Raw genomic sequence first — 576,716 nt, forward strand, 5'->3', positions numbered from 1 at the left:
TCCGTCTCGAATTTCGGGATCTGTTTTAGCGTAGTCGGAAAGGTTATGCTACCGACGTCTAAAACCGTCCGAAAATGTGGATAAGAGGACGTACGATTTGGATGAGCCGTAGATTTTGCCGGATAGAGTGATGCCGTCACAGACCATACGAAACATGCATTATCACTGGTTTCCAAATTTATCAGAGCTTTCCTACTTGCGATAGCAGGTTGCAGAGTAATTCTACAACCCGCGTGCAATGGGTTAAAACGATTAATGTTAACCAGTAAATAATTGATTTTTTGTAAAGCCCATCCACTATCACTCTCTTGAAATTCACTTAATTTTTTCATAACAACGTCTAAAATATTTTTCCTATACCAATCACTAAAATTATCAGTTTTGTACAATGTTGCGTTAGTCGTACTAATGTTTTTTTCATCACTATTGTCCTTGGAGACGAATTGTCCGTTAAATACAAAATTAACCTTAACACTATTTGCACTAACAAATACCTTATCTATACGCACACGCACTAATACTTCCGCATTTACTAAAAAATCCTTCGGCTCTATATAATTACTATTAACTACCATACCACTGCATATTCGACTTCGAAACGCCGAATCAAGCTCCTCCCAGATAAGTCCTTGTACGTCATTGCTACAACCAGCACCTGATTTAATATAACTCAGTTCTCTCTGCGCTCGTAGCAATAGACACTTTATACACGCGATTTCGGCGAAATTCTTTTGACGCGTTCCAACGGGCAAAGCTCGATCCGCGTTGCTCAAACGTCGAATATGCTCAAGACATTCCAGTACCCATGCATCGTATTCGTTCGCACCATTAATTGTAACAAATTTTCTACGTAAATCAGTAGACATTTTTTTTCTTAAAAAATAAAATTTTATGATTCTGTCATACGGTAGACAACAACAATAAATTAATAATTGTGAATGCGTCTCTCGCGAAGAGTAACGCTCATGTATAGCGAATAGAAAATGGGAGTAGGGGTGATATACATATCCCATTGTTTCGTCTGAGATGCATACTGAAATCAATATTCTTAGATAGACATTGTTATCAATTTTTTCACAGAAGTCATTTATTTCTTTGATCATATACAGATTTCATATAGTAGACATTTTGCAGTGAACATATACCATAATGAGTCATACACTTGGGTAACGGTGGTTTGAAATTTTACTCCCTCTAAGGCTAAAGTTACCCCACTCACACTCCTTCACATTGTATATATTTTCTAAGTTGCAAATTTTCCTCAACCAATCATATTTCTCCCGTCCTTTCACGAAAATCCAATCCTCCTCCTTTTCCTCGTATGACGTTACATACTTTCGTATTACATCTTTATACTTGTAATAAGGTGAATGACCGTCGGTCCATTTGAATCCATGGCGATTAAAATAAAGCCAACTTTAAAAAAATTATGTACAGAACATTATATTTTTTATCGTTTAAAAAAATACTTACTCATTCTGTTCTCTCTCGAGATCGCTCAACCAAGCTTCTTGAAATGGTGGTGAAAATACATTGTGATACACTTCATTATCACGCAACACCGAAAATTCTTTAACTATAAAACTTTTGTCGGTCAATACAAAACCTTGAAAATCAACGAATGTCGGTGTCATTATCGTCAGTCGCTCGATGCAATACTGAACGATCTTTTTTTGTCGCATTTAAGAAATTTCTTTTCCCCCTCCATCACGGGGACAGATATGCTAAACGTATAAAAATTCTATGTTTTTCCCCCATTGTGATTGTTACCTATAGTTTAATCACAGTATACTACAATAGAAAAAAAAATATCTTACGGAGAGTATGCAGAGGGTATATCTTTCTTTGATTAGGAAAGACTGGACTCCTTATCAAATGTAACTTTATATTTTAAAGAAACGATAAAAATTCTTCCTCTCTAAGGGGATTGCTTCGGAGCTTCATTTCAGTTTTTTTTCTTCGTCGAGAATAACGCGAGCGCAACAATGCATAGAATAACTCACATTATGGATATAGAAGGTTTCTTTGTATATAAGAAAGAATTTAAATATAAAGATATAGCTACAAATGATTTAAAAAGTAACCAAATTTCTTACGCATCTTTTCGTTTGCGTGACACTATTAACAACCTTAGTGAGAAAGACAAAAAAACTGTGTGGTATTTGCTAAGTATGGTGCATTGTATAAAATACAGTGATACGGGATTCGAGAAATACGAGCAGGAGGATGTTGAAGATTTTATTGGAGATTGCTTAACCTGCGAGAATCCCGTAGTAGCCTACAAGGGAGGGAATATGGAAAAAAATATATTGAATAAGATGAATGTGGATAATATCAATTTAGAAGTGTATAGTTGTCCTAAGTTTAAGGATTTAATTAAATTATATGATTTTGAAAAAACACCGTGTAATTTACACGATCGAGAGACGAACTTGGACAATGAACGTATCCACTGTCCGTACGAGGAGGTGTCAGTTTTTCCCAAGTGGATAAAAGCAAATATGTGATTCTTTCAAACTCATAGGGGGAAAAAACTATTTAGAGAAATAAAGAGGAGAACACAAGTCCTCAAATCTTCATTCAATCTTATACCGTCGTCGGTACAGCACACAGGAGAAAAATGAGCTACGAAAAGTGTAAATTAATCATGATTCAAGAGGATATTGTTCCTCTTTCACCCACTCTTCCAAGAGAATTGACAGAGGAATACGTCAATCGAATTAACGATTTTTTCAATCGTTACTTCGAAGAGTATGAACGGAAACTGCATCATTATTTGCATAAAAACTGTATTTATTTTTTACATTTTTTCATAATTATTGTTTTTTTTTAAATAAAGTGAAGGAAGACGAAGAGAAACAGACTGGGGAAGATATTGAGTCAAAGCAAACGAAGAAGGAAGAGGAGAAAAAAGTAGTGGAGAAGGAGGAGGAGGAAAAAGATATTGCGTCAAAGCAGACTAAGAGAGAAGAAGAGGAACCACCACATTTCTTTTTCTTTTACTATTAAATTATTTTATCAAACAAATGGAAAAAATATCATTGTAAATTAACCTTTACTATTTCTTTTATCAAATAAATTGAAAAATATCATTGTAAATATACCTTGTACTAATTCATCTGGAGTTAACGGAAAGAAACCTAATACGTATTGAGAAATGGATATAAACTTCTTTGCGCTTTGATAATGAGATGTAAACTTCATCTCAAGTGTAAAGAGAGAGAGAGAGAGAGAGAGGATTGGAATACGTAGAGGAGAGCACTCTTCACTTCAGTCTTCAGTGAGACATCATGAGCTCCACAAGGTCAATAAATTTACCGGAGAAGAAAGTGACGTTAAAAGATTTAGAAAAGTATAATAAACCAGTGGCAATAGTGAGGCCATTTCGGTATAATGAAGAGTAGCAGCAGCAGCAGCAGGCAGTGCTAAGAGGGTATCGCTTGATACCTTTACAGCAGCAGCAGCAGCCACTGCGTTTACCAAATTCGCTGCCCGTAGCCCTGCAGATGCTGCCTGCAGCGGAGCAACCTGCAGGGGAGCAACCTTCAGTCTCGCGTAGGCAGCAATTGTTATTACGTTTACGTAATATGCAGCCTATGTGAGCTTGTGGGTTGTGTGACAGACAGTCACCACCAAATCGGTAAGAGTTAATAAAAGTCATAGACTAATAAAAAAATAATAAATATAAATAATAAATATAAATAATTTTTCTTTTTAATTATATATGCTGTTTTTATTGGGAAGTCATCTGGAATGACCTGAAATATGCAGTCTACTCCATTGAAGTATACTGTCGTAACTCTTAACGTAGCAGCATCAGCAGCAGCATCAGCAGCATTAGTAGCAGCAGCAGCAGCAGCATTATTGGGAAGTCATCTGAAATGACCTGAAATATGCAGTCTACTCCATTGAAGTATACTGTCGTAACTCCTAACGTAGTAGCAGTAGCAGCAGCAGCATTATTGGGAAGTCATCTGGAATGACCTGAAATATGCAGTCTACTCCATTGAAGTATACTGTCGTAACTCCTAACGTAGTAGCAGTAGCAGCAGCAGCATTATTGGGAAGTCATCTGGAATGACCTGAAATATGCAGTCTACTCCATTGAAGTATACTGTCGTAACTCCTAACGTAGTAGCAGTAGCAGCAGCAGCATTATTGGGAAGTCATCTGAAATGACCTGAAATATGCAGTCTACTCCATTGAAGTATACTGTCGTAACTCCTAACGTAGTAGCAGTAGCAGCAGCAGCATTATTGGGAAGTCATCTGGAATGACCTGAAATATGCAGTCTACTCCATTGAAGTATACTGTCGTAACTCCTAACGTTTGGGACTTGTCTTGCGCAGAAAAGGTGATAAAGTGTTTGTTAAGTGGCTGGGATTCGACACGACGTACACTCTGGGAAATCGAATGGATCCAAAATGTAAACACAATTTAAAGGTGCTTAGTTAGCTAGTGGACAAGACTTTTCCACATTGCGCAGCCTACCTGGCCTAGCACAGAGTCCCAAGCAATAAACAGAGGGCAATAAACCGACCGAAAATGACTAACCCTTATATACCTGTACTCGAATGATCAATCAAAAATTCTAATTTTAATATTATTAATTAAACATTTTTAAAACTGTTATCAATACATTGCTTTTATTTTTAAGATGAGAATGAGCCCAAACACGAGGCTAATCGGACGATTATTTCTGTATTAGGTGTATCCTGTAGTTCATATTTTATTAAATTCTAATGAAACCGTATTTTATTTTGTATATCTGTAATTGGGTAAATTCAAATGTATATGTATATATAAAACAATATAGCAGAAAGGATCGATGAACAGTTATCAGAATTAATACGATGTCTAAGAAAATAAAAATTTTTTCAACCTTTAAGAAAGGGCGAAAAATAAATTATGTATACAAATATTATTAAATGATGAATAAATACTTATTTCATTTAAATATACACTGCAGGTCAAACGTTTAGGACCACACGATAAAATTGTCAGAATGACATGCTCTTCTTTGTGCAAGTGGTTAAGCAGCCCTAAGAGTTAAAAGAAATTTAAAGATACCGTTGGAAAGCTTATAAAATTCCGCGTCCGACCATAATGATTTGATCTAAAAAAATCCAATAGATGCCCATATTATAGAAACGAGATATCATACAATTTTTGATGTCTTTTTATATATGGTGTGACAAAGCATTCGCTCTCGTCAAATAATTGTCGTTATGCTCTGCCTTCTCCTTGCTCTTGTAAAAAGGAGGGGCAGGCGCCACCTGTGTGACCCCGCGATCATTACGTGTAATAGGTTCGATCACGGGTCGAAAGGGGGTCGATCCGCGCACGCGCGACAGTAGCTATCTCGCGTGCCACTGTCCCCCGAGTCACTCGTAATTTGGGGCTCCTTGAGCCTGGACGTGTTCCTTGTTTTTTTTCTTCTTTTCCTTTTGGTCATCGAGACACATTTTTCGGTAAGGGCATATTGCCCTGTAGTTATTTCCCTAGATGTGATTGTGCGTATTTAGTGCATCAATTCGTAGAACAGAATTTAGGAGCATCGCAGGAGGTGTAGCTGTCAACCTGGTGGTGGAGGACACGCACGAGAGCATGCAACATCCTATTCTATCACTATAGCCTAAGTAGCACTAGACCCCAGGCAAACCTGGTTTCTCCGTAGGAGAAATCAGGACCTCTATTCATTTTTTTTGTTTTATTTCTTTTTCCTTCCCTCGAGCTTTGTCCGGCGTTAGAAATCGGTTAGTGTCCGATTTCGCAGTAATTCCTCGACTCGTGGGGGACGTATTAGTTGGGATATTGTTCCCTTTCATTAATTATTACGTTGCTTTATTCGGGAACGGTTTAGAGGGTAAAGGGCTAAAGTTCATGGGTCGCGAATCGCGTAGGGAGAACCTGTATTCTGGGAATACGTGATAGGACGAGGTGTAGTCCCTCGTCGGAGGAAAGGTGATTCAGAGCCTCTTCGAGCCCGACGCGTGCCCGTGTAAATCTCCTTGGCCAAGCCGTTTCCCCATTTATTTTCAGATAATTTTTATGAAGCGTCTTGGTCCACGCTTGAGATGAGTTTCCAGCCGGCCAACCGCGGAGGCATATTAAGAAGATTTCCAGCGAACTGACGCCCAGAATCAATTCCATCGGATAACATAATAAATTAAATCGAATGAATACACGATAGAACTCATGTATAGCATCCTTTGTGTTCGCGGAAATAAAGTTGTGTTTTATTTATGTTAAAGATTATATTGAGACTTTAATTAATATTTCCTGGCCATCAAACTTTCGTGTGTCTTGTCGTCCGTTTCTGGTCCCTGCCCTCCCCTGACAAACCAAGGCCGAATAGCATTTGGTAAATACACTTATTTGTAGGAAAAATCTCCTGGAGTGAAACACTGTTCGAGGCCGAGCCGCGAAACGCGACGTTACAATGGATATCCAATTTCAATGGCTTGCACCGATTATAGTAATCGTCTTACGATGTTGAAACTTAAGTATGTGAAAACTTGAAACTTAAGCTTTCATTTAAGACCAAAAACATATATAAATTATTATTTGGTCCGCAGTTATTTGATAATTAATGAAGCAGTGTTCGGCCAGCATTTTTTCCGTAAAACATTTTCTCGCTAAGCTCTCGAAGCAAATTCAGGTCTGTATAAATTATAGGTGCCAAACGGGTACCAATTTAAATTTTTTTATTTTGATTATTAATAATACTAGGTGTTCCAATTCAATCAATAAAAGTATAAATATGTGTTAACTGTACTAAAGCATTGCATTGATTTATTTGAAACCGTAGAAAAGTTGTTAATCAAATGAAAGAAAAATTAAACGTGGTTCCCCTTTTTGGCACTTATAATTTATACAGACCTGAATTTGTTTCAAGGGCTTAGCGTGCAATTGTTTTACGGAAAAAATGTTGACCGAACACTGCTTTATGAATTATCAAATAACTGCGGACCTAATAAGAATTTATAAACGTTTTTGAACTTGAATGAAAGCTAAAGATCCAAGCTTTCACCTTCTTGAATTTCAAATGCCTCAGACAATTAATATGAGCAGCGCAAAGAATTAAAAATTGATATCCATAAATATGGAGACGTCAAAAATGTTGTCATGTTCCTTTCCTTTAATACAGGCACCCATTAGATTTTTCTATGTCAAATTAATGCAGTAGGACGCAGAATTTAATAAGCTTCACGACGATATCCTTAAATTTGTTCTACCTCTTAGGGTTGCCAAACTACACATACTTAAAGGAGAGCCTGTCTTTTTGATAATTTTACCAAGTGATCCTAAACTTTTGGCCTGCGGTGTATATGTAATTAAAGATATGTGTAAGTACTTTAAATTCCTATCTAAATTATTCAAAAGGAAAGTTTTATTAAAATTAAATAATTTGAGAACTGCAAGATAAATCTAATACAGAAATAATCGTCCGATTAGCCTCGTGTTTGGGCTCATTCTAATCTTAAAAATAAAAGCAATGCATTGATAACAGTTTTAAAAATGTTTAATTAATAATATTAAAATTAGAATTTTTGGTTGATCATTCGAGTGCAGGTATATAAGGGTTAGTCATTTTCGGTCGGTTTATTGCCCTCTGCTTATTGCTTGGGACTCGATGCTAGGCCAGGTACGCTGCGCAATGTGGAAAAGTCTTGTCCACTAGCTTACTAAGACACCTTTAAATTGTGTTTACATTTTGGAACGATTCGATTTCCCAGAGTGTACAATTCCTGGTGCTTATATATATATACTATATATATTTCATATGTATTTCAATAAAGAGGGTTTTTTTATGCCGAAAGGCTTTTTCCCTTAAATTTATGTTTTTTTCAATTACATTACCTCTCCACCAATCCACTTTACCCCGTACTAGAAATATTGCAAGGAATCAGCCACAGAGGAACAAAAGAAAAAAAATTTACAAAGAATGACATAAACCCTGCAGATTTCTATTGGACTCGTTATTGGTAAGGTCACGTAGGCTCCGCTCCTTATGGTTTATTACAGAGCAAATGGTAAGTATCTCCGACGATGGATATAGCGACAGAGGTAGAAAATATACAAAATAAATATTACGATCGTCAAAGATACTAACTAACATAAATAAGGGGGGAGCTATCACTGCATCGCTCTCTACGAGTGTTCTTTCTCTTTCTCTTTCTCTTTCTCTAAGGCGTCTACGGCTTAACGTAAGAGGGGGGAGGTCACATGTGTACCCCCACCAAAAGAGTTTAACGTCAGGGGGGATACACGCGGGCATAAAAAACAATGCGCACAACCGGAGTTCCGCCGAGGAGTGGGGGCAATTCCCTTACTTCCCCTCCCCCCGCGGAACCCCGACCCCCTCGCCAACCGGTCCCAGAATCCTTACAGCCACACTATTCATATTCAAATATTACATAGCTGTGATGATTTTAAATCCAATCAAAGTGGTCATTGGGTTTGCTCTTATTATGATGGTAAATCCATATATATTTATGATTTATTGAATAGTAAAAGGTTGCATGCCCATCATGAAATATTTCTTAAAAGATTGTTCCCGTTTTATAACTTTAACAATCAACCAGTTATATTTCCATTAGTGCAATCGCAAAGAAACGGAAATGATTGTGGAGTATTTGCTATAGCATTTGCAAGATCTCTTTTATACAATATTAAACCTAATAAAGTTTTATATGATCAAAAGTTAATGCGCCAACATTTGATACAGATTTTAAAATCGAATCGCTAAGATCATTTTCCAATTATACAGAGACAAAATGAAAAATCTAAAAATGTTACTTTTGACGTATTACAAAATCGTCATAAAGCAGCTTCCCGAAAAAGAGAATTAAGAAAAAAAGAAAGTGAAGAACAGCGAATAGATCGGTTTAAAAAAGCTTCTACTTATATCAAAGAAAACCGAAAAAACGATCAAGAAAACAAAGCTATTGGTGATACTAAAAAGAATTGTGATAATGAAAATAATTTGAGAATAAGTTTAAGTATTGATACGGAACGATAGTATTTTAAGGATGTTCTACCCCAAAGGTACTATTCACACCGGCGAATGGCTTAACGCGTATAGTGAAGTTGTGGATGCAACTTAAGCTTTTTGTAATAACGGCAACATGGGAAGATGAACACATGTTTTTCGATCTTTATATTGTACTACTTATCGTATTATTTTTTGCATCCACAATTAAAACATATAATTTAAAATGTAGATATACAAATTTAAGTACAATAATAATTTGAAAATATATATTCTCCCTCATTACTAGTAAATATATGTACCACAGTTGCGCGCGCATATGCGACGCTGCCATATTTACTAACTTTCACGTTTATCGTGTAACAATAAAACTTTGATTTAAATTTTCTCGGCAACGGTACGTGTCTTATTTTTCATTTTTTTAAGAGCTGTTAACAAATCAACTGCATAAAGCATTTATTTTTTTTTTAAATATAAAGAATCGTTTTTCTAATATTAATAAAAATGTTGTGTTTTTTTAGAAGACTCTCCTATATGTTCCACAGTAAAAGTGATAACTTTGATGTTGAATTTCTCAAGTTAGAAACGTGTCATCAATCTCAGATTTGACAATCATGTCAATATCGTTATATTTAACCCAATTCAATTAAAATTTAAACAATTTTATGAAAATTAATTTTGGATAGAACATCCTTAATGATTAACAGAGGTGAAATATTGTTTCAAGGAGAAGAAACGAATAATACTTATAAAAAAGACCAAGAAGCTAACATTCAATATTTCAAAAATAATACAAATAAGATAATGGAAAAGGTAGATAATATGTATAATAATGCTAAGAGTACAGATATCGATGTACAGAAAGAAACAAATTATTTCAATTTAAATATCGAAAATACACAAATTAATGTATCTGAAAATATTTCAAATTTGAATTCTATATCCAAGAAATACGCATTGTCAAATATTTTTGAATATGAAATTTCCTCAAATCCAAATCTATTTAAACTTAATAATTATTCACTTAATTATGATGAAAGATATAGTTATAATAAATCAGTGGCAAAAAAAATATATTATGAATTAAATAAAAAAGAAATTATAAGAAAACAAAAAAGATTTTATAAATCAAACAATGAAGCTATATTAAAAAAAAGGAAAATATCGTATGAATCAAATAAGGAAGATACATTAAAAAGACGGAAGGTATCATATAAATTAAATAAAGAAGCTATATTAAAACAACGGAAAGTATCATATGAACCAAATAAAGAAGCTAAATTAAAAAAACAAAATATCGCATGAAACAAACAGAGAAGCTAGATTAATGAAAATGAAATTGTCATATAATATTAATAGAGAAGCTATATTAAAAAAGAAAAAAAATCATATAAATCCAATAAAGAAACTATACTGAAGAAAAGAAAAATAGACTACGAAACTAATGAATCAACAAAACTTTGTGTTGCAAAGAAAATTATGAATAAATACAATCCTATTAATAGACAAAATAATAATATAGCGTTGAAATTTACTATTGAAAGGTACATACCAAATTTAACAAAAACTCTCGGCATTCCTTCGTTAACAGAAAGTAGAATGGAAGCCGAACGCGTATTAAAATGGTGTTTATATACTCGAAATTCGAACATTGCGAGAATTAAGAAAATTTTAAAAGAAATAAAACAAATGGCTGAAGTTTTTATAACTCGGTTTAAACAATGTATATCTGTAGATATAAAGGATAAAGTTAATTCTTTATGTGTATTGTCGAAACATATTGCTTCCTCAGAACAATATTTCTATGAAACTTCTTACTATGCAATGAGTGAAATTATTGAAGCAAATTTAGATTTCTCTGTGAGCACAGGGGAAGATTCTCCTACTGCTAGAAAAGATTTAGAAAGAAATATTACAAAAATTGCCATGAATTTTGAAGGTAAATGTAGTAATATCATACCTTTATTGGAATCAAAAAATAAAACTAAGAAGACATGGCACTGTAATTTTCTTTGTAAAATTAAAGATGCTAATTTATTAAATTATTTAAAAGAATTTTATGAAAGTTTATTACAGTGTACCTTAAAAAAGTTACACAAATTTATAACGGATACAAACCGTTGTTCTAATAAAGTAAATTATAACAAACTCGGCCATTCACATGGTTGTTATATAAATTATAAGCTTTGTAGGTTAAAATTTATAGCAACACAAATATTGTCTTCTCATTTTCCTGAAATGGGGTACATTAAAAGATTGTTATACGATTTGATGGCTTTAGATGCAAAACTTAATAATTTGGACAAAGCTTTGAATGAAAATGACGTCAATTTACTGCAAGAGATATCGAAGGAAGCTCAAGAAAATGCTGCAGCACATAGAGAGAAATTCACAGAAATTAATTTAAATGAAGATGACATAAAATCTCAATATTTTCTTGCCTTCAAAGCTTTTACAAAACGTTCTATCGATATACCGAAATGTTCTTGCATTTCTTGTGAAAAGTTATGTTTTGAAAGAAATGTAACGAGAATAAAAATTTGTAATAAAACGTATGGCCCAAAACTTTGGAGCAAGCTGCTACAGCATATAGAATTTAAAGAGAATGATGCTGCTTATATTTGTCATTGTCAATATTGTAAAAGTAAAATTCGTTTTAATATCATGCCACCTACGTATATCTTGAACAATTTAGATGCAAGGGAAGTACCAGAAGAAATAGAAAGCCTGAATGATTATGAACGAATCCTGATTCAAAGAGCTAAAGCATTTCAAACTGTTTTGCGAATGGGAACTGCTATGAATAAAAATATACCACATAGGGGCATGATTCCTAAAGTTAAAAGTAGAACATTCCATCTGCCTTTGCCATTGGAAGAAACATTTAAAAAAATTTGTCCTTCGCATGTACCAATAAATGTAAATCATGAATTGTACATATTAGTAAGAGGAATTCCTACTAAATCAAATATTGTATGGGAAAATTTGGTGGATGTAAATAAAGTATGGAATGCTTTGTTATGGCTGAAAGAATAATCCCTTGTATTCAGAAATAGTATTACCTACATCTTCTGATGCCTTGTTATTACAGTCTGATTTAAGAGATACTGAATTCCAAATAAATGATGACTTGAGAGAAGACAATGAAATATTGGAAGAAATAAATGACGACGATAAGGAAAACCAAGTTTTAGTGACACAAAAGTCTCAATCTGATTCATCTTATGATCAGTATACAATTTAGCCAATGTATGAAGGTAGAACTAATGAATCGGCAACTGAGCTTTATCAAATGCTGAAAATTCATGATCATCCACTGGATTATAATTATAAACAATTAGACGTAATGTGCTTTCCAGATTTATTTCCGTATGGAATTAATGGACAACATGAAAACCGAAGTGTTCGTTTTAGTGATTTCGAATTTATTAAATCAAGGCTAATGTCCAAACATTCACGATATCGTTTACATATACAATAATTATTTTATTTAGTACACGACAGTAACATACGAAACATTAATGCTGGTATATTTCATAAATTAAATATTACGAATCCTCGTGAAAAGTATACGGCTTCTAGTTATTTAGAAAAGTTGTCTAAACATCAACTGGAAACTAATTTAAATACTATTTTTGGTAGGTTACGCAATACACCGCAATTTTGGATTAGACCAAGATGCATGTTGAAATGTATGATTCATAACTACGGAACCTGCCACATGGTTTTTGACACTTAGTCCGAGCGAGTGGCTTTGGTCAGATATGATTGAATATCTTCGTGAAATAAATAGTCCTAAATCGAAAACCATGTCAATAAATGAGTTTATTGCTTCTGATCCTTTATCAGTATCTAGATTTATTAAAAATAAATTTCAAGCAATAATTGATTTTATAACTTCACCTGACAATCCTGTTGGAGAAGTCTCGCATTACTTTATACGTAGAGAATATCAAGGTAGAGGTACTCAACATTTTCATATGTTAATTTGGATAAAAGATGCTCCAATAATTAATGTATCTTCTAATGAAGGTGTAGCAGCTTTCATTTTAAAGTATATTACTTGCAGAATGCCTTCCAAAAATATTCCTCCTGAATTATACAGACGTGTTGATAAGCACCAACGACACAAGCATAACAGTTATTGTTTACGTGCTAAAAAGACTAAAAATATGTCTAGTTAAATTTGCAGATTTGGTTTTTCTCGACCAATAACAGATACATTATTAATCAGAGATGTAGCTGTATCCATGGGGCGTAGAAAAAAATTAAAAACAAAGAATAGACTTTATGACTTACCACGATCACAAGAAGAAGTTAACATTAACGATTATAATCCCGCAATTCTTTGTGCATGGGAAGGAAATATGGATATACAATTCGTTGGAGAAAAATCGACTTTATTAACGTGGTATACTACTAAATATGTATCTAAATCAGAAAAAAGTAACATAATAGACACTGGACGTTATAAATTCTACTAAATCTATACGTAGTAATTTATGGAATATTGGAATGCGAATGTTAAATAATAGGGAGTGCGGTGCGTTAGAAGCTGCAGATTGCTTGTTAGGAATTCCCTTATTTATAAAGGATCCAAAAACTACTATTCGATGGGTAGATGTTAATATGATAAGTAGTAGAAAATTAAAAAGTCGTAAAGAAATTGAAGCTTTAAGTCCCGATTCTACGGATATATTTTGTCACCCCATGCTAGATTATTATTATCCAACCAGGCCTAAGAATCTGGAATCCACATGTCTGTATGATTTTGTAAAATGGTATGATACTGTGAAACAGAAACCTATTAGAAAAGTGGAGCATTTCAAAACAAAAGATAATTTATATTTAAAAAAACGTTCAATTGGCTGCTTAGTTAATCATTATCATTATAACGTACAAACGCAACCAGAAGCATATTTCTATGCATTACTATTATTGTTTAAACCTTGGCGAAATACTGATGAATTGAAGTGTGGATGTGATACTTACGCAGAAGCGTTCGTGTTATTACAGTCAGAACTTGTAGATGGATTAAAATATCATGAACGTATCTTAAAAATTCAGAAAGGAATGGATTACATGAAAGAACTAATTAATAAAAATATTGAAGAAAGTAATGAAGGTGATAAATGTTCAAATGATTTGACATTAGAATGTGTCCCTATAGAAGTAGAAGGCGCAATGAAAGACTTTTAAGATGTACAAAATAAGTACGAGGATTTAGATGTTTCACAAATGATATCAGAGTTGAACTCCGATCAAAAAAGAGTTTTTGATAAAGTGACAAAAACTGTTTCTACCGATAATGAAATTCTTAGACTTTACGTTAGTGGTGAAGGTGGTACGGGTAAAAGTTTCTTGATAAAAACTATAAGATGTTGGATAAAGAAAATCATGAAAAAAGATGTCATTGTGAGTGCTCCTACGGGAATAGCAGCTTTTAACATTGATGGTCTAACAATTCACAGAGTATTTCAACTGCCAGTAGAACATGGACGTACAGCTAAATATAGAGTTATCAGATATAGCACAATTAAAATTATTCGGGAAGAACTTAAAAATGTTACATTAATAATCATTGATGAAATATCTATGATTTCAAATGTAACGCTAATGTATATACATCTTAGATTAGTGGAAATATTCAATACCAAGGATTTAGGTAATGGTTGGTTTGGAGGAAAACACATATTATTCTTTGGTGATTTATTACAATTGCCACCTGTACGTGATAAACAACCTTTTATAAAGTTATCAAATATTGAAATTGAAAATTACATAGGTACTTTAGGCTCTTATGATTTATGGAGAAATTTATTTTCCTATGATGAATTGAGAATTAATATGCAACAAAAAACCGACAATACTTATAAAGATATTTTATCGAGAATTAGAATAGGTATTGTACAATATTCGGATATTCAGATTTTACTTTCAAAAAAGATAAATTTCAAAAGTATTAAAATTGAAGATCGAATGCAAGAATTATGCGATTACATTTCTGTTTTATCCTCTGATACTGTTTGCTTGTTACCAACCTGTAGTCAGTGCGATACTTTGAATGAAGCAATGTTAGACAGACTAATGACTGATGAAATACAACTGATTGTTCATGATGCAACAGATTGTCCAATGTATTTAAAGGAAAAGTGTTACAAGTATTAAATTCTGAGGATGAAGACAGTTCTCGAATAGCTGGATTATCCAGAATAATACGAATTAAATTGGGAGCTCGTATAATGTTAAGAAGAAATATTGACATTACGTTAGGTCTTGTTAATGGAACGATAGCTACGGTTAAATCAGTAACGCGATCCGTTGATAATAAGGATGATATTGAGAAAGTACAAATCATCTTGTCCACCGGAGTAGATTATACGATTGAACGTGTAAGTGTAAAATGTGAGGTAATGGATAGAGTTTACGTTATAAGAAAGCAATTTCCTTTATGTCTCAGTTATGGCATGACAGTACATAAAAGTCAAGGATTAAGTTTACAAACTGCAGTTGTAGATGTAGGTAACTCTATCTTTACTTGTGGTCAAGCATACGTTGCTCTTTCGCGAGTAAAAACATTAGAAGGACTGTACATTATTAATTATGATCCAGCTTCTGTGAAAGCTAGTAAATTAGCCATAATAGTGTACAGCAGGCTTCGAAAACAGTTTAGACCTGAATTAAAGGATATAAGTATTTTTGAAGGAAATATTAGAAAAATGCTTGACACTATGTGGATGATTCCAAAGAATATTCAAGAATGTCAAATAATTGAAAGTGAAATACCTAAAAATTTAATGTGGAATGTTAGAGGCATTTTAAATAATAATAAAATTTATTCTTGTGCAAATGCTACTATGCAGTGTATGTTATATTGTTCTTCCATTTTAGAAGTGCCATATTTAGTTTGGATGATAAGGATGTTATAAGACGTTTTATAAATGTCTATCAGACTAACAAAAGTATTGTTACCCTTAATGAAGTTAGGCAATGCTTAAGAAATACCTATCTTAATAATCTTAAACAAGATGCTGGTAAATTTATTACAGATTTTTGCAGCAAATTTCATTTTATGAAGTCAATAGTAGAAAGTAACTTTACTACAACTTCACGGTGTGTTACATGTGATAACACAAAACTGCATCATTCTTCAAACTTTTCCATTTTACTTAATATTCCCGAAAAATCTAAAAAGTCATATGATTTGACTGAATTAATAAAACAAAATTATTCAATATAGATTAAACAAAAATTACCTTATCAACTTTGTAATGGCACGGAATAGCTTAAAAAAGTTGAAATAATCACGACAAGTAAGGTGCTTATTATTCAGCTGGTACTTTTTAAACAAGTAAATGATCAACGAGGGGTGAACCGCTAGTTAAAATTGTGTACACCAATTCCTACATATGGGAATTACAGAGGGAATTACTAAGAAACCTATTTGTATTTCCTAATTTTTGTAATTCCTTACTAATTCCTAGTATTTCACCAGAATTCCTAGTAATTCCTACTAATTCCTAGTAATTCCTAGTAATTCCTGTTAGAGTTTAATAATTCACGTAATTATGTCAAAAAATTATATTTTCGACATTAATTATTAAAAACATTTAATAAGAAATAATATTTAACGTTACTTTTCGCATCATAGTAGGCAATCAAATAAACAATTATGAATATTTTTTTATATCGCACTTATTTATTTGCACGTTTTATACAACAGAGTCTTACAAATTATAAATAATAAACAAGTAAGTAGAAAATTTGAAGTTTGTAACAATTTTTGTTTACATATGTGGGCAACTGAAAATACAATATATAAATTCTTTATATTTTTGATGAGTATTTAGTAATAAAACTTATTTTTATATAATTAATAAAGCTAGTGTATCTTAATCATCTAAGATTTGTGGTACAGGGAGCGCATTAACTTGTATTGCTTATTAATAGCAGAGAGATCACGAACATTCAGAAAAAAAGGACTAGAGCCTAAAATTTCAATAGGACCATAAAAAAGAAATTCTTTATCAACAATAGCTATATCGTCATCGCGTGGCCATTCGAAATGATCCAGCTCCAATTTTAAAAATTTCAACTTTATTTTTTCATCCTGCATATCAATAACACGACCAATATAAAAAGTGTCGTCGTAAAAAACAGCATAATATTTTTCTAATATTACATCCAGTTTTTTAGAAGTATTATCGAAATTATTTTCGGGAAACATACTTTCATGTAGTTCATTTAATTGCAAATTTTCTTTAGAAGAATCTAGACTACACTGATACTTGGCTTTTTTCCTTTGTTTGGTTACATTGCAGTTTTTTCCTCTTTTAGCCGTGACTTTTGTATTACCAACGAATCTTCTCAATCTATCTGTACTAACTTTTCCTTTACAATCATCCAAAAACCAACAGTAAGATGATTTTTTTACTATCAATGATTTATTGTCGACAACAATTTCTATAAACGGTGAATCCTCTGTGATTGGTAATTGAACTTGTTTGGAAAAGTCTTTTAAATTGCTGAACTTTTTGACTTCTTTATCAACATCACTGTCAAAAAAAACGGCATCATCAACGTCTCCAAAGTTTGCATCTTCATAATTCTTTATATGATCATTATCAATTTCATACTCAATGTCGTTAGCAGGTATCATATTACTTTCTCGTATGGTCTCCTGTAATGGAATGTCAATCATTTTCCAAGATTCATCACTATCAATATTAAAATTTATTCCTAAGTCTTTAACATCTATTATAGCATCTTTGAGAGCTTTATCTACAGATTCTGTAATATTTAAGCATTGTATTTCCTCCAATGAAGGACCAGCATGTGGTTTAGATTTCTTCAAATCCTCTCTAGGAAAAGCAAATATTCCTAATAGATCACTAGTAGTTGTATTTATTTCTTTAATTCTATCAATTCGATGAATTAAATCTTTTATACTAAAATTAATAATTGTAGAATAAGTAGAGGTCATAGAGCGAGCTGAACGAAAAAATTTTTCACAGATTTGACTACTAAAATTTGTTAAGCAAAACATTTGAGAAATAAACTTTTCCTTGTTATTTTTAAATAATGTTATCAGTTTTATTAAATGGTGTGCATTTAGCTCTATACATAGATAACAATTGTTAATTAAAAAATTTTCTTTAAGTGTATGCAGTTTAGTTTTTTTAACCCACGACCTCCAAATTCGAAGAAAGAATACTACATACCAAATATGATGTAGACGTGTGTTCAAGTCCGTGGATTCATTTACAAACGAAGCTATTATATAATTCATTAACTTTAAATATGAGATTGTACCTTTACTGTTAGCGACTTGTTTTAATTCATCGATCACTCTCCAACAACACATTTTTTCTGCAGCACGATAATTCATTTTGTCTTCTGGTTTTAAATCCCATGATGTTAAAAAATGTCTATCTTTTGGTACAGTTTTCATTAAAGTAAATAAATGGTCTACAGTAGCCAAGTAATCTCCAATTTTCAGAGTAACTCCATCTTTTAGAAGTCTCGTACGCATTTTAGTAATGATATGTGTTGTGTCTTGAATATAGCACTCTTCAGTTTTATCAACATCTACTTGATACCATGGCCACATCGTGCTCCAAGGAAATACTTCATTTATTGTGATCGGTAGCGATGTATTGATACGCATCGCCTTTAGTAAACGTGTATCACCATCAGATGAAAAACCCGCAATAGTAATATTAAATTTTTTGGCCTCATTTTTCATAAAGTTCCATCGCTGAACCACGTCTTCTGCACTAAATTTATTATCAGTGCTAAACAGACATAGGCAATATGCAGGAACATTGTTTGAAAATGATTGAGCCATTATTACATATGCATACGTAGCTTTGTCGTTGAATTTAAAAAAATTTTCTATAGCCGTTGCAGAAGCGGCAACATACTTATTTTGATCAGGTAAACCATTTTTTAAAGGTAGCGGAAAACCTAATATTTTATTCGTCTTCGAATCATACTCGATTTGGCCAGTAATACGTGTAGCATCCTCAGCTATCCAAATAATTTTTGAAGCGTCTCGTTTATTTAAGTATTCAACTAAACCATGAAAATCCATTTCGCCTTCTTTGGTTCCCCGTCGATTAGTAAGGGAGTACCTGTTCAGAGTACTGATAGAAGGTAAAATGTTTGGTAAATTTGCGTGTAGTGTTTCGTATAACAGCCTTCCTCCAGTATAGTAAAGATAAGTTGCGAACTTTTTTATAGCTTCGTCATATGAATTTCTATTTTTTGGTCCTTTCGCATTCATCAATGATATATCGAGCAAAGTTTGTAAAAATTTATTTAAATTTGGCTTCTTATTTTCGGTTGTCACATCAACCATAGAAGTTTTAATTTTAGGTAAAAATGTTTCGGTTGCTGTAGGATTATTATTTAAAATTTTTATAATTCTATCAGCTAAGGCAAAATAATCTGTAATTAATGTTTGACTGTTGCCTACATTTTCTCTAGCTCTTCTCAGTCGTTCCGTTCTTTGATACTTTGAACTTTTCCATTTAGATATGCTGAATTGATTAGTTCTCATTTTTATATTTTCATCACCTGAAGATGCATCATTCTTAACAATGGTTGCATCAACATCGAAATAGGTAGTAGATGTATCTAGAAAAGAATTATTAATAGAATCATCATTATCACAATTTTTAGACAAATTGGAACTGATATTTATCTTATCCATTAAAATATCTACCCCAGATAGAATATTTAATGCTGGCAATGAGTTAAACTCAGCCTTATCTATTACAGGTATATCTATTGTAATTATGTTTGTGTTAGAGGCTGCATTACAAGCAGGTACTGTGTCCATAATACTGTTCATATTTTCTATATTACCTAAACAACTAGTATTATTTAACATTTGAAGATTTGTAGATCCAATATCGTGTAAATTTATAACATCATTGACATCACTAATATCCGTTTTATTCATTGTATTATTTTTATCTAATACTGGTATAGACGCTGCATTTGACACATCACTTATTTTATCTATATAGTTAGTAATGAGTTCTTTTTTTTCATATTTATAGTGCTAACAGATTTGGTGCACTGAATATGCTTCTTTTGCAAATGTATATGAAAGTTTGAATAAATCCAACGGCTTGAATTACCTTTCATATACTGATTTATTTTATAGTTTGCTCCACAAAAACATTTTATTAAACACGTTAATTCTTTTTTATCAGTCGACTTTGTTGTTACAACAATAGTCTCAAATAACTGTTTTATATTTTCCCATTCAATTTGAGTTAAATGTTTTTGCATCCAAGATGTTAATGTTTTTTTTATTTTTACATCTTCCATTAATAATATAGCTGCCATAGATTCTGATGCATTAGGTGCTATACCATTAATTGGTGTGTATGACTTATTTTTATTAATATTTTGTAATGTTACTTGACCAGAGTTTTGTTTTGCAGACACCACTCTTTTAGATTTTTGTTTGACCGATACCTGTTGCTTATAATAATCTGATAGCATATGTATTATACGCCTATGACCAGGTATTATTTCAAAAATAATTGCATTGTCTGAATAAATACCATAATATCTTGGTAATTCTTCTTTGCTTAAAATGTGATGTAAATGAGTTCTGGTAAATTCTACAATACCATCAAGGTCAGAGTCTTTTATGTTTGACATGATAATTTCATTATCAAAACCATTAATTATTAATAAATTCTTTAATGTTTCGGAAATTTGTAAATTCAAGAAATCTTCTGCTTCATTAAAGAAACTAACCACTGAAGAGATACATTCATTCGATTGAGCTGTGGATTGAACCTCACTAGTTCGAGAATCTTCCATCTGAAACGTGGTTTATAGGTTATCTTGGTTACTTACTTAATTTAAAAGGTATAATTATGAATAACCCTTGTAGTAAATTTAATTAGCACTTATTTTAATACCGTACAGTTATTAATGAAGCTAATGGAGCCGAATTTCATTTCTGAAAATTTAAAACTTTAATATCCTCATCGTTTAGATTTTGTTACGTCCACATTGCTACAAATCTGCTTCTCCTGTGCCGTGCAGCGCACAGGCGCACTAGATTCTTTGACGCACATTGCGCCCTCTACGCCTCTACACAGCGCGCTTGAAAACAAAAATTAAAAACTCATTTTAAGTGTTGTAATTGTGTACAGATTAAACCCCATAATGGGGATCCCAAACTCCCACTTTTTTTTACTACGCATTTTCGAATAATTTTTCTACTATTTTCTTGTAATTCCTTGAATTCCTTATAATTCCTTGCAATTCCTTATAATTCCTTGCAATTCCTTGCAATTCCTACCAATACCTATATAATTTCTTGGCAATTCCCCGAATTTGTACACCAATTCCCGCAGCGGTTTGCCCCTCGATGATCAATTTACAAAAATTCAGCAATGTGGAATTAAAAGTATTCCAACTACAAAATTGCGCATTAATGACAATACTTATAAAATTATTAGCGCAATCTTTCATAATGGTACAACTATTAACGAAGGATACTACATTTCAATGTTGCGTCATAGTGGTTCTTCTTGGATAGTTGTAGATGATGAAAAGATTACCTATACAAATTGGCCTCGTAATGCGAAAAATATTTACATATTATTTCTTGAAAAAATGTAAATTAATAAAAATATGCATTTTACTTAATTATTTTTATATGTTGAAAGTATGTTTATTGATTATGAAAACTTTGATCAAATTTTTATTATAGTGAAACTGGAAACATTAAAAAAGTAGCCTGCGCATTAATTATGAAGTTCATTTATGTAAAATACATTACAAATATCAATAAATTCCATGTGTTGACTGTGATATTTTTTCAATATTATTATATATATATTTTTATTAGTTAAGCGCTGTTGTTTCAAAATATGAGAAGTGTGGAAATTTTCTTTAAATTCTGTAGAATTTAAAAGAATAATTTAATTTTTTAAATATATATTCTCTTACAAAACTGTATGAAATCCCCCAAAAAACAGACTTCGCCTGTAAAAAAACGCGGCAAGTACATAAACCATCTAGCATAAATGATATAGTAAAATTATCCAATTAAAAAAAGTAGTGAAATCCATATATTAGGTAAGTATATTTTTTTACCTTAACAAAAGTTAAATTTTCGAAAAAAAAAAGGAACAAACAACTTATTTGCCGGGTCCGTAATGTTCATGCACAGTGGGAAATGAATCGTGTGTGATTCAAGTATAGCGTAGTATAGCAAATTTCATATTAGGATAAAGATTGAAGTTAGCCGAACCACAGACGATTCTATCTCTCACTATTCATAGACATTACGGGCCCGGCAAGTAACTTTTTTGTTCCTTTTCTTTTTTTCGAAAATTTAACTTTTGTTAAGGTAAAAAAATATACTTGCCTAATATTTGGATTTCACTACTTTTTTTAATTGGATAATTTTACTATATCATTTATGCTAGATGGTTTATGTACTTGCCGCCATTTTTTACAGGCGAAGTCTGTTTTTTGGGGTATTCTTGAGCATAAACTAAGTCGAAATGTCCTGTACTATAAGGTCCGGAAAAGCATCATTGCTGAGATGAATAAATTTTAAACCGATAAATCAGAGCTTTGATGCAACGAAAAAATTACTTTACTCTCACTTTCATTGACAGTTCCCCTTCAAAAAACAAAAGAAGTTTGTACTTTTCCGCTGATCCGTCTTGTCGTATACGTATATACACACACGCACGCAACTACGCCGATTATTAATATTACCTCCTAATGTCTTACATTCCTTATCCTGGTGCTGATGAAAATCATTTTCTGTCTATTTTTAAAAGAATCCTCGAAACCCCCCAATTAGTTGAGAATTCTGTGGGTAACGTTACGGCGTTATTTGTAGATAAATTTTCAAGTCGTTTTATCTTTTCGGTGACACGACATATATACTGTTCTAAGGTAGTAAGAAAAATAAGTATTATATTAAAAAAGCTATTATAAGAATTGATATTTTTTTCTGTTTTTGAAAGTCTTACTTTTTCATCAGATAGAGAAGTTTGCTGTGTGCAACATAGGAAGATCAAAATTACTCGGAAATAAATTTTCAAGTAAGGCCATAGTCTTCTCTGGAAATTTCAATCTAAGTGGAGACGTTGAGGAATCCCTTTAAAAATAAATAAACCTTTTTTTATTTTATGAAGGGACAAGCGACAAAATTAAGAATAATTTTTTGTTAATACTGTAGATTATTATTCATTGTCTTTGCACGCTTAGGTACAAGAAGATTTCAGAGATAAGTTAGTAAATGCTTATGCTTTTCTCTTCGCTTTATTATGATTTGTTTGATGAATTGTAAAATATTTCTTTTTGGTGACCATATCAACTTCTAGTCACTATAAACTAGAATCTGGTCAAGCAATTGGCTAATTTTACTGGCAAGCCAATTTGGGCAGGCACTATGCAAAAACGGTGCATAATCTATGACATAAAGAAAAAATGATATATTCTTCATATTTTGCCTTATCCTTTCGAAGAATGGAAGAAGTCTTATTTATTCTTAAAAGAATTCCCCAAACTCTCCCACCAAGATCAACATTTCCAGAGAAGACTATGGCCTTACTTGAACATCTATTTTCAAATCATTATGCTCTTTTAAAGATGCAGCAAACTGCTCTATCTGCGAAAACAGTAAGATTTAAAAAATCGAAAAAAATATAATATATTATAATCGCTTTTTTAATATAATGTTTATTATTTGACTGCCTTATTAGATAGAGCAGTTTATGTGGCGCGTTACCGAAAAAATAAAACGGCTTCAAAATTAATCTACAAATAACGCCGTATAGTTGCCCGGAATTTTCAACTTAATTATTGGTTTCAAAGATTTTTTTGAATGTAGACAGAAAATAAATTTCAAATAGCGCCTGGATCAAGAATGTAAGACATCAGGAGTTAATATTAATAGTTGGTACACAGTTTCACATGTATGCGTGTGGAAATAAAGAACGGTGGAGAAGTACGAGCTTTTTATGAAGCTGAAACTGGCGGCCAGAACTAACAGCCAACCGACGACGCTCAGCGAAACTTTTGTCACGGACTTTATCATTCTTAAATATTCAAAATTAGTACACATGCTAAACGCAAAGGGTAGCCAGGCCGAAAATTTGTACATATATTCCTTATAATATATATAAGACAATAGGGCTATAAAGATTTTGGGGCAGCGCTTCCTATTTTGTTTAAAAAATAAAAGTTTTCATAACTTGCAAAATAAGTGTAGGCCAAACGCAAAGAGTATTTTCAGCCCAGATACCCTTTGCGTTTGGCCTGCACTTATTTTGCAAGATATGAGAACTTTTAGTTTTTAAACATAATAGGAAGCGCTGCCCCAAAATCTTCACGGTGCTAATGATTTACATATATGATTCAAGGAATATATGCAAAAATTTTCAGCCCAGATACTCTTTGCATTTGGCCTGCACTTATTTTGCAAGATATGGGAACTTTTATTTTTTAAACAAAATAGGAAACGCTGCCCCAAAATCTTCATGATGCTAATGATTTACATATAATTCGAGGAATATATGCAAAAAATTTCAGCCCAGATACTCTTTGCGTTTGGCCTATACACTTATTTTGCAAGATATGAAAACTTTTATTTTTTAAACAAAATAGGAAGCGCTGCCCCAAAATCTTTATAGCCCTATTGTCTTATATATATTATAAGGAATATATGTACAAATTTTCAGCCTGGCTACCCTTTGCGTTTAGCATGTGTACTAATTTTGAATATTTAAGAATGATACAGTCCGTGACAAAAGTTTCGCTGAGCGTCGTCGGCTGGTCGCTAGTTCTCGCCACCAGTTTCAGCTTCATAGCTTTTTTTGTTTATCGAAAGGGAAGTGTCAACCAAAGTAACAGTAAAATCATTTTTCCGTTAATTCAATGCCCTGATTTATTGGTTTAAAATTGATTTATCTCTACAATAATGCGTTTACGAATGTAATTGTATATGACTTTACGACTTAGTTTATCCTCAAGAATGTGTGGTTAAAATTAAAAGCATCATTGCTGTTACACCCTGTATATATGTACTTGTAACGTCGAAATATTACGCGCCTCTTAATTTACGCTAGACGATATATGTACTTGCGTTTCTTTTTTACAGGCAAAGCTTGATTTTTTATAGGATATTAATTACTTAGAAATTATGTTGTTTCAATGAAAACATTTGTTTCTTTATTTTTAACAAATAAATTGTAATTAAAATAAAAGGAATAAATACATTAGAATCAATTTATATTACTTGTATTAAATTAAAATTCTCATTTATTTATTTGGGGGCCATTCCACGTCAAAACGGACAGATTTCGCAGTACAACACCGATTTTTTTTTAATATATGTTAATATACAAGAAAATACAAGACTTTTGGCGCTAGTTAGAGTCAAAAATCTTTTTTCGTTCCGGAGATACGAGCTGTCAAAGTTTGCACTTTTGCTGTTTTTGGTAAAAATACGTAATCTTTGAAAACTTATATATCCTAAACGAATAAAGACAGAAGACTCTGACTGGAACGAGAGGACTCAGGAAGAATAATATTTTATTAGAAAAATATTTTAAAAAATAGTTTTGTATAATTGGTTAAAACTATTAACAATTAAAATAAACATTTGAATTAACAAATGTGTTGTCATGCTCTGACAATTATAAAAAAATATCAAGAATGTTCCTTGGAATGTCCCCATAAAGAAAAAAATTAAAATGCGTATACTCTCTTGGTGTTCATAGTGAAAAAAAAATATTTTATCACGACGCGCACGGCCAGAAGCGTCGTTCGAGCGGCGTAAACCGGTGAGACGCATGCGTAACTGAGCGCGACTAGTCTCTACATGTCGGAATCCATCAATCTATGAATAATGCTAGTTAATAACATGTTTTAATTGTTTGTTTATGTTCTTACAACTATTATAAATTAACAATATATTTATTATTATTCTGCTTTATAAGCAGTTATCATTTATTTACAAAATAATAAGAAATAAGACATTTAAACGTTGCATTCAATATACAAATTATATACTAATTTATATTTACATATTTGATTAAATTATGGCAGAAGAAAATATTATTAATATGAAACTGCTGTACTGAAAATATTGAACAAACTTTTACAATTGTATAATTATCTGATTGATGAAAAGCTTTAGTTTGTAATTGTGTTGTTGAATCTGTCGTTAAAAATGCACGATAATTTCTAGTTCCTTTAATTATTTTCGCTTTCCACAAAAATCTCGTTTAAAGGGTTTTAATAAGCATTAAAATAATTTGAACGAGATTTTTTTGAAAAGTGAAAATAGTTAAAGGAACTGGAAATTATCGTGCATTTTTAACGATAGATTCTACAACACAATTTCAAACTAAAGCTTTTCCTCAATCAGATAATTATACAATTGTAAAAGTTTGTTCAATATTTTCAGTACAGCAGTTTCATATTAACCCATTAACGTCCAAAATGTCAAAATTTCTTGCACGTTTTCAAAGTGATTTTTTCCTATGTAATTGGCGTTGAAAAAATTCTTGAACCACATATTCTGATGTAAAATTGCATGCTCTTTCAGAATCCGTTGCCAGAATCATGATAAAACTCACAGGAAAAGAGATATGCTCGATTGAAACATAAAAAACACCTAAATTTTCGAAAAAAAAAATTTTTAGGATTTTTTTTCGAAGTGTTACGGTGAAGATATCACCTTGCGACCGTGATCAAAGGTGATCATGGGAGTTGAAGTTTAACAGGGAATTTTTTTGTTGACCTTGAACCATCGCTTCTTTACAAAATGGCGGAAAAAACGATTTTTTTTTTCAATCTTCATCAACTTTTTTCTCGAAATCTATGGTCTTTAGAAAAAAATTCATAAAAACAAAAATGCCTTAGAATCGCTCGAGGAACATTCTCAAATTTTTTCAGAATTTCTGAGACAATTTTTGAAAATTCCATTTCACAAGTTTCCCGGAAAATCAAAAATTGTCTCAAAAAATTCTGAAAAAATTTGAGAATGTTCCTCGAGCGATTCTAAGGCATTTTTGTTTTTATGAATTTTTTTCTAAAGACCATAGATTTCGAGAAAAAAGTTGATGAAGATTGAAAAAAAAAAATCGTTTTTTCCGCCATTTTGTAAAGAAGCGATGGTTCAAGGTCAACAAAAAAATTCCCTGTTAAACTTCAACTCCCATGATCACCTTTGATCACTGTCGCAAGGTGATATCTTCACCGTAACACTTCGAAAAATAATCCTAAAAATTTTTTTTTTCGAAAATTTAGGTGTTTTTTATGTTTCAATCGAGCATATCTCTTTTCCTGTGAGTTTTATCATGATTCTGGCAACGGATTCTGAAAGAGCATGCAATTTTACATCAGAATATGTGTTTCAAGAATTTTTTCAACGCCAATTACATAGGAAAAAATCACTTTGAAAACGTGCAAGAAATTTTGACATTTTGGACGTTAATGGGTTAATAATATTTTCTTCTGCCATAATTTAATCAAATATGTAAATATAAATTAGTATATAATTTGTATATTGAATGCAACGTTCAAATGTCTTATTTCTTATTATTTTGTAAATAAATGATAACTGCTTATAAAGCAGAATAATAATAAATATATTGTTAATTTATAATAGTTGTAAGAACATAAACAAACAATTAAAACATGTTATTAACTAGCATTATTCATAGATTGATGGATTCCGACATGTAGAGACTAGTCGCGCTCAGTTACGCATGCGTCTCACCGGTTTACGCCGCTCGAACGACGCTTCTGGCCGTGCGCGTCGTGATAAAATATTTTTTTTTCACTATGAACACCAAGAGAGTATACGCATTTTAATTTTTTTCTTTATGGGGACATTCCAAGGAACATTCTTGATATTTTTTTATAATTGTCAGAGCATGACAACACATTTGTTAATTCAAATGTTTATTTTAATTGTTAATAGTTTTAACCAATTATACAAAACTATTTTTTAAAATATTTTTCTAATAAAATATTATTCTTCCTGAGTCCTCTCGTTCCAGCCAGAGTCTTCTGTCTTTATTCGTTTAGGATATATAAGTTTTCAAAGATTACGTATTTTTACCAAAAACAGCAAAAGTGCAAACTTTGACAGCTCGTATCACCGGTACGAAAAAAGATTTTTGACTCTAACTAGCGCCAAAAGTCTTGTATTTTTTTTATATATTAACATATGTTAAAAAAATCGGGGTTGTACTCCGAAATCTGTCCGTTTTGACGTGGAATGGCCCCCCTAAAGTCGATTGGCGCAATCTGCAGTTTTTCAATATAACGACTTTTATCATAATTTGTTGAAATAATTTGTTATAAGCAATTGCAAAGGCCAACGATAAAACAGGGGTAATTTTTTTCCATTTGTGTGTGTGTGTGTGTGTGTGTGTGTGTGCCTATGAAATGTATTTTAGTTTGATGTTCTAGCCTGAATTTTGCTTGGGCCTTAATGGGTTAAAGCATATTTTCCAATAATCCGATATTTCCTGATGGATTACTGCATAAATTGAAGTACTTTCGAGTTATATACAAAAAATATTATTTCGAATTAAAAAATTACAACTTTAATCAATTTTTCGTTCCTTTCAGTATTTAATTTTTTTTTAAATGAACGTAAATTATTTGTTTAAATTTTAATTTATTAAACTCAAGTAAAATTAGAAATAATTAAGTAATTTTTCTTTTGATCATTTTTTTCCGTATATCCCAAAAGTGATAGTGCATTTAGTTGCCTATTAGTATTGATGCTAAAGAAGCATTATAGTTTTGCTCCATTGTTTGGCCTAGCTCTGTTTATATATACACCATTTGAGCTAACTCAACCGAACTATTAGATTTACCTATATACAGCGATGTTTAGCTGTCGGTAAAATTGTGCTATTGATCTTCATTGTTGCAAACATAGTATTTTTACGATGATAATCCCTTTCGGCGAAAATAATTTTCAATCAAAACAAATTTCAGGCATCTTTTACCCATCAATCTCAAGTTTACTATTTTATTTGAACTAAAGTTAAAGCTTTCAGTCAAAACATATAAGGTAGTTTAAGTATTCATCAAAAGTGGCACGATTGTCCAAGTATTGATCATACGCGGGTGTCTCCTTCACTCACGTAGCTACGTTATATATATATATATATATATATATTTTGTCTTAATGTCATTAATACTATTCGGTCTTTATTTTGTAGACTACTAAAAAACTAACAGCAACAAAAAATAAGATTAACATCGACAGGATAAAAGAGGTAAATGCCATTACCGACAGTCGAGTTTACTAAGATATGCCGAATGTGGTCCTGTTAGTCTTCTGTGAACAGTGGGCATGCAAAATTAGACGAAGCCAGTCAAAATAAGGAATTGCTTAAACCATCAGGATCTGTCGAGGCCGGTAGGTTGGCCTCAGATGAAGTTAAAGTTATGTTAAACATGCAAACGTCAGGCACGATAGGATAGAGTCAGATAAATAATCTGTTTTGTGTAACTGTGTTACTAGTGCTGGTGTCACACTGGTACTTGTGTTAACTTGGAAACTGTTGGTCGTGCGAGTGAGTTCTAATCTCATAAGCTTTCTAACAGTATTTATTGCGTTCTTCCATCCGGTATAGTTATCCAAGTAAGAATATTGCCCCAATATAAGTGAGACTGTGCTATATTGTGTTAGTGGGAGGGGAAGAGGGCGTGTAAGAGGGGGAAGAGAGTTGTAGGGAGAGAACGAGAGGAAATCTAAAGAATCCGTTAAAAGTGCTCAGAGCAGTCTGCGCGCATGCGTGCCTCGAGCAAGCAGTGCGGGTTGGGCCAGTTGCGTAGCTAGAGGTGAGGTAATGATGCAGGAGAGACTAGGGAAAGAATAACCGCGGTGAGGAGAGTCGTAATTAGCACACCGGGCCGAAAGTGCAAGCGACGTAATCATCTAGACGTTCTGCGAACAACAAAAGGAAGAGCCTCGTCTCATTCGATATTCCTATCCCATCCTATGACGATGCTCAACGTTCGTCCTCGTCTCACTCATACGCATCAACGAAAACACGTACGCTCAACCTCTCACACCCAAAATACCACCGACGCCCAGCTTCCGGCTCAGAAGCGGCCAACTGATTATACACCAGCGCATATACAACCACAGGTGACATTGCACCCACAAAAAAAAACTTTGGACTTCGCTTTCAACTAGCCAAAATAATCCGAGTAAGGCCACCTTCTGGAAAATTATCAAAACTCCAATTCGATCTCATGATACGACAATGCTCACTCGTGCACATGCTTTGTCAGCTGATCAGGCAGCAATTTGACGACCTGAATATATATTGAATAGTAAGAATAACGTTTTTTCTACCCGTGCCTCTGATACTCGTTTAATTTTGGTGACATATCTATTGTATTTGAATGATCTAACAGAATTTCTTTTTCAAACGAGATTATTTGACCGCGGAACTTTTATCAGTGGAAACACTCTTAGGCTTGTTTCATTTCCTAGAGAATCTTAATAGAAGAGTGTTCTAGCTTCCAACTTATTTCAGATACACCTTCACGCTTATCATTCGTGAAATACTTGTCTCCCTGGATTGCCGTGTTTACATAATTATCCAAAACATCTTCCTTATATTCAAGCCTTTATACGTTTGAGACAAATTCTAAATAGTGGTAAACACTTTAATAATTTAATAAACGCGCTCTAAGGTTTAATATTACTCGTATAATTTATTATGTAGGTTAATTATCTTGAAAATGCTATGTTTCTAATTTTTAGCTAAATTGGCTAATGATAGATTTTTTGACATATTCATCTTTCTTTGCGAAAATTATTTAAATATAATTCAATTGAAAACAATAATCTAATAAGATAAAAGCATCTAACAGTTAACGTATCATGAAATTTATTCTCATCGTCCCTTTTGCAGTTTAGTAGGAAAATAGGTTTATACGAATAGTGTTTGAATTTTTTTCAAGTTTCAATGCAGTGGAGTGTATTTTGTTTGAAGACAGCTGAAGTATAAAGAGAGTATATAATTTTTTTATTTAAATTTTCATGTACAACTACAGTAGCTTTCGATGTATTTACGGACATTTTTGTAGATAATATTATAAAGTATTCCAGATTCATGAGCTATGTAAAATAAATATAATGAAGCCAAAACTTTAATTGTCGTTTAATGACATGCTAAAAAAGTTTACGAAAAAAATTAATTAATGTAAATATAAGTAAAACTATGGAATTAAACTCTGCAATGCCTACAATTTGTGGCTTGAGATTCTGGAAAGAATAAAATTAATTATAAATATACAGCGTTCTAATTAGAGGCAAGTATTTTAAGTCTGGATAATTTCCAAGTGCGGATACTATTTGATTTATCTAACTAAAGGGGCCTATTTTTTACTTTTCCTACTACTCGAATATGTCTGTCATAAGTAAATGTAAGGGGATAGGAAACATGTATTAAAACATACTCACAAATAAGAACTTTTCCAAATTATAGATCGCGTAAATTTCTATAACAATAATAATATTTAAGCCCCCATAAGAATTAATTAAGTCATTCGATCAAAATATCTAAAGGTTATTATTGTTATTAGGTATATATATTTCTTTATGTTGCATCTTACTATTTATGATTAACTAATTCCTTTAAAGTTAGTCAGCATTTGTATATACATTCGAAATTTTCTAAAACCAAACCTCTAAGAAATCTCTAATGTCGCACAAATTTATCGCTTTTAATTATTTAATTTTAGTGATTCATTCTAAATTTGTATACAAGTTTCTTATTATAATCACATATATAACAAATGGGAAGGCTTAATTTTCTGAAAAATCAAAAAACACTGCGTTCTATATAAAATCACTAAAGAATCATGTTTTACCTATAAAAAATAATCGGTCAGCACATCAGTGCCTTATTAAAACATGCCAGTTGAAAAAAATATTCTAATTAACAAAATTAATAAAACCAGTATTTTACGCAAGTATTCATAAGCTTTTAGTAAACTCGATTATTACATCTTAAGCAATCATGCTTCATCTGTAAAAAAAGGTGGCAAGTACATAAAAATACTGGCAAAAAAGTATCTTAGTAAAAGATAATATTATTGGATCGAATCCTTTTCTAAAATAAGCAAATAATATTAAAGTAATTTTTCTATGTAAACAATCCACGGCACACTTACTCTAATTATGAAAATTTCTAATTGAAAAACGTAGTAAAATCAATGTTCCAAGCAAATGTTATTAATCTTAGTATAATATGATAATGTGCTTTAATGCTGAACACAGCTGAGTTCAACATATTGTAAGTTTATGACTTTGATTGTTCAGTTTATAGAGATGTTCATGAAATTGAATTCATATTGATATTGAAATAAGCATATGAAAACAAAAATATCAAATTACTTATAAAAACATTGTATCCACATAATATTGAAATAATTATTACAATTATACATTCTTAAATAGAAAAATGATATTAAATATTATGTCGGAAAAGTAATATCTGAAGCAAAAAGCTACTTGCCAGGCCCGTGAGATTTACACTAATACTATATCGCAACAATCCAATAATAAAATTGTTGTTTGTATTTAACCAAAATTTCTTAAATTTTGTGCTATTTTATGAATTACGCGTGTCCGGTAAATCGTTTTGCTTAAGTGTCACTAGAGCGTCACTCCGTATGATGGCCGGTTTTTATGGTTCTTTTCGGATTTTTTTTTTACGAGGAATAAATAGATATAAAAATTTGAAATTTTTACTTTCTATTTAGTGATATTTTAACAGTAATTTTGAATTTTTCCATTATAAAATCTTCCTAAGTAAATGTGTGATACTACTCCGAATTCATCTGTCAAAAAAACCGATGTTGATGGTCTCTACGATTCCGAATAATTGGCTAATCTGGAATTAAAAAACTAAACGGCATTTTAATCTGTATGATTTGAGGTATAGTGCAAACTAGGATCTTTTGAAAATATGAAAAATTGAAGAATTTACCTGGTTTAAAAAAAATTGATTTTCATGTTTTTTTTATTATTTTGTTAAGTTAAAAGTACGGCTTGGGATTTTTAACCCTTAACTCTCGAAAGGCTCCGCTGAAGGGACATGTACTAGTGTTATAAAAATCGAAAGGCAAATTTTTATCGAGCGTTAAGGGTTAATAACCAATGTTAGTTAATCGTATTAAAGATACTTTATCGAGTGAATTAAATTATTAACCCTTAACGCTTGATAAAAATTTGCTTTTGATTTCTATAACACTAATACATGTCCCCTCAGCGGAGCCTTTCGAGCGTTCAGAGTTAAATTATCCTAATTAGCGCTATACCTATGAATGTGCTGAAGATACCATTCAAATTTCAAAGCAATCAGTCCAGCCGTTCTCCAGATATCGTGGAGACCAGTTAGAAGAACAAAGTTTCATAAGAAACGCGTTTAAAGAATCAAATTTGCTTTAGACTATATGAAACCTATTACTTACGATTAGTCTGCTATGTTTAGTCTATAGAATGTTCCTTCTTGAATCTTACCTTCTAAGCTTTTTCTATACGTATATTTTGAAAAGTCTCGGGTAGCAAAGATAAGTAACCCAATAGGACCAGTGCAACACACCACGTTAAGCGGTTAGGTATCGCTCTTATCAGCTGATATTCTAATGGTTATAACTTTTGAAGGACTTCGAATATAAGAAAACTACATAATTAATTTATGCTACACATGTTTAAGAACAAAAATATATGCAAAAAAATCGATTTTTAAAATTTGCACACGGGATGTGACCCTATTAATATAATATTTTTTGGACATAAAATATCAGATTGTTTTTTCAAACAAGAATGTATGTTTGTAATTATTATTTAAATAATATGTTTTTATAAGTAATTTGATATTATCATTTTCATATTTTTATTTCAAACATTTCAATTTCGGGAACATCTGTTTGAGATAAACAATGGAAATCATAATGAAACTATTTTGAAATCAGCTGTGTTCTGAATTAATGCATTATTATATTTTGCTAGGATTAATAACACTTGCTTGCAATATTGATTTCACTACGTTTTTTAATTAGATATTTTCATAATTAGAGCAAGTATGCCGTGGATTGTTTTCACACAAAAATTATTTTAATGCTATCTCTTATTAAGATATTTTTGTTGCCAGTATTTCTATGTACTTACTGCCTTCTTTTACAGGCAAAGCATATTTTATTGGGATCTCATAACGTTTCTTAAAAAACTATTAATTCAAATTATTTATTCTGATACTTTTTATTTGTTTTAGCACTTTACTTATTCCAGCAGGTTTCACCTATTACAAAATTAATTAATGTTAAAACAAATATTGATAGCATGATAGAACAAATAAAAAAAAATATAAAAAGATTATGAATATTTTGCAGCAAATTACAAATGCAATGGTATATGTTATATAGAGTAATTCAAATTTACCTGTTTCAATGAAATAAGTGCATATAAATGCAAAATAGTAAATACTTCTAAAATAGAGTAAACAGTTTTTAAAATATTTCAAAATGGATTTGGTAATGATATACCAATTATCTTTACCAGTGGTTTAATATAGGCTTTAACTTGGTGACCAAAATCAGTCCCAGCTATGCAAAATACTTATGATCAATTTTTAGTAGTTAGCTCTCATGAAGGACTGGACAATAAATGAATTGAGGAAGTAGCATATTCAATGGAATATAGGTTCTTCCAGTGTTTATACTCAATTGCCAAGCTTACATTCCTCGTTAGCTTATTGCGTTACTTATGATAATGTCACTATACAGTGCTTAGAATGGTGTCCATTTGGATGTAACTAAAGCACAAAATTATATTGCTTAGTAAATGATAAAGTTACAAGGATGAGATAGGTAGCTACAGTATGCTTAGATAACTCTATTGAGATATATTAATTGCCTTATCATGAACAATTCAAATTCAAATTTACTAATCAAAGTAACAAAAAGAAGTATCCGATATACAAAACATATCTTCTTAAAACATCAGTTGCATGCACTAGAGTGTATAATAATAATAAACAGAATTGGCAAGGCACAAAATTGGCAAGGCATAAAATTTTCATAGTCTAAAGAGCTTAGATATAATATAATAGCAGTTAGTTTTTCAATTAGTTACATAGCGTTATAGAATCTAGAATTCAGAATCACCACCGTTAATTGAAAATAGAAAGAATACAATATTCATAATACCTCACAAGCATTTTTATTCATATGCAGTTTTTATGTTAGCATTAACTATACATAGCTAAAATCAACCTTTAGCATCAGGTAGTATAAATTTTATATACAATGTTTGGGATCTAGAAAATACTAGTGTCCCCAGGATTATGTTAAAAATGACATAACATCAAATGGAGACTAGGTGACTTCTATGTCTTATGTCATACACATAATTCCTTTTGGCAATGCTCCAGAAAGGAAGCTTCAAGTTTTCTTTAAGTCCTCTATGGCAACAAGGACTCAAGTTGTGCCACATACTAAAAACCATACGAACAAATTCTTACATTAAGCTAATAAAGTTTAAACGAGAAATTAGTGAAAGTTGGGAACTAAATCAAAAGGATAAAAATATTATCTAAGGAATCGCATCATATGTCAGAGATATATGAAGGGTGCAAAACTAGATTCAGAATCATTTTCTACAATAATTTTATAACATATTACATATGTTTGTTATATTGAATGCAATTTAATAGCTCATGGTTATTTAATCTTAAGCTGTTCTTATTGCAGTCGGAATAAAAGTAAATTGTGAAAGAATCAGAATCAAAATCATATTCATTTAAATTACTATTATCCAAAATTGAATAATATTGATTTGATTCTATTAACATAGTATATTTAATTGTATGTTATTAATATACTAAAAATTATTTAATAAATAAGTAGTTAAAAAGAACTATAATTACCTAGCATTGAATCTCATATTTCTCTGTAAGCTAACTTAGAAAACTTCATTTCCCTTATCGATAACATCAAAATTCATTTTTCAAATCTGAAGCTTCTATGTATATTGCACATGTTTGTAGCCCAAAACATTTCTCTTCATATTTTCCATATTGGCAACAATACATCTTGTTGCAATCAGGTGTAACTACCAATTGTAATCTGAAAACATAATACCACACAAACTGCCACAAAGTATTAAATTTTACTGTTTTTTACAATACCGTGTTACTTATCTGATTCTGTTGCTGGCTCCTTCATATTTACTGTCTTATATTGTTTAATCTTTACCAAAGCCATACATTTTATTTGCTATTTGTTATATTGTAGAATTACATGTAACATTTGATTTTTGTCCTCCTTTTTAATTACACCACTCTATTATCATGACAGCTGATTAAGGACATTTACGTTCGTGATTCGATCCAGAACACGATCCAACCTAACCGCAGGAATGCAACGTCGAAAAAAAAATTACTAGATGGATCAGAGGCTTCCGCGTGAGCTCGATCTGATCAGGCAGAGGGTTGGTGATCAGACAGATCAGACAGATTTGGTTACCGCATTGGGGTATTACTGACGTACCAACAACGAACGGCATTGACGTTATTGAAGTGACAATAACTATTATCCAAAATAATTTTAATTTAAAAATATATAAAAAAGATAAGCTAATATTATAGAAAACAATTATATTTAAAATGACATAAGCTTAAGGCATATGTTTGAAAATTCTTTGATGTGGATATTGTACAAAGTGATAGAATTAATATTGGTTTTTTTCTTTAGATTTATGAAATAGAATAATGAATAGAAGTTGACAATATAGCATAGGTATATTAATGATATAGAATAAATAATATCTGAAAATATTTGTTTTTTAATTACTATTTATATGTAACACATACCAGATCCATGTAAAAGTGTAGATTTTACTTGTTATAATAACTTAATTGTATATATATGTTTAACGTATGATAAAAAAATAAATTGCATTTATAATACTTGAAACGACAGTATAGACTTTGCTAATACATACTATGTGTCAAATAAAAAATTACCCACTTTATACATTTTAGTAATAATTTAAAATTTTTCATTATTTAGAAAGCTGATAATATTTCTTTCTGAAGTCATATTTGAGGAGTGTCTCCTCTTCACAAGTGCCTTATCAAGAATAAGCATAATTAGTGGAACCAATTGTTGAAGGCATATTACACATGTAAAGGACTACGCATGGGGTAAAACCTTTTACGAAGAGGTGATATGACTATATGAGCTACCAGAAATAAGAAAATGTACTATTTATGTCTTCGTAAAAGGTTTTACCTCAGGCGTATTCCCTTTACATGTATAATATGCCTTCAACAATTGATTCCACTAATTATGCTTATTCTTGATTAGGCAATTGTGAAGAGGAGACACTGCTCAAATATGGCTTCAGAAAGAAATTTTATAAGCTTTCCAAATAATAATAAATTTGTAATTATTACTAAAATATATAAAGTGGGTAATTTTTTATTTGACACATAGTATTAGCAAAGCTTATACTGTCGTTTCAACTATTATAAATGCTATTTATCTTTTTACCATACATTAAACATATGTAGAATTAAGTTATTATTATAACAAGTAGAATCTACACGTTTACATGGATCTGATATGTGTTACATATAAATAGTAATTAAAAAAACAAATATTTTCAGATATTATTTATTCTATATCATTAATATACCTATGCTATATTGTCAACTTCTATTCATTATTCTATTTCATAAATCTAAAGAAAAAAATCAATATTTATTCTATCACTTTGTACAATATCCACATCAAAGAATTTTCAAAAATATGCCTTAAGCTTATGTCATTTTAAATATAATTGCTTTCTATAATATTAGCTTATCTTTTTTATATATTTTTAAATTAAAATTATTTTGGATAATAGTTATTGTCACTTTAATTACATCAATGCCGTTCGCTGTTGGTATGTCAGTAATACCTCAATGCGGTAGCCAAATCTGTCTGATCAGTCTGATGATGTCTGATCACCAACCCTCTGAATCTCCTGATCGGATCAGACCGAGCTCACGCGGAAGCCTCTGATCCATCTACTATTTTTTTTTCCGACGTTGCATTCCTGCGGCTAGGTTGGATCGTGAAATCGTGATCTGGATCGGATCACGAACGTAAACGTCCTAAGTTTGATTTTAACGTTAAAGACAGCACCAATCGAAATATAGGCTTATGCTGATTATAGCAGATAACATAAAATGAAGGGTCAAAAGGGAATACGAAGCAGTAACGAAGCAGGTGCAGCGTTGCCAACTCCGCAATTTTAAATTATGCTACGCTGTACAGTTTCGCCCAATAATCTTGCGACAGGCGAGGGGGAGTACAAATCAGAGGGGCGAAGGGTTATCTAGGGAATTATATATCATCGACACCGTTAAATTTTAGAGCAGTCCTTTTTACATCAATAGTGTCATATAGTATAGGTGGCGCTGTGTGCCACTCAAGCAATAGAATAGCGCGTAGCGCTCTCTATATAATGTATCCTCTGTGTTGTAACAAAAGATATAGAGGGGGAGCGACACATTTTTAAGTGTAACGGTCACGCCAAGGGTTTGAGGAAATATAGGAAGTTCGAAAACGCTGTATGAATACATGTTATTATCTCATTGACGATATTACAAATAGATCTATCAATGGCTAGAAATAACCTGTTTTTTTGAAAATGTAGAGGAATAAATAAAATCAATAAATGGCAGAAAGGAAAGAAAGGATCTTAATGAATAAAGGAAACGAAAACATCAGATGAGTATTATTTAGTTAATAAAAAACGTGAAAGTAATAGTAAATATTTAAGGAAATATACTTTGTGTTTCTTTTTACTTTTATCAAAGGTTAAATCGATTCTGATGATATTACGGTTACAGGAAATACATATTTATATATATGTTATTATGATGATGGAAGTGATAGCGACTACCAATTAAATGAAGAAAAAGCTCTGTCATAAATTAATTAGGATGTAAAGTGAATGTATTTTGAATTTTATTCCAAGTTAAATATAATCTGATTACAACATTATTTTGTGTCCTTATTTTAATCACTTACTGCACATTCATATTAATTACATATATTCATTCACTTTAAAGTTAATTCCTTCAGAAGAAAAAGAGTAGATATAGCATTATTTTTTCTACTGCTACCCATATACGCTTAAGTTTTTTTTTAGTTTTTTAGTTTTATGTGCGTGAGGAAATGCTGTTAGGCATACCCTGGCCTTTGTAGACCAGGGTTATGTGGAAAGACCCCATTAAAGGTCAAGACTCTCTCAAGGGGAGTGGTTTTTTGGTTGTCTTTTTCGAGACAACCTCAACCAAGCCACCACCCTTGAGCATACCCACTAAAACCCCCCGCACTATACAGCCATGTAAAGGACAACTTGGAAGACCTCGTCAATAAAGTTCTAGGTTCTGAAATCTTTAATATTTCAGGGCATATCCACCTGATTGAACCACCTGTTCCAAACGTCGAGGGACAGAATGCACAAGATTTTCACAGATATGTGGTTGATCATTTAATTCATCCCACATCCTTCGCACGTGACGTTTTAGTGCCTCTGTTGTCCTATCTTCTTCGGGTCTCCAACGCTTTACAATGATACCCCATGTATTTTCTATGAGGTTGATGTCTGCAGATTTTGCTGGCCAATTTATTAACTCCACTTCAGGATGCTCTGCAAACCACTGCCCTGTTATACGAGAGGTATGTACGCTTGAAATATCTTGCACAAATTTAATTGTAGGCACTTCTTTCATAGAATATCTGCTTCTTACGCTTGGCAGCATACAATTTTCTAATAGATTTGTGTATATTGCAGAGTTCATTCTTGTGTCGACTTCGAATAATCCACCTACTCCATGTTTCGACATCCAGCCCCAGTATGCAACACTTATCCTGTTGCTTCTATTCATTGGCAAAACATATTGGTCAATATATCTAGTTCCATCTGGCCGCCAATCATGGAGTCTTCCATCTTCAGAAGACTGGAAAACTTTTTCGTCACTCCAAATGACATTATCCCAAAATCCTTCCTCTTTGCTCATGTATTCCAATGCAAAACCAATCATTTGCTGCCTATGTTGATCAGTCAACTTGATTTTATGTGCTGCGTGATGGCAGTATACGCCAGCTTCATGCAGCCTCCTACATACAGTTATTAGGGATACTTGAGCTGTGTAATTCATACAAAATATTATTTGAAGGCTGGAACGGATCTTTGCTCATAACATGAGTGATTTGCCTGTTTTCCTCTTCTGTTGTAATTCTAGGCTTTTCGTTGTGTTTCCTCTTATCACTTAGACCTTCAACTCCTTCTTCGCCAAACTTCTTGATCCATCGATTAATAGTCAACTTATGAACCTGCAGATCTGTAGCAATTTCTTCTGAAGATTATCCTGCCTTCTCCACATTCCAATAGCCATTTCTCTTGTAACTGATATATCACTGTTACTTGCCATTTTTCAGTTTAACTTTTTAGAGAAACACTTATAACACTTTTCAATGGTTAAGCAATAAAACAAATGCTAACAGACAAATGAAAGTAGGCAAAGTTGGCATTTATTTTATTGCTTAAACACTGAAAAGTATTGTAAATGGTTCTCTAAAAAGTTAAACTGAAAAATGGCAAATGAAAATGACAAATTAGTTGCAAAAAGAATGGCTATTGGAATGTCAAAAGCAGGATAATCTTCAGAAGAAATTGCTACAGATCTGCAGGTTCATAAGTTGACTATTAATCGATGGATCAAGAAGTTTGGCGAAGAAGGAGTTGAAGGTCTAAGTGATAAGAGGAAACACAACGAAAAGCCTAGAATTACAACAGAAGAGGAAAACAGGCAAATCACTCATGTTATGAGCAAAGATCCGTTCCAGCCTTCAAATAATATTTTGTATGAATTACACAGCTCAAGTATCCCTAATAACTGTATGTAGGAGGCTGCATGAAGCTGGCGTATACTGCCATCACGCAGCACATAAAATTAAGTTGACTGATCAACATAGGCAGCAAAGGATTGGTTTTGCATTGGAATACATGAGCAAAGAGGAAGGATTTTGGGATAATGTCATTTGGAGTGACGAAAAAGTTTTCCAGTCTTCTGAAGATGGAAGACTCCATGATTGGCGGCCAGATGGAACTAGGTATATTGACCAATATGTTTTGCCAATGAATAGAAGCAACAGGATAAGTGTTGCATACTGGGGCTGGATGTCGAAACATGGAGTAGGTGGATTATTCGAAGTCGACACAAAAATGAACTCTGCAATATACACAAATCTATTAGAAAATTGTATGCTGCCAAGCGTAAGAAGCAGATATTCTATGCAAGAAGTGCCTACAATTAAATTTGTGCAAGATAATTCAAGCGTACATACCTCTCGTATAACAGGGCAGTGGTTTGCAGAGCATCCTGAAGTGGAGTTAATAAATTGGCCAGCAAAATCTGCAGACATCAACCTCATAGAAAATATATGGGGTATCATTGTAAAGCGTTGGAGACCCGAAGAAGATAGGACAACAGAGGCACTAAATCGTCACGTGCGAAGGATGTGGGATGAATTAAATGATCAACCACATATCTGTGAAAATCTTGTGCATTCTGTCCCTCGACGTTTGGAACAGGTGGTTCAATCAGGTGGATATGCCCTGAAATATTAAAGATTTCAGAACCTAGAACTTTATTGACGAGGTCTTCCAAGTTGTCCTTTACATGGCTGTATAGTGCGGGGGGTTTTAGTGGGTATGCTCAAGGGCGGTGGCTTGGTTGAGGCTGTCTCGAAAAAGACAACCAAAAAACCACTCCCCTTGAGAGAGTCTTGACCTTTAATGGGGTCTTTCCACATAACCCTGGTCTACAAAGGCCAGGGTATGCCTAACAGCATTTCCTCACGCACATAAAACTAAAAAAAAAAACTTAAGCGTATATGGATAGCAGTAGAAAAAATAATGCTATATCTACTCTTTTTCTTCTGAAGGAATTAACTTTAAAGTGAATGAATATATGTAATTAATATGAATGTGCAGTAAGTGATTAAAATAAGGACACAAAATAATGTTGTAATCAGATTATATTTAACTTGGAATAAAATTGAAAATACATTCACTTTACATCCTAATTAATTTATGACAGAGCTTTTCTTCATTTAATTGGTAGTCGCTATCACTTCCATCATCATAATAACATGTAAATATGTATTTCCTGTAACCATAATATCATCAGAATCGATTTAACCTGTAATTAAATTAAAAAGAAACACAAAGTATATTTCCTTAAATATTTACTATTACTTTCACATTTTTAATATCTAAATAATACTCATCTGATGTTTTCGTTTCCTTTATTCATTAAGATCCTTTCTTTCCTTTCTGCCATTTATTGATTTTATTTATTCCTCTACATTTTCAGAAAAACAGGTTATTTCTAGCCATTGATAGATCTGTTGATGTAAAAAGGACTGCTCTAAACTTTAACGGTGTCGATGATACATAATTCCCTAGAAAACCCTTCGCCCCTCTGATTTCTACTTCCCCTCGCCTGACGCAAGATTATTGGGCGAAACTTATATACAGCCCTGTATGTACAGTAAGTAATGCCGGTGATATCAGAATCAATCCCACAGCAACGAAAACGAAGTTAGCCGTTAACGGGATCCCTCACGCGTGCTTTACCGACAGTACAAGTCAATAAACAATTAGTTTAATAAAATTAAAATGCGGATTGAATTGAACAATCGGGCGTTTGTAAGAGAGTGTGCCAGTCCTAACGAGTCAAACGAACTTAAAAACACTCAAATTAGTTGAAAAATAACGCTGTACCATTGTGTTGCGTTCTTGAAGAGAGGTTACTTTTGGTTATTTGCACTTCAAGAACGCAGGACAATGGTACAGCGTTATTCTTCATCCGATTTGAGTTTTTTTAAGCTCGATTGATCCGTTAGAATTGGCACCTTGTCATAAAGAAGCCCATTTTTGCAATTTACTTCGCATTTGACTTTTACTAAACGAATTGTTTATTGACTTGTACTGTCGGTAAAGCATGCGTGAGGGATCCCGTTAACTACACTGATAAAAATTTGGTGCAACGGCTGTGCCACCTATAGGAATATATTAACACTCTTAGCATAAGTGTAGCAGAATCCGTTTTGGGGTATCAGAGCTCCTTTTCTGGATTCTTTTGATTCTTTGTATTGTGTAGCTTGACTACCCTAACATTTTTGTATATCGACTGCGCCACCTATGAATATAGATATGCACTTTAGTTTAAAAGAACACTAAACACCGTGGCGGGGCACCAGAGCTCCTTTTTCGGACTCTTGGACTCTTTTTATTATATAGCTCGATTAACTTAAAATTTTTGTCTATCAGTTGCCCCGGCTATAAGAATAAATCAACGCTTACTGAAAGAGAAGTAATAGTAACCGTTTTGGAGTAAGACAGCTCCTTTTTCGAATAGTAATTCTCTTTTTATTGTCTATAGTTTTTCAACTTTAATTAAAGAGTATGCTATCTGTTGTTAGTAATTTATAATATCTATTGTGTATAGTTTTACTTTTAAGCAAACCCAAATATTTTAAACAGGAAAATAAAGTATATAAATTAATGATTTAAAACGAATAAACAGTTATAATTATATTAAATGCATTTATTAATTATTACAATATTTTTAAATAATACAAAAATATATTAAAACGCCTCCATTAAATAACACATTGACTTATACTCTTTTGAAAAACTCTCTTAATAATAAAGTAAACAAAATAAAAGGAAATGACTTCTATATACAGGGTGAGGCACTTAAGCCGCCTCAGAGGGTAAATACAAAAAAACGCGTATCTTTTAACTATAAGAAATATCCCAATTTTCGCATATGACCTTTCTGGAAGCAAATAATAAGAGGTTTCGAAAAGGTCCTATAAAAAACTTGAATATCGTTTATAATTAAAAAGATACGAGTCTTTTTGTATTTACGCTCTGGAGCGGATTAACTGCCTCAGCCTGTATAAAATTCCAGAGGTCTAACTACATCGCATTTATTTGTAAAAGTACTTCTAAATAACTTATGCATTAGTACTTATTCGCTGCTTATTGAACTTTATTCTTTTTTTCAATATTTACCAATCGCAGACTTATGTACTTTTCGGTAAATAATTGAGGTTACTAAAAATATATTTTTATTTTAAAAATAAAATTTATTTATGCATAAGCTACAACATATATGGAGGAACTGCATAATATATATCACATTTCCTTATTCCTAATACTGGCGCGATATTTGGTAAACTTCTAAATCTTAATACTTTTTTCGCATTTATTTTATCAATAACGTATGCATAGAAATGTTCCTCGAATTTTATTTCTGAGTATAATTGCAAATTAAAGTATATTTCCACATTTTCTTCTATAATATCTATTATTTCACCAAACTCTAATCCTATTTCGTTTTCGCCTAAAACTAAAAACGTTCCAATAGAGTAAATTGTACCATGAACACATACTTTTTTATAAAAATTACAGTTTTCATTTAGAGTATTATCAAAGAAATAATTTTCTTTTTTTTTATCTTACAGCTAAAAGTTACATCTCTTTCATATTGTAACGAATGCATCATGGCAGTCATCCGTAAAACTTGTTTTGTGGCAATTGTTTTCAATAAATTGGTAGTGTTATTCGACGACTTTGCATTCGATTTTATTATTTTATGGTTTGACTCAAATCTCATGCCCCAAAAATTAACTATAGGTCCATTCATAAGCAGCAATCTGGGATAATGTATAAATATATGAAATTTTGGTTTTAGATTACCATAAAATTTTAAGTATAACTCATTCAATTTAAGTATGTACTTACTTAACTTGTTAGCATCAGCTATAACAATTCTTGGAAATAATACTACATCTATTATTTTTCTTAAGTATATATATAACACGTGTAGTGCAGATCAATCTTTAAAATTTTATGGCCCATAATAATTCCAAAATATCTTACAAAGCACAGCATTTCAGAAGCGGACATTTTCAATTGCTCATTATTTCTGAGTCTTTGAGCAGATACAAGTGGCGGCTTATTAAAATCTTGTGGACTATAATTAAAACTTTGAAATTGCATATTTAGATACTGAACTGTGAAATACTTTTTTGTAAAAACGAATGTGTACAAAAGAGATGTCATTACGTATGAGCAGACACCCTCCAAAATATCGTGAATTGCATCTACAGTAAAATTATCCGGCAAGTGAAAACCATTAACTTGATTAAATACGCAGGCTTCTTTTATCCCAGTGTTATCAATATCTGCTAGCGTAACGTCTCCCTCATAATTTCTTGTTAACCACAATTTACTTAAATCTTCTTTTACACAAGTACAAGTTTGCTCATATGTCATTTTACAAATTCTACAGAAATAGTTTGCTTTAAAAGATTATACGAACCCAAGTACTTGATTCAGACCTAAATTATCACCGATTATAAGCATTAAATGAAATTTGATCCTTTTTACAGTGCCATTAACTTTTATTAAAATCCCTTCACTGCTTAAAAAATTTAATTCGTCAATTACTGTTTTAAAGATTTGTCGATTAGTTGATTTCTTTATCACCTGCATATATATACTAAAGTAGAAAAAATAATGCTTTGCAAACGTGAGGAAATACATCGGGGAAGACAAGCTATTGATGCATAATGGTTCCAAATTTATTTTTTCCAGCATGGCTACCTAAAGCATTTCCTACTTCAAGTTCATCATAAAATAAATATAAAGGAAAAACTATATCATTAGCAAACTGCTGTGCATATTTGACTTTCCATAAACTTCCTTGAATTATATTTGTAACAATTTCTGTTTCATGTTTTAAGGTATCTATGTATTTCATTATTTCATTAAATAAATTTGGAATTTCTAAGAACATCTTAAGACTATTTCGTAACGGCACACATATTCCATATAAATCTAAACAAATAAGCTTTTCAACATTATTAACAATTCGTTGTTCTATTACAGAACCCATTTTGAACTCTTCAAACGCAATCATGCCTTTTGACTGTAAAATATTAAATCGGTTGTGTTCGCTTAATAAGTGCATAAAAATGTTACTATAGTCATTAAAACACTCATTAATCTTATTTAATGCTGCAGTGTCATTAATATTATGACATTTTAATATGTCAGTAACATCTTTCTTTAGTGACAGCAAATAAACATGTTTAAGTAAATTATGAATATAATTAATAACCACATCAACGATTTTCCTCGGAAATGTTGGATCACCGTACAGCATTATAATAAAATGTAGCATATGATTAATAATGGGCCAGTAATCCATTTCAACTAACCAAATAAAACTCCGATTATAAAATTTATAATGAAACTGAATAACAATATTTTCAACTATAAATATTAATGTAACCATTTATATGCGACTATATATTTAAATCTTTCATTAGTTTATTAACTACATGAACACATTTTTTAAACGTGAAGTTATATACAGCTTTATCTATGAAGGTCCATACAAAATCACACATATTAGGAAATGCTTGTAATGTGGTTAGGCATTTGTAGATACATTCAATGGCTTTTGGTAAGTCATGGAACATATATCTTTCTCCATTCTTAACAAGATAAACGGATAAATTGTCAAAATTGCCACTACAAACTAGAAAGGGATAAATATTTTGTTCTAAAACTTTTAGCCAAGCCTCAAAAGCTTTAACTTCCTTATCCACATTCGCTGAATCCTATAATATAATACATTGATTTGCTATTTAAGGAAGTAGAGAAAAAAACAGTAGCTACAGATATTTATAAATATTTCTATTACCTGCACATGTAAAATAAATGTTGAAGAATCTTCCTTTTTAGTCAAATTCACGGCTTCTATTAAATTTCCTTGCTTTATTTTATATGATTTAATATACTTCATTAATAATGGTAATAAAAATAAAGCTAAAGCATTATTATAATTTCCTACAACCAAATTATTCAATTAAACATTATTTAAAATTTAATCTGTAATTATAAATTGAAGTAATGTGTGTGAATGCACACATTTTTATATTAGCGGGTGAAACCCTTTTTACATAATATAAATACCTGAATCAAAATATTTCTTGTTTTCTGCTCTAAATATTTTAACCTCATTTATTTTCGATTTTTTGGATAATTCCACTATTTTTTCAGCAATATTTGGCCAAGTTTTAATGAAAAATGATACGTATTCATTCGGTTCTTGTGTAATCAAATTAGTACTTTTTAAATTTGTTAAATAATTTAAAGTCTTCTTCAAACTGCAAAAATTATTATTTAAATATTTTTATTTAGAATTAATATCTAAAAACTAAGTTATTTAAATGTAAATATGATTAAATTATTTAATATCAAGATAACTTTCATTCATGTTTTAAACACCACAAAGTGGTGAATGTAGTCTAACTTAGTGTTCAACGCATGCCCAAAAGTAGTTGTATCATATGTAAATCGCTTAATATAAACCCGCTATTGAACATTCTTGGAAAATGGCGAGAAATATATTATAATATACATTACCAATGAAAGACCAAGAGGATATTTTAAACAAGGAAAACTCTTGAAATACACCTCCAGTGAAACCACCTTAATTCATTTTTGTTTCTTAGATAAACTGTTCACCCTATTTTCATAAGTCTCTGCCCAAGTCTTACTCACTAGAGCTAATGAATAAGATTCTCTATGAGGATCAGTTAAGCACTGATATCTATCGGTAATGTTTAAACCATCTGGAAAACATATAGGTATAATAAATTTAGTCTAATTATGATATATTTCCTAAATACAAAATGAATAAAAATATTACAACTTATGAAACTTGCAGTCACACCCAATGGTATGATACCTTGCTTCAAAATATTTGAGGATCTAAGTTCAGCTCGTACTATCTTATAATAATTATGAACATATCCCCTAGTGAACTTAACTTCATTTTGGTCATTTGAACACTGGGGTTTATAAAAATCATCTGGATCTTCGGTTGGGAAAAGCTCTTTGAATTGTCTCCTCAGTTTTAAAAATGTAGTTGAGGGTATTCTGTGAAAATTAATCAAATTATTTCCATAATAGACCTAAAAATAGTTACTGAAATCTCTTATAACCTTTTCAGTCACAAATTTGCTTTTGTATTATTAAATTTTGAGACTAGGAAATTTAGTTAGTTTTAAATGATGTTCCCTATAGATACAAAATAACGATAGTATATTTAAGTTCTTGCAAGAGTATATCCAGTTAGAAAACATATCGTAGACATTATAGTATATTCGCTTGGTACTTATAACAAGCCATGAGAGTTGGCATAGTTGAATCAGTAGCTATGCAGTGACTGAAAGGATTAAAATATAAAATTCTAAGTGTTTAAATTTACTTTAATGTGTTTTATATTTTTCAGTTATAAAAAACTCACTTGTATGAGATAGGAACTTTAGCTATTTCTTCCCATATTAAAATTTCCTTTAAAAGACCTGTATCAACTGTTTTACAAACTCTATATTTTCCTAAAATTACTCTACCTTTAAGAGAGCTAGATAATATAGTGAACAACTCGTTTTCCACAAACATTAATTCATCTACATAAAATAAGAAAGCAATTTATATGAAAGCCTTTATTAAAAAATAATCAAATTACCCCAGTCAATATTACGCAGAGTAATAAGCTGCAAAAATATACCATAATGTTAATGCTGCTAGGAAAAAAAGGATATACTTAATAAGTTATAATTTATACATGTAGTTAAGTGATATCTTGTTTTTTAAAATATAACTTGAAATATACAAAAATAGTTTAAATCACTCTTTTCTGAAAGCATTAACTTCGTGAAATCTTTTGTGGCTTAATGTTCTGCAGAATGTTAGATGGGATGTAATAAATATTTATAAAACCTCCTAAAACATCTTCCAAACTATCTCTGTCGTTATAGTCTTCACGAACAAAACTTATATATTTATCAAATGAAACTGTTGCAGTTGATTCATTTAGCCTCAAATAATATACAGATTTTTGTATTTCAAACATATTAATAAATTCCAGCAGTAAATTACTATGTTCCGCTAATAGCTCTACTAAGTTTTCCATGCTCAAAGAAAAAAAAGTATCATTGCCGTAGCCTTTAGCTGCAATCAATGTGAAAAAGTAGAAATCTAGAAATTAGGTTATAGGGAAGCAATTATATGATATATAAATAAGAAATCATCTACTTACACAAAAATAGTCGCAATAGCTGCGGAAAATGATCTTTCAAAAACTTTTCCATCTGACTTCCAGAAAAAAATTCACTATTAATCCAAATTTACTGCATAACGCTGTAGTACCACATCACACTTAAATTAAAATCTGTTTAAAACACGTTCTAAATATAATCATGTATAAGCATTAACAGTAAATTATGCATACCGCTAAAGGGTCAAATAGCTCCCAAATTTGTAAAGATTTGTTTATCACAATTTTGGATAACTAATATACGGAAGAGTAATTATAGTATACTGAAATTTATTTAGAATTAACAAAAGTTTTACTGGGCACGCATTACTCTGAAAACTGTTTAAAATGTGTTCAGAAAACTAGTGCCATATAAAAGCACAATAGTACACTATACGATCACTTAAGGATAGTATAGCTCCTAAAGTTATGTGCACATACTGACTAGGATTTCGAATAGCTTACCTATATATTGGGGAGGGTAACTATTACCCTAAATTTTTCTCAGTGTAGTAGCACTATTGAGAATTTGAAGGAAAGGGGTACAAACACAGCTATGCCTGGTTAGCATAGGTGTGATTTGGCCTTCGGGCAACTTCCGCTTTGAAAGAAGATCGACTACTGCTAACCAACAAATTTTTACGTATCATTCGTGTGAAGTGATGCGGCGTTTACTCAAAAACTCGAAGCAAATCAAAATCTTTTTCCTAAATTAGTTTTTAATTTTTATAAAATGCTAATATGTAGGAGAGATCGGGTACAATAGTAACAATTTTCAGTCAAGAATATTTTTCTGATTTATGATATGCAATATTTGTTGGAAAAAAAGCCTACGGATAAATTATAATTTTAGCCACAATATTATATTTCTCAATTGCAGTTAATGAAGGTATAAATATTAATAATAAGACTCCCAAGTGTAGCTGTAACTTGTTACAATCGTACTCATCATCGGTACAGCTGTAACAGGGAAGGGGGACATTTGTAACAAAAAGGTGTATTTTTTCAACGTAGCTGAAATAAATTAAAAGATTATGGTTAATGAAGCAAAATGAGAAATAAACTTTTATTTTAAGGAACAAAGAATATAAACTCAGAAACATAACTAGAAAATTAATAAAATAAAACTTATTTCGAAACTTCGCAATTTTTACAGTAGAAATACAGGTCTCCTAAATTATGAACACATTTTTCGTGAGCCACCGCTTACAGGTATTGCACTGGATCCATTGAGATCTGTTGGAAATTTGTGAATATTTTTGCAAACAATATATGCAGACTTCATCATCATCGTCATCATCCGAGGAATTTATTTTGCTCTTTCTCTTCCTTTTGCTGTTTGAAATCTTCGGAGCTACATTTTTCTTGATCCTCTTTGCCTTTCTTTCTCTATCATTCTGCTCTTCCTCTAGAATTTTTTTTTCAGGTGAATCTGTTAATATAGCACTGCGTTTTTTCCTTCTTCTAATCACTTTTTTCTGTGTTTGTGTGCACTTTGGAAATGGGCGTATGTTTTCCAGTAATTCTAGGCTTTTATCGCAGCCACTAGAAGTAGCAGGTTCGCCAGGAGATTTTTCAACAGATTCGTCAGGAGACTTTTCAACAGGTTCATCAGGAGATTGTTCTGCAAGTTCGCCAGGAAGTTGACCTACTCTAGATTCAAGCGGTCTGTCTGTCACAGTAGACGGCACAAACTCATCTTCTCCAAAAATATGTCGATTAAATGGCCAAATTCCACTAACTCTAAATCCAGAAATTATGTTCGTTGGAGTTGTAGCTCGTGGCAAAGCTTCCTTCACTATTCCAGGTATGTCGTATATGGTCAATGTTTGTCCAGGGTGATTTCTCATCCAGCTATCCATAGAATTATTAATAAAATTTTTAATAGGTCCATATACAGTTCGATCCAGAGGCTGCAATTTATGAGATGTATGTGGCGGAAACGATAAAAGGACGATGCCATTTTCTCTGCAATAGTTAATCATTGGCACATACAAATGCCAATCGTGATTATCTAATAACAATAGCACTTTATTTTCTGGGTTAGGTTTAACGCATTTGACAAAATGTTTAATAAAATTAAAGAAAATTTCCTCATTTATCCATCCTGAGCCATTTGCATCTCCAATACATCCCGTAGGTCCGTCTCGAATAAAATGAGTCTTAAATTTCTTACGTGGAAATACAAATAGAGGTGGTATTGAATTTCCTATTGCGTTAATAGCTGTGCATACAGTTACAAGTGTGCCACGTTCCCCCGAAGTTACAGCACCGACCTGTTTTGTGCCTTTAATAGCAACAATTTTTTTGGGTTTTTGCACAGTGGTAACACCAGTTTCATCGACATTGTAAATGTCTGATGCCCCAAATTTGTATTTGTCCAATACCTTTGCAAGATTATCAAAGAACTAATCCACATTAACTTTATTAAAGTTTACAGCACGTGCATGACTAGTAGCTTCTGGTATTCTGATGGATTGTGTGGAATTTCTATGCAAAAAATTTGTGAACCAGTCCTTGCCAGCTTGACCTTCAGTTTTCCAAGTATTGGGTATCTCAATATCTTGTTCAGTACAAAAATGATACACCTAAAATTTTTAAAATAGGCAATAGAACAATGATTAGACCATAATTATGTAACATTACCAATTTTCGAATTTCTTTTGGAGTTAAACCAAAGTAAAGCATGGAAGAATGTAGTATGTATTTTACGAATGCAATTTCTTGGTCCTTGGAAAGCACTCTGGTATGTGGGTTGTATCCAACCACCGGGTTTTCGCCGGATTTAATTTTTTTTATGTAACGATTTAAAGTTACATGACAAATTTTTAGATCACGAGCTACCTCTCTCTGAGACAATTTCTTTTCTAAGACTAACTGTGTAGCTCTTTTCATAATATCTTCTGAAGGTCCTCTGTTTGTTTTTCGTACCCTATGGCGTGGCATAATGGAATATCTATCTGCAGGAATAGTAATAATTGGTACAACTCTTTGAATGGAAAAGAAGGGACAATTGTAACATGTTACAATCGTCCCTCTTCGTTTTGATACATTTGTACCCTCGGTCTCCCACTTAACGTTTTTAATTTTCTGCACAATATGATATGTTTTAACCTCAAACCGCTTAATGGTAGTCAAAGATAACTATTCAAGCTACACATTAAGTACACACAGATTAGTCTAAACCAATGCGTACGGATATGGTACAAAACTGAATCAGAAAAGAAAAAATTTACTTACAGGCTTAAAAAATACAAAGACTATCATAAATTTAATCAGACTTAGATTCTTATCGTCAACTTTCCACAGACTGTGAAGGGCAACTTCACGCACATATACGCTGAGTTGACATATTTCTACGTAGATATTTAAATTATTTATTAATCATGTTACAATTGTACCCGATCTCCCCTAGCCATTAATTAATTAGATTTGGTAATAAATACAAAAAATGCGTTCGTATTATAACAAATAATGAGTTGAAGTATAATAAACTCAATGTTTTTATATTAATCTGCTAACAAATGCATTTTTTTATTTATTATTGAGTCCAATAAGTTAATGGTTATAAAAAAAATTCTTTGTAGTGAAAAAAAAAATCTTAAACTTTACCAAGACTCGAATCCGAGCCTGTCGCCTGACAAATGGCAGCCTTACCACCTATGCTACAGCGATCACTTGGCGTACCTAAAGCAAAACAGGCTTTTAAAGACTGATTACAAATTTTTCATTAACTCGTCATAACAATTAAGAATTAGCTGTAATAATAAATACATTTCTTTACACAGCATTATTGCACTAAATTTATTATGTTTTTAATTTGAAGCATACATTTTGAATGAAGATACAATAGTTTAAGGGTAACCATGCGACTATTCCTATGCTTAACTATCATAAATTATTCGATTACAAGTAACATATATTATAATATTACTTAATTAATTTATGGCAATGGAGCATATGAATAATTTTGTATTTAGAATACTGCATGGATACCCTTAAACTATCATATCTTCATACAAAATGTATGCTTTAAATTAAAAACATAATAAATTTAGTGTAATAATGCTCTGTAAATAAATGTATTTATTATCCCCCAAAAAACAGAATTCGCCTGTAAAGAAAGGCGGCAAGTACATAAACCATCTAGCATAAATGATATAGTAAAATTATCCAATTAAAAAAAGTAGTGAAATCCAAATATTAGGCAAGTATATTTTTTTACCTTAACAAAAGTTAAATTTTCGAAAAAAAAGGAACAAAAAAGTTACTTGCCGGGTCCGTAATGTTCATGCACAGTGGGAAATGAATCGTGTGTGATTCAAGTATAGCGTAGTATAGCAAATTTTATATTAGGATAAAGATTGAAGTTAGCCGAACAACACAGACGATTCTATCTCTCACTATTCATAGACATTACGGGCCCCGCAAGTAACTTTTTTGTTCCTTTTCTTTTTTTCGAAAATTTAACTTTTTTTAAGGTAAAAAAATATACTTGCCTAATATTTAAATTTCACTACTTTTTTTAATTGGATAATTTTACTATATTATTTATGCTAGATGGTTTATGTACTTGCCGCCTTTTTTTACAGGCGAAGTCTGTTTTTTGTGGGATTTCATAACGTTTTGTAAGAGTATAATATTTAAAAAATTAAATTATTCTTTTGAATTCTACAGATTTTAAAGAAAATTTCCATCCTTCTCATTTTTTGAAACAGCAACGCTTACTAATAAAAAAATATATATATTAACATTGAAAAAATATCCCAGTCAACATATTGATTTTATTGATATTTATAATGCATTTTGCATAAATGAACTTCATAATTAATGCTCAGGCTAGTTTTTTAATGTTTTCAGTTTCACCATAATAAAAGTTTGATTAAATTTTACATAATCAATAAACATACTATCAACATGTAAAAATAATTAAGTAAAATATATGTTTTAATTAATTTACATTTTTTGTTTATCAACATTTGACTTTTTACCAACATCTAACTTTGCCAAACTTCAGTAACTCCCTCAGCTGCTTTAGGTGATACAGGGACAAGACTGGAAAAGCAATTCATAAAGCTTCAAATAAGCTACAATGAAGCATATAATCGAAGTTGACATTGTCGTTTTGCATACGCCGTTTCTTTTTAGCACCAATCATTGTCACGTTTATGCTGCTAACTCTTGACAAAGGTGACATGGGAGATATATTGGCGAGTCGTCCTTATAACATTTCCTGTGCCAAACCTCAAATTTTCGTTTCGTAAATTTCTACACACTTGAAACTGGTCGAATTTCTGATGCTGCAAAATGGAGTCGAAACAACTAATTTTTAGACTGAGTTTTTTTCCATTGAGAATAAACGTGCATTTTTTCATCCATACCAATGACCAGTATACTGCCTTTGGCGTAGAATACTAGCATAGGTAACAGAGGAAAACAATCAACAGTTATTAACTCAATTTTACAGAATTTCATGCAATGAGTCTCATCCTTAAATTATGGCTGAGCAATGGATGACGTTTTTCTGAATATTGGCTTATTCTTACTTTGCCAATCTTTCAATGCTTTCATCTTTGCCTGTTTCAAATACCAGAATGCAGGAGTGAAAAGCCCAATTGTTGATTCAACTCCAATAGACAGTATGTGTGCGAACCTTCCTCCTTGGATTTTTAATTCAATTGTACCAAATGTATTTAAGTCAAAGCACAAGTATTACTAATTGCTATAATACACTTGCACAGTGACTGTAAAATACTAAATGATGATACTACGAGTAAACCTAAAATCAAATTAATCATTTAACAATCTCAATCTTCAAAGAAAGTAAATATTTGAAGGAACGTGAAGCATCTCAGTTACTTACCAGTATTTGATGTTGCCCCATCTCCATTTTCTTTATTGCTTGGTGACCTAACTTCTGTAATATTTGGTTGTCTTCGCATCTTTTGTAAACATCTATTATCGTATAATTAGCTTAAATCCAAACACTAGTCTACTTGTACTTTACGTAGATGAAGGTTCATCGGAATGCTTCATATTTTCCAAACAAGCATTACTATAATTTAGACTGAAATATTTGTTTGCATAAATGATATAACCTATCAAACAATTGATATCCATATCAGTTTAAAAAGAGAAAAAGTTAAACATAAATTTTATTAAAGATTTCCACACCTGGAAGTAGAGCATATGATTATTAAATACCTTAACAATTTCTTTCAATTAATATCCTCCTGATAATGACCGATGCACATTAATGTTGAAAGTATGCTTCTCATTGGCACAGAGTTGTAAATATTAATCTTATTTAATCCAGTCAACTCTATCCTCATCAATGAATATGAAAATGTTCTGTCTTAATTTAATCTGAAAAAGAAATACCCCCCCCCCCCCCCACAAAGTACCACAAAGTATACTACATCCTGTATTGTAAAATATAATATTATACTTATCTAATTCGCGAATCCTTCAGTCAATGTTAATTGAATTATTTATGATTGTAGAAATTAACAGATGCAATATCGGAACACGATGAATAACCTCACTGCATTAAATAAAAATAACCTCACATTACAATTTACACAGTTCAATATAGTCGCCTAATTGACAGTTCACAACCATATATAGTTTGGTCGTTGAGTATATTATGTTGGAAGCGTTGTGAAAATGACATCACTTTTTTTAGCGGCCAACTTCAGCCCGGGACATACATTTTGGCTGGAAAAAGAGATGAGGAAGAAGAAAAATGTTATTTCGCCATATATATAGATAACAGAGTATAATATCTCTGGATTGCGTGAACCGATTTTCATGTTCGTGAGCTCAAATGAAAGGGTTTTCAAAACCATTTTAAGTAAAGCTTCACTTAAATCATGACAATTGATCATTCATAGAATTAAATTGGTTTGCAAATTGGAACAACTAAACTTGCTGTATAAGTTACACGGTAGTGCTCGGTGGTATAGACATGTCATTATCTACTTTTATAGTATGTACTTGCCGTCGAGACACTACCGTGTCTCTTGATTGAAACATATTTAAACATATTTAAACATATTTAAACATATTTACACATATTTGCACAGTGAAGTCCGTATAATTAGATTTTTTTAATTCTTTATCTTGTGACAGTGGGGTTAATTATTAAACTTATATGTATAACAGTTTGCAAAAATATTTATGTAAGCTTTCAGGATATGTAATCAAAAATAAGAGTTTCTACTAAAAGAAGAAAAAGTGTACTTTAAGTAGACTTCATTGATCCATCAAATGAAATCAACCATACCGTCTTTATGTCACCCTTGAAACAAAAAAATTGTTACCTGATGATATATTTCAGTGATACCTTTTGCAAAACTTGACAATAAAACGTAACAACGAATATTCCAAATAATTGATTTATTTTCCTCTATTTTTATGCATCATACATTGAATATAAACTATCACGCTTTGTAAATTTTGAATTACTGCATTAATATATAGAATATAAAACAAAATTAAACATATACTTTACGCATTTAACTTTAGTTATGAATAAGTATTATTAACAAACAATACTATGCATATTATTTTTTATATAAAATGACATATATTAAAATATTGAAACTAAGAACGCCAATCCATTGTACACTCTCGGAAATCGAATCGTTCGAAAACATAAATAGAATTTAAAAGGGTCTTAGTTTGCTGGTGGACAAGATTTCTTCACGTCGCACAGCTTAGCTAGTCTAGAACTGAGTCCCAAGCAATAAACCTATGCCAATAAACCGACCGAATTTTAAGAATCTTTATATATCTGTACCCTAATGATTACTCAAAAATTCTAATCTCAATATTATTAATTAAACAATTTAAGACTATTATCAATACATTGCTTTTATTTTTAAGATAAGAATCAGCCCAAACACGATACTCATCGGACGATTATTTCTATATTAATTGTTAATCAGAATTTAATAATATGAGAATTGCACAAGATACGACTTATATAAAAATAATTTTCCGATTAGTCCTGTGTTTGGACTCATTCGTATCTTAAAAATACAAGTAGTGTATTAATAATAATTTTAAAACTGTTTAATTAATAATATTGAAATTAGAATTATTTAGTAATCATTAGGGTAAAGATATATAAAGATTCTTAATATTCGGTCGGCTTATTGGCATAGGTTTATTGCTTGGGACTCGATGCTAGACTAGCTAAGCAGCGCGACGTGAAGAATTCTTGCCCACCAGCAAACTAAGGCACTTTTAAAATTTGTTTATGTTTTGGAACGATTCGATTTCCTAGAGTGTACGTTCAAAGAAATTATTAAACGCATAAAATCAAGTACATAGAACACAAATTTTACCATTTGGCCTCTCATGGAAACAATGAATCTTAAAATTTATTAAATTATAAAAAAGAATCCATTCGCACACAGATGTTTGTTGTACTTCAAATGCATGAATATGTTTGTTAAATGAGACAGTTTGCATTTTTATGACAAACAAAAATTATTTCCTGTTTGTCTTTCACAACAATATTTTTTATTAAGCCATAGCTCTCTTTATCCAAAAAAGATCATTTCTAAGTTTATAAACCGTACCGAAAGCTTTGACCCATTTTACACTACATACATATCCATCTGTCTTATTAGTAAATGAAAGCAGGTTGCTTAACATTTCATTGTATGACCAATTATCAAATCCAGAATCAAGTTTTGGACCCAGGTGCAGATTATTTGAGAATCCTTCATTTTGTATGAATTTATAATTTAAGTACAGTTGATGCTTTACTGCTAAAGTATGAGGTGGATTTTAGCGCGAAGTAACTGCAGTAGCTATTTCTTTCAATTGTTTATGTTTTGCTTTGAATCTTAGAGAAGATAAATTTTTAATAGGGACATATTTTCTAATCACCGCAGGATAATGGATTAAAAAGTGATGCTTCGGTTTTAAGTGATCGGAAAATAACTCCAAATATAACTTATGATGTTCGGCAATAATTTGACTAAGTAAATCTACCCTTTCTTCATTAATAGTGGAAGCCATAAGAATGCAAATCGATTCTCTTAACAATTTCCATAAAGACCAAGCTCTGTTATTCGTGGAAACTAAGTCACCAATAATAAGACCAAAATATTGCATTAAACAAAGCATTTCAGAAGCTGAACAAATAATACGTTTTTTTCTGACAGATATTTTCGAAATAGGTGCTGGTTTATTAATTTTTGAATTATCTCCAAAGTCAGAGTATTTAATTCTCGCATTAAACGTTTCTAAGGAAAATACTTTTTCAGTTATTATTAAGTAATACAAAATTTCACCTAATTCGTATCTGCAGATACCCTCAAATACATCATGCATGATATCGAGTGTTATATTGTCAGTTACATGAAAATGTTGTAGTTCGTTAAAAATGCATTCTTCTACCAAGCCATTTCTAAAATTTTTCAAGTCTAAGTTATAATTGTTAACTGTTCGGTGAAATGATGCGTCATCAAGTAATAAATGCCTTGTCACAGTTTTATTTGCATGACATATTCGACAACAATGGTTAGCGTTGAAACTTGTAGTAAAACTTAACAGTTCATTCAAGCCTAGGTTATCGCCAATTACAGCAAGTAGAACAAAATAAACTTTGTTCTCGTGGCCATTAACTGTCACTATTATACCGTTTTTTTCAAGTACTGCCAATTCATCAATTAAATTTTTGAACAACTTTTTTTAATCCAAACTTCTTCAAATCTTCTGTTTTGTGAATTTGTGCTACAAAAATATTTTCGAGTTTACTCCTATACTTTTCAGGGACATAAGAAATGGTATAATATGTAGCACCAATTTTTTGTATACCGCTATGCGACCCTAACGGATTATTTATTTCAAAATCGTCGAAAAAAAGTATTAGGGGTAACACTATTTTTCCGTCATAGCTTGATTGAATCTTTTTCCATAATACACCATCTAAGACGCTTGTAAAACTTCCTCTTTATTTCATTTCTAAGTTCCGATAAAACATCATTTAATATATTTGGAAGTTCCAAAAATTTAGTTAATATTGTTCTTAATGGTATGAAATCTATGGTAACACTTGAAATTATTACTTTGTTGGATCCATTTACTCTGTGCGATTGTAACTGACTCTCAATCGTATACGTCACCGGCGGAATATAACTGTTTATACTTTGAAAATACTGTAAAGTCAAAAATTCTGATTTTAATATATTACAAGCGTCGTTAATTACAGATAAAATGAAATCAACATTATTTTTACTAGAGTCACCTATGTTTACAGTAGTTACTTCAAAAATAGATGAGAAAATAGTTACAAATAAAGTCTTAAAATGTTCTACAATTTGAAACGTACTATTTTTTGGTGACCTAGTATCACTGAGTAATCTAGAAACAAGTAATGCAAAACATTTAAAAATGCGATTTTTCAACATTTCCACATTATCTATATTCGCCTTAGATAATTAAAAAACAGTTTCATGTATATCTGATCTTACATTGTCGTCGTCGTTTTGTAAACTAACTCCGATTTCATTTTCAGCAATTTCTACGACTTCTTTATTACCATTACCATTTTGTACTCTTATATTTTTAGCAGCATTCACATGGACCTTACAAATATGCCGCTTCAATGAATAAAAATGGCTAAATGCTCGATTGCAACCTTCGAATTTACAGCAGCACTCATTGTGCAATTCATTCTTATGATGTAATTTGGCATGACCTAATAATATCTCATTATTGTGTCGAAAGTCTTACTACAATAAGGACAAGAGTACATTTTTAACTTTTCTTTACTCAGTTTCTTCACAAAAATATTAACGGCCTATAACCCTTGCACGAAATATAATTGATGAAATTAAACATTAATTATATATTAACAAATACAATCAATATTATAACAACGAATTATTTATTATTTTAAAGTAAAAAATCGCAAAAACTAATAGCTTGTATTAGTTAGTAAGCCGTTTTAGGTCTGATATTAATTCATTAACGATAGAGCACTTGTTATCGTAATGGGTTTTTATACTATATATAAATCTCTGAATTAGTAACCAAAGGTGCTCACTTTTTGGTGGATACTTTATGTTGAGAACGAAGAAAACTTTAAAACAAATGTCAATTGCTTTCAGTAAGTTTCCAGGAATGTATAAAATTTCATTTACACATACGTATATAGATGTAATGCTGCCAAGACTAGGTCCTATAACGATGAGAAATGGTTGCAAGGTTTGTCCAAATTGTTTCATCGAGTTTGCTGGTTTTTCAATTTCCGCAGTAATATCACATGCTGCCTAAATATCGTCCAGGAAAAAAATTTGTGTTATTACTATGACGGTAGTGATGAAGCACATAATCATAGTAAGATGGGTACACACTTGAGTCGATTCTCGTCCCGTATCAAGTAAACGAACCATATACATGCTACTGTTTTTCGATGTGATACTTACCAAATCGAAACAATAACATGTATGTGTGGTTAGTTGCTCGGTTCGGGACGATGATCGGATTAAATATATACCCAATTTTAGCTATGTACTATAATAAATAATTGTTCTAAAATATGCCTATTATATTGCATTGATATTGTTGAATAGGAAATTAAAAAATTTCTCTAGCTAGAAACGTCATCAATCTCAGATTTGACTATCGTGTCAATATTGTTATATTTAACCCATTTCAATTAAAATTTAAACAATCTTATGAAAATCATTTTGGGGTAGAACATCCTTAAGCCGGCGGTACACGATGCTGGATCCGTGCTGGATCGGCTTGCTGAATTTGTTGGGTCCAATGAGATTATTACTTTTAGTTCATAACTGAATCATTATTGGTTTTCACAGATGTAGTAAGCAATCTAGTACGAAATACAGCATCGTGTACCGCGCCGGCTTTACACACATAACACTTTGTAGCATCAAAATCTTTATCGTTTAGGATGTGTAAAGTAACTCATCCTTTATCATATTAAAAGAGAAATTATATGAAAAGATATACACACTTTTGACAAACATGACGATGATTGAGATAAATTTAGACTTTTATTGAAATGGTTGCTCCATTTTTTTTTAAATAATACTCGTGTTCCTATTTGAGGAATCAATTCTTTCAAAAGATTACAGTCTAATTGAGGCATCACAGTTTAATTAATATTATGCTCTGCAAAAACGAACAGAACTTATAGGAAGAAATATTATGTGATAAGCTCTGTAGATAAAAGTGGGAATATAATTTGTGAAATACTTCTATCAAATTTAATGCAATAGAAAAATAAATGTGCTAGATATTATGAAAGAGACCAATATTTAAGAGAATACCAAACAATTTTATAGTTTAATTATTTAAATATGAAGAAGGTTTACAAACTTGTGTACTAACCAAAAAAGTAATTAAACTAATTTTACCAATGGAAGTAGAAAGATACCTTACTTTAGCTAACAAAGGCTCTAACAGAAAGAACACATACCAATACATATTAGTAATATAAAATATAATGTTGACAGTATTCAATAGGAAAAGATAAAATACTTCTAGTACCATTTGCATTTACTATTTGATATTTCCATAATTATTTTAAATCTTGTAAAATTGTATAGAAATAGTCTGTAATACCTGAACAGTATAATATCATAATCTAATGTACTACGTTTCAATAGAAAGTCAACAATAAAATATAAGAATTATTCACCTGCAAAAATGGGAACCAACCCTGAAAAGTCCCAATTTTCTAATAAAGCAACAGTGTAAGCATCCATCTCATTAGTTTTTAACAACTTTATACTTTTTGAAACTATATAAGAGCATCAAATTGGCAACCGTGTAACAATGACTTTCTCCAATGTTAATTATTATATGCACGTAGCTGTTTGATAAACAGAATCTTTCAACGGTTTTTTTAATAATATCTAAATAGAAGTATAAAAAGTAAAGTTAATTTTATAAAATGTCACATCAGTTATAAGTAATTTTATATATTCCAAAATACTGTTAACATCAAAGTTTAACTTTTTCGAAGCTTCGAGAAAAACGTCGAACAATAACGAAACATCGAACCACTCTTTATTATGAAGTTAAAATCACTTCTATTCGTAAAAGGAATTGTTGTTAAATATACTTTATTTAATTACCTGAAAAAGCAGGCTCTTAAAAATATACTTCGTATCACTACAGATGAAATAACACTACAAATATTGTTCAATATCTAATATAAGTAATTGCACTACTCATGTAGCTCCTTCTTGTAGCTCTGAAATCCGTCTTATGACTCTTATGTTCGTCTCTTCCGTTCTTCTAACCAGTATTCCCTGCTCACTAGTGATGCTAGAATTGGCTGAATTGAGTCTCTTTGCAACAGGAAAAAAACGAACGAAGGATTATAAAAATCTACACAACAAACGCATATTTACATAAGATTGTTATTTTTTTGTTTTATTGCAAAAAGGCTCAATTCTGGCATCATTGTACTGTACTAGTTACTATGCGACTGTGCTGCTGCGCGTCGTCTCTATAAGTTACTACGAGTGCACATATATAGAATAGTATTTGACTATATAGCAGATAGGCACTTATACCCAACAGCGTCTAGCCCTGACTTACGACTAGCCAGCTAAGGCCCGGTTCCACAAGCCTTGTTTAAACTGGATTAAGTTAATTATGCTATTTTCTATGTGACATAAAATGTAGCTAAATTAACTTAATCCAGTTTAAACAAGACTTGTGGAACCGAGCCTAAGGGCCACTTTCACCAACTAACTCGTGGTTAAAGTAGTATAGTTCGCGTAACATGAACTATACTGCTTTAACGAGAGCTAGTTAAAGTAGTACAGTTAATGTGACGCGAATTATACCACTTTAAGTCTAACTTAAGTCAACTTGGTGAGACTCACCCTTTAGTTTAGTATATGTTACGGGAACTATACTACTTTTAGCTGCCTAACCGTAACAAAGGCTTGGTGGCGTTAGCCATTACTGTATATTCTTCGTCTCAAGATATTCGTAAAACATTCACTTTTAGCGCCTATTTTAGTTCAAATACTTCCACAACTCTTTATAAATATTATTTTATTTCATCTCAGCTGGCTTACTTCGTTCAATGCTTAAATTAAACGGAATATCATAATTTTGCTATGGACAAAACTGCTATAGTTAGATAACACAAAAACTCCGATATACCGCCGTTAGAGATAAACCTTGTATGTAGCCGATGGGCATGTATTGTGTCTCTTCCGAGGGCTGTACTCTTACGCTCGGAAAGACGCCATAATAATTAATAATGAGGGGATCGGAAATGGTCAACGAGTAAAAATCAAAAGTGACAATCGAAGCAATGACAGAATTGAATTAAATATATCATATTTGAAAACTCAAGAAAATTATATGTTTCAAATGTATATATTTCAAAAACAATGCAAACTATGTTCACGCCAATGGGAACATTTTTTTTTAAAGCAAATAACTTAAAGTTCAATCGGATAACTTATTTCTTCAGTCCTATCGAATGGTGATGTTCTTATGAATAATATGTTATTTTATTTAAAACAAAATTTTTCCTATTTCTGTACTCGCTTTAATTCAATATTTATTAATTTTAAGTATATTCATAATTAATAATTAAAAAATTTAACAAATGAAAAAGAAACGTACAATTCATTTCAAATAAACATATGAGCCTTTGAAATATTGTAAGATTTATTTGTTTCCAATTTAAAATTTTTAGTATTTTTGTAAGAGATTTTATTTTCGGCAAGGAAACATTTATTGAAATTGAAAATCTCACTACTTCAATTGAAGAAGAATTAATTTGATTCGAATTAATAAGCGCAATGTTTTGAAAAAAAAACCTGTTGCTTTTAAAGCAATGTAGTATTTCCTATAATTATTTGAATGAACAATATTTGTCTACTATTAAATGAAAATATGTTACAATTTAATATCTGTGATAAGCTAGGTAATATGTCGAATATGAAGATTTATTCGTTTCAAGTTTAAAAAATTGTTTAAAAATGCAAATGTCTTGTTTTCTACAAAGGATTCATTTGACTAAATGGAAAAACGGAATGTTTCATCGAATAATATATTGGACAAGACTTATTAATTCTGGTGAATCATTTAAGCAAGAGGTTGTTTATATAAAATAAATATATATTCTGATTTTTTCACTCGCAGTAGCTGCTTATTTATTGATATTAAATGGATTTCCCATTTGTAATAAATAAATGAAAAATTCAAAAAGTTTATATGCTAATTGTTAGAATAAAACAAGTTTCTTTTGGAACATATAAAGAGTTACCTTTGTATTAAATCTACAAATTGTTTGAATTAATGTAATTATTTTGTTCTTGTAAATGGAGGCTTTTCGAAAAATTGAAGAATTCAATGTTTACGCCAAACGACAATATGTTTAATATAATTTACAAAGTACTGTATATTTAAATAAATAGTTTATTTGATTTTAAAGAAAATACACTTGCCTATTTTAGTTAATTGAAACGTATATTTTCTATTACGAAATGAATTAAGTTAAATTTGAATAAATGTGATAAAGATGTTAAATGTTAAATCTAGGCGTTTTATTTCTTCGATCGAATTCCACGTACTTTGAATTAAAAAATGCCTTATTTGTATTTAATGAATACTTGTTCATTTTAACAGAAAGAAATTAATTACTTTTCTTAAACTTTTTATTTAAATTAAATTAATATTTATTGAGTTTAAATAATTATATATTTTAAACAATTAACATTTTATTGAATCAAGAAAATATTATTGAAATCTGTAAACATTAAATGTAAGTAAATCTAGTTTCGTTTTAAATGGACAAATAAATTCACTGAAATGTACAATTTTTTTAATACCAAAACGTAAATTCTAATAAACCAACGTTTTCGAATAGAATTTACAATAATTTTAGTTTAAATAAATTTGATTTATATTTATTAAATATCTATGTAGAATGAATATGTCTTTCTTCAAATATATATTTTTAAATATTCAGGTTATTAAAATTAAATCTTTTATATTTACTTCAAGGTTATTTTGTTTCATTATAGCAACTGGACATTCAAATAAATCGATTTGTTTAATTTTAACAGTTCTTTCTCTCAGTGCACATATTCTTAAGCATAAACTAAGTCGATAAATTATGTAGGCATTAATATTGTACAAGCATCACTGCTGAGATAAATCAATTTTAAACTGATAAATCAGGGCTTCGATTCAATTAAAAAATTACTTTACTTTCACTTTCATAAACAGTTCTCCTTCAGAAAACAAAAGAAATTTTTACTTCTCCATCATTCCGTATTATCGGAAACGCATACACACACACGCACGCAACTACTCCGATTAATAATATTACCTCCTAATGGCTTACATTCCTGATTCCGATGCTAATGAAATTTACTTTCTGTTTATGTTTAAAACGATCCTTGACAGCACCCATTTAGTTGAAAAGTATGGAGAATCATACGGCTTTATTTGTTGATTAATTTTCAACTCGTTTTATCTATTCGGTGACGCGACATATGAACTGTTCTAAGGTAGTCAAATAATAAATATTATATTAAAAAAGCGATTATAAGATATTATATTTTTTCGGTTTTTTAAATTCTTACTATTTTAACAGATAGAGAAGTTTGCTGTGTGCATCATTGGAAGATCAGTGCTCTGGAAATTTCAATCTAATTGGACAGCAAGGACCCCTTTATGAATAAATAAGCCTTTTTTCATTTTATGAAGGGACAAGCCCCAAAATTGAGAATAATTTTCTCTTTATGCCATATAGATTGTCCATAGTTTTTACCTAGTACTTTTTGCATAATGTCTGCCTAAATGGACTTTCCAGTAAAATTAGCCAATTGCTTGATCAGATTCTAGTTTATAGTGATTAGAAGCTGATATGCTCACCAAAAAGAAATATTTCACAATTTACCAAACAAATCGTAATAAAGCGAAGAGAAAAGCACACGCATTTAATAACTTATCTCTGAAATCTTTTCGTACCTAAGGCGTGCAAAGACTATAAATAATAATCTACAGCGTTAACACAAAATTTTTGTTAATTTTGTGGCTTTCCCTTCATAAAATAAAAAAAGGCCTATTTTTTTTAATGGGATCCCTCAAGCTCTCCATTTAGATTGAAATTTCCAAAGAAGACCATGACCTTACTTGATAATTTATTTCCGAGTCATTTAGATCGATCTTCCAACGGTGCATACAACAAATTGCTATATCTCATAAAACTATAAGATTTTCAAAAACAGAAAAAAATACAATTTCTTATAATCGCTTTTTTAATTTAATATTTATTTTCTGACTATCTTAGAGAAGTTTATATGTCGCGTCACCGGAAATATAAAACGACTTGAAAATTAATCTACAAATAATGCTTTATCGTTGCGCCGAATTTTCAACTTAATAGGTGATTTTAAAGATTCCCCTTAAAATAGGTAAAAAATGAATTTCATCAGCACCAGAATCAGGAATGTAAGACATTAGGAGGTAATATTAATAATCGGTGTAGTGGCGTGCGTTTGTGTATGCGTGTAGGACAATACGGAACAGTTTAGAAGTAAAAACTTGTTTTGATTTTCGAAATGGAACTGTGTTTGTGTGTGTCAACGAAAGTGAAAGTAAAGTAATTTCTCCGTTCAATCAAAGCCCTGATTTATCGATTTAAAATTGATTATATATATTACCAATGATGCTTTTATGGATGGAATAGTATAGGAATTTTCTGTTTCGTGTAGCCTCAAGAGTATGTGGTTATAATTAAAAATATGATTTCTGTTATACCTTGTATATATGCCTAAAACTCCATAGACAATAAGTTCGCTGCCTTACCTCACCCGTCCACTTTTCCTAGCTCCCCTTACCCTATATGTTCACTTTAGGTATGTAGTTCGTACTTCCATGAGCTGCTCATATAAACTGTAATTCATTATATTATGATTGTGAATGTGACATTCTTTTAAATGCAGAAATAAATTCAATTAAGGGGATGCATTGAGTGACTCAAACACTCATTCAAGTTTATTTCCCAAACTATTAGGAATATGAACTTTTTTGTAGAGATTAAATTTACTCTTTTGACTGTACTGAAGCGCGCTACAAACTCGGTTTCTCAAAATTATAAAAAATAATTTACATAAAAATGATAAATAATTGTAATTTTGTTGGTCATAATAATATTGAAAATTAGGCCTTTTAGCGCGCTAACGAAAAGTTCTATGACTAATTTGAGATCAAGAAGAAACAAATATACCTAAAAATGTGGAAGATTTTTTTGAAAAACTAAATTAGCTATTGAAAGACAAGTTTTACACTGTTTTACCGACGGAGAAGTTTCACAGTGCGCTAGACAAGGACGGGCCTATTAGCTCTCTCGCTTTAGGAGTACACAACTACCCACTCTCTCCCCACCATTCCCCGCTAAACAAACCAGCTCTCCTACACACAGCAAGATGGCTAGCTAACGCTACCTGTCGGTGTGAATCCGTAGCGGAATGGAAGAACAAATAATTATTTGTTGATTTCAGGGTTAGGTTTTCGCAAATCCGCCGTTGTACCGCCCTTCCATATTATTTCCGACAGCTATTATAAATTTCTCAAACCATTTTATCATCTACAAGTCTCAAAAATCTTGAATTAGTTGACGAAAGCATGACTCGTATCAGCCGACGCTGATCGCTAAGTTGTGTAGCGCATCACCTACGAGCACCAACACACAGCAAGACGGCTGGCTAACGCTGCCTGTCGGTGTGATTCCGTAGCGCAACGCAAGAATAAATAATTATTTCTAGGATTTAGGGTTAGGTTTTCGTAAAGCCGACCTTGTACCGCCCTTCCATATTATTTCGGGAGGCTACAGTAAAATTTTCAAAGTATTTTGTTATCTACAAATCTCAAAAAACTTGAATTAGTTGAAGAAAGGGTGATTCGTTGCAGCCGACGCTGATAAGTTACACAACTTAGCGATCAGCGGCGGCTGCTACGAATCACGCTTTCATCAACTAATTCAAGTTTTTTGAGACATGTAGATCATAAAATGATTTGAGAAATTTATAGTAGCTGTCGGAAATGATATGGAAGGGCGGTACAATGACGGATTTACGAAAACCTAACCCTGAAATCTACAAATAATTATTTGTTCTTCCATTCCGCTACGGATTACCACCGACAGGCAGCGTTAGCTAGCCATCTTGCTGTATGTAGGAGAGTTGGTTTATTTAGCAGGGAATGGTGGGGAGAGAGTGGGAACCCCTTCTAAAGCGAGAGAGCTAATAGGCCTGTCCTTGTCTAACGCACTGTGAAACTTTTCCGACGGTAAAACAGTGTAAAACTTGTCTTTCAATAGCTAATTTAGTTTTTCAAAAAAATCTTCCACATTTTTAGGTATATTTGTTTCTTCTTTGTCTCAAATTAGTCAGAACTTTTCTTTAGCGCGCTACAAGGCCTAATTTTCAATATTATTATGACCAACAAAATTACAATTATTTATCATTTTTATGTAAATTATTTTTTATAATTTTGAGAAACCGAGTTTGTAGCGCGCTTCAGTACAGTCAAAAGAGTAAATTTAATCTCTACAAAAAAGTTCATATTCCTAATAGTTTGGAAGATAAACTTGAAGGAGTGTTTGAGTCGCTCAATGCATCCCCATAAGGGGGTAGTCTAATGTGAGAACCTCTAAAAACGATCATTTTCAATAATATTTTTTTCAAGAACTGTTGCATATAATAAACTAAACTTTTTTTTTCCTGAAAAGGTAAAGATTAGGAGAATAAGAAATAATTGTTTTAATAATGAATTAATCTTTAGCAATTTATTTATTTACATTTTCTTGAACTGATAGAAATAATAACTTATTTCTCTATCGTAGGTGATTCCACCCTTCCCAAATATTTGAAACAAAAAATCGATTAATATTCGTAACTTATGACAGTGCCACTATCATTGGAACCTCAGTTTTAAATTTCATTGTAAAATAATAAAATGGCGACTATTTTTGCACAAATGAAGGGAAAAAGTGTTTTTCTTTTCATGAATGATTACAAAATTATATGTTAACCGCCAATAGGCACCTGTTTTTTTTCTACGTAGATAGACGCGTGGGCTGCCGCGAACACCCCATTTGTTTTTTGTTATTTGACGTAAAATATTTACGAATTCAGATTTATTTTTCAATAAATATCATCTATGTGACGTTCCCTTCGTATACGATAGCAGTTGCATGTCTTTAAGTTATTTATATTAATTAAAGGCTAATACTTGTAAGTGATTGCACAAATTTTTCGCTAAGTTATCAATAGATTTCTATTCTTGGGGTGTTTTGGACACATCGCGCGCCAATTGACGGGTTAAAATCAAAATTTTAACATGATTGAGATTCCGACGATAGCCACGAATGTGCTAAATAATGTGTCAAAATTTCAAGTCGGTATCTTTAACCGTTGTTCCGAAATCACCTGCGCTAAGTTAAAAAATGTCATTTCGAGAAAAACTGGTTTAAAGTTTTATCTAATGAAAACTCATACTAAACATATCTGCAAGGCTAATCTATAATGCTACGTAGAAATATCATTGCTCTCTTCGCAGTACCTTCCATATATATTTTCATATATATGTATATTTGTGAACTCAAGAATAATCATAAAACAGCTGCTCTAAATACTTATCCATAAACCTGCTGCGAAACTCCAGAACACACCAAAAGATGCGCAGCTATAGCGTCAGTTTCGAAACATTATAGGCTTTAAAGAAAGAAGAAATCAACTTAATCCCCTATAGGATATCGATTCTAAGATTATAAATTGTTGAAAAATGCAACAAAAGAAATTTCAATTTTTTTGCCCTGTCGCATTAGACCACCCCCTTAATAGTGACCGAAAGAGTCGACAATTAGATAAATATAATATTATAATTTACAATATATAATATAATGTAGTTTATGGTACTTTGTGGAGTTTCTTTTTCAGATTAAGTTAATATAAAACATCCTCTTTTTCATTGCTGAGTATTGAATTGACTGGATTCATTTCGATTGATATTTAAAATATTCATGGTGAAATATTTCCTTTCAACATTAATACGCATCAAACATTATCAGGAGTATATTAAGGGGATCCACACGACCGACGAAAAATTTAATTCGAGCCTATCTCCGAAAATAATAAAAATATGAACTTTTTAGTAGAAGTTGAATTTACTCGCTTACCAGTGCTTAAGAGCGCTACAGGCACAGAGTTTCATTAAAACAATTTCATTTTTTATGAAAATTATAAACAATATTTTTGAAAACATTAGTAATATTAAAAAAAGGCGCTGTGGCGCTCTCAAGAAGAGTTCTATGAATGATTTAAAACCAGAAAGAAGTAAATACTTTCAAAAATGTCGAAGATTCGTTTGAAAAACTAATGCAGCTATTCCAATATAAAACTTGCCGGTTTTACTGATCGAGAAGAATCGTCACGCGTTAGACAAATACACGTATATAATAAGTTGTTCCGCTTTTATATGGCTATAAATACATATTTATAGCCCTACTAAAGCGGGAGAACTTATATACGTGTACTTGTCTAACGCGTGACGATTCTTCTCGATCAGTAAAACAGGCAAATTTTATATTCCAATAGCTGCATTAGTTTTTCAGAAGAATCTTCGAAATTTTTGAACGTTTTTACTTCTCTCTAGTTTTAAATTACTCATAGAACTCTTCTTGAGGGCGCAGACCGCCCTTTTTTCAATATTATTAATTTTTTCAAAAATATTATCGTTTATAATTTTCATAAAAAATAAAATTGATTTAATAAAATTCTGAGCCTGTAGCGCTCTTAAGCACTGTTAAACGAGTAAATTCAAACTCTATTAAAAAGTTCATTTTTTTATTACTTTCGGAGATAAGCTTGAATTGAATTTTTCGCCGGTCGTGGATCCCCTTAAAGATGCGTATATCATTTTATGTGGTCTATGGAATAATAATAAAAGCATGTTTGATATGAGATTAAAAATTCTTGATGAGTAATGTGTAATAAATTTAACAAATGTCACAAAACCTGTTAAAGATAATATTTGGTATCTAAAAAAACTACTAGATATTAGACCATACCTCTCTATGGACAGAACGTGCACTGCATTTCTGTTATTTGTTATTCAGCTTATGCAATTGTTACATTCAGTATTCAAGTGTAGAAAACTTAAACTTACAATGAAATGCTCTAATTTCTGCACAAAAACTGATAGAATGCAAATTTCCTGTATAAGACTGGACCCTCCAATATGTCAAAAATTGACTAAATTTCCATCAATATTATGTACATTGAGAGTTTAACAGCCCAGTTTCCCTTCAAAATATATAAAATAATGATCAAATTGTTTATGCAAAAGATCACTAAATCTCCAAAATAAGCAATAATTTAAAAGATATCTCTAATTTCCAATCGTACAATGAAAAATACGAAATTATCATTAATATTAAAAATTTTAAATTGATTATCCATCATCTAGTGGTTTCCCAGGGGCTCCATCAGTTACGTTCATATGTAGTACACCTAAAACTATCATGAAATACCATAACTTTTTCACAGAAATAACAAAATTTAAATTTCATTTATAAAATTAGACCTTCCAAAAATGTCAAAAATTGACTAAATATTCATCAATATTATGTCAATTTAGACCCTTCAAGATTAATAAAACAATGATTAAAAAGTGTATCGAAAAACTATTAAAAAATGGTATAAATATTCTTATTACAGATAAAAATTTTTATCCTGCTTTTTACGCTTGATCATAAATAATTATGAACCCTATTTTTTTGATAATACGTTTGCTTAATCAAGTATTATGCAACATATTAGAACATTTATAACATTGATATTTAAAGTTTCTAAAATGAGGCATTGCAAATTTAATAAGTTTTTCATAAATACAGAATAATTCAAAACATTTGTACATGCATATTAAGTGGCCAAATAATCAAATGAATTATTTGATTAGATAAGTTTTTTTCTTTGGTATGATAGGAAGTTTGGAAAGCTTCCTTATATTCCAAAGCAAAAGAAATGCATATTAAAAGGTTACGTTATGCATTTAATGCTTTGATTATACATAAGTACTGTTCTTTGCAACGACTGGGAACTTAGAAAGCTCTCTTGTATTCCAGAGTAATTAAGATAATAATATTTTATATTAAGTACTATATATTTTTACAAAACATTAAGATATCCCACAAAAACAAGCTTCGCTTGTATAAAAAAAACAGCAAGTACGTAAATCGTCTAGTTTAAATATATAGTATAATATAATATTCTAATTATAAAAAGAGTAGTGAAATCCAAAGTTTAGACTAGTATATATTTTTACCGTGGCAAAAGAGTTAAAACTTCGAAAAAAAAATAGTAATACAAACAAGTTACTTACAGGGCCCGAAATATTCAAACGTAAGTCGTTATCTTACAATACAAGCGCTGCTTCTTCTAATTTCAAAATATCATTATTGAATACCATTGCATAGAACGGACTCCCGGTAAGTACCTTGTTTGTGTTACTATTTTTTGTTTTTGGAAATTTTAACTTTTGCCACGTTAAAAATATATACTTGCTTAAAATTTGTATTTCACTACTTTTTTTAATTAGAATATTTTATTTAACTATATAATTACGCCCGCGGTAGACCATTTATATACTTAACGTTTTTTTTACAACTGAAGCTCGTTTTTTTATGGGATGCAAACAGTACTAGACAAAAATTATTGATAATCCACGCGGCATAGAGAAAATTATTTTTAAATTTTTGATTTGTGAACTTTCATAGAATGGAAGTAGGCATAATTATTCTTAAAAGGTTACCTCATACTCTCAACTTAGTTTGAAATTTTTCAGAAATGACTATGGGGTTACGTGAAAACCTATTTTCGAATCATTTTACTCATCCAATGATGCAGCAATCTGTTCTATCTGATAATACAGTAAAATTTTTAAGCATCGAAAAAAAAAATTGTGTAATTCCGTTTGAATATAATACTTATTGTTTTGATCACTTTATTAAATAGAGTAATTCATTCGGCGCATCAATGATAAGATAAAACGACTTTAAAATTAATCTACAAAAATAACGCATTATTATTGCCCAGAATTTTCAATTCATTAAACGCTTTCGAGGGTCCTTATAAAAGTATGCAAAAAATAGATTTTATACAGCGGTAGGATCACGAAAGTAAGACGTCAGGGGGAAATATTAATAAACGGTATATTATCGCATTTGTGCATACTTGTGACGGTATAAAACGGTGAGAAGTACGAGCTTCTTTGTTTATTAAAAGAGAATAGAGTCATCGAAAGTGAGAGTGAAGTAATTATTTCGTTGAAGTAAAGCCCTGATTGTGCTAGAATTAAAAATAATTTTTCTCGGTAATGATGCTTTTGCGGAAGATATGGTGCATGACTTTTCGGTTTGGTATATCCTCAAATATAAGCAGATAAAATTATATGCTTCATTGCCAATACATCCCGTATATAAAAAATTATTTAAGTCTTAACTTATTTTTCTGTTTCCACACTGTAATAGCCGAATAAGTAATCATTATCACGTCATTTGATATGAGATTAGACTAAATATAGAATACTAAAATGCTATAGTGAAACAATATATGAAACCAGATATTTTGTCCTACATCGATAAAATAGGCCTTTAACTAATACGGAGATTTTTTTCTGTAAAATTATTTGAAATCGTGTTAATATTCTTAAAGGACATCTATCGAAAATAAAGGATAATGAACGTTACATTTATTATAACTATGAGTTCTAAAATATTAATCTTATTAAAAGAGAAATTAAAAGATCAATGGTATTCAGTTGGTTATATATGGGGCTTTGTTTGTATTAGAAAAGTAGTGCAAGGAAAAGATTAAGAGGAGAAGAGGATATATTATAGATCTCAAGTCGTGTGGTAGTGGAGCTTACTTAGCCTGAATACTATGGGCTGACAGTATCGCTTCTAGTTCACAAACGAAAAAAGCGAGAATAAAAAGTAAAATAGTCTCTTTCATATTCAGTAGTGATTAGTTTACTCGCTTATGTGCGTGCCTGCGAGTGAGTGAGCGGGTAAGAATGCAACTTTCCTGCTTACTAAGCTGACGTTTTCTTTTTATACATTAGTAAAGTGGGAGTAGCGGTGCCGAAAGGAGGCGAGAAACATGTGTGGATAGCTTGTCGGGCAGAAAACGCAAAAACACCGATCATCAAATTCCACTGATCTTCCAAACGGATGTTCTGAAAGTTTGACTGTCGACTCGGAGAGGCATGTGTCTTCAACGAAATCATAATTTTCTTCTTTTTAATACTTACTTCTAACTCCAATTCTTATTAAGATCAGTACAAAAAAATTAGCAGTGAAGCGTCATTAAAATCTAACGTGTGTTTACCACAATATTTTCACACATCACTCTATATACGTAAACAAACAGTTGCTTAGCATCGTTAATCAAAATTTTCCACCGATTCTAAGTAGGACTTTCGAAAAAGTGGTTGAATGCTTTACGTGTACTTCACATCATTAAATCATTGACAATATCCAACTTTAAGAACAACAGCAGACCTTCTTAAAAATACGAGTAGACTTGTCGACAGAGTTGCCTATACTACCATTGCACGATGGATTGAAGACTCAGCCGATGCTCGCGATTGAAAAACTAAAGAATACAGCAAGATTGTGAGGAATAATCTATATTTAGTTGCATACTTTGGTAAAATTAAACCTCGCCATAACGGCAAGCCAAAGCGAAGCTGTCAGAGGGACAGAGAATACGCCGGGCTACCTAGTGAATGTTAACCAAAAGCCCAACCAACTGTGATAATAATCTGATTAAGCAAATATGAGTTAATCGGTTCATTCTCAAATCGAAACAAAGTATTTATCTGAGCCTAGTTGTATTATTAGTGTGAAAAATAAGCTTTGCAATATAATCTAGATGTTTGAAACGTTATGTGAAACATTTCAATCAAAAGAAAAATAAGTGATGAACACAACGATTGTAAACATTCATTCAATTTTTGCTGTTCATATAATTATATATATATATATATGTGTGTGTGTGTGTATGTGTATGCACATTCGAAAATTATTTTGTGATTTCAAGTGTGATTAGTATGGAATTAATGAAGAATAGTGCTATCGAAATGTTGTCACGAAGGAGCATTGCGATAAAAGATTTCAGTACAACCGACGAGGATGGAGATGAAAATAGTGAAGACATTGATCGCGCTTCCCTAAATATTGATCTCTCAATGGCAGAACAGTTTTACTACGAAGTCATTTCATCCTTCGAAAAAGAGGAGGTAAAATGAGATTACTTGCTTACCCTGATTTAGTATTTTAAATTAATTCATGCCAACTGTAAAATCCTAGATAGAACAGACGGCTCCTATGAGAAGAAAACTTATGTAAAAATTTGTAATACTTTTAATATTTTACGACTTACATAAAAAAATTATAGGCCAACAGCCGCATATAATGTCATAGAGCTTAGCGAATATATATTCAGAATATTAAAAAGGTTTGCCAGAGCTTTTACAGCTATGATAATAACATCAAATAAAATGAAATTATTTTTTCCTATGGTTAATATTTATTAAGTTACACTAAAATCTATTTAGGCGTATTATGTTATATCGATAACCAACAGATAATATTACGCCAAAAAACAACAAGCTTCGCTTGTATAAAAAACGGCAGGTACATAAATCGTTTAACGTAAGTAAAATAATAAAAAAAATTGTCTCTATTATAAAAAATTTAATAAAATCCAAATGTTAGGCAAATATATATTCTTACTGTAGTAAAAGTTAAAATTAAAAAAAATAGTAAGACAAAAAAGTTTTAACGGGATCCCTCAAACCCTCTGTAGCTAACATTACGGAACGAAAAACGAGGGAGAATTGTCCAGCGTTATTTTTCGACTGATTTTAATGCTTTTGGGCTTGTTGGAATCGTTAGGACTCGCTCCTTATCATAAATAAAGCCGTATTTTCCAAAAAACGGTTAGCCCACACTTTCAGCCCACAGTTACGGACGCTAGTTGAGAACCACTGCGAACCCCTTATTTCTCTGAAAATTCGATTTTTTCGTATTTTCAGTAAATCAAGGGCTCACTTTACATATAAATCAATAAACTACATTAATTTATATTAAAAATAATAACCTTATTAATGGTTTTAATAAGTTCGCAATAGTGATTACCACCAACCAATAGCTTCTGTATTTTTCATAGTAGGAAATTTTTCTAATTTGTTTTAATTGAACACTCTTGAAGCCCATTAAATTCTGAATTGAACGGTATGCATTTCGTGAGGGTTTGCGACTCCCTTAATGCCCTTTTTTAACTGAGAAGTAGAGCTTTGTATTGCATAAACTGGCGTTTTCCAACTTTTGGCTGGATTTTTCAGATAGCAGGCAATTTTTTTAATTTTTTTCACCTATACAGTCTCAAAGCCCATTAAATTGTGATTATAACGATATGCATTTCGAAACGGTTAGCGACTCCCTAAATGCTTTTTTTTAACCAAGAAGTAACCAGAATTCAGAATAGATGGGTAAACTAACGTTTTATGTCTTTGGGCTGGATTTTTTAAATAGCAGGCATTTTTAAAATTTTTTTTCACATACACAGTCTCAAAGCCCATTAAATTCTGAGTATAACGATATGCATTTCGAAAGGGTTCGCGACTCCCTTAATGCTTTTTTTTAAACAAGAAGTAAGCAGAATTCAGAATAGATAGATAAACTAACATTTTCTGTCTTTGGGCTGGATTTTTTAAATAGCAGGCATTTTTAAAAATTTTTTTCACATACACAGTCTAAAAGCCCATTAAATTCTGAGTATAACGATATACATTTTGAAAGGGTTCGCGACTCCCTTAATGCTTTTTTTTAACCAAGAAGTAACCAGAATTCAGAATAACAATCGGGCGTTTGTTGGACAATGTGCCAGTCCTAACGAGTCAAACGAACTTAAAACCACTCAAATTAGTTGAAAAATAACGCTGTATCATTGTGCCGCGTTCTTGAAGAGAGGTTACTTTTAGTTATTTCCACTTCAAGAACGCGGGACAGTGGTACAGCGTTATTCTTCATCCGATTTGAGTTTTTTTAAGCTCGATTGACTCGTTAGAATTGGTACCTTGTTATAAAGAAGCCCGTTTTTGCAATTTGCTTTGCTTTTGACTTTTATTAAACGAATTGTTTATTGACTTGTACTGTCGGTAAAGCACGCGTGAGGGATCCCGTTAATTGCCGTGTCTGAAATATTCATATGTAAGTCGTTATCTTACAATATAATCAATGCTTCTTGTAATTTCAAAATGTGGCTATTCAATGCTATTAGATACAACGGGCTAAGCAATTAACTTTTTTGTGTTACTATTTTCGATTCTTAATTTTTATATTTGCTATGATAAAAATATAAACTTACATAACATTTGTTGATTTAACTGATTTTTTTAACGGCGTCACATTTTCATTTATTATATTACTTACGTTAGGCGATTTATGTATTTGCGGTTCCTTTTAACAGACGAAGCTTGTTTTTTTGTGAGATCTCATAACGTTTTGTAACAATATAATGCTTAATGTAAAGTTTATTGTTTTAATTGCTCCGGAATATATGGGAGCTTACCAAACTTCTTAACATCGCAAAGAGCAATATTTATCTAATCAAAACATTGAATTAATAATGTGGTCTCTTAATATGCATTTACAAATATGTTTAGTATTATTCCCTGTATATGAAAAATTTATTAAATTTCCAAAGCCTTATTTTGAAAACTTAACGTGAATCCGTAAACCGACATTACAGAGCAAAAATTATTTCGCCTGCATCGTCTTCATTTGTTGACGGATTGTAAAGTTATTATGTTTTTGGAAATGCCAGAGGATTATCTATTAACGGGATCCCTCACGCGTGCTTTACCGACAGTACAAGTCAATAAACAATTAGTTTAATAAAATTAAAATGCGGATTGAATTGAACAATCGGGCGTTTGTAAGAGAGTGTGCCAGTCCTAACGAGTCAAACGAACTTAAAAACACTCAAATTAGTTGAAAAATAACGCTGTACCTTTGTGCCGCGTTCTTGAAGAGAGGTTACTTTTGGTTATTTCCACTTCAAGAACGCGGGACAATGGTACAGCGTTATTCTTCATCCGAGTTGAGTTTTTTTAAGCTCGATTGATCCGTTAGAATTGGCACCTTGTCATAAAGAAGCCCGTTTTTACAATTTGCTTCGCATTTGGCTTTTATTAAACGAATTGTTTATTGACTTGTACTGTCGGTAAAGCATGCGTGAGGGATCCCGTTAAGGTCATTGAAAAAATTAACAAAAAAAATTCGTTTAAATAAATATATTAAAATTATTGAGTAACAACAAATAAATCGCAAAATCCTCCAACGTACTTTACTAGATAATGTCTTTGCGTTTCCAAAAAGTCCACATAAATGCAAATCCGCCAACAAATGAGGACGTTGGATGAGATATAGTTTTTGCACTGTAATGTTGGTATACGGATTCTCGTTAAAAATCACTGTTATAAACGTTTTAAAATATTGTAGAATACTTGATGAGGTAAACATCCTGCGTAAAAAAAATATAATTTGGCAATTAGTTTTTCGGAGCCTATTTGCCAGGGTGCTAATAGGAGCTGGTCCAGATGATTTGGCATTAAATAAAATCCCAGGCTTTATGTCGATACTGTGCATCTTATACTAGATTCTATACTATTTCCTATGCCATTCTCCGATACTGCTTCATAAACCAGATACCACATTACTTTTCATACAACAGTCTGCGAAAGAATTATACAGGTATGTGATTTTCTTTTAATTAACAAAAGTAAGTAAGTATTTTACTTTCTACAGGGTGTTTTTCTAACGGCGGCATATAGGAGATTCGTGCTAGTTGAGTATAGCGCTCAGGATGATGGTTTCTGAGAGCGCTGATTCGTCAATATCATGTAGTGCCAACATGAAATGGTCCGTTACCAATAGATGAATACGAAAAATTAGACCTATCCGCCACTTTGGAGTGGAGAAGTGTTTACTTGCTAGTTGTAGCAGAAAGAGGTGTGAAATTGGAAAATGTCAAATAGTGAGGTTACTAAAGTAAAAATGGAAAATAATGAATGGAAAGTAAGAATATTCGAACTTTCCATTCATTATTTTCCATTTTACATCTCTTTCTGCTACAACTAGCATGTAAACACATAACCACTTCAAAATGGCGGATAGGTCTCATTTTTCTTATTCATCTATTGGTAACGGACCATTTCATGTTGACACTACATGATATTGACCAATCAGCGCTCTCAGATACCATCATCCTGAGCGCTATACTCAACTAACACGAATCTCCTATATGCCGCCGTTAGAAAAACACCCTGTATATATTACATAGTAATAAATAACAAAAGAAAACAATATGTCACATATAAAACAAAATTGTTTTCATGGTGAATACCAAAAAAATGACATAAAGAACGAAATTGATGAGCGAAAAATAAATATACGTACTTTTGTTGTAGCAAAGAAACAAAAAAATAATTAAATCTAATATGAAGTGTGGCCTTCTTTATTCATAATGACCTATTCTAAGCGGTTTGGCATGGGATTTTTGAACGATTTGATATTTTTTGATTCTATTTTCTTCCACTCTGTTTCTATAGCCGATTTGAGCTTCTTTACATTATTGAATTAGTGTCCATGGCTATATACCTTTGAGGAAAGTATTGCTCAAAAGTTTTCCATGGGATTTAAGTCAGGACTTATAGCTGGCCATTCTAAATTGGGTATCCTGTGTGACGCTAAACAGGATTTGTTTTTTTTTAAACGTGTATAGCGGCATTATCATGTTGAAAAATGAATTCGAGTGTCTCCATTTATTCTCCAAACGTAATAAGAACATCATCAAGCAGCTCAATGTAATAGCCAGAATCCATTTTATTGCTTACAAAGCAGATTGGGGTGGTTCCCATGAAACCCGTGCCAGCCCATACCATGAGCGAACCACCACCGGCATTACGTCGCTTCCTAGGTTCTTTTGGACAGCCTTTCGGATGCCAATATTTATGTGCACTTTCTGGGCCATCCAAGTTGAATTTTTTTTAATCGGAAAAAACTTTAGCTTTCTATTCTTCGTACCAAAAATTACATTTTTTCGTAAACCGTAATCTTGCTTGTTTATATCTATGAGTTAGGGAAGGTTTTCCATATCTATTTCCATAGGAAAAGTTAAGATCGAAAATTTGTTGTACGCAACGAACACCAACTTTCAATTTCAAGAAAAGCACAAATACCTTTTGCTGAAAAGTTTTCTTATACAGTGAGCCATTTAATTTCCTTTTTCCACTTTCATTTATCACTGGCTTTCCCCCTCTAAGCGTTGTTGTACCTTCAATTTTGCTCAATTTACACAAATTATCTATAAGATCAGCAGACCAGCTTAACTTTTGGCAATCTGTCTATTGGAAAGCTTTTGATCTTTATAGGAATAATTTTACCCTTTTCTTCCTCGGTCAACAATTTCCACGGGACATCTTATAAAACCAAAGGATAATTACGGACGTTTACGTTCGTGATCCGATCCAGATCACGATCCAACCTAACCGCAGGAATGCAACATCGAAAAAAAAATTACTAGATGGATCAGAGGCTTCCGCGTGAGCTCTATCCGATCCGATCAGGAGATTCAGAGGGTTGGTGATCAGACAGATCATACAGATTTGGCTACCGCATTGGGGTATTACTGACGTACCAACAGCGGACGGCATTGACGTAATTGAAGTGACAATAACTATTATCCAAAATAATTTTAATTTAAAAACATATAATAAAGATAAGCTGATATTATAGAAAGCAATTATATTTAAAATGACATAAGCTTAAGGCATATTTTTGAAAATTCTTTGATATGGATATTGTACAAAGTGATAGAATTAATATTGATTTTTTTCTTTAGATTTATGAAATAGAATAATGAATAGAAGTTGACAATATAGCATAGGTATATTAATGATATAGAATAAATAATATCTGAAAATATTTGTTTTTTTAATTACTATTTATATGTAACACATACCAGATCCATGTAAAAGTGTAGATTTTACTTGTTATAATAACTTAATTGTATATATATGTTTAACGTATGATAAAAAAATAAATTGCATTTATAATACTTGAAACGACAGTATAGACTTTGCTAATACATACTATGTGTCAAATAAAAAATTACCCACTTTATACATTTTAGTAATAATTTAAAATTTTTCATTATTTAGAAAGCTGATAATATTTCTTTCTGAAGTCATATTTGAGTAGTATCTCCTCTTCACAAGTGCCTTATCAAGAATAAGCATAATTAGTGGAACCAATTGTTGAAGGCATATTACACATGTAAAGGACTACGCATGGGGTAAAACCTTTTACGAAGAGGTGATATGACTATATGAGCTACCAGAAATAAGAAAATGTACTATTTATGTCTTCGTAAAAGGTTTTACCTCAGGCGTATTCCCTTTACATGTATAATATGCCTTCAACAATTGATTCCACTTATTATGCTTATTCTTGATAAGGCAATTGTGAAGAGGAGACACTGCTCAAATATGACTTCAGAAAGAAATTTTATAAGCTTTCCAAATAATAATAAATTTGTAATTATTACTAAAATGTATAAAGTGGGTAATTTTTTATTTGACACATAGTATTAACAAAGCTTATACTGTCGTTTCAAGTATTATAAATGCTATTTATTTTTTTATCATACATTAAACATATATGTAGAATTAAGTTATTATTATAACAAGTAGAATCTACACTTTTACATGGATCTGGTATGTGTTACATATAAATAGTAATTAAAAAAACAAACATTTTCAGATATTATTTATTCTATATCATTTATATACCTATGCTATATTGTCAACTTATTCATTATTCTATTTCATAAATCTAAAGAAAAAAATCAATATTAATTCTATTACTTTGTACAATATCCATATCAAAGAATTTTCAAAAATATGCCTTAAGCTTATGTCATTTTAAATATAATTGCTTTCTATAATATTAGCTTATCTTTTATATATATTTTTAAATTAAAATTATTTTGGATAATAGTTATTGTCACTTCAATTACATCAATGCCGTTCGCTGTTGGTACATCAGTAATACCCCAATGCGGTAGCCAAATATGTCTGATCAGTCTGATCACCAACCCTCTGAATCTCCTGATCGGATCGGATTGGATCGAGCTCACGTGGAAGTCTCTGATCCATCTAGTAATTTTTTTTTTCCGACGTTGCATTCCTACGGCTAGGTTGGATCGTGTTCTGGATCGGATCACGAACGTAAACGTCCTACTTTTCCTTTAATATTGTACAAGAAATAAATGATTGCAGTAAATTTTACTTACTTTATCTTTACTTTAAATTGCTAAATTAAACACTGGAAACGAATTATTGTGCTGCCTATATATTTATACTTCCCCAACACTTCTATTGTTTATGTTATACTTGCCGTCGAGACACTACTGTGTCTCTTGATTTTAAAGGTATTCTCTAAACAAACAATCGATTTAAATGTGAATTACTGTTTTTTTTGTTTAACATTATATAATATTTAAAAAAGAAAATACTTAATTACTTTTATTAATTAAAAAAAAAATCACATTCCCCTATACATGGTGTAATAACAGTGATGTTTTTAATTGTAACTACATATTCTTGAACATAAACTAGGTCGAAAAGTAATATTGCTAAGATAAATCAATTTTAAACCAATAAATCAAGGCTTTGATTCAGTGGAAAAATTACTTTACTCTCACTTTCGTTGATAGTTCCCCTTCAAAAAACAAAAGAAGTTTTTACTTCTCCACTGTTCCATATTGTCCTACACGCATATACATACAAATGCACGCCATTACGCCGATAATTAATATTAAGGTAGAAGGCTCTATTATGAGACGGCATTTCAGAAAGTGATTCACTATTAATGATTATTTTTAATAAAACAATAAAAAAAGCCATGTTTTTTTTATAATTAGTAATATAACTATTTGCCGATAATATACCACGTTTTGAACTAATATACCAAGGATATGATTATAAATAAGCAATAAGTGCATGTAAAATCTATGTCCCTAAAATATGAGACAAAATTGTCGAAATGTCCCTGGTGTCTCATAAGATTAGTACCTCATTATGAGACATAAAACAAACGAATTTTTGTATGCTTTAATTATTTATTCTATTTAATGAAGAATATAAAATGCTCTGATATGCCATAAATATAAACACATCAACAATAAACATGCTTTTTATAAATTATCATAAATTCAACGTTTTATAACTAAGTGAAATCACTTCTTTTCTTTCTTCATCTTTAGCTGTATTTCTTTCATTTGGTCATTTAACTTTCATTTTTCGTCTGCTATTTTTTTTTTTGGATTTGTAGTTCCTTTTTTCTTGCGAGCTGCTCTTCTTTTAATTTTCGTTTCTGCTCTTTTTCGAGTTCAAAATTGTACCATACATCACTTGTGGCTGCAGATGGTGGCTTGGGTTTTCCAGAAGACTCAATCTTATTTCTTTTATTCTTTGACAAATATTTTGCAGGTAACGTAAACACGGTAGAAAAGATTTCATCACCTATTTTTGTAGGCTCTGTATAAATCAATAAATAAACTTATATTACAGTTGTTATTATAATAAATATGTCAATATTGATATATCCAACCATGATTAATAATATCAGCAGCTTTTTCTTTATCTGCGCCAACCTCTTGTACTACACTTTGAATTTTTGTTACTGAGACCTCACTATCTTGAATACATTTAATTTCTTTATCTTTTAATTGATGAAGTTCTTGACTTCGACTATCATTTTGCGTTCGAGAAACTTCGCCAGTGTTGAATATTTCTTCCAACGTAAGAACATTGGCGTCAACAATTTGCATCTGTTTAATGTCTGTGCAAAGTAAAAAATAATTCATTATTACTTTTGTTTTAAAATAAAAGAATTGAAATTTATTTTCACAAACCTTTGGTACTAAATTCGACTTTAGCAACTTGTTCTTCTGTTACAATACTTTTCTCGAAGATCAAATGGTTTGACAAGTGAATATCTGTTTCTAAACAGTCTTGTTGCTCACTAGAAATATTGGTTATTGGTACGTCATCATTTGTGACTATACCATCTAAATGTTCAAGAGTAATACTCTTGCTTGATGTCCAAATGGAAAGATTTGGCAAGCTGACAGCAGTTTTAGGTCTTAGCAATCTTACTGTAGTTGTTAATGTTTCTATATCTACGATCCTAGGCTTAGCTTTTAAACATTCAGTAGCATCTGTATAAATTTATAAAATATATCAAAGTTATGTTATAATCAAGATAAAATGAAATATTAAACAAAGTTTACTTCCAATATAAAAATTAATTTTAAGTATTTGATAGCCCATACAAAAATTATAAAATATAATTGTACATAATATACTTTAAAATTCAATTATAAATAATTCATTGTAAATATAAAAATTGCAAATAAGGAATTGTAAATACTAAAACTGTAAATAATTAATTGTAGTATTTACGTGTAAATAAATTAAAAATGTTATTTAATTTTAAATATTAATAGCATCAAATTAAGTTATATACTAAGAGATTTGTTGCTGATTTTAAGCCATTATTCAAAAAGACCTTTATTTTCAGAGTTTTCTGTCCACATTCCATTTGTAAGAGCACTCTTGAACTCTCCTAATAGTTCTAATGATATGTTTTTTTCGAAGTTTTTCAAATGCTGTTGCATATTTTCATTAATCGTATCCTTCGAAAAATGATCCATTGATACGGAGTGATCATCTTCTTTGGAAGTGTTTTGCTTTTTCTTCTTTACTAAAATATCATAGTCAATGGCATTGGCATCGAATGGCACTAGCCTAGCTGCTCTAAACCCACTGATAATAGCCTTTTTTTCTTCCTTTATATCACTCTAAGCCATTTTCAAAACTGTTGCAAAGTTTTCTTTTCTCAATTTTAGTACATTTTGTCGTTCTTCCACTTTACAACAGTCTTCTTCCATATTAGTTTGAAAGGGTGAAAAAATGAAATGTCCAGCGGTTGCATTATATAAGTAGAGTTGCGGTATAGAGCAATTATTTCAATTTGCTGGAGTCGACAGAAGGTAATCAGAGGAAAGTTGATGTGAGACGAGTGATTATCTAAATAAATAATGACTGGAAATTCTATTTTTTCTTTGAGTAGCCATGGATAGAATGCATTTGTAATATACTCGTAAAAGGTTTCCGTATTCATCCATCCACTTTCTGAAATACCAATACCCCAACCTGCTGACATACTTTCAACAATCTTCTTTGGCAAATTTTCCTTATAAGAAAACATTATCATTGGTGGGGCACGTGAACCTGCTGCACTATACATAAACAAAGTGGTGATTCCTTCCTTTCCACCATCCGTGACCTTATAAACTGCAGCAGTACCTTTTCGTGTCAAAACTTTATCGGAATCAGGCACAGCATAATATTTCTTTCGTCGCAGTTAAAAACTCTTGTAGATGAAATTCCAATGAGATTTTTACTCACTAAAAACTTATATTGCTCATTGAACCAGTCTTTTAGGTCCTCTTGTGTAACACCAACTCTGCTCAAACTTAGATTTTGCACTGTCCTAAGTGTTATATGTTGGGATGTCGTTTCCTTAACCCTTCGTACCAGTGAGGACCTGGGCGATTATTGATAAATGGTGTTTTTCTTCCCTTCAGGATAACATATTTTTGCACAGAATCTAATAATTCGTTCTTCGTCACAGGATAACCCCTCTCTGCCCTATATATGATCCATGTAACCACTTCCTCTTCCTCTTGGGGCAGCAAGACAGTACTTGAATCACCTTTTTTCTGTAGTGCTATAGGATTTTTTTTCCTTCTAGCTAATGTAGCTATTGGAATTCCGTATAAGCCGCTGCAGCTTTGCGAATTGAGAGACCTGTGTTCAGTGCATCAAGAGCATGCTGAAGACTTTGCACATCGTACTGCTTTCTTTTTACTTTAGTTTTTTTCATTATTTTTCACTATGACAGTATTCTTTTTTCTATTTTTTAGATTGTCTTCAACATTTCGTGATCTAGTTTTAATTTGACTTTTAGAATTCTTCTTATCCTTTCCTTTAGGAGACATTTAAAAAATTGAATTTGTATATATAAAATACTGAATATCTGAAACAAATTAATTATTCATAGACTTGAATAAAAATCTTGCTCTTTAGTAAAAAGAAATATTTAAAATCAATCGTTTATTCAAAATGAGAAAACCCGTATAGACTAATTTAGGTTATGCTTACAATAGTCATTGAAAACATTGAATTTACTTACCTATGAGTACACTTTCTTTGAAAACAAAATCCTTCTATTGATTAACTACTTAGAAAATGATTGTTTTTTTTCTAAAAGTTACAACTTTTTCACAATTAATCGTCTTAAAAATGCGTAATCAAATTTTGCTTCATAACGAAGTTCACGTGGGAATGAGCATGGCCATAGAGTTGGAACACGCATGTCAGTGTCCCATAAATACGGACAAGGCTAAAAAAAATGTACATATTATGAGACACTTAATTAATTAATAAAAATGAATTAAAAAAGATAAACGTTTATATCTATAGTAATCTACAACTAATTTATTTTATAAACGATCAATTGGAAATATTTAAAAAAAAATTATAATTCTTATAACACTTCAAATTGCACACGAAGTAATATCGCGTAAACACACAAATCTGTACATTCTGCAGGATATGTTAATTGGTCAATAAACTATTAATACTAAGATTTTATTCATTAAGTGATGTGTGTGTTAGATTAATATATATTCATTATCTTTAATATTTTAGGATTCAGTTTATAATCTTTTGTATAATTGTAAGGGCGATGATTTCTTTTACTGTGACATTTTGAGTGAGTATCTCATAAAATTAGTTATCGTCTCATAATAGGGCCTTCTACCTTACCTCCTAATGTCTTACATTCCTGGTTCTGGTGCTGATGAAATTTATTTTCTGCCTATTTTAAGGGGAATCTTTAAAATCACCTATTAAGTTGAAAATTATGCGCAACGATACAGCATTATTTGTATATTAATTTTCAAGTCGTTTTATCTTTTCGGTGACGCGACATATAAACTGCTGTAAGGTAGTCAAAAAATAAGTATTATATTACAAAAGCGATTATAAGAAATTGTATTTTTTTCTGTTTTTGAAAAACTTACTGTTTTATCAGATAGAGCAGTTTACTGTTTGCCTTTTTGGAAAAGCAAAATGACACAAAAATTGGTTTTCAAGTAAAACAATAGTCTTGTCTTGAAATTTCAGCCCTATAAGTGGAGGACCTGAAGGATCCCTTTAAAATAATGAAGCCTTTTTTCATTTTATGAAGGACAAGCTACAAAATTAAGAATAATTTTTAGTTAATGCTGTAGATTATTATTCATAGTCTTTGCACGCACTTAGGTATGAGATGATTTCAGATAAGTTACTAAATATTTATGCTTTTCTCTTTTCCAGTTTATTACGATTTGCTTAGTGAATTGTAAAATATTTCATTTTGGTGACTATATTAACTTCTAGTCACTATAAGCTAGAATCTGGTCTACCAATTGGCTAGTTTTACTGGCAAGTCCATTTCGACAGAAACCATGCAAAAAGACGAAAACTATGGAAAATCTACGGCATACAGAAAAAATTGCTCTTCATTTTATTGATGTCCTTTCATAATATGAAAAAAAGCATATATATTCGTAAAGCGATCCCTCAATAAGCTCTCTACTTAGATTGAAATTTCCAGAGAAGAATATAACATTACTTCAAAATCTGAGACAAATCCGCCATTTTGCTATGCAGAAATGTAATACTTTGATCGTTTTTACCACTATAAATGTCTAAATTGAAAATATATCCATTCGGTTCATACAAATCCCAGTCCTCTATGCCACATTTGTCAGGTTTACAGGGCAAATATTGTTGTAGACATGTGTTCCCGAAAAATCTATCCATTAATTTGTCCACAGAAAGAGCAGTAGAAAAAAAATGTTGATTATCTTTTTTTTAATTTTTAAATTTGGCGAACTCTCCAAACTTTGTTATCATCAGTTTTATCATTAGATTTTGAGTATTATATTTTAGATTCTATTTCAATAAACCTATCGTAACTCACATCGTTGAAGAAACAACAGAGCACGTGACGAGAGAGTCCTTTTCTTAATAATCTCTTTGATCATTTCGCATGTTGTATGACGATAGCAACAATATGCCTACAAAAGTATTCAATGCTTCTTTAGATGAATCAAATCTGTTTTCTTTACAAACTTCAATGATATAACTTTTTATTTTTAAAGAAAAAAAAAGCTCAACTAATTATACAGGTGATATTGAGGATATTTTTCTTTATATCTCATTATTCAAGAGTAATTGGTCACCTAGATTCCCTAAGTAAACCCTTTCTCCATCACTCTATGAAAAATCATGATTTGCCCGAGTAGAATTTGAAAATCACCATTGTCTAGCCATTAGCTAATAAAGTTGCGTTTTACATCATGATTATCTATTTTTTTAACCAATGGTGAGGTCATGGTGTAACGCTTTTGCTTCCTATAGGCTGTGTAGATAAATTACTTAGTACCTAGATAAAATAATTTCACAATCATGGCATACAATTTTTGTTAACGTAGCTAGATAATTTTATACTCCTTGCCACTAAATAAAAAATCTTTTCAATAGCTACATGGAAAATATAAATTACTACTATATATAAATTGATGATTAGCTACCAGCTAAAAATGAACGTATAAATAGAAAACTTTAATTTAACTTCTAACATTTATACCTATTGTTATATTTTTATTATTATTCTTATAATGCTCTTTTTAATTACATCAATACTCTTAACAATATTTCATTAATATTCATTGCTGAAAATTCGTCTCCGGCGGTTGGGACTCGAACCTAGAACCTATAGACTTCACAGATGATGAGACAGTCGCCTTTACCGCTTGCGCCATTCAATGTTGTTGAAGTAGATATTTTATTATAGTCTACTTATTAAAATTAGGACAATTATTTATTTCAAATAATTCGATAAAATATTTATTTTATTTCTTAAATTTTATATTGAACTTTTTTATACATAAATTAATAAACTATTTAATGTAGATCAAAATAATAATGTTTTAATTCTAATAATAGCCTGTGTCTCTTTCTAATTCTCGATCTTCAATCGAATGTTTAGGAACAGAATCGACAAAATTGATACAGGCGAGAGTGTCTTTCTAGAAAATATAGAGATTTAACACATATATGATTAGGAAATCAAAGCCTGGAGGTAAGAAGATATTTCTATTCACAGAATTAGGGGATAATTATACTAAAAACTTCATTATATTTAATGGATATCAATTTTTTGCACGAAATTCTTTCCTAACACCTTTGTATTTGTATTCAAACGTCTTTTTATGTCGAAGTTGAAAAATGTTTAAGGCTATTGATGGCTATTTATAATTATACGTACGCTGAATTTTGTTGGATCGTGCCATATTTGCTACAGTAGATTTTAAGAGACGGTGCTTCTTCACTCTTTGGCGAGTTTTTTCCCTTTTGTTCATCGTGCTTTATACGATTATATAATTAAGTAGGATATTTATTCCCGTGCGAAGAATGTTATGATGTTGCAAATACAATATTTCCGATAATAATCCGCAGGTCGATTTATAGAATTGATTTTTCCAGTGTATAATCGAAAACCAACGAAGTTCGAGTCCATACATACTAATATAATACAGTGAAAGTGTATAATAGTGCATGTGCGTATTATTAGCTCTATCTATCGGTAAATTTTGTAATTTTTTGTAGAAATTTTTCGTATACGTATACAGTCACATTCTCACTTGAATAACATAGTGAAGGTGTGCACGGCACGGATGCACCTGTAAATAATATTTTCTAGATAGTCACCAGATATTAACTGGCTATACAAAATTATTTAAGGGCAACATTGGATGTTTCCGATAATGAATCCGATTGGTAATCAGATTTATGAAAGCGCAGAAATGCAATCCAACAAAAATAAAACACTAAAGTCACTATACTAATCCGATTTAGTGAATTGTGTCTAACCGAGTGGACTTAAAGATGACTCAAGGCTAGTCGCATCTGTATATATCTATATAGTGCTGATTATTTTGACAGCTGTCATTTCGAAAATTCGCATGTTTGCAGATTAAGCTGCAGCATTTTAATTGTCTGTCGTAGTATAACATTTTTGTTATTATTTGAATAATTAATTAATTTTATCACGATAAGATTTTTTTCCAAATTGTACGGTTCTAGGTTTTATTTATTTTAAACTTACACTATTTTATAGTACAAATAATTTAAAATAGTTATTTTTAGGAATATTACAATAAGAGTAAAAATATGGAAAGAGAGTTAATACAGATATTTATCCTCTGGAATCAAATAGCTGAAAATGAAGATAGTAATAATTTTTTATTACCCATAAACAGAGAGAGCCACATAAAAATTAACAATTATTTTGAAAATATTTGCTTGCAATATTCTTTAAGTGGTAAGATATATGAGGAATATTGATTATTATATGTAATATGCTGATTAAAATAAATGACGTGTTTCATCTCAAATTCATACTAATTTATCATTTTTATAGATTTCAAAACACATTTCCGCGTTACAAAAGAAACATTTGAAATGTTAGTTGAAGATATTGGATCGCTTCTATTGGAAAATAGACACATGAATCCTGCTAAGCAAATTGCAGTAACTCTGTGGTTTCTTGGTAATCAAGAAGTTTACAGGTTTGTTGGAATTATATGGATATTTACTAAACAGGGTATCTGATTAATTTGTGCCAACATTAGAGCAATATTTAAATATTTTCTTTAGCAATGACAAGCTTTACACAATTTACTTATATCTATACTGAGTTGCATTTAAATTATGCAGACTCTAGGCCTAAATAAACTGTTGTGTAAATAAATTTTAGTATTATCTAATAAATTTAAGAAATATCAGTTATTGCTAATTTAAAAATCTAAATACTGTTTTGTAGATGCGACATCTAAGTCAGATACCCTGTATAATTTAAATTTGTATTAAAAAGTAACTTGTTTTTATCCAGATCTGTAGCAGATCGTTTTGGGATGAGTAAAGACACAGTTTGGAATGTGGTTTTTAATGTTTGTTTTGCTCTAGAAAGCAATATTAGAAAGTATATGAAATGGCCTCACCGTAATCAACTATTACAAATTGAGGAAAGATTTCGCGCCATTTGTAATTTCCCAGGAGTAGTGGGTGCAATTGATGGTACCCATATACCAATAAGTGCTCCGACTCAATATAGTAATAGTTATATTAATAGGAAGGGATTTCACTCCATTCATCTGCAGAGTATTTGCGATCACAAATTGCGGTTTATAGATGTCTATACTGGAATGTGCGGCAGCGTGCATGATGCAAGAGTATGGCGTTTAAGCGACATAAGGGAATTAATAAACCAAGATTCTCAGAGATACTTTCCCAACAATACTCATATAATAGGAGATTCAGCATATCCCCTTACACAATATTTGATTAAACCATATTCTGATAATGGACATTTAAATGAAATCCAAATAAATTTTAACAGAAAATTATCAGCTACACGTATGACCATTGAAAGAGCGTTTGGTATTTTAAAAGGAAGATTTCGGAAACTAAAATTCATATATATGTACCGAACAGATATGATTCCACTTGTAATTTTATGTTGCTGTATTCTTCATAATATTTGCATAAACAATGATGACGAGCCATTTAATGTTGAGGAAGTTGAAGATGATGAAGACGAAGATAATAATGATTACAATTTTATAGATGCTGCGGATAAAAGAGATATTATCTCTCGCTTGATATAATATGAATGCAGAATACATATATATCTTGTTGTTTATAACTTAAAGTAAACATTTCTTGATATGTGGAAGAACTGATATTATTATTACATATCGTATAATTATATAAACCATGATTATGTTATGGAATACAGATATGAAATTATTTGTGAATACTTTTTAATTTTTCATATTTTTTCAAAAGAATAAATACCTTTTAATATAAGTAAAATTACTTTATTACCCTTTGTATCTTTTAAAAAATAATTTATGCATGTTATAAAGGAACTAAATTGAGAACAATGAAACATTAGTAATAAATGAATAAAATACTAACAAACTTAACGATACATAGTTTTTTCATAACTAAAATAAAAATTATAGGTTATAAATTAAAGCTTTTTCATCATTACCAAACGTAGTAACTATAACATAATACTATTTTTATCACAATGACGTTTTTCTTTAAATCATCTTAATCTTAGTCAGTCAAATAAAATTTTTAATTCCCTGAAAATAAAAAAACCAATCATGACATAATTAATATTTCATTTTATACTTTAGAATTCTATAAGAAACAAGTCCAAAATTACGAATATACTACTAAAATGAACAATTAGAAGTATAATAAAGTTAATTCTATAGCAGCCGCTTCATTCAATGTAATTAATCGGTATACATATACAGTATAAAAAGTAGTAAATTTTCATTATTTTCAAAGAAATTACTAACATGCTTACTATCTGCTACTTTTACTATACGTAAAGTACTTTAAGCAGTAAATGCTCTTTATTAAAGTGCTTTTCTACAAAATACAATTATTTAATTACTACTTTTTACATATTATTTATCATTGGATCACAAGTACCTATATTGTTGATTGTGAAAATAAGATTAATTTAATTTCACTGAATTCTAAAATCTCTCTAATGACTGTTTAAATTAAAGATACATTACTTATTATTTTACCAAAATCCATTTTCAATTATAATACAAGTTAGCTGCAAATTGTCTCTTACCTTCATATTTTATTTTTCTACATATTTTTCTAATATGTTCAAAAATTTTTCCTGCATAACCATCCTTTCTTTGTGGTGTTTTTCATTTTGATCAAATAATTTTGAGTATGGCGAAGCTCTCTCATTTTTACCTTTTGCATTTCGCCTTATTATACCGGACATCCCTAGTTGACTGCTTTTTTCAAACTGCTCTTCTGAACATCCATCAAAGGTATTCATCTGAAAGCCTTTGCTACAGGAAGCAATTGATAATGGGCTTATTTCAGGCAAAGGTTGTAATAAGTCTTTCAACGCATCAAAATATTCCCAATACACTGGTGAGCCTCCAGTTTGCTTTCGAGCATCATTAATTGCTCTACATTTTATTTTTAAGTTTTTCCATTTTAGGCTACATTGATTTGCATCAATCGTGTAACCCTTATCTTTAAAATGTTTACTTATTAGAATCCAAAATTTCTTTTCTATTGTCTTCTTTTTATAAACAAGTGGAATATTTTGTCTAATTTCGTCAATTAGTAGTTTTATTGTTTGTGGAGTCCATTGAAATCTAGTTGATTGTGATGGTAAATCTATAAATAAAACCATTCCTCTAAGCTATGATTTTTCGATGCTTATGATTTATAAATTGTAAAGTATTCAATGAAAATAATGTTTTATGGCTGGGTATCTATTAATTTCCATGCCAACAAGAATTTTAATTTTGCATCAGTATATAATCTACTTACTTTCTTCGTCCAAATCATCTATTTCCATTTTCAAAATTTGACCACAACAAACTAGGTAAGACTGACAAGAATGCCGACTATTGCCGACTGACAAATGACGAAACGAAGGTGTGACAGGCGACTAAAGCTAAGTCAAGTTCGCTGATCGCTCGGTTAGACACAATTCACTAAATCGGATTAGTATAGTGACTTTAGTGTTTTATTTTTGTTGGGTTGCATTTCTGCGCTTTCATAAATCTGATTACCAATCGGATTCATTATCGGAAACACCCATTAATATTTTCTAATCAGTGATTACGTAATGGCTAGGTACAAAAAATTATTTAATAGTGACATCTGTAAATAATATTTTCTAGCCAGTTACTAGGCATTGATTGGATACAATCGATGATTTAAAAGTGACATCTATAATTAATAGATTCTAGTTAGTCCTGAGACAGTGGCTAGATAAAAAGTCATACTCTGTATCTCTCAGCTTAAAGTTATATTTACTTGGTAGTTATTAGGCAGTAGCTGGGACGCATTTATTATACTAAAATATCTAGGTACCACTAGACATAGGCTAGATATGAAGTGTTATCTAGTAATTATTAGCTAAGGGTGCTCTAATCAGTATCTAATTAATATATTTAACAAAGACTAGATAGTGGCTAGCACGAAAATGATTTCTTTTAGATAAAATTCTACTCGGGTGGTTCTAACTTTTTCTGATTTCCTATATAATTAAGAAAAATACATTTGTTTGATACATTAGGAAATGAAATGTTAGATTCAGAGTTTTCATCATCTGACTTCTGAATTCCTATCAGATCCTGAGATATCTGCAGCAGGTATTATTATATATACTCATCATTCTCTCTTATTATAATCCTCTTCTTAGGTTGATTCAAATTCGTCTTTTTTAGATATTTGTGCTGATTTCGTTTTAGGCATATTTACAATATTTACGAATTTAGATTTTCAGTAAATGATTTGTAACTATATCTGTAGCCAATAACGAATACAAGTAATTATTTATTTTAGTATATTGTTGACTTCGAGTGTCTACTATCGAAAACAATTCAGTGTCACCGAGCCAGGTTTAAATCTGGAGAATGGAAATTTCTTTGTAATAAATACTGTAAAAATCTGGGTTGAAATAAACTATCTAATACAAAATATGCAAACAATTTCGAATTTCGATGAATATATAAGTTTAAAATTAAGAAAAATTCCATAGAAAATTACACTATAAAGAAGAATTATTACGTAGAAAAAATATATTCGTTGCAGATGAAAAATAGTCTAAGGCTTCAGGTGGATCGAGCGCGACTGTCTAGTCAAATAGAGTTGTAGGTAGTTACAAAATTGAAAGTAGTACTTTACTTATTCTGGTTACGATAGAAACTCAATTTGTAAAAAATAAATAATTTAAGTGTTATTTTTATTCATTTTTACTAATCTTTTTGAAACAATTATATTAAAAGAAATACGCATATGATTTGAATAGTTACCACATTTCTATGCAGAATATAGACAAGTACGAGATTTAAAATTTTTCACGAATAATCATAGGAGATTATTATCGGTAATATACACATTTTCGGTGATTAAAAAATTGATTTTAATTTAAAATATATTACTACAGTTTTTTATTGCTTTGTGCAGTCATTGCAATACGGGACATCATAAATTACTTAAAAATGTGTTGATCGCCCATTAGACAACACGTTAAAAGTGCCAATTGCAAATAGTTATTTCTTACTTATATCATCGGTAACATCATTCTAAATTTTAGTAGATTATTCATCTATGCCTAAATAACGTTTCTTTAAAATTTTAAATAATTCTGAAGAAATTTCATTGGCGCTCGAACCACCTTAATTGTGTATCCAACTTTAATTTTAAAAAATATGCATAGTGGACCTATTTGCATTAGGATCCATTAGCACCGCCCTACCCTACAATTATTATATATTGTAATGTTTATTTTTTAAATAGATAAATAGTTGCAAATGAGAATAGGAAGTGTGGCCCAGCTTGCCCCACGAGCGGTGCATGTTGTGCCAACAAGTAAGAAAAGGCTCATAAAACTCTTGTAAATTTCTGAAATGAAGAAAAATAATATATTTTAGTGCAAAATAAGCAGAAGAAGCAAAATATAACTATTTAATAATTAAACATTTGTATAATTTCTTTATTTATACACTGCAATTACAACTGGTGTGCATTTGGAGCTTACCCAGTAATCACAAAAATTGCACTGTATCCTATCTTCACCTGAAAAACATTAAGACGAAATGCTTACAGGATACAATACAATATCATTTTTTTTTATTTTATAATGATGACTGGGAGTAAGTTGAGGCACGTGCTGAAGCGTGTCCCCAATTGCCCCGATACGCATGATTCTCTATTTATATACCCACAAAAAACAAGCTTTGCTTGTAAAAAATGGACGGCAAGTACATAAATCGTATCTAGCATGATTAATATATAATAATATAAAATATTTTAATAAAAAAAAATCGTGAAATCGAACTGTTAGGCAAGTCTAAATTTTTACCATGGCGAAAATTGAAATTTGGAAAAAAGAAAATAGTAACACAAAAATTACTTGCCGGTGGCCCGTTGTATGCAATCGTATTAAATAGCCACAATTTTTAATTTACGAGAAGCAACGCTTATATTGCAAGATAGCGATTTACACATGAATATTACCGGCCAGGCAAGTAATTTTTGTTACTATTTTCTTTTTTCCAAATTTCAATTTTCGCCATGGTAAAAATTTATACTTGCCTAACAGTTCGATTTCACTATTTTTTTTAATTAAAATATTTTATATTACTATATTAATACTAGATTTATGGGAGTTGAATAGATCTATTTTTACCAAAGTGAGCTAATTTGAATAATACACGAAAATTGAAGTTTTATATATAATAATTAGTTCTACTTTAAATTAAATGAAAGATTTATTATTAAAAAATTTATTACAAACATTTTTTACATATAAGTGATGATTTTGAAATACCTTTGAATGAGTCAAATTAGCTCAGTCCGTAACCCCCATGGAAAAATATATATTGAAAAATGTATAAAAATATATTTTTATATATTTCAAAGAAGAATAATATATTGAATAATATATTTTTATAAATCCATATAAATATATTTATGTCATTATATTTTAAAGTTATATAATATTATATTGATAAATATAAAGAAATTGTAATTAAAAATATATTTATTTAAATATATGTTAAAATATACCAAAGAATATATCAAAAATGTAATATACTTCTACATTATTAAATGAATTTTCAAATACATTTAAAATATATTAGAAAATGTATTTTATTTTAAATAAAAACTATATTAATTTCTATATAATTAAATGTATTTTAAATTATATTTTAAATCTTTTCAAGAATATAATTTATTTTAAATTAATGCCACAATACTTTTTATAATATTGAATGTATTTTAAAGTATATTTAAAAATTTATTAAAAATATAATTTACTTTATATTAAAACTATAATGTATGCTATATAAAGTTTAAAAGTACTAAATATAAGCATACTATATATATAGAAATATATATTTTACATTTTTTTCACAAAATATTATTTTTATATATATTCACATGTATTAAATATGGTTATTTTTAAATACATGTTTGATACAAATTTAACAATAATATTTATTCAAGAAATTCAAACTTATTTGGGTGAACACAAGCTATGCATAAATTAAATATTTCAATCTCTACTAAAGTAATTTTTTCGCAAATATCTTTAGCATCAATCACAGAAAGATTACTATCGCTACCAATTAATGGAATTAAATGATCTAATTTAAAATTTGATACTAAAGGCTTATTTTGCCTTAAATAATAATAACCAATAGCATACAGCTGCTGTAGATTGTTAGTATTAACAACTACAAATATTTCAATTGAAAAGATTTCTTCATCTTTTAAAAGAACAAAATAGCTACGACGTTTTGTTGGCCTTGTATATTTTTTTGAGTGTATTACCTCATCATTTATGATAATTCTTTCATAAAATTGAAAAACAGTATTAGACTGAAATTGTATATTTCTTCGCGAAAACGCTAAAAAGTAACGTCGACATAATTCTGTACATGTATTAGGGCTACCTAACATAACAATATTTTCTATCGTGAGTGCAGAACGTGGATGAAATTTTTCATCGATAACTCTAGATAGAAATAGCTTTTGATTAATTGTTAAGTGTTCATCACATATTACCCTAAGTTTCTTGATAACAATATGCTCTCGATAAGCGTTACAAATTTGTAAAGGCACACCATTAGAGCTTTTAATGTATTTTAATACTTCCTGATTGCAATCCTCAAATATAAATGCATTATGAGCCCATAGAGGTCCCCATTCTATAACACTGTTGCATAAATGTGTTAAAAGATGTAAATTAAATGAAATATTTTCTTCTCCATACAATATTTCTGATTTTTTGACAAACGAAAGTAAACAATTTCTGGCGTACTCAATTTCAGAAATTAGTATTGAGGATTTAGATAAAATTGATATTGCATCTACAAGTAAACACCAATGACGAAAATATTTCTTAGGAAATAAAACTTTTAAAATAGGTACGCTATAAAAATATAAAAATATAGCCCATGAATGAGCTTTCCAGTGAATGGAATCTGACATTTTCCTTGGAGTTCGGGAAATTTTTAATGATGGATAAAACGAAAGCAAAAGTTCATCCATATCTTTCAACAGTGGTTTGAAATAAAATTCTTGTCCATGATAAGATGAATCAAACCATAATTTAGTAAATTGACGGCATACGCCAAGTAGAACAGCATGCATCCAATCAACATCGACACCAGTAACGATATCGAATTCAGGAATTTCAAAAAGTATTGAAACGCCTTTCATTCCTCTCGACATATTTTTTGCATCTTGTAAAGTTTGTGAATGCGTCCTAAGTCCTTCGCCATAAGGGCTGTGTTGTGCATTTACAGGATATATTCTTGTATGTCCGTTTCCTTTTTTAACACATTTACCTTTGTGAAGGCATAAGTTGCACCCAAATTTGCCATTAAACTGAGCTCCATTTACTACTAATGGTCGAGCTACAGAATCGCATATAAACATTAGTATTTTTACTTTCTTGGTATATAAAATTCCCTTTCTTACATAAGAAAATCCTTGGTGATACAACAGTTTAGCTTCGTCTATAAATGGTTTTAAAAACTCATTCATATTTTTAGGTTTTGTTTGACCAAACCAAAGAGAAATTATCATTGCATAACGTCGACGATCTTTTGGAGAAAGTTCATTAATAGTGCAAATTAGCGGGTAAATACATTTTTGCGAACTTTCAAAAACAGGAACACCATCAATGTTGCAGTTAATACTTATCGCATTATCATCTACTTGATTTATATATGATCGCCCATCATAAATATCTTCAATTGCATATGTTCTTTTTTTGCAACGTAAATCTTTATATAAAGTTTCATATGCCGATCCCTCAAAAAAGTCTTTTAATTGTTCTTTCAGCGACATAAAAAGAAAAAAATTTCCTGCTTTTATATTTTTATCGACGTTAATGGTTTCTTCACAAATTTCACAATGAAAAAACTTCAGTTTCCTAAACGTAGCAGTAGCTTCCTTGTGATTGTGATTGCCGATAATAATAGTGCACTTATTACAAAAATGATAAACTAAAATAGTTGTTGCGAAGGATTCAAGCAACTTTTTCGAATGGTATGAATTAAAATCAGTTCCTTCGTAGGAGTTTTGTGTTTTCATCAATTTTGATACATCTTCAGCTGCTGCGTGAGTTAAATTATGACGTTGCTTCAAAGCCATTATAATTAAGCTATTAATTAAATCTTCAATAGGATATTCGGATAGCTGGGAATTAAATGTAGAGTTTGTACATTCATTTTCATTCCCCTGTTCATAATTATTTTCATCGTTTTCAATATCTTGGTCATTATTGTTACTTATTATCAATGGGTCTATATCATTAATATTGACATTAATCCCTTCGCTCTCACTTGTCATAAATTCTTCATTGTTTTCATCATAGTTGGTAGTATTATTTACTTTCTATATAAAAACAATATGATTTTTACTTTTTTCTATCAATTATAATTGTAAATAAAATGAATGTGTTCTTACAGAAAGAGTGACTTCTTCTGTAGAATTATCAGCAGTATTTGTGAGAGGCGTACATAATGAAGCAAGAAATCTTTTTCTGCAAATTGAAAGAAATAAAATAATAACTTCTTAACGATTTAATTACTGTGTAATAATGATTTATTTATGGATGGATGAGTTTTACGATAAGGAAAACAATTATGTGTATATCGTTATATTAGAAATTTGTCACCATCCTAGTTGCATATATTTGCGCATTTTGGACATACCCATACAATCTTTCTCTATAGCGTCTTTGAGTTCGCTGTGGAATTGATGCTTTGCTTTTGTGATAATTAAAACAGTTATAAGACACACGCCTTTTTTTTCTACCGGTTCAGCCAGTAGTTTTTCCTCTTCCGCTGTAGTAAAATTATTCGGAATTATAACAAGAATTAAAAATACATTTTTAGTCATTTGTATTTTAGATAAATAAGTCCTAAATACGAAATCTAAAAGCCTAAGTTTTATGTGGAATACCCTATATCTATAAAATATTAGATATTGGTGCATAATAAATGTGAATGGATTGTGATTTGTGGCGCGAATCAGATGTCGTATCATATGTACAATAATGTTTTGTCGTTGGACTCATTTAATATACTATACAGCGATATAGTAATGAGCAGCCGCCTTTATGCGATTGGAAATATCCATTACTATCAGTTTTCAAACTAAACAATTGAACACTATTGTTTTCTACGTAGAGCACATTAGAAAAGTAACCAAGATGTCTAAATCGAAAAATTTGAGCAAACATAAGAAATTATTTGCTTTAGTCAAATGGACGGAAGGAACTGCGAAAAATACGTATTCCACTGATGTGCCAGTGGAATGGATAAGAAACTTTGACTTTTGTAAATATAATTCCGACTATAAATGCAAGAAAATTCCATATGCCATAGAATGGCGAAACGGAAGAAAAAGGCCTAAAGGAGGTTGGAATTTATTTGATGGGCTGATTATTCAAATATCAGGTATATATTAATTATTTTTTTGAAGTCTTATCTTACTGATTAATTATTATTGTATCATTTTAATGAAATGCGATTATTACAGAAAAACAAGAAGAATTGGAAAATACATTGCAGATTATAGAAGGTGTCAAATCACCACGATGCAGCAATCAAGGCCTTGAAGAAAACACCTCAGACGATAATCCCCATTCCATGGATACAAGCAGTACTGAGGATTCGGATATTGTTAGTAAAATATATGACTTTCTTAAAAATTACTATGGTTACTATGATTTTTTTTTAACTAGTTTCTATGATTGACATAGCATGTGCTTTATACTTGCAGTTTATATACTTAAATTTTATTATCGGTTGTTAATTATTTCTCTGTTTTGTCATTAGTATTTTATTATACGCAGCAATTTTTTTTAAAATTTATTATCATTTATGAAATTAATAATAAATTTCTAAAAATATGCTGTGCAAAATAAAATACTAATGTTAATCGTAGAAAACGATCAATGAATGCGCAAAAAAAATGCATTTCTTAGAAATAAAATCTATGTGTTTGTACAGTTTTGTTTCATCTGTATATTATTTGCTTCAAATTTTTGCAGGAATTAAAAGAAATAAGCAAGAAGCCTCGTTATGAAGCAAGTGAAAATTCTGCACAATTAAATGCATGGGATAGGAGAGACAATTTGTGGTCAAACTCAAAACCCAAAGAGAGCCAAGTTTCAGCCTTTCCAGATTACAAAGAATTGAGTAAAAGTAAATTGTCAATCAGTGTAAGCAATATAAAATTACGCACATTTTGATGATAAAGAAATTTTACACTCTGGGCCCAGATACATTGTAATGACTCGACATACACACGATAAGTTTTGATATACACAAACATATATGTATTGTCTAGGCATACTTCTTTTATAAAGTAAATTTTTACTATCTGCCTCAAAATAAATTTTAATTATTTATTTTTCTTGAAAGATTTTAAAACATAGTAGATTATTCGTTATACATTATAATAACGGCCATTTCTTTATTATTAAAGCGTAAATATTTTTTCATAATTATTAAATATTTATTAAATTATTTATTTATTTTTAGCTATGCAAGAACAAAGTGATAAAATTATGCAGCTAGAAAAAGATGTAGCAGAGCTAAAAAGGAATTATACAAATTTAAAAAAAATGGGAAGCTATAAGAACTGCAGTGAGGATGAAGACGAAAACGAAAAAATGGTAAATGTATTACAAAAAAAATTTAAATAAAATTTATATGCACGCATCATCTGAGAAAATTAAGTAAAAGTTCATATAAGGTATTCGCACTTTCTGGATTTGTATTGAATAAATCTACAATTTTTTAATATGAGATTCAGTTTTATGTTGACTGTTAATGCTTCTTTAGTTTGTAAATACATGTCATTTAATACTTTATAAGAGTCAAAGGTATATAAATTTAATTTATTATATAATCTTTAACTTTTTAGGTTGAAATTTATAAAGGAAGCGGAATTAAAATTACTGAAAATCAATGGAATTTCGCCAAAACAAGGAACAGCTATACAGGGATGGCAATAGCATTGATGATGGCCTCATTTCCTTTGGAAACTCTGCTACGGAGTAATTTAAAAGGTGGAGCTCCCAAAATAAAAACCGAGGGAGAGGATAAAGTTTCTGTACATACAGCATTAGACCCAAATAAACTAAAAGCAATAAAAGGTAATAATATTAATCTATCCAAAAATCTTTAATGATTTTTAAGTTAAATTTGCTGTGTATCTGTTTACATAGTTTATGACCGATTTTTCAATACTTTAAATTTAAATCTTTCTAGATGCAGTAAAGGCAGCACATCCAGTGGTATATAATGCTAGTATTCTGGGGACAGCATTAAATAACAAACTGAATCAGCTTCGCCATCAGCAGAAACCCCAGTAAATTTATATATACATATATGAATTGTATAAATAATAATAAACAGTACATATAATAAAAAATTAATACATATATTTTATAAACTACATTTATTATATATTCGTGATATATCATAAAGTATATTTAAAGATACCACAAAATATATTAATAAATATATGTTCAATTATACGAGATTTGGCCGAAAAATTATACTATAATATATATTCATGCATATAATTAAAATTATGAACATGAATATATATTATACTATAATTTTTCGGCCAAATCTCGTATAATTGAACATATATTTATTAATATATTTTTTACATTTTTCATTTATATTTTGAAATATATATTTTTCCATGGGGGAAATCTAGTATTAATTATGCTAAATACGACTTATGTACCTGCCATCCTTTTTTTACAAGCGAAGCTTGTTTTTTGTGGGATCTTACAACGTTTTGTAAGAATATAGGAATTAAAACTAAACAATTATTTTAACTAATTAAATCTAACAAAACATTTTCCAATGTTCTCATCGTTCCATAATCTAAAGCTTTAATTCAAGCTATTAATTTATTAATCTATTAAATAAAATATTATAATGATAAATTCTTATCATAATTACACTTTTAGAGGCTTTTAACATAGTACTCAATGACTGTTTGAATTATGTTTCCAACATTTTATACCCAAAATCACCTAAAGCCCTTCGCTTTAAAAAATTTGCTTCTAAATTTACCTCTAAATCCACCTTTTTCTTAGGTGTTAATCTCACTATGAACTTTGCATTATGGCTCTTTCTCTGGTAAACTAGTGCCATTTATATATTCTTTTGATAAATATAAACTTGAAAATATTGCGACATGATTCTTGTTTATATGGGGAAGGCACAATTTTAACCGGAAATCAGTGGAAAGGCACACAGACTTTACATATAGTGAGCGCCAGGCTCATGAACCTTGTATATGAACCAGTCTGAGGCTTGCCGGCTTGAGACTTTTCAAGGACGTGGCATGCTGTGAAATTAAAGTGGATTCTCTAGGAAAATTACTAGTACACATTAATAAAAATTAAAATAAGAATTATATGTTATAACTGCTCTGTCTATCAATTTACAAGTATAAAAGTTAAGATAATTATACAGTTATGCATGGGATTTCTCCCCAAATATTTTATTATCTTATAATGATAAGAGCATTGATTTAATTATAGTCCACATGAATAGATGCATATAAGACAAAAATGAATATTAAAGAATATTGAAGGTATATGGTGACCGGGATGACTCTCAGTCCATATAGGAATATGTATTACTGGGCAGGAGACTTTCTCAATAATTCCAAAGCTAGCCTTTCAAGAACCTAATTTACTTGCTATACTATTCCTATAGGAAATATAATAGGTACAAGCAAAAGGTTAACACCAGATCAATCAAGGCGTAGCTGGTTCCTTCAATATATGAATCACTGCCAGAAAAGTTAATAGACTAGGGCTATTTGATGGAGTCTCTTATGCTCCGTTGGTGTGCTATTGCACCAATTAATTAACAATATTCTATCCAGAATATAATATTAACCCCTAGTCTGGGGATACTTCATTAAAACAAAACTATGTCCAAGTATATAAGTAAAGAAGAGAAATAAAATATATATATATATATATATACTATATGAGCATTTCCATTACTTTTCGACCCGGTCGTGTGCAGTCATGTCACCGATTTTTTTGGTGAATGTACTTATTAAGATGTAGTATATCCCAAAAATTGGGACGTATGCGACCTTTGGTTCGTGAGTTATGATTTTTTAAAGATCAAAATTTGATTGATTTTAGTCTATTTTTGATTACTGATTTTATGGCTTCTATTATTGCAATTTTAATTTTTGTCATCGCATTTTCTTCGCTGTTTCATCAACTTTTAGCAAAAAGCAGATAGAAATTGATATTTCACCAATTCGTGGAATGGCAGATGAAATTTAGTGTCGATGTTTTTCTAAATATTTGTCGTTTTTCAAACTGCTGCCAATTGCGTTGGATTTCATTAAATTCAACCTCGGTGGTCTTATTCTCTTCGTTTTTTAATATACTTTAATGATTTTCTAGTCACATAATTGTAAATTAAAAATTATCAAATTTATCTGTGTTTGAATATACTCATTTTGTCCAAAACCGTCATTTTCAGACCTTTGTAACTTTTTTCTCCATAATTTTTTTAGAACGAAACTTTATCAGAATATTCATTACATATCACTGAAAATGACCCCAAAATAACTTTTCGGATATTTGCTTGCTGTTAGAGTTATGAATTTTTGAAAAAAGCCGATTTTTACGTCCCTGCATTTTAGAGACCATGCACACCAACACAATGATATCGAAGTGTCAATGTATAGCTGTATACGTATAAATAAATTACACTGAAGAATTGCGAAAATTGACCGATAGTTTGCGCTGATAGTATGCACATACACCAATATACATTCTTATCTCACTGTCATTGTGCTAGTGTGCACGGCCTCTATAGGGTCATCATGAAAACAGTGTAATATCTCGAAAAATTTTCATCGTCGGAAAAAATGTTTCCAATATAAATTTAATAGCTTTAAAAGTTACGTCTCTTGGTTAAATAAGCTTCATCTGTAATAACTAAATATAGGTAGTGTATAGCTCATATTTAATTTTTTTTGACAATATTATATATTTCTTTTTGCCTTTATTCTTGTAACTGGAATTAAAGACTTTCCGAAATACTAAGTGTAACTTAATAAAAATATTTTCGAATTAAGGTCTTCAAGGTTGGATATAATTCCGAAAATATTGGACCTCAGAATAATTTGAAACTTTCTATTATTTTGTCCTTAATGTGTTGATTACGAATATGGTGGTAGAAATTAGCGGAAATTTGATTTTGGTGGTAAAACCATCAAAATCGGGAAAATTAAATTAAAGTTGTTTTACTCCTTAATCAAAATTTATTACTACGAATGAACTTTATTTTGAATACACTCTATACGGAAAATTTTGTACCAAAGCTGATTTTTACTTAAGCAATGTTCTTTAAAGTTTATAATTTTAATTAATGGATCTAATCTTTCCCGAGAATGTCGTTATTTACAATTTTATATCCCATGTCTGATTTATCTCGTCTTTTTAAGGAGATGCATTGAGCGACTCAAACAATCATTCAAGTTTATCTTCCAAACTATTAGGAATATGAACTTTTTTGTAGAGATTAAATTTACTATTTTGACTGTACTGTAGCGCGCTAAAAACTTGGTCTCTCAAAATTATAAAAAAATTTTATAAAAATTATAAATACTTGTAAATTTGTTGGTCATAATAATATTGAAAATTAGGTCTTGTACCGCGCTAAAGAAAAGTTCTAGGACTAATTTGAGAACAAGAAGAAACAAATATACCTAAAATTGTGGAAGATTTTTTTGAAAAACTAAATTAGCTATTGAAAGACAAGTTTTACACTGTTTTACCGACGGAGAAGTTTCACAGTGCGTTAGACAAGGACAGGCCTATTAGCTCTCTCGCGTTAGGAGTACACAACTACCCACTCTCTCCCCACTATTCCCCGCTAATCAAACCAGCTCTCCTACACACAGCAAGATGGCTGGCTAACGCTGCCTGTCGGTGTGAATCCGTACCGGAATGGAAGAACAAATAATTATTTGTAGATTTCAGGGTTAGGTTATCGCAAATCCAGCGTTGTACCGCCCTTCAATATCATTTCCGACAGCTACTATAAATTTCTCAAATCATTTTATCATCTACAAGTCTCAAAAATCTTGAATTAGTTGACGAAAGCATGACTCGTATCAGCCGACGCTGATCGTTAAGTTGTGTAGCGCATCACCTACGAGCACCAACACACAGCAAGACGGCTAGCTAACGCTGCCTGTCGGTGTGATTCCGTAGCGCAACGCAAGAATAAATAATTATTTCTAGGATTTAGGGTTAGGTTTTCGTAAAGCCGACCTTGTACCGCCCTTCCATATTATTTCGGGAGGCTACAGTAAAATTTTCAAAGTATTTTGTTATCTACAAATCTCAAAAAACTTGAATTAGTTGAAGAAATGGTGACTCGTTGCAGCCGACGCTGATGCGTTACACAACTTAGCGATCAGCGGCGGCTGCTACGATTCACGCTTTCATCAACTAATTCAAGTTTTTTGAGACATGTAGATGATAAAATGATTTGAGAAATTTATAGGAGCTGTCGGAAATGATATGGAAGGGCGGTACAATGACGGATTTGCGAAAACCTAACTCTGAAATCTACAAATAATTATTTGTTCTTCCATTCCGCTACGGATTCACACCGACAGGCGGCGTTAGCCAGCCATCTTGCTGTGTGTAGGAGAGCTGGTTTGTTTAGCGGGGAATGGTGGGGAGAGAGTGGGAACCCCTTCTAAAGCGAGATAGCTAATAGGCCTGTCCTTGTCTAACGCACTGTGAAACTTCTCCGTCGGTAAAACAGTGTAAAACTTGTCTTTCAATAGCTAATTTAGTTTGTCAAAAAAATCTTCCACATTTTTAGGTATATTTGTTTCTTCTTGGTCTCATTTTAGTCATAGAACTTTTCTTTAGCGCGCTACAAGACCTAATTTTCAATATTATTATGACCAACAAAATTACAAGTATTTATAATTTTTATGAAAAATTTTTTTTATAACTTTGAGAAACCGAGTTTTTAGCGCGCTTCATTACAGTCAAAAGAGTAAATTTAATCTCTACAAAAAAATTCATATTCCTAATAGATTGGAAGATAAACTTGAATGATTGTTTGAGTCGCTCAATGCATCCCCTTAAAAACACGAGATAAATCAGACATGGTATATAAAATTGTAAATAACGACATTCTCGGGAAAGATTAGATTCATTAATTAAAATTATAAACTTTAAAGAACATTGCTTAAGTAAAAATCAGCTTTGGTACAAAATTTTCCGTATAGAGTGTATTCAAAATAAAGTTCATTCGTAGTAATAAATTTTGATTAAGGAGTAAAACAACTTTAATTTAATTTTCCCGATTTTGATGGTTTTACCACCATAATCAAATTTCCGCTAATTTCTACCACCATATTCGTAATCAACACATTAAGGACAAAATAATAGAAAGTTTCAAATTATTCTGAGGTCCAACATTTTCGAAATTATATCCAACCTTGAAGACCTTAATTCGGAAATATTTTTATTAAATTACACTTAGTATTTCGGAAAGTCTTTAATTCCAGCTACAAGAATGTAGGCAAAAAGAAATATATAATATTGTTAAAAAAAAATTAAATCGGAGCTATACACTACCTACATTTAGTTATTACAGATGAAGCTTATTTAACCAAGAGACGTATCTTTTAAAGCTATTAAATTTATATTGGAAAGATTTTTTCCGACGATGAAAAGTTTTCGAGATATTACACTGTTTTCAGGATGACCCTATAATGCGGAGATGTAAAAATCGGCTTTTTGAAAAATTCATAACTCTAACAGCAAGCAAATATCCGAAAAGTTATTTTGGGGTCATTTTCAGTGATATATAATGAATATTCTGGTAAAGTTTCGTTCTCAAAAAATTATGGAGAAAAAAGTTACAGAGGTCTGAAAATGACGGTTTTGGACAAAATGAGTTTATTCAAACACAGATAAATTTGATAATTTTTAATTTAAAATTATTCGATTAGAAAATCATTAAAGTATATTAAAAAACGAAGAGAATAAGACCACCGAGGTTGAATTTAATCAAATCCAACGCAATTGGCAGCAGTTTGAAAAACGACAAATATTTAGAAAAACCTCGACTCTAAATTTCATCTGCTATTCCACGAATTGGTGAAATATCAATTTCCACCTACTTTTTACTAAAAGCTGATGAAACAGCGAAGAAAATGCGATGACAAAATTTATAATTGCAATGATAGAAGCCATACAAGCAGTAATCAACAATAGCCTAAAATCAATCAAATTTTGAACTTTAAAAAATCATAACTCACCAACCAAATGTCGCATACGCCCCAAATTTTGGGATATACTATATCTTAATAAGTACGTTGACAAAAAATATCGACATCAAAATCGTTCACATGACTGCGTACGACCGGGTCGAAAAGTAATGGACGCTCATGTATATATAAACAAAGGTTTGGCATATAATTGAATAAATAATGGCAAAGTACCAAATACTAATCTAAACGCAATACAAAAAAAAATTTCATGTTTATTTTGGATTCGGAAGTCATTTTATTATCTGTATTTTTTTACATTCTTTTTTCGTTTAAAATTTCACATTAAAATGCTTTATGCTTCAATCGATTTTATATTTTGAGTAATCGTTTTAATCGTTAAAATATACTCTACAAATTCACCAATTCGATTTCTTGAAATAACGTTTATTGAGTTGTCTATTCTATACTTTTTTCTATTTATAATAATATTGTGATTAATTAAGTGCGAAAAGATAATGCGTTTTATTCTATATTTCTGTAGATAATACAAATTAGATTTGGTGAATTGGTGGAGTATATTTTAACGATTAAAACGACTACTCAAAAAATTAAAATGATCAAAACATAAAACTTTTTAATTGGAATAATTAAGCTTAAGATAATGTAAAAAAATTAAGGTAATAATATGGCTTCCGAATCCGAAATAAACATGAAATATATTTTTTTGTACTGTGCTGAAATTATATTCTTTGGTATATATTTTAGCATTCTTTATTCAATTATATGCCAAACTTTTATTTATTTCAAATTTAAGACATGATTGAGTAGTGCGGTAGATACAACACGAAGGAACCACTTTATGTATCATTAAACTTTTATTAAAAGTCAATATTTTTGTTGCAGAAAATATGCGTCTTCCAGAAGTTATTAGAGGATCTCTCGTTACGAATGGCAGGAGCCGAGACAGTGCAAAATGGTTGGCAAGCTCCAAATGATTCCAGCGAAGCCTCCGAATTCTTGAAGCAAATACAAAAGTTTGGCGAAAGATTAGCACCGATACAAAGGAGTATAGAAGAAGTAAACGACCAAGCTGGCGTGTTTGCATCGAACAATGTCATCGTTTCTCATGCGTTGCTAACTAAATTGGAAGATCTCAATAATAGGTACTAAAGCACATAAATACTTTCCTTCTATCATTAGGTTCATTCTGGGTTTTGGAGTAGAACACGATTTTTTTTCTAATAAATAGTTTAAAAAAATAAGGGAAACCAAAAGTTTTCGCGCTAGAAAGCATTATAAATTTTCTTTCATTTTTGAAATACGAACTGTTAATATTTGTAATTTTGCTATTTGCGGTAGAAACACGTAATCTTTGCACATTCATATTTTCTAAATCAATTAAGATAGAAGATTTTGGTTAGAACAAAAATACTCAGGAATCTCCATACCATTAAAAAACAGGCTTTGCCTTTAAAACAACGGTCGGAAAGTGCATTAGTCCTACACCTACACTGACCTTATTATTAATAAAGTTAATATTCGAATTAAAAAACGTGATGAAATCTAAGTAATGGGCAGGTAATTGTAACGTTATTAATACACGTTAGAAAAATATTCACAACATAAAAAAGTTATTTGCCGGGCCCGTAACTTTCATACATAAGTGTCTACTTTACAATACAAACGAAGCTTCTCGCAAATTTAAAATGTGGCTATTTCATGCTATTGCGTACAACGGGCTGGGCAAGTAACTTTTTTGTGTTTCGAATATTTTTCTAAAATGTATTAATAAAGACACAAATGCTTGCCCATTACTTGGATCTCACCACGTTTTTTAATTCGAATATTAACTTTATTAGTAATAGGATCAGGTTTGCAAAGACTAGTGTATACTTGCCATCCGTTTCATTACAGGAGCAGCCTCTTTTTTTGGGGAGATTTCACGAAGTTTTTTAATGACTGCGATAAGTAAAAAAAAAGCATTCATCATTTTCAAATGAAATTTCCATCTACATAGTATGATTATTTGTTTGTTTATTAGTTTGATTGCTTGCTTGCTAGTTACGTGTGTGTGAGCGTGTGTATAAACATATTGATTGACAATTGATTTCGATAATAATCGATAATCGATTGCTAACTCATCAGTAGCAAACTTCATAGTTGTTATTTGTCTGCTTGTTTGTTAGTTACGTGTGTTTGAGCGTGCATACAAACCCATTGGTCGACAATTGATAATCAATTGTCGATTGTTTATCGATAATCGATCTTCGATAGATAATTGGTCGGTAACTCATAAGTCGCCAAGTTCAGAGTGTTGGTTTGTTGTTGTATTTATTTGTTAGTTACATATATGTGTGGGTGTGTACTCACCCATCAATCGATAATTGATAATCGATAACACACACAGGACTGCGAAATTTCACTTTTGTCAGCTCCAAGAATGGTCGAGGGTGGTTCTTGTAGATTTTTATGTGCTAAAAATAAATAAAGCTTTGAAATTTTAGTTTCAATGGTCAAAAAATGACTATATTCACCATTTTTATGAATTATTTTTGGACAAACAATTTTCTTTTTGTAGATTTCCATAACTCCATCACCTAATACTATTCCTTACCTTTAAGGGGGGAGCCTCGTTTAATAAGTTTTTAAAATCGATTATTTTTTTTTTTCATAAATGGATAGTACTTAGCCTAAAGATATTACCTTTAAAATATTACATTAAAATTCGTACTGAGTATATAGCTATAGAGATTTTTGTAGTTTTGCGTCATGCAATAATATCGCTTGCGGGGCGAACTGTTCCGCTAGAAACAAAGCTTTCATTATTTCTGTGTACGGTCAAACCTTGTTTTTATACATTGTCTGAGACTATATTTCATATAAGTTTGATAAAAATATTTGTTATAGTCAACAGTTATCGATCCTGTCATCATCCGTCAGCTGAGAGTCTCTTTCCTACTGGAAACTTTAAACGTGTTTTTCTCAAAACAACTTTTTCCGAATTGGCGTGACGCATAACTCGAAAAGTTCTCAGTCGATTTAAAATTTTTTGTTTTGTTTTAAAGGTAATAAAATTCTCCTATAGATGAACCTGAAATTAAAAATATTTTATGAATCAGTATTTACTAATCTGTTTTAAAGATGAACAAATAAATTGTCAAAATTAGACTTTATTTTTCACAGTTGATACTTATGTTTAAATTATCATTTTTTTTTCAATGAAACGTGGTTCATCCAGAGGGGAATTTTATTAGGATTGTAGTAAAAAAAGGAAAACATGATTTAATGGCTTTTTAGGGAAGCTACACGTCACGCCGTTTGAGGATGTTATTGCGGACACTCTAACATTAAAGTTAAATAACTTTTTTTACAACTCAACTGAAGTAAAAAAAAAATATGTTAATAGTTTTAAGAATACATACAATCAACAGCAAAAATAGCGATTCGATTATATATTCCCTTACACCTGAAAAAAAATTCCCAAAATCTATTCATTTTTCGTGGTGTTAAACGAGGCTCCCCCCTTAAAATCCATTTTCAAAAATTATTCTACGATTTTTAAAAATTAAGTTATACAAATATTAATACAAGAATTTCAAGCATTCAAAGTCACCTGTTTTATCGCATCGAATTTACTTTTCGATATTAGCTAAATTACATGAAATTCAGTATTTCCGGGTTTCTGGGGTATCAAATTTAGGATAGGTACACTATTCGTAATAAGTAAGGTTATACCCAAGTAAGAATCAACCTAAATTCAAAATTGTATATCTTCGGTTTGAAAAATGATACGGAGATCTGCATAGTTTCGTTCGAAAGGTTATTTCAAGGTCTTTAAAATGGTATGCATTTAAACTGAATTGACATTTTTTCCCCCTTTTAAATGAGCAAATCCATAGTAAAAATTGCAAAAATGTTTCCGTTTACACTTGCGTGTAGCTCCAATAGGAACAACTATTATTATTTTCAAATTAATGGATTTTGAAGGCTCATCAGTTAACTTTTGATTGAGATATGAAAGAATTCTCTGCCATTATTATTGAAAAAGGTTCGGCCGTTTTAATTAAAAAATGTAATTTTTTAATATTTCAAAAGAATTCCAAAATTTTATATATTAGGAAAAAACACTTTATAGATAAATAATGTGTGTTTTCATATGAAGCGTCAGTAAAAAATTTTTAGTTAAATTTAATAATTAATTTTATTTATAGATTTCTCGCTTTGCAAAAAGATTATACATTTACCAATTGTTCATATATCTATTACGATGCAATATGATAATAGCAACTAACTAAAGGGCGATTCCACGTCAAAACGGACAGAATTCGGAGTACAACACCGATTTTTCTTTTAAAAATATATGTTAATATATAAGAAAATACAAGACTTTTGGCGCTAGTTAGAGTCAAAAATCTTTTTTCGTTCCGGAGATACGAGCTGTCAAAGTTTGCGCTTTTGCTGTTTTTGGTAAATACACGTAATCTTTGAAAATTTATATATCCTAAACGAATAAAGACAGAAGACTCTAGCTAGAAAGAGAGCACTCACTCAGGCAGAATAATATTTTATTAGAAAAATATTAAAAAAATAGTTTTTTATAATTGGTTAAAACTATTAACAATTAAAATAAACATTTGAAATAACAAATGTGTTGTCATGCTCTGACAATTATAAAAAAATATCAAGAATGTTCCTTGGAATGTCCTCTATAAAGAAAAAAATTAAAATGCGTATACTCTCTTGGTGTTCATAGTGAAAAAAATATTTTATCACGACGGGCACGGCCAGAAACGTCGTTCGAGCGGCGTAAACCGGTGAGGCGCATGCATAACTGAGCGCGACTAGTTTCTACATGTCGGAATCTATCAATCTATGAATAATGCGAGTTAATAACATGTTTTAATTGTTTGTTTATGTTTTTATAACTATTATAAATTAACGATATATTTATTATTATTCTGCTTTATAAGCAGTCGTCATTTATTTACCAAATAATAAGAAATAAGACATTTGAACATGGCATTGAATATACAAATTATACACTAATTTGGTAGGGGCCCATTTGTTCCAAAATTTTAGTACAATGCGTGTGTCTCTCTACATAACTTTGTGAATATGGCGACCTGTCAAAACACTGGTACACTCCGGGAAATATATTCTGTCCAACTTATAACCAAATGTTTTAAAAGGCCGTACTTCAATAGCGGTCAACACTTTTCTACATCACGCTGGTTACCTGGTCTAGTGCCGAGTCCCGAGCAATAAACCGAGAACAATCGAAGAACCCTATAATATACCTGATACTCTAATCACTAATCCAAAATTACAATTTTTATATTTTTAATCAAACAGGTTTGAAATTATTATGAATACATTGCTTGTATTTTTAACATGAAAATGAATCCAAAAATGACGTTATTCGGACTATTATTTCTATATTAGTTATATCTTACATCTCCCATTTTATTAAAACCTGTTAAAAATCAAATTTATTTTATTCCAATATGTCTATAAATAATCCAAATAAGCATCAATTAACCCGTAGCAGAATCATACTAAAAAAATTGAAATTTTTAATTTTATGAGATGATTAACCTTTTTCTTTTTAAAGATAGTATTTTAAAATATTTACATTTATTTGTCAATTATATCTTAAACTAAAATTTATATTTGTTAATTTTTTAATAATATGTTTATGTCCTTTCCAATATTTTGGAGATTTATTTTAACTTAACGCATAACGAAGATATATAGTAATATTGAATTTTTATTAGAATTTATAGATAATAAAGTAGCAGCTTCAAGGTATAACTAAAAGAAATAATTGTTCGATTAATGTCGTATTTGGACTCATTTTCATGTTAAAAAGACAAGCAATGTATTCGTAATAATTTCAAATATGTTTGATTAAAAATACAAAAATAGTAATTTTAGATTAGTGATTAGAGTATCAGGTATATTATAGGGTTCTTCGATTGTTCTCGGTTTATTGCTCGGGACTCGGCACTAGACCAGGTAACCAGCGTGATGTAGAAAAGTGTTGACCGCTATTGAAGTACGACCTTTTAAAACATTTGGTTATAAGTTGGACAGAATATATTTCCCGGAGTGTACCAGTGTTTTGACAGGTCGCCATATTCACAAAGTTATGTAGAGAGACACACGCATTGTACTAAAATTTTGGAACAAATGGGCCCCTACCACTAATTTATATTTACATATTTTATTAAATTATGGCAGAAGAAAATATTATGAATATGAAACTGCTGTACTGAAAATATTGAACAAACTTTTACAATTGTATAATTATCTGATTGAGGAAAAGCTTTAGTTTGAAATTGTGTTGTTGAATCTATCGTTAAAAATGTACGATAGATTCAACAACACAATTTCAAACTAAAGCTTTTCCTCAATCAGATAATTATACAATTGTAAAAGTTTGTTCAATATTTTCAGTACAGCAGTTTCATATTCATAATATTTTCTTCTGCCATAATTTAATAAAATATGTAAATATAAATTAGTGTATAATTTGTATATTCAATGCCATGTTCAAATGTCTTATTTCTTATTATTTGGTAAATAAATGACGACTGCTTATAAAGCAGAATAATAATAAATATATCGTTAATTTATAATAGTTATAAAAACATAAACAAACAATTAAAACATGTTATTAACTCGCATTATTCATAGATTGATGGATTCCGACATGTAGAGACTAGTCGCGCTCAGTTACGCATGCGCCTCACCGGTTTACGCCACTCGAACGACGTTTCTGGCCGTGCCCGTCGTGATAAAATATTTTCTTTCACTATGAATACCAAGAGAGTATACGCGTTTTAATTTTTTTCTTTGTAGAGCACATTCCAAGGAACATTCCTGATATTTTTTTATAATTGGCAGAGCATGACAACACATTTGTTAATTCAAATGTTTATTTTAATTGTTAACAGTTTTAACCAATTATAAAAAACTATTTTTTTAAATATTTTTTTAATAAAATATTCTGCCTGAGTGAGTGCTCTCTTTCTAGCTAGAGTCTTCCGTCTTTATTCGTTTAGGATATATACATTTTCAAAGATTACGTGTATTTACTAAAAACAGCAAAAGCGCAAACTTTGACAGCTCGTATCTCCGGAACGAAAAAAGATTTTTGACTCTAACTAGTGCCAAAAGTCTTGTATTTTCCATTATATTAACATATATTTAAAAAAAATCGGTGTTGTACTCCGAAATCTGTCCGTTTCGATGTGGAATGACCCTACAGTTAAGTACAAATGTAGGGGAGAGCAGGGACAGTTGAGCCGTGGGGTAAGTAGATCAACAATGTTGTTCGTGCGAATTTCAATAAATAAAGCAGCAAAATTTGTTGAAATTCACATAAACACCATTGTTGCTCTAATTACCCCACGGCTCAACTGACCCTGCTCTCCCCTACATTTGTATACTTAACTTTAGTTAGTTGCTATTATCATATTGCATCGTGATAGAAATATGAATAATTAGTGAATATATATTATACTCGCACAGCGAAAAATCTATAAATAAAATGAATGTTTAAATTCAATGTAAAATTTTGTACTGACGCTTGATATGAAAACACATTATTTATCTATAAAGTGTTTTTTCCTAATATTTGAAATTTCGGAGTTCTTTTGAAGTTGTAAAAAATGACATTTTCACATTCAAACGGCCGAACCTTTTTCAATAACAATGACAGAGAATTCTGTCATATCTCAATCAAAAGGGAACTGATAAACCTTCAAAATCCAATAATTTGAATATAATAATAGTTGTTCCTATCGGTGCTGCACGCAAGCGTAATAGGAACAAATTTTTGCAATTTTTACTATGGATTTGCTCATTTAAAAGGGGCAAAAACTGTCAAATCAGTTTAAATGCATACCATTTTAAAGACCTTGAAATGACCTTTCTAACGAAACTAAGCATATCTTCGTATTATTTTTCAAACCGAAGATATAAAACTTTGAATTTAGGTTGATTTTCACTTGTGTGTACTCATTCTTATGACTGATAGTGTATATATAAATCTCACAAGAACCTCGTGGTCGCCTAGTAACAAAAAATTGATCGAAAAGTAAGTCTATCGCGGTAAAACGGGTTAACTTGTAAATTTTGTATACCTATCTTGAACTTGATACTTCAGAAACTCGGAACTTCTGAATATCTAATAAATTAATTAATATCAAAATGTAAGTTCGACGCGGTAAAACGGGTGATTTTGCATGACTGTAACTCTTGTATTAAAATTTGTATAACTATATAATTTTTTAAAAATCGTAGAATAATATTTGAAAATGGATTTTAAAGGTAAGGAATAGTATTAGGTGATGCAATGGTGGAAGTTCACAAAGAGACAACTGGGTGTCCAAAAATAAATAATGAAAATGGTGAAAATAGTCATCTTTAACAATTTAAGCTAAAATTTTTTTTCAAGCAAACTTGACGTGCTGGAGAAATTTCAAAGTCATATTCGTTCTCAGCGCACAAAAAAAAATGTAAAAAAAATACCCTCAACCTCTCTTGAAACTGTCAAAAATGAAAATTTACAGGCCTCTGTAATTGATAATCGATCGGTAACTCATAAGTAGCCAATTTCAGAGTGGTTATTGTTTGCTGGTTGGTTACATATATTTATGCGTGTATACGCATCCATCAATCGATAATTGATCATTGATAAGTAGCCACCTTCAGAGTATTCCCACACAACATGTAGTCTTACACACGTCCACACGACATAGTTTTGGAGACTTCTGAAGACTTCCCATATATGTCGTCTTTAAGCGGTGTTTTCGCTTACGCCTTTAAAGACATCCTAAAAGTGTTTTCTTTTCAAGGTTTTATTTAAAATGTTTTCAATGAAGTCAACTTTGGTTTTTCGAAAATGTGAAGTCTTTAAAGACTTCTCGTGTTGAAATTTTACAGGGCATATCTGTAGTAAGGCTAGAAACTAGTCAGGAATTGACAAGGAATTCCCTGGCTATACATAATTTGATAGGGCCGTTCTAGTTTTTGGACAGTAAAACTATTTCCTTTTTTACTTAATGATCTACTGGCTATTTTCTATTGTGAAAAACACCTTCTATTTCCATTAGTAGTTTTCCATTCTTAACCCTTTCCAGTAATTGTACAGATATAGCAGGATATACCTAGCTATATAAATTAGAGGAAAACTATCCAAATTTTAATAAAATAAAACTCGTTTATTTCCTATAATAGTTTTTCCCTTCTAAGTCTATCCAGAGACTATGGATTTAGCAAGATATAGCTGACTAGATTAATTATTGGAAAACTATCCAGATTCTAATCAGTTAAATATCGTTTATTTCCTATAATAGTTTTTCTTGTCTAGGCTTATCCAGAAACTGTATAGGACTACAAAGGAAAAACTATTATAGGAAAGGGACAATACAATTGATTAGAATTAGAATAGTTTTCCTCTAATTTATCTAACCAGGTATGCCCTGCTAAATCTGTACAATTCCTGAATAGACTTAGAAGGGAAAAACTATTAAAGTAAGGAAACGATATTTATTCTATTATAGTATTTAGATAGTTTTCCTATAATTAATCTAGTCAAGTAAATCCTGCTAAATCTGTACAATTACTATATAGGGTTAAAAATGGAAAAATATACTAAAGATAATAGAAGATATTTTCCATAAGAGAAACTAGCTGGTAAATCACATTAAGTATATATGGAATTAATTATACCATTCAAAAACTAACACGGCCCTGTGAAGTGTAGCTAGGGAATTCTTTGCAAATTCCTAACCAGTTTCTGGTCTTATTTCAGATATACCCTGTAAGATTTCTACACATTCTTATCAAAGGTTGGTTAAACCACAATTATTTTTTGTAAGATTTGTAGTTTAAAATGTCCCGCCTCTTTTATGACTTTATGAATGCTCCTAAATTAATCCTTCGGAGACTGTTGACGTTTCACCTAGCTGATTATAAATATCCAGCTAATTAAGGGCCTGGAAAGCATAACGCGACACGCGCTTGAGGTAGCCCAGCCCAGTACGCAAGGGAGAGGACAGCGTCTTCTCACCGCAACGAATGTAATATTTCGAGTAAATTTCCAATATTTTCAAATCGCGATTTCTCAGTTAAGGTAGTAGTCTAGTAAATCGACCGGTTTTGCAAGGTATTCTTATTCGAGAATTTTTTTTACTACCTAAATGAAATGCAAAAAATCTGAAAATTTTATGTTAATAATACTATATTGAATTATACAAAAATATATTTTTTTTAATTTTTACGATATTTTATTTAAATTATATGGGTTCAAAGTAGGTGAAAAAAAACATGTGCTGCTAGTCCGTGAGGTATCACCAGTTTGGGTAATCGGAAATAAAGAAATGCAACGAATAATTGTTTAGTAGGATTGTCATTCTGGCCGGAACTAAAAAAAATTAATTTGGTTGAAAATTAACAAAATGGTGGACTTCGAAAGAAAAAGGTACAATTTTTTTAGTGTAAATTGGGTTATAAGTTGAAAATGGATGAAAAGCAATAATTCTACTTCCTGCCAGAATTACAGATGTGTAGAACAACTTGTAAAATTTTCAGCCCGATCGGTTCGGTAGAAAATCTGTTATGCATCGGGCTGACCGAGAAAACGTGATTTCGAGAAAAACGCGTTTGAAGTTTGGCTAACAGAACTTTCATCCTCACCCTAATCGTCGATCCTCGGTGCGTACAATAAGCCTTTGGTCTTTTCATACGTGTCAAACGCGGATATATCTGGTTATATCCTTTCGTATATCAAAAGGTATACGAAATTTCAAGGAAATATAAAGTAATGAGTCATAATAGTGAGGAATAACCGTTAGCAGCTGTCGTGCACCTTACAGCGTTCAATTATGTGGCGCTCTCGAATATATGTTATATCTTTGTTAATATTTTCAATATCGGTTTAAAATTTATACACGATATTTTCATGTTGGTATACTATCGAAATATGAAAAAAAATTGTTTTGACCCAAACAACTATACTACTACCTTAATTCTTATTTCTTAAATTCACGAGTGATTAAAGACAAAATCAGTGGTAGTGCTTTGTGAAAATCATCGAAGAGCCGGTCTGAAGCTTTTCCAAAACTCTGATTTAAAGGAACATGGTGAACATTAAATCCGTAAGTTTACTTTTCTTAATTTTGATATATTGATATTATATCATTCTCTTCAGCTTCGTTAGCAGAAAGAGAAAGCTTTCATACATTGCTTGTGTTAAGGGGGAGCCTCTTGAAACACCACGAAAAATAAGGAGATTTTGGGATTTTTGTTCACGGGTAAGATAATATATAATCGAATCGCTATTTTTGCTGTTGATTGGATATTTTTCTCAAAAGTATTATAATATTTTTTATTTACTTTAGTTGAGTTGCATAAAAAGTTATTTAACTTTAATGTTAAAGCGTCCGCAAGAACATCCTCAACCGGTGTGGCGTGTAGCTTCCCTAAAACGCCAAAAATTCACGTTTCCTTTTTTTCTACAATCCTAATAAAATTCCCCTCTGGATGAACCTCATTTCATTGAAAAAAAATGATAATTTAAACATAAGTATCAACTGCGAAAAGTAAAGTCTAATTTTGACAACTTTTTTGTTCATCTTTGAAACAGATTACTAAATACTAATTCGTAAAATATTTTTAATTTGAGGTTCATCTATAGAAGAATTTTATTACCTTTAAAAAAAAAATTTAAATCGGTAGTAGTGGTAGCTAGGGGGTTCCTGTGACACGGTGGTGAGGGGAGTGCGGGTGTGCGGGGGGAAGTGTCTTGGGTTTTCCTGTGACACGGTGGTGAGGGGAGTGCGGGTGTGCGGGGGGAAGTGTCTTGGGTTCCTGTGACACGGTGGTGAGGGGAGTGCGGGTGTGCGGGGGAAGTGTCTTGGGTTCCTGTGACATGGTGGTGAGGGGGGTGCGGGTGTGCGGGGGGAAGTGTCTTCTTAAGAGCTAGGGTTTATTGGGTGATGAGGAGGGTGCGGGTGTGCGGAGGAAATGCTTTGGCTATGGGGAGTGAGAGAGAGAGAGAGAGATCCCTCTCACCCTCTCTATCTCTCTTAGAGTCTCTCACCCCTCTCCCATCAGCCTAGGGCCCGGATGGTTAATTATCCTACGGGTCCACTAGTTCTCTAAGGCTTACCCCCTCTCCCATGTCACTAGGGTCCGGATGGTTAGTTATCCTACGGGTCCACTAGTTCCCTAAGGGTTACCCCTCTCCCATCACCCTAGGGCCCGGATGGTTAGTTATCCTGACAGTTACCCAGAGAACTTTTTTTTGTATTTTAGTTGGTGGAGGAAAAAGTTTCTTTTTTCTCCACTAGGTAGCGATCACGAAAATTACTGGGGCAGCTACACCGCTAGGGGTCCTAAGCATCTTACGGACTGCCATTTTTGATTTCTTAGTCCTGCCCTCGGAGGGTCTTTTCTCCCTCCACATACTTATCCTAGACCTTCCCACTATTTTCCTACTATGGACCCGCCATTTAACTTGATTTCACATTTAACCATTTTTCTTCCCTCTCAATCTACCTCTACACCATTGAAGGGTCTTTTTCCCTCCACATACCCATTCTATTCCCTCCTATTATTTTCCTCCTTGGGTCCTTCTTTTAATTTCACATTATACCTTTCTTGAACCTTGGGTACAGATTCCTTTTTTCTTATACAAGCTGTCGATAAATATAAAGTGAAAAAATATGCAGTATCAAGTGATTATTAATTTAGCGTATAGACAGAATTCTCCAGTAATTCATATAATTACAAGAATAATAGATGAAATTATGCAAAATTTATCACAAGCGGTAAATGAAGAAACAATCGAGACGCATGGAATGGAGTATGAAAATAGTAAGTTATTATGAATGAGATTGCATCATACATTTTTCTAAAATCTGATGATTTTTTACAGTAACACGCTGTATACAACTGTTGATGAGAGGTATCAGAATGATTGAGATAGAGGCAGGGATAATTCCGCAGGAAGATGAGGAGGAGCAGGAGGAGGAGGAGGAGGAGACAACGATGGAGGTAGCAAGGGCAGAAGAATAGCTTGATATTTTAAAATATTATATGTTAAAACTCTTTTTAGTTATATATATATATATATATATATTGAATAAAAGTATTATATGTTAAATCTTTTGAATATTGAATAAAAATTACTGTAAGCATATTATAAATGAATAGATTATTCATTACATCTTCCTGTAAGCATGCTCTACATGTCACATAGTTACCAGACATTATTTTTCCTTTTGCGAAACAATGGGGAGTGAAATTCTAGAGACCACCCAATGTTCCTCCTATGAGCTTTCCCAGGGCTCTCTAAAACTGACCCGATACCTTCTGCCCATATTTTACCCTCTCAACCAGTCTCTAGCTATTTTTTTTTTCGAGACTTTTCTCACAAACAGGTCAGATAAATGAGCCCACGTGCTAAACAGATTCACAGTTGTGAAGTAAGATTGTCAAGAAGCCATTGATGCGCTCGATACTTTCTGACCATATTTTACCCTCTAAACCAGCCTCTAGCTATTTTTTCGTGACTTGTCCTCCCTCAAGCAGACCAGACAAATCATTCAGCCTCTAGCTATTTTTTTCTCAAGACTTTTCTCGCAAGCAGAGCAGACAAATGATCCCACGTGCTAAACAGAGTCACAGTGTGACGTAAGATTGTCGAAAAGCAATTGATGCGCTCGTAAATTTTAAGCTGCACTCAGGATATGTCCTTAAGATGCTAGTATTCCCAACCCAAGTAATAATGGACGTATATTTCACGACTCGTTTCTAAATAATGAAAAGTTTATATTTTAAACTGTCATTACTTTATCTGAGGAACGTGACTATCTGCACCATCTAGTACGTGTTATGACACGTTTGAATTAAATATATTTGTTTTAGATGACGGTTATTTGATCTGAAGAACGTGTATCTCACGACTTGCTTTTAAACAATGAAAAGTTTATATTCTAGACTGATGTCACTTTATATAAGGAACGTGTATATAATTAAATGGATTTATTTATTTTAATTAACAACTACTTGATCTAAAGAATAAATGTATCAACAGGTTTAAAATAATGAATTCTCTTTGAAATCTACAATCATGAGTGAGTAACCCATCAAAAATGTCGTTCGCCTGCAACAGTCCCTCCACTCTCAATTTCCAATAAGCGTGTATATCTTATCCCTTCCTACGATATTATTCAAAGCCACCCAAGTTTCGTTTGCCTGCAACACTTCCCCTACTCTCAATTTCCAAGTGTGTATATCTTATTCCCTCCTAGGATATTATTCAAAGTCACCCACGCTAGCAATTAGGAAATTTCATTCAGTCTCGATTAGAAGCGTGAAGCAGTCGAAAGTTCAAGTCTGTAACGCTGCAGTCATAATATTTTATTGTGGTGTAATAGCAGTATTGAAGCTTCAAGCAGTGCAAAGTACCAGTTTCACGTTGCAGATAGAATATTTTTTTATTGTCACGTAATTGTCGTAGATAATCTTTAGAAGGTAAGAATTATTTTTTCTTTTTTACGTTATTCTCTATTCTTAATATTATTTTATTATTATAGAAATGGATTTAACTAAGATTAATGAACTCGCAACTGTAGAACCAAAAACTTTTATAAAACTGAATACTTTGGAGATTGGGGGGTCATACCGAATAACTGAATTATCGAAAATTAAAACCAAATATGGGGAGAGAATAATAGCAAAGCTGCTTACGAAGGAATGGTTCTTCTTGCCTGCGAGGATGATGGCATTACTGGAAAAACCAGAACAATTCAAGAATTTTCAAGATGCAGCTTCAAATCAAATATTAACATTCACGTATCATGGTGGAAATTACAATAATATGACATTTGCAATTGTTAGTCAAATTTCAGAAGATTAATTTAGAAAACATTTGTAAGGAATAATTTAAACACAAATAAATGATTATTATATCTTATTTATTATTTTTTTCCTTCATTATAATGATAAGCTTAACTATAGTCTATTAGCGATTAACATACATTTCTAACTATTAGCGATTAACTTACATTACTAACTATTAACGATTAACTTACATTTCTAACAATACTTGTAAGCGGGTTATATTCAACAATTTTATCATGTATAATTAAACAATACGCAGTAGTATTACTTGCAATATTTTTAGAACAATCGATCTCTATTTTAACGTCAACTGTGCCAGATTTAATAGATTCGTTTTGATGCGAACAATCAATGACAAAGAGAGGGCCATATTCTAAGAAATTGTTGTAATCAAGCATTGGTTTCGACGGTTTTTCTCCAGCATAATAGGATTGGATAAATTTAACATACATATCATATAGTACAGAAAATCGTGATTTTTCAGTATCAGTATCAAGTCGATCATACGGATAAAATTCAGAATTAAGATAGACTTTAATATCACGAACAAAACTATCATCGAAGTCAAGCACCTTCATATGCTGCGTATTCTTCTTATTTGTTCTAAATGCTAGAATAACGTATCGAGGCTTCTCCAATTGTGTTGCAGCTTTTACAGCCCACGTATGCCTCTGTGTTTCTGGTAGAAGCGGGTATTCGTAGAGTTCCCAGGATCGAAAAGCCATGGTGAGGCTTTTGTTTTGGTCGATAATACGTAGAAATTGAAGTTTTGTGTATTCATTCAATGATATATGAGGAATTCTCCATTGCACTTTTTGAACATCAATTTTGGAGTCGGTGATTTTCGTTGAAGAATATATCGAATTCGTATCATTACGTGCTCGAATGAGAACGAGCTCATGACGTGCATTTATTATGACTCTTCTATAGTCTTCACAAAAACCCAACAGCATTTTCAGTGGTACGCAAAAATTAAAATATTTCGTAGGCTTATAATCTGATAGAAACCATCCTGAATGGTGTAGACTCGTACTCTCCTCCCCAGTCAGAGAAATGAGATTCTTCATGGAACTAGTAATACCCACATTCTTACTGCGGTCAATCTCAATACCATTCAATTCATAGCGAATTTCATCGAACAAGAATGCCATGGAATTGCAGTCAAGTCCCACTGTATCTTGAACTGTTGCACCCTGAGCACGAGTGCCCTCGATTAATTTTCCCTCTATGTATAGGTAACTCTCACATGGTAGAAGAATTAAATCTTGCTGTTGTATTGGAATTCGAATTTCGTCACTATTTCCCAATGATGCATTTGCATACGGATTGTAAGCATGTATTTCCATTTTAGTAATGCGATTGTCGTACACAGGTTGTGCGGTTACGTCCAACAGGTCCATTTTTATTTCTGACCTTGAAACCCAGTGATTGAAGAAAGGTTATATTTTTTCTTGTTAGCGGTCTTCTAACGTAATCCCCACCCAATGTATCTGCTCCTGCAGCAACTGTTGGACTGATGATAGGCTCATCTGGTATCGGTGATTTATAAGTATTCTTGTAAATTAGCATTTTCTAATGTGTAATCGAATTGTAATTTCTTCCCCACCGAAATTTACTAGACGGTTTTCCTGATCGAGAATGCGCAAAGTAAGACGGTCAATTACTTTCACAATGACTGGCAAGTAAATGACGTTTTTCGGTGTTTCCGAGATTTTATAGCCTGGTGGCACGCTTGGAAAAAATTCATGTATAACATGTTGAGGTTTGCCGTTTGTATATGCACCAGCAGTAATATTACATTCAATTCGTAAAATATTCACCCTTATAATGTTTACGGGCTGGTCTGATTCGGCTAGAGTGTTCGGCTGAATAATTCGATCTGACGAAAAACCCAATAAAGAGCCTATATTATTAGGTTTTGTAAAATCGATCAGATATTTACACTTTATTTCACTTTTCAACGTATTATTATTAGCACGTAGAATAATGACATCTTCATTATCCGCCTCATGCATCAATGTACGCAAAAGATCATTTATAGCACTCAATTCATAACAACCTGTAGGTATAGTCAGATCTTCAGTATCGTAGTAAAACTTATTGTTCGACTCATCAACATTAGCGATTGAATTGAAGCTCTGAAAGTCTACGAGACCAAGTTCATATTGCTCCTCCCGAAGATTGATCGGTGGGAAAAAATCTGCCTCTAATATGGACTCGCGGTCAGACAGCGTAACCGTTAAAGACATTGTTCACGTAGAAACTTGACACACAACTGACCGCATATGCTTGTATCATACGATTGATATTGATCGTGGTTGTAGTAGATTATAGCAGAAGGACCAAAATAATCTAAAAGTTCAATTGGAGGTTTCAAATTTCCAAAGGAGTCGAAATACTTTACGTAATTATTACGTTTAACGTAGGCAACCCAATGTGTACCAGAACCTTTATCTTCATCAAGATTCACGATTGCACACTCATTGCATAGTACGGTTTGCGGTAGAGATGTGCGCATAAAAACTCCTCGAAAATGTGGTATATCCTGACATGCATGTAATAATTGAATATTACTAGTAGCTCCAGATTTCGGGAGGTTGCTTATTTTTTTTTTTTTGCGAGGTTTTTTTCCTCCTTTTCAAACCCTCTCCCCTTCGTCCGTAAGGGGTTAGGTATAAACCATGTCCACGCCTGCCTTCTATTACACGATTGTGACGCTGTATCTCTTCCAATTGTCTCTTGGATGCTTTCGCATCGTTTACAGCTTTTGTTATACCTGCTGCGCCCCCAGCTAATGCGCCCACTGCACTCAACAGTGGGAGCAGAGGTAATAAACCCCCCCGTTTTTTTTTTTGAGTAAATTGCTTTTTCCTCAATAAACCTCCTCGTTTCTTCGGTACACGAATTTTTCTTTTCTTCATGCTTCTTCCATGCACTTGTAGGCCTAAGCCAAGTTTTCGTTTTACATTCATGGATGCCCAGACTGCTGCTGCAGCTGCTCGTTCACGTAAAGATGAGTCACTAGCAGTGATACGTTTTCGTGCACGCTGTGCAAGAACTTTATCAGCCTGGTGACGTGGTGGCAGATCCTTATATATTGAATATGCGATATCGTGTTCACGACAGGCTTCGTCTAGAGGATTTATACCAGGATCACCACGTGCTAACCGTTCTCGAAGTCGAGTACCTGGTCCGCAATAATTGTAGCCAGGTATGTGTACTTCGAACGGTAATTTATTCAGTATTTTATTGAAAAAAGTTCCACAACCGTAGCTTACCATGTGGAACTTTCTTTCTGTTTCTCACACAGAGTTTGCTGACAAGCCCAGCAATCTTTTATTGAAGGGAGCGGTCCATCAATGTGATCTGTATTAGGTAGATTATGATGTTTAAAACACCAGCGATATTGTTGTACTTCAGGATCTGCACGAATATGTTCAGGCAATTTATTCCAAACCTCTTGAATACTACGCGGAAAGTACTTTAAAAGTAAAATTTTCGGTATGTATTCAAACTGCTCAGCGGTTAATACCTCCAAACTTGACACATCTAACACTAATAACGGCATGATGAGAACTGATCAAACAATTCATTTCATTCCTATAAATAGGTTGTATGACCACAGAGTTTTCAGTCATGGACTTCGTAAAGCAGCCGCTCGGTATTCGTGTTTCTAATATAGATTACCGAACAACCGATAAATGCATGAGACGTCACGGACCTCTACTCCCATCAACCATACGCTGTATAGTTTGTGGCCCTTCAAATTGTGGAAAAACAAATGTATTGCTGAGCCTTATAGAAAGCCCTCAGGGTGTGAGATTTGAAAACCTATACGTTTATTCAAAATCGTTGCAGCAACCAAAATATCGATACTTGGAGCGACTATTATCGGACAATGAAGAAATTAGTTATTTCCAATTTTCTAATAATAGTGAGGTTATAAAAGTAGCTGAAGCACTACCAAATTCAATTTTCATATTTGATGATGTTGCAACCGATAAGCAAGACAATATAAGAGACTACTTCTCCATGGGTAGACATTCTAAGATTGATTGCTTTTATCTTTGTCAGACTTATGCAAGGATACCAAAACATCTAATACGTGATAATGCAAATTTTTTAATTATTTTTAAACAAGATGGAACTAACCTAAAACATATATATAACGAACATGTAAATACAGATATGGCGTTTGAAAAATTTTATGAATTGTGTTCAAATTGTTGGAAGCGTGATTATGGATTTTTAGTAATTGATAAAGACAGTGCAATGCAAAATGGACGATATCGAAAGGGTTTCAATAAATATGCTGTGATTAAAGAGTGATGTTAATGGTCAAAAATGTTAGTTTAACCTTGAACGTTGAACAAGTCTATATATTGAATAGAGAATAGCTTTACAAAATGAAGGAGAAAAAGCTTCTAAAGAAGATTGCTGAGGCAAGTGAAGTAATTCGTCAAAAATATCGCGCACTCAAATCAGACAGAGTAATGATGGAAGACAGTTTAAATGAAACTTTTAAACCAATAGTTGAACCATTAAAGAAGCTCACCGAAAATAATCAAGCAATTTTCGTTGCACCGAAACATGAGATGAAAATGGAACCTATAAAGAGATCTCTCTCACACGAGGAATCTTTCACAATTCCGATGAAACGTAGAAAGTCTTATCTCACATCGACTCCACAGCGGAAAGATTTCATACGCAGCTCCAGAATTAACGTTCAAGGTCATTCATCGGATGATGAGCAGGAATATCCACAGTCGCACGAAACACAGTACCTTTCTCTGGAAGATGATGAAGAGGAGGAGGAGGAGGAGGGGGAGGGGGAGGAGGAGGAGGAGAAGGTGAAGAAGAATAATGAATATGGCACGCAAGATTTAGCGAGACAAATAGAATTACCTGTGCATACATCCATCGAGGATGTAAAAGATGCTAATCGAAGTACGATAAAGTCTGGTTCAATTGCATCCAAATATATAGAATTGTTGACAAATAATGCTAAGGATAAAATTGACAGTAATTTTGGAGTTAAGTTAGATAAAGTGACGAATAAAATGTGGCTTGCGAAATGTGCTTTTAATGTTGATGATTACAGTAATTTTATTATTATCGATAAGGAGTATTATCCTGGCACGAAAGGTCTATTTGAATTGATCTTCATGAAAGAACCTGAAGATTATACTAAAGATGATTTAGACACATATAAAAGTATTCTTTCTCAAACTAATGTGCACAGAGCAGATAACATTAGTACAGGAAAGCTTCGTGGGAATAAGGGACATAAATGGAAGAAAATAATTAGTGAATTATTTCCACCGAAGACAAAACTTGTACAAGGCAAGGGATATATGCGTGTTAATAATAATCCCGTGAGCTATGTACATTGGAACGATCCAAACGAACTGGTCGAGCGATTAAAACTATTAATTGCATCATCTGCTGCTGGTCATACGAATCACCATAATGAGATACAGTCAATAATTGAGGAGCTCCATGAAGAAGGTATCATCTTATAAAAGAGATTGCAGTTTCAAGATTTTCTCAGTTCAACGTACTACTTCACTATGACGATAAATAAATTTGGAGCTGGTTTCAATACTGGTAAAGTGAGAAATTATTTTCACAAAATTGATGATGATACGTTAAAGTTTGATAAATATAAGAATGCATTTAATGCCAAGAAGAAAATAATTTCAAACTTGGGATCTGATGTTACTGATGAGACAAGTGCGGTGAATATCAGTGTTCTGATGAGTAATTTGACACCACTGCGTGATAGCTTTACAAAAGAAATGAATGAATATAGTGTGAAGCTGAATGAATATGCATTAAAATGTGAAATTCTTGAGGAAAAAATGACAAATCTGTTGAAAAAACGTATCGACGAAATTGATGAAAGAATCGAAAAATTGAATGATAAAATCGATCATAATAGTTACAAATTGGCAGGATCTAAATAAGAGAAGAAAGCGTTATTCTATATAAAAGAGATTGCAGTTTCAAGATTTTCTCAGTTCCACGTACTACTTCACTATGACAATAAATAAATTTGGAGCTGGTTTCAATACCGGTAAAGTGAGAAATTATTTCCACAAAATTGATAATGATACGTTAAAGTTTGATAAACAAAAGAATGCATTTAATGCCAAGAAGAAAATAATTTCAAACTTAGAATGTGATGTTACGGATGAGACAAGTGCGGTGAATATGGCTGCTCTGTTACGTAATTCGATGACTGTACGTGATAGCTTAATGAGAGAATTGTTTGAATACAGTGAGAAGCTAACTCACTATTACCTAAAATGTAACATTCTTGAGGAAAAATTTACAACTCTAATGAAAAAAATCGATGAAATTGATGAAATTGGTATAAGAATCGATAAATTGGTTGATAAAGTCGATCATAATGATTATAAATTGGATCGAAAAGACAAGGAATTACGAAATGATATGATTGTTGGATTGAAAATTGTTGTAGAATATTTCTCTAATCAGCTGGCAAAAAAAGATTTTGCAAATGAGAAGAATAGAGAAGACGATATAAATTATGCCTTGAAGAAACTTATACTACCGCCAGTGCTTGATGACCTGCTGTAAACATAACACGTAGTGGAATAATTATGAGTAGTGAGGAGAAGAAGCAATTGGTAGAAGAGTTGCATGTGCCTGCCAGACGGAACTTTTTACGTAGACGGGTAATAATACGAGGCTTCGATGACCTCTGGCAAGCAGACCTGGTAGACATGAGAAACTATGCAGACGCAGGCTACCACTACATTCTCACAGTTATTGATGCATTGTCGAAATATGGCTGGGCAATAGCCCTGAAAACCAAGTCAGGCAAGGAAGTGACAGCTGCATTGCTGAAAATCCTGAAGAGTGGGAGATGTCCGAAAAATCTACAGACCGACGATGGCAAGGAATTTTATAATAGTGATTTCCAATCGCTTATGAAAAAGCATGGAATAAATCATTACTCAACATACAGTGTATTGAAAGCAACCATAGTCGAGCGTTGGAATCGAACGTTGAAGACAGAAATGTGGAAAGGATTTACGTTGAATGGAAATTACAAGTGGAGAGCTATGCTACAACAACTGGTTGACAAATACAATTCAAGAAAACATCGTACTATAGGAATGCGTCCAGCCGATGTGAAACCTGAACATGCTAATAAGCTCTTAGCAACAGTATTCAGTAATATAAAGATCGTTGGTCGTGCCAAGTTCAAAGTCGGTGATTTTGTACGAATCAGTAAATATAAGAATGTATTTGCAAAAGGCTACACACCAAATTGGACAACTGAAATATTTGAAATTATAAAAGTGCAGAAAACAAATCCTGTTACATATTTACTAAGGGATTCTAGTGGTACAGATATATATGGTGGATTCTACGAACATGAACTTTTAAAAACTGCTAATCCTAATGTATATCTAGTTGAGAAGGTATTACGTAAGAAGGGGGACAAAGTCTTTGTAAAGTGGTTAGGATTCAATAATACACATAATTCATGGATAAATAAAAACAATATTTTGTAACATACAATTTATTAATAAAGAAGCAATTATTTAATCTTCATTTAAATCTACTTCACTTAATTCTATTTCATTTATCCTATAATGACCCCATGGTAGAGTTGATACAGTACCTTGTACAATATAGCGCTTATCATCATGTGGACTGAGAGAAATTTTTTGCTGTACAATTGAATAAACATTATGCAATTTTGAACGAATTAAATTTTGATTATGGATATGAACAGTAAAATTTTGTAAGCAGTCTCTATAATCTTCAAACGTTATTTTTCTAGCGATAACGCAACTCTTAACGCCCTTAGCTTTTTTAAAAATTTTATCTTGTATTTTAAATGTATACATTTTCGATCTCAGCCCAATAAACTCAGTCATAATTCTCCCGTTATTCTCATCTTTCATCAAACCAGGCACTTTTTTATTTACTAGAGGTAAATTATACTGGTTATTAGGCGAATAATCACTAGTATCGAATCTTGAAAGATTTTCTCTCATGATCGTGTAAATGTCATCGCATTCGATACTGTATATCAAACTATCTGTATCGGTATACAATGCTCTACATTTACTACCAAACGTTGGAAGCATATATTCATAATGGAATTCGTATAAACATGTTTTTGAAATATCTAGAATACTCATACCTACATATATAGGTTTATCAAATTTCGCCGTTAATTTTTTTAATTCTACCGCAACCAAATTTTCGTTGAATATGGCGCTACTGTGAAAATTTGGTTGGGATATCAATGCTTCTGCTCCATATCTTCCTTCCCACTTACTAACTAGCCTCACATCAACTCTATTTCTTACATTTTCCATCGTCTTACCGAACACTGCATTGTTCATTAGTTTGAAAAGATTTTTCTCAAACTCATTTTTAGATGCAGCTCGCAAACGTGTGTTTAAGTCTATATATTTGTTTAGCCAGGCAGATTGCTGGAATCTTAATCCGCGATGGATACGTTTCAGTACCATTCCATGACGAATACATTGTTGTAAAGCCCGATAATGTATAACATAACGCTCCTTATTTTCGACAGTTGCAAGTAGCTTCTTCCGTCGTGCTCCGGGCGGAGCCTCACGTACCGGACAAAATGGCAAGTCAGAGTGATTATCATGAAGTACGCTTGGATACTCCAAGTCTACCTCTAAAATAAAACCCTCAGATGAATCTATAGGTATGCTAGAGATATCAAAGTTGTTAGTATCTTCAATCCAGCGAAATCCATGAGTAGGTAGAGCTTGACACATTGCCCATCCGTATAGATTATTTACATCATAGTACATTAAATATTTGCTTGGTTTTGTTGAGTCATAATCATTCATATACCGATTGTTTGCTTTTTCATAGCGGTGAGAGCACTGACTCAAACCACCACGTATTCCGCGTTCTACGAAAAGCAACATTTCAACATCAGTGAAAAGTTCCAATTTTATTCTAGTATATTTAAGCATTGCATCCCAAGTGAAGCCTGGGAGTGTAAAATAATGTGCAGGATCCAAATTATAATTTTCCATGCAGCTATCGCGAAAATTTTCAAAAACGTCTGTCAGTAATAATACGTCAGTTTTTAAATAGAGATCGCTGTACTCCCCAAGTGTTTGTATTTGAAAATTGATCCATACCTCCTTAGCATGATTATATGCCTCTTCACTAATATCACTGTCAGTTAATTTGTTATAGAATAACTTGCGAGGCGGTAAAGCATTTTCTTCCAGACGATTCAGATTATCTACGTAATCATAAGGAAAAATACCTTTTCTTGTTAGTAGATTAAATTGTTCCGTATTTAAATTCGAAAATTCTGACTCTAAGTTTTGCAATTGAGATCTCTCCAAGTATGAGCTCAATTTGTCTAAACTTGATGCAAGAAATTTAAATGAATCAATAAATCTGAGCTGAATATTATATTTCCGTATGTATTTTGTAAATGAAATATACTTTTCCTTATGTACAGGTAGCAGGTATACTGAACCCTCATACATGTTTGCGATCGCATTGAAGATGAAATGTGCATCGTAATTAGATAAATTATGAAAAATTACTGGAATAACGTGCGAATCTTTATAGTTTAAATTACAATTGTTGTGAGAGGGTCCTCTATATTTACCTGTTAAATGATCATGATCGCGAACACGTATTTGATTTGGAAGAAATGGCTTTTTACATATATGACAGTCAGGATCATTGTTATGACGAAAATTTTCGCTAATACTTAGCGTTCTCATAGGCACTACAGTCTTTAGTTTTTCGCTCGCTATGCTAGCAATTTTATCGAGTTCTCGCACAAACCATTCTATACACTCGAGTCCACGATATGATTTATAGGTTGAGAGCGATGAATCACGAACGCTTTTAAAATAATATCCTACACTAAAGGGTAAATGTTTTTGATAAATACTACTATTACCGCTCGTTTCATTCACTTTCTCTAATAAACATTCAATGTCTGCATATACGACGAATGGGGTCCTCTCATTGTTCTTGTCATTTTTAAAGGACACCCAACGGTCCTCTTCAGGTAGCAGTATACGGACGTTTATATTGAGCTGACTGCAATCACGTTTATGAGATTGAAGTTTATCCTCATTGAAGAAATAGTGTAAACATCTAAGAGAAAAATCATATTAGTATATAAACATTAAATAAAATTATATTAAAATATAAACAGTATAACATACCGATTACAAATAAGATGAGATTGTTTTTTTCGAGTCAGTTGTTTCTTTAGCAAGCGAGAAAGATTCGTGATACATAAAAAATGTGCTGCACCTTGATGTTCGAGAAGAAGAAGATTCGCATGTCTCGATTTCTCACATTTTGTGAGTTGAAGAGGTGCAATAATTTTATTCTCCTGCCCTTCTTGCTCATCCACCATGGTGAAAACATTAATCGACACATCATTATCTTCTTCAAATTTAGGTATCTGCCTTAATGTGGTTGGAAATGTTATACTTCTGACGTTGAAAACAGATTTAAAATGGGGGTATGAAGATTGTCGTTGTGGGTTTTTAGTTGAAATAGTCGGATAGAGTGCAGCCGTTACAGCCCATGCAAAACATGTATTATCATCACTCTGTATGTTTATCACTGCATGTTTGTTCTTAATATATTTTGGAAGGTCGATTCCACAGCCTGCATGTAGTGGATTATAGTGATTAATATTCACAATTAAATTTAATATTTTTTCCAAAGCCCACCCACTATCACGCTCTTGAAATTCACCTAATTTTGTTAAAATTTTATCTATGACGTTTGTTTTATACCAATCACTAAAAGTATCAGTCTTGAATAAAATCACATTTTTTGTGGAAATATGTTTGATATCACTAATTTCCTTGCAAATAAATTGTCCGTTGAATACCATATTTATCTTAACAGCGCTTACTTTACTGAATACTTTGTTCATGTAGGATTGCAGCATTTCTGATGCTGCCAATAGAAATTCATGTGGTTCGATATAATTAGTGTTTACTATCATACCACTACACATTCGACTTTTAAATGATGAATCAAGATCTTTCCAAATAAGCTTTTCCGCATTAATGCCCGCTCCAATTGAATTTTTATTTTTCGCCGCATGGAGAAGTAACTTTCGAATACATTTTATTTCTGCAAGATTTTTCTGTATAGCATCTGGAGTTGCATTCCGGTTGGATTCTCTCAAATCTCGAATATAATCACGACACTTGCAAACCCACTCGCGATAATCATGCTGAGTTCTTAAATCGGGATTCTTAAGAGCGTGATTTGAAGAATAACTTTTTTCTCTTGCTGCTCTGATTAATCGACACTGTATCTGAGCAATTTCCGTAAATATTTTCTGCCTTGCTCCTATACGTGCATTGCGGCTAGCAACTCTCAATTTTTTAATGTAATCGCGACAATCACGTACCCACTCACGATATTCATCCTGGCTACTTAAAACTCTATTTAGAAGCGACATCGTACTTCTTTCCGTTTAAATGATCAGCGTGAAACTAATGAAAAATCTTAGATGGAGAACCCTTCAAATAATCAGTCTCCGAGACACTTCAGTAACATAAATACTTTACGGATCAGGTTTCGCGTTGAAGTAAAAAGAATGCATTCAAGTTTAAAATATACATATATTCTAGATTTTTGATTCATACATATATTTCATATAATATACATTTCTCAGTGCGCATATACCTTCATGATTCATGCAAATAGGAAGTTGTGAATTATATAAACCATCTTCTAAATTATAATTTCCCCACACATATTCATCTACATTACTAATTTCTAAATCACAAATACTCTTTAACCAATTTAACTTTTCCACCCCTTTTACAAAAACCGTATCCTCATATACATATTTTTTTATAATATCTTTATATTTATAATATGGTGAAAAACCATCCATCCAATTTAAGCCATGATGATTGAAAAAGATTGAACTGAAAAAGAAATTCCTTATTCATTGAAAATAATAATTCGTTGTTTTTTATAAAATATACTTACTCTGTTTTCTTTCTCTCCTCTTCACTTAACCAAGTATGTGGAAAGGGGGGTGAAAATAAAATATGATGCACTTTTAGTTCTTGTAAAACTGCAAATTCTTTAACTATAAATGTCTTATCCATTAAATGGAATCCTTGAAAATCGACGAACGTTGGGATCATCATGTTAGCGTTTTTAATACTAAATTTATTACACTTTGCCGTTATTTTAAATATATTCTTTTTTTGTTTCTCTAAAGTTTTCCCCTTCTCTTCAAACCAAGTATTTCAATTCTCCCACTATCCTTAACTATTCACTCTTTGGACCAATGGTGTATCTAAGAGTGTCTGGTTAGTCACCTCCCACCACAGATCAAATTTTTCACATCCCTTACAGCATTTAAAAAATCTTGAGAAGCGTGTAGGGTAGTCTTCAGTTCAGTTTAAGCCACAGAATCTTCAGCTCAGTTTTAGTCACAGAATCTTCAGGTACTCTGACATTATGCATCATTTAAGAGATATCACGCACATAATAGATGTGGATGGATTTATCGTTAATAAGAAGATAGTGTACAAAGAAGTGGCTATTAAAAATATATACTCTAACTTAACACATTATGGTGCGTTTAAAGTTTGTGGATCAATGAACACTTTAAGTATTGCTGACCGGAAAACTGCATCTTTTGTGTTTAATAATGTGCACGGAATTGCATATGGAAATACGGGAAATGAAAGATATTCACAAAATGAAATATATGATTTTCTAAAAATCATTGAATGTGACAGTGTGCAACCAGTGGTTGCATATAAAGGTGGACACTTCGAACGTGACTTATTAAATATAATGAATATTAATAATGTCAATTTAGAAAATTTTAATTGTCCAAAATTCGATTGCTTAATTGAATATATAAAAACAGACATTATTCCTTGTGAGCTGCATAAAATTAAAATTACGCGAAAAACACAAAAGCCTATCCACTGTGTGAAACAGGAGGTAGATGTTTTCGCAAAGTGGGTGCGGAAACAAATAAAAGGTAAATATTAAAAATTAAGTTCGCAATTTACTTGATATTAATAAATTTTTTTATGTTTCAGAAGCTGTTATTAGCTGAATGGGCTAAATATTATTGTATATTCGTTTTTATATAAGTTTCAATTGTATTAGTTTTTTATATAAGTTTCATGTTCGTTTTTAATTATATGATAAATGTTATTTAATAGTCTCTTTCTTTTCCCCTACTCCTATTTCCCTTAATTTAATCCGTAAAAGAAAAAAGAAAAAAGAAAAAAATGAAAAAAGCACTTTATAATTGTTACTAACTCATAAAAGAAAAAAATCTACCTAGTGCTCATTGTTTAAGGAAAAATGTGAAATCAAGTTAAATGGCGGGTCTATAGTAGGAAAATAGTGGGAGGGTCTAAGATAAGTATGTGGGGGGAGAAAAGAGCCTCCGAGGGCAGGTCTAAGAAAAAAAATGGCAGTCCGTAAGATGCTGAGGACCCCCCTAGCGGTGTAGCTGTTCCCCGTAATTTTCGTGATCGCCACCTAGTGGAGAAAATTGGAACTTTTTCCTCCACTAACTAAAATACAAAAAAAAGTTATCTGGGTAACTGTCAGGATAACTAACCATCCGGGCCCTAGGGTGATGGGAGAGGGGTAACCCTTAGGGAACTAGTGGACCCGTAGGATAACTAACCATCCGGACCCTAGTGACATGGGAGAGGGGGTAAGCCTTAGAGAACTAGTGGACCCGTAGGATAATTAACCATCCGGGCCCTAGGCTGATGGGAGAGGGGTGAGAGACTCTAAGAGAGAAAGAGAGGGTGAGAGGGATCTCTCTCTCTCTCTCACTCCCCATAGCCAAAGCATTTCCTCCGCACACCCGCACCCTCCTCATCACCCAATAAACCCTAGCTCTTAAGAAGACACTTCCCCCCGCACACCCGCACTCCCCTCACCACCGTGTCACAGGAACCCAAGACACTTCCCCCCGCACACCCGCACTCCCCTCACCACCGTGTCACAGGAAAACCCAAGACACTTCCCCCCGCACACCCGCACTCCCCTCACCACCGTGTCACAGGAACCCCCTAGCTACCACTACTATCGGTTGAGAACTTTTCGAGTTATGCGTCACGCTAATTCGGAAAAAGTGGTTTTGAGAAAAACGCGTTTAAAGTTTTCAGTAGGAAAGAGACACTCAGCTGACGGATGCTAACAGGATCGATAACTGTTGACTATAACAAATATTTTTACCAAACTTATATGAAATATAGTCTCAGACAATATATGAAAACAAGGTTTGACCGTACACAGAAATAATGAAAGCTATTGTTTCTAGCGGAACAGTACGCTCCGCAAGCAATATTATTGCATTGCGCACAAGTAAAAAAATCTCTATAACTATGTACTTAGTACGAATTTTAATGTAATACTTTAAAGGTAATGTCTTTAGGCTATGTACTATCCATATATGAAAAAAAACGATTTAAAACTTATTACACAAGGCCCCCTAACTTATTAGTACGCTTTTTACATCTCAGCTTCTAATACTTTCCTTTCCATTGCGTCTTCTCATTCTTTCCATCAATTCGGTCAAATGATACTTGTACTGAATTGAATTAGAATTGTAATGAAAAAGAATTTGCTATTTTTTAAATTAATGTAATAGCCTGATTCAAGAAATAAATAGCAAATATATTATCGCCCACGATCTATAATTTTTTTCTTTCTAGCGAGCTGTTCGTCAATTGTTTTTTCACTTTCTCCAATTTCAATTGTACTGTTAAAATCGTTCGAAAGGGACCGAAAAAGGGTGATTTTTAAATGGAAATAACTTTTAAATCCTTTGATGGATTCGAACGAAATTTTACGGATGCACTCGGATTGTCACCCCGAACTTCTAGTTACGAGAAAATTCGTTCGTTTCTTTACACCCTGTATATATTGCCATCGAGGCATTACCATAATATTTGCAGCAAGTTTGACTGTCCTAACCTAAAGCTAAATTTCGATGACATATCATATTACTTATATAATTTGACATTATTTGACTCTGGTCTCCTTTGAATGAGTGATGCCCGTTTCACCACGTAATTATTAGACACCGGTACTATTCGACACGTAACAATTGCACACGTTACATTTCACCACGTAACAATTCAACACAGTAATGATTCAACACGTCCAATTCAACCGTAATTATTCGCCATGTTACATTTCGCCACGTAACTATTCGCCACGTCACAATTAATTAATTGAAAAAAAGCTGCGATGAAATTTAATATGTACAAGAATATGTAAAACTAAAATGCAAATATGACCAAATCATCCACACATGAGACATCTGTTAGAATAATTAAGATATTGGTTGCAGCTTTGAATAAAGCTTTCGCTATATAAATAATTGCATTTTATTTAAAAATTACAAAAAAACTTTAGTAAAATGTTTACTAAAAATTGTATTACTCAATTATGATCTAAATGCTAAATCAAAATATGTTTAGCCTAATTGAGTTTAGTTTCACGTAAAATATCAGCTAATTGTGGCTAAGCAAAACCAAAAAAATACATAACTTTCGATATTAGTTTATCGGTCACATTTCGAATAATAACGTGGTGACTTGTTACGTGTCGATTGGTTACGTAACGAATTGTAACGTGGCGAATTGTTACGTGACGAATCATGACATTTCAATAATTAATATGTAATAATTACATTGATTCATTCAGAATTTTTTAACAGTCATTAGTTATTATAACTAATTGTTATTTAACTAATAAAGTGGTGAAGTGTAACGTAACCAAATATCACATGGTGAAATCGGTACGTGGCGAATTTTAACGTGGCGTACTGTTACGTAGTGAATTGTAACGTAGCGAATTGTAGCGTGGCGTACTGTTACGTAGTAAATTTTGACGTAGCGAATTGTAGCGTGGCGTATTGTTACGTGGCGAAATGTAACGTGGCAAATTGTAACGTGGCGAATCATTACGGTTGAATTGAACGTGTTGAGTCATTACTATGTTGAATCGAAACGTGGTCAAAAATACGTCTTGAATTGTTACGTGGTTAAATGTAACGTGTGCAATTGTTACGTGTCGAATAGTACCGGTGTCCAATAATTACGTGGTGAAACGGGACCACCCCCTTTGAATGTGGTTTAAAAAAGGTTTCAGATGAGACCATAAACGTAAGAAACATCATACATTCCCGACATCTCATTCTATGTTTTTACATTATGTGAAAACAAAAACGTAAAAAATACAGTCTCTCTCTTCTTTAATTATTCTTCAATTTTTGCGGATGTCTTCACCCTGAAATTGGTTACTATATAATGTTAATGGTTATGTATAGGGTCGGTCAGTGCTAAGGGCTGCAGCAAATTCCTGAAATGATCAATCGAGTCATATATTTTTGTTAGCGCTTAGAAAGTGCTGGGTTGCTCGAATACAACCAATGACAAAACATGCATGGATGCAGCTCGACGGAACCTGTCAAATAAAATCGGTATAATCGATATAGTTAATCCAGCAGTTGCTGTGCATTGTAATTACATATAGAAATTAAAAATCATTATAAGATCCCACAAAAAACAAGCTTCAACTGTAAAAAAAGGCGGGAAGCACTTCTATCGTCCAGCGTAAATAATATAGTAAAATGAAGTATTCCAATTAAAATTTTTGTAAAATCCAAATGTTAAGCAAGTTTATTTTTTCACCGTGGCAAAAGTTAAAATTTCGAAAAAAAAATATATTAACACAAACTTTAAATAAGTTACTTGCCGGGCCGTAATGTTCATACGTAAGTTGCTATCCTACATTACAAATGTTGCTTCTAACTCCTAATTTCAAAATGTAACTATTTATTACTATCTTATATAACGGGCCCTCGGCAAGTAAATTTTTTCTGTTACTATGTTTTTTTTGTTTATATTTTAGCTTTTGCCACAGTGAAAATGTATATTTGCCTAACATTTGCATTTCGTTAATTTTTATAATTGGAATATTTTGTTTTACTATATTATTTACAATGAACGATTTATGTACTTGCCGCCTTTGTTTATAGGCGAAGCTTATTTTTTGTGGGATATCAAGTAATGGAAATAGTTAGGTAAAATTGTTTCACTGTAGGCTCGTTATGTATTGAGATAGAGAGAGAGAGGAACAACAATACCGTACCCACAATACTATCTGCAATATATCAGAGATAAATTATAAAACTGTTTGCGAGTATCAACATTTTTACAGGGTTTAATACGTTCATGTTGTACTTTCCTTTATTTATATCTAAATTTTTATTTTCTGTTTAGGTGGAAGGTGCTGCAAGTGGCGGTGGACGAGCGCTATAAATTACTAAGTGGGTTTGCAAAGGACGGCAGCGCTCCTGGTAGCCAAGCTTTCCTCACGAAAAGTGTAGAACCACCATGGGAGAGAGCTCTCACGCCTGCCAAAGTGCCTTACTACATCAAGTGAGTTCATATTCTTCTCATTATCGAGCACTATCTGGATCATTTAATTCATTACTCATATATTAGTTTAAAAAAATGAAACTGCATTGTCTTATGTATAATCTACGCTTTTTTATAATATTTCATAAAATGAAAATAAATACTATTACTTACAATTTTTCCAAAAATAATATTAATTTTTTTTTCAAGTTTTATTACAATCAATATTAACACACGGACATCACTTCTTATAGCCTAGGAAAGTAATTTTCTAGAGTCTATGGGATCTGAACTGTAAGATCTATGAATCACTTTTTTAACTTCAAAATGGTTCTAACGAAAAATAGATGTATAAATTTCAAAAATTTATTTGATTTTTATTTCATGCCAGAAACGTGCGAAAATTACATACAAAAATGCTATTAACCTGTAGAGGACCAGTATTTATCCATATAAACTTATAAATTTTTTTAACTAAAATTTAATCAAATATGTAGCTTATGTGACTAATATAAACGGCAAGTTGGTTACTGGCCACATATGTGCCCACAACAGTCTTCTAAAGGTTAAGGTAGCTTACGAGTTTTCTTATATAAATACGGATACCATTTATATTCAAACAAAAATTTGTTTGAAATTCATACTTTAACGTTATATAAAACGGATGTAGCGTCATCGACCAAATTATCGAGACAAAAAAGGTTAGAAATTTGTGACTTTTAACATGTAGTCTTATGGGAGAAATTATGAAATTTCATTATATTCGAATATGAAGACATAGATTTTTACGATAAAAAAGGTGGTTTTAATTCATATTTCATAGATAATACTAGTTTACTAAAAATGACAAGTTATCGCAACAAATGAAGAAGACATCGAAAGTGGAAGTATGAAAAACATGAATGAGTGCAGTCATCGGTTACATAAGCTTGTATTCACTAACTTATTTATCACTTTTTTAAGCCTAATAACTACATTTTGTAAGAAATAATAGGTTTCAAAATTTTTTAAACCATTCAAATAAATTTACTAAAATAAATTGCAGCTACCTCCTGTAGGGCCCCTCAAATTATACGGTACCAAACGCTCAAGCCACTTTAGAAGGATCCATGACCGATGAAAAATTAAATTCAAGTTTATTGCCAAAACTCGTAAAAATATAAACATTTTAGTAGAGACTGAAATTATTCGTCTAAAGCCGCATGCAGACTAGAGCATTTGTGCGCGCACGAACAGTATGCGCGGACAAATATCCGTGCGTTAAAAATTATTAAATTTCTACAAGCGATCATTTGTGCAAATAGTACTTCGCTCAAGGCATTCGTGAAAGCAGTTTGAAGATGCCATCGAGAAAAAGTAAAGCTGTTGCTAGTGCAATAATTATTTTATTGAGAATTATTATTGAAAAAAAAGGTGAAACGAAAGAAACGAGAGAAGTGGTGGTGGGTAACCACATTATATGCAAATAAAGATAATCAATATTAAATTAGTGATTTAAAATCACAAGAAATTAGTGAACATTTTAAAAATTTCATTCGAATATCATCGACGGATTTCGAATTTTTCATCAATGGTATTGGTCCAAAGGTATATAAGCAAGACACTAGAATGAGACAAGCTATTAGTGTTGAGCATCAATTAGCTATTACTTTGCGTTTCTTGGCAATAGGAGATTCATACTCTAGTCTTTAATATTTATTCAAAGTCTCAAAGCAATTGATATCATTAATTATACCCGAAGTTTGTCAAACACAAATTGATTTTTTAAAATAATACATAAAGGTAACATTTTATTGAAAAATATTCATTAATTTATTAAAATTACATGTATATTTATAAAAAACCACATATATGTAAGAAACATAATTTGAAAGGTTACATTATCTTGTATATTCCTATTTGGAAGAGGTGTTGGACAATTTGAACTTGAGTTTGTTTGTAAAATTGGTGAAGATTGTAATAGGTTCAATAATTCTTGGTGACAGTAATTATTAAACAAAAACATTGGGAATTGTGAATTATGAAAATTTACCTCCGGATTTTCATAATTGTGGAAAAATTGAGGCATAAAGTTTTCATGGGCTTGATCTTCAAATCGTTCCATGTCCGCATAAAATAAAATATTATTTATTGCATGTTCTAATTTTGCTCGTGTTCGTTCGCTAAATTTCTTTAATGTATTAGCGATATGCTTTCCATATATATCAAAGTCATCCATTTTTACTTCAAGAGCAATAGATTTTTTTTAAATATTTAAGGCTTATTCTAATTTTTTATTATCCTTTTTTACATAATGAACGTTTACGTTTCGGTGGCTCTGAAATAACGAAGTTTACATTTGGTTCTGCTACTTTATTTTGTATATTCACTTCTACTTCATCAAGATTATCTATTTCTTTCTCATTTTCCGCATTTCTCAGGGCTTCTTCATGATCAGATGTCTGATCGTTATTTTCCTGAAAACAGTATGTTTTATTACTTTTTATGAAATTTATTTACATTTTCATCCTTTAGATGCCAGCAACGCCAAATGACTGGTTAGCAATTTCGAAAAGATTTGAAGACCTGTGAAATTTTTCACACTGCATAGCATCCATGGATGGAACACATATAGTGCTGCAGGCGCCTATTGGAAGTGGAAGTGAATTTTATAACTATAAGTCGAAGTTTAGCATAGATTTATATTTGCTTTAGTCGATGCTAATTATAATTTCTTATTTGTTGACGTTGGATGCCAAAGAAGAATATCAAATGCGAGAATATTCAATAATTGCAAAATATTTAAAAGATTAGCTATGAACACTTTAGGTTTACTAAACAAATCTGTTTGGACTGCAAGAATTAAATAAATACTATATGTAATTCTGGGTGACGAAGCATTTTTGCTTTAACTGAAAATATAATGAAACCCTTCTCTAGTACTAATAGCAAAGGATCTACATAAAGAATTTTTAATCATTGACTCAGTAGAGCGAAAAGAGTAGTAAAAAATGTCCTTGGAATTTGTTCTGCAGTGTTTCGAGGATTAAGAAAGTCATTGTTGTTAGAGCCAGAAAAAGCCCAAATAATAACATTGACTGTAGATTATCTTCATAATTTTTTAAGAAGAAACAGTGTTTTGTAAAGCATTATATACTCCTTCAGGAAGTTTAGATTCTGAGCAAAATGGAATACTGATAGAAGGTAATTAGAGGACAGGAATTCGTTAACCTATGGGTTCACTAATTTCATTAAAGAATGTTTCGCGAAAATCAACGTTAATCGCTAAAGAGATTCGTGAAGAATTCAAGTATATTTTATAATTAACAGTCGTTTGGAATGACAGAATCAATATTGTTAAAATTCATTAAAATTAGTTACCTTCTCTGTATTAATAGTACGACGTGGCATATCTTTATCTTATAAAAAGTGAATTCTTTCACGTGCAAACCATTTTGATTTGTACACTTCTCCACAAGCTAAAAATAATAAATTTCTACACTTAATTTAAACATTCTATTAACATATGTGGAATTATACTTAAAATATAAAAAATATACCTTTCTCAGTTGCAATACTTGTATTGCATTTAGCTTTTTCTCTTCGAAATGACACTAAAAGGCTATTCATTTTTTGTTTAACAAATGAAAAATCTATTTTTAAATTATTTACTGTTTTCCCATGCACCATGTTTTTTTTACGACAAAACTGATCTGCATGTTAAGCATCCCATAGTATAGGAAATTTTTCATATTCGTCAATTCAATTTAGTGACGTTTCATTAGAATATTCCATTTTAATTGTCACAGAGTAGGCTCACGGCAAAATTACATTCAAACTGAGAAATGTTTCTCCCGCAAGATGTTTGATGTACCGACTACTCTCGAATAGCATTCGTGTATGCCTTAGTCTGTACGTGGCTAAACAGTGCTTAAAGGCGCTACAGGCTCAGATTTTCAGTACAAAATTTATTTTTCTAAAAATTATAAATAATAATGTTATGATGATATTAATAATACTGAGTAAAAGGCGATGTAGGGACTTCAAGAAGAGTTATATTAGCAATTTGAGACCTAAATGAAGCAAGTACATCCAAAAATGTCGAAGAACCTTTGAAAAAATAATGTAGCCATACGAGTATGAAATTTAACAATTTCACCAACCAGGAAGAGACAACATGCATTAGAGAAACACACATATATTAGTTCCCCCCCCCCCCCTCCTCCTTTAATAGAGCTATAAATAAGTCTCCCAACATGTGTAACGTAGGGGTCATCCACCTTGCCGAAAAAAAGTAGATCGCCCGCGTCTGTGGGTACTACCGGTAGTATTGCACATTGCTGACGCCCGGACTTCTTTTCCAGAAAAGCGTCAAACCTTGGGCGTTGGCCGTGGTTATGGAGACTTTTTGGTTGTCATGTGTTGAAAGATCATGGCGCTACTGACGACACACGATCTATTAAGCGTCCTACATATATGCGAGCTCCGCGACCCTCGAGTTGAGTCTTCCTCTGTGCAAGCTTATCCGCTGCCGCATCATCCGCGTTCCAAGGTCGTAACTCTAGTGTTCGTTCCACGGGAACAGAGTACTCCACCATATTTTAGTAAATCTCTTGCCCAGTCGCCGTGTACTGGTAGTTAAGTCTAGTAATATTCAACCCTAACTAAGTCGTATAGTAATCGTCGCGAGTGTGCATCTTTCAGTAGTGCCTAACACGTACCGTTTTTAGAAATATGTAACGTAAGGGTCTGTTCCCTGTACTTCTAAACCCAGTGTAGGTTATTTTAGTAATAAGTAGAATAGTTAGAAATAAGAAATGTGTTGAATTGGCTGTTTCGACACCGGGACTTCCGGTCACTTGGCGGAGCACGAAGCTCGAGATCGTTGCTCAATGCTGACACCCGAAATTCCCGGGTGGGTGCGTCAATGCTCGGACGACGATCAACGACCCGACCTAGTGAGACGCAGGCTGGAAGGTGTTGCGAGACACAGGCGGTCTTGCACCACCTCCCCCATAAATTTCGCATTTATAATCCAGTCCGTCCGACCAAACTTCAGTTATCCTGTGCATTTCACTACCGCGAGTCGCGTCCGAGCATTACGGATGGAGCAGATAGCTCAACACTTTTCTTCGCCCGGCCAACCAAGAGCTGTTAGTTTAAGTACTAAATTAATTGTAACTCGTATCAACGGGAACCTTAGAAATAAAGCAACTGCGATTTAACAACAATCTTTTACGACGACCGCTGCAACCACACCATCTACTAATCTCTTACACCAACCACTGCAACCATACAACAAATTGAACCGTAAGATAAACCTGAGATACAATTGCCAGTCACACTCATCTGAACTCAAACGAAGAGAAAATGCCTCTTCTATTTTAAATACCACGAATCCCGCTGAACTTGTCGATATTTCGCCGCTCGAAGACCGACGTTTCGATTTTATCGTTGGCTCTGTCAACGTAATTCAGCAATGTCTCTCCTAACCCAATTATACTTGTGGGCCATTTGAGCCACGTTGCTTTGCTGACGCAGCGCCTAACGTACCAAACTAGTGACAGCGGTGGGATTCCTCGAGTTTTGTTCTTTATATATATACTCTTGGTATGCGCCATTGATTTGTTGACAGCAATTCGTACTATCACTTATCTTTCTTTTACAATTAGCATCCCATATGCCGCCACCCACTGTTCTACAAGGCAGTGCACCTTCATCTCCTTTCAACGTAAACCATTCACTTGTCCGATCTCCACATTCCACCATGACGCATAATCCATCATATTCTGCCCTTAACAACACTACGCATGTCGCGGATGGCTTAAACACCACCTCAGGACCGTACTCCCCAAGAGGGGAAGCGACCATGATCCTGAGTTCTGTACCCGAATTCGATGGTTCATTCGAGCACCTCAATTATTTTATCGAACGTCTCGAAAATGGATATTCCGCGATGTCCGATGCTTGTCGGGCCGAAATCTTACCGGTCGTGAAGGCCAAACTCACGGGTCCGGCACGAACTCGTATCGCGGGCCTAAACCTCGCTGATTTCCGAGAGTTTATCGCACATCTCCGCACCAAATTTAACCCTCCCCAGACTTATGTTTCCCTTGTCACTCAGTTAGGAGCCCTCGAGATAAGATACAATGAACCAGTCCATGATTATATAGGGCGTACAGGATAATTGCATACAGCCCTTCTGGCTGGCTTCAAGAGTACATTCGGGAGAGTAGCCGCTGACGCCTGCCGTGAGACACATGAGGTACAAGTGGTAGAGTACTTCCTCGATGGGCTGAGCAAAGGTTTGTTTGTAGCAGTGGCACACAGACAGCTTGGTACATTAAAAGACGCTTTCGATTACGCTCGTGTGGCTAGCTTCCATATAACGCAACGTGAGGTTAGTAAGCCGTCATCCGCCTACTTCAGCTACCCGGCTCATTATCATAGTCCTTCCTCGAATTCGTATCCAGCTATCCCTAGATATCCACAAACCCCCCAGCCTTACTACATCCGCGCTCCCTTTCCTTCGTATCATTCACCTGTTACCACCCCCACGTACCCGTTGTGCCCTTGTCATCCGCCGTCTGGTATGGCCCCTACCGCACCTCCGCGGCCTAGGGACCCCTATATTCCCGAAGCATTTTGCACGCATTGTCGACGACCGGGTCACGTCCTCGCCAACTGCAGGTCGGTATCCAGATCCTCGGGGCCGCGGTAATTGCCAATTTGACAGCTACAGAAGAGCCAGCAGATTTAAACTCCGCCTAGGCTCGACTGAAAGCCGCGTCTTCGAGCCCTCCGAGCAAATCGCGACCATCAGTCTCCTCTGGAGACCATCCCCAATAGCCAAACCAAAACCACGAGACCCCAAACCTCGGTTATACTATACCCCCGCCATCTCTGTAGTCCTCAAAAACGTACCGCAGCTGAATATCATCGAGGGAACATTCTTATGTGATCCGGGCTGTGAAGTCAACATAATCCAGACCCAGTTTCTGCGACCTGATACTCCTCGGACACCGCCGGACATAAAGGGGGTCCAGGACTTACATTCAGTCACGGCATTTATAGGGTCTAACGACCTTGGTCTTAACGATGACAACTACGCTTTCCAAATAGTCCCCTATCTCTCATTACCTTATGTCGGCGTATTGGGAGCTCCGTTCCTTAACCAAGCCGGAGCTCAAATTTCATACACGATGTACACTCTGGTTACGGAAAATCAACCCATTCACCCATTATGCTTCAAAAATGCTGACGCAATGCAGAATATAAAACAAGGAGAACCGGTCGCAGTCCCGCGAACACCTTCAATTTCCGCGTGTGTAGCCCAGGATCCAACCACCATTCCCTGGCCCTTCGATTGTGAAGCCGCACCCCCCTCTCACTCTGAGGCAGTGGTTCATCGTCCTCTGCCCTATGAGTACGAGCCTGGATTCCCGGAGCCCCTGAACCAATCCGAAAGGATCCACCAACTAGAGACCTACTTCCGAGATTTGTACAGCCCTTCTTCAGAAGATCATTCTCCCGTGCGCGAGCTCATCCAGAAGTACTCGGACCTTTTCTACATAAAGGGTGAGAAGCCAAATCCCGAGGATCGCACCGGAGTTCTACACGAGATCAACACGTTCGGTGGACGGCCATTCAAGGTCCGCCAATACCCTATCGAGCAGAGCTTGCACGAGGAAGTGCAGAAACAAGTCGATGCCTTGATCGAGAACGGGATAGTGGTCTCCTCTATATCACCATATAATTCTCCCCTCTGGATCGTACCAAAGGCTCCGGACTCAAAGGGGAACAAGAGATGGTGCCTAGTCACGGACTTCCGAAAACTTAACGAACAAACCGTTGGCGATGCCTACCCGTTGTCGATAATCACCGATAGTTTGGATAAGCTAGGAGAATATAATTACTTTTCCGTATTCGATCTCGCCAGCGGTTTCCATCAAATACGAATGCACCCTAAGGACCAAGCAAAGACCGCCTTCTCTACACCTAAGGGACATTAGGAGTATACTCGCATGCCTTTTGGTTTAAAGAATGCACTGGCCACGTTCCAACGATTGATGAACCAGATCTACGTTAAACTACAAAGACAGAGTGTGCTCGTCTATCTTGATGACATCATAGTGTTCACGAGAATCATCGACGAACACGTGGATATGTGCCGCCAACTATTTGATCAACTGAGACAGCACGGCCTCCGACTACAGACTGACAAGTGTCAATTCCTCAAAAGCCAAATTGCCTACTTTGGGCATATAGTGAGCCGCGATGGAGTACAACCACATCCTGGAAAAAGCTCAAAGCCGTGCGAGAATTTCCGGTTCCCCAGAACGCTACCAACATCAAGCAGCTGGGACTGGCCGGTTACTACCGTCGATTCATACTAAATTTCGCCGAACGAGCAAAGCCTATGACTCGCCTCCTAAAAAAGGGGTCGCCTTCAAATGGACAGAAGAAACCCAAGCTAGCTTCGAAGACTTACGGGATAAACTGTGTGAAGCTCTTATACTAGCCTATCCAAATTTCCAAGAACCCTTTATTGTGACGTGCGATGCCTCAGACTACGCTATCGGAGCCATTTTAAGTCAAGTCAAGCTAAGCCAAGATCACCCCATTGCCTACGCATTTCGAACTCTACATGACCCTAAAACTCGATACTCAACCTCAGAGAAAGAAGGGCTCGCGGCAGTTTATGCCTTGAAAGAGTTTCGATATTACATTTATGGAAGGAAATTTACCCAGGTTACAGACTATCAGCCACTAGTATGGCTAAGTAAGACCACTGACCCAACGAACCAAATACAACGATGGAAACTTTGCACCGAAGAATTTGATTACGAAATCATTTATCGGAAAGGTAGCCTGAACGAAAATGCTGACGCACTCTCGCGTAATCCAGTACCTCTCGCTTTGTCTTTAGTAGTTAAGGATCCTCTTTATCTTCCGAAAATTAAGAAACCCGAGCCTGATCCTTCTATGTTAGGTTCCAGAGTCCGCGTTCTTCGGCCCCGAACGACTCGCGCTCGCGTCAACTACGCCGAGCCTGACACGTCCGACGAGGCAGAATCCTCCGATGAGGACTCCCCTGTCATAGAGGAGGTGCCCGCTAGACCCACCATGCTTCCGACCCTTATGTGTGTGTGCATGAAGTGACCCTCGAGTATAATCTAGACCTAGAAGACCGCGAAAAACCGAGTATCCTGCTCGAAACCAGCGGAGAAGATTTTACCCCGCTCGACGAAAAGGGGATAAGCTACCTGCAGGAGATCGGCTTAAGCCCAGAACGTGAATTTCCTCCATCCCCCCCCCCCTTGCACCAAGGTGTGCCCCTCGGCGAAGGAATTGACCAACCTGAAGCTATGTCCCCTCCCCACTCTTCACACTCTCCACCCGGACTACCAGGATTGAGACCCGGAGCACGATCTACAATGATGCCCCAGGATATCTACCAGGATAGCGGAGAAGAAACCGACTCCGAAGCAGAACTAAATACCATCGTTGTGAACACAACTAAGATTTCACCAACAATCACTAATTCCTTCGAAATCAGTCTGAATGCTGACCTACAAACCATTGAGCCTGCCTCGGCTACCAGCGACCAACGACCTCCAATCTACAACAGCAATATCAGTATAACACCATTCACTCTGGCTCGCGAACCCGACCATCTAGTTCATTTGATAGCCAGTGATTGTACCTTTCAAGACGCCGTCAGTCGTATGCTAGTAGAAACGGGAAGATTAGACCTGGAGGAGGTGCGGAAGACTTCCGTAGTCCCGAACTCCGCACATACTTTTCCCTATAAAACTCACTTCATTCTTCTGCTAGTAACACAACAGCATGAACGTCTCTCTCCAAGTCACGATTAAAATGGTCTTGCCCTGAAAACCCGATACGATCAAGTAAAATCATTAGATCTAAGGTCTTTCCGTATATATCCTCTTAAAATTGGAATGTGCTGAGTCACAAGTCGCTACCTTAGTTCCGTGCGGAGTAAAACATTCTTGGACTCCTCCACGAAGATAACGATTAGCAACGGAGACATAATAGAGCCCCCCGCACCTGTACGCCTACAAATATTCTTAGACTATAATGGCGGCCTCGACGGGGGCCACAAGGGAGTGACAAAGACATACAGTTTCGGTCATTAATCTTGCTCCAGGCGAGGGGAAGTAGGAATTAGAGGGGTGAAGGGATATCTAGGGAGTTTGTCCGTAGCTTTCAAATGGCGCGATTAACCCTCAATTTTGGATCGTAAACAAAAGTAATATTTTCGGAAAACGATTGCGGAAAAGAAGGAAGGATTTTAATACATAACAGAGAAGAAAAAATATATCAGATGAGTATAAATTAATAACACAAAATGAAAATTTTTGTGAATTTATAAAGAAATATACTCTATGGTTATTTTATTTCTGTTACAGGCTAAATCCTATTCTTCATGAATTTAAATCGTAGGAAAGAAATACTTAAAGAACAATGAATGAAAAGGACTAATTTATAAAGTATTTCTGTGTGGCCCAATAGTTTCAATAATTGTGACATCATGTTATAATAGTGAATGTGTAAGAAAGATTGCTGCGTATACAAAGAAATTTTATTTTAAAATAATAATGATGCTTAATAATGTTTTGATTCCTATTATTATAAATTAAAGAGTTCAATAAAAATATTATTTTAATTTCTTCCTTAACCATACACAATTTCTATACGTACATAGTAATTACATATTCTTGCAGAACCTATCTTTAAGCTACTCTAACAAAATTGCAACTATTTTAAATCTACAGCTCATAATTATTTACTTCAATGATTTTTATTTTTCAAAGTGACACAAATTGCGTAGAGTTTCTGCAAATTTCTTATTAGTCTGTCACATTCTTCGACATATTACCTTTTATGATATTTATATGACTCCTTTGCACTATTTTCTTCTAGTCTATAACATGTAACAATAATTTGATTAACAATTTTAAATACATTCAGATAAGATGATTATGTTGATATGTAATTAATGTTATAAATATTGGAATGATTGTTAAACCATTGTCTTATTAAAATTGGAAAATTGGCATTTGAATGATGCTATTTAAATTGGGCCTCTCTTCTGTGAGATATGTTTTCATAATACTTGGATAGATAAAGTTTCTTAAAAGTTATATGTGTATAATACTGAGTTCATCTTATTTTTTAGCTTCAAGTAGTTTTCCAGCTATGTGTTTGAATATACATTTTGAATATAGAATACTCTTATTTCCTTACTCTTATTATAATGTTGTCAGGGTTGATAGAAAGATATTTCAGTCATCTAAAAATGATAGGATATACATATGACGACTGAATAAATTAAGGTTTTAGGACAGATAAGTCTCATGAACAAATGGGAATAATAAAATAAGTATTGCATATTGGGAATGGATATCCAAATATGTAGCTGGAAAATATAATTTGAAGCTAAAAACAAGATGAACTCAGCAGTATACATAAACATATTGGTCAAAAATATCCTCTCAAATTGAAGGAAAAGATATCATGTGGATGAGGTGCCAAACATATTTAAGTACAATAAGTCCAGTGTCCATTCTTCAAATTTAATACAGCAATAGTTTACCAATTATCCTAATTATTATAGAAATAATTAGACAGAAGAATAAGCATATCTGAGCATATTTGAAAATATTTAGAGAATTATTGGTATATGTGTTCAAAACTATAAGAAGAAGGAATAATCAAGGCGAATAAATGTCATACGAGATGTGGAAGCATGTGAAGTACGGATGAATAAGAAATTAGCAGTAACTTTATACAAATAATCTCACATTGAATAATAAAAATCATTGAAGTAAATAGTTATGAGCTGTGGATTTAAAATACTTGCAATTTAGTTAGAGTAGCTTAATGATAGGTTCTACAAGAATATGTAATTACTATGTACGTATAGAAATTGTGTATGGTTAAGGAAGAAATTAAAATAATATTTTTATTGAACTAACTTTAATTTATAATAATAGGAATCAAAACATTATTAAACATCATTATTATTTTATAATAAAATTTCTTTGTTTACGCAGCAATCTTTCTTACACATTCACTATTATAACATGATGTCACAATTATTGAAACTATTGGGCCACACAGAAATGCTTTATAAATTAGTCCTTTTCATTCATTGTTCTTTAAGTATTTCTTTCCTACGATTTAAATTCATGAAGAATAGGATTTAGCCTGTAACAGAAATAAAATAACCACAGAGTATATTTCTTTATAAATTCACAATAATTTTCATTTTGTGTTATTAATTTATACTCATCTGATATATTTTTTCTTCTCTCTTATGTATTAAAATCCTTCCTTCTTTTCCGCAATCGTTTTCCGAAAATATTACTTTTGTTTACGGTCCAAAATTGAAGGTTAATCGCGCCATTTGATAGCTACGGACAAACTCCCTAGATATCCCTTCACCCCTCTAATTCCTACTTCCCCTCGCCTGGCGCAAGATTAATGGCCGAAACTGTACCACAGAATTCGGGAACATTACGACTGGCCGGGATTACACAAGGACGTATAACGCGTAGTTCGAGCTTGTGAAGAATGTCAAAAGCAGAAGCTGGTGAGAGTTAAAACTCGCCTGCCTATGCTTATCACTGATACTCCTAGCATACCTTTCGATAAGGTAGCTCTGGATACTGTAGGGCCCTTGCCTATCACACTCTCGGGAAATGTACATGTTTTAACTATGCAGTGTAATTTCACCAAATACTGCTTGCCGTGGCCATTCCCAATATACGCGCGGTAACCATCGCCGATGCGTTCGCTCGTCACTTCATCACCTTGCATGGAAAACCACGCGCTATACTTACTGACCGTGGTACCAGTTTCTTGGGTAAACTGATAAAACACTTTACCCGGGTCTTTGATATACAGCATCTCGCAACATCAGGTTATCGACCACAGACCAACGGGTCTCTAGAACGTAGCCATATAGTACTCATCGATTACCTCAGACACACCACTCCGCGGCACTGCGACTGGGGCCTCTTCTTACCCTTCGCCATGCATTCTTATAATAACTCAGTGCATGAAGCAACCGGGTATACCCCATATGAACTTGTCTATGGCAGGAAAGCTGGCTCACCCCTAGCAGTAGATCCTGTTAAAGACTTACCTACGTTCGACTCCTAATCCACCGAGCTAAAACAACAACTTCAGGTCGTCCAAGAACTTGCTCGCGAACGGGAAATCAAAGCCAAGTAAAAATCCAAAGAATACTATGACCGCAAAACTAATCCCGTGGAATTTCATCCTGGCTACTTAGTTTATGTGCTGAAAGAACCCAGACTACATAAATTCGACCCCCATTACGCTGGTCCCTACCGTATCGACAACGTGACACCTCAGCATAACGCTGTTTTGATAACCGAAGACGGGAAAACTTTGACTAAACATCTCGATAAACTAAAACCCGCCCATATTCTTTCGTAATTTCAGAATAAAACGCTAAATCCTTCCCTCAAAAAAAAAAATTTTATTTTATTAATTATATCTTATTTGTTCTTCAACGAAATCCCCTCTGTTGTTACAGCTCACAATCCAAACAGTTTTCTCTTTCTTTACAAATCAACGACTTAGCCCGTAACATTCTGAGTTTGGCAACCCTCTAGTCTTGCCGGCCTATAGCAGCGAAGCCGTTGGCTCTAGTTACAACCCTCGATCAACCATCCACCAAGACGAGGAACACCAATCACACCAACCCTTGCAACCTATCTAAGCCCGGAACTCACCATGATCATCATCCTGTGCCTTTTCACCATTTTCACCAAGGCACCTGCTTCTGCCCACTACGAAATCACCCACTTACGTCATAATCCCGGAGTTTATTTTGAGAAAATTGCCACTCTTCAGTACTACTCCAAACAATGGAGATTCGCTAGTACTCTCGACATCCAGGGCTTACTAGCCCACCAATCTGACCCAGTAGCCATTAACCAAGCATAGCAAACCTCCTGCAGACTGGCTGGAAACTGCATCGGAAGAGAAAAGATCGCGGCCATCCTACAGCGCATAAATGATACCCACCAGTACAACAACATCCTCCATCAAGGTATGGGTGTGCCACAAATTAGCCGTGCCCGCAGATCGGCCCCTCTGAGTTTCATCGGAGGGCTCCCTAAAAATCTTTTCGGTACTCTTACCGAAGAAGACGGGCAATATTACCTTTCCGAAATGGCGAAGCTTCAAGAGAAGGGAGTTCGAATAGCCCAGCTTCTAGAAAACCAGACCCTCATCGTTCGGTCAGGATTTGCCAACCTACACAACCACATCACAAATCTTACCATATCCACCCAAGCACTGCAAAATCAAACCATTCGACTTGCAGCAGCTTTTAACAAAAGAGACGATGACCTCGAACGACTAGCCTTCGTTGATGCCCATGAGAGATGGCTCTTGGGAATGAACATCAGATCGAACAGTATCACTCCAGCGTCCTACTTCTAGAAGACGCTGTCCTATTGGCCCGCCAAGGATCTAGTCACCCCGCCATTATTTCCCCTGACAACCACTTTCGGGTACTGATAGAAGCTGTACAGGAAATCAAACTGGCGCTGCCGTTCAACGACATCAACCTACACATGGAAAACATTCAAGACCTCTCTCGACTCCACGTACGCTGTCAGCAAGGATCCCTGATCATCATCCTGGAGGTTCCCCTTCTGGCCAATGAATACCACCACGTTTACCGAACTCATCCCTATCCCATGCATCATAACCATGAACCAAATAGCACATTATCCATGTTCATCCAACCATCCCAACCCTACCTCTGTCTCCTCCCCCGCTAAATACTATTCCTTCCTCTCCCGAGTTCAACTGGCGCCTTGCTTCCACAAGAAAACTATCTTCCTGTGCCCTTCCGGCCTTCTGCTCCGGCCGATCCATTTCAATCAGGAGTGCGAAGTAGTTCTCCTATTACATCATGAGGCGACAAATTGGGACCAGTGTGATATACGTCTGGCAGCCTCTTCGGGCAGTTACTGGACCCAGCTGGAGACCCCGGGAAGTTGGCTCTACTCCTTAGCATCCAAAGAGGAACTCCGAGTAGACTGCGAGGGAATGCTGCAGTATTCGGAAATCCTTACAGGAAATGGTATTTTCCGCCTTGCACCGGGATGTCGAGCAGAAACCAATACCGTGTGCGTAGAGGCCCTGCACACCATCTCCTCAGCGCGCACCGAACACTTTGAGGCTTTAACATCATTACCTTTACTGGAACTGCTATCAACTATCCAGACACCAGCACTGCTAAAACTACTCCAGATCTATCCAATCCTGCAGCAGCCCCTCACGGATTGGGCCCACAGCTCCAACAGCATAGCCCTCAAGGACATCGAACACCAAGCCCGGGACCTTCAACGTCAGGACGACCTATTTCAGACGTCTCACACCCTCACCTATGCTTCATCGGGGACCCTCCTCTTTATCATTATAGCCTTAAGCGTAGTTCTAATTGTAAAGTTAAGGGCGTCCGGCGCTAGGACTTCAAAAAAGGTAACCACTGCCATCACGATTTAGAGCCCGCCAACAATACAGACTGAACAAAGTCCGATGCTGCCATCATGTGATGTCAGCATCCTACCGGTCCAAATGGTTTCTAACATACCCATGCTACAATACGTCCCAGCATCACGGGCACCCTTTAATCGTCGAGACTCCCTAACTCTGTAAAAGAAAGTACAGATAACTGACTCCTGCGTTTTTCTATTTCAGCGGAACATTAACCCGCCTGGAATAATGTCCCATTTATGGGGGGAGGTATAACGTAAGGGTCTGTTCTCTGTACTTGTAAACCCAGTATAGGTTATTTTAGTAATACGTAGAATAGTTAGAAATAAGAAATTATAAGAAAAGTGTTAAATTGACTGTTTCGACACCGAGACTTCCGGTAACTTGGCGGAGCACGATGCTCGAGATCGTTGCTCAATGCTGACACCCGAAATTCCCTGCTGGGTGCGTCAATGCTCGGACGACGATCAACGACCTGACCTAGTGAGACGCAGGCTGGAAGGTGTAGCGAGACACAGGGGGTCTTGCACCACCTCCCCCAAAATTTTCGCATTTATAATCCGGTCCGACCGACCAAGCTTCAGTTATCCTGTGCATCTCACTGCCGCGAGTCGCGCCCGAGCATTTCGGAGCAGATAGCTCAACACTTTTCTTCGCCCCGCCAACAAAGTGCTAGTAGTCTAAGTCTTAATTGTAACTCGTACATACGCGAACTTTAGAAATAAAACCACTACGATTTAAACCGACAATCTCTTACGACGACTACCGCAACCACACAATCTGCCCAATCTCTTACAACGACCACAGCCGTCCAGAAATCTGCCAACATCCTACGACAACTACTGTAACTATACAACAAACTGAACCGTAAGATAAAGCCGAAATGCCATTACCAGTCAGACAAATCTGAACTCTAACGAAGAGGCATTTTCCCTTCTATTTATAATACCACGAATCCCGCTGACCTTGTCGATCTTTCGTCGCTCGAAGACCGACGTTTCGATTGTATCCTCGGCTCTGTTAACGCAAATTCAGCAGTGCCTCTCCTGACCCAATTATACTTGTGGGTCAGTTGAGCCACGCTGCTTTGCTGACGCAGCGCCTAACGTAACACCATCGTAAAAAGTCCTCTTACAAGTTTTTCCCAACAAAAAATTAATTTGCCTGGACTATTTAGTCGATTGCTTATTGCACGATATGTCAAGTGTGGTATTAATATAATTTTATACAGCTACAGAGCATGTTAAAGTAAATCATTCTTTAAAGAATTCCAAAGTTGAGCACCCAACCATCAAAGCCAAGTATTTAAGAAAAAATTGTTTAATATCTTTGTGTACCACATTTTTAAAACATTTCCATATTGCAGCTAGATGCATGAGATGAGCTACATCAATACGTATTCTTGTTGCAATAGTTATTTATTTATTTTCAAATAATTGTATAAATCAATAATTCATATAATTTTTTATAATCATATTTTGAAGGCTAAGGAAAAGCAGATAATAAAGCTTTAGAATAACCACATATTGCTTCACTTTGTTTTGGTGCACCTTGCCGAAGCCAACTATCCAGCCAATACTCAATGAATTCGGTCTCACGTTTTTTTAACAACATCTGATTTACTGCAATAGTAGAAGCTTGAAAATTAACAACGACGGAACGTAGAAAAATATGGCCAGAAGACGTTATTTTATCTAAATGCTTAAATTTACGAACAAGACTTCCGGTGGCATCAACACATATGAAATTTTAATTTTTATTCATTTTTATATATTCTCTATATGCATGAAATTGAGCCGAAGTATTATAAAACACATGGAATGGCATTGACTTACCGAATGAATATTTCTACGGAATTCTGGCCGAAGCGCAATTTTTTCTATGCTCAATATGAAATCTCTTTTATCATGTGAGTCAATTCCTAAATATTTATCAATTTTTCCTTTTTTGATTGTTGAAGAACGTATAAATATGCCAGATAAATTAGTTTTATATCTACCATTTGTATATCTTCTCCTGCAACTTTTTTACGATAGTAATTACAGCTAACTATTAATAATTCATTTTCAACCAATTCACGATATTTACCATTCAAAGGACGTTTAACTTGTTTATGATTTTAACGTGAAATAACTCGAGCTCTTACATTTAAAATTAAGCCATCGTTCTGAAGCGATTTTTCTTTAACAATACCATGAAATGTATTATTACATGATTTTAATTTACATTTACCTCTTATAGAAACAAACGGAGTGGTTATTGATAGTAGGTTTGATACATCAACTCGTTTAAATATAAATGCACAAGGAACTTTAGTTTTCCTTGCAAATGCTAATGCAATCATATTGGACTATACTTAAGGTTTTAGTCTTGGTTTACCTTGTTTAATATCTGCAGATAGAATGCAAATTAAAGTTTCATTATTAGAAGGATTTGTAATTAACGGGATCCCTCAAGCCCTCTATAGTCAACATTACGGAACGAAAAACGAGGGAGAATTGTCCAGCGTTATTTTTCGATCGATTTTAATGTTTTTGAGTTTGTTGAAATCATTAGTACTCGCACCTTGTCATAAAAAATCCGTATTTTCCAAAAAACGAAAAAGAATTAAAATTGTTTAAAAATTCGCAATAATAATATTGAAACGCAAAACAAATCGAATAATCGGGCTTCTTTATGACGAGGTGCCCGACCTAACGATTCCAACAAGCCCAAAAACATTGAAATCGGTTTAGAAATAGAGCCGTCCCATTGTCCCACGTTTCTGAGGTGGACGAAAAGCAAAAATTTTAGGAAGGAAGCTAGGCTTCCCCCCTCTCGCGGCTCACGCTAACGTGTTCCCCCACTCTAGCATCGAACCTTACTGCGAAGCTTTCCTCTCATATTTACGCTATTTCCCTATCTGTATCTATACATATACAGGGTGTAACGAAACGACCGCCTTTTCTCGTAACTGGAGGTTCGGGGTGACAAACTGAGTGCACCTGTAAAATTTTGCTCGAATCGTTCAAGGGGTTTAAAAGTTATTTATATTTTAAAATCACCCTTTTTCAGTCCTTTTCCAACGACTTTGACTGCACAATGGAAAGTGGAGAAAGTGAAAAAACAATTGATGAACATCCCAATAGAATGTAAAAATTATCGATCGCGCGCGATAATTCTTTTGCTATTTATTCCATTAATCTGGCTATCAGATCAATTTTAAAAATAGCAAAATCCTTTTCATTACATTTCCAATTCAATTCAGTACAGTTATAATTGACTAAATTTATGGAAAGAGCGAGAAGATGCAATGAAAAGGAAAGTATCAAAAACTAAGATGTCGCGCGAACGCACTGATAATTTAATAGGAAACGCATGAGGGCATTCTCTTTCTACTAACGAAGCTAAAGAGAATGATTCAAAATCAATACATTGATGATAGAGAAAACTAAACTTACCCATTTAATGTTCTCCAAGTTCTTTTACATCGAAGTTTTCGAAAAAGCTTCAAACTGGCTCTTCGATGATTTCCAGAAAGCACACTATCACTGTTTTTGCATTTAAGCACTCGTGAATTTAAACAAATTAGATATTAACCTACGTTACTTCAAAACACTGGTTAATTTGACACTTTTGAACTGTTTGAAGTAGGCTGATTAAGAGTAGTCGAAACGAATTACTTATTATTTCTCCTCTCTGTGTCTCTCTCTCTCTCTTTCTCTTCAGCATACTTCAAACAGTTCAAAAGTGTCAAATTAACCGGTGTTTTGAAGAAACGTAGGTTAATACCAAATTTGCTTAAATTCGCGAGTTTTTAAATGCAAAATTAGTGGTAGTGTGCTTTCTGGAAATCATCGAGGAGCCTGTTTAAAGCTTTCTTAAAAACTTTGATGTAAAAGAACTTGGAGAACATTAAATGGGTAAGTTTAGTTTTCTCTATCATCAATGTATTGATTTTGAATCATTCTCTTTAGCTTCGTTAGTAGAAAGAGAATGCCCTCATGCGTTTCCTATTAAATTATCAGTTCGTTCGCGCGACATCTTAGTTTCTGATACTTTCCTTTTCATTGCGTCTTCTCGCTCTTTCCATAAATTCAGTCAATGATAATTGTACTGAATTGAATTGGAAATGTAAAGGAAAGGATTTTGCTATTTTTAAAATTAATCTGATAGCCAGATTAATGGAATAAATAGCAAAAGTATTATCGCGTGCGATCGATAACTTTTACATTCTAATTGGGGTGTTCATCAATTGTTTTTTCACTTTCTTCACTTTCCATTGTGCAATCAAAGTCGTTCGAAAAGGACCGAAAAAGGGTGATTTTTAAATGTAAATAACTTTTAAACCTCTTGAACGATTCGAACGAAATTTTACACGTGCACTCAGTTTGTCACCCCGAACCTCCAGTTACGAGAAAAGGCGGTCGTTTCGTTACACCCTGTATAAATACTGCTAGAATGATGTTGAGAACATTTCATCTTGCCGATATAATGATATTGCTAAAAATGAAATTATCATTTTGAAATAAAATTGTAGAAAAGGATATTTCGTAATTCATGAAATATAGGGCATACGGCGAAACGCGGGACATTAGTAAAGTCGTATTTTTCAACAGAATTTGAAGAGACTAGTCATAACTAAAGCCGTTCTTCATGTAGATTGTCCTAAAGAGCTCGCATTTTCGATAAAGCTTATAGTTTTTCAGCTATGAACGATTGAAGATGAACATGCGCAACAGCTGATCTAAGCGAGAGAGGAAATACGTATATATTTGTGCGCCGTGCAACTTCAATCGTTCATAGCTGAAAAACTATAAGCTTTATCGAAAATGCGAGCTCTTTAGGACAATCTACATGAAGAACGGCTTTAGTTATGACTAGTCTCATCAAATTCTGTTGAAAAATACGACTTTACTATTGTCCCGCGTTTCGCCGTATGCCTTATATTTCAAGTATTACGAAATCTCCTTTTCTACAATTTTATTTCAAAATGATAATTGCTTTTTTAGCAATTTCATTATATCGGCGAAATGAAATGTGCTCAACATTATTTTAGCCGTATTTATATATGTATAGCTACAGATAGGAGAATAGCGTAAATATGAGAGGAAAGCTTCGTAGTAAGTTTCGATGCTGGAGTGGGGGAACACGTTAGCGTGAGCCGCGAGAGGGGAGGAGCCTAGCTTCCTTCCTAAAAATTTTTGCTTTTCGTCCACCTCAGAAACGCGGGACAATGGTACGGCTCTATTTCACAACCGATTTCAATATTTTTGGGCTTGTTGGAATCGTTAGGTCTGCCACTTCGTCATAAAGAAACCCGATTTTTCAATTTGTTTTGCGTTTAAATATTATTAATGCAAATTTTTAAACAATTTTATTTTTTTTAGGTTTTTTGGAAAATACGGCTTTATTTATGACAAGGTGCGAGTCCTAACGATTCCAACAAGCCAAAAGACATTGAAATCGGTCGAAAAATAGCACTGGACAATTCTCTCTCGTTTTTTGTTCCGTAATGTTGCCTACAGAGGGCTTGAGGGATCCCGTTAAGGGGTATGTATACTGTAATGCTTCGATTTTTAATTATTTTTCATTTATTTTATAAAAAGAAGCCGGTTTGATAGATTGACATCAAACTATACACAAATCTGTAGTATCTTACCAGGTACCAAAAAAAATTGTTTTTTTTATCAAGGTTTTATTCCTTTTTGGTCCTTCATAAATGGCACCTCTTGAATTGCACGTCAGTGGCGTTTACAGCAATTCGTTCTTGCAGATCATCTAAGGACAAAAAACGAAAGAGATCCTAAAAATATATGTTACTAGCTATGACTCTACGTATGGGATTTGAAAATATTGTTGAGTAAGAAAATGTCGACCTTTTGAAAAAAAAATAATTTTCTCTAATTTCTAAATAGAAAATTACGTATAACATAAAGATAAAAAAAGATATATAAAACAGCAACGTAGAGTCATAGTAACATATATTTTAAGGATCTTTTTCGTCTATTGTTCTTATATTATCTACAAGGACGAATTGCTATATGTCATTGACGCGCGATTCAAGATGTGCCATTTTTGAAGGACCAAAAAGGAACAAAACCCTGATCAAAAAAATTAACCATTTTTTTTTGTACTTGGAAAGGTACTATAGATTTGTGTATAGTTTGATATCAATCTATTAAACCGGCATCTTTTTATAAAACAAATAAAAAGTAATTAAAAACCATGAAGCATTACAGTGTTCATACCCCTTAAAAAAATATATTTATCTTACTATCAGGCTTAATAGCAAATAACTCATCTTTGGTAAAAAATATGTTATTAAGTATAAAATTACTTGCTTCCTCTTCACTACTGTTTATTGAATTGGAGCTATCGGAACCACTTATTGTTTCTCTAGACAACATCAATTCATTATATCAATGTGAATTGCTCAAAGAAACATAAATACCCATTTGTGTTTGAGCAATAGTTAAAACATATTTGCGATTCTGTTTGACAGTTATGTAAACATTATGTGCAGTCCATTTCCCACCCAAGTCTCTACTAATTTTTATTGTTACATCTGATAAGTACGATGGTAAATCTTCTGTTTAAAGATAAATTATATATTCTTTAAGGCTTTCAACCATTTGCTCAACCGTCACTAAGGCTAGACGAGGTATTTTCAAGATATCTGAAACCTAACACAATTCAAACATTATATACTTTAGATGATTAATATTTTCCTTCTTAACCTTTAAAGGACTGGCTTTTTTAAGTTCAAAAATGATATCACAAATATGGCCAGTTCATTCGTATGTAGGCCCAACACACTGTGACGAGGTACCACTCTGTCCCTTATATGCTCGTCCCTCGCGCTACCCACTGTCGCGGAAAAGGGGGAGGCGGCGCCATCTGCCTATTTCCGCAAGCGTTGATTTACCTCGCGGATCGAATAGCGGATCGATACGCACATGCGCCGTTCGTCCCGTGTCGCGTGCCGGCCTAACCTGACGACACTCGTAATTTGGGGATCCTAACGCTAGGACGTGCTACACAGTTTTCCGGTCCTTTTTATCTTTTCGTCGTCGCCGAGACATTTGTTACGGTAAGGGCACTACCCTGTAGTCGATTGCCTGGAGGTGATAGTGAGCTATCAGTGCATGAATCGGGGGAAGCTGAAACAAGAGGCATTGCAGAAGACGTGGCCGTCAACTTGGTGGAGGAAGACAAGCACGAGAGCATGCACCCTTCCCAGCTATCGCTCCTGCCTGAGTAACGCTAGATCCCAGGTAAACCTGATTTTCTCCGAAAGGGAAAATCAGGACCTATTGTTTGTCCTTGTCTTATTTTCTTTCTCGAGCTTCGTCCGGCGCGAGTAGCCGTTCCGCATTCGGCGGTGCGACAATTCCCCAAATCGGGAGGGACGTATTAGTCCGACCCGCGAGTCTTTTCATTCTTTATTTCGAGATTCTTCCGGGGTCGGTTTTGGAAAAGGGGTAAGTCGGTGTAGCAGACCGCGAATCGCGTAGGGACTTTCCTTGGTATTCCCAGAATACACCTTAAGACGGGGTGTAGCCCCTCGTCAGAGGAGAGCTGTGTCGAACTTCCTCGAAGTCCCCCCGGACGCGTACCTACGCGAGTCCCACTGCCCTAGCCACCCCCCATATTATTTTCAGGGTATCACACGAAGTGTCTTGGTCCACACCTCGAGATAACCTCAAGCCGGTCAGCCGCGGAGGGTCATATGTACGGATCGCGCAAGCTGGCGCCCAACCCCCCCCCCCCCCCGTAAACTATTTTTGTGACGGGATCTCAGTTTTGTTACCGGATATGTCAGATTGATGACAAAATTATAACATTAGCTTTATCATCATAATAAGCCTGAGGGAATACCCTATTGTAATTATATCACGTTTGCAGATCCGTACCAAAATAAAATAAGCTGTATCTCTTTTGCCTCAGAAACTAGTCGTTTACTTATTTTATTACCCGGCCAATAACTCCCTCCGTGTGCCTTGTGCGTCGGTTCTGGTCACTGCCTATCCCCTGGCAAACCAAGGCCCATAAGTAATACTTTTCGCTTTCAGGTAATAACCTTAGTGAGAACACTTAATTGGCCAGGCCGCGAAATACGACGTTACAAATGGCGCCCAACGTGGGGCCTGCCAAGACGCTTAGGGGATAAATTATTACAATTGAATTAATTAATTTCGTTATTTATGTTGAACCCTTATTATAGTATTAACTATTATTGAGATATTATATTTCAGTCAATAATAAGTTATTTGTAGGAAACTTCGAGTCAAGCGTCGGTTGTGTGGTGAGAGGACGCGAGGTCGCGGACCAAAACAACGTTGTTTACGTTCGCGCGCTTGAGCTCGCTGCTTCGCCGTGTTTTGATACGCATTATAGAAAGTCGAAATATTACACGGGAATATTACACAGTACTAGGAAAAATAATTTCCAAGTACTGGCAGCGGTGCTCAACGCGCACAATTAATACAGCGGTTCTCAGCGCCGACGGGCTCGAGGATATTTCCCGCATGAAATTTTCTGTGTGTGTAGTTAGAGTTTTCATTAGTTAATACTTTCTTTCTTAAAAAGAAAAAAAAAAATATATGATGTTGCCCTGATATTTTCACATGCATATGTTCATACATAGGACCTTCCCTTTTGATTACGACAAAGTAAATTAAATAATTGCTTTCAATTTTTGGCCATTAATTGCCATAATAGTTAATTGCCCATTTAATGGATTATTGCCAAGGTTTTGTTGCTTATAGTTCGCACACCCTTGGTTAATTACCATAGATTCCAATAAAAGATTGCGATAATACAATTAAGGGGTAACCCTTGAGAGGAAAACCCTCAATTGAATATTAATTAAAGGATCCAATCCTGTGCGCAATTGTTGGCGCTTCAAGAGCAATCTCAATCTATGAAAAATCGTTATTGGAATTACATATTTTTTTTTGTGTTGTTATTATTCAGTATTAATTGTTGATCGAATTGGTATAATTGAGGGATGACCCTATATAGGAAGCCCTGTAATTAATACCAAAAGCAGAAAACGAAAAAAAAAAAAAAAAAAAAAAATTTCGAGATCTGTTACTTGACGGCTGGCGAGAAGAAATCCGCATCTTAGATAAAGTTTACGGATTTGAAGGTCGGCCGTGTGTATCTTTCTTGTGACCGATTAGTCCAAGAAAGGTCACCTAAAATCAACTACTTCATTTTTACCTTTCTTTTCATATATATAATACCAGACAATTTTTGGTCATTCACCACTGAGGAAACCTCAAGTTGGCGACTTAGAAATTCTTGGTCGATTGTAACCCCCTTATTGTAGGATAAATAAATAAATATCCCCATTATTATTTTTATATATTATATATCATATTTATGATTATTTCTTTCTTTTGGCGTAAATACCGCCTAATTATTGAAGGTTACACTTGTTTTTACCCTTTTCAGCTTCATTATTTAAGTGAGTACACTGTTTAGGTTAAACGTACTATTTGCGATTAGGCTTGCATAGTCAAGTAAATACACCTTTAATCAGCTAACCCCAACCTAGACATACGTTGTCGGCCAGCTTTCTCCATCCTCTCCTGAACACCGGAAATCATAAAATGGGTTCGTCTGGAAGAAGCAGTGGAAGTCGAGATAAGCGTGCGCAGAAGAGACAAAATAGTAAACGCACTGAACAGGTCATTAGAGAGGAGGTGATGACACTACCATTTGGCGACCTGGTTAGAACCTTACAAGAAGAAGGCCTAAACACTAACTCCGGGCTCAACCAACTACAGGATCGACTAATTAGATATCTGAAACGTAAGGAACTTGGCCCCACTGCAGCCCGTTGGGACCCGAACAGAGATGAAGCTGGAGCTGAAGGATTCACCCCTTCCCAAGTCAATATGCCTGACAGAAATTCAGTGGAAGAAACTAACCCACTTACGCCAGCCGAACTTACAACGATCACCGTAGCAGCTGGAGGAGTGTCGACGGTTGTAGTAACCTCTACCGTGACTACTATGGCGTCCATAAACACCACCGTGCAAACAGTTAGCTGCTCACAAGGATCGATTCCTTCCGAAGTCCAACGATTCTCGCCAATATTGCCTTACACGGCCAGCACATATATTCCTGGACTAAATACTCTGCCTCACGTAACCTCGGCACCAGGCTGGAGACTGGACCCACTTCCACCCTTAGGATCAAGAGGACTATCCCCCCTTGAAGACAGGGGAAATCACCTAGCGAGTTCACTAAACTCAATGACTCATGGCCAAGAAAGGTGCTTTGCAGCAACATCCACGGTGCGAAGAAGAAATACCCGATTGTCACCGGAAGAAGAAGAAGCTGCGCGGATTCAAAAGATCGCCAAAGCTACCTTAGAAGAATTCAAACGCCTATCCATGGAATCCCATGCTGCGGCCGGAGGAATACACATAGGTGACTCAGCCAGCAATTGGCCACCACTCCAAAATAACCTGGGAGAAACCGGTCATCGCAGCCTTAGAGCCAGAAACCCTCGAGATCCTGAAATACAGCAAGAAGCTAGGCATTTACCTCCGGTCGAGAGACCTGTTCCAAACCAGCCGGCGTTGCGTCTGGTAGAAACACCCCCTCAACCAGAGTCAGGTGGGAGGGAGTCGTCTGGAAGACGTAAAATATCTGCCCATCATCAAGGCTCACAAGATAGGAATCGCCCTAGGATAATCAACCGACGCGCAGCTAGCTCGGAAGATGATTCCTCAGAAGACACGGAAAGCCCCTCGGACAGCTCTGATGACACACAAGCCAGCGATCGTCGACATCGGCACCGCCCAGGAAGAATAGTCCGGGGAAATCGAGCAGTAGACGCACTACATAAATGGAAGATCTCTTACGTGAACGAAAGAAAGGAAAGTGCGTATTCGTTTTTAGAACGATTAGACAGATGCTGCCAAGGATCAGGGATAGCCCACAGCGATTTGCTCAAAGCATTGCCTGTTGTACTATCGGGGGAAGCTGAAAAATGGTACCGATTGGAAGGTCAACATTGTCGAACATGGGAAAGATTCGAGAAAAAGTTCAAACAACGATTCGCATCCAAGGAATCCAGAAAGCGAATTAAGGAACAAGCTTACTCCCGCCTTCAAGGAGATCAAGAAGGAATCCAAGAATTTGTGGAAAATATGGAGACAATATTCTCCTACTTAGACCCACCTCTTAAGGACAAGAAACGTTTGTCCATCATATATGACAACCTATTGCCATCGTATACCAGGCATTTCCTTAAGAGTGAAATCACTTCTAGTCGGAGGCTAGTTAGAATTGGTCAAGAATTGGAACAACAATGGGCGAAAATTAAAAATCGCCGAAGCACCACCAATCAGACCGGAACGGTACCGGTTCCTAGTGCAGTCTATGCCCGGCCGCCCAAAACCACCAGTAAGTGTGCCCCGCTAGAGGATGAGGAAGTCACAGACACGAAATCCCAGTCTGAACAGAAACGGCCTAAACAACAGGCGAAGAAAACTAAATCTAAGAGTTCCACAGACACATCATCACAAAGTGATTCCGCTTTAGCGAGCATAGGAGAAGCAAAGACTCTTAAGAAGAAATCGGGAGGATTTGGGAAAGGACCCAAGAATAAGGGAACCCCTACTGCCAACACCACACCAGTCGTTTCACAGGGGATGCCACAATACATGTTGATACCTCCGCTACCACCAGGAGCTACAAGCTGGCGCCTAGTCCCAAACCTAGCCACCACCACCAATACGCCAACAGCCGATACGACACCTAGTATTCGCCACACTCGCGAAAATAGCCCGTGCCACAACTGCCAACAATTAGGCCACTGGGCTCCTGAATGTCCTCTTCCCCGAAGACCGAGGATATCTGCTTCAAACATGCCGCCAACCGTCAACAACTACAACGATCTGCCGGGAAACGCCAGTGGAGGCGAGCGAATGGGGCCAGCGCTGCCTCAAGCAAACCACCAAGGCCCAACACTTTAAGGAAACTCCCATTGGATCTAGAAAACGACCAAAACAAAGCTGAAGATCGCAAACAAGTGCAAACCAACAGGACTACTCTCACGAATAAACAGGATATCCCTTCCGAGGGAATTCGCCTTAACAAATTTTTAGAAGATGAAAAGAGGAGTTTATCATTTGAAGCTGCCTCAGAGGGAAGAGCCGAAGATTCGTGTCTGGAACAACGATCATCCAAATTGAAGAAGGACTCGTACAATTTACCAGCACGATATCAGGAGAGGAAAGGAGATAACGGCGATCCCCCTATTAGTAGAGAAGCAGCTAGTTTTAATAATAATTTTATTTCTTTTGCAAGCACTAGCGTGTCTCTGAGGCCGGTCCCTCCAAACTTAATGGGTGACTTAGTAGCACCTCCCGATTTCCGCGGTTATTTGCAAGTAAGAATTGGGGAAATAGTTTGTCTTGGACTGGTAGATACTGGAGCTGAGCGAAGTTATATTAATGCTCGGATAACTTCAGGGATTCCCTCAGATAGTCACCTAGCACCGTTAAATTGCGTACAGGTAGGCGATGGCCAAATTTGCGCCATCTCCACGGACATAATCTTCCGAATACAAGTAGGTAATAAATCCGCGGACTTTCCCTTTAGTGTAATCCCTACCCTTGCCCTAGATTGTATTTTAGGAATGGATTTCCTCAAACGCTTCGATGTAACCATCAATAATTAAGAAAATGTATGGAGTACGAATGATGTGAGCCGGATTCCACTTATAACGCGAGGATCCAAAGGGAACAACAGGGAAAGAATAGCTGTAATAGCCACCGTGTTACCGATTCGGAAAGATATCCGTAAACCAAGCGTCGAGGACGAAAGGCCTTACTTATGGGTCACTATAGGTCCCGAAAAGTTTAGGGCTCTTTTAGACACTGGCGCAGCACGCACATATATCGGTAGTAGTATTATTCATTTAGTTAAAGATTTTTTGGATTTTTCCAAAGCAGGTAAATTACGTTTAGGTGATGGGAGCCAATGTGCAACGGCAGGAGATGCGCTTTTGGAATTTTCTATTGAAGGCGAAAAACGAATCCTATCCGTTCGGGCTGCCTCCACCCTAGACTATAACTGCGTTTTAGGTATAGATTTCGTAAAAGCTTTTGGAATTATAATTAACTTACGCCAAGGAATTTGGAAGACCGAAGGAGGAAATTGGCACACCTTCCCGAAGAGCCTAATCAAAGCCACAGCGAGGAATACTACTGATTGTGCAGCCCTTGTTGAATTGGATAGAACACAGGAGATTATTCTGGAGGAATTCAAGAAGAAACACGCCAAACCAGTATCCGACAAACCAGGAATAACGCCCTTGGTAAAACACCGGATTGATGTCCAGGGAAATACACCTATTAGGCAACGCTCTAGGAGAATATCCCCTAAAATCTATGAAATAGCACATGCCGAAGTGGATAAAATGCTAGCCAGTGAAATCATCGAGCGATCCTCTAGCTCATGGGCCAGTTGTCCAGTGATTGTCCCTAAACCCAACGGGAAGTATCGCTTTTGTATTGACTATCGAGAGGTTAACTCTGTTACGAAGAAGGATGCTTACCCACTTCCTCACATCGAGGCCATTTTGGACAAGTTACGATTGGCCAAGTACATCTCCACACTGGACCTAAGTCAAGCATACTTTCAGGTCGCCTTGGAAGAGTTCAGTAAAGAAATCACTGCATTTATCGTACCAGGGAAAGGCCTATTTCACTTTACCAGAATGCCATACGGGTTGACCAACGCACCCGCTACATTCCAACGACTCATAGATCGTCTAATCGGTCCAGAATTAGAACCTAACGTGTTCGCTTATCTTGATGACATCATCATCGTCACTACTACCTTCAAGGACCATCTGACCTGGCTAGAGCGAGTCATTAAAATCATCGAAAAGGCTAAACTAGAAATCAACTGGGAGAAGAGTCAATTATGCTGTGCGGAAGTTCGCTTCCTAGGATATTTGGTAAATCAAGGCGGTCTAATACCGGATCCGGACAAAGTGAGGCCCATACTAGATTACCCTCCACCTACTTCGTTAAAACAGTTGCGTAGGTTTCTTGGAATGATAGGGTGGTATGCAAAATTCCTGCCGCATTTATCCGAAGAGAAGATACCCTTAGTCAAACTACTGAAGAAAAATGTATCTTGGCACTGGAAGGAAGACCAACAACGAGCTTTTGACAACATGAAGCAATCCCTATGTACAGCCCCCGTTCTAGCCCGACCAGACTTTTCAAACCATTTCTATCTACAAACCGATGCCAGTGATTACGCCATAGGCGCAGTACTTGTCCAGAAGATCGACGAGGAAGAACATCCAATTGTCTTCATTAATCGCGTCTTAACTTCAGCAGAGTGTAAATACACCGTAACAGAGAAGGAATGCATGGCAGTTGTTTGGGCTATTAAAAAGCTTAGGCCATACCTGGAGGGATATCCCTTTACAGTGGTAACCGATCATAGCAGTCTTAGGTGGCTACATCATCTAAAAGATCCCACAGGACGCCTAGCTAGATGGGCTCTAGCTTTACAAACCTACGATTATACCGTAGTTCATCGAAAAGGAGCTATGCACCATGTTCCAGATGCCCTTTCAAGAGCATTCGAAAATGATCACTCTGTGCCGAATGAAGACGAGTTCGCCGCAATCAATGAAACTCAAGACAAATGGTACCAACAACGAACCACCCAGATAAAACAATCTCCCAAATCATTTCCCACCTGGAAGATAGAAAATGACCGCATGTATTGCCATAAACCAACAAAGAGGCATGAAACCTTAGGAAGTGACCTGAACGCCTGGAAACTGGTATTGCCCCGCGAAGAAAGACCCAAGGTCATTGCTGCAGCACACGAAGAACCTTCCGCTGGACACCTGGGTACTACGAAGACCATTCACCGTCTGAATCTCCATTATTATTGGCCAGGACTGCATGAAGATGTAAGCAAATTTGTTCGAGCCTGCAATGTTTGCCAACGGACCAAAGTCAGCCAAGCTCCACCACCAGGACTGATGACACCACGAGTAGCAGAGGGCCCTTGGACAGTAGTATCAGTAGACATCATGGGACCACTACCCCCTAGCAAATCTCAGAACCGTTATATCGTAGTTTTCCTAGAAAACTTCACTCGATGGGTTGAGATCAAAGCGTTGCGTAAAGCCCGAGCTCAAACGATACTCTCTGCGTTTGAAGATTTGATTATCTACCGATGGGGAGCACCCAGAGTACTACTTTCAGACAATGGTACCGAATTCGCCAACCAACATGTGCGAAAATTTACTGACCGGCATGGTATCCGCCATTTTATGATAGCTCCATATCACCCCCAAGCTAACCCTGTCGAACGGGTAAATCGTGTAGTAAAGGGTATGATCACAGCGTTCTTAGGGCAAGACCATCGCGAGTGGGATACCCATTTAGCCGAATACCGCTTTGCCATCAATAGCTCCTTCCATGCGTCTGCTGGCGTAACTCCGGCCTTTCTAAATTTTGGAAGAGAAATCGAATGTGTTAGGGACCCGCAAGCTCGCGAAACAAATCCAGGGGATATACAACTAACTGAGACAACCGCATGGGCAGAGCGATTACAGCGTATGCGACACCTTCATGATATTGTAAAGCGACAAATGGAAAAGGCAAGTGTACGCCAAGCTGCTTACTATAATAAAGGTAGAAGAGACCTGACGTTCAAATCCGGAGACCTCGTTTGGAGACGAAGCCATACGCTATCCTCTGCAACAGATAACTTTGCAGCTAAATTAGCTCCAAGATTTTCAGGGCCATATGCAATTGCTCGCGTAATTTCTCCAGTAATTTATGAACTGATCGACCCAGACTCACGTCGTAGCCCTCAAGTGCATATCTCGGATCTGAAACCTTTCGTGGCGGTCTATCCAGAGATTCAGGACGATTCGAATGAATTGCACACTGAAGCGCCAATGATTAATACCTCGACAAGGGAACACCCTGAGCGAAAAGCTACTAAGCCTTCAGAAGAAGTGGCCTCACCTCCACAACCTTCCAGTCCACCCAAACTTCCTCGCAGGAGGGATGATTTACGAAAAACGTGGTCCGGACGTCTCCGGGCACGTTCATAGAAGATTTAGCATTTTTTTTTCTTTATTATCTTTATTCCACTTTATAGGGAGTCAGAAGTATGTATGTGAGAATATCATTGTGTAACATATTACATTTAATTAATTCCCCCTTTTAAGTAATTAGTTGTTACTCCGTCTTTTATCGTAATATATGTCTTTCCATCCCGTAGTATTAGTAAAAGTTTTTTTTTCTATTATTATTATGAAGTCGCACCAGCCTCTAGGGCGGTTGTCCTACGTTCATCGGGGTAGAACCCTCTTCCTTTCACGTAGTGGTCCTCCTAATAGCGGGAACTACCGGGTGGGATACTGTCTTAGCTCTTCCCAGTGTAGTTTTCTGTTAACCCCAACCTGACGTAGGGGATCAATTACGACGATGAGAGTATTCCTCTGATACGTCAACAATCTTTCTTATCGTTTTTTTTTCTCCTCATTCTCTCACCAGTTGGCCAAGTATTGCCGCTAAACATAGGTTTGGAAGGATCCTGTACACCCATCTCCTGCCTCCAGCAAACAATGAGTGGGAAAGAAGGAGAGGAAGATCCCAGCCAGGGAGCTTTACTGGTACGCCCTGCCGACTTCCTAAAAGGGGAATCCCTGGCTCATAGGATGAGCTGGGCTAACTGGAGGGCCCCTACAGAGGACCCCGAGGATGACGGCGCCTCCTATTACACGGCTCGAGACCAGGAGTCTCCTGAGTCGTCGGACGGCACCTCCTGGGACTACGAATCCTATTGGGACGAGGAAGATACGGAAATTGGAGACTGGGCCCCGGAGCTAGCCAGCCTTACCTCCCGACCAAGAGCGGAAAGGTCCGAACCCATTATCATGGGCCCAGGAGAAGCCTCCTCCTCCTCCGGGGCTAGGGAACCCCCTTTGAGGCCGAAGCCCTTAGCGTCATGGTGGACGCGCGGGCCCTGCCCAAGAGACCGATGCTGGAAGTGTCGCCTTCCCGGCCACATTTGGCCTGATTGCACCGAGGATTCTTGGATCCAATTCTGCACGGGATGCGGTTGGGCATTCGAAACCGTGCAATCCTGCTTACGCTGTGCCCCAAAATATTGGGCCAACCGAGGCCTTCCCCAACCGCCGCGCCCCGCCGAGTTAAAATGGACTGACGAGTTGCCTACCCCTGGCCGTTGGGCTTTCGAGCGCATCCGCAGCCCAGCCGAAAAGGCGCAGCGGCGAGTTTGGTGGGCGGCCAATAAAGACCGGGTCCAGGCACCCCCACGGGCTGATGAAGCGGCATGTTCCCCCCCCCCCCCCCCCCGCTGTCGGCGGTACTAGGGCAAGGGAGGTGAAGCTGCGGTGCGCGCGCAACGCCTAGAGATTCCTATGGCCTCTTTCATTTTTTTTTCTTCTTTCCATTATTACTTTTTTTTTATAAGGCAATAGTCCTGAGGGTAATCCCTTTTGTTTCTAAAAATTGTTACTGATCACCCGTTGGTAAGGGTATGTTTTTTTTTGTATTCCGGGGCATTATCCCTTGCTTACTATACCATCTTTCAGACCGAGTATAGATGTTTTCCTGTCTGCCTCGGTAAAGCGTTTTTTTTTGTTTATTTCCGCTTACTCCTTCTCTTCTGTACAACAATAAAGTGTTCTTTTTATAGCCTGTGTTTTTTTTGTTGTGTGCGTCTGCTGGTCCCGCTCCCCAGCCCGCTGTTCCTTCTCCACCTGAGTTCCTTGTTAAAGGAACCTGGTTCCGTTTTAGGGAGGGGGAGTGTGACGAGGTACCACTCTGTCCCTTATATGCTCGTCCCTCGCGCTACCCACTGTCGCGGAAAAGGGGGAGGCGGCGCCATCTGCCTATTTCCGCAAGCGTTGATTTACCTCGCGGATCGAATAGCGGATCGATACGCGCATGCGCCGTTCGTCCCGTGTCGCGTGCCGGCCTAACCTGACGACACTCGTAATTTGGGGATCCTAACGCTAGGACGTGCTACACAGTTTTCCGGTCCTTTTTATCTTTTCGTCGTCGCCGAGACATTTGTTACGGTAAGGGCACTACCCTGTAGTCGATTGCCTGGAGGTGATAGTGAGCTATCAGTGCATGAATCGGGGGAAGCTGAAACAAGAGGCATTGCAGAAGACGTGGCCGTCAACTTGGTGGAGGAAGACAAGCACGAGAGCATGCACCCTTCCCAGCTATCGCTCCTGCCTGAGTAACGCTAGATCCCAGGTAAACCTGATTTTCTCCGAAAGGGAAAATCAGGACCTATTGTTTGTCCTTGTCTTATTTTCTTTCTCGAGCTTCGTCCGGCGCGAGTAGCCGTTCCGCATTCGGCGGTGCGACAATTCCCCAAATCGGGAGGGACGTATTAGTCCGACCCGCGAGTCTTTTCATTCTTTATTTCGAGATTCTTCCGGGGTCGGTTTTGGAAAAGGGGTAAGTCGGTGTAGCAGACCGCGAATCGCGTAGGGACTTTCCTTGGTATTCCCAGAATACACCTTAAGACGGGGTGTAGCCCCTCGTCAGAGGAGAGCTGTGTCGAACTTCCTCGAAGTCCCCCCGGACGCGTACCTACGCGAGTCCCACTGCCCTAGCCACCCCCCATATTATTTTCAGGGTATCACACGAAGTGTCTTGGTCCACACCTCGAGATAACCTCAAGCCGGTCAGCCGCGGAGGGTCATATGTACGGATCGCGCAAGCTGGCGCCCAACCCCCCCCCCCCCCCCCGTAAACTATTTTTGTGACGGGATCTCAGTTTTGTTACCGGATATGTCAGATTGATGACAAAATTATAACATTAGCTTTATCATCGTAATAAGCCTGAGGGAATACCCTATTGTAATTATATCACGTTTGCAGATCCGTACCAAAATAAAATAAGCTGTATCTCTTTTGCCTCAGAAACTAGTCGTTTACTTATTTTATTACCCGGCCAATAACTCCCTCCGTGTGCCTTGTGCGTCGGTTCTGGTCACTGCCTATCCCCTGGCAAACCAAGGCCCATAAGTAATACTTTTCGCTTTCAGGTAATAACCTTAGTGAGAACACTTAATTGGCCAGGCCGCGAAATACGACGTTACAACACATGTCCAATTGAACTTCCCCCTCCTTTAGTAGCCACTAAAATGGCCAGGCCGACCGGAAAAGCTTTGGCTAATAAATTGAATTACATACAAAAATTAAAAATCTTGTAAAAAGCAAAAATATATCATTTTTGGGGACTTTTGATATCGCTGATTACGAATATCCACTGAAGAATTAAAATTGTTTACATTCAAGATGGCTGACTAGTACATATCGTAATGTCTACTTGATGAATTTGAATGCTTCCCTTTAGAGTTACCCACAGTTAACGGCGAGGATGTCGAAAGTTTTTTAGCTCCATTTTTTTCTCATTTGTATATTTTTTTTGTAATTATTTGTAATTATAATTAAAATAAATTACTTTTCTAAAAGCTTCTTAGGATATTACTGATGATTTCTTAAGATCAATTCTGATGACAACTCGTATTCAGTGATATCAAAAACGAAATTTACTAGCATTTTACAAATTTTAATGATTCTATATTAACATTCCCAAATATTACAAAAGTGACCACTAAAGTGGCCACGTCGGCCCTGTAAAGATTAATAAATATTAATTCAGAAAATTTTATCGTATACAAATTTGAAGATATTGATAAAACATGACATTATTCGGAGACTGTTAAATTATATATTTCTTCGAATTATAAATTTGTTTAATTATTATTATCCAACTATAAAACTTTACTAATTTCATAGGTTATGTTAGCTTCAATATTTCTTTTAACATTATAAAACATTTCATTTAAAGCAAATGATATAAAATATTATAAATAGAAAATTTGCATACAAATTATAACTTTCGAACTTACAATAATGGACGTTTATTTTTAGGGATTAGATCCAGATCTCGGATCAGACTTACCGCAGTGTCGCAGCTTACGAAAAAAAAAATACTAGATCACCCTAGACTAATCCGGATCTAGTGAGGAGGCTTTCGCGAGAGTGAATCCGGATCCAGATTTAAGTAGAGTAATTAGGGCCTATTCAGGTGTGGAAATTTTAGCTGTCATTAGTGGCATTATTCTAATCAACAAAAGGTAAATATTAAATTTCCAATTTGTTTTGCTAAAGATAAAGAAAGAAGTATAATAATCATTAATAATTTTCACTTTTTATATAATATATTAATTATCTTACATAATTTCTCTTAATAACATATTATTTACAGATTAAACAATGGATTATATGAATTTATGGAATATTTTATTTGAAAATGATGAGGAGGAAGATGATGTATTATTATCCTCCTCCTCATTATTTTCAAATAAAATATTCCATAAATTCATATAATCCATTGTTTAATCTGTAAATAATATGTTATTAAGAGAAATTATGTAAGAAAATTAATATATTATATAAAAAGTGAAAATTATTAATGATTATTATACTTCTTTCTTTATCTTTAGCAAAACAAATTGGAAATTTAATATTTACCTTTTGTTGATTAGAATAATGCCACTAATGACAGCTAAAATTTCCACACCTGAATAGGCCCTAATTACTCTACTTAAATCTGGATCCGGATTCACTCTCGCGAAAGCCTCCTCACTAGATCCGGATTAGTCTAGGGTGATCTAGTATTTTTTTTTCGTAAGCTGCGACACTGCGGTAAGTTTGATCCGAGATCTGGATCTAATCCCTGAAAATAAACGTCCAATATGTGTATAGTATAAAAAAAGTATGTTATTAAACGCAATTAAGCAACTATCGAGTAAATAATAACCCGGTGTTTGTTTATAGGTACGTTTGCTTTTCTACATACACAGTAGTAGGAAATTGAGTCGTGTGTTGTTCAGCTCATACTCATGGAGGTACGACACGAAGGTACGAATTACTTGGAGAGAGTATAAGAGGTCCTATTTTAGGCGAGGGGGGTTATGCCACTAAAGTGAGGGTAAGGAAGGCTTGCTGCCATATAAATGCCGTGCTCTAAAATTCAGTACTTGCAGTACTGAGGACATCATTATATCTTTGTCAATAATTAAGCATTGAAAGAAGATAGAAGGATATTCCCAGTACTGGCAGTGAATTCTGGAACACGGCCAAGTATATAAAAATTATATACGGAGATAAATCGGTTTGAAAATTGGGACGCCCGAACTAGTTGTATAAGATACAGTAGTGCCTCGACGGCGGCATAGACATGTCATTATCTACTTGTGTATGTACTTGCCGTCGAGACACTACCGTGTCTCTTGATATAAATTAAACGAAAAATATGAAAGCTCATTAATTTATGGCTTATAAGGATTGATAATATTAATGTTTATTTTTTATATGAACTATTAACTATCAAACGTTAAAAGTTATATAATTCTTTCTATCAATCGATTTTTTATCAAATAAGCACTGAAAAAATTAATTTTGAATAAAAATAAAAAAGTTCTCGCTAACTTAACGGTCAATATTATTTTTTAGATATTTCAGAAACTATTAGCTATTAAATGTTTTTTTCGAACTATCAGACTATATCAATTATTGAAAATTAAAAATTTAGTAGTCGGTCGGCCAATTTCACGGAAGCTGTATACTCCGCTCCTGCTACGTAGTGTGAGGGGAGTGGGAAGCATTAACTGTAGTAGTTCGTTTATATCACTCTAAATTTATGAGTGCGTAAGAAAGAGAGAATTATACAGCATAGTCAGGCAGACTAAGCGTCGTAAGGCTTATTTCTATTTGTGCCATTGCCTATGGTTATCTCTATCGCTCAATAAAAATCATTCGTCCGTCCTTGTTGAAGACAGCTCGACGTCAATGGATACTATCTGAAGAAGATTTTCTAAGACGATACCATTGAAGACTGTGATTATTGCGGGAATTTTCAAATAATGCGCACCTCTCAATATCATACGTCAGTAGGAAAAATTATTGTCGCTTCCAACGTTTAGTGCAATTAAGTTTATAAATCTCGATTATATGATATTCTGTAATACACATATATAAGCATATGTTAATTTACTTTTAATTTTTTACATCAATAATTTATTACCGTTATACAAGAAATTCATTTAAATATAAGGATATATTATAACGTTATTCCCGTTAGTTGTGAGGAGCCATTCACTTTGCGAGCTTTCCATCATCTTCGCCCATCCCTACTTTTGGTAACAGGTCGCTAGTTGGTCAGTTGGGTGTCCAACAACCCTTTCTTATCATGAAAGCATCTCATGTCCATCAAACACATGCATCCTTACAGTCCTATGATGTAAGGTAAGGGTCCGGTCCCCTGTATTCTTGTACCCTAGATATTAAGTATAATTGATTTAGCAATAAGTATAATAGTTAGGAATCAGCTAATGTAAAAGAACGCGTTGAGTTGGCTGCTTCAACATCGGGACTTCCGGACAATCGGCGGAGCACGAAGCTCAAAACCATTGCTCAATGCTGACACCCGAAATTCCCGACCAGGTATATCAATACTCGGACGATCGACGATCCTACCTGGAAAGACACTACTCTAGAAATGTTGTAAGATCAAAGGAATATTGTACCATTTTCCCCTAAATATGCGTATTCATACAGACCGGACCGAACGTCCGGCCTTCAGTTATTCTGTGCATCTTACTGCCGCGAGTCGCATCCGAGAAATCACGTACCTGAACGGAGCAGTTAACTCAACGTCATTCTTTGCCCGGTCAACGGAATGCCGATAGATTAAGTCATAGATTAGTATTATTCATTTCGCACCAACGCGAACTCTTAATATAAGCAAACTTATAATTTATTAGTCAACTACTTCAAGACGACCATAAGCTAACCAACCGACTGCTATCTCTTATTCACTGACTACGCGTGTGAACTGTAACTAACCGTCTACCAACTGTAAGACTAACCCAAAATATACTTACTCGTCGCAAACTCAAGGCTCAAACGAGGGAACCCTTTCCTTTTATTTAAATACCACGAACCCCACTGTCATTGTCGTCCTTTTACCGCCCGAAGTGCGACAGTTTGATTGTATCGTTCGTACCGTCAAAGCAAATAGTCAGCGTCTCTCCTGACCTATCTATCATAGTAGGCTAGTTGGGTTGCGCTGCTTTGCCGACACAGCGCTTTACGTAACAGCGGTCATGCATTGAACGGTAGCGATAGTCTGCGTTGTTCAGTATGATAGGTCGTGGAGAGAGCGGAGGATTTCTTACAGGTAGTTCAAGCTTCGAAACAATAGACACACTCTCGTCACCCCATTCACTCATACACGTGAGGGGATATGAGGAGACCAGAATATTATCGGGATCTTTTCTATAGGGGACTGTCAGGGTGGTACATCCCCGCAATGCCCAAGCCTGCGGTGCCATACGCGTTGTCATGGATTTAGCAGTGGCACTCGGCATGCGGCAGAAGCCTACCATGTCTGCACAGGTCCCCTGTGCATCGATATCATACAGTGCGTGTGTTACGTAAGGAGCAAGCTCGCCTCACGCATACGGACACATTCATTGGTGAACCGGTGTGGTGTATGTCCGCCTTGCGCGATGACCCATGCCCGACTCACTCTCATATTTCCCCCTTCTCAAGGGACTAGAGAATTCGCCTTTCGTAGGAGTCCCTGTGCCCACTTCTCCTCGTTTCAAGCCACCAAATTACTTGGCACAGCCCTGCCTTGCTTGCTTGGTCTGCTTGAACTTTTGAATGGAACACCGGTCTTTTCATCCGGTCTTCTGACAGTCCAAAGGGATGTTCCTAGACGGTAACTTCCTGTCCACTCGGAAACTTATGCACCGAGTTGGTAATGTAGGGTTTGACATAACCAATACTAATCGTTAGCTTTTCTTTAATTTTTTTTCTTAAGTTACGATACCTTGATACGTAACGAGAGAACCTCGTTACAACACATGTCTTTATCTACTTTTGTATTCTTGCCGTCAACATTTCATAATTGGAATGTTCTATTTTACTATATTATTTACGGTAGACGATTTATGTACTTGCCGCGTTTTTTACAGACAAAGCTTGTTTTTTGTGGGATAAGTAATTACACAGGTAACAAGGTGCAAGCGAGATTTCTTCGCGCGGTGGTTATGTGGCGACAATGTGTACATATAGGGAGGAAATAAAGAGACGGATAGTGAGCCGCGCGCGCGCGCGCGCGAACTGAGACGGCCCGAAAATTTCCGACCGCTCATCCCGACTCACCTCCATTCTCCAACTGGTGGTTTTACCTAAAAAACATAAAATTCTCTTTTTATTTTAAAAAGTAACTTCTAACTGCATCGGTACTCTTTTTGCGCTATTTTGACCATACCCCTCTCTTTACCTTCGGGGGCTGAATAATTGAGGCCTAAAAGAAGTATTTTATCTAGTTTAATGATCACGGCTTCAAGGTCAAACCTGTCGCCTAATACATAATTATAGTGTTCGATATAGTCTCCGCTAACAGGTAGAAAAAGACTATTGAATGCAGACAATAGTATCTTTTGTTGTTTGAATATTTGATACCACAGAAGGTCAGTAAATAGTCAATGCTATAACACATACTTACATGTGTCATTGAATCGACATCGATTATTATTTTATGTAACTTTCCTACATTTCTAGTGTAAATTGAAAATCAAATAACATTGGGATGCTTAAAGAATCATTTTCCATTAACACTATTTTTAGTTACTAAAAACTAATTCATGATTCTTAAAGTACAAATTCTATGAACGCAAAAAATTCATATCACTAGATTCAAATGGAGCAATTTTATTTCGTTATCGTTGATTGAAATAAATCTTATCACAAAAAATTGATATATTGCTTGTGCAAGAATAGTTCATATGTATTTACTTGAATTTATGAAGAAAATTTTCATAATGGCTATAAAAAATAACAAAACTCTACATAAGACAATTCAGTTTCAACCTTTATGAAAAATTAACAGCGCTATGAATTATGTGGTTGAAAAAGTGCCCGACTAAGCATCCATTCGGAGGTTAAGGGGATGCATTGCGCGTCGAGAAAGTACTTCCAAATTCTCTTCTACAATTTAAAAAATTTGAATATATTCATAGGGACCAAATTGGCTCGTATTGATCTGCTTAACTAACGTAAAGGCTTATTTTTTAGATTAAAAAAAATTGTTTAATCGGATATTAATAATAATAGTTTATTTCCCATCAATAATTTCGAAAAAGGGAGCCTTTACGACGCACAGTGGGAAGAAAACGATATTTTTGGACAAAAATCTGCCTACAAACCAAATCTCAACCGATTTAAGTATTTTTTTTAAATTGCACGCGAATATATCTAGTTTTTGGTCTTACTGCAAAAAAATTAATAACTTTTACTATAGCCTGGAAATAGTTGCTTCAATCCTATAAAGATATAAATCGTGTACAGTACATGGATACATTTTTTTTTGTAAATTGAATCATTTATAATTTTTCTTAATTCTATTGGTATATGCATATGTGCGCACATGTTTTCATGTACTAATAGAATTATGAAAAAGTATAAATGATTCAATTTACAAAAAAAATGTATCCATGTACTCGACACGTTTTATATCTTTATAGGATTGAAGCAACTATTTCCAAGCTATAGTAAAAGTTATTAATTTTTTTGCAGTAATACCAAACACTAGATATATTCGCGTGCAATTTAAAAAAAAAATACTTAAATCGGTTGAGATTTGGTTGGTAGGCAGATTTTTGTCCAAAAATACCGTTTTCTTCCCACTGTGCGACGCTGCGCCAAACTTCAACGAGTAATTTAAGACCAACAAGAAGCAAATATTCCTATAAATGTAGAAGATTTTTTGGAAATACTATTGTAGCGCGACAATGGCAAATTTGCAAATTTTTCCTTATCATGCTACAATAGTATTTCCAAAAAATCTTCTACGTTTATGGGAATATTTGCTTTTTATTGGTCTTAAATCACTCGTTGAGGTTTGGTGCAGCGTCGTAAAGGCTCCCTTTTTCGAAATTATTGATGGGAAATAAAATATTATTATTAATATCCAATTTAAAATTTTTTTTTAAATCCAAAAAATAAGCCTTTACGTTAATTAAGCAGATCAAAACGAGCCAATTTGGTCCCTATGAATATATTCAAATTTTTAAAATTTTAGAAGATAATTTGGAAGTACTTTCTCGACGCGCAATGCATCCCCTTAACGGGTTGAAAATCTAATAACTTTGAAAATACAAACAGATTTTGTGCTTTCATTTCAACGATACTTTCCTACTATTTACAGTCATCAATTGGAAACTACACATTGGGATCATCCGAAAATGATAGAATTAATGTCCTCCCTGGCCGACCTCAACGAGGTACGCTTTTCCGCCTACAGAACAGCAATGAAGCTTCGCACTGTTCAGAAACGATTATGCTGTAAGTTTTTTGTATTCTTTTCATGCTATTAAAAATAAACTATTAGCATAGATCAATAATTAAATGTATATTAACACATTGCGATCGGGAAACGAGATTTCTTGTTTTTAAAAAAATTAGGTAGACATCGGGAAACGAGATTTCTCGTTTTTAAAAAAATTACGTTGACATCGGGAAACGAGATGTCTCGCTTTTAAAAAAAATACGTACGTCGTTTGTGCACTTTGCTGGTAATTTTTAAGCATTTATTTTAGTTCTATTTTTTACCATAATGGATAAGTTTGAGCAAAAATCGCCCGATGGCAATGTGTTAATTATAAGAAACAGTCAAGAAATGATTTATTAAAGATCATTGAGGGGGGAGTATAGTCAAATAAGACAAAAAAATCGATTTTTTTTTATTGTTTAATTACGTTCTTATAAATTCGGAGAATACCTTTTGAAAGTTGTGATAGCTAATTCAATTTAGAAAAATAATTACGAGGGAAAGAAGAGAGAGAGAGAAAGCGGAGTGTGGCGCACTAAATAGTTAGGGCAAAACAGTGCATGCCTGCAAAGTTCGCTAAGTTCCAAAGCTTTTCGTATTGTACATTTAAGAGTTTCGAAACTTCTTTAAGTAAATGCTATCCTAGAAAAATCGTTTCGTCAGAGGGGGTCAATATGTTTTGTTTTAGGTAAGCGTGTAAGAGAAGAAGGCAAACAAAAATTAGAATTCGAACAATATCAATAAACGAAAACTTTAAACGAGTTTTTTCTGAGGACTACGTTGTTCAAGGTAGCGGAAATAATTACTCCTCGAATATTCATCCGATTTATAGGTTTAAGGTTTTAATATAAAGCTAATCCTATACAAAACACATACTGTGCCTTTTAAAACAAAACGTCAAATACACAAGTGCATTCAAAGCATATACAACTTACAAAAATATCGGACTTAAAAAAAGGATGTGAACTTAATGTTATGGTCAAGTAATTTTAATTTGAGTAAAAAATAGTGTCATAATGATTATAAAAAAGTGATGCAGATTTTTTTAAAAAAGATTTTTTTAAAAAAGATTTTTTCAAAATTTAAATGATAACACTTATTAGTGAATAAACAACTTATAGTAATCTATACAAAAAAAGGTTTAAAAATACTTTAACTGACATTTTTGGATAGAAAATATTTGGAATATTGTTCCCAAAGTTAATTTCTCAACGAAAAGGGTACTTGCCGGGGGGGGGGGGGTGATCCGTGCCTTTTGTAATTATAATCACTTTAACGATGCTATAAAAATGTTATTCGTTTTACTTTATACTTTAACTATTCTATGTATTTCGTCAATGCATAAGTCTGGCACAAGTCGCATTTTGGTTCTAAATTTTGGCTTTGGACATAATATTCAAAATATTTTTTATTCAAATATGTAGATTTAAATATTTTTAAAAACCTTTTTTGCATAAATAATTAGAAGCTATATTATTCAATAATCATTTTTGTTATTTGAAGCTTGAGAAAATCTTTTTAAGAGGAATTCTGCATCACTTGTTTATAATGAGCGTAATACTATTTTTTGCTAAAATTAATACTTGCCAACAACATCGATATTTTACTCTTTTAAATAATTATTATATATTTTTAAGTTCAATATGTTTTAGTAAGGCATGTATTGTTACGCGGCGAAATTACCATGTAAAGTAAAATATTCTGTTTATAAAAGTTTTTGGGGACGACTAAATACTAATGCGCGAAAATCGGAATAGTTGGACGCCACGTCTACTTAGACCAGTTCTACATAACACCAGTATTAGACAAAGTTCTAACCTAAGAAAACAAAATCCACAATTGCTGAACTAGCTCGGATTTTAGCTGGAAAATGACTAGTGGCAGGGTTAGGAGAGATCGTTCAAGGGATTATAAAAGAGAACATGCACACCAAAAAGATAATCATAAAGAACGTGAACGCGAAAATACTAAAGAAAATGACGGGTTTTAATAAATTTACCAAAATGAAATAAGACATATTATACGATTTAAGCTCGAATATTAATTATAATATGGTCTAATTATAATGACGATTCGTATAATTCTGGCTCTCTACCCATATCGTTTATAACGACATTAACGGTAAAACTCTATACTATACTCTAATGTTCTCACAAGCTTCGAAACCGGAGAAGCTACTCAAATAGATGAGTTAATCGAGATGAGAACTTGATGTCCTGTGACACTCAATCTTGGCTCATTAACCTCCCCTATGGGTAATTACTCCCTGGAATGATTTCATTAAAGAAACATTAATATAATTCACGGGTAATATCTCCCCGGAAAAATTCAAAAAGGGACACGCATCAAGAGACACGGTAGTGTCTCGACGGCAAGTACATAAAAGTAGGTATAGACGTGTCTATACCGCCGTCGAGGCACTACTGTATCTTATACAGCAAGTTTGGCTGTCTCAATTTTTAAATAGATTTTTCTCCGTAAATGAAACACTGTCATGATTTCAGTAAAGCTTTTCTTGAAATGGCTTGGAACAAGCTTTTATTTGAGCCCATAAACATCAAAATTGGTTCACGCAATCCAGAGATCTCATAATCTGTTAGCTATATATATAACGAATTTAATTTCTTTCCGTCATCTTCTTCTCCAGCCAGAATGTATGTCTCGGGCTGAAGTTAATCGCTAAAGAAAATGACGTAATTTTTACAAACGCGACGTCTAAATAATCGATATAATCGATAACTAATATGGCGACTACTGTTAGCTGTCAATTGAATGTCGATTGAATTGTAAGGTTTACCGGTATAACCTTAATATTTTTATAAAAATGAGTTGGCTGTAATGATAGTGTAATAGTGTAATATAATCAAAACTACGGATAATTTAAGGGAGAAACATGAAGGAGCCAGCAAGATTATCAGATAAGTCACATTGTATTCAAAAATATGTATAAAATTTAATGTTCGGTGGTACTTTGTGGGATTTTTTTTATTGCAGGTTATATAAAATATTCCTTGTATGCAGCTCTGATTTGAAGTCCTACCAATGCCAAATGCTCTAACAATTCTTGGAAATATCCTGTTATTGAAGAATGTAGATTGAGGAAGATTGTAAATGCAACAGAGAAGGATGAGGTTGTTACGTTAACTCATAATCAAGACACATTGTTTCTTCTTAAATTGTCTAATCTGTTGGGTTTGTAGCAAATTTCTGATTCTGGGTTTTTCTATGGTCGATATACCTTGTGAGGTTGATGGGAAGGAACTTTAATGAAACAACGTATAATTATCTATTGTAATTCGTTTCTTTTATTGATTAATTTGTGATGGGCAAAAAATCCTACGAACGAGGTAGGCAAAAACCCTTGTCGTCCAACTTGCACGAGGGAAAAAAACCCACGAACGTGGTGGGAAACCCTTTACAACAAATTATTCTTACTTACTGGTCTGGCTATCCCACTTGGATAGGCTTTTTCGACGTATTTGATTGTTCTTGAGGAATGGCTACGTTCTTATACAAATTTGTTTCCTCCTTCCTTTAGCACACCGCTTGACACACACATACAGCATACGTATATAAACGTTTCCGTGAACTAGTACTAGTTGCCCAAACTTTTTATCACAAGATTAATAATCGGTAGATCCGCTCTGCTTCGATCCTTAGAACGCAATGAATCTATCGATCCCCTCAACGATTATCCTACTCGAGCGGAAAAGGCGTGCGATCTCGTCACGCGGAAATGCCCGAAAATCAGCGAACGACTCAGGGCTGGATTCTCACGCCAATACGGATAACATAAAACCCGGAACACACATGGTAGTGTCTCAATAGCAATTAACATAAACGTTTTTCAGTAAAGTAAGTGCATTGTAAAAAAAATTTGTTTTATTAAAACAAAGTTATATATAAGGCACCATTTCATAGTTTGCAGTTTGATGCCAAACCAGTGCCAAATAATGTAACAATTCTTGGAAATACCCTGTTATTGGAAAATGCAGATTAACGAAGATTGTAAATGAAACAAATAACGTAACAATTCTTGGAAATACCCTGTTATTGGAGAATGGAGATTAAGGAAGGTTGTAAATGAAACAGAGAAGGATGAGGTTGTTACGTTCACTCATAATCAAGACACATGGTATTGTCTCAACAGCAATTAACATAAACGTTTTTAAGTAAAGTAAGTGCATTGTAAAAAAAGTTTGTTTTATTAAAATAAAGTTATATATAAAGCACCATTTCATAGTTTGCAGTATGATGCCAAACCAGTGCCAAATAATGTATCAAATCTTGGAAATACCCTGTTATTGGAAGATGTAGAAAAAGGAAGATTGTAAATGAAACAAATATCATATATGCGTACAAATATTTCAGACTAAATTATAGTAATGCTTGTTTGGAAAATATGAAGCATTCCGATGAACCTTCATTTACGTAGAGTACCAGTTGACTAGTGTTTGGATTTAAGCTAATTATACAATAATAGATGTTTACAAAATACGCAAAGACACCCAAATATTACAGATCTTTAGTCTCAAGGAAGTTAAGTCACCAAGCACTAAAGAAAATGGAGATGGAGCAACATCAAATACTGGTAAGTAACTGAGATGCTTCATGTTTCTTCCAAAATTTATTTTCTTTGAAGATTGAGATTGTTAAATGATGAATTTGATTTTAGGTTTACTCGTAGTGTCATCATTTATTATTTTACAGTCACTGTGCAAGTGTATTATAGCAAATAGTAATACTTGTGCTTTGACTTAAATACATTTGGTACAATTGAATTAAATATCGAAGGAGGAAGGTTCGCATACATACTGGCTATTGGAGTTGAATCAACAATTGTGCTTTTCACTCCTGCATTCTGGTACTTGAAACAGGCAAAGATGAAAGCATTGAAAGATTGGCAAAGTAAGAATAAGCCATTATTCAGAAAAACGTCATCCATTGCACAGCCATAATTTAAGGATGAGACTCATTGGATGAAATTCTGTAAAATTGAGTTAATAACTGTTGATTGTTTTCCTCTGTTACCTATACTAGTATTCTGCGCCAAAGGTAGTATACTGGTCATTGGTATGGATGAAAAAATGAACGTTTATTCTCAATTGAAGCAAAGTCCAAAAATTAATGGTTTCCACTCCATTTTGTAGCACCAGAAATCCGACCAGTTTCAAAAGTGCGTAGAAATTTGCGAAATGAACATCTGAGGACTCTGGCACAGGAAATGTTATAAGGACGACTCGCCAATGTATCTCCCATGCCACCTTTGTCAAGAGTTAGCAGCATAAATCTAACAATGATTGGTGTTAAAAAGAAACGTGGTATACAAAACGACAATGTCAGTTTTGATTATATGCTTAATTGTAGCTTATTCAAAGCTTTGCGAATTGCTTGTCCAGCCTTGCCCCAGTATCATCTCAAGCAGTTGATGAAACTAGTGAAGTCTAGCAAGGTCAGATGGTGGTAGAAAGTCAAATGTCGGTAAGCAAATAAGATGCTTCATGTACCTTCAAATATTTATTTTCTTTGAGGAATTATAATTCTTAAATGATGAATTTGATTTCAGGCTTACTCATAGTGTTATCATTTAGTATTTTACAGTCACTGTGCAAGTGTATTATAGCAAACAGTAATACTTTTGGTACAATTCAATTAAAAATCCAATGAGGATTTTTCGCACACATACTGACTATTGGAGTTGGATCAAAGATTATGCTTTTCGCTCCTGTATTCTGAGACTTGAAACAGGCAAATATAAAAAGTATTGAAAGATTGGCAAAGTAAGAATAAGCCAATTTTCAGAAAAACGTCGTCCATTGCTCAGCCACAAATTAAGTATGAGATTTATTGGATGAAATGATATAAAATGCAGTTAATAGCTGCTGATTGTTTTTCTCCATTACCTATGCAAGTATTCAAGACGAGAGGCAGTATACTGGTCATTGGTATGGATGAAAAAATGCACGTTTATTCTCAATGGAAAAAAACTCAGTCTAAAAATTAGTTGTTTCGACTGCATTTTGCAGCACCAAAAATCAGACCAGTTTCAAGTGTATAGAAATTTACGAAACGAAAATTTGAGGACTTTGACACAGGAAATGTTATAAGGACGACTTGCCAATGTATCTCCCATGTCACCTTTGTCAAGTGTTAGCAGCATAAAGGTGACAATGATTGGTGCTAAAAAGAAACGGCGTATGCAAAACGACAATGCCAACTTCGATTATATGCTTCATTGTATCTTATTTGAAGCTTTACGAATTGCTTTTCCAGTCTTGCCCCTGTATCACCTGAAGCAGCTGAGGGAGTTACTGAAGTTTAGCAAAGTTAGATGTAGGTAACAAGTCAAATGTTTATAAACAGAAAATGTAAATTAATTAAAATATATACATTTTATTTCATTATTTTTATATGTTGAAAGTATGTTTATTGATTATGAAAAATTTAATCATACTTTTATTATGGTGAAACTGAAAACATTAAAAAACTAGCCTGAGGATTAATCATAAAGTTCATTTATACAAAATACATTACAAATATCAATAAAATCAATGTGTTGACTGCGATATTTTTTCAATATAAATATAAATATTTTTATTAGTTAAGCGCTGCTGTTTCAAAAAATGAGAAGGGTGGAAATTTTCTTTAAAATCTGTAGAAATTAAAAGAATAATTTAATTTTTTAAATATTATACTCTTACAAAACGTTATGAAATCCCACAAAAAACAGACTTCGCCTGTAAAAAAAGGCGGCAAGTACATAAACCATCTAGCATAAATAATATAGTAAAATTATCTAATTAAAAAAAGTAGTGAAATCCAAATATTAGGCAAGTATATTTTTTCACCTTAGCAAAAGTTAAATTTTCGAAAAAAAAAGGAACAAAAAAGTTACTTGCCGGGCCCGTAATATCCATGCACAGTGAAAAATAGATTCGTATGTGGATCGGCTAACTTCACTCCGTATTTTAACATGACATTTGCTATACTACGCTATAGCTGAATCTCACACACGATTCAATTTCCCACTGTGCATGGACATTACGGGCACGGCAAGTAGCTTTGTTGTTCCTTTTTTTTTTTCAAAAATTTAACTTTTCCTAAGGTGAAAAAATACATTTGCCTAATATTTGGTTTTCACTACTTTTTTTAATTGGATAATTTTACTATATTATTTATGCTAAATGGTTTATGTACTAGCCGCCTTTTTTTACAGGCGAAGTCTGTTTTTTGTGGGATTTCATAACGTTTTGTAAGAGTATAATATTTAAAAAATTAAATAATTCTTTTAATTTTTCTACAGAATTTAAAAAAAATTTCCACACTTCTCATTTTTTGAAACAGCAGCGCTTAACTAATAAAATAATATATATTAACATTGAAAAAATATCACAGTCAACACATTGAATTTATTGATATTTGTAATGCATTCTGCATAAATGAACTTCATAATTAATGCCCCGGCTACTTGTTTAATGTTTTCAGTTTCACTATAATAAAAGTATGATTAAATTTTTCATAATCAATAAACATACTTTCAACATATAAAAATAATTAAGTAAAATGTATGTTTTAATTAATTTACATTTTCTGTTTATCAACATTTGACTTTTACCACCATCTGACCTTGCTAGACTTCATTAGTTTCATCAACTACTTGAGTTGATATTGGGTCAAGACTGGACAAGCAATTCGCAAAGCTTTAAATAAGCTACAATCAAGCATATATTCAAAGCTGACAATGTCGTTTTGCATACCACGTTTCTTTTTAGCACCAATTACTATCACATTTATGCTGCTAATTCTTGACAAAGGTGATATAGGAGATACATTGGCGAGTCGTCCTTATAACATTTCCTGTGCCAGAGTCCTCAAATGTTCGTTTCGCCAATTTCTATAGACTGTTGAAACTGGTCGGATTTCTGGAGCTGCAAAATGGAGTGAAAACCATTAATTTTTGGACTGAGTTTCAATTGAGAATAAACGTGCATTTTTTCATCCATACCAGTGACCAGTATACTGCTTTTGGCCTAGAATACTAGCATAGGTAACAGAGGAAAACAATCAACAGTTATTAACTCAATTTTACAGAATTTCATCCAATGAGTCTCATCCTTAAATTATGGCTGAGCAATGGATGACGTTTTTCTGAATATTGGCTTATTCCTACTTTGCCAATCTTTCAATGCTTGCATCTTTGCCTGTATCTAGTACCAGAATGCAGGAGTGAAAAGCCCAATTGTTGATTCAACTCCAATAGTCAGTATGTGTGCGAACCTTCCTCCTTGGATTTTTAATTCGTTTGTACCAAAGGTATTTAAGTCAAAGCACAAGTATTACTATTTGCTATAATACACTTGCACAGTGACTGTAAAATACTAAATGATAACATCTGAGTAAACCTAAAATCAAATTCATCATTTAAAAATCTCAATTCTTCAAAGAAAATAATATTTTAAAGAAACATGAATCATTCCATTTGTTAATCAACATTTGACTTTTTACCAACATCTGACTTTGCGAAACTTCAGTAACTCCATCAGCTGCTTGGGGTGATACAGGGGCAAAACTGGACAAGCTATTCGTAAAGCTTCGAATAAGCTAGAATCAAGCATATAGTCGAAGTTGGCATTGTCGTTTTGCATACTCCGTTTCGTTTCAGCACTATTCATTGATCCGTTTATGCTGCTAACTCTTGACAAAGGTCGCATGGAAATTACATTGATGAGTGGTCCTTATAACATTTCCTGTACCAGAGTCCTCATATGTACATTTCACAAATTTCTAAACACTTTTCAAACTGGTCGGATAACTGGTGCTGCAAAACGGAGTCGAAACAATTAATTTTTGTCTGAGATTTTTCCCATTGAGAATAAACGTGCATTTTTTTATCCATACCAATGACCAGTATACTGCCTCTGGCCTAGAATACTTGCATAGGGGTAATGGAGGAAAATAATCAGCAGTTATTAACACAACTTTATATAATTTCATCCAATGAATCCCATCCTTAACTCATGGCTGAGCAAAGGATGACTTTCTTGTGAATATTGGCCATTTCTTACTTTGCCAATCTTTCAAAGCTTTCATCTTGTCCTGTTTCAAGTCTCAGAAAATGCAGGAGTGAATAGTCCAATTTTTTATTCAACTCCATCAGTCATTATATGTGCGAACCTTCCTCCTTGGATGTTTAGTTCAATTGTACCAAATGTATTTAAGTCAAAGCATAAGTATTACTATTTGCTATAATACACTTGCACAGTGACTGTAAAATACTAAATGATAACACTATGAGTAAGCCTGAAATCAAATTCATCATTTAACAATCTTAATCTTCAAATAAAATAAATATTTGAAGGAACATGAAACATCTCAGTTACTTACCACTATTTGATTTTGCTCCATCTCCATTTTCTTTATTGCTTGTTGACCTAACTTCTGTACTATTTGGGTGTCTTCGCATCTTTTGTAAACATCTACTATCGTATAATTTGTTCAAATCCAAATACTGGTCAACTTGTATTTTACGTAAATGAATATTCTTTGGAATGTTTCATTACTTTCAAATAAGCATTGCCATAATTTAATCTGAAAAATTTGTTCGTATATATATGATATAACCTATCGCATAGTTACAATCAATATCACTTTAAAGAAAACCAAAAGCAAAACATGCATTTGATTAATGATTTCAATACCTGAAAGTTTAGCATATGATTATTAAATACCTTAACAATTTCTTTCTATTAATATCCTCCTGATAATGACCGATGCACATTAATGTTGAAAGTATGCTTCTCATTGGCACAGAGTTGTAAATATTAATCTTATTTAATCCAGTCAGCTCTATCCTCATCAATGAATATGAAAATGTTCTGTCGTAATTTAACCTGAAAAAGAAATACCACAATGTACCACAAAGTATACTACATCCTGTATTGTAAAATATATTGTTATACTTATCTAATTCGCGAATCCTTCAGTCACTGTTAATTGAATTATTTGTGATTGTAGAAATTAACAGATGCAATATCGCAACACGATGAATAACCTCACTGCATTAAATAAAAATAACCTCACATTACAATTAACACAGTTCAATATAGTCGCCGAATTGACAGTTCACAACCATATAGTTTGATCGTTGAGTATATTATGTTGGAAGCGTTGTGAAAATGACGTCATTTTTCTTAGCGACCAACTTCAGCCCGAGACATACATACATTCTGGCTGGAGAAGAAGAAGATGAAGGAAAATTTTATTTTCGATATACAGGGTGTAACGAAACGACCGCCTTTTCTCGTAACTGGAGGTTCGGGGTGACCATCCAAATGCACGTGTAAAATTTTGTTCGAATCGTTCAAGGGGTTTAAAAGTTATTTCAATTTAAAACTCACCCTTTTTCGGTCCTTTTCGAACGACTTTAACTGTGCATAATAAAGTGGAGAAAGTGAAAAAACAATTGACGAACACCCCACTAGAATGTAAAAATTATCGATCGCGCGCGATAATACATTTGCTATTTATTTCATTAATTTGGCTATTAGATTAATTTTAAAAATAGCAAAATCCTTTTCATTACAATTCCAAATTAATTCAATACAAGTATCATTGACTGAATTGATGGAAAGAGGGAGAAGATAGAATGAAAAGGAAAGTATCAAAAGGTAAGATGTCACGCGACAGCACTGATAATTTAATAGGAAACACATCAAGGCATTTTCTTTCTACAAACGAAGGTAAAAAGAATTATTTAAAATCAATTCATTGATGATAGAAAAAATTAAACTTACCCATTATTGTTCTCCAAGTTCCTTTACACCGAAGTTTTTGAAAAAGCTTCAAACTGGCTCCTCGATGATTTCCAGAATGCACACTTTCATTGATTTTGCATTTAAGAACTCGCGAATTTAAACAAATTAGGTGTTAACCTACGTTTCTTCAAAACACCGGTTAATTTTTCACTTTTTGAACTGTTTGAAGTAGGCTGAAAAGAGAGACACAGAGAGATATAATAATCAATAATTCGTTTCGACCACTCTTAATCACCCTACTTCAAACAGTTCAAAAGTGTCAAATTCACCAGTGTTTTGAAGAAACGTAGGTTAATACCTAATTTGTTTAAATTCACAAGTGTTTAAATGCAAAATCAGTGATAGTGTGCTTTCTGGAAATCATCGAGGAGCCGTTTTGAAGCTTTTTCAAAAACTCCGATTTAAAGGAACTTGCAGAGCATTTAATGGGTGAGTTTAGTTTTCTCCTTCATCAATGTATTGATTTTGAATCATTCCCTTTAGCTTCGTTAGTAGAAAGAGAATGCCCTCATGCATTGTCTATTAAGTTATCATTGCGCTCGCGCGAATCTTTGCTTTTGATACTTTCCTTTACATTGCGTCAACTCGCTCTTTCCATCACATCAGTCAATGATGCTTGTACTGAATTGAATTGGAATTGTAATGTAAAGGATTTTGTTATTTTTAAAATTAATCTAACAGCCAGATTAAAGAAATAAATAGCAAAAGTTTTACCGCACGCGATCGATAATTTTTACATTCTAGCTGGGTGCTCATCAATTGTTTTTCACTTTCTCCACTTTCCATTATGCAGTTAAAGTCGTTCGAAAAGGACTGAAAAAGGGTTATTTTATAAATAGAAATAACTTTTAAACCTCTTGAACGATTCAAACGAAATTTTACACGTGCACTCAGTTTGTCACCCCGAACCTCCAGTTACGAGAAAAGGCGGTCGTTTCGTTACACCCTGTATATATAGCTAACAGAGTATGAGATCTCTGGATTGCGTGAACCGATTTTGATGTTCTTAGGCGCAAATGAAAGCTTTTTCAAAACCATTTTAAAAAAAGCTTTACTTAAATAATGGCAATGGATTATTCACGGAGAAAAATCGGTTTGAAAATTGGGACGCCTCAACTAACTGTATAAGAGAGTAGTGCCTCGACGGCGGTATAGGAATGACTTTTTCTACTTTTATGTACTTGCCGTCGAGACACTACCGTGTCTCTTGATTATAACAATACAGTAACATTAAGGTAATGGATATAGTTCTGGTAGAGTCTAGATGATATATGATGCATTCATGCCATCAACACTTTCTAATGATAAATTTCTTTATTTTTGACGGATATTTTTCATAATATGCAGTATGGAATTAGTATGTGTATATACTACAGTCTAACACTTTTACTTTATTGTTACTGTGTTGATGTGCAAATAACATGGCAGTATAAAGTACCTGGAGAGAGCAATTTCATTAATATCTTTTTATTTATTCTATATGCAATTATTAAATTCAATCAAACTTTTATAAACTTCTTGTGCTAATTTGAATGTGCAATATTTTCCATAACGTATTTTTATATAAATTATTGTTTTTTTCTTTTTAATTTATTTAAAGTATTATACTTTAAATACCTTAATAGGTTTATATAATAACGGTAATAGCCCATTATAGATTACACTACATTCTAATGAGTTCAATGGACAGGTTACATCAGTCTGCATTTGGTAAATATTCCTATTTCCCGCCATTCACCAATCATCTACATTCACTCCTTATTATTAATTTATCTTGGTTCACGATATTCTAGATTAACAATATGACATACATATAATAATATATATAGCTACATTTCTACAGGTACTAAAATGGTAGCCATTCTTCTTTCCTCTCACCTTTTACCAGGCAACCCCGTAAACTTATGCTCTCTCCAGGTACTTTGTACCTCCATGGGGATTATAGTTAAGAAAAATATGTATTTTTATCAGATTTTCATGAGTGGCCATTTTAGGTACATTTAAAAAATTGTCTACTAATTCTCATTAAGCTTTAATATTCAATTTTGCTATAACAGTGATTTGTACTCATTGTTAATCTATTCGTTGTAATTCTCCTGAAGCCCAATAAGGTTAAAAAATGTTGTTATAAGAATTTCATACTGAACTATAGTATAGCTCAATGCAATTTTAGCATTTAATCTATTACTGTGAAAAAGATTAATTAGGTAAATAAATTGAACACTTTTTTGTCATGCAAGATAAGTTTATGTAAAAATAAATTTACATAATTTACCATGAGAGCTTCAATTAATTTTAAGTTTGCTCTTTATATAATTTAGCTTTAGTCTCCAAGTTTGTCTGAATAATATCAAAAAATGCATAATTAAACTGTTTAAAATGTTACATTAATTTTATAATAATTTGCACTATCACTCATTTTAATTAGATTCATCAAAGTGTTGTGTTTTAACATCTGCATCTCCTCCATATTGTATAATGTCGACTGTTGTAAGTTTAATATCTGCTATACATTCCTCCTCTTTGATATTTAATCGATAAAAACGAACTAGGCTGTAATCCTCAAACAGCCTAACAAAAGCTTCTGTCAATTTCAAAAAATATTTTACATTCCAAGATTCATTGCTCATATCTGCAAATAAACAATATGGATTAGGCTCTAAGTAACCATACATTTTTCTTGCATTCTTTGATAATAAATCTACCTTGCTTTAAATTCTTACATGAGGTATTTTAAGATTTATCATAACACTAAGATCAGCCATAGTGCCAGATAAAAACTCAGCTCCATCATAAATAGATTATCATTTATAAATACACGACATATATGAAAATTTAGATTTTGCAGCATGTTAATCGATTAGCGTATGACTGTCATTTGTGTGTACAGTTCAATTTGACCTGGACTATCAAAGATCCTGCAGCCATTATCTACATCTCCTAATATTTCCTCCAGTTAAACATAATTCTCCACCAAATATCTGCAATTAATACAACAAAATATATCTTTAAAAACTTAAGTATGTATTTATATTTTAACATCTTTGTCTCTGAATTTTATATATCTTACTCCATGCTAAATACAAGGCCTTTGTTTAGTCCAACTCCCAATTCATCATCCTCCATAGCATCGTCTAATTGAATAAATTCTGTAATATCCATATATGGCTCAGACTCAAAATATTCAGCTGCTAGATCCAAATTGATTACTTCCACTACTCTTTTCTCATCCAATGCTTGTTGTTGCTTTATTGAACAATATGTTGACTGTTAAGCATTTTATAAAAATATAATAATAATACGGGAGGTTATGTACAGAAAATGTGCTATTAATATTTATTTCACTATTCCACTACCTGCAGGTCACAAAACTCTAATTTAACGTATCTTACTTTCATTTTATTAGATGAACCAACAGTTTCCGTAACTAGTTAAACGTATTGCATATTCATTTTATTACAATATAAGAATAGCCACTATATGTTGTAACGTCGTTTTTCGCGGCCTGGCCAAATAAGTGCCTTCACTCAGGTTATTACCTAAAAACGAGAAAGTAACACTTAAGGGCCTTGGTTTGCCAGGGGATAGGTAGAGACCAGAACCGACGCACAAGGCACACGGAGGGAGTTATTGGCCAGGTACTCGAATAAGTAAATGCTCAGCTTCTGAAAATACAGCTTACTTTAATTTTTGCGGATCAGCAAACGTTCTCATAATTACAATAGGGTATTCCCTACGTTGTATTACAATGGTAATAGCTGATTGTATAAATTTGCTAATTATATTAACTACTTCATAAGGAAAAGGAGAACAATTATAATCCGTCATTTTCGAGGAGTTGGGAGCCAGCTTGCTAGATCCGATACTGTGACCCTCCGCGGCTGACCGGCTTGAGATTGTCTCTGGGTGTGGACCAAGACGCTTCATACGCTAATCTGAAAATAATATGGGGGCGGCTAGGGCAGTGCGATTCGCATAGGCACGCGTCGGGAGGACTTCGAGGGAGCTCTATACCGCTTTCCTCCGACGAGGGACTACACCTCGTCTTGATGTGTATTCTCGAAATACAGGGGGCTCCCTACGCGATTCGCGGCCCATAACACGGACTTGCTACTTTCTAAGCCGTTCCCGGAAGAATTACATAATAATACTTAACAAAAAGGATTAATGTTCGGACTAATATGTCCCTCCCGATTTGAGGGATTGTCACGCAGTCGAACACGGAACGGCTATCCGCGCCGGACGAAACTCGAGAGAAGAGATAGAACAAAAACAAAGACAAATAATAGGTCCTGATTTCTCTGACGGAGAAATCAGGTTTACCTGGGATCTAGTACTACTTAGGCGATAGTAACAGGATAGGAGGTGTTGCATGCACCAGTGCGTGTCCTCCACCACCAAGTTGACAGTTGCACCTCCTGCGATGCTCCTAAAGTCTGGTCTACCATTTGATGCACTAATATAACACTACCACCTCTAGGGCAATAACTACAGGGCAATGCCCTTACCGAAAGACTGGGTCTTGAAGACACAAAAGACGAAATCAAAATCAAAAGGGGGGCACGTCCGGGCGCAATGATTCCCAATTTACGAGTGTCTCGGGGGACAGTGGCACGCGAGGTAGCCACTGTCGCGCGTGCGCGGATCGACCCCCTATCGACCCGCGATCGAACCCATCACGTGTAATGATCGCGGGATCGCACAGGTGGCGCCTGCCCCTCCCTTATGAGTCGACAAAGCGGCCGAGGCACAAATGCACTTGACAAGCCTAAGCTTTGTCACAATGTATTGTCACCAATTGCAACGTTTGAGAATATAATTCTGCGGCTGTGTTCATTTATTTACTGTCAGCATTGAAAACCTATAGTTTACGTTACATACATTATAGAGTTTTAGCACTTGCAGTTAATAAATGAACGCAGCCAAGATCACAGCTAATAAAGGATAGAAGATACAGTAGATGGATCTGTAACGTGAAAGAGTGAGAGATCCGATGCAGACAATATACCTCGGTCGGAAGAAATTGATGGAAAAAGGCACTTCAAAAATACAAATATTAATATCTCTACAATGTGCGAACCGATTTGAATGTCTGTGGTCTTGTTGGAAAGCTTATATCGACATTGCAACATGAAAAATTTATTAGATTTGATTAAATAAACCAATTACCAGATATATCAATCGGAAATATCCATAGGTATAGTTTGGTTCAATCTTGGCGTAAAAGTAGGTAGTGTCACGCTGTCTTTTAATTACTTGCCGCGTAACACTACCGTGTTACTTGATTTCATGTTAGAATAAAGAGTGAAGTTAGCCGAACCACATACGATTCTATTTCTCACTGTTCATGGACACTACGGACCCGGCATGTAACATTTTTGTTCCTTTTTTTTTCGAAAATTTAACTTTTGCTAAGGTGAAAAAATATACTTGCCTAATACTTGGATTTCACTACTTTTTTAATTGGATAATTTTACTATATTATTTATGCTAGATGGTTTATGTAGTTGCCGCCTTTTTTTACAGGCGAAGTCTGTTTTTTGTGGGATTGTTACCAACTCTAAGGATGAATATCACTGTTATGTCCTGAATTGTGTTGTAAACTCAGGAACAGTTTTTGTTGTGGGCTCCAGTGTCCGCTGCCTACCAGCTGGTAGTAGTTGTAGGAAATTCGATGGAGGATTTTTGTATTGAGGGATAACACTTAGTTGAGCAGACTTCGATGATTTTTAATGGTTTTTATTTATTAACCGTAACAAATATAAGAGAGTCTTCCAAGACTGTTCTAGTTGAAGGTACAATTAGCACTTGCTTAAAAGCTAATCGAATTAGTCGACGCCGGGTCCTGGATCGTGATCCAGGGAGATGGCTAAGCCAATCAAAACATTTTTAAAATGAATTTATCCTATCTTTGACCAATAAGAATTAAAGAATCTTAGAGTGAGTGGGAGGTATAATTCTCTTACGGACTTACAGTCGCACGGTGCAAGATGCAAACGTAGGCAAACATAAGATCCCGGCGACGGTGGCTGCAGATTCTGGCATATGGGATTACATTCAACTATCTTATTTCTTTTAATAAAATAATTTTAGTTTTTCGGAATTGATTGGTTAGGGACGTAACAATCACAAATATTTTTCGGAAAATTGTCGCCGACCCCGATTTTCACGAACACAATTAGAAGCGTGCATACATGTATCGACTGGCTTCGCTCGCTCTCGGCTATCCTCGGATTCGAGAAAGAGCGGGGATCCTTTCTCGGACCTCTCTGTCTTTCTCACTATTAATGCCTAGCAGACGATTCGAGGCAAAATATATCCGCTTCACTTCGCCGAAAATCTACAAATATTCAATGCTATTTACATTTGCAGCCCAATGCCTTTATACTTGTTTTTCAACATATTTATTTACAACCATTGACTTATTATAATCAATAATAAATTAAGGAAATTCGCGTTTGATATGCAATAAATATTTTAACTACAATTTCATCGTTATATTTCGCTTAATTCCGTAAAGACTGCATTTTTTTAATTTATTATTGATTTTAGTAAGTCAATGGTCATTAAAAAAAATTTAATCTTAAAATAAAGTACTGAGCAGGAATATAACCCGGATCCACGAATCGCCACTCGGTTACCTTATCGCCTGGGCCACGAGGCTTCTTCGATGCACCGTAAACAGAAAGTTTTCTTAAGGGCTTGAAATCTTTTTTTGAACCGTATAAATAAACAATTAAATAACAGCTTTATTCAGTATTATTCTGCCATAATGGACCAAAAATTAAAGATTAATTATATATTGAATAGTTTTCAAAAACTTTTCCAATAGCTAAGAATGAAGATAAATAATCAACGCTCGTAGCTTTGGCATACATCAAGTACGATAAGGAGCGGCTATCAAACGATTATTTATCTACGTTCTTGGCTATTGGAAAAGCTTTTGATAACTATTCAATATATAATTATTCTTTAATTTTGGTTCCGTTATGACAGAATAATAATGAATAAAGCTGTAAGTTGCTCGTTTATTCATACGGTTCAAAAGAAAATTTCAAGCCCTTAAGAAAACTTTCTGTTTACGGTGCATCGAAGAAGCCTCGTGGTCCAGGCGGTAAGATAACCGCGTGGCGATTCGTGGATTCGGGTTCGATTCCTGCTCAGTACTATTCTTATTTTTTTAATGACCATTGACTTACTAAAATCAATAATAAATTAAAGAAATGCAGCTTTTACGGAAATAAGCGAAATATAACGATGAAATTGTAATTAAAATAATTATTACATATCAAACGCACATTTCCTTAATTTATTATTGATTATAATAAGTCACAATGCTTGTAAATAAATATCCCAAAAAAAAACAGACTTCGCCTATAAAAAAAAGACGGCAAGTACATAAATCCTCCAGCGTAAATAATATAGTGAAATAATATTTACAATTAAAAAAATTAATGAAATCCAGATGTTAGGCAAGTATATATTTTTATTGTGGGAAAAGTTAAAATTTTGAAAAAAATAGTAATACGAAAAAGTTACTCGCCGGACCCGTAATATGCAATGGCATAAAATAGCCACATTTTAAAATTATGAGAAGCAACACTTGTATTGTAAGGTAGCGACTTACGTATGAACATTACGGGCCCGGCAAGTAACTTTCTTGTGTTACTATTTTTTTCAACATTTTAACTTTTGTTACAATAAAAATATATACTTACCTAACATTTAGATTTCACTAATTTTTTTAATTATAAATATTATTTCACTATATTATTTACGCTGGACGATTTATGTACTTGCCGTCTTTTTTTTTACAGGCGAAGTCTGTCTGTTTTTTTTTTGGGATTTCATAATGTTTTGTGACAATATAGTAGTTGAAAGAAAATATTAGTATTTTAATTGCTACGCAATATAAGGGAGGTTTTCAAATTTCCGATCATTTCAAATAGCAGCATTTATTTAATCAAAGCATTAATTTAATAATGTGGCCTTTTACTAGGCATTTCTTTTGCTTTCGAATATAAACGATCTTTCCAAACTCCGTATATAATTCCAAAGAGAACTACTTGTAAAATCAAAAAATTAATTTTAATAACGTCGTCTCTTAATATGCATTTAGAAATATGTTTACTATTATTTTTTGTAAATAAAAAATTAATCAAATTCACAAAGCTTCATTTTGAAAACTTTAAGTATTACTGTTATAAATGTTTTAATATACTGTATAATACTTGATTAAATAAACGTATTATCAACAGATAGGGTTCTTAATTATTTATGAGCAAGTATAACAGAAACGATTCATATTATTATTTCTAATGAGAAACTTATATTATCTATTAATGGTCTTTCAATACACTACTTAACATTGTTCAATAAATCTTAAAGGGAGAAGGAACTGCAAGGACCTGAAATTGTATATTAGTGATAAAAATTTGGTCAATTTGTAATCTTTTAGGAAGGTTTGGTTTTATAAAGAAAAATTGAATTCTGGTAGTTTTTCTAGAAAAGTCATGGCATTTCATGATAGTTTGAGGTTTATTACACAGGAACTTAACTAATAGAAATTCCCAAAGACATTAGATGATGGTTAATTAGTTTCAAATTTTCAATATTAATAACATTTTCAGATTTGGTATTATACGATAAGGAACAAGAAGAATCTTTTAAACTGTCTCTTATTATGAAGATTTCTTAGGGCCGGTGTCAGTAGCAATCAGGCAAGCCTCATATCCAACATAAGCAGTAAAAATCTGAGAAACTGCCAATCAAAATGTGTATTTCCAGATTTTTGCAGTTATGTTGGATATGAGGCTTGCCTGCTTTTCGTACTGACACCGGCCCTTAATCTTTACATAAACTAAATAATAAGCACTTTACACATTTTGAAGGGCAAATAGCCTGCAAGGCTTTAAATGTACATTTTATTGATGAAACTTTAGTTAATATCCTAAATTTTGGAGAGTCTGGTCTTATACATATGAAATTTGTTCTATAGCCTTTTTTGTGACAAAATTAGAGCATTTCATTGTCTGTTTTATTTTGCTACATTTGATTAATGGATTTAAAAACTGTATTAGCCGGATGATACACAATAGAAATACAGTATGTTTTTTCTCTAGAGACTTATGGCCTAATATTCAGCAGGTTTTTTTAGATATTAAATATTGTATTCAATATGATCTTTGACAACCGTTGAACTTATTATACATTATTCGTCAAGCATTTGTATTTGCAACTCAAAGATGTTTCTACAGTTAACCCATTCAACGCGTACAGTCAAAAAGATATGTTTACTGCCTTTTAGCCAAACTGATGGTTAAATGTTTTTAAGATGGTGTGTGTGGAAGATGATATTTGCAAAATCATGTCAATTTCTAAACCATCAAATTTCACTTTAATAACAAATAAAAACCTATTTCTGCAATCTAAATTTCTTATATTTAAACATCTTATTATTTCTGTATTTTGATTTCCTCAGCTAATGCGATTGCTGACACTATTACTTTTATTAATTGTTATAAATTAAACCAGGTGTTTGCTTGGCTTATTAACAAACTACAGTTCTTTTGCAAAACATTTATTTTCACATAAAAATACATATTGTTCTATTTATTTTATAAGATCACAAGTGATTAGCTATTATTTATTAACAGAATATTGACACTAATTTTCTAAAAGGTCATATCCCAAATTTGGAAAAATTTTCAGGAGAATAATAATTTTATTTTATTCTGATTAGGGACATGTAGACTAACATTTGTATTTGATATTATTTTGTATTATAATTTAATATCGAACAATGATTGGCAAATATTATTCTAATTTTCTCCTATCGTAGTAATAAAAATATTTTATTGTCATCTGAAAAACTGTCCGAAAGGGGGATACAGTCTTTTGAAGATTTGGTATTGATAAAAGGTTCAAGATAAGCAGAAATTAAACATCTATGTTATTAATAATTTGAATGCCTCTAAGTATAGCATATGATTTTCAATTACCTCATCAGTTTCTGTGAATTAATATATTCCTCATAATGACTGATTCACATTAATATGTTGAAAGTAAACTTCTCACATTGGCAATGCTGTAAACATTAATCTCAGTTAATCTGGTCAGCTTTGTCCTCAGCAATGAAAATAGAAATGTTTTACTTTAACGGGATCCCTCACGCGTGCTTTACCGACAGTACAAGTCAATAAACATTTCGTTTAATAAAAGTCAAATGCGAAGCAAATTGCAAAAACGGGCTTCTTTATGACATGGTGCCAATTCTAACGAGTCAATCGAGCTTAAAAAAACTCAAATCGGATGAAGAATAACGCGTACGACTGTCCCGCGTTCTTGAAGTGGAAATAACCAAAAGTAACCTCTCTTCAAGAACGCGGCACAATGGTACAGCGTTATTTTTCAAATAATTTAAGTGTTTTTAAGTTCGTTTGACTAGTTAAGACTGGCACATTGTCCTACAAACGCCCGATTGTTCAATTTGCTTCGCATTTGAATTTTATTAAACTAATTGTTTATTAACTTGTACTGTTGGTAAAGCACGATTGAGGGATCCCGTTAAATGAATCTGAAGAAATTCCACAAAGTATATAACTTCCTGTATTACAAAATATTATGTTTTACTTATCTAATAATTGATGACTCTTGATGTCATTATTGATTGAATTTATTTGTGATTTTGAGAAGTTAACATATTCATTATCACCACATAATGAATAACCTCACTGCATTAAATACTATAAATACACAAAAGCACAAAACTTCACATTACATTACTTAGTATTCGCTGGATTAGTTATATCGACTATATTGATTTTATTTGATAGTTCACATCGAGCTATACTCTATAGCTATGCATAGATGGTTTTGTCGTTGATATTAGCAATTAATTTTAGAGCGAGACAGACATTTCTCGGGAAACTAGACGACACAGACTGTTTTAGGGGAATTAGATGTTATAGACGTTTCTAGTGGAATAATGTGCTACAGACATTTCTAGGGGAATAAAATGCTACAGACATCTCTAGTAGCTTTGATTATTTTTTGACAGAAACGAAATCAGAAAATATGAAAAATCAAGCTTGCATTAACGGACTTCGATGTTTATGGTCTTATTTTAAAGCTTTTGTAAAATGTTTTAAAGTAAAATAATTCTCAATTCATGACGTGTATAAATTCATATAGATAAAATAGTTTGAAAATAATTTTGAAATTAGGGCGGCTAAACTTGCTGTTTAAGATAAGGTAGTGCCTCGATAGTATATACATATACATATACATATATATATTATAAGGAAAGGAACGTAGAGGATGGCTAGGAGCGGTTGAAGTAAAAAAAAAAGATGATCGCTCTTGTATGCTTATTTGGAAGTTGGCGCAGATAATATATTGACTGTGGCTATCAGGCCTATTGGAGAATGAAAAGGGCTCCTCTCACAGACCTCAAATGGGCGTAATGCCGTCGCTGAAGGTCGACATAAGCGGGTAAATGGCTGACCTGGCTTTCAGGCTATTCCAGGGAAGAAAGCTACGGGAGTGTTTATTTGTATTTATGACGCGAGAATTTCGAATATAGCGAGTAATGTAACGCGTGTTGACTTCGATCGTTCTCGGCCTCCCTCGGCTTCGTTCGGTGGCGTTCGGCAAGAGCGATTTTCGGCGGCCGAACAGGGCGTCTCCGAGCGAGTTAGTTCTGATTGATTCTTCAAAAGGGTTTGACGAACGTGAAAGAAAAATTACCGAATTCATGTAGTGAACACAACCAATAAACTCTTCTTAACAAGAAATATATGTATCGTGAATGTTATTCTCCTTAGCTTTACATGGGAATTACATCGAACATAAAAGGTTCCGTAACATATATATATATATATATATATATATATACGTACAAACCGTTGAGACATTACCGTGTCTCTTGATGCTCAAAAACAAGTATAAAGGCATTGGGCTGCAAATATAAATAGCATTGAATATTTGTAGATTTTCAGCGAAGCGAAGCGGATAGATTTTGCTTCGAATCGTTTGCTAGACGCTAATAGCGAGAAAGACAGAGAGGTTCGAGAAAGTATCTCTGCTCTCTCTCTCGAATTCGAGGATAGCCGAGAGCGAGCGACGCCAGTCGACACATGTACGCACGCTTCTACTTGTGTTCATGAACATCGAGCAGCGATATAAGCGTGGATAGCTCAAGGGAACAAAGCCTGCTTCTGTGGTAGTAAGTGGAGAGGGAAATTCCGTAGACCGACGGTCTACCTTCTGGCAACACTGTGTGCAGGAGCTCTCCGTATCATCCATCCATCCTCCGAAACCTATACCATGCTAACAACCGTGTCCAGGAGTTCTCCGGACCAACGGCTCTTTCTTTCAGCCTAACCGCCATCTTACTTTTCAAGTAATGCGTTAAGTCGTCATCTTGTCGTCTACCGTGCCCCTCCGTGAAGCCACAGACAGTCACGCTGCCTACCGTCGCTTATCCGTAAACCCCTCCGTAGAGGCCATAGAGTGAACCGACCGACGCGCTGCCAGCGGGTGATTGTATAAGCGTGCTAATAAGTAAGTACACTTTACGAACACATCTGCAGCGGCAGATACACACACTGTAAAGTATAAAATGTAAGGGTTCACTTTTCAAACGCCTGTTTCAAGGAAAATCGAGTAAAGAAAAGCCCCCAGTTAAGGTATAAATCCTGAGACGGAATAACTCCGCTAAAGGTATCTGAAGATACCTAAAAATGAGAGTCAACTTCAAGCGCAAAATCTGCCGAAAGGTGGATTTGTGGCTGTATGGCTTTAGTAAAGGAAATTTCTATAAACGGGCGTTGAGGAGCCATTACCCAAATAATCCGGTAGCATAGAAACAGCGGGAGATACTGTATGTTAATAAGTGTAAGAGAGATAGATAGGTAGATAGATAGTTTATTATCATACAAGGGTGAGGACCCAAATGTACAAAGTAGAACAAATTATAAATGTGAATAAAGGTAATAATATAACAAATTACAAAAGAGAGTGTCATGGGAGAAGTGAGTACATGGTATAACAATATAATACTAGAGTAGCTAGCCCCATGACAAAATAAAATGAGCTCTCATTTAGTAAATAAAATAGAATGATACGAAAAAATATAATATAACTAAGTAAGGTTATGCAAATAGCCATTACTAAGGTAATAATAAAGTGCCGTCTTAAAATTACGGACAGGGCCAATCTCACGAAGTTCGACAGATAGCGAGTTCCAAAATGGACTCCCACAGAGATAAATGAATGCTGATAAACAGCAGTTCTACATTGCGGTGGCTTGATGTTAAGAGTTGTCCGCCGTGAGGAGGAAGAGTGTTGAGAAGAAGCATGAAGCTCCTGCACAATGCCACCAAACACCGAAGTCTCAGGGCAGTAAAAAGCCTTGTGGAAAGTAATGCCTAAGAAATAAAGCCGCCGTTCTTTAATTTTCAGGAGATTGGCCCTCTCATAATAAGGTGTAATATGCTCATATCTCTTAACATTATAAATAAAACGCACGCAGGCATTCAAAGCACATTGCAATCGCAAGTCTTCAGCATCAGTTATATCAGAGAGAACTACGGTACAGTAATCAAAGATAGGATAGACCAGGGATTTAACCAATTGGAGCCTTACTTTAAGGGAAAGACACCCACTATTTGAACGAAGCTGATGTAATATGCTGTAGGCCCGTCTACATGTGTCAGTAACAGTTTCCCTCCAGCTAAGGTTAGCTGTAATAACGATCCCAAGACTATGAACTGAGGTGGAGAACTGGATTGGAATTTGGTTAACAACTACAGGGGAAACCAAGGAGAGATCAAGCGAATTCAAAAATCTGGAAGAGCCCAAAATCATGGCTTTAGTTTTACCCGGATTGAGGTTAAGATCATTGTCACTAGCCCAGTTTACAAAGTTAGAAATCCGTGCATTAAGCTCAGTAACACATTGATTAAGGCCTGAGGGGCTGCATCGGGCACATAGCTGGACATCGTCAGCATATCTGATGAGCATATAATCATCAAACATTGATGCAATATCAGCAGTATAAATCTGAAAGAGAAGTGGGCCCAATACCGACCCCTGAGGCACACCGGATGTGACTGGATGCCATCGGGAGACACCAGTGCGAGATCTAACAGCACAGCTACGACCCGAGAGGTATGACCAAAACCAGCAGAGAACAGGGTCAGAGAAACCAAGGGCAGATAGTTTGCGTAAAAGAAGAATGTGATTGACAGTATCGAAAGCTTTAGAGAAGTCAAAAACAACCAGAATTGTTAGCTGCCTTTTATCAATCCCGAGACGTATGTGGTCAGTAAGTTTAATTAAGGCATCCTGAGTTGATCTGCCCTGCCGGAAACCATACTGGGTATCGTCAGTAAAATTGATGCTATGAAGGTAGCGCAGTGTATCACGATGAACAATACGTTCAAGTACCTTAGACAACTCCGAAATGATGGAAATAGGTCGAAAATGATCAGCCGTAGTCGGATTTGAAATCTTTGGTACAGGCGTAATATATGACATCTTCCAACATGAAGGGAAATATGACAATGACAGAGAAAGGTTACACATTTCAAGAAAGGCAGCACTGACATAAGGTGTAAAAAGAGATAGTAATCTAGCAGGAAGCTGATCATAACCAGCAACCAATGAACTGGAGAATTTAAAGTAATTGAGAAATGTAGACGGAAGAATATGGGAGAAATAGAAGTTTTCGGGATTGTAAGGAGGAGGAGGAGCAAGCTCAGAGGGATATACTGTGTAGTTATAACAATGAAGATGGCTTTTAAACACACTACCAAAATATTCACATAAGGTATTTGGGTCAAGACAGGCATCACTGGACTGTCTCTTACGGGGTATGATATTTAACTCCCGAAGACAGCCCCATAAAGCCTTAGAAGTATGACAGTGATCAATAGCTGCAAGACAATGATTCTCTCTGGCAATCCTCATCAATGAACGAACAGAGTTTCGAGCATTTCGGTAGTCAGCCCGCACCTCACAGAACAAAGCAGACGAGGTAGGCAGACGTCGGAGCCTAAGACGTAGTTTATTTCGTGCCAAAATGGCGGATTTTATTGTGTCAGTAATCCACGGGGCAGCAAACCGGCGCGGTTTAAATAAGGTTATAGGCGCAAATTTGTCAAGATGGCCAACAATTAAACCATTCAGCTCAGATAAGGTAGCATCGATAGATCCCAGACGGAAGGCATCACAAAAGTTAATTTGAGTCAGAGATGTCATTGCTTCAGCAGTTGTGAGTTGGACCCAGCGCCTGCCAGCACGCAACTCTGGTCTGTTAATAAAGTGTCGCTCAATAGAATAAGACAGAGAGATGAGGTCATGACCAGAGAGAAAAGGGACATCTGACTGTGAGAAGGAACCAATACTATCTTTGGAATCAACAATAGCTACATCCAGCCAAGTATGCGAGGTGACTGTGTGGTGCGTAGGATTATATGGGATAAGATGCAAGGAGCTCAATTCGATCATACGGTGCAAATATAGGGAGTCAGCAGAGGAGCAGCTAAGGTCCGCATTAAGGTCACCCATGATAATTTTATGCGAATAGCATTGGGAAATGTCCATAAGGACCTCATCTATAACCTTGCTAAATGCCACACGAGGGGGCCTGTAAATAACACCTAGAAATATTTTAACCGAGGAAACGTTAAGTTCAGCATAAATGTATTCAACGCTACGAACATAGGTTGCAGCTTCGGAAGAACGCAATAACTTAATATTAAGAAAACTGCGATAATATATGCACACCCCTCCACCCCTAGTACCATTTCTGTCACAACGCAGGACCAAGTAACCCGGGACCGAGATAAAGTCGTTAGAAATGGTCGAGTGCAGCTACGTCTCAGAGACCATGATAATGTCATAGGAACTCTGTAAAAAGAAGTTCCTAAATTCAACAATGTGACCAGGAATAGACTGGGCATTGACATGGCAGATGCACAACGAAGTACTACGTGCCTGAAATTGGACAGATGGTAGAGTGGAGGGCATTGCATTTCACAAATTAATATTAGCGAGATCTTTAGCTGATCGGATAGTAACGGCAGGAGTCGAGTCATATTTCTTAACTCTAACAATGCCCTGGTCATCGAGCCAAACATGTCGGTAATTCGCAGATTTAGCGGCAGTCTTAGCATCTCGGAGAAGTTTATATAATAAGGGGGGGATCGACTTGTTAATATAAATATTATGCTTCCCAAATGCTGAATTTAGCATGTTGGCAGTAAGTTGACCAATCTTACGTCTAGCAGACAAGACGGAGTCAGCTGCAGGAGTACCAGTAAATCGCACACTGATATTACCGGGTCGCTTAGGATCCGACGAGCGAAGACGACGTATATTTCGGATCTGGTCACCGCCAACATCAGTCTTTAAGACAGATAGGAGTTTTTGTATCAGTAGAAGGTCGTTCATTTCCTGTGAAACTGACAAGCCTGAGAAGATCAATTGCGAACGATTCAGTTGGAATTCAAGTTGTGTTACTCTAGCATCAACTTGTATGAGATCACGTTGCATGTCATCGTTGATATTAGGCTCTAGCTCCATCGCCGTAAGTCGAGTATCAAGAACTGCACAGGCACTCCTCAGCTCAGTCACAGCGTTCTCCACCGTGTCAACTCTACTAGCCATAGCATCAAGCTTTAAAATGCAAGAATCCACCTTTGCAGTAAGGTTATCGATCTTAGACAGCCTGGTGTTGATTGATTCGAATTTATCATTGATATTAGTTAAAAGGGCGGTGACCGTATTATCCTGTACCGTACTCAGATCATTGCCGCATTTCATGGAGCAATGCGAGGCAGTATCAATACGATGTCCAGCAGCAGCAGGAGAGGCCTTGTTAGCAGTTGTATTACAAATATGACAATTGTAATTTGGTATAGCATCCTTGGGACCAAGCTTAAGTTTATTACGTAGGCATGTCGAGTGGTATCCATGCTCCTCAGCCTTACAGAACCTTACAAGGTCAGATTTCCCAACATACGAGCCGCAAAGTCCGCAATTCACAGTAGGCATGACGAGATTAAATAGTTAAAATAGTAAAAATAGTAAAAATAATGACGCAGTAAATAAATAAAATAAGATCGCGAAAAAATAAATAAATAAGGTAGCAAATAAATAAATAAATAAAATCGCAAATAAATAAATAAATAAGATCGCTAATAAATAAATAAATAATATCGCAAATAAATAAGTAAAACAATAGATAGAAATAAATAAATAAATAGATAAAAAATTTGCAATAATATTGGTGCGCATAAAATTAATTAAAATTAATTAAAAATGAGTAATTAGCTGTGTTTCACTGGGTCGTTGTTAGCATGACAGGCAGAGTCCACATGTAGGCATATATAGTGCGGTGATAACAATAGTTTAGTAAGCAGCAAGCACAACGTGTTATCAGGTCGGTGTAATTCAGAGGGTGCCAGCAGGCATGCGCAGTCGCCACAGATAAGGCGGCAGATAATCAGCACGGTGAAGGCGGATAAGTAGAATTTGTAAGTTAGATCCAGCACCACGGCAAATAGTGCAAAATTGCGATTCATCAGCCAATTCCTCACCAGTAATTAAGGGGATGAATCGAGCGACTCAAACACTCATTCAATTTTATCTTCCAAATTATTAGGAATATGAACTTATTTGTAGAGATTAAATTTACTCTTTTGCCTGTACTGAAGCGCGCTACAAACTCGGTTTCCCAAATTATAAAAAAAAATTGTCATAAAAATTATAAATACTTGTAATTTTGTTGGTCATAATAATATTGAAAATTAGGCCTTGTAGCGTGCTAAAGAAAAGTTCTATGACTAATTTGAGACCAAGAAGAAACAAATATACCTAAAAATGTGGGAGATTTTTTTGAAAAACTAAAATAGCTATTGAAAGACAAGTTTTACACTGTTACCGACGGAGAAGTTTCACAGTGCGTCAGACAAGGACAAGCCTATTAGCTCTCCTCGCTTTAGAAGGGGTACCACTCTCTCCCCTACATTTCCCGCTAAACAAACCAACTCTTCTACACATAGCAAGGTAGCTGGCTAACGCTGCCTGTCGGTGTGAATTCGTAGCGGAATGGAAGAACAAATTATTATTTGTAGATTTCAAGGTTAGGTTTTCGCATATCTGGCGTTGTACCGCTTTTCCATATCATTTCGGGAGGCTACAGTAAAATTTTCAAAATATTTTGTCATCTACAAGTCTCAAAAAACTTGAATTAGTTGACGAAAGCATGACTCGTAGCAGCCGACGCAGATGCGCTACACAACTTAGTGATCAGCGTCGGCTGCTACGAGTCATGCTTTCGTCAACTAATTCAAGTTTTTTGAGACTTGTAGATGATAAAATATTTGGAAGATGTTACTGTAGCCTCCTGAAATGATATGGAAGGGCGGTACAAGGTCGGTTTTGCGAAAACCTAACCCTGAAATCTACAAATAATTATTTGTTCTTCTATTCCGCTACGGATTCACACCGACAGGCAGCGTTAGCCAGCCACCTTGCTGTGTGTAGGAGATTTGGTTTGTTTAGCGGGGAATGGTGGGGAGAGAGTGAGTACCCCTTCTAAAGCGAGGAGAGCTAATAGGCTTGTCCTTGTCTAACGCACTGTGAAACTTCTCCGTCGGTAATACAGTGTAAAACTTGTCTTTCAATAAGTAATTTAGTTTTTCAAAAAAATCTTCCACATTTTTAGGTATATTTGTTTCTTCTTGGTCTCAAATTAATCATAGATCTTTTTTTTAGCGCGCTACAAGGCCTAATTTTCAATATTATTATGACCAACAAAATTACAAGTATTCATAATTTTTATGAAAATTATTTTGTGTAATTTTGAGAAACCGAGTTTGTAGCGCGCTTCAGTACAGTCAAAAGAGTAAATTTAATCTCTACAAAAAAGTTCATATTCCTAATAATTTGGAAGATAAACTTGAATAAGTGTTTGAGTCGCTCAATGCTTCCCCTTAATGTCTCAGAAGGAAGCTTGAGAAGTGAGGAAGAAGCGTCTGAAACATGGCCCAATGGACCAGAGTACGGCAGATAAAATAGGCAGAAATAAAGCAGAGCAATGACAGGCAGGTGTATCTACTTACGAGAGAGAGAGAGAGAGAGAGAGAGAGAGAGAGTGATTTGAAAATGTAAACAAATGTAAATGTTTGTAAGTGACTTCAGTCTCCTTGAGACTGGTGATCACCCGTTATTAAGTTAGTCTGTATTAATCAGTAGCAGAGTGTAGTTTAATAAAGTTTGTGAAATTTAAACCTTTATCAAATTATTTAAAATACAACAACTGCGTTAAAGAAAACACACAACACAAACATATAAGTAGGTTTAAGTTTGTATAGATATTGTAAAAATCATTGTAAATATTTATTTTACTTAGTTTATCATAATAAACCGTTTTATTATTAAACATTAAACTTGTCCAAATCATTTTGATTCCTCTCAGTCAAAAAAACCCGGACTACTTTCAGCGACCAATCCTTGCTTTAAAAGTACGTTGCAAAATATATTGTTATCTCACGGGTTGTTTATCCTACTCTCATTCTTCTTCTCGATCGCATGCTCCGAATCAGTCCTGGTGGGCTAATGGAAGTAATTGATGAAATTATATTTCTTTATATGTTATCACGTTATAATATACAATAAAATATGATAGTGAAAATTTTGACCATTTCTTATCAATATTATTATCACAATGATCTTTTACAGTGGACATGCTGAATCTTTCTACAACGTTGGAACAATTTGATTTCCATGGACTTCGTGCACAAAATGATAAACTCATCGATATAACGGATATGGTGACAGTTTTGACGTCCCTTTATGAAGCAATTGCAGTAGACAATCCATCGCAAGTATCTCTACCGTTGTGCATTGATCTTGCCGTCAATTGGCTTCTCAATGTATACGATAGGTACGCTAGGTGAATATGCTTTTTTAATTAAACATTGTCCATATACACGGTATAACACAGATCGCAAGAAATATTTGACCTAACATTTTTTGTGATATTCTCAGTAATAAAGCCGATTAAAATTGTTATCTATCTAGAACTGCTTTTGAATTATATAATTTTTTAGTTTTTACTAGTATCCAACAATTTTAATACACGATAAAAGAAGAAGCGCGTCACACTCAAAATCTATCTATGAGAAAAAAAACCTCGAATTGGAGATTCTACCGTCGCAGTTTTGTATAAGCTGGTTTACAAATTTGTATCTTTTTACTTGTATATGACGACAGCAACACCGCAATCCTTTAGCTACTAAAAACAGAAAAATTATTGTGGCACGTACACCATTGCACACAACTAAAGATGCTTTGCCGTATAGATACAACTGAAACTAGCAACTAGAGATAGCAGCAACACGTTTTAATTTAGGGCCTCATCCATGAGGGGGGCCAGCTTCTTTCGATACTGGAAACCGGCGAATTTGGTTTTGAAACGAAATAGGTGTTTTGTTGCAATTACTGTTTTGAGATATAAATATTGAAATTTGGTATCCCCTGAAATATTGTGTATTTACCATTTATTGGAGAAAACATTTGATTTTTTTTAAACTAATCAGCAGCTGAGAGGGAACAACCATCAATTTTGTGCTGAAACTTAAGACGTATCTTTGCAAAAGCATTGTGACGAGACGCATGCTTTGTTGCTGCCCCTTGCACGATATCGTGTGGTGGGGAGAGCTGTAACGTACGTGCCGATACCGCGGCCTATACTATAGCGTGCGCAAAGTATAGTGTTCTCGTCATGCCCCTCCCTAACTACCCAGAACGGCCGCTCCGCAGCGCCGATACCGTTTTCGGCGGCTCAACTGGGTATATAAGACCGAGCTCCGACCCAGTTGAGCATTCCGTATCCGGGAGCTCTCCGGATACATCTCCTAACCCGATCCTACGCAGGAGTTATTCGCGTACACCCATCCTTTGCTCAGGAGTTCTCCGAGCACATCCTGGCGCAGGAGCTCTCCGCGTCATCCGCACCGCTCCTCCACCTATGCCCGCATGCTAACGGCTGCGTCCAGGAGTTCTCCGGACCAACGGTCATTCCTTTCAGGTACTAATGCCGTTTATTTTCAGCTTCCCCAGTTAACCGCCATATTGGCTTGCCGGGCACTCCCGTGAGGCCACCTATCGCCGCGCTGCCTACTGGTCCGTCCCGAAAGCCCATCCGAGTGGCTACCGATCGCCGCGCCGCCAGCGGGGGAATTTTGTACCTGTGACATAGCGACTAACACACATGCGTACACATCTGCAGCGGCAGTACACACACAACACAAACACATGTAGGTTAAGGTTATAAGATCGATGTAAACAAAAACATTGTAAATAATCGTTTCCTTTCTTTATTCCCTGAATAAACAGTTTTTGTTACCTACATTAAATTTGTCCACAGTTATTTTGATCCCTCTCGGTCAAATCGAACCGAACGGTTTTACGGCGACTAACCTCGCTAATAAAACACGTCACAGTATTAAATTAAAAAATGAATATTGAAATTTTGGAGCTCCTCGTAGAAAATTATTAATGATCCTCTTATTCGTGAAAATACCAGATTCTTAATATTAACCAGCAAGTAAGAGGTAAAACTTATCACGTTTGTGCTGTAATTTGAGATATACTTTTCTGAAAGCTACAATATAAAAAGTAAATATAGAAAATTTGGTGCAATCTACCAAAAAGTTGTTATTAAGTTTTTATTAGGGACTTTTCTCTAATAAAAATTTAATCAGATTTTTATTGGGAGGGTGATGTACAATTGTAATATTTAATTGTCAAATTAATATGGTTGAAACGATATATTTGAAATGGCAGCACAAAAGTGATGGTCTTGCCCTCTCAGATACTGGTAAATATTAAAAATCTAACGATTTCCCTGATAGAAAGTTAATGAATATTTGTCTAGGAGGGGTACCAAAATTTCTATATTTATTTCTTAAAACAATGATTATTAGGAAAAACCAACTTTCTTTTCAAAATAAAATTCAACGGTTATTATACCAAAAGGACCGGGACCTATTATCGATTTCGCCTTGAATTTGAACTACCAGCTGCTAGCCCTGGCTGCAAGTTTCAGTGTCATGTAGGAAGACAATAATATTGGCAACATTCACCATGGAGATGTACAAAATTTATCTGTTATATTGCATATAAATAGGAATAAGTATTATTAAAGGTTAAATGAGCCGGAAACTCATGTGCGATATTTTCCGCAAAGATTTCGTTACTGATGTATGATAAAATTTTAAGTTTAGAAACCAGGGCTAGAATTCAACGGAGTAAGTACTTTGCTCTCAATTTCATTTCTTTCACTTTATACTATTCCACATAAGATGAATTTATTTGTCTTCAAAGAAATTGTGAACTAGAAGCGAGAGAGACATAATATTTGCCTCTCTGCTCTCTCATATACTGATACACACACGTTTAACCATCAACTGCGTTTCAGTCAACATAGATAATGATGGACCTATGTATGCACGTGTGTATAAGAGATAGAAATAGTGCGTTACTTCACTTCCACTCGGATTTTGCCAATTCTTAGAATGACCAATGATTTTTGCTTATTGGAAGAAGCAATACGAGTGGCCGAAAAAAATAGCGAGCTACTTGTTTATCTCTATGTCTATCATCTAATAAGCATAAGCAGATTATCTGTATCGCGATTTTAGATACTTATTGCCTTAATCCGCTTTATCTGTGAGTCCTTATGTGTATACATATATATATAACCAACAATAGTAAATATTGCCAGCGCCACTTGGTTGAATTTTTTTCAATTTGCGTCCACTTTCTTATGCGTTAATAGTTATGAAGCCTCAGTGAACTGGTTTAGACTATAAAAATTTTCTGCCCCGTTAAGGGGAATCTGTATATCGACATTACAGAGCGAGATTTGCGCCAAACGAAATGGCCTTATTTCTTAACCGATTTTAACGTTTATGCACCTTTTTGGAAACGCCAGAAGATTATCTAGCGATCTTCGTTGGCCGATTATTTAAATTTCACTTTTTTTTATTTTTTTATTCTTTTAAAAATCTGTCAAATGAAGATCGCTAGATAATCTTCTGGCGTTTTCAAAAAGGTATATGAACGTGAAAATCGGTTAAAAAATGAGGCTGTTTCGTTTGGCGCAAATTTCGCTCTGTAATGTCGATATACAGATTCCCCTTAATAGCAAGAAAGAGGGTAATGGAAGTCCAAAAAATGGGCGCTTTTATCTCGTTTCCATTTTCATTACTAAAACCGTCTTATAAGCTAAACTAACACATCAAATAACTCGAGAACAGTACGAAACAGAAAATATGTTATTTGATTTCATTAAAGGGGTAGTCTAATGCGAACACTTCTAAAAATGATTATTTTCCACAATATATTTTTCGAAAACTGTTGAATTTAATAAACCAAACTTTTTCCATAAATTGTATAGATTAGGAGAATAAGAAACAATTGTTTTAATAATTAATTAATATTTAGCAATTTCTTTGTTTACATTCTCTTGAACCTATAGTAATAAAAACATTTTCCTTTGACGCAAGTGATTCTGCACCTTCCAAGTATCTGAAATAAAAAATTGACTAACATTCTTAATTTGTGATACGGGTGTTGTCGATGGAACCTCAGTTTTTAAATTTCATTGTAAAATAACAAAATGGCGACGATTTTTGCACAAGTGATTGAAAAATAGTATTTTTCTTGCATTAATCACTATATAATTATATGTTAGAATCAAAATTTTAAAACGATTGAGGTTCGGACAATAGCCAAGTGTATGCTGAATAATGTGTCAAAATTTTGAGTCGATACCTTTAACCCTTTTTTTTTAATTACCTGCATCAAAAAGAAATGTCATTTCGAGAAAAACGTGTTTAAGTTTTACCTAAATAAAACTCATATAAAAGATACCTTCACAGTTAATCAGTAATGCCAGGTACATACATCATTCCTTCGGTATCTTCACATAATATATGTTTTCATATATAGGTATGTATACAGGGTGTAACGAAACGACCGCATTTTCTCGTAACTGGAGGTTCGGGGTGACAAACTGAGTGCACGTGTAAAATTTCGTTCGAATCGTTCAAGAGGTTTAAAAGTTATTTACATTTAAAAATCACCCTTTTTCGGTCCTTTTCGAACGACTTTGATTGCACAATGGAAAGTGAAAAAACAATTGATGAACACCCCATTTAGAATGTAAAAGTTATCGATCGCACGCGATAATACTTTTGCTATTTATTCCATTAATCTGGCTATGAGATTAATTTTAAAAATAGCAAAATCCTTTTTTTTACATTTCCAATTCAATTCAGTACAATTATCATTGACTGAATTTATGGAAAGAGCGAGAAGACGCAATGAAAAGGAAAGTATCAAAAACTAAGATGTCGCGCGAACGCACTGATAATTTAATAGGAAACGCATGAGGGCATTCTCTTTCTACTAACGAAGCTAAAGAGAATGATTCAAAATCAATACATTGATGATAGAGAAAATTAAACTTACCCATTTAATGTTCTCCAAGTTCTTTTACATCAAAGTTTTTAAGAAAGCTTTAAACTGGCTCCTCGATGATTTCCAGAAAGCACACTATCACTGATTTTGCATTTAAAAACTCGCGAATTTAAGCAATTTAGGTATTAACCTACGTTTCTTCAAAACACCGGTTAATTTGACACTTTTGAACTGTTTGAAGTATGCTGAAGAGAAAGAGAGAGAGAGACACAGAGAGGAGAAATAATAAGTAATTCGTTTCGACTACTCTTAATCAGCCTACTTCAAACAGTTCAAAAGTGTCAAATTAACCGGTGTTTTGAAGAAACGTAGGTTAATACCTAAATTGCTTAAATTCGCGAGTTTTTAAATGCAAAATCAGTGATAGTGTGCTTTCTGGAAATCATCGAGGAGCCAGTTTAAAGCTTTCTTAAAAACTTTGATGTAAAAGAACTTGGAGAACATTAAATGGGTAAGTTTAATTTTCTCTATCATCAATGTATTGATTTTGAATCATTCTCTTTAGCTTCGTTAGTAGAAAGAGAATGCCCTCATGCGTTTCCTATTAAATTATCAGTGCGTTCGCGCGACATCTTAGTTTTTGATACTTTCCTTTTCATTGCGTCTTCTCGCTCTTTCCATAAATTCAGTCAATGATAATTGTACTGAATTGAATTGGAAATGTAAAAAAAAGGATTTTGCTATTTTTAAAATTAATCTCATAGCCAGATTAATGGAATAAATAGCAAAAGTATTATCGCGTGCGATCGATAACTTTTACATTCTAATTGGGGTGTTCATCAATTGTTTTTCACTTTCTCCACTTTCCATTGTGCAATCAAAATCGTTCGAAAAGGACCGAAAAAGGGTGATTATTAAATGTAAATAACTTTTAAACCCCTTGAACGATTCGAACGAAATTTTACACGTGCACTCAGTTTGTCACCCCGAACCTCCAGTTACGAGAAAATGCGGTCGTTTCGTTACACCCTGTATTTGTAAACTCAGGTATAATTACAAAACAGCTCATCTAAATACTTATCCGTATATCTACTATGAAACTTCAGCACGCGCTAAAGTATGTGCAGTTACAGCGACTGTTTTGTAATATTATATGCGGTCAAAAAAAGAAAAAACTAAATTGACTTAACCTGCTGTAGGATATTGATTCTGTGATCATAAGCCATTGAAAAATGTAATAAAAAAATCGATTATTACGATCCGCCACATTAGACTACCCTCTTTAACATAACTTTATAAAGGGCCTATGCGGTTATATAATATTTTCTATAATCTGTGTTACACCGTACAATATATTTCTTTAACCCTTTCGCTGCTGTTGTCACGAAGCCGTGATGCGCCAATTTTTCGAGCAGTGCGTGTGGCACATATCCATGCTGCCACCCCAAAAAATGTATATATTTATTGTATCCGATAGAGATCACAATAATTTTAATACACAAAAAATTTGGGAACACTAATTTATTTCACTAATAAAATTAAAGGAAGGTGGAGCCTCCCGCAATGCTCACGCTCACTTATTATACGTTAAACCGTCGATTTCACTTAAAACAACAAACATGGAAAAGAGAAGCAACAAGGGATAATAGGGGGAAATACTAGGGCAACGATGGTTGTAGAAGCTAACTAAAAAGGGGTAATCGGGAAGATAAAAGGGCACGCTATGGAAAACTGTCATTGGTAAGAGGATGAAGAACACCGATGGTTCCCCCCGATGATGAGTTCCCAACGTCCTGACACTGTCGGCACTTTCACGACTTCCAGCTTTAATATGATTGGCTGGGGCCAAGATAACAATGAACGACACTCCAGAAAACCGCGCACCGATCCAATCGTTTTCTTATAATTAAAAATCTAAGAGAGATTCGGCGGCGGCGTATCCGGCGAAAAAACAGACAAATTGTGTCCCAAATTCGTCCTGGTTTCATTTATTTCGTTCCTGTTCTCTATTTTCGGTAGGGGCATATTGGAGGAACAGCGCAAAATCCCGATCAATTTCTAACATTAATAATTGATTCGCGACCCTTATTCTTGCTGTTCCCTTCATTGATCGATGAATCTTTGCTACCAAGCCGGCTAGCAGATTGCTCGGTGATGCTGTGCGGCCACTCCATGCAACAGACAACATTGGCATCTTCAGTTATTTAATAGTAGTGTGACGGGTGTCGGTAGCGGGATCGGTAAAGGAACGGTAGGCCAGACGCGGAATACCCTTGCACGGGGAGTCGCAGCTAGCCGCGTCAGGCGCGCACCGCAGTAAGGGGTTCGTAATGGAATTGTAGCTTGACGCTTCAGACGCGGAGTGCGATAAAGGGAACGGTAAGGGAAAACTATCAAGACGGGAATTTTGGTACAGCGGGTAAGAGGAAGATAAACTTATACATGGACGATAAGGGTAAATAAAGAATAGAAGAACAACAATTTTTTAATGTTTACTGGGAGCGGGTAAGGATTGTAAAATATAACTTTAACAGAATTAAGATATTAAAAAAATAAATCAAGATTTATTCTAACTACACCACATTCTAAAAACATCTATGTTTTCCCAATCACACCAATTCCTAAAGACATTCACTCTATTTCCGTGGGTTGTAATTAGAATATCCTTTCAGCGGATAAATACATTACTGTTGCACGGAAAGTCCATCCATTCCATACATATATTTACACACTCACACCGGTAGGAGGACACGGGAAAAACTAAGAGTGAGGGGAGGGGGATAAGAGACGCAAAATTGAAGTAGCGAAAGAGTTTCACCACGTAACAATGTATATATACAGAATGTAACAGAAATGAAGTTTCTAATTTTCACCACATATTCTTGAGGTTAAACTAAGTAGAAAAGTCCTATACTCTAACATCCGTAAAAGCATAATTGCTGAGATAATAGTATATTGTACAACAAGGGAGGACAGTTGACGATTGAAGACGAGTGTAATTTTGGCTGCACGAGCGAAGCGAAGGTTGCCATTTATACGACTGCAATCATCAAATTGTTTCATCTCGTGTTATACACGATATTTTTCATCAAAAGTGTATGGAAAGTGGGTTTTTTTCATTGTAGTTAACTACCTGGCCGAAAACGGCTGTTTTCACATCAGTACCACCCGCGCATCCGCACTAGTGTTTTATTTCACTTTCGGCTCAAGGGAAAAAGACTTTTTTTCCTCCCAAGGGACGAAAATGAAGCAAAACTCTAGTGCGCATGCGTGGCTGCGACTGGCATGAAAACAGCCGTTTTCAACCCGGTAAACTACGCTAAAGAGAGAACCACTTTCCATGCACGTGTGATGAAAAATTGATTTATCTCAGCAATGATGCTTTACAAATATCATAGTATAGGACTTTTGTACTTAGTTTAGTCTTAAGAATATGTGGTTAAAATTAAAAACATCGTTGCTGTTAAACCCTGTATATTACTGTCCTGAATTTTTGACCTATTTTGTTTTTGTTCGCTCTAGTTCTGAAAATCGTTACTTTGGATAGAAAAAATAAATCTCCCAAATTTTCAGCTCAATAAAAAAATTTTTAGAACTGCCTCAATTAACATTTATGTTAATTTTACATAAAAATTCATTTATATCCTAAACTAAAGAAGATATTAAGTTATTGCTAACAACTTTTTAGAAAGCAAGTGAAGAGAAGCATAGAAAAGGTTATGTAAAGAAAATTGATATCTGTTATAATTTCGGAGAGAGATTCATTTTTACGTAGAAATTACTATATTTTATGGTTCCAGAGGAATTTAGAAAAACTAAAATTTGACACTCCAGCGACGGAAATCGTTGATTTAGATCGATCAAATAATTTTATAAAAATTGTAGCTCAATATAAAAAATATTAGAACTGCCTCAATCCATAGAATATCTAATTGTAATTGGCTGAAAGAAACGTATTGAAAAATTAGAGAAAAAGCGAGAAGGAAATACTCGCTATCCTTTTCTTGCTGGAAAGATGAGCGTAAAGGGGTTTTGTCGAGTATTGGGAGAATCGCGAAGAAGCTTAAACAGAAAGAGAGGTCTGAAGAAACTATATGACTCTCATTAACACGCGAAGTTCACCGTTGTCTAGCTAAAGCAGCCGAAACATAGACACACTGATTTAGTGGTGTGCGTAGCCAGCAGGACGGCTAGGAGTAAGAAGTCCTTACGGATATACGGCTACCCTTGTCCTGCGTGCCACACAGTTTGGGTGACATGGTGGAGAGAGGTATTTCCCATGAGTTACCAACATTGCTGTCCAACTGACCTATACGAGTGGACAAGTGATGCTTTTCCCCGTAGTTGTTCACCGCGGAATTTACTTCGCCGTGATATCGTGTGGTCTTCCTTCCTTCTTTTCTTCATTTCAGACCAGCGATCTTTCCTATATAATACGCTAATCATGAAAATAACGCATTAAAGACTGTAATGTGAAACTAACCTTTCCTTTCATTTCATTCAATCACTTAATTTGCGCAATGTTTATAATAAATGGTGGATATGTCCACCGCGATTCGAGACACAAGTTACACATCATTTAATCATGTTCTCCTGCACCTTCCTAATAGCATCAATGTTTTATTGAATGTCACTGCATTCCTCTAATATCTGGGCAATGAGATCCTCCTCACAAAGAAAGGGAGCCCTGTAATCAAGTGATCTCACGTGCCCGCATAGGAAAAAAGGAAGAGGCGTAAGATCAAGTGAACGTAGTAGTAAAGGTATATGACCTTTTCTTATAAACCACCGTAGGCAACACAGTTTTTCAAAGTTCACCAGCGCTTCGTGAAGTGTGGGCTGGTGCATCGCCACTTTGATCCCACATAACAGCACAGATGTGCAGTGGTACATCTTCTAATAGCTCGGGTCATACTTCCTTTAAAAACTTCTCGTAGATATTGCCGTTCAAACGTAATGACAATAAATATGGCCCGACAATTTAATTGTCCACGATTGAAGCCTAAACATTCACACAAAACTGATTTTGATATAATGCGATTGTCGTGACATGTGGATTCTCCTTACTACACACATGGCTATTACGGCTTTTGTAATAGTTATTACGCGAAAAACACGCCACATCGGTGAAAAGAATGTGACGTGGAACTCTGAATTATAGCGGCACTTTTCAAGCAACCACTATCTATAAATCGTTCTCGATATATAGTATTGGGACTTCAGTTGTTGCACCTTTTGCACATAATACGGGTACATGTTTTCACCAAGTAAAACTCGCCAAACACTTATAAGGTCAGTATCTAATTCGTGCGCATTTGACTGCGTATTTCTCGTTGGATCTTCCAAGATAGAACTTATTACCGCTTCTTCGAATTCGACACTTCGCGTTATTCGAATACACCCCTTGGAACCGCAGGAGGTAGTAGCCATCCGTATCATATTATCGTTGAGCGATGGATGTAAACATTTTTTGAGTCGGATGCCGACGATTGGAAAATTTTGTGACAACTATAATTCTGCACGAAAGAAAGAGAGGTTCCTCGCGAAAGAATCAATGAAAACTAAAGTTTGTTTAATTAGTTTTAAGTAGATCAAGGTAAAATCAAAATATTACATCGATATGCTATGCATAAACCCGAGTTTAAATTCACGTCAACCATGCAATTTTTTTATTTTTCATTATAACTTTTAGGAAAAAACTATAGTCTTTCAAATCTGTTATGTATCTACAATACTAATGCATAGCTACTGGGTAATACTCAACAATCGATGCAATGTTTTGATTTTGCCTTGATTTGATTAAAACTAAGAAAGAAAGCTTCAGTTTTCGTTAATTCTTTCGAGAGAAACCTCACTCTTTACCATGGAGAATTATAGTTGTCACGAATCAGCGAATATGCATTTTGTATACGGCGTAGCCGATGGGAATGCTAGAAAAGCCAAACACATTTATCGCAAAAGATTTCCAAGTAGTAGGCATCCGACGCAAAAAACGTTTACATCTATCGCTCAACGATTACGCGATACGGGGTCACTACTACCTCCTACGGCTTCATGAGGTAATCTAACAACGCGAAGTGTCGAATTCGAAGAAGCGGTAATATGCCGTGTCTCGGAATATGCAGCGGGAAGTACGCGCTCTATTGTGCGTGAATTAGACACTAACTATATGAGTGTTTGACGAGTGTTACGTGATGAAAACTTGCACCTGTATCATGTATACAGGGTGTAACATTGCGGTAAGTCAATAATTTAAAGGGCTATTGGGGAGGTCATTTATACCAACTTTTGTTAATGAATATAGGGTCTCTGAGCCCTGAATGAGTTTCTACCAGCGTTTAAAAAAAAATATGTTAAATAATGATATGTCAAATTAAGACGTTTTCAATACTTACGAGCAACTTTAGATTCATTTCCTTCTTAAAACAAGAATATCTGGAGGGCAGACAATTTGAACATTTATTTTAACTTATAATTAATGTGTGTGTGCATGTGTGTGGTGACCAGGCAAACGAAATACAGTGGTGAAATACTTTAATGTAGAGTGTGTTTAGGATTGCGCAAGTGATACCGGGCCTAGCCTATGAAGATATTCTTATTTTGAGAAGGAAATGAATCTAAAGTTGCTCGTAAGTATTAAAACCGTCTTAATTTGACGTATTATTTTTTTAACGTAATTTTTTTTTAAACGCTGGTAGATACTCATTCAGGGCTCAGCGACCATATATTCATTAACAGAAGTTGATGTAAATGAAATCCCCAATAACACTTTAAATTATTGACCTATCTCAATATTACACTCTGTAGAAGGTGCAGATCAGAAGCCCCAAGTCTATGTATCAAAAATGATTTATGCAGAGTTGTTTCTCGAAAAGTGCGTAATAATTCGGAATTTCCACGTCACATTCTTTTCATAGATGAGACGTATTTTACGTGCCATGACTATCACAACAGCCGTAATAGCCATATGTGGTGTGAAGAGAACCCACTTGCTACAATATTTGCATCATATCAAAATCAGTTTTGTGTGAATGTTTGGACGGAAATCCTAGACAATCAAGTCGTCAGGCCATTTTTATTGCCATCACGTTTGAACGGCAATGTCTATGAAAAGTTTTTAATGCAAGCTTTACCGAAGCTATTAGAAGATGTACACTCAGGGAAATTGAATTGTTCTGAAACATAATCAGAAAATAAAACAAGCTTAAGTTAGCTGGTGGACAAGATTTTTCCACGTCGCGCGGCTTATCTACTCTAGCACAGTGAAGCTACGCAGTCTGAGTTTATATTGCTCCCCCACTATGCCTCCACAGACTCACGATCGCGTAGAGCTACTGAAACATCCGTGAGAGCGCCCCACTACTGCCTCTCTAAACTTTCACGCATACTATTACTGCTGTACGTGCATGGTTTGGTCTCCTTCGTTTAGCTTCGGTGTATTTCAAGTACGAGAGAGAGAGAGAGCGGTATAGTTTTCTCGGACCTCTCTTCCTCGCGCTAGATCTTCGTTTGTTTAACTAACGAGGCAAGTCGAGCTAGTCGCAATAAAAATCTTTTCGGGCTGCTCTAATAAAAGCTGGCCAAACTAAATGTATCATGATGAAATAATTATAGGCAGCCTTTGTGACTTATTACATTTTATAATGAAATGGATCATAATGCGTAACATTAATGAATTTTGTTATGACTCATACATATTATTGCTAAAAATATTTCATTTTCTCAATTTATTATGTAATCTAGTAGTTTAATGGTAATAAAAAAAAATTCATGCACACTTTTTTACTTTTTTTTTCACCATGAATTTTTTTTTATTACCATTAAACTACTAGATTACATAATAAATTGAGAAAATGAAATAATTTTAACAATAATACGTAACATATGAGTCATAACAAAATTCATTAATGTTACGCATTATGATCCATTTCATTATAAAATGTAATAAGTCACAAAGGCTGCCTATAATTATTTCATCATGATACATTTAGTTTGGCCAGCTTTTATTAGAGCAGGCCGAAAAGATTTTTATTGCGACTAGCTCGACTTGCCTCGTTAGTTAAACAAACGAAGATCGAGCGCGAGGAAGAGAGGTCCGAGAAAACTATACCGCTCTCTCTCTCTCTCGTACTTGAAATACACCGAAGCTAAACGAAGGAGACCAAACCATGCACGTACAGCAGTAATAGTATGCGTGAAAGTTTAGAGAGGCAGTAGTGGGATGCTCACATGGATGTTTCAGTAGCTGTAAGTGTTGATGAGTCTGTAGAGGTATAGTGGGGGAGCATTTTAGATTCAGACTAGCTTCACTGCTCTAAGCACCGAGTCTCAAGCAATAACCTAAAGGCAATAAACCGACCGAATTTGACGAACCCTTATCCAGGGTGTATCAGCAATGATGCTCTTTTAATTTTAACCTCATATTCTTGAGCATAAACTAAATCGAAAAGTCATGTACCATTAATACCGTAAAAGCATAATTGCTGGAATAAATAAGTTTTAACTGGTAAATCAGGGCTTCGATTAAGAAAACAAATTACTTTACTCTCACTTTTATTGACGCTCCTCTTTCGATAAACAAAACAAGCTCGTTCTTCACCGTTGCATATTGCCACACGCACAAATGTGTAATTATACTAATAATAAACATTACCTCCTGATGTCTTATATTCCTGACCCTGGTGCTGATGAAGTTTATGTTCTACCTATTTTTAAAAAGATCCTCGACAGCAACCATTTAGTTAAAAAGTCTGGAGAATGATACGGAATTATTTGTAGATTAATTTTCAAGTTGATATATCTGTTCGATGGCACGACATATGAACTGTTCTAATGTGCTAAAAAAATAAGTATTAAATTAAAAAAGCGATTATAAGAAATTTTTTGAAAGTGTTATTGTTTTAAGCAGATTGAGCAGTTTGTTACATCATTGGAAGAGCAAAATGACTCAAAAATTGGTTTTCAAGTAAACTCATATTGTTGTCTCGAAATTTCGGCCTAATAAGTGAAGAGCCTGAAGGACTACTTTAAGAATAAATAATCCTTTGTTCATTTTATGAAAGGACACGCTACAATATTATGAATAATTTTTTATTGATACTATGAGTTATTATTCATAGTCTTTGCACTTCTTATGTACGAGAAGATTTTAGATAAGTTAGTGAATACTTATGCATTTCTCTATTCTTTATTACGATTTGCTTTGTGAATTATAAAATATTTTTTCTTGGTGACCTTGTTGACTTCTAATGAATATAAACTAGAATCTGGTCTAGCAGTTGGCTAGTTTTACTGGCAAGTCCATTTAGGCAGATACTATGCTTAAAGTACTAGGCAAAAAGTCAAAAACTATAGACAATCTACGGCATAAAGAAAAACTTATTCTTAGATTTGTGGCTCATCCGCTCAAAAAATGAAAAACGCCTTATTTATTCTTAAAGGGATCGCTCAAGGTCTCTCCACTTCGATTGAACCTTCCAGAGAAGACTATGGCCTTATTTCAAATTCTATTTCCGAACCATTTTACATTTCTAATGATGCAGCAAACTGCTCTATCTGAGAAAACAGTAAGATTTTTAAAAAACAATAAAAATATTATTTTTTATAATAGATTTTTTAATATAATACTAATTTTTTGACTAACTTAAAGTAGTTCATATGTCGCGTCACTGAAAAGATAAAACGAATTAAAAATTAATCTAAAAATAACGCTGTATTATTCTCCAGACCTTTCAATTAAATGGGTGCTCTCGTGAATCCTTCTAAAAATAAGCAAACAATGAATTTCATGAGCACCAAGATGAGGAATGTAAGGCATTAGGAGATAATATAAAGAATCGGTGTAGTTACCTGCATTTGCGTGTGTGTGTACGTGTACGACAATACGGATCGGAAGCAAGGTTGGGTTGAAGTTTTCGCTACGCTTACGATCCGTGACTGTACGATCGTAGCGACATCTGTTGGATATTTGGAGTACACCACGAGATTTAGATAACAATGAAAAAATATTTGATAACTGTAATTTCTTTATTATTATATGAAATAAATAAAGATCGTTATATGTATGTTAAATATATTGGTTGTTATTTTATATGTATTGTTAGGAAAGAAACAAAAAAAAAGAATGTAAAAGGATGGAGGTGGGGGAATTGCTATGGTGAGATAAAAAAAGGAATAAACAAAAAAAGAAAAAGAAGAGAAGGTGGAATTTATTAAGGAGGTTTTTTTTTTTAAAGTGTTAATAAAGAAAAAGATTGAAAATATACTAAAATCAGAAGTGGGATACATTCAGGCTCGTAATTTCGTTTTGTGAAAAGAATTATTTAGTCATTCTTTTGAGGTTTGTTCATTTTGTGAAAATGTCCCAGAATGATCGGTCACGAAAGTTGCGCTCTCGATCTCAATTTCGGGACAAATCAAGAAGAAGTACAAGAACTAGGCATAGGCACCGATCATGCTCGTTATCACATACTGAAGAATTACACAGGGGAAAAGTTTCACGAAAACGGGTTCGATTGGAAAACTTGTGTGATGGTGATTCTCTGAAAAAGGCGTTAGGGTTGATTGTAACGCGACTTCGAGTGCTTGAGGAGAGATCCTCGGTAAATGATGTACATGGTAACACTAGAGAAAAATCTGTACCACCAGTGGCGGAAGATGTTTCTATAGAACAGTCAAATCAGCCTTTAATAAATGCAGTGACTAGTGCAATTCTTCAGTCGCGATCCAGTAGTTACTATGTTTCAGATTTTGATCCTAGCCTACACATAATATTGACAGTTGGTTTGAGGAAGTTGACCGAGCAAGGATCGCAAATCAATGGAATGATCATGAGTGTTTGTCACGTGTAGCTGGATGTCTTAAAGGTGATTCAAAATCTTGGTTAAGTGAATGGTCTACTAATGATCGATCATGGTCAAATTTCAAAACTGAATTTAGAACTCTATGTCCAACTAAGTTGGATTATGCGACTATATTATTGGAAACCATACAAATGACATCAGATAAATTTTTAACTTACGCTGAGTATGCTAGACGATTATTGTTGCGATTACGTATAATAAGAGGACTAAGTGAGGAGTTGATGGTACGAATAATTATCAGAGGTATAAGAGACCTCTATGTTCGTGTAGCAGTCACAAATGCAAATCTTTCTACTTTAAATTTGGTATCCTTTTTGTCAGTACATTCAAAACCAACAATTAATAAATCGAATGAGTCTTCCATGATACCAAAAAAACGTTTAAATGCAAGCACAGAAGTAGTGTGTTTTGTTTGTAAACAAATAGGTCACAAGAGTTTTCACTGTCTTTTGAAGGAAAAATTAAGTAATACACAGGAAAAATTATGTGAATTTTGCAAGAAAATGGGTCATACAGAAAGTAAATGCTTTGCAAAAGAGCGAGTTAATTCGAAGAAAGTTAATCTTTGTATTAAAACACAAACTATGAAGGATGATAATGTCATTTTATCAATAGTAGTGCAAGGAGTGGTTGTTGATGTATTAATAGACAGTGGAGCTTTGAAGGTTTCTTTAAATTCTTCAGAAGCAGTGAAGAATTTTTCATGTCAATTACAACCTATTTATTGATTGTTAAAAGGAATTAGTAATCAAGAAATTTTGGTAAGTCATTATGTAACTTTAATTATTGAGTTCAGTGATATAACAATAGAGACAGATCTTTTGGTTGTTCCTTCCAAATATATGGACACTTCTATTATCATTGGGATGGATGTTCTTAATCGAGATGGTAATGTTTATGTTCGAACTAAAAATATGCAACGTTTAATGCATTCATCCGATCAGATCAGGAAAATTTGTTTGGTCGAGTCAACTGAACAAATTGCAATAAATACACAATTGAAAGGAAGTGACCTTCAACAGTTAAAAAAAATTATGAACGAATTTACTGAAAATTTAATTCAAGGAACAGCCACGTCTACTATAAAAACAAGCACAATGAGAATTCAATTGATTGACGACACACCGGTGGTTTATCATACGTATAGATTGTCATATGAAGAAAAACTCAAGGTTAGAGAAATAATAAAAGATTTATTACAGAAAAATATAATTCGGGAGTTGGATTCAGCTTATGCAAGTCCAATAATCTTGTAAAGAAGAAGGATGGTACTAATCGAATGTGTGTCGATTGTAGAGCTTTGAATAGATTGACTATTAGAGATCGATATCCATTACCTTTAACAGATGATTGTGTTGACCGACTAGGGGGTAGCAAAATTTTTAGTAGTCTTCATATGTCAACTGGATTCCATCAGATTCGTTTACATGAGGATTCTATCCATAAAACTGGTTTCGTAACGTCTGAAGGGCATTATGAGTATTTGAAAATGCCCTTTTGTATTAACGAATTCACCAATTGTTTATCAAAGGATTATTAACAACACGCTGAGAAAACATATTGATGCTGGTAATGTATTGGTGTACATTGATGATGTATTGTTACTTAGACAGACTATAACAGAAGGAATTCAATTGTAACGGGAAGTATTAATTACTCTCACAAACGCTGGATTTTCTATAAATCTTCGAAAATGTTCATTTTTGACTGAGGAAATAGAGTATTTGGGAAGAATAATAGGACTTGGTCGAATGAAACCGAGCAATCATAAAATTGAGGCACTTATCAATGCTCCCACTCCTGAAAACATTCGTCAAGTTCGACAGTTTCTCGGTTTAGCTGTTTATTTTAGAAGATGTATTGAAAATTATGCTTCTCAAGTTGTTTGCATTTCTAATTTGACTAAAAAGGATGTAAAGTTTCATTGGGGAGTTGAACAAGAAGCTGTTCGTAAAAAAATTATTTTTATATTAACAAATGCACCAGTTTGGTCTATTTTCGATCCAGATTGCCCTACAGAGATCCATACTGACGCTAGCAGTATAGGTTATGGAGCAGTTCTAATGCAAACCTGTGTTGATGGAAGCAAGAAGGTAATAGCTTATTTCAGTAGGCTGACTCAAGGTGCTGAAAGTAGATATCATTCCTATGAGTTAGAAACATTGGCAGTCGTAAAAGCATTACAACACTTTCGGCATTATTTAATTGGAATTGATTTTGTGATACTTACGGATTGCAATGCTTTAAAAGCTACAAAACACAAAAAAGATTTACTTCCACGCGTGACTCGTTGGTGGATTTATCTCCAGATTTTCATTTCAGTATTAAGTATAGAAAGGAGTAACAATGTCTCATGTTGATTACCTGAATCGAAATCCACCTACAACTACAGTAAAATATATAAGGAAACCCCTCAATTGGGCTCAGATTGCTCAAGCAGCGGATAACGAGACTCAAGAATTGTTAAATAAACTAGACCAGGACTTGGAACGGTTTGCAACATTCGGCTGATTTCCAAGCTCTATCCCCTCCACCAAGTCACGTGGGCTCGCAGTCGCTGGTCGCAGCTGGGCGCTTAAAACATAGCCAGGGGCGGCACACGCAATTCTGGAACAAATAAAACACAAGGGACCAAATTACTGTTTAACAGCAATAGTATAAAAAATTTACCATTTATTGGTTCAACGTTATTCTAAATATAGTATTACCAAATAATAAGTCGAAAATGTGTTACACTAATGTAATTAGTTGATTTTAATAAACATTAAATTTATTCGATCTATAAAAGAATAGTGCTATGGCCCTGCGTATTGAATTTATAACTATTAAAATTACGCACACACACAAATTGCAGTATTATTTTCCTTATTGTAGATCTGCTACTAAAAATAAATATGCGTACGAATACAATAATATTTACCATTTCTTTCGCTTGAAAGTTATACCTGGACTTATATACCTATCTGCTTTAATGTTGTAGACTGTTTCAAGGATCAAATGACAGATTCTTAATAGATTTCCACATCACCCAGGAGGTACTATTAATGATGCATTTTTTTTTGTAAGTGGTATCCCCAATAGGTCTAATCCACTGTAATTGCCAACAAGAGAAGTTAAAACTTAATTTGGTTTATATGTTGTGACTGGAGGAACTAACGAAGAAGTATCTATTTCGATGTTAGTTAAATATGTTCTCATAAGAGCAGTCAAAGTGGAATCATTCATGGAAGACCGTAAATCATTCTTGATTTGTTTTATTTTAGAAAACGAACATTCACACAAATAGGTGGATCCAAACATAGAAAATATCCTGAGCCCAAAACTTCTTAGAAAGGATATTTGTCTTTTGGCAAGGTTTTAAAATTTTCTAATGAGTTCTGAAATTTATTTTTTAAATAATGCAAAGAAATCTCATTTTGTAAGTCGCAAAGTTCTTCCCGTAAGGTTACATTTTGCTCCTGAATAGGTACAAAGAAGACATTTTCATATAAAATTAAATCCTTTCTAAGAGCTTGCAAATCTTTAAAACGAGTAGTGAATTCTTCAATAATCGATTGAAGGATATAGAAATGTTTCTTAAAGTCACAAGTATTTGGAGCAGATTCTTCTAGTAAATATTTACATGCGGGAAAGTGATAAAAGCTATTATATATTAAATCATGCATAAGCATATTTAATTTCGCTAGGAAGGAATCGATATGACTGACTAATTGAGAAATAGATTGTTTTGATGTTTGCAATTTATAATTCAAGGTGTTAAGATGGTTTGTTAAATCAGTTATTAATGCTAGCTCACAAAGGGAATCTATATCTTCTAAGAATGATTTGAACTCATTATATATTGTTGATGTCATTGCTATACTTTTCAAGAACATCATTATTTCATTCTTTAAAGCGAAAAACCTTTCTAAACATTGCCCTGCACTAAGCCAACGAACATCAGAATATAAAGGTATATTCTTATAGAGTGATTCGTGCTCAGCTAAAAATAATTTAAATTGACGATGAGTTAATGATCTATTTCCTCCTTTAATGAAATTTATAATTTTTGTGACCATTTTCATTGCAGCAGTAATCTTTATTGCTTTTCCACATAATGCTTCTTAATGAATAATGCAATGGATTAAAGGAACTTTTATATTTCTTTGAAATAGCTGCCCAGGAAAACCTATTCTAGTTCCTACCATAGACGGTGCACCATCCGTAACTATGCATGAACACTTGGAAAAATTATTACATTTTTCAAAAGTGTTTTCTAACGCGCAAAAATATCTACACCTGTCGTTGTACCATATAACGGGAAGAAATCTAATAACTCTTCAGTATAAGAAAAGTCATCTTGTATAATGCCCACAAACATACTTAATTGACTGACATGACGGTTGTCAGTACTTTCGTCGAGGCACAATGAAAAATTTACACACGACTGTAGCAGAGATTTCAATTTTTCTTCAATAGAACCAGCTATTACTTGCACTCGGGAAGCAACCGTTTTATCGCTCAATGGAATTTGAAGAACATCATCAACCGTCAAAGATCCTCCAAATGCATTTACTGCTTTAAGAAGACACGATTTAATACATTCGCCATCAACAAAAGGCTTACCACGTTGAGCAATAAGCAAAGAAATATCGTAGGAAGCTTTACGAGCAAATGAGGATGTTTGGGCAGCAATATCCAAATTTGGAGGTTCATCAGAATATTGTTTAAGAACTAATTTCAATCCTTCTATTAAATTTCGTCTTTCATCATCCTTATAAATTGAATGATTATATTTCGACATGTGTTTTGAAAAATAATGTTTTTCTATAGTAAATTTAGAAACTATGGATGGCTCATAATGGCAAATCAGACATACCGTTTTGTTGGATATATAAACGAAGAATTTGTCTTCCCAGCAACTGTTGAAACGCTGATTATATTTTTGATTTCCACTCATTTTATCACTCTAACTGTCAATAAATTAGAGAATTCACAACACAAAACCAGCAAAATCAAGGAAGAAATCGATATCACTTGCTTGCAAAAGAAATCAATTTTTGATGAACAAAAAAAAAAGAGAAGATTTATTTCGACCTCTAAATTAAAAAATCGCACAACCGGAGACCTATTCGACTAATCCGTTCTAATGACCGTTTATTGTGACACTTTAAACGGCAATAATCATCTATCGAACACTTGCTGATATTTGGCAATGTCAATCACATTGTTGTTATACTGAAAAAGTTCGTTAGGAGACTGAAAATGATACTAAAATATTTAAATCTTCTAGTCAACCTCCTGAGTATAATAACAACGCAGGGTGTTCGTTACAAAAGTTTCCAGCTGATTATTTCGAAATCCAATAATTTTTCAAAAAATCTGTGCGAAACAATGTCCTAAGAGAGCTCCGAACCTGTGGTCAGAAGGGAAGGTCTTATTCTAGAATAAAATTCAAAGCCAAGGTACTAGGCAAAAATGAGTTGTTTATTTAAATGAATAAAAATATACAAAATTTACAATATGTATATATTTACAAGAACCGCTAGACTAATTATCGACTTTCTAGGGAATTTGCTCTCGTCAACTTCTAGGGAATTTCGGTAGACGATGATTCCCTAGAACCCCAGAAACCAGAATCCCCCAGAAAGGAACGCGGACTTAGAAGCTCCCGGACTGGGCAATTTTCCCTGGGGTATTCCCCAGTAAAATCCCCAGCCACGGGAGGAAGCGAAGTAGGAGAAGTGGTTTTAGGGAAGGGGAAGTCCCCTTACCCCTCGGCCTCCTTCTCCCAGAGCTATAGTGGCTCCGAGCCACCCCAACCCTTAGGGTGAATTCTACCCCTCCCGCTACCCGACTCTTTCGAGAGCCCTGGACTTGAGGGTCGGAACACTGGGTCCGAGGTAGTCCTCGGAGGCAGTGTGGAGGGGAAGGAGAGGGTTAACTTCTCCCGGGCAGTCCCCGGAGAAATCTCCCTTAGGAGGGAGGATATTGCCGCAGAGGGGTAGTCCCCTCTTGGTAGGCGGTGGGTGTTTGGGTGATACTTACCAAAGTAGTCGACCCGTAGAGTTCGCCGGTGGAGACGCTCGTTTTGTTGGCCTGGTGAGGCGTCAAAAAATGCCGTGAAGGCGACAAACTGCTGCTGTTGCGGCTACTACGCTGCTGGTTGCGGCAAGTTTAGGGTGCGATGGGTCCTTATCAAGGACCCATCTATATAATTCCGCGGCACGGAACTTGCCAGCGAGAGAGCTGCTCGTGGCGCTGGCCACCCAGTGGTCAGACGCGCAAGCTGTGCCGCGGCCGCGACGAGCCAGGGCCTGTAGACGCGCAAGCGGGCCGCGGTGCGAGATAGAGAGAGACAGGTGGAGCGGCTACACGCTGTTGGTCTAGCCGTCCCCTGTGAACGCAATAGAGACAGGGAGATATAGCAAAAATGTGGAATCTACTTCTCAGCATTGTTGCTCCTCCCGATCTCGAACAAACTCCCCCCGTTGACGCGATGGCGTCAAGACAAGGAAGAAGAAAGTTAACTCAGTTTAAAACAAATTTATTTACAAAAAAAATAAAAATAAAAAGATATAAAACAGATAGGGACGAGACGACTATTGCTTGGGCTTCACTTGGAGCTTGGCGGAGTGAAGTTCCAGAGCGGGGGACCACCTTAGGGTGATTTTGTCCTGGGGGGCCCAGGCCTTCCAGCGCCTCAGTTTGAGGGCCGTGTAGAGGGGCACCTCGATGGTTTGCCCGAATGCTCGGACCAGGATTTTTTGCGCATTGCGTTCAAGCCCCCTGGCGCTGGGATCTTCCAGGACTTTCCCAGCCAAGTTCACTGAGGCAATGCGCTTCTGTGAGGCAATAGCAGGCCTCTGCCGTCGAACCCGCGGTTTGGATGGAGGTGGTGGCGGTGCCGGCGTCTCCTTTTGCCCCTCCGGGAGAATATGGCTGAAAAGCCGCCGAAATGCAGACTCCTCCCGGGGGGCATGTAACTCGAGGACATCGTCCCCCTCGTCCTCATATCTGATGCCCAATAGGTGAGCCCAGGGATAATCCGCCATGATCAAATCTCACTGCACCAAAAAGGTAAATGATGAGTACGAAGACTCAGTAAGTATTTTCGGAGTTTTGGAAGAAAAGACATGGCAGAGATCATAAGTGTTCCTGAAGGTTTGGAACAGGAAACAGGACGACCTAAAGAGTCCCAGGACGCCCGAGAGAGGAGGTGGTAAACTGAAGAGTCCCAGGAAACCAGGAAAGAGAATAGACAACCTGAAGAGTCCCAGGAAGCCAAGAAGGAGAAAGTTAAGCGACCTGACGAGTCCCAGGAAGCTTGAGAAGGAAAGATGACAACCTGAAGAATCCCAGGATGCCGTAAGGCAGGGTAAAATAAGACCCTGATACGACCCGAAGGCAAGGGCTAAGAAGGGAGTTTGCAAAGTTGCGAGAGACTCCGTTGAATCTCTTTTCTCGCGGTTTTAAGTATAGCTACGCGAGCTACCCCATTCACCCCAGGGACTAGTTTGAGAATCCGCCTCAAGGTCCACATGCGCGGGGGGTTGTTGGGTACTTTGATCAGGACCAAATCTCCTTCACCAAATTCCGAGTTCGTGTTCTGCCATTTTGGCCTATTCTGCAACGTGTGGAGGTATTCGGAAGACCACTTCTTCCAGAATGTTTCGGTGATTCTAATCACGTTTTGCCAACGGTTTAATGACGATTCGCGTAAATCCAATGTGGAAAATTCCGGGGGGGAATTTAAGGCCCGTCCTGACAAGAAATGCCCCGGAGTGAGTACGTCCAACGACTCTGGATCATCATGTAACCGCGATATAGGTCGTGAATTTAAACAGGCCTCAATCTTGGTCAGTAGTGTGGTCATTTCCTCGAAATTAGGCACGAAAACTCCGAGGGAGCGGTTCAGGTGGTGCTTCATACTTTTTACAGCACTTTCCCAAAGACCGCCCCAGTGGGGAGTAGCGACCGGAATGAATTTCCACTCGATTCCACTGATGGAATCGGTGTTCTGAGCGCGGGCGGCTTCTAAGGCGCATCGGTAGGCGCGTTTTAGTTCAGCGTCCTCTCCTTGAAAATTAAGGCCGTTGTCTGAGTACATGACTGCGGGTTTTCCACGACGAGAAAGAAATCGAGACAGCGCGGCGAGGAAGGCCTCGGTATCCAATCGAGAAACGAGTTCCAAGTGAACAGCACGGGTAGATAGACATACGAATACTGCCACGTAACATTTCATGGACTTGGCGTTGCAACCGTGATGCAATTTAACCAAGAAGGGCCCGGCATAGTCTACTCCGGTGTGTTCGAAAGTAAAACTGCGAGAAACCCGAGCGGCAGGAAGTGAACCCATGAGTTGGCTACCGAGTTTAGCGCGTTCGCGAACACACGTGATGCATTTGTGAACGCATGACTTTACTAAATTTCGCGCATTCATGACCCAAAACTTTTGTCGCAACGTAGACAAAGTCAATTGGAGTCCCCCGTGAAGTGTATATAGGTGGGTTTGCCTAATGAATGTGGCAGTTGTGTGGCAATCCGGTAGAATAATAGGGTGTTTCATTTGTTCAGAAATTTCGGCTTTCCGAATCCGCCCCCCTATTCTTAAGATTCCTTGTGAATCAATGACCGGATATAAGGAAAGAAGCTTTGACCGCGACGGTATACGTGACCCATGATTCAAGGCTGAAAGCTCGTCTGCGAAGTGTGTCCGTTGAACAACCTGTACTATAGCGACTATAGAATCGCGAATCTCTGATGCGGACAGGAGGGAGTTCTCCCATTGGCCGGTTTTCCTGGTCCGCTGGACAAATCGAAGAACATAGGCCATAACTCGGACCAGTTTAGACCAAGACGAAAACTTATCAAAAAACCAACACTTAGTTGTGTCTAGTTGAGCGGTTAACGCTACCTTCCGACTTTCTTCCGCGGTTTCAAAGACCTGAACAGGATTTGCGGTGTGCTCACGGAGAAAAGCAGGCCCATGCCACCAAAGTGAGTCCTCTGATAACTGTTGAACACTGGTTCCTCTTGAGCACAAGTCTGCAGGATTCAACTTAGTGGGTACATAATGCCAGCTGGCTTCGGGTAAATGCGTTTGAACATACGAAACGCGATTGGCTACAAACGTCTTCCAATGTACAGGTTGCTTTACTATCCAAGCTAACGCGACCTGCGAATCCGAGTAACACCGAATCGCATTACAATTCCCGACCAAGCTTGCTTTGACGTGAACCAATAACTTGACTAGAAGTGCGGCTGCAACCAACTCCAACCGAGGTATTGAAGTGGTCTTAATCGGCGCGACCTTTGTTTTGGACATTACTAATTGTACCGAAAGATGACCGTTCTCATCCGTGAGACGTTCGTAAGCGACTGCACCGTAGGCCAACTCTGAGGCGTCGCAGAATCCGAGTAATTCAGGTTTTCTAGTAGTAAGTGATTGTCCAGTCCACCGTGGAATACGCAAAGCCTGTAAGTCGCGGAGCTGCTCATAGCACTTGAGCCACTTGGACTGAATAGGCTCAGGAATCTCTTCATCCCAAGAACCCCAGAGACTAGAATTCCCCAGAAAGAAACGCGGACTTAGAAACTCCCGGACTGGACAATTTTCCCTGGAGTTTTCCCCAGTAAAATCCCCAGCCACGGGAGGAAGCGAAGTTGGAGAAGTGGTTTGGGGAAGGGGAAGTCCCCTAACCCCGCAGCCTCCTTCTCCACGAGCTCTAGTGGCTCCGAGCCACTCCAACCCCTAGTGTGAATCTACCCCTCCCCATTACCCGACTCTTGCGAGAGCCCTGGATTCAAGGATAGGGAACACTGGGTCCGAAAGAGTCCTCGGAGGCAGTGTGGTAGGGGAAGGAGAGGGTTGAATTTCTCCCGGGAAGTCCACGGAGAAATCTCCCTTAGGAGGGAGGAAAGTGCCGCAGAAGGGAAGCCCCTTCTTGGAAGGCGGTGGGTGGTTGGGTGATACTTACCAAGTATTTTACCCGATGAGTTCGCCGGTGTAGGTGCTCTTGGATGGCCTTGGAGGCGCTGCCGAGGAGGCGTCAAAAAAGAAAGGCCGAGATGGCGACAACAACTGCTGCTGTTGCTGCTGCTACGCAGGCTGTCGAGCAAGTTTGGGGTTGCGATGGGTCCTTATCAAGGACCCATCTAAGTAATTACGCGACACTAATGTTGCCAGCGAGAGAGCTGCTGCGGGCGCTGGCCACCTAGTGGCCAAGCGCGCAAGTAGTGTCGCGTCGCGGCCGCGACGCGCCAGAGCCAGAAGACACGCAAGCGCGCCGCGGAGAGATAAAGACAGATAGAGCGGCTAGACGCTGTCGGTCTAGCCGTCTACTGTCAGCACAAGAGAGAAAGGGAGATATAGCAGAAATGTGGAATCTACTTCTCAGCATTTTGCTCCTCCCAATCTCGAACATATAATAATAAAGAAATTACAAGTTATCAAATACTTTTTCATCGTTTTTTAAATCTCGTGGTGTAATCCAAATATCCAACAGACGTCGCTATGATCGTACAGTCACGGATCGTTATCGTAGCGAAATCTGCAATCCAACCCTGATCGGTAGAGAAATACGAACTTTTGTTTTTTGAAGAGGAACTGTCAATGAAAGTGAGAGTAAAGTAATTTTTCCATTGAATGGAAGTCCTGATTTATTGGTTTCAAATTGATTTATGTTAACAATGATACTTTTACGATATTAATTGTATATAACTTTTCGACTTAGTTTATGCTCAAAAATATATGGTTAAAATTAGAAGCATCATTGCTGATACACCCTGTATACCTATAATCCAATGATCAACTAAAAACTGTAATTTTAACATTATTAATTAAACATTTTTTTAAAACTACTATCAATACATTGCTCGTATATTTAAGATGAAAATGAGTCCCCGCACGAGACTAATCGAACGATTATTTCAGTATTATATGTATCTTATAGTTCTCATTTTATTAAATTCTAATGAAACTATTTTATTTTCTATCTCTACTACTTAGTAAGTTAAATTATGTGCGAAATAACAGTAAGATTTATTAACAATTATCAGGGTTAATACAATCTCTTAGAAAATAGGAATCTTTCAACTTCTAAGAAAGAGCGAAAAATAAATTATGTAATAAAAATATTATGGAATGAAAAATAAATAACTATTACATTTAAATATGTAATTAAAAGATATGAATAAATACTTTAATTTTCTGTCTGAATTATACCAAAAAAATGTTTTATTAGAAGTAAATAAAATGAGAACTGCAAGACGCATCTGATACAGACATAATCGTCCGATTAGCCTCATGTTTGGGCTCTCATTTTCATTTTGAAATTACAAGCAATGTATTGATAAAAGTTATTAATATGAGCAATTAATAATATTAAAATTAGAATTTTTGGTTCATCATTGGAGCACAGGTATATAAGGGTTTATCAATTTCGGTCGGTTTATGGCTCTAAATTTATTGTTTGGGAATAGGTGTTAGAGCAAGTAAGCCACATGACGTGGAAAAATCTTGTCCACCAACTAACTCAGGCCTTTTTAAATTTTGTTCACGTTTCGGAACGATTCAATTTCCCAGAGTGTACACTGACATTCATCGAATCTGCTCGTGAAGAATGGCCTACTAGATTTGTAACTAGCTGGACAGCTTCAGGTCTCTAGTTCTCACCAAAGCGTAAAACGTCACGGTGACGTCAGATGACGTCACGATGACGTATTGGAGTCGTGGTGGGGAGAATAAGGAGAATCTGGTAAATTGCATATACTCGAGTGTAGCGGTTGATCGTCTTACTTTTGTCAAAAGTATATCATCTCGGGATAAAATGGTATAGTAAGAATTTTCTTCTTTCTCTGTCTAATAGCATAAGAGTGAGAGAGAAAGACATATGATACCCCATGTGCCCATTGATTCTGCTCGAGCACGTTTTTGGTATAGTGATAGGAATTTTGGTATACTGATAGAAGCGGTAATAATATAGTAATCAAACGACAGATCAATAAAAAGAAGAGGGCATATTCCAATGAGTGAAGTGTCAAAATGTGCAACTTAACCTCTGTAATTTGTATTAATTTATTAAAATAACTTGTAAGTGATGAACTTTTAATAAAATCATATTAAGTGTTATAAATTTGTATAAAAAATATGTATTTTAGTTTTAACCTATTATTGTGTAACATATGGTGTATAAAAATAACTGAAAATATATATTTTAAATTAAATTTATGTTGTTGATATTTTGTCAAGAATAACACATCATTAACTTTTATATTAATAATAAGGAGCTATATTCTTGAGTCGTAAAGTCCATTGGAGCTTGCAAGTCAACTATGGATCCCAAGCTTACAGCAATAAGATTCTACGAATAAAGAAGATGCAATTCATTATTAAAATAGATAATCGTTAACTCAGATTTTTTTGCAGAAACCTAATATCAATAGTGACAAGCTTTCGTATCTATTTCCAATTGGTGATGCTGGAAGAGAACCTCTGAGAGCTCCTGACAGCTCAACTGCCACAGGTCCAAGAAACAGCTATTTACGTAAATCTGTCCAGTGTCATGCAATACATTATCCAGAAGCCATTCTGCTATTATCCAGCTAATGTTTCTACGCAATATAATTAATTACTTATTAATTTTCAAATATACTAAATATGTAAAGAAGAAAAAGCCAATATATTAAAATCCATTTACTTACACTACATCTCATTACGTAACCATGAGTGAATATTGTTGAATGGTGACAGAACAGTTTATAGTTGCAGAATCAGAATACATTCCTGTTGTGGGTAATGTTGCTGGGTCCTTTTGTTCTTTCGCAGTATCCAAAAGCAGCAAATTTGCAATGATTTTACAATTATAGCCTATATTCGAAGAAAACTTTAATACTTAAACTTAAATTGAAGAATATTCAAATGATTAATAGTAACTCCTTACGGATTAAGATATCTTGCATTATTTTCAATTTCTGCTACCAGTGCGTATAGGCAAATTCAGTGGTAAATTGTTATTCTCATCACTTAGAGCTTGTTAATCCTGTAAGTTACGTAGCACTTTAAAGTGGGCAAACAAATCCTTACGCTGCATTATATTAGTCTTCTCTTCCTTCGCTAACTTTTGAAAATTCATATATTACTGTTATCCACGAGTATATTTACCCAGTGGCTGAAAAATATTAGAAAGAGTATGAAAATTCATTCTTAAAAGTAAGCATAAATTATTTCCATATTCATAAAGTTATACATACCTATTCTATTATTTAGCTGGATGTTAGCTGCCACGAAGACATCCATATGTAATGTGCCTGCCCTCCTTCCTTTTTAATCCAGTGTATTATCCTAATAGTTTGCTGCAGGACAGTCTTAAGTCAGAAATAGATTGAAGTGTGATAATTCGGTTCTACTTTCTCTTTACCCTGGCCTACCATGAGGAGATACTCTTTTTTATCTTGATTTTTCATAACGTAAATGATAAATAATTATTCCTGAAATAAAAACGTGCACACACACACATATATATATATATATATATATATATATATTATTGTCTTTTCAGATTATATACTCTATTTTTTATCTTATATAATTTATTTTTTTTTTCTTTTTTTCAGTACTCCGAAAATTGATTTACGTTAAATAATATTGGTGGCCCTGAAAAGGGCCGATTTTTGGATCCGACACGTGGCAGAGCACATTCCTTTTTTATACCATGCAATCCGATCCATCTAAAAAAATACCCATTCGAAACCAACAACAGTAAAGCTCATTCAATAATCCGTCCAGTAGCCATTCCGCTCGATCACTTGATTAAGTCGATTAGGTATCGAGTTAGTCAAGTTAGCTAAGAACTCTGGGTCAGACCTAAGGCCTTCCCAGATATTCTTCGCTTGATCGAGAATCGCTGCCCTCGTCCTCGCGCCTGGCTCTATCCATCGTCTGGACATCAATGCCCAGACGTTCTCAATTAAATTGAGATCCGGTGATCGAGCGGGCCAATCCACCACTTCCAACTCCGGGTGTCGCGCAAACCACGCTCGCGTTTCGCGTGAGGTATGGATCGCTGAATTGTCCTGCACAAATCGGATCACCGGTACTTCATCCGCGGGATATACATTACGCACGCTTGGGAGAAAAATTTCTTCCAAGATGCGAATGTATTCCCGGGAATTCATACGTGGAGAAATCTCCACAAGATCACCGATATGTTCACCGGAAATCCAGCCCCATACGCCACACGATACGCGTCCAGACCGATGAGTCTGGAAGACGTGGTTTGGCTGCAACCGGGTATCGTTCGGGCGCCACACGTGCAAGGCCTGAGCCTGAGAGGGCAACGATATGAAAACCTTTTCATCGGTCCATATCGTAGCCTTCCAATCTGCACGGCTCCGCGAAAGATTCGCGAGGGCATAGCCAACTCTCTGCTCACGGTGAGCAGGAGTTAATGGGATTTTACGCGCTGGACGACGGCAGTGAATACCTGCAGAGTGTAAACGCCGCAGGCCGGTGGTCACTGAAGCTGGATAATCTATCTCCTCCACTATGTCGCTGACACTAGCGAAGGGATCTTCTTCGATCCTGCTCAGCAGCTGCTGGTCATCGATCTCCGAAGTCCTTTTCTGCCCTCTGTTCTCCGCTCTCCGGTCACGCAGTGCGTGGTCTCCGCCTTCGCGGTACCGACGTATCCAGCGCCTGACGGTGGTCTCGTGTGCCCCGCAGAGTACAGCGATCTCACTCGCGCTTTTCCCGCACTCAAAATAGCCAATGGCTCTTCCTCTGGTAGCCTCACTATGCTGTGACATCGTCGACGTATCCAATAGATATGAATGTTATAACAAATTAACGTTATTATAGATAAAAGTGAATAATGCCTCGATTATTGAATTAGAAGTATCGATAATAACGTTAATTTGTTATAACATTCATATCTATTGGATACGTCGACGATGTCACAGCATAGTGAGGCTACCAGAGGAAGAGCCATTGGCTATTTTGAGTGCGGGAAAAGCGCGAGTGAGATCGCTGTACTCTGCGGGGCACACGAGACCACCGTCAGGCGCTGGATACGTCGGTACCGCGAAGGCGGAGACCACGCACTGCGTGACCGGAGAGCGGAGAACAGAGGGCAGAAAAGGACTTCGGAGATCGATGACCAGCAGCTGCTGAGCAGGATCGAAGAAGATCCCTTCGCTAGTGTCAGCGACATAGTGGAGGAGATAGATTATCCAGCTTCAGTGACCACCGGCCTGCGGCGTTTACACTCTGCAGGTATTCACTGCCGTCGTCCAGCGCGTAAAATCCCATTAACTCCTGCTCACCGTGAGCAGAGAGTTGGCTATGCCCTCGCGAATCTTTCGCGGAGCCGTGCAGATTGGAAGGCTACGATATGGACCGATGAAAAGGTTTTCATATCGTTGCCCTCTCAGGCTCAGGCCTTGCACGTGTGGCGCCCGAACGATACCCGGTTGCAGCCAAACCACGTCTTCCAGACTCATCGGTCTGGACGCGTATCGTGTGGCGTATGGGGCTGGATTTCCGGTGAACATATCGGTGATCTTGTGGAGATTTCTCCACGTATGAATTCCCGGGAATACATTCGCATCTTGGAAGAAATTTTTCTCCCAAGCGTGCGTAATGTATATCCCGCGGATGAAGTACCGGTGATCCGATTTGTGCAGGACAATTCAGCGATCCATACCTCACGCGAAACGCGAGCGTGGTTTGCGCGACACCCGGAGTTGGAAGTGGTGGATTGGCCCGCTCGATCACCGGATCTCAATTTAATTGAGAACGTCTGGGCATTGATGTCCAGACGATGGATAGAGCCAGGCGCGAGGACGAGGGCAGCGATTCTCGATCAAGCGAAGAATATCTGGGAAGGCCTTAGGTCTGACCCAGAGTTCTTAGCTAACTTGACTAACTCGATACCTAATCGACTTAATCAAGTGATCGAGCGGAATGGCTACTGGACGGATTATTGAATGAGCTTTACTGTTGTTGGTTTCGAATGGGTATTTTTTTAGATGGATCGGATTGCATGGTATAAAAAAGGAATGTGCTCTGCCACGTGTCGGATCCAAAAATCGGCCCTTTTCAGGGCCACCAATATTATTTAACGTAAATCAATTTTCGGAGTACTGAAAAAAAGAAAAAAAAAATAAATTATATAAGATAAAAAATAGAGTATATAATCTGAAAAGACAATAATATATATATATATATATATATATATATATGTGTGTGTGTGCACGTTTTTATTTCAGGAATAATTATTTATCATTTACGTTATGAAAAATCAAGATAAAAAAGAGTATCTCCTCATGGTAGGCCAGGGTAAAGAGAAAGTAGAACCGAATTATCACACTTCAATCTATTTCTGACTTAAGACTGTCCTGCAGCAAACTATTAGGATAATACACTGGATTAAAAAGGAAGGAGGGCAGGCACATTACATATGGATGTCTTCGTGGCAGCTAACATCCAGCTAAATAATAGAATAGGTATGTATAACTTTATGAATATGGAAATAATTTATGCTTACTTTTAAGAATGAATTTTCATACTCTTTCTAATATTTTTCAGCCACTGGGTAAATATACTCGTGGATAACAGTAATATATGAATTTTCAAAAGTTAGCGAAGGAAGAGAAGACTAATATAATGCAGCGTAAGGATTTGTTTGCCCACTTTAAAGTGCTACGTAACTTACAGGATTAACAAGCTCTAAGTGATGAGAATAACAATTTACCACTGAATTTGCCTATACGCACTGGTAGCAGAAATTGAAAATAATGCAAGATATCTTAATCCGTAAGGAGTTACTATTAATCATTTGAATATTCTTCAATTTAAGTTTAAGTATTAAAGTTTTCTTCGAATATAGGCTATAATTGTAAAATCATTGCAAATTTGCTGCTTTTGGATACTGCGAAAGAACAAAAGGACCCAGCAACATTACCCACAACAGGAATGTATTCTGATTCTGCAACTATAAACTGTTCTGTCACCATTCAACAATATTCACTCATGGTTACGTAATGAGATGTAGTGTAAGTAAATGGATTTTAATATATTGGCTTTTTCTTCTTTACATATTTAGTATATTTGAAAATTAATAAGTAATTAATTATATTGCGTAGAAACATTAGCTGGATAATAGCAGAATGGCTTCTGGATAATGTATTGCATGACACTGGACAGATTTACGTAAATAGCTGTTTCTTGGACCTGTGGCAGTTGAGCTGTCAGGAGCTCTCAGAGGTTCTCTTCCAGCATCACCAATTGGAAATAGATACGAAAGCTTGTCACTATTGATATTAGGTTTCTGCAAAAAAATCTGAGTTAACGATTATCTATTTTAATAATGAATTGCATCTTCTTTATTCGTAGAATCTTATTGCTGTAAGCTTGGGATCCATAGTTGACTTGCAAGCTCCAATGGACTTTACGACTCAAGAATATAGCTCCTTATTATTAATATAAAAGTTAATGATGTGTTATTCTTGACAAAATATCAACAACATAAATTTAATTTAAAATATATATTTTCAGTTATTTTTATACACCATATGTTACACAATAATAGGTTAAAACTAAAATACATATTTTTTATACAAATTTATAACACTTAATATGATTTTATTAAAAGTTCATCACTTACAAGTTATTTTAATAAATTAATACAAATTACAGAGGTTAAGTTGCACATTTTGACACTTCACTCATTGGAATATGCCCTCTTCTTTTTATTGATCTGTCGTTTGATTACTATATTATTACCGCTTCTATCAGTATACCAAAATTCCTATCACTATACCAAAAACGTGCTCGAGCAGAATCAATGGGCACATGGGGTATCATATGTCTTTCTCTCTCACTCTTATGCTATTAGACAGAGAAAGAAGAAAATTCTTACTATACCATTTTATCCCGAGATGATATACTTTTGACAAAAGTAAGACGATCAACCGCTACACTCGAGTATATGCAATTTACCAGATTCTCCTTATTCTCCCCACCACGACTCCAATACGTCATCGTGACGTCATCTGACGTCACCGTGACGTTTTACGCTTTGGTGAGAACTAGAGACCTGAAGCTGTCCAGCTAGTTACAAATCTAGTAGGCCATTCTTCACGAGCAGATTCGATGAATGTCAGTGTACCATTGCACATCCGTGCAGTTATGTGGTATCAAAGTGATAGTGCACTGGCCCACACTTTGCGACACGATTTGAACATTTAAAAACGGGGTGTTTCGACGGTGGGTTGGAAGAAAATTTCATATACCTGGGCCAACACTTCACCTGCTCTTATGCCTCTTGAGTTTTTTCTATGGGGGCACGAGAAATAACATGATTACTGGCCCCCGTACTTTATAAGGAGGATCTTATTGCTCGGATATTTGCGACATGAACAGTGAGATCCAACAAAACTTTGAAACTTTTAGAATGGTGCGGTAAAACTTAATTAAATGAAGTTTAAATTGTGCCTCGAATTGCGGCGGACATATCGAGCATTTATTCCAAATATTGCGCAAGTTAAGTGATTCATTGAAGTTAAAGAAAAATTTAGTTTCACATTAAAGTCTTTAATGTGCTATTTTCATGATTAGTTGATTATTTAGGAAAGATTGTTAGCCTGAAATGAAGGAAGGAAGGAAGGAAGGAAGATCACACGATACCTCGGTGAATTAAACTCCGCGGTCAGCACCGACGGGGAAAATCGGCACCAGTCCACCCCTATAGATTAGCTGGACAGTCCTCCCGAAAATTGACAGTCGTATTTTTGCAATGTACGCAACAAGACCCCAGGTATATTAACAATAAATGTTTAATTTTTCATCCCCTAACTGCTCCTTAAGTTTATCTCAGGGTCTCTGCTACAATCTATATACGGGACATTTCACCTCAACTCTCCAAGCGCGGCGCGTGAGCGCAAAATTACACTAGTTTCAATGCGCGTTAGTGAAACAAAAACGTACGTAAAAAAAATTGAACATACCTTTTCGATGTAATTTTTCTTCAACTTTCTAAAGGTGTAGTCAGATTTTCCGAAATTTTCCATTTTCATAATAAAAAGATACAAAATAAGCTATATTTCGAGAAGAGAATTTTTAATATTTTTTTTAATAGTCTAAATCGAAAGATCAGGCTTGTTTATGTTGATATACGTATTTGGCAAAATGAACTTTTTTTCGAGCATCAAAGATTCGAATATGCACGCCATAGCACAATTGGGCATACGGGTGGCCGAGCGACCAGCGGCGCAGACTTTATCCGCAAATCGTTTGTCCATGCGCATGTTCGAAGCTTTGTACCTCGAAAAATAGTCCTTTTTGTAATATACGTTGTAACAAAGCAAATTCTCTTACCTTGATACATAACTTATTTCTAATTTTAAAACACCGCGCTCAAACGAATTTGCTCTCGATCCCGGGTGGCGGCGCTGTGCCCGCGCGCACAGCTGCCACGCTCGCCTGGTCGAGCGAAAAGTTAGGCGCAGAGAGACCACATTAACCAGTCATCAAGGCAGGACGTATTTTTGGAAGAATCCAAGGAAAGCTTTGCTCAGGTTCAGATACCCCTGTAAGTGGACCACGGACCAGGATTCGATATCCGAAGGAAGAAAGGAGGGTAGATAGAAGATTGGGAACTGTCAGGAGGTTCATCGGGACTCCAGCTCCATCCGTTAATCCTAACCTAACAATTGACTCTGCTGTGCATGCCCGGCTTATACTTTGCTATATTGTATATTGCATGAAGGTAAGCGTTGAGGACTTACAGTATGACTCAACGTTTAAATATTAATGTTCCTTTATGATTAACTTGGTGGCTTCAGTCATAGTAGGGTGTAGCAGGTCTATGTTTGAAGTATTATCGAATCCAACTCCAAGTATAGGAGAGATATAGAGCCTTTCCTTTTATACTCATATATTCTAGTATTTCCACTCAGGAAAGCGAATTATTATTGAGATTAATTTGGATTTTTAAGATTCCATAGCCTGCTCGATGATGGGATTTAGGCTTTAATGTCACATATTCATATTTTAATTTTCTTCTTTACTTATATACTTTTACATAGTTTTGTTTGATAAAGTATCTCCAGACTAAGTGTTGAAATTATATTATGGTTAAAATAACGTTAATTAATTGGTGCAATAGCACAATAACGGAGCATAAGAGACTTCATCAAATAGCCCTAGTCTATTAACTTTCCTGGTTGTGATTCATATATTGAAGGACCCGGCTACGCCTTGCTTGATCTGGTGTTAACTTTTTGCTTGTGCCTTTTATATTTCCTATAGGAATAGTATAGCAAGTAATTAAGTTCTTGAAAGGCTAGCTTTGGAATGATTGAGAGAGTCTCCTGTCTAGCAATACACATTCCTATATGGACTGAGGGTCATCCGGTCACCATATACCTTCAATATTCTTTAATATTCATTTTTGTCATATATACATATATTCTTGTGGACAGTAATTAAATCAATGCTCTTGTCATTATAAGATAATAAAAGATTTGGGGAGAAATCCTATATATAACTGTATAATTATCTTAATTTTTATACTTGTAAATTGATAGACAGAGCAGTTATAAAATATAATTCTTATTTTAATTTTTATTAATGTGCACTAGTAATTTTCCTAGAGAATCCACTTTCAGTTTACAGCATGCCACGTCCTTGAAAAGTCTCAAGCCGGCAAGCCTCAGACTGGCTCATATACAAGGTGCATGAGCCTGGCGCTCTTTATAAGTAAAGTCTGTGTGCCTTTGCACTGATTTCTAGTTAAAATTGTGCCTCCCCCACATAAACAGGAATCATGTCGCAACATATATCGATGTAAAAAAACTAATCTTTCGATTGAAACTATTAAAAACAATATTAAAAGTACACTTTTCGAGATATAGCATATTTTGTGTTGTTTTAATTATGAAAATGGAAAATTTTGGAAAATTTGACTACACTTTTAGAAAGCTGAGGTAAAGTTACATCGAAACTATATGTTCGACTTTTTTCACGTACATTTTTGTCCTACCAGCGCGAGTTGAAAGTAGTATGTTTTCGCGCTTGCGCGCTGCGCTAGGAGAGTTGAGACGAAATGCTATATATGCATACGTATGTGTAAAACAATGACAAATTTTATAGAAATAGTTACATTCAAAGCAATGGATATTATTGAAAAATCGGACCCACCAGCCGGCTAAACCTATTTATTTTTATTAACAGCGAAATGGTTAAAACGTATCTTTAGAAATAATTATTTGAAACATTATGTGAGGAACTTGTCTTTTGTGCGAAACTTGCGTGCGAGAAGCACGCCATTTATACACTCTTTTCTAACTTGTGCAGGAAGCAATGTTAAAGCGAGAAACAATTATTATTTAAAACTATATTACTGCACAAAACTGATAGCTTTTAAAAATTCTAAGAAACTATATATACAGGATCTTTTGCGTAAGACGCCCTAAAGCATGGATACAAAATTACGCGTATCTCTTTAACTATAAGAGATATTCAATTTTTTCATATGACCTATTTTGAAAGCAAATAACAAGAGGTTTCGAAAAGGTCTTATGCAAAAATTGAATATCTCTTATATTTAAAAAGATACACATCATTTTGTATCTATAGTCTAGGGCGTGTTACGCAAAACACCCTGTATATGAAACAAATGCCGTTCAATTTTATTGATTCGGATTGATACAATTTTGAATTACCTATGTATACGCTACCCAATTGATTTGTTTTCATTTCAGCAAAGTTCATAACGTACTTCTCTAGACTGTAGGGACCGTGCAGCAAATACAATGATAGAGAAGTGTTAATGTGTAAGTATATACGTATAAATAAATTACATCCAAAAACTACAAAAATTGACCGTTAGTTTGTGCTGATAGTATGCATATACACCAATACACATTCTAATTTCACTATCATTGAGTTGGTGTGCACGGTCCCTATACTAACTCTAATTTTCATTTTTCATCAATTCTTCTCCCAAAAAATGACGATTAAGAGGCTTTCACCAATACGGCCTTTTAATTTCTATTTTCAAAATGGAAATCAATGATAAACAAGATACCAAAGGTAGTAAAAGAATTATCGTACAGGCTAGAAAAGTACGGGGTGCATTTTGTTGAAATATTAAGATATCAATTTGGCCAGAATAATATTGTAGTGTGACCGGATCTTTAATTAGAATGAACAATTTTGTTTCAGAATATGTAATTTGGTAAGAAAATATAAATCAATTTTACCATGATAAATGTAGAGATGATATCTTACGCGTGAGGATTGACAATGTCGTTGAGAAAGAGAAATACTGTGGGAAGGAAAACGGATTCGAGAGATGATATTATTTAAATATTTATATCTAAATTAAATTGTATTTATCTTTTTGTGTGGGGTCTTTGCCTCACATCCATGAGGGCTGTACTCGTGCGACAATCTTAATTTTCGTTACAATGGACACATTCTTCTCGCACTAGTTGCAAAATGTACTATATTAATCTGTTTTCTTTAAAAATTGTATAAAGTTTTATTGGTTCTTTTAATAAAGGTTCATCATTTTATTAATATTGCGTTTAATTTGTTACAGTCAACGAACTGGGCACATTAGAGTTCTCTCCTTCAAAGTCGGATTGGTTTTACTTTGCAAAGGTCACTTAGAAGAAAAATACAGATGTAAGAATTTAATTATATTTATTTTAATAAATAAGTACATTATTTAAAATACCTCTTATAGCATGGATACCAGTAAGCAAATGTCGTTTATCTCCTTAACTGTTAAAGATATGAATTATTTGAGAAATAATACTGTTATGAAATGTAAGTAGAGGGATGTTTCTAAAAAGTTCCATCTAGAAAATTGATGTTTTAATACTGGTTTGGTAAAAACATATTTTCAGGTTTGATCTATATGTGATTACACGGCCGTCGAAGTAAATCTGGAATACTTTGTAATGACGCTCCGTCGTCATAAAGATGTACTTATCACTAAATAGATTGCTGTATTTTGAGGTTATATGTTTCAGTACTTTCAGTTGTGTGTATCATAGAGTGTTACGTTTGATCAATACAAAGAACAATGAGCCTCAACAACCATACTTTTGTGACTTTGCACTGGTAAAATTGCAAATGAAATAATTTGATGGTTGTGGATAGAAAAGGATAAAAATGTATAGAATCTATAAGATATTCTTAGATATTTATAATAAAGATGAGATTACCTCAAAGTAAGAGCTGGCATGGCTGACGTAAACGGGGAGGAGGGGAAGTGCCCATTTTCACTTTCTTCTCATCCAGGCTTCAGAGGTAATCCAGGCAAATAAAGGTTATATCAAGTAATCAGAATCCATTAATGTATATCTATTAAAACTGTACTAGTCTGTTTCAAAAACAATTGCTTTTCAATAACATCAAAAATTTCTGATTTAATATTCATTTTTCCGGATTTACTTCTACCGCCTTGTAAAAAGGGACTGCTGGATAAAATGACCCACCAAATGAAGTTGCTAAAATAGGAATGGCGAACAATAAGTACATAATTTGTTGCCGTTAGATAGAGAGACGATCAAGTGACTCGCTGTCTCACTCTATCACTCTTATTGGTCCTCCCTTCAAACTAGAATCAGAAATTTTAATCTGAATTCATGTGTTTATGGAGGAAATGATAAACATAATGTGAATGAAAGGGAAATAGGAGAAGCAAAAACTTCTCTTTCATGAAAAACATGCATTCATCTGTTTTGTCGATATGGCGTTAAGTGGCGCTAAGATAACAGCACGTCAACTGACTTTGTAAAAAATGGAATATTCCTTTGTATTGCGCTGCCGAAATTATATAATTAATTGAAAGGGGGCATAAAAATATAATTTCATCCTTTCACTTATTGCAATAGTACAGTAATGTAATATGAATAAACTGATCTAATAAATAGCAGCTACAAATAAACATTAAGGGATTAGACCACTGAAGAAGTTGAAAATGAAAAGCGTTCTTTGACACTTTATTTTTTATGGAAGGAAGGGAAATAAGGAAAAAAATTACATATGTTATTAGGTATAAACTGAAGTAAGGTATACAAAAATTTTATTGAAAAATATTGCAAGTATCGGCATCAGAGCTATTCTTTTAAAGTTTTGGCATTTTTCACGGCACGCTGCATAACTTTAACAATTTTCAAAATTTTCTTTCAAAATTTTAATCACATTTTTAAAAAAACATTTCCAAGTAAAATATGTAGGGAATTTTTTATAGGTTAATTCGAATATTTTGCATAAGCAAGTAATTACCAATTTTACGATCGAAAATTCAAAGTTTTACTATAAATAAACGTCAATCATACAAAAATGAATATTATTCAAATTCCCCACGTATTTTACTTTAAAATGATATTTTAAAGATGTGATTAAGATTTCGAAAGAAAATATTGAAAATTGTTGAAATTATGCTGCGTGCCGAGAAAAATGCAATACTGCAGAAGAATAGCTCTGCTGCCGCTATTTTGTAATATTGCTCACAACAAAAATTTTTTATACTATACTTCAATTTATACCTAATAATATGTAATTAGGATTTTCTTATTTTCCTTCCTTCCTTCCTTCCTTAAAAAAAAGATGTTAAGGAACGCGTTATATTTTCAACTTCTACAGTAGTCTAACACTTTAAATAAGTTTTAACTGAATCGAATGGACCGTAAATGTTGAATAAGAAAAATCTGAAATCAAAATTCATAGAAACTTTTAGTTACTTAACTGACAAACATCTGTATCTAAATTAATGGATATTCACCCAGTAATAATTACAATCTGTGGCCAGGTAATAGCAAGTTTTTGACGTGGAAAAGCAGCCTAGTGAGAAAATGTACGAATTTGAAATGGTACGCGCTAGTAAAATCTGTTCAGTTTTATATATTAGGTATTTACACGGAGAGAAATGCTATAATATTTTTTTTTACAGTAAATTTTACTGAATAGTACTGTGACGCCAACTTTTATGTAGAGAAGATTAATAATTAATACAATTTAGGCTTTCAACTAGCACCAAATTTCTCTGCGCTTGCTTTTCTATATTTTTTTTTCTATTAACGGGATCCCTCACGCCTACTTTACCGACAGTACAGGTTAATAAACAATTAGTTTAATAAAATTAAAATGCGAAGCAAATTGAACAAAAAAGCGCCTTTAGGATAAAGTGCTAGTCCTAACGAGTCAAACGAGCTTAAAAACACTCAAATCGGATGAGAAATAACGCTGTACCACTTTTCGTCGTTCTTGAAGAGAGGGCACTTTTGGTTAATTATGCTTCAAGAACGCGGGACAATGATACAGCGTTATTTTTCATCCGATTTGAGTGTTTCTAAACTTGTTTAACTCGTTGGGACTGGCATCTTGTCCTACAGATGTCTGTTCAATTTTCTTCGCATTTGATTTTTATTAAACTAATTGTTTATTTACCTGCACTGTCCGTAAAGCAGGCGTGAGGGATCCCGTTAATCCAAATCAGATGTTACATTTTATTAAATATGAATACAAAATGGGTTTGATATGGTTATATACATGAGCAATTCTACCAATTCGGGAACTGGTTTACTGACGCACATCCCAGATTTTTTTGATATTCTCAGATTTTGTACTCTTTATCGAAAAATGATTCTCTAATTTTTTTCAGAATATTTTATCCCTTATTTAAGACGTAGTTATATGGGAAAGTTTTTGATTTTAAGTACTTCCTTTCTTTTGATTTATTTTCTATACTTTTTCAAATAGCTTAATAAATTTTTTTCACACATGATTTCCATGTAAAAAAATCTCACCTTTCCAGTGGAATAATTGTTCTTCTAGTAACCTCACTTTATACCGAAGAAATTAGCATTTACAGTATAAAAATCAATTTTTCAGGAAACGCGTATTTTTTTTAGTATTTTTTTCTTAAAGTTGAGAAAGTTTCACCTGGAACCTGTAACTTTCAAAATGGGATTCCTATTAAAACTCGTCGAATCGATAATGATAAAAAAAAAGAAATAATAAATAGTTTACCGCAAGTATTATGGACTGTCTCGATCCTTAAGGACGTTTTTTCCAAGTATGTCACTACAGCCTGTAATATTTATTCGAAATGACTTAATTTTATTACTGTAAGTGCCAGTGTCTTTGCGTAAAAGTCGAGATTACGTAGGAGTACCAACCTAAATGTTTTGTTCCCCAACCCTAAATATACTCTTGTTTTGAAAGTTTAAAGTTTAAAATTTGTAGGTTTGAAGTTGATTTAAAAATAATATATAGAGTAGAAAAAACACATTGGGGGAGCTATTACTGCAATTAACAAAATTTAATCTGGTACTTCAATATACGTAATCCCGATTTTTACGAAAAGAAACCGGCACTTACAGTAATAAAATTAAGTCATTTCGAATAAATATTACAGTCTCTAGTGTCGAACTGGGAAATAAAGTCCATAAGAATCGAGATAGTCCATAATACTTGCGGTAAACTATTTATTATTTCTTTTTTTTTATTATTATCGATTCGACGAGTCTTAATAGGAATCCCATTCTGAAAGTTACAGGTTCCATGTGAAACTTTCTCAACTTTAAGAAAAAAATACGCATTTCCTGAAAAATTGATTTTTATACTTTAACGGGATCGCTCACGCGTGCTTTACCGACAGTACAACTCAATAAACAATTCGTTTAATAAAAGTAAAATGCGAAGCAAATTGCAAAAACGGGCTTCTTTATGACAAGGTGCCAATTCTAGCGAGTCAATCGAGCTTAAAAAAACTCAAATCGGATGAAGAATAACGCTATACCACTGTCCCGCGTTCTTGAAGTGGAAATAACCAAAAGTAACCTTTCTTCAAGAACGCGGCACAATGGTACAACGTTATTTTTCAACTAATTTGAGTCTTTTTAAGTTTGTTTGACTCGTTAGGACTGGCACATTGTCCAACAAACGCCCGATTGTTCAATTTGCTTCGCATTTGACTTTTATTAAACGAATTGTTTATTGACTTGAACTGTCGATAAAGTAGGCGTGAGGGATCCCGTTAACGGGATCCCTCAAGCCCTCTGTAGCCAACATTACGGAACGAAAAACGATGGAAAATTGTCCAGCGTTATTTTTCAACCGATTTGAATGATATTCGGATTGTTGGAACCGTTAGGACTAGCACATTGTCATAAAAAACCCTTATTTCCCAAAAAATGAAAGAAAAATCAAATTGTTTAAAAATTCGCATTAATAATATTTAACCGCAAAAAAAATCGGGCTTCTTTATGACGAGGTGCCAGACCTAACGATTCCAACAAGCCCAAAAACATTGAAATCGGTTGAGAAATAGAGCCGTACCATTGTCCCGCGTTTCTGAGGTGGACGAAAACCAAAAATTTTTAGGAAGGAAGCTAGGCTTCCGCCCCTCATGCGGCTCACGCTAACGTGTTCCCCCACTCCAGCATGGAAACTTACTGCGAAGCTTTCCTCATATTTACGCTATTCCCCTATCTGTAGCTATACACATATTAATACCGCTAAAATAATGTTGCGAACATATCATCTCGCCGATTGAATGAAATTGCTAAAAATGCAATTATCATTTTGAAATAAAATTGTAGAAAAGGAAATTTCGTAATGCTTGAAATATAAGGCATACGGCGAAAAGTGGTACAATGGTACAGTCGTATTTTTCAACAGAATTTGTTGAGACTAGTAATAATTAAAGCCATTCTTCATGTAGATTGTCCTAAAGAGCTCGCATTTTCGATAAAGCTTATAGTTTTTCAGCTATGAATGATTGAAGTTGCACGGCGCACAAATACATATTTCTTCTCTCGCGTAGATCAGCTGTTGCGCACGTTCATCTTCAATCGTTCATAACTGGAAAACTATAGGCTTTATCGAAAATGCGAGCTCTTTAGGATAATCTACATGAAGAACGGCTTTAGTTATGAGTAGTCTCATCAAATTCTATTGAGAAATACGCCTGTACCATTGTCCCGCGTTTTGCTGTAATTTCAGGTCTTCGAGCGTCACTGACTCCTTCATTCTGCAAATTATTCCGAGCAAAGTAAAAATGCACCAACAACTTGGGTGGCATCATTGAATAGAGCGTGAAAAGGGGAGACGCTTTTATACTATTTTCATAATTTTGCAATGCTTCTTTTTGTCATTATAATGCAAACTGTAACAAGATGCGTACTCAGAGTAAATAAAGTTGGCTTCCCCTCTCCCCTCTGCAGGATGTTGCCTAGTCTAGCGTATGTAAACCAGCATAGTAGGTCTACATATATACGGGTGCGACTGTGTTAGTGACTCGTGGAGTGTACTGTATACAAACACACATAGCGTTTACCATGTATGTACGTGGGTCTTATTTTCAATCGCGAAATTGCCCTACTTAATTTATTGCATTGCACCTTCTACGACAAGCTTCATAAGATTAAGAAATACTCATAGCAGCATGTATATTATCGAGAGCTTCTAATGTAATTTTTCAATGTGCAACCGTACTTTTATTTGTTCCGAAATAAATAGCAGAATGAACGAGTCAGTGACGCTCGAAGACCTGAAATCTGAAATTACGGCAAAACGCGGGACAATGGTACAGGCATATTCCTCAATAGAATTTGATGAGACTAGTCATAACTAAAGCCGTTCTTCATGTAGATTGTCCTAAAGAGGTCGCATTTTCGATAAACCTATAGGTTTCCAGTTATGAACGATTGAAGATGGACGTGCGCAACAGCTGATCTACGCGAGAGAAGAAATATGTATTTGTGCGCCGTGCAACTTCAATCGTCCATAGCTGAAAAACTATAAGCTTTATCGAAAATGCGAGCTCTTTAGGACAATCTACATGAAGAATGGCTTTAATTATTACTAGTCTCATCAAATTCTTTTGAAAAATACGACTGTACTATAGTCCCGCGTTTCGCCGTATGCCTTATATTTCAAGCATTACGAAATCTCCTTTTCTACAATTTTATTTCAAAATGATAATTGCATTTTTAGCAATTTCATTCTATCGGCGAGATGATATGGTCGCAACATTATTTTAGCGGTATTAATATGTGTATAGCTACAGATAGGGGAATAGCGTAAATATGAGGAAAGCTTCGCAGGAAGTTTCCATGCTGGAGTGGGGGAACACGTTAGCGTGAGCCGCAAGAGGGGCGGAAGCCTAGCTTCCTTCCTAAAAATTTTTGGTTTTCGTCCACCTCAGAAACGCGGGACAATGGTACGGCTCTATTTTTCAACCGATTTCAATGTTTTTGGGCTTGTTGGAATCGTTAGGTCTGGCACCTCGTCATAAAGAAGCCCGATTTTTTTTGCGGTTAAATATTATTAATGCGAATTTTTAAACAATTTGATTTTTCTTTCATTTTTTGGGGAATAAGGCTTTTTATGACAAGGTGCTAGTCCTAACGGTTCCAACAATCCGACAATCATTCAAATCGGTTGAAAAATAACACTGGACAATTTTCCATCGTTTTTCGTTCCGTAATGTTGGCTACAGAGGGCTCGAGGGATCCCGTTAAACGCTAATTTCTTCGGTATAAAGTGATGTTACTAGAAGAACAATTATTCCACTGGAAAAGTGACATTTTTTTACATGGAAATCATGTGTGAAAAAAATTTATTAAGTTATTTGAAGAATTATAAAAAATAATTTAAAAGATAGGACGTACTTAAAATCAAAAACTTTCCAATATAACTACGTCGTAAATAATGGATAAAAAATTCTGAAAGAATTAGAAGATCATTTTTCGATCAAGAGTACAAGATTTGAGAATATCAAAAAAATCTGGGAGGTGCGTCGGTAAACCAGTTCCCGAATTGGTGGAATTGCTCATATATATATTAATCCACAGTCAATTTCTAATTCAGGACAAAAGTATTCATCGCAATTTTATTTCGAATTTTTCAAATTTTCACAACAAATTTAGGTTCTGCGAACTTACAAATCTTTAAATAACCAAGAAAATATCAATCTGGAATATTTTATTGTATTTTTTGTACCAAGTCGCCTATATGTGACATAGACTTTTAAGGGGTTAAGAGCTTTCACAATTTTTTTAACAAATGCTTACATCAGCGGCTCCCTCAGCTTACATAATTATCAAATTATCGTTAGAAATTTGATAAAGACACCCGAAAAATTTGAAAATGATTTTGATAGGTGTTTAAGAAAATTTGAGCAATGTCCACCCAGATGAGTCGTGTTTACAACTATACGCAGTGCTGTTATCTTAGCACAACTTAACGCTATATTGATCAAACAGATGAATGCACGATATTTATAAAAGAGAAATATGTGCTTTTCTTATTTCTCTTTCATTTACATTACGTACATCATTTCCTAAACAAAAAAGAATTTAGATTATAATTTTTGGTTTTTAAAAAGAAACGTCTAATAGGACTGACGGACTGAAAGAGTGAGTCACTTTATCAATTCTATGTCTATCATGAACCAATAATGTGCTTACTGTTCACCTTTAGTATTTTGGCATATTCAGCCGATGGGTCATTTTATCCGGCAATTCTTCAATAATTGTATAGAGATCAAAACCGAGACTACTTTTTCGCCAACCCAATAGTTAGAGAGATAAATATATTCTTGTATCCTTTGTTAGAATATGAGTAGCGGATCTAGTATTTGTAAAGGATATTACTTTAAAAGAGACTGTATTTTTATTATTTCTGCAGATTTGTTCCGATTAATAGCGGATCCAAATAGATTGGTCGATCAACGAAAACTGGGTCTTCTTTTACACGATTGTATTCAAGTACCACGACAATTAGGAGAAGTTGCAGCATTTGGGGGTTCCAATATTGAGCCTAGTGTAAGAAGCTGTTTTGAAAAGGCTGGTAAAGATAAGAATGAAATAGAAGCCGTACACTTTTTAAGTTGGCTGCAACAAGAACCCCAAAGTATGGTTTGGCTTCCCGTACTTCATAGACTTTCCGCTGCAGAAACAGCAAAGCATCAAGCAAAATGTAATATTTGCAAGGAATACCCAATTGTTGGATTTAGGTATGTAAATAATGTCGCGCTTCTTTTTGTTAGAATAATACATTGAATTTTCAATGCCTTCAATATTATATTGCCCCTTTCGTGTGCAGATATCGATGCTTGAAATGCTTTAATTTTGACATGTGCCAGAACTGTTTCTTCTCTGGACGTAAAGCAAAGAATCATAAATTGACACATCCAATGCAAGAATATTGCACAGCTGTAAGAAAGAAGCTGATTAATTATTATATATTTTCGAGATTATTTGTATTGTTCTTGGGATATCAAATTGCATATTTGATTTCAGTCAACTTCAGGTGAAGATGTTCGAGACTTTACGAGAGCATTGCGTAATAAATTCAAGTCAAAAAGATACTTTAAAAAACACCCCAGAGTAGGCTATTTACCCGTCCAGACGGTCCTTGAAGGTGATGCACTGGAGAGTCCAGCACCCTCACCTCAACATAGTTCATTGAGTCAAGATATGCATTCACGTTTGGAAATGTATGCTTCGAGATTGGCAGAAGTTGAATTATCACAAACAAGAAGCAATTCAACTCCAGATAGCGACGATGAGCATCAGTTGATAGCTCATTATTGTCAAAGCTTAAATGGCGCTGACAATATTAATGTACCGAGAAGTCCGATTCAAGTTATGGCTGCTATTGATGCTGAGCAAAGGGAAGAATTGGAAACCATGATTCGAGAATTGGAAGAGGAAAATGCAACATTGCAAGCTGAGTACGAAAGCCTATTGTTAAAACAAACGCCAGGTTCAACTCCAGAAGATGGTCATGGAGCCAGACAACCTGATTGCGATATGATTGCAGAAGCGAAGTTATTAAGAGAGCATAAAGGTAGATTGGAAGCACGTATGCAGATACTCGAAGATCATAATCGACAATTAGAGGCACAACTCCACAGATTGCGTCAACTTTTAGACGAGGTAGAAATCAATACTTTTCTTTCCATTATAATCACTGTACTATTAATTCACTAATCATAAATTTATGCTAAAATTATAAGAGGTTATCTGAATTATTCGTTGATGTATTCCTAAGCTCTTTCTGTCGTAACAGTTGTGTTTTTCTCAGGCACATTTTCTGCATACATGCTCTTATTTTTTTAGTAGAACGATGCTGTAAAACCTAAGCAATAATCAGAAAAACAGAAAATCTTATTAATCAAACTGAAAGTAGAAAATTTAATAAATGTACGTGGAATAGCTTTCTTATTGTTTGGTTAATTAATACTTGAGGATTAGAGAGATATCTCCTTCTATATAGATTATAAAAATTAAATAAACAATTAAAGTATTCTAAATACCATATCTAAATATGATTACCGATAAATTATTAATTTTATCCAGTTGATCAATATTTAATAATTTTGTATTGAAATTGAATACAATATTTTAATTGAACTGTGATTCTTTATAATTTTTATTATTAAACAATATATAATTACTGAAGTTTCGTGGTAGAACTACTATTTTAAATTTAGTGAATATTTCTTACACACATTTCATCTGAGTTTTAAAAATTGTAAGCAATTGCTGGTATTAGGTCGAACTATAAACTTATTTTACTTTCAGCCGAATTCTTCATCTCCATCAAAAACTGGAACGCTTCAAACTCGAAGTGTCACAGCTTCCCAATTGGCAACAGATTCTCCAGCCAAAATGAATGGACATTATCCAGATTCATCAGGTTTGTTAAATAACGTATTGACAAAATAATGAGTTAAGGAGAGGTTGCCATCGTGAGGCTTGACAATTGCATTACTTACGAAATTGTTTTTTTTTATATAAAATAATAACATTTGAAAAAAGGATTCAGCACATAATATTCTTCTATCAAGGAAGAATAAAGTCGAATTTTATTGATGCAAAGAAATGCACAATGGTGGTCAGCAGATTTTACTAAATAAAGTTATAAATTAGTATGCTCGGGGTAGTATACAAATTTGCCCAATCTATCTGAATAAAAAAATAAAACAATGCTATTATACTAGATTAAATTTGGGAGGTCTTATCGTTTTTTGATTCCTAAAAAACTTCCAAACTTCTAAATGGCAAACTTTTGAAACGAAAAACATTGTATAAACAAAATATATATATATTTTTACTTGAAACATCCATTATTTAGACGTTTGAATGTTTTTCGAAAATCAAAAGACGATAAGGCTTCTTGAATTTAGTCTAGTTTAATAATATTTCACAATTTTTTTATTCAGATTGACTGGCAAGGCTATGGAGCGCACCACGCAGACCAATTCATCACTTTATTTAAGACGAATTATTGACGCTATTTGGGAATTTCTTGTATGAATAAAAATTGGATGTAATCTTCGTTAATATAAGAATAATACATGCCAAATCCTATTTTCAGAAATAATTATTTTATATAATAAAACAATTCTGAAAGGTAATGCAATTTTTCAATCCTTTCAATGGTAACCTCTCCTTAAGTTGGGACGTCTATTTTCACCCCACGCGTATGGGGAATGACTGTTTTCTGCGTAGTTTACCGGATCGAAAATTACTATTTTCACGTCAATCATAACCGCGTATGCGTACTAGAGTTTTGCTTCACTTTCGACTCTTCGGAGGAAAAAAGCCCCATTCTCTTGGTACTAATACGAAGTAATAGTCCAGTCATTAAAGCAAATGGTATGGACGTTGCTTTATGTATAAACTTTTATTTTTGCAATTGGTCGAAAAATATGTACATTAGGACTATGGAACTACTACGTGCCGAAAATAATGGAAAGTTTATTAAAGAATCGACAATTGTAAAATATCTTCCTTTTACGCAAAATATAGGTGTTATCTCGAAAACTAAGCCCCGTACGAAGAAACATCACTCTTTACTTTTATGTTTATTTTCAAATTTTCTATAAGATACGTCTGTTAAATATCTCATCATTTAAGTTTTTATATTGTTGAATTGCAAAAAACCATGTTAAAATGTACACTCCTTAAAAACTCTGTAAATTATGTAAACATTAATATTTATCAACAATATTACAAAATTAAAGTATTATTAGTATCGTTAATCTGTATACCAAACCCAGCCATCGTGCGTTAAATGATTCTCTCAGGAATGATTTGTTAATTAAAGAATATGCAAAGTCTTTGACTTGTTATAACTTTTAAACAAATGATTTTAAGCCAGAATTAATTTTTTACATACTCTTCAAAAGAATAAAGGATGAAAGAAATCCAAGAAGTACTACTTTTTCCTTTTAACAGCTCTCTAATGATTTTTTGAAAATTTAGAATTGAATAACAATTGTAAAATAATACTAAATATTAAAAGATCAATTTATTTTTCCTTATAATTCAATAGTAATTTGAATTACGATTAATTTAAGACCAATTAGTGCTAATTACCTTCATTATATTATGAGATATCAAAAGTCAAAGTTCATTAGCACTTGTTGTTAAAATATTTGACGAATTTACATTTACTAAGACTCGATAGATAGCTTAAAATGTATACTTTTCAGGTTTACGTATGTAACTAATTGTATGATTAATTTAATCTTTTAATAATATTCCTGAAAGTTTAAAGAGTGCACGATTTTTGCCGCGGCGATAGACTGTGCAGAGGCGGGGAAAGCGTTGAATGTCGAAAATACAATTCGCTTCGCTCGCTTCAAAATAGCTTGTGCTCAAGAATTTTGAATATCTCAGCAACCAGAGCATCAATGGAGGTATTTTTGTCAAAACGATTTAGAAGATTGAGAGAAACTGATTGATAAACTGTAATCTGGTGGGTCAAATCTTCCCGTTCCAAAATTCGGGTAATACTTCGGGGAGAACTAAGGGTTGCAATAAACAAACTATGGCCTTTCCACAGAGTGACTCACCTTTCCTCCCATGTTGGAAATTTATTTTCTAAATGCGTGGATAGACTGTAAATGGTATGAGAATAAATGTGATCAGTATTGTGATAGTATGAGTGAGATTTAACGTTAAAATTTGGAATTTTCGCGATCGCTAAGCGGGGAAGGAAGGTGTAGGCACTGTTACGTAAAGGAGAGAAAAGGAGCAGCCATGGAATGGTCTAGGAGAACGAGGACAGGCAGAATGTTGTTAAGATAAGGATGAAGAAAGCGACTGTCCTGCTCTGACCCGAAAGCTTTGCCAGGATGGTAACAACCAGATGAGGGGCATATTAAACCATAATCCAAAAACATTGGCCTTAGGTACAAAGAAATCAGGCGAGTCAACAATCGCTGCGGATTCATGTGAATCAAAATTTCCAATAATGAGGTTAGATACGAACTAATCGCCAATCAGCTTAGAACAACAGGATCACCTGGGGAGAAATAGGGCAAGAGTATGAGGAGAAAAATGTAACGAGTTTTCGAGAGATTGAAGTTTCTATCTCTTGGAATTTATATGGCCGAGCGATGGGATGTCTCAAGGAGCTGGATCATCACGGTTATCAAACGGTTTTTTTCCGGAGCCAGAACGTGGTGGAAGCTGGGCGTAGGAGTAGATCCTGACTAGGAGGAAAATTATCGATTTTGAGAAGCCGGACCATCCTGGAGGGCGGATCGAGACACATTCTGGTAGGAGTCTGGGACTTCGCTCTACCTAGAAGGAGGCGCGTGGAAATTGGGATTGGAAGAAGAGAACCTGGACAGGGAGACGGACGGCAGGCGACCCGGAGGGATGTTCAAGGTGACCTGAGAAGGCTTTGTCTTGCTGCTCCATAGGTTAGATTTTCTAGTTGTCCGCGAATTATCCTCCGAATGGCGAAATTAGCTAATGTGACCGACCCAGGAAGAGGGAGGTGTCCTGAAAATGATCTGGAAGGAAGGTCCCCGTATTTTCCGGGCGTAGCCGCTGGCAGAATAAGGTGAGGGCGAAAGGGTGGTGCATTCTCCTCTTCGCTGGATCTCTGCAGGGTTCAGGATGTCTTTCCCTAGATGTCTCCTAGCCGAATGGCAGATAGTAGGGAGGTACTATCCAGTCGGGAGTAGTTTTATCCGAGTGATGCCCGTTTCTCCACGTAATTTTTCGACACAGCTACTACTCGACACGTAACAATTAGACGCGTTACATTTCACCATGTAAAAATTCAACACGTATTTTTGACCACATTCCGATTCAACACAGTAATGATTCAATACATCCAATTCAACCGTAATGATTCGCCACGTTACAATTCGCCACGTAATAATTCCCCACGTTGCTATTCGCATTGTGACCGATAAAATAATGTCGAAAGTAATGTATTTTATAGGTTTAGCTAAGCCGCACTTAGCTGATATTTTACGTGAAGCTAAACTCAATTAGGCTAAACATATTTCGATTCAGCGCCTAGATCGTAATTCCGTAATAAAATCAGCAGTAAACCTTTTAATATAATTTATTTTATTTAAAAAATAAAATGCATTTTTTGCATATAGCGAAGGCTTTATTCCAAGCAGCAATCAATATCTTAATTATTCTGACAGAAATCTCATGTGTGGATGATTTGGTCATATATTCGCATTATTCTTTTACATATTGTGATACTCATTAAGTTTCATTGCAGCTTTTTCGCATTTAAATCACACACACACACACACAAACAATATCAAACTAATAAGTTAGTGTAGCTTTATTAAAGTAGTATATCTAACTTCCAGCAACATGGATATATACAAAATAATATTAATTATAAACAATGTAATTATTAATTTATTATCAATATGCTGATTATTTCCAATATCTTTTCTACCATGAGCCTTTTATTAGGTAAAATATGCGTTATTTCCATTGATACATTAATATAATTTTTCCACTGTTGACTCTTTTGCAACTTAATAAGACCAAACCTCAATGTCCTAAAATTTCGGTTTAGTTTGTATCTGTAATATGCAAAATATGACATGGTGAATAGTAACATGGCTAATCGTTACGTGGCGAATTGTTACGTGGCAAAATGTAACGTTGACAATTGTAACGTGGCAAATCATTACGGTTGAATAGGACGTGTTGAATCATTACTGTGTTGAATCGGAACGTAGTCAAAAATACGTGTTGAATTGTTACGTGGTGAAATGTAAAGTGTCCAATTGTTACGTGTTGAATAGTAGCTGTGTCGAATAATTACGTGGTGAAACAGGACCACCCTCTTTTATCCCCGTATACTTTTCCATTGTTTTACATAGTTAATGATTCGTGGGCCGGACTTGTCCCTCTTATCAGGTGAATAGTATCCGATCGGGGTGAGAGAGGTGAATCGAGCTTGCGACGTTGCCGTAAAAGGAGCTGTTCGGGGTGTCGGGAATCCTGCCACGAACTCTCTCCCTGAGTACCTTTATCTGTTGGGCCCCCCGAAGGGAGCGGTCGGTGGATGAAAGCCTAGAGCGTCCCCTAGAGCACTAGAGAGGGAGAAATCCTGGTTCGGCGAGATAGCCTCCCTATGGGACTTCGTTTTTTTTAAGAATGGGACTGATTTATCCCCGTCATCGGGAGATAATCGCCATGCGAAGAGACCTGGATGAAATAATCCCCAAACTACGCCTCACTTGTTCGTTCCGTGAATCGTTGTGTGAATGTGATAGCGTGAATGTATGAGTGTGTGATATAATTGGAATTGTGGAAATAATAGGGTTAAATAAATTATATATTTTCCCCGATAATCGTAGCTAGTTATCATTTGCCCTCCTACTCCTCTATTCACCTATTTTTCCTGACTCTGCCCCTCTACCTTTTATTAAAAACTGACTAGCCGAGGATATTGTTGATATTGTGGACGATTTTCTCGGTGACGGTTCCAACGACGACCCTGGCACCCAACCACAGTATATTATTATGAAAATATTTCTTTCCGCTACCGGAACGATTATCATCGGGAAGATCGAGCCATAATTATTCTTATACGGAGATCGTATACGAATGGAAAAATAATCTCCGTTATAACACAAACAAATTTAATATTTTAAACCATTTTCTTCTTATTTCCATCTTAAATTATTTTAACATTTTGGTGCAAGAGTGTTTCATAATAGACAGATATTCTTAGCTTTCATGGTATGTTATAATATTAACGGAAAGGCGTATACCGACATTACAGGGCGGCTCCACCTGAAATTTTAGTTTTCAAATATAACGTTATTTTCAAACAGATTTCAATTTTTAAAACGGCTTTTCAGTCCTCGGAGAAGCATCTTTAAATGAATAAGGCATTTTCCAGCTGAATTAAAAAGAAATCGAAACAACAAAACTAATATTTTAAAAATAAAGACGAAATTGCGAAATCTGGCTTTTTTATTCAAAAGAATTTCCTTCAAGGATTGTGAAATTTCAAAACCTTTCGAATCATTATGAAATATGGCCAAACTTTGAGAATTAATAATTTGTATAAAATTCTATACCGTGATAATGAGACTAAATATAAAAAGTTGTTATACTTACTAAAAACTAGATAGCGCTGGAGAGATGCCATAGGCTGCCCATAGGTGCAACGGATATATATAAAGAGAGAGAGATAGATAGATAGATAAATTCATATAAATTTTATTATACCAAGGGGTAGCCCCATCCGTACAAAACAATAGAAAGAACATTAAAAAGAGAACGCTCTCCTCTATAACGGAAAATACAAAGTGATAATAATAAACTACTAAATATATAAACTGTAATAGTTATAAAATATATATAAATCTCAGACTAAAGGTATAAGAAACAGAAAACGTAAACATGTGATTAGCAAAACAAAAACCAGAAAACAAGCGCCGCAACTATGTGGAGGTCCCACTAAGGATATAACGGTAAAGACAAATCTTAAAATTAGTAAGAGTAGTAGCCTTCCGAATGTAAAGAGGCAATGAGTTCCAGTTACGCACGCCCGACGAAATAAACGAGTGCTAATACGCAACAGTTCTACATGCCGGGGATTTAAGGTCTAAAGCCGGACGCCTGGTGTTATCCACAGCCGAGGCAGAATATGTCAGCTCGAGCACAAGTTGGACAAATACCGAGGCTTTTGGCCAATAGTATGCCTTGTAAATGGCAATGCCTAGAAAGTAAAAGCGCCTTTCTTCCACTTTCAGAAGGCTAGCTCCCTTATATTAAAGAAATGTGTAATATGGTCAGACTTTACATTATACACAAAACGCACGCACGCATTCAAGGCTCGCTATAGCCTGATATTTTCAACAACGCTTATATCCGTCAGCACAAGCGAGCAGTAGTCCAATAAAGGATAGATAAGCGCTCTAACTAGTTTTAACCCCTTGCCTTACGATTTAATTTTTAATTGTGCGTGCCAAAAGCGACACCAAGGTCGGTCACGCGTAGGGACATAAACAACTTGACTGAGCGTTCGAAATTGTACAAATCGCAAACGTCTTATGATTTGTATATACACGTGCATGGTATAATTAAACATTTGGCACGGTCGCCCCACCACGTCTCTGAGACGTCTTGTTTATATTTGGGCCGGTAGACTTACCACGTCTCTGAGACGTTTTGTTTATGTTTGGCCCCGAAAAACTATCACGTCTCTCATACGTCATTGTAAGCTAAGGGGTTAACCTAATCTTGGTAGTAAGACAACCTTGATTGGACCGTAATTGGTATACAGAGAACGGTAGATCCTAGAACAGACAGCCGTAACGGTTTTTCTCCAGCTAAGGGTGGAGGTTGTGATAACACCAAGACTATGCACGGAGGTAGCAAACGGAATGGCAAAGTTATCAACAATGATCGGAGCAATAGTGTGAAAGTTAATTGCATTAATAAACCTGGAGGAACCAAGAATCAATGCAGAGGTTTTCCCTGAATTGAGAACTAGGTCATTGTCACGAGCCCAGGTACAAAATCTCCCTATACTAATATTAAGCTTCGCGCGATGCACTGATTAAGATCACAGGGTTGGCATTGAGCACAAACCTGGATGTCATCTGCATAACGAATAAGAAAGTAATCAACAAATACCGAAGTAACATCCGCCGTGTATAAAAGGAAGAGCAGGGGGCCTAGCAATGAACCCTGCGGAACCTGAGACCTAACTACATGCCACGAGGAGACTGAGTCCTGAGATCGCACAGCACATTTACGGTCAGAAAGATAGGACCAGAACCACCGTAGTATCGGACCCGAAAACCCAAGGGCCAAGAGGTTACGCAGCAAAATGATATGATTGACCATGTCAAAAGCTTTCGAAAAATCGAAGAGTACAAGCACGGTTATTTTCCTCTTATCATTGCCTAGTCGCACGTAGTCAGTTAGCTTGATGAGAGCATCTTGAGTCGACCGGCCCTGACAGAACCCATACTGGGTATCATCAACAAAATTTGAACTATGGAGAAACTGTAGCACATCCTTACACACTATCCGCTCAAGAACCTTTGACAACTCAGGGATGATAGATATAGGCCTAAAGTGACGGTTCAGAGGGGTTTTTGATCTTAGGTACCGCCGTAATATATGCATGTTTCCAACAGGCTGGGAAAGAGGAGTAGGACAAAGAGAGGCTGCAAATCTCAAGACAGGCAGGCAAAATTGAGGAGGAACAGGTCCTCAAAAGCCTAGGAGAGCAGGTCACTGCCAGATAGTAGCGATTCTGAGAATTTGAAAATTTGAAGAAACGTGGGGAAGTCAATGGGGGAAATATAAAAGCTTTCTTCATTATAGGGCGGTAATGGCACCAGATCATCCAGAAAAGATGACTGCTCCCTACCTGCAATAGTCGGTTTGAAGGTACTACAGAAATATTTACATAGTTGTTCCGAACTAAAGCAGTACACAGTAGAGCGATTACCCCTCGGCACAATATTCAAATTACGAAGACAGCTCCATAGTGCTCTAGGATTGGAGCATCGATTTATAGAGTCCAGGTAGAACTTTTCCCTGACGGCTCTAATCATACCACGCACCCTATTTCGAGTCCGGCAATAATTCTCACGCAGCATTTCAAATGAGAGCGAAGCAGGAGTAAGGCGACGCAACCTGCATCGGAGCCTATTCCTGTTAACTATAGCAACTCTTATGCTGTTGGTCATCCACGGGGAAAATGGGTTTCGAGGCAAAAAGGTGTAGCTCGGTGCAAACTTGTCCAAGTGGGATAATAACAGGAGATTCAGCGCACAGGTAGTCTCATCAATAGAGCCAGATTGAAATATCGTACCAAAGTCATAATTAGCAAGAGAGGACACAGCCTCAGGAGTAGCCAGATTATCCCAACGCCTGCCACATATGGAAGAAAGAGGATATGGAGCATTACAGGAGATTTTATATTCCACACTAATAAGGTCATGACCAGAAAGAAATGGCATAGAAGCTTGAGATGAATAATAGGCCCTATCCTCACAATCCACTAAATTAATACCCAGCCAAGTATGTGAAGTGGAAGTATGGTGCGTTGGCAGATAAGGCACTAAAAATAACGAAGAGAGTTCAATTACTCTGCGCAAATAAGTACAGTCAGGAGTACTCGTACAAAGGTCAGCATTTAGATCACCAAAATGATCTTGCAGGAATAGTCCTGGGAGAAATCCTGAAGCACATTTTCTAAATCCGAGTTAAAAGCAACACGCGGAGGCCGATAAATAACACCAAGAAATAGTATGTTGTTATTCGCTAATAATTCAGCATATAAGTATTCCATACGTGGTATATATATCTCAGAGGAAGACGAGCAGATCAATTTAACATTGTATATGCTACGGTAATAAATACAAACCCCTCCACCCCTCTTATGAGCTCTGTCAAACTGCAATATAAGGTAACCCGGCAGATCTATAACATCATTCGTAATCATTGGCGTTAGTCAAGTCTCAGAGATCATAATGACGTCATAAGAGTGATGTATAAAATAATTTCTAATTCACTAAGATGTGCCGGTATCGATTGCGCATTAACATGACATATGTGCAAAACATTGCATATCGACGGTAAAGAGGCAGGTGAGGTAGAGAGGGAGGAGCTTCATAAAGTCAATTTAGCGAAATCAGCTGGCGAATTAACTCTAATAACTGGTGACGACCTATTTTTCTTAACTTTGATATGGCCAAGATCATCCACCCAGACAAATTCATATCTGGCTTTCCTAGCAGTAACCTTGGTATCGTAAAGTAGCTTATACAGCGCCGGTGGCAAAAACCTATATATATATATATATATATATATATTAGATTTATTGAACGACGCATCAATCAAGTCAGCAGTAAGATTACCCACTGAACGCTTAGCGGCAATGACAGAGTCAGCACAGGCCTCATTATTAAATTGCACGACAAGAGTACCTGGTTTATCTGAGACCGCAGCGTGAAGACAACGAGAATTAACAACGTCCTTAGACCCAAGGTCAACACTGAGAGCCTTGAGAGCTCTTTCAATAAGTGAGCTATCAGGAGCCTCACACTTCGGAATGCCAGAAAAAGAAGCTGAGTCCTATTGCTGTTGAATTCCAATTGGTTCATTCGCGACTGCAGGCCGTCAGTTAGTCCCGGCACCAGCGCATTGTCGCATGAAGATTCGAGTACCTTGATCCTGGTATCCAGTTTCTCACATGTATCCTTGAGTTCTCCAACCACGCCCTCTACTTCAGTAATGCGTGCCGCCATATTGTCGAGTTTGAGAGGCACGAGTCAACCTTATCGGCAAGAACATCCATTTTTGACAACTTAGTGTCTATAGCGTCCAAGCGCTCATTCAAACCAGCAAAAAGCATTGTCAATGCCGGCTCTGATACTGGCGAAACACTAGTATTGTTTGTCGAAGCTGTTGCCACATTAACCGCATTAATTGAATGCGGGCGCTGGGACACAGGACTAGAATTCGACAATTTAGCACAAACAGTACAATTCTGCTGTGGAATAACATCCTGGTCCGTCATCTTCAGTTCACGACGAACACAAATCATATGGTAGCCGTCATCAAGGATAAAGCAGAACCTCGTAAGATCTGCTTTACTGACATAGCCCCCGCATATACCGCACTTAATGACAGGCATTATACACAAGTCCAGAAAATGAAGTAGCAGAGTGGTGAAGGCAGAGGTTGAGATGCAGCAGTACTATCTCATATAGGAACAGGCCTCAATATCCAGTGTGATGTCACTTAAGAGATGTAAACAATACGGAGTACCTTTACAGAGAACACACTGTGCTATTCAGACATGCGCAGGCGGTAGACTATGCAAATTAGGCGGCAATCAAACTTTGAATTTAGACTCACCAGTAACAGCAGAGAAGCAATTTTTCCAAGGAATAAATATAGCACCAATAATGAATAATATCTCACTAAAGAGACTGAGATTTGGTGATAAGAAGCTACAACAGAGTCCCCACGGGGAAATCATGGCAGCAAAAAATATCTCTGTGAAAAGCAGGACATTACACAAGCAAGTACAATCTACTTACAAGAGAGAAAGAGAGAGAGAGTGTAACAACAATATATTTGAATACTTTATTGTTTCTCTCTTCCTTTCTCTCTGTCCGTTGCACCTATGGGCAGCCTATGGCATCTCTCTAGCGCTATCTAGTTTTTAAAAAGTAGAACAACTTTTCATATTTAGTCTCATTGTCACGGTATAGAATTTTATACAAATTACTAAGTCTCAAAGTTTGGCCATATTTCACAATGATTCGAAAGGTTTTGGACTTTTTACAATCCTTGAAGGAAATTCTTTTGAATAAAAAAGCCAGTTTTCGCAATTTCGTCTTTATTTTTAAAATATTAGTTTTGTTGTTTCGATTTTTTTTTATTTCAGCCGGAAAATGCCTTATTTATTTAAAGATGCTTCTCCGAGGACTGAAAAGCCATTGTAAAAATTGAAATCTGTTTGAAAATAATGTTATATTTGAAAACAAGATTTCAGGTGGAGCTGCCCTGTAATCAAGAGACACGGTAGTGTCTCGACGGCAAGTACATATAAAAGTAGATAATGACATGTCTATACCGCCGAGCACTACAGTGTAACTTATACAGCAAGTTTAGCTGTTCCAATTTTCAAACCGATTTATTTCTATGAATGATCAATTGTCATGATTTAAGTAAAGCTTTACTTAAAATGGTTTTGAAAGCCCTTTCATTTGAGCCCATAAACATTAAAATCGGTTCACGCAATCCAGAGATCTCATACTCTGTTAGCTATATATATGCCGAAGTTGAAATTCTCTTCCGTTCTTTCTTCCCGAGTTCTGTATGTCCCGGGCTGATTCTGTATATCTCGGGCTGAAGTTGGCTGCTAAGGAAAGTGACGTCATTTTCACATCGCTTCCAACAAACTATACTCAACGACGAAACTATAGTTGTGAACTTGCAAATAAATCGATATAATCGATATAACTAATCCGGCGACTTCTTAACTGTCAATAGTAATGTAAGGTTATGTATATTTAATGCAGTGAGAATGTTCATTATCATGTTAGTGAATGAGTTTGATTTTTAAAATGACAAATATATTCGAATAATAATAACATAAGGAGTTGACAATTATTAGATAAGTATAAAATTATATTTTATAATACAGGATGTTAGTATACTTTGTGGAACTTTGTGAAATTTCTTTTTCAGATAAATTAAGATAGAATATTTCAATTTGAAATGTTGAGGATAGAGCTGACTGGATGAAGTAAAATTAATATTTACATCTTTTCAACACTGTACGAAGAAGATGTATACTTTCAACATTTATGTGCATCAGTGATTATCAGGAGCATATTAATTGCAAGAAATTGTTAAGGTATTTGAAAATCATATGCTAAACTTCCAGGTGTTGAATTCATTAACAAAATGCATGTTTAACTGTTTTTTTCTTTAAACTGATATGGAATTTAACTATCCGATAAGTGCGGACGACATTGTTGTGATGGCAAAAGAAATGGGGGGAATGAGAATGATGTTGGGAGTGGTAGAGGAGTTCCTAGATGGCAGAGGAATGGAGATGAATGTAGAAAAGACTAAAATAGTTAGATTTGGAAAGAGGGTAGGGGGGGAGGTGAGGTGCAGATGGAAGGGAGGATGGATTGAAGAAGTAAGGGAGGTGAAGTATCTAGGATATAGGATGATGAGGAACGGAAGGCAAGACGGACATGTAGGGGAAAGAGTGAGGATAGCTGGAGCGGTGATGAAGGAGGTGTGGGGACTAGGAAAAAGGATATTTAGAAACAACGTGGGAAGAAGACTGTGGATGTTTGAGAAGATGATATGGCCGGTGATTGGTTATGGAGCGGAGATATGGGGTTGGGTAAAGAGAGGAAGGGTAGAGGCAATGGGAGAGAGGTTTATTAAGTGGGTGCTGGGGGTGGAGTGGGTGACGCCAGGGTATGCGGTGAGGGAGGAGGTGAAAATGAGAAAGATAAGAGGAAGGGCAGGAAAGAGGGCATGGGATTTTGAAGAGAGGCTGAGGGAAGGGAAAGGGAACAAGTGGGCAAGGGAGTGTTTGAGGGAGATGGAAGGGAGAGAAAGGAGAGGAGAAAAAGGGTCAAGATGGGAAGAAGAGAGGAGGAGTTTGATTGAAGAATATGGAGAGAAGAGAGGCAGGGAGGGATGGGAAAACAAGGAAGAGAGAGAAAGGATATGGGAAGAAGTAGGGAGGAGAATGGAAAGGGAAGAAGAGGAGGAGAGGAGAGGTAGGATAGGAGTATCAAGATATAATAGGTGGTATAGGATAGTGATAGAGGAAGAAATACCGGAGTACCTAAGAGGAGGAAAAAGAGAAGGAGAATGGAGAAGGATAGCGAGGTATAGGCTGGGAAACGAGATGAGAGAAGGGCAGTATTGGAGGAAAGAGGAGGAGAGAAGGTGTAGGGTATGTGGGTGGGAGAGGGAAAGTTGGGAGCATGTATTAGGAAGATGTGGAAGAGGGGAGGAAGGGGATGAGGCGGGGGTGGAGGAGAGAATAAAGGAAATTTTGGATGGAAGTGGAAAGGGAGGGGAATGGATGAGAGAGTTGGATGAAGAGAGAAATGGACGGATAAACTGGAAGCGGAGGTCAGCGGAAGGATGAGTGAGAATAAATGAGAATGGAGGAATGAATGAGGCGTCTCTCTCTCTATGTCTATGTATATGTATAAGGAATATGTATAAGGAATAAGAAAATAGTGTGAAGTAGGTTTAAGATAGTATAAGTAGATGTAAGGAAATAGAGTAAGGATTGTAAGAAAATTGGGGCGAACCCCGAAAGGGCGCTCAGGAAATAAAAAAGAACTATCCGATAAGTTATATCATATATACAAACAATTATCCAGGAGACAATAAAACTTTCTTATTACTACGATTAAAGAAAAGTAGATGAATATTTGCTAATCGTTACTTAATTTTCAATTATAATATAAAAAAAGTATTAAAACCAAATATTTATCTACGCTTCCCTAATCAGAGTAGAAAGAAATTATTATTATCTGCAAAAAAATTATTTAATTTCTTATAAGTATAACATTGGGTTTTATAATATAATATGTAATATATTTTTTGGAACTTAGTCAGATTATATTTCAGATTGAATTATAATAACGTGTTATAATGTGTCATTGTGCAGGCCCAAATTTTAATATTAAATAGAAGAAATCAGAAATGATATCAGTTTGCCATAGTAAGAGCCATAATGCAAAGTTAATGGTGAGAGTTAAATCTAAGGAAAAGATGGAGAAATTAACAAATTTGGAGGCCAATTCTTGATATTGAAAGGCTTGCAGGTGATTTTGGGCATAAACTTTTTGAAATATATAAGTCAATTCAATAATGAGTATAATGAAAACATCATCTAGAAGTGAAACAATGAAATGAAGTCATCACTTTAATATTTTCCATGCGATAGATAATACAGTGAATAAATTTTGGAAAATGAGAGCAGTATATCTAAAATAGAGGCTTCGATTGCATTAATTTGTGAATTTTCTAGTTTATATTGATGAAAGAAAATACAAATGGCACTAGTTTGCTTGAAAAAGAGTCCTGATTCATAGTTGATATTGGGAGTAACAGTTAAGAAAAAGGGATGAATTTCTAATCAAATCCTTAAAAGTGAAGGGCTTGTAGATGATTTTGGCTATACAATTTTGGAATTAAAAATCACATAGTTGATGAAAATTATAACAAAATCATGTGGATCTGTAAATATGAAAAGAATTCATGATTGCAATATTTTACATGTGATGGGGCATACAGTGAATAAATTTAGGAAGCTGAAAACTATATATCTAAAGAAGAGAGGCATCCATTGCAGGAGTTGGTGTATTTCCTAGTTTATATTAATGAAAGGAAAATATAAATAGCACTAATGTGCTGGAGAAAGTGCTATAATGCAAAGTTGACATTGAGAGTGACAGCTAAGAAAAAGGTGGAGAAACGAGTCAATTCATAAGAAAATCCTTGGGAGGGAAGGATTTGCTGGTGATTTTGGGCATACAATTTTGGATTTAGAACTCATATAGTTGATGAAAATTATAATAAAATCATGTAGATGTGTAAATATGAAAGGGATTCATTATTTCAATATTTCTCATGTAATAGAGCATACAGTGTGTAACTTCAGGAAACTGAAAGCAGTACACTTAAAAAACATAGGCTTCCATTGTATTAACTGGTATATATTTTACAGTTAATATTAATCAAAAGAATAAATAAATGGCACTAGCTTACTAGAGAAAGAACCATAATGCAAAGTTGATAGTGAGAGTAACACCTAAGAAAAAGGTGGATTTAGAGGTAAATTTAGAAGCATATTCTTGAAAGCGAAAGGCTTTAAGGTGATTTTGGGTATACAATTTTGGAAATATAATTCAAACAGTTATTGTGAATACTATGTTAAAAGCCTTTAAAATTGTAACCATGATATGAAATCATCATTGTAATATTCTGTATTTTATTTAATAGAATAATAAATTAATACTTTGAATTGAAACTTTACATTATGGAACGATGAGAACATTGGAAAATGTTTTGTTAGATTGAATTAGTTAAAATAATTGATTAGTTTGAACTTCTATATTCTTACAAAACCTTATAAGATCCGGCAAAAAACAAGCTTCGCTTGTAAAGAAATGACGGCAAGTACATAAGTCGTATCTAGCATAATGAATATAGTAATATAAAATATTTTAATTAAAAAAAATAGTGAAATCCAAACGCTAGTCAAGTATAAATTATTGTTACCATGATGAAAGTTAAAATTTGGAAAAAGGAAAATAGTAACACAAAAATTACTTGCCGGGCCCAAATATTCATGTGTAAGTCGCTATATTGCTATTTAAGCGTTGCTTCTCATAAATTAAAAATGTGGCTATTTAATACGATTGCATACAACGGTCCACCGGCAAGTAATTTTTTTGTTACTATTTTCCTTTTTCCAAATTTTAACTTGCGACATAAATCCTGCTAATGTGGGGAAGGCACAATTTTAACAAGAAATCAGTGCAAAGGCACACAGACTTTACTTATAAAGAGCGCCAGGCTGATGAACCTTATGTATGAGCCAGTCTGAGGCTTGCCGGCTTGAGACTTTTCAAGGACGTGACATGCTGTGAAATTAAAGTGGATTCTCTAGGAAAATTACCAGTACATATTAATAAAAATCAAAATAAGATTTATATTTTACAACTGCTCTATCTATCAATTTACAAGTATAAAGTTAAGATAATTATACAGTTATACATGGGTTTTCTCCCCAAATCTACCGTTAACTCACAAAGACAAGAGCAATGAAGTTATGATCATTCACAAGAAAAGTAATTATGTATAAATAAGAAAATTAACTATTAAATAATATTGATGATGTGGGATAATCGAAGGACCCTCAGTCCATGTATGAATAAGTCTGATCAGACAGAAGGCTCCTTCTCAATTCATCCAACGCTAGCCCTTCAAGAACCTAATTACTTGCTGTACTAGTCCTGTAGGAAATATAAAAGGCACAAGCAAAAAGGTAACACCAAGTCAAGCAAGGCATAGCCAGGTCCATCAATATCTAAATCATTATCAAGAAAGTTAAATGAATAGGGTTATATAATGGAGTCTTTTAAACTCCCTTTTCAGTGTGCTTATACACCAATTCATTATTAATATTCTATTCAGAATATAATCTTAACCCTTAGTCTGGAGGTAATTCATTAAAACAAAACTATGTACAAGTATATAAGTAAAGAAGAAAAATAAAAATATATATATATATATGGCATTAAAGCCTAAATCCTGTCATCATACAGGCGATGGAATCTATAATCTAACTCATCTTAATAATAGTTAACTTTCCTTATTGGAAGTACTAGACTATATAAGTGCAAATGGAAAAGCTCTGTATATATCTCCTGTATTTGGAGTTAGATTCAATAATACTTCCTACGTAGACCTGCTATGCCCCACTAGATCTGGAGCCACTAAGCTAATCACAAAGGAATATTAATACTTAAACGTTGAGTCCTACTATCGGTCCTCAACGCTTTCCTTCATGCAATAAACAATATAGCAAAGTATAAGCCAGGCATGCACAGCAGAGTCAATTGATAGGTTAGAATTAATGGATGGAGTTGAAGTCCCCAATGAATCTCCTGACAGTTTCCCAATTTCCTGTCTACCCTCCTTCCTTCCTTCTTAGTATATCAAACCCTGGTCCGTGGTCCACTTACATGGGTATCCGAACCTGATCAAAGCTTTCCATGGATTTTCCAAAATAGTGTCCTGCCTTGATGACGGGTAAAAGTGGTGTTTCCGCCTAAATCATTGCGCTAGTCCAGGCGAGCGCGGCAGCTGTGCGCGCGGGCACAGCGCCGCCACCCGGGATCGAGAGCAACCTCGTTTGAGCGCGGCGTTTCAAAAGTAGAAATAAGCTATGTATCAAGGCAAGAGAATTTGCCTTGTTACAAATTTTCATCATATTAACAATAATTTATACTTGCCTAGCATATGGATTTCACTATTTTTTTTAATTAAAATATTTTATATTACTATATTAATTATGCTAGATACGACTTATGTACTTGCCGTCCTTTCTTTACAAGCGAAGCTTGTTTTTCTTGGAATGTTGGTATACGCCTTTCCGTTAATATTATAACATACCCTGAAAGCTAAGAATATCTGTCTATTATGAAACACTCTTGCACCAAAATGATAAAATAATTTAAGATGGAAATAAGAAGAAAATGGTTTAAAATATTAAATTTGTTTGTGCTATAACGGAGATTATTTTTCCATTCGTATACGATCTCCGTATACAAATATTTATGGCTCGATCTTCCCGATGATAATCGTTCCGGTAGCGAAAAGAAATATTTTCATAATAATATACTGTGGTTGGGTGCCAGGTTCGTCGTTGGAACCGTCACCGAGGAAATCGTCCACAATATCAACCATATCCTCGGCTAGTCAGTTTTTAATAAAAGGTAGAGGGGCAGAGTCAGGAAAAATAGGTGAATAGAGGAGTAGGGCAAATGATAACTAGCTACGATTATCGGGGAAAATATATAATTTATTTAACCCTATTATTCCCACAATTCCAATTGTATCACACACTCATACATTTACGCTATCACACTCACACAACGATTCACGGAACGAACAAGTGAGGCGTAGTTTGGGGATTATTTCATCCAGGTCTCTTCGCATGGCGATTATCTCCCGATGACGGGGATAAATCAGTCCCATTCTTAAAAAAAACGAAGTCCCATAGGGAGGCTATCTCGCCGAACCAGGATTTCTCCCTCTCTAGTGCTCTAGGGGACGCTCTAGGCTTTCATCCACCGACCGCTCCCTTCGGGGGGCCCAACAGATAAAGGTACTCAGGGAGAGAGTTCGTGGCAGGATTCCCGACACCCCGAACAGCTCCTTTTACGGCAACGTCGCAAGCTCGATTCACCTCTCTCACCCCGATCGGATACTATTCACCTGATAAGAGGGACAAGTCCGGCCCACGAATCATTAACTATGTAAAACAATGGAAAAGTATACGGGGATAAAAGAGGGTGGTCCCGTTTCACCACGTAATTATTCGACACAGCTACTATTCAACACGTAACAATTGGACACTTTACATTTCACCACGTAACAATTCAACACGTATTTTTGACTACGTTCCGATTCAACACAGTAATGATTCAACACGTCCTATTCAACCATAATGATTTGCCACGCTACAATTGTCAACGTTACATTTTGCCACGTAACAATTCGCCACGTAACGATTAGCTATGTTACTATTCACCATGTCATATTTTGCATATTACAGATACAAACTAAACCGAAATTTTAGGACATTGAGGTTTGGTCTTATTAAGTTGCAAAAGAGTCAACAGTGGAAAAATTATATTAATGTATCAATGGAAATAACGCATATTTTACCTAATAAAAGGCTCATGGTAGAAAAGATATTGGAAATAATCAGCATATTGATAATAAATTAATAATTACATTGTTTATAATTAATATTATTTTGTATATATCCATGTTGCTGGAAGTCAGATATACTACTTTAATAAAGCTACACTAACTTATTAGTTTGATATTGTTTGTGTGTGTGTGTGTGTGATTTAAATGCGAAAAAGCTGCAATGAAACTTAATGAGTATCACAATATGTAAAAGAATAATGCGAATATATGACCAAATCATCCACACATGAGATTTCTGTCAGAATAATTAAGATATTGATTGCTGCTTGGAATAAAGCCTTCGCTATATGCAAAAATGCATTTTATTTTTTAAATAAAATAAATTTTATTGAAAGGTTTACTGCTGATTTTATTACGGAATTACGATCTAGGCGCTGAATCGAAATATGTTTAGCCTAATTGAGTTTAGCTTCACGTAATATATCAGCTAAGTGCGGCTTAGCTAAACCTATAAAATACATTTCTTTCGACATTATTTTATCGGTCACAATGCGAATAGCAACGTGGGGAATTATTACGTGGCGAATTGTAACGTAGCGAATTATTACGTGGCGAATTGCAACGTGGCGAATCATTACGGTTGAATTGGACGTATTGAATCATTACTGTGTTGAATCGGAACGTGGTCAAAAATACGTGTTGAATTTTTACATGGTGAAATGTAACGCGTCTAATTGTTACGTGTCGAGTAGTAGCTGTGTCGAAAAATTACGTGGAGAAACGGGCATCACTCGGATAAAACTACTCCCGACTGGATAGTACCTCCCTACTATCTGCCATTCGGCTAGGAGACATCTAGGGAAAGACATCCTGAACCCTGCAGAGATCCAGCGAAGAGGAGAATGCACCACCCTTTCGCCCTCACCTTATTCTGCCAGCGGCTACGCCCGGAAAATACGGGGACCTTCCTTCCAGAGCATTTTCAGGACACCTCCCTCTTCCTGGGTCGGTCACATTAGCTAATTTCGCCATTCGGAGGATAATTCGCGGACAACTAGAAAATCTAACCTATGGAGCAGCAAGACAAAGCCTTCTCAGGTCACCTTGAACATCCCTCCGGGTCGCCTGCCGTCCGTCTCCCTGTCCAGGTTCTCTTCTTCCAATCCCAATTTCCACGCGCCTCCTTCTAGGTAGAGCGAGGTCCCAGACTCCTACCAGAATGTGTCTCGATCCGCCCTCCAGGATGGTCCGGCTTCTCAAAATCGATAATTTTCCTCCTAGTCAGGATCTACTCCTACGCCCAGCTTCCACCACGTTCTGGCTCCGGAAAAAAACCGTTTGATAACCGTGATGATCCAGCTCCTTGAGACATCCCATCGCTCGGCCATATAAATTCCAAGAGATAGAAACTTCAATCTCTCGAAAACTCGTTACATTTTTCTCCTCATACTCTTGCCCTATTTCTCCCCAGGTGATCCTGTTGTTCTAAGCTGATTGGCGATTAGTTCGTATCTAACCTCATTATTGGCTATTTTGATTCACATGAATCCGCAGCGATTGTTGACTCGCCTGATTTCTTTGTACCTAAGGCCAATGTTTTTGGATTATGGTTTAATATGCCCCTCATCTGGTTATTACCATCCTGGCAGAGCTTTCGGGTCAGAGCAGGACAGTCGCTTTCTTCATCCTTATCTTAACAACATTCTGCCTGTCCTCGTTCTCCTAGACCATTCCATGGCTGCTCCTTTTCTCTCCTTTACGTAACCGTGCCTACACCTTCCTTCCCCGCTTAGCGATCGCGAAAATTCCAAATTTTAACGTTAAATCTCACTCATACTATCACAATACTGATCACATTTATTCTCATACCATTTACAGTCTATCCACGCATTTAGAAAATAAATTTCCAACATGGGAGGAAAGGTGAGTCACTCTGTGGAAAGGCCATAGTTTGTTTATTGCAACCCTTAGTTCTCCCCGAAGTATTACCCGAATTTTGGAACGGAAAGACCTGACCCACCAGATTACAGTTTATCAATCAGTTTCTCTCAATCTTCTAAATCGTTTTGAAAAAAATACCTCCATTGATGCTCTGGTTGCTGAGATATTCAAAATTCTTGAGCACAAGCTATTTTGAAGCGAGCGAAGCGAATTGTATTTTCGACATTCAACGCTTTCCCCGCCTCTGCACAGTCTATCGCCGCGGCAAAAATCGTGCACTCTTTAAACTTGCAGGAGTATTATTTAAAGATTAAATTAATTATGCAATTAGTTACTTACGTAAACCTGAAAAGTATACATTTCAAGCTATCTGTCGAGTCTTAGTAAATGTAAATTCGTCATATATTTTAACAACAAATTCTAATGAACTTTGACTATCGATATCTCATGGGGAACTGGTAACGAAAGTGAGAGCAAAGTAATATTTCAGTTGAATCAAAACCCTGATTCATCAATTGTAACGTGACAATTCTGTACTCGATTTTGGTCACGTTAAGAATCTTGAATTTTCGCGCCTAGCGCGCGATTGGTCATATCGCGAGAGCTTTCGCGCCGACTGTAGCGCTGTCGCGGGCAAGCGGCGAGAAAGTAACTTCCTAGAAAACCGGCAAAAGCAACAGACATAGGTGCGAAACACTGCCTAGTTAACTGCGTGAATAAACGGAAGTGCTTCGTAAGAAAGCAGAGAAAAGGGGGAAAAATCTGCCTAATTAATACAGGAAGGAGGTACCTAACCAAGGCTGCGGAGCGTTAGAGGGTAACTAGAGAAAGCGAACCCGATATGAAAAGGCCGAAAGAAAGGTGCCTGCAGCGACTTTTGACTCGATATAGCCAGTAGGTTATAAGGTATGCGAACAGGATAATTTTCCGCGAATCAGTCTCCGGCCAAGTGTGTGTTACTGCCTAGAAAAGACACGTAGTCCGTAAGAAGCGCGGTCTCGATATAGAAAGAAAAATCGGCTAGCAATAGGTTTCGGCACTCGGGCAACCCTAAGAAAGAAAGGTAGAATCACGGGAAAGCCGGGAAAGCGGTGAAAAGTGCTTCGAGGAAATAGAAGGCTATTCGGTTGGCCCATGGTGTGCCTGGCACCCTAAGAATTTAATCAAGAAAAAAATTAGAATAAACCGAATGCGCCAAGAAGCACCAGTAGAAGCACCGCTTAGAATTAACAGAATTATTTGTGAGTTTCCGTGACAAGACGGCCTAATGTCTTATTTCCCTCACAGGCTGTCGGGAGAGGCCTTGGCGTCGAAGCCGGTGTAAATAGATATTTGTAAATGTGGAGAATAAGCACCTAACAAAGTAGAATATAGATAAGAATTTTTATTTAAAGTACTGCAGTGCTTAATTTTATTGAAGAAAACCTCTGCCCTGAAATCGCGCGTTACACGGTCTAAAATTGATTTATCTCAGCATTATACTTTCACGGATGTCATAGTATATGACTTTCCTGCTTAGTTTAGCTTAAGAATATGTGGTTAAAATTAAAAAAATTATTGTTGTTACACTTTGTATAAAATGTTCAGAAAAAAGATTGGCGCGCAAAACTGTAGTGCTTTTAATCGTCAGACAAAAATGAAAGGTGCAAGACGTTCACCGACTCGTAAGATTCCCTGTGAATCTAGAAACAGTGCAAGTGGTGCTAAGAGTGAGCTTGAGAGAACTCGTTTCCTTTTCTGAAGATTAAAAACGGCATGATGAAGCAATTTAGAGTGGTTATCGATAACGCTCAAATAAGAAGTAACACGAGCAGAAGATGGGTCAGCCTGCTGCACGCTTGCTGCTGCAAGGCCTTGAGAAGCATTAAGATTAAAGGTTTGTTTCTCAAAATGCAAGAATGAATGGTTTAGCTTGGCATATATCTTACACCGAGAAGATGATCGGCAGGATAAAGAGGAGTGGCTTTGTCACATAGGCCAATCGGTAGAGCATTTTAGCATGACAAAAATACTAACAGCAAACTGACTGTGTTATTATATAGAAGAAGGTGCGTATTTTAATGGGTATATGTTTTTCACTCGAATTTCGTGTCTGGCTAATTGTTATTCGCTATGTGCACACCTACACATTGGCAGTCAGGTAAGAATATATAGTGATGCATATGCATAATATCAGCGCTGACGGTCGGTAAATTTTATCACTTTTGCCGGACTTTTTTTGTTTATGTATATAGCTACACATTCTTACCTGGCTGCCAACGTGTAGGTGTGCACATAGCGAATAAACCATTTAATTCCAAAAAATCGCATTTTGTTTTGTTTTTTGCTTGTAACTTTTGATCTAATGAAGCATCCTTAATGCCCTTACCAAATAAAATTTAGAGCATTAAAATACGAAGAGATTGCCGGTTCGAAAGTCCCGATCGGATAATTAACAACTGAGAAAAACCGGAAAATTAGGGGTTTTTTCAAAAATTCATAACTCCGCCATTTTTTTAGCTAGAGCATCGGCATTTTGGGAAAATGTAGATAATTATAGGTAGTTTATGTGCGCAAAACTCTAGTACTATCAGACAATTAGTTTAGTCACAGCAACAATTTGAATTTTTGAGAACGCGATTTTCGAGCGAGGCTGTATGAAATTCTGTTAGTGTGTGTTACGTACTGAGGAGTCGTAGCTGCCTATCGGTCGAGTTTCAGCTGACTTGACACTACAATCTGGGTCAGTAGAAACGCTGATTGAACTATGCGACTCACAGTACAATGAACTAAAATATTACACTCCGAGCGGTAAGAATGTAATGAATTGGCAAGATTCGGGGTGACTGATAGTATGTATAAACATACGTTGGAACAGCAGATTTGACACAAAACAATGTATTTTCATATATTACAATTATACTTACAGTAAACGCTAATTATGATGCAACAGCATCCGCAGCTTATTACTATTCTTGACAACTATTAGAGAGACTAGGCTCTCTTATAGTTGCGGATTGTTCGCACTAGTTAACTGTGATCAGTTCGTAGTAGTTTTTGTTATCTTTCAGAACGGTACGTGTTAGGCACGACTGAAAGATACGCACTCGCGACCATTACTATACGACTTGGCTCGGATTGAATATTACTAAACTTAACTACCAGTACACGGCGACTGGGCAAGAGGTTTGTTAGAATACGGTGGAGTACTCTGCTCCCGTCGAACGAACACTAGATTTACGACCTTGGAACGCGGATGATGCGGCAGCGGGTAAGCTTGCACAGAAGAAGACTCAACTCGAAGGTCACGGAACTCGCATATATGTAGGAGGCTTAATACGTCATGTGTCGTAAGTAGCGGCATGATCTTTCAACACATGACATCCTAAAAGTCTCCACATCCACGGCCGACGCCCAAGGTTTGATGCATTTCCGGAAAAGAAGTCCGGGCATCAGCAATGTGCAATACTACCGCTATGTACACGGACGCGTGCGATCTACTTTGTTTCGGTAAGGTGGTTGACCCCTACGTAATAGGTGATTTTAATTTTGAATCCAGAATTCAAAAGTTGACATCGTGCCCTACAATACTGCAATTTCAGATTTTCGATAAAATGATTTTATGTGGTTGAAAAAGCTATGCAAATTCGGCAAAAAACGGCTGAGGGTACCCTCGTGCTCGAGTAGTGGGGGGCGGACTGGCGTTAGCGGGGAAAGACATATATAGTATTAGTCGCGCGCGGCGCGCATTTTAACATTATTTTTCAAAACCAACCACAGAATCGAATTTCTGAGATTCCGTAACCCCTGTACAAAAAAATCATTAAAATTGCTCCAGTACTTGCTGAGAAATGTTAACGTAAATTTTGGCTCGATGCGCGCCGCGCACGACTATTACTATATATATCTTTTCTCGCTGCCACCGCTCCACTCCCCATTACTCGAGCACGAGGGCGCGCTCGGCCGTTTTTCGCCGACTTTGCGTAGCTTTTTCAACCACACAATCATTTTATCGAAAATCTGAAATTGCAGTATCGTAAGGCACGATGTCAACTTTTCAAATCTGGTTTCAAAATTAAAATTACCGTAACAGAATTTCATACAGTCTCGTCCGAAAATCGCGCTCTCGAAAATTCAAATTGCTGCTGTGATTAAACTAATTGTCTAACAGTACTAGGGTTTTACACATATAAACTACCTATAATTATCTACATTTTTCCAAAATGCCGATGCTCTAGCTCAAAAAATGGCGGAGTTATGAATTGTTGAAAACACGCCTAATTTTCCAATTTTTCCAATTTTTCTCCGTTGCTGATTATCCGATCTCGACTTTCGACCAGGCAATCTCTTCGTATTTTAATGCTCTAAATTTCATTTAGTAGAGCATTAAGACTGCTCCATTGAATCAAAAGTTAAAAGCAAAAAACAAAAGAAAAATGCGATTTTTGGGCATTAAATATGTTTATAACTATTAGCCGGACACGAAACTCAAGTAAAAAACATATACCAATTAATCAACGCACCCTCTTCTGTATAATCGCACAGTCGGTTTGCTGTTAGTATTTTTTTCATGAGAAGGCTATTTTAAATCTCTACCGACTGGCCTACAGGTGTGTATACATTAGGAAATTTCGGTTGGACAGTCCTAGGGACTTTCGATCGCTCAGAAAGGTCACTTGAGATTCAGGACAGGTTTGGGCGATCTGGATGGTCATAATGGTCTAGGTAAGGTTAATCTCGGCAATATCTCGCTCTGGTGTTGATAAATGTCCTTGGCGATACTCGCTTTGAGCTTAAGAAAGGGATAGCTGTTGATAACACAATGGCTGGTAAAACGTATCCCGGTCGTCCACGGGTATCCTTTACATAATTACACGACTGCATTCTTGGTTACGAGAGAACGCTTTGTAACGGTGGCCATCTAGCGGCTGTCACGGAAACTTGTTAGTCACTGATCGTCTCATTACAACCTTGAAAAGTGCTTTGAAAGGGCTGGATAGACCGCAAGGATATTGATAAGTAGCAGCAAAAGCTCTAGTGAGAAGTTTTCCGTCATGGTACCAAGCTAGCGGCCAAGCGGGCAAGGCTTGTCCTTGTGCGTTTCGACAAGGACCCGATAGAGAACGTAGATACGCGCTAGAGATAGAGATAGAGATACAGAGAGATACATAAAGAGGGAGTACAGTCTCTGGTGTTCCGCTTTGCTTTCCGCTTCCCCGATCTTAAGGGGTTAGACCATTGTAGAAGTTGAAAATGTAACGCGTTCTTTGACATTTTATTTTTTATGGAAGGAAGGAAAATAAAAAAAAAACTAAGTACATATGTTATTACGTATAAATTGAAATATAGTATAACAAATTTTAATTGATAAATATTGCAAAATAGTGGTACCAGAGCTATTCTTTTCAAGTATTGACTTTTCCCATGACACGCAGAATAACTTCAACATTTTTCAATATTTTCTTTCGAAATTTTAATCACGTCTTTAAAACAACATTTCGAAGAGAAATACATAGGGAAATTTCGATTGGTTAATTCCAACATTTTTTATAAACAAATAATTACCGTTTGTTAGGGTCAACAATTGAAAGTCTTCCTTTAAATAAACGCCAACCATACAAAAATGAATATTATTAAAATTCTTTACATACTTCTCTTTGAAATGTTGTTTTAAAAATGTGATTTAAATTTTGAAAGAAAATATTGAAAATTTTTGAGGTTATGCAGCGTGCCGTGGAAGAGGTCAATACTATAGAAGAATAGCTTTAGTGCCCCTATGTTGCAATATTTTTCAATGAAAATTTTGTATACAAAATTTGAATTTATACCTAATAACATATGTTCTTAGTTCTGTTTATTTTCCTTTCTTCTACAAAAAATAAAATTTCAAAGAACGCGTTTCATTTTCAACTTCTACAGTGGTCTAAACCATTAAACAATCCCAATCACTAAATTACATGGTAATTTGTTTAATTTTTTATTCATAATTTACATTAATGAATATACATAAAAAAAATTTATGTTCTATTTGCCGTCTTATTCAATAAAGCATATGTTTGAAATATTTTTTAAACATATATCTATTAAGAATATTCCTCAAGTGCACGATTTATGCTCCTTGGATTTCCTTTTCTGCATTTTCTATTTCGTTTCCTGAATTGAAAAGAAAAATTAAATAAAAACGTATTTTTCTGTCAAATTTTTGTTACTTTGTAAACATCTATTACTAAATATTCTACGTATAAATATTCGAAAGAAATGATCTGTATCCAAGAATTTATCGTTGAAAAATGGATTTTCTTGCCACTTGTAAAAAGAAATGAACATTAACCCTTTGAGTGGCAGTGACGCCATATGGCGTCATGAAATGTTTTAGTCCAAAAAAATATACTTTTCCAGTTGCATTCATCGAGTTTGTCAACCTTTCTAAATATGAACATGACTTTGAAAACTCAAAATCAAAATGCGTAGACAATATAATGGTAACATTAATTAAAAAATAGCTGATTTAAAAAATTTTTTTATCCCGGGGGTTTAGAGGGTGTTTAAAAACGAATATATTACTGAGAACAAAAAAAAAGAATAATATATTTTTTATACTAATCTAGAATTAAAAATTTGTAAGCAATTTCTTGTATTTTTTAAAATATTTTATCATTTTTTTTATAAATAACTCAATTTTAATAAATTGTGTAACGAAATTTAAATACTTAACCCTAGAATACTAAGTTTCATAATAGTCGGTAAGAAAAGTATACCTGCCACTTTAGGCTCGGTTCCTTTCAATTTTGCTTGACACTCAAAGGGTTAAACACAGAAGTCCCAATCTAGGTTATTCGCCTCTTAATGGGCTAATAATTATTTTTAACACATTATGAAAATATAAATAGTAATGGTAGAGGGATAAAAATATAGTAATCATTTTTACCATTTGCTAAACGCGTTTAATTAGATTTGTGACTTATAATAAGTAATGAATGTAAGCAATTCCAAAGCGATAAGCATACTTATCTGAATTTGGTTTTATGGGCCTAGGTGGCGGAGGTTCAGGTGAGGGCAGAGTTGGAAGTTTAGAAAGGCCACCACCGCCTCCACATTCTCACACTGTTTCTCACAATGTTGGTAACCTTCTGCATATGGCAGGTTTGTTGGTTTTATTTAATATATTAAATATTTCATTGTTACATGTTATTACTCATCAATGCTCATACAATTCCTAGCTCATTAATTATTAACAATAATGTCTATGCTTACATTGTACAGGATGGATGTAAGGTGAGATCGCTCAATCTAATTTATCTCTAACTTCGTGCACGATCTACAAACTGTTGAAAATATTCCCCACTCCATTTTAATTTTGAAAACGATAGGTGAGACCAGAATTGAATTGTAACATGTGTTATTTATAACTTTCAAATTTATAGCTTCGTTCGTTAATGAAATTTAAAATCGGACACTACCTTTCTTCAATACTACAATATGCTGTAATTTGTAAAGTTTAAAGCCACCAATGTTAAGCTACTGTTTGTAAAAATGAGAAAATAAGTTTTCTGCATTTATTTTTAACTATTTCACTTGATTCTTAAATTCGAACTGCTCTGTTGCTATTATGTAAATATCGAATTTCGAAACATGACTAAAATCGTTATTTATTTGAATATATTTGTGAATGTCAAGCAATCTTTTAAATATGAAATTATGTTGACTTAATTTTATTATGCAATATGTTAGAACGAGTGGTTTTAATCCTAATGAATAAACTGGTGTCGCTTATAACGTGTTCATTAAATAGGAAAATAGTAGGTGCATCTATTGCGTCAACAATATTTCATTGTATATTACAATATCCTTTTCTGATAAATTAAATATTTAAATATTATAATTAATTAAATATTTTGTTTAAAAAGAATATTATTTTTATAAAGAGTTAATTGCTGCTATTTTGTAAATTTTTAGATAAATTTAATTTCTTAATGTATGTTCGCCTTTAGATAACGTATTGGTTTTACTGAAGATAATATCATGAGACACGGTAGTATCTCAATGGCAAGTAATTTAAATATCGAGACATCACCCTCATTTACACGAAATATCACTATAAAATATCTAATTTCTAGATCCGAAGCATATATTTTAAAGACGACTTATTTAATTAAAGATTTTATAAAAGTTTCATTATATAAGAGTCAGACCTTAACTTTCGAATAAAACTACAAACGTATAAATCGGTTCACTCAATACGTAAATATCAAGATCGTGCATATTTAATTAGTTGCTTTCAATGTTCCTTTTTCCCCCACCAAAATTTGTAGTTTCGATCGTAACTTTCACTGCTTCACATTGGAAGCCTATCTACATCATCTTTTGTCCATTCACCCACTTTTCCGAATCCAATCTAAAGTAACCAAGTCAACCAATAAACACGCAGTCCGATGGTAAGGTTGTGTATATAGGTGTTTGTAGCATTGTATATGTGCGTGAGTTAACAGAATTGTACAGGCTATCCGGTTAAATATGGCCAATCCAGGAAATTCAGATAAGGGGTGAAATTCTAAGTAGAAAAGTCCCAACAACTTTATTGCTAGCAACTTAATTAAAAAGTTATTAACATTTTAATATTTTCAATCACAAAAGGCTTTGATTAGACGGAAGATTTTATTGGCCGCATTATTAGACCTAAGCGCTAAGATACTGTAAAAGGCAATACTAATACAAACACGATCAGTGAGCACACCCACCTGAGCCTGCTACAATTGCCAAAATCCGAGGGACTGAGTCTCGAGTGTGATTGCTATAAAAACAATCACCACAACATTTGTAAGATAAGATTGACCTTTTGCAATTTTCGTTTAATAAGTTAATACTTTATATTTCTGAATTGTACGATTTTTACGATGAAAAGGACTCCTAACATAACATAATTAGTTTAATTTTAGAGTATACTTTAGTTTTAATAATTAATATCCTTAAAATAATCGTAATTAAGTCGCATTTGGACTCATTCTCACCATAAAAATGTGAGCAAATCGGAAATAGGAATTAGAAATTTTATAAAACAGCATAGCAAAGGTATCAAATTCTCTCAATACTTTAATGTAACCTGTTTACGTTTATCTAGTTTTAAAGGAAGCCCTATTATTGAATGAATAACTCCGGGCGCTCGATGATTCTCCTCGCTTTAAAACTAGATAAACGTAAACAGGTTACATTAAAGTATTGAGAGAAATTGAAACTTTTGCAATGTTATTTTATCAAATTTCTAATTCCTCTTTCTGATTTGTTCATATTTTTATAGTGAAAATGAGCCTAATCCCGACATAATTACTACTATTTTTAGCAATAATAATATTAGTTAATTAAAATTCTAAATTATACTCTAAAATTGATGTAACTATGTTTTGTTTGGACACATGTCATCGTAAAACTACGTACAGTTCAGAAATATAAAGTATTAATTTATTAAACGATAATTGTAAAAGTTTCAATCTAGCTTACAAATGTATCGAGATTGTTCATATTTTGATAATTTTTATAGTGCTTACATCCGTAACTCAACTGCTCGGCTTTCGGTCACTACCACAATCTTGAGTGGGTTGCGCACTGCCCTTGTTTTTGTGTTAAAATTGTCTTTTACAGAATCATAGTGCTTCTGGGCTAGTAAAGAGGCTAATAGAATTTTTCACCTAATCAAAGCCAACTAAGTCAATTTTTATCGAGAATCTTTAATTGCTAATAATTTTTTAATTACCCGTCAATGAGTGCACGGGGTGTCTAGAACACCCTAAGAATAAAAATCTGTCGGTAATTTAGCGAAAATTTTGTGCAGTCTCTTGCAAATATTAGCGTTTAATAAATAAAAATAACTTAAAGAAATGCAACTGTTTGTTGTATACCAAAGGGAACATTGCATAGATGATATTTATTTAAAACTATACTGCCGTTCAAAAGTTTAAGACCACTTGAGAAATTTGGTTAAAAATCAGTCACTTCTTTAAACGCGCCTTAATTCGTAATGAAGAATGATACAATAAAATTCCAAAAACTGTTGGAAAACAGATAAAATTCTACATACAGTGGAATTAGCTCAATGCACACAAAACGTGTACTTATCGAATTACAATTAAAGAAAAATGCTGTTAAAATTAAAATTTTTAATCTTTTGTTACGTCAATTCAACTTATTGTAGCACTTGCAATAATTATGGTAAGTATGTGAAACTTTGGTGACATAAAGTTCAAAGTTTAAGCTTTAATTTGAGCCATCAAACGTCACGATATTCATTGTATTTCCTTATTTTCATAACTTTTTTCTGAGTAATGTTGAGAAAAATTTTTGAACAAATAGCAACTGCCCAAGAATTTGAAACAATTTCTGATTTAAAAATACGTCGGTATTAAACGACCTATTCTATTTGTTTCATATTGCACTTTTATTCAGTTAAAGGAAATATGATAATTGTAAATCTTAGAATTAAAAATTACATTTGGTTAACCATTACTCTACTTTTGTTGATTTAATTTAAAAATTAATGGTGTTTTTTGCTAATTTAATAAAAGCGCAATATTGAACAAGTAAAATAGGTCGTTTAATACCGACGGATTCTTCAATCTGAAATTGTTTCAAATTCTTGGGCAGTTGCTTTTTGTTCAAAAATTTTTCTCAACATTACTCAGAAAAAAGTTATGATAATAAGGAAATACAATGAATATCGTGACGTTTGATGGCTCAAATTAAAGCGGAAACTTTGAACTTTATGTCACCAAAGTTTGACATTATTACCATCATTATTGCAAGTGCTTCAACAAGTTGAATTGACGTAACGAAAAATTAAAAATTTTAAATTTAGCAGCATTTTTCTTTAATTATAATTCGATAAGTACACGTTTTGCGTGCATTGAGCTAATTCCACTGTATGTAGAATTTTATCAGTTTTCCAACGGTTTTTTGAATTTTATTATATCTTTCCTCATTACGAAGTTATGCGGGTTTAAAGAAGTCACTGATTTTGAACCAAATTTCTCAAGTGGTCTTAAACTTTTGAACGGCAGTGTAAATCTGAATTCGTAAATATTTTGCGTCAATTAACAAAAGAGAAATGGGGTGTCCGTGGCACCCCACGCCTAACACTAGATGTAAAAAGAATACGCACCAATTGCTGGGTTAAAGGTGCTAGAGCAACATAGTTGTTACAAATTTTTTACTTAGAAATTCTTCCTAGGGTGACCGTTAAAAAGGGAGTTTGCGTTTATTTTTATTCCACCCTTCAAGTCGGTTCTAAATGAAATAACAAATATTTTCCCACCAAGAAAACCCTTTTTTAAGGACAAATGGTGCTTGTAAACTCGATCTTTTTTCATATTTGTTTAGTACTCAGATTTTCGACAATGCCAGTTATAATTTTCTTATAGCTATATGATGCGTTTTAGAAATCGTACAATAATAAAAACTCATTCTCCTGCTATATAGGGGAGACCGGGGTAAAATAGGGTACCGGGGTAAAACAAGGACCCATTAATATAACATAAACTACATTTCTGATTCAGTCATTAATGAAGGTATGTAATGGTTCCACTTGAAGATATTTGTCAGCAAAAATTTGTAAACATTGGCACTTGATTACTTTCCAAACGCTTTATTTTTCATTTTTGCACATAATTCTTAAAAGTTTCCGATAATTTCGAAGTGTTCAGTACAAAATCTGGACTAATAGAGTAAATTTTCACTTAAGGCAATTAATTTGTAATATTTTTAACTATAATTTCGTTAGTCGTATTTTTAATTTACATACGATATAAGTCTGTATAATATTTAAATACACTTTGTATGGTTAAGGGGCAAAACCGTACGGGGTAAAATCGGACCTCATACCTTCATTAATGACTGAATCAGGAATATAATTTTTGTTTTATTAATGGGTTCTTGTTTTACCCTGGTACCCTATTTTACCTGGGTTTCCCCTAAAAAATGTATTTATTGTAAAGAAATATGCGTATTAACAAAATTACAAGAAGGATAAGTACAATGCATAAAAAATTTAAAATGGGCTCATGAAGGATGAACTGACTAGAAAATTGAAGATTTACATAATTTCTCATGTAATTCATGCTAAGTTTGTATCAATTTTTTGTATCCAATTTGAATCCGTGGAGTACCCTATTTTACCCATGGGTCGGGGTAAAACCGTAAATTGTTATGTTTTTTTTAAATTAAGATTTGATTAATCAAAAATAAAAATAATTATTTAATTTTGTGTCACCACTTTAAAGAAGGTTTATATTAAATCAAAGCCGTTTTATTTTCAATTTTTTGTTAATAATAACCTAAATATAAGCCTTTATCCTTAAGGGTACCGTTTTACCCCGGTCTCCCCTATATTGTGACGCTATTGTTTATCCCGGTGGATATAATAGAAGGGGAGGGAGGAGTGCTCTCTCACCGATCGCGTTCGCGTCCCAATAGGTGACTTCCTATAAGATCCGGACGCCCTCGAGGTAATATTAGTTATACCCGAATATTTATTTGTACAGAGGGGGTTCTAACCCTCGTACGCGAATTTAGGGGATGAGGTGCTAATAAAAAGAAGTCTCCGATTCCAATTCAACTCGGTTTATTATAACTCTCTAATCAGTGACAATACACTATTCTCTTTACACGGTTTAGTTATACTAACGCGAAATCCTGAATGCGGGCGCGACCTAAATCGTGCGAACGCGGCTAAAGCCCCGATGACGTAGTACACAGTGGGAAATTGAATCGTGTGTGCTTTTAACTATAGTGTAGTATATCATTTTCCATGTTAAATTACAGAGTGAAACTAGCCGAACCACACACGATTCAATTTCCCACTGTGTAGATTGCCTCGCGCTCGAGTCACCACTTGGCGTTCGCGGCGATACCCGCTGAATCGCGCGGTACTCGCGCGCCACCGATGGATTCCTGAGCTAACTACTACACGACGCTACGCGGATGAGTCCCTATTCCCGCGCGTGCGCGTTACTCGACGGTTGTTTGCACTCTCAAAGTTCGCGCGTACTCAACCACAAAAACGACCCGGATTGTTTTGATTCGGTACCTAAGGTCACGCGTCCTCACGGAAATTAAACTAAGTCAGCGGCCTTGAGACGACTCAAGGGAACGATCACGTTAACTTTCAAACTTATAATGAACCTATTTAAACGTGAACACTCTTTTTAATTCGCGCGTCTACACTATGGTTTTCGTTTATAGGTCCGACGGAATGACCACTCCGCTAGGTTGCCCGCTTACGCGTGACAGGTAAGCTGGACCAGCGGTTCAATATAAAAACCGATCGGTGCTACGAGCCCTAAAGCCCTAGCACACTACGGGACGTCACAGGACTTTTTATATGCAGCGAATATTCACCCTTGATTCCGCTAAACGGCTGATATTCTTCTCTCTCTTTGTCTGTCTGTCTGTCTCTCTCACTCTCCTTCTCGCCCTTGATGCTGGAGACCCTTAGGGGTGGATATGTTCCTCTGTACAGTATGGTTTCGCGGCGGGGTGGCAGTAGCTGCACAATCACCAATCTCTTTTCTACATAGCGGCGCCTGATGCTCCGTCGCACTGTATCGGCAGTGGAACTCACAAGGGCACCTGTGTCATTTCAGACCTCCAAACTACGTGTGTCAGGGCAGCTCGCGGAAGTAGGTAAGGCCCTGCGCTGTGCGCCCGTCCCGCCTCTGTCCCGCTACACCCATCGCCCGACACTAGGGAGCCGATAACTTATCGATCCTCGATAAATAACTCATCGGTTGATAACTTCCTAGTTCGCACGCGACCTGCCTATCTAGCGCTTGAGATTAGCAAAGTGCTAGATGGCAGCTATTGTAACGCTGCGGGAACGCAACACAATATATCCCACAAAAAACAAGCTTCGCTTGTAAAAAAAGGACGGCAAGTACATAAGTCGTCTCTAGCATGATTAATACAGTAATATAAAATATTGTTATGTATACAAAATAAGCATACATAACCCTTACTACCATAAACATTACATTATTAATATTATTAATAACATTATCATTTAAAAGCATAGTCAGTAAATAAAAATCCATTATAAATATGATAAAATACCAATAGCCCTATTGTAAAGGGGAAATACTCCTAAAGCGATAAATTCCTAAAATGTAACACGAACCGTTTGACGCAGTTCGTTCACATTGTCGCCAAGGCTAAGTCCCGACACGTCGCCAATGCACTTCGACGACAGTCGAACGTTCTAGAACAATGACGAATTTGACCATCGGGACCCGCAAATGTTACAATATAAGGTAATGCCTGACGCTGCACTTTAAGGGTAAGAGCCCCAAATGTGCAGTCCCAGAAATTAGTTCGAGTCTACTGTTAAGAGGAACCAGTCGAATCTTTTAGGACCTTCAGTCCTTCTACCTCTTAAACTTTCCTAGGCAATCCTTTGCCTTTTTAATACACTATTAACTAGCTCGTAACTCTTGGACAACGTATTGTATAAAAAGAGAAATTGTAATATTTCATACAAAATTTTTATTATTCAAAAATTTCTTGAGCTTGCCGTGAATCTGCGAACGAACCACAACAATATTTTTAATAAAAAAAAAAATAGTGAAATCCAAATGTTAGGCAAGTATAAATTTTTACCATGGCGTAAGTTAAAACTTGGAAAAAAGAAAATAGTAACACAAAAGTTATTTACCGGTGGCCCGTTGTATGCAATCGTATTAAATAGCCACATTTTTAACTTACGAGAAGCAACGCTTATATTACAAGATAACGACTTACACATGAATATAACGGGCCCGGCAAGTAATTTTTGTGTTACTATTTTCTTTTTTCCAAGGTTTAACTTATGCCATGGTAAAAATTTATTCTTGCCTAATATTTGGATTTCACTAGTTATTTTAATTAAAATATTTTATATTACTGTATTAATCATGCTAAAAACGACTTATGTACTTGCCGTCCTTTTTTTACAAGCGAAGCTTGTTTTATGCGGGATCTTATAACGTTTTGTAAGAATATAGGATTTAAAACTAAACAATTGTTTTAACTAATTCAATCTAACTAAATATTTTCCAATGATCTCATTATTCCATAATGTAAAGCTTCAATTCAAAATATTAATTTATTAATCTATTATAGAAAATATAAAATATTACAGTGATGGATTTTTATCATAATTACACTTTGAGAGGCTTTAAACATACTATTCAATGACTGTTTGAATTATATTTCCAACATTTTATACCCTTAATCACCTTAAAGCTCTTCGCTTTCAAAAATTTGCTTCTAAATTTATCTCTAAATTCACCTTTTTCTTAGGTGTTACTCTCACTATGAATTTTTTATTATGGCTCTTTCTCTGGTAAATTAGTGCCATTTATATATTGTTTTGATTAATATAAACTGTAAAATATATACCAGTTAATGCAATAGAAGCTTATGTTTTTTAGGTATACTGCTTTCAGTTTCCTGAATTTACACACTGTATACTTTATTACATGTGAAATATTTAAATCATGAAATCTCTTCATATTTACACATCTACATGATTTTATTATAAATTTCATCAACTATATGATTTCTAAATCCATAATTGTATGCCTAAAATCACCTGCAAACCCTTTAATCTCAAGGATTTTCTTATGACTAGACTCATTTTTCTACTTTTTTCTTAGCTGTCACTCTCAATATCAACTTTGCATTATGTCACTTTCTCCACACACACAGCGCACTAGTTCTATTCATATTTTCCTTTCATTAGTATAAACTAGGAAACACACCAATTAATGCAAGGGAAGGCTCTCTCTTTAGATGTAAAACACTTTCAGCTTCCTAAATTTATTCATTGTATGATCCATCACATGTAAAATATTGCAATCATGAATTCTTTTCATATTTACAGATCTATATGACATTGTTATAATTTTCATTAACAATTTGATTTATATTTCTAAAATTTTATGCCCAAATTGACCTATAAGCCCTTTGCTTTCAAAGGCTTTATTTAGAAATTCATCCCTTTATCTACCATTTTCTTAACTGTTACTCCCAATATCAACTATGAATCAGGGTTCTTCTTCAAACAAATTAGTGCCATTTGTATTTTGTTTTCATTAATATAAACTAAAAAATACACAAATTAATGCAATGGAGCCTCTCTTTTTCAGATATACTGCTTTCAGTTTCCTAAATTTAATCAATGTATATTCTATCGCATAGAAAATATTAAATTGGTGACTTCTTTTCATTGTTTCATTTCGAGATGATGTTATCATTGTTTTTATTATTTAATTGACTTATGTATTTTAAAGAATTTATGCCCAAAATCACCTACAAGCCTTTCATTATCAAGAATTTTGTTTCCAATTTTTTTAATTTCTCCACCTTTTCCTTAGGGTTAACTTTTAAAATTAACTTTGCATTATGGCTCTTTCTATGGCAAACTGTTATTATTTCTGATTTCTTTTATTTAATATATTACAGCTCAAGCCTGCACAATGATACAATAAACACATTATTATAATTCAATCTGAAATAAAATCTCACTAAGTACCAAAAAATATATTACATACTATATTATAAAATTCAATGTTATACTTATAAAAAATTAAATTTGGATAATTTTTTTTTTAGAAAATAATAATTTTTGCTACTTTAAATTGGGAAGCGTAGATAAACATTTGGTTTTAATACTTTTTTATATAATAATGGAATATTATTTAACGATTAGCAAATATTCATCTACTTTTCTTTAATTGTAGTAATAAGAAAGTTTTATTGTCTCCTGGAAAATTGATTGTATATATGATATAACCTATCGGACAGTTAAATTCCACATCAGTTTAAAGATAAAAGAAATTTGAACATGCATTTTTTTAATGATTTTGATACCTGGAAGTTTAGCATATGATTTTCAAATACCTTAACAATTTCTTGCAATTAATATGCTCCTGATAATCATCGATGCACATAAACTTTGAATGTATACCTCTCCTTGGCACAATGTTGAAAATATGTAAATATTAATCTTACTTCATCTAGTCAGCTCTATCCTTAGTAATGAAAATTGAAATGTTCTATCTTAATTTATCTGAAAAAAGAAATTTCACAAAGTACTACAAAGTATATACTAACATCCTGTATTGTAAAATATAATGTTATATTTATCTAATAATTGTTGACTGCTTGTGTCATTGTTATTCAATTTTATTTGTCATTTTAAAAATTAAACACATTCACTAACATAACAATGAACAACCTCACTGTATTAAATATACATAGCCTTACATTAAAATTGACAGTTAACAAGTTGCCGAATTAGTTATATCGATTATATCGACTTATTTGCCAGTTCACAACTATAGTTTCGTCATTAAGTATAGTTTGTTTTAAGCGGGCTGTAAAAATAAGGTCATTTCCGTTAGCGGCCAACTTCAGCCCGAGATATACAGAACTTGGGAAAAGAAGGAAAAGAATTTCAATTTCGGCATATATATATAGATAATATAGTATGAGATCTCTGGATTGCGTGAATCGATTTTGATGTTCATGGGCTCAAATGAAAGCATGTTCAAAACCGTTTTAAGAAAAGCTTTACATAAATCATAACAATTGAACATTCATGCAGATAAGTCAGTTTGAAAATTAGGATAGCCAAACTTGCTGTAAGAGAGAGTAGTGCCTCGACGGCGTTATAGACATTTCATTATCTAATTTTATATGTACTTGCCGTCGAGACACTACCGTCTCTCTTGATATATATACAGGGTGTATCAGTAATGATGCTTTTCATTTTAACCACATATTCTTCGGACAAACTAAGTCGAAAAGTCCTATACTATATGGTCCGGAAAAGCATCATTGCTGAGATAAATCAATTTTAAACCGATAAATCAGAACTTTGATTCAACGGAAAAATTACTTTAATTTCGCTTTCATTGACAGTTCCCCTTTAAAAAACAAAAGATGTTTGTATTTCTTCGCCGCAATCCGTACTGTCGTACACGCATATACACACGCATGCAACTACGCCGATTATTAATATTACCTCCTAATGTCTTACATTCCTTGATCCTGGAGCTGATGAAATTCATTTTCTACCTATTTTTTAAAGAATCCTCGAAAGCACCCCTTTTGTTGAAAATCCTGGGTATCGATACGGCGTTATTGGTAGATTAATTTTTTAATTTTCAAGTCGTTTTATCTTCTCGGTAACGCGGCATATGAACTGCTCTAAGGTAGTAAACAAATAAGTATTATACCAAAAAAGCTATTATAAGAAATTAAATTTTTTTCTGTTTTTAAAAATCTGACTATTTTATCAGATAGAGCAGTCTGCTACATAATTGGAAGAGCAAAATGACGCGAAAATAAATGCTCAAGTTAGGACATAGTCCATTAAAAATTTTAATTCTAAGTGCAGATCTTGAGGGATCCCTTTAAGAATAAACAAGCCTTTTTTACATGTTATGAAGGAATAAGCCACAAAATTAAAAATAATTTTTTGTTAATGCTGTAAATTATTATTCATAGTTTTTGCACGCTCTTAAGTATGAGAAGATTTCAGAGATAAGTTAGTAAATATGTATGCTTCCTTTTTGTTTTTTTACTATTTGCTGTGTGAATTGTAAAATATTTCATTTTGTTGGCCGTATCAAGTTCTAGTAACTATAAACTAGAATCTGGTCTAGCAATTGGATAGTTTTACTGCAAATCCATTTAGGTGGTAGACATGCAAAAAGGCAAAAACTATGGGCAATCTATAGCATAAAGAAAAAATTATTCTTAATTTTGTAGCTCTTGTCCCTTCATAAAATGAAAAAAGGCTTATTTATTCTTAAAGGGATCCCTAAGTTCTCCACTTACATACAAATTTTTAGTGAACTATGGCCTTATTTGAGAATTTATTTTCGCGTCATTTTGCTCTTCCAATTAAGTAGCATACTGCTCTATGTGATAAAATAGTAAGATTTTTAAAAACAGAAAAAAATTTAATTTCTTATAATAGCTTTTTTAGTATAATACTAATTTGTTGACTACCTTAGAGCAGTACATATGCCGCGTTACCGAAAAGGTAAAACGACTTGAAAATTAAAAAATTAATCTAACAATAACGCCGTAACTTTACCCAGGATTTTCAACAAAAGGGGTGCTTTCGAGGATCCTTTAAAAAATAGGTAGAAAATGAATTTCATCAGCTCCAGGATTAGGAATGTAAGAAATTAGGAGGTAATATTAATAATCGGCGTAATTTCGTGCGTCTGTGTATATGCGTGTACGACAATACGAATCGGCGGAGAAGTATAAACTTCTTTTGTTTTTTGAAGGAAAACTGTAAACGAAAGTGAAATTAAAGTAATTTTTCCGTTGAATCAAAGCCTTGATTTATCAGTTTAAAATTGATTTATCTCAGCAATGATGCTTTTCCAGGCCTTATAGTATAGGACTTTTCGATTTAGTTTATGCTCAAGAATATGTGGTTAAAATTAAAAGTATCATTGCTGATATACTCTGTATATAGCAGAAGAATGAGTTTTTTTATTGTACGAATTTTGAAACGTATCATATAGTTATTAGGAAATTATAACTAGTATTGTCAAAAATCCCAGTGCTAATTAAATATAAAAAAGATCGAGCTTACAGGCACCATTTGTTCTTAAAAAAGGATTTTCTCGGTGGGAAAATGTTTTTTATTTTACTTAGAACCGATTTGAGAGATGGAATAAAAAAATTCGAGAACTTCCAATTTAACGGTCACCCTACTTCGCCCCCTTTCCAATTTTCCCAGGTTAGCTATAGTTAATCGGAAACCCACAGTGAAAAAGTATTTCCTAAGATATTTTAGTTATATATATTAAAAAATATATTGAGATATCTCCAAAAATCACTTATGTGTAAGAAGAAGGTGGCAACTAATTAAAACAATTCTTAGCAACAAAAGTAATTTAAATGGATTTAGATAACCTCGAGGGGTGAACCGCTAGTTAAAATTGTGTACACCAATTCCTACATATGGGAATTACAGAGGGAATTACTAAGAAACCTATTTGTATTTCCTAATTTTTGTAATTCCTTACTAATTCCTAGTATTTCACCAGAATTCCTAGTAATTCCTACTAATTCCTAGTAATTCCTAGTAATTCCTGTTAGAGTTTAATAATTCACGTAATTATGTCAAAAAATTATATTTTCGACATTAATTATTAAAAACATTTAATAAGAAATAATATTTAACGTTACTTTTCGCATCATAGTAGGCAATCAAATAAACAATTATGAATATTTTTTTATATCGCACTTATTTATTTGCACGTTTTATACAACAGAGTCTTACAAATTATAAATAATAAACAAGTAAGTAGAAAATTTGAAGTTTGTAACAATTTTTGTTTACATATGTGGGCAACTGAAAATACAATATATAAATTCTTTATATTTTTGATGAGTATTTAGTAATAAAACTTATTTTTATATAATTAATAAAGCTAGTGTATCTTAATCATCTAAGATTTGTGGTACAGGGAGCGCATTAACTTGTATTGCTTATTAATAGCAGAGAGATCACGAACATTCAGAAAAAAAGGACTAGAGCCTAAAATTTCAATAGGACCATAAAAAAGAAATTCTTTATCAACAATAGCTATATCGTCATCGCGTGGCCATTCGAAATGATCCAGCTCCAATTTTAAAAATTTCAACTTTATTTTTTCATCCTGCATATCAATAACACGACCAATATAAAAAGTGTCGTCGTAAAAAACAGCATAATATTTTTCTAATATTACACCCAGTTTTTTAGAAGTATTATCGAAATTATTTTCGGGAAACATACTTTCATGTAGTTCATTTAATTGCAAATTTTCTTTAGAAGAATCTAGACTACACTGATACTTGGCTTTTTTCCTTTGTTTGGTTACATTGCAGTTTTTTCCTCTTTTAGCCGTGACTTTTGTATTACCAACGAATCTTCTCAATCTATCTGTACTAACTTTTCCTTTACAATCATCCAAAAACCAACAGTAAGATGATTTTTTTACTATCAATGATTTATTGTCGACAACAATTTCTACAAACGGTGAATCCTCTGTGATTGGTAATTGAACTTGTTTGGAAAAGTCTTTTAAATTGCTGAACTTTTTGACTTCTTTATCAACATTACTGTCAAAAAAAACGGCATCATCAACGTCTCCAAAGTTTGCATCTTCATAATTCTTTATATGATCATTATCAATTTCATACTCAATGTCGTTAGCAGGTATCATATTACTTTCTCGTATGGTCTCCTGTAATGGAATGTCAATCATTTTCCAAGATTCATCACTATCAATATTAAAATTTATTCCTAAGTCTTTAACATCTATTATAGCATCTTTGAGAGCTTTATCTACAGTTTCTGTAATATTTAAGCATTGTATTTCCTCCAATGAAGGACCAGCATGTGGTTTAGATTTCTTCAAATCCTCTCTAGGAAAAGCAAATATTCCTAATAGATCACTAGTAGTTGTATTTATTTCTTTAATTCTAACAATTCGATGAATTAAATCTTTTATACTAAAATTAATAATTGTAGAATAAGTAGAGGTCATAGAGCGAGCTGAACGAAAAAATTTTTCACAGATTTGACTACTAAAATTTGTTAAGCAAAACATTTGAAGAATAAACTTTTCCTTGTTATTTTTAAATAATGTTATCAGTTTTATTAAATGGTGTGCATTTAGCTCTATACATAGATAACAATTGTTACTTAAAAAATTTTCTTTAAGTGTATGCAGTTTAGTTTTTTTAACCCACGACCTCCAAATTCGAAGAAAGAATACTACATACCAAATATGATGTAGACGTGTGTTCAAGTCCGTGGATTCATTTACAAACGAAGCTATTATATAATTCATTAACTTTAAATATGAGATTGTACCTTTACTGTTAGCGACTTGTTTTAATTCATCGATCACTCTCCAACAACACATTTTTTCTGTAGCACGATAATTCATTTTGTCTTCTGGTTTTAAATCCCATGATGTTAAAAAATGTCTATCTTTTGGTACAGTTTTCATTAAAGTAAATAAATGGTCTACAGTAACCAAGTAATCTCCAATTTTCAGAGTAACTCCATCTTTTAGAAGTCTTGTACGCATTTTAGTAATGATATGTGTTGTGTCTTGAATATAGCACTCTTCAGTTTTATCAACATCTACTTGATACCATGGCCACATCGTGCTCCAAGGAAATACTTCATTTATTGTGATCGGTAGCGATGTATTGATACGCATCGCCTTTAGTAAACGTGTATCACCATCAGATGAAAAACCCGCAATAGTAATATTAAATTTTTTGGCCTCATTTTTCATAAAGTTCCATCGCTGAACCACGTCTTCTGCACTAAATTTATTATCAGTGCTAAACAGACATAGGCAATATGCAGGAACATTGTTTGAAAATGATTGAGCCATTATTACATATGCATACGTAGCTTTGTCGTTGAATTTAAAAAAATTTTCTATAGCCGTTGCAGAAGCGGCAACATACTTATTTTGATCAGGTAAACCGTTTTTTAAAGGTAGCGGAAAACCTAATATTTTATTCGTCTTCGAATCATACTCGATTTGGCCAGTAATACGTGTAGCATCCTCAGCTATCCAAATAATTTTTGAAGCGTCTCGTTTATTTAAGTATTCAACTAAACCATGAAAATCCATTTCGCCTTCTTTGGTTCCCCGTCGATTAGTAAGGGAGTACCTGTTCAGAGTACTGATAGAAGGTAAAATGTTTGGTAAATTTGCGTGTAGTGTTTCGTATAACAGCCTTCCTCCAGTATAGTAGAGATAAGTTGCGAACTTTTTTATAGCTTCGTCATATGAATTTCTATTTTTTGGTCCTTTCGCATTCATCAATGATATATCGAGCAAAGTTTGTAAAAATTTATTTAAATTTGGCTTCTTATTTTCGGTTGTCACATCAACCATAGAAGTTTTAATTTTAGGTAAAAATGTTTCGGTTGCTGTAGGATTATTATTTAAAATTTTTATAATTCTATCAGCTAAGGCAAAATAATCTGTAATTAATGTTTGACTGTTGCCTACATTTTCTCTAGCTCTTCTCAGTCGTTCCGTTCTTTGATACTTTGAACTTTTCCATTTAGATATGCTGAATTGATTAGTTCTCATTTTTATATTTTCATCACCTGAAGATGCATCATTCTTAACAATGGTTGCATCAACATCGAAATAGGTAGTAGATGTATCTAGAAAAGAATTATTAATAGAATCATCATTATCACAATTTTTAGACAAATTGGAACTGATATTTATCTTATCCATTAAAATATCTACCCCAGATAGAATATTTAATGCTGGCAATGAGTTAAACTCAGCCTTATCTATTACAGGTATATCTATTGTAATTATGTTTGTGTTAGAGGCTGCATTACAAGCAGGTACTGTGTCCATAATACTGTTCATATTTTCTATATTACCTAAACAACTAGTATTATTTAACATTTGAAGATTTGTAGATCCAATATCGTGTAAATTTATAACATCATTGACATCACTAATATCCGTTTTATTCATTGTATTATTTTTATCTAATACTGGTATAGACGCTGCATTTGATACATCACATATTTTATCTATATAGTTAGTAATGAGTTCTTTTTTTTTCATATTTATAGTGCTAACAGATTTGGTGCACTGAATATGCTTCTTTTGCAAATGTATATAAAAGTTTGAATAAATCCAACGGCTTGAATTACCTTTCATATACTGATTTATTTTATAGTTTGCTCCACAAAAACATTTTATTAAACACGTTAATTCTTTTTTATCAGTCGACTTTGTAGTTACAACAATAGTCTCAAATAACTGTTTTATATTTTCCCATTCAATTTGAGTTAAATGTTTTTGCATCCAAGATGTTAATGTTTTTTTTATTTTTACATCTTCCATTAATAATATAGCTGCCATAGATTCTGATGCATTAGGTGCTATACCATTAATTGGTGTGTATGACTTATTTTTATTAATATTTTGTAATGTTACTTGACTAGAGTTTTGTTTTGCAGACACCACTCTTTTAGATTTTTGTTTGACCGATACCTGTTGCTTATAATAATCTGATAGCATATGTATTATACGCCTATGACCAGGTATTATTTCAAAAATAGTTGCATTGTCTGAATAAATACCATAATATCTTGGTAATTCTTCTTTGCTTAAAATGTGATGTAAATGAGTTCTGGTAAATTCTACAATACCATCAAGGTCAGAGTCTTTTATGTTTGACATGATAATTTCATTATCAAAACCATTAATTATTAATAAATTCTTTAATGTTTCGGGAATTTGTAAATTCAAGAAATCTTCTGCTTCATTTAAGAAACTAACCACTGAAGAGATACATTCATTCGATTGAGCTGTGGATTGAACCTCACTAGTTCGAGAATCTTCCATCTGAAACGTGGTTTATAGGTTATCTTGGTTACTTACTTAATTTAAAAGGTATAATTATGAATAACCCTTGTAGTAAATTTAATTAGCACTTACTTTAATACCGTACAGTTATTAATGAAGCTAATGGAGCCGAATTTCATTTCTGAAAATTTAAAACTTTAATATCCTCATCGTTTAGATTTTGTTACGTCCACATTGCTACAAATCTGCTTCTCCTGTGCCGCGCAGCGCACAGGCGCACTAGATTCTTTGACGCACATTGCGCCCTCTACGCCTCTACACAGCGCGCTTGAAAACAAAAATTAAAAACTCATTTTAAGTGTTGTAATTGTGTACAGATTAAAACCCATAATGGGGATCCCAAACTCCCACTTTTTTTTACTACGCATTTTCGAATAATTTTTGTACTATTTTCTTGTAATTCCTTGAATTTCTTTATAATTCCTTGCAATTCCTTGCAATTCCTACCAATACCTATATAATTCCTTGGCAATTCCCCGAATTTGTACACCAATTCCCGCAGCGGTTTGCCCCTCGGATAACCTCAACCAGTAATTGACTTGATCAAAATACCAAATAATTACAAAATTGAGAAATAAACAAAGTGCAATTACATATTTTTCAATAAAGATATATTTAAAGTTTCATTTAAAAGAAAAAGAATTCAGTACGAAAAACTAATTGACGGGCACGTGGTTTACAAGATTAAATAAAATATCCAAATAACTATTTACAAGAAATAACATTTTAACGATATTTTAAAATACAGGGTGTATCAGCAATGATGATTTTAATTTTAACCACATATTCTTGAGCATAAAGTAAGTCGAAAAGTCCTATACTATAAGATTCGGAAAAGCATCATTACTGAGATAAATCAATTTTAAACCGATAAATCCGGGCTTTGATTCAACGGAAAAATTACTTTAATTTCACTTTCGTTGACAGTTTTCCTTCAAAAAACAAAAAAAGTTTGGGGTCGGCGACAATTTTCCGAAAACATTTTCAGATTTTTATGCCTAGAGTTGGCAATGGCAGAAAATATAGTAAGCTTTGACAGCACCCTCTATGAGATAATAATGCAACTAATTTATTTTGCTTTTGTAAGAGTGTTAGTAAACATGATAAGTGAGAAAAAATGTTGGAAATAAATAAATTTAATAAAATACTTTATTTAGTATTGTATTTGATTATACTACGTCGAGTTTTAAAACTGCGAAACATCTTAGTCCCTCCAAAATTATCAGATAAGTTATAAATTCATATAATCTATTATGTTTTTAATGTAAGAGACAAATTTCTCTGTGAAATATTTTTTCTTTTTATAAGATTACAAAAGGGAAGACCTTTCATATTACATTGACTATAAATTATAAGAATATATGCTGTTTTCTTAACCAGCTTCTATGACATTGCACGTATACCTTCACTATACCTTCCAACTTATAGTGTAATTGTTCAATTAATTTAATTATATACTTTTCCTTAATTAACTAGTCAAAGTATTTAATAGTAGTTTCAGACAGAACTAGTCAGTGTTAAACATATACCTTTTACAAAATTTTTATAACGTTTCTGATGAGCGTTAACCATTTTTTAGACTTAAAGAATTTTAATTGTCGTAGAATATCCCTAACATAATCATTTATATTCACTGAAGTCTAATTTAATTACTGAATAATATCGAAATAAGATAAAAGTTTTCTGTTAAAATATTTTCATTTATTACAAGAATCTTGATTGATGATGTTAAAAGCAAAGTTTTCATTATTTCTTAAGTATTTTTTTTTTTTTTTTTTTGACGAAATTAACTTGTCAGCAATGGCATGAATATCATCCTTACCCTCAATAATAATTGTTGAGAGGCTGCTTTGTAATGATTGTATTTGTGTTGTAGTGGTTATATTATTTATATGGTGAAGCATTAATGCCTTTTCTTTTTCTTTCAACACTTTAATGTCACTAAAATTGTCAATTAATTTCAATATTTCAATGTCAATAATGTTAACCTGTATATATTTTAACTTCTGATAAAATTTTTTTATTTCCTTATCTTGTCGTAAGGTTATTGCTTTTTTTTCTCTACATTTATATGTGCAGCTTTCTATTTTTTCCTTTATATCTTTTGCCTCAATTGTAATATTCTTCAGTGTATCTGTAAGAAGTCATGACACATTAATCTGTGTGGATAATTCATTTAAAGTTGACTGAAAACCAATTACATATCATTTGGTTTTTAAACAAATAAATTATGTAAATTGTATATATATATATATATATATATATATGGTAAACATTAAATTAAGTCTGTGACACAAAAATTTTATTATTTCATATCTTTATCCCTTAAAAGTTGGTTGCATGGTTATTTTTAATTTTATATGGAATGCAGAGGAACTAAAGATTAATTCAATTTAATTGTTATGTATCAGTAGCTTGATGTTTACTTCAACAATTTAAGAAGATATTTAAAACTTACTGAAGAATAAATTAAAATGAGGCTTTTTACCTAAACTGTTATTCATGATTCTGTGGTAACTTTCTATACAATTATTTGTCCTGTTATTATTATTGTCGACAGAAAATTATTCTGGGCCAGTTTTAATTAGCCACTGTTTTTCATAATAAGAAAAGAATTCATTAAAAAAATCACCAAATTCTTGTAACGTTATGCTTTTAATCAATGAATAAACTTTTTCTATATGATAATAGGGCAATAAAGATAAATAAACTAATCTTTTTAAAATGATAAACCTCTCTGGAGAATTGAATTTGGTATTTTGTTTGCCAATAATCTTTAATTTTTGTGCATTTTTTATAATCGCCTAATATGTTTTTAAAAATATTATTAATAGCAATTAGAGTATCAGCAACCATACATTATAAATATGAAATTACTGATATCAATACATATGTTAAAAGCTTACTTGAGAGTAATGGAAGTAACAGAAATTACTTTTAATAGTAGGATAAATTTTTCTCAATGCATTTGAAATAGCTGTTTCATAATCTGTCATCACTTCAATAGGGTTAAAATTTTTAAAATTATTTTTAATAAATGTGAAAACTGCATGGTAATTGTGTTCGGCTTTATTAGTCATCAATATCCAGAAGCAAGGAATTGCCTAGGAAAATGTTCATGCATATATAGAAATGAAAACTGATTGTGATAATATAAATTATTAAGTAATGGAAATTCTGAATTACCTTAGATAAAATATTGTTTTCAATTTTTATCATAATAGTTAACAGCTGTATATTTTTTTCTATTACACATGGAACGCAATTGTAGGTAGCATCAACAAATATATACTTTATTTGTGAAAAAGTTTCAATGAATTCTTTTTCAAAAATTATAATATTTTTTGTATATATGGTGCTTATTACTTCAACTGTTAATTTTCATTCGTTTGACATTTTTAAAAATTTATTTTCCTTCCTTTCAAAATACTGCGTAATGTCATTAAAAGATTTTACTTTTATGTTAATGTTTATAAAATTAATTTGGTTTTTATATCTTTGTATTAGTCTTCTACACGTGACATAATTCATATTTTTGCTCAGAACAGAATATCTATAAATTAAATAGAAAATAAACTTTTTATAATTTTCGCTTATGATGATCAGTAAGTTAAATAATTTACTTTGCTATCGCTGCTGAATAAATATGTTTTGTTGACAAGTTTGGTATTTTAGATTTATTCAATATATTGAATAAATTTAACTATGATTAAATCAGGTTTTCCATGATTGTGATTCTCTCGTAAGGTAAAAGTACCATTTTTCAACATACCTCTAGCTTTACAATTCTTTTCTTGGCAATTGAAATATCTGAATAATACACATATATTTATATTGAATAACACTATATGTAGATAAAAATGTGGTAAAATAAGAGGAAATTAAATGTAATCAATTATAATAATTATATATACAATACGTCTTTATATTTCTTATTTAGATAATACAAATATTCTTTAAACTCATGCATTTTCTCTAATTTTACTAATATCTTTATTTTTCAATATTGCACATATTAATGACGAATGTCACTCAAGAAGGTTTGGTTTTATTAAAATTAGACAACTGAGGGTTTGTGTAAATAAAAAAAGAAACAAATGAAAATATCGGCAATCATTCCATTATTTTTATTCTATTACAAAGTGAAAAATTGATTCAAAATAAATATTCATTTTTACAATAAACAAATCAATAATTTTTTAGATATACAAAATTGTTCAGTAACACAGCAAAAACCATTAAATTTGTAACATTTGTAAAATAGAACATTAAAAGAGAAAATAATTAAATTAGACTTCAGAGAATATAAATGATCATGTTAGGGATATTCTACGACAATTAAAATTTTTTAAGTCTAAAAAATGGTTAACACTCATCAGAAACGTTATAAAAATTTTGTAAAAGGTATATGTTTAACACTGACTAGTTCTGTCTGAAACTACTATTAAATACTTTAACTAGTTAATTAAGGAAAAGAATATAATTAAATTAATTGAACAATTACACTATAAGTTGAAAGGTATAGTGAAGGTATACGTGCACTGTCATAGAAGCTGGTTAAGAAAACTGCATATATTCTTATAATTCATAGTCAATGTAATATGCAAGGTCATCCCTTTTGTAATCCTATAAAAAGAAAAAAGATTTCACAAAGAAATTTGTCTCTTACATTAAAAACATAATAGATTATAACTTATCTGATAATTTTGGAGGGACTAAGATGTTTCGCAGTTTTAAAACTCGACGTAGTATAATCAAATACAATACTAAATAATGTATTTTATTAAATTTATTTATTTCAACATTATTTCTCACTTATCATGTTTACTAACACTTTTACAAAAGCAAAATAAATTAGTTGCATTATTATCTCATAGAGGGTGCTGTCAAAGCTTACTATATTTTCTACCATTGCCAACTCTAGGCATAAAAATCTGAAAATGTTTTCGGAAAATTGTCGCCGACCCGATGTTTGTACTTCTCCGCCGATTCTTATAGTCGTACACTCATATACACATACGCGCACGAAATTACGCTGATTGTTAATATTATCTCCTATAATATCTTACATTCCTGATCCTGGTGCTAATGAAATTCATTTTCTGCTTATTTTTGATAGGATCATCGAAAGCACCCATTTAGTTGAATATACTGGGTAACGATACGGCGTTATTTGTAAATTAATTTTGAAATCGATTTATCTTTTCGCTAACGTGACATATGAACTACTCTAAGGTAGTCAAAAAATAAGTATTATATTAAAAAAGCTATTATAAGAAATTATATTTTTTTTAATTTTTTTAAAAATCTTAGTGCTTTATTAGATAGAGCAGTTTTCTGCATCATTGAAAGAGCAAAATGACTAGAAAATAGATTTTCAATTAAGGCCATAGCCTTCTCTGGAAATTTAGACCTAAGTCGAAAGCTTGAAGGAGCTCTTTACGAATAAACAAGCCATCTTTAATTTGATGAAGGGACAAGCCACAAGATTAAAAATAAGTTTTTCTTTATGCCGTGGATTGTCCATAGTTTTTGCCTCTTTGCCTAGTACTTCTTGCATAGTGTCTGCCTAAATGGACTTGCCGGGAAAACTAGCCATTTGCTAGACCAGATTCTAGTTTATAGTGACTAGAAGTTGATATGGTCACCAAAAAGTAATATTTTACAATTCACCAAGCAAATCGTAATAAAGTAAAGAGAAAAGAATAAGTATTTATTAACTTATCTGAAATATTTTCGTACCTAAGAGCGTGCAAATACTATGAATAGTAATGTACAGCATTAATAAAAAATTATTTTTAATTTTGTGGTTTGTGCCTTCATCAAATGAAAAAATGGCTTCTTTATTCTTAAAGGAATCCTTCAAGCTCTCCACTTAGATTGAAATTTCTAGAGAAGTCTATGGCCTTACTTGAGAATCTGTTTCCGAGTCATTTTGTTATTTCAATGATGCACACAACAAACTACTGTATCTGATATATTAAGATTTTTAAAAACAGAAAAACATACGATTTCTTATTACCGCTTTTTTAATATAATACCTAATTTTAGACTACCTTAGACCAGTTCATATGTCGAGTTACCGAATAGATAAAACGACTTGAAAATGAATGTACAAATAACGCCGCGTATTATTCTTCAGACTATTCAACTAAATGCGTGCTATCGAGGATCCTTTTAAAAATAGGCAGAAAATTAATTTCATCAGCACCAGGATTAGGAATGTAAAACATTAGGAGGTAATATTAATAATTGGCGTAGTTGCGTGCGTGTGTGTATATGCGTGTACGTCAAGACGGATCGGCGGAGAAGTACTAACTTCTTTTGTTTTTTGAAGGGGAACTGTCAACGAAAGCGAAAGTAAAGTAATTTTTCCGGTGAATCAAAACCCTGATTTATCGGTTTAAAATTGATTTATCTCAGCAGTGATGCTTTTCCGGAACTTATAGTATAGGACTTTTCGACTTAGTTTAGTCCCAAAAATATGTGATTAAAATTAAAAGCATCATTTCTGATATACTCTGTATAAAAGGTATAACAGCAATGATAGATTTAATTTTAAAAATACATCATTTTGAGGATAAACTAACCTGAACAGTTATGTACCATTACTTCCGTAAAAGCACCATAGCTAAGATGACTTAAATCTTGTTCAATAAATTAAGGAGCGTCCACACCAATCGCGCCGCGCAGCGCCAAACGTTTGCTGCGTTCAAAAACAGATGAAACCATTACAACGCATAAATTCGTAGCGCGTATTGTTCATTCGTTTAAATTGATTCGTTTTTGTTAAACGTTAGTAAGGAATTATAATTTTAAATAAATATGGATGAAGATAAAGTTGTTTCAAGTGCTGCATTTATTGTATTGCATGGCTTATTAAGCAAGTCGAAGAAAAAACGTTGTATATGGATAAGAGAAATTTTTTAAAATAGGAGAACATTATTTTCAGATTTGTCATTAGAAAGTACAGGACATTTTAAACAATTCTTTCGCGCATCATTTGAAGATTTTGAAATTTTGTTAAATCTAATAAACTCTAAAATTCAGAGGAACGATACAAATTATCGAAACTTGTAACGATATTCCCTTCAGTGTGAGGGGCCACTCACACTACGGGTTTTCCCATTACCTTCGCGCGTCCTTATTTATCGGTATCAGGGCGCCAGTTAGTCAGTTGGGTGGCCAACAACCCTACGTTATCATTGGAGTCTTTCGACTCCCTTTCTCTATGCATCTTATACGGCCCTGCGGCCATGCATTTGGACGGTAGCGGTAGCCAGGGTCACTCAGTATGCTAGGTCGTGGAGAGAGAGGAGGGTTCCTTGGGGAACTCCGAGCCTCGCAGACTTATCTGCTGAGGGGCATACATCTATCCCCTCACCACCCACACATAGGTGGTGGTGAGGAGTGCGGGAACATGCGGTATCATTGCCAAGCATAGAGTTTGCCAAAAGCGGACTATCACGGAGGCAATGTTCGCAGCCCGTCCAGCCATAGCGCCAGCCTAAGGGATTACGGAGGGCACCGGGACACAATCCAACGGACTAACTACGCCCCTGCATAACCCAAGATGCATATTGGCCGGTATCCTGTCGTGACGTACGTGCAAGCTGGCCTATAGCACACGCCTCACGTACGCGAACGGACCCATGGCTGTCTGAGTGCCGCGTCACGCGCTCACCAGCACGCACGGACACATCAGCACAGTCCCACGGTCGCGTTCCGACTGCCTGTTATGGCAGTCTGTGCACGACATTCGCGCAGCCTGCTTGAAGCGCGTAACCATCGTTCAAGCCAGACTCGATGTTCTATCTTCCCTCCTCGTGGGGACTTATAGACACGGTCATTCTTTTAGGATTCCCCGAGGCCGCTTCTCCTTATCTCAGGTTGCCTGGGTTGTTTGGCATGGCCCTGCCTTACTTCCCAGGACAACCTGGACATCGTTTCCTGGATCGCCGGTCTTTTCATCCGGGCCCCTGCCTGTCAACGGGGTCTATCCTTGACGTTAGCTATAATCCACTTGTGAGCCTATCTCACGAGTCGGTAACGTAGGGATTAATAATATCCACTGTTCGGTAGCTTTTATACTTTTAATTCGGTATCTCGTATACGTAACGGGGAACTTCGTTACAAACTGTATAGCTGCTAAAGAAAGATTAGCAATCACATTGCGTTTCTTAGCGACTGGAGATTCGTACACTAGCTTATCGTATCTTTTCAAAATATCGAAACAATGTATTTCTAATATTGTATTAAATATTTGTCCAGCTCTAATGGAAGTATTACACGAGTATGTGAAGGTAACTCTAAGTTGAGACCTTAAAGTTAAACTATTTACTTTCATTTTACACTATTTTAATGATTTTCCAAGTAATACGTGAATATTAGGAACTGATAGGTAATATATTTTATAGGAAAAAAATTTCAACTTTATATTTTCCTAGATATTTTTAATTTAAAAATAATATTATTTATACATTTCATTACAATAGCTCACCTTTTATCATAAAGTTTTTTAATAAAATTTGATATCAATAACCTTCTCAAATATTTAATTCTCAAACATTTCTTTTGATGAAACATTTTTTATTATTAGAATATATATTTCTTTAAAGGTTCTTCAAATGTAGATCTTTCTGTTTTCGTTATTGCTTTCATTGCAGGAGTTGAATATATTTTTATTTAATTTAGATCGTTTACCTTCATATTATTTAGTAAACTGTTGACGGTTGAGCTGAAATTATTGTTCTCTGCGATTCAGGATTATTACCCTAACTATTCAATAATTTATGCTTCTTACTCTTTTTCCGGTATATATAGATTCTGTGACAATTGTCAGGTAATTTAAAACATGGATAATTAATTACAGATGCCGAATAATCCAGACGAATGGATTTTAAACGCTGATTGTTTGAAAGACTTTGGAATTTCCCGCACTGTTTAGGTGCTATTGATGGAAAACACGTAATGATTCAAGCTCCAATAAATTCTGGAAGCGAATATTTTAATTATAAATCTTTCTTCAGTATTGTATTATTTGCTTTTGTCGATGCCAATTATAATTTTATGTTTACTGATGTGGGGTGTCAGGGACGAATATCTGACGGAGGAATTTTTAAGCATACTTTGCTATGGAAAAAGATCGAGAGAAAAGAATTAAATCTTTCTAAAGCTAAACCTCTTTCTAATAATGATAAATGTATTCCATATTTAATTTTGGGTAATGATGCATTTTCATTGCATGAGAATATTATGAAACCTTATTCAGGTCAACATTGTAAAGGCTCAATTGAAAGAATGTTTAATTATCGTCTCTCAAGAGTACGCAGAGTTGTGGAGAATGCTTTTGGCATACTGTCAAGTGTATTTCAAATATTGCGAAAACCTTTGATTCTAGAGCCTTCGAAAGCAACTTGTGTAATAATGTCAACAATATATCTACATAATTTTTTAGGCAGAATTAAATCGTCGAGACAATTATACGCTGAAGAAAGAGCAATTACATATAGTAACGAAGAAAATGCTCAAGAACCTTCACTTAGTGCTGCTGAAATTCGCACAGAATTAGCACATTATTTTATTAATGAAGGATGCGTGCCATGGCAGAACGACTGTGCGTAGAAAAATGTATAAAAAAAAATTATTAACGTTTTGGTGTTTAACCTAGATACGTTTATCTTTGTATTCAATAATTACTAAAACCTTTTATAAGCGAAATATGTCACTTGAATAAATTTTTTTGCGATCTGCAAAATTTCCATTATTATATATTATTACTTGCTATATAAAATTATATTAAATTTGATAAAATTACACATGTTTCATTACAAAACATTTTAATCAGTATTCATCGATGTTTAATTTTCGTTCTATTCCAATGAAATGATAATAAAGAGACTTTATCTTATTCTTCGTGATATTAATGTCGCACTTTAGTTTGGCAGCTATCTGCAATCACGTGTCATGTTTTTATTGTTGAAATAATAATACGTATTCTGAGGATCTCACAATTTCTGGGCATGCTCTATATTCCTCTATAAAAAAAACTTATATTCTAGCGATTCATTATTCTAAATTTGATATGATTTTATTATACGATATTAACAAACTGCTTCAATTAGGTGAGAAATAGTAACCGAAGTCTGTTCATATACAGTTGAAGTTTAACAACACAAAATCGAAATCTCGAAATATTACATACCATCATTTAGCAAACTTCGGTTATTATTTCCAACCTAATTATTTAAGCTTGTTGATATTGTACAATATAATTATGTCAAATTTAGAAGAATAGAATCGCGAGAAAGTAATTTTCCTCATAGAGGAATATAGAGCTTACCCGGAATTATGGGATTCTCGAAATAAGTTTTATTATTTGAAAAATAAAAAGCATGATGCATGGCAACAGATAGCTACTAAGCTGCATTGCGGCATTGATGTTGCAAAAAATAAGATGAAGTCACTTTTATCATCATTTCGTCGTGAAAGAACGAAAATTAAGTCAGCTATGAGTACTGGTCAAGGTATTTACAATTAAATATGTGTGATTCTAGTAATCTTACAATAATATCATAGAGGGTAATAATCTATATATAAAACAAATATAATTTTGCAGGTGGTGAAGACATTTATTTAAGTACATGGTTCGCTTTTAAAAGCTTTTCGTTTTTATTGGATAAAATTAAACCCATTCACCACGTAAATACCGAAAATGTTGGTAAACTCTACTGAATGCAATATATCCCTACACATAATCGTTTTACCATGTCATTTATCCAGCATCAAAACAATAATGTATCAAATTTGCATGTGTTTTTGCAGAATGAATTGACAGTTCTTGTCCATTAACTTCCAGACCTGTTGTTTTTCCTATACCGTATAATTGTGTGGAAGATTTACTTGTTTGTAAAAATTGTGTACATAAATGGTGCATAGTTCCACACAAATTGCTTTACAAAGTTCAAGAATAAGAGTTTTTCATAATGCTTGAATTGTACGAGAGAGTATTCTAAAAGCATTATCCGCACGTACGAGTTTTTGAGAGTCAATAATTAAAAATTCTTTCAATCGATGATTTATAATGCTCAATATATACCTGAATAATTTTTCATAATATTTCATTTTAATGAGGGCACTCTATCACCAAAATTTAAATATGAAATGCATTTGTCGTGATTAGGAAAAGGTTTCGGTTTAGGAAGATTTAATTCTCAATTTCCTTTCATAACAAACAACGTTGAAAAATTCGATTATCTGTTAATCGTCTCTGACAACCGAGAATCAACAAACAAAAAATTATAATTTTTAGCAATAAAAAATCATAGTACGATACTAAAGAAAGATATATAGTTAAAATATTAGCTTCTAGAATCTACAGGAGCTTTAATCATTTACGTCTTTTTCATCTGTATTACTTAAGCAATACGGAAAATTTCAAAGTTGCTCGAACCGACTTGCATGTATCATCCACTCGTCTGAAATATTCGACATCTGCAATTAAATATCCACGTTTTAAATTACGTGATTTTTGTTATAGAATTCGCAAGAAGAAGAAGGTGAAGGAACTGTAGTCGAGCAAATAGTAGATAATCCTGAATCGGACACTATTGGATCTACTAGTTCAAATATAAGTTGTCCTATGCAGGAAATAAGCGAATTTAACAAAAATAAAAGACAATTATTGTTATCTTCAGCTATAAATAAGAAACATAAGCCAACTACGGGAGAAGAAGATCCAAGGATAGAATATGCATTTGATGTACTAAAAAATGTTTCATCAAAAGAAAAAGATGAAAGTACGACATTTGGGGAGTATATTGCTACTAAATTAAAACTATTTGATGAAAAAACACGAGCGATTCTAATGAATCGAATTAATAATGTAGTTTTTGAAATGGAAATGGAATATTATGACAAAAAATCATAAGAAAATGTGTAGATTTTTTATAAATAATTAAAATAATAAATTCGTTTATCTCTATCTAACATTATACTTTTTATTGATAACTTTAATAAAATAATATAGAACGAAAATAATAGTTTAACCCATGAGGTTGACATACATTTACCTTCGCCTATTCTTCCTATACTTCAAAGAAAGCTTAACAAACATCATGTTACATTTCAGAGATTCTTTCTACAAATTATATACGAATGAATTGTTTAAATTATCCCATATTTTTTAATGCCAGATCAGAAAAAGTAATGTAATACTATTTTTAAAACCTACGGTTACACTGAGTTTCAGCAGATATGATAATTAATTATACATAGCATATAAAAAAAATAGTAACATGCATTTCGCGCCCTGTTCTATTTCAAAGAGCGCATCATGCGGCCCACGAATTTGCGCGTTGTAATGATTTCATCTGTTTTTGAACGCAGCAAACGTTTGGCGCTGCGCGGCGCTTTTGGTGTGGACGCTTCTTTAGAGGTTCTATTTAACGGAAAAATGACTTTACTGTCACCATCGTTAACACTTTCCTTTTGATAAACAAAAGAGGCTTGTACTTCTCTAGCATTCCGTATTAATAAACGCATACATAATTATATCGATCACATTAATGTTATCTCATAATGTCCTATATTCCTGATCAAAGCACTGTATTACATTTATTTTCTACTAATTTTCAGGAGCATTCTCAAAGCGCCTAAAGCTGCAAAATGTGGGCAGTAGTAGAGTGTTATTTGTAGATTAACTTTCAAATCGTTTTATCTTTTCAGTGACGTGTTGTATGAACAGCTCTATTTAATAAAGTAGTCAAAGTAGGAATCTTCTGTTAAGAAAGCAATCAAAAGAAGATATTTGTTCGCTTTTTAAGAATCTTACTGTTTTATTACATAGAACAGGATACTATATGTTATTGAAATATTAAAATAACTTGAAAACCGTTTTCAGACAAATAATGTCATAATCTTCTATTGAAATTTCGATCGAAGTGGAGAGATAGGGGAGTTCCTTTAAAAATAAATAAGTCTTCTTTCATTTTATGAAAGGACAAGTCACAAAATTAAGAATAATTTTTTGTTAATGCCGTATATGATTCATAGTTTTTGCACGTTCTTAACCCGTTTGTCCAAAAACGCCACTCTTTGTACACTAGTCTGTCAGAGCTTAAAATTAATGTTATAGATGATAGAAAAAATTGAGAGATAGGGGAAAGTCCCCTGACACCGGACGGCACCTAGTACCGGACACATACAGTATCTCCGTATAAGAAAGCAAAACCGATGAAATGATTCCACGGTAGGGATAAGGAAGGAGAGTAATATTCATGCTTGGTTCAACACGCTTTTGTTTTATCGTATTGATGAAATGGCAGCCATTAATTGCAGTACTACTGTTAGTCAGAGTACACGGCATAAAATTAATTTCCTTCAATGAATAAATATACAACGCAAATTATATTAACGTTTGCAACTGTAAGAAGCAAATCTTGTCAAAATTATTACAGTGAAATTTAATTTTCAATAAAACCTCGAAACTATCTGCTTTTTATATTTTCCGTATACATGCATGTCCCCTACTACCAGACACAAATGTTTCCCGTAGTACCAGTCAGCAAAATGCTGAAATTCTATTCTACTTTTTTTATATACCATTAATTTTGGATATTTAGTAATAATTATTTATTAAAGGTAATGGAGAAACAAAAAAAAAAGGATCGTGGAATGAAAATTCTTTAAAAGAAGTAATTAATAGCGTATTAAGCAAAGGTATGTCCATATGATCAGCTGCATTAAAATATGATATTCCAAAGAACACTTTACACGGTAAATTGACTCTATTACGATCTGGCCAAGAAGTACAGTTGATACCCCAACTTGGCAGATTTGATATGACATTTACACCGGAGCACGGAGAGCAATTGGTAGTACATCTTGTAGATCAAGAGACACGGTAGTGTCTCGACGGCAAGTACATATAAAAGTAGATAATGACATGTCTATACCGCCGAGCACTACCGTTAACTTATACAGTAGGTTTGGCCGCCTCAATTTTCAAACCGAGTTATTTCCGTGAATGATCCACTGTCATGATTTAAGTAAAGCTTTCCTTAAACTAGTTTGGAACAAGCTTTCATTTAAAACCATGAACATTAAAAACGGTTCATGCAATCCAGAGATCTCATACTGAGTTAGCTATATATATATCGAAAATTGAGATTCTTCTCCTTCATAATCTTCTTCTTCTTCTTCTTCTCCAGCCAGAGTGTATGTCTCGGGCTGAAGTTGGCTGCTTAATGTAGGTTTAGTGACGTCAGTAGACGTAAACGTAAATATAGTTGCACACAATCGTAAACAGTGTGTCTGTGTGTATCTCCTAGATATATGATTTGCTTCGTTTATTACGGTAAATCAGGTTAAGCTGCAAGATTGACAGTATTAACCTTAAAACAATTTGAACCTAATTATGAAATAAATAAATGGAAAAACATGATTAGGCGGTTCTTATTTAAATTTGATGAGGTTATACTCATTAAAAGGATTTTTAACTACATAAAGGAATCAACAGATTAGATAAGTATAAAAATGAATTTTATGATACAAAATGTAATATATTTTCTGGTACTTTGTGTGATTTTATTGCAGATTAAATAGTGATGTGTTTATTATCTGACTGCTAAGGGTCGAGCTGTGTGGAGTGAAAGATTAAAATATAATATACACCGTGTCTCTTGATTGCTGAGGATGAAACTACGTGGATTGAGTTGCTGAGGATAGAGCTGACTGGATGAAGTAAGATTAATATTTATATATTTTTAACACAGCCAAGAAGAAGTATACTGTCAACATTTATGTGCATCGGTGATTATCCAGAGTATATATAAATTGCAAGAAATTTTTAAGGTATTTGAAAACCATATGCTAAACTTCCAGGTATTGAAATCATTAACAAAATACATTTTTAGTTGTTTCTTCTCTTTAAACTGATGTGGGTTTCATCTGTCCGATAGGTTATACCTTTGTCAAGAATTAGCAGCATAAATGTGACAGTAATTGGTGCTAAAAAGAAATGTGGTATGCAAAACGACAATGTCAGCTTTAATTATATGCTGGATTGTAGTTTATTTAAAGCTTTGCGAATTGCTTGTCCAGTCATGCCCTTGTATCACCCCAAGCAGCTGATGGACTTACTGAAGTTTCGCAAAGTCAGAAGTTGGTAAAAAGTCAAATGTTGATTAACAAATGGAATGATTCATGTTTCTTTAAAATATTATTTTCTTTGAAGAATTGAGATTTTTAAGTGATGAATTTGATTTTAGGTTTACTCAGATGTTATCATTTAGTATTTTACAGTCACTGTGCAAGTGTATTATAGCAAATAGTAATACTTGTGCTTTGACTTAAATACATTTGGTACAATTGAATTAAAAATCCAAGGAGGAAGGTTCGCACACATACTGACTATTGGAGTTGAATCAACAATTGGGCTTTTCACTCCTGCATTCTGGCACTAGAAACAGGCAAAGATGCAAGCATTGAAAGATTGGCAAAGTAAGAATAAGCCAATATTCAGAAAAACGTCATCCATTGCTCGGCCATAATTTAAGGATGAGACTCATTGGATGAAGTTCTGTAAAATTGAATTAATAACTGTTGATTGTTTTCCTCTGTTACCTATGCTAGTATTCTAGGCCAAAGGCAGTATACTGGTCATTGGTATGGATGAAAAATTGCACGTTTATTCTCAATTGAAACTCAGTCCAAAAATTAATGGTTTCCACTTCATTTTGCAGCTCCAGAAATCCGACCAGTTTCAACAGTGTATAGATATTAGCGAAACGAACATTTGACGACTCTGGCACAGGAAATGTTATAAGGACGACTCGCCAATGTATCTCCTATATCACCTTTGTCAAGAATTAGCAGCATAAATGTGATATTAATTGGTGCTAAAAAGAAGCGTGGTATGCAAAATGACAATGTCAGCTTTGAATATATGCTTGATTGCAGCTTATTCAAAGCTTTGCGAATTGCTTGTCCAGTCTTGCCCCAGTATCAATTCAAGTAGTTGATGAAACTAGTGAAGTCTAGCAAGGTCAGATGGTGGTAAAAAGTCAAATGTTGATAAACAGAAAATGTAAATTAATTAAAACATACATTTTAATTAATTATTTTTATATGTTGATAGTATGTTTATTGATTATGAAAAAGTTAATCAAACTTTTATTATAGTGAAACTGAAAACATTAAACAAGTAGCCGGGGCATTAATTATGAAGTTTATTTGTGCAGAATGCATTACAAATATCAATAAATTCAATGTGTAGACTGTGATATTTTTTCAATGTTAATATATATTATTTTATTAGTTAAGCGCTGCTGTTTCAAAAAATGAGAAGTGTGGAAATTTTCTTTAAATTCTGTAGAAAAATTAAAAAAATTATTTAATTTTTTAAATATTATACTCTTATAAAACGTTATGAAATCCCACAAAAAACAGACTTCGCCTGTAAAAAATGGCGGCAAGTACATAAACCATTTAGCATAAATAATATAGTAAAATTATCCAATTAAAAAAGTAGTGAAATCCAAATATTAGGCAAGTGTATTTTTTCACCTTAGCAAAAGTTAAATTTTTGAAAAAAAAAAGGAACAACAAAGTTACTTGCCGGGCCCGTAATGTCCATGCACAGTGAGAAATAGAATCGTCTGTGGTTCGGCTAACTTCACTCTATATTTTAACATGAAATTTGCTGTACTACGCTATAGCTGAATCTCACACACGATTCAATTTCCCACTGTGCATGGACATTACGGGCCCGGCAAGTAACTTTGTTGTTCCTTTTTTTTTTTTCAAAAATTTAACTTTTGCTAAGGTGAAAAAATACACTTGCCTAATATTTGGATTTCACTACTTCTTTTAATTGGATAATTTTACAATATTATTTATGCTAAATGGTTTATGTACTTGCCGCCTTTTTTTACAGGCGAAGTCTGCTTTTTGTGGGATTTGCCTAATCGGTGGATGCCAATGTTGAAAAAGGGATTCCTAAAACTAGTTTTTGACCTGTCAGTAAAGCTTGTAACGTTGGGGATCCTATCGAAGCCTTACTGTTAAATAGTTCCGTTCAAATGTTGCGCCGCGTTGAGAGGCAAGCAGCGCCGCTGCGTTAGCCTAATGGCGCCGCGAGTGGACTGGAAGAAAAGCTCGGCAAGAGTTGTGGTCACTTCGATTTAGAGAGGAGCCAGAGGCTGATCTGCGAATAGGCACAGGTTATAAGTTACCTAAGTTCGGCAAGAAAAGGGTAGGCAAATAAACGGGGCAGACCGTGTTTCTTTTCTGCGGATTGGATCGGATGGGATTGGCATCTAGTCACAGTCACGCAAATTACAACAAAAAATAACTAGATTCCCTATAATCCGGTGTGTCTATTCCTGGTCGGATTGGATCGGATCGGATTAAGATGGCGGCGTCCATGGTCTGCTAAAGTGATGTGTCAAAATGACATTTAATATCAGTAGATGGAAGAACCGGAATATTAGCAATCAATCAATAATGAAGAGGTGCTCTCCAAGCGACAGAATTTATTTATACTGTTGTAATACACATAGATGCAGTTATTAATTCAGATGAGTATAAATTAACTATTATATATGTAAAATTTATTGGAGTACGAGATTCTTTGTGGTTTTTATGATTTTTACAGATAGTTTTCTTTATCACAATGTGTGAGATGCCTATCAAATGAGGAAAATGGATTACCAAGGATATTTAGGATGGATAAGAAATTAGACGAAAGGATTGCAATTTGAAGAAAAATGCAGGAATTGTCCAACGTTTATTATTTGAAGTTTAAGTGCAGCCTACATTACATGAACTATATAATTATAGCTAATGGTTAATTTAAACTTGTTTAAATTAAACGATCCTAAATACAAGAATCACTTTATTATTAAATTAGTTCATATGTCTTAACCGATTGAAGGAAAGCTAATACAATGGCAGTAAAAGAACGGGAAATATATAGTGGATAATACGGTGGAATGAAATGGTGAGTAATATGTAGCTATACAGGGTGTAACGAAACGACCGCCTTTTCTCGTAACTGGAGGTTCGGGGTGACCATCCAAATGCACGTGTAAAATTTTGTTCGAATCGTTCAAGGGGTTTAAAAGTTATTTCCATTTAAAACTCACCCTTTTTCGGTCCTTTTCGAACGACTTTAACTGTGCATAATAAAGTGGAGAAAGTGAAAAAACAATTGACGAACACGCCACTAGAATGTAAAAATTATCGATCGCGCGCGATAATACATTTGCTATTTATTTCATTAATTTGGCTATTAGATTAATTTTAAAAATAGCAAAATCCTTTTGATTACAATTCCAAATCAATTCAATACAAGTATCATTGACTGAATTGATGGAAAGAGGGAGAAGATAGAATGAAAAGGAAAGTATCAAAAGCTAAGATGTCACGCGACTGCACTGATAATTTAATAGGAAACACATCAAGGCATTTTCTTTCTACAAACGAAGGTAAAAAGAATTATTTAAAATCAATTCATTGATGATAGAAAAATTTAAACTTACCCATTATTGTTCTCCAAGTTCCTTTACACCGAAGTTTTTGAAAAAGCTTCAAACTGGCTCCTCGATGATTTCCAGAATGCACACTTTCATTGATTTTGCATTTAAGAACTCGCGAATTTAAGCAAATTAGGTGTTAACCTACGTTTCTTCAAAACACCGGTTAATTTGACACTTTTTGAACTGTTTGAAGTAGGCTGAAAAGAGAGACAGAGAGATAGAATAATCAATAATTCGTTTCGACCACTCTTAATCACCCTACTTCAAACAGTTCAAAAGTGTCAAATTCTCCAGTGTTTTGAAGAAACGTAGGTTAATACCTAATTTGTTTAAATTCACAAGTGTTTAAATGCAAAATCAGTGATAGTGTGCTTTCTGGAAATCATCGAGGAGCCAGTTTGAAGCTTATTCAAAAACTTCGATTTAAAGGAACTTGCAGAACATTTAATGGGTGAGTTTAGTTTTCTCCTTCATCAATGTATTGATTTTGAATCATTCCCTTTAGCTTCGTTAGTAGAAAGAGAATGCCCTCATGCATTGTCTATTAAGTTATCATTGCGCTCGCGCGATATCTTAGCTTTTGTTACTTTCCTTTACATTGCGTCAACTCGCTCTTTCCATCAAATCAGTCAATGATGCTTGTACTGAATTGAATTGGAATTGTAATATAAAGGATTTTGTTATTTTTAAAATTAATCTAATAGCCAGATTAAAGAATTAAATAGCAAAAGTATTACCGCACGCGATCGATAATTTTTACATTCTAGCTGGGTGCTCATCAATTGTTTTTCACTTTCTCCACTTTCCATTATGCAGTTAAAGTCGTTCGAAAAGGACTGAAAAAGGGTGATTTTTAAATAGAAATAACTTTTAAACCTTTTGAACGATTCGAACGAAATTTTACACGTGCACTCAGTTTGTCACCCCGAACCTCCAGTTACGAGAAAAGGCGGTCGTTTCGTTACACCCTGTATATTAAAAATTGGCAAATAGTTACTATAATAATATTCAATTTAAAATTTTATCAAAGAAATAGATTTACCAAGAGGCTCACCGATAGGTGGAATAATTAGTTCTTAATCAATTACCTATATACTTCTTGGTTGCCAAATATCCATAGAGCAATTGCAATTGGTTTTGTAACTGATATGTGAAAACTTCCTCTTTCAACTAAGATTGGGCCAATGGTTGCAATTAATATTTCAAATGTTTCTCTATTGACACGAAAATAAGATTTAAAATCTACAAAAAAGCATAGAATTTCAAAATAATTTATAATATTAAATAGCTGATAACATATATTTTTTTACCTCTTAAGGAGTAACCTAAGGCAACATTTGTAAAAAAACTTGAAATACGGAAATGGTTTTGCCTTGTTGTTCTAATGATAACTCATCTTCTTCATCGATTGTATCAAAAATAAAACTAATAACAGCAGATGGATCCATAATCCTCAGAATCTACAAATATTAAGACAAAATTTATTATATTTATCTTATTAAGCACGAAAGAAAAATAGAATAAATCCTTTATTATTTAATTTAAAAGATTTCTTGTATTTTACCTATTACTGTATTAGCTGTCCTTCAATCGGTTAAGATATATGAACTAATTTAAAAAAATAAAGTGATTCTTATCTTTAGGATCGTTTAATTTAAACAAGTTTAAATTAACCATAAGCTATAATTATATAGATCATGTAATGGAGGCTGCACTTAAATTTCAAATAAACAAATGTTGGACATTTCCTGCATTTTTCTTCAAATTGCAGTCCTTTCGTCTTATTTCTTATCCATCCTAAATATCCTTGGTTATCCATTTTCCTCATTTGATAAGCATCTCAAACATTGTGATAAAGAAAACTACCTGTAAAAATCATAGAAACCACAGAGAATCTCGTACTCCTATAAATTTTACATATATAATAGTTAATTTATACTCATCTGAATTAATAACTGCATCAATGTGTATTACAACAGTATAAATAAATTCTGTTGCTTGGAGAGCACCTCTTCATTATTGATTGATTGCTAATATTCCGGTTCTTCCATTTACTGATATTAAATGTCATTTGGACACATCACTTTAGCAGACCATGGGCGCTGCCATCTTAATCCGATCCGATCCAATCCGACCAGGAATAGACACACCGGATTATAGGGAATCTAGTTATTTTTTGTTGCAAATTGCGTGACTGTGACTAGATGCCAATCCAATCCGATCCGATCCGCAGAAAAAAAAACCCTGAGACTTCACTAGAGCCTGAAGACGTCAAAGGCCTGAAACTTAGGATTTTCCCGGAAATTTGATCTCTTCCTTGACAAGCGGCGTTACAGGTACCTGTTTAAGGTTATTTCTCGCGTGAGATTTGCTCCACCCGATCATGTGTAACCGATCGGTGGAACCATAGAGTTTAAGAATTACGCGATCGGTTCGAAGTTTTCTTCGTTGTACATTTAGTATAGAGGCAGAGAAGAAAATAGCTTACTCGGGAAATGCGAGTCAGTGTAGCAGCTCGAAATGGTTGTAGGCCGAAAAGAATGGGAAAATAAGCCTCAGAATAGATAATATTACCAAGTTTGCCAGCTCAGGAGATCCTGAGCCGCGCGCGCGCGTGCGGTAGAGTCTCACCGGATTGTAGGTACAGGCCAGGTGACGCGGATAAAAAAAAACTCGTAATACTGTTGATGGCATTTTTTGGTCCAGCCAGGGGCGACCCAAGTAGGGTCTAGCGCCCAGCGCGCTCCAGGATCGTAAGTACTTATAAATTACCCCTGGTCGAGAAAAGTAAAAGAAATTTGGCTAACACCTGTCCCAGTCATAAGAGACCGCGTAAATTAATTTAATAACCGCTTTTGATATTTAGCCTATTGTTTTCTCCCAATAGGTGAAAAAGGGGAGAGGCGAATTTTGATGTGGTGTAGAGATAGAAATTGTAAATAGAGAAAAACTTGCGAAAACGAATGTTACAGTCTCTACATAATTATTTTTCCCCTATCGAAAGAGAAGAGCGTGTCACAAGCTGAAACTGCCTCACCATTTTAATATTGAAAAAAAGGCAGCAGGCAAACATTTTTATTATGATGTTATGAAAAGACATCCCAATATATCACTGAGTACACCAGAATCTACAAGTTTAATGCGAGCAATCGGTTTTAATAAGGCTAAAGCCAATATATTTTTCTCACTTAGAAAAAATTTAGAAAAATATTGTAGGATCGGAGAGGATTGGATGTACGGGATAGGCCTAATTGTAGAGCGAGTAGCACTGGCGTATAGGGTAACGAGTATCGAAAGTAGTCCCAAAATCACTGCGCGCAAGAAGCAGGTGAAGCGAATTGCGAGACAGGGGAGTCCTAGATTGATTGTACAGAAGGAAGGTGTGCCATATATGTTGGGTGAAATAAAAGGTGTTAGTTAATATTAAACCTGTGAATCTTTCTCCCAAATCCTATAATATCAATTTTTACCATCTAACATCTATAATTGTGATGAGAAAGGTATATCATGTGTACAAAAGCATGGAAAGTTCTAGCTCCAAAAAATGTGATGCAAGTAGGTAAACTAACCTCGGCTGAAAGGGGCAAGAATATTACAATATTATTTTGTATGAGTGCAACTGGATCCTATATTCCACCTTTCTTTGCCTTTCCAAGGTAGACAATGAACGACCGTTTACTAATTAATGCACCGGCTGAAAATGTAGGTGTTGCTCAACCAAAGTGTTGGATAATCAACAACTTTTTCTTGCAATGGCTGAATTATTTTGTAAAATGTAGTCGACCTTCAAAAGATAATCCGGTGCTCATTCTTGTAGATGGTCATAGCAGCCATAAGACATTACATGCTATAAATTTTTGTATCAAATATCATACTCATATGATTAGTTTTCCGCCTCATACAACACAAACTTCAGTCTTTGGATAGAACGTTTATGAAGCCGTTCAAAAATGCCTATTATGAGCAATGTAATGAATGCATGAGAGCAGATGCAGGAGCTTGTATAACAGATTACCACATCGCAGGCCTGGTTCCAGAAGCATTTATTAAGTCAGCACGGTTCGATATTGCTGCTTCTGGATTTAAATCCTCTGGGATTTTTTCTTTCAATAAAAATATATTTAAAGACACTGATTTTCTTCCAAGTGATGTAACAAATATTGCTTTGAATGAGAATGATGGTATTCCTACCAAACAAATATATGTTCATGAGCCTTCGAAATATTTAAATTCCCAGCCAACTACCAGTGTCAGTACTGATAATTCAGTTCCATCTACTAGTGGCTCAAATATAAATGTTGCTAAAAAATTATTGGATAGTTTGCCACTGCCTGATGCTGCAAAGAAACGGTCAGAAACAAGGAAGAAAAAACTGAGTATAGTGAAATTCTTACTACATCTTTCTATAAAAATAGATTGGAAGAAAAGAGAATAGCAAAATAAATGTTCAAAATTAATTCTACTACGAAAAAATTCAAACGTGTTGCTAAATATAAAAATACGAAAAAAAATTATTCATTAGAAGATGAAAATGAAATAGCTTGTGTAGTATGCTTGGACACCAATGACGAAGATTGGATTCAATGTTCAAGTTGTAAAGGATGGGCCCATGAAGTTTGCGCTGATCTTTCGGAGTCATCTATCAATTATATTTGTGATAGATGTCAAATTTATTAACCCTGTTACAATTTAATTGACTTTCTTTAATGTGTCCGGTACAAGGGGCCATACTTTGTTTTCAATAAATTTCTTACTAAAAGTTAATCATTGTTAGTTATTAATATATATAAAATATTAATAACTTTAATTATTTACGTGTGCTCGTAGGGTCTTAGACTAATAGTAACAAAAAAATCTTGTTTTTTCAATTACTTGCTGAGCTATCCTTGAAATTGCTTAAGGGGGTTGTCGCAATATATCGTTTTCTTAAGAATTCTTTGAAAAAATTAATATTGGTTTATTTCATTATTATCTACCCCATGTTAAAATTTCAAGAAGGTAGGCTTCATAGTTGTTGAGAAAAAAAATCATAAAGTTACACGCTTATACATTGCATCTTATGGACAAACCGTTGTGAAAGTTAGAGTTTCATTAATAATAGCAAAAGTTTTCTTACCATTTGTTTCAAAAATCGACATTATGTTGAAAAAGTTGAGTAGAATAACATGTTTCAAAATGGAAACATGTGCCTTCATAGTTTGCGAGATATGTCCTTCGAAAGAGTGCCCTTTCGTAAAATTATCATCGTGCGTAAGACATAGGTGGGTAGTTAGAACGGAGACTTAGTAACGCCGTACGTTCGAAATATCAGCGCGAAGATCATAAGTTTTGAATGTGCATTAAGAGTATAATACATAATTATTTAAGAAAAAGAATGAATAAAATCTTATAATTTTATAAAATTGAAATTGGATAAAGGATAATAATAAATTAATAATAATAAATGGTAAATTTGGTTTGGATACTACTAAGTACTAACAGCCTGCTCGTAAGGCTAGGTAAAAATGCAACGTTGCCAAACCGCTGTACTCTCCTATATAAACAAGTGTACGTATGCACAGACAAGGCGCAACTGTGTATGCGTGAACAATCCCTACCAAAAATTTTGTTTGGAAGAAAGAAGTAGGAGCATAAGAATACGATTACCGCTGGCGGCATAATTTTTGATGCGGCAGTACCACGACAACCCCCTTAAGGGGGTATCCTGCTTTAGAACGTTCAAAAAATCGATTTTTTTTTATTGCTTAAATCTATTCCTTATATGTATAAGAACATATATCCGAAGTTATAGAGTCGGATTCGCAGTATTTCCGAAGATACAGCACTAAACGCAGCGGGGCATCGAGCAAGTGCCAGTGCTCGGTCAGACTGAAACGCGCGCGCTCCTCCCCTCGTCATCGTCTTGCATCCTTCAAACATTCTGCTAGATTGATTGACGAAAAAGTGGAGGAACATATTCGTCCAATCTACGAAGAACTTTCGAATGACGATCTCATGACGCGATGCTTAGGTGAACACACGCAAAATTCGAACGAATCGTTCAACTCCACTGTCTGGCACATAACTCCGAAACATCTCAATTCTGGTCAAAAAAATCGTAGAAATTGCTGCGTATATGGCTGCAGGAATGTTCAATGAATGATATTCAGCAGTTCTGCATACCATGCAATTACTCAGTTTGAAAATTGGCCAGCAATGTAAAATGTTTGCGGATAATGTCGACAAACAACGGATTAAACGAGAAAGACGACGTTCGTCTCTTTCCAGTAAGGAAGCTCGTACGGCCCGTAGACTTGAACAACTTCAACAAAATGAGTTCCATGAGAAAGCTGAAGGTCTATTGTATGGCGCAGGAATAGCTGATTAGCGAATTATTGCCGTAAGTAGTCGAAAATTAACATTTTTCCAGTTCATAAACTTCAAAGCGCTTTTTCTCGAGTTTTCTTTTTTCCACTTTTTCTAAACTGGCGGGCGTGTTTGCAAAAAACATAAATAAGCTATCGTAACGATCCAAAGTTTTTTAGCTTCAGTTTTATCTACTCTTCTATATGAACCAGAAAGTTTTTTGGAAATAAATTTCTAAAAGACTTTTTCAGCACATTGAAGAGATATTTTTTTCTCGTAAAAAGCACTTTTGCTTCAAATTCGGAAAAAATTTCAAATTTCAGAATTTCTTCGGATTTTTCTCGGTTCAAATAGAAAATACATGTATGAAAATGAAATATTTTTTTGGCTTTCTGTTTCAGATCAAAATTAAGAGCTCCATCACTCCCGCCAATAGAAAACTCGGATTACGGATTGCCCAACAAATGTGTCTAATAATCGGCTGCATTTTGATATTTTTCTTTAAAAAAATTTTTTTATAATGTTTAATTTTATACTAAAATATTCCTGAAAGTTCGCTGAAGTTGGTTATTTTTTTCTATCTTAAAAAAATTCCCTAAAAAACGGTTTTTAGGCCTTCCAAAGCAGGATACCCCCTTAAGTGTTCGGCACTAGGGGACTTTCCCCTACCTGATTTAAGAGCTTGAAACCTGCCCTTTCCGATGGTAAAACAGAATTTACTATATAATATTGCTAATTATGAGTAAACGTCGTTTAAACACAAAACAAGCATGATTTTTCTCTCTTTTTCTTCAAATCGAGTTTTTAAAGAATTTTCCTTCAGAAATCGACTTGAGACCTTTTTAACCAGTGAAATAAATGTCTCTGAAGTTTGAAGAATACGTATTTGAAAAATTGATTTTCATCTTCAGTATTTATTAAAATGGCATCCAAATTGCAATTTTTTACTCAAAAACTATGAACTTGTCGGCAAAATACCAAGAGAGAAGTTTTTAAATCTTTCAAAATATATACCAGAATTTTTATCAATAATTTTTGCATATTTTTTTTTTGTAAATAGCAAAATTTGTGTAAAATCGAAAAATTGCTCAATATGCTTTCAAAAAATTCTAATTTATACTTTAGCTAATTGAGATAATCTTTTATTCTTGTTAATTTCTAATTAAGATGAAATATATCTATCGTCTGTTCGGCGTTAAGAGAGTTCACCTATCTGAGCAACTATCGCCATCGTGGAGGTCAAGGAATGTAAATAGTCTCTTTGCTTTTTTTAGATATATTTGAATTTGTTATAATTTTTTAAATGAAGAAAAAACTTTTCGTACTATTCAATCTTTTCTATTTTCAAGTATAAGAACATTTAGTTTTTGCTACTTCACAGAATGCATGTTTGAATAACAGTATAACAAGAAAATTTGTCGCAATTGATGCAAAATCTGCTAGTTCTTTAACGACATCCTTCATGGATACATAACTGATCTTGATCTTGATTGGTGCTTGTTAGATTTCACATCACCCAACTTTGAATTCGATAAATACTTTCTACTCATTCCTTACAAAGACGTTTTATTTTCATGTGAGTACATTGATCTTTCTTGCAAATGTTCTAGATTGTTACAGCATTTGTAACTGATGCTTCAATAATTTGTACAAAAATTTTGAATGGACATTATTTTGAACTTATACTTAATGAAGCTTTTTTTACATCGAAAATGATGGAAATCAACCACTCCCATGTATTTATTGTTTCGTGAAAGCAAAAACAAATCCTAAAGGAAATCCTGTTTCTGCTCTGTCGCAGCATTTCGCGAATATCTTTTTATTGGTTGTTAGAGGCAACACTAGCAGCTGAAAATAATGTAGAAACTTCTTTTGAGTCACTATCACTGATAAAATTCATGTAACTATTCTTGTCATGGCTTATTTTGAACGATCCTGGCGGAGTTTTTCTTTTATTTTGTCTTTGCAAACAGTTCCCGTCGATCGTAAACCATATTTGTTCAAGTGAACCACAAAATTTGGTCTAGTAAAATAATAATAAAAATAAAGATGGTAGTTAGATAATTTTCTTTTTGAAACGTCCATTATGAAAGTGGATTGATAATTTCTAAGACTACTCTCGAGCCAAGTGGATACGAAAATAAACTTTTTTTGATCTTTTTTACCACAATAAATATTTAAATTGAAAATAAATCCATTCGGTCCACACTAACCCCATACCTTTATGCCACATCTATCAGAATTACAGGGAAAATATTGTTTTAGACATGTGTGCCCGAAAATTCTAACCATCATTTCATCCACAGAAGGAGCGGTAGAAAAATCTGTATTGTTGAATATTTCTTTTTTTCAAAAATTCAAAATTTTGCAAACTTTTCAGACTTTCCTATCATCATTTTTATCATGAGATTTTGACTATTCTCTTTTACAGTTTATTTCAATAAACCTATCGCGATTCATCGCTAAAGAGACAACAAAGCACATGATGAGGGAATCCTTTTCCTAATAGTCTCTTTGATCATTTCGTGTGTTGTATGACGATAGCAACAATATCCATACAAAAGTATCTAATTCTTCTATAGATAAATCGAATCCGTTTCCTTCGCAAGCTGCAATGATATAATTTTTAATTTCTAAAGAAAAAAAAGCTCAAATAATTCTACAAGTGATATTAAAATATTTTTCTTGTATCTCATTACTCAAAAGTAATTGGTCATTTTGATTCCTTAAGTAAACCTTTCTCCATTAGTCCCTGAAAAATCATGATTTGGTTCTAACTTTTTCTGATTTCCTGTATAAAGAAGAAAAATAGATTTGTATCATACTTTAAAAAATGAAATATTTTATTCAGAATTTTCATCATCTGACTCAAAAGTTTCATCAGGATCTGAGTTGTCTGCATCAGGTATTATTACATACTCATCATCCTTATCATAATCCTCATCCTGGATTCATTCACGTTCGTCTTTTTGGATATTTTTGCTGATTTCCTTTTGGGCATATTTACAATATTTACGAAATCAGATTTTTAGTCAATAATTTGTAACTATATCCCTAGATAATAACGAATAGAAATAATGATTTATTTTAGTAGATTGTTGACTTCGAGTGTCTGCTATCGGAAACAATTTCGTGCCATCGGACCAAGTTCAAATTTGAAGAATGGAATTTTTTTGTAGCAAATACAGTAAGAATTTGGGTTTAAATGAACTCTCTAATTCCAAATATGCAAACAATTTCAAATTTCGATGAATGTATAGGTGTAAAATTAAGAATAATTTCATTTAATATGGCACTGCAAAGGAGAATTATTAAGCAGAAAAAAATGATGCGTTGCAGATGAAAAATTGTCTAATGCTTAACCTCCAGTAATTCTAAAGTGTAAAGATAGAAAATGAGACAGTATGCGTTGATAACGAATGAAGCAACAAATAATATGTATGTTCATAGAAAAAATGATCAATGGTAAAATACTTTAAAAATTAGCTAAAGCATAAATTAGGATTTTTTAGAATCATTTTGAGTAATTTTTCGATTTTACCAAAATTTTGCTATTTACAAAAAAAGAAATATGCGAAAACTGTTGAAAAAAATTCAAGAATTTTTTTCTCTCTGTAGTGTTTTGCTGACAAGTTCGTAGTTTTTGAGTAAATAATTCATGAAAGTATTGGCAAAAAACATTGCGATTTGGAAGCCATTTTTAAAATACTAAAGTTTAAAATAAAATTTTTGGTTATATATTCTTTAACTTCAGATATTTATTCCACCAGTTAAAATGATTCCAAGTCGATTGCTGAAGAAAATTCTTTAAAATTCGATTTAAAAAGAAAAGAAAAAATCATGCTTGTTTTGTTTTTAAACGACGTTTTATCATAATTAGAAATATTTTATAATAAATTCTATTTTACCATCGGAAAAGGCAGATTTCAAGTTTTGAATGCATTGTATCTCTCCATTTTTTCTAACTCCTATAACATTAGTTTTAAGCTCTGAAAGACCAGTATACCGAGAGAGGTGTTTTTGTCCGAAATGGGTTAAATTTGAAAGCATTTCAACAAATTTTTTAAATATTTATGCTTTCCTTATCGTGTTATTACAATTTTCTTGATGAATTAATGATTATTTCATTAAAAATCATGCCATCTTCGAATCACTACAACTAGAATCTGGTCTAGTAATTGGCTAGTTTTTCTGGCAATTCTATTTAGGCAGTCAATATGCAAAAAGTACTATGCAAAAACTGTGAATAATCTACAGCATAAAGAAAAAAGTATTCTTAATTTTTCTGTTTGTACTTTCGTAGAATAGAAGAAGGCCTATTATTCTAAAAAGAATCCCTTTGATTCTCCACTTAGGTTAAAATTTCCAGACACCCCATAGCATTATTTAAAACCGATTTTCAAATCATTTTGCTTTTAAACTATACACATAGCAAACTCCTTTATCTGATAAAGCAGAAAAATATTTATACACCAAAAAATATAATTTTCTTAAAATTGCTTTTTTTTAAAATAATATTTCTTTGTTGACTACTTTATTAGATGGAGAAGTTCCTACGGCATGTTACTGAAGAGTTAAAATGACTTCAAAATTAATCTCTAAATAACAAAGTGTTTTTGTTTCAAATTTCCAGCATAATAGGCGGTCTTTAGATCTTCTTACAACTGGGCGGAAAATAAATTTTATACAGCGCGTGAATCAGGAATTTAGAAGTTTAGGAAGTAATATGTTTGATCGGTGTAGTTGAATGTGTGTGCTTATGGCAATACGGAACGGTGGAGAAGTACACTCTGGGAAATTGAAACATTCCAAAATGTAAACAAAAATTAAAAAGGCTTGACTTAGCTGGTGGACAGGATTTTACCACATCGCACGGCTTATCTGCTCTAAAACCCAACCCCAAGCAATAAAATGAGGTCAATAAACCTAACGAAATTGATGGACCCTTATTTATCTGTACTGCAATGACCAACAAAAAATTCTAATTTTAATATTATTAATTAAATATTTCAAAAACTGTCATCAATACATTGCTTGTATTTTTAAGATGAAAATGAGCACAAACACGAGGCTAATCGGACGATTAATTCTGTATTAGACGTATCTTGCAGTTCCCATTTTATTTAATTCTAATAAAACATTTTTTTGTATAATTTAGATATAAATTTAAAGTATTTACACATATCTTTTAATTACATATTTAAATGTAATAATTATTTATTTTTCATTAAATAATATTTTTGTTACATAATTTATTTTTCGTTCTTTCTTAGAAGTTGAAAGATTCCTACTTTCTTAGACACCATATTAATCCTGATAATTATTAATAGGTCCTTTCTGTTATTTTGTAAATATTTTAATTTACGAAATAATAGAAATACAAAATAAAATAGTTTCCTTAGAATTTAATAAAATGAAAACTACAAGATACATCTAATATAGAAATAATCATCCGATTAGTCTTGTGTTTGTGCTCATTTTCATCTTCAAAATACAAGCAATGTATTGATGACAGTTTTTAAAATGTTTAATTAATCATATTAAAATTAGAATTTTTTGTTGGTCATTGGAGTACAGATATAAAAGGGTCCATCAATTTCGTTCGGTTTATTGACCTCATTTTATTGCTTCGGATTTAGTGTTAGAGCAGATAAACCGCGCGATGTGGTAAAATCCTGTCCACAAAGCTAAGTAAGGCCGTTTTAATTTTTGTTTACATTTTGAAATGATTCAACTTCCCAGAGTGTACGAGGTTCCTTTGTTTATCGAAAGGTAAATGTCAACAAACGTGACAGTAAAGTAATTTTCAGTTGAATCAAAGCCATGATTTCTCGCTTTGAAATTGAATAATCTGAGCAGTGATACTTTTATGCAAGTAATGGTATACGACTTTTTGATTTAGATTATCCTTAAGAATTTGTGGTTAAAATTAAAAATATAATTGTCGCGTTACCCCTGTATATATTATATGACTAAACCACAGGCTCGACAAATACTTTTTGGTACTGATTTTTTTCTTCTGTTCGTGATCAGAGTGAGCGGAGAAGCGAGGGGACCAACAGCATCCGCGCTCGCTCTCTCTCTCCGTCTTTTCTATCGCATTTCTCTTATTACTTGGGGAGTTAAGAATTGAGAAAGGATCACTAACGTCTGGGCTCGTTCTTACTCCCTCACTTTCATTTCTCTCTCTCTCTCTCTTTTAACGAGTAATCTCCTGGCGTGACGTCCTAGCAGTGTTGCCAGAAAGTAGACCGTTGATCTACGGAATTTTACTCTCCATTTACTACCCCAGAAGCAGATTTCGTTCCCGTGAGACATTGCAGCTTCTACCGCCGCTCGATGGTCACGAACACAAGTAGAAGCGTGCGTACATGTGTCAACTGACTTGGCTGGTTCTCAGCTATCCTCGGATTCAAGAGATAAAGGAGATACTTACTCGGACTTCTTTGCCTTTCTCGCTGCTAGCGTCTAGCAAACGATTCGAGGCAAAATCATTCCGCTTCGCTTTGCTGAAAATCTACAAGTATTCGATGCTATTTACATTTGCAGCCCAATGCCTTTATACTTGTTTTTCAGCATATTTATTTATAAACATTGATTTATTATAATCAATAATAAATTAAGGAAATGCACATTTGATATGTAATAATTATTTTAACAACAATTTCATCGTTATATTTTGCTTAATTTCGTAAAAGCTGCATTTCTTTAATTTATTATTGATTTTAGTAAGTCAATGGCCATTAAAAAAGAAATTTAATCTTAAAAAAAATGAAAAGTACTCAGCAGGAATCGAACACAGACCTACGAATCGTCACGCGGTTACCTTACCACCTGGACCACGAAGCTTCTTGGATGTATTATAAACAGAAAGTCTTCTTAAATGTTTGAAATCTTTTTTGACCCGTATAAATAAACGATTAACTGACAGCTTTATTCATTATTATTCTGTCATAATGGCACAAAAATTAAAGAATAATTATATATTTAATAGTTTTCAAAAGCTTTTCCAATAACCAAGAACAAAGATAAATAATAATCGTCAAATAGCCGCTCCTTATCGCACTTGATATATGCCAAAGTTATGAGCGTTGATTATTTATCTTCGTTCTTGGTTATTCGAAAAGCTTTTAAAAACTATTAAATATATAATTATTCTTTAATTTTTGTGCCATTATAACAGAATAATAATGAATAAAGCTGTCAGTTAATCGTTTATTTATACGGTTCAAAAAAGATTTCAAACATTTAAGAAGACTTTCTGTTTATGATACATCCAAGAAGCTTCGTGGTCCAGGTAGTAAGGCAACCGCGTGACGATTCGTAGGTTCGTGTTCGATTCCTGCTCAGTACTTTTCATTTTTTTTAAGATTAAATTTCTTCTTTAATGGCCATTCACTTACTAAAATCAATAATAAATTAAAGAAATGCAGCTTTTACGGAATTAAGCGGAATATAACGATGAAATTGTAGTTAAAATAATTATTACATATCAATTGCGCATTTCCTTAATTTATTATTGATTATAATAAATCAATGTTTATAAATAAATATGCTGAAAAACAAGTATAAAGACATTGGGCTGCAAATGTAAAAAGGATCGAATATTTATAGATATTTGGCAAAGCGAAGTGGAATTATTTTGCCTCGAATCGTCTGCTAGACACTAACAGCGAGAAAGACAGACTGGTCCAAGAAAGTATGTCCATTCTGTTTCGAATCCGAGGATAGCCGAGAGCGAGCGAAGTCAGTCGAAACATATACGAACGCTTCTACTAGTGTTCGTGACCATAGAGAAGCGGTAGAAGCGGGGGTGGCTCACGGGAATGAAGCCTGGCGCTTCTGTGGCAGTAAGTGGAGGGGGGAATTCCGTGGATCGGCAGTCTACTGTCTGGCAACACTGCGTTCTAGTGCGGTGCGTAGACACGCGGCTTGCTCGCTTGGCCGCTAAGTGGCCATCATGATAATGAGCTCTTTCGCTAGTGAAGTTAGTGTCGCGATATTATATCCGTCCGCGGCACTAACACTTGTTATCTGCCCTTTTCGAAGCTACTTCCTATATGGTATATACCACATAGAGAATATTTTGAAATAAATCACGGCCTATAACGCTGACATGGGGCACCTTCGAGTAACCATCTTTTTGTTTGGGTTAAAGGTGAATACATTGGTAAGTATCATCCACCACCCACGGCCTTCCAGTGGGGTCTACCCCATTAGGCATTTTCCTATCCCAAACGGGGAGGAGTTGGGGACTACCCCAACCATCCAACCCTCCTACCTTCACTGTACTGCCTTCCAGGGACTCGTCTGGGACAGTACTGCTCTCCAGAGTTCCTAGACTCGAATAGCATTTGAGTGTAGGGATAGCTTCTGCTGTTAGGAGGGTTCGTTGGCCACGGGGCCAAATAATCCGCTAAGGGGTTAGTAAGTGGTCAGGGGTCTTCCCGTTTCCGATTCTGTTCTCTCTTAACTCTGGGGTTTTCGACTTGAGACTTATGGCGGACCTTCCCGCTACAAAGCTTCTCAACGAAAAGTGTCTACAGTCAGTGATTCTGGGGATTTTTGGGGTGACAAATACCCTAGGGGTTTATCTTTCGGGATTTCTCTAGGATTGGTTTAAATTTTTTATAGATATTGCATGCGGCACTTTAAATGCAATTCATGTTACATTTTCGAATATATTAATTTATTTATTGAATAAATATTCTTCTTGTCAAACGACATTGTTAACTCTTGTTATTTCGAGCAAACTTTCTCCATTTTCTTTAACCCTTTCGGTTCGGCACTGAGTTTACGCATTAAAAATATTCACACAATTATAGAATATATTCTTTTTTACATCATTATGAAGAAAGAGTAATAAAAAAAATTTGTTTAAGCCTAAAACGTGGAAAATGGACATTTCCTTTTAAAAGGACGTTACGATTCTCGATTTATAATTTTATTTCATACTATCATGTAGTAAATTTATCTTTATATTTATACTTCTTATACATAATATTATTTGCAATCTTGATTAACTACGTTGTAAATTAGAAAAATTATTTATAATGATAAGAGGAAAAACAATTTTTTGATCTTGTTATGCAAAGGCGCACTTTACAATTCATACAATTCATTTGAGTTTTTGAAGTATTCTACAGCGCCATTGTTCTGCTAAAACTTCTGGAAAATGTGGAACTGTATCATAACGTGCATCAGCTATAGGTGAAGACATTAACACGTTACTTTTTGCACGTTTTGGTGGAGGATGATTACTACTTTGACGTCCACAAATACGAGGCCTTTCTTTGCCAAATCGTATCAAATCCTTGGCAAGTCGAATACGAAAATCTTTCAATGTTTTAGTATTTCCTGCTACTTGTTTTTTGTAATTTAGCCAGGCATTTGTAATGCATAAGTCTATCATATAATAGAAAATTGGCATATACCACCTACTACTCTTATAATACAGCCGGTAATAAGATACTAAGCAGTTGCTTTGATCTACTCCTCCCATATGCCTATGATACATGTAGGCAATATTTGGGCAAGGTATTTTAACTTTTCTATGTTCTGTTTTTGAATAACGCAATAAAGTATTGATAAGAGCTATACCAACTATCGTGCTTCCTAGTAATACGTATTTGTTATCTAAATATTTTATAAATATAAACTTTTTTTTCAAAACTTTTATAGTCTATGCTTCCTCTTCCTTCAGATTTAAGAGCTTTATCAGTTTTAAACGGGCAGTTGTCAATCCTATTACTACGGAAAGTGCCAACAGCAAATACGCCCATTTCGTCTAGCAAATTAATAAATAATTTTAACGAGGAGAAATAATTATCGGAGTAAATTATGCTTCTTTCATAAATTAGAATACTTTTTGTCAACGCTGATACAGCACATGCTCCTGAACCAAAACCCTTTTCTACTTCTGTCAATTTCATATTAACATCAAGCAAATTATAAAAAATTTTTACACCTTGATACGGAAAAAATGCATAAATTAGTCCACCAGTATCGGTACGTACGAAAAATTTATATCTCCACTTTCATGGTTTAAATAGAATATATTGTCTCAAATTTCCATCAAAGGTACCTTTATAGGAAACCATTGTTTCATCAATACAGTAAATAGATTCTTCGTTTTAAAATCGTTGACTACTTCTAATTACTTTTATAAGAATGGTGTAATTTTGACAAATATATTTGTTGAACTATCTAATGTGGTATTGTCCATAAAGTGTTGTAACGTCGTATTTCGCGGCCTGGCCAAATAAGTGCTTTCACTAAGGTTATTACCTAAAAACGAAAAGTATCACTTATGGGCCTTGGTTTGCCAGGGGATAGGCAGTGACCAGAACCGACGCACAAGGCACACGGAGGGAGTTATTGGCCGGGTAATCAAATAAGCAAATGATTAGTTTCTAAAAATACAGCTTTACTTTAATTATTACGGATCAGCAAACGTTCTCATAGATACAATAGGGTATTCCCTACGTTGTATTAAAATGACAATAGTTAATTTTATAAACTTGTTATTTATATTAAATACACCATAATGAAAAGTAGATCACGTACAATAAACCGTTTACAAGGTGTTGGGCGCCAGCTTGCTAAATCCGCTAATATGACCCTCCGCGGCTGACCGGCTTGAGACTCGTCTCATGCGGGAACCAAGACGCCTTGTAAATTTTACTTAAAATAACGGGGAAACGGCTAGGGCAAGGATATTCGAACGGGCTCGCGTCGGGAAAACTTCGAGAAGGCTCTGGATCGCCTTTCTCCGACGAGGGACTACACACCGTCCTACAACGTATTCCTAGAATACAGGGAATCCCTACGCGATTCGCGACCCGTCCATTAGCCCACTGCTCTTAAACCGCTCCCGAAAACGTAACAATTAATAAAAAGGAGCAATATCCAAATTAATTAATTAGAAAATACCTGATATACGCTCAATACAAATATAAGAAGAATCATACGAGTAATAATGCCGGACGAAACTCAAGGAAAGAGGAGTATAAGATTAAGGAAACCTGACTTCGCAAGTTCGAAGTCAGCTTTACCTGGAATCAACTATATATGCAGACAAAATGGGGATCCATGCAGGGGCCATTGTAAGAACTACCACGTGCTAGACGGTTCTTCCCAAGTTCTGCTTTCCTTCCATGCTTCCTGTATCGGGTCCATTTACCATGCTACACCTTTTTTCCTTAATAACCAGGGAATACTTTCAGTGAAATCGCTATGGCGCACTATTACAAGTAGAGAAGAAATAGAAAATACTAAACAGGGGGGTACCCTTAACGACTCAACAAGACACAACTACGGCACACAACCGGCTACGTAGGGCCCAAAAATGCGAGTGTCGTCCGGCAATTATGGCACGCGAGACAATGTATTCTGCGCATGCGCGGATCTGTTTTCTCATCGACCGCGATTAAGATTAATACGCATGATTGTCGCTAAACCTGGCAGGTGATGTTCCCCCTCCCGTTTACCGGACTAACTGAAAAGACGAAATACATATAAGTGACGAACATTATACTTCGTCACAGTGTATAAAATTCCTTATTTTCAAAAAACGATCTCTATTCATAACATTAGCAGCAGTAGGCACCGCGGTTTGAAATTTCCAACAATCTTTTAATCCAGACAAACGGATTATCCCCATTCATATATTTATCGCTATGAAATCAGTTAGTTCTGCTCTACTTAGATTTATGTTTTTACTTGTTCGTTGAACTGAATAGAGATTTTACTGTTCAATTATCAATTCAAATATGTTTTCACTAAAGAATTCCATGAAATACGATAATGCTATATAAATTGTCATAATTCTCAATATTCCCATCAACATTACTTTGTTCAATGTGAATATTTGGAAAGTCCTCATAAACCCAATTGTATTGTGAAACGTTTTTCTTCTCCGGTGCTCTTTGTTTTACTTATGTGCTTCTTGATTTGCTGATTTTTGTATTACTTTCATTTGTCGACTTTGATGTTGATCGCGGTTCTGACTTTTCATTATCTGAGAGTAGTCAATCACTATCTAAATAAGAAAACAACATCAAATGGGTCTCGAGAAATTGTTTCTTCTTCATCACTTTCAGAACATTCTATATCAGATATGTTGACGTTTGGTGCTCTTATAGATATTTTTAATTGTTTTCTATTTCTCAAATTAGGCATTTTAACTGAAGGTAAGAAATTTTACAAAAGTTAATAACATAAATTTTTATTTAGTTTCTTATTCAGTAAATTGAATGAAAAATAAAATATTTGCATAGAAAAATTTATTCACGCATATCTATCTTACTTCGATCGTTCCTGATATACTTTTAAAAGGCAATACGTTTTCACAGGCCTTTTGTTATTCTTTTCCATTATTGATAATTCCACTTTATTAAGATAATACCTTAATTTCGTTAACAAATATTAAATCCTTGATATTTTTATAATAAAAATTATACTTGCCGTATTGCTATATTAATAATTCTGAAGTATATTTTTCTAATAATAATTTTGCAATATTCGTACACCCTGACACATTGAAATTCGATCTAAAAATAAGCTTAGTTATGATTCTTAATTATTACAGTAGTATTAGTAAGGTTGATTAAATAAGATCATATTGAAAAGATCTCTACCTTATCGATACTACAAATAATATGACATGGTTTAACTAACTGTCCTTTCAAATGACATATGGAGCGAAAGGATTTAACAGATTTTCAGACGAACTTATACGACACTATTCACATATGTTCTTTTAAACAAAATTTGAAATATATCATTTTTCAAGGATGTGTAATTGCGCTTTGTTTATTTTTATACATTTTAAATGTTTCTTCTATTAATTGAGTCAATTACTTGTCAAATTTATCTAATTCCATTTCAATCGTATTTGTTGCTAAGAATTATTTTAATTATTTCCCCTATCTTTCTTTCACGTGTTTTTTGGGTGAATACTGGTTTTACAAGAACATCTTTATCTACTTTCATATTCATGCTCTATAGGTGCGTGTATGTTACAATTGAAACTTACTTGATGTTGAATATAATGAATTACATATATTATTATATTGGTTGTTTGTGTATCAAGTAATTAAAATATCACTTAAATAAAAATAAATTTGCATTATAAACATATGCAGTGTCGCCATATTTTTGAGGTTTTTAACATTGGTAGAATCAGCGAAAACAAATGAAACTTACGCTTTGTTACAATTCATTTTTGTCTCCCTCAGAGTTTAGAAAAAAGAACATATATTTTTGTACTTTTTCTAATTTATATTACAGTTATATTTATTAAGTCTTAACAGATGACATGAGAATATTGTTAAGGTGGGGTCAATATTTTAATGGTGGATTCCTATTTTTTTACTGCATATTCTTACAGTTAATCGGGATCTTTCCAAAAATCTTTTAAATTTACTATTCTATCTAATCTTTTATGAGGTATTTCAAATTCAAATTATAATTGGATGGTGATTTAGCTGAATTAGCGTGTGCAAATGCTAATACACGCATCCTCCGTCTACCTACTTATAACTTCAAATGGAAATAGTTCGTAGATAACTGGATGAGTTAATAAATTTAACCCTTTAACTACCAAATGTATACATTTTATACATCATTGTCAGCGCTTTATGGAAATAAGAAATCGAAAAGAAAAAATGTCTTGGATATCATTTATATGTATATATAGTGAACTGCTTTTTCCAACCATGTACCACAAATTGCTTGTAATTACATTGCAAAGAAAAATAAGATCCTCTTTATGCCGTGTGACACTACGAAATTTTGGTTGCCCAAAAGATATTTGCTGCAACTTTAACTATACTATACAAAGGAAGTTTAGGGCATCAGGTTCTCTGAAGAACTAACTGTACTGTAAATTATAATGTAATTCTTTAACATTTTAAAGGAAATCGTCAACTAGCTCAAAATTAAATTACTAGTCAGGATTAAATTTTTATTTCAATTTTCTTTATTTTAGGTTTAGTTCTTAAAAAATCATTCCAAGAGTGATTGGTAATCAATACTAAATCATTTCCAATAAATTATTCCGAAGAAATTTATGAAATAAACTTTGAGTACGTTTCTCTGGAAATAACTGATTTTCAATTGCCGGACAGCTAATCCCCGAATTTTTGATCTAATTTCCAAATTACTTTTTTTATATTACTTGTTTATTTGAGTTGTAAGGCAATTCACCACACTTAGCTCGAAAAATATTTCTAATAACTTCTAATTGGCAAAGTTATCTGAAAAATATGGTATTTTCCGCATATTTCTTGTGTTGTTTCTTAATGTTATGAGTTTTGGCGATATGGCGACAGTTTGCCAATCGGAAATAGTAATTTCGCGCAATGAGGTCGGCAGCGTTTAGTGCATAAAGCATTTTATTAAGGATGCGATCTCATAGCAAATTTTATATACCACTAATAAAAAGCCGCATGTGTGTGTGTGAGTGTGTGTTTAAATGTTATATATTGCAAATGAGAATTGGAGCAGCAGAGTATAAAGTGAAATAAGTAAGAAATTAAATGTTAATTTAATATAAATGTGAAAATAGTACATTAACTTAAAAAGAAGGTTTTTTTAATTAGTTTATTAATGAAACGAAACGATCTTATATGAAATTAAACTACATAAACAAATAATAATCATATAAGTAAATATTTTATATTTGGATGGGCTACTCCATAAAGAAATTTGTGTATAAGCAAAAATTATTTATTTTGAAATAAACGATTTTATTTTATAAGTTGTTTCAAAAGAATACAGTATGTGTCACCTATGATGCTTTAATTTTAACCACATATTTTAGGGGATAATCTAAGTAAAAAAGACACTATGGAATCCACAAAAGCATCATTGCTGAGATAACTCAATTTGAACTCGATAAATAAGGGCTTGAATTGAACGGAAAAATTATTTCACTTTCACTTTCGTTGATAGTGCCCTTTCAAAAAACAAAAGAATTTCGTACTTCTCCGCCGTTCGATATTGTCGTATACTCACACACATGCAATTAAGTACGCCTATTATTAATATTATCTCCTAGCGTTTTACAGTCTTGATCCGAGGACTGTATGAAATTTATTTTCAGCCTGTTCTTAGCAGAATATTGATGATGTAATTATTGATTCAAAAATTCTAAACATCAATATTGCGTTATTTGAAGACTGATTTTCAAGTTATTATACCATTTTGGTAACGCCACGAACTGATGTATTGGGTATGATACTCTAAAAAATATTGTATGGAATGAGAAATTTAAAAATAATTATTTTTTTCGGCTTTTGAAAATCTTCCTGTTTCACAAAATAGCACATTTTACGGTGTCAGTCAAAAGATAAAATGACTTGAAAGTCGGTCTTCAAATTATGTTGTAATCTTTTCCGAAAATTTTTATCTGAAAATCATTTGTGGGATCTCTTTAACTATAAAATCTGCTTTCATGCTGCGAAAATACTAGCAAACAATTTAAAAATACTTTTTTTTCTCAATACCATAGATTATTCATATTTTATGCTTAGCATTTGCTGCATAAAATGTATCCACATAGATTTGCCAGTAAATTTAACCAGCTATTAGTCAGGTTCTAGATACCACTGGTTAATAGCTAACATATTCATAATGAAAAATTTGTAATTTCGCCACGGAACATGGAATTCAGTAAAGAAGACTTATATTTTCATGATGTCCAAACTGCTCATATCTACAGGGAAAGTTTTCCAAATCGGTCTTCCTTCTTCAGTCACGCCAAGTAATATTACGTCACTTTGTCTCGTCAGTCATATCAAATCGTCGCCCTTTGTTTATTATTTTAAAAACTGTTAAAAATGCCTCCATCCTTATTCGATACAAGCTAGCGCTCGTCGCAATAGTTCTGTCCATACGCTGTCCATCGTTCGGCCGTCCATGTATACATTCACCGCCTTTAACGTTCGAATGCTACTTCCAATGACCAGGCACTGTAACATAACTTGCTTTTTCAATTGACCCCAAAGAAAAGAAGTCCAGCGGTGTCGATTCCGGAGAGCGAAGGGGCCATCTGACAGGTTCTCGATAAGCGATCTACAGATTTGGAAAATAATTTTCCATAATCGCGGAAGCTCGTTGAATATTATGAGATGGTGCACCGTCCTGCTGCAACCACATTGTGATCCGCAGGTCTAGCGGTACACCCTTAAGTAATCCAGGGAAATCTTCCCTGAGGAATCTTGCATATGCTTCCTCGTTCACGTTCTCTGGAAGAATAAACGGCTCGATTATATGAGTCCCTCCCGGCCCAAACGTTCAATTTCCATCTACGCTGGTAATTTCTCACACATGCAGCGTGTTGATTAAACTCGGCATAGGTACGAGAGTTATGAAAATTAAATGTTCCAGCAGGAGTAAATAGGGAATCATCCGTGAGTCAAATTCTGCGATAGAAATCAGGATTGACTACTGATTGTTTCAGAAGTCAATGACAAAATTTAACGCGTAGTGCAAAATCATCTTCCAAGAGATCTTGAACGGGTGTTAGATGTTACGAATGCAACTTCTCAGCCTTCAGAATTCCTATACTGTCATAATCGAGATTTTGACTTCTCAATCAATACGATGAGTGATCCTTGTCGGGTTAGCTTCTACTAAATTCAGTACATTTTCGGTCACGCGTCTCTCACGTACGTTATGTCCATTTTTCTCTTTTCTCAGCAGAAAAGAAATCGTATCCGTCAATCCCTGATAAAGGTCTTTACATGTCCGACTGCATCGGTGCGCCGTTTATTCAGGTACCTTTTCCTTAAAATTCTTACCACCTGTTCCATTACTCTTCGAACTTCACCCAGGATGAGTATTCTTTGGGCGTATTCGGCGTAGGTGAAGTTTGGCATTTTCGACACAAAATATGACCATTACTTATAGTACGTGATGTGCAGTTCACTTTACTTTATCCGATAGATTCGAAAGACTGATTGTTTATTACTATGAAAACGCATCGAAAAAAAAATCCGGAAGATATTTCATCTCTTTATTTCAAAAACATGTATTTCTTTTAATGGACAGCATGGTAAAAAACAATCTGTCTTTTGGTTAAAAATTAGATTAATATTGCAATATACAGTGTTCGTGATTATAGGGTGAAAATCGGGAAAATCTGAAAAGAGGAGAGAATTTTAAGAATAAAATGCTAAAAGAAATTTTGTCTATCACTTACCGTTTACGAGTAATTAGCAATTACAGTTTAGTTATCGGTCGCGCAAACGATTGGCTAAGAATGGTGGGAGGGATAAGTGGGTCTGGGATCCGTCGATCGTTGGTAGTACACGTACACTCCTCTTCTTCGGTTGTAGTTAGTAGTGGTGCACCCAAGCGATGTTTAGCGAGCGCAGATGATAGCCGAGAACCGATAAGAGCCGAATGTAGTCGAGCGTCTAACCGATCGACGAGCCGTCGCGTAAACAATAAGCCAAGCGTCATAAAAACAATAGGCAAACGTCAAACGCTAAAGCGATCCCATGCAAACTTGCTTTCATTAAACTTTCCCATAATTATTACTAATGAATTGCATGGATTATTGTGGTAAAAATGGGCCCTAACACGATATTAATATTATGGGTTTTAATTCAATGAAATGCACGTCATTAAATGTGAGGATTCTTGAATAGTTTCAATACTATCATTCCCTCACCACCCTGCAGTAGATAGTGCGGCGCGTTTTTTTATAGTGGTTTCCCCAATAGGCCTAATCCACTTTTGCAGTTTATTTAAGTAATTGTTAAAACTGCTTACCCCCTGGGCTACGCAGATCTCCGATCTTCGGACAATAGCTTGTGTTGCCCTTTTTACCATATCTGGCGTGATGGTACTGTGAAGGCCGTTCTAATTGCCTCGCGGACTTCCTCTTCGGTACCTTCACGCAAGTTTTCGATCAAACCCTTGATATGGCCGCAAAGGTAATAATCAAGGGAATTGAGATCCAGGAACCTTGCTGGCACGCGATAGGTCGGCCACGGCCTATCCACCTATTCGGAAATAGTTGGTGTAAAGCAAACCGTACAGTTGCCGAAAAATGTGCCGATGCTCCATCATGCTGGAATATAATATTCCGCATGAGAAGTAGCACATCTTCCAATAATATAGCAAGCTCTTCTCTTAAAATATGAGTGTAAAATGTACTATTGAGCCTTGGTAGATGAAAAACTGGGCCAATCTGCAATTTTTCAAAATATGCAATTTTCAATATTTCAATGAATCCTCTTTTGACTTACTATTTTATCACCAAGTAGACCAGCCCACACATTAATAGACCAGCGATACTGAAATGCGCTTACTCGCATGGCATGCGGATTCACCTCACGCCACAACACCTGGTTTCTCGAATTGAACACTCAATTAGGAGTGAACGTGTGTACTCATCGCTCCACAATATCAAATTTGGGAAATTCAGGTCTCTTCGGCATTGTGCGAGAAATCCTAGTGTTCAAATTGATAATTTAAAGAGAGAAAACAATAATTTTATGCCACTGCAATCGCATCCGTTTAAAGTCACATTAACTTTACAGAAAAAAACCCGGTTCATGTAATCACGGGGAAGCATTCGTTGTACACGCCGAAAATGGAACGGCCGCAGGCCGTTTCTTTCGAGTACATCACGCACATAATGTTCCGATACATTTAACTCACTCATTACGCTGTGTATCGTTCCATTATCATGTAAAACATGTCCAAAATCTCCTCTTCCTGCTGAACATTTAACCTACGCGTAATTCGCATCTCCTTTTTATTATGCACCAAACACCCTTTTTTGTACATTTTGTTTACAATTGTTTTGATTGTACGCCTTTTCGGGTGACGCCGGTTAGGAAATTGTTTTGCGTACAATTCGCTTGCTGCACTTGCGTTTTGATTTGTCATGCCGTACGTGATAAGACTATCCGTATATTCCTGACTAGTAAAATCCATTATGAATTGACAATACTCGCACTACTTACTACATCAACGACTAAACGTAGTCTTACTGTCATGCGAATCTACGTTAAAAATGTAAGCATTATAAACAAACCTAAGCTGAACGGTTCAGCTTAGGTTTGTTTATAATGCTTACATTTTTAACGTAGATTCGCATGACAGTAAGACTACGTTTAGTCGTTGATGTAGTAAGTAGTGCGAGTATTGTCAATTCATAATGGATTTTACTAGTCAGGAATATACGGATAGTCTTATCACGTACGGCATGACAAATCAAAACGCAAGTGCAGCAAGCGAATTGTACGCAAAACAATTTCCTAGCCGGCGTCACCCGAAAAGGCGTACAATCAAAACAATTGTAAACAAAATGTACAAAAAAGGGTGTTTGGTGCATAATAAAAAGGAGATGCGAATTACGCGTAAGTTAAATGTTCAGCAGGAAGAGGAGATTTTGGACATGTTTTACATGATAATGGAACGATACACAGCGTAATGAGTGAGTTAAATGTATCGGAACATTATGTGCGTGATGTACTCGAAAGAAACGGCCTGCGACCGTTCCATTTTCGGCGTGTACAACGAATGCTTCCCCGTGATTACATGAACCGGGTTTTTTTCTGTAAAGTTAATGTGACTTTAAACGGATGCGATTGCAGTGGCATAAAATTATTGTTTTCTCTCTTTAAATTATCAATTTGAACACTAGGATTTCTCGCACAATGCCGAAGAGACCTGAATTTCCCAAATTTGATATTGTGGAGCGATGAGTACACACGTTCACTCCTAATTGAGTGTTCAATTCGAGAAACCAGGTGTTGTGGCGTGAGGTGAATCCGCAAGCCATGCGAGTAAGCGCATTTCAGTATCGCTGGTCTATTAATGTGTGGGCTGGTCTACTTGGTGATAAAATAGTAAGTGAAAAGAGGATTCATTGAAATATTAAAAATTGCATATTTTGAAAAATTGCAGATTGGCCCAGTTTTTCATCTACCAAGGCTCAATAGTACATTTTACGCTCATATTTTAAGAGAAGAGCTTGCTATATTATTGGAAGATGTGCTACTTCTCATGCGGAATATTATATTCCAGCATGATGGAGCATCGGCACATTTTTCGGCAACTGCACGGTTTGCTTTACACCAACTATTTCCGAATAGGTGGATAGGCCGTGGCCGACCTATTGCGTGGCCAGCAAGGTTCCTGGATCTCAATTCCCTTGATTATTACCTTTGCGGCCATATCAAGGGTTTGGTCGAAAACTTGCGTGAAGGTACCGAAGAGGAAGTCCGCGAGGCAATTAGAACGGCCTTCACAGTACCATCACGCCAGATATGGTAAAAAGGGCAACACAAGCTATTGTCCGAAGATCGGAGATCTGCGTAGCCCAGGGGGTAAGCAGTTTTAACAATTACTTAAATAAACTGCAAAAGTGGATTAGGCCTATTGGGGAAACCACTATAAAAAAACGCGCCGCACTATCTACTGCAGGGTGGTGAGGGAATGATAGTATTGAAACTATTCAAGAATCCTCACATTTAATGACGTGCATTTCATTGAATTAAAACCCATAATATTAATATCGTGTTAGGGCCCATTTTTACCACAATAATCCATGCAATTCATTAGTAATAATTATGGGAAAGTTTAATGAAAGCAAGTTTGCATGGGATCGCTTTAGCGTTTGACGTTTGCCTATTGTTTTTATGACGCTTGGCTTATTGTTTACGCGACGGCTCGTCGATCGGTTCGACGCTCGACTACATTCGGCTCTTATCGGTTATCGGCTATCATCTGCGCTCGCTAAACATCGCTTGGGTGCACCACTACTAACTACAACCGAAGAAGAGGAGTGTACGTGTACTACCAACGATCGACGGATCCCAGACCCACTTATCCCTCCCACCATTCTTGGCCAATCGTTTGCGCGACCGATAACTAAACTTTAATTGCTAATTACTCGTAAACGGTAAGTGATAGACAAAATTTCTTTTAGCATTTTATTCTTAAAATTCTCTCCTCTTTTCAGATTTTCCCGATTTTCACCCTATAATCACGAACACTGTATATTGCAATATTAATCTAATTTTTAACCAAAAGACAGATTGTTTTTTACCATGCTGTCCATTAAAAGAAATACATGTTTTTGAAATAAAAAGATGAAATATCTTCCGGATTTTTTTTCGATGCGTTTTCATAGTAATAAACAATCAGTCTTTCGAATCTATCGGATAAAGTAAAGTGAACTGCATATCACGTACTATAAGTATAGGTCATATTTTGTGTCGAAAATGCCAAACTTCACCTACGCCGAATACGCCCAAAGAATACTCATCCTGGGTGAAGTTCGAAGAGTAATGGAACAGGTGGTAAGAATTTTAAGGAAAAGGTACCTGAATAAACGGCGCACCGATGCAGTCGGACATGTAAAGACCTTTATCAGGGATTGACGGATACGATTTCTTTTCTGCTGAGAAAAGAGAAAAATGGACATAACGTACGTGAGAGACGCGTGACCGAAAATGTACTGAATTTAGTAGAAGCTAACCCGACAACGATCACTCATCGTATTGATTGAGAAGTCAAAATCTCGATTATGACAGTATAGGAATTCTGAAGGTTGAGAAGTTGCATTCGTAACATCTAACACCCGTTCAGGATCTCTTGGAAGATGATTTTGCACTACGCGTTAAATTTTGTCATTGACTTCTGAAACAATCAGTAGTCAATCCTGATTTCTATCGCAGAATTTGACTCACGGATGATTCCCTATTTACTCCTGCTGGAACATTTAATTTTCATAACTCTCGTACCTATGCCGAGTTTAATCAACACGCTGCATGTGTGAGAAATTATCAGTGTAACCTAGGAGTCGGCCACCTCGCCGAACCAAAGTAGATCGCACGCGTCCGAGTGCGACACCGGTAGTATTGCACATCGCTGACGCCCTGACTTCTTTTCCGGAAATGCGTCAAACCTTGGGCGTCGGCCATGGATGTGGAAACTTTTAGGTTGTCGTGTGTCGAAAGATCATGGCGCTACTGACGACACATGACCTATTAAGCCTCCTACATATATGCGAGTTCCGCGACCATTGAGTTGAGTCTTATTCTGTGCAAGCTTAGCCGCTGCCGCATCATCCGCGTCCCAAGGTCATAACTCTAGTGTTCGTTCCACGGGAGCAGAGTACTCCACCTTATTCTAATAAACCTCTTGCCCAGTCGCCGTGTACTGGTAGTTAAGTTTAGTAATATTCAATCCGAGCCAAGTCGTATAGTAATGGTCGCGAGTGCGTATCTTTCAGTCGTGCCTAACACGTACCGTTCTGAAAGAGAACAACAACTACTACGAACTGATCATAATTAACTAGTGGGAGTAAGCAACAACCATAAGAGAGTCTTGCCTCTCTAATAGTTGTGACGAATAGCAAATATGCCTGCGAATGCTGTTGCAGCATAATTAGCGTTTACTGTAAGTATAATTGTAATACCTGAAAATACATAGTATTTTGTCAAATCTGCTGTTCCAACGTATGTTTATACATACTATCTCTCACCCCGAATCTTGCCAATTCATTAAATTCTTACCGCTCGGAATGTAATATTTTAGTTCATTGTTCTGTGAGTCGCAAACCTCAATCAGCGTTTCTACTGACCCATACTGTAGTGTCAAGTCAGCTGAAACTTGACTGATAGGCGGCCACGACTACCCATTACGTTACAAATCTGGTGACAGCGGTGGGATTTCGCAGGAAATTCTGCTCCCATAGAATTTCCTCAGGGTGTGAACAGTTCCTTTGACACAGTTTTATTCACAATTTTCTACTAACTTCCTATATACAATGGCTTTTACCCCTACATGATCACCATCCGGACCTCCACCTCTTCCACCCGCTAATGGTAGCAACCGCGGAAATGTGTCCGGTTATTTAAATGTTTCCAACGGATTTTACTCTCCCCCCTAGGAGAGGTCTTAATCCAACTCCAAACAGTACCCTCTTATAATGGCTCGAGCGACGATCTGGGACCTTTTATAGAAAATTTAGAAAATATTTACTCTACCGTGTCGGACGCCGCATGTCAGGAATTCGTTCCTTTAGTATTGGCCAATCTAGTCGGTTCTGCTCGTGTGAGCGTTACTGGTAAACGGTTCCCTTCCGTCAAGGACTTGATCACTCACTTACGACGAAAATTGCAACCTTCCCGGACTTTCATAGATTTGGTCACACAATGTGGAAAATTAGCTATGCCTCCTAACGAAGCCTTGGGTTCGAATATAGATCGAGCTGAACGCCTGAAAGCTGACCTTGATGCCGCGTACGAAAACAAATACGGGTCAGAATCGCTCGATTGATACAGGGGCCCAATGCTGGGGAATTCCTGGAAGTATTCATGGATGGATTAGCTCCGGAATATTACACTCCTGTGTATTCCAGAAATCCCCGAAATCTGCAAGAAGCTTGCGGTTATGTGCGCATACGGGAGTTCGGTATAGAGAGAAGAAAAGCCTTTGATAACTTCAATTTTCCTCCTTACTCCCAGAATCCAAGTGCTTATCAACCTTCCCCGTACTATTCCTCATTTCTTTCCCCTCATCCTTCTCAATACCCTCCGTTCCCCCGCTATCTTCAACTTCCACCTGCACCCGGACCTAATGGTTATCCACCTCCTCCCGATTAACACTATCGATCACGACCCCCTAGACCTCCACAGCCAGAACCCCGGAGCTCACCTGTGGACAGTGTCGAAGGGTTGGGCATAGAGCATCCAGCTGTCGGGCGTCTCCTGCATATCCTTCCAATACTCATGTTCCTACTACTGCAGTAATGAAGGCTGTTGAAGAGACCGGTGATTTAAACTGCGATCAGGTTCGCCCGAACGACGCGTCGACGAACTTATCATAGAAACCGCGTCCGTTCAAATTCTAACCGCACCTCAGAAAAAGGGAAAAGACCCGCCACCTGTAACCACCATTTTGAGCTATTCGCCTCGTGCGACCCTGGTAATCAAGAAAATTGCCCAACTGAGCAACTTGGACGGAGAATTTTTTGTGGATACAGGCTCACACATTAACATCATATTGTATAATGCCCTCCGGGAGGATATCGGCCTTGAATACCCCGATTTCCCGGCCCTACGGGGCCTCAGAGGACAACTTGACGTAGTAGGATCTGTCACACTTACCATCGATGAGGAACCTCATAGATTTCAAGTCATAGAGGACTTTGACCTACCTTACACCGGAGTTTTGGGGATGCCCTTCCTCAATCAAACTGAGGCGCAGATCTCCTTGTTACATCGGACCTTGGTTACCTCCAGTAAAGCAGTGAGCCCTCTACCATTCAAAAATAGTGACGAGCTCCTAAGTATAAGAGAAGGGTGTACTAGGGCCGACTCCGCTCATCACCCTCCGCAGTCCCTTAATGTTACCATAAGCTCTCCTGCAGCATCACCTCCGGAGGAAGATTCTCCAATAACTCCTCCTTACCTAGGCGAAGATCCTAGAAGAGAGCTGCCCTACGAAGACACTATACTTGGAATTGAACCTTTAAAAACCCAGGAAAGGACTATAGTCTTGGAAGCCCTGTTCCTCAAACCACCTACGGAAGATCCAGACGCTCAAACCGTGATTAGGTCATTAATTCACGAGTATTGCGACATATTCTATTTGACGGGAGATCAACCTGACACTGAGAATAAAACCGATCTTTACCACGAAATCGATACCCCGGAGGAGCTGCTTTCAAGATCCGACAGTACCGAATTGAAGAAACACTCCATTCTGAGGTACAAAGCCAGGTCGACGTACTCTTAGAGAACAGTATAGTGGTCCCTTCGTCATTGCCCTACAATTCTCATTTGTGGATTTTACCAAAGGCACCCGACTCTCAAGGAAAGAAGTGGTGGCGCCTAGTTACCGACTTCAGACGACTAAACGAACAAACCGTAGGAGATTCTTACCCCCTTACTATCATCGTGGACATCCTGGAATAACTAGGCGGATCCAAGTATTTTTCTATTTTCGATTTGACCAGTGGATTCCACCAAATTCACCTTCATCCCCGGGATCGACATAAAACAGCATTCTCTACGCCCTTCGAATATTACGAGTATACTCGGATGCCCTTTGGTCTGAAGAATGCCCCCGCCACCTTCCAGCGCCTCATGGATCGAATCTTACAAGGACTCCAAGGACAGGAACTTTTTGTATACCTTGATGATATTATTGTATTTTCTGCCACTCTCTCCAAACACATCAATAAATGCAAGCGATTATTCAGCAGAATTCGACAATACAGTCTCGAACTACAATCGGAAAAGTGTGCCTTCCTAAAACAACAAATCACTTATTTAGGTCACCTTATCAACCCGAATGGCGTCCCGCCCCTTCCCTCTAAGGTGGAGGCTGTACGAAAATTTCCACTACCTACCAACCCCAAGAACTTCAAACAGTTTTTAGGATTAGCCGGTTATTATCGACGTTTTATTCCCAATTTCGCTTAAAGAACCAAACCTCTGACTCAATTGCTCAAGGAAGGTATCATCTTTACTTGGAATGAGGATGCCCAGGCCAGCTTCGAAGACTTACGAGCCTGCCTGTGCGAAGCTCCAGTTCTGGCCTATCCAGATTTCCAGATTCCTTTCATCATCACGTGCGACGCTACTGAATTCGCTATAGGCGCCATTCTTAGTCAGGGAAAACTTGGACACGATCGACCCATAGTATACGCATCTCGTACGCTTACCGACCCTGAAACTCGCTATTCTACATCCGAAAAAGAGGGATTGGCTGCTGTTTATGCTATTAAACAGTTTCGTCATTACGTATATGGGAGAAAATTTACTCTCGTCACTGACGACCAACCGCTTGTTTGGCTCAGCAAGGCGACCCCACACCAATCGTATCCAAAGATGGAAACTATGTTTAGAGGAGTTCGACTATGAAATCATCTATAAGAAAGGAGCATCTAACTGCAATGCTGACGCTCTATCACGGAATCCTGTGCCGATTGCTCTACCAGTGTTCCGCGATGATCCCAGTTACCTTCCCCATCAAAAACAACTTCCGGTGGACACCCAGTCAATTGGTGCCCGTCTGAGAAATCGCCGCCGGGAAGAAGCCGCTACCCCTATTATTTATGCCTAATTAGACTCTTCTGCCAATCTCGAGACCTCTACAGAAGTTCACCGTTTAACCAATATCGACCCCAGTCCCCCTACAAGCATGTTACCGACCCTTTTGGAAGAAACGACTCTCCCCGATGACACCAACTCGGAAAATCCTCTAGAGGACATATCTGAGGAACCCAGTGTTCTCGGAGATTCGTTCGAGGCCGAGTGTACCCCGCTGATCTCCGAACAATGCTCCATTCTTACCTAGTTGAGTACCAGACAAGAAGAAATCCATAAACTTTTGACGTCCCTCTACAACGAACAATCATCAGACGAAGATACTGATTCTGACGAGGAAAACGATGCAGACTCGTGTTTAAAACCTACTACAACCTCTGAACCTCTGAACTTTACTCTCCCCTCGCCTGCTAAGATAAAACCCATAGGACGCATTACTTGGATATCCACTGATTTTGAAAAACCCGAAGATGAACTCTCTGGCTCCGACGCCGAGTCGGATATCACCGTAGTGGATGCTATCCAAGATAAAACCATGCCACTCCCTCAATACGATCCATCTTTAGATCCTGATCACAGCTGTATTGAACCCAACCCTATCTCAGATAAATTTCCTCCTAGCTCTCCCCCTAACCCCATGAAATGTAAGATAGAAAGCTCCGCTTATGTTCTGTGTCACCGCTCCAGCAACATCGTCCATCTGATCGCATCTGACTGCTCCTTTTAAGACCCCATTAGCCAAATGGTAATAGAAACTGGAAGAATCGACCTGAAAACCATAAAAAATCCTTTTCCTCTTGGGTCCATTCAAGACTTTCCTTACAAAACCACCAAGATCATCCTGGTCATTACCCATCCCCGCGAAGTAATCCCCGCCAGTGACGAAGAAATTCATAATCTCTGAAAAAGCTAAAAATTTGGTTCGCGAGAATAATATTACGAAGTTCAGCATCGGTCCGTATAAACTCGAAACCACCCAGCTGATAGCGCGTTATTTGAGCTCCGTCTTTTCCCGTGCGTTCCACGATGACGATGTCGAAATCATTATCTGCACTGCTGAAGTTGTGACTCCTCCAGTTCAGATAAGAAGACACATCTTTCTGGAATATCATGGAGGCTTAGTTGGAGTTCATAAGGGAGTGACCAAGACGTATCATAGAATTAGGGAACATTATAATTGGCCCTGTCTCCATAAGGACGTCCAGAGCATTGTACGATCCTGCGATAGTTGTCAACGGCAGAAACTTGTTCGTGTAAAACCTAAACTACCAATGCTAATAACAGACACCCCTTGTGCCCCCTTCGATAAGGTAGCCCTAGATACAGTAGGCCCTTTTCCTATTACACCCTCCGGAAATTTACATGTTCTAACCATGCAGTGTAATTTGACTAAATTTTGCATTGCTGTTGCAATACCTAACATTCGCGCCGCCACCATTGCTGACGCATTCTCTAGACACTTCGTTGCTCAATTTGGTCTTCCGCGTGTCATTCTCACTGATAGAGGCGGTGGGTAGGAGAATGACCTAAAGATAAAATGTCCTAACGATAAAATGACCTAAAAACGCTAACTTCACATTGGTTAAAAGCCGGTATTGCAGATTACCGACCGAATCGTCCGAATTTCCTAAATTTGAGTAGCTGGCAACGCTGGACTGTCAAACGTCAGTAAATAGAGACAGAGGTTATGCACAGTAGGGAAAAATTCTGGATCTGTCAGATAAGTATTTTAAATGAATAAATGAAAATGAATGAATTACTTTGTGGGTATTTCTTACATTTTACAGAAGAGCTACGAGAGGAAACATTTAAAATATTATGATGTCATGGAAGATCAGGAGGTATTCAAAGAATTTGCTAAGCAACATATTTTGAAATATTTAAGAGCTGAACCACAATAGGATTATTTGTTATCCACACTGACAGTCTTTGGATAAACGAGAGAGAGAAGGTTATGCTGCTCGAATAATGTTAGGATATTAATACTGTGCCTGGATTGCATATTGCTGCCAAACAGTTTTTGCTTTAGCAGCCTTCGTGTTGAATAATGCCTATAAAGAAGGCATGTTTTTAAGAGGTCTAGTATATAGGGGAGATCATTTTTCTCGTGTAATTTTGGTAGTGAGTATAAACTTAAAACTTTTCAATCTGGAACAAGCTTATGCAGGATTAACGCAAATTACTTGTACAGTTATTTGAGCAAATAAATTCTTTTTAGAAGCTCTATCAAACATATACCTTTTGCTTGGATATAATGTTATATGTTTTTTGTAGATTTGTTGAGAAGAAAAGATGTGAGATTACCTTTCGAACAGTCTTTGGAAACTGCAGAAGCTATCTGACTAATATGGTTGCAATCTCACTGAAGTAAAAGAATGAGATGTCTTGGTGAATTTTGTAAAATACAATTCTACAGAAATGTCTCAGTTACTTTTGATAAGAAGAAAGACCACTTAATTTTATTGAAACAATCTGTGTGTGTGCTATAATATTTATTACTTTTCTTAGATACAATGATGAAACAAGTTTCTGATTACCTGGCCTCTATTGTGGAGAACCTGATTGAGAAATGACTACTACTAGACTCGAGGAATCGAATATAAACCTTACTAGAAGAAATTGGAACATTAATGTAAAGTATTGCATGCTGTACATTTCTCTCTAATAGCAACTATTCATTCTATCATGATAAATACTTTATAATTTTAACTAAACTTTGTTAAATGACTGTTTCAATTTTTCATATTATTCTTTAGATTTCACAATTTACCTGATGGAAGAAAAATATGATTAAAGGAATTCTAAACTACTAATTGAAGCATTATAAATTACCAGTGCTATTATTACACGAATTTCCTGAAATAGCTGCCTATAATAGAGGATATACTGAGTGTCCACATTTTAAATGTTGAAAAATCAGGAATTTTTAGTTCCAAAGTAATGACTTAAAGAGACCCTCGATCAAAAAATATATTTTGTGCATTAAGTGGAACTTAGAAGAGTGTTTACAGATTAAATTTAAACAACGCATGTTCCAATATTTATAATTGCGGTGTGGCAAATTTATGGTCATATATATATGAAGGTAAAAGATACAAAGGTTCTTATAGCATCTGATTATGAATGCCATTCTTAAATATATATATATGTACATGTAGTATATGTATGCATGACTGTTGCAGGACTGCTAATTGGGAATATCCATTCAAGAAAAGAGCAATATTTGGATTATTACAGCAAAGCAAGTGACACCAAAATATTATGAAATACTTATGGATTTTGGTAAGATAATAGAAGCATATTATTTTGTAAAAACGAATAATTTCATTTTGTTTATTTAATGATGATATTTGTGGAACAGCTTATCAATCTATAATGTCTAGTGACTGCAAATTTCTTATTATGTAATTATATTTCGTCCTCTAATTCTGAATCATTTATTTCCTCGACCACAATTATGTTTTCATTTGGAATGTCTGGCTGATAATGAAATCCATTGGAGATTGATTGTTGTAGGAAATCGAATACATTCCTTTCAACATTTGGATTATTTATGTCTAACGCTATTAGTTTGTTTAAATTTTCCCATGCGGGGAATATCCAAAGATCCAATTTATTGGTTTTTGCCTTTTTTTTATAGGTTCCTCTTTTGAGCTGGTCATATATGACCAAGTAATTTTTCAGGATAATTACCATTCCACCTGTAACATTATTTCTGTAATTTTATAGTTTGTACTAGAAAGCGAAAGCATTATTGTAAGGTATAAAGAAAACAAAATAATTTAATGATACATTAACACATTTAATGCTAGTAAATTAACATTAAATGTGAATTTTTTTTGGATAGAATAATGAAATCTATATTTCTTTAAATCTACCAAAATAATTTTTGGTCAAAGTATAAAGGATATAAGTATATATACTTACAAAAGAAGTTAATACATGTCGGATGGACTCCTAAAGTTTGCTTCATGTATAAATGATAGCGCTCTTGCGCATTGTTTGTTCGATTCGTTGATTGGTATACAGACATAGCATTGGCCCCTGTTTTTATAATCCATTGCCGATTAAAATATTGTAAGAGAGGCGATAGAACTTCAAATATTTCTTCGTCCTCTTCTATTTTATTTATAATTTTTAGAAACGCCAACTCTATAAATTTGGCGGGCAGCAAAGATATATTGGCCATCATTTTAATATAATTTATAGCCAATTGCTTTTTTTGCGGATCTAAGTTATTATTGATGGCTTCATTTATTTTCAATTTTTTAACTTTCTTATTGACACTGCAAAAGATCATAAAGAGATACATATGTATATGTAATTATACAACCTGAAAATAAAAGGCGGCTTTCAATTTTGAAAACAGTAATATTAAATTCCTAATGTCGACAATTTTTTAAGGAAAGAGAATAGCAAAACTTGCAAAACATGGAAGTAAAACTTAAACTCTCTATTTAAAGAAACAATTCATTGAAGCATATATGTAGGGATGTGCTTATATTTAACATGGCAAATGACAAAGCGCGAGCATGCACATTTGACAAATATTAAATTTTGTTTCAAGTTTTCGACGATGCCAAATAAAAATAAAATGGTCTAAAGCTTTAATTCCTTGGCTCCTTACTACAATGACTTTTTTATCCTCATTCCTTACACAGTTATCGTCATATGAAATTCAATGATTTATTACAAATTAGGTCTAAGGTAAAAGATGAATATTTCTTAGAATTCCGATCGTAAATGACAGTTTACGTTGCAAATCTGAGGTGTATTACTTAAATGTCGCCCACTACAATCTGTATATGATTTTCTATTATACATTTGAAATAAAAAAATTACATGGTGCAAATGAAAATAGCATCCATGCACGCGACACTGTGGAAAAATATTCCGAAGGGCTGAAGTTAGGGCAACTTCATAGTCTGCCATAAAATTAGCAGGCTGCATGTTTGGAGCTATCTTTTGCATTATTAATGAAATTGTCTTAGAATAATTTTCGCAAGTCTTCGATTTCATTAGAGCCCAAGCAAATGGAATTATCTGTGAAATTTAATTAAAATTATTATAGATGCGTGCAATTACTAATTGTGTCTAATGATACGTGAACTGTATTAATAGGTACAATATACTTTACTTTATTAAATCTTTCGGTCATTACTGATAATATTTGGTACACGCCGACTATCTGCGGCGTTGTTTGAAAGGTGGCATCTATAAAATATTCGGTTGCCCCTTCTGTTAATTCGGCTGCAAAACTCGGGTCATCAAATATTACGGATATAGTTTCCTCATTTTCATCATTGCAAGTAAAAAATTGCAATTTATGTACGCTATTATTATAGGCGAAAGTAAATAATTTCTCCCATTTCTCATTTTTTAGCGTTTCCTGCAAATCCGTCAGCTCTTTAACATCAGGTGGATTATAAATTTGTACCCATTTTCTTAAAGAGCTTTGTATTTCATTTAATGGCAAATACTTAATTTCATCTGGAAATCTAATATAATAATTGAAATTACTCTCTGGATATTAAACAATTAACTGATATCTCACTTTTTTAAGCATTCATCGTAAATTTCCTTTCCCGTTTTCAATGAATTTTCAGCCATTTTATGAGCAAACTCTCGTATTGTTGCTTTTTGCAAATATTCTTCCTCTGGTGCATGAATATGTCCCCTCGTTTCTTGAAAAAAGCCGTTTTTCAGTGTTGCTTTCCCTAGACATTCTTTATCTTTGCAACGAAGATAACTAAAAAACAATCAAATGGAAATATTAATTAATTTGTCGGAAGAAAATTGCTAAAAATGTTAAATAACATACTACGTACGTCACGATTTCCCTTGAACTATTGGTATATTTTCGGACTGTATGGTAAATGAATCCATTGTGAAATACATTTTTCAATTTTTTAGCATTCACATTTTTCTGTTTAAAAATTCTGTTTGGTCTGGTTCTTTCCATAATTATTTCTGGTGTTTGACACTCGCGAAAAATTAATGAAAAGAAAACAAAAAAGGATAATTGTTATATATTTATTTCGATAGGTTTCTTATTCAAAATTGTATCGAAATAAAGGACGGTATCAATAAACCAAACTTCAACTCAGTACGGGACTCGCTAAGGATGATATAAACAAACAGAGGTCTGAGCTTGCGATTTAGTAATGACGAACAGAGAGAAAGAGACAGAGAGAGTTCTGTTTGTTTATATCATCCTTAGCGAGTCCCGTACTGAGTTTTAAGTTTGGTTTATTGATACCGTCCTTTATTTCGATATAATTTTGAATAAGAAACCTATCGAAATAAATATATAACAATTATCCTTTTTTGTTTTCTTTTCATTAATTTTTCGCGAGTGTCAAACACCAGAAATAATTATGGAAAGAATCAGACCAAACAGAATTTTTAAACAGAAAAATGTGAATGCTAAAAAAATTAAAAATGTATTTCACAATGGATTCATTTACCATACAGTCCGAAAATATACCAATAGTTCAAGGGAAATCGTGACGTACGTAGTATGTTATTTAACATTTTTAGCAATTTTCTTCCGACAAATTAATTAATATTTCCATTTGATTGTTTTTTAGTTATCTTCGTTGCAAAGATAAAGAATGTCTAGGGAAAGCAACACTGAAAAACGGCTTTTTTCAAGAAACGAGGGGACATATTCATGCACCAGAGGAAGAATATTTGCAAAAAGCAACAATACGAGAGTTTGCTCATAAAATGGCTGAAAATTCATTGAAAACGGGAAAGGAAATTTACGATGAATGCTTAAAAAAGTGAGATATCAGTTAATTGTTTAATATCCAGAGAGTAATTTCAATTATTATATTAGATTTCCAGATGAAATTAAGTATTTGCCATTAAATGAAATACAAAGCTCTTTAAGAAAATGGGTACAAATTTATAATCCACCTGATGTTAAAGAGCTGACGGATTTGCAGGAAACGCTAAAAAATGAGAAATGGGAGAAATTATTTACTTTCGCCTATAATAATAGCGTACATAAATTGCAATTTTTTACTTGCAATGATGAAAATGAGGAAACTATATCCGTAATATTTGATGACCCGAGTTTTGCAGCCGAATTAACAGAAGGGGCAACCGAATATTTTATAGATGCCACCTTTCAAACAACGCCGCAGATAGTCGGCGTGTACCAAATATTATCAGTAATGACCGAAAGATTTAATAAAGTAAAGTATATTGTACCTATTAATACAGTTCACGTATCATTAGACACAATTAGTAATTGCACGCATCTATAATAATTTTAATTAAATTTCACAGATAATTCCATTTGCTTGGGCTCTAATGAAATCGAAGACTTGCGAAAATTATTCTAAGACAATTTCATTAATAATGCAAAAGATAGCTCCAAACATGCAGCCTGCTAATTTTATGGCAGACTATGAAGTTGCCCTAACTTCAGCCCTTCGGAATATTTTTCCACAGTGTCGCGTGCATGGATGCTATTTTCATTTGCACCATGTAATTTTTTTATTTCAAATGTATAATAGAAAATCATATACAGATTGTAGTGGGCGACATTTAAGTAATACACCTCAGATTTGCAACGTAAACTGTCATTTACGATCGGAATTCTAAGAAATATTCATCTTTTACCTTAGACCTAATTTGTAATAAATCATTGAATTTCATATGACGATAACTGTGTAAGGAATGAGGATAAAAAAGTCATTGTAGTAAGGAGCCAAGGAATTAAAGCTTTAGACCATTTTATTTTTATTTGGCATCGTCGAAAACTTGAAACAAAATTTAATATTTGTCAAATGTGCATGCTCGCGCTTTGTCATTTGCCATGTTAAATATAAGCACATCCCTACATATATGCTTCAATGAATTGTTTCTTTAAATAGAGAGTTTAAGTTTTACTTCCATGTTTTGCAAGTTTTGCTATTCTCTTTCCTTAAAAAATTGTCGACATTAGGAATTTAATATTACTGTTTTCAAAATTGAAAGCCGCCTTTTATTTTCAGGTTGTATAATTACATATACATATGTATCTCTTTATGATCTTTTGCAGTGTCAATAAGAAAGTTAAAAAATTGAAAATAAATGAAGCCATTAATAATAACTTAGATCCGCAAAAAAAGCAATTGGCTATAAATTATATTAAAATGATGGCCAATATATCTTTGCTGCCCGCCAAATTTATAGAGTTGGCGTTTCTAAAAATTATAAATAAAATAGAAGAGGACGAAGAAATATTTGAAGTTCTATCGCCTCTCTTACAATATTTTAATCGGCAATGGATTATAAAAACAGGGGCCAATGCTATGTCTGTATACCAATCAACGAATCGAACAAACAATGCGCAAGAGCGCTATCATTTATACATGAAGCAAACTTTAGGAGTCCATCCGACATGTATTAACTTCTTTTGTAAGTATATATACTTATATCCTTTATACTTTGACCAAAAATTATTTTGGTAGATTTAAAGAAATATAGATTTCATTATTCTATCCAAAAAAAATTCACATTTAATGTTAATTTACTAGCATTAAATGTGTTAATGTATCATTAAATTATTTTGTTTTCTTTATACCTTACAATAATGCTTTCGCTTTCTAGTACAAACTATAAAATTACAGAAATAATGTTACAGGTGGAATGGTAATTATCCTGAAAAATTACTTGGTCATATATGACCAGCTCAAAAGAGGAACCTATAAAAAAAAGGCAAAAACCAATAAATTGGATCTTTGGATATTCCCCGCATGGGAAAATTTAAACAAACTAATAGCGTTAGACATAAATAATCCAAATGTTGAAAGGAATGTATTCGATTTCCTACAACAATCAATCTCCAATGGATTTCATTATCAGCCAGACATTCCAAATGAAAACATAATTGTGGTCGAGGAAATAAATGATTCAGAATTAGAGGACGAAATATAATTACATAATAAGAAATTTGCAGTCACTAGACATTATAGATTGATAAGCTGTTCCACAAATATCATCATTAAATAAACAAAATGAAATTATTCGTTTTTACAAAATAATATGCTTCTATTATCTTACCAAAATCCATAAGTATTTCATAATATTTTGGTGTCACTTGCTTTGCTGTAATAATCCAAATATTGCTCTTTTCTTGAATGGATATTCCCAATTAGCAGTCCTGCAACAGTCATGCATACATATACTACATGTACATATATATATATATATTTAAGAATGGCGTTCATAATCAGATGCTATAAGAACCTTTGTATCTTTTACCTTCATATATATATGACCATAAATTTGCCACACCGCAATTATAAATATTGGAACATGCGTTGTTTAAATTTAATCTGTAAACACTCTTCTAAGTTCCACTTAATGCACAAAATATATTTTTTGATCGAGGGTCTCTTTAAGTCATTACTTTGGAACTAAAAATTCCTGATTTTTTAACATTTAAAATGTGGACACTCAGTATATCCTCTATTATAGGCAGCTATTTCAGGAAATTCGTGTAATAATAGCACTGGTAATTTATAATGCTTCAATTAGTAGTTTAGAATTCCTTTAATCATATTTTTCTTCCATCAGGTAAATTGTGAAATCTAAAGAATAATATGAAAAATTGAAACAGTCATTTAACAAAGTTTAGTTAAAATTATAAAGTATTTATCATGATAGAATGAATAGTTGCTATTAGAGAGAAATGTACAGCATGCAATACTTTACATTAATGTTCCAATTTCTTCTAGTAAGGTTTATATTCGATTCCTCGAGTCTAGTAGTAGTCATTTCTCAATCAGGTTCTCCACAATAGAGGCCAGGTAATCAGAAACTTGTTTCATCATTGTATCTAAGAAAAGTAATAAATATTATAGCACACACACAGATTGTTTCAATAAAATTAAGTGGTCTTTCTTCTTATCAAAAGTAACTGAGACATTTCTGTAGAATTGTATTTTACAAAATTCACCAAGACATCTCATTCTTTTACTTCAGTGAGATTGCAACCATATTAGTCAGATAGCTTCTGCAGTTTCCAAAGACTGTTCGAAAGGTAATCTCACATCTTTTCTTCTCAACAAATCTACAAAAAACATATAACATTATATCCAAGCAAAAGGTATATGTTTGATAGAGCTTCTAAAAAGAATTTATTTGCTCAAATAACTGTACAAGTAATTTGCGTTAATCCTGCATAAGCTTGTTCCAGATTGAAAAGTTTTAAGTTTATACTCACTACCAAAATTACACGAGAAAAATGATCTCCCCTATATACTAGACCTCTTAAAAACATGCCTTCTTTATAGGCATTATTCAACACGAAGGCTGCTAAAGCAAAAACTGTTTGGCAGCAATATGCAATCCAGGCACAGTATTAATATCCTAACATTATTCGAGCAGCATAACCTTCTCTCTCTCGTTTATCCAAAGACTGTCAGTGTGGATAACAAATAATCCTATTGTGGTTCGGCTCTTAAATATTTCAAAATATGTTGCTTAGCAAATTCTTTGAATACCTCCTGATCTTCCGTGACATCATAATATTTTAAATGTTTCCTCTCGTAGCTCTTCTGTAAAATTTAAGAAATACCCACAAAGTAATTCATTCATTTTCATTTATTCATTTAAAATACTTATCTGACAGATCCAGAATTTTTCCCTACTGTGCATAACCTCTGTCTCTATTTACTGACGTTTGACAGTCCAGCGTTGCCAGCTACTCAAATTTAGGAAATTCGGACGATTCGGTCGGTAATCTGCAATACCGGCTTTTAACCAATGTGAAGTTAGCGTTTTTAGGTCATTTTATCGTTAGGACTTTTTATCTTTAGGCCATTCTCCTACCCACCATCGAGGCACCGGCTTTTTAGGAAAATTACTCAAGGCAGTAACCCCTCTTTTTAAAATCAAACACCTGACTACCTCCGGTTATCGACCCCAGACCAATGAATCCCTAGAAAGACGTCATTTGGTGCTCACCGAGTACCTAAAGCATAACATCAACCAATACTCGGACTGAGATTTAATCATCCCCTTCACCATGTTCTCCTATAACACTTCCGTGCACAAAGCTACAGGGTTTACGCCATATGAATTAGTTTATGGACGCAAAGCGCAGTCCCCCGTCTCCGTCTATGCGATTGAGGAGTTATTAACCTTCGACGCATATGCACAGGAGCTGGCTCAGCAGTTAACCCGGCTTCACGCTTTAGCAAGAGAACGCGAAATCCAAGCTAAAGAAAAATCCATTGAATATTACGATCGAATCGCCGCTGTCGTCTCCTATTCCCCCGGAGATCTGGTCTATGTCCTAAGAGAACCTAGAAAGCATAAACTAGACTCCCAGTATATAGGGCCATACGTCATTGATTCAATCAACGACAAGCACAACGCTATCATCCTTACTGACGCTGGAGTTTCCATCACCAAACATCTGGACAAACTAAAGCCTGCCTCCGCATCCCCCTTCCCCACTATCACCTCTACTAACCACGAAATCTAATGCATGTATTACTTTGTTTTGTAGAGCAACTCTTGGTGATAACTAGCGTTTACTAGCAACTCTTGGTGATAGCTAGCGTTTACTAGCAACTCTTGGTGATAGCTAGCGTTTACTAGCAACTCTTGGTGATAGCTAGCGTTTACTAGCAGCTCTTGGTGATAGCTAGCGTTTACTAGCAACTCTTGGTGATAGCTAGGGTTTACTAGCAACTCTTGGTGGTAGCTAGCGTTTACTAGCTACTATTGATTATTGATGATAAATAGCTTTTAATCTATTAGTGCAAATTGAACTCTCTGAAACAGCCTCAACCAGCAACAAACCCGAAAGGAACTGCCGAGGAACTTTGGGTCATATAAAAAAAACGCTTGCAACGTTTTCGAGGAAAGGTCACTCCAGTATATTGTTACATTCCTAAAATCCTGTAACCTATCTATTCATCTATTCCTTACCCTAAGCCAATCCATGCCATTACAGCACTTTCTGGAACCCACGCAGATCTTACCAGTCGAAGTCCGCCCTGGAAATCCCACTTCTCTTCCCTTATCCGCCAAGTCCTTCAAGAATCCCGGACAACGGAAACCCAGACGCAGGACGCTGTTTCCTACAAAACCCCTACTTTACCCCTCGATCTCCTAATCTAAAGACTCGCCCATCCCCTATCTCTATTATAGAACGGTAATAGGGATTGGAAGCCAGGGGAATATTAATAATTACAAACAAACTGAATTCCTTTTTCCTTCTCGTATATTTTTACATCTCTTATCATGACAAATATTATTTCTTATTTCTTTTTTTTTTGTTTTTCCTTTTTCCTCTTTTTCCTTAAAACCCGTGAATTCCAAGGACCTCCTCTTCAGCCAATTCCGGCTCATCGTTGGACCACCGGTCCTCCTCCTGAGGATTCGGTCGCAACCATCTGGTATGCTGAAGCCACCGGATCCCCAGGAAGTCAAACTCCTCGCGCAAGAGCCACTCCTCCCCCAGCCTGTCCAGGAACCAATTATTATTCTCCCGCAGGTCCCTCCTCTCTATCCTGACAGCCCACATCTCTCCGATGTCGAACAGCAACGCTGCAGAAAGGCATTCCGTCAGATACACCTCCACACAGCACTTGAAGAAAAATTTTTTTTTACGCTCCTACAGTGCTTCCTTCCTCTGTGCATGACTGACCCTCTCATTTGGTATCCACAAAGTTATTTTACTGCTAAGAAATGAAGTTATCCGTCCGGCGTAGAGTTAATCAGAACAATATCGTTCCTCGCCAATACCACACTTTTATACCAAATTTCCCAATCCACTCCCGATTACAACACCAACTTTGTGACGCACGAGATTCACCGCACTACAAAACCGATATCACCATGACTACTATTATAAATATATTATTTATAATGAGACACACTAAGCATCACGCAGGTCTCCTGGACCCATGCGTACAACATCACTCACCTGAAACACAACCCTGGCATCTTCTTCGAAAAAATTGCAACCCTACAGTACTATCCTGTGCTATGGAAGGTTGCCACAACCATCGACATCGCAAATTTGACCAGCCAAGCCCCTAGTCACGGAAAATTCTATCACACGCTCCTCTATGTGTGCAAGGGCAACATCTCTTGCATCAATGACAGTAAACTCAAAGAGATCGGACGCAAAATAGTTGACACTGAACTTTTTGCTTCAATACTTCGCCGGGGCTTACATCCTACCGAGCTTAACCGAAACCGTCGAAGCGCTCCCCTAGGATTCGTAGGAGGACTCTCCAAAACCCTTTTTGGCACACTAACGGAGGAAAATGGCGAATATTACACTAGCGAAATATTAAAGTTACAATAAAAAGGAGCTCATACTGCTCATTTGCTTGAAAAACAGACGCATGTGGTATAGTCTGAATTCTCTGCCTTGCACCTTCCTATTTCTCGCCTAAATAACCATACCCAAGAGCTTCAAGAACAATCCAAGGCCTTGGCCGACGCTATCGCTCTCACCGACGACGCCCTCGAACAAGAAAAACACGCAAGGGTACATCGAGATTACGTCCGACACATGGAAATGTACGCAAACTAATATAGGACCAGCATTCTATTCCTTGTGGATGCTGTTCTCTTCGCTCGTCGTGGAATTTTGCAACCCATGATACTTACACCTACCCGGTTACAACAGGCCTTGCAAGAAGCCACCCTCAAGACTGGATTTCCCCTGCCTTTCGATGAGGAAGACCTAATGATGGAAGACATCCAGGAACTCTCTCTCTCCTACATGTTAACCATCACAATAGACAATTGGTAGTCGTCTTCGAAGTCCCTCTCCTCAACAAGGAAGAATATTATCTGTACAAAACTTATCCTTACCCAACCCACCATAACCGTCCAATAACCAAACTATCACCACCTTTATTCAACCTGCTCATCCCTATCTCGCAGTCTCCTCTTCCCAACGTTTCTACACCCCCATTCCTTCCGAATCACTATCCCATTGTCTCCATCACCTGAAAACATACTACTGTGCTCCTGGAGTACCTCTTCATAAGATCTCTTATAACCAGGAATGCGAGTTATCCATCCTCCAGCACCATGACACCACCCAATGGACTGGTTGCGACATCAGGGTTGCCTCCTTCAGCGATCCCTTCTGGACACCCTTGGTCCAACCCCGAACCTGGTTATACTCTCTACCAAAACCTGTGCAAATCACCCTCATCTGCCAAGGAAACGTAAGAGGGACTGAAACCATCCTTGGAGATGGAATTATACAGTTAGAAGCTGGATGCTTCGCGGACACTACATCTACTCAGCTACGATCTCTGCAAACCCTGATGGTGTCCGATGTGACCCACTTCGAAGCCCTAGAGCTGATGCCTCTCCCCGAACTTCTACCCGAAGGTTATCTACCAGCTCTACAGAAACTGATGAAAATACAGCCTATTAAAACTAAACCATTAGCGGACTGGAATATATCCGAAAACAGCGTAGCCCTCAAGGACATAGCCCGAGAAGCGAAGGGCCTGCAGAGACAAGATTCCACAGCACCTAGAACATCTATCATCTCATATGCTTCATCCGGATCTCTTTTTATATTCATTATATTAACCACGCACCATCAGCATGACGTTTCAACAACCTACTCGCCATGTGCAGAGTATGCCGTACCTGGAACCAATATCAATACCACGGGACTCGCTACCTTTCAGTTAATAAGCATCAAATTCCTCTAAAAATTTTCGGCAGTTGGCCTACCCCATACTTCTCATCCTAGAAACATTGACCTCCACAGGACAATGTTTCATCTAAGGGGGGAGGTGTAACGTAGGGGTCGGCCACCTCGCCGAACCAAAGTAGATCGCACGCGTCCGTGTGCGATACCGGTAGTATTGCACATTGCTGACGCCCGGACTTCTTTTCCAGAAATGCGTCAAACCTTGGGCATCGGCCGTGGATGTGGAGAATTTTCGGTTGTCATGTGTCGAAAGATCATGGCGCTACTGACGGCACATGACCTATTAAGCCACCTACATATATGCGAGTTCCGCGACCCTCGAGTTGAGTATTATTCTGTGGAAGCTTAGCCACTGCCGAATCATCCGCGTTCCAAGGTCGTAACTCTAGTATTCGTTCCACGGGAGCAGAGTACTCCACCTTATTCTAATAAACCTCTTGCCCAGTCGCCGTGTACTGGTAGTTAAGTCTAGTAATGTTCAATCCGAACCAAGTCGTATAGTAATCATCGTGAGTGTGCATCTTTAGGTCGTGTCTAACACGTACCGTTCTGAAAGATAACAACAACTACTACGAACTGATGGTAGGTGACATTTTCGCCTACAACTTTTCTTTTAATGAGTATCGACTCTATGTATTCGTAACTTATGACATGGCGCTAGTGTTAAATAATAAGGTTGGCAAAACTTAAAAGAAAGTACGGCTCATTTATGAAAATATTTTGAAAATGTCGTTTTGACAGCAAGAGGTTATAAGCGCCAGATATTTCGGCAATTAAGTGAGTTTTTTATTGTTTAGATTTAATTAATTAAATAATAGGTAAGATTAAGTACTTTGTATTATTTTTCAGATTAAAGTAAGGAAGATAATTAAATTGATGTCATTGGAAGATATAAATACTTGGCAAACATTTAAGTAATCAGATGAGTATATTAATTACATTACCTGAATTAAATAATTAATAAAAGATTAAATACTTTGTGTGTTATCGTTTTTCAGATTAAAACAAGGAATACTTCAGAAAAGATGCCAATAATTATGATGCAAGGACTTTCTCATTAATAAATTGAGTACTATTAAATTAATGTTCTCAAAACAAAAGGTAATTTAACAGATATTACATAAAGTAGCCATGTAAATGGTTGACATATACTGTATTATACCGAATAATCAGTATTTTCATATAATAATACTACGGTAAGGTGTAGGTGTATATTTATAGCATTCTAGCCTTTACGTAGTAATATTGAATGCATATAATGATTGTATGTATTTTTCAGTTAATACTAACGTCTGTCAAGAATCTTCTTTGTTATTCAAGATTAAATTACTAAGCCAATAATGGAAAATTTAAGATATTTCTTTAAAGTTAGAAATTTTATGTTGGAAGAAAATAGGAAATAGCAGGTATAAGCAGTATAAGGCACTTAGTTATTACGTAAGTTATTTTTAATATATCTACATACAATAAAATATGAAAACAAGCAAAAATAACATGTTATTTAATAATTGCATTGCTTAAACACTAAAGTTCTTTTGTTTTTTTCTAGATAAAAGGCATTTTCTTTGACAGTGTTCTTCCTCACAATTATCACACCATACGATCCCAGAGTGAAACCCTTTAGTTAGTGAAAGGAACAGCCAAAACTTAAATTATAACAAAGTGTGCAGATGTGACTAGTAACGTTTAAATTATTTTAATTTTAAAGTTAAAAACAGTTTTTAAAGACTGAAATATTATTCAGTAATATATATAATAACAGTCATAAATCTAATAAAAACTATATGATTGAACAATATAGATAACGTGCAGTATAAACATACATATATATATAATAAGATATAAAATGGCATAGCATATGGATAATGAAATATTTATACGTATCTTCAATGTTAAAAGGAAACACAAAATTCACAAAGGATTAAAATTGATTGAAAACAAAGAATTTTGTTTATTCAATATTATTCTTCGTGGATCAAGAAATGGCAACAACCCTGAAAAAAAATGTTAATATTAATAATTTTATCAGATTAAGAGTTATTTTGAAAATTGTATATGGCATGTTATTTTTATTGATGATAATATTAATATACCATTTCTTTCCAAATATTATACTACTAATGCACAAAATGTAAATAATTTATTACTGCTCTTATTTAATGATGTAATTATTTAATTTCAATTAACACAAAACTGTAATCTCGGGACTAATACCGCATGACAACTAGGTGACTTATTAAGTATGATTATTCGTTTACTATATGATAAGTGATTCATAGAATGTATGGTATGGAACAAAATAAGTTTATAAACACCTTAGGATCTTACGAATGATAGTCATACATAATATGCCACCTGTCGTACGCGATATTAGTCTCTAGTTTACAGTCTTGTGAAATGGACATTAAATAATTCATCATAATTATTTACGGTATAGCTACTGTTACAAACAGTTATTGTTTGAAAGGTACGTACGAAATTTGAATGTGTCTATACACCGCCTATAAATCAATAAAATCATGTTTAAAAATCATGATTTTGACGCGTCCTTCCTTATAGAGCATATGAACGAATTCTGATGTTCCTACTATTAAAGCAAAAATAATACGTAAAATGTTTAGAATGATTTATTGTACAATTATTCGACTAAATAAGCTGTTTAAACTCTTAATTACTTTTCTATTTATACATAACAGAAAATTAAAATTCGTCCGTTAAAGTATATACTTGATGTTCAAATCATGAATATCACGGTTAAAAAACAATATAAGATATACGAATATTGTAACAACTTTAAAATTTTTGCAACGGTACTCATTTCAGTAAGTTTTACTATAATTAATCAGATATAATTTCTCAAGAATTTGCATAACTTATTCCAGAACTATTTATATAGGTGTCTAATTTTCTTTACATTCGCATTTAGCATTTATAAGAATAAATATAATAACTTTAATTACAAAGATGAGTCGAAGAATTTGTTTATATAAGACTAAAATTTATAAAGATGGACAAATGTACAATATAAAAAAAACATACAAAAGGAAAAATGGCACATCGACTACGTATGTATTAATAAGAATAAGTATAATGTTAATATATGGTATCAAAAATGTCTCCAATGATATGCATAGTGTGCTTGATAATTTTATATGGTTTTTTTTATATAGTTATCTAAAATGTAAAAATGATGAATGTCCAGGCACTGCCAAATTTATTGATAACGAAGAAAATTTCCCACAACTTAGAATACACAACCATCCTGTAGATAAAAATAAACATACAGAGGCAAATTTTAGGAAGGAAGTCAAACAGTATGTTCGAAATATCCCATGTACTGCAAAAGATGCTTATGATGAAATATCATTGAAGTAAAGTTCTATAATTATTTTAAATACATCTAGGCTCTTCAATATATATACTTATGAAAATACTTGAATATTTCATGAGCGATATACATTTTAAAAGAAAATCTTCTAAGCAAATGATTAACGTAGATTCATTTTGCAAAACGATAATCATATTTCACTCTTATGCTGCGATAGATGTCAATAAGTGATAGTCATTTTATATTTTTTAATTGGAATTACCTATATACGTGTATAATCAATTTCTTCCACGAGTTACGAAGATTTGAATTTGAAAATATACGTAGATGAGAATCTGTATGCGTATATGTGTGCGTGTAGCGATTCGCACGAAACTTTAGCTAAATTGATGATCAAAATACATACATGTAATTTTAAATGGTAATCCCTCGTAAATACGTTGGTGAGATTTCAAATTAGAGCAAGCGGGATTTGGAAAATTCTTGAAAAAGCTTCAATAAGTGTATATATATATTATAAAATAGAAAGTTCCATTTAAGAAAAATAAAGTTGCATTCACTTCACCTTTATTACTCCACTTTCAGCCAATTAATTATTAAATAGATCTTCGTAAATCTTGAAACTATTATTTGAAAGATTTTTTTATTAAAATGCATTCGTTCATGAGATATTTGCACAATATGTATTAAATACTATAGCACACTATAAGGGTAATGAAAAATATAATTTACAGAAACTGTAAAGGTGCAAAAACATTATGTTTTAAAAAATTTAGCAGAACTATAAGAAGTTGGAGGAAGGATAATAGTATAAAAATCCCTGTTTTAATTGAAGATTTTGAAAGAATATTGTCATCAAAAGAATGGGAAAAATATTGAAATTTCCAAATAGGCAAAGAGAAACATAAGCTAGAAATATTGGAATATGTAGAAGGAGATATAAAATTTATTATATTATACGATAAAAAGATAATAAATTCTTTAAAAAACTCAGATATTTTCTGCAGATGGGACTTTCGACACTACTCCTAGATTAAAAAATATATACCAAATAATCACAATAATGACCAATTATGGAGATAAGGTAAAATAGAGTCTAAGTTGGCTTAGAAATATATTATATTTCAAATTTATATGAATATACAGTTGAAACTATAATTTAAAATTGATAAAATCTAGGCTATTCCAATAATTTGGGCATTGGTTAATAATAAAACAGGGCGCTTATATGATAAATTATTTCAATTTATAAAAATAAAAATTCTTCATAAAGCTAAGCCCAAGATTTGGATTACAGATTACGAAAGAGCACTCCAAAATTCGATAAAAAGAAATTTTTCTACAAGTGAATTAACGGGATGTTATTTTCATTTCGTTTACGTAAGTGGTGCATCTAATTAATAGAACCTCTATGTTAATATATAATGTTGGGATTGTAAAAAGTATCCAAAAAGAAACTTTGTAAACTATTATTTCTCGTAAAATTTTATTTTAATAACATTGATGGATAAGCTCTATTACAAAAAATTAAATTCACTTTAATTGACTTCAACTAAGATTTGATGTTGTTTTGCATGAACCTCTCTCTCTCTCTCTCTCTCTCTCTTTGATATGTTTGAGATTCACCTAATTTTCAGAATGTTAGAAAAAAAGCGAAGCAGTTAAAACTTTTAAACAATACGAAAATATTAACTGATAGCATGAAATGCAAAATATGGACGTTTTTGAGAAAGTTATATAATATTCCTCTCTTGCCGCCACATCTAATGAATAAAGGTTTTCAACTAATATCACTAGACATATCAAAAAATAAAAATTTAAAAAAACATCTTTTACCATTGCTTAAATATTTGAAAAACTTTTGGATGCAAAAGATTGATAGAAACACTCTTTCTGTGTTTAAAAAATACGTCAGATGTAATAATAAACAGGAAAGATACCACAGGTGGTTTAAACAAACATTAGGGCATCATCCCCATGTTTATAAATTTATTAGTATGTATGAAAGTCACTACGATTAATTGATGTAGTGGATTTGTTCAAATAACACTAAATTAGGTATTATCTATATAAAATCTAATAACTTGTCTTTTTGTAGTTCGATTAATAAGAATAATAAAATTATATAAAATTCAGCACATGAATAAGAAATATAAAAATGAAAGAACTAATATTTATAATACCTGGCTTAATAGAAAATGGAAAGTTTTTGATAACCTGGACGAAAGCCAAGAAACACAAACTATTAATAACTTTTTAAATGAATCAATGTTTAAAAATAAAAGTTTTATGTTGAAATTTAAGAAATTATGTAAGAATTCAGGTATATGTTTACACCTTACAAACGTAATACAATCTTATACACTTCTTAACTTATTGGTAAATAATAATTACATCATTAAATAAGAGCAGTAATAAATTATTTACATTTTGTGCATTAGTAGTATAATATTTGGAAAGAAATGGTATATTAATATTATCATCAATAAAATAACATGCCATATACAATTTTCAAAATAACTCTTAATCTGATAAAATTATTAATATTAACATTTTTTTTCAGGGTTGTTGCCATTTCTTGATCCACGAAGAATAATATTGAATAAACAAAATTCTTTGTTTTCAATCAATTTTAATCCTTTGTGAATTTTGTGTTTCCTTTTAACATTGAAGATACGTATAAATATTTCATTATCCATATGCTATGCCATTTTATATCTTATTATATATATATGTATGTTTATACTGCACGTTATCTATATTGTTCAATCATATAGTTTTTATTAGATTTATGACTGTTATTATATATATTACTGAATAATATTTCAGTCTTTAAAAACTGTTTTTAACTTTAAAATTAAAATAATTTAAACGTTACTAGTCACATCTGCACACTTTGTTATAATTTAAGTTTTGGCTGTTCCTTTCACTAACTAAAGGGTTTCACTCTGGGATCGTATGGTGTGATAATTGTGAGGAAGAACACTGTCAAAGAAAATGCCTTTTATCTAGAAAAAAACAAAAGAACTTTAGTGTTTAAGCAATGCAATTATTAAATAACATGTTATTTTTGCTTGTTTTCATATTTGATTGTATGTAGATATATTAAAAATAACTTACGTAATAACTAAGTGCCTTATACTGCTTATACCTGCTATTTCCTATTTTCTTCCAACATAAAATTTCTAACTTTAAAGAAATATCTTAAATTTTCCATTATTGGCTTAATAATTTAATCTTGAATAACAAAGAAGATTCTTGACAGACGTTAGTATTAACTGAAAAATACATACAATCATTATATTCATTCAATATTACTACGTAAAGGCTAGAATGCTATAAATATACACCTACACCTTACCGTAGCATTATTATATGAAAATACTGATTATTCGGTATAATACAGTATATGTCAACCATTTACATGGCTACTTTATGTAATATCTGTTAAATTACCTTTTGTTTTGAGAACATTAATTTAATAGTACTCAATTTATTAATGAGAAAGTCCTTGCATCATAATTATTGGCATCTTTTCTGAAGTATTCCTTGTTTTAATCTGAAAAACGATAACACACAAAGTATTTAATCTTTTATTAATTATTTAATTCAGGTAATGTAATTAATATACTCATCTGATTACTTAAATGTTTGCCAAGTATTTATATCTTCCAATGACATCAATTTAATTATCTTCCTTACTTTAATCTGAAAAATAATACAAAGTACTTAATCTTACCTATTATTTAATTAATTAAATCTAAACAATAAAAAACTCACTTAATTGCCGAAATATCTGGCGCATATAACCTCTTGCTGTCAAAACGACATTTTCAAAATATTTTCATAAATGAGCCGTACTTTCTTTTAAGTTTTGCCAACCTTATTATTTAACACTAGCGCCATGTCATAAGTTACGAATACATAGAGTCGATACTCATTAAAAGAAAAGTTGTAGGCGAAAATGTCACCTACCGAACTGATCATAGTTAACTAGGGCGAGTAACCCACAACCATAAGAGAGTCTAGTCTCTCTAATAGTTGTGACGAATTGTAAATAAGCCTGCGAATGCTGTTGCAGCATAATTAGCGTTTACTGTAAGTATAATTGTAATACCTGAAAATACATAGTTTTGTGTCAAATCTGCTGTTCCAAAGTATGTTCATACATACTATCATTCACCCCGAATCTTCCCAATTCATTACTTTCTTACCGCTCGGAGTGTAATATTTTTGTTCATTGTACTGTGAGTCGCAAAGCTCAATCAGCGTTTCTACTGACTCAGACTTTATTGTCAAGTCAGTAGAAACTCGACCGATAGGCGGCCGCGACTACTCAGTACGTAACAGCAGCATAGACGGAAATGGAACGTTTGGGCCGGGAGGGACTCATATAATCGAGCCGTTTATTCTTCCAGAGAACGTGAACGAGGAAGCATATGCAAGATTCCTCAGGGAAGATTTCCCTGGATTACTTAAGGGTGTACCGCTAGACCTGCGGATCACAATGTGGTTGCAGCAGGACGGTGCAACATCTCATAATATTCAACGAGCTTCCGCGAATATGGAAAATTATTTTCCAAATCTGTAGATCGCTTATCGAGAACCTGTCAGATGGCCTCTTCGCTCTCCGGAATCGACACCGCTGGACTTCTTTTCTTTGGGGTCAATTGAAAAAGCAAGTTATGTTACAGTGCCTGGTTCACTGGAAGTAGCATTCGAACGTTAAAGGCGGTGACTGTATACATAGACGGCCGAACGATGGACAGCGTATGGACAGAACTATTGCGAAGAGCGCTAGCTTGTATCGCATAAGGAGGGAGGAATTTTTAACAGTTTTTAAAATAAAAGACAAAGGGCAACGATTTGATGTGACTGACAAAACAAAGTAACGTAATATTTCTTGACGTTACTGAAGAAGGAAGACCGATTTGAAAAACTTTCTCTTTAGATATGAGCAGTTTGGATATCATGAAAATGTAAGTCTTCTTTACTGCATTGCACGTTCCGTGGCAAAATTGTAAATTTTTCAATGTCAGCTATTAAGGAGATGCATTGAGCGACTCAAACACTCATTCAAGTTTATCTTTCAAACTATTAGGAATATGAACTTTTTTGTAGAAAATAAATTTACTCTTTTGACTATACTGAAGCGCGCTGCAAACCCGGTTTCTCAAAATTAAAAAAAAAATTCATAAAAATGATAAATACTTGTATTTTTATTGGTCATAATAATATCGAATATTAGGCATTGTAGCGCGCTAAAGAAAAGTTCTATGACTAATTTGAGACCAAAAAGAAACAAATATACCTAAAAATGTGGAAGATTTTTTTGAAAAACTAAATTAGCTATTGAAAGATAAGTTTTACACTGTTTTACCGACGGATAAGTTTCACAGTGCGTTAGACAAGGACAGGCCTATTAGCTCTCTCGCTTTAGAAGGGGTACCCACTGTCTCCCCACCATACCCCGCTAAACAAACCAACCCTCCTACACACAGCAAAATTGCTGGTTAACGCTGCCTGTCGGTGTGAATCCGTAGGGGAATGGAAGAACAAATAATTATTTGTAGATTTCAGGGTTAGGTTTTCGCAAATCCGGCGTTGTACCGCCCATCCATATCATTTCCGACAGCTACTATAAATTTCTCAAATCATTTTGTCATCTACAAGTCTCAAAAAACTTGAATTAGTTGACGAAAGCGTGACTCGTAGCAGCCGACGTTGATCGCTAAGTTGTGTAGCGCTCATTGTCGGCTGCTACGTGTTACGCTTTCGTCAACTAATTCAAGTTTTTTGAGACTTGTAGATGTCAAAATGATTTGAGAAATTTATAGTAGCTGTCGGAAATGATATGGAAGGGCAGTACAACGCCGGATTGGCGAAAACCTAACCCTGAAATGTACAAATAATTATTTCTTCTTCCATTCCGCTACGGATTCACAACGACAGGCAGAGTTAGCCAGCAATCTTGCTGTGCGTAGGAGAGTTTTTTTGTTTAGCGGGGAATGGTGGTGATAGTGTGGGTACCCCTTCTAAAGCGAGAGAGCTAATAGACCTGTCCTTGTACTGTGAAACTTCTCCGTCGGTAATACAGTGTAAAACTTGTCTTTCAATAGCTATAATTTAGTTTTTCGAAAAAATCTTCCACATTTTTAGGTATATTTGATTCTTCTTGGTCCCAAATTAGTCATAGAATGTTTCTTTAGCGCGCTACAAAGCCTAGTTTTCAATATTATTATGACCAACAAAATTACAAATATTTATCATTTGTATGAAATTTTTTATTTATAATTTTGGGAAACCGAATTTCTAATACGTTTCAGTACAGTCAAAAGAGTAAATTTAATCTCTACAAAAAGTTCATATTCCTAACAGTTTGGAAGATAAACTTTAATGAGTGTTTGAGTCGATGAATGCATCCCCGTAACCAGGAGTAGCTAGAATCTGACTAATAGCTGGTTAGATTTAGGGGCAATTCTATGTGGATACATTTTTTGCAACAAATACTATGCATAAAATATGAATAATCTATGGCATTGAGAAAAAAAAGTATTCTTAAATTTTTTGCTAATATTTTCGCAGAATGACTGCAGGTTTTATAGTTAAAGAGATCCCACAAATGATTTTCAGATAAGATTTTCCGGAAAAGATTACAGTATAATTTGAAGACCCACTTTCAAGTCATTTTATCTTTTGACTGACACCGTAAAATGTACTATTTAGTGAATTAGCAAGATTTTCAAAAGCCGAAAGAAATAATTATTTTTAAATTTCTCATTTCATACAATATTTTTTTAGAATATCGTACACAATACATCAGTTCGTGGCGTTACCAAAATGGTATAATAACTTGAAAATCAGTCTTCAAATAACGCAAAATTGATGTCTAGAATTTTGGAATCAATAATTACATCATCGATATTCTGCTAAGAATAGGCTGAAAATAAATTTCATACAGTCCTCGAATCAAGATTGTAAAACGCTAGGAGATAATATTAATAATAGGCATAGTTAATTGCATGTGTGTGCGTGTACGGCAATACCGTACGGCGGAGAAGTACGAACTTCTTTTGGTTTTTGAAAGGGCACTGTCAACGAAAGTGAAAGTGAAATAATTTTTCCGTTCAATCAAAGCCCTTATTTATCGAGTTCAAATTGATTTATCTCAGCAATGATCCTTTTGTGGATGCGACGGTGTAGGTCTTTTCTACTTAGATTATCCCTCAAAATATGTGGTTAAAATTAACACTTTCGCTGCGAACAGTGCCTTTTGGCACCGTACATTTGTTTTGTATTTTGGTATTAATAACTGCATAATAATGGTCATTAATTCGTTTGTTTTCAACGCAATAGATGCACTCGCTTCTTGTGCGGATATTTTGTCACATAATCGAATACCATGCTGAGAGAGCATTTTATTTCTAGACGTTCCGCAGCGAAAGAGTTAACTAATTCAATATAGCAAAATCTTTTCCAATGTCCTCATCGCTCCATAAAGTAAAATCTTCAAATTAAGATATTGTGCGAAACAGTGCCCAAGTAGGCTCCAACCTTGTGGTCAGATGGGAAGGTTTTTTCTCGACAATAAAAGTTTCAAGACAATTTTCCCAAGGGAACAAAGTATTTATTTAAATAAATAAAATTAACAAAAATTTACAAGTATATACAAAAAAAGGAACAGCTAGACTTAAATATCGACTTCCTACGTAATTTGTTCTCGTCATATTCTAGGGAATTTCTGCAGAAGAAGATTCCAAGAACTCTAGAAACTAATATTCCCCAGAAAGGAACGCGGACTTACAAAACTCCCGGACTGGACAATTTCCCTAGGGTATTCCCCAACAAAATCTCCAGCCACGGGAGGAAGTGGAGGTGGAGAAGTGGTTTAGGGAAGGGGAAGTACCCTTACCCCGCAGCCTCCTTCTCCACGAGCTCTAGTGGCTCCGAGCCACCCCAAACCCCAAGGGTGAATTTACCCCTCTCTACTACCCGACTCTTGCGAGAGCCCTGGACTTTGGGGTAGGAACACTGGATCCGAGTAAGCCCTCGGAGGCAGTGTGGTAGGGGAAGGAGAGGGTGATTTCTCCCGGGCAGTCCCGGAGAAGTCTCCCTTAGGAGGGAGGAGAGTGCCGCAGAAGGGTAGTCCCCTCTTGGTAGGCGGTGGGTTAGTGGGTGATACTTACCAAAAGATCGACCCGTGGAGTTCCCCTGTGGAGGCGCTCTTTTGCTTGATGGAGGCGCTGCGCATGAGGCGTCAAAAAGGTGCCTGGTGAGGCGGTGGTGCCGGAAGGCGGTGATGCCAAGAAGGCGACAAACATGGCTAGCGGTACTGGCTGCTGTTGTTGCTGCTGCTGCTAGCGGGTTTGGGCTGCGATAGGTCCTTATCAAGGACCCATCTATATAATTCCGCGGCACGAAACTTGCCAGCGAGAGAGCTGCTCTTGGCGCTGGCCACCTAGTGGCTAGGCGCGCAAGTCGTGTCGCTGCCGCGACGTGCCAGGGCCAGTTGACGCGCAAGCGCGCCGCGGTGAAAGAGCGAGACATAGTGAGCAGCTAGTCGCTGGCGATCTAGCCGTCACTCTGAGCGCAAGAGAGAAAGGGAGATATAGCAGAAAATGCGGAATCCACTTCTCGACATTTTTGCTCTTCCAGATCTCTAACAGATATTAATTTATTATTTTATTATATAGATAAAATAGAAAATATGATAATAATGAATTTTTATCTTAGTTACACTTTATGGGCCTGTTGGGGATCGAGGTTGCGTTGGTGTGATCGGTCCGGTATTCTCGGGCCGGCTCACTCAAGATTACTCTCCATCTCTATTCCATATTTCCCACTTTGGCACAACGCTGCCTGATGACCACCTCGCGGAGCGTTTTTCATTAGTCAAATGTTGCTCGAAATGTATGTAAGTTCGCGAGATGCGCCAGTTCGCTCTCTCGATAATATTCGAAGCTAGGACCGAGATCCTTTTTATTCTTTTCTTTTGTAAATTGCTCGTAGCACTATCGTATCCTACAAATCCAGGACACTGTTCCTTAACTTTCAAATTAACTTATCTACGTATTTCACTTTGAATACGTAGTCTTCTAACTATCCTTCTTCCTAATTCTTATTTTTGAAATTACTCCGAAAAGTTATATTTGGTCTAATATCTCACAAGGCCTTTCTCATAATATTTACTACCTATTTAAATCATTTGGAATTTTTTATTTTTTTAGGAGATGGTAGTAACCCGTTATAACTAACATTAGAGAAAAATTGGTCAATATTTATTTTTAATGTTCTTTTATGTTATAATTGAACATTCAAAAGCAATTAATATATATTTATCTACTTTTCTCTAATTGTAGCAATAAGAAATTTTCATCTCGTCCAATAAAAATTTTCTCAAATGTGTCATACATCCTTTTACAAAATCAGTATCGATATCATTTTTAAGAAAAGAAATAAAATACACACTTCAGAAATTGTTTGAACATATTAAAAGACTGCGTATAATTTTCATTACCTTAGCAGTTTTTATTATTTAATATACTTTTGATCATGAGCCATGTAAGTAGTATATCTATGTCACCACACCGACCGTGTGAATTTCTGAACGTACTTTTTCCCCTAGATCCTAGTGGCGCCGCCTGGCGGTGAGTATAGTAAATCTTTTTGGTGGCGGCGCCTGGCGGCTTGTCTAGTAATTATTATTTAAATGGCGGCGCGGCTAGGTGGCGGCGTGCGCGAGGGCCCCAGCCCCCGCTGCAGCCCGGGGCTGTGAGAGTGGGTATATTTAAAAAGCATGTTTAAAAAAGTTGGATATTTTTTTTGGGGGGTTAATATTGCTGGAGGGGGAGCGACTTTGTTCCTGCCTCTGTTACTCTAATAAAAAAGATACTGTGAACTAATGGTTCATACTTGTAAGGTGGTGTGGCCGAGCGGTCTAAGGCACTGGTATAAAAGAAACCAGTATAAAGTCCCCCTACGATTGTGTGGGATACTCGTGGGTTCGAATCCCACCGCCACTGAAAACTTTTTTTCTCTCTCTCACAAGGTCAACACCCGTGTGCGTGCGTTAGACACTCCTTTTAAGAAAATTTTTTGTGAAAGAGGGAAAGATAGAGATGGAGAGGGAGAGAGAGGGGAGATTAAATACTGCTAATTTCCAAATATGCGTACACGTTTCATCCTGTAAATCTAAAAAAAAAATGTTTTTCGTTAATAACATAGATTTTTTGTGTGGTATTGCACACCCAAAAACACGTGTAGCTCCTTCTTTCCTCTTCTCCTTCAATGAAGAGTGTGATAATATCAATCAAAATAAAATAATAAAATTTTTATGAGGTATTGCGCACCCACAAAAAAAAACACGTGTAGCTCATTCTTTCCTCTTCTCATTCAATGAGGAGTGTTATAATGTCAATCAAAATAAAATCATTAAAATTTTATGTGGTATTGCACACCCAAAAAACACGTGTAGCTCCTTCCTTCCTCTTCTCCTTCAATGAGGAGTGTGATAATGTCAATCAAAAATCAAGCGAAGAAAAAATGAAAGAGGAGAAATATAGCTTTTTCCACCTTTTTCTCTTCAAGAGAGAAAAAAGTGTGATAATGTCAATGAAAAATCATGTGAAAACAAAGGAATGAGAAGAGAGAAAATTCATTAATCATGTAAAATTATGTCAGCTTTTTCCTCTTTACCTATATAAACTTCTGTAGTTTATGATAAGAAGCTGACGTATAAATGTGTGATAAAAGAGAAACATTATGCAGCGCTGCTGCTGTTACGTGGGTAAGTTAAAACTGTGAATTAAGATATAATAAGTGAGCGAGTTCTACGAATTACTGCTGTGAACAGGGATTTAATTGAATAATTTCAAATCTAGTTTTACTGCTGATTCATTAGACAAAATATTAAGTAAATGAATTCTGTAGCTCTTTGATCAGGCCTATACGATGAAAATCCATAGCTTTACGGCTTTGATTCAGTCTATCGCTGAATATTACTGTATAAAGTTGAACATGGTGAATCTATGGAACCTACCAACGTATGATATAGCATCATTGGAACTATTATAAGAAGAACCATTACCTTCGCTGGAAATATAAGAAGAATCATTACCTTTAATAAATCCACCAACTCCACCTCCACGACCGCCAACACCAATGCCACGAGGGCTATCATTTGAATTTCATCACAACCATCGCTAATCTTATGGGAATTACCAATTCCATCCCCTTCGCCACCACCATCAATAACATCGGAATTAACAATTTAATCTTCTTCACAACCACCACCACCACCACCATCAACATATTAATTTAGTTTTCTAAAAGTAAGTAAAAAGAAAGGAAAGGGGGGGTGAGGAGGAGTAGGAAAAGAGATTAAGTAATTTAAAACTTGAATAGAATTGATTATATATATATTTTTAGATTATGCGTGTGTGATTTACATTGATAAAGTGAAAAAAAATTACATACATTGATTACAGAAATATATTAATGTATAAGATAAAATGTTTGAGTCAATATTACATAAAAAAATAGTATGTTTTAAAAATCAGATATGTTTTTAATTTATCTTTATTTTTTTGTTTTTTACCGATGACGATGGTTTATTTCTTGATAATAGAGTTTTTGCATTTCTCTTACGATATTTTCCAGCAATAGAATTATTTTTATTTTCTTCAGCAATTTTATTCTTATTTTCCTCATATAGCAATACTTCATCTTCGGGATTTATGTATTCTACCTCTTCTATGTCATCCTCTGCTGTATCATCATCATCATCATCATCATCAGCATCACCACCACCACCGTTGTCACAATCGTCGTCGTCGTCGTCACCATTTTCAACGTTTACTTTACTTTGCCGACAGTTGTTCTTATTAATAACTCACTTTTTCGCCAATATATTTAGAGTCATACTTTTTGTAGAATCAACATACATGACTATATCTTTTTTACATTCATGTAAAATGTTTATCAATTTATTCAATAAATCCTGATCATTGCACATAAGAATATTTTGCAACCTCATTGGTAGAAATAGTGAATAATCATTATTCAATTCTAAAATTATTTTATCACCAAATTTAGTTTTCACATTTCTTATATCGTTGATTATATATTCACCTTCGTTTAAATCAGACCATCTTATATTAGGCAAATACGATTTCATGCTACTGAGAGTATTGTTAATCTCTTCCAACCACTTCATGATGATGTATGTAGAAGAACTATTTTTCTCTATACTTTATTCTTTACTAAAACACACACAGCTTTCGTTTTAATTGATAGACTGAGTAAAAAGTGGTATTGAATTACTATATAAAGTAGGTGGTATATCCCTACTCTTTCCCCTCTACTTCCTTTTGCTCTATATTCATCCTTCTCCCTACTCCTTCTTATACCAAATCTTACTACAAGAATATGGGGAAAAATTATCAAGTATAATAGCATATGACCGTAGATAAAAAACTCACTTCTAGCTCAAACAATCTAGTTTACCCATTCCACAAAGCCTACTCTTCAATCATTTTTTCTCCTTTGACCTTTCTCCCTCTCTTCTTCACATTAACTTGTCGAACCTCTTCTGAAAGAGAGAAATAAAAGTTTGTGTATGTGCGTGTGTATATATTTTACTTCTTTTACATTTCTTTTTCTTTAAAAAATGGCATTTATGTTGATTAATGGTACAATTGTCAATTTACCAACGGAAATATTTAACAATGAACAGCGGTGTATAATCAATGAATTAGAATTTTTAATAGAGTTATGGCTTAGCGATTTGTCTGATGATAAAATGTTTTATTATAGATCTGGTATTGGTATATATCAGTTAGTGAAGGAAAATGATGAAATCAATTTTCGAAAGCTAGTAAGTAAAAAAAAAATCATTATATGCGAATAATTTTTTTATACATAAATATTTTTTTCTGTTCATAGATAAAAGACCATACTAAAAATGTGAATTTTAATATAAATGATAAAACTTTTAATATACCTTATAAATTAAGTCAATTAGAATCTGAAGATATGGAGATATTGAAGAAAATTATTACATTTTATTGCGATAACAATCTACAGCCATTTTTCCGTTATTATAATTTTGGAGTTTATTACAAATTTTTAAGTCCAGAGCATATAATGCGGACGGTAAATATAAAAGAGAAAATATTAAAAAAATTTTTTTTTTAATTTCAATTTCTTTTTATAATCGAAACTGATTTTTTTACAGGATGGATACAGTGCTGTAGATACATTTTATTTTTTAATTGACAATTATGAAGATCGTAATTTTATCAAATTTTGTATTGAGAATGAATACGGAATAGAATGAAGTTAATAGTATCAATGATGAAAAAGAGAATGATTTAATCATAAAACACGTAAATATATATCTATATATAAATATATTGTACTTAAAACATGAATAAATATTACATATTCAAGACACTTTTTACCTATCCTTTCTCATAAAAAAAAATACATATTACATCATCATTTTTATATTAATTTACGTACAATACCACTTAATGGTTTATAATGTATAATCTGATCATGAATAATTAAAAAATATGCGCTACTATTCTTAGGTATATTAGAATCTCACTCAAATTCTATCTTAATATCTACAGTACCACTTTTAATTGATTTGTTTTCATGAGAACAGTCAATTGCAACAAATGGACCATAGTCTATAAAATTTTCGAAATTAAGCATAGGCATAATATACTTTAATTCAGTATTATAATACGAATTAATAAAATTTATAATACATATCATATAAAATAGCATAGTTATTATTGGCAAAATTAAAATTTAATTTATCGTAGGGATATGATGCGGAATTTAAATATAATTTTAAATTTCTCAAATTACAATGATCAAATTTAGCCATACTCTTCTTTACATTATCTCTCCTATTGGTTTGAAATGCAAATACTATAAAACGTGGCTTTTCTAATTTTGTTGAAACTTTTACTGACCAAGAGTGGTTTTGAGATTTGAGAAGCATAGGATATTCATACAATTCCCATGAACGATACGTCATTGTAATAGGATGATCTTTTTCAATAATGTTTAAAAATTGTAATTTTGTATATTCTTCCAACGTAATATGAGGTATTTTCCACTGAATTTTCGATAGTACTAAGTCTACTTTAACATTAATTTTATCCATTGTACAATAAACAGCATTAGAATCATTGCGCGATCTTATTAGTATGAGTTCGTGACGTGTATTTACGATAACATGTTTATAATCATTAAAAAATCCCATTAGTTTGTTCAACGGTATGTAAAAGCTGAAGTATTGGAAATTCTTAATTGGATTTTTACTATTAATATCAAACGATGCTAATGTCAAAGTTGTACTCTCATGTGATGATAATAATGCATAGTTTCGCAATGTAGTAGTAATACCTACATTTTCACAACGATCCACTTCAACACCATTCAATTCATAATGTATTTCATTAAACAAAATAGCAGCTCCATTTGAATCCAAGAATAATTTATTCTCATCAATAGTGGCATTATTAGCAGCGATTGCAGATACATCTCCTTCAATAAACAAGAAACTTTCGCTTGGTAACACAACGAGGTCCTGTTGTTGGATAAGAATGCGTATTTCGTCGTTGTGGTTGAGTGATGAATTCACATATGGATTGTAAGAGTGTATTTCAATGTTATTGATACGGTTATCGTAATGAGGTGTTTCGATAATGTTTAATAAATCAACCATTATTTCTTCTTATTTCAACACTTTTAAACCAATTGATTTTAAAAACTTTTTATTTATAATATTCAGCTTGCTCTGTCGTTTTTTGATATTTCTTCGTCGCCCTCGTCGTTGTTGTGTTGATTTCGAAGTTTTATTCCAACTAATTCCTGAAGTTCGTGGGGATTGTAATTTATATGTAAAATATTTGTTGTAAATTAACATTTTCGTAGATGGAGTCTAATTGTAATATCTTCACCACTGAGATCTACAATATCGTTATCTTGGTCGACAATGGAAACAGTTAAATTATCAATTACCTTCACGATTATCGACAGATAAATGACATTATTTGGCGTTTCCGAGATTTTATATCCCGGCTCAACGTTTGGAAAAAATTCATGAATAGTGTGCACAAGTTCACCATTATTGTAGGCTCCTGCAGTTATAATCGTTATTATTCGTATAATATTTATTTTCAATAAATTTACAGGCATGTCAGATGCATGTAATTCATTAGCTTTGAAGACTCCTCTTTTTTTCGAAAAACCCAAAAATTTTCCTATATTATTTTTTTTACCAACGTCAACATCATATTTACATTTAATTTCACTTATCAATGTATTATTATTAGCACATATGATTAATATATCATCTATACTATTATCCGCATCATCATCGTTTAACTGATCAAAAAGAGCATTTTGTAGATATTCATTAATAGCGCGAAGCTCATTCGATCCATGTGGAATTTCGATTTTTTCCTCAATTTAATTTTCTTCATAATAAAATGTATTATTCGATGAATTTATATTTTGAATTGTATTAAAGGTTTGCAAATCAATCAAGCCAAGCTCATATTTCCCATCACTAATATCTATTGGTGGATAAAAATTAGCATTCAATATTGAAGAATTACCCGAAAGCGTAATTGTTAAAGAATTCATTATTAAAATATATATATAGACACCAACTCTAATTACTTAATTATTTTTTTTTAAATTTAACACACAACTGACCACATATTGTTTGATTGTACGACTGATATTTGTTATAATTATATTCAATTTTTATGTCTTTATTGTACCCATTCTTATCACGATGGAAATACTGTATTAATTCTATTGGTGGCTGCAAATTTCCAAAAGAATCAAAATAATCTATGTTTTTACCATGTTTAATATATCCCATCCAATGAGTACCTAAACCTTCGTAATTATCTAAATTGATAATTCCACATTCATGTTTGAATGGAAACGGTCGAAGTTTATTGCACATAAATACACCAGCAAATTTTTTGTATATTTTTACACATATCGAGTGATTGAAAATTTGTTGTTAATCCGCTTATTAGCTCTTTCTTCTTTTTCTCCCTCTTAACTTTTTTTTTCCATGCTTTATACCACTACCACGTTTATAAGGTGTTAGATAAAGACCACGACCTTCCATGGCTCTATTATGACGCTGTAATTCATCCAACTGTTTTCGAGCCTGCTTTGCTTTATTCACTGCATTCGCTACACCAGCTGCTCCTCCAACTAATGATCCTAATGCACCCAAAATTGGTAGAATAGGTAAGAATCCACCACGTTTTGCAACTTTTAGTTTTCTTGTCTTCTTTCTTTTTTTCAAACCCATTCCTACTTTTCTTTTTACATTCATTGCAGCCCAAGTTGCTGCTGAAGCGAGTCATTCACCAAATTTAGTGTCTTTAGAAAAAACTATTTTTTCAGCCTTCTTTGCTAAAATTTTATCTGCTTCGTTTCTTTTCAATAATTCTTTACTTTGAGAATATGCAATATCATGTTCTCGATATACAGCATCAAATTGATTTATACCTTTTTCACCGCGTGATAATCTTTCCTGTAATCGTGTTCCGGGTCCACAAAATTGTTATCCTGGTACGTGAAGCTCAAAGGGAAAATTGTTTATTACACTATTAACAAATCCTTTACTTTTCTTTATTAATAGCATATAACCACAATTCAATGTTATTTTCGAAAAAATCTATTTTTTTTTCTTTAAGAAATCTCATATGATTCAACGAAAGATTTCAATGAAACTATGTTCTTTTTTTAATATGATTTATATATATATATATATATATATATGTGATTTTTTTTATTTTTCCTCATAGTAACATTACTGCTGTGTGTAATTAATAAATTGCCCATTTTGAATTTAAAAAATGCGTTTTATAAAATAACGTTTAACAATACCAATTTATAATTTAGACTATAAAACCATTAAAGAACAACGTAGACATGGTGCTTTATTATCAAATACAATACGTGGAATTATTTGTGGACCATCAAGTTGTGGTAAAACTAGTGTTTTATTAAGTTTAATAGAAAGTCCAAATGGTTTAAGATTTGATAATATTTATGTATATTCTTAATCTTTACAACAACCTAAATATAAGTATTTAGAAGAGGTTTTGTCAACAATCAATAATATTGGTTATTTTACATATTCGAATAATACCGATGTTATATCGATAAATGATGCATTACCAAACTCTATTTATATATTTGATGATATAGCATGTGATAAACAAAATCTTGTGAAAGAATATTTTTCTATGGGTAGGCATTCTACTATTGATAGTTTGTATCTGTGTCAAACATATGCAAAAATACCAAAACATTTGATTCGCGATAATGCAAATTTTTTAATTTTATTCAAACAAGATGGAACAAATTTAAAACATATATAACGATCATGTAAATACAGACATATCTTATGAAACATTTTTAAAATTATGTAATCATTGTTGGCGAATTAATTACAACTTTTTGGTAATAGATAAGGATAGTTCAAGTGTTGAAGGACGTTATCGTAAAAATTTTGATCAGTTCTGTGTGTTATAATAGTGAAGATATTTGATTTGAAAAATCAGTTGATTTCGTGTACGCGTGTACATTACATTCTTCGGTAAAAAAAAATCATGGATTTTACCAATAAAAAAGTTTTAGCTAAAATTGCGAAAGCAAGTCGAGTGATTAAAAAAAAATATAAGGACTTAAAAATGGGAATAGCAGATGCTGAAAAATCTGCTGAAGAAGCATATAAACTCATAGTTGAACCATTAAAAAAGTTAGTTCATAATTTATTACAAGTGAAAAAAGAAAAGATTAAAAATGAAGAATACGATGATGAAGAAGAAGATATGGAAAATACATTTAAAGTGGATAAAAAGAAGGGAAAAAAATGGAAAGGAAAGTTTGGAAAATGTGTCAGATAAATCTCTTGCAGAAAAATCGGACCAGTCGATGTTAGTTGATGATCCAGAAGTTTTTTTCGATACTGATAATACTATTGGAAATTTATCATTTAAGTATATTTAAAAATTTTATAATAATAAAAATGTTGACGTTGATCGTACATAAGGAGTGTATATGGATCCTATTTCGAATCAATTAATGTTAGGAAATGTTTTATTTAATACCGATGAAAATGATGATATTATTATTGGTGAAAATAAATATCCTGGTACACATGGACTTTACGAGCTTATTTTCATGAAACAACCGAACGAATACACTAAGAATAAAGAGAAGAATTATAAAAAAATATTATTAAAAACTCATGCATATCGACGAGAAATAGGTAATCTGAAGATCAAATTAAAGGTAGTAGTGGTAGTAAGTATAAAAATATTATTTCTAATTTAATAACGAAAAAATCCGCAACAAAATCAACAACATCTAAAACATTATCTGGTTCATCTGAAAATCAATCAAGAACAAGAGCATCTAAAACATTATCAAGTTCATCTGAAAATCAATCAAGAACAAGAGTAGCTAAAACATTACCAAGTTTGTCTGAAAATCAATCAAGAGTAAAAAGCATCATCTTCTTTGGAAAATTCTACAAAACAGTTAAATACAAGACCAAGATCACAGTCATTTTCGGGGAGGGGAATTCAATCATCCTTGTATAAACAAAAAAATTATTTATCTAGTGATATTGATGATGACGATGATGACAATGATCAAAATCAATAGATACCATCTAAAATGTTATTAAATAATCATGTAAAAGATTATGTTTACTGGGACAATCCAAATGAACTTGTCGATCGATTGAAATTATTAATAGCATCAAAAAACGCTGGTCATACTAATCATGATAATGAAATCATATCTATTATTGAAGAACTGCGTGAGGATGGTATCATTGCTTAAAAACATTATATTCTTGAAAAATTTTGCTAGTGTTTGTTCATAACTCAACGAAGCAAGTCATAAGTTCGTTTTATAGAAGTAGTGAGAATGTCTATTAATAAGTTTGGTGGAACTAGTGATAGTAGTAGATATAAATATCATTTAAAGTATCAAAGAAAAAGAGAAATATCAATGAATTTCAATTATTCAGAGCGTTCTTTCGACGCTCAAAATAAAAAAATTACTAATGTATTCGATCCTGAGAATATTAATGATGCTGTTACTTTAAAATATTTATATAATCTAATTTCGGAAAACAATGATAAAATTTATCAACATATTCATGAGAATACACTTTCAAAGATTAATGAAGAAGATGTTGATCTTCGTAAACATATACAAAGTGAATTACAAGATCTTAATACTAAAATATTATCACAACTTAATAGCAAGATCACAAATGTTGAAAAAATTTATTCACTAATTGAAGGAAAATTCAAAGATCTTCGCGATCACATATTAACTGAAATAAGAAATCTTTCTGATGAAATAAATATACATAACGAGACGAATTATATCAAGTTGAATAAAGTAAAGAATGATATTTTAACATATTCAAACGAAGAATTGACTAAATTAAGTAATTCTTTTAAAGATTTAAGAACAATAGTTAATTCAGAGATAAATAATTTTGAAAAAACAATAAAATCCTTAGAGGTGAAAATTGATGAGAAAGCGAAAGTAATGACTGAGGAAGAAGTTAATGAAATAATAAACGCACTTGTGAAAGAATTTAATGAGAAACTAAAAGATATTAATAAACCATTGAAAACACAATTACTACAAGAAAATCAGTCTTTCTCTGAAACAGGAATAACTTCAGGATCTATTCCACTAAAAGTTATACCTAATCCAAAAGAAGTATTGAATAAACAAATTGATCGTTTAAAATCAATCTCAAACACGCAAAATAATGAAATTAAACAATTGAAAAATCAATTAACAATGGAAAATCATCAACCTTCCTTTGGAACAGGAATAATGACTTCAGGATCAATTCCACTAATAAAGTTATACCTGGCGCAAAAAACAATGAAAAGGAGAATAAATAACGTGAATAAATTTAAGGATTTTTTTTTTTTTGAAGAAGAATAGTAATGAAAAGAGTTTTGATTAAACAACAACAATAATAATATCTACAATGAGTAAGGAGAAAGTTCAACTAGTAAAAGAACTTCATAGATCAGCAAGAAAAAATTTTCCACGACGTCGAGTAATAATAAAGGGATATGATGATTTATGGCAAGCAGACTTAGTTGATATGCGAGCTTACACTCATCAAAATAAGGGTAATCAATATATTTTGGTTGTTATTGGTACTTTTTCAAAATATGCATGGGCAGAACCGATAAAAAACAAAACGGGAAATATAGTGATTAAAGCATTTGGTAAAATTATAAAAAGCAGAAAACCAAAAAATGTACAGACTGACGATGGTAAAGAGTTTTATAACAAAACATTTCAAGATCTCATGAAGAAACTGCGACATGAATTCCTGCCACTGTGGGGAAGGCACAATTTTAACAAGAATCAGTGCAAAGGCACACAGACTTTACTTATAAAGAGCGCCAGGCTCATAAACCTTATATATGAGCCAGTCTGAGGCTTGCCGGCTTGAGACATTTCAAGGACGTGGCATGCTGTGAAATTAAAGTGGATTCTCTTGGAAAATTACTAGTACACAATAATAAAAATTAAAATAAAAATTATATTCTATAACTGCTCTGTCTATCAATTTACAAGTATAAAAGTTAACATAATTATACAGTTATACATGGGATCTCTCCCTAAAGCAACCGTTAAATTCTAAAGACTAGAGCAATGAAATTATAAATATTCACAAAAGAAAAGTACTTATATAAATAAGAATTAACAGAGTGACTATTAGTTAATACTGAGGAGTTGGATCAATCGTATGACTTTCAGTCCAGGCATGAACAAGTCCGAATGGACAAAAGACCCTTTCCAAGTTTATCCAACGCTAGCCCTCCAAGAACCTAATTACTTGCTGCACTATTCCTGTAGGAAATATAAGGCACAAGCAAAGAGGTTACACCAGGTCAAGTAAGGCATAGCCAAGTCCACCAATATCCAAATCACTACCAGAAAAGTTAAGTGACTATTAGGGTTGTCCAACGGAGTCTCTAAATCTCCTGTTTTAATGTGCTTATGCACCAAATTCATTAACCTTCTGTTAACCACACTATAATTCAACGCCTAGCCAGAATATACTTGATTAAAAATAAAACTATGTACAGGTATATAAGTAAAGAAGAAAAATAAAAGTATATAGATACATATATATTTGGCATTAAAGCCTAATTCCTGTCATCGTACAGGCTATGGAATTTATAATCCAACTCATTTCAATAATAGCTTATTTTTCTTATTGAACATACTAGACTATATGAGTGCAAAGAGAAAAAAAACTCTGTATCTATCTCCTGTAATTGGAGTTGGATTCAATAGTACTCCGTTCGTAGACCTGCTACACCCCACCAAGCCTGAAGCCATCAAGTTAGTCACAAAGGAGTATTAATAATTAAACGTTGAGTCCTAATATCTGTCCTCAACGCTTACCTTCATGCAATAAACAGTGTAACAAAATTCAAGCCTGGCATGCACAGCAGTGTCAATTTTTGGTTAGGAATAGTGGAATGGAGTTGAAGTCCCAATAAACCTCCTGACAGTTTCCAATCTCCTGTCTAACCTCCTTCCTTCCTTCTTAGTATATTAAATCCTGGTCCGTGTTCCACTTACATGGGTCTCCGAACCTGATTACAGCTCTCCTCGGATTTTCCACAAAGATACGTCCTGCCTTGATGACTGATAAAAGCGGTGTGTCTGCTCCTAAGGCTCCGCTCGACCAGGCGATCGCGGCAGCTGTGCACGCGTGCACAGCGCCGCCACCCGGGATCGAGAGAAATCTTGTTTACGCGCGGTGTTTAAAAATCAAAAATAATTCATGTAGCAAGGCAAAAGAATTTGCCTTGTTACAAAACATACAATCAATCATTATTCAACATATAGTATTATGAAAGCAAGTATTGTTGAACACTTTAATCGCATTTTAAAAAATGATATGTGGAAATTATTTACAATGAATGGAAGCTATTAATGGATAAATATTCTTCCAACAATAATTAACGACTATAATAGAAGAAAACATCGTACTACTGGCATGAAACCTATTGATATTAATGCAAAAAATTCAACACATTTATTGAATACAGTGTATAGTAATATAAAAATTGCTGCTCCAGGAAAATTTAAAGTTGGTGATTTTGTGCGTTTAAGTAAATATAAGATGTTATTTGAGAAAGGATATACACCAAATTGGACTACTGAAGTGTTTAAAGTAAAAGTTATTCAAAAAACTAATCCAGTTAGTTATCTACTGCAAGATTTGAGTAATAATGATATTAAAAGAGCATTTTATGAGCAAGAATTGTCAAAAGTTAAAGATAAAAATGTATATCTTGTGGAGAAAATATTGCGTAAAAAGGGAGATAAAGTTTTCGTAAAATGGTTAGGTTTTGATAAATCACATAATTCATGGATAGATAAAGATAATGTATTGTAAACAATTATAAAATAAAAAATATTTTATTACTTAAATATGTATATATTTAAGTTTTATTTTCAAACTACTTTTCTCCTATTCTTTTCCTTTCTTTCATTAACCACAACGATTGTGATATATATATATATATATATATCTAAAACGTTGGAGTGGGGAGAATGGGGTATAAAGACATGAAGTAACTCTTTCTATATCAATAGCTCCATTACCATCAATAACATTTATTCTACAGCTAATTTTTTTTAAACAGTTCTATAAAACTTTTAATCGTCTCTCTCTCTCTCTCTTTCTCTTCACCTACTAATTTCAAAATGGATAAGTAAGTGTTATTTTCTATCAAAATATTATTTTTTTTAATAACTAATATTTATTCGTTATTTTAGAATTACACATATATTTGATGTAGATGGTTTTAACGTGGATAATGAAATTAAATTTAAAGATGCAGCTCTTATAGATATTAATACTGGATTTATATATACAGCTAATTTTAAGTTAAATGATAATTACTATACATTGCGTAAAGAAGATCAAAAAGGTGCACGATATTTATATTTAAATTTACATGGAATGTTATATAAAGATTATGGTTTTGAGGAATATGAACCAAGTGATATGAATGATTTTATTTTAAGTAATTATAAAAAAAAATTTTATAACAAAGAGTCTGCAATAATTGGCTACAAAGGAGGTATCATTGAGCAAAAAATATTGAAAAATTTAGGTATGGAGTATGTGAATATTGAAAAATTTGGATGTCCTAAATTTAATGATCTTATAGAATTATATAATTTTCAAGAAACAAAATGTAAATTACATGCTAGAATGTACACTATAAAAAATACAAGAGTACATTGTCCATTCGAGGAAGTTCAAATATTTAGAAATTGGGTAATAGATAATAAGTAATAATTTAAAAAAATTTTGTTATAATTAAATTTCTAATTTTATATATGTTTATATGTATTTTTATTATTCTTTAAAATTGTTTTACAAAATAAATTTTAACATACATATTATTCTCTATCTTTGCATTTTTATTCGTTACTTTTAAAATGTCCCCAGGGTAGTGTATTAATAAAATCATCCATTATAAAACGTTTATCATCGTATGGATTTAAAGCTATTTTTTCTTCTAAAATACTATACACTTTGTGCATTTTAGAATTTATTCTACCTTGTAAACTTACCTTAATATCTTGATTGTATAGACAATCTAAATAATCTTGAAAAGTAATATTTCTTTTTACAACATTTGATGAAATTCCCTTAATTTTCTTTATGTCACATTTATCGAAAACTTGTATGGCATACATTTTTGATCTTAAACCAATAAATTCTTTCATTATATATCCATTATTTTCATATTTCATCAGCCCAGGCATTTTTTTATTAACCAATGGTATTATATAAATATTATTTGTCGAATAATCACTGGTATCAAACATTGTTCTACAATCTCTTTTAATAATTTCATAAATATCAAAATGTTTAATCTCGTAAATCAAGCTATCAGTATCCATATATAAAATTTTAGCACAATCATTAAAGCTCGTTTTCATATAATTATAGTGAAAATCGTATAAACAAATTTTTGAAATATCTAATATTGACATACCAACGTAAATGGGTTTATTAATCGTTACACATAATCTATTCATTTTAATCGCCATTAAGTTTTCATTAAAAATAACTCTACTATGAAAATTAGGTTTTGAAATATATGAATTAGCACCATAATGACCGTCCCATACAGTACACAATTTTACATCCACATGATTTCGAAAATTTCCATTGTTTTACCACAAACGGCATTATTCATTAATTTATATAAGATTTTTTCAAAATCATTATTAATTTTACACGTAATTCCGTGTTCAATTCAATGTAAACGCGTAACCATTCCTTTTGCTTAAATTGTAAAATACGATGTATTTTATCCAGTTAAAGACCATGTTTTAAGCATGTTTTCAACATTCTAATGTATATAACGTATCTTTTCTTATCGTATAACGTTGTTAAAAGCTTCTTATGTTTACTATTTAACGGTGATAAATCATGAGTAGGACAAAATGGTAAATCTATATGAGAATTATGAATACTTTGCGGATATTTTAAATCGACTTCTAATACAGGGTCTTTTCCTAACAGCGGAGCATAGGAGATTCGTGTTAGTTGACTATTGCACTCGGAATGATCGAATCTGAGAGCGCTGATTGGTCAATATTGCGTAGTACCAACATATAATAGGCCGTTACAAATAGTTGGATACAAAAAATGAGATTCTTCTGCCATTTTGGTGTGGAGAAATGTTTACATGCTGATCGTAGCAGAAAGAGGTGTAAAATGGAAAAATGTCAAATGTTGTCGTTACTAAAGTAAAAATTGAATGCTTTGAATGAAAGTGAAGATTATTCGTACTTTCCATTCATTATTTTCAATATTTACTTTAGTAACCTTACCATTTCACATTACTCCATTTTACACCTCCTTCTGTTAGGATTAGCATGTAAACATTCTCCACACCAATATGGCGGATGAATCTCATTTTTTGTATCCAACTATTGGTAACGGCCTATTATATGTTGGTACTACGCAATATTAACCAATCAGCGCTCTCAGATTCGATCATTCCGAGTGCTATAGTCAACTAACACGAATCTCCTATGCTCCGCTGTTAGGAAAAGACCCTGTATATAACCTAATGTAGAATTTGTGTCTATGTTATTAACATCAAAATTCTCACAATTATCAACCCATTTGAATTCCGCATATGGTAATGCTTGTGACATTGCCCATCCATATAAATTATTAACATCAAAATACATGAAATAAACATCATCCTTCATAGGATCATAAAGATGATGCATATACTTATTATTTGCCACAGAATGTCTCTTACAACATTGACTAATACCACCTCGTATACCTCGCTTAATAAACATTACCTTATCAATATCTGTTAATAGTTCTAGTTTTATATTTGTAAACTTTAACATTGCATTCTAGGTAAAACTCGGGAGAGTAAAATAATAAGCAGGATCTAATCCATAACTTGATAAACAATTCATTCTAAAAGTTTGAAATATATCGGCTAATAGAAGAGCATCAGTTTTTAAATAGAGATCACTATATTCACCTAAATTTTTAATGTTAAAAAATTTCCATACTTTTTTCGCAGGTTCATATTCCTCTAATGTTATATTACATGAACTTAATTCATTATAAAACTCTTCATATTTTGGTAATGTAGTATCTTCAAATTTATCCCAACTGTCAAGATAATCATATGGAAATACACCTTTTTGCGTAACTAATTCAAACTCAGTATTATTCATAAAATTTTCTCTCACAATTTTCATATCAATTTTACACAATGTTTGCGATAGTTTACTAAGCGATGTATTTAGGAATCTGTATGAATCAATAAATCGTATTTGTAAATTTTTTTTGTTTTCATGAATCTTAACTGTTTTCATAATTCCAACATATCTTTCAGTGTTTAAAGCAATTACTTTAGTAATACCATTTAATAATAAAGCTACGTCTTCTATTAAAAAATGTGCATCATAATTATTTAAGTTATGAAAAAATATTGGTATAATTGGGAATCACGATAATTTAAATTACATGTACTATGTGCCGCTCCTCTAAATATACCAGTTAAATGACAATGATCTTTTACCTTTTCATCATTTTCAAGAAAATCTTTCTCACATAAATAACATTTTGTTGCCTTAAAAAATTATAACTTTTCTAGTTTAGTTAATTCATTCATAGGAATGTTCATATTACATATACATTGTTCAATTATCTTCTTTAGCTCAATGATAAACCATTTCATACAATTAACTCCTCTATAAAATTGATATATACATGATTCTTTATTTAAATTTGAATGAAAATAATATCTAATACTGCATGGTATATGTTTTTGATATTTATATATACCGGTATTCATTTTACTGTTGTTCTCATTATCAATATTCTCTATTTTTTCTAAAATGCATTCAAAATCAGCATACATAATATACGGTAATTGAATTTTACGATAAAATTGTTTAAAATATATCCATTTTTCATCTTCATGTGGTAGCTGTATCATAAATCGTTGTGTCTTTTACAATCCTTATAATGATGATTTAATTTCTCCTTTGATAGGAAATAATGTAGACATCTGTTTAAAAAAAAATATATATAACGTAAAATATGTATATGTATTGTTAATTTTATAAGAAATATTTACCTGTTACAGATATATTTTTTGTGCCTATTCTTGCTTAGTTGTTTAGATAGTAAACCTGATAAATTTTTAATCCAAACAAAATGAATATCTTTCCACAGAAGTAAATCAATGTGTTTTTTTCTCGTATGATTTTCGTCATCATCAAAATTTTTACTTAAACGAAGTGGTAAATATTGTTTCTTATTTTCGTCGTATATGAATACATTAATAGTTAAATTGTTATTTGTTTCAAATTTTTTAATTTGATTTAAAGTCATGGGAAATTTTATTCCATCGCAATTCAAAACATCAAGATAATGAGGATTATCCTTAAAAGAACTGCAGTCATTGTTGTGTTTTGGATATAAAGCAGCCACAATAGCCCATATAAAACATTTAACATCGTTAGATTGAACATCCACAATTATTCGTTTTTTTCGTATTTCTAACGGAAGATTCATCCAATGTTCTCCTCTTAGTAATTTACACTTGTTAATATTTATTACGAAATTTAAAATTTTTGATAAGGCCCACCCACTGTCACGTTCTTGAAATTCTTCCAGAGATGTTAAATTTGAACTGACAATGTTATTCATATACCATTTCTCCAAATCACTGGTATTCAATAAAATGTTATTTCTCATTTGGAAGCTTTTAACTTCCAAACTAGATTTATTCATATTAGATATAATAAACTCAGCATTAAAAATAGCATTTACCTTTATAGAATTATATTGTTCCAAATAATATGTAATTTTATCAATTACCATTTCTTTAATATCCAATAAAAATCTATGTGGATCAACGTGTAGGATATTTACTACTAAACCAGTAATAATTCTCTTTTCAAAAGCAGACTCTACATTTTCCCAACGGCAAACATTATTTAATGATGATTTTTTTATTTCACTACTACTATTACCACTATTACCACCACCTGACCAAAAATTATATAATAAAATTTTCTTATAACTTTTAAATTTTGTAATTGTCGCCAAAATATGTTGTTGCAATCCTATACTTATTGTATGCTTCTTTTCATCAACACTTTTCAAATATTCTACAAGATTTTCAATAAATTCATCACATTCTCTCATCCATTTTTGTTTTTCAATAACAGTATGAATTAATGTTAATTGTTCCGTAAGATTCTTCTCAATTCTCAATATAAAAGTATGTAAGTCGTCACTCATTTTAACCGTTTCAATATTTAATCTTAGCACAGCAACCGTCGTAAAAAAACTGAAACTCTTATACGATTAAAGAAATATTTTATACATATATTCTTCTATACTAACAAAAAACATTAGTGGGAGAATAGAATAAGTTATAAGGGGGAGAAATAAAAAGTGGGGAAATATTAGATATGCGGTTAGAAGTAGATTATATAACATACTTTGAAGCAATGTAATCGTGTGTGTCATTTATAGAGTTAAAAGTTTTAATATATGGACTAATTTGATTTATTGATTCTTTCTCACCATCATTATTCTTATTATTTTTTCTTAATTTATATGAATAAAAATCAAACAAACTTTCCATTAAATTTTTTAATTTATCAACTACGGAGTACGTTGGACACTCTATTCCAAATAATGATAGATCAAATTTGTCAGTCTTTGTAATAATATTCCGAAATTCATCGAATTCTCGATAATTACCATCCTGAATTATATAAATCTTACCGTTGTTAAACTTAAATATTGACATTTTACTGTTGGAATGGAAAATTGTTGGAAATACTTCATTCAGTATACCATAGCTTATATCCTTAAAAAGTGCGCAATTCTTGAATATTTTCACATAATTATTATCAACGATAACGAAGATAGTACCCATATTACTTAAAACAGCTGCCTGAATTCCATCATATGGTACTTCACTTCCAAAAAGTTGTTGAAACGTTTTTGGATAGCCATTAATAAGTTTCAAAGATTTTGCATTAAAAACATAAACATAATTATCAGAATATACGGCAATCTCATCTAATGATACTTCATGTATAGCTTTAATTGATTTGAAGTCCGAGGGTAAAAATTTAAGCCAATTTTTAATTAATTGTGGATTTTTAAATTCTTTTGAATTCATGTCAAAGGACCAAAACCATTGTTTATAAATAACAAAAAGTCTTTTACTATGAATAAAATAGAGAAAATCACTCGCAGGTAATTTACAAATTGTGTTAAAATTTGCAACATCTTCTTCCTCTGATTGTGGTTTTTTATCTGAAGTAGGATTAATGGTGGTAAAAGTTTTCTTTCTTCGCTGTGTTACATTTTCATTTGTTGTTGGAATCATTGGACTATTTTTTACTCCCTCGCCCGATTTATATAAATTATTAATATTATTTAAATCTACTGTATTAAAAGGTGATCCATTCGTAGTATCGTGGTGTTGAACATAAGGATGCATTATATGTCCATATGTATCATGATGTAAGCCTAAACTGTGTCCAACTTCATGCATTAAAATCCAATATAAACTATTCAAATGTTAATTGTACGGTCCTAAACCAAAAAACCATTGTTTTTTATCCATATATAAATGAATTTCTTTTCTCTGATGTAGTTTATCAGGAAAATATGCATGTCCCACAACCTGACCTCCTAATCTAGCATCACATTTTGTTGAATCATAAACAAAGTTATGATTAACACTTTGAAATGAAATAATTATCTCTGCTTTACTTTTCTCTTGTACTTCTTTAAAAGTTAAATTTGTCACAATTGACCATTGATGAAATACTTCATGTGCAGTTTCCAATTGAGGTATACTAGCTACATGAAAATACCACGATAATTCCTTTTTACACCATCTGTTCTCTTCCAAATCATTATTTTGCAAAAATTCTCCTAATCCACATCGGGGTCTTTGCATGAAATCAATAATTTCTTCGGTCGTACTATCCTCGGCTAATATAAAATTTTGCTTAAAAACTCTTAATCCATGTTTATAGATTTCATTATCCGCAGCATTTAATGCCATACCATTGTTATTATTGAAATTTCCATTGCTAATATAACCATATTTTGTTAAATAATTTGAAATAAAAGTACTATTATTATCACAAAACACAACCCATAGAGAGAATATTGATATAACTGTGAATTTACGTAGGAAATTCATTTTAAGACACAACAGTAACACATGAGAGTAAATAATATACTAAAATCAGAGGAATAAATTTTTTTATTTTTATACAATGCAAACGTGTGGGCGTTGTGTGTGTGTGTGTGATTTACGTCAAACACTGATTACACATTTGATGTCCAAGATTGATGGGGGAAGAGGGAGAAAAACCTTTAATCTGTAAAATAAAGAGAGAGAATGAAATAACAAAGAAACAAAACAAGTTATTTTAAAACATTTATACCATATACTCTTAATACTTACTGTAAGTTTTAATTTGATACATCATATTTAAATACTCTTTCTTTTCTTCTCCCTCCTCTTCTTCTCCTCCCTCTCCTACAACTCTTTCGACTCCAGAAGCTCCATTGCCTTCTGTGTTTTCATCGTAATCATTCTTTTTGTTTAACAACCTTTTCTCTTGATATATGTGAAATTTAAAAGTTTTTCTCGTTAGATCTTCAAATTTGATATTCACTTTTTTACATTTTTCAAGTGTTTCACAGATTTCATCAAAGATCTCTGGATGATTCTCCAGTATATTTCGACTTATTTTCAATGGTAGTCGAAGACATTCTACAGTGTTTAACATTAATTGTATTTGCTAACCATACCTCGTTATAACCTTTGAAATTTTAGTTAGCTGATATTCATGGTATAGTCGAATATTTGGTACAAATATGTTTCTCACTCTATTTACACTCAACGAATACAAATCTTTCTTCCTTGGATTTCCACTCATTTTCTCTCTCTCTCTCTCTCTCTCTCTCTTCTTCAATAACACTGTTTTTCACTTTCTCTCTCTTATGAATAAATATCTAGACTTTTCAATTCACTCAATCGTTTATACGTCTAACTCAAAGTGAGTTATATCGACAACTGATGCATACATATGAAATTTGAATGGTTTTAAGGTGGGGGAGTATTTGAACCCATGACCCATACATAATAATTTTGTGGTCAATATTATCACATTCTTTTAATCTCCCCCCACTCTCTCTCTCTCTCTCTCTCTCTCTCTCTCTTCATTTTAAGAATATAAGGAGCTACATGTGTTTTGTTAAGGACTATATCTTTTCCCGAGAATGATGAGTGGCTAACTCTCTCTAATCATAATTATTTTTTTACTTTAAATAAAAAAAGATCATTAGACAGGATGATAAAACCTACACACGATAGAAAATTAATTAGAATTTAGATTATACTAAATGATTATACGCACGCGTATCCTGTTTTAACCTTTTCAAGGATAAAAGGAGCTACACGTGTTTGAAGAACAATATTTATCTTTTCCCGAGGATGGGTGATTAACTCTCTTATCATAATCATTTTATTTTTAAATAAAAAATCAATAAACCGGATGAAAAATTTACGCACAATAGAGAGAGAAATTAATTATCATTAGATTGCACCAAATGAATATACGCACGCGTATCCTGTTTTAAACTTTTTCAAGGATAAAAGGAGCTACACGTGTTTTGAAGGACAATATTTATCTTTTCCCGAGGATGGGTGATTAACTCTCTTATCATAATCATTTTATTTTTAAATAAAGAAACCAATAGACCGGACAAAAAATCTACGCATAATAGAAAGAGAAATTAATTATCATTAGATTGCACCAAATGATTATACGCACGTGTATCCTGTTTTAAACTTTTTCAAGGACAAAGGAGCTACACGTGTTTTGAAGGATAATATTTATCTTTTCCCGAGGATGGGTGGTTAACTCTCTTATCATAATCATTTTATTTTTAAATAAAGAAACCAATAGACCGGATGAAAAATCTACGCGCAATAGAGAGAGAAATTATTTATCATCAGATTGCACCAAATGATTATACGCATGCGTATCCTGCTTTAAACTTTTTCAAGGATAAAAGGCGCTACACGTGTTTTGAAGGACAATATTTATCTTTTCCCGAGGATGAGTGGTTAACTCTCTTATCATAATCATTTTATTTTTAAATAAAAACCAATAGACCGGATGAAAAATCTACGCGCAATAGAGAGAGAAATTAATTATCATTAGATTGTACCAAATGATTATACGCAGTCGTATCCTGTTTTAAACTTTTCAAGGATGGAAATGGGTTACCTTTATATACATCTCTCTCTCTCTCTCTCTCTCTGAAAAACCACAAACAAGAGAGAGAAAGAAAGCGGAAAATCATACTTGCATCCTTAAAACACGTGCCGGAGGTGATAACCGATGATGCGCGCACGCTTTCACGCGTGCACATGCGGCCTTAGACCGCTCGGCCACACCACCTTACAAGTATGAACCATTAGTTCACAGTATCTTTTTTATTAGAGTAACAGAGGCAGGAACAAACTCGCTCCCCCTCCAGCAATACCAACCCCCCAAAAAAAATATCCAACTTTTTTAAACATACTTTTTAAATATACCCACTCTCACAGCCCCGGGTTGCAGCGGGGGCTGGGGCCCTCGCGCACGCCGTCACCTAGCCGCGCCGCCATTTAATTAATAATTACTAGACAAGCCGCCAGGCGCCACCACCAAAAAAATTTACTATACTCACCGCCAGGCGGCGCCAATGGGATCTAAGGGAAAAAGTAAGTTCAGAAATTCACACGGTCGGTATGGTGACATAGATATACTACTCATGTATCTGAATGTTGAACGTACAATGACCGGCAGAAATGGCGTCCCTTGATGCGTTTAGGAACCGCGTTTTAGGATCCTTCACTGTATACTCTATTCTGCTAGGTGGAGATAGGGGAATGGAACGCTATAACTATAGTAATTCGTCTATCTCGCTCTAAATGCGTGAGTGCGAGAGAGAGAGAGAGAGAGCTTTATACGGCATAGCAGGGCAAGCCAGGCGTCCCAATGCTTATTTCTATCTGAGCCATTGCCTATGGCTATCTCTCTCGCTCGGTAAGAATCATTCGTCCGTCCTTATTTAGGCCAGTTCTACGCCAATGGATACTCTCTAAAGAAGATTTTCTCAAGCGACACCATTGAAGATTGCGATTACAGCGGAGATTTTAAAATAATGTGGACCTGTCACTGTCAAACGTCAATATGAAAATTTATTGTCACTTACACCGTTTGGTGCATTTAACATTATAAGTCTGGATTATTATATGATATTGTGTAATTCATATATATATATATATATGTATATATGTTAATTTACTTTTAATTTTTTAAACAAATAAGTTATTGTCATTATAGAAGAAACTCATTTAAATATAAGAATAAACTAGTTTCCATTTATGTAACTTTTCTTGTGAATATAACATAATTTTAATTAATAAAATTCACTCATTTATTAATCAGACTAAGAAGATTTATTTCTTTCAAATTTTGACATATATAAAATAATATCCTAAACTTTCACAACAAATTATTATTATGGAAATATTTTTATAATCGTTACACATTGATAATAATATATCTGAATATCCTGCAATTTAAAATGTCATTTACATTGAAGAAATCTTGATCAATGGTCATGAAGAGTTGTGGCTCAGTGGCTAGGTCGCTTGCCTCGAAGATTAAATCAAGCCTTTTTGTCGGCGGTTCAAATCCCGCGGGAGAACTTTTTTTTTCGTTTTACAAGCGTTACTATTTTTTTTGTAATTTTTTGGAAACATTGCTACATCTTCCAAAGAATCCAAAGAATTACAAAAAAAAGATAGTAATGCTTGTAAAACGAAAAAAAGTGATCTCCCGCGGGATTTGAACCACTGACAAAAGGGCTTGATCTAATCTTCGAGGCAAGCGACCTAGCCACTGAGCCATGAACTCTTCATGACCATTGATCAAGATTTTTTCAATATAAATGTTATTTTAAATTGAAGGATATTCAGATATATTATTATCAATGTGTAACGATTATAAAAATATTTCCATAATAATAATTTGTTGTGTGAGTTTAGGATATTATTTTATTTATGTCAAAATTTGAAAGAAATAACTCTTCTTAGTCTGATTAATAAATGAGTGAATTTTATTAATTAAAATTATGTTATATTTACAAGAAAAGTTACATAAGTGGAAACCAGTATATTCTTATATTTAAATGAGGTTCCTCTATAATGACAATAACTTATTGGTTTAAAAAATTAAAAGTTAAATAACATATAAATATATATGTGAATTACAGAATATCATATAATAATTCAGACTTATAATGTTAATTGCTCCAAACGGTGTAGTGACAATAATATTTCATACTGACGTTTGACAGTGACAGGTGCACATTATTTTAAAATCCCCGCTGTAATCGCAGTCTTCAATGGTGTCGCCTGAGAAAATCTTCTTTAGAGAGTATCCATTGGCGTAGAACTGACCTAAACAAGGACGGACGAATGATTCTTACCGAGCGAGAGAGATAGCCATAGGCAATGGCACAGATAGAAATAAGCCTTGGGACGCCTGGCTTGCCCTGCTATGCCGTATAAAGCTCTCTCTCTCTCTCTCTCTCTCGCACTCACACATTTAGAGCGAGATAGACGAACTACTATAGTTATCGCGTTCAATTCCCCTCTCTCCGCCTAGCAGAATAGAGTATACAGTGAAGGATCCTAAAACGCAGTTCCTAAACGCATCAAGGGACGCCATTTCTGCCGGTCATTGTACACTTCCCATTGTCAATCTTGTTTGTATCAATTTCAATTAATTCAGTCAGAGAGTTCGATCCTCAACAATGCCAACATAAATATTTCATTGCAATTTAATCTGTAAAAAAATCTCACAAAATACACTTTAATCTTTATTTTAATACGTAATATTATACTTATCTAATCGTTGAGACTCCTTTAATTACTATTAAGGTAGTAGTCTAGTTGTTTGGGCCGAAAAAATTTTTTTTTCATATTTCGATAGTATACCAACATGAGAATATGGTGTATAAATTTTAAACCGATATTCAAAATATTAACAAAGATATAACATATTTTCGAGAGCGCCGCATAATTGAACGCTGTAAGGTGCACGACAGCTGCTAACGGTTATTCCTCACTATTATGACTCATTACCTTTATATTTCCTTGAAGTTTCGTATACCTTTTGATATACGAAAGAATATAACCAGATATACTCGCGTTTGACACGTATGAAGAGACTTAAAGCTTGTTACACGCACCGGGGATCGACGATTAGTGTGAGGATGAAAGTTCTGTTAGCCAAACTTTAAACGCGTTTTTCTCGAAACCACGTTTTCTCGGTCGGCCCGAGGCATAACAGATTTTCTGTTGAACCGATCGGGCTGAAATTTTTACAGGTTGTTCTACACATCTGTAATTCTGGCGGGTACTAGAATCAATGTTTTTCATTAATTACTTTTCAAATTACAGCTCAATTTACACTAAAAAATGGTATCTTTTTATTTCGAAGTCCGCCATTTTATTATTTTTCAACCAAATTAATTTTTTCTATTACCTGAGAGAATGACAATCCTACTGAACAATAATCCATTGCATTTTTTTATTTTCGATTACCCAAACTGGAGATACCTCAAGGGCCAGCAGTACATATTATTTTTTTTCACCTACTTTGAACCCATATAATTTAAATAAAATATCGTAAAAATTAAAAAAATATATTTTTTTGTATAATTCAATATAGCATTATTAACATATAAAATTTTCAGAGTTTTTGCACTTCATTTAGGTAGTCAAAAAAATTCCCGAAGAATACCTTGCAAAATCGGTCGATTTACTAGACTACTATGTTAACTCCTTCTGTCACTGTTAATTGAATTTATTTATGATTTTGAACATTTAACAGACGCAATATCGCAATTATTGCAACACGATGAATAACTCACTGCATTAAATACAAATAACCTCACATTACAATTTACAGTTCACCATATTTGCCGGGTTAATTATATCGATTTTATTTGACAGAGTTCACTGCCATATATGGTTTGGTCGCTGAGTATAGTTTGTTGGAAGCGTTGTGAAAATGACATCATTTTCCTTAGCAACCAACTTTAGCCCGGAACATACAGATATCTGGAGAAGGAGATGACGAAGGAGGAAAATCTTAATATTCGACATATATGTATATAGCTAGCAGAGTATGAGATCTCTGGATTGCGTGAACCGATTTTGATGTTCATGGGCTCCAATGAAAGCTTCTTCAAAATTATTTTAAGAAAAGCTTTACTTAAATCATAACAATTGATCATTCATGCAGATAAATCGGTTTTAAAATTAGGATAGCCAAACTTGCTGTATAAGAGAATAGTGCCTCGACGGCGGTATAGACATTTCATTATCTAATTTTATATGTACTTGCCGTCGAGACACTAGTGTGTCTCTTGATTTTATTAATTTTCCAATGATTTTCGTGTGTTCTTGAAGATCCTTATCGTTTTACTCGGAATAATTGTTCTCCTAACCCTGCCCTTCACCATTATCCAATTTAGAACCGAACTAGCCCAATCATTTGGTGAGATTTTGCGTTTTCAGGATATCAATTTCGAATTGGTCTAAGTAGGTCTAGTGCCCATTCTTTCCGATACCGTATTTTGTGTGTTAAAGATTCTGGGAATTTGTGAATTATCGAAGTGATTTTTCCACAACTATTGCATCATATATAACGAAATTTAGTTTACTCTACGCGACTGCAATTAAGGGATTTTGTCGCTTAACACCATGTAGCGCTGAAAATGATGTATAAAATGTGTCCATTTGGGCGATAGAAGGCTAATAATGTTTTATATTTTTGTTTAAATATTAAGCTACAGAAATATGTGACAGAAATGGAAATTGCAAATTAAAAACTCGGTTTTACCATCTTATTACTTTTATATGACCTTTCAAGGTCAAGGAGATACCACCATAATGTAATTTACGAAAAGCAAAGAATGCAATTTTTTTCCAAATGCATCGATTCTGAAATAACTATTGGGGAGAAGCTCTATAAAATTCCAGTATTTGCGACTTTATTGGGTTTTAAAATACTAACTGATTTTTGCTTAGAAACAATAAAAATTGGTAAATACAGAAATTATTGTAACAAATATGTTTTCAGGTGACTTAGGAAAAGCTGTGGGTGATTTAGTAACAGTGATGACCGAAGATTCGCAGAAAATGTATGATGAAAATGCTGAACTGCCAGGTTCCAAATAATGTTGTTGAAGTGACTATAAATAATGTTAGAATAATTAGATTATGAAAGCGCACAACAAAAAACCCAGAGAACAAATGAAAAATAAAAACATATCGGTCGCTGATTATTATTTAAATTATAAATTTATTCTTAATAAACGACCAATAACGATTGTGGCTATTAGATATATCACAGAAGAGTACAGGATATAACTAATGCACTATTATGGCGTCAGGGGACCAGCCTCGATAGTTTTGAGTGCTTTATAAATTTTTATATTCAAGTCCCGGAAATAAAATGATTATATTAACACGATACATCTTTTTTTTAACTTTGGCAGATCCCCTGAATATAACATTACTACATATTAATTATTCATATCACAAACATAATCATATAAAAAATCAATTGTTATGCTTACTAACTAAACTATATAAGAAGATATAACTACTAAAACAACACGAAAAGAATATCATTAACAATGCATGCAAAAATAATGTATCAACTGATAAATTTTATAGATTGTAAGCTATATTTACATGCCCATTTTGTTCACTGCTATTAATACTTCCTCGGCAACAAAATATACGCACAATCTATTTGTTGTAATCGTTGAATTTACAAATAAAAAATTAAACAGAAATGTAAAAATTCAGACAAAATATGATTCCCGTCCTTATTAATACTATATTGGTTTTATTCGTATACAAATCAGAAATGTACATAGGGTGTTTCAGAAATCATAGTATATTCGAAAACTCAAGATGAAAGTTCCACTTTTGAGAAAAAAATCCTATAAAATTTTTTATTATAGTTAATGTTATCTAACTTATATTTCAGTTATTAAACGACGGCACAGTGGTAAAATTGCAAAATTTTCAACCCAGACAAAAAAATGCGTTCTTATAGGAAAAAATTCTAAGGAACTATTCTGTTGAACCGAACACGAGCTGAAATAGGGAAGTTGGCGAAAACAAATGGTAAGGTTACAAAAATCGGTTTTCCACAATTATTAAAAAATCTATAGTTCGGACTGAAAACTCTTAAATAGGAAAGTGGTAGATAATAAAACATCTGTCGCTTATTTCTGGATTGATGAATAAAGCTTAATCGGATTCGAGATATAAAATAAATGAAACGAAAAAACGGTTTTTTTCTTATTTGTGCATTACTTTTTTAAGTTTTCGTTATTTTATATCTTTCATGTACACTACCACTCAAAAATCTAAATATAATAAAGTGAAAATAGACCTATCTTTCTATTTTTACATCGTTATTCCAAATAATGGTACAGAAGTGTAACAGGTTTCAATCGAAAGGTTATTTAAGGATCATTCGTTTGGTGTGTGATATAACTAATTTAAGGCTTCTTTTACTTGTTCAATCGTCGATAACTCAAAGACAAATAATGCAAATATCTGTTCATTCTGCAATTGTGTCCAAAATGGAAGGGAAATATCATAATAATATTTAATATACAAGGCATTAAAGATTTTTGCAATAGTTTTCAAATGGATCTAGCAAGAGATGTATATCTTTATTATTAAAAAAGTTATGACAGTTGTAATACAAAATTGTTACTTTTTACTACTTCAAAATATCTTAGACGAATGTTAGACAAAAACTTCTAAAAAAAGAATTTGAATTTTGGGCGATGAATAACTATTACTTAATTTGAATATAGTATTTTTTGGAATAAAGATGTAAAATGTGAAAGATGGGTAGATTTTGACTTTACTGTATTCAGACTTTTGAGCGGTAGTATATATAGATCTAAAAATGACAAATATTATGGTTTTTTAATCAACCAAAAATTATTGTTACTTTCGAGATATAGACATTAAAAAAAAACACATGAAAATCGCCATGTCTCGCTCTAAACAAGATCACAGAGTGTTGTTTCTAGTTTTATTCTATTCGTAAGATTATTTTCTTTCAGAATACTGAAAAAATTTATAGAATTTTTTTGTAATAAATATATATATATATTGTAACCTACGGGTCTACAAATAATCAAACAACACTAAAAATATCCGGAAACAAAACACTTTATCCTATAAAACACAAAAGAGGCGCCTCCCGCGATGCTCACGCACACTTATTATACGCTACACAGATTATTTTCCTAATTTCTCACTTAACTTAATAAAAAAGGACGGGCAGAAAAATGGGAAGACAGGTAAAAGGAAGGGAGTCCATAGTGGCTAAATTCGTGACAGGGGGGGGGGCGGTGACAGGGCAAACAATCATAGGGTGAGCATAAGGGAGATGAAATCAGGGAGAGGAAAGCAGGTTTAATACAGGAACACTTAATCGACCGCTCCGACCGAGAATCTCCGGGTTCCCCGATTCCACACTCCGATCCTGACTTCTCAAATTCGAAGAAGAGACCCGAATCGACGAGACAACGTTCTCTATCAAATTCGGCGATGACCCTTCTCGTTCTCGTACAAAGAGATTAGAGGATCAGAACGATAGCTCCAGCCCAGTCTTAACCGTAGGATAGAAGTAGTCACACAAAGTTCAGACTAGTAGTGGCCCGGTCCCCCCTCACTTTCCTCTTGTGACATCGGCCGGGTCCTATTTTCACACATATTCCTGTTATCTCCTACTTTATTAGGGCAATAGCGCATGTGTACGATCATCAAGCCAATTATCGATTAGATTATTTGACTATGATCCGTATTCGCGCTGTTCCCGGTATTCGTAGGCTCTTCTTCAGCGGCGTCGTTTGCCGAGCGTTGCTTGGTGGCTTTTCGGTAGTGGTGCGGTGCGGGGTCGGTAACGGTGAATCGGTGGTGGCGCGGGTAGTGGAAATCGCAGCTCGGCGCGCTCAGTGCGCGTCACGGCAGGGGAAAGGAACCAATGGAGCTTTCGGAGGGGAAATGCGGTAAGGGGGCGACAGAAGAGTCGCGTAAACAGACGAGCACGAGAAGATTGAAGGGAGAGGACACTATATACATTAGAGACGGAATAATAAAGGATAGAAGAATAACAGTTTTCTAGCTCATGTGGGAGCAGAGGATACTTCTTAATATTACTTTTAAGGAGGTTGGACCGATTTAGAATTAATGAACAGATGTTGATACAAAAATTTGTATAAACTTAGTAGTATTGGAAAAGTCACTATATTAATTTTTAGATTGTTTGGATACTTATACAATTAGAAATAAATAAAATAATTTGTTATAATTTAACATGTAATCTTATGGGCAGGCAAATTTTTTCTCTCTTCATACTTGAAATACGCGAAGATTAACGAAAAGAAACGTGTGAAACTCTTAAAAAAAGTTAATAAATATCTAATGATTACATGAAAGATTGAAACATATCGATTTGGTAACTGTACCATCAATAAATAAAAAATTTTCTTCGGGAAACTGATGTTTTTGATAACGTCAACCTCCATTACATGAAATAGTGGCAACGTCGCAATCGCCGTAGCCCGCGTTCTTTGAAAAGCATTCATCTATGCTGAATATATGAAAGGGAATTTGAGTTGATGGTTATTTAACAATAAAAGCAAAATAAGAACCTGAACAATAATTTATTAAATATCTAATAAACATTTTATTAATCTTGAAACATAATGCATTTATAATGCCTTATTTTTAAACATTTTTGGATGCCTTTGGAATATTTTATAATTAAAACTATATTGCAACATAAATACCTATATCTATAAATAACTAAAAGCCAGAAAACTTGAAAATAATATTATTTTGTAAAACTGGCGATCACCTCTTGTCTATGACAGAAGCAACGTTGCCAAATCTAACCTCTTACTACTTTAGTCAGTAGAGAGTCTACGATAAATCTGTTTTGACTTTAGACGTATGGAATCAACCTCCTTAAGCTGAAATAAAATATTCTTAATTCGTATAAGCCTATTTACAACTAATCCTACAAACATTCGCCCAATTTCCAATCATACCATTTCCTAAAAACATACACTCTCCTTCCGTGGGCGATACTTACAATATTCTTTCTGTGGAAACTACATGGTACCTCCACGGAAGGTTCATCATACTACACTCACATATCAGCAGGCATATCGGGGGGCGTGGGAGGCACTAAGGGGGAGAGCTGCATATACTAAATTTCTGTAACGTGATTTCACCACGTTACAATATATATATATATTGTAATTGGGCGAAATAAAACTCGCCCAGAAAATAGAAAAAGCACTAATTTTTATTCCACCAAAACAATTAAACGCGAACAAAGAAAGTATCGGGTCACCCTGCCAGGATTCCCGCACACTTATTATACAGCCCAGTCACTCTGCTCACATACAATCACATAAAAAGAATGGAAAGGTAAGGAAGGTGGTTTCGAAAGAAGAGAATAAGGGTTAGCCGATGGTGGGAACAAGGATCTGGGTCACGGGAATTCAGGAAAGATGGGAATTAGGTAACACTGGCAGCACTCGCGAGTCCTTGTCCACAATTCGAAATAATCAGTCGTGATTATTCGATGTACTCCAACTCGGTTGATCTCGAGGATAATCCTTCCACGAAATTATAACTGCAGCAAGGCACAAAACTGAGACACGGCAGCGGAGTCGGTAGCGTGACAAGAAGTGGTCCTTTTTCCGGGTCTTCCTCCGATTTAACCAGTTCCGTCCTTTCCTTATTTGCATGTTAAGCCAATCAATTACTTTGATTGATGGCAGACAGGAGTGTGATCCTCTTGATCCAATCAATAATCAGGATTGATTCATGTTCTATCTATTCCTGTATTTGGCATGAAACTGGGTTGGCAGCTAAGCTGAGAGATAGTTTGGTAGCTCTGCCTCTGGTGGCGCGGCCTTTGAATGCTTCGGTTACTGCTAGCGCTGGTGGTATAGTGCTGCGCGGAACGAGGAAGTACAAGGACGGAACGGGAGAGGGGGAAATATGTACAACAAGGACGGAACGTAGGGGAAAGGGAAGATAAAATAAAATTCGTACGATTATCTAAATCATTTACTCTTCTCCCGTGTGCGGCAATTACAAACTCTTATTTAGAGAACTACATAACCGACACACGGGAAATTGTTTATTCTCGCACTCTATGTACAAAAAAGGGGGATCAATATTGACAACTGTGGGCCGAGCGCGATCTCACTGCTTTGTTACCACGCTGCGCCGAGCCGTGCTATACCGCTGTACTCTGCACGCATCTTAACTAAGTCGGAAATAATACGCGAATATTCCGATAGGGGGAAGCAGGGTGGCGACAAACCACACGGATGGGCCATGTGGAAAGAAATAGGCTTCGTAACGTCGTACTACGTTACAATATATATATTGTAACATAAATAACAAAAATTTTAATTATGTGAAGTTCTTTCTTAATAATTTTTTAATGGGAAACTTATGAAAATGTTTTATATTTAGATCTATTTCTCAGACTTTATAATAAATTTAAAAGAAAATATTGAGCCTTCTCAGCTACCTCTGGAGCTAAGATAATATTTTTTGCTACATTATAATTGTACAAGGCGTATTTTGAAACCTACAGCGTTACGAGTTATTGTCAACAAAGTTAAATATTTAAATTTTCGAAAAAGATATATAGGTTCAATTTATTTACCGTAATTACTTTTAATAATTTTCCGAAATTATACGTTTGGACTCGCTGGTAATCGCTACGTCGGGCATTGTGATAAGGATGTAATGGCTCATTTCTATGGCTGGCCTAAAATTGTTTACGCGCTTCAAAAACATTTCAAATTTTAATTATCTTGGCTCCAGAAAGTCGTAGAGGTCTTATTTTTCTTTATAAATTCGTTAAAGAATGTAAGAAGTTCATATTAAATATAAAGCCTCTTTTCGTATGTTTCCTATTAAAGAAGTTACGAAGAAAAAACTTCCTACAATTTTCATATTTTTATTAAATATATTTTACGATATTTATTACATAAAATTCTATAAATTTTGTCAATTTTTTGAAAGAATAAATCCTCCCGAAGAAAATAAAACAGGAAACAATGCTCTGTATCCTTTCATAGAGGAAGACGAGACGATTTTCAGAAGCGTCTTTTATTTTTTAAAGTGACTTTTATCTCAAAAGTAACAATAAGTTTTGGTGGATTGAATAACCAAAATATTAGTCTTTTCTAGATCTATATATGTGGAACGATTAAATGGATGGAACAAAATTTTAAAAAAGTTATAGGAATTATAAAAAAACATAGTGTTTCAATTTATTCATTTTTTATCTCGAAAACTGATTAGGCTTTTTTCATCAAGCCGGAAGAAATCGGAAGATTGTTATATTATTTACAACTTTTCAATTTAAAAGTGTTCAGTGCGAGCTATAGTTTTTTTCATAATCACGAAATCCGGTTTTTTAAATTTTACGAATATTTTTCGCCATATTCGCCATTTTAGCTCTTCTTCGATCCAATAAGAAAGTTTCTTAGATTTTATTTCCTATAAGAACGTATTTTTTTATCTGGATTATAATTTTTGTGTGCACCACCGCTCGAGGACTGGATTATCAGAAACAGCATTTTTAGTCCAAGTGTTTGCATAAATTGTTATGCTTCCTGGGAAATGTTATTAATAATAACAATATTTATAAATTTGCTTTTTTACATATCATAATGATTATAAAACGTGTCTAATACCTCTATTTTCTATACTGCTAATATTTTTCAATATACAGGGTATTTCATAAGTCGATGCCGACCCGAAAGACCTCAATAGAGTGGCCGATTCTGAGCAGAAAATCTTTATACATTTTTTTTCTACATCCCTTAATTAAAAAGTTATCGGTGGTTGAAATTTTAGAAACCGCGGTTTTCTTATTGGTTCGGTTCAATAGGGCGGTTCAATCAGGGGGAGGAAGGAGGATCAATCTGGCCAATAAATAACAATTGAATCGGCTAGGCCGTACTAAAAAAAATGGTGAGTTCTTGGCTGATATTGATTTTCCATTATGGTATTTCAGCTGAGATTGTCAGTTATTATTCTGACTACCGAATTTCTCAAGGGTTTGAATTGAACAGTTCTCGTTAAACTTACGCGTATTATTAACTATCTTTAATCCGAAAACATGCATTCGAATACTGTTTGACATTCTTTTAGATTCACCATTATCTTAATAAATTAATGAGACAATGTTTTAATTTTTAACTCTAGATAAAATTGTTAATTGACTAAGATCTTGCAAGGTTTCGGAAGGTAGCTATAAACAATTAAAACGTTTAAACTGCAGTACTATCGATTGTAGATATAACATTACTATCATTTCCTCATCACCTGGCGGTAGATAGTACGATGCGTTTTTTTAAAGTGGTGTCCCCAGGAGACCTAGTCCACTCTCAAAATTTAAAGCAATTGCTCAAAATGAGTACCTTTTACATTTAGGCAGACTTCTGCCCTTCGCTTTACATTCCGGGTTGCCTTCTGCACCATATCTGGCGTAAGGCTTTTGAAGGCTTCCAAAATCGCATTGCAAACCTCATCTTCTGTGCCACCACGTCTGGGCTCCACTAAATTTATAATGTGTCCCCATAAAAAAAATTTAGGGGAGTCAGATCTGGCCAACGAGGAGGCGAGGCGATTGGTTCACCGCGGCCTATCCACCTATTTGGAAAAAGGTAATTTAGCCTAAATCGGACATTTGACCGATAATGGGCCGGGGCCCCATCATGCTGGAAAATGATCTCCTTCTGAACTTTTAAAGGCACGTTTTCTAGGAGCACACCAAGTTCATTTTCCAAAAACTCAGCATAAACGTTCCCATTCAGACGAGGAGGGAGAAACACCGGTCCAATCTGTGAAAAACAAAGTTCTTAAAATGTTTCAATTATATTAATGAATAAATTTGACTGACTACTTGGTTTCCTACTAAGCCAGCCCACACATTTATTGTGTAACGATACTGGAATGTACCTTCACGGACAGAATGAGGATTTTCATCCGCCCATTGCACCAAATTTCTCCTATTAAAAACTCCATTCGGGGTGAATGTGCTTTCATCCGTCCACAAGATTCTGTCGAGAAACGTTTCGTCCCGACAACATTGAGCGAGGGAACCTGGGTTGAATCAATTTGTTAATGTTTCAATGGTAATTTTAAAAACAGTCATTATTTGTTGTTACTTACCTTCGCAAAAGTAAACACGACATACATAGTCATGCGGCAGTAACTGTTGAATCCTTTGGAAATGGAAATGCCGCAACAAATTTCTGTGCATGATGCGATGCACTGTGGACCGGCTGATATTTACTTGCCGAGATATTTCGGAGATGCTCGACGTAGGATTCTCCTCAATTAAATCAAAAATTTCTTCTTCTTCAACAAAAGAAGTTGAAATAGGTCTTCCTGGCAACTGGCGATGAACTAAGCAACCAGTTTCTCGCATACGCTGAACTGTTTTGAGAATCGTTCGCCTATCAGGAATTCTTCGTTGAGGAAATCGTTCACTATAAATTCGGGCGGCTTCAGCTCCGTTTTCCTGTGCCATGCCGTAGCACACAATCATATCAGTATATTCTACACTTGGAAACATGTTCGCACTTACAATGATAGTTTCGTGTTAAAAAGATGCTAAGCAGAGAGTAAACAATGAAATGAAATTCATCAGCGGGGGAAGAGGTAAGATAGGGAAAAATAAACAAAAGATAGTTTCAGCTGTATGTTGAAAGCAATATTTAGTATTTTTGTTCACTTGTTTATTTATTACACTCATCTGCTTAGCATCTTTTTAACACGAAACTATCATTGTAAGTGCGAGCATGTTTTCAAGTGTAGAATGCACTGATATGATTGTGTGCTACGGCATGGCACAGGAAAACGGAGCTGAAGCCGCCCGAATTTATAGTGAACGGTTTCCTCAACGAAGAATTCCTGATAGGCGAAAGATTCTCAAAACAGTTAAGCGTATGCGAGAACCTGGTTGCTTAGTTCATCGCCAGTTGCCAGGAAGACTTATGTCAACTTCTGTTGTTGAAGAATAAGAAATTTTTGATTTAATTGAGGAGAATCCTACGTCGAGCATCCCCGAAATATCTCGGCAAGTAAATATCAGCCGGTTCACAGTGCATCGCATCATGCACAGAAATCTGTTGCGGCCTTTCCATTTCCAAAGGGGTCAACAGTTACCGCCGCATGACTATGTATGTCGTGTTTACTTTTGCGAAGGTATGTAACAACAAATAATGACTCTTTTTAAAATTACCATTGAAACATTAACAAATTGATTCAACCCAGGTTCCCTCGCTCAATGTTGTCGGGACGAAACGTTTCTCGACAGAATCTTGTGGACGGATGAAAGCACATTCACCCCGAATGGAGTTTTTAATAGGAGAAATTTGGAGCAGTGGGCGGATGAAAACCCTCATTCTGTTCGTGAAGGTGCCTTCCAGTATCGTTACACAATAAATGTGTGGGCTGGCTTAGTTGGAAACCAAGTAGTCAGTCAAATTTATTCATTAATTGAATTGAAACATTTTAAGAACTTTGTTTTTCACAGATTGGACCGGTATTTCTCCCTCCTCGTCTGAATGGGAACGTTTATGCCGAGTTTTTGGAAAATGAACTTGGTGTGCTCCTAGAAAACGTGCCTTTGAAAGTTCAGAAGGAGATCATTTTCCAGCATGATGGGGCCCCGGCCCATTATCGGTCAAATGTCCGATTTAGGCTAAATTACCTTTTTCCAAATAGGTGGATAGGTCGCGGTGAACCAATCGCCTGGCCTCCTCGTTCGCCAGATCTGACTCCACTAGATTTTTTTTTATGGGTACACATTAAAAATTTAGGGGAGCCCAGACGTGGTGGCACAGAAGATGAGGTTCGCAATACGATTTTGGAATCCTTCAAAAGCCTTACGCCAGATATGGTACAAAAGGCAACCCGGATTCTAAAGCGAAGGGCAGAAGTCTGCCTAAATGTAAAAGGTGCTCATTTTGAGCAATTGCTTTAAATTTTGAGAGTGGACTAGGTCTCCTGGGGACACCACTTTAAAAAAAACGCATCGTAACATCTACCGCCAGGTGATGAGGAAATGATAGTAATGTTATATCTACAATCGATAGTACTGCAGCTTAAACGTTTTAATTGTTTATAGCTACCTTTCGAAACCTTGCAAGATCTTAGACGATTAACAATTTTATCTAGAGTTAAAAATTAAAACGTTGTCTCATCAATTTATTAAGATAATGGTGAATCTAAAAGAACGTCAAACAGTATTTATTAATCGCATGCATGTTTTCGGATTAAAGATAGTTAATAATACGCGTAAGTTTAACGAGAAGTGTTCAATTCAAACCCTTGATAATTTCGGTAGTCAGAATAATAACTGACAATCTCAACTGAAATACCATAATGGAAAATCAATATCAGCCAAGAATTCACCATTTTGTTTAGTACGACCTAGCCGATTCAATTGTTATTTATTGGCCAGATTGATCCTCCTTCCTCCCCCCGATTGAACCGCCCTATTAAACCGAACCATTAAGAAAACCGTGGTTTCTGAAATTTCAACCACCGATAACTTTTTAATTAAGGGATGTAGAAAAAAAATGTATAAAGATTTTCTACTCAGAATCGGCCACTCTATTGAGGCCTTTCGGGTCGGCATCGACTTATGAAATACCCTGTATATAAGAATCCGTCTAGTTGTAAATTTGTCGTATCAATGGTTTATGATGATAATTATGTAAATTATCAAATATAGCAAACAGTTTAGAAAAGTTTTTGATATTGATTATACTTAATGAAGTATAGTTTAGTTTGGTAGATTATCTACCTAATGAATTTAAACCTAGAAGGATCTCATGAAGTAGAAAAAAATTAATAATATAAAAAATAGTTATCAGACCGTGCATCAGTATTATCATATCTAAAAAATCTCTAAAAAAGTTTAAATATTATTAATATTTGCTAAGTTGCATAATAACTTATGTACAGTTTCCGACTAAACATATTCGTATACTCAACTTGGAAAATATTGGCATTACTGAAAAATTTTATAACTGTTTCCTTCCAACAATCGAGCTTTCTATCTGGTGTTTCCGGTATTGATATTAATTATGGAATACCCTGTATACAATGTAAACTTTTGAGCTCTCATTTTAAATAAAAAATTAGGCAAGTTAATAAACATATTATTCATAATACATTTTATAGACCAATTTAATCATTTTCATATTTTTAAATCAAAAGATACAGTATTGTCAGTAAAGCCAGTCTCTGTCTAAACAGTCCTCCTACTTTGATGTTCAAGCCTATGCAATTATATGAGCTGGGATGTAAGAATGGGGGTTTCGTTTAGACCCAGACTGGTTTCATGGGGTAGTATCACAATTGCAGGTATACATATAGACAAGTAAATAAAGGCATACTTATACCGTTGTTGAGCACTACTATCATATTCAGCAAATTTGTCTGTCCCGATTTTTAAATCAATTTACTTTAGGGACTCTATATTTTCATAAATTTCGACGTTAATATTTTTTAATTATGCCTAACATATATTACTTACACTTAAAACATATATTGATAAGTATCTAATTTACAAACTATAGGATGTATTCTGGCATGTAATAAAGATATATAGGAAGGTTATACAAATTTCATTTGGTTCATATTTATTGAAAAACCCATCCCATTTTTATCAATTAGTAACTAGATGTGAATGATAGAAAATTCATTATTTTATATGTAGACTTTAGTATTATCATTTAAAAAATATTTATTTAATTAAAGGTTTTAATTTTTCAGAAAACCAGGAAAACTCTAAATGAATAGATATAAATGCTATTGCGTTCACTTATTATACTTCTTAGCTCCTTAAAATTATTAATGTTATTCCTGTCTGCGTGAAAAGCTACCTACGCTACGGGTATTTCGTCACCTTCGCTCCACCTTAAGGGGATGCATTGAGCGACTCAAACACTCATTCAAGTTTATCTTCCAAATTATTAGGAATATGAACTTTTTTGTAGAGATTAAATTTACTCTTTTGACTGTACTGAAGCGCGCTACAAACTCGGTTTCTCAAAATTATAAAAAATAATTTTCATAAAAATTATGAATACTTGTAATTTTGTTGGTCATAATAATATTGAAAATTAGGCCTTGTAGCGCGCTAAAGAAAAGTTCTATGACTAATTTGAGACCAAGAAGAAACAAATATACCTAAAAATGTGGAAGATTTTTTTGAAAAACTAAATTAGCTATTGAAAGACAAGTTTTACACTATTTTACGGACGGAGAAGTTTCACAGTGCGTTAGACAAGGACAAGCCTATTAGCTCTCTTCGCTTTAGAAGGGGTACCCACTCTCTCCCCACCATTTCCCGCTAAACAAACCAACTCTCCTACACACAGCAAGGTGACTGGCTAACGCTGCCTGTCGGTGTGAATCCGTAGCGGAATGGAAGAACAAATAATTATTTGTAGATTTCAGGGTTAGGTTTTCGCATATCCGGCATTGTACCGCTCTTCCATATCATTTCGGGAGGCTGCAATAAAATTTGCAAAATATTTTATCATCTACAAGTCTCAAAAAACTTGAATTAGTTGACGAAAGCGTGACTCGTAGCAGCCGACGCTGATCGCTAAGTTGTGTAGCGCATCACCTACGAGCACCAACACACAGCAAGACAGCTGGCTAACGTTGCCTGTCGGTGTGAATTCGTAGCGTAATGCAACAATAAATCATTATTTCTAGGTTTCAGGGTTAGGTTTTCGCAAAACCGACCTTGTACCGCCCTTCCATATCATTTCAGGAGGCTACAGTAACATCTTCCAAATATTTTATCATCTACAAGTCTCAAAAAACTTGAATTAGTTGACGAAAGCATGACTCGTAGCAGCCGACGCTGATCGCTAAGTTGTGTAGCACATCACCTACGAGCACCAACACACAGCAAGACGGCTTGCTAACGCTGCCTGTCGGTGTGAATTCGTAGTGTAATGCAACAATAAATCATTATTTCTAGGTTTCAGGGTTAGGTTTTCGCAAACCGACCTTGTACCGCCCTTCCATATCATTCCAGGACGCTACAGTAACATTTTCAAAATATTTTATCATCTACAAATCTCAAAAAACTTGAATTAGTTGACTAAAGCGTGACTAATATCAGCCGACGCTGATGCGCTATACAATTTAGTAATCAGCGTCGGCTGCTACGAGTCACGCTTTCGTCAACTAATTCAAGTTTTTTGAGACTTGCAGATTATAAAATATTTTGAAAATTTTACTGCAGCCTCCCGAAATGATATGGAAGAGCGGTACAACGCCGGATATGCGAAAACCTAACCCTGAAATCTACAAATAATTATTTGTTCTTCCATTCCGCTACGGATTCACACCGACAGGCAGCTTTAGCCAGCCACCTTGCTGTGTGTAGGAGAGTTGGTTTGTTTAGCGGGAAATGGTGGGGAGAGAGTGGGTACCTCTTCTAAATCGAAGAGAGCTAATAGGCTTGTCCTTGTCTAACGCACTGTGAAACTTCTCCGTCCGTAAAATAGTGTAAAACTTGTTTTTCAATAGCTAATTTAGTTTTTCAAAAAAATCTTCCACATTTTTAGGTATATTTGTTTCTTCTTGGTCTCAAATTAGTCATAGAACTTTTCTTTAGCGCGCTACAAGGCCTAATCTTCAATATTATTATGACCAACAAAATTACAAGTATTCATAATTTTTATGAAAATTATTTTTTATAATTTTGAGAAACCGAGTTTGTAGCGCGCTTCAGTACAGTCAAAAGAGTAAATTTAATCTCTACAAAAAGTTCATATTCCTAATAATTTGGAAGATAAACTTGAATGAGTGTTTGAGTCGCTCAATGCATCCCCTTAAAGTTGAACTGGAGTGTGATTCATTTTTGTTATTGTGACAACATTTAGTCCGTATGTTTTCATGGTTCTATATGCATACACCTACCAACTGATGACGACGATAAATCTTACTAAAATAATACATTCTTTTCACGAATTATATAATATTTAAATATTTAATCGAATTTATTATGTCATCCGTTTTTGTGCATTACATGAGTAAATAAATTTCTTTAATTTTAACTTTAATTAAATTGACAAAAGTAGGCATGATACTTGGCAACAAAGCTTTACTGTCTTCTTTCAACTTGTTTGCCATAGCGTTTCTCTTTTATTCCTATTTCTGTTGCAATAGCGAGCGAATTATGAACTCTGATGTAAAAAATTTAAGCAATTTACTTGTAACTCATCAAATCGATGAAACAAAATTGGTTGAATACAAAATAATTTCAACAGATCTTGTAAAAAATGTAATTGCGAAAAATAATCTAGCCCCTTTTGCTTCAATCGTATCTATAGAAATTGTAAAAAAAATTATTGATGTCGGTTTGACAATGAATGATTTGAAAAAAATGTATACAAATAACGGTCATCAAGCTATCGCTGATTTGTTTTCAGAAAAAAAATGGAAAGGTGCACGTTAGCAAATCGTTAAATGTTATTGGAAAAATTGTAAATCGTTTAGAAAAATTAGCAGAATAATATATTATTATGTTATAATAAGTCTGTTTGTATTAAAGCTTATTTAAACTTTTGTTTAATTAATGTTATCATCACTATTAAATTAAAAAGGTTTTTTTTTTCAATATGACAAACAATTTTTTAATGCTTTCTCTCTCTTGCCTATATAAATTTATTAATTATGTTACCCATAAAGACAATTGACGGTTTACAAGTGGAAACGATACGTGTTTTCAAACCGCGCGCTTATACTCAGGTGATCAGCGGTTTTGCCAAATTTTCCACATGCAATTGTCAAAATCAGCGTCTTTATGACTTTAACTCTGAAAAACTTTTTTCCCTAAGACAGAATCCTTCTGAAGTTTTTTCCATACGATTTAGAAATTCATATTTTACTCTATTCTAGTTTTTGAATTAAATCTCTTTATTACAAATTCCTTTTCTATAGGAACTACGAGTGATGATTGAAACGTTTCCATAAGAATTTATGTATTTTCATTCATCTTTGAAAAATAATTACTCAAATTCTAGCGACCAGATCTTGCTTAAATTTAACTGAGCATAACAAAATAGTATGAAAAATATATATACAAATTCTTATTTAATTCTCTTTATTCAATCCTCACTCCGGTTCAATCTTAATTCCGTTATCTAAGGCGTCAGCTGGTCAATTAGATGGCCAACAATTTATAAGTATTATTCAGGTATATAACACTCGCTAAGCATATGCAATTCTTTCAACTGGCTATAATGTATTAAATGTTAACGGTAAGTTAGGTCGGATCAAAATGCTAGGTTGTGAAGAGAGGAAGGGATCTCTTAATGAAACCCGAGGCTCGCTCTCTTGCATCCTGAGTTTTCCGTCTTCACTCACATGCAGGAGGCGGTGAAGAGTGCGGGAACGTATCTTTCAAAGGCATAAATTCTGCCAGTAACGGGACCACTACAAAAGCAATATTTTCAGCCCGTCTGCTCTTAATGCAAGCCTATAGTGTAACGGAGGGCGACGGGACGCATCTTTATGGGATAACTACACATGCCTGCTCTAATTTCTATGTATTATAATGTAGGCTGTGTGTTGTGTCATATATGCACTGACATTCATCGAATTTGCTGGTGAAGTTTGGCCTACTAGAATTGTAACTAGCTGGACAGCTTCAGGGTTCTAGTTCTCACTAAGCCGTGAAACGTCCCACATCAGGTGGTAACGATGACGTATTGCCGTCGTGGTGGGGAGAATAAGGAGAATCTGGTAAATTGCATATACTCGAGTATAGTGGTTGATCGTCTTACTTTTGTCAAAAGTATATCATCTCAGGATAAAATGATAGAGTAAGAATTTTCTTCTTCCTCCGTCTTGTTACGTACAAGCGAGTCGTGGCTGCCTGTTAGTCGCGATTCAGCTGAATAACGTGAGACGTCTGGATCAGTAGAATCTTTGACTTGGCCATACGACACACAGTACAATGAACTATAATATTACACTCTGAGCGGTAAGAATGTAAGGAATTGGTATGATTCGGGGTGATAGATAGTATGTGTAAAGAACGTTTGAACAGCAGATTTGACACAATTCGATATATTTTAGGATTTACACACAATGATACTTACAGTAAATACACTAGTTATGATGCATCAGCATCCGCGACTTATCATTAATCGATAAAGCTATTGGAGAGACTAGACTTTCCCGTTACGGATCAGTGTTGGCACTATCTATTAATTAGATGTAATAAGTTCGTAGCAGCTGTTGTTATCTCGCAGAACGGTAGGTGTCAAGCAGCGTTGCCAACTCCGCCATTTTGATTATTCTACGCTGTACAGTTATGTCAGTGATGCCAGAATCAAGATTTTAGCAACAAAAATAAAGTTAACCGCTAGCCAGCAGCAGTATAGAAAATTTGAAGGGAAGGGATATATACCTCTTCCCTTCAAATTTTCTATACTGCTGCTGGCTAGCGGTTAACTTTATTTTTGTTGCTAAAATCTTGATTCTGGCATCACTGACATCACTATACAGCGTAGAATAATCGAAATGACGGAGTTGGCAACGCTGGTGTCAAGCACGACTGAAAGATGCGCACTCGCGACTATTACTAAACGACTTGATATAAATTTATTATTACTATGCTTAACTACCAGCACTCGGCGACTGGGCAAGAAATGTAGAAATATATGGTGAAGTACTCTGCTCCCGTGGAACGAACACTAGATTTACGACCTTGGATCGCGGATAAAGCGGCAGCGGCTAAGCTCGCACAGATTAAGACTCAACTTGGGTGTCACGGAACTCGCATATATGTAAGGGTCTTATTAGGTTGTGTGTCGTATGTAAAGCCATGATCTTTCGACATATGAAAGGCCAAAAAGTCTCCACGTTTACGGTCAATTCCTAAGGTTTGACGCATTTCCGGAAAAGAAGTCCGGGTGTCAGCAATGTGCGATACTACCGGTATTGCACACGGACCCGTGTGGTCTATTTGGTTTCGGCAAGGTGGCTGACGCCTACGTTACTACATTTAAGCAGTGATGCTAGATTATGGAAGCTAGCTCTCCCCACCAAGCGTCCATATACCCACCAATACATGAAGCCGTTCAGAGCGTCCATGTGAAACCCTACTACTCGCTGCACAAACACTATTACTTGGGTGTATCTATGTTTCGGCCTCCGTCGCGTAACCTCGGTATGTCTCGACTGCGAGGGAGAGCGGTATAGTTTTCTCGGACCTCTCTCAAGTTCGCTTGTACGGTGTATACCTAGCCTAACTTGAGTCAAATGTCATAATGTATCGAGAGAACAACAAATATTATTTTGTATTTTGATTTGATTTCACATGTTTGAGATTTGCTAAATTGTAACATATGTGTTTGTATATTATTTAATATGTTGATTTACTTTAAAATTAATATAAATAATTGTAAGAATTGGAAGGTTCTAATTAATTCTAAAATAATTATATATATTTAAATTACTTAATTTATTATTTCTTATACATCCATTGAAAACTTGAAATACTAATTAAAAAGTTGAAAAGGGAAGAGAGAAAGATAAAATAATATAAATATATAAGCCACGAATATTTTTAATTATTTTTATTAAAAATAATTAAAATTAAAAATAGTTTGCGGATTTCCGCCTGTACCACCAGTACTATTATTCGGTGCGCGTGTTGCACCTCTTCCGCCGCTTCTACCTCTTCCTCCTCTGCTATTAACTTGGTGCCGACCCAAACTTCTTTCAACATTCGGAGCAACCCAAAATCTTCGTGCCCATCCTCCACGTATGCCTCTTTCTGAAATGAGAAATAAGTGAGTTACTGAAATATGCATATTTATATTTGCTATGTATTTAAAATAGAGTTTACTTACGATTTACATTGGGTTGGTCCTGTAATCCTACCCGAAGTCTGGATCGGCCAAGAATAGCAACCTGTTGTTACCGTTGCTGTTGTCGTTGCTGTTGCTGCTGTTGCTGTTGCTGGGGTGGATGCTTAGCCATCCACTCCCTCACCTCCCGCGCAAACCTCTTTTTTTTTTGGATTGATATGTCTGGAAAACTTGTTCCCTGCGCAAACGATGACCCAGGGGGGACCATCCTTTGCTCAGGTAGTGTGGGACTTGCTACCGACATAAAGAGTGATTGCGGAAAATTAAGGCCTTAAAACCCCAAGCCTATTTGATACCTTAATTTAAACCTGCGCACTCGATAGGATTTACGGTTGTTTCGCACCTACCCACCAAAACCCATCCATAAGTCGACACTGGGCCGGTTCACAGCAAGTATTTCATCAGCTACCAGTAGATTGTGGGACGATATTTAAATCGCTTTTGGATCGGTTCAACCCGATCCGAAGAGAAGAGAGTAGATTTAAGATCTGAAACAATTTTAATGAAGGTGAAGGTGGGGGTGAGATAGTTCTCTTGACCAAAATGCCAGTGCCTAATATTACTCAAGTGGTTCCCCAAATACCCACTGGGCACTCCGATCAACAAGATAGGGGGACAGCATCATCGCGTATGAACAATCACTCTCCTAAGTGGGCGTATCAATCATGAAGAGAGCGAGTATTCAATTCGTTATCATTCCAGCCTTGACAGTATAAACCTTCCCACTATTTGTTTCTTCTCAGAGGAGAATACAGCATCTATGGGCAAGTCAGCGAGGGCACCAGTTAGAAATCCAATATAGCGACTATGCTGTCCAGGATAGATTAATACAAATAAGATAAAATAGTATAATATTATTAGGAGAGAGGTAATCTCTCTCGGCTGGACATGGATTATGAGTGAAAATGAGTATGAATGATATTATACGAGCTACTGACCTTATGCATGATAAACAAGAGGTCTTATAAGCTTACTGATGAGGTGAGCAGGTTTTAGCAATGGGTAAGGTAAGGATGAGCATAAAAAGCCATTTATTAATTAATACCAATCCCCATGGACCCCGAGATCAGTCCAGAGTCCACAATTTCATCCTCCGCGATAAATCGCGGTCCCCCCCCCCCCCCCCCCCGCCATCAGCAGCGGATCCGTGAGACTTCTCATATCAACCAGGCCAGTATAGAGAGCGACCATGCACCCGAAACGTCCCCACCCCATTATAGGAGTACCCCGCGAGCGAAGAACCAACCGCATACACATTTCAAGACGTACCCCATCATCCCCTCATTACTCGTATATTACTCTTACGCAGTTAAGTCAAGGGCACCGCCCTACCAGACGGCATCTACGCGTCAGATTCCCCGCATACACCCCCACCGGCAACAGGGCAAGTCGCGCACGACAGTCACGCCGACGAGTGGTTACAGGGGTAAGAACCATAGGTCGTCTAGATCTAAGGAAACCGCCCATGATGAGAGAAGCGTACAGGATCGTCTAAGAAATAGCCAAGGTCTAAACTCCTACCGAAAATGATCTCCCAGTCATTGACATCCTACTTTCACACTTACCTGGCGGTTCCGACAGTTCAATGAAAATTCTGGTAATACCCACGTATTAATCATGTCGAACTTATAAGGAATCGTCAGCAAGCGTGTTAATACCAGTTGAGGCAGGGACGCCGCCGCCAAGGTCTTCAGCCTTCATAATACCTGCTTTTATGTTTCGGTGAGCGGTAAAGATCGCAGCTGTCAGTCCTATATGCCTACGGCTCCTCGCCCGCAAGAACCCCACAGGAGCCCGAGGTTCCGACTGCCCACGACGCATACTCCACATAGCCAATAGTTAAAAAGATCTGTCCTTCCGTCATTCAACGTTATTGATGACAGGGGGAGGCGGGGAAGGCCAGGGATCCATATAGACTCATGTAGAATTGATCAAGGGACCCAGAGACTCGGCTGGGAACATCCCATGAGCCCGCACGCGAACCAGAAAAGCAAGAGTCGGACTGCAAGTCTACATTAAGGCCCCAGGGACGCGAATAGGACCTGTGGGAGGGTATCATATATCATCGCACTCCCCCGAAAAGCCCCACTTTCCAGAAATATGCCATTAAGGCCAATCATAGCAGTATAGGCCAATCAGGTGGCAACGGTCTGGTGATGATAAGACTAAAAGCTAAAACTAGAGCGGAAAGCTAAAGAAGGGGTTAAGCGACATTTAATTGTTGTATTTATTTATTTTATTTTATTTATTTTAGTTTATAAGGAAAAAATAGATTAGCTGGGACATATTAAGGTTCAAAGACAGATGAATAAGTAAATAATGGTCCCAGGGTTGTTGTCACAATAGTATTATATCGTACCTTTGAGCCAGCGCTGCCAACCCCGCCATTTTGATTATGCTACGCTCTACAGTGAGATCAGTGATGCCAGAAACAAGCTTTTACCAACGAAAATGAAGTTAACCGCTAGCCAGCAGCAGTATAGAAAATTTTAAGAAAAGGGATATATACCCCTTTTCTTAAAATTTTCTATACTGCTGCTGGCTAGCGGTTAACTTCATTTTCGTTGGTAAAAGCTTGTTTCTGGCATCACTGACATCACTGTAGAGCGTAGCATTATCAAAATGGCGGAGTTGGCAACGCTGCTTTGAGTGTATCACCGTTGAGCCGTTCAGACGCCCCGCGAATCGCTAGCAGCTCTATACATAATTCACCAACCATCCAACGAGGAAGCAATGGGCATATTTATTAAAGATATTAAATTGACAAACAAAAACAACAAAATTATTAGTTATGAGTAACTTGATTATGATTATGAAAATTAAATTGAAAGTTAATTCAATTTTACAGGTTCAGATAATTTTATTAATTTAAGAGACAATATAATTTGAAACGAATGAAGCTGTCAAGAATTTGCTTAATGGGGGGCTGCCTGTGATAGATTAAAAATTTCATTTGAAAAAGTTATAATTTTTAGCTAAATCTAATTAAATTTAGTTAATTTAGCCGGAATTTAGTCAAAATAAAAAGTAAAAGACAAAAGTTAATAGATGGGATAAATTGGACTAATTTGTTGAAAGTAGGGCTTAAGGAAAAAGGAAATTAAATTAGGTTTATGAAAATTTGCCTAAAAAACCCATTTATTGTAATTATTTCCAGTAAGAAATTGATAGATTGGATTGAGGTATACAAAATTGCAAAAGGAAAAAGAAAAAAAATTTTTATGAGTTTAACAACGCAAAGTAACCTATTAACTTTCTGAGCATAGCATCCAATATGCTGAGGCATTAGGCTAAGCAAAAGCTTAAAGGGATCCATCACGCTTGCTTTACCGACAGTACAAGTCAATAAACAATTAGTTTAATAAGATTCAAATACGAAGCAAATTGCAAAATCGGGCTTCTTTATGACAAGGTGCCAATTCTAACGAGTCAATCGAGCTTTAAAAAACTCAAATCGGATGAAGAATAACGCTGTACCACTGTCCCGCGTTCTTGAAGTGAAAATAACCAAAAGTAACCTCTCTTCAAGAACGCAACACAATGGTACAGCGTTATTTTTCAACTATTTTGAGTGTTTTTAAGTTCGTTTGACTCATTAGGACTGGCACATTGTCCTACAAATGCACGATTGTTCAATTTGCTTCGCATTTGAATTTTATTAAACTAATTATTTCTTGACTTGTACTGTCGGTAAAGCACGCGTGAGAGATCCCGTTAAGTCTATATTCGTATAGAAAGTCACCCTAAGTGTGGCTGCAGAAAGAAAGAAATTGGTCTAGGAACGATCAAATATAGGATGGAGATGGGAGAGCATGCAGAGAGAGAAGTTTGTTGAAAAAGAGGCTTGTAGTCAAAAGGTTAATTAATTTTCATGAAAAAACGCCTTAGAGTTACAAGAGAATTTTTTAATAGGGTTTTAACAACTTTGCTTAGCTTGGCAGCTAAGCAACTGGCAGTCGCTTAATATAATCAAACCAGAAGCTTAAGTTTAAGCTGAAGGCTTAAGGTTTAAGATTTGAGGTTTGAGGTTTGAGGTTCCATACAATTTAAAGTTCGCCTTAATGATGATGGTTGGTTAGGGTTAGTCTGCCTTCAGTCAAGTTGGCAATGCAAGATAGCGGTGTAGAATGTCGCTATAGGAGGCGACGCTGTCAAAAATTTCAAAATGGCGTTTCGCGTTGTCACCGAAGTGACAGGTCAGTCAGAGATATCCAAAACATAAATTTGATGGATTATTATTAAAAGGAAGGATAGTGGGTGGAAAGTGACAATAGTGATCATTGAGTAAGTGTGGTAAATGAGGGACGTGATTATGAGGATCATGTGTGTTTGGCCTGAGTTGGCATTTAATGGAAAAAGGGAAGGGACTTGGAGAGAGAAGAAATGACAGACGAAGAGGAGGAAAAGAGAATTTTTAAGAAGTGAAAAATTGTGATGACTTTAATGGAGATGGTCAAGGGTGTCGAGAAATAAGTGGAGGAGAAATTTTTAAGAGACATTGTTAGAGACTTTGAGTGTGGGTTTTTCAAATATTGTGGCTGTAAGAAATAAAAAGTAAATAAATTAAATTATATATAGAATCAAATTAAGTATGTTATTAGTGTGAATGTAAAAGAGGGTGTTGAAGATAAGGGGTTAAGAGATTAGGGGGTTGAGATAGAAGAATGTTAATGTTTTGAATATAGAGAAGAGGGTTAATTACTAGAAAGTTAGCTATCAAGGTTTAGATTGTTAGAGCAAATGTAGTTAATTATGTATAAATAGTGTAAGATAATGCTAATTGGGAGTTTTTAGTACGTAGAAACCAGGGGTATTATTGGTGTGAATGAGAAAGAGTATAAAAGAGGTGGTAGTGTAGTATAGCACGTATAGGTTATAAGAGTTTAGTAAGATTAAGGTTAAAATAATGATGAGGGTGGGTGATTGATGATAAGATAGAATAGAGAGGAAGGATAAGAGAACAATATTAAAGGTCTAATCAACCCACGATTTATTTGGTTAAGGTCGAGATTAAGATAGAGGGTCGGAAAAAAGCAGCATTACGTTGTAGGGATATTTTGTTAATTAGGAGGTCGAGAATTTATAATAATGGGTTTGAGGGGCTTTATTATTATGAGTAAGGAGTATATATTAAGTATAGGTGTTTTGAGTCATGATACTTTGTTAAGGGAAGTATGTTGATGGTGCATGAGAAGAAATTGTAGAAAAATTTGGTAGATTGAGAGTATTTATATTGGGGAGATGGGATATTTAAAATGTAGCAAGTTTGGACAGTCAGAATGGAAAGGTAGATTGTTGAGAGAGGTCCATGTAATATTTTTTCCTCCAGTAAAATAAGTTAACAGTTTAAGTAAATTTTAAAGTTATTTATTTACAAGGGGGCTTACAATGTGGTTTAACAGAATATATACTAGGCTAAGTGAGTTTAATTTGTTAATATTAATTGTTAATTTTGACATAAGTGAGCCCTAATTCTTTTTACTGTAGAGACAGAATTAGGACCAGAAATAATATTAGAGGATTGGATGGGTCTCTTGTATCTAGACGTGCTAGGTGTAAGGTTTCGATTGTCATAGAGTCTGTCTTTTTCTTTTATGACCTGAAATTCATAACTATTTGCCATTTTTCTGTTGAGGAAAGCATTTCGTCGATTAGATGACAGAGTGTAGGGGGGTTGTCGAAAAGGTGGTTTATTAGTGAACGCTTTGTTTCCTAGAGATTACAAAAGAAAACAGTGTGTTCTACAGTGTCCATAGCAGATGTGTAGGGACAGATATCACTGTTATCTTTTTTGTATTTGGTTCTATGAGGGCCAAAGCTACCATGTCCAGTTAAGATTTGTGTGAGATAGAAGGAATTACCGCCATGTGGTCTTTCTACCCATTTTTTTATATCATTAATAATGGAATGAATGTGTCGACCTTTACAGGAGTTGCCCCAAGTGTTTTGCCACTGAGAGTATAATTCGTCATCAAATTTATTGTTTCGAGGATTCAAAGGGTCTAAAAGTAAACCACTTTTCCTATCCTCCATGCGCAAAAGGAAAGAGGCATGAAGATTGGAAGGGGGAATACCAGAGATTACGAAAGCTGCCTCATAAAAAACAGTTCTAGCTGCTCTATAAATTCTAAGTGCAATGATACGTTTGACTATATTTATGGTTTTTTTATTTTTAATGAGGTTAAGGGCTTGATACCAGATAGGTAATGCATTTAAGGTAGTGCTATTGATCGCGTAGAGGTATGAAGCCCTTGCAGTCCCTTCTAAACCCTAGGTATTAGGCATAAGAGGAGAGAGTTGTAAAGCAAGCTTTTTTGCTTTTAACGAGGCATATTCGACATGGGCTTGGAAATTTAGATCAGTGTCAATGATTACCCATAAATATTCAGGGTGTTTTTTTTGGTTTAAAATGAAAATCTAGGAGTGCAAAATTAATGCTTTTAAGGTCCCTTGAAGAGAAAGGGGATGGTTTATTCACATTTATAATGGCCTCTGCTTTAGAAGGAGTAAGGGATAAGCCCCTTGAATCAAGCCACTCAATAATGGAAGTAAAGGCATTATTCACCTTTAGTTGAAGGTACTGAGTATCTGAGGCTGCAACAACCAATGCAATATCATCTGCATAACCAATGATGTATGTATTTCCAGGGAGAGAGAGCTCGAGAATGCCATTATACATTAAGTTCCAAAGGATTGGACCAAGAACCGATCCTTGTGGAACTCCCGTATTTATGTCTCTTGTCATTGTATTACTATGTGTTTGAATGACAAGTGTTCTATCATTAAGATAATTATCAATGAGCTTTTTGAGGTATAGAGGGATGAAGGGGGAGGCATGAATTTCATGCTTTATAAAGGACCAGGAGGCGGTGTTAAAGGCATTTTTAATATCAAGAGTTATTAATGCACGTATGCGATTTGGTGATTCAAAGGAAGGATCAAGGAGTGGCTGTTCGAAGTGTTTCAAAGTGGTACTAATTGCATTTGTTGTGGAACGTCCGATACGGAAGCCAAATTGCCTATCACTTAAGATGTTGTGAGATTCAACAATGGAATTCAATTTGGGATGTATGATCTTCTTGATGAAAATTGCTAAGGAATTGATGACACAAATGGGCCTAAAATGACTAGGTGTAGAGATCTTGGGTTGATTGATTTTGGGTACCAAGACAAGTCTTTGCTGCTTAAGTTCTTTGGGGAGATAGCCAGCTTCAAAAATATGATCAATAAAAACAGTTAGGACATCCGTAATATGTTGAGTGGCGATTTTTATAATTTTTGACGGGATACCATCTGGACCTGTGGATTTGTTAATTGCAATTCTTTTGGCTATTTGAATGATGTCCTCTGAAAAGATGATTTATCGATTTGTATCTAAATGTTGTGGTTGTTGTTGTTGTTGCAATTCCAGAGTTGAATTATTGTTATTTATGCGGAAGGATAGTGTAACGTCCAGAGTTGTACGATTATTTAACACGATGCTCAATTACAATTTCATATCATTGCTGAGCCTCTAGGTAGCGTTATTATTCTTTTAAATAAGGCGTCGTAGGTAAGGAAAAATAATGCCCTGGGCGTACAAAATGAGAAGGAAAAGTGAAATTCAAAATTGGAAACAATATAATTCAAATGTTACCTGGTGATGAACAACAATAATAAAAAAACAATGAAGAAGGTAGAAGGGAGACTCTCCTGTTGCTGCTTCTCGGACTACGGTCGTCGTCGCCGTAGGGAACCAGGGATGATTGTGTGAGTGTTTGGTGAAGAGAAAAGTGTGCACTGAGTCAATTAGCGAGAAATAATTTTAATTTGGTAATGATTTCGCTTGGTTACACAAAAAAAATATATAAAAAAAAAATTGTTCGTTTGTATTTTAACAAAACTATAACGCGAAGCTTTGTCTCACTTTCTAGGTTCGAAACTTATGCAAATTCTTGAATTTTACTTAATCAAAGACGTACGAGATGAGTGAAAGTAATTTAGAAAAAAAAAAATATGAGTCTAACTTGAAAATGAATGAAAGAATGCATGCGGCGCCCATCCGCTCCGCTCTTAAATAATTAGCTGGGGGGAGGACGTCGCGTCGCCTTCAGCCAATCAGAAGGCGCTACTGCCTAAGCTTGGGTACGCTAGAGAATGAGACAAAGGGTGCTGAGCTTGCACCTTTGTATACAATCGTTTACTTATAACTAAACGCAATTATTAAATAATATTAATCAATTTTAAGATTAATACGGCATTAGCCGTCGCATAAGCAAAAATGTGTCCTAAACCGGACGCGAGAGAAAAGTAATAATATAAAAGGAAAAAGGAGGAAAATCGCGAGAGGAAAAACGATCGCCGTTTTAGGGTTAAAAAATCCTACAACAATTAAATTGTTAAACGGTAGACCGCTTCCAAGGCGAGTTATAATAGAAAAAGATTATGCACGTGGCTACTTATCCCGTTACTCATGGGACCGGATATCTAATGTTTCTTATTCCTATGGTTGGACTTATATAAACGGTGGCCCGAATGGTTACGGAGAAGAGAAAAAAAACGTTTAAAATAATTAAGCGTGAAGAAAGAAAAAATGCCCGAATGGTTACGGAGGAAAAACGCTTAATATTTTATCGCAATTATGTTCCCCATGGTTTATTAGGGTTAGGAAAATCGAAATTCCAATATCTATCTTCGTAGATAATGGAATTTACAAAGGTTCGATTGTTCTCCTTTCGCTGAAGGGTTTCTTTATGCAAATAAAAAGCATGTTTGCAGCAAAGGCATGTGTTAAGTGGGGCGATGAAAAGCAATGATCTATGGCAGATGTTGCAAAAGATGTGGTTAATATCTTTTGCAGCTCTAAGACGGTGTTGGCGAATTGTTGCTAGGATACTTCGTTTGTTATCCGGAAGGGCGGCCTCGCAATAGGCACAGATCCTTTGGGCTGGATTGGTCCTAACATACTTGTATAGTAACCGCTCACAAACGAAAAGTTCCTTTGGGGCCATGCTGGTGACAGAATGGATTTGGTGATTAAAATTTGGACACAGGATGTGTTAGAGATGGAATAGAATGGCATAAGGCAGTAAGCGTGAGATCCGCTGACTAGCGTCTGAGAGGAACCCTTATCGCGAGTAACGTGACTAACGGTGGGGTTCCAGGAAAACAAATAAAGAGAGAGAAAGAGAAGAAAAAGAAAAGAACAAAATTAGTATTTGTTAAATAAATTAATCCAAAGAAGGGGGAAAATATGGGGAATTGAAAATGAATAAAGGAAAATTGTTTAACAATCGAGTTAAGAAGGGGAAAAATATGGAAAATTGAAAGTGAATAAAGGAAAAATTGTTTAACAATCGAGTTAAGAAGGGGAAAAATATGGAAAATTGAAAATGAATAAAGGAAAGATTGTTTAACAATCGAGTTAAGAAGGGGAAAAATATGGAAAATTGAAAATGAATAAAGGAAAGATTGTTTAACAATCGAGTTAAGAAGGGGAAAAATATGGAAAATTGAAAATGAATAAAGGAAAGATTGTTTAACAATCGAGTTAATTAATTCCTTTCTAAGAGGGGGAAAAATATGGAGAATTGAAAATGAGGAAGATTTTAGACATTTAGGAAATGAATCTAATTTGCTGCTTGCAATCTTTTTTTCCCGACTAAAGGAAAGCGCTAGCATTTTAAATGACCAAAACAGTAAAAAAAAGATTACCCAACAGAGAAAGAAGAGAAAAACGATGAGAAAGATTATTTAACAATCGAGTTAATTAATTCTTTTCAGAGAAAAGGGGAAAGATCATCTAACAATCGAGTTAGTTAATTCCTTTCTAAGAAAAGGGGAGAAATATATGAAGAATTGGGTCCGCACGGCGCGATGGTAAGACGATCGCTGGCGCGTTTTGGAAATATGAAGCATTCTTAAATATAAATAAGACATTTATTCCTAATCGCAAGGGAAGATATGAATGAAAACATTTTTAAATATAAATAAGACATTTACTCTTAAACGCAAGGAAAGATATGAATGAAAACATTTTTAAATATAAATAAGACATTTACTCTTAAACGCAAGGAAGATAATAAATGAACCGAAATGTTCATGAAACAACTTCAAGGGATGCTAACGATCGGTCTGAACAAAATAATGAAAGTATCGGAACAATGTTTCATTTACTCTAGAGTAACAAATCTATTTAAAAAGGAAAAAAAAAATTTTTGGGAAACGCTTAAGAATTTAGAATTATCGGCCTGGACGTTACACCCCCCCTCTTAAAGGAGACCAAATTATACGGTAATTTGGTCAGCGTTGATCCTGCGACGATTCGGTGGTGTTGTATAGATGTCCAGTTGACGGACTAGTGCGTAGGTGTTTGCCCTGGGATCCCTGTTCGGCCTCCGCTCAGATAAGAAGATTATGAAATGTGTGATTGCGCTCCATAGAGAGGCGAATATATGTAAACCATAACCGTAGAGTGAATGCAATGTATAACCTCTGACAATGGTGCTGACAAGGTACTTGATAGCTCCAAGAATAACAAAGATTCCGATGACTCCCGAGCTTATTTCTCCGAAGGCAGTGAAACCGTTCCATAATTTTTCTGCTGTTGATTTCGCTAATCGTTTGATAGATTCTTCATCAAAAAGATTATCGGATTGAAGAGAACCGGGGGTTATTGGCCTTCCAGCTGCTCCTCGTGCAATCTCATGTAGTAGTGCTTCCTTTTGGTTTGGAAAAAATAAGTGTTCCGTGAACTTGTCCAGATCATCGGTAGAGTAAATTCCGCTGGTTGCCAAAGAGTTTGCATCTGTATAGGACCAGTTCCCTTTCGAATTTGGGTCTAGTCTGATCGGTGTGCTGGGTTGTTGAATTGTTCCCGGAATGTTAATCCATTTGCCAAAAATTTCGAATTGTGTTGGCAAAAGAGGGTTGCAATCATTTTGTGTACCTTTCCTAATTATTAGATGGTTACGTGGTGTGAGAAAATAAGATTGGTTTCTCAGAGTAATAGGTAGCTCTTCAAAACATTCCTTCGTGTGGCGAATTGTCAATGGAACAGGTATACACTTGTAAACTTGTATGCTTTCTCCGGTAATTATTCCCAAATATCCTGGGCTGTTCATGACTCTGTATGCAAATTCATTAGGGTGATCCTTGTCCATGCTCAATGCTGCATCTAAGTTTTGAAACTTTATCTCACAACGTTACTGAATTATATCTTGATATAATGATATCAGTTGTGTTTTGACGTGTTTTTCGAGATATAAAATTTTGGTATTTATATATGCGAAAATGTCAATATTTTTGTCGGATATGTCTTGGCGAACTTCTATTGGAGTAGTAGTGATTTCATGAATTAATAATTTTGGATGTTCCGTGGTATAAAGAGTATAACCACAGATGACCTTGGTTTGGATCCTTGTCAAGGCAAATGTAACATCCTTCGAAGTTACTGTAAATATTTCTGGATAGTTTGAAGTTAGAGAATCCTTGAGTTTCGTTGCTGTGCCATGATATAGATTTACGTATGGCTAGAAATCACAGGTGTGTGAAGGAAGGACGCTCCAAAAGGTGTGACTGCCGTCGTTGTCAAGGCAGAATTCTTCTTCTAAAGAGCAAGATATTCCGCTTCTGAGAATAATTTGATTTTTCTTGAGATTCACGGTAGCACGATAATCATTAATAGTTATTCGAACGATCGCTTGAACTGTTACTCTGGGCCATGTACCAAATTCATCGGTGTATTGTGAACCTTCACAGGTACCATCTAAGCGTAGATTGCCTGCCAGAATCACACTGCGTGTTTCCGTGCTATTTCGACGTATGCCGGAAAAAATAATGTTGTCTCGCAATACGAGGGCGCCTGAAGAATGTAGGAGATCACAGTCGTGTCGAGTGATTTCTTTTAGATATTCAGCACATCCGTTAAAGACAACGGAAACATGTGAATGCATTCCACAATGATAGATTGTTCTATCAATTTCTATCTTGCATTGCTTTACTGTAGTTGTTTCATAATCTGATACTTGGAGGAGTTGTATCTTGACCTCGCTGGAAGAGATGGTTTCCACATTAGTGTTGCAGGGTAGAGGCGGCTTGGTAGAGAATGTTGTTACGTTCAGAAGTGTACTGTTGCAGTCGTATCCTATGAGTGCGTCTGCTTGTATTCGGTGAATAAAATATAATTCGAGGAGGTGGAGATGTAACGCCATACCTATACCTGTTGAAGCATGCGTTTCATTTACAATTTAGCTAATTTTAATTTATTCTTATGGACAATCCTTGTCCTAGAGTCGCTAGTTTTAATTTTAACATTTTCATTGTCGTAGATTTCCAGAATGGGGAAAGGTCCTGTATATTGATAATCGAATTTGCCTTTGGTAGGTTCTTTTAATAAATAGACTTGGTCTCCTATCTGGAAATCTATTACACGAATCCTTCTATCATAATATTCTTTATTTCTTAGTTTGGCACGCTCTAAATTCTCTTTCGCGATTTCTTCGACTTCTTTAATTCTGCTAAACAACCCGGCTAAGTAATTATAGTATGAGTTATCACGAATGGTTTCTAATTCAGGATCTCTAGTATGATTTCTAGCAAATCGGCCGAAAACTAATTCAAAGGGGGTGCATTTCGTACCCTCGTGAACGGAACTGTTATAAGATAACGCCACTAGCGGCAGTAATTTATCCCAGCTTCTATTGTTTATCAAAAATGTTTTAATATAATCTGTTATGCTAGCATGAGATCTCTCATTAGAACCATTTGACTGGGGATGGTATGCCGTAGTTGTCGCGTGCACAATATTATATTTTTTTAATAGCCCTTTTATGAGGGGGCTTAGAAAATTCGTTCCACGATCGGTGAGAATACATTTAGGCGCGCCAAATACGCTAAGGAACCTATTAGTAAATGCGTTAGCTATATCGACCGAAGTCATGCCGGTCAGTGGGACTAAAACAAGAAACTTACTAAGGAGGTCTTGGATAACTAGGATATATACGTTATGAGAAGAGGTAGGCGAAAGTGGACCCATAAGGTCAATAGAGACCTTTTCCATGCTGGATCCGGGGGTATCTGTTAGTACCATTGGTTGGCGTGTTTTATTTCTTACCAATTTTTTTAATTGGCAGTCTACGCATGAACCAATGACATTTTGAATTTGGGCCTTCATTCTAGGCCAATGATAATCGAGACGGAGTCGGTGATAAATTTTTGTGACTCCTTTGTGACCGCCGAGATAAGATCTATGAGTTTCCAAAATCAACGCTTCGCGTTCGCTTTCTGGCGGAATTACGGTTTTCATCGCGCAAACTGTTATCAAAATATCGTACTCCTCAAATAGTGCTTTAATGGTGAACAAAAAATGTTCCCAAGATAATTCAGGAATATCCGTGGTTTTTGCGATACTAAATGATTTTAATTGTAATTCGTTCACCACGTCCATTAATGAAATGAGGCACTCATGCAGTATGTCGATATCAAGGGGGCAATTCAGAGTTTCTTTAATAAACATTGCGATTAAATTTCTACCCTTTGTGGTTTTGACTTTACAGCGACCAAGAACAGCGTCAGAAAATTCGGGGTATAAGCCTTCGCGCTGGTATTGTTTTGCACCGGCATCGAACGGTATATTATTGAGCGTAGTTAAGATAACGTGATTATCCGCGCTACTGAGTAGCGAGTCACGAATTTCGACTATCCTTAACTGTGATTTATTTCCTGGGCTCAACAGGTTCTCGGGTTCTTCTTCACTAGCCGAGGCGTCTTCGGAATCTATAATAGATTCTGGTTCGTCACCTTGGTCTATATCCGGAGGACAATCTGCCATGGGCATATCTACTGAGTTTTCAATAAGGTCAAGGAATCCGCGGTAATCGGTGGTTTGCGTAGGCACAAGATCATCGTCGTTTAAGTGTGACGGTCCTGCTATTGGAATAAAGTCCATAGCGTTTGGATTAAGGGGAGCAGGAGGAATGATGGAGGGAGTAGAGGGAGGGACCGTGGAAGCAGGTGCGTTACGATTACGCCTGGTTATTATTTTCCTACGTTTCTTTAGATTTCCTTGAAATGGCGATTCGTTATCTGAGAATTCGTCTGAAGTTCGCTTGAGAGCTAATACCGGTGGATTGCGCGATAATGCATCAGCGTTTGAATTTGCTGTGCCTGGTTTATAAATAATTTCGTAGTCAAACTCTAGCAGCTTGATACGGAATTTCCAAAGGCGCGATAATGGGTCTTTAACATTATGTAGCCATTTAAGTGGCTGATGATCTGTAATGAGATTGAATTTGTTGCCGTACAAATAAGGGCGAAAATGCATTACACAATAGACGATAGCAAGACATTCTTTTTCTATTGTGGAGTAATTTAACTCGGCTTTGTTTAAAAGACGTGAGGTGAAGGCGACCGGCAGGTCTTTGCCTACTGGGCCCTGACTGAGTACTCCGCCTATCGCGTAACCTGATGCGTCGGTCGTTACATTGAACGGCTGATTAAAATCAGGGTACTGTAGAATTAGGTCAGAGCAAAGAGTATTCTTTAGTTCTTCGAATGCCTTTGTTTGTTCGTTACCCCAAACAAACGGCTTGTTTTTTTTTAATAATTCAGTGAGAGGTTTACTCATACTGGAGAAATTTTTGATGAAACGCCTGTAATAGCCGGCCAATCCCAAGAATTGTCTGATATTTTTAATATCTTTGGGAATTGGAAAATTTTTTACTGCTTCGATAGTTTTCGGGTTGGTTTTTACACCGTCGGCGCTAATTACATGCCCTAAATACGTTACCTCGGTACGCAAAATTTGGCATTTATCTGTTTGTAACATTAAATTAGCGGCCCGGAGACGTTTCATTAATCTTTCGAATTTGATTTCGTGTTCCTCTATTGAACGGGCGTGAATGACTATGTCATCAAGATAAACGAAGGCGTCCGTGCCTTGTAGGCCAGATAACACATGATCCATTAAACGTTGGAAGGTCGCGGGCGCGTTTTTAAGTCCGAAAGGCATGCGTGTGAATTCGTAATGACCGTTTGGAGTCGTGAAGGCCGTTTTATGCGCGTCTTCCGGATTCATAGGGATTTGGTGGAAACCCGAAGCCAAATCAAAAGTTGAAAAATATTTAGCTCCGCCTAGTTGGTCTAAAATTTCAGAAATATTTGGTAAGGGATAAGCATCACCGATAGTCTGCTCATTAAGTTTCCGGAAGTCAATAACTAAACGCCAACGTTTATTACCTTGAGCGTCAGGTTTCTTTGGTACTATCCAAAGCGGAGAATTAAAAGGCGATAATGAGGGTTGGATGATATCGTTATTTAATAATTCGTCTACTTGACGTTTAATTTCTTCCCGATGTACAGGCGGATAACGATACTGTTTGACGTGAGTCGGAGCTTGACTATTCGTTCGAATGTCGTGATGCATAATGTGGGTGCGCGGAATTAAATCGTCTTCGGTAATAAAGCGATCTTGATTCAATTCTACCATTCGTTTAGCTGAGGCTTCCTCCAATGGACCCATATGATCCGTTGGCAATAAAGACCAGATGGCATCGAAATGCGATTTTAAGGGTTCTTCCTTATCTATGTCAATATTTAAGTTTTTGATCGAAGTCGTGAGTTTTTCGAAGTATTCTTCCTTAGTTTCAAAAGGTTCCAGCTCTAATGGCGAGAAACCGTGAATGTACTCCTCCTCAGAGGAGTTAACAAGGGGTACATAGGCGTACCCTTTAATGTTTTTGGTGATTGTTTCACCATAAAAAACGCCTGGGGCGCAGAAATGACGCGAGATATAACCCGTCGCCATATTTGGATTCAAAATAGGAGCCTTGACAGGCAGAACGGTGCGCGGCGGCACTCGTATAACTTCACTTGTAGTGAAGGGAATAAAGAAGTTATCAAAGAAAAGACAGTTCGATTCAAAATCTATTTTGGCACGATACTGTCGGAAAAACTCCGCACCAATTAATCCATCCTGTTCAATTAGTGTGAGGTCTGAAATAATGTGGAAAACCACGGGGTTTCCCAGAAAAGGAAGAGAAACTGTACTGAGTGTACTCACGAGGTCGGAAGAGATACCACGAAGGTGAATGACGTTACTGAGATCTACTGCCGATTTATCGACAACGAATTTTTCTTTAATTAAATTAGGTTCTGCCCCGGTATCAACTAGAAATTCCAGAGGTGAGATTGGTGACACTCCGTTCACCCGAACCGTAGGGGATTTCTCAAAAGACGGCAAATTTAATTGTCGCACGTTTCTTGTGACGTCGACGGACCCGCTAGGTCTGCTTGGCTGGTTATAGCCATTGCTGAATGCAATTGGCCGCTGGGTAAATTGGACCGGCTCGCGGCCTGATTCGGCTGGCCCGAAGTTCCGTTTCCCGAAGCTCTTTGGCGATTTTTTAGTTTGAAACATTGTTCAATGTTATGACCGGGATTCTTACAATAGCGACAAACCGGAGTGTTCGCATTTGGTGATTGAGAGTTATTGTTCCTCTCATTTCCACTCCTTGAATGTTGCACTGACGGTGACCGTTCGTTAGAGGCCACATTAGGGGGGCGGTCGTTTGAATTTGAAAATAGTGGCGGGGAGTTCGCCGAATTATTACGTTCAGATTGATTTAAATTGTTCGCGTTGTTTTGTACGCGTTGATTTTTACTCCAACAATCGTTGGGAGTATGACCCTTTTTCTTGCAAAGATTACACGTTGGTTTCGGATCAGGAAATTTTCTCCAATCCGGACCTTTACGTGAATAGGCCTTTTCTAAACGCAATGCTAATTGACAAGCTTCCTCAAAATTTTGAAAACCTTCAATTTTCATGCGTGTAACGAATTCTTCTGGAAATCCGTTTAGAAGACCTTTAACAGCCTCTCTGTCTAGACTGTCTTTGAAATCTTGGTCAATACGAGGAAAACCGTCGGTTTTTACCGCGTCTTCTATACCGTTGCAAATATCCCTGATTCGCGAAATGAATTCTATAAGATGTTCAGACTTTCGCCATTTGATATTGCCTAACTCACCGCGGTATTCGTTCGCTTCTTTGTTTGGTGCGAACGCGCATTTTAGCCAATCTAACAAGCTTGAGATATTATTAACTATTCTATCCTCGACGGCTCTAGCTGCCAGACCTTGCAATTTTCCTATGATTGCCATAGTGAGATTAAATTCAAGTTCCGGGGCGATCATTTCGCGGACGCGCATACACTTCCTTCCAAATTCGAAAACGCTGAGATTGGTCCCATCGTAAGACGGAATTTGATTTAAAACATCTGAAATTCTCATGCTCGACCGAAAGTCCTGGGGCTCATTAGGTTCATGAAATTCTAATCGACGAGGGCTACGAGGAGCTACCCGTGACGCTGGTGTCGGAAGATTTGAGCAGGACGGTAACCGAGGATTTCTTGACGGTGTAGGACCGGCAAGCAAGGATCGCCGCATTTCGTTTATTGCTCGGCGGTTTAATACATGGGAATTTTCCAAGTCTTGTCGGATTTGTTCTTGTGACGCAATTAAACTATCGATCAGGGTTTGGAATCTGGAGAAAATATCTAACGTAAACACTTGTTCTTGTGCCGCTGAAAAGGGGGGAGGAAATGGTTCCGGTTGTTCCGGTCGCTCTGGTGAAGGTGCTCGCGGCTCGGGGGAAAATGATCGCGGTGTGCCGTCGGAACGATTGTTATCGCGTACTCGGCGGTCAGCAATATCTAAGGCTTCACGCCTTTCTTGGATGGCATTCAAACGTGCGTTCAATCTATCGTTGAGGGGAACTGAGGATTCGTTATCCATATTGGAGAAATGAAGAGAAAATGAGAAAGGAAGAAAATCTGAATTACGATAATTTGATTATAATTTATAATCAAAGTATGACATAATTGGAAAAAATAAAAATTTAATTCATGAATTTCAACTGAATAAAATAAACAGCAAGGTGAAAGGAAAGAGGAGGAAAGCACACCCCACAATTTAATTCTTAGATTAAATTGAGATAACACACGGTATGACTATGCCGCGTGAATCTGAAGGAATAGACGAATGTGGTGATATGAGAGGTCACCAGTCGATGAGGAAGGCAAGAATATGCGAGAAAAGAAGGGAAGAAAGAAAAGAAAATTCTATTAAGGAAAGATATTGGGAAGATACAGGGAAACCGATAATTGAACACACATTTAACATATACACATTAAATAATTAGTATGATTAATAAAGAAGAGGAAAAAGAGAGCATCCCACCGCTGCCACCAATTTTGTAACGTCCAGAGTTGTACGATTATTAAATTTAACACGATGCTCAATTACAATTTCATATCATTGCTGAGCCTCTAGGTAGCGTTATTATTCTTTTAAATAAGGCGTCGTAGGTAAGGAAAAATAAAGCCCTGGGCGTACAAAATGAGAAGGAAAAGTGAAATTCAAAATTGGAAACAATATAATTCAAATGTTACCTGGTGATGAACAACAATAATAAAAAAACAATGAAGAAGGTAGAAGGGAGACTCTCCTGTTGCTGCTTCTCGGACTACGGTCGTCGTCGCCGTAGGGAACCAGGGATGATTGTGTGAGTGTTTGGTGAAGAGAAAAGTGTGCACTGAGTCAATTAGCGAGAAATAATTTTAATTTGGTAATGATTTCGCTTGGTTACACAAAAAAAATATATAAAAAAAAATTGTTCGTTTGTATTTTAACAAAACTATAACGCGAAGCTTTGTCTCACTTTCTAGGTTCGAAACTTATGCAAATTCTTGAATTTTACTTAATCAAAGACGTACGAGATGAGTGAAAGTAATTTAGAAAAAAAAAATATGAGTCTAACTTGAAAATGAATGAAAGAATGCATGCGGCGCCCATCCGCTCCACTCTTAAATAATTAGCTGGGGGGAGGACGTCGCGTCGCCTTCAGCTAATCAGAAGGCGCTACTGCCTAAGCTTGGGTACGCTAGAGAATGAGACAAAGGGTGCTGAGCTTGCACCTTTGTATACAATCGTTTACTTATAACTTGTAACGTTATTCCCGTCAGTGCGAGGGGCCACTCACACTACGGGTTTTCCCATTACCTTCGCCCGTCCTTTTCTATCGGTATCAGGGCGCCAGTTGGTCAGTTGGGTGGCCAACAACCCTACGTTATCAATTGGGTCCTTCGACCCCACTCTCTATGCATCTTATACGGCCCTGCGGCCATGCATATGGACGGTAGCGGTAGCCAGGGTCGCTCAGTATGCTAGGTCGTGGAGAGAGGGGAGGGTTCCTTACGGAAGTCCGAGCCTCACAGACCTGCCTGCGGAGGGGCATACATTTCTCCCTCACCACCCACACCCAGGTGGTGGTGAGGAGTGCGGGAACATGCGGTATCAATTGCCAAAGCATAGCGCCTTGCCAGGAGCGGACCACCACGGAGGCAATGTTCACGGCCCGTCCAGCCATAGCGCAAGCCTATGGGATTACGGAGGGCACCGGGACACATTCCAACGGGCTAACTACGCCCCTGCACAACCCACTATGCATTGGCCGGTATCGAGTCGTGACGTACGTGCAGGCTGGCCTATAGCACACGCCTCACGTACGCGAACCGACCCATGGCTGTCTGAGTGCCGCGTCACGCGCTCACCAGCACGCACGGACACATCAGCACAGTCCCATGGTCGCGTTCCGACTGCCTGCTATGGCAGTCTGCGCACGACATTCGCGCAGCCTGCTTGACGCGCGTAACCAGCGTTCAAGCCAGACTCGATGTTCTATTTCCCCTCCTCGTGGGGACTTATAGACACTGTCATTGTTTTAGGACTCCCCGAGGCCGCTTCTCCTTATCTCAGGTTGCCTGGGTTGTTTGGCATGGCCCTGCCTTACTTCTCAGGACAACCTGGACATCGTTTACTGGAGCGCCGGTCTTTTCATCCGGGCCTCTGCCTGTCAACGGGGTCTATCCTTGACGTTAGCTATAATCCACTCGTGAGCCTATCTCACGAGTCGGTAACGTAGGGATTAATAATATCCACTGTTCGGTAGCTTTTATGTTCTTTATTCGGTATCTCGTATACGTAACGGGGAACTTCGTTACATACCCCCCTCCGTAACGGAGGTTTCGACCCGAAACCGAAAGCGCCCGAACACGAGTTCGTTTTTCGCTGCCACGCCCAAGCGTGCAGTGATGCACTTCAGTCTGGGTTTACTCTTGCGGTAGCTCAGGCTTGTATGGCTTGATGTCTGCCGTAGACATTTTGCCAGTGACGTTTCCTGCCAAATCAGACAATTCTACAACTGTCTCCGATAACTTCTTCGCAATCATAAACGGTCCACCGAATGGTTTGTTCAGTGCAGCCGATATGTGTTTTGCGGCATTCGAGAGCTGTCGGTTGCGAACTAAGACTAACTCGCCAACCTCATAGTGCTTTTCACGACGACGTAGATTATACGATCTTGCCTGTCGTTCGTGCGCTTCTTCGAGAGCATACTTGAAAACTGTTCTAAGTGTTTCCAAGCGTTTCATGCGTGCCAACCACTTTTCTGTCGGTTGCTGCATCATTTCGGTATCGCCTTCTAATTCACGTCGCATCGACCTTGCCGATTCTGGTTCTCTACCCAGATTAGCAAATGCAGGTGTAGCTTACAGTGAACCATGGTGGGCAGTATTAAATGCAAATCTAAATGCATCCAAATGCTGATCCCACTCTCGATGATCAGAATCGAGAAAGGCCCTTATCATCATCTTCAGGCTTCTATTCACCCTTTCGGTGGGGTTTGCCTGGGGATGATATGGAGGTGTCGTGGTTTGCCTTATACCCGTTAATTGTAATAAAGCAGTTATGTCTTTATTTACAAATTCGGTACCATTGTCGGTAACTAAAACTTTTGGTGTACCCCATCTATGAATCACCAAGTTTTCGATAGCTTCTGCAATCTTTTTGCCGTTAGCGCGTCGAAGTGGAGCTACTTCGATCCATTTTGTGTATAGGTCTTGGATTACCAACACATACGAGAACCCTTGTTTACTTGGCGTCAGTGAGCCCATAATATCTGCCGATATTACAGTCCACGGCTGTTCAACAATTCGACGTCCCATGAAGCCGACGGGAGCTTGTTGTTCTACCTTGCAACGCTGACATTCGTCGCAGTGACTGACGTAAGCCGTTACATCTTTGAACATACCTGGCCAGAAGTAATTTATCGAAAGGCGTCGATATGTACGATCGATACCTTGATGGCCGGCTTGCGGTAACTTATGGCATTCTTCGAGCACTTTCTGCCTGTACTCCCTGGGTATCACCAGTTTCCAAGCATCAAGATCTTCGAGCTCAGCATCTGCCAAATCTGAACGTCGTTGATGATACATCAACTCTCCATCTAATTTCCAATCAAGAAATTTTTCTGGCGTTCTTTCGATATCCTTTACGCGCTTTAAATACCACGCATCCTTGGTATCGGCGTAAGACGGTAGCAAAGCATTTAAACTTTCCGGTGCTCTTGACAAAGCATCAGGAACATGATTTAAAGCTCCTTTACGATGTACGATCGTAAAATCGTATTCCATCAAGGCGAGAGCCCAACGAGCAAGTCTTCCAGATGGATCTTTTAAATTATGCAACCATCGGAGACTGCTGTGGTCGGTAATTACAGTGAAGTGGTAACCCTCAAGGTAACATCGAAACTTCCTTATCGACCACACCACTGCCAAGCATTCCTGCTCGGTCACGGTATATTTTCTTTCGGGATCCGTAAGCGCTCTACTCGCGTAGGCGATTACTCTTTCTTGACCTTCGATAACTTGTGTCAAAACAGCACCTAAGCCAACATTGCTAGCATCTGTCTGTAATGCAAACGGGATCGAAAAATCTGGACAGGCAAGCGTTGGCGCGCTTGTTAAACATCCTTTCAGCGCGTCGAATGCTGACTGCTGATTGGCTGTCCATTCCCATGACTGATTTTTCTTTGTCAATTTCGTTAGCGGTTCAGCAACTGTCGCAAATTCTGGAATGAATCTTCTATACCAAGATGCCATTCCCAAGAATCTACGAATTTGCTTTAAATTCTTCGGTATCGGGAACGTGATTACGGCTTCTGTTTTCGCCGAATCCACGCGAAGACCTTGACTGTCTACGATAAATCCGAGATATTTTACTTCCGTTCTACAGAAGAAACTTTTCTCCTTATTTATCGTTAGCTCAGTTTGCCTTAACTTTTCGATAACTTTATCCAACCATAATAAGTGTTCGTCAAATGTTTTGGTGACAATGATAATGTCATCCAAATAGACGAATACATGTGGATAAAATTCGGGACCCAATAATTTATCCAGAGCACGCTGGAATATTGCGGGAGCATTAGTTAATCCATAAGGCATTCGCTTAAATTGAAATAAGCCTCTGCCTGGAACAATAAAAGCCGTGATACCACGTGACTTTTCTGCTAGCGGTACCTGCCAATACGCTTGACTCAAGTCGAGCGTTGTTAAATAATTGGCCTGTCGTAACTCATCTAGGATCGCAGCCATGTTCGGTAATGGGTACGCATCCTTTTTAGTTACAGCGTTAACGCGCCGGAGATCCACACAAAAGCGGAGCTTGCCATTGGCTTTCTTCGCCATGACTACCGGGCTCGCCCAATCACTTTGCGACGGTTCGATAATGCCATTGGTTAGCATATCGTCAACCTCTTGCCACATAGCTTGGCGGATTTTATCCGTGCACCTATGAGCTCGCTGTCTGATTGGCTCGTGATCTTGCACGTCAATTATGACTGCCGGTAACTTTGAAATTCCAGATTTTCCAGAAATGGGGGGCAGTTTAATTTCTAGAAACTCTTGTAATTTCTTAGCGTTATCATTATCGGGAACCATTAAGCCGTTATTCACCACTACACAGTTTAGTGATTCGGCATTCGAGAACCAATGTTTATTTTGAGGTTTTTCCTTGTAAGCCCATTCTCCCGTGGAGAAGTCCACGACAACATGAGCATCTTGTAGGAAATCAAGTCCCAAAATAAAATTACTCGACAAGGAAGGCATCCATAGTGTGTCAACTATAGTTGTCTTCCCCTCAAGAAATATCGGGATCTTGGCGGACTCAATTACTTTACATGTGTAATTGTTGCCAACGGTAACTCTTAAGGGTTCTATCTTATTGGCTTGTATACCAATTGAATTAAACAATTCAATGGCTACTTTGCCTGCAAACGTGCGTGAGGCTCCCGAGTCCACCAGCGCACGCAGCTTTTCCCCTTGTACGGTGATCGTGGTGTAGAATGCTAGTTTCCTAGATCTATCGCCAAACGTCGTAATTACTATATCAGTAATATCACCGACCGGTAACTTATCGACCGATTGATCATCGTTCGAATTTTCGGTAGCCACCACTCGAGCGCTTGTGTCCTCTGAGTGTTTGTTTACATTCTCCGTCTCCAACATAACATGTTGGTCTGAGAAGTCGCGGGAGCGATAATTATGGTTAATATTCACACATTGCTGTACTGAATATTCTTCGACATAATTATCCGGGAATATATTATCTTGGTTTTCACCCAAGATTTTCGGTATCATGTTTTTCCGCTCTTGGAGTGTCGTAACATTCTCGGGAAATTTTACTAACTCCTCTTGGCGTTTTTTGAACAGCATTTAGGGCACTCCGCTGTAGAAACCCCTTTGCTGCCACATCGGTAACAGAACATTGTTCTCTGCTCTTTACACGCACTCCAACCGTGTCCAGCTTTCCCGCAATTAAAGCAGGTAGCGCTCGGGCCCGGTTGTTTACGTTTTGAGCCCTGCCGGCTGTTATTGTTGCCAGCTGCCTTATCTAACGAAGGTTTCGACTTGGAACTGGTTCCTTGTCGGTTCCTTGTTGATTTAAAGGCTTTCAAATGCTCTTCGTTATCATTCGAATCTTCCGTTGTTGATTCGTCGGTATCAGAGCTGGATGTTTTATCCACTTCTAGGGCACGCACACCGTGTCGCCTAGACTCTCGGGATCTTCCATGACTGCCGGTATACGCCAACTCAGGAACTAAACTTTCTTCAGGCGCGGCAGGTGGACGGTATTTTAATGACGGCCTATAAGCGGCTTCGAAATTGAGCGCCAACCGCTCGAATTCTCGATACGTCATGTATTTGTGTATAGCAATGCCTCTTCTATACACCGGTAGCATATTTTTGTGCGCGATAGCGATTCGGCTCCAATCCGATCTTTCTCTGCCTATTTTCCGAATATACGACTGTATAGTCTGCAAATAGGCTCGCACAGATTCGTTAGCACCCTGAGTTCTTGTTAGAAGCTCAGTCTCCAGTTCTTCCTCCCATGTTTGTGATCTGAAATAAGACCTTAAGGCGGACTTAATGTCAGACCAGGTTGAGAATTCATTATCCTCAAACCACATCCTCGCCACACCTGTTAGGATGTGGGGAAAGACGTCAACCAGGTCGGAATCTCTTACCCTGAGAAGGTTCAGGACGGCCTCGGTTCGAGAAATAAAACTCTCAACCGCCTCCGTTCCATCGCCCGCAAAGGTCAAGTTTGATCTCTGGAGAGATTCGAGAACACGCCAACGGGGCATACAGTCATCCCCTTGGCCGGTAACTTTTCCAGGTTTTCCCTTCAGGACCCTCGTCCTGTAGGCCCCCTGGAATATCTCAGCCGAAGCATCGTCTGATGTCGGTTGAGATTCGAGATCATCGCTCGGCCTTGTCACTGTCAACAAAGGTTGACCCTGATTGGCCGATGCCGGTAGAGCGGCCGCGGTCTTTCGCGGTCGGCCTCTAGCACGCTTTTCGGTAGCAGAAGCAGCTGCCACTGCTGCTTCATCGGGAACAGTCTTATTTTTCAGCAGCTTGTCAAAAGCCTGCTGGACTTGAGAAATGAAATCTTGGAACGACCCTTCCAGTTTTTCCATTCTCTCGTCTAGACTCGAGATCTTCTTCTCCAGGTTTACCTGGGAAGCATCGGTAGCTGTCGGTTCTGCGAACTCATCAGAGTCGCCCGACCCGGTACTCCTCTTCCGTCCTGTGGACTCAGCCATCTACGTATCAATATAATAGTGCTGTTCGTTCTGTCTGATCCAAGGGTTGTCGCTGGAGTGATCCGGCAAAGTTCTGTTTTGCCCCGTTAGCCGTCCGTCGGATAGGTTACCCCCACCCGAGCTTTGGACATGCGCAGACGATCTAAGTGATTCTCGTATTCTCACTTATCGCTTCTGCTCGATAACAATCGCCCTTCGATTAATCGAATTTCGATCTAGGCGCTCGATAGCTTTGCTTCATCTACGGGCCGCTAGATGGCAGCACTAGGATCGAGTTCATCGACCTCCAGTACCATCGATCACGACCGACGGCAGCACTTCCACGAATTAATGATTCGTCTTGCCGTCGATTACCGCTAGATGGCAGTACCGGTAACATTTCTCGACAGAGGGTCCACGTGTGGTCTCTGTCTCACCTCGTCCTGAAAACATTGGCCTTTACCGGCCCAAGCCCATCAATTTTATTTTTGTTTTGGATGGATAGGAAAGGAATGAAAAGGAAGGAAAATAGGATGGAAATTGATGGGAAATTCACCGAGGTTTACGGTAGCGTGCGGGATCGTACGATTTCTCGTACCGGTAACATTCGGTAACTTGCAGGAGGAGTATTTCTAGGGCTCGACTAGCTGTGAAACCCTATCCATACAAACCTCCTTACGAGCCGCTTTCGTCTTTAGCGGCTTCGAAGGTTTTTCCTTCGGTGGGGTTACCACCTGGGGAACTGCCTTCGGAGTCGCCTCGGAAAGCCGTGGTTGGGCGTGTACTTTCCCACGCTCGGATCTGCGTTTTGCCGCTATCACCTTACGTGGTACGTTTGTACCCGCATTCGCCACGTATGGACCGATTGTCTGCCAATGCGGCCCACAGGCAGGGCAGGTGCGCAGCGTTTTCCCGGTGCGCCCACACCCCTTACAGAAAGCATCTGTAATTGGTGTAGGGCATTCGGAAAACCGATGGCCCTTACCCTTGCAATTCCAGCATACACGTATGCCGAAATTGCCGGTAGCGCGCGTGGCCACAGGATCGGAAGGCTTCGCCTTCTTCACCGGTGGTGCCGGAGTCACCTTAGGCGGCAACGGTTGCTTAACTCCTTTCGGAGGCTTGACGGACGCCATAGCTGCGTATGACGGCCGCTTCGTCTCCGGAGCAGCTACCGCTGTCTCCCGCTGGACCTCCCTGACCCGCTTGCGCTCCTTTCGGGAGAGCTTACGGACAGGGGTGCTCAGCACAGGTGCCTCGGCCACCTCGACCGCTGCCACGACTTCGTGGTAGAGGTCCAGGTCCGCTCGGAAGAGAGCAGCCAGCAACTCCACTAGACTACGTCTAGGAAGACCCTGATTGCTCCCCCCCATAGGCGTCGGGGTTACCGAACGCATCCTGCAGTGTCGCTGCATTAATTCGCTGAGTACATGCGTACCCAGCTCCTCATGCCCAGACTCTACAGGGTGTTTCGATACCCCCTCGAGAACAGGTGGGCTGCCGCCCACCTCGATAACAGTAACGCAGGTTGGCGTTTGACGGACAACCTGCGCCACGGGAACGGGAACGGGATCGGATGCGGGACCCTCTACAGGGCCCGCAGGAGATGGGGATGCCAGAAGGGCCTCCTCATCAAAGGAGTCCTGTGCCATAGGCACAGGAGCGACGGGAGCGTCGGCGGTTCCGCCGGCAGTCGTGGTCGAGGGCGAGGCGTTCAAGGAAGCCATTGTAGGCAGAGAGAGAGAGAGAGCGAGGAAGGCTGAGAGAGAGACGGAAAGAACTATAGTTCTATAGGGATCCAGGGTAGGATGAGATGTGAGGCGACTTGCCGGCTCGCGGAACGTTAGCGAGGCGTTATCATCTGTTGCCAAATTTCCGATTCTGCGCTTAATTCGGTAATTATGTTTAGCAACATCTCGATAGCTAGCTAATTGAACTGCTCTGACAGTTAGCCGGTCGGGCTCCGCCAGGCAGCATGGCTCAGCTCAGCCGGTCGACTTGTTTACAAACAAGCGCTCAGCTGTCACTTGCCCAGTCAAGTAGCCTTTTCGGTAGCGTTAGATTTTAACACGGGCGAATATAATATTAAATTATATTTGCGCCCGTGGTTCTCATCCAATTTTCCGTTAGCTTAGCATGGGTTGCTCGAATTCTACGTGAGCACGTCAATTCGATCAGGCTATCAATTCTTAACAGACTTTGATCCCTTTTACAACCAGATGATCTTTTCATGCTTTTTCAGCGTTTCCGAGCCTCCAGAAAATAGTGGGCCACCTATTCCCTGAAAACTCCAACACTTCCGGTAACTTCTTGGACTTGTGGATTATTTGTTCGCCGAATAATTAATCTATTATCAGAAACCACGTTGGGCGCCATTTGTAACGTTATTCCCGTCAGTGCGAGGGGCCACTCACACTACGGGTTTTCCCATTACCTTCGCCCGTCCTTTTCTATCGGTATCAGGGCGCCAGTTGGTCAGTTGGGTGGCCAACAACCCTACGTTATCAATTGGGTCCTTCGACCCCATTCTCTATGCATCTTATACGGCCCTGCGGCCATGCATATGGACGGTAGCGGTAGCCAGGGTCGCTCAGTATGCTAGGTCGTGGAGAGAGGGGAGGGTTCCTTACGGAAGTCCGAGCCTCGCAGACCTTCCTGCGGAGGGGCATACATTTCTCCCTCACCACCCACACCCAGGTGGTGGTGAGGAGTGCGGGAACATGCGGTATCAATTGCCAAAGCATAGCGCCTTGCCAGGAGCGGACCACCACGGAGGCAATGTTCACGGCCCGTCCAGCCATAGCGCAAGCCTATGGGATTACGGAGGGCACCGGGACACATTCCAACGGGCTAACTACGCCCCTGCACAACCCACTATGCATTGGCCGGTATCGAGTCGTGACATACGTGCAGGCTGGCCTATAGCACACGCCTCACGTACGCGAACCGACCCATGGCTGTCTGAGTGCCGCGTCACGCGCTCACCAGCACGCACGGACACATCAGCACAGTCCCATGGTCGCGTTCCGACTGCCTGCTATGGCAGTCTGCGCACGACATTCGCGCAGCCTGCTTGACGCGCGTAACCAGCGTTCAAGCCAGACTCGATGTTCTATTTCCCCTCCTCGTGGGGACTTATAGACACTGTCATTGTTTTGGGACTCCCCGAGGCCGCTTCTCCTTATCTCAGGTTGCCTGGGTTGTTTGGCATGGCCCTGCCTTACTTCTCAGGACAACCTGGACATCGTTTACTGGAGCGCCGGTCTTTTCATCCGGGCCTCTACCTGTCAACGGGGTCTATCCTTGACGTTAGCTATAATCCACTCGTGAGCCTATCTCACGAGTCGGTAACGTAGGGATTAATAATATCCACTGTTCGGTAGCTTTTATGTTCTTTATTCGGTATCTCGTATACGTAACGGGGAACTTCGTTACAAACTAAACGCAATTATTAAATAATATTAATCAATTTTAAGATTAATACGGCATTAGCCGTCGCATAAGCAAAAATGTGTCCTAAACCGGACGCGAGAGAAAAGTAATAATATAAAAGGAAAAAGGAGGAAAATCGCGAGAGGAAAAACGATCGCCGTTTTAGGGTTAAAAAATCCTACAACAATTAAATTGTTAAACGGTAGACCGCTTCCAAGGCGAGTTATAATAGAAAAAGATTATGCACGTGGCTACTTATCCCGTTACTCATGGGACCGGATATCTAATGTTTCTTATTCCTATGGTTGGACTTATATAAACGGTGGCCCGAATGGTTACGGAGAAGAGAAAAAAAACGTTTAAAATAATTAAGCGTGAAGAAAGAAAAAATGCCCGAATGGTTACGGAGGAAAAACGCTTAATATTTTATCGCAATTATGTTCCCCATGGTTTATTAGGGTTAGGAAAATCGAAATTCCAATATCTATCTTCGTAGATAATGGAATTTACAAAGGTTCGATTGTTCTCCTTTCGCTGAAGGGTTTCTTTATGCAAATAAAAAGCATGTTTGCAGCAAAGGCATGTGTTAAGTGGGGCGATGAAAAGCAATGATCTATGGCAGATGTTGCAAAAGATGTGGTTAATATCTTTTGCAGCTCTAAGACGGTGTTGGCGAATTGTTGCTAGGATACTTCGTTTGTTATCCGGAAGGGCGGCCTCGCAATAGGCACAGATCCTTTGGGCTGGATTGGTCCTAACATACTTGTATAGTAACCGCTCACAAACGAAAAGTTCCTTTGGGGCCATGCTGGTGACAGAATGGATTTGGTGATTAAAATTTGGACACAGGATGTATTAGAGATGGAATAGAATGGCATAAGGCAGTAAGCGTGAGATCCGCTGACTAGCGTCTGAGAGGAACCCTTATCGCGAGTAACGTGACTAACGGTGGGGTTCCAGGAAAACAAATAAAGAGAGAGAAAGAGAAGAAAAAGAAAAGAACAAAATTAGTATTTGTTAAATAAATTAATCCAAAGAAGGGGGAAAATATGGGGAATTGAAAATGAATAAAGGAAAATTGTTTAACAATCGAGTTAAGAAGGGGAAAAATATGGAAAATTGAAAGTGAATAAAGGAAAAATTGTTTAACAATCGAGTTAAGAAGGGGAAAAATATGGAAAATTGAAAATGAATAAAGGAAAGATTGTTTAACAATCGAGTTAAGAAGGGGAAAAATATGGAAAATTGAAAATGAATAAAGGAAAGATTGTTTAACAATCGAGTTAATTAATTCCTTTCTAAGAGGGGGAAAAATATGGAGAATTGAAAATGAGGAAGATTTTAGACATTTAGGAAATGAATCTAATTTGCTGTTTGCAATCTTTTTTTCCCGACTAAAGGAAAGCGCTAGCATTTTAAATGACCAAAACAGTAAATAAAAGATTACCCAACAGAGAAAGAAGAGAAAAACGATGAGAAAGATTATTTAACAATCGAGTTAATTAATTCTTTTCAGAGAAAAGGGGAAAGATCATCTAACAATCGAGTTAGTTAATTCCTTTCTAAGAAAAGGGGAGAAATATATGAAGAATTGGGTCCGCACGGCGCAATGGTAAGACGATCGCTGGCGCGTTTTGGAAATATGAAGCATTCTTAAATATAAATAAGACATTTATTCCTAAACGCAAGGAAAGATATGAATGAAAACATTTTTAAATATAAATAAGACATTTACTCTTAAACGCAAGGAAAGATATGAATGAAAACATTTTTAAATATAAATAAGACATTTACTCTTAAACGCAAGGAAGATAATAAATGAACCGAAATGTTCATGAAACAACTTCAAGGGATGCTAACGATCGGTCTGAACAAAATAATGAAAGTATCGGAACAATGTTTCATTTACTCTAGAGTAACAAATCTATTTAAAAAGGAAAAAAAAAATTTTTGGGAAACGCTTAAGAATTTAGAATTATCGGCCTGGACGTTACAATAGATTCACAGGAAGCAAGTTGTGAATAATATTGTTTAGGTCAGATGTATCAAAACGCATTGCTCTGCATACTAGTTTTTTTCTTACTATTTTGTATGCCAAACCCCAACGATTTGATTTAAGGTCAGTGCAGATATTATTCCAACAGGTTGATTTGGATTTGAGAATTAATTTCTTAAGTTTGATTTTTTGCTTTTGTAACTCAATAAAAGCATCCTTTGTGATATGTGAGTTAACGGGTTCCCTCAAGCCTTCTGTAGCCAACATTACGCAAAAAAAAACGAGGGTGAATTCTCCAGCGCTATTTTTCAAGCGATTTCAATGTTTTTGCGCTTGTTGGAATCGTTAGGACTCGCAGTTTGTCATAAATAAAGCCGTATTTTCCAAAAAACGTAAAAAAAATAAAATTCTTTAAAAATTCGCATTAATAATATTAAAACGCAAAACAAATTGAAAAATCGGGCTTCTCTATGACGAAGTACCAGACCTAACGATTCCAACAAGCTCAAAAACATTGAAATCGGTTGAGAAATAGAGCCGTACCATTGTCCCGCGCTGCTGAGGTGGACGAAAAGCAAACATCTTTAGGAAGGATAAGCTTCCTCCCCTCTCGCGGCTCACGCTAACGTGTTCCCCCACTCCAGCATCGAAACTTATTACGAAGCTTTCCTCTCAAAATTACGCTATTCCCCTAATTGTAGCTATACATATATAATTACCGCTAAAATAATGTAGAAAACATTTCATTTCGCCGATATAATGAAATTGCTAAAAATGCAATTATCATTTTAAAATAAAATTGTAGAAAAGGAGATTTCGTAATGCATGAAATATAGGGCATACGGCGAAACGCGGGACAATGGTACAGGCGTATTTTTCAACAGAATTTGATGAGACTAGTAATAATTAAAGCCATTCTTCATGTAGATTGTCCTAAAGAGCTCGCATTTTCGATAAAGCTTATAGTTTTTCAGCTATGAACAATTGAAGTTGCACGGCGCGCAAATACATATTTCTTCTCTCACGTAGATCAGCTGTTGCGCACGTCCATCTTTATTCGTTTATAACTGGAAAACTATAAGCTTTATCGAAAATGCGAGCTCTTTAAGATAATCTACATGAAGAATGGCTTTAATGATGACTAATCTCATCAAATTCTATTGAGAAATACGCCTGTACCATTGTCCCGCGTTTTGCCGTAATTTCAGGTCTTCAAGCGTCACTGACTCATTCATTCTGCTATTTATTCCGTGCAAAGTAAAAATGCACCAACAACTTGGGTGGCATCATTGAATAGAGCGTGAAAAGGGGAGATGCTTTTATAATATTTTCATAATTTTGCAACGCTACTTTTGGTCATTATAATGCAAACTGTAACAAGATGCGTACTCGGAGTAAATAAAGTTGGCTTACCCTCTCCCCTCTGCAGCTTGTTGCCTTGTCTAGCGTATGTAAACCAGCATAATAGGCCTACATACATACGGGTGCGACTGGTTAGTGACTCGTGGAGTGTACTGTAAACAAACACACAGTGTTTACCATGTATGTACGTGGGTCTTATTTTCAATCGCGAAATTGCTCTTCTAAATTTATTGCATTGCACCTTCTACGACAAGCTTCATAAGATTAAGAAATACTCATAGCAGCATGTACTTTATCGAGAGCTTCTAATGTAATTTTTCAACGCGCAACCGTACTTTTATTTGTTCCGAAATAAATAGCAGAATAAACGAGTCAGTGACGCTTGAAGAACTGAAATTACGGCAAAACGCAGGACAATGGTACAGGCATATTTCTCAATAGAATTTGATGAGGCTAGTCATGACTAAAGCCGTTCTTCATGTAGATTGTCCCAAAGATCTCGCATTTTCGATAAAGCCTATAGTTTTCCAGTTATGAACGATTGAAGATGGACGTGCGCAACATCTGATCTACGCGGGAGAAGAAATATGTATTTGTGCGCCGTGCAACTTCAAACGTTCATAGTTGAAAAACTATAAGCTTTATCGAAAATGCGAGGTCTTTAGGACAATCTACATGAAGAATGGCTTTAATTATTACTAGTCTCATCAAATTCTGTTGAAAAATACGCCTGTACCATTGTCCCGCGTTTCGCCGTATGCCCTATATTTCATGCATTACGAAATCTCCTTTTCTACAATTTTATTTCAAAATGATAATTGCATTTTTAGCAATTTCATTATATCGGCGAAATGAAATGTTCTCTACATTATTTTAGCGGTATTTATGTGTATAGCTACAGATAGGGGAATAGCATAAATATGAGGAAAGCTTCGCAGTAAGTTTCGATGCTGGAGTGGTGGAACACGTTAGCGTGAGCCGCGAGAGGTGTGGAAGCCTAGCTTCCTTTCTAAAAATTTTTGGTTTTCGTCCACCTCAAAAACGCGGGACAATGGAACGGCTCTATTTCTCAACCGATTTCAATGTTTTTGGGCTTGTTGGAATCATTAGGTCTGGCACCTCGACATAAAGAAGCCTTGATTTTTCGATTTGTTTTGCGTTTAAATATTTTTAATGCGAATTTTTAAACAATTTTATTTTTTTACGTTTTATGGAAAATACGGCTTTATTTATGACAAAGGGCGAGTCCTAACGATTCCAACAAGCGCAAAAACATTGAAATCGGTTGAAAAATAGCGCTGGAGAATTCTCCCTCGTTTTTCGTTCCGTAATATTGGCAATAGAGGGATTGAGGGATCCCGTTAATGCCAAATTTCAATTTAAGTCTAATATAACTGCGAAGGGATTTATGGCAAAGGCCTCTAAGGGCTTGTACGGCGTTATTACACCAGTAAACGGGTCTCTTAATCGAACGATTGTTTGATGCTTTGATAGTTGTCATGGATGCATCACATAATCTATTACAAACCTGTAAGATGAGTAGGTACATTTTATTGATGCTACTTGAACTAGAATTAGAGTCTGATAAGGAGACTTCTGAGATTCTATTTGATAGGTGTGGAGCTTCAATGAACCATCGTCCAATAGTATTTATTTCATTCACATTTTTGTTTGACCATTTGAATATATTGTTTTGTGAAAAGGTAGCTTTTTCAGATAGATATTCAAAAAGAATGTAATTGTGATCACTGCCAGAGTAATCCTTGCTCACTACCCAGTTTTTAATCCTTTCTTGTAAATTATTAGAGACAAGGGTTAAGTCAATAACAGAGGCAACGTTGAATCTATAATAGGTGGGTGAGGAACCTTGATTGCAGATAGTAAGAACGTGTTTAAATATAAAGTCAATTAGTAAACAGCCTCTTCTATTTTCTTTGTTGGAGCCCCATGTAAACGAATGTGAGTTAAAGTCTCCTCCAATTATAATGGATTTATTTATATTATTGATAAATTCCGATAATTTATCTAAAAATAGTTTAAAATTGGTAATATTGCAGTTTGTCGTGATGTATGTACTGTAACGTGGCAAATCCAGACGGGATTTTTGCGACGTTAAGAATTCTGAATTTTCGCGCCTAGTGGGCGATTGGTCGTATGTGAGAGCTTTCGCGCAGACATGCCTAGAAAACCGGCATAAGCGACAGATGTAGGTGCGAAGACTGTCGATAGAACCGCGTAAATGGACAGACGTGTGTCGTGTTGCCTGCGAGATCCTAGAAGGAGTGTTACGTACTGGGTAGTCGTGGCCGCCTATCGGTCGTGTTTCGCGCTGACTCGACACTACAGTCTGGGTCAGTAGAAACGCCGATCGAGCTTTGCGACTCACAGTACAATGAACTAAGTATTACACTCCGAGCGGTAAGAATGTAATGAATTGGCAGGATTCGGGGTGAATGATAGTGTGTATAAACACACGTTGGAACAGCAGATTTGACACAAAACTATGTATTTTCAGATATTACAAATGTACTTACAGTAAACACTAAATATGCTGCATCAGCATTCGCAGGATTATTTACTATTCGTCACAACTATTGGAGAGACTAGACTCTCCTATGGTTGTGGATTACTCGCACTTAATTAATTATGATCAGTTCGTGGTAGTATGTGTTGTCTTCCAGAACGGTACGTGTTAGGCACGGCTGAAAGATGCACACTCGCGACAATTTCTACACGACTTGGTTCGGATTGAATTATATTAGACTTAACTACCAGTACACGGCGACTGGGCAAGAGATTTGTTAGAATATGGTGGAGTACTCTGCTCCCGTGGAACGAACACTAGAGTTACGATCTTGGAACGCGGATGATGCGGCAGCGGCTAGGCTTGCACAGAATAAGACTCGACTTGAGGGTCGCGGAACTCGCATATATGTAGGAGGCTTAATAGGTCATGTGTCGTCAGTAGCGCCATGATCTTTCGACACATGATGACCAAAAAGTCTCCACATCCACGGCCGACGCCTAAGGATTTACGCATTTCCGGAAAGGAATTCCGGGCGTCAGCAATGTGCAATACTACCGGTATTGCACACGGACGCGTGCGATCTACTTTGGTTCGGCGAGGTGGCTGACCCCTACGTTACACCTCCCCCCTTAGAAGAAACATTGTCCTGTGGAGGTCAATGTTTCCAGGATGAGAAGTATGGGTCAAGCCAACTGCCGAAAATTTCTTAGAGGAATTTGATGTGCATTAACTAAAGGGTAGCGAGTCCCGTGGTATTGCTAGTGGTTCCAGGTATGGCAGACTCTGCACATGTCGAATAGGTTGTTGGAACGGCATGCTGACGGTGCGTACCGGAAGCATTGGCATGCTTTCGGCTGCTATCGTTGGAGTGCCTTGAACTCTGATAGAGGTGGTTGAAGTCGGGCTGGTATGCGCAGGTGTCGGATTTCGTTTAAACTACACGGCCGCAGCAATTAATATGGTGAGTATGAAAAGAGATCCAGATGAAGCATATGAGATGATGGATGCTTTGAAGGTAGTTGAATCTTGTTTCTGCAGGTCCTTTGCTTCTCGGGCTATGTCCTTGAGGGCTATACTCGTACTGTTTTTGGATAGATCCCCATCTGCCAGTGGTTTACTTTTAATAGGCTGTATCTTTATTAATTTTTGTAGGGCTGGTATGTGACCTTCGGGTAGAAGTTCAGGGAGAGGCATTGGCTCTAGGGCTTCAAAGTGGGTCACATCGGTCACCATTAGAGTTTGCAGAGATCGCAGCTGAGTAGATGTAGTATCCGCGAAGCATCCAGCTTCTAATTGTATAATTCCATCTCCAAGGATGGTTTCAGTTCCCCTTACGTTTCCTTGGCAGATGAGGGTGATTTGTTCGGGTTTTGGTAGAGAGTATAACCAGGTTCGGGGTTGGACCAAAAGTGTCCAGAAGGGACTGGTGAAAGAGGCAACTCTAATGTCACAACCAGTCCATTGGGTAGTGTCATGATGCTGGAGGATGGATAATTCGCATTCCTGGTTATACGCGATCTTATGAAGAGGTGCTCCAGGAGCACAGTAGTAGGTTTTCAGGTGATGGAGGCAATGGGATAGAGATTCGGAAGGGATGGGGGTGTAGGAGCGTTGGGAAGAGGAGACTGCTAGGTAAGGATGTGCAGGTTGAATAAAGGTGGTGAGAGTTTGATTATCGGGACGATTATGGTGGGTAGGGTAAGGATAGGTTTTATACAGATGGTATTCTTCTTTGCTGAGGAGAGCGATTTCAATTACGACCACTAATTGTCCTTTGTAATGATTAACATGTAGGTGAGAGAGTTCCTGGATGTCCTCCATCATTAGTTCCTCTTCGTTGAAAGGTAGGGAAAATCTGGTCCTGTGGGTGGCTTCTTGCAAAGCTTGTTGTAACCGGGTGGGTGTTAGTATCATGGGGTGCAAGACTCCACGACGAGCGAACAGAACAGCATCCACAAGGAATAGAATGCTGGTCCTGTATTGATCGGCATACATTTCCATTTGTCGGATGTAATCTCGATGTACCCTCGCGTGTTTTTCCTGTTCAAGGGCATCATCGGTGAGAGCGTAGCGTCGGCCAAGGCCTTGGTTTGTTCTTGAAGCTCTTGGGTATGGTTATTTAGGGTAGTGATAGAAAGGTGCAGGGCGGAGAATTCCGACTGTACCACATGCGTCTGCTTTTCCAACAGATGAGCGGTGTGTACTCCTTTCTCTTGCAGCTTTAATATCTCGCTGGTGTAGTATTCGCCATCTTCTTCGGTCAAGGTACCAAAAAGGGTTTTAGAGAGTCCTCCTACGAATCCGAGTGGAGCGCTTCTACGGTTCCGATTAAGGTCCGTAGGATGTAAGCCTCGGCGAAATATCGAAGCAAAAATTTCAGTGTCAACAATTTTGCGTCCGATCTCTTCAAGTTTACTATCATTGATGCAAGAGATGTTGCCCTTGCACACATAGAAGAGTGTGTCGTAGAACTTTCCGAGATTAGGGTCTTGGCTAGTCAAACTGGTGATGTCAATGGTTGTGGCGACTCTCCATAGTACGGGATAGTACTGGAGGGTTGCGATTTTTTCGAAGAAGATACCGGGGTTGTGTTTCAAGTGAGTGATGTTGTATGCATGGGTCCAGGAGATCGGCGTGACGCTTAACATCATTATAAATAATATATTTATAATGGTCGTCATGGCGATTTCGGTCGTGTGGTGCAGTGAATCTCGTGCGTCACGAAGTGGTGTGGCAATCGTGAGCGGAGTGGGAAATTGGGAATAAAAGTGAAGTTTTGGTGAGGAACGATATTGTACTGTAATTAACTGCAAGCCAGACGAGCTCGTGTTTTCCTGGACGTGAGTACAGCTTTTGTGGATATCAAGATGAGAGGTCCAGTAATGTATAGAGGAAGGAAGCACTGAAGGAGCGTGCTAGTTCGGTCGCGAGGGGGTGAGTAGAGGTTTCAACTGAAGGAATAGAAATTTTCCATCAAGTGGGGATTAGAGATATATCTGACGAAATGCCCCTTTTCCCTTTTTTTTAGCGTTGTTGCTAGACCTAGGGGAGATGAGGGCTGTCCGGAAGGAAAGGAGGGACCTTAGGGAGAACAACTCTTGGCTCTTGGATCGGCTAGGCGAGGAGTGGTCGTTCCGCGAGGACTTCGACTTCTTGGGGGTCCGGTGGATGCAGGACTCCAGGTGGTTGCGGCCGAACCCTCAGGTGGAGGACAGATGGTCCAACGACGAGCCGGAACTGACTGAGGAGGAGGTCCTGGGAATACACGGGTTCTAAGGAGCAGGGGGAGAATAACAAGAGGAAAAAACAAAAAAGAACAAAAAACAAAAAAAAATATTATTTTAAGTTTCAATTTTGTAATAATGACCAGGGATGTAAAAATACGCAGAAGGGAAAAAAAGGAATTCTGATTGTGGTTATTAACGATTTCCCTTGCTTCCAATCCTCAGTACCATTCGCTATTTAAAGTAGGAGATGGGTGAGTTTCTGGGGTAGAAGATCGGGGAGGAAGAGTAGAGGTTTTGATGTTGACTTATTGGACAAATTCCTTCCTTTCGATTTCTTTAAGCTGTCAGTTGAACGAGATGGAGGGGCAACTGGTCTTAGGCGAGGAGGTCAGGGTATAACAGAGGTTTCCGGAGGCGAGCAGTGTCCTGGATATAGTCCTTCCTAGGTGCTGTAGTATTTGGAGCGGTCTGATGATACATGCATAAGGTGGCGAGGTGATGGATATTCCAATAGCTGCAGGGAACCGGATACAGAGTTACAAGAATAAGAGAGCAAAAGCTGTCTTTTACCAATAGTCACTAGTAAAGGCTACTTATAGCCAAGAGTCGTTCTATAAAAGAAAGTCGTATATGCGTTAGATTTTGTGGTTAGTAGAGATAGGTGTAGGGCCGGGGGGTATGGAGGCAGGCTTCAATTTGTCCAGATGTTTCGTGATGGAGGTTCCGGAATTAGTAAGGAGGATAGCGTTATGCTTGTCGTTGATCGTTTCAATGACATATGGCCCGATATACTGGGAGTCTAGTTTATGTTTTCTAGGTTCTCGGAGGACGTAGACCAAGTCTCCAGGAGAATAGGAGACAACAGCGGCGTTCCGATCATAGTATTCCTTAGATTTTCCATTTGCTTGGATTTCGCGTTCTCGAGCTAAAGCGTGAAGCCGGGTTAACTGCTGAGCCAGCTCCTGTGCGTATGCGTCGTAGGTTAATAACTCCTCGATCGCATAGACGGAGACGGAGGACTGAGCCTTTCGTCCATAAATTAGTTCATGTGGCGTAAACCCCGTAGCTTCATGCACAGAAGTGTTATAAGAGAACATGGCGAAGGGGATGAATAAATCCCAGTCCGAATACTGGTTGATATTATGTTTTAGGTATTCGGGTAGCACTAGATGACTTCTTTCTAGGGATCCATTGGTCTGGGGTCGATAACCGGAGGTGGTCAAGTGTTTGATTTTAAAAAGAGAGGTTACGCCTCTGAGTAATTTTCCTAAAAAGCCGGTGCCTCGATCCGTGAGAATGGCACGCGGAAGTCCGAATTGCGCAACGAAATGCCTCGAAAATGCGTCAGCGATGGTAGCGGCGCGAATGTTAGGTATTGCGACAGCAATGCAAAATTTAGTCAAATTACACTGCATTGTTAGAACGTGTAAATTTCCGGAGGGCGTAATAGGAAAAGGGCCTACGGTGTCTAAGGCTACTTTATCGAAGGGGGCACAGGGGGTGTCAGTTATGAGCATTGGCAGTTTAGGTTTTACGCGAACCAGTTTCTGCCGTTGGCAACTATCGCAGGAACGTATAATGCTCTGGACGTCCTTATGGAGACCGGGCCAATTATAATGTTCCCTAATCCTATGATAGGTCTTGGTCACTCCTTTATGACCTCCAACTAAGCCTCCATGATACTCCAGGATGATGTGTCTTCTCATCTGAACTGGGGGAGTCACTACTTCTCCAGTGCAGATAGTGATTTCGACATCGTCATCGTGGAATGCACGGGAAAAGACGGAGCTCAAATAACGCGACGTCAGCCGGGTGGTTCCGAGTTTATACGGACCGATGCTGAACTTGGTAACGTTATTCTCATGGACAAATTCCTTTAACTTTTTCAGAGAATTAAGAATTTCTTCGTCGCTGGCGGGGATTAATTCGCTAGGATGGGTAATGACTAGGATGATCTTGGTGGTTTTGTAGGAAAAGTCCTGGATGGACCCAGGAGAAAAAGGATGATGCTTTATGGCTTTCAGGTCGAGCTTTCCAGTTTCTATGAGCATTTGGCTAATGGGATGTTGAAAGGAACAGTCAGATGCGATCAGATGGACAATGTTGTTAGGACGATGGCATAGAACATGTAACGTGTTTTGTTGACGAGTTTAGTCGTCGCAAAACCCGTTCGTTTCGCTTGACCGAGAAGGATCAAAATAAATATGGACGAGTTTAATGTAGATAACAAAAACTGTTTATTTAGGATAAATAAAAGAAACAAGAGTATTTACAATGTTTTTGTACATAATAACCTTAACCTATTTATGTTTGTGTTGTTTGGGAGGAACTACTTCGCACGAAGGAATTCCTTAGTTTTTGAATAACTTGTACACTTTTTTTAGGGAAAAAGCCCGAAGGCATAAAAAACCCTGTTTATTGCTCGTAATACACTTTCACTTATAATTAACTATAATTCGTTAAACAACACATTGATGGATTAATTACACTATATTAAATGAACATTATTAAGCTCGTTGCTTGTTGTATTTTTATTCTCTTTCGCGTAAATTGTTGTTTAGGCTTACGCCTGATTTCATTTCTTCTCTCCTTCGTGGAGTTCGTTTTGTAGGTTCACACCTTATTTCGTTTCTCCTCTCCCTCGTGGAGCTCGTTCTGTAGGCTAACGCCTGGATTCGTTTCTCCTCTCCCTCGTGGAGCTCGTTCGATAAGCTTGCGCTTGATTGTATTTGATAACAACTTGGTTGTTATCGTTATAATGAACAATCCGTTAAGCACCTCAATTACGATCACTTATATGAATATAATATCATTTCTTTTCGCTTCGATTAAAATTACTACGACGCGTCCGCTTTCTTTAACTGTTACCAAGAGAATGAATTTTATCCGGCAACTGTTCAATCTGATCTGGGCTGAAAACAAAAACCAGCTAGCAATCGATTTTTACATGTTACTACGCAGATAAATCGATCACCTGACTGCAGCTAAAATCTCGATCTTTTTAAATCATGCTTATCGAATTGTTCGGTTACCTTATTAATTATACCATTGTATGGATTTAGCTACAATATTCAATTTAAAGATTACATGACTTGAACATCCTCCCCCCGTTGAGAGATGATATCGATCAAAACTTTATTTACAATTAATTAAACAACAAATTGATTTTACATTTCGCTTGAAATTACCTCTAGATGTTTTAACGGTTACTACTCGAACTATACCATCATCCCCAGGATGCGTCTCTATTATTTTTCCTATAGACCAATGCATGCAAGGTTGATTTTTTTCTAAAAGCAGCACAATAGTTCCTACCGTTATCTCTTGTCCAGGATAGAACCACTTATTTCGCTTTTGTAATTCCATTAAATACTCGGATTGCCATCTTTTCCAGAAATCTAAACGAATCTTTTGAATTAGGCGCCAAGCTCTAATATGCTTGTGAGATATTTCGGAAATTTCAGATTCGGGTAACATGTTTAGCGGTTTGCCTATCAGTAAATGAGCTGGAGTCAATGCTAACGGATCATTTGGATCAGACGAAATTGGACACAAAGGTCTAGAGTTTAAAATTGCTTCTATTTCTACCGTAAATGTATTTAATTCTTCTAAAGTAAGCAACTGATCACCGACCACTCGTTTAAAATGGTGTTTAAAGGATTTAACCGCCGCTTCCCATATGCCTCCGAAATGAGGGGAAAGAGGAGGATTAAAATGCCAATATATTTTGTTCTCCAATGCGTAATGCTCCCTTTTATCTTTAAATTCTCTTGATTCTAATAACATATATAATTCTTGTAATTCGCGATTGGCACCTACAAAATTTGTTCCATTATCGGAATAAATGTGAGCGGGTATACCTCTTCTTCCGGTGAACCTTCGTAATGCCGCTATGAAGGCCTCTGTTGATAAGTCGTTAGCAATTTCTATATGTACTGCTTTAGACGCCATACATATAAATACGCATCCATAGGCTTTTATTCGATTCCGATTTCTATATTTTTTTTCTTTTATGAATATAGGCCCGAAAAAATCTATACCAACATGATGAAATGGAAGAGACGGCTCCACTCGTTCCGCTGGTAAATCCGCCATCTTATAATTGTTTATCTTTGGTTTAAATCTTAAACATCGCACACAATTTCGTACAATTTTACGAACCTGATTTCTACCATCAGGAATCCAAAACTTATGTCTTATTGAATATAAAGTACTCTGCACCCCAGCATGATAAAATTTTTCGTGGCATGCACGTATAATCAAATCAGTAACGTGATGCCGCGCTGGCAACAATACAGGGCATTTTTGATTAAAAGGTATCTTAGAATTTTTTAATCTACCTCCTACGCATATCAATCCGTCATTATTTAATATAGGACTCAATGAAGCTATTTGATTTGATTTAATTTCCTTTTTGTTGCTTAAACAATTTATTTCATATGCAAATCGATCAGCTTGAACTATTTTTAATATTTTAACTTCTGCTTGATTGATTTCGTCGTTACTTAAACTTCCTCGTTGTTTATTATTCTTATTAAATCGTAAACAATATGCTATTACCCTTATCATTCTAGAATATTTAGAAAATCTTTTAAGAATTTCCATTCCGCTAACCTTGATTATAAAACACGACTCATTTCGCTCCCCGACTTCGTTATCTAAAGTAATTTGTATCGATTGTGGCCACAACTTTTCGCCTTTTTTTAACCATGACGGTCCTTCGAACCATGTCTTGTTATTCAGGAATTCACTTGGTGATTGTCCTCTCGACAAATGATCAGCTGGGTTTTCATGCGTTCTCACATGGCGCCACTCTATTTGATCCATTACGCTTTGTATCTCCGTGACCCTGTTTGCTTCGTATAGCCTTAAAGATATCGGTGTTTTACGAATCCAATGTAAAACTATAGTAGAATCGCTCCAAAATACGATTTTTTGTATTTGAATTGTTATAATAGATCTGATTTCCTTGTATAGACGCGCAAGCGTTAAAGCCCCGTTCAGTTCCATTCGTGGAATGGTTATCTCCTTTAATGATGCTACTCGAGATTTGGAACAAATTAGTCGTACACTTATATTTCCTTTCGCATCGATAGATCTTAGATATATACAAGCACCATAACCCAATTTGCTAGCGTCACAAAAACCATGAATCTGTACCTCACATGCTTCACCAATCAAAGAATAACGTGGTACCGTTACGTCGTTTAGTAGGATTAATTGGTTGGCAAATAATGCCCATTTTTCTCTTAAAGTCATGTTTATCGACTCGTCCCATGACACCTTGATCTTCCAGCATTCTTGTACAATGATTTTTGCCATGAATATTACCGGACCCAAAAGACCGATTGGATCAAAAATCTTGGCTACTGTTGATAATATAATCCGCTTAGTAACTCGTTCATTAGACTCTATTGGTTTTACGATGTATGACAATTCGTCACTTTTGGCATTCCAAAAAACTCCTAATGTTTTCTTTGTAATTGTATCATCCGTTAAGAACTCCATGTCTGACATCTGTTCATCCATAAATTCTATGGCTCTCGGATGATTCGAAGACCATTTTCGTATTTTAAATCCTCCCAGATTCAACAATGCAATTAACTCATTTCTCAATTTTAATATATCGTCTAAATTGTCTGCACCTGCCATGAGATCATCAACATATAGATTTCGTTTTAAAATCGCCGCACCTATGGGAAATTTATCTCCTTCATCCTCAGCCAATTGTTTTAAAGTGCGAATTGCCAAAAATGAAGATGACGATATTCCGAAAGTTACCGTGTTTAGCTCAAACGTTCGAATTTGTTCTTGATGAAACCATAATATCCTTTGATAACGTCTATCCTCTTTGTTTACCAGAATTTGTCTATACATTTTTTCTATGTCCGCTGTGATCATGTATTTATTTAACCGAATGCGTACTAAATGCTCGAATAATTTATCTTGAATGTTCGGGCCGGTTAATAAAATATCATTTAACGATATTCCCTTACTGCCTTTAGCCGATGCATCGAATACTACCCTGACCTTCGTTGTGATGCTATCTTTTTTTACTACCGCGTGATGTGGTAAATAATAACCTTCTTCTTCTTCTGATTCTATTAAAGTCATATGCCCCGATTCTAAATATTCTTGCATGACTTTACGGTATTCCTTTTCTAATTCCGAATCATTTTTAAATTTTCGAATTAATGCATGAAATCGCCGCGTAGCTATTATCTTAGTATCCCCTAGATCTGGTTTGTTCAATTTAAAAGGCAACCGTACTATGTATCTGCCCTTATCATTTCGGATAGTATTTAATACGTAATGTGCTTCACATTCATTCATATCATTTAACATTTTTTTCTTCTTGTTTAATTCCGTTGATGTAATTTGTTTGATAAAACTTGTTAATTGACAATTCTCAATCTTCCCATGGTTTTCTCTCGGCATTTCACCTACAACAACCCATCCTATCAACGTTTTTTGCAGATATAAATCGCCTTCATTAGGTATTAAATTGAATTGACCTACACTAAATAAAGATATTGTTGCTCCGGAACCTATGAGTAAGTCAACTCCTCTCGGCACATGGAATTGAGGATCAGCGAGTTTTAAATTTGCTGGTATCTTTATCTTTTCGCGCGGAAAAACTTCACTCGGTACATTCTCTGAAATCTTAGGCAATACTAGACATGTCAATTTTTTATTAAATGGACTATGAGCTGAATAAAAAACTAATTCTACCATTCCGTTTGTAAAAGTCTGTATATTATCAATCGCGTTAATCCTAAATTCGCATGCTTTAATAGGCAGGTTGAGTCTACGAGCCATTTCATTAGTTAAAAAATTAGCAGTAGCACATGTATCTAATAAAGCACGACCCTTAATAAATTTCCCTACATCATTTTTTATTCTTATTTCGGCAGTCATTATTAATTGTGAAAATGAACGGGTCGCGATCGTGTGCATCGCGACCATATTATGTCAATTTTTGTCGCCTGGTCGTATTGTTTCTCTATTAGAAGTATCATTTACTTTCGATATATTAACTCGTTGTTTCTCATCTATTATTCCCCTTTTATGTAGCGATGTGTGATGAAACCTGTTGCAAATTTTACATTTTATAGATTTACATGGTCTTTCATGAACGCGTAGACAATTCTGGCATACCCTTAATTGTTTGACTTTGTCCCATCTTTGTTCGATATTCATCGCATCGTATTTGGGACATCTGAATATAGAATGCATACCATCTCGACAAATTGAACAATATCCCCCTCGAGAAGTAGTGGTTAACATAATTCGCGTATCAAAATTACTCTTTTTCATTTTAAATCCATGACTATGTTCAAATCCATTGCTCATTCTTTTACGTGTCTTTTCTTTTTCAATATTGTCTATTCTTAATGCGGCGCTAGCTAAGAATTTATATAATTTATTTAATGAAGGCATTTCATCGAACCCTAAACTTTCTTCCCATCTAGCTCTAATGTTCAAGGGAATTGATCTTTCTAATATTCTCACTAGCATTGTCTCATCTATTTTTACGTCCATTAAATCTAACATATTAACATGCTGCTTCATGTTGTCGATCAATTTATTTAATTCCTTACCGTCGAATCTTGTTTGATTTGGTATGTCAAGAATAGCATCTAGATGTTTGTTTATGATTATCCTTTTCTTTTCATAACTTTCGACTAACAAGTTCCATGCAAGTTTATAACTTGCATCACTTGTGTCGTATATGGATATTTTATTTAATGCTTCCCCTTTTAAGGAATCTTTTAAATATAAAAACTTCTGTAAGTCAGTAATGTCTTCTCTTGAATCTATTAACGTGACGAACGTGTTTTTATAGGATAACCAATTTTCTATTTCGCCTGAAAACCCTGGTAATTGCGCGATAGGCAATTTAATTCTCTTCATTCTTTCATTCTGTGATGCTGTCAATGAGTCAATATGATCAGATACTATCGCAGCGCTAGAGTTATTCTGATTTAATATAGTATGTACTCGACTAGCCAAGTTATAAAACCTATCTTGCACTTCGAGCATTTCCTCAAAATGATCACCGTTCGGCTCTATTAATTCTAATTCGTCATGCAATTCTTCGTAATTCTTAAAATGCTCTTTAATACGCTCGAATCTTAAATTCACGTTAATGCAGTCCAATCGATCATTATCTATTGCGTTGGTTAATATCGTTATTTGGGATTTAATCGTACTTCTTTTTTGATTAATAAATCTTATTCTTTCGTTAGGTTCCATTTTTAAACTATGTTTCAATTAATTATTGTTATGTGATGTTATGTATAATTTGGATTTAATTTCCGACCCACTCAATTACTCTTGTTTATAAATGTGTTTATTAATCACTTGCAAACAGTAAACAAATTAACAACGTGTCTATTTCTTTTAATTGGAGTGCATGTGCACTTAAACCGCGTGAAACTGTAATAACCTTATACGTTCATCTTTTTCTACTAACAATAAAACAATTAATAACGCGTCTTGTTTCTATCGATTGGATTGCATGTGCATTTAATCCGCGTGAAACTGAAATAAATTTATAATCTTATCTTGTAAATAATACATGTATACTAGCTATCGTTTTGAATCTAATCCTCTGCTGCTGCTAATCGTGCGATTTGCCTTTTATTTGCTGGGGTGAGCCTATATGGAATCTTAATCTAACTGAGATTATACGCGAAAATAAATCTTGCTAATAACGCTTTTACTCCTTTGCTCGGCTGGGATGATGGTATACGCAATCTTATTCGAGCTGAAAACGCATAAAAATAAGGAAATATATATCGCTCGCCGTTTTGATGTCCTTTAGCCTCAGTTGTTGAATCGTGACTAGATGGCCATGTATGTCCTTGTTCCTAGCTGATGTGAAGTGTGCTGCGCTCTCGGGCCTAAGCTTAGCCGCCTGAACCTCGCTGTGCTGTTAGTCGATTTGGCTTCTATCTGAAGATTGCTCTCGTTTCCAGGCTCGCTGTTGTTTGTCACTAGCTCCTTGAAGTATCCTTCTTAATCATTTTCTAGACTCGCTTGCTCTCGATTCTCGATTCACTTTAACGCTTTTCACACACGAATTATTTACTCTTCGTATTGTACTTGCACTTTTCGATTCTCGTATATATGAGAAGACCTCACAGGAGGCACCAATGTTTGGGAGGAACTACTTCGCACGAAGGAATTCCTTAGTTTTTGAATAACTTGTACACTTTTTTTAGGGAAAAAGCCCGAAGGCATAAAAAACCCTGTTTATTGCTCGTAATACACTTTCACTTATAATTAACTATAATTCGTTAAACAACACATTGATGGATTAATTACACTATATTAAATGAACATTATTAAGCTCGTTGCTTGTTGTATTTTTATTCTCTTTCGCGTAAATTGTTGTTTAGGCTTACGCCTGATTTCATTTCTTCTCTCCTTCGTGGAGTTCGTTTTGTAGGTTCACACCTTATTTCGTTTCTCCTCTCCCTCGTGGAGCTCGTTCTGTAGGCTAACGCCTGGATTCGTTTCTCCTCTCCCTCGTGGAGCTCGTTCGATAAGCTTGCGCTTGATTGTATTTGATAACAACTTGGTTGTTATCGTTATAATGAACAATCCGTTAAGCACCTCAATTACGATCACTTATATGAATATAATATCATTTCTTTTCGCTTCGATTAAAATTACTACGACGCGTCCGCTTTCTTTAACTGTTACCAAGAGAATGAATTTTATCCGGCAACTGTTCAATCTGATCTGGGCTGAAAACAAAAACCAGCTAGCAATCGATTTTTACATGTTACTACGCAGATAAATCGATCACCTGACTGCAGCTAAAATCTCGATCTTTTTAAATCATGCTTATCGAATTGTTCGGTTACCTTATTAATTATACCATTGTATGGATTTAGCTACAATATTCAATTTAAAGATTACATGACTTGAACAGTGTTGTTCGTGTATTGCCGCTGCAGGTGTGTACGCATATGTGTCGGTCGCTATGTCGCAAGTACAATTATCGCCCGCTGGCGGCGCTTCGCTCGGTAGCCACTCGGCGGGGCTTTCGGGAACGGACCGGTAGGCGGCGCGGCGGTAGGTGGCCTTACGGGAGGGCCCGGGGAGCCAATATGGCGGAAGCCAATATGGCGGACGCCAATATGGCGGTCAACGGGGGAGCTGCAAATAAAAAAAAAGGTTATTAAAGCCTGAAAGAAATGGCCGTTGGTCCGGAGAACTCCTGGACTCGGCCGTTAGTCATGGGCATAGTCGGAGGGAACGGTGCGGAGGATGCGAAGAACTCCTGCGCCAGGAAGTGCTCGGAGAACTCCTGAGCAAAGGATAGGTATACGCGGAGAACTCCTGCGTAGGATCGGGTTGGGTGTATCCGGAGAGCTCCTGGATACGGAATGCTCAACTGGGTCGGAGCTCGGTCTTATATACCCAGTTGAGCCGCCGAAAACGGAATCGGCGCTGCGGAGCGGCCGTTTTGGGAAGTTAAGGAGGGGCATGACGAGGACTCTATACTTGGCGCACGCTATAGTATAGGCCGCGGTATCGGCACGTACGTCACAGCTCTCCCCACCACGCGGTATCGTGCATGGGGCAGCGCCAAAGCAAGCGTCTCGTCACAAACATAATCAGAGGTTTCTATGTTACATCGCATAGGGTTAGGGGGAGAGCTAGACGGGAATTTTTCTGAGATAGGATTGGGTTCGATACGGATGAGACCAGGATCTAGGGATGGATCGTATTGAGTAGGTGGCATGGTTTGGTTTTGGGTGGCATCCACTACAGTGATATCTGATTCGGCGTCGGAGCCAAAAAGGCCATCTTCAGGTTTTTCGAAATCACTAGGTATCCACGTGGATCGTCCTATGGGTTTTATTTTATCAGGAGATGGGAGAGTAAAGTTTAGAGGTTCGGATGTTGCGTTGGGTGTGATGCACGATTCGGAGTCGGCTTCCTCATCGGAGTCGGTATCTTCGTCCGATGATTGTTCGTTGTGGAGGGACGTCAGGAGTTTATGAATTTCTTCTTGGCTAGAGCTCAAGTTGCTAATAATAGAGCATTGTTCGGTGGTAAGAGGGGTACATTCGGCCTCGAACGAATCTCCGAGAACACTGGGTTCCTCAGAGACGTCTTCTGTAGGATTTTCCGGGTTGATGTCGTCAGGGAGAGTCGTTCCTTCCACCAGAGTTGGTAACATGCTTGTAGGGGGCCTGGAGTTGATATTGGTTGAGGGGTGAACTTCCGAGGAGGTTTCGAGCTCGGCAGAAGAGTCTAATTCGGCATAATTAATAGGAGGAGCGGCTTCCTCGCGGCGGCGACTTCTCAGACGGGCACCAATAGACTGTGGGTCCACTGGAAGTTGTTTTTGATGGGGAAGGTAACTGGGGTCATCACGGAACACAGGCAGAGCAATCGGCACCGGATTCCGTGATAGAGCGTCAGCATTGCAGTTAGTTGCTCCTTTCTTATAGATGATTTCGTAGTCGAACTCCTCTAAACAGAGTTTCCATCTTTGGATACGATTGGTAGGGTCGGTTGCCTTGCTGAGCCAAACGAGAGGTTGGTGATCGGTGACGAGAGTGAATTTTCTTCCGTACACGTAATGACGGAACTGTTTAATAGCGTAGACAGCAGCCAGCCCTTCTTTCTCGGATGTAGAATAGCGAGTTTCCGGGTCGGTAAGCGTACGAGATGCGTATGCTATAGGTCGATCGTGCCCAAGCTTTCCTTGACTAAGGATTGCTCCTATGGCAAATTCCGAGGCGTCGCAGGTGATGATAAAAGGAATTTGGAAATCTGGATAGGCCAGAACTGGAGCTTCGCACAGGCAGGCTCGTAAGTCTTCAAAGCTGGCCTGGGCTTCCTCGTTCCAAGTAAAGGTGATGCCTTTCTTGAGCAGTTGAGTCAGGGGTTTGGCTCTCTGAGCAAAATTTGGAATAAAACGTCGGTAATAACCGGCTAATCCTAAAAACTGTTTGATGTTTTTGGGGTTGGTAGGTACTGGAAATTTTCGTACAGCCTCCACCTTAGAGGGAAGGGGCTGGACACCATTCGGGTTGATAAGGTGGCCTAAATAAGTGATTTGTTGTCTTAGGAAGGCACATTTTTCCGATTGTAGCTTGAGACCGTATTGTCGAATTCTGCTGAATAAGCGCTTGCATTTTTCGATGTGTTCAGGGAGTGTGGCAGAAAATACAATAATATCATCGAGATATACAAAAAGTTCCTGTCCTTGGAGTCCTTGTAAGACTCGATCCATGAGGCGCTGGAAGGTGGCGGGCGCATTTTTGAGTCCAAAGGGCATCCGGGTATACTCGTAATGTCCGAAGGGAGTAGAAAATGCTGTTTTATGCCTATCCTTAGGATGGAGGTGAATTTGGTGGAATCCACTGGCCAAATCGAAAATCGAAAAATACTTAGATCCTCCTAGTTTGTCCAAGATGTCCACGATGATAGGCAAAGGGTAGGAATCTCCTACGGTTTGTTCGTTCAGTCGACGGAAATCGGTAACTAGGCGCCACCGTTTCTTTCCTTGAGAGTCGGGCGCCTTTGGTACAATCCACAGCGGAGAATTGTAGGGCGACGAGGAAGGGACCACTATGCCATTCTCTAAAAGTACATTGACCTGGCTCTGTACCTCGGAATGTAATGTTTCTTCAATTCGGTATTGTCGGATCTTGAAGGCGGCTCCTCCGGGGGTATCGATTTCGTGGTAAAGATCAGCCTTGTTCTCAGTGTCGGGTCGATCTCCCGTCAAATAGAATATGTCAGAATACTCATGAATTAATGACTTAATCACGGTTTGAGCTTCTGGATCTTTCGGAGGTGGTTCGAGGAACAGGGCTTCTAAGGCTGTAATTCTTTCCCGAGATTTTAAAGGTTCGATTCCGGGTCCAGTGTCTTCGTAGGGCAACTCTCGCCTAGGGTCTTCGCCTAGGTAGGGAAGAGTAATTGGAGAGTCTTCCTCCGGAGGTGAGGTTGCCGGAAGGCTTATGGTAACATTAAGGGACTGAGGAGGGTGATGAGAGGCGTTGGCCTTAGTACACCCTTCTCTAATACTTAGGAGTTCGTCACTATTTTTGAAGGGGAGAGGCCTCACTGGTTTACTGGAGGTAACTAAGGTCCGATGTAACAAAGAGATCTGTGCTTCGGTTTGGTTGAGGAAGGGCATCCCTAAAACTCGGGTGTAAGGAAGGTCAAAGTCCTCTATGACTTGGAATCTATGAGGTTCCTCATCGATGGTAAGGATGCAGATCCTATTACGTCCAGTTGTCCTCTGAAACCTCGTAGGGCCGGGAAATCGGGGTATTCGAGGCCAACATCCTCTCGAAGGACATTATACAATATGATGTTAATGTGTGAGCCTGTATCCACCAAAAATTCTCCGTCCAAGTAGCTCAGTTTGGGAACCTTTTTGAGTACCAAAGTCGCGTGAGGCGAATAGCTCAAAATGGCGGGTACAGGTGGCGGGTTTTTCCTCTTTTCCTGGGGTGGAGTTAAAATTTGAACGGACGCGGTTTCTATGATGGGTTCGTCGACGCGTCGTTCGGGCGAACCTGATCGTAGTTTAAATCACCGGTCTCGTCAACAGCCTCTATTACTGCAGTAGTGGGAACATGGGTATTGGAAGGATAGGCAGGTGAAGCTCTACAGCTGGATGCTCTATGTCCAATCCTTCGACACCGTCCACAGGTGAGCTCTGGATCGTAGGGTTCTGACTGGGGAGGTCTAGGGGGTCGAGATCGATAGTGTTGATCGGAAGGAGGTGGATAACCATTAGGACCGGGTGCAGGAGGAGGTTGAGGATAGCGAGGGAACGGATGGTATGGGGAATGATTTGGAGCAGGATAGGAGGGATGGTACGGGGAATGTTGATAAGAACTTGGTGTCTGGGAATAAGGAGGATAATTGGAGTGATCGAAGGCTTCTCTTCTCTCTATACCGAACTCCCGTAAGCGCGCGTAGTCGCAAGCCTCTTGTAGATTTCGGGGGTTTCTGGAATACACGGGGGTGTAATATTCTGGAGCTAGTCCATCCATGAATACTTCCAGAAATTCCCGATCATTGGGCTCCTGTATCAAATCGAGCGATTCTGACCCGTATTTGTTTTCATAAGCAGCATCGAGGTCAGCTTTTAGGCGTTCAGCTCGATCTATATACGAAAGTAAGGCTTCGTTCGGGCGCATATCTAATTTTCCACATTGTGTGACTAAATCTATGAAAGTCCGGGGAGGTTGAAATTTTCGTCGTAAGTGAGTGATCAAGTCCTTGATGGTAGGGAACCGTTTACCAGTAACGCTCACACGAGCAGAACCGATCAACTTGGCCAATACCAAGGGAACAAATTCCAGACGTGCGGCGTCAGACAGGGTAGAGTAAATATTTTCTAAATTTTCTATAAAAGGTCCCAGATCGTCTCGGGAGCCATTGTAAGATGGTACTGTTTGGAGTTGGATTAATACCTCTCCTCGGGGAGAGCAAATTCCGTTGGAAACATTTAAATAACCGGACGCATTTCCCCGGTGGCTACCGTTAGCGGGTGGAAGAGGTGGAGGTCCGGGTGGTGATCGTGTAGGGGTAAAAGGCATTTTATATCGGAAGTTAGTAGAGAATTTTGAATAAAACTGTGTCAAAAAAGCTGTTCACACCCTGAGGAAATTCTGTGGAACGGAATTTCCTGCGAAATCCCACCGCTGTCACCAGATTTGTTACGTACTGGGTAGTCGTGGCCACCTATCGGTCGTGTTTCGCGCTGACTCGACACTACAGTATGGGTCAGTAGAAACGCCGATCGAGCTTTGCGACTCACAGTACAATGAACTAAGTATTACACTCCGATCGGTAAGAATGTAATGAATTGGCAGGATTCGGGGTGAATGATAGTGTGTATAAACACACGTTGGAACAGCAGATTTGACACAAAACTATGTATTTTCAGATATTACAAATGTACTTACAGTAAACACTAAATATGCTGCATCAGCATTCACAGGATTATTTACTATTCGTCACAACTATTGGAGAGACTAGACTCTCCTATGGTTGTGGATTACTCGCACTTAATTAATTATGATCAGTTCGTGGTAGTATGTGTTGTCTTCCAGAACGGTACGAGTTAGGCACGACTGAAAGATGCACACTCGCGACAATTTCTACACGACTTGGTTCGGATTGAATTATACTAGACTTAACTACCAGTACACGGCGACTGGGCAACAGATTTTTTAGAATATGGTGGAGTACTCTGCTCCCGTGGAATGAACACTAGAGTTACGACCTTGGAACGCGGATGATGCGGCAGCGGCTAGGCTTGCACAGAATAAGACTCGACTTGAGGGTCGCGGAACTCGCATATATGTAAGAGGCTTAATAGGTCATGTGTCGTCAGTAGCGCCATGATCTTTCGACACATGATGACCAAAAAGTCTCCACATCCACGGCCGACGCCTAAGGATTTACGCATTTCCGGAAAGGAATTCCGGGCGTCAGCAATGTGCAATACTACCGGTATTGCACACGGACGCGTGCGATCTACTTTGGTTCGGAGAGGTGGCTGACCCCTACGTTACAGGAGCATCATCTAGCGAAGACGCTTTGCCTGTACCAGCGCCGGACGAAGAAGTCGACCAGGAGAGAAGGCAGAGAAGACGATCGCCTGGGAGATCGTAACTGGAGTGCGATCCAGTATAGAATTTTGGAAGCCAATACCTGCGTCGGCAGAGAAGTAAGAAACGTGCGTACGTCCTGGCTAAAAAAGTATATGATTGCTTGCTTAGAAAATAGGAATATAAGGTATGCTGAATTAACCTAATCTCGCGATGCAGTCTCCGATCAAATGTGTGCCACTACGTGGAGGAGACACGTAGAAAGTAAGAAAGCGGCAACTAGAATGAAAGAATTGTAGTATTGGCTAGCAACAGAGTTCGGCACTCTGGCGACTCTGAGAAAATAGAATCGGTAAGCCGGGAAAACAAAAAGAAAAGTGCTTCGGTATCAGAGAAGGCCATTCGGGTGGCCCACAGCGGGCTTGGCGCCCAGAAAATTGTAAGAAATAGAATTAGAATAAACCCGAATGAGTCGAAAAGCACTTAGTAGAAGCGCCGTGTAAAGAATAATTGTAAGTTTCGTGACGATGGCCTACTGTATATTTCCCGTACAGGCGGGCGGGAGAGGCCCTGGCGATAAAAGCCAGTGTAAATAATTGTTGTGTGAACATTGTATAATAAGCAACAAAGAGTTCAATATAGTAGTAGTGAATTGTTAGTTGGAAAATGTAAGTGTGCTTATTTATTTAAAGAAAAACCTCTCCCAGAAATCGCGCGTTACAAATGGCGCCCAACGTGGGGCGTTCGTGCCGAAACACGAGAAAATAGAAGTTGCTAGCCGATTAAGAATGTAACACGCGGAATCGGGGAGAGGTTTTCTTCAATAGAAGTAAGCACTCCGATATTCTTAATAAAATTCTCGTCTATTCTTTCTATAATTCGTAGGTGCTTACACTCAAAATTTACAATTTACTATTTACACTGGCTTCTATTGCCAGGGCCTCTCCCGACAGCCTGTGCGGGAAATAACACAATAGGCCATCGTGTCGCGGAAACTCACAAAAATGCTGTTAATTCTAAGCGGTGCTGCTACTGGTGCTTCTTAGCGCATTCGGTTTACTCTACTTTCTTTCTATAATACTCTTTCTTAGGGCGCCAGGCCCACCATGGGCCAACCGAATGGCCTTCTCTACACGCAGAGCACTTTCCGCCGCTTTTCCCCGGCTTTCCCGTGAGTCTAACCTATTGTTATATTCACATAACTACTTCTATTACTTTCTCTATTAACCTAGAACCTAGCCAATAACTAGCCTATAACTAGTATTAAAATATTTAATTAATTAAAATTAGTTAAATTCAAAAAGGCTCCGGTTGCATTCTTCGAAGCGCCGTGTGGCGTCATTCGTATGCAACCTGAACCTCTTTCTTAGGCAACAGTACTTCTTTGTTGCCAGGGCCTCAGAGCGCGCGTGGCCAAAAGTCTTAGTCAGCTATTAGAACAATCGACTTATTGACGTACGACTTAGTAACCGTTGACGCACGATCGATTCCCTATAACCATACCATATATGGTCATGAGAATCGATGCATTTTTGAGGCAACGACTTGACTGCTCGGTTCCTGACCGATCAGTCCAGGCCCAGCAGTAACTAGAACAAGTCATCCGACTTTATCCGAGCATTAGCTCTCTAGTTACCCTAAATTCATTCTAACTTCAATTAGATAACCATTTAATCAAAAACCTCTAAAAACTTGTATAACTATTAATTTATTTTATAAACGAACATTGTAAAATAATTCTACAAGGACTGAATAAATTTAGTTGTACCAAAAGTACTTGAATTAGTTTGTCGCGGTGTGAACCCATAACAAAAGTGGTGGCAGCGGTGGGATAGGCTGAAAGATCTATCGACTGGTGAAGCAACAGGAAAAAGAAAGGAGATTTCCTTACGCTCATCAACTACTACGACGGCAACAACTGGAGGAATTTCCACTTCAAATCAACCCCTCAGTACTCCAGTCCTCAAGGGATTCATCGATCGTTATCGGAGTCCCAACATTTCGACCTCGTTCATTCAGAAGATCACTGCCTATCCTAGAGGATTCAACATCACCGACCAGCTTACTCAAGGAATCTACAAGAGGACCTACAACATCAGGACTCAACTGAAGAAGAATGGATCTTTGGTGAGTACGGTTCCAACTTGTAAAAAATCAGTAGCAAACATTTACTTTGCGAATCATTGTAAACGCGAGCCCCGCGAGCGAAATTAAAATTTAGAGGAAAAATTTTCTCATGAGTCAAAACGACCGAAACCTTGACCGGACTCAATCGGTTCCAAATCTCACAGCAACTTCTAGGCGTTTATTTAATCAAGTTTCTATCAATGACGAAGTAACTTCCTTCTTGCACGAAGTGCAGGAAAATACCGAACGTGCATTATTCGATTCAGAAAGCCCAGAAGTGACCGATACTGTTGCACTTCCTAGCACATCAAACACAAACCGAAATCCATTAGTTGGGAGCGTAGACCGCAGTGTTTTTAGACGTAACATAACTACTCGTAGGCGCGGAAGCTCCATCATGGCAAATCACGATCGTGTTGTTTTTCATGACCCAAGTTTGGTCCCTGAACAAAATCCAGAGAGAACTCTGGATACCAGATTACCTGTTACACCTGCCCCAAGGGTGTCTCAGTCGCCAATAACGACCGAAATAAACAGATTAACTGAAACCTTACGACGGGAGGCCAACCCTCTCGAAGAAGAGAATGCTAGTCTAAGAGAGGAACTTAGACAACTACGTATCCGGCAGGATGCAATTTTATATGCAACAGAAAACGAACCGCGACCTTGCGGAAGTTCTACAATAAGGAAACCTTCACGAAGGACTTTCTCCAAACCGTTAAACCACGGTTCGGATCATGAACGGGAAGAATCAACTCAATTAGGAAATGATCCGAAACCCCGATTCTCGTTCGATACAGCTATGAAAATGTTACCCACTTTCTCAGGAAGTCCAGATGGATTAGATCCATTTATAAGTACAGCATACCTTATTCACGACGGTATTGCACCTAGAGATCGGAGCGACTTATTACAATTCATTAGATTCTCAAGTCTAAAAGGCAGAGCGTTCCATGAACTTAAACATAGGGCCATAGATACAATCGACGATTTAGTCGTAGAATTAGAAGCCATATTCAGGCCTAAACGATCAGTAGCAGTCGTACAAAACGACCTATATACTAGCCGTCAAAGAAAGGACGAGCCAGTTAAAGCATACGCTAACCGAATAGAAGGATTGCTAACTGAGCTATTACAGTTAAGCCTAGACCCAGGAAACTCAGCAGATAGTAATGCCGCAATAGAAGGATTGCTGAGAAAACAAGCATCGATTCAATTTAATCACGGTTTAAATCCGCGTATTGCAACGATAGTGAAGGCTTCTAAATGCCTCACTCTACAAGAAGCTATATCCATGGCTATCGAAGAAGATAGTACCTACCCATCTTATCATGAACCTAATCACAATAAGAGAGGAATTCAACAAGGTTCCCATACAGGTAACAATAAGAAAAACGATAATCTACATTGCGAAAGGTGCGACAGAAAGGGACACCTCGCAAAAAATTGCTACGCACGATTAACTACTGCAAAAAGACCTCAAGAAAAGAGAGTATCCCTAATCAAAGCGTCAGATGTATGCAATTATTGCAAAAAACCTGGACATACAGTCCAAGAGTGCCGAACCTTAAAAAGGAAAAAACAAAGGGAATCCACTCAACAAACAAGTGCCGCAGAGTCACAAATAGAGGAACGAGTACGACTCGACACAACGAGACTAAACGTATTACAGAACTCTTCACATAAAAATTTAATAGAAGTTCAAGCTGAAGAATTTAAAAAACGAACAGCTATGTTACTTTTTGACACGGGAGCTGATATTTCTATCATCAAAGCAGGAGTTCTCCAAGGAAAAACGATGATCAACCTAAAGGAAAATACCGTTACTGGATTAGGAAACTACCCATTCACTACAGCAGGAACAGTGAAACTACGAGTGAAAGTAGGGAAACACATAATTCTGCATCCATTCCAGGTAATACCTAGTTCATTCCCATTAATTGCCGACGGAATCTTAGGTGTAGATTTCTGGGAGAAAAATGTTTACACGGTAAACCGAGATCATTCTATTACGATGCTAGGACACAGCTGGCAAATGCATTACTCAGCTCCCCAGACAGTGACCCTGAAACCGAGAACCGAAACTCTAGTGGCGGCGATAACACATAGCACGAGTGATGGGCTAGCGACAGCCCGAGAAATAAGACCAGGCGTATACATGGGAAACTGTGTCACCAGGCCGTCTGAGTCTACCTGCTGCGTCAGCATAATCAATGTTACAGAAGACGAGCAGGAAATAGATACCCCAATAGTGGAACTAGAAAAAATTCCCGACCCACCCGAAGAAAACACTGAGCACTCTCAACCTCCAGCAATCTATCACATAAACAATTACAACGAGGATAGAATTGACAAACTGACAAATCTCATAGATGTAGCCCATCTCAATGAAGAGGAAAAACGGAAATTATACATGATTTGTAAAAGCTTCAGCGATATATTCCAAATAGAAGGGGATCGTCTTTTGACTACAAAAGCAGTAAAACACACACTCACCCTAAAAGAAGGGACCACCCCAATCTTCAAGAAACCTTACCGTCTGCCAGAAAAACATAAAAACGAAATAGATAAACAAATAAATCAGATGGAAAAAGAAGGCATCGTACGTACGAGTAAAAGTCAATGGAATGCACCACTCCTGGTAGTTCCTAAGAAACCCGATGCCCAGGGAAATGTGAAGATGCGCATAGTCGTAGACTTTCGTAAACTAAATGAAGTAACAGTAGGAGATGCATTTCCTTTACCAAATATAACGGAAATACTAGATCAATTAGGATATTCTAAATATTTCACAACATTAGATTTGGCATCAGGCTTCCATCAAATAGAAATGGCAGAAAAAGATAAGGAGAAAACAGCATTCTCTACGCCAATGGGACACTACGAATACAACCGTATGCCATTCAGATTGAAAAATGCACCCGCAACATTCCAGCGTATGATGAACTCAGTGTTATCAGGACTACATGGAATCAGATGCTACGTGTATCTGGATGATATAGTAATCCATGCACCTACTTTAACGGAGCATGATAAGAGGCTACAAGAAGTGTTTACCAGATTAAGAGAAAATACATTAAAACTACAACCAGAAAAATGTCGTTTTTTGAGAAAAGAAACATGTTATCTGGGACACATAATTTCGGATAAAGGAATCTACCCTGATCCAAGCAAAACATCAGCTGTGGAAAAATATCCACGACCCAAAAATGTAAAAGACATTCAATCATTCCTAGGATTAGCAGGCTACTACAGACGTTTTATAGACCAATTTGCTGACCTAGCCAAACCGCTAACAGAACTCTTAAAAAAGGGAAAAAATTTCCATTGGACTACGGCGGAAGAAACTGCTTTTAATACACTGAAAAGGAAACTCGTAAGTGCACCTATATTACAATACCCAGATTTTAAAAAACCTTTCATTTTAACTACGGATCCATCTGAATTAGCAGTAGGAGCCGTATTGTCACAAGGAATTCTGGGAGAAGATCTGCCAGTGGCATACGCCAGCAGAACATTAAACAAAGCAGAAATAAACTATAGTACAACCGAAAAGGAACTAGCAGCCATAGTTTGGGCAGTTCAAAACTTCAGACCATACTTATATGGAACAAAATTCACTATAGTTACAGATCATCAACCTCTGACATGGTTATTCAATATTCAAGATCCAGGATCAAGACTCATGAGGTGGAGACTAAAACTTGAAGAATACGATTACGAAATAAAATATAAACCAGGAAAACAAAACACCAATGCAGATGCTCTTAGTAGAATACATGTTGTTACAAGAGCTACAGCGAAAATGATACCCTCAGAGCCGCTAACAAATAATAAGATAAAATCTCCAATAGCAGATCCTAAGTTGATACAGGAGAAACAAAAAATCAGCAAAAAGGAGACGACAGCTGAAACTGTTACATCACTAGCAGCACCGAACGTCGACCCAGAACCGGAGACGTCGAACGTTGACGCCGACACAGCTGACTCGTCAAGGCCAGAAGGAAGCGAATCAGAGGAAGAAAGCGAGCCAGAAATAATGGAAAAAAAGGAAACATATTCCGCTGAAAAAATAGCTCGTATATTGTACGAATACCATGACACACCCTTTGGAGGTCATGAAGGTATACACAGAACCTTAAAGAGAATTAAACTCCGACATACCTGGCCCAACATGAAAAAGGATATACAAGAATACATCGCAAAATGCGACAAATGTCAAAGAAACAAGACAGGATAGTAAAAAGGGCTCCAATGCTTATTACGGATACACCGTTAGAACCCTTTGAAAAGGTTGCACTCGACATCATTGGACCCTACCCGCCAACACCACGTGGAAACAAATATGCGCTGACGTTTCAAGACTTATTTACGAGGTACAGCATTGCCTTACCAATACCAGACCAGTCAGCTTCTACAGTGGCTAAATACTTTGTGGAAAAAATACTTTTTATATTTGGAATCCCACAAAAAGTATTAACTGATCAAGGTACTAACTTTGTCAGTCAACTCTTCAAAAATGTATGCAAATTGTTAAAAATTGAGAAAATCCAAACAACTGCATACCACCCACAATCAAATGGAGCTCTAGAACGTTCGCATCGAACACTAACGTCATACTTAAAAAGCTACGTTAATGACGATTTAAACAATTGGGATGAGTGGTTACCATACGCTATGTTTGCATACAATACAACCCCTCATACAGCAACAAATGAAACTCTATTTTCATTATTATTTGGAAGAGAAATAGAACTCCCAACATCGCTAGAAACACCGCCGAAACCATCATATACATACGGAGATTACCGTGAAGAATTACGCGAAAGAATGCGTTCGGCAGGTATCATGATGAAAGATCATCTTATAAAAGAAAAAGAAAAATCTAAATTACAATACGATAAAAACACGCGAGAAATTGACTTTAATATAGGAGATAAAGTATTATTAAAAAGGGAAATGATTCGGCACGGTAGACCGAAGAAACTTGAACCTATCTACGATGGTCCCTATACGGTTACAAGGAAACGAAACGATCTAAACTATGAAATACTAACCGGAAAGAAATTCGTGAATGTACACGTAAACAGATTAAAACCCTATATCATGTAAAGAAGTCAAATAAGTATAGTAAATAATCGCGTAGTTTTAATAATTAGTATTAAATTTTTTTTTAAACTAACCAATGTACTCTACTGCAAATAAACAATCAATCGCAATTAAAATTAAACCTGAGCTATCTTATACTAACTATATACTAATAGGTAAAGAAAGTTAAATAAATACAAAAAGAAATTAGGTAAAATTGATAGTTTATTCAAAAGATCAATAGGAAAGGGAAATACAGACATATAAAAATTTTTAAAATAAAAATTATAATTTTATTATAAAAGAATGAAGGAATGCGTGATAGTACAATGAGATTTTTCTTATTTAATCGATTAATCCATGGAACCACAGGACGAAGTCCTCCGTAGGAGCATGTGGATACCAATCATTTGGGTACTCCACTTGACGATTGGTGTACCCCCAGCCACGTTGGGGTACAACGCCGGTGTACTGTAGCCACCGGATCCCGAAATAGTCAAAGACTTCGGGGAAGTCGTTGTCCTGCTCCGCGAACTCTGCACGGCACTCCGCGAAATGCCTCTCCTGTTGACGATATCGTTGTCGGGCCGTAATCGCCCGTAGGTTCTTCCACAGAACTAAATTAAAAACAAACAACAATATAAGATTAGAAAAAGTAGTCACAATCAAATACATAACAAAAGTAAAAAGTAATTTTATTTGAATACTTACAATCACCAAAAAATCCAAAAAGAGGAACACCATGCTCATTGCAGAGCCCTCGATCCTCTGGCCAGTACCTTGCCAACTCCTGTTTTCTTGCACTGACCATTTTGACAAACGTAATAACACAACTGAACGGTTTGAAAGAAAAGACAAAAATGACTCTTCGTCCGAAAAACGCACATTATATAGGAAAATCCCCACTTAAGAACACATATAGAAAAAAAAAGCTGACCTGGCGACCGAACGTTCAAGCCACGGGTCGTACAATATAGAAAAAAAAAAGAAAGGAAAGAAATCTTTCACTTACTAATAAGTAAAATTCATTTTTAGGTTCCTATTGTTATTAACAATCATCCATATTGGACGGACGAAACAACAAGTCAAAATAGACCCTATAGTTGGACAACCAGGACTCTTTTACGAACGTATTGGAACTATAAACTATTATAAAGAAAAATGGAAACTAGTAATTACAACGGACGTCACTGAATACTATACGAGACACAGGACACTAGAAAAAATAATGACGCAACAACGATTTTGTACTAACGACAACAACAAGCAAACTTGCATGAACACGATAAACGACATAGACTACAAACTAAACACGACAAAACGAAACTTACAAGAACTTACCGAAATAACAGAACACACAGATAGGTCAAAGCGAGGTTTAATTAATGCGATTGGTTCATTAGGAAAATCGTTATTCGGAACAATGGATAGCGAAGATGAAGAAAAAATAAATAAACATTTGGAAGATCTAGATAATGAAGTAGATACTAACAAAAAAGCGTTAAAAAGCCAAATACAAATTATTGATAGAAATTTAGAAATATTTAATAGTAGCGTAAGAAATTTGTACGCGAACGAAGAAATTCTATCACGCACGGTGAATAGTGTGCTTACGCAGCAAGCGGAAAAAGAAACCTTGTACAATGTAGATTTTGCCGCGGAACAGTTAATGATAGATACCGATCATCTCCTAAATTTTGCAATACAGGCAACAGATGGAATAATCAATCCAAAGGTTATCCCACATTCAAAAATTTTACAATATTTAAAAGATGCGGTACAACACATTCCATCGGGTACGCAATTCCCAATAACATTAGACAATTTAAACATACACTTAATAGCAAAATTAATGAAACCGACAATTTGGTCTAAAACCAATAAACTAATAGTAATATTAAGTATACCATTAGTTACACCAAAAGAGTATGAGCTTATACACTTATATCCTATTCCGATTCCAACAAACTTTTCAAAAACACTCTTTACAATAATAAACCTGAAAAGAGAATACCTAGCAATAGATAGTACAACAGAAAGATACACGGAATATGACCTAAAAGAATTAGAAAAGTGTAATATAATTAACGACCAATATTTTTGCCCGTTAGAAAAACCGATGATAAAGATAAAAAGCGTAAACCCGTGTGAAATTGCTTTATATTTAAAAGCGATAGAAACAGATACATGCGAACATAAAGCAATACACCTGGTTCAGCCAATGCTGATACCAATGAACAATCCATCATCATGGATATTTACGACTCCGCATAAAGAAATAATAGAGATAATTTGTAAAAATAAACCGAAATTTAGCGTAGATTTAATGGGCTCCGGGACAATTCACCTACACAATAATTGTTTGCTAACAGCTACTGATTTTGTATTGGAAACCGTACAAACCTATAGAATAAGCAAGCGAAGGAATTACATTCCAAACTATAACTTTTCTTTAAATACAATTGATCCCAAAAACAGCATAAATACAGCGGACACCAACAAGATACCTCGACTTCACAATGTGTTAAGCAAAGTGAACGAACTTAACACCCTCAGCGTTCAACTAAAGGACCTTGAGAAGGATCTAGAAAAAAAGGGTCAAGGGACGGGTCACTACCTGTTTCACAATACAGTATCTTCTTACTCAGCCTTGGTTTTACTTCTACTTGGAATAGGACTCTACGCATTATGGCGCCATTGTCAACGTAGGCCCACACCCAAGCCAAGGACCAGAGTAATAAAAAAAGAAGCTATGGAGATGCAAGAGGATGCTAACTCTCAAAACTCCGATCATATGTCCGTGCTGTAAACAATTAAGAGTCCCTTGTGGTACTCTTCCCCCAGGGGGGGGAGGGGTGTTATATTCACATAACTACTTCTATTACTTTCTCTATTAACCTAGAACCTAGCCAATAACTAGCCTATAACTAGTATTAAAATATTTAATTAATTAAAATTAGTTAAATTCAAAAAGGCTCCGGTTGCATTCTTCCAAGCGCCGTGTGGCGTCATTCGTATGCAACCTGAACCTCTTTCTTAGGCAACAGTACTTCTTTGTTGCCAGGGCCTCAGAGCGCGCGTGGCCAAAAGTCTTAGTCAGCTATTAGAACAATCGACTTATTGACGTACGACTTAGTAACCGTTGACGCACGATCGATTCCCTATAACCATACCATATATGGTCATGAGAATCGATGCATTTTTGAGGCAACGACTTGACTGCTCGGTTCCTGACCGATCAGTCCAGGCCCAGCAGTAACTAGAACAAGTCATCCGACTTTATCCGAGCATTAGCTCTCTAGTTACCCTAAATTCATTCTAACTTCAATTAGATAACCATTTAATCAAAAACCTCTAAAAACTTGTATAACTATTAATTTATTTTATAAACGAACATTGTAAAATAATTCTACAAGGACTGAATAAATTTAGTTGTACCAAAAGTACTTGAATTAGTTTGTCGCGGTGTGAACCCATAACACTATTTTTCCAGGGTCGCCTGAGTGCTGAACCCTCTGCTAGCCGATTTTTCCTTCCCTATCGAGTCGGGACCGCACTTCTTAAAATTACGAGTCTCTTCCCGGCAGTGGCACACACCAGGCAAGAGACAGATCCGCGCTAATACAGTGGTTCGCCTACCTTATGATTACCAGGCAATTCCTTGACTTTTATCTCGCCTTCGGTGCCTCTTTTCGCTTTCCTTCCTAGCGCTATTGCTGCGACTCGCTGTACGTCTGTCTTAAAAGCTCTAGGGCACGCTGTTCGGGATCTTTCTTTAGCTTTCGCTACTGCTCGCTGTACGACTCGATCCGGTGACGATCTACTAGGCAGTGTCAGCCTCGCCGCGAGCTCGCGACGGCGCTACGGTAGGCCTGCAAGCTCTCGCGTCTCGACCAATAGCGCGTTAAGCGCGAAAATTCAGAGTTCTTAACGTGACCAAAAATCCCGTCTGGATTTTGTCAGTTACAATCCTCCCCCCTTTGACTATACCCCAGGGTAGGAAGAATTAAGGAAGGCAAGCATGGTGATGGAAATCTGGTCGGAAATAACATCAACTAACGATTCCGAGGCCTCAAACGTTTCTTCCAGGCCTGGGCGGATTCTGCATGAAGGATGACAGAGCTATCTTTAGATCCTATAGGCTTCTTTAACGCCTCCCCCCTTGGACTATGGCTGGATCGCTTTTGGGACTTAGGAAGTGGTGAAGGTATAGGCACCTGCCTCTTCGTCGAACGCGCTATTCCGTCGCTTTCTTTAATTACTGCCCGGAAGGGTTTGAGGTCTGATACATGAAGTTTCGGATGACTTTTATCGCTATCATCTTCCAGCTCGTACATGGTCGCAGATACAACCCTGGAGATCGAGAACGGCCCTACATAGGTGGGAGCTAGCTTGGCAGCGAATCCATCCTCGGCGGATGACAATACATGATTACGCCGCCAAACCAGATCACCAGGCTCAAACTTGACAGTTCTTCGACCTCGGTTATAGTATCTCGCCTGTTTCGCACTCGCTCGCTCTATGTGCGGCTGCACCAGGTCGCTTAACCTACGCAATCGTGAGACTCGGTCGATCCACGCAGTCGGATCAGTCTTCCGCAAGAGTTTAGGCTCTTCCATTTGCCTACGCACGCTACGCACGCACTCGGGATTTCTGCCGAAGTTCAGGAACGCCGGAGTCTCGCCAGTCGCTTCATGGTGTGCAGTGTTGACAGCAAAACGGAATTCGTTGAGGTGGACGTCCCAGGTACGGTGGTTAAGTCCAATGTAGGTCGAAATCATCCCTTTGATCACACGGTTGACACGTTCCACTGGATTGGCCTGAGGGTGGTAAGGCGGCGTGGTGTAATGTCGTATCCCGTGCTCCTTTAGGAAGCTGCCTAGATGCTTGTTGATAAATTCTGTTCCGTTGTTCGTTAGCACAATCTCAGGTGCTCCCCACCTGTAGACTACAAGTTCTTCAAAAGCCTTGGTGATAACAGCCCCGTTAGCATTGCGTAGAGGCTTTAACTCTATCCATCTGCTAAAATTGTCTAGAAAGACCACGATGTACCGAAATCCATTCTTGCTAGCTAGTAACGGTCCCATCACATCGGCGGCGACCACAGTCCAAGGTTTCTGTGCTATACGGCCTTCCATGAGTCCTATCGGTGCTTGTTGACTTGTATTATTTTGTTGACAAGGTTTACACGTTCGAATGTAGGACGCAACGTCTCGGTGCATGCCAGGCCAATAGTATTGGACTAATAGGTGCTTATATGTCTTAGAGATACCGAGATGGCCTGAGGAAGGTGCATCATGGGCCTCCTCGATAGCTTCTTTCTGCAGTTTCTTCGGTACCACCAGTTTCCAGGCATTATCATCGTGGCCTAGCATTTCATGCGTGAGGTCGGGCTTATGGCAATAGATTCTGCCATCCCCTACTTTCCAATCAGGGAACATCTTGGGGTGCTTCTGGATGTTGACCAGTCGGCGCTGGTACCATTCCTCCGGATGCTCTGACATAGCCGCTACCGCATTTTCTAACTTCTTCTCCGCCAGAATGGTAGACCCCATAGCTCTTGACAGCGTATCGGTCACATGATGCAAGGTTTCTTTTCGGTGGACAATCTTGTAATCACAAGCCTGCAGTGATAGAGCCTACCGAGCCAATCTCCCTATCGGATCCTTTAAGTTGTTTAACCACCTTAGGCTGCTGTGGTCAGTCACAACTGTAAATGCATAGCCTTCTATGTATGGTCGTAGCTTCTTAATGGCCCATACTACTGCCAAACATTCTTTCTCTGTTTTTGCATATTTTCGTTCAGCGGCTGTTAAGACGCGATTCACATATACGATGGGGTGCTCTTCGCCGTCTATTTCTTGTACTAGCACAGCCCCAATAGCGAAGTCGCTGGCGTCAGTTTGAATCATAAATGGCTTCTTAAAGTCCGGTCTTGCCAGGACTGGGGCGGTACAGAGAGCTTGCTTTAGCTTTGCAAAGGCTAACTGTTGTACTTCACCCCACTGCCATTTAACGTTCTTCTTGAGTAGCTCCACCAGGGGAATCTTGTCATTCGCTAATTCAGGCAAGAATTTGGCATACCAGCCTATCATTCCCAGAAATCTTCTAAGCTGCTTCAAGTTCTCAGGTGGAGGGTACTCGACGATAGGCTTCAACTTTTCTTTGTCAGGCGATAAGCCTTCTTGATTCACGACATAGCCCAGGAAGGTGACCTCAGCTCTGCAAAGTTTGCTCTTCTCCCAATTTATCTCGAGATTTGCCTTCTCTATGATGTTGACCACCCGTTCCAGCCAACGCATATGTTCCTCGAAGGTCGAAGTTACAATTATTAGATCGTCCAAATAAGCGAAGACGTTAGGCTCTAGCTCTGGTCCTATCAATCGATCCATTAGCCTTCGGAACGTGGCAGGAGCGTTGGTGAGCCCATAAGGCATTCTTCGAAACTAGAACAATCCTTTTCCTGGTACTATGAAAGCTGTTATTTTGCTTGCTGGTTTCTTCTAGGACGACTTGGAAGTATGCCTGGCTTAAGTCGAGTGTCGAGATATATTTAGCGGAACGCAGCTTGTCTAGTATAGCCTCCATGTGAGGCAAGGGATAGGCATTTTTCCTGGTGACTTCATTAACCGCTCTGTAATCAATACAGAATCGGTTTGCCATTTGGTTTTGGCACTATCACGGGGCAACTGGCCCATGCACTCTCTGATCTTTCAATAATCTCCGCTGCTAGCATCTTGTACACTTCATTATGAGCTATCTCGTACATCCGAGGAGATATTCGCCTGGCGCGCTGCCTGATGGGCGCGTTTCCTTGTACGTCATTCCGGTGAGTTACTAATTCGGTGATTCCTGGAGTGTTCGACACAGGTTTGAAATGCTTCATTCTAAATCTTCCAACTATAGACGCTTGCCAGTCCGATAAGCTTTCTGAGGCTGCGCAGGCAGGATTCCTTAGCCTCTGAGGAGCTTGCGCTGCTTCTCCCGCAAAGGTATGCCAGTGGCCTCCTCTCGCTCGCCAGATCGAATTAGCTAGGTCGATCTCCAGCTCGAAGGCCTTTATGAAGTCCATGCCCAATATGCAGTCGCAGTCCAGGCTAGGCGCGACTCGCATTCGCAGGTTCTTCTTGAAGTCCCCTATTTCCATTTCCAAGTAGACCTCGCCTATTGTCGGACTTAGGCTTCCATCGCCTAGTCGGATCTCTCCTGTCGCGGTTCTGTCTATGTCCCCTGCCAGGATGGGGATAGTTCTCTCGCCAAGGTACGACCGAACAGTGCCAGTATCCAACAAGGCTTTAATTCCTCTGCCTAGAAGGAATACCCATATATATGGTCGATTATCCTTGTTATTCGCTATCTCCCTTGGCGATGGTTTGGTGTTAGCTACCCTGGCCAATACGCTCACGTCCTCGCTCGCAGGCTGAGCCGGGCCTCGATACCGCAAGTACGGGTTGCTGAATCCTTCTCCCCGCTGCCAAGTTTCCGTTGCAGTGTCGATTGCTAACCCAAACTTCTTGAGGAAATCCATGCCTAGGATGACTTCCATTGTCCATTTAGGCGCTAGATAGACCTCCAATTCTTTTGTGGCCTCATCGATGGTCCAGTCCAGTGCTACTCTGCTGACTGCTGGAGTATATTGGCCATTTGCCATTTTTACTTCAAACTTTCCCTCCTGGCTGCTTCGAAAGGCAAACTTCAAGGCCAAAGCTCCGCCTATATATGTCCGTTAGGACCCCGTATCTATGAGGCTGAAGACATTAGTACCATCCAGACAGATGCCTAGGCATGCTCGAACGTCGAGCTCTTCTTTCTTCCTGGGCTTTACATCCGGGTGAGCAACGGTGGCAGAGATAGCTATGAGATTTCTCTCTTCTGAACGCTGACTATTTCCTTTTGGTTGGAGGGTCAGTTGATCCATCTTAGAGGCAGTGTCGACCCGTTTCACTGGCCTCTCGTTTCGTTTCCCGGCGCCTTTTTCTGGGCTTGTGAGGCATCTGCCTTGACTGCCGACGGCTGATTCTTCGGGAAGGGGCATTCCGCCATCCAGTGTCCCAATTGACGACAGTTATGGCAAGGGTAAACACTTTTATTCCTTCGGAACTGCTCCGCTTTCTTCTGGGAGTTGGTTGAGCTGGCAGAGCAATTTTTCTGTGGAGGAGCCCCTTGACTTTGCTCAACATTCACCGGTTCATTCCCTGGTACTGTTGCCCCCACTGTCTTGTGCTCGGTATTAGCTGAATAAGGCGATCCCCGGCCTCTGGCCTTCCAGTTAGGCTTCATCTTCCCTGGTTCCTGGCCTGTTGGAGATGGTGCTTGTGTTGTTTCTTCGCCTCCGATTGCTGCACATTTCTCCTGGTTCCTGCGGCTGCCAATGTAGACCGCTGCAGGCACTGGCAAGGTCCCCGGGATAGTTTGGCCTTTACGTAGCTTTTCCTGCCTTCTGAGGAACTCTATTTCCTCCCCGAGCTTCCTTAATTTTCGGTACGAGAAGAAATGGCTTCTTAGGAATCGGTGTGTATACCAAGGACGTAAGTTTAGGCACACCACATCTAATTGCCGAGTCTCCGACATGGGTGGATCCAGATACGAAAATATAGTTCTCATATTTTCGATGAACTCCACCATAGGCTCATTTTCGCCTTGTAGCCGATTCTTCGCTTGTTCTTTGATTCTTCGGCGAGAATCCTTGGTTTTGAATCGCCGGCGAAACTCGACCTCGAATTCCTTCCAAGTCTTGCAGAATTTTCCGTCCAGGCGATACCATTTCTCTGCCTCTCCTATCAGTACCACAGGTAAAGCTTCGAGGATGGCACTTTGTCTTAGGCCCGATCCTCGGCAGCACCGCTCCACTCTTTCTAAAAACGAGTCAGCACTCTCGCTTTTCTCGTTGGCATATGAAATCCGCCATTTCGTCAAGGCATCCACTGCTTTATTTCCTCCCAAGGTAGCTCGTCTTCGTTTCTTCTTACTAGCTGACGAGTGCTTTGCTGATCGGTCATCGTCTGACTCGTCGGAGCTCTCTGAGCCATCCTCTTCCTGCTCGCTATCGGAATCCGAACTAGAGTCTTCTGGGGAATCAACGGCGTCCTCGCTGTCGTCGCTGATTTTTGAAGAACTTCCATTTCTTCTCTTAGAGGACTCTGTAGGCTTAGGAACCGGCCTCTTACCGTGAGGAGACCCTTTTGATCCGTTCAGGCTATCTTTTTGCTTCTTCCGCCTTTTCTTCTCGCTAGCTTTTAGCGATAGCTTCTGGAAAAGGTCTAGGACTTTCCTTGCCGCTTCGTATTGGTCCGTCTCAGACTCTTCTTCAGGCCTAGCCGACTAGTGGCTGTTAGTAAGCATAACCCTAGGCCTCGTCCCTGTAGGAGCTTGCAGATAGTTGATAGAAGTCCTGAGATTCTCGCCTGCACTGGTTGTTGCTGGATTCCGGAAAATTGGAGAAGGCATCGTTGTTGTCATCGGCATTGGATCTTGCCACAAGTCGTAGGCTGTACTCACCGTTGGCCTTGGTGCATGTGTCGATGGGATGGGCAGGCTAATTGAGGTGGTTAGAGTCGTGGCCGTAGTTGTTGCCGTGACCATTGTGATAATAGAGTTTGTCACTGTTGTTGGTATTACAACAGTGACAGCGGTTAACACTGCATAGACATTATCGGTGTCAATAGCCTCCATATCACTACCTCTTATCTCGCTGCTTGGCAGCGCAGCCGTCTCTCTGGCCTGATCTCGGGTGATGTCCCACCTCGCTGCCTCAGGCCCATCCATTTGCCTCACTCTATATCGGAGCAACCTATCCTATAGAACGGAGATGGCCGAATCGGTGTTAAGCCCTTCAGATTCCAAAATTTCCTTCAATTCCGACGGAGAGAGTTGGCTGATTTGCTTCCTGATTAATTCCCAGGATACTTTTCGCTCTTCCCGCACCTGGGCACGTTCCTCGCGGCTTCGGGACTTATTTCCCTTGCCCATTGTCCTTGAATCTTCTTTTCTTGATAGCGACGTTAACGAGTTTCAATCCCACGACGATTACGCTGTTTTAGGCCCCTCGCGCCTCCCTAACTTGAATTTCTTCCGTCCTAAATTTACAATTGGAAAGGAGGAGGCACATAAGCAATAGCCTTTTTGGCTGAATTTATAAATTCCCAAAACACATATTATAAAACAACAAATAACGCTGAGAGAGTTTACCTTTCCTCTCTAAATTCCTATTTACAAAAATAAATAAATAATAATACAAACATTTTTCGATTTAGCTAATTAATAGTCTTAAAATCCAGGACTCATTTACAAATTAGGCGCTCGCCTGGATTATAAGAACGCGTCACTCATACGCCATTTCGCTAACGGCGTTACTTCGCTTTATTTCTTGAATATATGCGTATATCCTAATAGAGGTCAAAGGGGACAACTCGAAATTTTCTCCAGGACCAATGTTTCCAGGTCCGGATTTTTTAATTTTCTACCGGAAAGATGTTTGAACTTATTCCCGCCGATAAGCACAACGCCAAATCGTAAACAAATATCAGAGCGTCTCCTTGAGACTCTGGAGTTGGCCTGCCATATTCCGCGAAATATTCCGATTTCAACATTTTCCGTTTTATTTTCAAATTTCTTAATTCTTGATGTTTGAAAGTTGATTGGGCGATATCCGCAAGGAGGTCTAGGAAGGAAGGCTCTAGGGTGACAAAAACAACGCCCAGGAAATCTGGTAAAAATCAGTTTATTTGATTGGAAAAAAATACAAAAGAATCAAAAAGTGCTCCAAAGGAAGCTGAGCCGCAAATTGATAATCCACCCAAAGTTACAACTATGAAATCCCAACCCTGTAGTCCCCAGGTCCCCGGACAGGATTCCCCGCACCTGAGACTCCCAGGCAACGAAGATAGAGAGAAAGGAAGACGATTTCTTGGAGCTCAAGAAATCGACGATGGAGCAGAAATGCGTACTAAGAGACTTAGTGGCGTCGCAGGAAGGGAGGAATGGTTAAGCTGCTAATCATACAAAAGTTTGACAGAGTCTAGAGCCTAGACTGACTGAAACGAGCCGCACTTATCACGGAACTCTTGGGTATTGACATGTACAATAGACCCAAATAATAACAGCGAGAGAGAGTTCTACGCCGTGGGCCACCTATCGGCCTCTGTTGGAGGTAGGATCAAGAGAGACAGAGTGTGAGCGGGAGCGAGACGGCCTGAGAGTCCCAGACCGCTTGTACCTACACTCCGATCTCCAACACTTGAGTTTCCCGCTTGTGCGCCATAGGCAGCACTGTACGAAGAGAGGGGCCTCTATACACATATATACGCATATATTTTCATTGCAATATTAGCTTAAATCAGAATAAATAATAAAACATCATACTTTCACATATTTAGAATTTCATACCTAGGCATGGAAAAAGGACTGCTTGATTAACTCGGAATATTATATCCGCCTTAAGTTTCAATTTTATGCTTAGAATTTTTCTAAGTCAATCCTTTGTTGACGCTGTTACGCTCGACCGACTGTGCCGCGCGAAAAAAAACGTCAACACTGGCACTGCTGCCACGGTCAGGCTCGCCGGAGTGCCTTTCTCCAGTCGAAATATTTAATTAATTAACGGTCGGAATTCTTTCCGCTAGTAATTGCTTCTTTTCATTTTTATTTCTTTAATCAGGCACCATTTACCTGAAAAATATTCAAAAATTGTCCTTCTCCTATGCCTATTATTCACGCTCAAATTACTTATACGCAACACTATCGGCTAGCTTTTCTATTTCCCGAGGCTCGGCACGATCGCCCCACGTTAGGCGCCATTTGTAACACGCGGATTCGGGGAGAGGTTTTCTTCAATAAAAGTAAGCACTCCGATATTCTTAATAAAATTCTCGTCTATTCTTCCTATAATTCGTAGGTGCTTACACTCAAAATTTACAATTTACTATTTACACTGGCTTCTATTGCCAGGGCCTCTCCCGACAGCCTGTGTGGCAAATAACACAATAGGCCATCGTGTCGCGGAAACTCACAAAAATGCTGTTAATTCTAAGCGGTGCTGCTACTGGTGCTTCTTAGCGCATTCGGTTTACTCTACTTTCTTTCTATAATACTCTTTCTTAGGGCGCCAGGCCCACCATGGGCCAACCGAATGGCCTTCTCTACACGCAGAGCACTTTCCGCCGCTTTTCCCCGGCTTTCCCGTGAGTCTAACCTATATTTCCAGGGTCGCCTGAGTGCTGAACCCTCTGCTAGCCGATTTTTCCTTCCCTATCGAGTCGGGACCGCACTTCTTAAAATTACGAGTCTCTTCCCGGCAGTGGCACACACCAGGCAAGAGACAGATCCGCGCTAATACAGTGGTTCGCCTACCTTATGGTTACCAGGCAATTCCTTGACTTTTATCTCGCCTTCGGTGCCTCTTTTCGCTTTCCTTCCTAGCGCTATTGCTGCGACTCGCTGTACGTCTGTCTTAAAAGCTCTAGGGCACGCTGTTCGGGATCTTTCTTTAGCTTTCGCTACGATTCGCTGTACGACTCGATCCGGTGACGATCTACTAGGCAGTGTCAGCTTCGCCGCGAGCTCGCGACGGCGCTACGGTAGGCCTGCAAGCTCTCGCGGCTCGACCAATAGCGCGTTAAGCGCGAAAGTTCAGAGTTCTTAACGTGACCAAAAATCCCGTCTGGATTTTGTCACGTTACAAGAAAAATGAAATAGAATTGAAATTTGGCGTGCGCTGAAGGAATAGGCATGGTAATGGGATTAATATAGGAGTTTCTTTGAGAGAAAAGTGCCTAATAAAGAAATAGAAGCACATATTTAACGAAAGCATTATTAACCGTTAATTTATGGAAAAAATATTTCGGGCAGAGAAAGACACTCCAGTAAGCCTGGCTGCGGTATTATCGCGCGCTAGTATTGACATTTTTTTCGCACGGTAAGGTCGATCCAGCGTACGGATTTTAACACCGGATCGTTTGAGAATTTTAATAAGAAAATCGAATTTCAAAGGAGATATGAATTCTCAGAAGTTGATCCTATTACTACACTTAGATATGTATATAATAATTCTTTTTTATAATTGCGAATTAGAATGAAGCATGACGTGACAATATGTGTATGTATGTAGTAGAAGAGCCTAATGCTACAATGTTACCTGCGGCACATATAGCAAGAATAATTAGTGCAGCAAGCTGAGCATTTAATTAATTCACACGGGAATTTTGAACGAGAAATTTGGAATCGTTACGGTACCAATTATTAATTGTCGTAGCTTGGGCCAAGCGAAGTGTAGGCCTTCCGCGGAGCCTCAGCCCCGGTGCGCTAGCGTGTTTGTTCACCGTTTTTCTGAGTAACGCGATTTGGCTAAATAATAAGAATTACCGTACGAAATTTAAATAAAGTTCAGACCTGAAAACATTGGTCTCAGCAAACTTTTCGAATTATCCCCTCGATGAGCTCTACTACAGTATATACATATCTCTGTGAGCTAAGTAAAATTGTATTGAGAATATGATTTATTTGTAAATAAGGAAAATAGAAGCGAGACTGAAACTCTCAGAATGTTTATGTCTATTGTTATGTACATAGAATAAACATACATAACTCATTGCTATTATAAGCACTATATAATTAATATTATTAATATTATTATCATTTAAAGATATAATTAATAACTCTAAATCTATCATGATTATATTAAAATATCAATAGCCTCATTGTAAAGGAGAGATACTCCTAAAAGCGACAAATTCCTAAATGTAATACGAAGCGCCAGACGCAGCTCGTTCACACAGTCGCCAAGGCTAAGTCCCGACACGTGGCAAAATGCACTTCGACGGCAGTCGAATGTTCTAGAACAATGACGCATTTGACCATTGGGACCCGCAAATGTTACCATATAAGGTAATGTTTGACGCTGCACTTTGAGGGTAGGAGCCCCAAACGTGCAGCCCCAAAATTTAGTTCGAGTCAAAAGCTAGAAGGAACAAGTCGAGTCTCCTAGGACCTTCAGTCCTCTTATTTCTTAACCTTAACCAGGCAATCCTTTGTCTCTTAAAAACTATAATTATCTAGCTCATAGCTCTGGTTATCAATTTGTATAAAAGGAAACATTGTAAATCAAACGTCAATAAACTTTATTATACAAAAGAATTTCGAGTTTGTCGTGAATCAGCGATTGAACCACAACAAACTGGTGGCAGCGGTGGGATCCGTTGACTGGTGAAGATCAAACCTACATAAATCTTCATCCCAAGGAAAATCAAGAAAATTCTATTTCTTCGATCGACCAACCTCTACAAGGACGAACCGACGTGGACGATCATCGATACTCAACGAGACATCCGCCAACTTCGCCTTTCTCAGCAACGGAGCGACAAACCCACAACTTCGAGGTTCACCCCGCATACTACCTCACGACTACAAGAAATCAACGACTGGAAACCAGCAGAACTTGCAGCCAGCCAACCAGTGAAAATGAGCTTTTGGTGAGTACGGTACCAATCATATCAGTAGCAATTTTAATTGTGAACTTTGTAACCGCGAGCCCATAGCGTTCGTAGTACTAAATTTCTTCCATGTACCGTAATCCCGATAATTTAGACCGAACTCAATCTGAACCCAGCTTAACTCCCGCGACACATAGTGTACCTCGACCAAATCGTGTTTCAATCTCCCGAGAGATAGACAGTTGCATCTCTCAATTAGGGAATAGAACTTTGCGTACTCTTAGGGAAACCGACGAAGGAACCCCATTTCGAAACGTAAATACGCGAAGACGGAATAGACTAACTATGGCTCACCGAGGCAACGCGAATAACGACGCCCCAGATTTAGACCATAGTTACACCGCGGAACGTCCCCCTGTCAGAATAGAAGACGCACCAACAAACACGATTCCACTTGACGAAAGCGTACCTCCTAGCGCCATAGATGCTGAAATTAGAAGATTACACCACAGCATAAGGCCCCGCGATATTAGCATAATGGAAGAAGAAAACGCGAGACTGAGAGACGAACTCTCCAGGTTACGACAAAATTTTAATAGGTTCCCCTCGAGGACCTCCACGGCAAGACCGACACAAAGAACATCGTATGTGACTCCATGCGAAAGACCTCGATACGCGCCAGATCTAGACGATGAGGAAGAAGAAGAACCTCACCACGGATATGCTTCCCTACACGTAACTCTTGGAAGAATTCCAAAGTATAAAGGAGACCCAGACGAGCTAGAACCGTTTGTGAATTCCATAATTATGGCAAACCAAAATCTACACCCGTTAGATAGAGACGAATTTCTACGGCAGGTTAGATTCACTATACTAAGAGGCAAAGCTTATACCGAAACTAAGCACAAAGTAATCGAAAATATCGAGCAACTAATACGAGAATTAGAAGAAGCATTCAAACCCCGACGGTCTACCGCGACCCTTCAAAATAGTTTAAATCGATGCCGACAAGGAAAAGATGAATCGGTACGATCCTATGCTTCTCGACTAGAAGACATATTATCAGGTTTGAAAGAAAGATGCATCACGCCAGCAAATGACCCGGCTAAAAACGAAGCCATAGAAGAATTGTTAACGAAACAAGCGAAACATCAATTCATAAAAGGATTGAATTTTAAACTCCAAGTTATGGTAGCATCTTGCGAGCGTGCAACTCTAAGAGAATCAATTGCTATCGCAATCGATCGTGAATCCTTGACTCGCTCCGACGAAGAGTACAGAACTCAACAGGGCTCGACCCATGGCAGACGCGATAACCAAGGACAACAACGACCCTCCGGACAACGGAATAATTCGCACCTCCATTGCAAACGCTGCGATAGGAAAGGACATGTAGCCGAAAAATGCTACGCGCGACTTAGCAACGCAAAACGGACTCAGAGTCACTCATCTTCCGTGAACAAAGTATCCACCTCTTGCAATTATTGCAAAAAACCAGGACACACCGTCCAAGAGTGCCGCACATTAAAAGCAAAGCGAGAAAGAGAAGCTCAACAGAATGCAAATAATTCAGAGCAACCAATTAACGAAAACCTGAATCGACCAACACCTGTAGGAAATTTAACCGCTAATATGGTATTGTGTACTCCTATAAAAAATTGAATCGAAGTACAAGCCGCTGAATTCATTCGACCAGCAACCTTACTCTTCGACACTGGAGCCGACGTCTCCATAATTAAAATAAGAGTCCTGCGCAAAGAAACAATAGCTGACAAAACTCCGATTACGCTAACAGGAATAAGTGGAACACCTGTAAAGACACTAGGATCAGTTTACCTACACGTAAAAGTCGGAAAATACACCATAACCCATAAATTTCAAATAGTACCAGATACCTTTTCGCTAATAGCCGACGGACTAATCGGTATGGATTTCTGGAAAAGAAATAGCTTCCATTATGAAAAGGACGTGTCCTTGACGATGCTGGGACACACCTGGCCAATGAAACAAGTAGTATCACGGACGGTATCACTAAAACCGAGATCCCAAACATTAGTAGCCGCGTTAACTGATAGCAAACAAGACGGCATTGTAAATGGACACCAAATACTACCTGGAGTGTATATAGGTAACTGTGCCACTAGGCCAACCAACTCTACCTGCTGCGTCAGCATCTTGAACATCACGGAGAAAGAACTAGAGATACCCTTGCCTACAGTTGTGTTAGAAGATATTCCGAGTCCACCGACTCAGGGCGACGACCCTTCTGTACCCATAACAGTATACGCTGTAAATAATTGCGCCAGCGATCGACTCGCCCGGCTAAAGTCTCAATTAGAACTAAATCATTTAAATCGGGAAGAATTGCGCACTCTAACAGAAATCTGTGAGGAATACAATGATATATTTCACTTAGAAGGTGACAAACTCCTCACCACTGAAGCGGTAAAACATACCATTACTTTGGTAGAAAATACCAAACCTATCTTTAAAAAACCCTATAGGTTACCTGAAAAGCATAAACAGGAAATTGATAAACAAATTTCTCAGCTAGAAGCTGACGGAATAGTACGGCCGAGCCGAAGCCAGTGGAACGCGCCACTGCTCGTGGTACCCAAGAAACCCGATGCACAAGGAAATATAAAAATGCGCATCGTCGTAGATTTTCGCAAGCTAAACGAAGCTACTATAGGTGATGCCTATCCATTGCCAAACATCACCGAAATATTGGACCAACTAGGCCACTCGAAATATTTCACCACCCTTGACCTAGCCTCTGGATTTCACCAGATAGGCATGGCTGAAGAAGACAAGGAAAAAACAGCTTTCTCCACACCCCTAGGGCACTACGAGTACAACCGCATGCCCTTTGGATTGAAAAACGCGCCAGCTACGTTTCAACGTTTAATGAACACCGTATTATCCGGACTCCAAGGGATCCAATGTTTCGTTTACCTTGACGACATAGTAATTCACGCCCCTACTCTAATAGAGCACAACAAAAGACTGAAACAAGTATTCATTCGACTGCGTGAAAATACTCTAAAGCTGCAACCGGAAAAATGCCGTTTCCTTTGCAAAGAAACTTGCTACCTGGGTCATATAATTACGGACAAAGGCATCTCTCCAGACCCAACTAAAATAGAAGCTGTAAAAAATTTTCCAGCACCCAAGAGCGTAAAGGACGTACAATCCTTTTTAGGCCTAGCAGGCTATTACCGAAGGTTCATTGACCATTTTGCTGACCTGTCGAAACCCATGACGAACCTATTAAAGAAAGGAGTGAAGTTCAACTGGACCTCCCTAGAACAATCATCATTTGAAAATCTAAAGGAAAGATTGACTACTGCACCACTTCTACAGTATCCAGACTTTCATCTTCCTTTCATCCTGACCACGGACGCCTCCAATAAAGCAATAGGAGCCGTGTTATCGCAAGGCGAGGTAGGCAAAGACCTCCCCGTTGCTTACGCCAGCAGAACGCTTAACAAGGCCGAAGTAAACTACAGCACCACGGAAAAAGAATTAGCAGCTATAGTTTGGGCTGTACAAAATTTTCGACCTTACTTATATGGTACTAGATTTACCATCATCACCGATCATCAACCACTTACTTGGCTTTTCAATGTAGAAAACCCAGGCTCCAGATTGATGCGTTGGAGATTAAAGTTAGCCGAGTACGATTACGAAATTAGATACAAACCAGGTACTCAGAATACAAACGCAGATGCGCTAAGTCGTATATACGTGACCACGCGCTCAAGAGCACGGCAAGCCGCCCCAAGGCCAACCGACTCAAACGGAGATGCAACCTCAGCTAACTCCGACGCCGAGGAAAAAACAGCTGATGAGAAGCCATCAACCTATACTCCCGCAATGATAAACCAAATCCTTTACGAGTATCACGATACTCCCTTCGGAGGACATGAAGGCGTAAATAGAACCCTGCAGAGAATTAAAATTAGACACGTTTGGCCAAATATGAAAAAGGACATTGAAGAATACATAAAAAAATGTGACAAGTGCCAGCGCAATAAAACAGGCAACGTGAAACGTGCACCAATGCAGATAACAGACACGCCAGTAGAACCCTTCGAAAAGGTCGCCCTAGATATAATAGGACCATACCCTGCGACCAAACAAGGAAATAAGTATGCCTTAACCTTCCAAGATCTTTTTACAAGGTACAGCATAGCCCTACCAATTCAAGACCAGTCAGCCTCTACTGTGGCACGACTATTCGTTGAAAGGATCATTTTTTCTTACGGGCTACCCCAAAAGGTTTTAACTGACCAGGGCACTAACTTTCTAAGTAACCTCTTTAAGGACGTCTGTAAGCTATTAAAAATTGACAAAATACAGACCACGGCATACCACCCACAGTCGAATGGTGCGCTAGAAAGGTCGCACCGAACATTGGCGTCGTACTTAAAAAACTTTGTCAACGAAGATTTAGACAACTGGGACGAATGGTTACCCTACGCCATGTTCACCTATAACACTACGCCACACACAGCTACAGGCCGAACGCCTTTTTCACTACTATTCGGGCGCGAGGTTGAGTTACCAACCACGCTCAAATATCCGCCGCAACCTACATATACATTTGAAGATTATTATAACGAGCTTCGCGAAAGAATTCGCTCAACAGGTAACGTCATGAAGGACCAATTAATACGGGAAAAGGAAAAATCGAAGATCTATTATGATCACAATACTCAAGAATCAAATTACGAAGTAGGAGACCAAGTATTGTTAAAGCGAGAAATGATTCGCGCTGGAAGACCAAAGAAACTGGAACCCCTATACGACGGTCCCTATACCATAACCGCAAAACTAAGCGAGCTAAATTATGAGTTAGCAGTGGGTAAAAAGAAAATCGTAACCCACGTCAATAGGCTAAAGCCTTATCACGTGTAGTTACCGACTCGACCACCCACACATACCATTCTCTCTTCACACTTTTCCCCATCAACCTAACCTACTTCCTACTATAATACTATCTTACAACTACCAATTACTATATATCACTACCACTAGAACTATCTAACTATACTAATAGTTTTTATAAAAAAAAAAAATATCAAAATCAATTCCTAAATACTTTCATTATAACTAATAAGATAAGCTCAATAAAAAAAAAAAAAAAAAAAACTATTTTTAATTTCTACGGTATCTACATAATTTTTTTCCTTTCATATTATTATTAGAATTTTTATTATTTTTTTTACCTTCCTTTCCTTTTTACCTTACTGTCCCTAAAAACTTAACTAATAGGAAAAGGTACTAAGACTAGAAATCAATTGGATACATTTTAAAAATATTGAAATTTATTCACAAAGAAGGGGAAAAGGTTTCTACAATCTCCTCACCTCCTCTTACAATTATTACGAGTTTTAGGAACATAAATATAATTGTTCTTATTTTTTATATATATAATAATAAAAAAAAAAATAAATTTTTTTTCCTGGCTAAATTAAGCCATGGTATTTGAGGACGTCCTTTTCCTCCAAGGGTGGGCCAGTCCACCCCTCGACCTGCTGGTTGGGGTACCCCCAGCCACGGTAGGGCTCCACCCCGGTGTACTGGAGCCACCTTATCCCAAACAGGTCGAAAACGACCCAAAAACAGTCCTCTAGGCAGTCGTAGTCCAACTCCTGGTCATTTTGGATGCGGTCGGACTTCCGGCACATCCTCCGGAACTGAACTGCACCCACGTTGAAAATTACGACTAAACAAAAAAAAAAAGGGGGGATAGAAACTACGAAATCAAAACTAATTAAAACAAAAAAGGAGAGAAAACGAAAATATAAGGATACTCACCATTGTCGAACTTGAGGAAAAGACGACGCCCCTGGCCGTCAATCTCTCCACGGTCGTACATGTCCCTCCGTTTGTAAACTTAGACAGCCATTGCACAATAAACGCAAAGAAACTTTAAAACTTTTTCGGTCGAATCAAGACGAAATGAAATTCCCCGTACGGAAACCACTAATATATAGTGCATTCCCCACTTCACGCAAATTCACGCAAAAACGCTGACCCAATGTCTACGAACTAGACGCACCTTCGCAACCGACTAAAATAACTCCCATGTAGAAATAAAGCTTGTTTAAATTTTACATATTAAAATTCCAAAATTAACCAAACATACCCTTTATTATAGGTGCATGCTGACCCTTATGGTCATAACGATCCACAGAAGCTCCCAGCAAGTCCAAAATATTCCCATCATAGGTCAACCGGGACTATTCTATGAAAAATTCGGCACGGTCAATTTTTATAAAGAGAAATGGAAATTAGTGATAACTACCGACATAGTAGAATACCGCCAAAGACTCGCGCAACTAAACAAATTCCTATACGACCACGCCCTTTGCTCCACACAAGAAGGAAAAAAAATCTGTAAACACTCCGTCATTGATACCGTCTACAAATTAGAGACAGCCGAAAAAATCCTAGACGAAATAGATGAAGTAACGCTACATCAAGAAAGAAACAGACGAGGACTAGCAAACGGAGTAGGATCAATCGGAAAAATTTTATTCGGAATAATGGACAGTAACGACGAAGAAGAAATAAATAAACATCTACAAAGCATAGACCAAACAGTAGAGACCAACAGAATAGCACTCTTAAAACAAATACAAATTATCGACCAAACTATAGAAACTTATAATAACACGATACAAAAAATAGATGCGAACGAAAAAATGCTGATGAAAACAGTACGTGATCTAGAAGCCCAAGCGGACGAGCGAGAAGCTCTATATAACATTAATCTTACATCCGAAGAATTAATGATAGACACGGAACACTTACTAAATTTCGTAATACAGGCGAGCCAAGGAGTAATAAATCCAAAAATTATTCGATATACAAAAATTCTCGAATACCTTAAAGATGCGATCCCTCACATCCCTGCTGGCACGCAATTCCCTTTTCCATTAGAAACACTAAATATACATGTAATTTCAAAACTAATGAAACCCACAATTTATACCAAAACCAACAAACTAATTGTAGTATTTCACATACCTCTAATAACGCCCAAAGAATTCGATCTCTTGCAAATATATCCAATTCCAATCCCTATTCAGAATTCTACAACATTACACTCCATAATAGATTTAAGACAGGAATACATAGCAATAGACAGCATTGCTGAGCACTATACAGAGTATAATGAAGACGAACTACAAAAATGTTATACGATAAAAGATAATTATTTCTGTCCAACGGATAAACCATCCAACAAAATAAAGACAATTAATCCATGCGAAATTGCATTATACTTAAAATACATAGATATAAATACGTGCGAGCATAAACTTATACATTTAGTGCAACCGATGCTAATTCCCATGAAAAACCAAGCCTCGTGGATATACTCCACACCGCGATTAGAAATTGTAGAAGTAATCTGCAAACAAAAACCTACTTATAATATAGAATTAATGGGCTCCGGAGTAATTAATTTATATAAAAATTGTATCCTAACAGCTACTGATTTTGTTTTGGAACCCGTACAAACCTCCAAGCCCAACAAACATAAACACTATATCCCGCACTATAATTTCTCTTTGAGAGCCATAGATCCTGAAAACTACGTAGCAGCAATCAACACAACCAAAATTCCCAGGCTGCATAACATCCTGAACAAGGTCAACGACCTCAACACGCTCAGCATCCAGTTAAAACAGCTGAAAAAGGATGTACAAAACGAAGACCTAGGACAACACCACACCTATCAACATATGGCCATCTCATATTCTACTACAACGTTAATCATCATAGGATTAACCATTTACATAATCTGGCGATATCTTCACAGAAGACCAAAACCTAAGCCAAGACTCAGGTCAATACAGGCATTGCCATCCAATGCCATCGTAACAGATGACGCCGCCGCCCCAGCAACGGACGACGCTGCCCCGACGCACATGATCATCGTCACACCTGAGCAAGCAGTAAACCTTCAATACAACCCCGATTATTAACCACCCACCCTCTTTTTCCAGGGGGGGAGGGGTGTTATGTACATAGAATAAACATACATAACTCATTGCTATTATAAGCACTATATAATTAATATTATTAATATTATTATCATTTAAAGATATAATTAATAACTCTAAATCTATCATGATTATATTAAAATATCAATAGCCTCATTGTAAAGGAGAGATACTCCTAAAAGCGACAAATTCCTAAATGTAATACGAAGCGCCAGACGCAGCTCGTTCACACAGTCGCCAAGGCTAAGTCCCGACACGTGGCAAAATGCACTTCGACGGCAGTCGAATGTTCTAGAACAATGACGCATTTGACCATTGGGACCCGCAAATGTTACCATATAAGGTAATGTTTGACGCTGCACTTTGAGGGTAGGAGCCCCAAACGTGCAGCCCCAAAATTCAGTTCGAGTCAAAAGCTAGAAGGAACAAGTCGAGTCTCCTAGGACCTTCAGTCCTCTTATTTCTTAACCTTAACCAGGCAATCCTTTGTCTCTTAAAAACTATAATTATCTAGCTCATAGCTCTGGTTATCAATTTGTATAAAAGGAAACATTGTAAATCAAACGTCAATAAACTTTATTATACAAAAGAATTTCGAGTTTGTCGTGAATCAGCGATTGAACCACAACACTATATACGTAAAATTGTAAGATACGTCATGAAGTGCTGTTAGATCATACTTCTGTCCTCCCCAGTGCGAATTTAGGTATTTGTAAGAATTTGGAGTTGAGTAGGCTCTAGCAACCTCATTTAGCACTTATCGCTGAGGAATCAGAAACCGTCGTCATTGCTATACAGTAAAGAAGAGAACTCGAGCAACATGGGGAAGGGAAATATGTCCCAAAGTCGTGAAGAGCTTGCTCAGTCACGAGAAGAAAGGAAAGCATCCTGGGAATTTATTAGAAAGCAAGTCAGCAAGCTACTGCCCTCCGAATTAAAGCAGATTTCAGAGGCAGAAGGATTGAATACCGACTGTGCTATTACTGTTCTACAAGATCGAATGCTCCGCTATCGCGTTAGGCAAATGAATGGGCCTGTTGCAGCTAAATGGAATGCCAAGCGGAATCAGGCTAAGGAAAGCACCTGTATTCCGGAGAATAATCCTAAGGCAGGTGAGACAGAGGCTACGGACACAGAAAATGCTTGTGCAACGTCAATGGCTGTTACGGTGGTAATACCTACGACGGTGACCAACTCCATCATTACAATGGTCACTTTCGCAACAACTACCACCAGCCTTACCAATTCCATCAGCGCCCCCACATCATCAGCTCAAGTCCCAAGGACAACCATCGAAACAATGCGTGACTTATGGCAAGATGCAGTCCACCTATCAACGACGATACCTTCACCCATATTTAGAAATTCAGCTGTGACTAGTGTGATCCAGAACTTGGGAGTTACTAACTACCCTCAAGCGCCAATAGAAACTAGGCCTATAACGCTGTTCACTTCCAGTCATCAGTCAGCTCAGCCAGAAGAAAACTACAGAATCCCTCGGACCAAGAGGCCAAGTCCTAAGCCTAGAAGATCCCCCGATCATAGGACTAAGAAATCTTCAAGTAGCAGTTGCCAGGATAGCGACGATGATTCCACAGACGACTTCCGTTCGTACCCAGAATGCGACCGAACGAGTGATAGTTTGGAGAGCTCCAGTGATTCTGAGGACCACGGGTCAGGAAGATATTCCTCAAATCATAGCAGGAACCGTAGGCGATGAAAACTAGGAGGAAACAAAGCAAAGGATGTATTGACCAAATGGCGTATTTCTTACTCCAATGAAAAGAATTAAACAGCTGCTTCGTTTTTAGAACGAGTGGAACGGTGCTGCCGAGGATCAGGCCTAAAACGAAGCGCTATCCTTGAAACCTTGCCTGTGGTGTTAGCAGGAGAGGCAGAAAAATGGTATCGCCTTGATGGGAAGTATTGCAGGACCTGGAAAGAATTTGAGGCTGTTTCGCAAACGGTTCAAGACGAAGGACTCCCGCAGAAGAATTAAGGAACAAGCTAAGAATCGTATACAAGGCGAGAGCGAGCTTATCGTGGAGTTTGTCGAGAATATGAGAACTATATTCTCGTATTTAGATCCACCTATGTCAGAAGCTAGGCAGTTAGACATTGCATACCTCAACTTACGACCCTGGTACACACATCGGTCCTTAAGAAGCCACTTCTCTTCGTATAAGAAATTAAGAAAATTAGGCGAAGAAATTGAGTTCCTTCGAAGGCAAGAGAAGTTACGTCAAGGCCAAGCCATTCCTGGAGCGTTACCAGTGCCTGCAGCGGTCTACGTAGGAAGCAGAAGGAACCAAGAGAAGTGTGCAACGATAGGAGATGAAGAAGTAGAACCAGCACCATCTCCAAAAGGCCAGAATAAGAAGAATAAGAAGCCTTGGACGAGACGGGAAGGCCGAACATTGCCTAACCCGGTCAATCCAGAGCAAGAGTCCTCCAGCGATACAGCGACTGAGGATGAATATGCGAAATCCCAGTAGAATCAAGGTATCCAGCAGGAACCGAGTCGACCAGCTAGAACTTCGAATTATGAAGAAAAAGTAGAAAAAATACGAAGAAAGAAAAGTGTCTTCCCATGTCATAACTGCCGCCAATTGGGCCACTGGATCGCCGAGTATCCATTATCCAGGAACCAGTTGGAAAAGGTAAAAGCGGAGGCCTCCAAGACTCAAGGTAGTCAGGCGGGAAACGAATCCCGAAGCCAGTGAAATGGGTTGGCACTGCCTCATCGATGGATCACCGGACCCTCTTTATAGAAGATGTAACGAAGTTCCCCGTTACGTATACGAGATACCGAATAAAAAGTATAAAAGCCACCGAACAGTGGATATTATTAATTCCTACGTTACCGACTCGTGAGATAGGCTCACGAGTGGATTATAGCTAACGTCAAGGATAGACCCCGTTGACAGGCAGAGGCCCGGATGAAAAGACCGGCGCTCCAGTAAACGATGTCCAGGTTACCCTGAGAAGTAAAGCAGGGCCATACCAAACAACCCAGGCAACCTGAGATAAGGAGAAGCGGCCTCGGGGAGTCCTAAAAAGAATGACCGTGTCTATCGGCCGTATTCATAGTCGGTCCTTAAGGAGCTCCTTAGATTAAGGACGCCTTATTCACTAGGCAAGGAATGAGCCAATCACAATGGGAATAGCGATGACTCTTTCATTGCGATTGGTTGATTGTTTTATCCTACAGTCTGCTCAATATTACTTTAGTATACTTTAATTGCATATATATATGATTTTTTGCTTCCTTATCTTAAGGAAGGTCTGAGGCTTTCTTGAGGATGAGATTCCTTTACTTACAACTTTTTATGCCGTATGGTTGGCTGCATTGGTATTCGGCATAATTTGCTTTAGTATATTACTTTTATACAGTGTGTGTCATAGCTGACAGCTGTCAAATGGTGCGGTTAACCTTTATTTTCGAATCGTAAACAAGAATAATATTTTCGGAAAACGATTGCGGAAAAGAAGAAAGGAATTTAGTAAATAACAGAGAAAGAAAAATATATCAGGTGAGTATTAGTTAATATCAAAACATAAAAATTATTGTAAATTTTTAAGGAAATATACTTTGTGATTATTTTATTTTTGTTACAGGTGAAATTCTGTTTCTGATGAGTTTCAATTATGGAAAAAAGTACTTATAGATCAATAAATGAAAAAGCATTAAATTATAAAGCATTTCTATGTAGTCCAGTCATTTCAATAATTGTGACATAATGTTATAACAGTGAATGTGTAAGCAATTGATGTATTTACAACCAAGTTTTATTGTAAATTAGTAATGATGTACGATAATGTTTTGATTGCTACTTTTATAAATTAAAACTAGTTCAATTAACCTATTATTTATATTTCTTCCCTTATTCCAAATTCTATATACACATAGTACGTAATTGCATATTCTCATATTAGTCATATATTCTTTAAATTGCTACAATTTTATATTTGTAAGGCATAACTGTTTGTTGCAATGATTTTTATTATTCGATCAATGTAAGACAAGTTGCATAGGGTTTCTGTTAATGTTTTATTGATCCACCACATCCTTCCACATCTTGTGTGACATTTATTTGGCTCCGTTGCACTATTTTCTTCTAGTCTATAACATATAACATTAATTTTCTAATCATTTATACATACACACAGATCTAATAATACTGCTAATCTGCAATTATTTCTGTAATATTTGAAATGATTGTTAAACCATTATCTTGTTTAATTTGTAAAATGGACATTTGAATGATACTATTAAAATTTGGCATCTTTCTGCGAGATATGTTCTCATAATACTTGTGAAAATAAAGTTCTTTAAAAGGTATTTGTATACTGCTGAGTTCATCTTGTTTTCAGCTTCAAATAGTTTTCCCACTACACGCATAGATATCCATTTTAAATATAGAATACTTATTTCATTACATCTATTATGATGTTGTTAGGATTGATAGAAAGACATCAATTCTTAGAAAATGATATAATATATATCTAGTAAAAAGATAAATTAAGATTTTAGAACAAATGAATTTCACAAACAAATAGGAGTAACAAAATATGTATCATATATTGAGGATGGATATCCAAATGTGAAGTTGGATAATTATTTGAATCTAAAAACAAGAAGCATTCAGCAGTACATTTAAATGTATTGGAGAACAACATCCTCTCAAATGTAAAGAGAAGATATCCTATGGAAGAGGTGCTAAACATTATAAGCACAATAATTCAAGTGTCCATTTTTCAAATTTAACAGAACAATGGTTTACCAATCATCTTAATATTTATAAAATCAATTAGTTAATGGAATAGCCATATCCAAGTGTATTTAAAAATAACACAAAAATATTGGTATATGTTGAAAATTTGAAAAAGGGATTAAAAAGGAAAATAGATGGCATACAAGATGTGGAAAGATGTGGTGGATCAACAAGACATTTGCAGAAACCCTTTGCAATTTATCTTACATTGATCGAATAATAAGAATCATTGCAACAAACAGTTATGCTCTACAAATATAAAATTATGGTAATTTTATTAGTAATTTATAGAATATATGACTAATATGAGAATATGTAATTACGTACTATGTGTATATAGAATTTGGATTAAGGAAAGAAATATAAATAATAAGTTAATTGAACTAGTTTTAATTTATAAAAGTAGCAATCAAAACATTATCGTACATCATTACTAATTTACAATAAAACTTGATTGTATATACACCAATGGCTTACACATTCACTGTTATAACCTTGTCTCAATTATTGAAATGACTGGGCTACACAGAAATGCTTTATAATTTAATGCTTTTTCATTTATTGATCTATAAGTACTTTTTTCCTTCAATGAAACTCATCAGAAACAGGATTTCACCTGTAACAAAAATAAAATAATCAAAAAGTATATTTCCTTAAAAATTTACAATAATTTTCATGTTATGTTATTAATTAATACTCATCTGATATGGTTTTTCTTCTCTGTTATTTACTAAAATCCTTTCTTCTTTTCCGCAATCGTTTTCCGAAAATATTATTCTTGTTTACAATTCAAAAATGAAGGTTAACCGCGCCATTTGACAGCTAAGGACAAACTCCATTTTGCTACAGTTAAAATTTCCAAGATAAGGAGTCCTTAATCTAAGGAGCTCCTTATGGACCGACTATGAATACGGCCGTATAAGTTCCCACGAGGAGGGGAGATAGAACATCGAGTCTTGCTTGAACGCTGGTTTCGCGGTTCAAGCAGGCTGCGCGAATGTCGTTCGCAGACTGACATAGCATGCAGTCGGAACGTGACCATGGGATTGTGCTGATGTATCCGTACGTGCTGGTGAGCGCGTGACGCGGCACTCAGAAAGCTATGGGTCCGTTCGCGTACGTGAGGCGTGTGCTATAGGGCAGCCTGCACGTACGTCATGACTGGATACCGGCCAATGCATAGTGGGTTGTGCAAGGGCGTAGTTAACCCGTTGGAATGTGTCCCGGTGCCCTCCGTAATCCCGTAGGCTTGCGCTATGGCTGGATGGGCCGCGAACATAGCCTCCGTGGTGGTCCGCTCCTGGCGAGCTCTACGCTTGGCAATGATACAGCATGTTCCCGCACTCCTCACCACCACCTGTGTGTGGGTGGTGAGGGATAAATGTATGCCCCTCAGCAGATAGGTCTGCGAGGCTCGGACTTCCGCAAGGAACCCTCCCCTCTCTCCACGACCTAGCATACTGAGCGACCCTGGCTACCGCTACCGTCCAAATGCATGGCCGCAGGGCCGTATAAGATGCATAGAGAATGGAGTCTGTAAAATCCCTTAATATGATGAGGGTTCAGAATAGAATAACAATTTCTACACTGTAATTTCGTTTATTTAAACTTGATGCGTTTACTATGTTTGAGTGTGATCGGTTGTATTTCAGATTCAATAACTGGAGAACTGGCTACCTCTTTCTGATCTCGTAATCGAAAGAATAATGGATAAGGAGTCGCGACGACCGAACCTCCCAGCGATTCCCCAATCGACCGATGATCGACGAAGCCCAATATCACGTGCCCCGAAATGCTCCGAAGTTATCTCGCGCTTGCCGGCATAGGCTGCGACCTCTCCAGAATTACTCTCTCAAAATATAGCGTCATGAGAATTTCTCTTTCTTTCCATGCAACACAGGTCGTGGAATTGGTGAATTCTGTTTCGTTGTACAGAACATCTTCCCCCCCGTTGAGAGGGTACCGATCAATCACTTGTTGTTTTGAAACGGTTGACAATTATTAATATAAAAAATACAATGAAATTAGAACGATAGTACAATAATGTACAAAAGGATAAATTAAACTTAAAACAAGATTTATTAAATTGAACGATTTAGATAATGTTAATTATAGTGTTAATGCTTAGAGCATTGTTGATCGTGGACGCTTGATGCGCTAACAATGCATGTAGATTATTCGTGGACATTGGACGTGTTTGACATTATTGCAATTATGTTGGTTTTATTATGGATCTTGGTTGGGTAAAGGACAGAGATAATTCCTGCCTCTTTTTAATTCCCCTGTAGCAGTGCGTAGTGTTACTGCTCGGACAATTTCGTCTTCTCCTGTGTGAAGATCTTTTATTCGACCCAATAGCCATTGGGAACATGGCAGCGTCTTGTTTTTTACGAGTACGAGAATACCAGTTTTTATATTCTCGTTGTTTTTGAGCCACTTGCTTCGTACTTGCAATTCGTTCAAATACTCGGAATGCCAGCGTCTCCAAAAATCTTGCCTAACCTCGGAGATGTGTTGCCAAGTGGTAAGTTTATTTCCTGGAACATCAAAAAATCTCGCTCCGGAATGGAGGTTAAATCGTTGCCGATTAAATAATGGCTAGGAGACAAGGCTTGCAAATCATTCGGATCAGCGGATAGAGACGTGATTGGACGCGAGTTGAGCACATCCTCGATTTCTGTTACCAAGGTAATAAATTCCTCTAAGGTAAACAGTCATTCACCTACTACCCGACACAAGTGATGTTTAAAAATTTTGACCGTAGATTCCCACAGGCCTCCGAAATGTGGAGATGTTGGAAGAATGAAGTGCCAATTAATTTGATTAGCTACGGAAAACGCTTGTATATTTTTAATAGTTTCATCTGAATTGATTGCCCTATATATTTCCCGTAATTCGTTATTGGCTCCGACAAAATTAGTCCCATTGTCGGAATACATGCTTTGAGGTACTCCCCGTCTCGAAATAAATCTGCGTAAGGCTGCTATGAATCCCTCGGAGGTAAGGTCAGTTACTACTTCAAGATGAACTGCTTTAAATGACATGCATATGAATACACAGACATAAATTTTAATTTTATTTCGGTTCCTGAATTTTTTCTCCTTTATCAAAAAAGGACCGCAAAAATCTACGCCCGTATGATTAAATGGAACTGTAGCAGTCACTCTTGAGACAGGTAGGGTACCCATCTTGTATTGTTTCGATTCGGGTTTAAAGCGAAAACATCGCACGCATAGTCAGATAATTTTACGCACATAATTTTTCCCATTGCTTAACCAAAATTTTTTCCTAATATTGTACAAGGTAGTCTGAATACCGGTATGGTATAATTTTTGATGGGTCTCTCGTATTAGACATTCGGTTAGATGATGTTTAGGTAGTAGAATGGGGTGTTTTTGTGCAAACGATAAGTTGGACTTGTGTAATCGTTCGCCTACTCGAATTACTCCGCGCTCATCTATGAAAGGACTTAGGTTGGCAAATTTTTTTGTTTCTCTATCATTAGGTCTATTTAATGCAATAAGAATGTCTGAGAAACATAATTTCTGTAATAATCTTATAATACAAATTTCGGCTTCATTAATTTCTTCGACATTTAAGAAGCCCTTGTATTTGTTTGATTTGCGAAAGCGCAAACAATAGGCGATGACTCTCACCGTTTTTGCATACGATGAAAATTTAGTGAGCATGTTATCTTCGACCGTAATAACAGAAGCGCAAATCTTTTCCTTTAACTTAGGTATTTGAATGGTATTAATCATTTTGACCGGCCAGTAATTTCCCGACTTAATTAACCATGTGGGACCGTGTATCCACATTTGGTTTTTTACAAAATCGTACGGCAATTGTCCTCTTGATAACGCATCGGCTGGGTTTTCTTCCGAGGCGACGTACCGCCACTCATGATTTCCGCTCAATTGTTTGGTATTTATCACCCTATTTGCTACGTACATTTTTAATTTGTGGGCGGGAGTCATAAGCCAATGTAATACAATTGTTGAATCACACCAAAATGTACAGCTGGCAAATTGATTGATATCGATGACACTGCTAATTTCATGATACAATTGCGCTAACAACAATGCACCGCATAATTCTAACCTTGGAGTGGTTAGCAGTTTTAATGGTGCGACCCGAGACTTTGCACTTAACAAATGGGCTACTGTATTTCCCTTTGCATCGCTCGATCGAACATAAATACAAGCCCCATATCCTATGTTACTCGCGTCGCAGAACCCATGTAATTGTATATTTTCGTGATTTAGTAATAATAATTTTCTTCCGAACGAAATAGGATGCATTGAGCCCCATTGCCTTACGAAATTCATCCAATCCGTAAGGATGTTCTGAGGTAATGATTCATCCCAGGTAGTGCCTATTCGCCATATATCTTGCATTAATTTCTTAAGATACAAAATGATTGGCGCTAATAAGCCAAGGGGATCGAAGATCTTCGCAATTTCGGATAATATCGATCTTTTAGATTGACTTCCTTTTAACGAAATGGGTTTGGGGGTATAATAAAAATTGTCGTCTTTCGCATTCCATGTAACACCCAAAGTTTTTAAATTCTGATCGATATTCAATACAAAATTCGCGTGCAATGATTGAGCTGGAAGGTCTTGCATTATTGACATTTCGTTCGATGCCCATTGTCTTATACTAAATCCTCCACGCGATAATAGAGCAATGGATTCGTCTCGCAGTTTGCGCGCATTTTCAATCGTGTTTGATCCGGTTATCAGGTCATCTACCTACAAATGTTCTTTGAGAACCTTAGCGGCATTCGGATAGTTAGCGCCTTCATCTTCTATTAGTTGGTGTACCGAACGAATGGCTAGAAACGGCGAAGACGACACTCCAAAGGTGAGCGTGTTTAATTGGAAAGTATGTATGTGACCATCATGCCGCCATAGGATCTGCTGAAATTTCCGATCCCTTTCGTCTACTAATACTTGTCGGTACATCTTCTCGATGTCGGCTGTGATGACGTAACTGTACATTCTAAACCGCGTCAAATGTTGTACCAGTCGGTCCTGAATGGTGGGTCCGACCATTAGTGTATCGTTTAAAGAAATTCCCGCTTTATCTTTGGCTGACGCGTCGAAGACGATTCTAAGTTTTGTTGTACGACTGGATTCTTTTAATACAGAATGGTGGGTCAAGTAATAACCTTGATCATTTTCATCGTTCAACATTGACATGTGACCCAATTTTAGATACTCATCGAATATTCTAGTGTATTCTTTCTCTAATGTTTCATTCGATTTGAATCGACGTTCTAATGATTTAAGCCTTTCGACGGCTATGTCGCGAGAACCAATAAAATTTTCACATTTTTGTTTGAACGGTAATCTTACTATGTACCTACTGGTTTTGTCTCTAGCTACTGTTTTTATGAAATGATTTTCACATTCCATTTCTTCCTTTGACAAGTGTTTACTATAAGAAACTTCTTCTACTTCCCAGAAACTTTTCATTATGTGTTCTAGGGAAAGTGAATAATACGCTTGTTCTTTCCTATCATAATCACGCAAGCCGCCCGCTACTACCCATCCTAATTGGGTTTTCTGTAAGCAAACGTCTACTCGTTCGTCCAATAACCTTATTTGACCGATGGCTAATAAAGACAACGTTTCCTTTGATCCGATCAACAAATCGACTGGACGCGCAATGTGGAATTGTGGATCGGCTAATTTAATATTCGCGGGTATTTTAATATCTTTACGATTAAATGTTTCTGTAGGCACCGCATCGGAAATTTTGGGTAAAATAAAGCATCTTAAATTTATAGCATAATTAGTATTAGTAGCCTTTATAGTAATTCGAACTGAGCCTGGTGAAAGCGTTTTCATACCGTCGACAGTGACTATATGTGTCGCGCATGGTTGTATTCGGGTTTTTAACTGTTTTGCCATTGATTCTGAAACGAAGTTGCCCGTTGCCCCTGTATCTAATAATGCGCGACCGCTTACGTATGTGTTATCTCGCGTCTGGATCAATACGACCGCTGTTGTCAATAATTGAGGTAAATATTGATCATGATCCTTTTCTGCGTTTATATGTTCGAACGTTGCGTTTGATAGTCATAACTTTGACTCGTCGTCAGGTTTCGTACATCTTTTATTATTATGAATCATTCCGTCGTTTAGATGCAACAAGGTGTTATGTCGTTGATTGCAAATAGTGCACCCTGAAAGTTTACATGGTTTCCCTCTATGGGAGCGTAAGCAATTATAGCATAATTTCGCGCTTTTTATAAAATTGAATCTGTCTTGCGGTGTCCAACCTTTGAACATGTCGCATCGAAACAACGGATGTGATTCTCTTTTGCATGCTATGCATGTTGTTGTCGCTTGGGCCGCGAAGCTTTGGCCGTGCCCAACTCGGCGACGTTTCTTGGGAGGGCCCTCGAGTTTGTTGTTGTCGGTTTCTTTCGGCGGACCACGTTCCCTTCTGGACGCGTTTACTGCGCATCTATACAGAAATTCATACATCTTATCTAACGATGGATATTCTTCGCGAGACAAGCTTGTTTCCCAACTATTGAATACTGATTTAGGTAGTTTGGTTTCTATGATGTGTACCGCCATTTCTGGCGTTACGTTAACACCCAGTGTCAATAGCGATGCGACATGTTGCTGCATGTCGTCGGCTAATTTAGTGAATCCTTACGTGGATTCCTTTTCAACATTAGGTAAATTTAATATTAAAGATAAATGCCTCGATATAAGTATTCTTTTGACCTCGTATGATCGCTCAAGCAATTCCCAAGCTTTCGCGTAATTAGCACTACTTATCGAGAATATTGCAATCTTTTTAGCTGCTTCATCAACTAGGGTTGATTTTAAATATTTCAATTTTTCTATGTCTGATAAGTCCGTACGTGAATCAATTATGCTGCGGAAAGCGGTTTTGAAAGAGAGCCACTCTTCGTATTTGCCGTTAAAAACCGATAGACTAATTTCAGGCAATCTGATGATAATTTTACCCGAATTTGCTGCATTCGTGTTTTCGTCTACATGCGTGTTATTGGTATCTATGCTGTTTGTGGTACTGGCGTTGTCAACCACTGATGTTAAATTTTCTACCTTAACAGCTATGTTGTAAAAACGTTTCTGCACTTCTTCGAATTCCGCTTGATGATTTTCACTGGGTTCTAGTACCATCAATTCATCAAATAATTCTTCGAACACGCGATAGAGTTCAGTTAACCGTTTCATTCGTAATTTACCAAACGTGTGTTCTACCGAATCTTTATCGAGGATGTTGATCAACGTCGTCATCTGACTTTTTAACGCGGGACGTTCTTGTATGATTAATTTAATTCGATCCGTCATTATGTAATGATCCGAATGACTCACCAATGTTGTTCCTTTTCTTATGGCTGTTGATGTCTTCGTTGATGTCGAACCTCACAGCTAGGCACCAAAATGTAAAATCCCTTAATATGATGAGGGTTCAGAATAGAATAACAATTTCTACACTATAATTTCGTTTATTTAAACTTGATGCGTTTGCTATGTTTGAGTGTGATCGGTTGTATTTGAGATTGAATAACTGGAGAACTGGCTACCTCTTTCTGATCTCGTAATCGAAAGAATAATGGATAAGGAGCAGCGTTGCCAACTCCGCCATTTTGAATTATACTACGATGTATAATATATTACTGTATAATCATTGTATAATTGCATATACTATACTATTAGATATGCAACAGCCGCACTAGCCGTGGTGTGATGCCAGATCAAGCTTTTAGCAATAAGAATGAAGCTAGCCGCTAACCAGCAGTAGCATAGAAGATTTTAGGGAAAGGGGTACAAACACAGCTATGCCTGGTCAGCATAGGTGTGATTTAGACTTCGGGCAACTTCGGCTGCGGAAGAAGAGCGACTACCGCTAACCAACACATCTTTACGTGTCATCCATGTGAAGTGACGTAACAGTGACGTAGTTTCCTGCTGCCAGATACACTCGACTTATACAAAGAATCCGTGAGATAACGAAGACGATCTGTCGGTAACAATTTCTTTCGGGTAAAGTAATCATTGGTAAAACAGATTGTGTTTAATGTTATGTTTTTATTATAACTTATTTTTAGTGAAAGGTTAAGGTGAATGTTGAATTAATTGAGGTGCTGTCATAATACTGTGCTTGGATTGCAAAGGATGGCTACAACAAGGAGTCAATAGCATCAGATAAGTGTAACAGCATTGTACATTATATATTATTATAATACTTTGTGGTACTTTGTGTTAATTTCTTTTGCAGGTGTGGTGAGCATTATTGTTGTGGTCGGTGTCAATTTTTGGAATATCTGGTGCTTTCATGAAAGAGGAAGATCTCATCAGGCTGTGTAAAGTAGGGACAGCATAGAGCAGTATTTATATATTGAATTTATTAAATTAATTACATTATTGTCATATGGTAAAGTATCCCTAGCTCATTAAACTGCTTATAATGCATACAGATAAAGATTAATAGTTTATTTAATTATTCTTAATTCACAACAGGTCAAACTTATATTAAATCGCAACAAGCACTTTGTTCAGTCTCCCTATCCAGATGCACTTGAAAGGTAATTGAAAGACCCTGTCCCTCAAGAATGCAGATTATGGAAGATTGTAGATGAAAAACAGAGAAGGATGATGTTGTTACATCCACTATCCAATCATAATAATCATAAACATTTTTTCAAGTGAGTAGATTGTAAAAGAAATTTGTTTTCGGTTAAAACAAACCTTTATATAAGTAATCATTTCATGGTTTACAGTCTGGTGCCAAACCAATGCCAAATGCTCCGATATATTTTTTCTGGAAAAATGTAAGCACCAGAAGGTAACACTGAATTAACAGAGGAATCAACTACAGTTACCGGGGGATACTACTACTTTTTATAATAAAATGGATAAAGAAGATGTGGAAATCAATAATGTTAGTTTTGAAGCAAATCAAGAGAAGATTAAAGTAGTCCAAATGAGAGATATATAGAATTGGACCATTCTTCACCAGCAGCGTATGATTTTCCAAATGATACTGCTAATGCTGTCATCAATATTGATTTAAAACCATCAGGAGTTTTAAGGTCTAATCAGAAGACAAATAGTTTCAGAAAGATGGTTGGCACTTGGCAATGATGGAAAAGTTTAGTAGGAATCACGGCTTGCCGTATAGTAAGGTGAATAAAACTTATATATTTATGGTCCTACTAGAGTCAAAGTGAAAGAATATATACAAATTTTACAGATTTTTAAAATTACTACTATAGTTTAATACTATATTTATAAGTAAAGTAACAGATACATCTTTTGATTTATCAGGAGCCAATGTTCTCGTACAAATATCATCACATGGTGGATCCTGAAGACAAGAAGCACAGCGTTTCGAATGAATTTTGCGAACTAAGAAAAGTTGGCCCTTGGTTCGTAAAATTAGTTAGAAAATTAAAAAAAATTATCATTGTTTCGTTTTATAGGAGTAATTGCTGAAGAATACGATGCATTATTATATACATGCGTATCGCAGGATACTACAGAAATGAATTATTCTCAAAAACGTCAAAGATTTTTATTTAATAAGGGTTACGCTTATAAAGTTATTCAAAAAAATACCTGGAATTTATGAGGTATTGTTTTTTATTACGAAGTTTTCAAAATAGTATTGGCCTGAAAAAAGTATATATAAATGCAATGAACTTTTAGGAGCCATATTTGATGTATAAGAATAGAGATAAACAAAGTAATTTAAAACAGCAAGTGACAATGACGCCGATGAAGAACGAATTCCTGGAAAAGGGCTTAGATCGATATAATAAATAAAGTAATAATATTTATTGATTTATTTCAATATACGATATTTATTTCATATGTTATATTATCGATTATGCATTTTAGATCATACGAAAATCTGGTAATAAGGCATCAATCTCCGGAGCTGATGATGCCGTTTATTATGAATATAAGAAATCTTCTAGCTCCTCAACATCAAACAAGCATCCATTTTTTAAAAAATTAAGAGAATAAATTCTACAGTAACGCAAGCTTACAGTAAACTATTTCTACCGTGGTAAAGTTTAAATTCGAGACTAATAAATTTATGGATAGAAATACACTATTGACATTGTAACATTTTTGTTCCATTTTTCTTTGTAATGTAATGAAAAACTTCAATATTAAAAACAAAATTTTTCATAATTACTTCTTATTTTATTGAAAAAGTATTTTTAAATTCAATTATTTACTCCAATTATACCAACACAGTAATGTTAAGGTAATGGATAGTTCTGATAGTCTAGTTGATACGTGATGCATTCATGTCACCAACACTTTCTAATGATAAATTTCATTATTTTTGACGGAAATTTTTCGTAGCATGCAGTTGTAACGTAGGGGTCAGCCACCTCGCCGAACCAAAGTAGATCGCACGCGTCCGTGTGCAATACCGGTAGTATTGCACATTGCTGACACCCGGAATTCTTTTCCGGAAATGCGTCAAACCTTGGGCGTCGGCCGTGGATGTGGAGACTTTTTGGTCGTCATGTGTCGAAAGATCATGGCGCTACTGACGACACATGACCTATTAAGCCTCCTACATATATGCGAGTTCCGCGACCCTCAAGTCGAGTCTTATTCTGTGCAAGCTTAGCCGCTGCCGCATCATCCGCGTTCCAAGGTCGTAACTCTAGTGTTCGTTCCACGGGAGCAGAGTACTCCACCGTATTCTAACTAAAATCTCTTGCCCAGTCGCCGTGTACTGGTAGTTAAGTCTAGTATAATTCAGTCCGAACCAAGTCGTGTAGAAATTGTCGCGAGTGTTCATCTTTCAGTCGTGCCTAACACGTACCGTTCTGAAAGATACCCACAACTACTACGAACTGATCATAATTAACTAAGTGCGAGTAATCCACAACCATAGGAGAGTCTAGTCTCTCCAATAGTTGTGACGACTAGTAAATAATCCTGCGAATGCTGATACAGCATATTTAGTGTTTACTGTAAGTACATTTGTAATATCTGAAAATACATAGCATTGTGTCAAATCTGCTGTTCCAACGTGTGTTTATACACACTATCATTCACCCCGAATCCTGCCAATTCATTACATTTTTACCGCTCGGAGTGTAATACTTTAGTTCATTGTACTGTGAGTCGCAAAGCTCAATCGGCGTTTCTACTGACCCAGACTGTAGTGTCGAGTCAGCGCGTAACACGACCGATAGGCGGCCACGACTACCCGGTACGTAACAAATCTGGTGACAGTGGTGGGATATCGCAGGAAATTCCGTTTCTACAGAATTTCCTCAGGGTGTGAACAGCTTGTTTGACACAGTTTTATTCAAATTTTTCTACTAACTTCCGATATAAAATGCCCTTCACCCCTACACGATCACCACCCGGACCTCCACCTCTTCCACCCGCTAACGGTAGCCACCGCGGAAACACGTCCGGTTATTTAAATGTTTCAAACGGAATTTGCTCTCCCCGCGGAGAGGTTTTAATCCAACTCCAAACAGTACCATCTTACAATGGCTCCCGAGACGATCTGGGACCTTTTATAGAAAATTTAGAAAATATTTACTCTACCCTGTCTGACGCCGCACGTCTGGAATTTGTTCCCTTGGTATTAGCCAAGTTAATCGGTTCTGCTCGTGTAAGCGTTACTGGTAAGCGGTTCCCTACCATCAAGGACTTGATCACTCACTTACGACGAAAATTTCAACCTCCTCGGACTTACATAGATTTAGTCACGCAATGTGGAAAATTAGCTATGCGCCCGAACGAAGCCTTAGGTTCTTATATAGACCGAGCTGAACGCCTAAAAGCTGACCTTGATGCCGCTTATGAAAACAAATACGGGTCAGAATCGCTTGATTTGATACAGGAGCCCAATGATCGGGAGTTTCTGGAAGTATTCATGGATGGACTAGCTCCAGAATATTACACACCCGTGTATTCCAGAAACCCCCGAAATTTACAAGAGGCCTGCGATTACGCGCGCCTACGAGAATTCGGTATAGAACGAAGAGAAGCCTTCGATCACTCTAATCACCCTCCTTATTCCCAACACCCAAATGCATATCAACCTTCCCCGCACTATTCATCATATCCTTCTCCTCATCCTTCCCAATACCCTCCTTACCCCCGCTATCCTCAACCTCCTCCTGCACCCGGACCTAATGGTTATCCACCTCCTTCAGATCAACACTATCGATCTCGACCCCCTAGACCCCCACAGTCCGAACCCTACGATCCAGAGCTCACCTGTGGACGGTGTCGAAGGATTGGGCATAGAGCATCCAGCTGTAGAGCCTCACCTGCCTATCCCTCCAATACCCATGTTCCCACGACTGCAGCAATGGAGGTTGTTGAAGAGACCGGTGATTTAAACTACGATCAGGTTCGCCCGGACGACGCGTCGACGAACCCATCATAGAAACCGCGTCCGTTCAAATTTTAACTCCGCCCGAGAAAAAGAATAAAAACCCGCCACCTGTACCCGTCATTTTGAGCTATTCGCCTCACGCGACCTTAGTACTCAAGAAAGTTCCCCAACTGAGCTACTTGGACGGAGAATTTTTGGTGGATACAGGCTCACACATTAACATCATAGTGTATAATGCCCTTCGAGAGGATATTGGACTCGAATACCCCGACTTCCCGGCCCTCCGAGGTCTCAGAGGACAACTGGAAGTAGTAGGATCGGTAACCCTTACTATCGATGAGGAACCTCATAGATTCCAAGTCATAGAGGACTTCGACCTCCCTTACACCGGAGTTTTGGGGATGCCCTTCCTCAACCAAACCGAGGCACAGATATCCTTGTTACATCGGACTCTGGTTACCTCTAGTAAACCAGTGAGGCCTCTACCATTCAAAAATAGTGACGAGCTCCTAAGTATCAGAGAAGGGTGTACTAAGGCCAACGCCTCTCATCACCCTCCTCAGTCCCTTAATGTTACCATAAGCCCGCCGGCAACATCACCTCCGGAGGAAGACGCTCCAATCACTCTTCCCTACCTAGGCGAAGATCCTAGACGAAAGTTGCCTTACGAAGACGATACCCACGGAATTGAACCTTTAAAACCGCAGGAAAGAACTATAGCCTTAGAAGCACTGTTCCTCAAAACCCCTCCGGAAGATCCAGAAGCTCAAACCGTGATTAAGTCACTAATTCATGAGTATTCTGACATATTCTATTTGACGGGAGATCGACCCGACACGGAGAACAAGGCCGATCTTTAACATGAAATCGATACCCCCGGAGGAGCCGCTTTCAAGATCCGACAGTACCGAATCGAAGAAACACTACATTCCGAAGTACAGAGCCAGGTAAATGTACTTTTAGAGAACGGCATAGTAGTCCCTTCCTCGTCGCCCTACAATTCTCCTCTATGGATAGTACCAAAGGCGCCCGACTCTCAAGGAAAGAAACGGTGGCGCCTAGTTACCGACTTCCGTCGATTAAACGAACAAACCGTAGGAGACTCCTACCCTCTACCTATCATCGTGGACATCCTGGACAAACTAGGAGGATCTAAGTATTTTTCTATTTTCGATTTGGCCAGTGGATTCCACCAAATTCACCTCCATCCTAAGGATAGGCATAAAACAGCATTCTCTACTCCCTTCGGACATTACGAGTATACCCGGATGCCCTTTGACTCAAGAATGCCCCCGCCACCTTCCAGCGCCTCATGGATCAAGTCTTACAAGGACTCCAAGGACAAGAACTTTTTGTATATCTTGACGATATCATTGTATTTTCTGCCACACTCCCTGAACACATCGAAAAATGCAAGCGCTTATTCAGCAGAATTCGACAATACGGTCTCAAGTTACAATCGGAAAAATGCGCCTTCCTAAGACAACAAATCACGTATTTAGGTCACCTTATCAACCCGAATGGCGTCCAGCCCCTTCCCTCTAAGGTGGAGGCTGTACGAAAATTTCCAGTACCTACCAACCCCAAGAACATCAAACAGTTCTTAGGATTAGCCGGTTATTACCGACGTTTTATTCCAAATTTTGCTCAAAGAGCCAAACCCCTGACTCAACTGCTCAAGAAAGGTATCACCTTTACTTGGAACGAGGAAGCCCAAGCTAGCTTTGAAGACTTACGAGCCTGCCTGTGCGAAGCTCCAGTGCTGGCCTATCCAGACTTCCAGATCCCGTTCATCATCACCTGCGACGCTTCGGAATTTGCCATAGGAGCCATCCTCAGCCAAGGAAAGCTTGGACACGATCGACCCATAGCCTACGCATCTCGAACGCTTACCGACCCGGAAACTCGATATTCCACCTCTGAGAAAGAAGGACTGGCAGCTGTATATGCTATAAAGCAGTTCCGTCATTACGTGTACGGAAGAAAATTCACTCTCGTGACCGACCACCAACCTCTCGTCTGGCTCAGCAAGGCAACCGACCCCACCAACCGCATCCAAAGATGGAAACTCTGTTTAGAGGAGTTCGACTATGAAATCATCTATAAGAAAGGAACGACTAACTGCAACGCTGACGCTCTGTCGCGAAATCCGGTGCCGATTGCTCTGCCCGTGTTCCATGATGACCCCAGTTACCTTCCCCATCAAAAACTACTTCCGGTAGACTCCCAATCAATTGGTGCCCGTCTGAGAAGTCGTCGCCGCGAGACAGCCGCTCCTCCTATTAATTATGCCGAATTAGACTCTTCTGCCGAGCTCGAGACCTCCACCGAAGGTCACCCTTCAACCAATATCGACTCCCGGCCCCCAACTAGCATGTTACCAACCCTGCTAGAAGAAACGTCTCTCCCTGACGACCCCAACCCGGAAAATCCTCTGGAAGACGTCCCTGAGGAACCCAGTGTACTCGGAGATTCTTTTGAAGCCGAATGTACCCCTCTGACCACCGAGCAATGTTCTATTATTAGCGACTTGAGCTCTAGCCAAGAAGAAATTCATAAACTTTTGACGTCCCTCCACAACGAACAATCATCGGACGAAGACACCGATTCCGATGAGGAAACCGACTCCGACTCTTGCATCACACCCACCGCAACCTCCGAACCTCTAAACTTTACTCTCCCATCTCCGGATAAGATCAAACCCATAGGACGATCCACGTGGATACCCAGTGATTTCGAAAAACCCGAAGAAGAACTCTCTGGCTCCGACGCCGAATCGGATATCACCGTAGTGGATGCCACCCAAACCAAAACCATGCCACCTTCTCAATACGATCCATCTCTAGATCCTGGTCTCATCAGTATCGAACCCAATCCTATCTCCGAAAAATTCCAATCTAGCTCTTCCCCTAACCCTATGCGATGTAACATAGAAACCTCTGATTATGTTCTATGCCATCGTCCTAACAACATTGTCCATCTGGTCGCATCAGACTGTTCCTTTCAAGACCCCATTAGCCAAATGCTCATAGAGACTGGAAAGCTCGACCTGAAAACCATAAAAGGTCATCCTTTTCCTATTGGGTCCATCCATGACTTTTCCTACAAAACCACCAAGATCATCTTAGTCATTACCCATCCCAGCGAGTTAATTCCCGCCAGCGACGAAGAAATTCTTAATTCTCTGAAAAAGTTAAACGAATTTGTCCATAAGAATAACATTACAAAGTTCAGCATCGGTCCGTATAAACTCGGAACCACCCGGCTGACGTCGCGATATTTGAGCTCCGTCTTTTCCCGTGCATTCCACGATGACGATGTCGAAATCACTATCTGCACTGGAGAAGTAGTGACTCCCCCAGTTCAGATGAGAAGACACATCATCCTGGAGTATCATGGAGGCTTAGTTGGAGGTCATAAGGGAGTGACCAAGACCTATCATAGAATTAGGGAACATTATAATTGGCCCGGTCTCCATAAGGACGTCCAGAGCATTATACGCTCCTGCGATAGTTGCCAACGGCAGAAATTGGTTCGCGTAAAACCTAAACTGCCAATGCTCATAACTGACACCCCCTGTGCCCCCTTCGATAAGGTAGCCTTGGACACCGTAGGCCCTTTTCCAGTTACGCCCTCCGGAAATTTACATGTTTTAACTATGCAATGTAATTTGACTAAATTTTGCATTGCTGTCGCAATACCTAACATTCGCGCCGCTACCATCGCTGACGCATTTTCAAGGCATTTCGTTGCTCAATTCGGACTTCCGCGTGCCATTCTCACGGATCGAGGCACCAGCTTTTTAGGAAAATTGCTCAAAGGCGTAACCTCTCTTTTTAAAATCAAACACTTGACTACCTCCGGTTATCGACCCCAGACCAATGGATCCCTAGAGAGAAGTCATTTAGTGCTCACCGAATACCTAAAACATAATATCAACCAGTATTCCGACTGGGATTTATTCATCCCCTTCGCCATGTTCTCCTATAACACCTCTGTGCATGAAGCCACAGGGTTTACGCCCTATGAATTGATTTATGGACGAAAAGCTCAGTCCCCCGTCTCCGCCTACGCGATCGAGGAGTTATTAACCTACGACGCATACGCACGGGAGCTGGCTCAGCAATTAACCCGGCTGCACGCTTTAGCTCGAGAACGCGAAATCCAAGCAAAGGAAAAATCTAAAGAATATTATGACCGGAGCGCCGCTGTTGTCGCCTATTCTCCGGGAGACTTGGTCTACGTCCTCCAAGAACCTAGAAAACATAAACTAGACCCCCAGTATATTGGTCCATACGTCATTGAAACGATCAATGACAAGCATAACGCCACCATCCTCACCGACGCCGGAGTTCCCATCACCAAGCACCTAGATAAACTAAAACCTGCATTTACACCCCCCTTTCCTACCAACAACTCTACTAACCACGAAAGCTAACGCATGTACGCCTTTCTTTTATAGAACAACTCCTGCGGCCTTAGTAGGATTTACTCGTTTATTTGTCTACTCTTTTACTGAGCTACTCTGGGCTATGAGTAGCGTTTGCTCGTTTACTAGCGACTGCTGGCGAAGATTTGAATTTACTAGGGATTATTCTAGAGACTACTCAACCTCCTATTTCCTCGGTCAGTTCAACTGGAACAGCCAACCGAACGCCGCCGGAAACCCCTGAGGAACTTTGAACTATCTATATATATATCTATCTATATGAAGGAGAAAAGAAAGAAGACGATCTTCAAAAAAAAAAAAACCCTCAACATACATCCTTACATTTCTGAATTCTCATATCATAATTACACATCTATTCTTTGTTCCAAATCCTATCTCTGCCATCCAGGCGCTTCCAATATCGGACGAACAACTCGAACCGTCCTCCCGAAACCTGCCTGACCCATCGAGACCTTCGAGGCCGCCTACTCTGCTCGTGATCCCTGTAGGACCCCCAGTCCGTCCTTCACTACCTAACTTGGCTTTTGCCGGTCTCATTCTCAATTAACCAGAATCTTGATGGGATAGGAAAGAAAGGGATTGTTTAAGATCAACTACTTGATTTCCTTTTACGGTTAATATATTGTTACAGTTTTTTTTTCTTATTTCCTAACTTAAGACTACGCCAATCCGTGCCATTCAAGCACCTCCTGTTCCGTCAGATCTGGCTCCCAGCCACTCTCCGGGTCCTCCACCTGAAGGTTTATCCGCTCCCAACGGCTGTCCTGGAGCCAACGTAGGCCCCACCAGTCAAAATCTTCGCGGAAGGACCACGTCTCCATCTCCCTCTCCGCGAGCCACGAGTTCACCCGCCGATCCGACTTCCTCTCCTCTCGAATTCCCCGGATCTCCTCCAGGTCAAGGACCACCACTGTAACAGAGGAGAAGAACGAATTATAAACATCCCGAGCTTCTACCTGAGGCATAATTTCACTTATCCACACTACTTACCGGAACGAGTGCGCACGGACACCCGTCCTGAGAACCTCCTTCCGCCAAAACTCAATAGGCTGGGGAATCGTCTTCTTGCCATATCTCTTCTTTTCCTTCTTTTTTTTCTTTTCCTCTTGACTTTTAATCCTCCACAACTACTGTCAACACTGTTTTCGCCGTTACGGTAATCAGGGCACAATATCGTTCCTCACCCAAACTTCACTTTTATACCAAAATTTCCCACTCCGCTCACGATTGCAACACCACTTCGTGACCCACGAGTTTCACTGCACCACACGACTGAACTCGCCATGATTACCATTATAAATATATTATTTATAATGATGTTCAGCATCACGCAGATCTCCTGGACCCATGCGTATAACATCACTCATCTAAAACATAATCCTGGCATCTTCTTCGAGAAGATCGCCACTTTACAGTATTATCCTGTACTATGGAAGGTCGCCACAACCATCGACATCGCCAATCTAACTAGTCAAGCCCCTAATCTTGGAAAGTTCTACGAAACTATCTTCTATGTATGCAAGGGTAACAACTCTTGCATCCACAACAGCAAACTCGAGGAGATCGGACGCAAAATAGTCGACACCGAGCATTTTGCCTCGATACTTCGCCGAGGCTTACGTCCTACAAACCGTAGCCGGAACCGTAGAAGCGCTCCTCTAGGATTTATCGGAGGACTTTCCAAAACCCTTTTTGGTACCTTGACCGAGGAGGACGGCGAATATTACACCGGCGAAATCTTAAAATTACAAGAGAAGGGAGCACACACCGCTCATCTACTAGAAAAACAGACGCATGTGGTACAGTCAGAATTCTCAGCCTTGCACCATGCTCTCAATCGCCTAAATAATAACACTCAAGAGCTTCAAGGCCAAACCAGGGCCTTGGCTGATGCTATTGCTCTCTCCAATGACGCCCTCGAGCAAGAGAAACACGCGAGAGTTCATCAAGATTACGTCCGACACATGGAAATGTACGCGGAAAAATATAGGACCAGCATTTTATTCCTAGTGGATGCCGTTCTCTTTGCTCGTCGTGGAATCTTGCACCCCATGATACTAACACCTACCCGGTTACAACAGGCTTTGCAAGAAGCCACCCACAGGACTGGATTTTCCCTACCTTTCGACGAAGAGGAACTCCTGATGGAGGACATCCAGGAACTCTCTCACCTACACGTTAATCACTACAAGGGACAATTGGTGGTCGTGATTGAGATCCCTCTCCTTAACCAGGAAGAATATCACCTGTATAAAACATACCCTTACCCAACCCACCATACTCGTCCTGATAACCAAACTATCACCACCTTTATCCAACCTGCCCATCCCTATCTAGCCGTCTCTTCCTCCCAACGCTTTTACTCCAATATCCCTTCCGCGTCCCTATCCCATTGCCTTCACCACCTAAAAACCTATTACTGTGCTCCTGGAGCACCTCTTCATAAGATGGCGTACAACCAGGAATGTGAGATATCCATCCTCCAGCACCATGACACCACCCAGTGGACTGGTTGCGACATCAGGGTTGCCTCTTTCACCGGCCCCTTCTGGACCCCTTTGGTTCAACCCCGAACCTGGCTATACTCTCTCCCAAAACCGGAACAAATCACCCTCATCTGCCAAGGAAACGTACGGGGAACGGAAACCATCCTTGGAGATGGAATTATCCAATTAGAAGCAGGATGCTTCGCGGACACTACATCTACTCAGCTACGATCACTGCAAACCCTGATGGTGTCCGATGTTACTCACTTCGAAGCCCTAGAGCCGATGCCTCTCCCTGAACTTCTACCCGAAGGTCACATACCAGCTTTACAAAAATTAATAAAAATACAGCCTATTAAGAGTAAACCATTGGAGGACTGGAATCTATCCAAAAACAGCGTAGCCCTCAAGGACATAGCCCGAGAAGCAAAGGACCTACAGAAACAAGATTCCACTACCCTTAGAGCATCCATCATCTCATATGCTTCATCTGGATCTCTTTTTATCTTCATTATATTAATCGCTGCGGCCCTGTGGTTTAAACGAAATCCGACACCTGCGCATACCAGCCCGACGTCAACCACCTCTATAAGAGTTCAAAGCACTCCAACGATAGCAGCCGAAAGCATGCCAATGCTTCCGGTACGCACCGTCAGCATGCCATTTCAACAACCTATTCGACATGTGCAGAGTATGCCGTACCTGGAACCAATAGCGATGCCACGGGACTCGCTACCCTTTAGTTAATAAGTACCGAATTCCTTTAGAAACTGTCGGCAGTTAGCCTGACCCATACTTCTCATCCTGGAAACATTGACCTCCACAGGACAATGTTTCATCTAAGGGGGGAGGTGTAACGTAGGGGTCAGCCACCTCGCCGAACCAAAGTAGATCGCACGCGTCCGTGTGCAATACCGGTAGTATTGCACATTGCTGACACCCGGAATTCTTTTCCGGAAATGCGTCAAACCTTGGGCGTCGGCCGTGGATGTGGAGACTTTTTGGTCGTCATGTGTCGAAAGATCATGGCGCTACTGACGACACATGACCTATTAAGCCTCCTACATATATGCGAGTTCCGCGACCCTCAAGTCGAGTCTTATTCTGTGCAAGCTTAGCCGCTGCCGCATCATCCGCGTTCCAAGGTCGTAACTCTAGTGTTCGTTCCACGGGAGCAGAGTACTCCACCGTATTCTAACTAAAATCTCTTGCCCAGTCGCCGTGTACTGGTAGTTAAGTCTAGTATAATTCAGTCCGAACCAAGTCGTGTAGAAATTGTCGCGAGTGTTCATCTTTCAGTCGTGTCTAACACGTACCGTTCTGAAAGATACCCACAACTACTACGAACTGATCATAATTAACTAAGTGCGAGTAATCCACAACCATAGGAGAGTCTAGTCTCTCCAATAGTTGTGACGACTAGTAAATAATCCTGCGAATGCTGATACAGCATATTTAGTGTTTACTGTAAGTACATTTGTAATATCTGAAAATACATAGCATTGTGTCAAATCTGCTGTTCCAACGTGTGTTTATACACACTATCATTCACCCCGAATCCTGCCAATTCATTACATTCTTACCGCTCGGAGTGTAATACTTTAGTTCATTGTACTGTGAGTCGCAAAGCTCAATCGGCGTTTCTACTGACCCAGACTGTAGTGTCGAGTCAGCGCGTAACACGACCGATAGGCGGCCACGACTACCCGGTACGTAACACAGTATGCACACAGTATGTGTTTATAATACAGCTTCGTACTTTTATTTTACTGTTACTGTGTTGATGTGTAAATAACATAGAGGTATAAAGTACTTGTAGAGAGAAATTTTATTAATATCTTTTTATTTATTCTGTATGCAATTATTAAATTCGATTAGACTTTTATATTAATTTTTATAAACTTCTTGTGCTATTTTGAATATGCAATATTTTCAGCAATGTAATTTAATATAAATTATTTTTATTTTAATTTATTTTAAGTAGTTTACTTTAAATGTGTGAACCTCTTATTAGGTTTATATAATAAGCACATTATAGATTACTCCAAATTCTAATGAATACAATGGACAGGTAGTACCAGCTTGCACTTGGTAAATATTCCCATTACCCACCGTTCACCAATCTTCTACAATTAATATTTATCATTCACAGTATTCTGGATTCACAATATGACATTTATGTAGTGATATATATGCTATATATTCTTACAGGCAATAAGATTACGGCCAGTCTTCTTTTCCCTCACCCTTTATCTAGCAACTCCTCAAGCTTATGCTCTTTTCAGGTACTTCGTACCTCAATATAATTAATAATATAAACATTTTTCATCATTTAGCTGCAGAACAAAAATCTCTTGTTGGACTTGCACCAGCATCCTACGTTTCAGGAACCTAATATCCTACCCACCACTATATCGTAATTCCATGCATAATTTATATCTTATTGTTGATGAGTACTTTAAGCAATGATTATGTAGACAATTTTTTTATAAAAGAAAAGCGTATTCCTTTTTATATAATTACACCATTTTTATCATTAAGACAATTAAATAAAGACAACAACATGTAATTTACATTCACATTGGTTTATTTTCGAATCTAAATAATCTACAAATCGAATATTTAAAGAATGCAATATTTGATACATGCAACGTTATTTTATACTTCATTCTTTGCTACTAATCAATATGATGGATCAAATAACTTTACTGCATAATGAAACCTAGGCTGCGGTTTAGTGTACTGTGATCTCTCATTCTGCATACATCATCGCCTGAATAATTTTAATAGTGATATAATATGGATAAATATGTACAAGATAGGAAATTTGTAAGTAATACTTTCTTATTGAATTTAAATTTCTTGAGTTTTTTTTTCTTTTCGCATCAATTATTTAAAAATATTATTGTGATCGATTTATGTTCTGTATATAGGGGAGAGTGGGGGAAAACGATCCCCCTAAGGAAAAATCCATTCCAGTGACGCTATTATCGATTTTAACATAGAAAAAATTTTATGTAATGAAGATAACATATACCTTTACATTTCTGCGTGGTCGCGACAATTAAATTTTTAAAGATGTTTTGTAATAATCAATTTAAAGTAAACCTTACAAAAGGATAATTGTAACCTTACCCGTGGGTTAAAATGATCCCATGCCGAATAATTTAAAATAATGAATTTATATTTATAGATACGATAGACAAAAGCTATAATACTTTCAATATAAAAGTAGAAAAGCATATTTTAGTGCATAACATTCTGAATTTTACGAAAATAAAACATGTTATTCAAATATATAATCGCTTAAACCGCGAAAAGCGTGAAAAAAAGTACACTGGATCCAATCTTCTCCATATGTCTCGTTTTTAAACCCTTTGTTGTATGAAAAATACATTCGTTATCATCATCGTTACTACTTTTTGAGCATCGGTTGCTTCTTACCAATGAATTTACTATGGAATTGTTTTGGCCCAATTGCATAGCGCATCTTTCATCAAATCTTAAAATTTTAACAAAGCCGATTTTAAAATAATGTTAAAAGGAAAAAAAATTCATAATTAACATTATAAATTACCCAATTGAATAATTTGAAAAGTTATCCCCACATTTATTTCCTATATGATTCAAAAATCGATTATCTTATAGAAAAATGATGAAAAACACCTAATAATGCCGCTAACAATTTTTAACGTATTTTAAATAGACAATATAATATTATATTATGTATTAAAAAGTTTATCTTTTAATATTGATTAATTTTTAAACGAATAGTATCAATAGTTTCCATAAAACCGTCAAGAATCATTTTACCTCGAGTGATAATTTAGCCCCACTCTTCACTATATGTATTATTTGCATATATAAGAATACTAAAAATTCGATTATTAATGATAATGTGAATTATTTTAGGACATAGCTTTAGACATTGAAAATGATTGGGTTTACGATAAAATGATAAAACCATCTGACAAAAAAAAACCAGAAGAAAAAAAAATTGATCATGATGAACCAACATCATCTAAAAATTATGAAAGCTGTTGGAGAAATACACGAGTAAGATTATATATATGAATTTTATTTTATAGTCTTTTCTTACACAAATATTATATTTAATAATAAAAACAATTTTGTTTTAGTACGACAGAGAGGTGAGAGAGCTACGAAAGAAGCTTAAAGTGGATGTAAAAAATAAATCGCCAATAAAAAGGCCAGAAAGGCCTGCCACCCCAGAAGGTTGTAATATTAAATCATTAAAGTACTATTTTAACGCCATGTATTAAATTATAATTTTTAATTTTTTTATAGGATTCTGGACTTTTAATTTCGACACGGGATCATCATATGGGTCCCAATAATGAAATATATATAATTATATTTTTATTACAATACTAAAAGAATAAGAGTGAATTAACCCATTAACGTCCAAAATGTCAAAATTTCTTGCACGTTTTCAAAGTGATTTTTTCCTATGTAATTAGCGTTGAAAAAATTCTTGAACAACATATTCTGATGTAAAATTGCATGCTCTTTCAGAATCCGTTGCCAGAATCATGATAAAACTCACAGGAAAAGAGATATGCTCAATTGAAACATAAAAAACACCTAAATTTTCGAAAAAAAAAATTTTTAGGATTTTTTTTCGAAGTGTTACGGTGAAGATATCACCTTGCGACCGTGATTAAAGGTGATCATGGAAGTTGAAGTTTAACAGGGAATTTTTTTGTTGACCTTGAACCATCGCTTCTTTACAAAATGGCGGAAAAAACGAATTTTTTTTTTTCAATCTTCATCAACTTTTTTCTCGAAATCTTTGGTCTTTAGAAAAAAATTCATAAAAACAAAAATGCCTTAGAATCGCTCGAGGAACATTCTCAAATTTTTTCAGAATTTTTTGAGACAATTTTTGATTTTCGGGGAAACTTGTGAAATGGAATTTTCAAAAATGTCTCCAAAAATTCTGAAAAAATTTTAGGATGTTTCTCGAGTGCTTCTAAGACATTTTTGTTCTCATGAATTTTTTTCTAAAGTCCATAGATTTCGAGAAAAAAATTGATAAAGTTGAAAAAATAAAAATTCGTTTCGGCCGCTATGTTCTAAAAACCTATTGGTAAAAAAACGTTCTGTCTACGAAAACTCGGAAAAAATTTTACAATATTGCTCGAATGATTCTAACTTATTTTCATTCTTTTTTCAAAGACTTATAGATTCCGACAAAAATTTCATCCTTTATTTCCATTTCATTTCGGCAGATAAGCGTAATTTTTGGTCTCATGTATTCATGAATATTCGTCTTTTTTTGTTCTCTTCTTTCGTATTTTTGTACATACGGATGAGTGATAAATAAACGAAATCATTAATTTCATACATTATGTCGCGGAAACGTGTAAGATCTTCTGAATATGAATCAGATTCTTCAGATAGTGATTCAGAACGCAACGTATTGATTCCGGATCCTGACTATTCAGGTTCCGATGATTCTGGTTCCGATTTTGATTCAGATTGCGAACATGAAATACCCAATATCACTTACAATAAAGCTCGTGCAAATTATTCTGAAAAACAAGATAAACTTGAAAAAGGTCATGAATTCACTTGGATTGAGGGTGAAAAGTTACACCCTGATCTTGTGAAGATAAAGTATTATTGTCCGAATCGCAAAAAAAGAAAATACGTAGGAGCGAACCTTTTCAATTGTTTGAAACCTTTTTTTCTATTGAAATGAAAAAATATATTATTGATGCGTGTAAAGACAATAGTTATGATCTGAAATTGAAAGATCTTGATACTTTTATTGGAATAGTTATTTTTTCTACATTCAATCCCAGAAAATCACAGAGAGATTACTGGTCATCTGATCCGTATTTATCTAATGAAGTAGTTTCTTCTGCAATGTCTCGCCAACAATTTGAAATCACAAAATCTAAATTGAAGTTTTCAAAAAACAAAGACAAAGATTCAAATGATCGAGGATGGCGCGTTCGTTCTCTACTGAAACTTTTTCAAAATAACATCATGAAATTCGGAATATGGAGAACTGCTCTATCCGTTGATGAGATGATGGCCAAATCCTATGCAAAAACTGTTTTGAAACAATTTATTCGAGGAAAACCGATAAGATTTGGTTTGAAATTTTGGGGCTTGTGTACTTCGGACGGCTATCTACTGAATTTGGATCTTTATTGCGGCAAGAATTCTCAAATTGGAGATAAGTTATCTAAATGTGCTTTAGGTTCACGAGTAGTATTATATTTATTACAACCATTTTTTCAAATAATAAGTTATAACAAAATTTCTCAATTTCATCTGTACTTTGACAACTTCTTCACGAACATGGATTTGGTATTACATTTGAAGAAATTGCGTTTGAAATGCACTGGTACTATCAGAGATAATCGAGTCAAAGAAAAAAATGTGCTTGATAAGAAAGCTCCAAGAGGGACATATGTGGTGAAACACGACGTAAACAGTGGCATAAATTTCATTACTATCATGGATTCGAAGCCCGTCTCAATAGCTTCAACTGCAGCAGGTGTCAATCCTCTATCTATTTCAAAAAGATACAGCGCAGAGGCTAAATCTAAAATTGAAATACCTTTTCCGCAAGTTTTTCACATATATAACAAATTCATGGGAGGTGTTGACCTGCATGACGGACATTGCAATGACATACTCCCAAGTATACGATCAAAAAAATGGACATGGGTAGTTTTTATGAGACTTATACAGGCGTCTATTACTAATTCTCTTGTAATTTTCAATGCTGCTAACGATGGAAAGAAAAAAGTTGGAATAAAAGAGTTCACTATTTCGATTGCCAAATACTATTTACAAAAAAGTAGTCGCAAAAGTAAAGCACATGGACGATCTAATAGTGACAAATTGAGGATTTGTTCGAATGGAAACTGTCCAATAAGAACAAGAATTTTCTGCAAAACATGTAATTTAAATATTTGCAATAAATGTTGGCTAAAAAAGCACACCTAAAAGTATGAATAAGTGAGAGGCAAGGGGACTCACGGAAAACAAGCACCCCGAGACGTGAGAGGCAAGGGGACTCACGGGAAAAAAGCACCCCAAAGGAGACAGAATTTTACCACGTCCACGCCGTAGTCTCTGGGTAACGCTAAGAGTAAAAAAATCTTCCTAAAATTTGCACAGAAATCGTTTTTTACCAATAGGTTTTTAGAACATAGCGGCCGAAACGAATTTTTATTTTTTTAACTTTATCAATTTTTTTCTCGAAATCTATGGACTTTAGAAAAAAATTCATAAGAACAAAAATGTCTTAGAAGCACTCGAGAAACATCCTAAAATTTTTTCAGAATTTTTGGAGACATTTTTGAAAATTCCATTTCACAAGTTTCCCGGAAAATCAAAAATTGTCTCAAAAAATTCTGAAAAAATTTGAGAATGTTCCTCGAGCGATTCTAAGGCATTTTTGTTTTTATGAATTTTTTTCTAAAGACCATAGATTTCGAGAAAAAAGTTGATGAAGATTGAAAAAAAAAATTCGTTTTTTCCGCCATTTTGTAAAGAAGCGATGGTTCAAGGTCAACAAAAAAATTCCCTGTTAAACTTCAACTCCCATGATCACTTTTGATCACGGTCGCAAGGTGATACCTTCACCGTAACACTTCGAAAAAAAATCCTAAAAATTTTTTTTTCGAAAATTTAGGTGTTTTTTATGTTTCAATTGAGCATATCTCTTTTCCTGTGAGTTTTATCATGATTCTGGCAACGGATTCTGAAAGAGCATGCAATTTTACATCAGAATATGTGGTTCAAGAATTTTTTCAACGCTAATTACATAGGAAAAAATCACTTTGAAAACGTGCAAGAAATTTTGACATTTTGGACGTTAATGGGTTAATACAGTAAGGTTGTTCATTGTTATGTTAGTGAATGTGTTTAATTTAAAAAAAAAAATCGAATAATAATGACATAAGGAATCGACAATTATTCGATAAGTATATCATTACATTTTACAATACAGGATGTTAGTATACTATGTGGTACTTTGTGAAATTTCTTTTTCAGATAAATTAAAATAGAACACTTCTATTTTCATTGTTAAGGATGCGACATGAATTCCTGCCACTGTGGGGAAGGCACAATTTTAACAAGAATCAGTGCAAAGGCACACAGACTTTACTTATAAAGAGCGCCAGGCTCATGAACCTTATATATGAGCCAGTCTGAGGCTTGCCGGCTTGAGACTTTGCAAGGACGTGGCATGCTGTGAAATTAAAGTGGATTCTCTAGGATAATTACTAGTACACAATAATAAAAATTAAAATAAAAATTATATTTTTGTAACTGCTCTGTCTCTCAATTTACAAGTATAAAGTTAAGATAACTATACAATTATACATGGGATTTCTCCCCAACTCTACCGTTAACTTATAAAGACAAGAGCAATAAGATGATAATCATTTACAAGATAATAATCATATTTATAAATAAGAAATAAAAGAGTGGATATTAGACAATACTGAGGAGTTGGATCAATCGTATGACTCTCAGTCCAGGCATGAACAAGTCCGAATGGACAAAAGACCCTTCCCAAGTTTATCCAACGCTAGCCCTCCAAGAACCTAATTACTTGCTGCACTATTCCTGTAGGAAATATAAGGCACAAGCAAAGAGGTAACACCAGGTCAAGTAAGGCGTAGCCAAGTCCATCAATATCTAAATCACTACCAGAAAAGTTGAGTGGCTAGGGTTGTCCAACGGAGTCTCTAAATCTCCTGTTTTAATGTGCTTATGCACCAAATTCATTAACCTTATGTTAACCACACTATAATTCAACGCCTAGCCAGAATATACTTGATTAAAAATAAAACTATGTACAGGTATATAAGTAAAGAAGAAAAATAAAAGTATATAGATACATATATATTTGGCATTAAAGCCTAATTCCTGTCATCATACAGGCTATGGAATTTATAATCCAACTCATTTCAATAATAGCTTATTTTTCTTATTGAACATACTAGACTATCTCTAAAACTGTCAATAAGCACACAAGTAAGTGTTACTTCACGTTTTGTCGACATGCCTCATTTATTGAAGACCAATTGAAGCAAATTCTTTGCATTAAAGACGCTAAAAAGGAAATAAAATTTGGTCATACTGATGTTACGGAAGAAAAAAGAGAGGAAGAAAAAGAGGTAGGTGGAAGGGAAGAAGGAGTGGAAGAGGAAGAGGAAGAGGAAGAGCTAGAAGAAAAGCGAGAAGCAGAACGGGGAGAATTTCAAAAGGAAGAGCAAGAAGGAGAACAAGGAGAAGTTCAAGAGGAAGAGCGAGAAAAAGAACGAGAGGAAGAAGAGAAAAAAGTAAAAACGGAGGAAACAGAGAAAAAATTGAATAAAGAACAAAGTAAAGAACAAGAGATAAAATGGGAAAAATCTTCAAAGAATTTAATCAATTCAACCCTATGCAATACGAGTAGTATACTGAAATCTACTATAATGATACCTCAATCATTTTGGATTAAATATTGGAGCAATTGCAGATCATTAAATTCCGGTTGGACTTGCGAATTCTTTAAGTATTTTAAGACGAAATACCCATGCGTCATTAATTTGAAATACAATAAGTGCAATACTCCTTGCGGCCAAAGAAATGTTTTCTTTCATGCAAGAGCTTCTTGTAAATTTAAAAATTGTACAGATTTTACTTTTAAAGTTACAGACCCTATAATTGCACCTTACTCTGATATTTTAATGCATATTTTCCAAGAAAAGGAAATATGCCACAATAATACCGAAGTATGTAGAAGGGATCTAAAAGGTGCAGAAAGAAAAGAAATAATGTGTCAACTAAAAAACAGTACGCCAAACTTAGAGCGATATAAATTGATTGCTTCAATTAATGAAAAAGAAGTAGCTCAGGGAAATTTTACAGCGGCTCCTAGTTTAGCTGTTATGCAGAAGATATCTTCTGAAGGTATCAAAGCAGATGATCTTGACGAAGAAGAAACTCTTTTTATTTTGAATTTAAAAGCTGAATTTAATAAAATGTTTCCAGGACAATTATTCAATGGATACATACAGCATCACGCTATTTCACCTGTATTCACTGTACTTTTCACCCAACATCAACTACAATATTTTTGTTCGATGCCCAGAGACAGCGCAACCCTTCATTTTAACTCTACAGGCTCAATAATTGCTGCTCCTCATGAATGTAAAAAACAAATATATTACTATTCCTTAATTCTTGCAGAGCCGAGAGTTCATCCCTTTCCAATAGCGGAATTCATTAGCTGCAACCACGACGTGAACACAATAACGTCCTTTTTGTTAATTTTAGAGCTGCACATGAGAAAGATTTCTAGTCGATCGCCTTTGATTAAAAAGATCGAAACTGACTTCAGTCTTGCACTGATACAATCAGCATGCCAAGCGTTTAATAAGGTGCACATTTGGGAATACATAATACAATGTTTTCATTATGTAACAAAAAAGAAAAAAGAAATCTTTTCAGATATGATGATCATACACATTTGCTCATCGCATTTTATAAAAAACTTTATAAAAAAATCATCATTGATATGCACAGTACCATCGCATGTAAAAATTGCATCATTAGCAATTGGAAAATTGATACAATGTGTGACTTTGGAGGAATCGGTCAAGTGTTTTGAACATTTCGTTTGCATTTTCGGCATCGAAAAAGAAATCGATTTAAGAGGAAGCTTACAATTTTTCGAAGACAATAGTGCTGCATGGGTATTAGAGTATAATAATATTTTACAAGAGGATGCTGCAATAGAAATAGAATCAATGAAACAAATTGACGAAGACATGGAAGAAGGCACAAATGATGCAAGGCAATCGCAGAGAAGTGCATCTCCATTTTCTATATTTTTTAGAGAAAAATTAAACATTTTCTACGAAAAATATAATGAAATATCCATTAAACACACAAATAATCAATATTTTAATAAAAAACTAGTTGATTATGTAATGACATTCTTACTTCCTTACTATCCTTTATGGTCAGCTTTAATTCTGCAAAACCTAGATTTAAAAAGAGACTCTAACGCCCCTGTTGAAAATTATTTTAAAACTATAAAGCATAATATCTTATTAAATAAAAAGAAAATTATATTACCGAGATTTATTCAGAAAATGGGTAATATAATGAAGGGAAAAATAATGGAGAAAAAATATAAATTAAATAGAACCCGAAAAAACAAGGAATTTTCAATAGCTGAAGAAAAATGGAGCAGAAAAAGGAAGTATAAAAATATTTATTTGAAAGGAAGTAAAAGGATTACACCTGACATTTCTATTACCGAAGCATGTAATGAAGAACTGGTTGATGATCCAGACGAAGCAACAATTGCAATAAATGGAAACATACAAATTATAAAAAGTGAATTAATACCAGATATAGATGCACCATTGCTACAAAATGCTACAAATTTAATGTCAGGGAACATGTTATCATCGACTAATAGCTATCCTGAAAATTTTCCAAATTTGAGCAAAAATGTAGGCGGTATTATAGTAAATAAATATAGCTTTCAATCATTACAAGAAAATTGTTATGTGGATGATAGCATTATGAATGCATTTGGATATTTATGCCAAGATTTGGATAATTCGAAAAATATTATCATATTCGATACATTTTTTGTCGTAAAAATAATAAAAGGAGAAATTTCGAGCGGATACAAAAATTGGATTGCTACTAAGGAAATAAATAAAATGCCGTTATGGCTAGCACCAGTTTTTGACGAAAATAGGCAACACTGGACTTTGTTAGTAATAGACTTTGTACATAAAACATTTGTATTTTTGGACTCTTTGCACTCAACACCCCCTCCGAGTTTAATAGTTAATTTTCAGGTCTTTGTGGAAAATGTAGCGCACGAACAGTGTCCCATAAATTGGAATGAATGGAATTTCTACACACCTACTGATATTCCAACGCAAATTAGGAAAAACGGTAGAATGAGCGTTAATTGTGGACTACATCTATGTTGGTGGATGTATATAGTTTGTTCTGGCCAACCAATTTCTTTCGATGATCAAGACATGAATAATTTAAGAAAGAGCATCGCTTCATGTATATTTTTAAGTCTTGAAAAACCTGCAGTGCGCGAAAAGCGAATAAAAATGTGTGAGGAATTTTCAGAATTGTTTGGAGCAATAAAAAAAAAAAATACTGAAAATGAAGGCCATAAAGAAGTCCCCGTTACATTTTAGCAATACGCTCCTATATTGCGCATCTGTAAGAAATTTATGTAATATAGTAAATTAATTTCTATGTAAAAGGTAATAAAAAATGTTTTTCATGCAAAAGCTTAAAAAAGATAATTTATTTAAAATAATTCATTTAAGATTACTCAGAAAATCATGCATAATTTTAAAATTTTAACAATCACCATAATATATATTAAAAACCAAACTTATAAAAACATATGAAATAAAAAAAAAATAATTTTTCACGGTACATAGAACGATACAGTTCAAGACCCTTTTATGTCATCCAAAAGATTTAGCAAACGACAACAACATGCATTACTATATTTTCGTACTTTCTGCTAAAATGTTCCCATAGCAGGAAATTTTTTTAATTGTTTTCAACCACATATTCTTATACGGAATTAAATGACGTAGAGAATGATACCATTGTCATTGGGGAGCTCAATCCCTTTAATAAGTAATTTTGACAAATTACGACGATATGAAGCAGCAAAATTACGTTTTCGAACTTTCTGTCAAAATTTGCGCATAGCAGGAAATTTTTTTAATTTTTTCCAACTGCATATTCTTGTGCAGAATTAAATAACGAAGAAAATGGTACTACTTTAATCGGGGAGCTCCATTCCTGTATTAGATTTTACTGACGAAGAATGTTGAAATGAAATAACCAAATCGTATTTTCATACTCTTTAGACTTTTCGCTATTGCTTTCCGTCATTTTTTGTTAAGAAAAACTATTATACGAGTCGAGCTCCCCGATGAAAGTAGTACCATTCTCTTCGTTATTTACTTCTGCATAAGAATATGCAGTTGGAAAAAATTAAAAAAATTTCCTGCTATGTGCAACTCTTGACCGAAAATTGGAAAACGTCAATTTTCCATGTTCATGTTGGCATAATTTGTCCGAAAAATCTATTACAGGAATCGAGCTCCCCGATGAAATTAGTACCATTCTCTTCGTGATTTAATTCTGCATCAGAATATGCAGTTGAAAAAAATTAAAAAAATTTCCTGCTATGCGCAAGTCCTGACAGAAAGTTGGAAAACGTGAATTTTCCATGTTCATGTTGGCATAATTTGTCCAAAAAATCTAATACAGGAATCGAGCTCCCCGATGAAATTAGTACCATTCTCTTCGTTATTTAATTCTGCATAAGAATATGCAGTTGAAAATGCCTATAATTATTTTGGTCTGTCAATAAATTTCAGCCAAAATAATTAAACGCATCTGATGTTTCTTCCCTCTGAAGTTGGCGCTCAAGTCCATGTTACACAATGCGAAGCTTTCTGCTGGCAAACTTTCTGCCAGCTTCAGCGCCATGATATTTTTCTTATTAAAAATGAAACCCAAATGAAATGTTAGAGCTGAATTTTGCTTTTATACTAAACTAAACATTAATAGCGGGGGTTAAAATTACTAACACTACATATGGAGACATAGGTGATAGACAACAAAACTGTATTAAAGGAATAGAGCGGAGTATGAATAAATAACTATTATATAAGTAATATAATTTTCTTAGTTTAATATTATATTATTCAAGTACATTGTTAGAATAGTAATAACAATCATAGTTTTATTTTCTTTATGACGAGATATTCCCTCGTTACAGAGTTTTTGTTTGCGGTAAAGCTAGGTGGGCGCGGTCGGTAATTAGGGTTACCGTCGCGCGGACCACTGGCCTAAATCCGTTTGTGAGTCACCCGCGGCAGCACGTGCCGGGATCTAGGATCGATTACGCAATAATCCGCGAGGAGCGCTGATCGATCCCGGCGCGTGCCGATTGTAGCCGCGAGGACTCACAGTCTCTTCCTTGGACAGCGTCGACGAGGACGGACCTCCTTCGCTTTCGCGACTTTTCGTGTAGGTACCAGTTACCTGTCGCCGACTTGTGGGTTTTATCCCATAATCTTTCCTCCCAGTTAGTGGTTTTTCCCTCGGGTTTTTTCGCGAGTGCATGTGCCTGCGTCGGAAGACGGCGAGGAAACCTGGAATGCTGGTGGTGGACGGAGAGGCTGCCTGAATTCGTGTAGATAGTAAAGCAGGTAACGTGGAAACCCCACATCGGGGAGAGAGGTACACACTTTTCTCTTCGTTGCCGTGAATTTCTCGGGGCAGCAGCGGATATAGGTGGCAGAAAGAAACCGTCTTCCTGTCGTGAGAGAGCCGGCAAGCGGTTTCGTCGTTATTCAGTATTTTTTATTGTTGTCCGGATGCCGATTCTGAGGCGGGCGGCTGGGAGCGCCCCACTTGCGCACAAAAACTTATTTACCCATTTACCCAGTTGTGCGCATACCCGTTTGGACACCGCAAGTTTTAATAAACCGATTGCACAACGTACCCTCTTGCGCACATACCCATACGATTACAGACCCAATTGTGCACATACCCATTTATACACATAAACGTTTGCCCACAAACCCATTTAAACACATCACAAATTTTAGATTGACACCCACTTGCACACAAATTTATTTGCACACATACCCTATTATACGCAAACCCGTTTGCACACCAGGAGTTTAGTAACCCGATTGCACACATACACATTTACACACATAACCGTTTGCCCACATACCTATTTGCGCACATACCCATTTACACACATAACCGTTTGCCCACTTTCCCATTTGAACACATCACAAATTTTGAATTGAGACGCGCCTGCACACAAATTTATTTTTTCACACATACCCAATTGTGCGCATACCCGTCCGAACACCGGGAGTTTACTAACCCGATTGTACACATACCCTCTGGCGCACATACCCATATAATCACACACCTAATTGCACACATACCCATTTGCGCACATACCCATTTACACTCATAACCGTTTGTCCACATACCCATTTGAACGCATCACAAATTTTGTATTGAAACCCACTTTCACACAAACCCGTTTGCGCACAGATAATTATATCTTATTATCTAAGAGCATTTATCTTTGATGATATGTTGGTCTTTTCAAACGCTCATGTGTCTCTGCTGACCTTCCGGGGATAGCACACACACACACACACACAACCCATTCGTGCACATACCTATCTGCACACATTCCCACTTACGCACATACCCGTTTACGCACTTACCCGTTTAGTCACAGACCCAATTGCGGACGAAGCCGTTTACACACATATCTTTATTATCATAAACCCATTTGACACATACCCAGTGATGCCAGAATGTAGCTCTCAGCAACGAAAATGAAATTAGTCGTTAGTCAGCAGCACTATCGAGAATTTGAAGGAAAGGGGTAGAAACATAGCTATGCCTGGTCAACATATATAGACGTGATTTGGGCTTCGGGCAAATTCGGCTTTAGAAGAACAGCGACTACCGCTAATCAGCACATTTTTATGTCATCCGTGTGAAGTGATGCAGCGTTTACCTAAAACTCGAAGGAAATCCAAATCCTTTTCCTAAATTAGTTTTTAAAATTTTTATAAAATGCTTATATATCGCCATTAATTAATTGGATTTGGTAATAAATACAAGAAATTCGTTCTTAATATAACATATATTGAGTTGAGGTATAATAAAAACAATGTTTGTGCGAAACAATGTACCAAGTTGGCTCCGTACCTGTGGTCAGAAGGGAAGGTCTTATTCTAGAATAAAATATTCAAAGCCAAAGATAAGAGGTAAAAGTAGTTTTTATTTAAATAAATAAAATGTACAAAAATATATTTACAAAAGAACCGCTAGACTAATGATCGACTTTCTAGGGAATTTGCTCTCGTCAACTTCTAGGGAATTTCGGTCTACGAAGATTCCCTAGAACCCCAGAAAACAGAATTCCCCAGAAAGGAACGCGGACTTAGAAGCTCCCGGACTGGGCAATTTTCCCTGGAGTATTCCCCAGTAAAATCCCCTGCCACGGGAGGAAGCGAAATAGGAGAAGTGGTTTTAGGGAAGGGGAAGTCCCCTTACCCCTCGGCCTACTTCTCCTAGAGCTATAGTGGCTCCGAGCCACCCCAACCCCTAGGGTGAATGCTACCCCTCCCGCTACCCGACTCTTTCGAGAGCCCTGGACTTGAGGGTCGGAACACTGGGTCCGAGGTAGTCCTCGGAGGCAGTGTGGAGGGGAAGGAGAGGGTTAACTTCTCCCGGGCAGTCCCCGGAGAAATTTCCCTTAGGAGGGAGGATATTGCCGCAGAGGGGTAGTCCCCTCTTGGTAGGCGGTGGGTGGTTGGGTGATACTTACCAAAGTATGATACCCAATGAGTTCGCCGGTGGAGGCGCTCTTGAATGGCCTGGTGGAGGTGCTGCCGTGGAGGCGTCAAAAGATGCTGCTGTTGCTGCTGTCAAAGCAGCGGTCGAGCAAGGCTGAGGTGCGATGGGTCCTTATCAAGGACCCATCTATATAATTACGCGACACTAATCTTGCCAGCGAGAGAGCTGCTGCGGGCGCTGGCCACCTAGTGGCCAAGCGCGCAAGTAGTGTCGCTTCGCGGCCGCGACGCGCCAGGTCCAGAAGACGCGCAAGCGCGCCGCGGAGAGAGGGACAGATAGAGCGGCTAGACGCTGTCGGTCTATCCGTCTATTGTGAGCGCAATAGAGATGGGAGATATAACAGAGAAATGCGGAATCTACTTCGCAACATTTTCTGCTCCTCCCAATCTCGAACAATGTTTCTATATTGACATGCTAACAAATACATTTTCTTATTTATTATTGCGTCAATCAAGTTAATGGCTATTAAAAAAAAAAATCCCTTGCATTGAAAAAAAATGAAAAAATTTTAAACTCCGTCAAGAATCGTACCCGAGCCCGCCGTGTGACAAAACGGCAACCTTACCGTCTACGCTACATAATATTCTTCTCTACCAATCAAGAAACACGGGTTACCCTACGGCAAGAATATAGAAACAAGGACGGTATACACTTTTACAATAAATTTCGCCATTACAATCTAAAAATAATGTCATACATTATTAAAATGCATTAATGCTATGCTGAGATTATTCAGCATCAATTTATCACTTTTAAAATGTTTCTGCTAATTATTTTTCTCTGTATTATTTTACCATACATCTCGTATGTCTCAATCTGAAGTTAGTTAAGGACCAATGTAAGTCACCAAGGCCGATATAAGCACCGTTGTAAAGTGGAAAGCAGCATCCCCCAAAAAAAAATAAAATAAACCTGAAAAAGTTCAATTTGGGTTGGCAGCTCTGCGAAGTAGGTATGCTGCAAGTTCTGCTTGCTGATTACGGCTGACTTGTGTGATTAAGTAGTTAAAGGTTTATTTAAATACAAATTTGGCAGGTCAACTGGATGGCTATGTTCAAATCAGTTTCAGATAAGTAAAAATTTATCTTTATGTAGAAAAAGCATTGGAACGCGATGCTTTGTGAATAATATCATTTGTTACAGATAATTTGGTTAAATTTGGTTATTCCGCAAAGTCAATATGAAGAGTACATGCAAAGTAAAATGTGTTAACTAGCAGATTAGGTACTTCTTAGCAAGCACATGATGGCTGGGATAACAAATCGTCAGATTTAAGGATTGCAATGGATATACCACAAAAGTATATATACCCTCGTCTATTAAATTACAACCAACTGAGTGTATCCTCCGTTCTGCTGATCTGTAAAGATGCAGAAACATCAATGTACATATCACATTATTTAGACTCAGGTAATCTTCCACAATTTGGTGAAAAGAGACTCTGTAAGTGTTTTTATAAAATGTTTTCTGCAGCCTTGACATTTCTTATGGTTCAGGTAAGATTGGATTATACTATTATGCAGATAATTCATAATTGCAAAAAGGAAAGGTAGACACGTCATTGAATACAAGTGAACTCAATGATGATATTGGTACGTTAAATTCTCTCCAAGTGACTTCAAACTAGCAGCAGTGGTTAAGAGACGCGGCTGTTATGATTTTTGATGTTGATCCAGCAAACCACCTTTATCAAATTGCAGCAATTCAAAGTGTCCTTTTGTTTTTGGCTTAATGTCAAATTTGTTTCTTTAACATAGGAAACGCAGAAACCGTTTAGCCCTTGCAGCTTGGAATTAAGAATGTAGTCATTTGGTAGTTTTTGCTTCAAAAATTGTCCATGAACCATTATACGCAAAATACGGATGGCAGTTTCTCCTATTCCTAGGAAGAAGTATGCGTAAAGTGTCTGGGACGTAAAAACGATTGAAAATCCATTTCAGCTCCATATTCTCATCACAAAACTGAGTATACCATTGAATTTGAACATCGTCTGAGAATATAATCATTCCATTTCTTAAATTTTCTTTTGTTGATAAATTACTCAATTTCCATTGACCTTTCAGATTGTAAGAATATCAACGATTAATGTCATTCATAATTTACAAAGCTGTTGAGCTGATTTTATTAAATGTAGCATTTCAAGCCAATGATTTATGGGACTTGCAATAGTAATGCATAATAAGATTTTGAGGTTTGACTTAAGGACGCTTCACAGTTTATAGCTGCTTTGGGAGCACCAATCAAGATTTCGTCACTATAAACTAATTTTATGATAGACTAAAATACATTTTTTCCAGATTAATATAAGAAAAATCCCGGTAACGCTGTACGTGCTATACGTCAAAGAAAATTAAGGGATATCCATTTAGAAAAGTATTAACGTGTTTCCTTGTATAAGTCCTACTACATATACTATATACAGGGTGTTTTTCTAACGGCGGCATATAGGAGATTCGTGATAGTTGACTATAGCGCTCAGGATGATGGTATCTGAGAGCGCTGATTGGTCAATATCATGTAGTGCCAACATGAAATGGTCCGTTACCAATAGATGAATAAGAAAAATGAGACCCATCCGCCATTTTGGAGTGGAGAAGTGTTTACATGCTAGTTGTAGCAGAAAGAAGTGTAAAATGGAAAAATGTCAAATAATGAGGTTTGTTGTGGTTCGTTCGTAGATTCACGACAAACTTAAGAAATTTTTGTATAATAAAGATTTATTAAGAATTATTACAATGTCTCTTTCTATGCAATTTGTTATTCAAGAGCTATGAGCTAGTTAATAGTGTACTTAAGAGTCAAAGGATTGCCTAGAAAAGTCTAAGAGGTAGGAGGACTGAAGTTCCTAAAAGATTCGACTGGTACCTCTTAGCTGTAGACTCGAACTGATTTTTGGGGCTGCACATTTGGGGCTCTTACCCTCAAAGTGCAGCGTCAAATATTACCTTATATGGTAACATTTGTGGGTCCCGATGGTCAAATGCGTCATTGTTCTAGAACGTTCGACTGCCGTCGAAGTGCATTGGCCACGTGTCGGGACTTAGCCTTGGCGACATGGTGAACGAACTGCGTCAAGCGGTTCGTGTTACACTTAGGAATTTGTCGCTTTTAGGAGTATTTCTCCTTTACAATGAGGCTATTGATATTTTAATATATATATAATGGATTTAGATTTATTAATTATGTTTTTAAATGATAATAATATTAATAATATTAATAATGTATTGTTTATTGTAGTAAGGGTTATGTACGTTTATTCTGTGTACATAACAGGTTACTAAAGTAAAAATGGAAAATAATGTATGGAAAGTAAGAATATTCTTACTTTCCAATCATTATATTCCATTTTTACTTTAGTAACCTCACTATTTGACATTTTTCCATTTCACACCTCTTTCTGCTACAACTAGCATGTAAACATTCTCCACTCCAAAATGGCGGATGGGTCTCATTTTTCTTAATCACCTATTGGTAACGGACCATTTCATGTTGGCACTACATGATATTGACCAATCAGCGTTTTCAGAAACCATCATCCTGAGCGCTATAGTCAACTAACACGAATCTCCTATATGCCACCGTTAGAGAACCTCCCTGTATGTATCAAAAGACGCCATTCATGCCGGCCAGTGCCCAGTATATGCATACTCCATTCATGCTAACTGTATTGTCTGCCTAGTGCCTTGTTAGAAGTAAGTGAATTGTGGGTAATCGTCGGTAACATTATAATCCCGGCGTTCAATGATCTGAACATTGCCGTTTTTCGGGACAAAATCCTTTTGGGTCATAATACCCTTGTGCCAAAATAAACTTGGGTCAAAATACCTTTGTGCCGTAATCCATACTAGCAAAGTCCTTTTGGGTCATAATACCCTTGTGCCAAAATACACTTGGGTCAAAATACCTTTGTGCCGTAATCCATACTACCATCCCGTTAAGAGTAAGGTCAATACCGACATTACAGAGCGGTTCCACCTCAAATCTTAGTTTTCAAACTACAGCTTTATTTATGGACCGATTTTCAAATTTACGATGGTTTTGGAATCGGCAGAATAGCAGCTTTGGGATAAAACAAAGAAATACTGTAAAATTAAAAAAAAAATATATATGAATATTAATAAAAAAATATTAAAATTTAATGAAGCTAAAATCTAAAGATTTCGCTGTTTTATCCCATAGACATTATTTTGCTGATTCCAAAATGTCCTCAAAATCGAAAATCGGTTCACAAATAACGCTGTAGTTTGAAAACTAGTAATTATGATGAAATTTGCTCTAAAGAGACGTAATGTCGGTAAAACAGAACACTTTTTCTAATATTATTTTTACCCAAAAGAGGGCACTGTAAATACACGATTTTATAAATAAAAGTATTCAAAACAAAATACGGCTTCCCAGGATTATTATTACATACATTATTTGAGAATGCTGAAGCTGATGCTACAAGGAGAGGGATGCCTTGTTCATCCCACATTCAGCTAAAACAACAACAAAGACGATCGGACTTATAGTTTAGATGCAAAAAATGTATAAATCTAACAGAGAAGATGTTTGAAAAACGATAAACGTAGTGATTTCTGTCTCCTATCCATTCTAGCAACAAATCTCAAATATAAACGAAATTAAGAAGATAAAATGATAATTATCAAGGTAGATGTTGTAATATAGATTTTAGCTTAAAAGAATAGAAATTACTGTTTTGATTGCTCATCTAATGATCGAGAGAATCGATGCTAACTGTAGAATCTCTTTCCTTTTCCAACCAACAATCGATGATATTCAAATAATTTTTGCAGCCAAACTATCGGTCGGATCAATTTCGTTGTTGTTTTAAATGATAATGTTGCAAATCAGGAGCTCTTTATAATTTTTCCATATTTTTCCCATCAATAATGAGCGTGTGCGACCGACATTAGTACAACGCTCCTCTTGCCCCCCCTTCCCGCACCCCTCTCCTTGACCAAAGCATTTACGCAGTGTAAACCCGAGCTTCTAGGCTATTGCTCGGTATGAGGTAAGGGGTATGCTCTGCTCGCTAGCGGGTGAGACGGAAGGAGACGCGAGGGGAATGCAAGTCTCTCAGAAGGAATTTTCATACTACGGGCTTACTTGTAGGTGGAAAAATCTGGAAAAAATAAGGCATATTCATCTTTAGACAGACTATCGTCTAAAACAAAGATATTCTCGATCGGACCAATGGTTTGGCAATAAGAATTGTTTAATCGATAACTTGCATTCCCTTCGCGTCTCCTTTCGTCTCGCCCGCTAGCGAGCGGAGCGTTCCCCTTACGTCATACCGCGCAATAATCATGAAACTCGGTTTCACGCTGGCGTAATAGCTTTGTGGAGTGGAAAGAGGGGCGTCAAATGCAGCGTTGTACTAATTTCGGTCGTATACACTTATTATTGATGAGAAAAATCTGAAAATAATGTAGCATATTCTTCATTTACCACACTTTCAGCTAAAACAAGAAAAAAATCCCTCGGACCAATAGTTTAGCTGCAAAAAATGATTGAAAGTTACACAGCGTTGGTTGAAGAAAGATAATTGCACTATTTGATGCCTCGCTGTGATTTTTAGTAACAATTGAATAAATCTTCAAGAAAATAAGCATTTATTTTAAAGTAGATGTTATTTTCTACATCTACGATCTTAAATTCATATTTTCATCAATTTTGAGAGATCAGCTGCTGTTGGAAAGAGAGTAACGCGTGCCGTAGTTCGTCTGTCCTTGTCCAATCGACACTTTGTAACATTCAAACATTTTTCACAGCCAAACTATTAATCCGACCAACTTTTTTCCTGTTTTAGTCGAAAATATAGTAAATGAGGAAGATGCTGAATTAATTTCAGATTTTTCCCATCAAAAATGAGCCTGTACGATCGAAACTCATAAAACATTACTTTTGTCTCTTCTCTCTTTCCCTCTCAGGCACACGACGCACGGTGAACGTGAATCTGCTACTCGACTCGCTAGCGACGGGGAAAGAAGGAAGAGGCAAAAGCAATATTTATGATTTCGACTCGTACAGACACATTTTTCATGAGAAAAATCTGAAATTAATATAGCGTGTTCCTCATTAACCATATTTGCGACTAAAACAAGAAAGAAGACGCTCGGATTAATAGTTTAGCTATAAAAAATGTTTGAATGTTATTCATCGTTGGTTGAAGAAAGATAAACGAACTATTTGATGCCTCGCTGTGATTTTTAGTAACAATTGAATAAATCTTCAAGAAAATAAGCATTTATTTTAAAGTAGATGTTATTTTCTACATCTACGATCTTAAATTCATATTTTCATCAATTTTGAGAGATCAGCTGCTGTTGGAAAGAGAGTAACGCGTGCCGTAGTTCGTCTGTCCTTGTCCAATCGACACTTTGTAACATTCAAACATTTTTCACAGCCAAACTATTAATCCGACCAACTTTTTTCCTGTTTTAGTCGAAAATATAGTAAATGAGGAAGATGCTGAATTAATTTCAGATTTTTCCCATCAAAAATGAGCCTGTACGATCGAAACTCATAAAACATTACTTTTGTCTCTTCTCTCTTTCCCTCTCAGGCACACGACGCACGGTGAACGTGAATCTGCTACTAGACTAGCCTTTGAGGGGGGGAAAGAAGGGAGAGGCAAAAGCAATATTTATGATTTCGACTCGTACAGACACATTTTTCATGAGAAAAATCTGAAATTAATATAGCGTGTTCCTCATTAACCATATTTGCGACTAAAACAAGAAAGAAGACGCTCGGATTAATAGTTTAGCTATAAAAAATGTTTGAATGTTATTCATCGTTGGTTGAAGAAAGATAAACGAACTATTTGATGCCTCGCTGTGATTTTTAGTAACAATTGAATAAATCTTCAAGAAAATAAGCATTTATTTTAAAGTAGATGTTATTTTCTACATCTACGATCTTAAATTCATATTTTCATCAATTTTGAGAGATCAGCTGCTGTTGGAAAGAGAGTAACGCGTGCCGTAGTTCGTCTGTCCTTGTCCAATCGACACTTTGTAACATTCAAACATTTTTCACAGCCAAACTATTAATCCGACCAACTTTTTTCCTGTTTTAGTCGAAAATATAGTAAATGAGGAAGATGCTGAATTAATTTCAGATTTTTCCCATCAAAAATGAGCCTGTACGATCGAAACTCATAAAACATTACTTTTGTCTCTTCTCTCTTTCCCTCTCAGGCACACGACGCACGGTGAACGTGAATCTGCTACTCGACTCGCTAGCGACGGGGAAAGAAGGAAGAGGCAAAAGCAATATTTATGATTTCGACTCGTACAGACACATTTTTCATGAGAAAAATCTGAAATTAATATAGCGTGTTCCTCATTAACCATATTTGCGACTAAAACAAGAAAGAAGACGCTCGGATTAATAGTTTAGCTATAAAAAATGTTTGAATGTTATTCATCGTTGGTTGAAGAAAGATAAACGAACTATTTGATGCCTCGCTGTGTTTCCTGGTAAAAATCGAAGAAATGTTCAAGAAAATAAGCATTTATTTTAAAGTAGATGTTATTTTCTCTATCTACGATCCTAAATTCATATATTTATCAATTTTGAGAGATCAGCTGATGATGGAAAGAGAGTAACGCGTGCCGTAGTACGTCTGTCCTTGTTCAATCGATACTATGCAACATTCAAACATTTTTCACAGCCAAATTATTAATCCGAACGACTTCTTTCTTATTTTAGTCGAAAACATAGTAAATGAGGAAGATGCTGAATTAATTTCAGATTTTTCCCATCAAAAATGAGCCTGTACGATCGAAACTCATAAAACATTACTTTTGTCTCTTCTCTCTTTCCCTCTCAGGCACACGACGCACGGTGAACGTGAATCTGCTACTCGACTCGCTAGCGACGGGGAAAGAAGGAAGAGGCAAAAGCAATATTTATGATTTCGACTCGTACAGACACATTTTTCATGAGAAAAATCTGAAATTAATATAGCGTGTTCCTCATTAACCATATTTTCGACTAAAACAAGAAAGAAGTCGCTCGGATTAATAGTTTAGCTATAAAAAATGTTTGAATGTTATTCATCGTTGGTTGAAGAAAGATAAACGAACTATTTGATGCCTCGCTGTGATTTTTAGTAACAATTGAATAAATCTTCAAGAAAATAAGCATTTATTTTAAAGTAGATGTTATTTTCTACATCTACGATCTTAAATTCATATTTTCATCAATTTTGAGAGATCAGCTGCTGTTGGAAATGGAGTAACGCGTGCCGTAGTTCGTCTGTCCTTGTCCAATCGACACTTTGTAACATTCAAACATTTTTCACAGCCAAACTATTAATCCGACCAACTTTTTTCCTGTTTTAGTCGAAAATATAGTAAATGAGGAAGATGCTGAATTAATTTCAGATTTTTCCCATCAAAAATGAGCCTGTACGATCGAAACTCATAAAACATTACTTTTGTCTCTTCTCTCTTTCCCTCTCAGGCACACGACGCACGGTGAACGTGAATCTGCTACTAGACTAGCCTTTGAGGGGGGGAAAGAAGGGAGAGGCAAAAGCAATATTTATGATTTCGACTCGTACAGACACATTTTTCATGAGAAAAATCTGAAATTAATATAGCGTGTTCCTCATTAACCATATTTGCGACTAAAACAAGAAAGAAGACGCTCGGATTAATAGTTTAGCTATAAAAAATGTTTGAATGTTATTCATCGTTGGTTGAAGAAAGATAAACGAACTATTTGATGCCTCGCTGTGTTTCCTGGTAAAAATCGAAGAAATGTTCAAGAAAATAAGCATTTATTTTAAAGTAGATGTTATTTTCTCTATCTACGATCCTAAATTCATATATTTATCAATTTTGAGAGATCAGCTGATGATGGAAAGAGAGTAACGCGTGCCGTAGTACGTCTGTCCTTGTTCAATCGATACTATGCAACATTCAAACATTTTTCACAGCCAAATTATTAATCCGAACGACTTCTTTCTTATTTTAGTCGAAAACATAGTAAATGAGGAAGATGCTGAATTAATTTCAGATTTTTCCCATCAAAAATGAGCCTGTACGATCGAAACTCATAAAACATTACTTTTGTCTCTTCTCTCTTTCCCTCTCAGGCACACGACGCACGGTGAACGTGAATCTGCTACTCGACTCGCTAGCGACGGGGAAAGAAGGAAGAGGCAAAAGCAATATTTATGATTTCGACTCGTACAGACACATTTTTCATGAGAAAAATCTGAAATTAATATAGCGTGTTCCTCATTAACCATATTTGCGACTAAAACAAGAAAGAAGACGCTCGGATTAATAGTTTAGCTATAAAAAATGTTTGAATGTTATTCATCGTTGGTTGAAGAAAGATAAACGAACTATTTGATGCCTCGCTGTGTTTCCTGGTAAAAATCGAAGAAATGTTCAAGAAAATAAGCATTTATTTTAAAGTAGATGTTATTTTCTCTATCTACGATCCTAAATTCATATATTTATCAATTTTGAGAGATCAGCTGATGATGGAAAGAGAGTAACGCGTGCCGTAGTACGTCTGTCCTTGTTCAATCGATACTATGCAACATTCAAACATTTTTCACAGCCAAATTATTAATCCGAACGACTTCTTTCTTATTTTAGTCGAAAACATAGTAAATGAGGAAGATGCTGAATTAATTTCAGATTTTTCCCATCAAAAATGAGCCTGTACGATCGAAACTCATAAAACATTACTTTTGTCTCTTCTCTCTTTCCCTCTCAGGCACACGACGCACGGTGAACGTGAATCTGCTACTCGACTCGCTAGCGACGGGGAAAGAAGGAAGAGGCAAAAGCAATATTTATGATTTCGACTCGTACAGACACATTTTTCATGAGAAAAATCTGAAATTAATATAGCGTGTTCCTCATTAACCATATTTTCGACTAAAACAAGAAAGAAGTCGCTCGGATTAATAGTTTAGCTATAAAAAATGTTTGAATGTTATTCATCGTTGGTTGAAGAAAGATAAACGAACTATTTGATGCCTCGCTGTGATTTTTAGTAACAATTGAATAAATCTTCAAGAAAATAAGCATTTATTTTAAAGTAGATGTTATTTTCTACATCTACGATCTTAAATTCATATTTTCATCAATTTTGAGAGATCAGCTGCTGTTGGAAATGGAGTAACGCGTGCCGTAGTTCGTCTGTCCTTGTCCAATCGACACTTTGTAACATTCAAACATTTTTCACAGCCAAACTATTAATCCGACCAACTTTTTTCCTGTTTTAGTCGAAAATATAGTAAATGAGGAAGATGCTGAATTAATTTCAGATTTTTCCCATCAAAAATGAGCCTGTACGATCGAAACTCATAAAACATTACTTTTGTCTCTTCTCTCTTTCCCTCTCAGGCACACGACGCACGGTGAACGTGAATCTGCTACTAGACTAGCCTTTGAGGGGGGGAAAGAAGGGAGAGGCAAAAGCAATATTTATGATTTCGACTCGTACAGACACATTTTTCATGAGAAAAATCTGAAATTAATATAGCGTGTTCCTCATTAACCATATTTGCGACTAAAACAAGAAAGAAGTCGCTCGGATTAATAGTTTAGCTGCAAAAAATGATTGAAGGTTACTCAGCGTTGATTGACGAAGGACAGACGGATCTCCTGCATGTTTTCCTTATTACCTGCAAAAGAAGCTTTGAAGGTTTTGAAATTAAGAGTCAATTAATTTAAAATATACAATGTTTTATTTATCTGTACATTTGATAATTAGGAATAAAGGGGTAATAGTTGCTAACGGGGGGGGGCATCCCATAAACTAAATTGGGGGGCTGCATGAATGTAGGGGGGGTGTTATAGCACATGGGGTAATGTGGCTGTTGCTGCTGCTGGTAGTGGTGGTGGTGGTGGACTGCCGTTGGCTGCGGTGGAGGCTGGACCTCCATGGATTGGAGTGAGAAGCTCCTCATCTGTAAATAGTCAGATCGTTAGAATATGTTTCAATAAATAATGAAATTGAGTGATTTTTTTACTTACAGCTACGTTGGAGGTTTTTTTGGCGCGGCGGCTCTTCTTTTCGGCTGCCCCAGCAGCGGCGGCGGCAGCGGCCAATCTTTTAGACCGCCCTTGGCGGTATTTTTGCCTCTTGAGGCGAGCTTTCTCCTGAAAATTGAAATTTTAATTTAAAAAAAGAATTAATTTAAATAAATATAACACAAAATGGTAGGTACTCACTTTTTCCTCCGGATTCTTAGTCCTGGATGGTCCAGGTGCAGCGGCGGCTTGTGGCAGAGGTGCAGCGGCGGCTTGTGGCGGAGGTGCAGCGGCGGCTTGTGGCGGAGGTGCAGCGGCGGCTTGTGGCGGAGGTGCAGCGGCGGCTTGTGACGGAGGTGCAGCGGCGGCTTGTGGCGGAGGTGTAGCGACGGCTTGTGGCGGAGGTGCAGCGGCGGCTTGTGGCGGAGGTGCAGCGGCGTCGGCGATGGCTTGTGGTGGTGGTGGAGGTGGCACCCATTGCACCCACCTGGTAGATGGCAGCGGAGGCGAGGCCTTTTTAGGCCCTCTCCGCGACCCAGTCGTGGCCGAAGTGGAATTCTTCGGCGATGGTAAGGGGGGAAACTCCTTACTTCTTGAGGGGGTCCTCGAGCGTCGCGTATTCTGAAAAAAAACAATATCATTTGTAGTAAATAACGACGATGGCAATAATATGTACAATCTTCGAAGAGTCGCTTTTGTGTTTCGAAGTTCGCTGTGAATGTAAACATTATGTTAGATATTGTTTACATTCACAGCGTAACTGAAACCACATTTGCGACTCTTTGAAGGTTGTACATATTATTGCCATTACATGGATATAAAATTTTAATAATTAATATAACTAAATCCGAAATCGGACGATGCTTTTTCTCGTACTGAATTGCTTGCTGAATTTAGAATGGTGACTGCTGATTGGATATTTGCATTATTATAACCAATCAGTAAACAACATTTTAATTCATCAAGTAATCCAGCACGAGAAAAAGTATGGTCTGATTTCGGCTTTGTGTAAAATATGTTCATTGTTTCATTCTGTCTTTTGTACAGCTTCTTATATCTATTCTTTGCATACTTATTACAAGTCTACAAAAATTAGATATAAGAAGTTGTAAAAAGGACAGAAATATATGAAACACTGAATATATTTTATAACACTTTTTTCTTATTTTCAGGTTTTTATTTACAGCTACTTCACTCGCGGAATAAGAATTATAAAGAACACTTACCATTTTCTTTGCACTTCCTTCCGACATTGATGATGGACTCGATTGCACACACGATCCTCTCACTGGTGTGATTCAAACGGAACTAATAATGCTCTTCACCGCAGGTGGGAGGGGGGGCGTTCATCGGTTACCCAATATTACCCATAATTCGCGATTTCCCTATAATGTCTACAGTGGTGACAACTTCAATTGTGTGTGGTATGCGTGCGTGACGTAGACGTGATTTAAAAGTCTTTCAGTGCAGTGTGCAGTTTTATTTAAAAAGTGATTTTGTGAGTGAATAATTCTATTTAGTGGTTCCTGGTTAGATTGGCGTAATAGGTGAGTAATTACTCCATTTTTTCTTTATGTTTTCATTTCTCTCTATCTTTTTCTCTCTTATTTTAATATATTTTTCCATGACAGTAGCTCTTCTGTCACCAGCTATTCCTCCTCCTCATTTCATACCTGCAATCTTTCATTATTTTCAGTGCCCTCTCATTCTTTTTCTCATTATAATACTCGCTCTCTCTCTCACTCACTCACCCTCCACCTGTCAAAAGGTGTCCTTTCCAACTTTTCGTGTACCCCATCTCTTTACTACGCAGCCAGTCTTGTATCAAATTCTAGGATGCTTACTATTTCTCCCTCTCTCTCCTTTGTAAGCCCTTCCCTTCTATTATCCATGTTCAACTATTACTATTATAACTGGACAAATATATAGCAAAATCTCTATTGTACATAAAGATTCTTCCATTATCCTTTTTTCAATCTTTATGTGCAATAGAGATTTTGCTATATATTTGTCCAGCTGCGGTAGTGACAAGTGAACATGGATAATAGAGGGGAAGGGCTTACAAAGGAGAGAGAGAAATGGTGAACAAGGTAGAATTTGACACAAGACTGGGTAGGTAGTACAGGGATGGGGCACAAGAATAGTTGGAAAGGAGACCTTTTGGCAGGTGGAGGGTGAGTGAGAGAGAGAGAGCGAGTATTTCAGTGAGTAAAAGAATGGAAGGTCACTGAAAAAAGTGAAACATTATAGGTATGAAATAAGGAGAAGGTATAGCTGGTGACGCAGGAAGGAAAGAAAGGAACAGGTGTAAGGAAACCTTCTTCCATCACCAGCTATTCCTCCTCCTCATTTCATACCTGCAATCTTTCATTATTTTCAGTGCCCTCTCATTCTTTTTCTCATTATAATACTCGCTCTCTCTCTCACTCACTCACCCTCCACCTGTCAAAAGGTGTCCTTTCCAACTTTTCGTGTACCCCATCTCTTTACTACGCAGCCAGTCTTGTATCAAATTCTAGGATGCTTACTATTTCTCCCTCTCTCTCCTTTGTAAGCCCTTCCCTTCTATTATCCATGTTCAACTATTACTATTATAACTGGACAAATATATAGCAAAATCTCTATTGTACATAAAGATTCTTCCATTATCCTTTTTTCAATCTTTATGTGCAATAGAGATTTTGCTATATATTTGTCCAGCTGCGGTAGTGACAAGTGAACATGGATAATAGAGGGGAAGGGCTTACAAAGGAGAGAGAGAAATGGTGAACAAGGTAGAATTTGACACAAGACTGGGTAGGTAGTACAGGGATGGGGCACAAGAATAGTTGGAAAGGAGACCTTTTGACAGGTGGAGGGTGAGTGAGAGAGAGAGAGCGAGTATTTCAGTGAGGAAAAGAATGGAAGGTCACTGAAAATAATGAAACATTGCAGGTATGAAATGGGCATTAGGTCAAGGTTTTTATGCAGAAAGATTCCCTTAGACTTGTTTCTGTCCTTCTTGAATCAACTCTGTGTAACATTTAAACATTTTTCACAGGCATACTATAAGTCAGAGGGATGTCATTCTTGTTTTACTTGACAGTATGGAAAATGAGGAACATGTTAAAATTTTTTCAGATTTTTTCTCGACTAGCCTGTGGGAGGGGAAAGAAGGGAGTGCAGAACAGCGTTTTATGATTTCGACTCGTGCAGCCTTTTTTTTGTTTGGAAAAATCTGAAAATAATTTAGCGTATTCCTTATGTAATATACTTTCAGGTATAGCAAGAGAGAAATCGCTGGGATCAATAGTTTGGCTTTGACAAATCATTAAAAGTTACACAGTGTTGATTGAAGAAGGATGAACATAATGCTTCATGTTTCGCTCTTTTTCCAGCTCAAAAATTCAAAAATAATTACGAATATAAAGATGTACTGGAAAGTAGATGTTATTTCCTACATTTACGCTAAAAAAATCATGTATTTATCAATTTTCATAAATCAGCTGTTGTCGGAAAAAGAGTGACGCGTGCCGTAGTTCGTCTGTACTTGTTCAATCAACTATCTGTTACATTCTATCAATTTTCACAGTCAAACTATTAATCCTAGCGACTTCTTTCTTGTTTTACCTGAAAGTAAAATAAACGAGGAACATGCAACAATTTTTTCATATTTTTCCTACTGAAAATGAGCATGTACGACCGATAAAAATAACACACTGCTTTCATTTCTTCTCTCTTTCCCTCCCAGGCAGGCGACGCACGGTGAGCGTGATTCTGCTTCACGACTAGCCTGTGGGAAGGGGAAAGAAGGGATTGCAGAGCAGCGTTTTATGTTTTCGTCTCGTACAGGCACATTATTGATTGGAAATATCTGAAATTAATTTGGCGTGTTCCTCATTTACCATATTTTCGACTAAAATGAAAATGAAGTCGCTGGAATTAATAGTTTGGCTGTGAAAAATGTTTGAATGTAACAGAGAGTTAATTGAAGAAGGACAGAGGTACAACGGCACGCATCACTCTCTTCCCAACAACAGCTGATCTGTAAAAATTGATTAATACATGATTTTTTGAGCGTAAATGTAGGAAATAATCTCTACTTTCTAGTACATCTTCATATTCTTCATTATTTTTGAATTTTTTAGCAGGAAATAGAGCGAAACACGAAGCCTTACGTTCGTCCTTCTCCAATGAAACACTGTGTAACTTTTATTCATTTTTGACAGCCAAATTTTTGATCCCAGCGTTTCTCTTGCTATACCTGAAAGTATATTACATGAGGAATACGCTAAATTATTTTCTGATTTTTCCAAACAAAAAAAAGGCTGCACGAGTCGAAATCATAAAACGCTGTTCTGCACTCCCTTCTTTCCCCTCCCACAGGCTAGTCGAGAAGCAGATACACGTCTGTCGTGCGTCAATTGCGTGGGAGGGAATGAGAGAAAAGATAAAAGCAGTGTGTTATGTTATGGGTCGTACAATCTCATGTTTAGTTTGAAAAATCTGAAAAAATTTTAAATGACGCTGAAGTTGGCAGCGACTTTCCAGCAGCAAGTTTCGCTAGCGAGACGCTCTGAACTTGCGCGACACCCGGTATACGCTGCTCTTATTAAAATAAATAATAAATGTTTTTACATGCACTGCCAAATAGCTATCATGCGCAATTGTTCTTAAGGCAACATAATTTATTCTTAAAACATTAATTGTGTAAATTAATCATTAAAAACAGTTTATACAGGAAATTCATTTTCCGACTCTTTTAAATCATAATTAAGTAAGAAAGAAATTTTTTTAATTTTTTAAAATGATTCCTCCTTATAGAAAATTTGACGCTGAATCTAATGGTATGCCGTTTTTTAGGGAACGCGGTCTCCTTAATAATTTTTTTTACATAGAAAGATCGTCAAACGCTTAAAATAGGCTACAGTGCAGTACATCTTTTTCGGACTAATATCTGATAGCAGGAAATTTTTTTAATTTTTTTAAATGACTCCTCCTTATAGAAAATTTAACGCTGAATCTAATGGTATGCCGTTTTTTAGGGAACGCGGTCACCTTAATAATTTTTTTTACATAGAAAGATCGTCAAACGCTTATGTTGCACACAATTGTAAACAGTGTGTCTGTGCGTGTATCTCAGCGATATATATTTACTTTGTTTATTACGGTAAATCAGGTTAAGCTGCAAGATTGACAGTATTAACCTTAAACAAATTTGAACCTAATTATGAAATAAATAAATGAAAAAACACACACACACATGATTAGGCTGTTCTTATTTAAATTTGATGAGGTTATACTCATTAAAAGGATTTTTAATTACATGAAGGAATCAACAGATTAGATAAGTATAACAATGAATTTTATGATATAAAATGTAATATATGTTCTGGTACTTTGTGTGATTTTATTGCAGATTAAATAGTGATGTGTTTATTATCTGACTGCTAAGGGTTGAGCTGTGTGGAGTGAGAGATTAAAATATAATATACACCGTGTCTCTTGATTGCTGAGGATGAAACTACGTGGATTGAGTTACTGAGGATAGAGCTGACTGGATGAAGTAAGATTAATATTTATATATTTTTAACACTGCCAAGGAGAAGTTACTGTCAACATTTATGTGCATCGGTGATTATCAAGAGCATATTAATTGCAAGAAATTGTTAAAATATTTGAAAACCATATGCTAAACTTCCAGGTATTGAAATTATTAACAAAATTCATTTTTAGTTGTTTCTTCTCTTTAAATTGATGTGGGTTTCAACTGTCCGATAGGTTATACCTTTGTCAAGAATTAGCAGCATAAATGTGACATTAATTGTTGCTAAAAGGAAATGTGGTATGCAAAACGACAATGTCAGCTTTAATTATATGCTTGAATGTAGTTTTTTTAAAGGTTTGCGAATTGCTTGTCCAGTCATGCCCATGTATCACCTCAAGCAGCTGATGGAGTTACTGAAGTTTCGCAAAGTCAGATGTTGGTAAAAAGTCAAATGTTGATTAACAAATGGAATGATTCATGTTTCTTGAAAATATTATTTTCTTTGAAGAATTGAGATTTTTAAATGATGAATTTGATTTTAGGTTTACTCAGGTGTTATCATTTAGTATTTTACAGTCACTGTGCAAGTATATTATAGCCAATAGTAATACTTGTGTTTTGACTTAAATACATTTGGTACAATTGAATTAAAAATCCAAGGAGGAAGGTTCGCACACATACTGACTATTGGAGTTGAATCAACAATTGGGCTTTTTACTCCTGCATTCTGGTACTAGAAACAGGCAAAGATGAAAGCATTGAAAGATTGGCAAAGTAAGAATAAGCCAATATTCAGAAAAACGTCATCCATTGCTCAGCCACAATTGAAGGATGAGACTCATTGGATGAAATTCTGTAAAATTGAGTTGATAACTGTTGATTGTTTTCCTCTGTTACATATGCTAGTATTCTAGGCCAAAGGCAGTATACTGGTCATTGGTATGGATGGAAAAATGCAAGTTTATTCTCAATTGAAACTCATTCCAAAAATTAATGGTTTCCACTCCATTTTGCAACACCAGAAATCCGACCAGTTTCAACAGTGTATAGAAATTAGCGAAACGAACATTTGAGGACTCTGGCACAGGAAATGTTATAAGGACGATTCGCCAATGTATCTCCTATATCACCTTTGTCAAGAATTAGCAGCATAAATGTGATAGTAATTGGTGCTAAAAAGAAACGTGGTATGCAAAACGACATTGTCAGCTTTGAATATATGCTTGATTATAGCTTATTCAAAGCTTTGCGAATTGCTTGTCGTCTTGCCCCAGTATCAACTCAAGTAGTTGATGAAACTAGTGAAGTCTGGCAAAGTCAGATGGTGGTAAAAGTCAAATGTTGATAAACAGAAAATGTAATTTAATTAAAACATACATTTTACTTAATGATTTTTATATGTTGAAAGTATGTGTTTATGGATTATGAAAAATTTAATCAAAATTTTATTATAGTGAAACTGAAAACATTAAACAAGTAGCCGGGGCATTAATTATGAATTTCATTTATGCAGAATGCATTACAAATATCAATAAATTTAATGTGTTGACTGTGATATTTTTTCAATATTAATATATATTATTTTATTAGTTAAGCGCTGCTGTTTCAAGAAATGAGAAGTGTGGAAATTTTCTTTAAATTCTGTAGGAAAGTGGAAAGAATTATTTAATTTTTTAAATATTATACTTTTACCAAACGTTATGAAATCCCACAAAAAAAAGACTTCGCCTGTATAAAAAGGCGGCAAGTACATAAAGCATGTAGCATAAATAATATAGTAAAATTATCCAATTAAAAAAAGTAGTGAAATCCAAATATTAGTCAAGTGTATTTTTTGACCTTAGCAAAAGTTAAATTTTTGGAAAAAAAAGGAACAAAAAAGTTACTTGCCGGGCCCGTAATGTCCATGCACAGTGAGAAATAGAATCGTTTGTGGTTCGGCTAACTTCACTCTGTATTTTAACATGAAATTTGCTGTACTACGCTATAGCTGAATCTCACACACGATTCAATTTCCCACTGTGCATGGACATTACGGGCCCGGCAAGTAATTTTTTTGTTCCTTTTTTTTTTAAAAATTTAATTTTTGCTAAGGACAAAAAATACACTTGCCTAATATTTGGATTTCACTACTTTTTTTAATTGGATAATTGTACTATATTATTTATGATAAATGGTTTATGCACTTGCCGCCTTTTTATACAGGCGAAGCCTGTTTTTTGTGGGATTATACTTTTCTAACATTGAAAGAAGAGATACAAATGAAAAATTATGTTTTTGCACTTTTGGCTAAGTTTTCCAGTTAGCAGGAAATTTTTTTCATTTTTTTAAATCATATAATCTTGTAGCCTATTAAATTCTGCATAGATCAGTATGTTTTTCGTTAGGGAAAGCGACTCCCTTATTAGATTTTTTTAACATTGAAGGCAGAGATACAGATGAATTTTCATGTTTTTTGACTTTTGGCTAAGTTTTTCAGATAGCAGGAAATTTGTTTAATTTTTTACAACCATACTGTCTTATAGCTTTTAAAATTCTCGAGAGAATGGAGGTAGTTTCGCGAAGGATCGCGCCCTCCTCAAAATCTTTCTTTTTTACCTATGAAGGTAGGACTCTGAATCAGAAAATCACGTTTTCAAGCGGACGGCTGTGTTTTTTGACTAGCAAGATATTTTTTAACATTTTTAGAACTATACAGCCTTGTAGCCTATTAAATTCTGAAGAGGCCGGTCCAAATTTCATTAGGGATCGCGATATCCTTGATGTTGTTTCTTTAGAATAGGTAGCAAAGATACAAGTGTGTACATAGCTTCCACAGTGGATTGATGAAATGTTGGTTTAATTATAATGTAGGCTCGGCAGCTTTCTCTGTTATACAAAAATAATAAAAAAGTATGAATACATACTAAAATTTGTACTGGTCTACTTCTAACTTAATGAGATATAAGCCTGAAATGTAGAAAAACTTCCTGCAGGTTGAAAAACTCAGCCGACAGTTCGAAAACGTGTTTGTGTGATTCACGAATTCTATCTTCATTGTTAAAATACGGCAATAAGTAGAGCGCGATCCCTTACGAAACTAGCACCATTCTCTCGAGAATTTCATAAGCTAGAAGACAGTATGGTTGTAAAAAATTTAAAAAATTTCCTGCTACCTGAAAAACTTAGCCATAAGTCCAAAAACATGAAAATTCATCTGTATCTCTGCTTTCAATGTTAACAAATTTTATAAGGGGGTCGCAATCCCTAACGAAATTTATACTGGTCTACCCTTAATTTAATAGGCTACAAGACTATGGGTTAAAAAAATTAAAAAAATTTCCTGCTATTTGATAATAGTCGTGAATGACTCGCTGATGACATCTTTTCATGACCGTAAATAGAAGTGAACTAAACCAAGTTTTTTAATGAATATCAAATGAATATTTTATTTTTCGATTAATTTAAGCTTCTGCGCCATCTCGAATTATTTCGTTTTTCGGCAAAATTAAGTATGAGCAGCGGTTCTCAACTTGCGTCCGTAACTTTCTGCTGAAACTTTCTGCTATCTTCAGCGCCATAAAATGTTTAAATGTTGCATAGTGTTGATTGAAAAAGGACAAACGCACAACGGCACGCATCACTCTCTTTCCAACAACAGCTGATCTATAAAAATTAATAAATACATGATTTTGGGATGGTTAGATGTAGAAAATAACATTTACTTTAATCAAAGTGTTTATTTTCTTGAATATTTCTTTGATTTTTACGAGGAAACCTAGGGAGGCATCAAGCAGTACGTTTATCTTTTTTCAATCCACGCTGAGTGACTTTCAGACATTTGTCACAGCGAAACTATTGCTCCCAGCAATTTTTTTCCAGTTTTACCTGAAAGCATGTGAAATGAGGAACACGCTAAATTAATTTCAGATTTTTTCAATGAAAAATGAGGCTGTACGAGTCAAAATCATGAACGATTGTCAAGCAAACTTCGAATGGATTTATTAAGGAAACCATAAGAGATAACCATAGCGTCAATACGAACTTTTTTATTCAGCTTGGTGTGATCTACAAAAGTCTCCATTGAACCTATCGTCTATCTCGTCTCGATTCGGTGATACATAGCTGGATATATGAAAATCGAGTATTTGCTCTGTGCAACAAATCTGATGACATAATCGTTTAGTTCCCCCCCCCCCCCTGAAAGAAATGAACATCCATGCGTTGCAGCGCAATGCTCAGTCGATTTCATCAATATTCAGCTATGTATGTTTTATAGCAACTATTCGGCTATAGTACGATTTCGCGCTTTTGTTTTTAATTTTTTTAATCTTCATCTATTTTCTAATGTGTTCTTTATTTAATATTGTTATTTTTTTATAAAGTTATGGGTAAGTCAAAGGAGCATGGCAAGCGGTTCCCGTCTCAGAGGAAATCTAGACGGAGGTGGAGTAAATCCATGATGGAAGCTAGGAAACGTCGAACGGTACCTTCGCCTCAGATTTTTGGCTTCCAAGTAAGTGAATCTATCAATATAAAAATGGACAATGTTACTCTTAATTGTGACGTTGTCAATGTTGATAGTAGCTCTGCAGGAAATGATGATAGCATAACCTCTGATATTATCTGTCCTGCAGAATTAGAATGCGATAATGTTATTACGATGTGTGACGTTATCAATTCTGAAGCAATGGTTTCAGAAGACGATAATGTTACTGTCTTATGTGACGTTATCAACAAAAATGAAATGATTTTACGAAATGATAATGTTACCGCTTTTGGTGATATTATCTATAATAATGAAGTCATTTCAGGAAAGGATAATGTTACTGTCATATGTAACGTTATCAATAATAATGAAATAGTTTCAGATGCTACTATAACTTATGGCGTTATTGATGAATCTGAAAATATTTCAGAAAACGATAATGTTGCTATGGATTGTAACGTTATTTGTTGCGATAGCATAAGTTCTAGAAGTGATACTGTTACTACAAAAGGTGACGTTACTATAAAGCGTAGTGATGCTGCAGACCGAAATGTTAGCAGCAGTAATTACGCTTCCAGTACTGGCTACTCAAGTTTATCAAATACTACATCAATTATTGAAGATGTAGCATTGATGAACGAGAGTCAAAAATGCATACAAGAGATATCAAATGCTCAAAACGATCGACGGATAGTCGATTTTGTTTATGTATTTTCTGAATTGCAAAAAGTATTTGAAAAACATAGTAAATCAAATAACTGTGCCTTCAAAGACTGGCAATTGGTGAAAACACGTAAGCAAGGACTTCTGACCCAATTTTTCTTTAAATGCAACAAATGCCATGTAGAAGAAAGTGTTTGGTCAGAGTCTATAGAAAACACGAACATCTTAGATGTAAATATGGCAGCTGTCTTAGGATCAGTTGCTTCTGGAATTGGTCATTACCAATTACAAGAATGTCTAGCAGCGATAAACGTGACCAGTATGACAAAGCAGACTTATATAAAGTATATGGCACGTGTCGTGGAACTATTTCACGAAACTGCCATTGATAATATGAAAAAAGCCGGTGATGTAGAACGCCAACTGGCTATTGAAAAAGGCAATGTCATAAATGGTATTCCGTTTATCACTGTTATCGTAGACGGAAGCTGGATAAAAAGATCTTATGGCACGACTTATGATTCTCTATCAGGAGTTGGTGCTATAATTGGTAACGTAACCGGCAAAGTACTTTTTGTCGGCATACGAAATAAATTCTGTGCTCTCTGTAGTTTCTATCAAGCAAAAGGTTGTAGTCCA

General features: G+C 35.8%; 12 protein-coding genes, 2 long non-coding RNA genes and 1 pseudogene across 18 annotated transcripts; 8 read left to right on the forward strand and 7 right to left on the reverse strand.

Annotated features, from left to right (window-relative positions):
- Positions 1 to 14,233: 14,233 nt before the first annotated feature.
- Positions 14,234 to 15,924, forward strand: LOC136784305 (ATP-dependent DNA helicase pif1-like). The gene is made up of 2 exons (XM_066744885.1): positions 14,234 to 15,069; positions 15,123 to 15,924. Exons 1-2 carry the CDS (start codon positions 14,234 to 14,236, stop codon positions 15,922 to 15,924), a joined length of 1,638 nt encoding a protein of 545 aa, XP_066600982.1.
- Positions 15,925 to 29,383: 13,459 nt separating this feature from the next.
- LOC136784284 (dystrophin-like) lies at positions 29,384 to 413,555 on the forward strand. Of its 5 annotated transcripts, none has more exons than XM_066744866.1 (12): positions 29,384 to 29,598; positions 109,945 to 110,204; positions 141,282 to 141,440; positions 183,300 to 183,436; positions 213,989 to 214,202; positions 252,186 to 252,271; positions 260,294 to 260,621; positions 260,711 to 260,822; positions 260,908 to 261,546; positions 262,195 to 262,309; positions 289,831 to 289,938; positions 413,163 to 413,555. In XM_066744866.1, exons 2-12 carry the CDS (start codon positions 109,990 to 109,992, stop codon positions 413,258 to 413,260), a joined length of 2,211 nt encoding a protein of 736 aa, XP_066600963.1. In that variant the 5' UTR covers positions 29,384 to 29,598; positions 109,945 to 109,989; the 3' UTR covers positions 413,261 to 413,555. The 5 variants fall into 5 exon arrangements, with proteins under 5 accessions (XP_066600963.1, XP_066600961.1, XP_066600960.1 ...); XM_066744864.1 differs by lacking the exon at positions 29,384 to 29,598 and adding an exon at positions 29,681 to 30,238; XM_066744863.1 differs by lacking the exon at positions 29,384 to 29,598 and adding an exon at positions 29,682 to 30,176.
- On the reverse strand, positions 30,410 to 36,443 carry LOC136784285 (uncharacterized). The gene is made up of 3 exons (XR_010824396.1): positions 35,974 to 36,443; positions 35,255 to 35,541; positions 30,410 to 34,860 (listed from the first exon to the last, which is right to left on the reverse strand). It is a non-coding gene; the product is annotated as an uncharacterized lncRNA (long non-coding RNA).
- Positions 89,645 to 92,306, forward strand: LOC136784287 (uncharacterized). Its single transcript, XM_066744868.1, has 4 exons — positions 89,645 to 89,719; positions 90,787 to 90,961; positions 91,061 to 91,208; positions 91,532 to 92,306. The coding sequence occupies exons 2-4, from the start codon at positions 90,811 to 90,813 to the stop codon at positions 92,304 to 92,306; spliced, it is 1,074 nt and encodes a 357-aa protein (XP_066600965.1). The 5' UTR covers positions 89,645 to 89,719; positions 90,787 to 90,810.
- On the forward strand, positions 100,940 to 103,111 carry LOC136784288 (uncharacterized). Its single transcript, XM_066744869.1, has 6 exons — positions 100,940 to 101,186; positions 101,269 to 101,411; positions 101,783 to 101,936; positions 102,276 to 102,409; positions 102,661 to 102,892; positions 103,008 to 103,111. Exons 1-6 carry the CDS (start codon positions 100,940 to 100,942, stop codon positions 103,109 to 103,111), a joined length of 1,014 nt encoding a protein of 337 aa, XP_066600966.1.
- Positions 311,624 to 316,886, forward strand: LOC136784290 (uncharacterized). The gene is made up of 5 exons (XM_066744870.1): positions 311,624 to 311,666; positions 315,408 to 315,565; positions 315,654 to 315,663; positions 316,086 to 316,104; positions 316,184 to 316,886. The coding sequence occupies exons 1-5, from the start codon at positions 311,624 to 311,626 to the stop codon at positions 316,884 to 316,886; spliced, it is 933 nt and encodes a 310-aa protein (XP_066600967.1).
- LOC136784323 (uncharacterized) lies at positions 373,696 to 374,668 on the forward strand. Its single transcript, XR_010824403.1, has 4 exons — positions 373,696 to 373,714; positions 373,787 to 374,038; positions 374,217 to 374,374; positions 374,487 to 374,668. It is a non-coding gene; the product is annotated as an uncharacterized lncRNA (long non-coding RNA).
- Positions 413,556 to 422,286: 8,731 nt separating the features above from the next.
- Positions 422,287 to 423,158, forward strand: LOC136784306 (histone-lysine N-methyltransferase SETMAR-like). Its single transcript, XM_066744886.1, has 4 exons — positions 422,287 to 422,377; positions 422,447 to 422,646; positions 422,709 to 422,857; positions 422,900 to 423,158. Exons 1-4 carry the CDS (start codon positions 422,287 to 422,289, stop codon positions 423,156 to 423,158), a joined length of 699 nt encoding a protein of 232 aa, XP_066600983.1.
- A 48,567-nt stretch (positions 423,159 to 471,725) lies between these two features.
- On the reverse strand, positions 471,726 to 475,508 carry LOC136784308 (uncharacterized). The gene has a single exon (XM_066744887.1). It carries the CDS (start codon positions 475,506 to 475,508, stop codon positions 471,726 to 471,728), a length of 3,783 nt encoding a protein of 1,260 aa, XP_066600984.1.
- Positions 475,509 to 475,562: 54 nt separating this feature from the next.
- LOC136784309 (uncharacterized) lies at positions 475,563 to 476,846 on the reverse strand. The gene has a single exon (XM_066744888.1). The coding sequence runs from the start codon at positions 476,844 to 476,846 to the stop codon at positions 475,563 to 475,565; it is 1,284 nt and encodes a 427-aa protein (XP_066600985.1).
- Positions 476,847 to 521,868: 45,022 nt separating this feature from the next.
- LOC136784310 (uncharacterized) lies at positions 521,869 to 523,269 on the reverse strand. The gene has a single exon (XM_066744890.1). It carries the CDS (start codon positions 523,267 to 523,269, stop codon positions 521,869 to 521,871), a length of 1,401 nt encoding a protein of 466 aa, XP_066600987.1.
- Positions 523,270 to 523,386: 117 nt separating this feature from the next.
- Positions 523,387 to 525,279, reverse strand: LOC136784311 (uncharacterized). Its single transcript, XM_066744891.1, has 2 exons — positions 524,922 to 525,279; positions 523,387 to 524,684 (listed from the first exon to the last, which is right to left on the reverse strand). The coding sequence occupies exons 1-2, from the start codon at positions 525,277 to 525,279 to the stop codon at positions 523,387 to 523,389; spliced, it is 1,656 nt and encodes a 551-aa protein (XP_066600988.1).
- Positions 525,280 to 525,303: 24 nt separating this feature from the next.
- On the reverse strand, positions 525,304 to 525,972 carry LOC136784312 (uncharacterized). Its single transcript, XM_066744892.1, has one exon. The coding sequence runs from the start codon at positions 525,970 to 525,972 to the stop codon at positions 525,304 to 525,306; it is 669 nt and encodes a 222-aa protein (XP_066600989.1).
- Positions 525,973 to 526,463: 491 nt separating this feature from the next.
- Positions 526,464 to 528,654, forward strand: LOC136784313 (general transcription and DNA repair factor IIH helicase/translocase subunit XPB-like; annotated as a pseudogene).
- Positions 528,655 to 565,136: 36,482 nt separating this feature from the next.
- LOC136784301 (testis-specific gene A8 protein-like) lies at positions 565,137 to 567,238 on the reverse strand. Its single transcript, XM_066744880.1, has 4 exons — positions 566,646 to 567,238; positions 565,621 to 566,040; positions 565,423 to 565,548; positions 565,137 to 565,355 (listed from the first exon to the last, which is right to left on the reverse strand). Exons 1-4 carry the CDS (start codon positions 566,670 to 566,672, stop codon positions 565,137 to 565,139), a joined length of 792 nt encoding a protein of 263 aa, XP_066600977.1. The 5' UTR covers positions 566,673 to 567,238.
- Between the last annotated feature and the right edge of the window lie 9,478 nt (positions 567,239 to 576,716).

Source organism: Prorops nasuta, unplaced genomic scaffold, assembly GCF_024137725.1.
Source record: "Prorops nasuta isolate Cenicafe-Biocafe unplaced genomic scaffold, Cenicafe_Pnas_1.2 PNAS00051, whole genome shotgun sequence".
Classification (NCBI taxonomy): Eukaryota; Metazoa; Arthropoda; class Insecta; order Hymenoptera; family Bethylidae; genus Prorops; species Prorops nasuta.

Coding starts and splice junctions, on each gene's coding strand:
- LOC136784305 (XM_066744885.1), top strand. CDS start 14,234: ATGATATCAGAGTTGAACTCCGATCAAAAAAGAGTTTTTGATAAAGTG. Junction 15,070..15,122: donor GATACTTTGAATGAAGCAAT/GTTAGACAGACT, acceptor ATGATGCAACAG/ATTGTCCAATGTATTTAAAG.
- LOC136784284 (XM_066744862.1), top strand. CDS start 75,442: ATGGAATTAATGAAGAATAGTGCTATCGAAATGTTGTCACGAAGGAGC. Junction 252,272..260,293: donor CTTAGAAGAAAAATACAGAT/GTAAGAATTTAA, acceptor TTATTTCTGCAG/ATTTGTTCCGATTAATAGCG. Junction 260,622..260,710: donor TACCCAATTGTTGGATTTAG/GTATGTAAATAA, acceptor TTTCGTGTGCAG/ATATCGATGCTTGAAATGCT.
- LOC136784287 (XM_066744868.1), top strand. CDS start 90,811: ATGGAAAGAGAGTTAATACAGATATTTATCCTCTGGAATCAAATAGCT. Junction 90,962..91,060: donor CTTGCAATATTCTTTAAGTG/GTAAGATATATG, acceptor TCATTTTTATAG/ATTTCAAAACACATTTCCGC. Junction 91,209..91,531: donor GGTAATCAAGAAGTTTACAG/GTTTGTTGGAAT, acceptor GTTTTTATCCAG/ATCTGTAGCAGATCGTTTTG.
- LOC136784288 (XM_066744869.1), top strand. CDS start 100,940: ATGTCTAAATCGAAAAATTTGAGCAAACATAAGAAATTATTTGCTTTA. Junction 101,187..101,268: donor GCTGATTATTCAAATATCAG/GTATATATTAAT, acceptor CGATTATTACAG/AAAAACAAGAAGAATTGGAA. Junction 101,937..102,275: donor TTACAAAGAATTGAGTAAAA/GTAAATTGTCAA, acceptor ATTTATTTTTAG/CTATGCAAGAACAAAGTGAT.
- LOC136784290 (XM_066744870.1), top strand. CDS start 311,624: ATGGTTAACACTCATCAGAAACGTTATAAAAATTTTGTAAAAG. Junction 311,667..315,407: donor TTATAAAAATTTTGTAAAAG/GTATATGTTTAA, acceptor CAAACTGTATAG/CTGCTAAAGAAAGATTAGCA.
- LOC136784306 (XM_066744886.1), top strand. CDS start 422,287: ATGCACAGAAATCTGTTGCGGCCTTTCCATTTCCAAAGGGGTCAACAG. Junction 422,647..422,708: donor CTGGCTTAGTTGGAAACCAA/GTAGTCAGTCAA, acceptor TGTTTTTCACAG/ATTGGACCGGTATTTCTCCC. Junction 422,858..422,899: donor GGGGCCCCGGCCCATTATCG/GTCAAATGTCCG, acceptor TTTTCCAAATAG/GTGGATAGGTCGCGGTGAAC.
- LOC136784308 (XM_066744887.1), bottom strand. CDS start 475,508: ATGACTGCCGAAATAAGAATAAAAAATGATGTAGGGAAATTTATTAAG.
- LOC136784309 (XM_066744888.1), bottom strand. CDS start 476,846: ATGGAACCTAACGAAAGAATAAGATTTATTAATCAAAAAAGAAGTACG.
- LOC136784310 (XM_066744890.1), bottom strand. CDS start 523,269: ATGTCAATAATGCAAGACCTTCCAGCTCAATCATTGCACGCGAATTTT.
- LOC136784311 (XM_066744891.1), bottom strand. CDS start 525,279: ATGCAGCAACATGTCGCATCGCTATTGACACTGGGTGTTAACGTAACG. Junction 524,685..524,921: donor TCGATGCGACATGTTCAAAG/GTTGGACACCGC, acceptor ATATAAACGCAG/AAAAGGATCATGATCAATAT.
- LOC136784312 (XM_066744892.1), bottom strand. CDS start 525,972: ATGACGGATCGAATTAAATTAATCATACAAGAACGTCCCGCGTTAAAA.
- LOC136784301 (XM_066744880.1), bottom strand. CDS start 566,672: ATGTCGGAAGGAAGTGCAAAGAAAATG. Junction 566,041..566,645: donor AAGGAAGTGCAAAGAAAATG/GTAAGTGTTCTT, acceptor GTTTTTTTTCAG/AATACGCGACGCTCGAGGAC. Junction 565,356..565,422: donor AAAAAACCTCCAACGTAGCT/GTAAGTAAAAAA, acceptor GACTATTTACAG/ATGAGGAGCTTCTCACTCCA.